Consider the following 568,876-nt stretch of genomic DNA (forward strand, 5'->3'; position numbering starts at 1 on the left):
TGTCTATCTGAAGGCTTAGGCCAGGTCATCTCTAACTGCACCTTCTAGCTCTCACTGTCTGTCACCCTTTCCACCTGCCCCTCCTCTCCCAAAAAAATTTTCCACTTTTTATTTTCCTGGCATCCAAATCATTGCTAGAAGCCCACGCCCTGAAAAAGCAATCCACAGCATACATCTGTGTTGTATGGATTACTAAATCTGAAATAATGCCAATTTGGTTATCTTTGATGAGACAATATAGATTAGAATTTTCCGGAAAAAAATTATTAATTATGAAGTAATTAATATTCCACATTACCTTGAGACATTTCTTCATCACACGTTATTGTTTAAAAAAGGTTATTTTTTTATTTCACAGTTCATTCACTCAAATGCTATGTATGTCCTACCCTAGCCTCAGCCCACTTTTAATTCTTTACGAACACAAGTATTTTTGAAATTCAGGATCTGATTCTCCGTAACTTTTTTTACACCTCGCAAATAAAGGTTAATACCTGAAGAGACTTACACAAAATAAGTAACCACGAAATCACGATAGCATATTTTAAGATTTACACTTCAGAGTTTACTTCGCTGTATACTTGTTAAATACTGCAACCGAGCACATCATCTTTCCGAAGCAGTAACTGCAAACCGACTACAAAATTCCCCACCTAATGCCAAGTAAGACTTTTCTAGTTAAAAGCAACAATGATTCATGCAACTTTCCAGGTTCCCCAACACTTTCTAAGAGCACAGTAGCCCTACGAAGCCGCGGTACGGTCCCTGGAACCCGCAGCCCTCAGGGGTCACCGCTCAGCACGCATGCGCACAGCCGGGGCCGCAGAGCCCCCTTCCACACCCCAGCGTGGTAAGAGTCTCCAAGCGCTCCGGCAGCGCCCCTGGGCTACCCAACGAACCTCACAGGCGGGTCTCCGCCGCGCGACCAGCCTGCCGAACCGGAGCCGCTTTGACCACGACTGGAGTGCCGAAGGTTCCCGAGGCCACGAACCACGTCCCACCCCGCCTGATACTGGCCGCAGACTTCGGCGGCTGGGAGCGCGCACGTCGGCGCCGGGGACGAGCAGAGAGGCTCCGCCCACTCGGGCACCTCCCCTCCCCCGACAACCCCAGGCCCCCGCAGCAGCTGGAAAAGCTCGGGCGTGGCTCCTCCCTCCCCGCCCCGCCGCTTCCGGAAGCCGGTTCCCAGGGGCCGCTCTCCAAACTCCCCTAGACCCAGATGCTCCAGCTCGTAGCCTCTGGCCACCCCGCTCCGCGCTCCAAGTCGTCAAGGCGTCTACGGCTTAAGGATTTTGCTGCTCTTCACTACAGAGAAATAACAACCGTGGGTCTTCTGAAGGCTTACCGAGTTATTCTTGGCATGTCCCTGCCCAGTAGTTTATGCCTCCGAGATAACCACTGTCAGCACAGCTGGAGTTCAGCCCTCGCCTTTTGTTCCAGGTGTCCATTATTACTGTCGCCAACTCAATGAGAATTACATGAATTATATGTAAAATGTTTACGACAGTACCTGGCATACAGTATTCCTGTTTGATTCTCATGCTCATAGTACGACTAATTTGGTGTCCTTTTCTCCAAAAACAACCCTTACAGCCTGTATATCCAATCAGGCCAGAAGACAAAATCTAGACAGCACTAGTCATTCCCTTTCAATCCATTTTATTAATGTAAAAAATTTGCTCTTGTCTATGCTTATGGTTTCATGTGCATACACAAAAATAGTTTTATTTTTGTAAATAGTAAGAGTAAAGCAAAACCATATGAAAAAAGACAAAGGAAACACTAATGGCCATCACCTTCAATTAGGAAACCCTCAGATTTCAGATGAACAGACTTTGTGGAGGCTCTGTTTTATCTATGATGCACAAAGTTTCTGGGATCCCGTTTCAGATATTAATTACCAGAAATAAGGAGAAAACAATTTCTTCTTCATTGGATAACACATTTTGTAAAGATGAAAAATTAGACATACTTCTAAATGATTAAAGTTTAAATTTTCTGGCCTTTTGTACTTGAAGTCAAATGGCTAGAAGGGAGGAATTCTCAATTAAAATATAACTGATGTCAAGAACTTTCATCTTTTAGATGCCCCTATAAAATACAGTGTAAATACAGTAGAAACTGTGCTATCACCTACATAACCGGTAGCCTCTACACCCTCTCTAAAAGATCCTGACCAGCGCCTCCACACACTAAATGCGCCAGCTCTTCCTCACTTGAATTCCTGAGTTACAGTAACTGAGAGTTAGTGTTTGTTCTGTCAGCTTATGCCAGCTTTAGTTGTTATTAAATGATGTGATTTATTCAATTTTATATAAACATAAAGACTATGGAGGAAAAAATCATAAAAATCCAGAAGAATTCCAGGGGTGCCTGGGTTTCTCAGTGGTTACATGTCTGCTCTCAGCTCAGGACATGATCACAGGGTCCTAGGATCAAGCCTCGGTAGTGCTCCCTGCTCAGTGGGGAGTGTGCTTCTTCCTCTGCTCCTCCTCCCAGCTCATGCTCTTGCTTCTTTCTCAAGTGAATAAATAAAAAAATCTTTTTTTTTAAAGATTTTATTTTTTTGACGGAGATCACAAGTAGGCAGAGAGGCAGACAGAGAGAGAGAGTGAGAGGAGGAAGCAGGCCCCCTGCTAAGCAGAAAGCCCAATGTGGGGCTTGATCCCAGGACCCTGGGATCATGACCTGAGCCGAAGACAGAGGCTTTAACCCACTGAGCCACCCAGGCGCCCAGAATAAATAAAAAAATCTTAAAAAAAAGAAATCTAGAATTCTGCATTTAAACTACTTTGAAGGCCCTTAAACTTCATTATTTGCCCTTACATCCTTATAAAATGTTTCTATTTTACCTCTCTTCTGCTTCAAGATTTCTATGCTGTCTCAGAACAAGAGAACCATCCACTCCTAGCAGATCATCTCATTTAGAGATAACATAAACTATAACTCTCCAATGACTCCCTACTTGCATATAGGATAAAGTCCAAATTTTTTTTTAATATTTTATTTATTTATTTGACAGAGAGAGATCACAAGTAGGCAGAGAGGCAGGCAGAGAGAGAGAGAGAGAGGAGGAAGCAAGCTCCCCACTGAGCAGAGAGCCCGATGCGGGGCTCGATCCCAGAACCCTGGGATCATGACCTGAGCCAAAGGCAGAGGCTTAACCCACTGAGCCACCCAGGCTCCCATAAAGTCCAAATTTCTTACAAAGTTAATAAAGTTCTCTATTTTCTTGCTCCAACATGATTCTTCTGCTATCTCCTCAGGGCAGCCCCACACTGTGACCTGCTACACAGCTATTCTATCCACAATCATCCAGGCTGGTTCACCTTGTCCAGCTTGGCTCTCCCAGTGCTCTCCACCAGCAATATCAGTTCCCTTCTTCCTACCTGTATGCTTTTCTAACTATGCTCAAGTCCCACCACTTTGACGCCTTTCCTGACCCAGCAACCCCACTCCTCACTAGTTTGGGCCAACAGAGTTATATGCTCCTTCCTCTGGACCCACTCTAATCAGGACAGGTTTCCAGCATGACACCTATAACATGTTACTCTAATTACATGTTACATGTCTGCCTCCTTAGCTTGAGACCTCCAGGAGAAGGTATCATGTTTTATTTGGCTTTGTACACCCTAATGCTGAACAGATAGCCTGATAAGGGTGTCTTGGCATTACCAACCCTCTTCACTTTACATGCTCTATTGCACTGACATAAAGAGAATGGTGTCCCTGAAGTTGTGCAGTGCTATGACCCTAAATTTAACAAAGACTTAACTTATGTTTGATAAATGGATAGATGAATAAATGATAAGCAAATGTTCAAGTTCAGACTAGCCAGATTAAGTATAGTTCTTCATTAAACATAGATAACTAACTTGATGTCACACTTAAGGCCTACATTAATTCAGGAAGGTTTTTCAGAAGTGGAAATGTTTCTAGTGTAATGCTACTTTTAGTTTTCTCTGAAACAAGACAAAACTAGCAAGGGTATTGCCACTGACACCATGATCCCAGAACAGGCACTGAGATAAAGCATCTTTCCTCAGTCCAGACCTGCCAAAGTTCAGCTATAGAGACTCACAAACATCAGGAAGTCTGTGAGTTAAAGGGGGAAATATTAACTGTACTTCAGCACAGTTAAGTACTTGAGCCAACTCAGGATTTTTTTTTCCTAAGATTTTTGCAGTACCACAGAAATTCTAGCTGACACCACAACAGTTTGGTTGGCTTTCAGAACTGGGGCCCTATTTTCAACTTGAAACTTCTGCCCATAATACAATCAAGGATAGGAAAACATCTACCATCACAGCAATAATACCATTTTATCCCTAATTGTATGATAAATATCTTGTGGTTTTTTCCAACAGGAAGTGAACAAGTAATAATTTTTTTCTTTCAAGCCCAGGGGACTAGCAATAATGTCAAAATTAAATTCAAAATACACCTAAGATTATGTTCTTATGAAATCAGTACTTGTATTAAAAGACTTAATTTCTTATCTGCAACTAAACTGGCAATCAAAAACCTTTTAACCTATATGGTCAGTTCACTCCTTCATTGAACCAAACTGTCACATCTGTAGAGTACTCTAGGCACTGGGTAAGAGGAATAGTACGTCTCAAGTGTCCCCAGACATACTTCTACCACCAGAGAATAACATCTTGATTCCAGTGAATAATCAAGCCAGGCAAAAATCAGGGATGATGACTTGGGATAAGAATGGCTAAGAGAATTAGAATGAATCATTCACATCAGAATCAAAAAGAACGGCTTCAAAATAACTATTTTAGGGATGCCTGGATGGCTCAGTAGGTTAAGCATCTGCCTTAGGCTCAGGTCATTATTTCAGGCTCCTGGGATAGAGCTGCACATAGAGGTCTGCTCAGCAGGAAGCCTGCTTCTCCCTCATAGGTGTACACTCATGTGCGCGCTCTCTCTCTCTGTCAAATAAATAAAATCCTTTTTTCTTAAAGATTTTATTTATTTATTTGACAGACGGAGATCACAAGCAGGCAGAGAGGCAGGCGGGGGTGGGGGTGAAGAGCAGGCTCCCTGTTGAGCAGAGAGCCTCCTGTGGGGCTCGATCCCAGAACCCTGAGATGGTGACCTGAGCTGAAGGCAGCGGCTTAACCCACTAAGCCACCCAGATGCCCCCAAATAAATAAAATCTTAATTAAAAAAAAAGATGAAACACTGTTTTAAAAAAATAACTATTTTATTCTCTTGCCAGTGAATCTACCTAATTCAAAGAGGATGATTACCATGTCAGGCTCTGAGGTATTGTAGACTTGATGTGATTTTTATAAATTATAGCAAATATTAAAATTTAACAAGCAAAGACAAGGTGAGAAGAACTATACAGCAGCAGCTCCTCTGACAAGCACACTATTTAGAGACACTATCTAAAGCTACTCAAGTAAAAGTGCTCATCTTGGCCCCCATATCACCTAGGCCACTCACCTTGTTCGTGTGTTCTATGCTGAAACAAAGCATTCAGACATATCCATAATGAAAACAAAGCCAAAATCTAAGTTGTAGATAAAAGCTTTAAGAAAGTAGCAGGAATAGTAACAAAAATGCCATGGATATCTATAGTGCCTCCATCAAACTGAACTTAATCCAATACATACAATCCATACATACATACCTGATTATAATCACTTTAGACTTGCAACCTACCTGGTATGCAAACAAAAGTACTAAATTCACTGGTTTCAGCAATGCCTAAAAAAGTGCTCTCTGAACCAGGAGCACGTTCTATTGTGTATCATGCACAGTGATAAATCTTTATTGTCTGAGGCTCCGGCTACTGAAAAAGTCAGATGCACAAAATTAATTGAGATAAAGCACTGGTCCTCAGAGACACAGTTCAAAGCTGTGGTGGCCTGATGTTGAGATGCTGAGTGTAACTCCCAGGGAAGGAGCTTGGCAGTGCCACTCTAGCTGCTGGGGCGCATACTGCATACTGCCTTAACAAAACAAATGCTGAACATCATTTTTGGGTTTTTGCCCTTTTTTATAAAACGCAAAATCCTCTTTGGATTTCTTTCACTTATCGAAAACAGACACAAATGCAGGTCTTTCATAAAGCAAAGTGGCATAATGCAAGCTTTAAAAAACCAGAGGATACCTATATTAGTATAATAGGTAGCTATTTTTATTACTTCTGGTGAGAGTTAAATGATGGTAGAATGATAATAACACATTTTATTATGTAGCTCATCAACTTAATAAGTCACCATTGTATCTCTCCAGTATCCCTACAGAAACCTCATGACTGCTCCCTACTCCTCTCTCCTCACCTCTTTGCTTACTCAGTCCAGCCACAAATGCCTCCTTGCTGCTCCTCCAGCATACCAAGGATACTTCTGCCTCAGGGCCCTTGCACTTTCCTCCAGATATCCATATGCCCACTCCTTCACTTCCTTAGGGTGTCTGACTACTACTTACTTAGGCTGTCTTTGCAGTGAAGCCATTCCTCACTATCCTATACAAAATAAATCTTTCTTCCATACACTCCCCCTTAATATATTCTACAGTATTTATGATAATCTGACATGTAGAAACCATTTATTTTCTGACCCCACTTCAGAAAACACATTAGGAGGTAAGTTCTACCCAGGAAGGAACTTTGTCTTTTTGTACACTGTTATATAGTAGGTATTCAATAAATATTTTCTGAATGAATTCAGTAAGTATTTAATACATGTATGTGCCAAGGGTTTCTTTTTTTAAACTTTCCATTTAGTCCCCACAAACATTTAAAGTACATATTATCACCATAATTCATTAAAAATAAAGAGTCTAGGGGCACCTGGGTGGCTCAGTGGGTTAAAGCCTCTGTCTTCCGCTCAGGTCATGATCCTAAGGTCCTGGGATCAAGCACAGCATGGGGCTCTCTGCTCCGAGGGGAACCTGCTTCCTCCTCTCTCTCTGTCTGCCTCTCTGCCTGCCTCTTTGCCTACGTGTTATCTGTCTCTCTGTCAGATAAATAAATAAAATCTTTAAAAAGAAAATAAAAATAAAGATCGTAAGGCTTGATGAAGTTAAATATGTATCACCTATAATCACAAGCTTCCAGGTAGAGGAACTAAGATTTAATCTCAGGTCTGAGTCTAAAGTCTTTAGCCACACAATATATGTTAAAGGGATCACTTCAATACTAAGAGTTTATGTATTTACTCAACAAATATTTACTGAGTGACTACACTGACATATACTTATGACAGTCCCTGAGCACAATGGTGAACTTCCTACCTAGAGGAGAATTTGTGCCACTGATTCACCAAAAATTCAGCAGAACATACTAATTCTTTGAAATAAGACACTGAGAGTTAAAAATACACCAGCAGCAATGATGACTGTTTCTGAATTTTTTCCAGTATGCTAACCCTTACTCTCAGAAGGAAAGTATTATAAAACACGAGCCAAGAGATTTTTAGATGGGGGTAGGGATGTATCAGAATATCCTGCAGTTTTCTGAAGCCCCTCCACAGGTTCCTGAAATTCTGGCACAGCTAAGCTGATTTAAATCGGGTGGCTAGGCGTGTCCTATGTAATTCTAGAATAGGATATCTCCTCCCCCTCTGAGAATCACATTTTCCTTCCCTTACACAGCTCACTGTGCTTTTCCACTTTTTAAATACCTACCTGTCCAACAGTAGTAATGTAATTGTAGAGGTTTATTTAGACACAAAATATCACAAAACTTTAAACCCCTAGGATTTTCCCTGCCCACCCAAGGACAAAAGTCCCGTAGAAGAGGGGGAAGGAAAAATAAAATGTGAGGAATATTACTGGGCTAGAACTTAAATATATTATCTCACTTCTCTTAACAAAGAGGCAAGCTAGCAAACATTCCAAAGAGCAAACCAAGTAATTTCCGTAAGCCGCAAGGCACATGCACCCCCAGCCCCACCACGGTAGCATTTGCGTAAGTCTTCCTTAGAGGGTCTGACAGTCTTTAAAGTTCAGAAATGTCACGCTAGGGCCCCAGTACAGAAATGAGGCAACCATGATTACCTGTCTCATCCTCACCCCAAGAAAAAACTCAAGAGTCCTTACAACCACATTTCCAGATCACCAAGCTGGCGGTGGAAAGATAAACCTATCCAAAATACTGTTATGCGATGGTGAACCTTATCCTGATTAGAAAACACCGGAAAAAGGTATTGTGAAAAAGCTGCTTTTTCCATCTGACAGCTTTGACCGCTGTCATTCTGGATCGCATCATCCCATCTTATATCACATGGCACTAAGACTGTTTTATATTACTGTTACCCGCCACAGGAATTTACTTTCACGAAAATAAGCGTTGTGCCCCCCCCCCCCTCATTGCTGTGGCCTCAACAAAGGCTGAACACGTAGGCAATGAATAAATGATCGCTGGTGGGATGAATCAAGGAATGAGCAAACGTGCTCTTCTCTGTAAAAAAGGAGAGAATCAAGCTACCTCTCGGATTGTGGGGAGTATTACATGAGAGGGTAGGTAACGCTGTGTTGGCACACAGACGGCCGAAAAAACATCATCTTCCTCGCGTTTTCACCCAACAGTTTGGGAATGGATATGCTCTGCGCCCGTTCTGGAAAACCGGGACCTCTTCGCATCCATGAGGTCCTGGCGAGGGCACGCTAAACCTTGCTGCTGTCACTCCCGGGGCCGGGAGAAGGCGGGCGGGCAGAAGGTGGTGATCCCCTGGCAGAGCTCGTGTCAAGCGCTGGGGAGGGGACAGGCTCAGAGCAGCCAACAGTCAAGAAAAGGTGACACCCCCACCCTACCCCGAGGGGCGGACGGGTTGAGGTAAAGACCCGCCGGGAAGCGCAGGCCCATGCCCGGCGAACAAGCGGTCATGGCACCCCGGACCAGCCCTCGACCTGCGGTTCTTACCAGCTCCAAGTGGCCGCCCCTGGCGATCGGAGTGGAAGCTTCGTGGGAGAGAGACCGGCCGGATCAAGTAAGGAGCCGAAAGGAAGAGTTCTCGCGAGAGCACAACCTTCCTCCCACGCCTCACGCCACACGTCTGACAGTCTCGCGAGATATTCTCTCCGGTCAGCGCAAAGCCCTTGTCCGCCCTCTAGAGAGCACAGAGCGCAGGCGCGCACTCTTTCAGGCGTTCGATATCCGTGTCCTTCTCCACCCTTTCTAAATAAATCAGATGAAGTGAAGCAAAAAAGTGCTGCAGGCACACTCTGTGCCAAGGATTATCCTAAGTGATTCCCTCACAAGAAATGTCCTCATAAGATAGATTTTAGCTTTAACCTATGCTTGCAAAAATAAATGTCAGAAGACTCAAAAATGACAAATCATGTATGATTCCACTTACAGAGGGTACCTAGAGCAAGTCAGATTTATAGAGACAGGAAACACGTTGGTGGTTGCCACAGGCTGGGAGAGAGGAATTATTGTATAATGAGTATAAACTTTCAGTTTGCGATGATGGAGAGTTCTGGAGATGGACGTAGTGATGGTTGCACAACAATGTGGATGTAATTCCACTCAACTGTAAACTTTAAAAACGATTAAAGTGGTAAAATTTACATCCTGTATATTCGGCTAAAACTTTCTTCTTTTAATTTTAGTAAACAAATTTCAGAGTCCAGATTCCAAGCCACATCATCTGACTCCAAAGCATATGTTCATTTGCACCACATTGTACCATTCTCCACATTTCACCACTCTGTACCTTTTCTCAAAATTTTCACAGTGTGACATTACCCACATCAGCACTTTTTTGTTTATTTGTGACCAGATACTCATACAGGAATCTTTCTGTCTCAACTTTGACAGAGGTCCCCAGTACTCAGCTATCTGCTCTCCATGTTTCCCAGCAAGGTGAAAGACCATCTAAGTAGGACCCACCCAAGAGTGGCAAGGGGCAAAGCAATCTCTGCAGAAGGCAATGGGAAGCATGGGTTTAAATACAGATGCTAAAAGGCAGTCAGAGCATGTAGTGGAAGGGGTGCTGAGAAGAAGGAACAGCAAGGCATGTTGGAGAAGTCCACAAAAGCCTCAAAAGGAAGAATATAATCCTAAACACTGCCACTGGCAGAAGAAGCCAAGACATACCTGACCCTTAATTTTCTCATCCCCCTCTCCAGTTCAGATACAGACTCTGAACTGATACTTTTGTGTGACTAAAAGTGAACAAAGCACTTTTTAATTATCTTAGGATCAAAACACTATAGGGCCTGCCTAGATTGCTCAACTAGTCTACATAGCATGTTTAAACAGGTTGGGTTCAGGGGCAGAGGAAAAATATAGCTCTTCACCGATTGCCTGCAGATTGTTCAAAAGAGGACTGTTTGCTTGTTTGTGATCTGTCACATACACATTGGACTCTAAACCCCAGGACAGCAGAGACATTGTTTCTCTGGTGCATTGCTTAGCCCCAGGCTCTGATCACTATCTAGCCCAAGGACTCAGTAAAAAGCTGTTGAGTGAACAAATATTCTCTAACACAGAAACAGCAAGAGGTGATTAACACTGTCACTGTCACAAAACGTAAGTTCCGTAAGTTCCGACATTTTGGGGTGGTCTGTATGCAGCAAACGATACTAGAGCCCTGCACCCAAGCCATTTCCATCTACAAGGCAGAATCCCTGCCTTTTAATACCCCATCAGGATGTGTGTGGTCTTGGAGGTGCTTCTCCCAGGCCATCCGATCTAAACTGCCCTAACTTTAGGGTGTCTAGCAGGCTCAGTTGATAGAATATGGGACTCCTGCTCTTGGGGTCATGAGATCAAGCCCCACATTGTGTCTAGAGCTTACTTTGGAAAACAAAACCAAACCAACAACAACAACAACAACAACAAAAACCCTGTCCTAACCTCAAGCAAACACAAGGGTATATGTGGGACACAGTATGGAGGATGCTTTCTGAAGAAAAGGAAGGAAGAATAAACATGGAAACCTCAAAGAAAATGAGAGATCTGATTTCATCTTGAAGACACATGCTTTTTTTTGGATTGTTCTCCAGATAGCTGGACACCAGGGCAGAAGACTGCAGACATTAGAAGTGACAGAAGCAGCAGTGGTTCCCTAAGTAGGAGACATACAATGATCTACTGCAGTATACATTATAAAACCATTATAACTTTTATTCATATTTATTTTTTGTCTCCTTTCAGTGTTTGCATGATTTATAACATATACACATTTATAAACTGATGCATAATAATTTATAAACTAAAAGCATACACAGATTTAAGTGTTTGTTCAAAAACTTTTTTATTGGTAGGTAGGGTTACACAATCATGGATTGTTAGAGACCAAAGAGGAATGAGGCCTGGCCTGGGAAAGCCTGGGCCCTCTCAGGCTGGGAGCCCTGGGCCCATAACAAGCACATTACATTACCTATTCAACTGACAATACAAGTCCTTTCTGGGTGATTCTGTTCTGCCACCTTATAGCTGCAGGTCTCCTCCTGAAGATTTTCTGGCACTTGGTTTTTGTCATTAGCACACAGGTGTAGCAGGGCTGTCATTGAGATGAGAGCGAGGCCTGTTAGAAGGCATAGAATGCCTGGCCTCCCCAGGACTGGCTCTGTGATGGAAGCAGCCTACACTCCAGCTGTCTGGGGTGACTCTCAACATCCTTTTTTTTTTTTTTTTAAAGAATTTATTTTTATTTATTTATTTGACAGACAGAGATCACAAGTAGGCAGAGAGGCAGGCAGAGAGAGAGAGAGAGAGAGGAGGAAGCAGGCTCCCTGCAGAGGAGAGAGCCCGATGCAGGGCTCGATCCCAGGACCCTGGGATCATGACCTGAGCCAAAGGCAGAGGCTTTAACCCACTGAGCCACCCCAGAGCCCTGACCCTCACCATCTTAAGATCACTCTTTGGCTGGAAACACTGAAGTGCCACCTTCAGGAACCTGGACCTGAACATACAGAACTTGAACTATCAACATATAGACCATCCCTGGCATCACTCCAAAATTCCACCCTGCCCTGCATCCACAGAAAGGCAGCAGTAAGTTCTGACAGGCCCAGAAGCAGATCTGGGCTCCTGTGGGGCCTGTCAGCTTGTTCCAGCCTGACTCTTCTTGCCCTCCCTACTCAGGATTTGCCAGCGGTACTGCTGCTTGAATATGTGAAGGGAACTCTTCCTGGCATGGAGGCCAGTTAGGACAGGAGCTAGCTCAGCCAAGAGGAACAAAGAATCACCAGGTGGGGGGCACCTAAGTGGCTCTGCCTTTGGCTCATGATCCCAGGATCTTGGGACCAAGCCCCCACGTTGTCTCACGGGGCTCTCTGCTCAGCAGGAAATCTGTTTCTTCCTCTCCTTCCCTTCCTTCCCCTACTCAGCCCCTGCCCTCCCCCCTGCTCCTCCTCTATCTTGCATGTGTGTGCTCATTCTCTCAAATTATTTTTTTTTTAATTAAAAAAAAAATCACTCCAGGGCGCCTGGGTGGCTCAGTGGGTTAAGCCGCTGCCTTCGGCTCAGGTCATGATCTCAGGGTCCTGGGATCGAGTCCCGCATCGGGCTCTCTGCTTGGCAGGGAGCCTGCTTCCCTCTCTCTCTCTCTGCCTGCCTCTCCGTCTACTTGTGATTTCTCTCTGTCAAATAAATAAATAAAATCTTTAAAAAAAAAAAATCACTCCAGGTGCATGAAGCTCAGAAAGAAACTGATGAAAACTAGATGTTATCAGACAGAGAACCAACTCCGAACTCAGGTTTAACTGTTCCGAAATACTCAAGAAACAAGTGATGGTGGGAAAGGAAAGGTTGCTTTATTCAAGAAGCTGGCCACCGGGGAAGATGGTGGACTAACGTTAAAGACCATCTTCCCCATCCACGTGAAGCCAGAGAGTAGTAAACAGGAAAACAGGGAAACAATGAGAGGAGAAGCCAGGGCTCAGTTGGTTTGTCATACATTAATATGATGCTGAATAGACTTACTGCCATCAGTGGCAGCTGTTTTCAAATGTAGTCAGGACTTATCTCCTGGGAAAGTCTGGTCCTTCATTCCTCAAGGCCAGTCAGTGGTCTGCAAAATTTCAAGGAAGGTAGGTTAGTTCTGCTACAACCAAGGGGCTTAGGTCAGCAAGCAAGGAGTGCCTAAGCTTGAAGCAAGTCACCCTCAAGACAGGTTGGAGTGCTGTTACATGAGGATCATCTCCCTGGGAAAGTCCACCCACACATTCAAGGGTGCAAACCATTTTAGGGCTCATCGCCCTCCAGAAACACCCATAAACCCCAGATTTAAATTGCCCTTCCCTGAAGTATACATAGAAACAGCTATCTCCAGGGTCCTTTGTGATAATGTTTCCTTCCAAAATGTGGCCCTTGATTTATTTTAACAAAAGAGGACATTTCAATACTCTCCCCAAAGAGTAGAAACCATAATGAGAAATGAAAAAAGATTTCCCAGGGCTCCTGGGGTGGGTGTCCTGGGCAGTGTGGAAACCAGGGCAGTCTGAGCCTGGGCCTCCAACCTCAGGCTGGACTACCACTGGGCAGCTTGAGATCCGGACAGAAAATGTAACAAGTCAAAAAATTCTCCCAGACAAAATGTAATCAAACCCTCTATTTTGCTATGGCAAAAAATAAAATAAAAATTTTTTTAATGTTTATGAGAAAAACCCAGTAGGCTCTGAAACAATTACAGGGCAAAGGAGTTGGTTCTGAACAGTAGGGAGAAGTGCACATATTTCCTCTGTGTGGAGCAGTGTGCTAAATGGGATGGACAGGCAATGTGGCAGGAAAGGGGGAGGGGCACCGTGAGCCCAGACTAGATGTCAGTTACTGACTCAGGTTCCAAACTAGCAGAGAGAAGGCATTACATATTTGAGTTAATTAATTTATATTTAAAATCTCATTTAGTTTTTATATTCACCTGATTATCCTTATTTTATAGTGAGTAAACCAAAACTCAGAGAGCTTAAGAAATTTATCAGGATCACACAACTGGTATAAAAGAGAATGGAGAATCAGACCCAGTTACTGTGACTTGAGCATCGAGGCTCTTCTCACTTCACTCTTTTCTATACTAGATCCACGGGAATCCTGAAGGAGGGTTATGTTGACACAGCTGTGATGATGTGGCACTGACCAGGGTGGGGGAGTGAATAATCCAGGGGACATGGATGCATTGGCCTCTTTGGAGATGCACTCTTAGATCAGAGAGGAACATTTCACAAGCCCTTAATTTGGTCCAAAAAATCACACCCCAGAGCCACACTGACACTTTATACAAAGACAATGTCAGATTTCTGGAACCACAAAACCAAGTTTCAACTGGAATAGGTGGTGGCCCCACCAAGGCAATACCTGGAAACCTGTTTCCACCAGCCAGCCAGCCAGCCAGCCTCCCAATCCATTATCCTTCTTGTCCCGTTAAGCACTTACATATTTTTGGAATATTCCCGACACTTAAAATCTGTAGCACTCAGGTGTTTAAGTGCTCCATCCCTCTACTCACTGGTAGTGCCATAAGTCTCTCTGAGGCATTTGTTAAAATTCCATTTCTTTGCCCCAAAGATTCTGATTCAGTAGGCTTTGGGATGTGCCCCAGAAATTTGTATTTCATCAAATCTCCCAGCTCTGTCTGTGATCGGGCAAGTTTGGGAAATGCTATTTGTGCCAATGCTTCTGTCATCAGAGCAGCTCCTGTTCCTGCAAAACGCTGTAGGCCAAGACTGTCATGAAGATGACACATGGACTTGGGTGGGGGAGGGGGGTGGAAAGTCGCTCTTATGGACATAGCCACTGAGGAAACAGAGCAATTAGGGCCACCATTTGAGTACACTCTGTGTTATCACCCCAAGCACTAGACCTTTGGTGTCCACAGTAATCCAGCAGAAAACATCTACACAACTTTTGCGCTGACTTGAATTAAAATGAGCAGTGAAGCAACCAGAGTTTAGAGTGAAAGCACACTACAGACATCTTCTGTACCTTCACATCCAATCCTTCCACTGTGCTCACCACCGCTTCTGTTCTTGCAAATGGCCACAAGCCAAAGCTGAAGTGACACTGGCTAACTTCTAGAATACCTTCAGATGATTGGGTATGATTTCCTATCCTGAGCACAACCCATATGGATATAGGCATTTAATAATAAAATATTTATCAAGTTTCAAAATCTACATAAAGGAAGTCAGCCTGGGGTAGAAGCAACCCAAATGTATGGAACAGTATTCAGCCTCAAAAAGGAAGGAAATTCTGAGGCATGCTCTAACACATGATTCTTGAGGACATGACCTTGAAATGAGCCAGTCACAAAAGGACAAATACTGTAAGATAGCACCTATATGAGGTACCTAAGGTTGTCAAATTCATAGAGACAGAGTAGAGTGGGGGTCGCTAAAGACTGGATGAGGAGGGAACAGACAGTTGTTTAATGAGTACAGGGTTTCAGTTTGGGAAGATGAAAAAGTTCTGGAGATGGTTAAATAGCAATGTGAATGTACTTAATGCCACCGAATTTTACATCTAAAAATGGTTAAAATGGTAAATTTTATGTTTTATATATTTTACCACAAATTTAAAAAAAGAAAGAAATACCACTGAAAAATTAAACCCCCTTCAGGATGGGAATTTTAAAGAAGGGAGTAGCTACTCCTCAGAGAGCAGCCCAACAGAGCTGAAACCCCCTACTGATCCTACTAGCTTGAGACTTCCTTGTAGCAACAGTTAATTCCATCTCGGCCACAAAAACACTCCTCACAAACCTTAGTATTCCACTCCACCGAAATCCTTGCATTCTAAAACAATACATGCGGCATTGTGGCAAGGTCAGTGGAGTCCCCAAGTCATGCAACATAGGACAGCCCTTACCATCTCCTTCTCTCTCAGAGAAGAGCCATCTCATCAATATAAAAGGTGTCTAAGAAAATGCTTCCGAGTTCACCCACAGCTAAATTCAGGTAATGTCCAGTTCATACCACTGATCATACTTTTTTTTTTTTAAAGATTTTATTTATTTATTTGTCAGGCATAGAGGGAGAGCGAGCGAGTGAGCACAGGCAGACAGAGAGGCAGGCAGAGGCAGAGGGAGAAGCAGGCTCCCCGCCGAGCAAGGAGCCCGATGCAGGACGCCATCCCAGGACGCTGGGATCATGACCTGAGCTGAAGGCAGCCGCTCAACCAACTGAGCCACCCAGGCATCCCTGATCATACTTTCTTAAAACAAGCTTAAATCCTTCCAAGTTTTATTTCAGAACAGACATTTCAAGAAAAAATAAGGCCTTCCTCTTTAATCAGATAGCTGTTATGAGCTGATGGGTGCCTGGGGCCAAGTTTTTTGTTCTGTTTTTTGTTTGTTTGTTTGTTTGTTTGCTTTTTGTTTTTTTCTGTTGGATTATCACTGGAGAAATGCTTCATTTCTTGACTTTGCTTTGGTTCTGAACCCCAAATGCACATGTAAAACATTTTGAGTATTTTCAAATTTACACCTAGGTCTCACCCCAGAACAGTGAAATTGGAATCTCTGAGCATAGGGTCCAGCCTGTCATATTTTCAGAAAACTCCCCAAGTGGTTCAAATATTCAACCAAGGGTGAGATTAGATCCTTAGTGATCCAAGTGTGCTAGAAAAAGTAGGAGCATCAGCACCCCCTTGAGGCCATCTGGGACATCACTTCCACTCCAGGCCCACAGAATAAGAACCCTTATTTTAACAAGATTCCCAGGTCTGCATACACACTAAAGTTTGAGAAGTACTGCTTTGGACTCATGGATGGTTTTCAACCCTGGCTGCATGTAGGAGTTGATCACGAAGCTATTAAATGTGCATGCAGCTCCTACCCCAGAGATTCTGATTTACCTGGTCTGGGATGGGGCCTAGGCATTGCTAAGTTTCAAAAACCCTCCACAAAATTCTTTTTTTTTTTTTTTTTTCCTCCACGTAATTCTTAAACAGCAAGGGTTGAGAAATAATGTCTTATATAATGGCATATCCAAGTTCCTCATTTTACTCCATTCCTATATCTGCCCTAACCCTCCTTCTCATGCAGATGCAAAGGCCTTCATCTGCCAACAAGTTACATCTATCAGGATGCAATAATATAACAAACTGAGAAGCAGGACCTATCATTAGATAAATCACATGGAGCATTCTTATTAGGTAGAGCACTGAGCACTGCATAAAATCACAAACGAGGCCAAAACCCAGAGGCTGCCCAGAACATTATGTAATGGTAAGCAAGGCTGAGAATGAATTCAGATGGTAATCACTGAGTGAAAATCCTGTACCAGGATCCCTGATGGACTGAGGCAGATGGATTAAAGGTAGACCTTCTTCTCTTAGGTAATCTAGCAAACGAACAAGACCTACACATAATATTTGAAATGAACTGGGAAAAGAGCTAAATGTGAGTCCCAAGTCACAGAGCAATGAGACTGTGCTATTTTATTACAGAGGATATTCTAGAAACCTTGTGGATAGGTGATTTTTAGCTGCTTTTTCACAGTACGTATAATTTAAAGGATAGAAATGAGGCAGTGGGGCACCTGGGTTGGTCAGTCAGTTGAGTGTCTGCCTTCCACTTGAGTCATGATCCCAGGGTCATGGGATCAAGTTCTGCTTTGGGCTCCCTGCTCAGCAGGGACTCTGCTTTTCCCTCTCCCCTGCCCCCCTGCTCATACTCTCTCTCACTCGCCCTATCACAAATAAATAAATAAAATCTTTAAAAAAAGAAAGAAGGCAGTAAAGGAACTTTCAGGAAGATGATAAAACACTGATAAAGATACAGAGACAAAGAAAACACAATAGGAGCCTTGATGGGGTAACTGGGTTAGTCCAAGTTCCTGGACCATGAAGCAAAGAACCTCACTTCCAGATGATTAAGGCATCTTGAGGGTTGCATGTATATATCAGTTCATCTAGGCTGATACTGGATCTGTAGGACAAAGAAAAGCATCAAATTGCTTTTGTCAACATTTTGAGATGAGCAAGCTAGACAAACAGACTTTAATGTAAGAATTTACAGGAACCTTTTGAAAAGGAAGATGGACTGAGGATGCTTATTCTGTAAGATGTCTAAAATTAATTACGAATACTTCTTGAAGTAGTGTTCTACTGATATAAGGATAGAAAGACACAGGAACAGAAATAGAAAACCCAGAAAATATAAGTATATATAAAAGATTACATAAAATAAATCTAGTCTTAGAAATCTGTACAGATTGATCATTCAATAAATGGTATTACAACAAGTGGTAGACTGTTTGGGAAGAAACAAAACTAACCTTCTACTTTAGTTCCCACAATGAAATAAATTCTAAAAGGACCCAAAGGCTAAATTTTTACAGTAAGATCATGAATTCATCACAGAAAATACAGGTAAATATTTGTCTTATTCTGAGTAGAAAAGAAAAATAAAAGAAATAAGTTTTAATATGTGAAAGTCGTGAGTCTGTTAACAAAATTAAAAAGCAATGACCAAATTTGGAGAACAATTTCATTATATGAAGACTTTATTTCTAAATATCAGTGGGAAAAAGAAAAACATCCTAGTAGAAAAATGACAAAGGAAATAAAGGGGCATTTCATGCACATGCATGGACCCAAATAGAAATGATGAGTGAACACATGAAAAAGTTCAACTTACCGATAACACAAAAAAGGTTAAGTACATTGATAAAACAGAACCATAATGAAATAACAAGAATAATTATCTAAGTTCTAATACCCACAGGGAAATAGAGGTATGTATGGGAAGTGAAATGCACAAGGATGGTGTATGTTAGAGCAATTAGAGAGGGATGTGATAGTGCATCTCCAACTTCTTAAAACTGTTTACAACATTTGACTTCACCTTTTCACCTCGAGGACTTGATTCTAAGAAGGATGGTATAGTGAAGGGGTATGGTATCCTCAATGACACCCACTGCAGTGGGAAAATGTAAAATGAACCAAACAACCAACACAAATGCCCAAGAACAGGGCTAGTTGAGAACATGCTGATTCAAGAAAACAAAACAAAATAAAACAAAACAAACAAAAACCTGATAAACCAAAGAGGTAAAAGAATGAGCAATGCCATGAGCAAATGATCACTATGTATCATGAAATGAAACACGGCAGGATACATCAGTTTACCTGCCATCGTGATGAGCAGGAATCTTTACAGGCCATGCACCCAGGAAGTACAGGCCATGCACCCAAACTTACACAAGAGAGGGCAACCACCTATGTGACACTACTCAGAAAGACAACTCACCAAGAACACATTCAGTGTTTACAGAAGGTTGACTACCAACAAGAAACTATGTTTTTAGATGCTTTCATTGTTCATGAACAAGGTTTCCACCCCAATTATACATTTACTTTTGTCATGACACCCCTCATTTGCTCTTGATTTGAAAGAGCAGAGAAGAGAACTGCTTTCCTGAGCTTTTATCCTGTGCTGTGTAGATGGCTGGGCACATGACTCACAGATGCCAGTCACGCAGCCTGTCCAAGCTGGACTTCAGGAAGGCGTAAGAATAGCTCAGTGGGTCAGCTCAGCACAGCCACCAGTGCACTCTTCTTGGAGTCTATTCTGAGAGAGTGGGAATGTCCCAAACCCAGCCTGCACAGCTCGAACTTCCTAGAACTCTTGAATCTTGAGAAGCAAGCCTTCAAGCACCAAGCATCAAGCAAGCCTTCCTTCCCTTTGTAGACCACTGATCTTCCAAAAAACCCTGCTTGCTCCCACGATGCCCAAGATGGCTTTTAAGGGGCAGCAACAAGCAGAGCCTCCTGGTATTTTTGAGGGGCTTACCATATGCATGGGTTTGCTCAGGCTGCCATAACCAAATATCCCAGACTGGGGGGCTGAAACAACAGAAATTTATTTTTTCAGTTCTGGAGGCCAGAAGTCTGAGATCCAGGTGTCGGTGTGATTGGTTCCTTCTGAGGTTCTCTCCTTGGTTCGCAGACGGTCTTCTGCTCCCTGAGTCTTCACATGCTCTTTGCTTTCTGGCCATCTGCTTCCCACTCTCCTCAAAAGGACACCAGGCAGCCTAGATTAGGGCTCATCCTTGTTTTACCCTCAAACACCTCTTTAAAGACCCTATACCCAGGGGTGCCTGGGTGGCTCTGTTAAGCCTCTGACTCTTCATTTCGGCTCAAGTCATGATCTCAGGGTCCTGAGACAGGGCTTCGGGCTTGGGGCTTTGGGCTCCATGCTTGTGGTAAGTCTGCTTGAGGTTCTCTCTCTCCCTCTGAACCTTCCCCCGCTATGTACATGCTTTCTCTTGCTCTCTCAAATAAATAAATAAATCTTTTAAAAAATAAATAAAGACCCTATCTTCAATAGAGTCACATTCTGAGGTATTATGGCTTAGGACTTCAACATATGAATTTTGGGTTGAACACAATTCAACCCACCACACCATTTTGTCCCTAATTGCTCCCCCTCCACAGCTTGCTACAGTGCCTCAAATTCCACCCTCGGTTTTCCTCTACCCAGAGGAGAGCACAGGCCTCTTAACCAGTTGGCTCTCTGGGATCTTCAGAGCAGACCACAGTGATCCTCTCCGGTGCTATCCTCTACCAACTCAAAAGTCAGTCTTACCACCCACCGACACTGCTTGGTGTACTCTCTTGCTTCCTCGAAGGCCTGCCTCCCCACTCACTAGGAGACCACAGGCCCCTGCACACTTCTGCTTTTGCCTGTGTATGTTTAAACCACATCAACTCTAAGTTCCTGGAAGTCAAGGGCATATTTTTCATGGTTTGTACCCCCTCGGTTTCTTTTGAAACACCAAGTTTGAAGAATTTCCTAGGATCTGAGTCCCATTACAGATAGGTAGAGGCTAGGACTTGCTGTGCTAGTATCCTTGTCACAAACACGTTACCTCAGTTCCATAATCAGACCCACCGAGCAGGACTCTCTCAAAGAGCATGCAGGGGAACCACTTACCTAGGAACAAAGGTGGCTAGGTAGCTCCTAGGACAAGGGTTTCTAGAGGCCAATGTGCAGTGACTGGGACTAGTGACAGTGAGGTCTTTCTGGAGCCACTGGACAGGGGTTTGGGGTATTTATTGGATGAGCCAGGACTGCATCTCTAGCTTTCCACAAAGCCTGTGAGTTTCCCATTATCTTTAATAAATTCCTTTCCTGCTCACAGACTGGAAGAGGTTCTGTTGTTTATAGCTGAGAACTCTGTGAATCAGTGAGCATAACTTATTTCTGTTGATGTCCTTCCCCCTGACTGGCACAAAGCCTGGCAGAGAGCAGCCACACAGGATAGAATCGCAGCTGGGTTAATGCAGGTGTTCAGAGCAGGAGAAAGATCTGTGCTGTGGTTAGAAAGAGCTTATCTGCTACTCAGCAGGTGCTGGCAGGAAGGTGATTCTGCTTCCACCCCCTCACTCGCTGCCCTTCCACCCCCAGAAGCCTGAGTACTAGGGAAAGAATGTTGTGAGCAGAGGTGAGGGCTGCTCACAGAGAGCGGGGAGAAAGGAAAACAAAAGGAGCAGCCCTCCCCAGATGTCTTGCAGCCCGCTCTACCCAAACCTGCCAGATTGATTTTCAATGTTTGCTCCAATTTCAACTTTCCTCTTTATAGACTGAATGGGCTTTATTTTCCTCTTTGTTTTAAAATTTATTTTAGATGCACACACACGTGCCTCTCTTCCACTTGTCTCCCAGTCTGTCCACTCCTCTAGATTGAACTTGTGGCTGTCACTGATTCAGCCTTGCTGGTCTGTACATCCATGGGTATGTGCATACTTTGTGGAACCCAGTTCACAGGGCATTTGCACATTGTTCTTTCTTCATCTTACTTTCTTCTCTTAGTGCTCTGTTCTTTTTGTGTTTACATGCCTTTGAGCCCTATTCTTACTTTTTTAAAGCTTTATTTAAATAATCTCTACATCCAATGTGGGGTTCCAACTTAAGACCCCCAGATCAAGAGTCACATGATCTTCTGACGGAGCCAGCCAGGGGCCCCATATTCCCACTTCTTAAACAACTTTTTCTCTTGAAATAATTTAGGTCTCACAAGCAGTTGCAAAAACTGTACAGCGGGTTCCTGTGTACCATTCCCCAGCTTCTCCTAGTGATACTCTCTTAAATAATCATAGCACATTTTCAAAACCCAAAAACTTGACATTGGCACAGTTGTGTAATAGTATAACTTAAACTATAAAATTAATTCTGATTTCGGAAGTTTTTATAGGTGCTTTCTGGTGTGCCCGGGTCCCATTTAACACCATCCCACTTGGCTATCTGGGCCTTCTCCACCATGTTACAGGGTAGGGTAAGTCGAGAGCCATGTGACATATCACACTGGCTCTGTCACTTGCCCAAAGTAGCATCAGACATCTCCTAATCTTTTCACAATTGATGACCTTCATTAGGTGGCTTTTATCAAGGTCCCTGATACACTTTCATTTTATTTCTTTGTGTGTGTGTGTGTATGTGTGTGTTCAATCTGGAGTCAGGAAAAATCTAAGTAGTAGGAATCTAAGGGGGGTAGGAAAAATCTAAGATTGGTACATTGGAAAATATTTTACCTATTTTTCCCATACCTTTTCCCATAGAGGTGGAAATAATGAAATATAAACAAATACAAGACATCGGTGCAAGCGAAAATGATTTCAAATTGGCCAACTAGCCCATGGCTTCCTGGATATGTGTGGCACTAGTTTGCTTGTGCCTGAAAGTTAGTATCACTTAGGGAGGAGGACTTAGGATTGCAGGCTACGCAGGCAGACAGACCTGGGCTCAAATCCTGGTTCTAAAATGTTTACCATAAGATCTTGGGCAAATGCTTAACCTCCCTGTGCCTAATTATTCACCTAAAATGGGGATTATAATAGCGCCTACTCTGTGGAGTTGTTCTGCAAATTAAATGAAATAAAACGTGCTAAAAGTCAAGTGCGATCAGGTGTCTCCTCCAACAGTCTCTCAACTCACTTGGAGTCCAAGCTGGAGTCCTTCCCTGGCCTGTCAGCCCTTCCAAGACCCCCTCACCCTCACGCATTCCATCCCAACTGCCCCCACCCTCCTTGCTGGCTGCAGACACCTCCAGACCGATGCTCAAATATCACCCTCTCAGTAGACCCTTTCCTGAGCAATTACACAACATCCCACCCACAGGTCAGCCCCCACACACTACCTTCTTCCTCACTTCCCCTGCTTTGTTCTCCAAAGCACAGATCTTCCCCCACCTAAGATACAGTGACCTACCTGTTCATTTGTCATTGTCTGCCTCCCCTCAGCTAGACTCTCAGCTCCCTTACAGCAGGTATTTCGACACTTTTGCTCATAGTTTTATTCCCAACATTCAGAAAAGAACCGGGCACATAGTAGGGGCTTAACAAATACTTGTTGAATGACTGAATGAATGACCAAAAAGTGCTTAGCACAGTTCCTGACACGCAACATGTGCACTGGAAATGGGAGCCACAGCTTCACTGCTGCTGTTGTAGAAACTGAGACCAGTGATAACAAGTACCAGGCTTGCAGTGAGATTTGAATCAAGCCATGTATGTGGAAGGGGTGATAGAAACTATAAAGTGCCATGCAAATAGGGGTGAGAATTATTATCACAAGGATGTTTGGTGATAACCTGGAGACTTGGTTCATTTTGGGGACCAGACTCTAGTACTCAACAGAGCTCATAGGCTATAACAGAGTAACTCCAAGAAGAAGAGTTTGGCCCTGACAGGATGTAAAGTTTGTGCTCTGTGTTCTGCCCCACCAGATGCAAATGCTTGGGAAGGAGAATACACCATCTGCACTTGACCCAAGACCCTCTCTCTAAGCCAGAATCTTCTAATCACTGCTGCCCCCAGGACATTTGCTATGCCCTCCCAGGCTCCAACTGCTGGAAGAAAAAATATTCTATTACTCTCCTTTGAAATGGACTTTCAAGGCCACAAGCAGTGTTGTGCCAATATATTTAATATCAGTGCAGTTAAAAAAAACTCTCCTGGGAAGTGGGCTTGCTCGGCAGCCGGGTCTTTATGGGGAGTGCTGGCCTGCAATAATCAGCATCTGAGTTTACAGACAAATCCACTACTTGCTTTGGTCTGTGAATCCACGGGATTGTACCAAACTCCCAAGAAACCCATAAATGAATGTTGACCTACCAAGTTCCCTTTATCACACTGATAAGGGGAATGAGGAAAGGGAGAACACATATGGAGGGGCTTCCCTATAGCAGCAAAGAGATTTTCCCTGTGAGGTCACCAAATCTTCTCACTTGCAGAAAGAGAATGATGAGGAAAGAGAAGACCCTTTCACTATCCCCAGCTCACAAACGAGAGTATCTGAATCAGAACTCTGATCTGCTAGCTCCCAGCATTCACTTTCAGCTGGGTCTCATGGTCTCTGTCGACCACAGTCTTCTCCTTTAGAAAACACTGCCTGAGGAGCCGGGTGAATGCAGAATCAGAGCAAGATTTGTGCACAGGCTGACAAAAGTATGTTCTAATCCAAGTTCTCAAAGGATTGGCATGAAAAATAAATGACATACTGTTCTAAAGATTCAGCCCAGGGCCTGATAAAGGGTGATGTCATCATTTTGATAGGGCGGGTAATGGCAAGCAACAGTGTCTTGTTGCATCCGCCCCTCCCCCCGCCCCCACACTGCCACCCACCCTCCCTCCACTGAGTCTTGTAGCCCAAGTCTCCTCTACTCTGGGCAGTGTTGGCAATTCTCTGCTGGATTTTGTCTCTGTGATGTGCCATTTGCTTTCACACTGGGGACAGTGCCAAAAGCCACAAGCACGAGGCCATACTTCACTGGAAACACACCCTCTCCATCATGAGATCTGTCTGCAGCTGGTGCTTCTGGGGAAGAGGGGAGGTGGGGCAGCTGCCTTCTATAAGTGGATGATCTTGGTACATGTATGTTTTTACTTTCTAATTTCCTCTTAGAAGTAGCTTCAATTTCACATTTTAGGAGATACCATGTGACATCTTGTCATATCTACTGGGTAAATATCTTTCCTGTTGATCCCCAAACATTGCTTCCCTGTAGTTCACAGATAGGCCTTTGAGAAAAGGTGCAACGTATTAGCACATGCAGGAGTTTTGATGCATTGATTTGATAAATATTCATCGAGTGCCCATTTGGTGCCTTCTGATTGCACAACAACTCCTTCCTTTCAAGTACCAATCCAGGATTATTTTATTTTCAGAAACACAACTTCCCTTATAGTAACCCAGAGAAATTCATGTTTGCCAAATTGACAGGTAGCTGGTCTTGCAATTTAATTAATTTAATTAACATAGGTTCATCCCTCCCATGGGAGACAAATGATACAGAAAAAATACTGCTTGGCCCTTCACCTTTTTGCCAAATCCATTTTACAAGTGAGCCTTTGAAACGTTTATTGTAACAAATTGTATTATGGCTTTTAAGCAGCAGTGAGCAAGGCTCGAGACTGGGCAGGGTGGGGGTGGTGGTGGAGGGAAATCCGGTGACTAACTAGTAAATTGTAGACTTCCATACACTGTCAGAGGGAAATGCCTTTAGTCTCAGAGAGCAGGGCAAAGGAGGAAGAATGAGCATGGGGCACCTCACATCATCATCCCAAGTATAGAAAGAGTGGGATAAGTCTGTTTACCTCCCAGGGCCATTGTGAAGACTCAGGGAAGTAACAGATGACAAAGAATGAACATAAAACACCCTATAAACGAGGCTTTCTATTCCTTGCTATAATTATAATAAGGACTGTTCAGGAGTTTTCTAGTGGACAACTATTGGTATAATTTTTAATCTCTTGGGATGAGCTGTCTTTGGAATAGGAAATACTGTTTTGCCAGCGGAGGCTCAGTTTTGTTGAATTTGATTGATCAGGTGGCAATGGAGAAAATATGCTGTCCTCTCTCACCACCTAAAACCTAAAAGCTATTTTAGGTTGGCCTTTACAAGTCAGGCTTTGAAATGGAATCTTTGTAATGGACATTTTTCCTATGGACAATTTCTCATGGAGACTATAATGCCAGACAAGAATGGTCAAGGCACATCCCTCCACCCCATGCCTCAGGTGTATGCCTATCTTCTCAGTTGCTGTTTCTCGGAATTTGGGCTACTGTGGGAAGAAGTGCAGTTTGTCATTCAAAGGAGGGTGGACTCCAATGGGATGTCAGCCTGAGTGTGAGCTCCTCTGCACCCATCTTCCACTGCACCCACACTATCCCTGCCTGTCCATCAGCCCATCAGTTGCTGCCCAGCTCTGCCCCACAGAGCTGCTCAGCATCCAGAGAGCCACAGTTGGCCAGCTGGCCCTCCCTTGGACTGAAGCTGTATCAGACTGGGTTCCTAGGATTAGTGGAACCCCTCTCCATCAGTCTCCAAATGGAGTACTTGTTTCCTGTCAGTCACCCTCCATCCTTTTCTAGCACCTTCCCAGATTGTTATCACTTCTCCCAAACCTCCCATCCATCTGTGCCTCCTTGACACCCAGAAGATAACCTTGCTTCTTACTTCGCAAAGAAGGGAGATGAGAACCGTCCCACTCGTCTATTCCTTCAGCTCTCCCTCCAGCTTCCTGGTTCTATCAGAGATGCCATCTTGAATTCCATTCACCTCTACACACCTTCCCAGGGGCTTCCTCAAGCCTCCCTCATGACAGGTGGGCTTGATGGGGCAGATGGAAAAATACCCAGTATGTGAGAACTGTCAAGTTTCCAGCCAGGAAAGAACAATCCTCTCTGAAGGGCCACCAAACCCCATCAGTTTATCATTCTAGAGTCTGCAACAATAGCCTATGGCAAGACCAATTTCTGCACAAAGACAGGATCTCGTCAGCTGTGTTAGAAAAAATGGACTCAAATGAGCATTGGCAAATGGAAATGTTTTGGTTTCAAGTGTTCAATCCAGAGGTGAATAGGCTTCTGGAAATAGGATCTGAGACTGTGTCAGACCTTATAGTTTTCACTCTCCAGAAACCAGAAAGATGGAGGCTGGCCCTATTCTGTGTGTTTATTTATGCAAAAATGAATATTTCCATTGACTTCTACAGGGCAATAAGGGCAATAACACAAATTCACTTCCCTGTGCCCAAAGTTGCAATAAAAGGGTATTTTACAGTATAGGGAATGTTGTAGGGTGAATTCTCTCTACAATGAGGAAGGATGGCCAGAGATTCTGGGACAGAGATTCTGGGACAGAGATTCTGTAGTTCCAAGGGAACCTCACAGTGTGACTGTGAAGCCACCAGAAGAATAGCAAGAACTGTCACAGCTGTGGGTATCTGGGGACATTAAACACCATGAGCAATGTGTACTGTGCGCAGGTATCAGAAGAATATTTAAAGCTAAGGAGCTGGAGACCAAAAAAAAATGCTGGTAAATCTTTTTCTTTTCCCTGTAAAGCAATTAGAAAGTTTATCAGAGGGGCGCCTGGGTGGCTCAGTGGGTTAAGCCGCTGCCTTCGGCTCAGGTCATGATCTCAGGGTCCTGGGATCGAGTCCCGCATCGGGCTCTCTGCTCAGCGGGGAGCCTGCTTCCCCCTCTCTCTCTCTGCCTCTCCGACTACTTGTGATTTCTCTCTGTCAAATAAATAAATAAAATCTTTAAAAAAAAAAAAAAAAAAGAAAGTTTATCAGAGAAGGGTGAAAACAACAGATAAAATGCTGAAGCAAACAGGTCTGGGATTACCAAGAAACAAAACCAGGCTTTGTTCCAGACAGAGGGGTGGCCCAGGCATTCCCTCAAAGCCTCAGAACTCTTGTTTGGCAAGTGGATTAAAGGCTATTTAGTCAAGGATCATGTGTTTCCAATTTAGAGCAACTACACAAAGACGTTAGGAGCCACTGCCTCCCTGACAGCACCCTTTGCGAAGTTGGTCCTTGCCTTCTACTGAAGACCAGGTGGTGACAATAAGGCTTTGGTAACAGAGAGCTTGCTCTTCATAGGTGCTAGTCAAAATGTTGAACAACCAGTGTGACTCAAACACTGAGCCACTGGTACATTTGCCAGCAGTCTGTGTGAGAGACCCCGCTGGGCCAGATGTTACCTCTTCTGTTTCCAGGTCTGCTGAGGTGTGGAGGGGCCAAGATATTCTCCATGGGGAGTGGAGGCACTTAAGGGACTTAGGGAAGTGGCCTTTTATCCCCCAGCAGGTCTGAACTGCTGCACACCAGCATCACCAGCCCTGATGGTCTCTTGTCAAGGAGCACCTGCAAAGTAAATATGGCCACCAGCATGAGAGAGAAAAAAGTCATCAGCAGCCTTCGCAGTCTCCCTATGAGTCATGCTGTTTGGAATCCCCTCAGCACAGAGGCCTAAGAGGTAGGAGTAGAGCAGAACCAACATACCAGGCCTCTTACAACTGCCTGCATGCATCGCCTCCTTTTCATGGCAACATTGCAAAATAGGCATTTTCACACCCGTTCTATAGGTGGGATAATTGAGGTTTAGAAGGGCGAAGAAATCTCTCTAGGTTTTCCTGCTGGTGAGAAAGAGGCAACGTTTGAACCTAGGCCTGTTAACTCAGAGCCTGTGCTCCTTCTACAGCCTGATTCTGTATCCCACACACACCTGCCTGAAGGGCCTCCGATAGCTAGATTCGAGTGAAAAGAACAAAAGCACTATGGAGCTGGAGCACCAGCATGGCATTACCAGGGGCACCTGGGTGGCTCAGTGGGTTAAAGCTTCTGCCTTCGGCTCAGGTTGTGATCCCAGGGTCCTGGGTTCGAGTCCTGCATCGGGCTTTCTGCTCGGTGGGGAGCCTGCTTCCTCTTCTCTCTCTGCCTGCCTTTCTGTCTACTTGTGATCTCTGTCTGTCAAATAAATAAATAAATACTTTAAAAAAAAACAAACCAGAATGCCATTACCAACTGGATAGGGCCTTCAGGCCAGGCTGTCTCCTGCCTTACGTCTCTCTTGACAATGTGTGTGAACCTCCCATGACCTTTGGCATTAGGGAATTTCAGCAGAAGCCAACCAGCCTAATAACTTTAGGGCACAGCCCACCTGTTTTCAGTTTTATTTTTCAAACCACCCTCCTTTAATAGGTGTTCAGTAGGAAAAGAAATGCCTGTCATATAGTTACTAATCTTTGCCATGGTTGGGGTGGTGGCGGACAAGGTAAAAAGGAGCGTACTGCTAAATTGGTGAAAGACCTGGGCAAGTCGCCCACCCTCCCCAGGTCTTGTTACCAGGTGGAGAATGGTTCTGAACTCAGGCTCTGCTGTTTGCCACTTGGAAATTAATACTCAAGAGATAAATGATATTGGGAAAGGAAACACTGCTTTATTCGGGAAGCTGGCAACCTGGGAAGATGGTGGACTAACATCTCCAAGACCATCTTCCCCAGCCAGGCGAAGCTGAAGATTGTTTTTGTTTGTTTGTTTTAAGATTTTATTTATTTATTTGACAGAGAGAAAGATCACAAGTAGGCAGAGAGGCAGGCAGAGGGGGAGGGGGAAGAGGCTCCCCGCTGAGCAGAGAGCTTGATGTGGGGCTCGATCTCAGGACTTGACCTGAGCTAAAGACAGAGGCTTAACCCAGTGAGCCACCCAGGTGCCCCTGAAGCTGAAGGGTTTTAAAGGGGACAGGTGCAGGAAATGGGGAAGGGCAGGTGTAGGGGCCTCTATGCAGGAGAAGCAGTGGCCAGGCAGTTAGTCACATTTGGACATGATGCTGAACGGACTGGCCAGCATCAGAGGTAGGTGTTTTCAATGGTGGTCAGGCCTTACCCTCTGGGAGGGTAAGGCCCAAGTCTGGGCCTTCACTCCTCAAGGCCAGTGGCCTGCAAATCTCAAGGAAAGTAGGTTAGTTGGACTATAGACCAAGAAACTTAGGTCAGCAAGCAGGGAGTACAGAAGCTTGAAACAGTTTAACCTTTAACTCCTGGTTAGAATGCTGTTATAGTCCCAGATTCCTCTTTGGAAAATGAGGGAGTCTGCTCTCTATTGGGGTGGCAAGCTCAAATGCTTATAGGAACCAGACAGGTAACATAAAAAGTGAAGAAGAGACCACATCCCCAAGCAAATTTGCTTTCTCTCATTTTTCTTTAAGTGGATATTGCCTCTAGTCTATTTCATTTTATCTCAATTTCGACAGAGACATATGTATAACACATGCATTTTCAATGACCTTAAAAATAAGTTATTTTAGCAGCAAAAATGGGTTTATTCAAGAATAGAAGAGAATTGCATTGTGGGACAAATAAGCTATGGCAAAAACCATAGGTAGTCCAACAAAGGAAAGCAATGTTATTTTCTGGAGAAGGAAGAGGAAGTTGGAAGGGGTTGTTTTGAAGGAAAGTCCCATGGAGTAAATCAAGAGTGCAGGATGATGACGGTTTTTCATTGGCTTTGTTGCTGAAGAAGGAGATGTAATATACATTTCTCCCGTTGGTGCTTATAACTGATGATTCTTTCCTGTTGACAATTCTTCTGCTGGGGTCTGAATTGACAGTTTTTCCAGTAACTCATGCAGAGTGGGCTGGAGAGCTCCCCCTTCTGGTCTCCTGGCTCCATTTTGGAAGGTTTCCCTTAATTTTCAGTTTTTACTGCAAGAGGGGAACTGGATGAATGTAATGGTAAGTGCCTGCTGACACTCAGCACAGATTCCAAAAACAACAGGGATGGTGGACCTTGTGCTGGCCCAGGAAGAAAACTCTCAACCCTGGATTGTGCACTTAGGCTCTCTCTTTCTAGAATGTTCTTCCCCCAGATCTTCAGAGGCTTAATCCCTCACTGCAGGTCATAGCTCAGAATAGTCCTCCTCTTGCAATACTCTCTTCCATATTGTTTTTTGCATTTTTTTAAATTTAAATTCAATTAGGGGTGCCAAGGGGCTCAGTGGGTTAAGCCTCCACCTTTGGCTCAGGTCGTGATCTCAGGGTCCTGGAATTGAGCCCCGCATCAGGCTCTTTGCACAGTGGGGAGCCTGCTTCCTCCTCTCTCTCTGCCTGCCTCTCTGTCTACTTGTGATTTCTCTCTTTCTCTGTTGAATAAATAAAATCTTTAAACATTTTTAAATTCAATTATTCAACATAGTACATCATTAGTTTCTGATGTAGTGTTCAAAGATTCATCTGTTTTCCATAACACCTTGTGCTCATCATATCACATGTCCTCCTTAATGCCCATCACCCAGTTAACCCATCCCCCCACCCACCCACACTGCTTTTTATTCACAGCATTTACCACCAGCTGACACTATTTTATGTGTTTGTCTATCACCTCCCTTGTCCATGTTGAAGTGAACAAGTGCAAGTGCCACAAGGTATAAACTGGACATATCTTGCTCACATAATCCCAGCACCCAGAACAGTGCTCAGCACATAGCAGGTACTCAACAAGGGTTTTTGTTTGTTTGTTTGTTTGTTTTTTAAGATTTATGTATTGGTGGGGAGGGGTAGAGAGGGAGAGAGAGAATCTGAAACAGACTCCCCACTGAGTGCAGAGCCACCCTGACTTGGGGTTTGATCTCATGACCCTGAGATCATGACCCGAGCCCAAATCAAGAGTTGGATGCTTAATGGACTAAGCCACCCAGCTGCCCCTCAACAACTATTTTAAGTCAATGAATTAATGAATGAATATTAACAGGCTACTTTTGGGTTAAAGTGTTAGAACAGTGAAGGATGGAGGGTTGACTTTTCATTTTACACTTTCTGTACTATCTGAATTTTTCTAATCTCTTGAATACATTACTCTTTAAAAATATTGGGGGCACCTGGCTGGTTCAGTTGGTAGAGTGTGGGACTCTCGATCTTGGGGTCATGAGCTTGAGCACCATGAGATTAATTAAAAAAAAAAAACAAAAACGATAGGGGCGCCTGGGTGGCTCAGTGGGTTAAAGCCTCTGCCTTCTGCTCAGGTCATGATCTCAGGGTTTTGGGATTGAGCCCCGTATCGAGCCCCGCATCAAGCCCCGCATCGAGCCCCACATTGAGCCCCACATCCAGCCCCGCATTGGGCTCTCTGCTCAGCAGGGATCCTGCTTCCCCATTTCTCTCTCTCTGCCTACTTGTGATCTCTAATTGTCAGATAAATAAATAAAATCTTTAAAAAACAAAAACAATAGAGATTATTGGGAAGTGGGATTTGGGACTAAATTATTTTCTTTGCATATTTCTATACTTTTAAGAATGTTAATAAACAGTATTTTTAAAAATGGGATAGTAGGGCCTGCAGTCCTACTCTCTGCCTTCTGAGGGCACCTGGCTGACTCAGTCAGTAGAGCATATGACTCTTAATCTCGGGGTCATGAATTTGAGCCCACAATGGGCATAGAGCCTACTTAAAAAGTAAATAAGTAAACGCTGTTTTCTGTCTTTCCAACAAAGTTCTTTTTTTAAAAAAAGATTTTATGTGTTTATTTGACAGAAATCATAAGTAGGCAGAGTCAGACAGGGTTGGAGGGGGGAGAAGCAGGCTCCCTGCTGAGCAAAGACCCCTATGCGGGGCCTGATCCCAGGACCCTGGGATTATGACCCGAGCCAAACGCAGAGACTTTAACCCACTAAGCCACCCAGGTACCCCCAAACAAAGTTCTTTATGCAGAACTCCTTTTTTTTTTTTTTTTTTAAAGATTTTATTTATTTATTTGACAGAAAGAGAGATCACAAGTAGGCAGAGAGAGAGGGGGAAGCAGGCTCTCTGCTGAGCAGAGAGCCTGATTCGGGGCTCGATCTCAGGACTCTGAAATCACCACCTGAGCCTAAGGCAGAGGCTTAACCCAAGGAGCCACCCAGGCACCCTTTATGCAGAACTTCTTAAGATTAGAATACTGGTGTCTATATAAGTGTTTGGGGCACTAGATATGAGAGTGTGAAAATAGTGTTAAGGCATAATTAAAGCTTCCCACTGTCTTTTGCTACTGAGATGGCCAAAAGCATTTTAATTTTTTAAAGCTCATTGCAAACTCCTGTAGAAGGAGGCCTACACATGGCCACGACTTTTTGGAAATACTGGTAAATCAGAGCTGGGGGAGGGTACACTATTAGAAAACAAAAGGGCCAGTTTTAGACAGATGTTATGAACTGAGTATTTGTGTCTCCCCTCCTCCTCCAATACATAATGAACTCCTATCCTCATATATATCTGTATTTGGACATAGGGCCTTTGTGGAAGTAATTAAGATTGAATGAAGTCATGAGGATGGGAATTCCAAGGTGGGTTTAATGCCTTTATAGAAGGGACACCAGAGAGTTCCCCCTCTTTTCGAACAAGCACACAAAAAAGAGATCATGTGAGCACATAGAAAAAAGGCTACTGTCTGCAAGCCAAGAGGAGAGGGCTTGGAATTATGGAGGCCAAGGGCAGGCTTCCCCAAGACGGGATATTTTGGCACGTGGATTATTTTGAGCTGAAGGCAATAGAAACCTTGTGGGCTGAGGAGAAAATTCTGTCCTTCCCTTAACTATACAGAAGAATCTAAATTGGTTCTTTCCTAGAGTAAGGGTTATTAGCAAAGATAAATTTTGTCCAAGTGACCCACTTGTATAGCGGACCAAACAACTAATTACCAAACATCTGCTCTTTTTCTTACTATCCTGTAAATTGTATTTCTTTCCTCTGAAGTCCCAGACCCCTACCCCTTTCTCCTTAGTTCAGAATTACCTATTGGCATTTTGCCTGCCTATCTTTGGAATTTCCATGTCTATGTAGATTTCCTATAGATATGCTGTTAATTTTCTCCTATTAATCTGTCTTGTGTCAATTTGATTCTTAGTCCAGCTAGAAGGACCCTCGAAGGGGACAGGAATTCTTGCGCCCTCACAGGTATAAAATCCATCCTGCCAGCACCTTGATCTTGAACTTCCCAGCCTCTAGAACTGTGAAAAATAAATCTCTATTGCTTAAGCCACCCAGTGTGTGGTATTTTGTTTTGGCAGCCCAAGTGACTAATACAATAGGAAGGAAAACAGTAAGTTCATTATGAAGTTCCATTCATGCTTGAAGTAATTAACAATAAGTACACTGTCCATAAAATTCTGGGAGAAGTGAAAATGGTATTAGATATACTAAGTATTTACAAATATATCTTATTTATTGCACAATAAACATACCTAGGTTGAGATGATACTGGAGGACATGGCCCCCTTTCCTTCTCTGTTCCCTTCACACTGGTTGGTCAGGACATGTGCCATCTTCTCAAATGCTTGGAAAGGTGCCTCTCTTTTCCTTCAGGCCCAGGTGCTCTGTTCCACAAAGCCCAAACTCACATCCCATTACAGGATCTAATCCTTTATTGCTTTCTCCAGTCATCTTTACTCTACCTTTATCTTCCTTCCTACCTGATACACTACCAGAAAAGAAAAATGAACAGTGAACAGAGAGACTTCCTTATCTGGCTTGTCCTGAAGTTAAAAGGAACAGAAGTTAAGGTAGATACATAATGATAATATTTAAGGTAGATAAACATGAAGGCCTGTGTTTATTTACCTCAAATCAATTGCACAATAATGGCACGGTATGGATATGTATTAGCCAGAGGCTTGCCCCTTCCTCCTACCCAACTCTACTTCCTGTTACCCAAGGCTGATGGTAGAGTAGTACTTCCTACAGCAATTCAGAGAGAAGTGATTCAATGCTCAACTATTAATTTCAAAGTAGACCTTCACAGCCCATGGTAGAAATAACAGCTTAGGAGAAAAAGGCTTTGGGGGCATTAACAATCCAATTCTTAGCCTGAGCACTAGGCATAGAAAAATACCCAATACCAGGCAGATTAGATGAAGATGACATAGCTTTGGGAAAAGAGAGAGTTGGAGAGGGAGCAACAGACGAGTCACTGATGAGGTCCCTGAAAGGGAGCTCTTATACTATTTGTTACCCAACCCAGGAAAGGCAGCCCAGAAAAGAGTGTGGGCCACAGAACCCTCAGGTAAGTGGGAGAGTCTTTGAGCAGGAAAGGAAAGTTGTGCTCAATTCTTGTGGGGACCAGGGAAAGCAAGCCACGTCTTCAAGTGTCCCCACACCACTGCACGTGGTGACAACAGCACTATGGGGCAACAGCTGCCATGTCTCCTAGGCCCCAAGGGTGGTGAGGGAACACATCTGTGCTCTTGTGGCCTCTGGGAGGACATCAGGCTTGCAAGAACCTTGCAATGAAGACAAACAGAATCCCTAGTCATGGAGGGATATTTCTGGAAAAACTTCTAATATGTTTTCATGCTCTGTATGACCTGTTGCCTTGTGGCTTCCCTCCCACCCAAAGAGTCAGGGATAAAATGTTTTGAGTTCCTACCAAGACAATGAGCTTGAAGGTAAGGCCTGGTTCAGAAAGAGTTTCAAAGTTCTTTAAGATTAGGGATAGCACATGTCTGGGTTTCTATCTTTTGTCTCACATTATTCCTTTGGAGAGACAGACCCTGAGATCATGACCTGAGCCTAAATCAAGAGTTAGATGCTTAACCAATTAAGCCACTGAGGCATACCTTAGAACTGATTTTTTTATAAAGGCACAGTATGCTGAAACTAGTGATTGAAAATTTAATGAGGAACAGAATATTATATCAAATCAAAGTAACTCCTCCATACTGCTTTTTAATTACAAAAGAAAAAAGAGCAATTTCAATGGAGGCCAAGTGATACTACCTAACCAAAGAATCAACTCTAACCGCCAAGGTTGGGTTAAAATGAGCCTCCTGCTATGAGGCCCTGAGGACATTCCTTTGTGGAATTCCTGCCCAAAATGCATATTTTTATCTAATCACAAGGAAACATCATGTGAACATATTTTACACAATAGCTGGCCCATACTCTTCAAAATATCAAGGCCATGAAAGATGAAGAAATGCTGGGGAGCTGTCTTTGATTAAAGGCACCTATATAAATGGGATCTTGGATTGGATCCTGGACTCAAAACTAGAATATCTGGACAACTGGAGAAGTTCAAATATATAGTGGATTAGATAATTATTTTATCAATGTTAAATTTTCAGGATTTTGGAATACCTGGCTGGCTCAGACAGTGGAGCATGTGACTCTTGATCTCAGGGTAGTAAGTTTGAGCTTCAATTTGGGTATAGAGATTACTTAAAATTTAAAAAAAAAAGTTTCAGGATTTTGATAAATGTACTGAGGTCATGTTTAAGAAACAAGCCATTGTTCTCAGGAAATTCACACAGCTATGCAGGGGAAAAGGGGCATGATGAATGTGCATTACTCTTGGAGTGCTCAGAGACAGAGGAAATAACTTGAATGGGGACATAATGTTAACAGTTGGTAATTCTGTGTAAAAGGCATACAGGATATATTTTTTTCCTTTTTACTATTCTGGAACTTTTCTGTAAATGTGAAACTAAATCAGAATTAAAAGTTTTAAAAAGTTCCACTGTAATGGTCAGTAAGCACATAAAAAGATGCTCAACATCTTTAGTCATTAGAGAAATGTAAATCAAAGCCACGGTGAGATACCACTTCATACGCACTAGGATGGCTATAATAAACAAAGACAGACAGAAGCAAGTGTTGCCAGGAATAAGGAAATATAGAAACTGGATGCGATTCCTTAAAAAGTAAAAAACAGAGTTACCATTTAACCTAGCAATTCCGCTTCTAGGTATTTACGCAAGACCACTGAAAACAGGTACTCAGATATATACTTGTAAATTAATGTTTTATAGCAATATTCACAAGAGCCAACAGTTTAAAAAAAACAGGTAAAAACAACTCAAATGTATGTACTGGATGAATGGATAAACAAAATGTGGTCTATCCATACAATGGTATATTATTTTAAACAATTTTATTTATTTATTTATTTGACAGAGATCACAAGCAGGCAGAAAGGCAGGCGGGGAGCGGGGTCGGGTGGGGGTGAAGCAGGCTCCCTGTTGAGTAGAGAGCCCGATGTGAGGCTCAATCCCAGGACCCTGGATCGTGACCTGAGCCGAAGGCAGAGGCTTAACACTGAGCCACCCAGGCACCCCTATAATGGCATATTATTAAGCAATAAAAAGAATGATGTATTAAAAGAGGACTCCAACTAACTCCATTTTGACCTCAGTCAGTACTTTCTAATTCATTAAGTTCTCTCCAGCTTATCTCTTAACTTAGACAAAAGGCCCTGTGGGCAAAGCATCCCCAGATGGAAACTCAAACTACCCACTCAGGCAATAAGGATGGTCCTGAGCTGACAAGATCCTGCTTGATTGACCCCAAGAAAAACTGACCAATTTGACCTTGACTGCCCAGATGATGTACCCACCGACCTTTGCCCCACCTTTTCCTTATATAAACCTGAAAGTATATTCAGCACTTTGGAGACAGTCTTTGAGATGCTAGTCTGTTGTCTTCCTGGTGTTGGCCTCACTGAAATAAACTCCATTCTTGTTTCACTGATGCTTTTCTTTCTTTTTTTTTTTTTTTAAAGATTTTATTTATTTATTTGACAGACAGAGATCACAAGCAGACAGAGAGGCAGGCAGAGAGAGAGAGGGAAGCAGGCTCCCTGCTGAGCAGAGAGCCTGATGCAGGGCTCGATCCCAGAACCCTGAGATCATGACCTGAGCCGAAGGCAGAGGCTTAACCCACTGAGCCACCCAGGCACCCCAATGCTTGTCTTTCTGCCTGTGGATTTTGTCAGCACTAATGGCTGACCCTGGTTTGTTTGGGACCCTCTGGGACAGGTGCTCTTGTACCCCACGTACCAGCTATAGATCCAAAGAGATCACATGGCCAGAGACAACAAGTGTTTGCCCCAAAACATGAGGAGACAGGAGTTTGAAAACCACTTGGGCACCCCCTCCAAAACCTTGACTGTGTGTAATCCCTATAACCTAGGCATGCCCTGAAGTATAGGCAAAAATTCCCCAAAAGGGCTGAGGTGAAATTATCTACCATCCCAATGGGATGGGGGCTTGAAATAAAAGTTAAGTTGATGCTTGCAAAGTTAACAAGATGCAATTTCTTTTGCTCCTCATTTGGGCACTGTAATATTGTGCTTTGTAATAAGAAATATATATTAGGTCTTTATTCCCACTCCTAGCACAGAGTTCCTAAAACCCCAGGGATTTCCTAAACGATAAGACCAATGAAGGTGTCTTTTGTGATTCCTATCAAGCCCCCTTCCACTACATCTATATTTGTGTTAATGAGGTAACTTTTGAAAGCCCCAAAGTGTGGGGACTGATTGCTAGGGGGAACCAACCTTGTTATCAGATAGGCTTGACCTTAGGGGAAGGTAAGGGCTGGAGGCTGAATCAATCACCAATGGCCATGATTTAACCAACTATGCCTATGTAATAACGAAGCGTCCATAAAAGCCCAGAAGGGTGGGGTTCTGAAAGCTTCTGGGTTGGTGAACACTGGGAGGTGCAGGGAGAGTGGCACCCAGAGAAGGCATGACAACTCCACGCCCTTCCCCACATACTTCTCCATATGCATCTCTTCTATCTGGCTGTTTCTGAATTAAATCCTGCAAAGGTCAGTGGAATGACCCCAGGTCAGTGGAGTGACTCCAGATCAGTGGAGTCATGCTTAAACTGGTCTGGGTGGTCTGTGCCAGCAGGAGGTCTCCCGTCTGGGTAGTCACTACTGCTTGAGGGTGCTTTGGTTTCCATTAGCCTGAGTTAAAAGATAAGCTGGAAAGAACTTAAGGAAAAATGTGGGCAAAGGTCAGTAAGAATACGCAAGTGGGTAGCAAAGATCAGGTCTTGGGGTCTAGCTGGTGACACAATGACCATATTAGTGTTCACATTTCCTTCAGATAAATACTGAGATGTGGAATTGCTGGATATGGTAGTTCTATTTTTGATTTTTGAGGAAACTCTGTCTTCCATAGTGACTGCACCAATTTACATTCCAACCAGTAGTGCACAACAGTTCCCAATTCTCTCTGTTCTCATCTGCCCTTGCTGCTTCGTGTGTGTGTGTGTGTCTATGTGTGTGTGTGTGTGTGTGTGTTTTAAAACAGGTGAGGTGATCTCATTGCATTTTCCTGGTGATTACAGATATTGAGCACCTTGTCATACACCCCACTGGCTATCTATATATCTTTGGAAAAATGTCTGTTTATATCTGTCTGCTTTTTACTTGGATTGTTTTGGGGTTTTTTGCTATTGAGTTGTGTGAGTTCTTTATATATTTCAGATATTAATCTCTTATCAGATATATGTCAGTTTTGCAAATTTTCCCCATCCCATAGGTTGCCTTTTCATTCCACTAATGTTTTCCTTCCTGTGCAGATGCTTTTTAGTTTGATACAGTCTCACTTGTTTATTTTTGTTTCTGTTGCCTTTATTTTTGTGTCTTTAATCCATTTTGAGTTAATTTTTGTGTCTAGTATAAGACAGTATATCATCTTCTTTGACCTTTAAAATGGCAACTTAAAAAAAAAATAAAATGGCAACCTATATTATCAAAGTCCCTTTTATTGGAAGACTGTTGCATGCTTGGGAAAAGAGACACATTACTGGCCTATTGTTACTTTCATGTGCTTCTGGATTCTGTTTGCTAATACAAATTAAAAATATTTGCTTTAATATTCTCAAAGATTCCCCTCTGATATGTTATTACTGCTATCATCATCTCTGTGCCGTACTTCTCTGTTTGCGGTATTTCTCCAGAGGATGATATCCTGGTTGCTCTCCTACAGGGGGAGATACGGAAGAGTGTTATGACTAGAAGAAGTCCAGGCTAGACAAGGAAGGGCTGGAATAGATTGCCTTGAAATGAAGCCATGATGAAGAATAGTCAGGCAGAGAGAATAGTCATTGGCATGTATTTAAAAACTATGAAGATGATTGAAAAAAAAAACACACCAAGTTTAATGGTAAAATAGTGAAAGAATATCCACTTGAGTCAGGAACAATGCAAGAATGCTCATTCTTACTACTGTTAACTTGGCTTTGGAGGTATTAACAAATGTATTTAAATAAGAAAAAGAGGTTTAACATTGGAGGGAAAAAAGATGGCAAAAGTATCATTATTCGTTTACCTGAAAATTTAGAACCAACAACAATAAAACTATTATAAGCAATACAACAATTCAACAAAATCCATTGTATACAAAATTAATATGTAATGATCAAGAGGTTTCCTAAATAAGACAACCTACTGAATGGGATAAAATATTTGACAGTGGTATATCTGATAAGGGGTTAGATTTAAAGTATCTAAAGAGGGGCACCTGGGTGGCTCAGTGGGTTGGGCCGCTGCCTTTGGCTCGGGTCATGATCTCAGGGTCCTGGGATCGAGCCCCACATCGGGCTCTCTGCTCGGCAGGGAGCCTGCTTCCTCCTCTCTCTCTGCCTGCCTCTTTGCCTGCTTGTCATCTCTCTCTGTCAAGTAAATAAATAAAATCTTTTAAAAAAATAAAGAATCTAAAGATACAACTCAACACACAGAAGACCAAATAACCCAATTTAAAAATGGGCAGAGGACACACACAAACCTTTCTCCAAAGAAGACATTCCGATCGCCAACTGACACATGATAAGATGCTCAACATCACCCATGATCAGGGAAATGCAAATCAAAGCCACAATGAGATATCACCTCACACCTGTCAGAAGGGCTAAAATAAAAAACACAAGAAACTACAAGTGTTGGTGAGGATGTAAGAAAAGAGAAGCCTCCTACACTGCTGGTGGGAAAGCAAGCTGGTGCAGCTAGTGTAGAAAACAGTGTGGAGGTTCCTCAAAAAATTACAAACAGAATCACCATATGACCCAATAATGCCACTGCTAGATAGTTACCCAAAGAATTTGAAAACACTAATTCAAAGGGTTGTATGCACCCTATATTTATCGCATTATTTATTTATTGGATGTTGGCTTTTATTGAATTTATTGCATTATTTATAATAGCTAAGATATGGAAGCAACCCAAGTATCCCTTGATAGATGAATGAATAAAGAAGATGTGGTGTATATATGCAATGGAATGTTACTTAGCCATAAAAAAGAATGTAACTTTCCCATTTGCAATAATATGGATGGATCTAGAAAGTATAATGCTAAGTGAAATAAGTGAGTCAGAGAAAGACAAATACCGTATGATTTCACTTATATGTGGAATTTAAGAAACAAAGGAAAACTAAGAGATGAACCAAAAAAACCCAGACTCAACAAGAGAACAAACAGATGGTTACCAGAGGGAAGGTGGGTGGGAGAACAGATAAAATAGGTAAAAGGGATAAAGAGGACACTTATCATGATGAGCACTGAGTAATGTATGGAATTGTTGAATTATTATATTGTATACCTGAAACTAATATAATGTTGTACATCAATTACACTAGAATTTTTAAAAAAAGAGGTTTCCTAAATAAAGATAAAACCAATTAGAAAATATAGTGGAAGAAAATATATTTAAAATAGCAACAAAAATACCCTAGGAATAAACTTCAGAAATGTATAATATCTATAGAAAGGAAACTTCAGGGCACCTGGGTGGCTCAGTTGTTTAAGCATCTGCCTTTGGCCCAGGTCATGATCCCAGAGTCCTAGGATCGAGTTCCATATCAGTCTCCCTGATCAGCTGAGAGGTGGCTTCTCCCTCTCCTTGTGCCCCTACTCCCTGCTCATGCTCTCTCTCTCTCTCACTCGCTCTCGCTCTCATACTCTCTCTCTCAAATAAATAAAATTTAAAAGAAAAGAAAGGAAACTTCAAGATTCCACCAGAGAATGGAATGGCAGACTAAGAACCTTCATCCACTCCCCATAAAAACAATGAGAACTCTGGCAAAAAAATTTTAAATCAACTTTTTCAGAACTCTGAAGATAAACCAAAGGCTTGCAACAATCCAAAGAACATTTATTCAAGAAAAATGGCTGAGTCCCAGTAAGAAAAGGGAGCTTTTCAGAATTATAACTTGCCCTATTCTGATCCCCTTCTTCCCAGCCCTCTTGTAGCTTTGAAAACCTACAGCCTCACAACATGGTAGCTGTGCAACCCAGCCACCTAGCAACCAGTGGAGAGAACAGACAAGTTTGGGACTCCTGAAAAAGCCCCACTCCTAGAGAATTACACAGTTTGACCTTTTCAGAGGCTCCTGGAAATTCCCACTCACAGGGATTATCTTTACTTGACCTCATTCAGAGCTTACTCACTGTGAAAGCCTTTTCCTGGAACATCTGTTTAAAAAAAGAAAATCAGTAGTGACTGTTTAACATTGTAGGTACATGAAGAAGGTTAACAGTTGTGGAATAAAGAAGAGACTGCCCAAAAACTGAAAAGGTAGTTTGGGGAATGAGATGTCCATAGAAGACTTTGAAAAGTGCCAATGCATTCCTGGGGCCTAGAGGCCATTTGATGTACAAGCCAGTTCACATGCCCAGGAGAAGGCCCTAATCTTTCACCTCTGGTTAGTGTTGAGACTCCATGTAAGCAGGAACTGAAGGCTAAGCCTGAGTTGTAAACTGCCAGATTTAAGGTTTACCCTAACATACAGACACAGACCCCTTGGCAAAAGCTGGGAGACTTACTGGTACCAGGCATACAGGGAATCTCTGTCCAGTCACTGGTTAACCCCTAAGTTAAGTGAACAGAGACTTTAGTGGCCATACATGACAAAGAAAACAGGCTACAAAAGTAGTACAGGAAAGTCACTAAATAAACACACAACAACAACAACAACAACTGTAAGAAAAATTAACTAAAATAAACCCTGGAAGGGGCACCTGGGTGGCTCAGTGGGTTAAGCCGCTGCCTTCAGCTCAGGTCATGATCTCAGGGTCCTGGGATCGAGTCCTGCGTTGGGCTCTCTGCTCAGCAGGGAGCCTGCTTCCTCCTCTCTCTCTCTCTGCCTGCCTCTCTGCCTACTTGTGATCTCTCTCTGTCAAATAAATAAAATAAAATAAAAAATCTTAAAAAAATAAAAATAAAAAAAATAAAATAAATCCTGGAAGGTATGTATCTGACTTACAGAGTTGCCAAGTTATATTATTTAAAAAGCCAGGTTTTCAGTAAGAAATGAGATATGCAAAGAAATGATGAGATAGGCAACAGCACACTGAATAATTCTAAAAAAGAATGGAAAGGGATTTAGCAGGCATCAAAAGAAACTAATAAAATAATTAAACGTTTGGGAAAGCAAAACTGAAATACAACATACTCTAAGTTGGGAACACAGCGTTGCTGCTGTGCTGGTCAATAGGTTCAGGCCAGGTTTTGGGTAACGTTTTACGTTGAACCATACAAAATATTTGTGTTTTTGTCATATAAAAACAGCAGTTTCATATGGCTCAAATTACTATTTGGAGTGACCACATGAGAGAAAAATCAGAGCAGAGAATCTGAGTCAAAATCTTTGCCAATGGTCAAAGACAAAGAATCAAATATCATACCAAGTTCGGGGGCCTTCAAACTGGTTGCAAACTCAGAGATGCAATTCATGATTGGTAGCTGATACAATTGGAGAAGAACTGGAGTAGGCTGGGCAAGAAGTGAGGAAAGCCCAAAGTAACAGTCTTAAAGGACCCTGGGGGACGCCTGGGTGGCTCAGTTGGTTGGACGACTGCCTTAAGCTCAGGTCATGATCCCGGAGTCCCAGGATCAAGTCCCGCATTGGGCTCCCACCTCCATAGGGAGTCTGCTTCTCCCTCTGACCTTCTCCTTGCTCATGCTCTCTCTCACTGTCTCTCTCTCTCAAATAAATAAATAAAATCTTAAAAAAAAAAAAAGGACCCTGGGCTATTTAGGGCTTTCCTTTATTGGGAGTGGTGGTGGTGATGTACGAAGAAGGATGGCGGGTATGGTTTAAAGATGTAGGGTCAACGTTGGTCCCAGTAACCTACATGATCTAATTGTCACAAATGTGAAGTGCCATTGTCATCAGGCTATTTATTTATTTAAATTCCAGGGCAGTTAACATACAGAGCTATATTAGTTTCAAGTGTACAATATAGTGATTCAACAGTTCCATACTTACCCAGCGTGCATCACGAGTGCACTCCCAATCTCTTCTACCTATTTCACCCACCCACCCTCCTACCTCCCCTCTGGTAACCACAGGGTAGCCTCCCCTCTGTTCTCTATAGTTAAGAATCTGTTCTTTGGTTTGTCTCTCTTTTTTTCCCTTTGTTTGTTTTGTTTCTTACATTCCATATATGAGAAAAATCATATATTTGTCTTTGCCTGTCTTTGCTTAGCATTGTTGTCTCAGATGGCAAGGCTACATTCTTTTTTATGGTTGAATACTATTCCACTGTTTGTGTGTGTGTGTGTGTGTGTGTGTGTGAGAGAGAGAGAGAGAGAGAGAGAGAGATGTCTTTGACCATTGTCTGTTGATGGACACTTGGGTGCTTCCATAGTTTGGTTATTGTAAATAATGCTACAACATACACAGGGGCGCATGTATCCTTTTATATTAATGTTTTTGTATTCTTTCAGTAAATATCCAGTAGTGCAATTACTAGATGGCTGGATAGTTCTATTTTTAACTTTTTGAGGAACCTCCCTTTGAGGAACTGTCTTTCACAGTGGCTGCACCAGTTTGGATTCCCATCAACAGTTCAGAAGGGTTCCTTTTTCTCCACATTCTTATCAACACTTGTTGCTTTTTTAGTTCTTTTGTTTTTTGTTTTTTTTTTAGATTTTATTTTGAAGCAATCTCTACACCCAACTTGGGGCTCAAATTCACAAACCTGAGATTAAGAGTCACGTGCTCCACCAACTGAGCCAGCCAGGTGTCCCTTGAGTTTTTTATTTTAGCCTCTCTGACAAGTGTGAGGTGATATCCCATTGTAGTTGTGTGTTTTTTTTTTAGATTTATTTATTTGACAGACAGAAATCACAAGTAGGCAGAGAGGCAGGCAGAGAGAGAGGAAGGGAAGCAGGCTCCCCGCTGAGCAGAGAGCCCGACACTGGGCTCGATCCTAGGACCCTGGGATCATGACCTGGCCGAAGGCAGAGGCTTAACCCACTGAGCCACCCAGGTGCCCCCCATTGTAGTTTTGTTTGTTTTTGTTTTTAAATATTTTATTTATTTATTTGACAGAGATCACAAGTAGGCAGAGGCAGGCAGAGAGAGAAGGAAGGGAAGCAGGCTCCCTGCCAAGCAGAGAGTCCGATGCGGGGCTCGATCCCAGGACCCTGGAATCATGACCTGAGCCGAAGGCAGAGGCTTTAACCCACTGAGCCTCCCAGGTGCCCCACCACATTGTGGTTTTGATTTGCATTTCCCTGATAATGAGTGCTTTTGAACATCTTTTCAGGTGTCCATTGGCTTTCTGAATGTCCTCTTTGGAGAAATGTTTGTGTATGTCTCCTGTCCATTTTAAAATCAGATTATTTGGTTTTCTGTGTGTTGAGTTGAATCAGTTCTTTTTTTTTTTTTTTTAAGATTTTATTTATTTATTTATTTGAAAGAGAGAGAGCACAAGTGGGAGGAGAGGGAGAAGCAGATTCCCTGCTGAGCAGAGAGCCCCATGTGGGACTCAATCCCAGGACCCTCAGATCATGACCTGAGCTGAAGGCAAACGCTTAATGACTGAGCCACCCAGGCACCCCCAAGTTGAATCAGTTCTTTAGATACTTTGGATACTAACCCTTTATCAGATATGCCATTTGAAAATATTTTCTCCCTTCCAGTAGGTGGTCTTTTTAGTTTCGTTGGTTGTTGCCTTTGCTGTGCAGAAGCTTTTCATTTTGTTTGATGTAGTCCTGGTACTTTATTTTTGCTTTTGTTTCCCTTGCCTCAGGAGACAGATGTGGAAGGATGTTGCTACAATGTCAGAGAAATTATTGCCAGCGCTCTATTTTAGGATTTTCATGGTTTCAGGTCTCACATTTTGAGGGTGTGTGTGTGTGTGTGTGTGTGTGTGCGGTGGTAAGAAAGTGGTCCAGTTTCATTCTTTTGCATGTGGCTGGCCAGTTTTCCCAACACCATTTGTTGAAGAGACTGTTTCCCATTGCATATTCTTGCCTCCTTTGTAAAAGATTAGTTCACCATATAATTGTGGGTTTATTTCTGGGTTTTCTATTCTCTTCCCTTGATCCACGTGTCTATTTTTATGCCAGCAACATACTGTCTTGAATAATACAGCTTTGTAACATAACGTGAATTCTGGAATGTGCTATATTCAGTTTTGTTTTTCTTTCTCATTGCTTTGGTTCTTCTGGGTCTTCTGTGGCTCCATACAAATTCTAGTATTGTTCTAGTTCTGTGCAAAATGCTGTTGAGAGTTTGATAGGGATTGCATTGAATCTGTAGATTGCATTGGGTAGTACAGACAGTTTAACAATATTTGTTCTTCCAACCCATGAACATGGACTGTCTTTCCATTTCTTTTTGCTGTCTTTAATTTCTTTCATTGGTATTTTATAGTTTTCAGAATACAGGGCTTTTACCACTTTGCTGAAGTTTATTCCTAGGTATTTTATTATTTTTTTGCACTTGTAAATGAGATTGTTTTCTTAATTTCTTTCTGCTGCTTCATTACTAGTAAATAGAAATGCAAGAGATTTCTGTACATTGATTTTGTATCCTGCAACTTTATGATTTCATTTATCAGTTTTAGTAGATTTTTGATGGAGTCCTTCAAGTTTTCTATATATAGTATCATGTCATCGGCAAATAGTGAAAGTCTTACTTATCAATTTGGATGCCTTTTCTTTCTTTTTGTTGTCCAATTGCTGTCGCTAGGACTTCCAATACTGTGTTCAAGTAAAGTGATGAGAGTGTCCTTGTCTTGTTCCTGACCTTAGAAGAAAAGCTCCCAGTTTTTCCCCACTGAGTATGATGTTAGCTTGGGATTTTTCATATATGGCCTTTATTATGTTGAGGTATATTCCCTCTAGATATACCTTGTTGAGGGATTTTATCATGAATGGATGTTGTACTTTGTCAAAACTTTTTCTGCACTTACTGAGATGATCATATGGGTTTTATTCTTTCTCTTTCTCTTATTGATATGATATATCACACTGATTGACTTTTGGATACTGAAACACTCTTACATCCTGGGAATACATCCCTCTTGATCATGGTGAATGATTTTTTTTTTATTGTACTGTTGGATTCAAATTGTTAATATTTTGTTGAGGATTTTTGCATCTACATTCATCAGAGATACTGGAAGGTAGCGCTCTCTCTCTCTTGCTGTCTTGCTACTTAATTTTTGAGAACCCTTTAATATTCTCTTAATATATTAGTGATACTAACCATTTGTCTGTTATATATGCTGAAATATTGTCTCGTGGTTTTTCAATTGTTCATTGACTTTTTATGATGGCTTTTAACCATGAAAAATGTTTTATGTTTATGTATTCAAATTTATTAATTTTTCTTTATCACTCTGGATTTCAAGTCATAGTAAGGCTTTCTCTACACTGAAGCTAAAGAGGAAATCATTCATGTTGTCTATTAGTACTGCATGGTTTTGGTTTTTGCATTTAGATCCCTAATCCAGTAGGAATTTATTTTTATGTGAAGTGTTAGGTATGGTTCTACTTTGATCTCTTCCCAAATGGTTACCCAGTTGTTTCAGCGCTATTTTTTAGAAAGTCAAATTTTGCCCCAGTGGCTTGAGATGACCCTCCACCAATACTCAAAGGTTTGCAGCTGATTTAAAATTCCAACTCTTGAATCTTTATCAGGCTGTCCCAGAGTTAAAGCCTTGACTCACTCTCAAATTCAGAAAAAAAGAGCTCAATGATTAACAGAGGCAGGGAGAAATGCTATGGTAGAAATGCACTCCTGACCACCGAGAAAGTGCTGCTTGTTGACATATAAAGTCAGAGTTTAGTATCAGTAAGCAAAGCCACTTGATTCCCATAACTCATCAGCCTCTGTCACTCTGTATGTGGATCAGCTTTTCTGCCCAGGTCAGAGAGCAGGGATCTCTTAGAGGAATATGTTGTACTTACTGTGGGGTGCATGGTGTCTGGGTTTTCTGACTGGGAAGCATTTCTGACTCCCCTCTCGTGGAGCCTCTGAATTGCATGTTCTTGGAGAAAATCTCTCAGGCACTTTAAATGACTGTTAGAAGAACCATGGCTTGCTCGCTCACTGGAGGGGCCTCTGTAAAATAAAGCAGGTTGGCTAGACTTTATTTTCAAGAAAGCAGAGTTAGAGAATCAATTCTTACGTATAACATATTTGATGGTCAACCTCAACCAAGGATATTTAAAAAATTTTTTAAAAATTTATTTGACTGAGAGAAATCACAAGTAGGCAGAGGGGCAGGCAGAGAGAGAAGGGGAAGCAGGTTGCCCACTGAGCAGAGAGCATGATGCGGGGCTCGATCCCAGGATCTTGACCTGAGTTGAAGGCACAGGCCCAACCCACTGAGCCACCCAGGTGCCCCAACCATGGGTATTTTAAAACTGAGGGTAGTTCAGCGTGAAATCTGAGAGCTATGCATTATAAAAGCATAAAACCATGTATTCTTTTTTTTTTTTTTGCCAACTTTCTCAGCCTGTAATGCCCTAAAGATATAAAATTAATAATACTATAGAAAACATTACACATTATTTAATACCTTTGAACTCCTTTATTGAGAAGGCAAGCAGCTAGTGGTTTACACTATTGCGTATACGTTGAATTAAGTTAGAAACTGTTATAAAATGAAAGGAGATTTTTGTGATCATTAGTATTTAAAAAATATTTCAGATAAAGGCTACCCAGAATAATTACATGTACATTTTAAGAGCTGTAAACTCACCTTGCAGGCAGTAGTTTGTTGAACTAAACCAGGGGTTTCACCAGAGAGAACGAACAATGTCATAAATAATTTTGTGAGTCTTGTTAAAAAGAAATTGGTGGGAAATAAAAAAGAATTTGGTGGGGTGCCTGGGTGGCAAAATTGGTTAAGTGTCGCACTCTTGGTTTCAGCTCAGGTCGTCATCTTAGGGTCATGAGATCAAGCATTGCATCAGGCTCTGTGCTCATTGCAGAGGCTGCTTGAGATTCTCTCTCTCTCCCTCTGCCCCTCCCACCCATTCTCTCTCTCTAAAATAACTAAATCTTAAAAAAAAAAAAAAAAAGAAGAAAGGAAAAAAGAATTTGGTCAGGGGGTGATTGGTAAAATATATCTTGTAGCTAAGAAATCTAACTTGAAGAGTTATAGAATTTGACACTGTTGGAATATAGTTGCACACATTTGCTGCTCACACTTCATATACTAGTGCAAAATGATAATAGGGGTAGTAATTTGGCTTCAATTTGGCCACACTACCAGAGATATAATTAATAAAGTACTAAATTAATTAATTAATTAAGTACTAAATTAATTAAGTACTAAAATAATACTTTAAAAATAATCGTAACTGGGGCACCTGAATGGCTCAGTTGGTTAAGTGTCTGCTTTCGGCTCAGGTCATGATCTTGGGGTCCTGAGATTGACTCTTGCATCAGGCTCCCTGCTCTGTGGGAAGTCTGTTTCTCTCTCTCCCTTTGCCCCTCCCCTGTTTGTGTTCTCTCTCTCAAATGAATAAATAAAATCTTAAAAAAATCATAACTACCATTTCTTTAAAAAAGCATATAATTTACAGTTAGTAGACTTATTAAATTGGGTCAGAACTATATTACTGGATTCTTAGGTTTGTGAGCTCTCATAAAACAAAATTCACAAGTCCTCTAGAATAATCAAACCACAGAGTGGTATCAATACATGCACAGGAACTGGGGGCTTCGTTAGAGATTGTTGGTAACAATCCCAAATTCTCATGCTATAGTTACACCATTTGTATCACGCATTACTTAGAAAACCAGCTGGATTTAAGCACTTTTAGTTATGCGTCCAAAATCATTTACATATATTAAATACTGAAGCTATGGCCCAGATCTTGTTATAAATGTCTTGCCTCACACTGTAATGTAAAACATGTGATATTTAACACTGCTTATATGAATTATATCAATGATAAAGAATTTGGATAAATTGAGGCTTTTAAAATTAGTATTATTGTTATTACTTTTTCCATTGGTATTTGCAGCTTCAGCGATGACTTTGTGAAACTGTGTCTTAACAGCGAACAGTTCTGTAGCTTTGAAAATGCTGGGTTTTCAGTTGTTTGGATTTTTGTTTGTTTGTTTGTTTAGAGATAGAAAGAAAGAGTGCATGCAGGGGGTGGGGAGGGGAAGGAGCAGTGGGAGAGAAAGAGAATCTTCAGAAGGCTCTAAGCCTAGCACAGAGCTGACCCAGGACTTGATCTCATGACCCTGAGGTCATGACCTGAACTGAAATCAAAAGTTGGTCACTTAACTGATTGAGTCACCCAGGCACCCCTGGATTTTGGTTGTAAAGCAGATTTTGTCAGTGACTTTTCTCTTATTAAATCCTCTAATATTAATGAACAATCCATGAAATTATTAGGAAATAATATAGTTATATTGGATTATAGAATGCTCAGAAGTTTATGTCTTCAAGAAAATTGTTAGACCTGTCCCTGACTTTGTGCAATATCCACATTATAGTCATTCACTGAAAAATAAAGACAAGAATATGCCATTGTTTCCACTATATGAAAAATAAAATCTTGTAAATCATAAAACATTCCTCCTCCACTTACTGAGCGCCAAGGCGCGGACCCAGCGAAGGGCAGCAGAGTTGCAACCAGGAAGACACGCAGTTGGGAAAGCTTTGCTTCCTCCCACGAAGGCCGGAGTCCCTAGACGGGTTGTTTCACAGGTTCCTTTCAGGGTTCCCTTCTCGCAGCGCGCCCCACAGCCACCGCCTGCGCCCTCCGGCTCCACAGCAACCCGACCACTAGTGCCCCCAGGCGTTTGCACCCTCTCTTTCTTCCCGCTTCCATCTTAGCCCAGCCGCAGGCCTTGTGACTCAACTCCGAATCCTTGGCCACTTTTTTTTTTCCCCGCCGGCGCGGCACATCCGGTCACGTGCGAGTCCGGTCACGTGACAGCCGGTCACGTGCCGGGGCTTCAGGGTTCGGGTCTCGGCTTCCGCAGCCCTGCGGGCCTCAGCGAATACGGTGGTGGCTACCCAGCAGCTCGCCGAACTGCACCGCGGGGATGGTGAGGGCGGAGGGCGGCGTGCAGCGGGCAGGATTGGGTCGGGGCCGGGCCGGGGCCGCCGTCTCCCCAAAGCTCAGCCCTTCTTTTCATCCTTCCCGCTGCAGATGAACCGGACGACCCCCGACCAGGAGCGGGCGCCGGCGTCGGAGCCAGTGTGGGAGCGACCCTGGTCGGTGGAGGAGATCCGCAGGAGCAGCCAGAGTTGGTCGCTGGCGGCTGATGCGGGCGTGAGAGGCGGACCCCAGGGACGGGAGTGGAGGGGGGCCGCCAGGGGTGACGCGCAGCTTGCTAGCAGAAGGATGGGAGCCCCGAATACTTCACCCGGTCTATCCCGCTGTCTCTGTTATTTTTAATAACACGCCCCTTCTCTATATCACAAACGCCACGGTGGCGGACCCTAGGCACCTGGGCGGGGGCGGGCCTGTCGTCCTTAGCTGGCTGAGTGCCCCTACTCGGACTTCAGCCCAGAAGCGGGGTTCTGATCCTTGTTTGGGTTTTCCAGCGGTGCACCCACCTCCATCTTGAGCGAGGCAGATGGATTTTCTCTGCGCCCGGGATTGCTAGGGCATCATGAGGCCATTCCACGTTGGGACCCGGACTGTATGGGGAGATAGACAAGCCGCTGTGTGCATCTCCTGCAGTGGGACTTTAAAGGCCTCGGGACCTAGAAGCTCAGAACTGTGATTCTGAAGTCCCATATGAATACATTAAAAAAAAAATAATAGTGGTGGTTTGTTATTTCGCTCTTCGTCTGGGATTTCTGAAGAATGATAACCAAACAAGACTTTAAAATTTCTCCAGATACGAGATAGCAAGTGTCCATTCACTCCTTGTCACTGTTGTGATGAGCTGCTTTTTTTTTTTTTTTAAGATTTTATTTATTTATCAGAGAGAGAAGGGGAGAGAGCGATCACAGGCAGACAGAATGGCAGGCAGAGGCAGAGGGAGAAGCAGGCTCCCCGCTGAGCAAGGAGCCCGATGCAGGACTCCATCCCAGGACGCCGGGATCATGACCTGAGCCGAAGGCAGCTGCTTAACCAACTGAGCCACCCAGGCGTCCCTGTGATGAGCTGCTTTAATGTTTTTCCGTGCTGCTTGGTCTTGGGTACTGTCAAAAGCAGCATCCGTTGCATTCCAGCATGCACACTCAAAGTTGAAAAGAAAATGGGTTCTTTTTTCTTTTGATCCACAGAGCAGACACATGTGATGCTGATATTGCTGTATTTTTTTTTTTTTTAATAGCTGCTACAGTTTCTACAGGAATTCTCACAGCAGACTATCTCCAGGACCCATGAAATCAAGAAACAAGTGGATGGACTAATCCGGGAAACTAAAGCCACAGATTGTCGTCTTCACAATGTCTTCAATGACTTCCTTATGCTGTCTAATACCCAGTTCATTGAGAACGTGAGTTACCTAGTTGTGTCAGACTTATAAATAATGCTTGTTGGAGAAGCGAGAGTTCTGTTGTGATACTTAGTGGTTTTTTATTAGGTACCCTATTCAATTTTGATGAATGTAGGGGTATTTGGGAATTGAAGCTTCTTACTCTAGGATTAATAACTTTTTTTTAAATTAGTAAAGTTTATTTTTTCAAGCTTTAAAAAAAAATCTAGTGATACAGTTTTCTTACTCCTAGTTTTTTCATCCGTTTTTAGTTGTGGTACTGCTGACTTGGGTGGCATTCCAACAAGCCTTTTTGTGGGCATGTTCTGTAAGGAGAGCTGTACACCTAGTCTGATCATCTGGGCACCAAAATGTGGCTGCAATATTGACTGTGTCCATCACGTTCTGATAAGTTATATTAAAGGCATGCGTGTACCTACTTGAAATAGTCTTTTTTTTTTATAGTATTGATTAACGTTTTGTTTCAATGGCTGAATCTGTGATATGGAGTCAGCTCTAAACAGAGTACTGAGCTTTGAACCATGTGTGATTTGTCACTATATATGTATTGACTTTCTGAGTGCTAGGTCCTAGGAATACATAGGTAAATTAGCTAGAACTCTCTTTGCAGAATACAACAATATTCTGTAATAGTGTAATTCCCGAATAGAAAGAAAACAAATGTGGCTAGAGCCCAGTGAGTGAAGGGGAGACTGTTAAGAGATGAGAATGGAGAGGAAGCTTAGTTAAGCACATCTCTGAGTCCATCAGGAGGTTAACTTCCTAAGTGTCAGCCTTAAGTAATCTGCCAAAAGAGGATTATTAAAGTAGCCTATTTCCCGAGATTGTTAGATGTAAAGTATTAGGAAGGATTTTGAAAATCGCAAAATTATAAAAGCCTGAGATTCAGGATTGTGATGAGAGGGCCAAATACTGTCATGCAGGTATCTTATGCCACGTAGTGATGTGTTTTTTTTTAAGTAATTCATGTTGAATAGCCATTACCATTTTTGGGAAACTGTATAAAATAAGGATTTAGTGAAGGAGTTCTAGATCTCTTTGCCAGTAAGTTTAAGATATGGCAAGTGTTCTAGTAAAATCTGTAGTCAGCTTTTGGTGATCTGTGTAGAATATGCATGCTTGGTTCTGAGCATCTTTCTCACTGGCAGATGCAGTTTACAGGTGTATGCAGCCCCGTTTCATTTTCATCAAGCCACATATAGTCTCCTTTTAAGTATACTTGTTTGCCCTCATTTTGCACCTTTCTTGCTGGGTCAGGTGTTTGGCTCTTCTCTGCAGTCAGTGCTGGAGCCCTACAATGGGCAAGGAGTTGAATTGGAAGGGTCCCCTTGTACCCAATGTGCCTGTACCACTAAATTGGTACCCAGTTGAATTTTGTGGAGTAGGGGTGGGCATCATAAACTATTTTTTCTGAATCACAGTCTTCATGTCATACTTATCTTTCATTTAGCTGTTACTTTCTGGCCAGATTTTTTCAGGTTTTGAGTTTTCCTTGATCTAGCAGGTTTTTTTGTTCTTGTTGATTTTTTTTTTTTTGGTAGTAGTTCTTTATTTCTGTTCACTTCTTGGGTGCCCTTTTTTCCATACGTTTTTCCATTGCCTTAGTCCTTAAGCTTCTTCCCCTTCCATTCTGCAGCCAGAATTCCCTGCTCAGTTTGCTTGTTCTACTGCTTCTCATACCTCCCTGTAATGCCACGTGTTACATGGTCTTCTTATTCATGGCAGAACATAATGATGTGAAGAGTGCAGCTGATGCTTAATAAAACTGGGGTGCCTGGGTGGCTCAGTGGGTTAAAGCCTCTGCCTTCGGCTCAGGTCACGATCCCAGGGTCCTGGGATCGAGCCCCGAATCAGGCTCTCTGCTCAGCAGGGAGCCTGCTTCCTCCTCTCTCTCTGCCTGCTTCTCTGCCTACTTGTGATCTCTGTCTGTCAAGTAAATAAATAATTAAAAAAAAAAACTGTGAAAAAAAATCTACGTATATTAAGACACTTTGCAGTGATTTGGCTTTTTATATGTTTTTTTCAAACCCTGACACTGGTGCTCATGTATTACAATTCTGGCTTGCATGATGGTGCCATTTAGTTTCTCGGTAGTTTATTAGAAAGTTATTCAAAATCACAGGTACATTTCTGGGTTTTAGTAGTTAACCTCAGGAGCAGGTACCCAGGTTGAAAAATGCATTACAGAATTAGTGAAATTAAAGAGCAATCAAAACTTTCTAGGACAAGAGAAATTAGTACCTTTAGTAAAAGCCCAAGAGGGGACTCTGAAGGAGGAGATAGACTAATTAACAGTGGCATGTTATCAGAAGGGAACAGAATTCTTAAGATTTCATTAACCTGGGGCACCTGGGTGGCTCAGTGGTTTGGGCTGCTGCCTTTGGCTCGGGTCATGATCTCAGGGTCCTGGGATCGAGCCCCGCATCGGGCTCCCTGCTCCGCAGGAAGCCTGCTTCCCTCTCTCTCTCTCTCTGCCTGCCTCTCTGCCTACTTGTGATCTCCGTCTTTCAAATAAATAAATAAAATTAAAAAAAAAAAAAAAAAGAAAAGAAAATTAAAAAAAAAAAAAAAAAAGATTTCATTAACCTATTAATTTAAGAATTTTGTCCTGAAACATTAAGTGACCTAGAGATGACTTTTTTTTTTTAACTTAATTTTTTAAATAATCTCTGCACCCAAAATGGAGCTTGAACTCATGATCCCAGGGTCACAAGTCGCATGCTCTTCTTCTTCTTTTTTTTTTATTCAAGATTTTATTTATTTATTTAACAGAGATCACAAGTAGGCAGAGAGGCAGGCGGGCGGGGGCGTGCAACACACTCCCTGCTGAGCAGAGAGCCCAACGCAGGGCTCAATCCCAGGACCCTGAGATCATGACCCAAGGTGAAGGCAGAGGGTCAACCCACTGAACCACCAAGGCGCCCCAAGAGTTGCATGCTCTTCTGACTGAACTAGCCAGGCACCCAAGAAGTGACTTCTTTAGTGCACTTCTATGACTGTAATTTCATATTTATTGATATAATTTGTTGTGTCTATCTACCCTACTAAATCAGGCCCCACATTTGTTCTAAATATTGTATTCTTTGGGCCCAGCATGTCCCTGGTTTGTAGGACCCTAGAGAATGTTTGAATGAATGAACAAGAGAACACATAAAAGGATTGGGGCTGTTTATGATCTGTTAAGATGTCCTCAGCCCCTGGTTCCTTTTCTCCAGTTTACCACCATATCTCTAGCCCCATATCCCCAAATGAAGAAAAGATCCTTTGAGGGCAAATACAAAAGATTGTTATTTCATAACAATCTGGGAATAGCTACCTGATTTAAAAAATTATCAAGAAACACATGAAGCTATGAGGGTAGCCTGTTGAGAGTGAAGGAAGTTAGCATTGATTATCTGCTGCATGCTGAGGACTTGAGATACATCGTTCTTTTCACTCTCGGAAGATCCACAGGTTTTATGTATTTGCTGGTTGGTTTCTTAGAGGTCAAGTTTGGCCTACCAGCTGCAGTCTACTAGTATCTTATGAAGTAGTTTTTAATGACAAGCAGGGGAAAAAGTAAGATGTCGGTGCTGTTCAGACTTGAGCGTGAAGCTCAACCTTTTAGGTTAAATGGTCTTGCTATTTAAAATATGAAGTTACCCTGGTAGCTGCCGTGTCTGAAAGCCTTAGTTTTGAGATTTATTTACTTTTCTGTTTCTGTCTCTGAAGATTAACCGCCCCCCCCCCAAATTTCTTGTCCTTATAGAATAGTTATTTTTTAAAAGTATGGAAGATGAAGCAGCATCTGAAATTTCAGATGGTGGAGGGGGCCTCTCAGCATTCTGACATAAATGCATTCTAAGTCCATTTCCCATGCTGACATTGGCCTTTAAGTTTTTTCTTTCCTGTTACAAAATTAATGAACACTTGTAGAAGAGATTGGAATAGATAAAAATTACTAAAGTGAAAAAATTAAGACCACAAAAAATCAACTATAATTCCACCTCCCCAAATTAACCAGCCATTGAACACTTTGCCATATTTCTTTCTAGTTTTTTTTTTTTTAACTTTCTGTATGTATATATTTGCAGGCTATATTTTTCTTAATATTAGTTTATTATTTCATAACCATTTTAATGGAATCTTTCAAATTTCTAGAACAGAACAGATAGTAACCACAAATGCTAGTAATATGCACCACTTTGCATTAGCAGACTTTAATATTTTTCCATATTTGTTTCAAAGGCACCAACTTTTCATTTTTTACCTGAACTCGAGATATTTTGGGTGAGGGCCTCTCTTTGTATATCTGTATTTTTGTTCTTACCTGGAAAGTATATATCTGCATGGATGTGTAGGAGTGTTACTAGATGTAGTAAGAAATAGCAATGTTACTTTGTTTTTTTCCCCTGTATGGGTAAGCTTTAAGTTCTTTTCCTCACTGACTCATGTGTATGGAAGTATGTATATATACATTTGTGTTTTGTGAATGTAAAATGAGGCTTACGTGTAATTATGGATCAGTTTCTTGCCTCTGTATTTTATGATTATCTCTATGCCAGTCTCCCAATATTAAATACTGTGGATTTCGAATAAGTCTTACTAGGACACATTCCCATGTCTTCATTTTAATAGTTAAGTAGTTAAAAAGTAAAAGACATCACAGTGAGTTACTGGAGCCATAGCTCTCTTGGAAAAGAGATGCCTGCCTGCGCGTGCTGTACAGGTCAATCAAACACCTGGCCTTCTGGCAAATATTTGGTGGGCTTGGCTTACCTGCTTTCATATAATCGGGATAATAAAAGTTTATCAACAATTTTAAGCAACAGGATGAAAAACAACTTTTACCATTTCCATTGCTCAAAGTGTTAAAACTCTTGTTACCTAGTAGGTAAGTTCTACCAGTTGGCATTTCCAGTAGCCTCATGTTTAAGTACCTGTATCATTGCACTTGTCAGCATTAGGTATTAGGTTACATCAGAAGGTATGAAAATGGTATCTTAATTGTTTTTGTGACTCTTTCATCAACCAGCCATGAGATTGAACTTTTTTTCATGTTTCTTAGTCTTTTTATCTTTTGTATCTTTTTAAGTTTAGTATTTGGTGCATTAACTGCTGCTTTTTGACTTTTGTCTTTGGCTGATGGCCTCAGTCATTTGTTGAATGATCGTTTCTCCTCTGTCTTTGACTTTTTATATTGAGTGTTGAATTTGTATATTGTATATTGCATGGTGTTGCAAATATTTTGACCGTTTAACAGTGAATTTGCTTCCACATGTAGCGTGTATATGACGAAGAGGTGGAGGAACCGGTGCTCAAGGCTGAGACAGAAAAAGCAGAACAGGTACTGGCACTAAATCTCTCTTCTGTTGAGTCTTGACTTAGGGAAAGAAAGTGGTGGAACTTTGTAACGTGGCTGGTGGGGGATTGTGGGCAAGAGGATGGTCACTAGGGGAAATGCAAAGGCTGCTCCTGATAGCCCAGGGGTTAAATTTTTTGGTTTGTTTCTGAAATTTTGTATAGTAAGAAATATATAAAGTTTCTAAATTCTGGCTTCAGAGCAGAGCACAGGTCAATGGAGATTTTTTGTAAAAGACCAGATAGTAAATGTTTTAGGTTTGTCTGGCTACATCTGTCGCTTTCCCTTCTTTCCCTTCTTCTTTTTCTCCTCCTTCCTCTCATACCCTTAGAAAATGTAAAAACCATGGGGCACCTGGGTGGCTCTGTGGTTAAGCCTCTGCCTTCGGCTCAGGTCATGATCCCGGGGTCCTGGGATCAAGCCCTGCATCGGGCTCCCTGCTTGGCAGGAAGCCTGCTTCTTCCTCACCTACTCCCTCTTCTTGTGTTCCCTCTCTTGCTGTCTCTCTCTCTGTCAAATAAATAAATAAAATCTTAAAAAAATATATGAAAACCATTCTTACCTTGAGGGCTATACAAAAGCAGGCCACAGACTGGTCTGTAGGTTGTGAGTTCTTTGAAGACCATGTTTCCCTGTTCTTTCATGACAGCCTGGATTCCTACCAGTTGGAAATGACAGTGAGACGAATGCTAGTTTAATCCACACACATTTGAGTGCCTCCAGCTCGCCACAGGATGTGTTAGTAGAGGGCATGGAATGCTCAGAGAGCATGTATTGACTCGCCTAAGATTGCAGGGAGCTGGTGACTTAAAGGCTTAAACCTCAGGAGCTTATGGTCTTGGTTGAGGCACTAGGGAATAACATGTCAGAACTGCTAACTGTTCTGAAAGTTCAGATGAGAAGGGCTGAGTGATATAAACAGGGAAAACCTACAAGGATATGATGTTAGTTAGGTGAAGGAAGAAGGGCCAGATTTTAAGGCCATTTCAGTGAGAGAGAATGCCAGCAGCTGAAGTTCAGTGTTGGGGTATGTGCCTGCTATTTTATGGACTATGTTAATGGAAGATACTGGTGGCTATGCAGGAAGAAGGAAAAGGGAGTGAGGGGTGGGTACTGGAGGGCTATCCCTGGGTGTTGCCACACCATGGGCCAGAGCATAGTTAAGACATTCTGGGCTTTCTAGTCCCTTGGCATAAGTTGTACCTTCCACTTAGGAAAGCCCTGGAATATCAGGTTATACTGGGAGTAGCCTCGGCTCAGCTCTAATTTACTGAGAAAATACACATCACTTGAAAAAGTTGGTATTCTGTGAGTAACTGTTGCTCAGATGAAACTGTTAAGATGGGATGTCAGACACCACCCATACTTCTGCCTATTCTCAGCTTTAAAAAAAGTTACTTTTAATGATTCTCAAACAATTTGCTAACCATTTAAATTTGAATGCAATGGATATGGTTACACCAGATCAGGTTCATTGTGAAGTGATGAGTGTGTAGTGCATTATTTTTAAAAAGTTACTATATATTTACTAAACAAACATGTTTTCACACATATAGTGCACTGTTAGCTATTTAACTGGAACCAAGGATACCAGAGTGGAAAAAAGATGCAGCCAGAACAAAAAAGCCTCATTAGAAAGACTTCCATGGGGCACCTGGGAGGCTCAGTGGGTTAAAGCCTTTGCCTTCAGCTCAGGTTGTGATCCCAAGGTCCTGGGATGGATCCCCACATCGGGCTTTCTGCTCATTGGGGAGCCTGCTTCCTCCTCTTTCTCTCTACCTGCCTCTCTGGCTATTTGTAATCTGTCTATCAAATAAATAAATAAAATCTTTAAAAAAAAAAAAAAAGAAAGACTTCCATACTTGAGATAAAAGTGTAAGAGACTCATGGGTTTTTCCTTTGACCCTCATAGCAGCACTGTATGATTTGGTTCTTTCTATAATTTATATGAGCTTCTAGAATATTTATGAAGAGGGGAAATGACATGAATTTTTTTTTTCAATATTTCTCACAACTGAAGACACAGTTGATGAGTGAGGGGACTGTCACTGAGAGCTGCTGTGGTAGAAAATGGAGGCCTGTGGAGTATTTTCAGCAGCTTGGTGATACGTACAGACATTCATTGGGGGCGTTGTTTTAGGATCTTGTACAGGATAAGTCCGAGATGGAACTGACCCTCTCTTGGTTTGAAACAGATTTATAAAATAGCCATAATTACTAGGTTTTGGTTTTTGTATTTTAACTAGTTGAAAAATGACATCTCTGGCTGGAGTATTTCTAAAGTCTTAACTTCTGAATTGTCCAAAGACACATTAACCAAAGTTCATGGAATGCAGTCATAATGAACCTGAACATCTAGGCCCTTCATTCCTTCAGTGGCAGGGGAGTGATGTACCATTCATGGGCAGGGAATTTTTACATTGGTTACTTAGCTGAACCCTCGTACCAGAGTTGTGCTTTTGTTTCTGTAGGTGGTGAACTGGGAACTTTGGGACCTTAGGTAGTTCGATCCATGTCTGGAAAGTGACAGATTTGGGGTTTAAAACCTACTCCAAGGTCTCTTGAGACATTCAGCAGAATCTGACTTCTGTTAACATTTTTAATTGATTTGTTTTATTGTGTTTTATTAGGGTGGTATCAATATTTTGGAGATCTATGCTGAACAGTATTTTTTTGTAGGAGAAGACCCGGGAACAGAAAGAAGTAGATCTGATTCCTAAAGTTCAGGAGGCTGTGAACTATGGTTTGCAAGTACTGGACAGTGCATTTGAGCAACTGGATATAAAAGCGGGAAACTCAGACTCTGAAGAAGAAGATGCTAATGAACGGGTGGAACTGATCCTTGAACCCAAGGTAAAGACATTCAGTTCATACATTTATTTTTATACTTGTGTTTGGGTGCTTTACTTGGGCACAGAATCAGTAAGACATGGACTTGACTTTGAAGAAGCAGGCATGGCACTTATCAACTTCACATTGCTTCTTCTGGAAAGACTTGGTTTACCTGAACATTGATACAAGGCAGCATGCCTGGATAGGAGAGTACAAGGGTGTGGGGCATGGTTCCTACTCTCACAATGCTTCTTACAGCATTACCAGCTGGTGGGAGAGAGGAGACGTTTATATGAGTCCTGATCGTAAGTGTTCTGAGAGAGAACTGACTTCTAGCTGGAAAATGAGGGTACAGAGGAGACTTCGATTGTGTTTCCAAGTATGGGAAGGCTCATCAGAGGGGCAGATTGTTGGGAACCTGAAGTTCTCTGTAGCTTGTGCTAAGGGAGACTGCAGAAGTATTGAAAGAGTTTTTAAAAAAAGCGTTGAGGGGCACCTGGGTGGCTCAGTGGGTTAAGCTGATGCCTTCGGCTCAGGTCATGATCTCAGGGTCCTGGGATCAAGTCCTGCATCAGGCTCTCTTCTCAGCGGGAAGCCTGAGCTCTCTCTGCTCCTCTCTCTCTCTGCCTGCCTCTCTGCCTACTTGTGATCTCTCTCTGTCAAATAAATAAATAAAATCTTAAAAAAAAAAAAGCGTTGAAAGACATTTGGGTTGATTTCAGGTTTTGGCTTGGATGAGTAAAGCCATTATGAGCGGTCATGAATAGACTATTAGCCTTGAAATTAGGTACTGCTTTACTATTACTTTCAGATCTGCAGAGCAGACATCTGGGGCAGCACAGCCACTTGGAAGTTAACACAAAAGGTTGCCGTATTGATTTTGAGAGAGAGTCCTTGTGACACACAAGTGTGTTATGAATTGAAACATGCCACAAGGGTGCCTGGGCAGCCCAGTGGGTTAAGCGTCTGCCCTCAGCTCAGGTGATGATCCCAGGGTCCTGGGATTGAGTTCCTCATCAGGTTTCTTGCTCAGTGGGGAGCCTGCTTCTCCCTCTGCCTGCCACTCCTCCTGCTTGTGTGCTCCCTCTGTCTCTCTCCCTCTGTGACAAATAAATAAAATCTTAAAAAAAAAAAAAGAACAGAAAAAGAAACATACCACAGAGCCAAGCTCTTCTGGTCATTCATTCTGCTGCACGCTTCTCCTTCTAGTTTAAGCTTCCAGTGTTGTACGGTGTCGGAGCCATTCCTTTTGCACTGGTACACTTGCTAGCTTGCCTTCCCACTGTAGAGATTATCAGTCAGCTGTGGACCTGGGCAGGAGTATTGCCTGGGCCACACTTGTTAGTTCCAGGTCCTACACTGCTTTCTTTTCTAGTAGGAAGGCCTTCTAAGTCACGGTTAGCCCAGTTAGTACTTTTTTGTTTGCACTGTTGTATCTTTTTGTTTTTAAGTTTTTATTTTTTCACGTAATCTCCACACCCTGCGTGGGGCTCAGACTTAACGACCTTGAGATCGAGAGTTGCACACTCTACCAACTGAGCCAGCCAGGCGCCCCAGTTGCTGTGGTGTCTTTAACCTTTACATTAACCTTCCCAAATTCTCTCTTGGGTTAAGCATCAGAATTGTTTCCTCCTGCACCCCCTAGGGTCTTTCCCATACAGAAGAGAGGTGTTGGCCAAATGCCCTACTTTGCAAAGGACAAATCAGTTTTTTTCTATGGAGGTGGGAGGTTTTCCTGTGGTGAAGTGCTTTCTTGAACTTAAATTTTTTTTTTTTTAAAGATTTTTTTTTTTTTTTTTTTTAATTTACTTGACAGAGAGAGATCACAAGTAGGCAGAGAGGCAGGCAGAGAGAGGAGAGGAGGAAGCAGGCTCCCTGCTGAGCAGAGAGCCCGATGCGGGACTCGATCCCAGGACCCTGAGATCATGACCTGAGCCGAAGGCAGAGGCTTAACCCACTGAGCCACCCAGGCACCCGAACTTAAATTTTTAATACGCGTGTGTTGGGTGGGACTTAGAAGATGGGAATGGAAGGGTGTCCAGCAGGTTTTCTCTTATATACAGTGTCCTTCATTTTATTCTGTTGTTTTATAATCTGGTTTTATTTTACCAACTTCATCTTTCTAAATTATACAGTGGGTGCTGCTGGGGGATATTATTCTTTTTCCTTCTTTGGGTCATTTTTTTCTCCCAGGTAGGTTCTCATCAGTTGTCATGTGCCTTTAGTTCATTTTGTTGACCATAGATACTTGCGTAGTGGCTCTCTGTTTTCCTCTTATCTAGCCCATGCTTTATGTACCCTCTCTGGCCTTCTCTTCGCTGCAGTGCAGTGTTCAGGAATTGGCTGTTGGTCCCCACCTTTTCCCACTCCCAAACCTGGACACACCCTGCCTCCCACAGTCCTAAAAAAGCATCTGGGTTATTTCCTCAGTGTGCTTCTTTGCAAATTTAGGATGATGATTGATGATTCTCAAGACTGATTGTTTGAGTGGTTGATTTTTGCTCAGCAGCACTGCATTTTAGGGGAGGAAGGCAGGGGTAGGACCCATCAGAGCTGGCCAGAGCTTTCAGTTTCTTTACTTGGTCCTCCTCTTGAACATGTTACTATGAAGTTGTGACCCTTATTTGGTTACTGCTGGTAAATTTTGTGCATACTTTTGCTATTTCGAGTATAATTAGGCCCTTGAAAAGTGATTTAACTTCTCTTGGCTATTTTTTACCTAAAGATTTAACTTTTTAAAAAGTCAGTGATTTTTTTTTTTTTTTTTTTTTTTTTGTACTTTGCATCCTGCTGTTTCTTATTCTTCACTCTCATTATGTAACTTGTTTGGGGTAGTCAGATGCAACAAGATGTCAAATGGGAAACTTATTTTTCTTGTCATTTTTTTAAAAAAAGATTTTATTTATTTATTTATTTGACAGAGAGAGATACAGCAAGAGAGAGAATACAAGCAGGGGGAGGGGGCGAGGGGGAAGCAGGCTTCCCACCAAGCAGGGAGTCTGATGCGGGTCTTGATTGCAAGACCCTAGTATCATGACCTGAGCTCAAGTAGATGTTTAATGACTGTGCCACCCAGAGGCCCTGGAAACTTATTTTTCAACCTGAATATTTCATGGCTATTATCTTTCATTCTTTACAGGATCTATACATTGATCGTCCTTTACCTTATTTAATTGGGTCAAAGCTCTTCATGGAACAGGAAGATGTAGGTCTTGGAGAGCTGTCTAGTGAAGGTATTCTTTTATTCTTTTGAGCCAAATATTTTTGTTACTTTGATCATTTATATCTTTTTATTTTAAAATAATTTCAGTCTTTACCTTAATGTTATTAGAATATTGCAGAGAACTCCTCTGTACCCTTCCTTCAGGTTTATCAGTTGTTAAAATTCTATCACATTTGTTTGGTTTTTTCGATTATTTATACGTAATATTTTTTTCTGAATCTGTTTGAGAGAGGCAGACATCATGCCTTATTACTCCAAAATATCTCTGTGTGTGTTTTCTAAGATCAAGGACAGTCTTAAATGTATCCAGGGTCTATTATCAAAGTCAGGAAATTTTACTGCCATAATTCTACTAGCTAATCCTCAGTCATATTTCAGATTTTGCCAGTTGTCCCACTTATGTCCTTTACAGGCTCTTTTCCTTCTGGTCTAAGCTCCAGTGTGGGATCACCCTCTGCATTTAGTTGTCAGATCTCTGGTCTCCTTTTAGTCTGATATAATCTCTCAGCTTTTCTTTGGTTTTTATAGATTTCACATTTTTGAAGCATGCCGGCCAGTTTTTTTCCCTTGGTAATTAACTTTTTTTGTAGCTAGTAAGTACCTTATGGGGAGATCCTTTAAGGCTATGTAAATGTTTTACTCCTCACTACAGTGAAGATACTTCCAGTTCCAGTTAATGTGTGTAGATGCTTTTATCAAAATCTCTGTGATGCTCAGGTGTAGGATGTTTTATTATGAATATTGGCGATAATGCTTTTTCTTTCTTCTAACCAGAGGGGTCAGTAGGCAGTGATCGTGGCAGTATTGCAGACAGTGAAGAGAATGAAGAAGAGGTAAGGGCTGTTTGGTGTCTCCAGGTCATGGTGGGCAGGAACCTATTTAGCAAGCTAAATAAGTATTTGTCAATTAACAATCTCTTTTCACAAATCTTTTTAATAGTGATAGCAGCCATAATCTGAGGTTTTTTATTTTTTCTTTGCTACTGAGTTTACCTTTTGTCTTGTGTACAAAAGCAAGGAAACTGCTTTTTTACCCCCCCCTTTTTTAAAAAAGATTTTATATATTTATTGGAGAGAGAAAGCCAGAGACAGAGCATGAGCAGAAGGAGAAGGGCAGGGGGAGAGGGAGAAGCAGACTGCTCTGCTGAGCGGGGAGCCCTATGAGGGGGCTGGGATCCGGAGATCATGACCTGACCCCAAGGCAGACACTTAACTGACTGAGCCACCCAGGCATCCCATTTAATCCCTTTTTTACCATTCCCCTCCCTCTCACCTCCCCATCAAGCCCTTCTCTTACCAGTATATTTTGAGGGGGGCAGCTTAGATATTTTGGAACAATCTACCTATAGTGCAGTCTTTGAGTTTCTATTTTGGAATAATTTTAGGGAAAAAGTCCATATTTAAAACTTGTTTATACTATAAATCCTAATCCAGAAGAAGGCTTGAAGCATTCACTTACATTTTCATTTTGCTGCTGGCTCTAGTATCTTCATATCTACAGAACATGATCTGACTCCCTGCTCTAGGGCCTTGGCCTCTGTGGACCTTGACCATTGTTGTATCTGGGGTTGTTCCTTGAGACAGAATATTTGTTACTAATGTGTGAAGGATAGTTCATGAGTGTGGATTCCTAAAAGGAGACGGTATTATATGTATGCTCCTCTCTTCTCCTCCTTCCCTCTTTCTGCAGTCGGCCTCCCCTGCCCTCCTGCTGGCCCTCCAAATATAGCCCCTAACAGTAGGAATAAACTTTTCCTAAATAAACTGGCTCTAACTGATGTTCATTAGCTGAATCCTTTGCTTTTAGCATTTGATTGCTGTTAGGAAACACTGATGCTCCCCCTCTTGGGCCTGATGTAGTAGTTATCTCAGAGGGAATATAGAGAGTGGAGTCTAAAATGTAACATCACACAAACCAAGTTGTGATAGTTTAATTAAATGTACAAATATTACTTTAACTTCAGAGGTTAGCAATGATAGTGCAGATAGGTATGAGCAAATTGTTAGAGATGTTTAAATTAACCACAAAAATTACATGTTAGCCTGAATGGCTCTTGGTGCTACTGCCAACTCCCCACTTTATCTGCACCTTGATACTCCAAGTGACCAGTAAGCAGTACAAAGAGACTGAGTATAGATGTGCCCCAGAGTCTTAGACCTGAAGTCATTTCTCTGCTTGTGAGTAAATCCTGTATTAACAACAAAGCCTTTTTTTTCCCCTAAAGGAGTCAGATGAAGATTTTGCTAATCATAGTGACAACGATCAAAACCGGGTGAGTCTCATGTACTAAAGTGACTTTGCTTTTAAATTTTATTTTTATTTATTTTTTTTTTTAAGATTTTATTTATTTATTTGTCAGAGAGAGAGAGAGTGAGAGCGAGCACAGGCAGACAGAGTAGAAGGCAGAGGCAGAGGGAGAAGCAGGCTCCCTGTGGAGCAAGGAGCCCGATGTGGGACTCGATCCCAGGACGCTGGGATCATGACCTGAGCCGAAGGCAGCTGCTCAACCAAATGAGCCACCCAGGCGTCCCTGCTTTTAAATTTTAACTGAAGCATAGCATGTATTACTAAATGTATGCTGAAATTACTTTTGAGGAGAGTTGGGTGGGGGGATGGGTGAAATAGGTGAAGGGGATTGTGCTGAGTAACATACAGAATTGTTGAATCCCTATTGTACACCTGAAACTAATATAGTATTGTATGTTAATTATATTGGAATTAAAAAAAAATCAAATAAAAAATTACTTAGAATGACTTAAGGGAAAGTAAGGATTTATTCCTTATTTTTACTGCTAATTTTCCTTCAAGCATTTCATGTTTTTAAGTTATCACCTTGGGTTTTTTTTTTGTTTGTTTGTTTGTTTCATTTTGCTTTGTATTTTACCTTCATTTTTCTTAGAAAACAAAGAAGTGAAAACAAAATTGAGAAACAGAGTCTCTAAAAGAAGGCCCAGTTACTCAAGCGGAATGATTTCACATGAATCCCCTTCCCCTGTTTTAAAATTTGAGATAATACAGCAGTAAGGTTAAGGGACACTCAGAACGTGCAAATCTAATCCTACTCTGTTAGCATAGCAGTCTTAATTTTTGCATGACCTTCTAAGGATGTATTCTTTCCTTAATATGTATATCTTTTCTGCTCTTTTATGTTAACATATTAAAATATTTTCTTATTTTTGAATTGTTTATATTTGCTTTATGAACTCCATATTTTAAGTATAATAATATAATGATACTTTCATCGTTTCTAAATTTATATGGGAAGTAGTTTATTTCCAGGATTTTATTTTTTAGTCAGTGCTGTATTATGTTATTTCCGTACACAAAAATCTGCTTATATGAACAATTTCCTTAGGAATGAGATGGTATAGAATTAGAATAAAGGCTCTTGATATTATTGTCTCATTACAGATCATGCATAATGAGTTTCATATAATCTCATCAGCACTGGGATTATGATTTTTGCTACCGTAATATACGTACAGTGGTATATTGAGATAGTCCCAATTTGCATTTCAATTTCCTTTTTTTTTTTTTTAAAGATTTTATTTATTTATTTGACAGAAATCACAAGTAGGCAGAGAAGCAGGCAGAGAGAGAGAAGGGGAAACAGGCTCCTGCTGAGCAGAGAGCCCTATGTGGGGCTTGATCCCAGGATCCTGAGACCATGACCTGAGCCGAAGGCAGAGACTTAATCCACTGAGCCACCCAGGCGCCCCTGCATTTCAATTTCCTAATTGGAAAATATTTTTTCGCAAAAATTTTCAGCTACCAAGTAAAGGATTTCATACTTTTTGGTTAGTACTTGTATTTTCCCGGTTGTATTTACAGAGGCGATTTAATAATCGGTCTGTAGAAGATACTTATATCTATGGAACTTACTATTAAGATTGATAACTTCAGACTTTTATATAACACAATATAGTGGTTAAAAACATTGACCTAACCATTTATTTTATTGGTAAAGGCAGACTGGTTTTCTGTGCTCCAGCGAGCCTCAGGATTCTAAGGATTAAAGTAGCTTATAAAGTGCTTTTAGCTTAGTACCTCACACAGTTTATACAAATGATACCTACCAGTGGCTGCTTTTATAAAGATTAGAACTTCACAGATAAAGCTTAGTTTGGGCCCTCCAATCTTCATTATTCTACACTCTTTCAGAGGTAACAGATGTTATGATTGGGGGTGTAAGTGCTTTCTTTGCTTTTTCAAATGTATCTGTGTCCCTAGAAGTGAAATAGGTGTTTGAGTGGGGGGCAGGGAATCATGCTCAGTTTCTCATTCAGCATTTCTTTCACTTGATGCCTTTGATGCCTCTGCAGTTGTTACATCTGATTCCTTTTAATTGTTCGTATTCTTAGCAAGATGAGATTCTGCTTATTTAGGTTATCATTTCTCCAGTGATGGACATTTTACACATTTCAGTGTTTACTATTCTGTCTAGTATTTGCACTGAAAATACATCTTACGTGTTATTTGTTGTAGCATATTTATTGCTTTGGAACTTCCGCTGCATCCCCACCATCATGCCCCTTGTTTGACAAGCTGTGAGTGTTTTGCCGATAGGCTAAGTGGCAGTATCTCTTTCAGTTGGATGACCTTATCTCCTAGTTCTAATCTCGAGGTTTATGCTCTTAGCACACTGCACAAATGAGTGATGAAGAAGAGGATGATGATGGCTGTGACATTTTTGCTGACTCTGAGAAGGAAGAGGAAGATATTGAGGACATTGAAGAAAATACTAGACCTGTAAGAAAGACTACAGTTAACTCTCTTGACAAGGTTTTAGAAATGAGGACTCGTTACTTTTGTCATTTATGTTCATAACTATCTCATTTTGCATTATATTTTGTACATTTACACTTTTGAAAATAATGGTGGAGCATCACTAGTTGGCCTTACAAGGATCACTTTCTCTTCCAGTTGTTACAGTTTTACAAGTCAGATCGTTCAAGTCTATTCAGTTCTAGAGTTTGAAGACCCTACTCTTCTTCTCATCCTCAGTTCCTCATGGAAGCTTTCTTAATCTGACTCTTCCAGGATTAAAGTGAAATATTGAAATAAAATAAGCAAATAAGGAGCCTCTCCCTATGAAGGGAGTTCTCTTTCTCACATGATCTGGATAGGGTACATATGCTTACATTCATTTAGTTAAATTTTTAATCAGTTCAATTCCTTTGCCTTTGTTTACGTAATTTTGTTAGGCATCAAAAGAAACTGTAGTCGTTTGTGTGTTACCGAGAAAGGTGATACTTTTCATCTTCTCTGCCTGTAGAAAAAAAGTAGACCTACATCGTTTGCTGATGAGCTGGCGGCTCGAATCAAAGGGGAGGCTACAGGCCAGGTGGAAGAGGAGCGAACAGGTACGTCACTGAGAGGAGTTGACGGGTCAGGGAGGGAGTGCAGAATCCTCTGTTGTGCTTCACTAAGAGCATATTTCCCTGTTTAATTTTACTGAGGTATGAGAGGCTTATTCTTTTTTTTTTGGTTATAGACTCTTTCATAATTGAACATTGTGGAACCCCTAAGAACAATGCACGTATACACATGTGTGTAATATTTTATATGGAGTTTCAGAGGCTTAATAGCTGCCCTAATCATTTATCACAGGCTCCAGATTAGGGATCTCTTACTCAATATTTACTCCTATATTTGACTAAACACGAATGTACTATCTCATATATTCTAGTCTGAGCAGGATGGAATGATGTTAGAATAATTCTTTCAGGTTGAGGGTACTGACTGTAGTTCTAAGGTAGAGCTGAGACACAAAGTTGAACGTCCTGCTCTTAGCTTCGGAGCCCCACAGCTGACAGAAATAAGTGTAAAAAGTCAGTCTATAAATACTAAGGGTAGACTGTGTATGCTTAAAACTGTGAAATACTCTTCAAGCCTTGTCTCCAGGAGAAGCAAAACCTCGGAAGACATTGAAGGAGAGGAAGGAGAAGAAAACTCCCTCAGATGGTAAGCCTTTCCCCTCAATTCTGTTATGGTAGGAGGCTCCTGATTCAGGAATATCACTTTTGTAATTCGTAGAATTCCGCTTTAAATGCCGACAAATGGGGTCTGTCTCTCTTCTCATTTCTAAACCATTTAAAAGTGTGCTTTGGGGTCCTGGGAGGAGATTTGTATGTGCATCAGAATGCTGTAAAGATTTGAATTACTAAGTTTTAAAGCTATCATCAGCTGTCTTTCTAGAATTCTCTGGATGTAGAGAAACTAGGGATCCCTAGCATTTTTTTTTTTTAGCATTTATTTTCAATAAAGAATATATCAGAGCCTTTCATATTTAACAGTAACATCCATTACATTCCTACTTGTGACTGTGTCGATCTACAGATCTTTGTTCGGTCTGCCTTCCTCCCAAATTCTTGGTGGGGTAGGTCTTCAAGGCAATTGAACCAGCTACTTGCTTCCAGAGAAACAAATCTAGGTGAAAAGGGTTGCCTGTGGAATTCATCTTGCTTCAGACATGTATAGAGTTAAGGGTAGGAACCCAGAGAGCCTTTTAAGGGATTCATTCGACTGTTGAATGAATTTTGTTTGAAATTCCTCAGACTGCTGTTATGTATGTTACACTCCATGCCAGTCTCAGATTTGTGGTAAAGACTAACCCTGGAAATTTGAGTTCCAAACCCATCTTTTTAACTCTTCCCCCCACAAAACATTTCCCTTTCTGCTTGTTAGATGAAGAGGACAACTTATTCGGACCCCCCAAGCTGACTGATGAAGACTTCTCCCCATTTGGCTCCCGAGGTGGCCTGTTCAGTGGAGGGAAAGGACTTTTCGATGATGAGGAAGATGAGGTGAGTCCTTGGTAATCAACGAAGCTCCCCCTCGTGGTGTCCTGGGTTCACACTCAGTAGGGAAGAAACGGCTTCTTAGATGCAAGTTGTACTTTCTCATATTTTGAACTAAGGATCACAAAATGAGAAAATACTGTATCCTGATGCCCTTTGTTAGGTGGAGAGAGGTTGTTAGAGCGTTTATAGTGAATACTCGATCACATGGTCATTTGTTATTTTCTTCCATTATATTTAATTCCTGGATAGACCTACACTCTTTAAGACTCTGATTTTGCCGTAGTTTTAACTTTGAAACTAAATTCTGGCAGAGCAATAAATATGTATCTTTAAACTTTACAAGGTGAAATCCTCAAACGCAGCTGCATTTTCCTTTTTTTTTTTTAAATTTCATGTCCCGTACTTTCATGCAAGCAGAGTGACCTCTTCACAGAAGCCCCTCAGGATCGGGAAGCTCAAACCTCTGTTAATGCAGGTAAGCTTGCATTGAGGCTGGCTCTTCTTATTCGTTAACAGAATTCCAGAACTTAATTTCTCAGTAGGAAGAGGAACCCCTACAGTTGTTCCCCAAGCCTCGCTCGTTAGGCAGGAAGCTGTTTTATAGCCTTGGTCTAGTTAAGAGCTTCTGATTTTCTCTAATTCATGTCTTGTAAATCCACATCATAGTTTTGTCTCTTTTTAAAATTTTGTGTTTTTTAACATTTTAAAAATTTAAATCCAGTTAATTAACATATAGTGTATTCTTGATTTTAGAGGTACAGGCCTACGATTTGTCAGTCTTCTGTAACACCCAGTATTCATTATAGCACATGCCCTCCTTTATCTCTTTCTTAATAGAGAAGTCATAAAAAGTCAAACTGGGAAAGTACTCTGTAGCAGTGTTGATGATATTTTAATTTAATCATGTTTAATTCAAAGGAGCATTTCTAGAATTCTGCATATAATTTGGAGGTCAGTAATTCCATTGTCCGGTGTTCATCAGAATCATCTGTGGAGCACACATGAAAAAGAAAAAACTTGGCAAATTTTATTCATTCCATATGTGGTAGTTCTTGGGATTTGGGAATTAATTAATTGAAGCAAATGGTCTCATTGGGTCACCAGCCATCAGATTTTGGTCTTGCTGTGATGCTGTTGGTTTGATGTCCTGCTGTTCCTGCTCTCTACTTCTTGGCATCAGTGAATGCTGGTTTCCCCTCCTTATTGTTACTGTCTTCATTTATTTGTTGTTGTTGATATTTCACAATTTTTGCTGTTCTCTTTGACTTGTTTGTTCTCCAGTTGGAATGCATAGAGCCAAACTGTTAAGGAGGCCTGTTTGCTCTGCCTCTGCCTTCCCTTTGGGCCTTTCTCCTTCCTTGGCCCCTCGGCCACCCAGTGCTATTGTTTGACCAGACTCAGAGTGATCCTCCCTGGGAATCAAAGCTTGGATTTTATTAGTACCAAGAAAAAAGTACTGGGGTGGAGAGAAGAGTGAACTAAAGCTAAGGAGTTTTAAAATGGCTCTTTTAGGAAAAATTAGTTTTCAAAGGTCTCCCATTAGCTCTGTATTGTGTTGTACATATTTCAGTAAGGTGCCTTTAACAAGAAAAGTCATCTTTCCTGAAGTGATAATTTTTTTCTTTCTCATTTTTAGTGTCTTCGTCCTCCAAACCTGGAAAGAAAATCCCAGCAGGAGCTGTTTCTGTATTTTTAGGTATCATGACCTAGGGTTTGTTTTTTAAAAACCACCTAAGTACTGTTTTGTCATTTTTTAAATTGTCATCCAAGTGCCATCTAGAGAGTAGGAGGAGCTTCAGAGGGCAACGGATAACCTGCAGGAAGAGCTCATTCATTGGTGTTAGCTCATATTCTTGCAGAAGGCAATGGCCTTGGACTTCCTTATGTTTTAGTGACCAGGTGATTGGCGTCATGGGATGTTCTGTAGCAGTAAAGAATGGGGGTTGTTGGGTCCTGTTAATGTGTTTTGTGTATGAGCGGAAACTGATTGTTCTTGGTGGGTGGTCCTTTTTTTTTACCCCCTGTAAAATCAAGAGACCTACCCACTCTGGCTCACTGCTGTGGCTGTCCTGTCCCTCCACCCACAGGGGACACTGATGTGTTTGGTGCCACCTCTGTTCCTTCTCTGAAGGAGCCTCAGAAGGCCAAGGAGCCCCAGAAGCCTGAGCAGCCGACTCCAGGGAAAAGCCTGTACCCTCCTGCACCAGCTGGCCTCTTTGATGATGATGATGACGACGATGACTTTTTTACGGCATCCTGCAGCAAACCTTCCAAAACAGGTACCTCTTCCAGCATCTTTTTCTGGAAATTGAGCCAGGGAGAGAATGTTGACAAAGCTTGTCAAGTTCTTTATGTCTTCCAGTAACGGAAGCAGTCCTGCCATAGAGTGTTCCTCAAGCATTCCTGCTATAGAGTATTATCTCGCTTTCCTTAGTCATGGTGCCTTAGAGGTCTCTGTTTCCCGAACTAATCTTTCCTGCTTTGGAAAATAATTACTAGGATTATCTGCCCTATGGAGAGCTAAAATCTGTTCCCCTGTAGTACCTTCTGAAGATTTCTGGTTGTGACCCTTGGAGTTACAGAGGAAGTTTTAACGATGCTTTCTTCTGGCAGCACGTAGTACATTATATGAGCAGAATGCCACGTGTTAGCTATTCACTTCCCAGCTTCTTGTCCCTGTGCTAGGAAGCCCACCTAACCTTAGCCTTTCTTATATGGCAGGGTTTTCAGCCCCTTGGGCACTTTGGCACGCTCCTTTCTTCTCTCCTCAAATTCAAGCCCATATGGTCACGAAGTCGCTCTTCTTAAATCAGTTGTTTCTGTGCAGATGAGTCTTCTGGGACTTTGATCAGAATGCAGATTCACGTTCAGATTCAGTAGGTTTGGGGTGAGGTCTGTGATTTCTGCATTTCTGACAGCCTCCCTGGTGGGAAACATCAAGTGTTTTTCCAGAAAAGAAGGATACTACTAGGTGTACAGTTTCCAGCAACATGAGAAGAAGACTGTTATTTTGAAGACAAGGTGAACCAGGATTCAGTGGGAAACACATTCTCTGGACGTAACTCCTTTTCCAGTGGTGAGCGTGAGAAGTAAGGATAGAAACAGAAACCCAAGAGAAATGATCACCTAGTTATTTTAGAAAGCGTGCAAACAGATGCATAAAACACTCAGATCTAGGCCGACAAATGGCAGTGAATAAAGGTCGTGGTGCCTCTCTTGGCCTGGAAGGTCTCTCGCCTAATGGGGATTGTTGAGAACTGATTTAAAATTACAGAGAAGTTGACAGCTGCTGCAGTCAGTGTCCTCATTGCAGTGACACATACCTCGTTCCATACAAGAGTGCTCTTGGTAGTGAAAGGCTGGAGATTGCCCTGGTTCTCACCCGTAGGGTCAACAGTGGTCTCCTGTTCAGTGGGATTTGGTGAGGTGTTACAAAGGATAAAGTCTGTATGTTGACACGAGAAAGATTCTGTAGGTACATTAAGTGAAAAACAAATCATAAGAAATATTGTTAGAGTTATGTTATCATTTATAGCTTTATTTGTGAGTCACTGAAATGAGTATGTCAGTGTATCCTTTGGAGGAATTAGGTATGTGTATATAAACTATTCCTGATGGCAGTTTTGTTTGGGTGGGTAGGTGGAGTTATGCGGGAGATTTCAGTATTTGTTTTTGTGTTCCTTTGTAGTTTGACTTTTAATTTTTATTTATTTATTTATTACTGTTTAAAAAGATTTTTATTTTTAAGTAATCTGTACCCCCCAACATTGGGCTTGAACTCACAACCCTGAGATCAGGAGTCACATGCTCTGCTGACTGAGCCAGCCATGTACTCCAGTAGTTTGACTTTAAAAAGATTTTACTTATTTATTTGAGAGAGAGAGAGAGAGAATGTGGGGGGAGGGTCAGAGGGAGAAGCAGATCCCCCACCAAGCATGCACCCCTCACCCCCGAAGTAGGACTCGATCCCGGGACTTCAGGATCATGACTTGAGCCAAAGGCAGTTGCTTAACCTACTGAGCCACCCAGGTGTCCAGTAGTTTGACTTTTTAAAAGGAAGACCCAACCCTCACTTCTCAGATTCCTAAGGTGGTTGCTTCTTAAATGATCTTTCTTTCTTTAGGTCTCTGTTTACCTTTAATGGCAGTCCAAGCTAGGCTAAACTTAGGACTCCACTGCTTGGATGAGTATGTGAGCCAGGTGGTTAAACCACGGGTCCTGTGTTTCATTTGAGCTGCTCTTGTGCACTTTGAAAAATTCCAACTTAATACTGTTTCATAACTAATCAAAGAATAATACTCTTCTAGTTACTCCTTGGGAGGGAAGAATTTTTAGTCTGTGAATTTAGTGGTGGGAGTTTTGACTTGAGTGTAATTTTCTGCTGTGGTATCTGTTTTAAAGACAAAGTCAAATCCACTGCCAGTATCTTTGATGATGAGGAAGGAGATCTGTTCCAAGAAAAAGCAGCTGCTTTGCCAGAAGCCACTGTGACTCGGACAGAGGAAAATAAAGCAAGGGCAGAGAAAAAGGTGAGCAGGAGGGAAACTTAACATAGTGAAGTTTTGTTAAGTGTTGATTTGGGGCATCTTGTGAGTCCGTCTGGAGCCTAGAGGGAAGTGGTGTTTCCTTTCAGGTGTATGGTGAAGGACTTGAATCATACCACAAGGTGAAAGAACACTGAGCACTGACATCCGAATATCTACCACCTAGACTGTAGAATTGTTGGGATTTTGCCTTGCTCAGTGGGTTTTACCTCCATGGATGATCTGTTCCTAAACCGGTTATCATATTAAGGGTTACAAAAGAACGTTTTTCCAATTCTCTCATTTCTTCTGTATTAGCTAACATTTTTCCAAACAGAACTGAAGAACTTTCTTTCCTCTTTCTTTCCTGATTTTTAAGTTGTCACTATAGGATTATGGATTCTCTCTTCAACCTGTTATAAACCATTAGCATCATTGTTTTTGTTTGTTTGTTTTTTGTTTGTTTTTGTTTTTATTATTTTATTTCTTTATTTGACAGACAAAGATCACAAGTAGGCTGAGAGGCAGGCAGAGAGAGGAAGGGAAGCAGGCTCCCTGCTGAATAGACAGCCCGATGTGGGGCTCGATCCCAGGACCCTGGGATCATGACCCGAGCTGAAGGCAGAGGCTTTAACCCACTGAGCCACCCAGGCGCCCCTTGTTTGTTTGTTTTAAATGAACCTGTGTTTGGGTAACAGGATGCATCCCCATCAGCCTTTAAACTCTTCTGGCTGTTCTCCCTTTCCTTGGTATCCTACATAGCTTGATCCATCCTTTTTCTTTCTCTCTCTCTACTTTAACTTTGTTTGTTTATTTAATGATTATTTATTTTACAGAGAGAGCGTGTGCACACATGTGCATGAGGGGGTGGAGCAGAGGGAGAGGGGGAGAGAGAATCTCAAGCAGACTCCTCCTATGCATGGAGCCTGACACAGGAATTGATCCCAGTACCCTGAGATCATGACCTGAGCCTCAAATCAAGAGTTGGATGCTTAACGGACTGAGCCACCCAAGTGCCCCTATTTACTTATTTAGTAATCTTTACACCCAGTATGGGGCTCGAACTCATGACCTTGAGATCAAGAGTTGCATGTTCTTCCAGTCGAGCCAGCTAGGTGTCCTGATCATCCTCTTTCTAAAGCACCTCTTGTGTGTCCTTTCTGTGAAACCCAGACCTTCCCACTGCTGACCACCTGTGCCTTAGCATTCAGGTCTGGCAGGCTCGTAGGGGTAACCTGCCTTTCTCTGCTGGCTCCAACTATACATGTCCCATTTGGGTATTGAATACCCAGATCCACCAGTTGTACCCTCTGGCTTAACTTGTTTTTCTCTTCTCTTGCAGTTCCCTCTGCCTGGCCTGTCCTCGCTTGTACTATCTCCTGTGTTTAGGCTTTGTCCTGAGAAATTTACTTTATTGAGGAACTATTTTTTTCTTCTTTCCTAACTTACACCGATTTTTAAATTCTCGTGATTCTTCTTTTGCATTAATTCTTCATACGTGTTTAAGGTCTGCATCTTATTCCCGTGGCATATGGCCTGGTGCCTTACCCGAGCAGAGACCCAGTCTGTATTCCAAATGAATGTTTGAATAAACTCTCATTTCTATTTATCTTGTTTGTTAACCTTTAGGTTTTTGGTTTTCTCCCCCGCCCCCCACAAGGTTACCCTTCCTTCCAGCAAAAATCCCAAGCTCTTGCCAGAAACAAAGACTCAAAAAGGCTTATTTTCAGATGAAGAGGACTCTGAGGTAAGGAATTCTCGTTCTTAGTTCTAGGGAACTAGTCTTTGGAGATGACAAAATATTTCTAAATCAGGGTTTTTTAGTAGAGGTACAAGACCTTTTATTAAATACTTCTTTTTTTTGAAATTCATGTTTTGAGAACACATGGTGTTTAGAAAGCAGTATGTGTAGTAATACTTTTCACTGTTGGGTTTGAATCCAATGCATCTCCTGGGAGAAAAATACTCTCTTGAGGATGCTCAACTCTCAGGCTCTTTGTTGATCCATGGTGCGGTGAGGTGCCTTTACCAGAACAGAAATCAACATGCTGTTTCTTTTTTCAGTAGTCTCATTGAGTAACGGGCGTAGTGCCGTGTGGTATGTATTCTGGCATAGGCTTTTATCTTGTGACCAATAATGGTTTGTGGGCTGGCAGTGTTTGCAGACAGCCTCAGTTCTTGAAGGTTCCCATCTGGAAGCATCTTTCCAGTGGAACAGCAACCCTCTCACAAGTGTCTCTCACAGGCCTAGGTCCTTTTAAATCTGATTTCATGCCTCAATCAAGAGTTAGATGCTTAATGGACTGAGCCACCCAGGCGTCCCTATTTATTTATTTAGGAATCTTTACACCCAGTATGGGGCTCAGGGGATCAGAGACCTATCTGAAAATGTAATGGGCATTGTAAGTCCCCTTTACAGAAAAATATATGGACATGGCAGAAATTACATGTAATGTCACTAAATTGTGAACTCTGGATTAAGCATTTGTGGTTACTTTGCACTAACAGCCAGGATGGACGTACAACTCTTTGGAAGTGGAGTGATTGCCATTGATGTAAATAAAACCCATGAGGCTTATATTTCATTGACGGCCAGTGTACAGAAGATAGGAACTAACCAGACTCCAGTTAAGCCAAACTCCTGACACATGAGCACAGCATGGTGGGGCCTCGCACTCCAGTCGCATCCCACGCTCCCGGCTTCCTCATCCTAGAGCACACCTGCACTGACTCCTGCCCTCTGGGAGTGCTTGTCCTAGAATCTGGATGCCTTGCTTCCTTCCTTCTTACAGTTTTATTTTATTTTATTTTATTTTTTTTTTTGAGGCCTCCTCTGACGATCCTTTGCATGATTGCAAGCCCGCCAGCACTTGCTACACCGCACTCCTTGCCTTCTCTTCTGTTCTGTTGTTCCCCACGATATGTGTGACATTTCATATGTGCTTGTTCATTACCTCAGTCCCAACTAGAATAAGCTCCATGAGGGCAGGCCTTTTTGTCTCTTCCTGTACCTCTAACACTTAGGCTAGTGCTTGGCCTTTGGTAAGCCAATTTAAGAGTTGTTGACTACATGAAAAAACCAAATGTGAGCAATTTCAGTGACTTAAAATGTGTTCCAGTTCCCTATTAACTGTGAAATAAATCATTCCCAAACTTAGTGGTATCAAACACCAGTAAGTTTTATTATCTCCTGTGGTTCTAGAACCGGACTGGGTTCAGCCAGGCACTTGTCAGTTAGGGTCTCTCATGTGGTTCTAGTCTGAAGGTGGCTGGGCTGAGAATCCTCTCACTCCTGTGTCCAGTATCTGGGCAGAAAGACTCAGACAGCTGGGGCTCTGGGGGCACCTTTCTCCATCTTTCTGTGGTCTCCTGGCATGGCAGCTGCAGGGAAGGTGGGTTCTTAAGTGGTAGCGCAGGGCTTCAAAGTGAGATTGCCCAGAGAGCAGTGCAGAGGCCATATTACTCTTTGTAACCTGGCCTTGGAGGTCAGCATGGTCGAGATAGTCACAGAGACCCGCCGAGATTCCAGGTGAGGCGATGCAGACTCTACTTGTTGGTGGTAGGAGTGTATAAGAATTTGCAGACAGGTTTCACTACCACCACCGAAGGCTTTGTCCCGTGTGCATTGTCATAGATTGTTATTACTGGATGCTGTTGGGGTACTTATGCAAGGAAAAGTGAGACAAAGAAATCTTTCTGTAAGTGAAATCTTGCCAATGTGTAAAATGCAGGAGAGGCTGTCGCTCCGCCCATGTGGTCTCTTTACCTCAACAGACTTGTGGGTCTCCATGGGGTCCAGGTGAATCCACTGGGCTGAGAAGAGCTCTTCTCAGTTAATGAATTCATCAGGTCTGTGTTTGAGAGGAGGCATTGATGCCGTAATAAAAAGAAATACCCAGAGAGCTCTCAGAAACTATGTTCTCATCCTATTTAATTGTCTGGCTCTTGGCTATTGATGTTTCTGTCCTAAGGGAATAGCTATCCTATTTTTATGTTTCTAGTTCACGCAGCTCAGTTTGCATCATAGGCTGACACTTACCACATGAAGTTTCTTCAGGGTCTAGTAGATGCAGTAGATCTAGTAGATCTACCACATGAAGTTTCTTCAGGGTCTAGTAGATCAGTAGATCTAGTAGCAGCATCTGTTATCTATAGTTCAAGTAGAATACCAAACATTTTAAAATAAAATCTGGATTTGTATATATGTGGAGGAAATAGTATCATACTTTTATAAGGGGAGAGGAGAGTGTTAGTAAATACAACAGAGTCATAGATGCAGTAATTTGGGAATCTAGCCTCTACTTCCGTTATTGAATCTGTTTAATTGCTCCAATTCTCTGGGCAAAAAAAGGAAGTCATTGTTACTTTTTTAGCAGGATAAGAGATCAGTTGGGAAATGATGTCCATGTGGGAGTTTAGAAACCCCAGAGTTCCAGTGAGGCCACCTGGAGTTCCATATGGGCCTCTTCCTTCGCACACACGGGCGTAGGGTGTCTGTGCTGCACCCGCCAGGACAAACTGATGTGTCTTCTCAGCCAGCTTCCCTCTCACGGAGAGACCTAGACTCACGCAGCCATCATGCCATAGTCTTCAGTGTTTTATATTTAACTGATACTTTAAAAAGCTGATCTGTCTTGTTAACCAGGAATTTTAATCTTGGTCCAACAGGATTTGTTTTCTTCTCAAAATGTGAGTAAGTCAAAAGATGCATCTCTCCAGCCTAGCAAACTCCCCACGTCAGTCTCGCTTTTTGATGACGAAGATGAAGAGGTAAATGGTATTATTGCAATGCAAGATAAATAAGTTTTTGATGAGAAAATCGTTGCTGGTGTAGCTTTATAGTTGGAGGTTCATACAGTAAAACAAGATGATGAGAGGCAGTGAAATAATCTGAGGCTTATATAACAAAAATATTTTAGTTTTTGTCTCTGCCTTCTTCCTTGACTCCTAGCTGTACAATGGGCAGGACATTAGATTATTATTTTTTTAATGATTTTATTTATTTGAGAGAGAGCACAAGCAGGGGGAGCAGCAGGCAGAAGGAGAGGGAGAGGCAGGCTCCCCACTGAACAGAGATCCTGCTGCAGGGCTGGATCCCAGGACTCTGGGGGTCATGACCTGACCTGAAGGCAGACACTTAACCAACTGAGCCACCTGGGTGCCCTATGGACATTAGATTCTTGACCCAGCTTTTAATGGAAGGCTTTGTATATTTCATTTTAAAAATCTGTCTTTAAGAAAATACCTTTCAGGGGATGTCTTTAGTATACCCAATGACCTATGAGAATGTCTTGGATAAAGCACAAATAGAAGACAGCCATGTCCTCACCTGTTTTCCTTTTCTATCCTGGATGAGAGGGCGAAGTGGAGGAAGTAAATAAGAGGGAAGACGAATCAAATCTTCTTTCTTATGCAGTACTGTGCAGTGGTCAAGCTCATGGGCTTTGGCACCAGACCCCTGCATTCACCTGTAAATCAGGGACATTAGGCAAGTAACTTAAACTTCCCAAATCTTATATGGCTTAATAGTGTGTGGAGTCATTGTGGCAGCTGGAACAGCTCATGTACAGCTCTTGGCACTGTGCCTGGCACATAGTAAGTGCATGGGAAGTGTTCACTGTTGTCTTTAGAATCTCTATTGGATAGCAGTTCATTTGGCCTTCCTACCTTCCCACACTTTGCTTAAAGCTTCCCTTTATCAAATCTTTACGTTTTTAGGGCTATTCATCCGCTGTGGTATATTGTTAAGAGTATTTTTTTGTCTAACTTGGGTTCAGGCACTCTGATGATTTTGTTTCTATTACCTTAATGAAAATAATAGATACTTTTGGAATGCTTGACTGTACAAAAATTGGTAAATGCCATTGAACTGGAGAATCAGCTCTTTAGTAGGCCAGTGATTTTATTTGGTAAACTGTTTTCTTATGTTTGTATTGTCTCTTTAAAATTAACCAGAAAACACAAGTCATTCCTTCCCACTGTCCCAGGTATGTGTCTTTTGTAGGTGAGAGAGTGGAGAAAGCTCCCAGTTTCTCTCTATAATTCATTGCTCTGGTTTCTAAGTCATAGAAAGGTGTGCAAGCTGTTGCCTGTCACACAGTCTGGACTGCTCTCACTGATGAGCATAGAGGGCCCACATATAGCTGGCCTGAGTGGGGCCAGGTTTCCTCCTATCTCTGTGACCTTGGCCTCTTCCCACTACCTCCCAAGTGTTTTGCCTTTGAGTTCCATATGGTCTGTTCCCTCTGTGGATGGAGAATACAGTTAGAGAAGATTATAGACTGTTGTTTTAGGATTATCTGTAGGAGAAAAGTGGGATTTACTGGCATTTTTTGTTTTCCCCCTTAAGGTATTATATGTATGCTGTACTTGATTAGAGACTTATCCTTCAACAGTTTGACATGGAAAATTGTCTATTTTTTGCTTTATGTCTATAAAGTTACCATACTCTTCTGCCATTTGTTTTTCTAGGATAATCTTTTTGCAGCAACAGCTGCTAAGAAGCAGTCATCATCTCTTCTAACTCAGAGCCAAGAAAAAGCAAAACCATCTGAGCCCCCCAGAAAGAAAGCGTCTGCTTTGTTGTTCAGCAGTGATGAGGAGGTGGGTGGAAAGTTTCTCTTGGAGAAGAGCAAGGGGTTGTTTGATGGGGTTTAAGAGTTACAACTATCCTGAACATTTTCTTTTTTCCTATCTATTTTATATCCAGTGAAGCTTAGTCACCAAAGATTTGGTTCATAAAACTGTCTCATTTTTTTTTTTCTGGAAGAAGGATATTTAGTATAGTATATTAACGTAAAAATTAATGTTTTCAGAGAACAGTTCAGAATAAAAGAAGTATGCGTCTTAAATTATATGCCAATTCAGATGAGTTAGGACTATTTTATATTGTTAAATGATTATTATGTTTCATGAATCAAGAACTGTAGCTAGACGTGGTAGGAATATTCTCTGCAAGTTTAACTCCTTTTTTGTGAGTCTTAACAATATTTTTATTTGCTGTCTAGGTACAGATTAGCAGAGCTAGTAGTGAATATGGTTTAGTTGCTGATTTAATTGTATAGGAAAAGACCTTAAATATAATGACATTACAGATCCTGAACATTAAAAATCTTTTTGCATTAAAATAATTATTTTTTATTTTAACAGTATAGGCAAGTTATGAAGGCATGATGTGGGTGGAGAAATTATAGACATAGTAATGTGTTTTATTGGAAGCAACTTAAAATGATAAAACATAATTTGCTTTTTCTACTCAAACATACAAATATTATGATGGGTTTTCCATTTTTTTTTTCTCTCTAGCATTGTTTTCAGTTGTTCTCCCTATAGTAATGGCCAACTATCTGGAATTTTTCCTACACAGTATTAAAGTGGTTCAGGGAAAATAAAAATACAATTGACTTTTGAACAATGTGAGAATTAGGGGTAGTGACCTCCTGTACAGTTGAAAATTGTCATGTAGCTTTGGACTCTCCAAAAACTTAACTACCAATACCCTTCTGTTGACCAGAAGCCTTACCAATAACATGAGTAGTTGGTTAACACTTAGTTTTATATGTTACATGTATATATGGATTATGCATTGTATTCTTAGAATAAAGCAAGCTAGAGAAAAATTGTTAAGATCATAAGGAAGGGAAAATACATTTACAATACTGTACATAGATTTATCGAAAAAATCCACATGCAGTTCAAACCCATGTTGAAGGGTCAATCCTGTTAGCTAAAGCTGGGAGTAACAATACTTGCTCAGTAAAGATAATCAAGGTTCTAGAATAGTTACTCTCCCCACCTTGGCTACCCATTGGAGTTATCTGGAGAAAATTAAAAGAGTACTTTTAATTAATTGCACTCCTGTAGATTCTGAGTGGTTTGGTATGTGGCCTGCCACTGGAATGTTCTAAAGCTCTCCTGGGAGAGCCTCGCTACACTAGAGGAGCACTTCTCAAACCATGACATGTCAAGAAATCACCTGGGCATCTTGTTATGAATGCACTCTAATTTATAAAGTCTGGGCTGGAACCAGAAGTCTGTATAACATATGCCGCTGCTTGTGAACCCCACTTTGCTTTGCAAAACTCTAGATTCTAGAGACCAAAGGACCACTTAAGGAAGTGTTCAAGAATTCCTGTGTTTGAGAGCATAGCCAGGTGGGATTCCCTTAATGTTTTCTAAAGGTCTAAGATTTAGGCTTTTGTGGTGAAAGGGTCACTAGCAGCTTTCTTCCTTTTTTGCTTTTTAAGAATTAATTTATTTGACAGAGAGAGAGCAAGCAAGCACAAGCAAGGGGAGCAGCAGAGGCAGACAGAGAAGCAGGCTCCCCACTGAGCAGGGAGCCCCATGCACGCAGGGCTCCATTCCAGGACCCGGGGGTCATGACCCGAGCCTGAAGACTTAACTGAGCCATCCAGGTCTCCCACTAGCACTTTCATTGTGTCTTGTTTAGATGTGCATTGTGTGAGCTTTTCATACATTTTTTTTCCAGTCTGCTTTAAGATCTTTAAAGTATCATTTTCCTCAAAAGTTGCGTGTTCTCGATTTTTTTTTTTTTTTTTAATATTCCTCTTTCTTCTCATCCCCCTCTATACATAAGTTTGAATCTGCTAAGGTAGACAACTTCCCCTGTCCTAACCCAGAACAAAACCATAGAGGGAAGAAACATGTGGTGATAGAGGAGGTTAAAGAACCCAGATGTCTAGACTTGAGTTCAAAGAAAAGCCCCAGATGTGAACTTTCTTCAAGAATGATGTACTTAAGGGCCCCTGGGTGGCTCAGTGGGTTAAGCCGCTGCCTTCGGCTCAGGTCATGATCTCGGGGTCCTGGGATTGAGTCCCGCATCGGGCTCTCTGCTCGGCCGGGGAGCTTGCTTCCCTCTCTCTCTGCCTGCCTCTCTGTCTACTGTGATCTCTCTCTGTCAAATAAATAAATAAAATCTTAAAAAAAAAAAAAAAAGAATGATATACTTAGTTTAATAGTTAGTTTAAATACAATTTAGTTTAATGAATGTAAGTTTTATTTTACTTCCAGGTTCCTTAGTCTGAATTGCCACAGGATTTTAATATATATTTTATATTTTAAGGACCAGTGGAATATTGCTGATTCACAGACAAACTCAGCATCTGACAACAGGTCTAAACTTCGGGACTCTGGTGCCACTCTGGAGCAGGAGGCCAAGGCTGTGAAAAAGACCAGTCTCTTTGACGAGGATGATGAAGATGATCTCTTTGCTGTTGCTAAGGACAGGTGAGATAGTCATTGTAAGAAATTGTTTATCCAATGTCTGTGGTAATAAGTAAAGGTATTTGATTCACAAGATGTCAGTTACTTGGGGTGCCGTGATTATCATTCATTACTTAGTAGTCATACAAGGGAGAACATCTTTGATTTTCACGTGTAGGGTATTTTCTCCTCATTGCTGGGAAATGTTTTTCATAGTGGATTTATCTAATTTCTTCTACTTATTATTTTTTTAACCCCTAAACATTATTTTTCTTTGCTAGGGATTCAAGTGCAGTTTATCTTTTTTGTTTTCTTCTGGGATACCCTATAGAAAGTAAAGTTTGGTCTGAGTACTTAAGTTTCCCATTTGAATGAAAATCTACTAAGCATCGAAAAACATTGTTTGAAGGTTGGTTCTCTGCAGAGCTGTGCAGTGTCAGCCCAGTGGCTGGTGTCAGTCCAGTGGCTGGTGATTCTTCACTGCTCTGGCTGCTCTCCACGTGGGTACTTGGACTAAAGCCCGTGGAATGTTTTGTAGACTGCGCATGGGCCCTGTTGGCGGTGTACCATGCTGCTTTCATAGGGAGTAGCAAGTGTAGGGGAGCATGTGGAAGAATTGTTGCCCTCCCACAATGCTGGTGGCAATGTCAGATGGTTTCACTTTAGAAAACAGTCGAGCAGTTCCTTAAAAAGTTAAATGTGGTTATCGTAGGACTTACATTTCACTCTTAGGTAGATGCTCAAGGGAAATGAAAATACGTCCAGCCAAAAATTTGTATGTGAGTGTTTGTTACAGCCTTATTCATAGTAGCCAAAAAGTGGAAACAAGCCAAACATTTTATCAATAGATGATAGGATAAAGAAAATGTGTTATATCCATACAGTGGACTCTTAACTCAGCAATAACAAGGAATAAAATATTGATACATGCTACAGCATGGATGAACCTTAAATATTGTGTTAATTGAAAGCAGCCAGTCACAGGACCGACCACATGTATGGTTCCATTTGTGTATAATAATCCCAAAGAGATAAATCTATAGAGACAGAAAGTAAATTAGTGTTTGCCTGGGACTGAGGTGCAAGGAGAATTGGGAGTGATTATTAACAGGCATGGGGTTTCATTCTGGGTTGATGGAAATATTGTGAAGTTAGATGGTGGTGTTAGTTATACAACTCTGTACTAAAAACCAGTGAATTTCATACTATATTATAAAAGGGTAAATTTTATGGCATGTAAATTATATCTCAAAACCCTTCTGAAAAAACGAAGAGCTGTGACTCTAACAAGTTGTGAAATACTGCCTTGTGAGCAGGGCACTCACACATCCTCGCTTGTCGGGACAGCCCCGGTTTATGCCCGTCATTCCAGCATGATTGTTGTTAATTTCCCTGTCATTCTCAGAAATGTCCTATTTTAGGCCATCGGCTCTGGTTATCTTCATGTTTACTGATGTCTGCACCTTTCAAATAAATCAAAATACGCAACCTGTTATTTACAGTGAGAAATACCCTAGTTCACTGAGCAGCATATTTTTCTTCTGAGGGCAGAGCTCCATGGGAGGCCCCAATTTAACCAGTAGTTGCTGAGTCTTTTGTTTTCTGTTGTAGCTCTGTCCAGAGAGCTAACTCATTTTCTGTATCTTACCTTCAGAATCTGTCATCATGTACTTTTTGTGGGTTGGTTTGGTGTTCTGTTTTGTTTTTAGAAATTGTTCAGAAAATCATGCCTAAGGTGTTTTCCTGCTGTAGCAGCTTAATGAGGTTTCTGGTATTCTGGCATCCGACATAGTTGTAAATATTTTGTGATCAGTCATCACCAAGTAGTGAAATATTTTGGTTATAATTTGTGTAAATTTTTAGTGGTATCTATCCATAAAGGCTTGTTAAATACTACCGTACTATGGCTTTTTGCTTTTATAACTTCTTCAAGGTACAGCCTTAATGTTTAACCTTCTTCGGTATATATGTCTAACTATGTACACTCAAGGGTTTGGTTACTTGTGTTCTCTAGTCTGTGATGCTTAGGTTTTTAAAAATTTTTTTAAGATAGGCAGAAGTCAATATTAAACTAATGAATAAGCTACATAGACTGTGCCTTGCTAGTAATTAAACATACGAAAAAGATTTTTGATATGTATACTTGTGTATATATATTAATTATGTCCTAATGTATGTAGATGTAGATGGTGAACAATTTACTGAAATGATGTGTTAGTATCATTTTTACTTAGCTAAAATTGAATTTGTTTTATTTTTATTTAAAAAAAGATTTATTTATTTGACAGAGAGAAACCGTGAGAAAGTGAACACAAGCAGGGGGAGTGGGAGAGGGGGAAGCAGGCTTCTCACTGAGTAGGGAGCCCAATGCAGGGCTCGATCCTGGCACCCTGGGATCATGACCTGAGCCGAAGGAAGATGCTTAACAGTTGAGCCACAGGTGCCCCTAAAATTGAATTTAAAGTTTTTGTTACATTGGTAATTGTGTAGTGTGCTAATTGGATGACTCTTTATCACATAGTGAAAACTGGAACTTGACCTTTCAGTTTATTTTCTGTTCTGGATTCCCCATGTCTAGTGCTAAGCCTCCGTGTGATTCTCCACTGTTGTATTCCTGTCCATTAAAAGTCCTGACCAGTATTTGTTCTGGCAGGTGTTTACTGGTCACCTTCTATGTAGGGGCCAGGGCAGAATCCTAGGCGACGAGGTAGGTAAAGATAGGCTAGAGGAAGGTGGTGAGGAGAGCTGTGGCTGGAAGAGCCCAGTATGCTTTTACTCCTTCTTTCCTTTTTTTAAAAGATGTTTTATTTATTTATTAGAGAGAGAGAGAGCATACAAGGAGAGTGAGAGGGAGATGCAGACTCCTGCTGAGCAGAGAGCCCGACATAGTACTTGATCCTAGGACCTTGGGGTCACGATGCGAACTGAAGGCAGATCCTTGACTGACTGAGCCACCCAGGCGTGCTCTCCCCCAGCCTCCTCTCCCTTTTTTTTCTAATATTTTAACTTCATTCTGCTTTTTTGTTTTAAAGTAGGCTCCACACCCAAAATGGGGCTTGAACACATGACCCTAGGAGCAAGGGTTGCATGCTCCACCAACTTAGCCAGCCAGGTACCCCCTTCCCCTCTCCAGTATATATTTTATTGAAAACAGATGCTAGAGATCCCTAGTTTCTGTACTTCTCAAGAATTCTAGAAAGCTAGCAGTTGCTTTAAAATCTAATAATTCAAATCTTTACACCATTTTTACTCCAACCCTACCTTTCTTCCCAGCATCACCAAACATGCTTTTAAATACTTGGCCAAGCTAACTACTAGTACACCTATAGTGAGTCAAAGGGAAAGATGAAGGGGCCCTCAAACTTCTACATATGGGTGAGAGCCAGAGACTGATGATATGTTAGACACAAATTGCACCCATTTTAAAGGTTTTTCTGGTTTCTTTTTAATTATGTAAGGTCAGCGATGACTTGGGTGTTTTAGTTGTAGGGGGGTTCCTATGAGTATGGCCTAGAGGGAATACTGTATGTATTTTTTAATCACGTTTGGCTTATTTGACCTTTTGTTTGATTGTACAGCCAAAAGAAGACCCAGAGAGTGTCACTCCTCTTTGAAGATGATGCTGACAGTGGAAGCTCTCTCTTTGGCTCTCCTCCTGCATCTGTTCCTCCTACAACAACGGTATTCGTAGCTTCCTAGGTCCAGGAAATACCCTTGAGGCGATGTCACATGAAGAGTGATACTTCCCTGAATCAGCCCCTAAAACCGATCTTGGAGGCTGAGTCTAATGGAAAATCCCATTCGCCTAGTTTTAGAAAGAGGTCTTCTATTAGAGGTATTTTATAGATGAAACATAAGCACAAAGCGTGGAGGAAAGGTTTCCTCCATGTCGTGCACCCCCTTCAGCATCAGGGGTAGGGATCTGGAGTCTCAGGGGAGAGTGCTGCTGCAGTCCTGGTGGGGGTCACCAGGCTCAGCCGCAGCCGTGTGGAATCCTGCTAACGTTAGACCAGGCCAGAAAGGCACATGTTATTCCTTTTAGGAGCACATTTCAAGTACTAACACTTTTTACTACTGTCAGTAGCCAGTCAGGGAAAGGGAAGGAAATTCTGGCATGTGCTACAGCATGGATGGACCTTGAGGACTTCACACTGAGTGAAATAAGGCAGTCAGAAAAATATAGTATATGATTCCACTTAGATGAGGTACTTGGAGGAGTCAACTTTCAAGAAACCGAAAGTAGAATTGTGGTTTCTAGGGACTGGAGGAAGAGGGAAATGGGGAGTCTTTTAATGAGTACAGAGTTTCAGTTTTGCAAGATGGAAAAATTCTGGAGGTTGGTTGCCTAACAGTGTAAATATTCTTAGCACTACTGAACCATATACATGGTTAAGATGGTCAATTTTATGTTTTTTAAAGAGAGTAAAAACAATTTTTTTTTTGTAGTTAAAAGGATGTGATAAGAAAAAGTCAATCGGTGGCTACCCAGTGTAAATGATTCTGGTAACTACATCTACGTGATGTCACTACCACAGTCACCTAAGCTAAAAAATTTAGCCAGTCGTGATGATAGTTACATCACAAAGGAGTATTAAGGAACGAGAGGAAGGTGGGATTATGATAATAGTTCAGGGAACCCAGGCGTACTGGAATCCTGCTCTGGCCTGCCGTTCATCTCTCCCCATCTCCTTCCCTTAGTGGGTATATGTGAGCGTGTGCACATAGAACAAAGTGAGGCCAAGCGGTGGTTTACTACCAGCTGGCAATTGCTAACAGCCCCAAAGGGGAGCATAAAACTTTTTAGGGTAGACTGCATGGAGATAACCTTCATCTGGCTCTGTTAGCCTAAAAGGCCAAGAATCAAGTCACGTCACAGCCTGCCATCAGGCCTTCAGTCCCAACTTCAGGCCCTTCAGATTTGGTATGTGATAGAGGCAGAAAGACCCACATGACAGAGAAGAAGGTAGAGCGTCTGGGCCGCTTCCCATGTGCATTCTTTAAAAAGGTTTAGAAAGTGCATAGAGAATGCAAAGTCCTTACTCTCCTCCCGGAGGAGTCATCAGTAACTATGTGTTGTCAGCTCTTTCAGGCCTGCTCCCTGGCACCCCGTGTCTGTTTTATTTAAGTGAGATCATGTTATACATTTTTATGCATCTTTTTTCTCATCCTGCAGAAGGTTTTTTCATTTTCATAAGCTTGAGCTTGTTCTTTTTCCCCACTCTCGGTATTCCCTGTAACTGTATTGGGACATGTGTGACTGACTTTGGCTTAGATGGAGTAACCGTCACCGTTTCCTTCTAGTTTATTAGGGATGTTTCTTCCCATCCTTACTGCCTTATCATATTTAGCCTTGACTTGAGATAATTTTATATCTGACTTCTCCGTGATTGCTTCTTCCTTTCTTCCTCTGCTCTCCTTGCCGTTGCCCTGGTTCTGTTCATAAATACAACCCAGTCCTCTCTTGTCCTTGTCACAAATACTTCAGCTGAGCCTCCCATGCCGCCTGTAATCTTATTCAAGAGGCACTCCTCTTTTCCACCCTCACTTGCCATGTGCTCTAGGTGACTCACCCTGTCTCACAATACTCCAGGGGTCCTTATTTTCTCCTCGATCTGGAAATAGTCTTCATATTTTCAGACATAGGACAAACATTAACTTGTCCTGTGAAAACTTGCCAGACCGGGCACATGTCAGTTGATGATTTAGGAATTTTTTTTTTTTTTTCCCACCACATTCCCAGTAAGTGGAATTGTACCAGAAGCTTTCAGCATGGGGAGGAGCGTGCTGCCTTCCCTGCTGCTACTTCTGAGGTTCTTGTCCTCTTCTCCTTGAATCACCCATCCTTGGATCTCCCTAAAGAAGACATCAGGTGGTTAAAAGAGTCAGATCTGAGTGGTTTTCTTCTGTAGATTATAAATAAAAACTTCTACTCTGGATAAATGAGCAATAATTTAATAAATACTAAAGGTTCTGGAAATGGAAAACTTCTTTCTACCTGTAGTAATAGTGATTATTAAATGAGACAAAAGTCAGAGATCAGCATCTTAAATAGCTGAACAAACTGCACACAGAATTGTACCGTTTGTGAAATATAAACGCCTCTGGACAGCAGTATAGAAAAGATTTTTTGTTCTTGTTCAGAGATCTTAGAATATTTTAAAGTTAGATGTGACTCAGTTATCAACCTATCAGTGAAATTAATTTCATGATCAAGATAAATACAGCTTATCTTTAGAAACATTTACAACCAAAAGTTTGGGTGGCATTTTTCTTGATTTAAAAGACCGTATTGAAATCTTGTTTCTTACCCAGACTGACTTTTGCATTGAAGTAGTATGTAGTTCTCAGCGAGACCAGCGCATTCCACAAAAGTTTCTTCCTTTAATTGTTTCAGTATTGCCTCTGTTTCTTTGGATTTCCAGTCTTTTATTTCAGGTTCAAATGATTATACGTTTTAAGGACCTCTTCTTAACAATACTCAATCATCTTACCCTATTTTTACTTCCTTTGTAATTTTTTCTCTCATAGTTAGTAGGGTTCTTTGATTTCCCAAATCTGTCTTCCTGACTTGATTTAGATACTGCTTCGGAGCGTACTTCCTCATAACACCTACTCTAGCTGATATGACAGTTACAGTTTTTTTCCTCAAGAATTTTGATCAATCCTTTTCCTGAAGGATGCCAGTAATTCTAGACAAGGCACATAACCTCAGTTTTCTAATCTCTGAATTTCCTGCCTCCCACGTAAGCAACAGAGGGGAGATGAGACAAAGTGCTTGCAAACTTGTGTTGACCACCTGCTTGGTATAAGACACCATGACTGGCTGTGGCGATATATGATTCTTTCAGTGAATGGACAGATGTATGATTGCTATTAATGTACACTAGGAAGCAAGTGAAGTAAAGGCTCGGAAGAGGGATAATCTTACCAGCGTAGCAGCGATACTTACTAGGTAGAAAGAGAACCGGGAAACCTTCATGGGTGACCTTGAGCTGGGCTGCGCTTGAAAGATGAGGGTTTGCTTCTCCAGTGAGGAGCAAGCACGGAAGTGTGAAAGTTTACGGTAGGTGTAGGGAGTAGTGAGGGTTGATAGGGCACAGATGGATAAAGGGAGAAAATGAAGTGTCAGTTGATTATCCTGTTTAGCATTGCTTAACACAAATAGAGCAGGCATGGGGTGGGAGATGAAGTAATCTGGGGGGCATTTTATTTTAGCAGAGCCCTCTGGATGATGTCACTGAGCTGGAAAGGGAGGAGGGAAGCAGGAGACTAGTAGCTGTCTGGGTGGCAAAGGTTGGGTCTAGGTGATGGCAGTGTCTGTGAAGGGGATGGACACGTGGAGACAGGTGCGCGTGTTGTAGCCAAAGGTATGAAGCATTGTGTCTGGGGTGGTGTTTTTTCCTTTGCCCTGTTTGTGCGTCCTTCACTGTCACGCCCTTTCTCTCCTGCCGTCACGTTTCGCTCACTCGAGGACTGTGGTTTCACCTTGTCCTTAGGTTGTCACGCTGGTTAAGCACACTTTTGTTTTTAAGGATGTCATCTACTTTTCTTTTGCTAGAAAAAAGAGCCCGTCCCTGAGGTACCACCTTTGCTGTTCAGTGATGAAGAAGAGAAGGAGGCACCATTCGGAGTGAAACCCGTGGATAAGAAGGTTGAGGGCGCCAAAGAGCCGTCCGAACTGGGGCCCGCTCTCGTGGTGGAGGAGTCAGAGAAGGTAGCCTTTTTTGGGCGTGTCCATTCTGTTGTGTTTGTTTCTTGTGTCTTGTAACTAACACACACACACACACATACACACACACACCCTTACCGTTTTCTACCACAGAAAACAGATGGCAAATTTGTTGAAAATTTTGAAAAAACTGCAAAGCCTGAAGAAGAAAATCTGGTGCCACCATTGAGGGAAATCTTCACCATTGTTCTTGCTGCTCAGTCTCTTTCGTAGGCGCAGGTGCACACAGTGCTGTACCTTGCTCCCATTTTACACTCTCTACAAAGAGACACATGGACACATCTTGTGTCCATGTCAGTTTTGCCTTTCTCTCACCAAGGTGTTCTCCCACAGCTTGCTTTTCATTTTGGTTTTCTCTGCATGTCTGCTCTGGGTCATGTGTCTTTTGTAGCGTTTCTGTCCCCCCACCCCCACACCAAGTTCTCTTCTGCTTCTACCTGTACTTCAATTAAAATGACCGTTTTAAGAAGATCTAAATTTCCTGTTCTTGCATTAGTTGATGTTGGCTATTAATTAGAGAATAAAGTGAAATCTATTGTCTTCCAAAATGTTTGCTGACTTCTCCTGGGTGGTCTGTCATCAGGAGCCTGTGGACAAGGTTGCTGGCTGCACCTGGGGGTTACTAATGGCCTTCAGTGTCTGTATACCTTTTCTCTTTCTTTTTATTTCTTTTCTTTTCTCTCTCTCTTTTTTTCTTTTTTAAGATTATTTATTTATTTATTTATTTGAGAGAGAAAGAGAATGAGCGGGAGAGGGAGAAGCAGACTCCCTGCCGAGCAGGGAACCCGATGTGGGGATTAATGCCAGGACCCTGGGACCATGACCTGAGCTGAAGGCAGATGCTTAACCGACTGAGCCATGCAGATGCCCCTACTTTTTCTTATTTTCCTCTAACTTTTCTAGTTCTCTGCATGTTCAGCTGTTCACATCTAATCTCTTTTTCAGGGCCTATGTGAAGAATATCACATATACTTTTCCTGTTGAGGCCCTTAGAGCTGTAATGATACAAATATTTTATTTGTACCTGAAACATTGTGGGACATTCCCTACCTGTAGTTTCTGTGTGGACATTTTCTGTGCTCCTGTAGCCCCCTGAGTTACCCCAGTCAGCTGGAGGTCTAGTTGCTTGTTGCACTGCTGGCTCTGGCTCAAGTACATGCTCCTTGAGGACCGGGGCCAGGTTTCTTTGGCTCACTGTGACATCTGTAGTCCTTAGCAGATTACCTCCCACCTAGCAGGCATTTTGAAATTACCTGTTTCTTCAGAGAAGCGTATTTTCCGCAATTTAATCACTCAGATAGATATTAGGATATGCTTCACAATCAGTGGCATGTTCAATTGGGAGTTGTTTTTTTCTTAGTGGTTCATACAGTAATAGTGTTTCTTAGAATCAGTGGTCTCTTACTTGAAATGTGGAACTTGTTGAACGAATAAATGCTACATTTTAGGCTATTTTAGTGATTCATCTAATTGTATAATGTGGTGTGGGTCCTCCATAGTTTAAGCGTCTGATTTTGTCAGTAAGGTTTTTCCTTGGGTCTGAAGTATTAATGGAATACTAGGAAATACATGATCCACTCCTGGTGATTGGCATTTGTGTTTTCTCTATGACTAAGCTGATAGCTCATGAGCAACCTGTGTGGATCAGGGTTATAACTGATACATAAATCTCTTATTATGGAAGAAGGGAGCCATGACTTTAAACTAGTTGGGGAAATTATCTTTGGCTGTGAACGAACGACCTGCATAGGAGTCTGTTGAAGCAGTCAGTGGAGAGTTGGCCTCAGTATTTTGATACTTTGGAGTAGATGTGATTAGCCACAGCACCTGGAAACATGCAGATGTTGCCGTTACCGAAATTTTTTTTTTTTTAAGATTTTATTTATTTATTTGACAGAGATCACAAGTAGGCAGAGAGGCAGGCAGAGAGAGAGGAGGAAGCAGGCTCCCCGCTGAGCAGAGAGCACGATGTGGGGCTTGATCCCAGGACCCTGGAATTATGACCTGAGCCGAAGGCAGAGGCTTTAACCCACTGAGCCACCCAGGCGCCCCCCGTTACCGAATTTTTGAGGAGTTGTGGAGGGGGCATCCCACAGTGGGGCTTGTATTTCTCCGTGTTTTTTAATTTTTTTGTTGTTTCCATTTTCAGGGGGGCCCTTTGACTGTATCTGCTCAGGAAGCAGTCAAGCATTCCGATTTATTTTCTTCATCATCCCCCGTGGAGAAAGGAACCAAAGGTAGAACCAAAACTGTTCTTAGTTTGTTTGATGAGGAAGAGGATAAAACAGAAGATCAAAACAGTATCCAAGCTCCAAAGAAAGAAGTTGGAAAGGTGAGCAAAAATCAGTCAAGTTATTAATTTCAGGTTTTTGAAAGGATAAAAGAATCTCATTTTATGGTGTCCATTCTGTCATGTGAATTACTGAAGAATTGAGGGTTCTGTTTTCTCTACATCTCCACCAATGCTTGTTGACTTTTTCTGTAGTAGCCCAGTGTTGGTGAGGGTGCAGGGAAACTGGAACCTCCTGTGTTGTTATTGGGAGTATAAGTTAGTGCAGCCACTTCTGAAGAAAATTGCGTAGTTCCTGAAATTGGTAAACATGAGTCACCACCGAGATCTAGCAATTCCACCCCTAGGTATGTATCTAAGAGTTATGAAAACATACAGTCACACAAAACTAGAATGTAATGTTCCCAGCAGCATTATTTATTATAGTCCAAAGATGGAGAGAACTCAAAAATCCATCAGCTGATGGATGGGTAAACAGTGTAACATATCTATTCAGAATGGAATATTATTTGACAGTAAAAAGAATGGGTTACTGATTCATGCTACAACGTGGATGAGCCTTGAAAACATTCTGAAAGAAGGAAGCCGGTGACGAAAGACTACGAACTTTATGATCCCATTTATTTAAATGTCTTGATTTGACCAATCCATAGAGCTAGAAAGTAGATGAGTGGTTGGTTGGGTCTGGGGAAGTGGGGTAGATGAGAAGGGAGAGGGACTGGGGTTTCTTTTGGGTTGATGGGAGTGTTCTAAACTTCTGCACAGTGGTGGTGTTTGCATAACTCTGTGAATATACTAAGAATCACAGAATCATACTCTAGGTGAATTTTATAGAATGTGAATTTTATCTCAGTAGGGATGTTGAAAAAAAACCTGTAAGGTGGCATATTGCCAGTGCTTTTTTGTAAACCAAACTGAGGACATGGTCCATGTTGATTTCTATAAAAAATGTTTTATTTTTTATTATACCGGTAGTATATCCCTGCTTATAAATGGGAGCTACGCATAGTGAATATGAATTATTTGCTATATTCTTTTTTTCAAATATATTTTATTTCTTTTACTGTGTGATTTTGTATAGATTTTCATGGTTGTGAAACTTAGTTACTGTGTTACACTGGGGTTTTATGTATAATCAATAATAATAATTAGTTAATTTTTAATGTGACACCTCTCCTCAGTTGTGAGTTTTTTTGTTTACTCTGTGGTTGTGATACTAAATGTTATGGGCAAGAAAGTCTATATTGTGTGAAAGAAGGTCTCAGTCCTTGGATTCCTTAGGAGCTTTCCATGAGGATTGGCAACGGAATGAAGACAGCCAGAAGGAAAGTAGTAACCACAGCAGTTTATTAAAGCAAAAGTACACTTTCATGGTGGGAGAGTGGTTGTTTTGGAATTGGTTATTTGTGGGTCTCTCTGGGCTGAGAGGTGGGGTGGTCTGTAATGGAGGCTGCTTCCAGTCATTTGGAAAGCTCCTCCCACAGGTTGGGAGGGGGAGTTCTTGACATGGCGAGGTTTGTTACCCAAAGGTCTTGGCAGCCTTTTTCCTTGGGTTTTGATGGTGGGGGGGTACCTTCAATGCAAATGCATTATAATGGGCCTAGGGATTACCCTGGGACAGAGATGAGAGAGGAGAGCTTGTGTTCCATAGTTGTGGCTCTTTGGTCTACCAGCCCCAAGGTCTTAGAAGTCACAAGGTCAGGCTGTCGTGCTTATTTATATCGTTCTTGCCTCCATCATTCCCCTCAAGGACTTGGGACTCTGCCTTCCACTGCTCTGTTATAGTAGCTTCTATCTAGCATTAAAAAAAAACTACGAGAGTATTTTAGAATGTCAAGTTGGGGGTATTAGAGTGTCAAAACAAGTAATATGAATAATAACTTTGAAATGTCAGATACTCTACCAAATAAAAAGAACTTGTTTGGAATCCGAAGATGGTGGGGTGGAAGGTGAATGGGCATAGGGGAAGGTTGGGGTCGGATGCTGATAGATTAGGGATATGTGCACATATCTGTAGTTCTGGTATTAAGTCAGCTGAGTTCTCTTCATCCCTTTGTGAATGAGATGGAGGGCACTTATTGATTTTTGTATGTTTTCACCCTTAAAATGTTTCTTGTTTTGGGAACTAATGGATTGTTTTTTGAATAAAAAGTTAAGACATTTATTACACACAGGCTGTGGAAGGTGATCTTTCCAGATTGTATATATATGATCTGTATTTACAAATAGATTTTCCACTGTTTTTGGTAGCTTCTGTTACATGAATGTGTCCTTCCCTTTTTGATTGCCACTTGGGCTGTACCCAGCCCTTAGCCATGTGTAAATAGCTGCAGGGAATATGTTTGTATTTCCATATTTGCAGCTGCGATTTCCTTGGCATAAATCCTTAGAACATCCCTCTTTTTTCCAGAGTCCTGATCCTGATGCCCGCCCAAAGAGCACAGGTGTCTTTCAGGATGAAGAGCTCCTTTTTAGTCACAAGCTCCAGAAGGACAATGACCCCGATGTTGACCTTTTCTCTGGCACCAAGAAAACCAGGGTCAGTTTCAAAAGGTTCTTCACATCATGATGCTGTTATTGTATTAGATACCGTGTCAGTAGCTTACCTAATTTTCTTTGTAAATGGCTTTTGTTATGAATATTGAATTTGAGTTTTGTCTATTCCAGTTATTGGAGCCAAGTGTTGGGAGCCTGTTTGGGGATGATGATGATGAGGATCTTTTCAGCCCTGTCAAGTCACGGTCTTTGGTATAAGCCTTTTATTTTCAATACTAGGGTGTGGGGGAAGGGTTCTGGGAAGGAAGTTAACATATATTTATAGGAGTAAGGAAAACATGGGGGTGCTTATGTGGCTCACTTAGTTAAGTGTCATGACTCCAGGACCCTGGGATCAAGCCCCATGTCGGGCTCCTTGCTCAGTGGGGAGTCTGCTTCTCCCTCAACCCCTCCCACTCCGCCCTTATGCTCTCTCTTTCTCTTCCCCCACTGTCCCAAATAAATAAAAAAAAAATCTTTAGAAAAAAGAGTAGGGAAAATCCACAGAGAATTGTGGTACTTACTAGTAAAAGAATGGCAAATAGCATGCTGATGAAAGTGCTTGTGGTGTCCCCGTCTAATGTTTCCTAACTGACATTAGAGTGTTAACCAACCCAGGTTCTTACTGCATTACAGATTTGATTTATTTTTAAATATTTTATTTATTTATTTGGCAGAGAGAGAGAGGAAAAGGGAGAGGGAGAGAGAGAGAGTACAAGCAGCGGGAGGCAGAGGGAGAAACAGGTTTCTTGTTGAGCAGGGAGCCCAACTTGGGACTTGATCCCAGGACCCTGGGATCATGACCTGAGCTGAAGGCAGATGCTTAACTAACTGAGCAACCTAGGTGTCCCTGTTTGATTTTTTTTTTTTTAAGATTTTTTTATTTTTTGAGGGAGTGTGAGAGCACAGGGAGGGAGAGGCAGAGGCAAAGGGAGAGAGAAAATCTTAAGCAGTCTCAGTGCTCAGCAAGGATCCCTGACATGGTGCTTGAACTCACAGCCCTGAGATCTTGACCTGAGCCGAACCCAAGAGTCGGACTCTTAACCGACTGAGCCACCCAGGTGTTCCCAGATTTGTTTGACTTTTAGGTTGTTTGTTGAAAGACCAGTGCATGCAATGTGGTGACTAAATATTCTAGCTTTTCAGGTGCAAAGCTTTAAATCTGAGTGTTAACCTGTTTGTGTCATTTTTCCCCACCCCAGTAGATTTTGTTAGATACTCTTTTTTTTTTTAATTAAAAAAAATGTATTTATTTATTTATTTGAGAGAGAGAGAGTGCGCATGAGCGGCAATGGAGGGGCGAAGGGAGCAGGAGAAGCAGTCTCGCCATTGAACACGGGGCTCTAGCTGAGGACCCTGACATTGTGACCCGAGCCAAAGGCAGACACTTAACTGACTGAGCCACCCAGGCATCCCTGGGTACTCTCTATTTTCTGTTGGCATAGTGAAGACTCCTGAGAAGGTCACAGGCTTTAGAATGCCATTTCTGAAATGCTACCTTTGTCTTCAACCCTCATTTGAGAAATGACTCAAAACTCAAAAGCCAGATTACTTTTATGAGTTATGACTTTACTTTAAAATTTCTAAGATACATGATAGGTGTTTGGTATTCTTTTTCTTTTGAAGATACCAGAAAAGAAGAGAGTAGTGAAAAAAGACCACTCGGTATCCTCTTTCAAGAACCAGAAACATCCTGAATCCACTCAGGGTATCAAAGAAAAAAGTACATTGAAACCAGAAACACCTCAGGTGAGATCTGCTTATAAGGACTTTCAGCTCTCATTTGCGTATCTGGACTGAGGTACTCCATTGCGCAGACCCGAGGCTGTTCAGAGTTCTCTTGATTAGGGAGGAAACAGCAAGTAGGACTGCCTCTCTTTCTTAACTGGGCGTGCGTGTGTGTGTGTGTGTGTGTGTGTGTGTGTGTGTGTGTGTGTTTTTAAAGATTTTATTTATTTATTTGACAGAGAGAGAAATCACAAGTAGGGGGAGAGTCAGGCAGAGAGAGAGAGAAGCAGGCTCCCGCTGAGCAAAGAGCCCGATGCGGGGCTCGATCCCAGGACACTGAGATCATGACCTGAGCCGAAGGCAGCGGCTTAATCCACTGAGCCACCCAGGCGCCCCGTGTGTGTGTTTTAAATTAAAAAAATTTTTTTAATTCACAATTTAAACATTTTTTAAAAAATAAAGCTCTACACCCAGTATGGCCCTTGAACTCATAACCTGGAGATCAAGAATTTCTACACCCAGTATGGCCCTTGAACTCATAACCCAGAGATCAAGAATTTCATGCTATAAGACTGACTGAGCCAGCCAGGTGTCCCCTTCTGTGTGTGTGTGTTTTAAAAACACGCCTCCCTACTGTGTCTCTTCTCCGTCTACAGCCCAGTTCCACGAAGCTATACTTAATGATTACTGTTTTTAAAGAACTTTGAAATTCAGTTGCAAAATAGAGTTGATCTAGGGTGAAGAATATTTTTCCTGTTAGAACCCCAATTTCTCCCTTTGGGCTATGGTGGAGTAGAATTACATTAGAATTAAATATAAATTATAAACAATTAAATGTAAATTGTAACCAGTATTCCTTGGTTACCCCATTTTCTTGGTTACCTCTCCTGAGGTTACTGCTGATAGGTCTCTGCCCTCAGCCCTCTTCTCTCTGGAGCTTGTTCTGGAAACAGACCAGAACCGGGGAGTGAGATCTGGTTCTGGCTTACAGCTGTCTCTGGATGTTTCCCTGAGGCTTCAGTGTCCTGAGCTGTGAAAATTAGGCACTAGGGAGAACACGTTTGCATTGACGTGCCCCAAATTTCAGCTTCCCTTGCTTCTAGAACCTCAGTGCATTAGGTTGTGTATGAATTTTGGTGTGCCCTGTGGTATTTGCTGTGTGGGGGAACCAGCATGGTAATTTTGCCAACTGGTCAGGTTTTGGTGCTTGGATACACTGTGATTCTTAGGAATCTTAATCCATGATCTTTGTGGGCCTTTACTTCCTATATGGTCTGACAGCATTGCACCTACACAACGGATGAGGAGGCAGAAGTGAAATAATGTTAGTGAAAGGTTTCAAGGCCCCAGGAGAGATTTGAATGCCTTTCCCATTATAGATTACAGAAAGGGACAGCTTTGCTCCATCAAATTTAATGGGCATGAGTATAATCCAAGAGACCCTTTTTTTTCTATCTCCCCAATGGATTTTTAACTGAATGTAATTTCACACAGGACTCACCAGGTCCCGCTCCATTTAAAACCAAAGAGCCATCCCCTCGGATCTGGAAAATACAAGTAATTATAATATGTCTGGAATCTGCACTGCCTGCCTTGTGGCATCTATAAACTTTTTTGGATATTTACTTTTGTCAGCTGCTGCCTGGCATTTTCCTACTTCTTTCCCATCCTCTAGTTGTTGCTTCTTGTGTGCTGCATCTGTAACATCTTTTCTTTGGTCCAAGTGGTGGGCACAGGTATATAATCTTACTCTGTTTTAATTCTAAGTCTAGATCAGGAGACCTCCCTGCATTTTTCTTTCTCTTATCACATTATACATTACGTATACCATGTCTCTTGTCATGTGTCACAGTAGTGATAATAGACTGCTGCGTTTAAGAAAACATACAGAGTAAATTTCATTTTTTCTTTTTTAGGCCAATTTAGCGATTAACCCAGCAGCCTTGCTGCCTGCAGCGGTTCCCCAGATCTCTGGAATAAAGCCCGTTTCGCCAGAACTGGCTTTTCCTTCATCTGAGCCTGAGAGGACCCACAATCTGGAACGTACGCCCACTCTTCTCAGTAGTGGGGAGGCCGGCGTGAGTTTCGACCTTCCAGCTCAGGCAGACACGTTACACAGTGCAAACAAGGTGATGAAATTACCTTCGCTTTGCTTGCTTGCTCACTTGCCTTTTTTTTTTTTTTTTTTTAAGACCGAATAACTTGTATATTTCTTTCTAGTCCATCAGTTACACATCATAGGCTGCCTCCCATTCACCAGATGAAGGAGACACATCTTCCTTCCTTCAGTCTTTCCATCTCCCTTACGCCTTCCTAATTCTGCCTTCCTCTGCCTCTGTTTGTTAAATGTATATTCTGCTCAGTAGCCACATAAAGTCCCACTTCCTCCAGGCTCTCCTTCATTGCCCCCTGGAGGTCTTTTAAACACAGAGCAGAGCACGTCCCTCCTTTTTCTGGCCTCTGTGCTGAGGGGAGGAGGACATTCAAGCTCCTTGGTTTGGTGTTAAAGCCTTTTACAAACATCCTAAGCAAAACTTCCAACTTGCTTACCACCCACACTGTCAGCCTAAACTCCAGTCCAACCAGGCACCATTCCATGAACACACACACTCCCGCCCTCTGCTGCCAACAGCTTGGGCTGCTTCCTCTGTCAGGAATGCTCTCTTGCACATGGACAGTCTGCTCAGACTTCTCTGCTTCTATGATGTTTCCCCTCCTGCCTTCTTGTCCTGGGCTCCCTCCTCTGCGATCCCAGGGCACTTATTTCCCAGTGGTATGGTTCTGTCACACTGGCCCACAGGACTGTGGATGTATGCTCGATAGACTGAACTCTTTGAGGTTTTGCTTTCATTTTATTTGGTTCTCTTCTATCCAGCTTTCCTTCTCTAGGAAATCTTGGCTGATCTGAGTAAGCAACAGTACCTCAGATAACCCTGGCAAATATATTCATTTTAAGTATTTCCAAACCTGTTTTCCTTTTAAAAAATATCCTTCCTTTTGTTTTTTGGTCAGCCTTTGGAGAGGGGAAGGGTGAGTTTACATTGGCTACTCTTTATGACTGTTTGTGATATTTTCTTGAAATAGGCACACACAACCAAATACTTTGGCCAAAGGAGCTTGTACCTTCTTAAAACTACGTGATTGTATATTTTGGAAAATATCACAAATACTGCATTATTGCTAATTAATAGCTCATATTTTGTGGTTATTTTAAAAGTTCTGATTTCTAAACCAGGTTTTTTGTATAAAATATTTAGCATTTGAATTTAGTGTTTGTTGACTTGAAGAAAAGAACACTTCAGATTGCCTCTCTTTCTTTATTGTCTTTTATCTTCCTGGTTTTGGAGCCTGGCTTTAGGCTAGCCCCTGATAAAGGTTACCTTTAGAATTCCCCCTGATTCTTGTTTTGAAAGATACCCACATATAAGCCAAGGGCAGAGTAAGGGCCAGTTAGGGGATAGAACACAAGCGTACCAACATGCCTGCTTTGCAGGGTTCCAGGAGCAAATGAAGCCTTTTGTATGAAACAACTGATATTGCCCTCCAAGACTCAAGAGTGGGGAACATTAAAAGATTCAGAGTAATGCAGTCTTGGAGCAGCCATTAAATGTCTTTGGAAATCTTTAGGAAATAATCTCTTCTGTGTCTTAGATAAGATCTTGATTGAGGTAGATTAGAAAATCTTAGAATATTTTGTCACTGATTACTTGTTATGTTAGCTTTGAATGCTTTTTTTTTTTTTAAAGAATTTTTTTTTAGATTTTATTTGAGATAGAGAGAGAGCATGAGGGGAGAGATTTTTTTTTTTAATCGTTAGATCAACATGTGGTTTTTTGCCCTTGCAGAGCCGGGTCAAAGTGAGAGGGAAGCGTAGACCACAGACCCGTGCAGCTCGGAGGTTGGCTGCCCAGGAATCCACTGAGACTGAGGATGTGAGTGTCCCCAGAAGGTCCATTGCACACTTGACAGATGGAGACATTTCACCAGGTGATCCTCAGCCACAGTCCAGGGCAACTGGCGGACAAGACAGCTCTGATGAGGTCGTGGCTGCTGCTGCTCCAGCTTGGGCAGGTGGTCCTGTGTCTGAAGTGGACAGAAGCCCCTTGGCGAAATCTCTGGGTCAGCCTCTTGAGGATGACCTTTTTGATTCTGGAGATATCTTCTCCAAGGGTACTGGATCTCAGTCCACTGGGAGAAGAAAAGCCAAGGCAAAGGCAGCAGAGGGCGTGGCCAACCCACCAGGGGGAAGTAAAGAAAAGAGCTCCATGTTTCCTGCTCTAGGGGAGGCAGGCAGTGATGATGATCTGTTCCAGTCTGTTAAACCAAAACCAGCAAAGAAAACGAATCCTTTCCCCCTCTTGGAAGATGAGGATGATCTCTTTATAGATCAGAAAGCCAAGAAGAATGAGTCAAAATCCAACAGTCAGCAGGATGTCATCTCAAAAGCACAAGATATTTTTGAGGTAACAGGACATAACAGTACCTTTTTTGGGCCTGATTTTATATTAAAACGATGCTGGATTGGCTCATTGAGCCATACATTATAATAATCTTGTTTCATTGCTGCTTGCTATCTACTTAGTACGTAAAGTTAGCTCCTTTTATTAATAATTTTGAAATTTACTCAGAAGTCGTTTTTTGTTTTGTTTCACGTGGGGGTGGTTCTTGGCCAGCCATAGTTACTGATACAAATCTTCATTTGTATAGTTATTACCAGCATGTTGCTGTAGTCAGTGTCCTTGGCCTGTCGCTCTGTGACACATACATAAAGCAGCTTCAGTACAGCTTAAGGGTTTAGCCTGTGGTTCTTGGGGAAACAGGGCCCTGGCTGGAGCTGACACCTTAGTGCTGGCAGGAAAGCCTTCAGTGCCACTCTCTGGACACATGTTTGTTGAGCATCCAGGTACTGGAGGCACAAAGTGAGCTAGGCCCAGTATGTTAGAGGCTTTGGATACAGACAGAGCAACATATAAATAAACTATTTTCAGATAATGTTGAGTACCATAAAGAAAACACCTCAAGGCAGTGGTACAGAGTAATGGATTGGGGCAGGAACCACTCCTTCAGGTAGGATTGGTAGAGAAAGCCTCTCTACAGAGCTGGCACTTGAGCTAGGACTAGAAGAAAGACCAAGGGTAGGCCAGGCAGGAATCTGGACGGAGTAGGGCATTCTAAGCAGAGAGAACAGGTCACCTGGCTGTCCCAGAATATGGTGGCAGTTTGCATTTCTGCAACTTGATTTAAAATTGTTTCATCTGTTTTTTTGGCTCAACAAGGATGATATATTTGCTACAGAAGCAATCAAACCCACACAAAAAACAAGAGACAAGGAAAGAACATTTGAATCCAACTTGTTTGATGATAACATTGATATCTTTGCTGACCTAACTGTAAAACCAAAAGAGAAGTCCAAAAAAAAGGTGGAAGCTAAGTCTATATTTGATGATGATATGGGTAAGTGATTTTCTTTTTTTTTTTTTTAAGTTAGCAAAGTGGTTCTTTTTTTTAAGATTTTATTTATTTATTTAACACACAGAGAGAGAGAGAGAGAGAGATATCACAAGTAGGCAGAGAGAGGGGGAAGTAGGCTCCTGGCTGAGCAGAGAACCTGATGCGGGGCTCGATCCCAGGACCCTGGGATCATGACCTGAGGTGAAGGCAGAGGCTTAACCCTCTAAGCCACCCAGGTGCCCTGGGTAAGTGATTTTCTATATATGACACAGAGAGTGATTATCATTCAGTGACTGTTATTTCTCTACCTTTGTGTGGGCCCTTTCTTAGAAAATATTCCCCAGTGGGTTTCCTTTGGCTTGCTGTATAATCTGGAGGTAGGCTGAGGATAATAGATCAATAAATGGACTAGTTATTTCAGTGAGACAATTTTTTGTCCTGATGGTCATCAAGGAATTTGAAAAAGCCCAGAATTTGACCTTTAATTATAATTTAACTTTTATTTTAGTAAGCCCCCCCACCAATAATCTGTGATAACTCTGAACATTCTGATGTTATGAAAGGGGGGTCAGAAACTCGCCTGTAGGCTGAAGGAGGCCCCGATGGCTTCCTCGGGCATGGTGCAATTGTTCGAGTCAGTTCTAAGTGGGGAGTGAGCGTCAGGAGTTCAGAGGGTGGAGGTGGGGGAGTGCAAGAGCAGAGCAAGATTATCTATGAAAGCAGCTTATAACTCAGACTTAATGTCTAACCAGAGATCTTCTGCATTTGTAAACATGCTCATTCCACTCCCCCCACCCGCCCCATGGCATAACATCTCCTTTATCAATGGGCAAGCTGAATGCCTGATCTTAAATATGGCACTTCTTTCATGTCCTGTGTTGGTGGATAGGACTTGAGCTGAAGCCAAAGACATACTTTCTCCTCCCTCCCAGATCTACACCTTGGGGTTAACTGGAAGAAAGCAGCTGCTGCAGTGCCACATGGGGCCTATTCCTGGAGTAAGCCATGTGCTTTGTCTCTACCTGCTTCCCACCACAGGGGATGCAGAAGAGACTTTGTTTTGTTTTTTTTAATTACAACAAAAGTAACACATACCTGTTGTAATAGGTGACTACTATTTGATAAGTGTAAAATGTGAAAAACAAGCCCTGGAGGTAACCATCACTCAAACATCAGATTGAGTGATGTTAATAGAGCTTTGTATACATAGAAATGTATACTTATTTTTTCCAAAATATGAATATATTTTATCTGTTCTGCTGTTCCTATTAGTCACTTGATGTCTTCCCATGTCAGTATAGAGATCTATCTACTTCCTTGTTTTTAGTGGTTGTATAGTATTCCTTTGTATTCAGCCATTAGCATATTGAAGGTGATCTAGATTGTTGCCACTTTTTTTTTAATTAAAAATAATGCCATGGGGAGTTATGGACAATGGGGGGGTAATGTGCTATGGTGAGTGCTGTGAAGTATGTAAACCTGGTGATTCATAGACCTGTACCCCTGGGGCTAATAATACATTATATGTTAATTTAAAAAAATAATAAATAAATAATAATTAAAAAAAATAATGCCATGGTCTTTAACACTTATATATACATATCTTTGTGTACACATGCTAAAATGTAGGATAGAATCCCAGCAGTAATGCTTCAGGTGAGTAAGAGGACTCATGAAACACTGGAAGCAGTGAAACAAGTAAACATGAATGTGGTCATAAAGACTTAGAATTTTGGCATTGATGTACCTCAGATAGTTGCATTTATTCTGAGCGAGGGGTACTCCTATGCTGGATTTCCCATTGCTTGTTTGTATTGCTCTTTCCTTTTAAAATCCAGTGGGAAGAGAATGTAAAAGTAGATAAGTCGCAGATAAGTCGGGGGCAGGATTGGAGTTTGGTTATCCTTCCCTTTTTCTTCTCCTCCATGTGTATACACGTACCTTGTAGCTGAGAAAATTGTGGTCAGAGAGAACCTGTGACTTTATGTGATTATAAAAATTAGTAGCAAAGCCAGGACCAGAATCTAAAGGGCTTGACTCTTAATGTTTTTGGTATCATGTACTGTTACCAGACTTGGATGTTTGGTGATTTATGTAGATTTGTCTTAAAAGTGTATGTTTTCTTGCCTAATCAGCATATTTTTTTCTATTTCCTTTTTCTTTTTAAAGATGATATCTTCTCCTCTGGTATCCAGGCTAAGACAACCAAACCAAAAAGTCGATCTTCACTGGCAGCACCTGAATCCAGATCCGAACAGAAAGTGTCCAACATTTTTGATGATCCCTTGAATGCCTTTGGAGGCCAGTAGAGCATACAGGGTATCACATCTCACCCTTCAGCTACATCCTTGAGTTAATGCTGTCTTGTGTACTCATTGTCTTAATTGAATTAGAAAAAGCAAATACTGAAGTAGCTAGCTCACCTCTTTCTCACCCAACATACTTAGTATTTTTATGCCCCAGTTTTAATCATGCTTAATGTGACAGAACAAAAATAAATATTTCACAGTGGTTTTTTTTTTTTTTAACTATATTTCCATTTAATTGCCTTGATGGGGCCACAGTATGATTTTGGGCATGTTGGAGAAAAAACTTCTATGTGCCTTTCATGAATGGGCAGGGAATTCCAGAGGAAGCAGTGCCAGGCAGATGACCAGGAATATTCCATTCATGGATAGAAGCCCTAGCTCAGGGCCTATGCAGGTAATAGAGGAAGGGGATGAGAGATTGTATACTTCATGACTCTCTGCAGTAGGAGAGTAGGTTTCCTCTGAGTCCACTGAATTCTGAAAATGCCTCTATAGGTTCGTTTGGCAAACTATGGCCCTCCGTTGTCTGTTTTTGTAAATAAAGTTTTATTTTGGAACACAACCATACCCATTCATTTACATATTGTCTGTGGCTGTTTTCACCCTTCTACAATGCCAGAGTTCAGTAGTTGTGACAGACTGGACGGCCCACAAAGCCCAAGATATCTTCTTTCAGACCCTTTACATAAACAGTATTCTGGGGGCGCCTGGGTGGCTCAGTGGGTTAAGCCGCTGCCTTCGGCTCAGGTCATGATCTCAGGGTCCTGGGATCGAGTCCCGCATCGGGCTCTCTGCTCAGCAGGGAGCCTGCTTCCTCCCCTCTCTCTCTCTCTGCCTGCCTCTCTGCCTACTTGTGATCTCTGTCAAATAAATAAATAAAATCTTTAAAAACAAAAACAAAAACAAAAAAAACAGTATTCTGAACCTTGCTCTAAGGCATCCATTTCCATTCCTTTGGAGCTTTTCATTATTTTGTGAATGAGGCAGAATGAACCCAGATAATGGAAGGAAAAGTACTGAGGATGGAGATGTCTTTCTGTGGAGCGGCACTTAGAACTCTGCACTAATGGGAATACTCTATAACTATGTTGTCCAGTGTGGTAGCTGCTAGCCACATGGATACCTGACACCTCCTTGTGTTTTCTTGTGCTGTGCAGACTTGGTGCTAAGTATTCAAACTGTAACCATAGCACAGTCTTACAGGCAGGCCCAGTTGGTTTTACCAGTCCCAAAACCACTAACTTCTTCCTTTGGCACTTTAAAAAAAAAAAAAAAAATATTTATATATATATATATATATATATAATTTATTTATTTATTTGACAGAGGGAGAGAAATCACAAGTAGGCAGAGAGAAGAAAAAAAATATATATATATATAATTTATTTATTTATTTATTTATTTGACAGAGGGAGAGAAATCACAAGTAGGCAGAGAGAAGGAGGGGGGAAGCAGGCTTCCTGTTCCTGTTGAGCAGAGAACCTGATGATCCCAGGACCCTGAGATCATGACCTGAGCTGGAGGCAGAGGCTTAACCCACTGAGCAACCCAGGCGCCCCCTTTTGGCACTTTTTAAGATTGAACTTGGAATTGCTGAGCCTGAGTCAGAGATTTTATACAGCTCTCATAGATCAGCTGTTTGTGGTGCTCTGCTCTGAGAGTGACTTGATGGCAAAAGAGGGTGCTTATACCTTTGTTTCTTAGGTTACTTGTGTATATAGTTACCTGCCCCTGTGTCTGACTCAGTAGGCATTTTTTTTTTTTTAAAGATTTTATTTATTTATTTGACAGACAGAGATCACAAGTAGGCAGAGAGAGAGGGGGAAGTAGGCTCCCTCCTGGGCAGTGAGCCTGATTCGGGGCTCAATGACCTGAACTAAAGGCAGAGGCTTTAACCCACTGAGCCACCCAGGGGCCCCTCAGTAGGCATTTGTTAAACATGTTGTTTTCTTTTGGGAATGATAGCTCTACTGAGTCATCATTAGGACAGATTAGGGAATTCATGAGAAATTAGAGTTAGAACAAATGCAAATTTCTATTTTGAGAGGTTTGAAAGGGGGAGGGAATTTATACTTATTGGTCCTATGGTCAGCACTTTCAATGGTCTTTTATCTAGTCTCCGTAAGTCCATATAGGTAATGTCCTCATTTTACAGATGAGGATAAAATCTGGAAGCAGAGTACAATTGTGGAAAAAGTTTGGGTTTTTGTAGTGAGAATCTGGTTCTAGAGGTGTTTGAGAGTAGGCAAAGTATTTTACCTTTCTAGCTTCTGTCTCCTTTGTCAACTTTGTCAACTGTTCAGTACCAACTTTGTAGGATTGTGATGGGAGAGAATATGCAATGACCACACAGCATTTTAAAAACAGTAAATGATGATGATGATGATAAAGAATGATTTGGCCAACATAACAGCTGTGATCTTAGTTCTCCCTGGCTGAAGTGAGGAGGCAGGTTGAAAGACCAAAGTTTTGATTCAGTATGATTCCCTCCATCACAGGTACTATTTTAGAATCTGTATACAAAGATGATAATATCTCTGTCCTTAAGAAGCTCCAGTCAATTCAGTATTGGAGTTTAAGGAGGAATCAGGATTGAGAGCCTGAAGTTATGTCTCATCATAAACCCCAGTGTATGCTCAGTGTTGGATTGTGGAGATTTATTGGTGGGTGGGGTCTCAGAGGAGCTGTGAGAAAGGATAGATTAGATGCTGGGGTTCATTTTAGATACATTCCTCTGACTAAAGATGAGGATGATGAAGCTAGATTGGGAGGGGGATTACTGTTCATTGTCATTTTGGTAACCCACCTAGTGAAATAGGCCTCTTTGGTTGGAAAATCTGTAAAGGTTGGATTTAGAACATGTGTGGGGAATGGAGAGGAAAAGGAGTGAGGGCCCATTTCAGGTTGGAGGGTTTATATGGTCATCGTAAACACTTGAGTTCAGCACCTTGGGAATTAGAGTGGGAAAAAAGTGTAGCTAGGTTTACCCAATTCTGAGATTCAACAACCCAAGGTGCCCACTCTAGTACCTGACCTACATTTCTCAGATGGTAAAGCGGATGAGGCATAAATAGAGACCAAGAGAGGTAATTTGCTTTTGCCCTTGTTTTCAACTTGGTATAGTAGTGGCCCCCTTTCAGATGAGACCGTTGAGGCCTTAACGTTAGGAAACAGTGAAGCACTGGAAGGGTGTATCTGTTAAAGGCAGGACGGCCCTGAAAGCACTAGGAACGCGCGGGTTCTGGAAGGGACCCACTGGAGGCCGGCTGCTCGTGTTACCCTCCTCACACCAGCCCTTGGGGCGCCTCTAAGAGCAACCTTGGGTGGCCTCTGGTAAGGTGCAGTCCACACCGTCGTCTGGCCAGGCCACTCCCGCCGCTTCCAGCAGTCCGTGCGGCGGGTCTCCAACCCAACCAACTGAGTCTCCGGCAGGTGCCCACTGCTGCTAAGAAAAGGCCAACATACGGGCCTCCTCTAACCGACACCCAACACCGAACGCAGAGGAAGCTCGGGCTCCCGAGCAACCGCCGGCGTCGGGCGGACAGGCCCCGCCCCCGCCCGCACCCTCGCTGATTGGAGGGCGACGCGAGCGCTGGCGAGCGATTGGTACGCGGTGTCACAAAGGGGCGGGACGCGGCGGCTGCCGAGTGTTGTCCGTGCCTGCCCTGGCGTTGCTCGCGGGGCCGCGCCTCTCTCTAGGCCTGCGGGCAGGCGAACGAGTGAACGAGACAGCCGGGAGGGCGCCCGGGGCTGCGGGCCGCTGCACCGGACCGCGCTGCCGCCGCCGTCCTCCGCGGGCGGGAGAGGAGCGCCGGCCGCTCGGCGCGGGGCAGCCAGGCCCCGCCCCCTCGGCCGCGGCTTCCCTAAGACCGGCGCGGCGCGACGCATTCCGCGAGGACGCCGCCTGCACTTTCCGCCGGACCGCCCCGCCGGGTCCGACGGGTGCTGATCTGCCGGTCGCCGATTCTGACGCGGAGCCTGAGCACTGCCCTCCAGATCGGGCCCGAGCGTGTGGGTAGCCGGAGTCTCCCGGAGGAGCACGGGCAGCGCAGGTGACCCGGCGGGCTTCGAGCGTGTACATTGTAGGCTCGGGTAGACGGACTTGGCTTCAGGGTTTTCCCAGAGCCGCTAGAAGATTGAGGCTAGGCGAGAGTTTAGGGTACATATGCACGAAGTGGTGGGCAGACTGATGTAGCTTGTGTTTAAAACTGGGATGTTTTCACATAATTAGTAAAAACTTCATTGAAAGGCAGTATTTTTTTAATGGTTGCGTAACATTCTAGGTCTCTTCATATTGGGGGAAAAGTTTAAAAGATAGCTAACTGCCCTGTGTGGCTAATGTTCTTTCCAACAGGATAAACTCTATTTCTAGTGAAATTACTTAGCGCTCTTACTGCTTTACCTGTCTTTAATTTCTCTCTCCTCTTTGTGTATTTTTAGAACTCTTGCAGAAGAAAGTAAGGTTTTGGGAGGATTGATTTAGGAATTTTTTAAATCACATTTTAAAAAATATTTATTTATTCGACAGATCACAAGTAGGCAGAGAGGCGGGCGTGGGGTGTGTTGAGTGGGGGAAGGGAGCATGCTCCCGGCGTAGCAGGGAGCCGGATGCGGGGGCTCGATCCCAGGACCCTGAGATCATGATCTAAGCCTAAGGCAGAGGCTTAACACTGAGACGCCCTAGGAATGTTTTCTTGATGCCATTCCTCTTAATAGCTAAGTAGGTTTTTTAAATTACTGATAAAAATTCTGGAAGTATATCTTTTCTCTACCTGCCTCTTTCTTTGCTCTTGCTTTTGTATAATTTAGCTGTTAATGTTCATACAACATTTCCCATCCTGTCTTTGAGTCTTCATTGCCCTCCTTTTCCAGCATTATACACGGTTCCATAATGTGCTTAGTGGAGAATGACCACACACCACGTTAAGAAGCTGTCATTGGGCCCGGGTTTTAATACTGACTACGTCTTCGGCTGGCTGGAACTTTAATTTTCTTCTCTGCCATCATCTAGTCCTCCAGTCTGGCTTACCAGATTTCACAGTCTCATTTTGTCCTCTCTCACTGTGTTTTCTACCGAGGAGAAGTGTAATTATTTTTTAGAGGCATACATTTCAGTTTTGAATTTGGTTACCAGCCTTGCTCCTTTCTGGATTTGAAGATTACTTCATTGATTCTCGGTGCCAGACTTTTGGTGGGTGTTCCAATGCAATTTAGCGATGCCCGCAGTTGCAGTTTTTCTTTTGGCCCGTAGTTACTTTATCCATTCTCTCCTTATGGGTGAAGAACTTCCAAATCTGTTACCCTCTCCTGTCTCCGCATGTTTATTGTATTCCGGGTATTGTTGTGGAAGGGTACTGTAGTGAAGGAAATGATCCTTCTATCTTCTGTCTCTACCTTCCTGGGGCAGGCACTGGTAACCCGTGCCTTTATTTCAGCATTACGGATCCCATCCCTGACTTCTATTGCTAGAGCTGCCGCTGTGTAGGTGGGATTGCCGTTGGCTGTGGGGAAACAGACACTGATAATTCTTTAGTACATTCTTATTTGATGGAGCATAAGTATGCTTTTAAAAATTCCACACGTTACCCAAAGTCATATTACAAAAGCAGTTGTTTCAGTGAGGGGGAAAAAGAGGTTAGGGATTAGGTTCATAAAAATTCATTTTATTGTAGCCATTTCAGTGTTTTAAAGGTATAAAAAACAAAACCTGAGCAAAACAGCCATTTATTTGGCTTATATTTAAGAGTAATGACCTTTTACCACTATCACCAGCAGTATTATTAGCATAGTACTTTGTATTGTTATGTTTACTTACTCATTGTTTTGATAACTAGTATTTTAGCACTCAAAGCAGCTGTGGTGCCAGCAACAACTTTTCTTCCTGAAGTGCCTTCTCTGTAGGACCATTAGCAGTCATTATTCTGCCATTCAGTTTGCCTAATTAATCCTACTTCTGGATGATGATATAAAAATTCACACTGTAGCAGAAATCCATGTATGTGCATGTATGTTATAAATTAGACAAACTTTGCAAAGAACTTTGGAGTGAATCATAACATAATTCTCATGGGAAAGCAATATTCCCATGACTTTTTTAGAGCATGACCAGATATTTCTTCATCTCTGAAGATGAAGAAATACCATATATATTTATCACAGGTTTGTTCCAAGGATCAATTGAAGGAGTGAATATTTATTTACTGTTTTATTGAACAAACCTTTAATGAGTACTAGTATACACAAAACATTGTGGTGGGTGATAGGGCAGGAAATCAGTTGTGGTTTCCCTCTTAAGTAGCTTACAGTTTATTTAGGAGAATAAGAAAGTCATGTAAACAATGAAATGGATTGTAATGGGTGCAATATATGTTGGAGGGCGTCAGGGGATGAAGGAGAAACACATAAAAGGCTTTGTGGAATAGTTGCTGTTTGAGCTGCGTCTGGAAAGATGATTAGGTGCTTGTCGGGTAGCCAGGTGTGGGGATGGCAGTGGGTAGAGTCAAGTAGGAGAAATGAGATAGAGCTGATGTATTCTGAAGCTGCAGGCAGAAACCATTAGAAGACAGGTGTACTAGAGGTGTTGCAGGGTGAGATGATGTATGTGTCTAAATAAAATGAGGCTGGAAGGTGAGATGCATGACCTCAGGGTGTTTCTCAGGAGTCTGAATTTTATTCTCTAGGCAGTGAATTTAATTCCGTGATTTTATTCTACAGGCATTCTATTCTGTGGAAGCCATCATAGGGCCTGGAGCTAAGAAATACATGATTAGTTCTACCTTTTAATAAGATAGGTGTGCTCCCTACCATATGTTGTTAGGCAAATGCCAACTAAAACTCTGAGTTACCACTACACCCCTACTAGAATGGCCAAAATCTAGAATACCGACAATATCAAATGCTGATAAGGATGTGGAACAATAAGAACTCTTACTCTTTGCTGGTGTAAATGCAAAATGGTACAGCCACTTAGGAGACACTTTGGCAGTTTGTTATAAAACTAAACACATTGTAAGATCCAGGAGTCACACTCATTGGCTTTTACCCAGGGGTGCTAAAAACATGTCCACACAAAAACCTATACACAGATGTTTATAACAGTTATATTCATAATTGCCCAAACTTGGAAGCAAGCAAGATATGTCCTTCAGTAGGTGAATGGATAAATTGTGGGACATTTAAACAATAGAATATTCTTCAGTGTCAAAAAGAAATGAGCTGTCAGCCCTTGAAAAGACATGGAAGAAACTTAAATGCATATTAGTAAATGAAGGAAGACAATCTGAAAAGGCTACATACTGTATAATTGCAACTACATGATATTCTGGAAAAGGTAAAACTATGAGGATGGTAAAATATCAGTGATTGCCAGGGATTTGGGAAGGCAGGTGGGATGAATAGGTGAACCACAAAGGATTTTTAGGGCAGGGGGACAATTCTGTGTGATAGTGTAATGGTGGTTACATGCCAGTATATGTTTGTAGAAACCAGTAAAATAGAAAACACCAAGATTAAACTATAAATTTTTGGTGTTGGGTGATAACGGGATATCACTGCAGTTTTAGTTGTAACACACACACTGCTCTGGTGTAGGATGTTGACAGAGGGGAAGTTTGTACATGTGTGTGGGCAGGGAGTAATATGGGAACTCTGTAAATTTTGTTCCCAGTGTATTCTGTGAGACCCATATTACCTCGATACCAAAACCAGATAAAGGCATATAAAGAAAACAAGATCAGTGGGGTTTTAAAAAATTTTTATTTATTTAGAGAGAAAGCGCACAGGAGTGGGGAGGGGCAGAGAGAGAGGAGAGGGAGAATCTCATGTAGACTCCCTGCTGAGTGGGGAGCCCAATATAAAGCTTGGTCTCATGATGTTGAGATCAAGACCTAAGCTGAAATAAAGAGTCGGATGCTTAACTAACTGAGCCACCTAGGCGCCCCACCATCAGTGTTCTTTTAAACACCGTATTCATAGAATAAGAGACAAAAACCACATGATTATCCCAATAGACACTGGACAGAAAAGCATCTGACAAAATTTAATACCTTTCTGATTTACAAAAAAAAAAAAAAAAAAAAAAAAAGGCCTTAGAGTAGGAGTAGAAAGGAACACCCTCATTGTGATACAGATTATGTATGGAAAACCCCTAGTCCAAATCTGTACTTTGTGATGAAAGACTGAATGCTTTTCCCCTATAGTCAGGAATAAGAGAAGAATGTTGGCTCCTACCACCAGTACTCAACCTTGTGTTGGAGATTTAGGCAGGGTAATTAAATAAGAAAAGGAAAGAGCATCTTATTGGAATGTTGAAGATTGGAGATGAAGAAGTAAAAATCTCCATTTGCAGATGACATGATCTTTGATGAAGAAAATCCTAAAGAATCCACTGAAAAACTACTAGAACTAATGGATGAATTGCAGGATTGCAATGTACAAGATCAATATATTAAAATCAATTGTATTTCTCTACACTAGCAATGAACAAATTGAATAGGACACAATAATTTCATTTATAGCAGTATCAAAAAGAATATTCTTAAGAATACTGTTTTTAAAACAAAACTTGTACTCTAAAAACTGTAAAACATTGTTGAAAGCAACTTATGAAGCTAAAACTATACAAATTCTTAGAACTATACAATTCTTAGAAAACTATGTGTGAATAATCTTATTACTTTGGATTAGGTCAAGCATTTAAAATGTGTTTCTGGGGGTGCCTGGGTGGCTCAGGGGTTAAAGCCTCTCTGCCTTCGGCTCAGGTCATGATCCCAGGGTCCTGGGATCGAGCCCCACATCGGGCTCTCTGCTCAGCAGGGAGCCTGCTTCCCTTCCTCTCTCTCTGCCTGCCTCTCTGCCTACTTGTGATCTCTGTTTGTCAAATAAATAAAATCTTTAAAAAAAAAATAAAACGTGTTTCTGAAAGTACAGGCAACAAAAGAAAATTGTTGATCATTAAATCCAAATTGGAGATCATTAAAGAATACTTTTTTACTTTGAAGAACACCATCAAGAAAGTTGAAAGGCAGCCCGTAACACTGGAGAAAATATTTGAGAATCATATATCTTTAAGAGGCTTGTATCTAAAAAAACATTAAAAATCCCTTTTACAACTCAGTAATAAGACAACTGAAGTAAAAATAGACAAAGGATATGAGTATATTTTTCTGAATTGATATTTCTGTAAAGAAGATACACAAATAGCCAGTTGCTCAACATCATTAGTCTTTAGAGAAAGAAAATTTACAACCACATTAAAATACTACTTCACAGGGGCGCCTGGGTGGCTCAGTGGGTTAAGCCTCTGCCTTCGGCTCAGGTCATGGTCTCAGGGTCCTGGGATCGAGCCCCGCATCGGGCTCTTGCTGCTCAGCAGGGAGCCTGTTTCCCTTCCTCTCTCTCTCTCTGCCTGCTTCTCTGTGATCTCTATCTGTCAAATAAATAAATAAAATCTTTAAAAAAAAAAAGGAAATAAAAAGTATTTCAAGGATGTGGAGAAATCAGCATCCTCTTTCATTGTTGGTGGGAAGGTAAGATGGAATACACTTGGTAGTAACACAGATTGCTAAATGTGGAGTTACCCCCTAACCCAGTAATTCCAATCCTAGGTATATATGGAAGAGAAAGGAAAACACATGTCCACACAGAAACCTATAATCAGATGTTCTCATAGCATTATTCAAAATCCCCCCAAACTGGAGACAACCCAACACACCCATCATTTGGCAACTCCATAAACAATAAGTGGTATATCCATACAAAGGATTATTATTTAGCAATAAGAATAAAATACTCATGTATCTTAGAATCATGGATGAACTTTGAAATGTTATGCTAAGTGAAAGAAGCTATTCGCAAAAGATTACATATTGTATGACTGTGAAATTACCACAATAGGCAAAATGACAGAAAGTTGATTAAGGGGTACCTAGGGCTGAGAGGGAAAAGAAGAATTTGAGAGATATTTAAAGTGTATGGGGTTCCTTTTTGGGTTGATAAAAATGTTCTAAAGATGATTGTGATGGTTGTACAATCCTGTGAATGTAATGAAAACCAGTCAATTTTAGACTTTTTTAAGTAGATGAATTTTATGGTATATAAATTATATTTCAGTAAAGTTATCATAAACTTCAGTAAGGTTTCAGTAAAACTCATAATTGATCAGTAAAGCTACCTACCCCTCCAAGAAGATGTGTATCACCTGTCCTAGTATAAATTCAAGACATTCCCTTTACAAAGTTTTCACTGATTAATAACAATTTATCAATTTGATTATTCCTATTATCTTAATTATACACTTTTAGGACTTCTGTTTGCTGTGCTTGCCTCTCTTGTTCATTAGTCATTGCATGTTTGTGTGTAGCGATTATGTCTAATGTCTGTTATCAATATTGGTATCATTTCAGTGCTGTACTGTTAGATAACTTCTAGAATGCTTATTGATTATTTAATGAGTCCTATTTTTAAGGACTGTTCTTTTATTCAGAGTGATTTAGATGTACAATGGTTATAAAATTATATTTTGTATGGGTTAGAAAACGTAATTTATATGGTTTACTATAGGATATACATAAAATTCCCCAAATCTTGCAAATATGTATCTCTGTGTTGAGTTCATTGTTTTAAATGTCATTAACAACAAAAATATATTGACTCTGTTTTTCAGCAGACGCTGAAAAACAATCTGAGGGGTTTTGAAGCTGCGGGGGTGGATGGGAGGTTGGGGGAACCAGGTGGTGGGTATTAGAGAGGGCACAGATTGCATGGAGCACTGTTGTGTGGTGCAAAAAACAAGGAATACTGTTATGCTGAAAATAAAAAATATATATATATGTGTATATATATATATTTGTTAAATATGTACTATAAGTAAATGTGCTGAGCTCTAGAAGGATACAGGAATTATTGTAAATATCCCTGTTTTCGGTAATCTTACAGTCTGATTGGGAGAGTGGTTTTGGAGATAAACTTCAAAGATAAATTAAGTACTAAAAAGAGTTCTGGGGCTGTCTGGCATATTGATATGGGCCAGAGTTATTCAGAAAGTCTTTTTTTTTTTTTTTTTAGATTTTATTTATTTATTTGACAGAGCTAGAGAGATCACAAGTAGACAGAGAGAGCGGGAAACAGGCTCCCCACTGAGCAGAAAACCCAACGTGGGGCTTGATCCCAGAACTGTGGGATCATGACCTGAGCTGAAGGCAGAGGCTTAACCCACTGAGCCACCCAGGTGCCCTTATTCAGAAAATCATTATAGCAGAATAAGACTTCCAGATAGTCTCATTAAAAAAATATATTCTTTTTTTTTTTAGGTACAAAATTCAAAACATGAACAACAAAATATATTACCAATGTTTAAAGCTGATTTGGCTAGAACTGGAATACGGTTGCCTACAACATATTCCAGAGGAATTAGAAAACTCAAAGTAATGGATAACAGAAAAGATCCTCCATTCTTCAATGAAGATAACGTGGGACCATTTTACTACAAACTTCCTTTCTATGATACCATGGAGCTCTTCATTGAAACATTGACTGGAACATGTTTTGAGCTGAGAGTTTCACCCTTTGAAGCTGTTATTTCCGTGAAAGCAAAAATTCAAAGATTGGAAGGTATTTCTCTTTGCTTTTAGGGTAAAATTTAGGATTAAATTTATTCATCAAGAATGTATAATAATTCTAACTTTCCTTATGGATAAAATGTCAAACCTATATGGAATTAAGAAAAATAAGATAATGTACCCCGTATACTCCTTACTCAGTTTCAGCAGTTATTCTGAAATAACTTCCACTTCTACCAGATTCTTTTGAAGGAAATCCCTGGCATTGTGGTAATTGTGTGTGAAATAATATTTTAAAATAATTTTTTCAACAGGTTATCATGACATGCAAAATCTGCCATAAGTACCTTACAGTTACTTTCAGTGGAAAATCATAATTGAGTTCCCTTTTAGTGACCTTCTTTACCTATTTATACTGCTTTGCAAATACCTTTCTTTTTTTTACTTTTATTATTTATGTATTTATTTAAAATACGGAATGCTTCACGAATTTGCATGTCATCCTAGCACATGGGGCTAATCTGTATTGTTCCAATTTTAGTATATGTGCTGCCAAAGTGAGCACTTTTCTTCTTTTAGTGTGGTTTTCTAGAAGTTTTGGTTTACATTTACATATATTTGAAGTTTCCTCAGTATAGCAGGGATGCTGAATATTGTGCAATGTCCCTCTGGTTAACATGTTTGTGACAGGTATCATAAATTACTTTGTGTTAAAATTAGAGTCTTTTTCTTTGTACTTTGTGGATTTCAGAAATAAGTGGTATTTGCCATTGTAGTTGTTAGAACCCAGTATGTACTTGAAAATTAATTGTCTCTATAACAGTAAGTGGGTCCTGCTGTAATTTAGAAGTAATAACTAGCATTGCCCCCTGTCCAGTTTAAGTTCTGAATTGTAGGATAATTAGGGTTGGAATCTTTTGTTTTTGTAAAGTCAAGGATCCTGGTGGCTAAGCTTCTAAATATTTGCTATTCTCTTCCAACTAACTTCTATTAAGTTAGTGGCCAGCTGAGTCCAGTGACCACATTTAGTATATAGAGTAATGGCACACGAAACATCTTTTCCCTCAAGTGATTTGCTGAGACATGGAGTCAGCATAGGTTATTTTGGCATTGTTCTGCTTCATTATTAATATGATGGCGTAGTGATATCTTTTTAGGAGCAGGAAGATAAAACCCTCTTGTGTTTAAATTTCTGTATTTCCCCCCTTTCAAGGATTTTGGATAATCATCGGCAGCAAAAGCATTTTAGAGAGTATATCTTGCTTAGTATCTTTTTTTTTTCTTTAATTTTTAAATTTATTTTATTTTATTTTTAAAAGATTTTACTTACTTATTTGACAGAGAGAGCAAAAGAGGGAACATAGCAGGGGGAATGGGAAAGGGAGAAGCAGGGTTCCTGCTGAGCAGGGAGCCCGATGTGGGGCTTGATCCCAGGACCTTGGGCTCATGACCTGAGCCGAAGGAAGATACCTAATGACTGAGCCACCTGGCAACACACCCCCCCCTTTTTAATATTATTTTTATTTATTTGACAGAGAGAGGGAGAGAGAGTGCGCACTCGCATGTGCGCGCACATAAGCAAGGCAAGCAGCAGGCAGAGAGAGAGGGAGAGGGAGAAGTAGACTCGCCGGTGAGCCAAGAGCCTGACATGGGGTTCAGTCTCAGGGCCCTGGGATCATGACCTGAGCCAAAGGCAGACGCTTAACTGACTGAGCCACCCAGGCACCCCTTGCTTAGGTATCTTAGTGTCTAGTAAACTTGAGTTTACAGAAGACTGGGGCCTCATCCAAGGGAAATGTTTAATTGCTGACAGAGTTGGTTTCAGAGCCAAGATGGGAACTTCTTGTCCTCTGTAGGAGTAGGCTTCGTCAGTGTAGAAGCAGTGGCTTTGTAGTTACTGGACAGTTGAATCTTTTTTTTTTAATTAAAAAATTTTTTTATTTATGGACATTGGGGAGGGTATGTGCTTTGGTGAGTGCTGTGAAGTGTGTAAACCTGGTGATTCACAGACCTGTACCCCTGGGGATAAAAATATATGTTTATAAAAAATAAAAAGTTAAAAAAAAAATAAAATAAAATAAAAAAAAAAAAAAAAAAAAAAAAAAAAAAATTTTTTTATAAACACATATAATATATTATTAGCCCCAGGGGTACAGGTCTGTGAATCGCCAGGTTTACACACTTCACAGCACTCACCATAGCACATACCCCTCCCCAGTGCCCATAACCCCACCACCCTCTCCCAACTCCCCTCCCCACAGCAACCCTCAGTTTGTTTTGTAAGATTGAGAGTCCTTATGGTTTGTCTCCCTCCTGATCCCATCTTGTTTCATTTATTCTTTTCCTACCCCCAAACCCCACATGTTGCATCTCCACTTCCTCATATTAGGGAGATCATATGATAGTTGTCTTTCTCTGATTGACTTATTTTGCTAAGCATAATACCCTCTAGTTCCATCCACATTGTCGCAAATGGCAAGATTTCATTTCTTTTGGTGGCTGCATAGTATTCTGTTGTATGTATATACCACATCTTCTTTATCCATTCGTCTGTTGATGGACATCTAGGTTCTTTCCATAGTTTGGCTATTGTGGACATTGCTGCTATAAACATTTGGGTGCATGTGCCCCTTCGGATCACTACGTTTGTATCTTTAGGGTAAATACCTAGTAGTGCAATTGCTGGGTTGTAGGGTAGCTCTATTTTCAACATTTTGAGGAACCTCCATGCTGTTTTCCAGAGTGGTTGCACCAGCTTGCATTCCCACCAACAGTGTAGGAGGGTTCCCCTTTCTCCTCATCCTCGCCAGCATCTGTCATTTCCTGACTTGTTAATTTTAGCCATTCTGACTGGTGTGAGGTGGTATCTCATTGTGGTTTTGATTTGTATTTCCCTGATGCCGAGTGATGTGGAGTACTTTTTCATGTGTCTGTTGGCCATCTGGATGTCTTTGTAGAAATGTCTGTTCATGTCCTCTGCCAATTTCTTTTTCTTTTTAATTTTTTTTTAAAGATTTTATTTATTTATTTACTTGACAGGACAGAGAGATCAGAAGTAGTGAGAGAGGCAGGCAGAGAGAGAGAGGAGGAAGCAGGCTCCCCACTGAGCAGAGAGCCCGATGCGGGGCTCGATCCCAGGACCCTGGGATCATGTCCTGAGCCGAAGGCAGAGGCCTTAAACCACTGAGCCACCCAGGCGCCCCAAATTTCTTGATTGGATTATTTGTTCTTTGGGTGTTGAGTCTGATAAGCTCTTCATAGATTTTGGATACTAGCCCTTTATCTGATAGGTCATTTGCAAATATCTTCTCCCATTCTGTCAGTTGCCTTTGGTTTTGTTAACTGTTTCCTTTGCTGTGTAAAAGCTTTTGATCTTGATGAAGTCCCAATAGTTCATTTTTGCTCTTGCTTCGCTTGCCTTTGGCGATGTTCCTAAGAAGAAGTTGCTGCAGGTGAGGTCGAAGAGGTTGCTGCCTGTGTACTCCTCAAGGATTTTGATGGATTCCTGTCTCACATTGAGGTCCTTCATCCATTTTGAGTCCATTTCCATGTGTGGTGTAAGGAAATGGTCCAATTTCATTTTTCTGCATGTGACTGTCCCAATTTTCCCAGCACCATTTGTTGAAGAGGCTGTCTTTTTTCCATTGGACATTCTTTCCTGCTTTGTTGAAGATTCGTTGACCATAGAGTTGAGGGTCTATTTCTGGGCTCTCTATTCTGTTTCATTGATCTGTGTGTCTGTTTTTGTGCCAGTACCGTACTGTCTTGATGATGACAGCTTTGTATTAGAGCCTGAAGTCCGGAATTGTGATGCCACCAACTTTGGCTTTCTTTTTCAATATTCCTTTGGCTATTCGAGGTCTTTTCTGGTTCCATATAAATTTTAGGATTATTTGTTTCATTTCTTTGGAAAAAATGGATGGGGTTTTGATAAGGATTGCCTTAAATGTGTAGATTGCTCTAGGTAGCATAGACCTTCTCACAATATTTGTTCTTCCAATTCATGAGCGTGGAACATTTTTCCATATCTTTGTGTCTTCCTCAGTTTCTTTCTTGAGTACTTTATACTTTTCTGAGTATAAGATTCTTGGCCTCTTTTGTTAGGTTTATTTCTAGGTATCTTGTGATTTTGGGTGCAATTGTAAATGGGATTGACTCCTTAATTTCTCGGTCTTCTCTCTATTGTTGGTATAAAGAAATGCAACTGATTTCTGTACATTGATTTTATATCCTGACACTTTACTGAATTCCTGTACAAGTTTTAGCAGTTTTGAAGTGGAGTCTTTTGGGTTTTCCACCTAAAGGATCATATCATCTGCAAAGAGTGATAGTTTGATTTCTTCTTTGCCAATTTGGATACCTTTAATTTCTTTTTGTTGTCTGATTGCTGAGGCTAGGACTTCTAGTACTATGTTGAATAGCAGTGGTGATAAAGGACATCCCTGCTATGTTCCTGACCTTAGCGGAAAAGCTTTCAGTTTTGCTCCATTGAGAATGATATTTGCAGTGGGTTTTTCCGAGATGGCTTTGATAATATTGAGGTATGTGCCCTTTATCCCTACACTTCGGAGAGTTTTGATCAGGAAGGGATGCTGTACTTTGTCAAATGCTTTTTCAGCATCTATTGAGAGTATCATATGGTTCTTGTTCTTTCTTTTATTAATGTATTGTATCATATTGATTCATTGGCGGATGTTGAACCAACCTTGCAGCTCTGGAATAAATCCCACTTGGTCGTGGTGAATAATTTTTTTAATGTACTGTTGGATCCTATTGGCTAGTATTTTGGTGAGAATTTTTGCATCTGTGTTCATCAAGGATATTCGTCTGTAGTTCTCTTTTTTGATGGAGTTTTTGTCTGGTTTTGGGATCAAGGTAATGCTGGCCTCATAAAATGAGTCTGGAAGTTTTCCTTCCATTTCTATTTTTTGGAATAGTTTCAGAAATTAATTCTTTTTTAAACGTTTGGTAGAATTCCCCTGAGAACCCATCTGGCCCTGTGCTCTTGTTTCTTGGGAGATTCTTGATGACTACTTCAATCTCCTTACTGGTTATGGGTCTGTTTAAGTTTCTATTTCATCCAGGTTCAGTTGTGGTAGTTTATATGTCTCTAGGAATGCATCCATTTCTTCCAGATTGTCAAATTTGCTGGCATATAGTTGCTCATAGGTTCTTTCTTTAAATTTTTTTTTAATTTTATTTTTTCCTTATTCTAATATTTTTAATTTTACTCTTGCCTCTTTTAATACTTTTTTTAAATTAATTTTTAATTTCTTTTCAGCGTAACAATATTCATTGTTTTTGCACCACACCCAGTGCTCCATGCAATCCGTGCCCTCCCTAATACCTACCACCTTGTTCCCCTAACTTCCCACCTCCCACCCCCTCAAGACCCTCAGATTGTTTTTCAGAGTCTGTAGGCTCTCATTTTTCACCTCCCCTTCCAGTTTCCCTCAACTCCCTTCTCCTCTCCATCTCCCCATATCCTCCATGTTATTTGTTATGCTCCACAAATAAGTGAAACCATATGATGATTGACTCTTTCTGCTTGACTTACTTCACTCAGCATAATCTCTTCCAGTCCCGTCCATGTTGCTACAGAAGTTGGGTATTTGTCCTTTCTGATAGACGCATAATACTCCATAGTGTATATGGACCACATCTTTCTTATCCATTTGTCCGTTGAAGGGCATCTTGGTTCCTTCCACAGTTTGGCGACTGTGGCCATTGCTGCTATAAACATTGGGGTACAGATGGCCCTTCTTTTTACTACATTTATATCTTTGGGGTAAATACCCAGTATTGCAATTTCAGGGTCATAGCGAAGTTCTATTTTTAATTTCTTGTGGAATCTCCACACTCTTCTCCAAAGTGGCTGCACCAACTTGCATTCCCACCAATAGTGTAAGAGGGTTCCCCTTTGTTCCAACACATGTGTTTCCTGTCTTGCTAATTTTGGTTATTCTAACTGGTATAAGGTGATATCTCAATGTGGTTTTAATTTGAATCTCCCTGATGGCTAGTGATGATGAACATTTTTTCATGTGTCTGATAGCCATTTGTATATCTTCATTTGAGAAGTATCTGTTCATGTCTTCTGCCCATTTTTTGATACAATTATCTGATTTGTGTGTGTTGAGTTTGAGGAGTTCTTTATAGATCCTGGATATCAGTCTCTCATAGGTTCTTTTAATTGTTTGTATTTCTTTGGTGTTGGTTGTGATCTCTCCTCTTTCATTTATGATTTTACTTACTTGGGTCCTTTCTCTTCTTTTTGATAAGTCTGGCCAAAGGTTTATCAATCTTATTAATTCTTTCAAAGAAACTGGTCCTAGTTTTGTTGATTTATTCTTAGACAGTTGAATCTTAATATAGATGTTTATAAAGCAAATAGTTACTGGTAAATTCAATGAGGTAAAATAAAATAGTAAATACAAATCTTGCTGTCATAACAAAATACCATAGACTAGGTAGCTTAAACAACAGGCATTTATTGTCTTATAGTTCTGGAGCTTGAAAGTCTGAGATCAGGGTACTAGCATGGTCAGATTCTACTAAGGGCTTTCTTTCTGACTTACAAACTGCTTTTTTCTTGCTGTGTCCTCATATCACAGCAGGAGAGAGAGCGCACATGTGCTCTAACATCTCTTTTAAGGGCACTGATCCCCCCATGAGGGCCTTATTCTAAACCTCATTTAAACCTAATTATCTCCCAGAGATCATGACTCTAAATACCATTACACTGGAGTTTGGGCCTCAAAATAAAAATTGAGGATAAGGACACAGTTCAGTCCATAGCACCTACCATAAGCTGTCAGTAGATCTTAATTCCTTTTCCCCTTCCTGATCCTTATATCCCTCATGTGTTTCTTTTCTCCTGTTCTCCATACTTTCTTGTAACTTCCTGCAGCCCATGGGCACTGATAATCATTCTGTTCTTCAGGAGGCTTCAAGAAGTCATCTTTCAGGAAAAATGAATTTGGGGTGTGCCTGGGTGGCTCAGTGGGTTAAAGCCTCTGCCTTCGGCTTAGGTCATGATCCCAGGGTCCTGGGATCGAGCCCCGCATTGGGCTCTCTGCTCAGCGGGAAGCCTGCTTCCTCTTCTCTTTCTCTGCCTGCCTCTCTGTCTACTTGTGGTCTCTGCCTGTCAAATAAATAAATAAAATCTTAAAAAAAAAAAAAAAAGAAAAATGAATTTTGATTTTTTTCTGGGTGGTCTATTTCTTTTCTTTCCTTTTCCTTTCTTTCTTTTCTTTTTTTTTTAAGAGAGACTGAGTGTGAAGGGTCGTAGAGAGGCAGAGGGAGAGAAAGAATCCTAAGCAGGCTCCACACCCAGCACAGAGCCAGGTGCAGGGCTTGATCTCTCAACCCTGAGATCATGACCTGAGCCGAAATCACGAGTTGGATGCTTAACTGACTGTGTCACCCAAGGACCCGTGGTCTTTCTCTTTATACCCAAGAATGTGCTGGTAGGAATGACAGGGCTGTAGCAGAAAGGAAGCAGAATCTGCGGGGGAACTTTCAATGGTCCTTGAAGGGACAGGAGTATGGGAGCCAGACTGCCTGATTTCATATTTCTAGCTGAGCCGATTATTTAACCTCTAATTACCTCAGCTGTGCTAATTCAAAATAGGAATAATAATAGTACCAGTCACAAAAAGTTGTGAGGATTCCTAGTTAATAAATATAAAACATTTAGCAGAGCATCCATGTTCTTTATCAGGGGAAAATGGTTACTCTGTAGAGAGTGTGCAGTATGTACCCACGGATATGAGAACTATGTCCTTGGGAGGAAATGTAATTTAGCTCTCTTAGTTTTTCAGAGAAGGCGAAATTTTCAGAGCTTATTACCTAGAACAATGGTCTGCAAAGGAGAGTGCATACTAGGAGGATATGAGAAATAATCCAGTGGAATTTGGAAAGAGAAAGTGTGCCAAGAAATGTAAGGGATTATTGTCGTTTGGTTCATGATTGCCACGGGCAGTGGATTTCTCACACATCCAGTCCTTGGCACTACTACTGCCTGTAAAGATTTCTCTTCTGTGCATGCGATAGGGTTTTTTCCCTGGCCTTCATATGAGTGGATGGGACCCTGTTATTAGTTCTGGTCAGTGAGCTATGAAAAGAAGTCTTTCTCAGCCTGAGTCCTGAATAACTGTAGTGAACAGAAAACCCTTGCTGATATGCTATGGACATGTAACATGAGCAAGAAATCAGTTTTTGTTTTAAGCCACTAACATCTCTGGGGTTGTTGGGGGGTGTTCAGCATAACCTACTTTATGGTTCCCCTCTGACCCTCCCCACTGTCGTGCCCTTTCTCTCTCATTCTCTCTCTTTCTAATAAAAAATAATTATTTTTTTAGAGAGTTGACCCATTTATCATTATGTAATGCCTCTCTTTATCCCTGATCTTTCCTTCCACTGAAGTCTACTTTGTCTGCAATTGATACAGCAACTCCAGCTTTTTAATTTGTTTTGATTAAATTAAATTTAATTAATTAATTATCTATTTTTAAAGATTTTATTTATTTGACAGAGAGAGAGCGCACAAGCAAGGGGAGCTGTAGGACAAGGGAGAGAGAGAAGCAGGCTCTGCACTGAGTAGGGAGGCTGATATGGGGCTTGATCTCAAGACCCTGGAATCATGACCTGAGCCAAAGGCAGGCCCTTAACCCACTGAGCCACCCAGGCGCCCGCAACTGATGTTTAAAATTATTTTTTATATTGTTGGCTTAATGACTTCTGTATTTGTTATTACTTTCTGTTCATCCTCCTGGTTCTTTGTTACTTCATTTCCACTCTTTTCTGCCTTTTGTGGTTTTAATTAAAGGCTCTCTTCTTACTCCTTATTCCGGCAGAGCCTGCTTCTCCCTCTGCCTCTGCCTGCTGCTTCCGCTGTTTGTGTGTGTGTGCTCTCTCTCTCTCTCAAATAAATAAATCTTAAAAAAAAAAAACAAAAAACCAAAAACTCTCTTCTTGCTTACAGGATTTGTAATGAAAAGTTCCCTATAATTATTGTCTAGTTTTTACCTCTCCTTTGCTTTTCTACAGTTTGGTATGACATGCCTAGGTGTAGCTTTAAAATTTTTATCCTGTTTGGTGTTCTCTGAGTTTCCTCTTCTCTGCTTTGGTATATCTTGTTAATTTTGGAAAATTCTGGGTCATTATTACTTAAAATATTTCATCTGTTCTATTTTCTCTTTCTTCTAGCATTCCAGTTACACCTTTTAAAATTTTTCCACAGTTCTTGGCTGTGGATTTGGATTTCTTTTTTTTTTTTCTTAGTATTTCAATTTGCGAAGTTTCCATCAACATTTCTTTAAGCTCACTGAGTCTGTCGTTGACATATCCAGTTTTTAAAATATGCTATTGTTTTTTACTTCCAGTATTTAGTTTTAATTCTTTTGTATACTTTCAGTCTGTTTTTTCATGTTGTTTACTTTTTCATTAGATTTCTTAACACATTTATCATAGTTATTTTAATCTCCCTATCTGATAATTACAAAATCTGTCATATCTGAGTCTGGTTCTGATGTTTACTTTATTTCTTCATACTGTGATTTCCTTGAGCATGCCTTGTAATTTTTTTTTTTGAGAGCCAGATGTGATGTTATTAGGTAATAATAACTGAATTAAATAGCTTTTATATTAAACTAGCCAGAAGTTGGGCTTTGGTTAATGTTTGTTGTAGCTGTAAGTGCCAGAGGCTTCAGATTCCTCTAGTTTCCTTGTTTTGTCTCCCTTGCTGTCTATGGGCTTCTGTAAGAATTCCTGCTTCAAAAGAGTTCGTCTTGTAACTTACGTATAAACCACTGTTATTATGTTAGATCTTTGTTAGTATGGTGGTAAAGTATTGGGGAAGGGAAAACATCTCTAATCTTATTCAGTCTCATTCTTCTGCTGGACCTGTGTTCCTGGGCCATGACCTTCAATGTGTTTGTTAGTATCTCTCCTCCCCCCACCCTGTTATTACTTAGGTGCAATAAGAAGGCTAGACGGGTCTGGAATCAGTGAAATATCCTTACCCCAGATGAGATAAAGTTCTGATAAAGTGAGTATAGACCTTTATTATGGAGACTGCTCTGAACTTTTTCTTTTCTTTTCTTTTTAAATTTTTATTTATTTATTTGACAGGGAGAGAACATAAGCAGGCAGAGCAGCAGGGAGAGGGAGGGGGAGAAGCAGGCGCCCCGCTGAGCAAGGAGCCTGTCAAGGGGCGATCCCAGGATCCCGGGACCATGACCTGAGCCTAAAGCAGTCGCCCAACCAACTGAGCTACCCAGGCACCCCCTGAACTTTTTCTTAATGTTTGTTTCTACTCCCTCTGCCTGCTACAAGACGATCTTTCTTGACTCTTCACAGGGAGAACCAGGTGGGACTCTTAGAGATAAAACTCTTAATCGTATGGAAGCCCTCCCCAAACTGTGGCCTCCAGGAATTCCTCAATCTTATGCTAGTCCATCTACAGCCTTTACCAGTTCATTGAACTTGCCATTTCAGTGTTTCTTCAGGTAAACAGATTTTAGCTGTAACTCTCAGGATTTTCACATCTCTGTAGATTTTGGGGTGATGATTTGTCCTCCTCCCTATGTCTCTAATGAATTGAAGAAGGGTTGTTGGTTTTCAATTTGTTCAGCTTTTTTTTTTTTTTTTTAAAGATTTTATCTATTTGACACAGAGAGAGAGATCACAAGCAGACAGAGAGGCAGGCAGAGAGAGAGAGAGAGAGAAGCAGGCTCCCTGCCAAGCAGAGAACCCGATGCGGGGCTCGACCCCAGGACCCTGAGACCATGACCGGAGCCAAAGGCAGAGGCCCCAACCCACTGAGCCACCCAGGTGCCCCTTGTTCAGCTTTTTTGTTTTGTTTTAAGTTTGGGAGTGGCAACTTTTAAGCTCTTTTAAGATATTACATGTAGTATCTGAAACTGGAAGTCTCAATATTGTTTTTAAGGTAACTACATCTATCAAGACCCTATTTCTGAATGAGGTCACATGTTGAGGTCTTGAGGGTTAGGGTTAAGACTTTAATATATGGGGGTGCCTGGGTGGCTCAGTGGGTTAAACCCTCTGCTTTTGGCTCAGGTCATGTTCCCGGGGTCCTGGGATCGAGCCCCGTATCGGGCTCTCTGCTCAGCAGGGAGCCTGCTTCCCTCCTCTCTCTCTCTGCCTTCCTCTCTGTCTACTTGTGAGCTCTCTCTGTCAAATAAATAAAATCTTTAAAAAAAAAAAAAGACTTCAATATATGAACTTTTGGGAGACACAAGAAAACCCATATGTAGTGTATAGTTTTATTGTTATTGGCAAACATTACTGTCATGTAACTGTCACCACAATCAAGAACCCCACCAAAATCCTCCTGTGCCTGGAAGCAAAGGGGAAAAGAGAGAAATCTGGTATTTCAGTACAGTGAGAAGTTGGCTTAGAGATAAATCTGTTCCTCAAATTCTACAACCACCATGTTTTTGTTTTGTTTTGCCACCTACTTTCTGGTACTGCAAGATGCTTTTGGATCATCTTGTATACGTACTGTACTGTCTTAGAATCAGCCACTTCTTCAAGGAGTCTTGGTTCCTTTTATTGGAGTAGTATTAGAAACCAAGATTTGGGCATGACAACTGACTTTTCAGCCACAATAATAGAAACCAGAAGACAGTGGAATATTATCTTTACAAGGCTGAGAAAAATAACAATCTCTAGAATTGAGTTTGTCTTTCTAGGATGATGACAAAGTAAAGATATTTCCAGAAAAAACAAAACTTGAATTTCCAAACAACAAACTCTTGCAAAAGGAACTGTTAAAGGAAATATCTTAGAAGACAAATGATCTCTTAAGGAAGTTGGTGCAGGATGGAATGATTATGAAAATGGCAACTTGTGGGTAAATCTAAATAAACATTTCTTAATAAAATAATAATGTATGAAGGTTTGAAAAAATAGAATTAAAGTGCTGGTAACAATGACATAAGTGAAGAAAGAGTTGTTTGTAATAACAGTGCTAAAGCTGTTAGCATTGTTCATGAAGAGGGTAAAGATGTGATTAGCTCTAAATTTTATCAAATATGATCATTTAAATTTCCAGAGTAATCATTAGAGATTAGAAATGGAGTTATCTGATTTCCAAATGGTAGAAGTACCCTACCTTCTTCTATTTGTCTAAATTAATTCATAAAGGAGGCAGGCAGTTAAACCAGAGCAAGTAGAAAGCACAAAATAAGAGGGTAAAATTAAAAAAGAATATATCAGTAATACCAATAATATAAAGTGTATTAAAAAAAGTCTCTCATTGAATGACCACAATTGATGGATTAGTTAAAAAGCCTGTGAAATTCTGTTTACAAGAGACTTAATGTAAAGTGTAAGAACCTCAAAATGTTGAAAGGACTGAAAAAGATTCACTAGGCAAATATTATCCTGAAGAAAGCTGGTGTTTCTGTATTAATAATTATGTAAAATGCATTTAAAGTGAAACATGTGAACAAATCATATAGGTATGTTTATAGTAGTATTGTTGATAATTTTAAAATTGTGGAAACACTCAGAAGAGTATACTAATAATGAAGTATAAAGAGTATACTAATTAATGAATAAATTGTGATATATGTAAATATTATATATTGGAATCGAATTCTGTGGAATAGAATTACAACAAGGAAAATGATTGGAATAATAGCTTCATGCCTGACATGGATAAATTAAAAACAATGCTGAATTAAAAAAGCAAATCTTGGAGAAACAAATACACTATGATTCTACTTATATAAAGCTAAAAAAAAGGGCAAAAGAAACCATACTACACACTGAAGTAAAGGAATAACAAAAACCAGACGAATAATTCACACCAAGTTTGCAATGGTGATTACCCCTGGATAGGGGGTAGAATGTAGTTGGAGAGGAGCATGGAAGAGAATTTTTTTTCCATAACTTCATCAGCACTTGGTTTGGCTGATCTTTTTAATTTCAGTCATTCTAATAGTCATGTAGTGATATTTCATTGTGGTTTCAATTTGTATTCACCAAATGACTAATGATATTGAGCATCTTTATGAGCATGTTTGCCATCCTTATATATATATTTTTGTTTGTTTGTTTGCTTTGTTTTTGTTGAGGTGTCTATTCAACTATTGGACCTATTTTTTTTTTTAATCAGGTTGTTTTTTTTACTGTTGAATTTTGAAAATTCTTTATATATTCTGAATATAGATATTTAATTAGATTTTGCTTTAATTAGATAATTGCTGAGATTTTCCTCCCCAGCTGTGGTTTATCTTTTTATTCTCTTAACAGTGTCTTTTGAAGAGCAGACATTTTAATTTTGCTGAAGTTCCAGTTTTTCAAGACAGTTTTTTTCATCGATTTAGATGTCGTATCTAAAAAATCTTTATCTCATCTGAGGTCATAGAATTTTTTCTCTAAAAGTTCAATTACATTAGTTTTTAAAAATATTTTATTTATTTATTTTAGAGAGAGAGCGGGGGAAGAGCAGAGAGAGAAGGTGAAGGGAGGGGGAAAGAATTTCAGGCAGATTCCATGCTGAGTGTGGAGCTCAACATGGAACTCAGTCTTACCACCCTGAGATCATGACCTGAGCTGAAACCAAGAGTCTGACGTTTAACAGACTGTTACCTAGGCACCCCTCATTGTTTTTTTTTAGTATTAAATCAGCATCCCTGGAATTAACCTTTTTGATTATGTTGTATTATCTTTGATAATAATGTATAACAGTAATGTATTGAATTCTGTTTGCTAAAACTTTGTGTAGAATATTTGTATCTGTGTTTATGAAGGATATTTGTTTTATCTTGTAATGTTTTTGTCTGGTTTTCTGGTTTGGGATCAGGGAAATACTGTCCTCATGTGACGAAATGGGACTGTTCCTTCCCCTTGCAATGTTTTCAAAGAAAGTAGAATTGGTATCGTATCCATACCTGTGAGGCCATCTCTCTTTTTCTTTAAAAAAAAAAAAAAGATTTATTTATTTTAGAGCGAGAGTGAGAGGGAGGAGGAGGGAGTGGAGTGCACGTGTGAGCAGGGGTAGGGGCAGAGTGAGAGGGAGAGAGAGAATCCTCAAGCAGACTCCCTGCTGAGTGTGGAGCCTGACTTAGGGCTCAATCCCAGTACCTTGAGAGCATGACCTGAGGGGAAATCAAGAGTTAGATGCTTAACCTACTGAGCCAGGTGCCCTTTTTTTCTTTTCAAGTTTTTTTTTTTTTTTTTAAAGTAATCACTACATGAAATGTGGGGCTTGAACACAAACTCTGAGAGTCACGTGCTCTACCAACTGAGCTAGCCAAGCACCATACCCCCCCCTTTTTTTTTTGAGGTCATCTCTTTAATAAACAAAGGGTTTTTCAAGTTCTTTTCATTCTTGAGTGAGCTCGGGTAGCTTGAATCTTTAAAGGATTTCGCTCATTTGTTGAATTTTATTGGCATAGGGTTTATAATACTTCCTTATTTCCTTTTAGTAGTTGTAGAATCTGTAGTGATATCACCATTCTCATTCCTAATACTGGTTATTTGTATATTCTCTTTCTAAAAATCAAGTTTTTAAAAAAGATTTACTTATTTATTTTAGAGAGAAAAAGTGTGGGGAGGGGCAGAGAGAATCCTTCAGCAGACTCCCCACTGAGTATGGGGTCTGATTTGGGGCTTGATCTGGGCCCCCAAAACCATGACCTGAGCCAAAATCGAATCAGCCACCTAAATGACTGAGCCACCCAGGTGCCCCTAAAAATCAGTTTTTATCAATTTTAATCAATTTCTTCAAGAGATATTTGGGGCACCTGGCTGGGTCAGTTGGTGGTGCATGTGACTCTTGGTCTTGGGGTGGTGAGTTCAGGCTCCACACTGGGGGCCTACTTAAAAAAAATAGAGCCTACTTAAAAAAATTGGATTTTACTTGCATTGGTTTTTTTTGTTACCTATTTCATCTATTTCTGTTTTGATTTTTATTATGTATATGCTTACTTTGGGTTTAATTTTCTTTTTCTAATAAAGAGAATGAGATCGTTGATATGAAACATTTTTTATGAAATATTGATATTTATGGGGCTTCTGAGTGGTTCAGTTGGTTGAGCGTCCAACTCTTGGTTTCAGCTCAGGTCATGATCTCCAAGTCTTGGGATCCAGCCCACCACTGGACTCTGCACTTAGTAAAGTCTGCTTGGGATTCTCTCTTTCCCTCTCTCTCCACTCCTCCCTCTGTTCACGTGTGTGCACTTTCTCTCTCTCTCAAATAAATAAATCAAATCTTAAAAAAAAAAAAAATACCAGGATTTAGTATCTTAACTTTCCAAGTAGTGCCTTATTGTCCTCCCATATATTTTGTTATATTGTATTTCCATTCAGTTCAAATTCTTTTTTAATTCTCCTTTGATTTTTTTTAATCTGTGGGTTATTTAGAAATATGTTGTTTAGTTTCTAAAAATTTGGAGAATATTTAGAAATCTTTGTTACTGATTAATAAATTAATTCCACTACAAAACATGAATTCTTTTAAATTTGTAGAAACTTGTTTTATGGTCCTTAGTATCGTCTGTCTTGGTAAATGTTATTGTGCACTTGAGAAGAAAAATGAATATTCTTTTGATTGGTGGAGTCTTTTGTAAATTTCAATCAGTTCAGTATTGGTGATAGTGTTCTGTTTTACTATGTTCTTATTAATTATCTATCTACTTGTTCTGGCAGCCATTTGGGAGAGAGGTATATAAAACTCCCAACTATAATTGTGGCTTTGTCTTTTTCTCCTTCCAATTCTTTCAGCTTTTGCATTATGTATTTTGAAACTGTTATTAGGTACATATACTTTAGGATTTTATGTCCTTCTTATTTCATTGACTCCCATCATTATGAAATGACTTACCTCCTTTATTCTTGGTAATTGTGTATGCCCTGAAATCTACCCCAGATTTCTTTTGATTTGTGGCCAACAAAAAATATCTTTTTTTTTTGTTCTTTTACTTTTAATCTATTTGTGTCTTTATATTCAAGGTGGCTATTCCTTATAGGCAACATGTAATTGAATCTTGTTTTTCTTTTATTATTATTGATTAATCCAATCTACCCCTGCCTTTAAAGTGCAGTTTTTAGATCATTTAAAATGTTTATAGATGTGCTTAGGTTTTATTTTGTCATTTTACTGGCTTCTATTGTTAAATCTGTTCTTTACTCCTTTTTTCCATCTTTGTTCTGGATTATTTGTTATAATTTCATTTTATTCCCCTTTGTTGGCATATCAGCTATAACACTTTATCTTGATATTTTAGGTGTTGCTTGGTGTTCTGTAGTATACATCTTTAACTTATCATTCTTTGAGTGTTATTATGCCATTTTACATGTCTTATACAAACCTTACAATATAATACTTCCACTTCTCTCATCCTGGCCTTGATGCTATTGTTGTCATGCATCTTTTATTTTTTTTTTAATTTTTAATTTTTTTTTAAAGATTTTATTTATTTGTCAGAGAGAGTGAGCGAGAGCGAGCACAGGCAGACAGAGTGGAAGGCAGAGTCAGACGGAGAAGCAGGCTCCCTGCGGAGCAAGGAGCCCAATATGGGACTCGATCCCAGGACGCTGGGATCATGACCTGAGCCGAAGGCAGCTGCTTAACCAACTGAGCCACCCAGGCGTCCCTGTCATGCATCTTTTATAAAAGTTATAAATCCCACAATATATTGGTAATTACACTTGAAACATTATTTTTAAAAATGTTTAAAAAATAAGCAAAAATACTGAGTTACTGTTTATGATGCTTGTTATTCCTTTACGTGGATCCAAATTTTAATGTAGTATGTTTCTTTTTCCTTAAGGACTTCTTTAACATTTGTTTTAGTGTAGGTTTGCTGGTAATGAATTTTTCTGCTTTTGTATGTCTGAGATTTTTTTTATTTAAAGATTTTATTTATTTATTTAACAGAGAGAGAGATCACAAGTAGGCAGAGAGGCAGGCAGAGAGAGAGGGGGAAGCGGGCTCCCTGTTAACACGAGGCCTGATCCTAGGACCCTGAGATTGTGACCCGAGCCCAAGGCAGAGGCTTAACCCACTGAGCCACCCAGGCCCCCCTATATGTCTGAGATGTTTGTATTTCACTTTTTTACATTTGAAAGTTGAGGTAAAACTCATGTAACATAAAATTCACCATTTTGATGTGTATAATGCACTGTTTTAACATTCACAGTATTTTGCATTAATCACCACTCCCTGATTTCAGAAAATTTCTATCACTCTCAAAAGTAGCCTTGTACTTTCCAGTTTACCTCTATACTCAGCCCACCCTGGCATCTGCTAATCTGCCTGTCTGTGTGGATCTGCCCATTCAGGACATTTCTATAAATGGAATTACACCGTATGTGGCTTCTTTCACTTAGCATGTTTTCAGGGTGCATCCAAGTTGTACTTTATTCCTTTTTAATGTCTCACTTGTATGTCATCATATACTGTACATTTTAAACATTTTATCAGTTGGTATATATTTAATTGATTTCTAAGTTTTGGCTATTATGAATTAATGCTGTAATGTACAGTTATGTACAAATCTATATGTGAACATATGTTTTCTGTTCACTTGGGTATAAGCCTAAGAGCGGAGTTACTAGATCATATGATAATAAAACTATCATTTAACAACTGGAGGAACTGCTGAGCTTTTTCATAGTGGCTGCACCATTTTACATTGTCAGCAGCAGTGGGTGAGAATTCCTCTTTCCATATCCTCAACAATGCCTTTAACTTTCCAAATTTTTATTATAACTATCCTAGTGATACCTCATTGTGGTTTTGATTTGCATTTCTCTGATGACTAAAGATGTTAAGTAGGTGTCTTTTGTGTTTATTGCCCATCATCTTGGGGAAGCTTTAGCCAAATCCTTTGCATATCTTTAAGTTGAATTACATGTTCTTTTGTCGTATTGTTACAATAGTTGGTTATATATTTTAGATGCTAAACCTTCATGAAAAGACAAACCACAGAAAAGGAGAAAATATTTGCTTTTGTGGATTTTCTTCTTACTTTTCTTGATGACATCCTTTATGTATTTATTTATTTATTGCAGGCTTTTAAAAAAAATTTAAATTCAGTTACCCAACATACAGTTCATCACTAGTTTTTGATGTGGCATTCAGTGATTCATTAGCTGCGTATTAACAGCTAGTGGTCATCACATCACGGGCCCTCCTTTTAATGCCTTTGATGTTCAAAACTTTTAATTTCATGAAGTCCAACTTAGGTTTTCTTCTTTTGTTGCTTGTGCTTTTGCTGTCATTTAAAAAAATAATTGTTAATTGAAATTTAATTGACGTATCACATTGTATTAATTTTAGATGTATAACAGTAATTTAAAATTTAATATATGTATATATTACAAGATGAGTACCACAGTAAAATTTACTTAATATCCATCACCATACATAGTTACAATATTTTTTCTTCTGATAAGAGCTCTTAAGATGTTCTTTCTTTATTTTTGAATATTTTACTTACTTATTTGACAGAGAGAGATACAGCAAGAGAGGGAACACAAGCAGAGGGAGTGGGATAGTGAGAAGCAGGCTTCCCACTGAGCGGAGAGCCTGATGTGGGGCTCCATTCTAGGACCCTAGGATCATGACCTGAGACAAAGACAGACGCTTAACGACTGAGCCACACATGCGCCCCAAGATATTCTCTCTTTAAAAAAAAGATATTCTCTGAACAGCTTTCAAGTATACAATACAGTATGGTTAACTATAGCCACAATACTGTACATTATGTAAGTACACTGGACTTCTCTTAAGTGGAAATTTGTGCTTTTGACCACTTTCACCCATTTTGCATACTCCTTAGACAAAGTCTCTGGAAAATATCCATCTGTTTTCTGTATCTTTAAGTTTGGTTTTCTAAAAATTCCACAAGTAATACCGTACATGATTTGTTTTTCTCTGACTTATTTCACTTAGTATAATGCTCTTGAGGTTAATCAGTCTTGTCACAAATATTAGGAATTCCTTTTTTTATGACTAAATAATAGGTATTTTATAATACATAGCACATTTTCTTTTTTTTTTAATTTATTTTTTATTTTCAGCATAACAGTATTCATTATTTTTGCACCACACCCAGTGCTCCATGCAATCCATGCTCTCTATAATACCCACCACCTGGTACCCCGACCTCCCACCTCCCGCCCCTTCAAAACCCTGATTGTGTTTCAGAGTCCATAGTCTCTCATGGTTCACCTCCGCTTCCAATTTCCCCCAACTCCCTTCTCCTCTCTAACTCCCCATGTCCTCCATAGCACATTTTCTTTATACATTTATCCATCCTTGGACATTTAGGTTGTTTTCATGCCTTGGCTACTAATGCTTCAGTGAACATGTGGGTGCAGGTGCCTTTTTGAGATAGTGGTTTCACTTTCTCTTTTCTTTTTTTTTTTTAAGATTTTATTTGTTTATTTGACAGAGAGAGGGATCACAACTAGAGAGGCAGGCAGAGAGAGAGAAAGAGGAGGAAGGAGAAGCAGTCTCCCCACTGAGCAGAGAGCTGGATGCGGGGGCTCAATCCCAGGACCCTGAGATCATGACCCGAGCTGAAAGCAGAGGCCCAACCCACGGAGCCACCCAGTCACCATGGTTTCATTTTCTTTTGATAAATACCGAGAAGTGAAATTGCTGGATCATATGGTAGTTCTTTCTAGTTTTATTTTTTTGAGGAAACTTCACACTTTTTTCCATAGTGGCTGCACCAATTTACATTCCCACCAACAGTGCACAAGGGTCTCCTTTTCTCCATAGTTTTGCCAACACTTAACTTCTTATCTTTTTGATAACTAGCCATTCTAATAGATGTGAGGTGATATCTCACTATGGTTTTGATGTCCATTCCTCTGATGATTAATGATATCAGGCACCTTTTCATGTACTTATTGGCTATCTAAATTTCTTCTTTGGAAAAATTTCTATTTAGACCCTCTGCCCATATATTAAATTGGTTTCTTGCTATTGAGTTTTAAGAATTTTTAACATATATTTGGATCTTAATCCCTTATATATGATTTGCAGTTGTTTTCTCCCATTCATTTTGTTGCCTTTTCATTTTGTTGATGGTTCTTTTGGTGGTGTAAGAAGCTTTTTAGCTTGATGTGGTCTCATTTATTCATTTTTGCTTTTGGTGTCAAATCCAAGAAATCATCACCAAGACAGATGTTAAATATCTTACCCACTATGTTTTCTAAGACTTAGTTTTATGGTTTCAGGGGCGTCTGGGTGGCTCAGTTGGTTAAATGTCTGCTTAGGTCATGATGCCAGGGTCCTGGGATCAAATCCTGCATTGGACTCCCTGCTCAGCTGGGAGCCTGCTTCTCTCTCTGTCTGCCCCACCTCCTGGTGCTTTCTCTCTCTCTCTCTCTCTCTCTCTCTCTGTCTGAAATAAATAAAGTCTTTAAAGAAAAAGAGCTTTATGGTTTCAGTTCTTATATTCAAGTCTTTAATCCATTTTGAGTTGATGTTTATTAGAGATGCACATTTTATGTTCATAAGATAGTGGTCCAATTTCATTTTTTGGCATATGGCCGTTCAGTGTTCCCAGCACCATTTATTGAAAAGACTTTTTTCCCAGTTGCATATTCTTGGCTCCTTTCTCACAAGTTAATTCACCTTTTGTGTATGAGTTATTTGGGGGCTCTTTATTCTCTTTCTCTCTCTCTCTTTTTTTTTTTTTTTTTTAAAGATTTTATTTATTTATTTGACAGAGAAATCACAAGCAGGCAGAGAGGCAGGCAGAGAGAGGAGGAAGCAGGCTCCCTGCTGAGCAGAGAGCCCGATGTGGGGCTCGATCCCAGGACCCTGAGATCATGACCCGAGCCGAAGGCAGAGGGTTAACCCACTGAGCCACCCAGGCGCCCCATCTCTCTCTCTTTTTTTTAAACAAGCTGTGGCCAGTTTTATTAAAGAAAAATTCTGCGTGGTTTACTTTTCACCAGTCTGTTCTGGTATGCTTCTAATGCTATCAGAATCACCTGGATCAATGAGAGCCAGCCTGCATACTCTGTAGTATTTCCCACATGCTGTGCCCAATTTGATATTATTGCCACTGTAGTAGTGGACACCAGTTTTGGCCAACATGGTGTAGTATTCTGTTTCAGATTTCCTCAAGGCTGGGCAGTTGTTGGCGAGGATGACCAGTTTCTCTTTGCCATGTCTAATCATTTTCAGAGTTTGCTTGTACCCCAGCACCTACTTTCCACCTTTCATAATGACCTGGAGTCTAGAGTTGATCGACTCCAGAGACTTTTTTGTCTTCTTTGCTGCCACCATCTTCCTGTCTTCCTGCGTTAGGTGTGGGCCCCAACTAAGAGTAGCTGCCAAAATCTGGGCTCTTTATGCTCTTGTTTTATGTGTCAGCTTTTATGCCAGTACCATACTATTTTGAATACTATAGCTTTGTACTATAATTTGAATTCAGGATGCTTGATGTGTCCAGCTTTGTTCTTCTTTCTCAAGATTTGTTTTGGCTATTCCTGGTCTATTGTGGTTTCATAAAAATTTTAAGATTGTTGGAGTCCCTGGGTGGCTCAGGTGGTTAAGCTCCCGACTTTGGCTCAAGTCGTGATCTTGGGGTCCTGGGATCAAAGCCCCGTGTTGGGCTCTGTGCTCAGCAAGGAGTCTACTTGTCCCTTTTCCTCTCCCTCTGTCCCTCCCCCTGCTCATGCACTCTCTCTCTCAAATAAATAAATAGAATCTGTAAAAAAAAAATTAGGAGTGTTCATTTCCGTGTAAAAAAATGCGATTGGAATTTCATAGAGATTGCATTAAGTCTATAGATTGCCTTGGATAGGATGAACTTTTTTTTTATGCTCAGTTAGCCAGAATATAGTACATAAGTTTTTGTTGTGGTTTTCAATGATTCATTAGTTGCATGTAACACCTAGTGAACTCTTTAACAATTCTTCAAATCCATGTGTGCATAATATCTTTCCATTTATTTGTTTTCCAGTTTCTTTCATCAGTGTCTTATTGTTTTCAGTGTACAGGTCTTTTTTTTTTTTTTAAAGCTTTTATTCTTAAGTAATCTCTGTACCCAATCTGGTGTTCAAACTCACAACCCTGAGATAAAGAGTCCCATTGAGCCAGCCAGGGGCCCCAGTGTGCAGGTCTTTAACCTTCAAAGTTAAATTTATTTCTAGATATTTCATTCATTTTTTAAAAATATTTTATTTATTTATTTAATAGAGAAAGAGAAAGAGAGAGTGTGCACAAGCAGGGAGAACTGAAGGCAGAGGGAGAGGAAGAAGCAGGCTCCCCCTGGGGCAGGGAGCCCAATGTAGGGCTTAATTCCAGGACTCTGGGATCATGACCTGGGCCAAAGGCAAATGCTTAACTGACAGCCACCCACACAACCCTAGGTATTTTATTCTTTTTGCTGCAATTGTAAATTGGGTTTTTATTTTGTTTAACTTTTTTAAAGATTTTATTTATTTATTTGAGAGAGAACACAGAAGGAGAGGGAGAAATAGACAACGTGCAGAGCAGAGAGCCGGACGCAGGACTTGATCCCACCCCTCTGAGATCATGACCTGAGCCAAAGGCAGACACTTAACTGACTGAGCAACCCAGGAGCCCCTGTAAATTGGGTTTTTTTAAAAATTTCTCTTTCTGATAGTTCATTATTAGTGTATGGAAACAGAACTGTTATTTTTGATTGATTTTGTATCCCACAAGTTTACTGAATTTGTTTTATTCTAACAGGGTTTTTTTTTGGTGGCATCTTTAGAGTTTTTTAATACATAATATGTCATCTGCAAATAGGAACAGTTATACTTCTTTCATTCTAATTTGGATACCTTTTCTTTTTTCTTGCCTAATTGCTCTCACTCAGAATTTCAGTACTATGTTGAATAGAAGTGGCAAGAGTGGGCATCTTTGTCTTGTTACTGACCTTAGAGTAAAATCCTTCCATTTTTCACCATTTGGTATGATGATCATTGTGAGCTTGTTATATGTGTTCTTCATGATGTTGAGGTATATTTTCTGCAGACCCACTTTGTTGACAGTAATATGAATGGATGTTGAATTTTGTTAAATGCTTTCTCTGCATCTGTTGAAATGATCATATTTTTATCCTTTTTTAAATCATTCAATTTTAATGGCGTGTATCACATTGATTTATGGGTATTGAACCATCCCTGCATTCTGGAATAAATCATGGTATATGATCCTTTTAATGTATTGTTGAATGTGCTTTGCTAATATTTTATGAGGATTTTTGCATCTCTGTTTATCAGGAATATGATCCTGTAATTTTCTTGTAGTATCCTTGTCTGGTTTTGGTGTTAGGGTAATTGTAGACTGGTAAAATGAGTTCTGGAAATGTTCCCTCTTACTATTTTTTGGAAGAGTTTGAGAAGGATTAGTATTCACTGTTCTTTAAATGTTTCCTAGAATTCGCAAGTGAAGCCATTTGATCCTGGGCTTTTGTTTGTTGGTAGATTTTTTATTGCTGATTAATTCTCCTTACTAGAACTGGTCTGTTTGATTTTTTTTTTTCTTCATGATTCAGTCTTAGTATGTTGTGTGTTTCTAGAGATTTATTCTATGTATTTATTATTATATTATTATATTATTTATTTATTCTATTTTTTTCTACATGGTCCCATATTTTGGCTTGTAATTCTTCATAGTAGTCTCTAATCTTTTGTATTTCTGTGGTATCAATTGCAGCTTCTTTTTGATTTCTCATTTTATTTATTTGAGTCCCCTCTGTTCCTGGTGAGTGGCTGAAGATTTATATGTTTTATCTTTTCAAAGAAATTAGCTCTTAGTTTCTTTGATCTTTTCTTTTTTTTTTTCTTTTTTTGGATTTTTTTTTAAATTTCTTTTCAGCGTAACAGTATTCATTGTTTTTGCACCACACCCAGTGCTCCATGCAGTCCATGCCCTCTCTAATACCCACTACCTGGTTCCCCCAACTCCCACCCCCTGCCCCTTCAAAGCCCTCAGATTGTTTTTCATAGTCCATAGTCTCTCATGGGTCACCACCCCTTCCAATTTCCCTCAACTCCCTTCTCCTCTCCATCTCCCCTTGTCCTCCATGCTATTTGCTATGCTCCAAAAATAAGTGAAACCATATGATAATTGACTCTGCTTAACTTATTTCACTCAGCATAATCTCTTCCAGTTCCGTCCATGTTGGTACAAAAGTTGGGTATTCATCCTTTCTGATGGAGGCCTAATACTCTATAGTATATATGGACCACATCTTCCTTATCCATTCATCTGTTGAAGGGCATCTTGGTTCTTTCCACAGTTTGGCAACCATGGACACTGCTGCTATAAACGTTGGGGTACAGATGGCCCTTCTTTTTACTGCATCTGTATCTTTGGGGTAAATACCCAGTAGTGCCATTGCAGGGGCATAGGGAAGCTCTATTTTTAATTTCTTGAGGAATCTCCACACTTTTCTCCAAAGTGGCTGTACCAACTTGCATTCCACCAACAGTGTAAGAGGGTTTCTCCACATTCTCTCCAACACATGTTGTTTCCTGTTTTGCTTATTTTGGCCATTCTAACTGGTAAGATGGTATCTCAATGTGTGTGTGGTTTTTTTTTAAAGATTTATTTGTTTGACTGAGAGAGATCACAAGTAGACAGAGAGGCAGGCAGAGAGAGAGAGAAGCACGCTCCCTGTTGAGCAGAGAGCCTAATGTGAGACTCGATCCCAGGACCCTGAGATCATGACCTGAGCCGAAGGCAGCGGCTTAACCCACTGAGCCACCCAGGCGCCCCTCTCAATGTGGTTTTAATTTGAATCTCCCTGATGGCTAGTGATGATGAACATTTTTTCATGTGTCTAATAGCCATTTGTATGTCTTCATTGGAGAAAAGTCTGTTTATATCTTCTGCCCATTTTTTTATATGATTGTCTGTTTTGTGTGTGTTGAGTTTGAGGAGTTCTTTATAGGTCCTGGATATCAATCTTTTGTCTGTACTGTCATTTGCAAATATCTTCTCCCATTCCATGGGTTGCCTCTTTGTTTTTTTGACTGTTTCCTTTGCTGTGCAGAAGCTTTTCATCTTGAAGTCAAAAATTCATCTTTGCTTTGGTTTCCTTTGAATTTAGAGACATATCTTGAAAGAAGTTGCTGTGGCTGATAACAAAGAGGTTACTGCTTATGTTCTTCTCTAGGGTTCTGATGGATTCCTGTCTCACGTTGAGGTCTTTTATCCATTTGAGTTTATCTTTGTGTATGGAGTAAGAGAATGGTTGAGTTAAATTCTTCTACATATAGCTGTCCAGTTTTCCCAGCACCATTTTTTTAAAATTTTTTATTTTTCATAAACATATATTTTTATCCCCAGGGGTACAGGTCTGTGAATCGCCAGGTTTACACACTTCACAGCACTCACCAAAGCACATACCCTCCCCAATATCCATAACCCACCCCCCTTCTCCCACCCCTCCCCCAGCAACCCTCAGTTTGTTTTGTGAGATTAAGAATCACTATGGTTTGTCTCCCTCCCAATCCCATCTTGTTTCATGGATTCTTCTCCTACCCACTTAAGCCCCCATGTTGCATCACCACTTCCTCATATCAGGGAGACCATATGATAGTTGTCTTTCTCCGCTTGACTTATTTCGCTAAGCATGATACGCTCTAGTTTCATCCATGTTGTTGCAAATGGCAAGATTTCATTTCTTTTGATGACCAGCACCATTTATTGAAGAGACTTTTCCACTGTGTATCTTTTCCTGTTTTGTCAAAGATTATTTGACCATAGAGTTGAGGGTCCGTATCTGGGCTCTCTACTCTGTTCCACTGGTCTATGTGTCTGTTTTTATGCCAGTACCATGCTGTCTTGGTGATCGAGATATCTAATAGTAAGAATGAAGAATTATGGGTGCCTGGGTGGCTCAGTGGGTTAAGCCGCTGCCTTCGGCTCAGGTCATGATCTCGGGGTCCTGGGATTGAGTCCAATATTGGGCTCTCTGCTCAGCAGGCGGCCTGCTTCCCTTCCTCTCTCTCTGCCTCTCTGCCTACTTATGATCTCTCTCTGTCAAATAAATAAATAAAATCTTTAAAAAAAAAAAGAATGAAGAATTATAATTGTAGGCAGACTTTCTTGAAAGCAGCTAGGACAAAGAAGCTCCTTAGGTACAGAGGAAAGCCATCAGAATGATGTCAGACCTGTCCACAGAGACCTGGCAAGCCAGAAAAGGCTGGCAAGATATATTCAGGGCACTAAATGAGAAGAACATGCAGCCAAGAATACTTTATCCAGCAAGACTGACATTCAAAATGGATGGAGAGATAAAGAGTTTCTAAGACCGGCAAGGCTTAAAAGACTATGCAACCACCAAGCTGACACTGCAGGAAATATTAAGGGGGGTTCTACAAAAGAGGAAAAATTGTAAGAATAGCATTGAACAGAAATATAGAGACAATCTACAGAAAGACAGACTTAAAAGGTAACATGATGTCAATAAAAACGTATCTATCAATAATCCCTCTCAATGTGAATGGCCTAAATGTGCCCATAAAATGACACAGGGTTGCAGATATGATAAAATGACAGGACCCATCCATATGTTGTCTACAAGAGACCCATTTTGAACCTAAAGATACACCCAGACTGCAATTGAAGGAATGGAGAAGCATCTTTTATGCCAGTGGGCCTCAAAAGGCCGGGATAGTGGTTCTCATATCAGATAAATTATATTTTAAACTAAAGACTGTAGTCAGAGATACAGAAGGACACTACATAATTCTTCAAGGGACAATCCACCAAGATGATCTTACAATTGTAAATATCTATGCCCCCAATATGGGAGCAGCCAATTACATAAGAAAACTGTTAATCAAGATAAAGAGTCATATTGATATGAATACATTAATAGTAGGAGATCTTAACACGCCTCTCTCAGAAATAGATCATCGAAGCAGAAAATCAATAAAGAAACAAGAGCATTGAATGACGCATTGGACCAGATGGACCTCATAGATATATACAGAAAATTCCACCCTAAAACAACAGAATACTCATTCTTCTCAAGTGCACATGGAACCTTCTCAGGAATAGACCACGTACTGGGTCACAAATCAGGACTCAACTGATACCAAAAGACTGAGATTATTTCCTGCATATTCTCAGATCACAATGCTTTGAAACTGGAGCTCGGTCACAAGGAAAAGTTCGGAAGGAACTCAAACACCTGGAAGCTAAAGACCACCTTGCTTAAGAATGCTTGGATCAACCAGGACATCAAAGAAGAACTGAAACAATTCATGGAAACCAATGAGAATGAAGACACTTCGGTCCAAAACCTATGGGATACAGCAAAGGCGGTCCTAAGGGGGAAATACATAGCTATCCAAGCCTCCCTCAAAAAAATTGAAAAATCCAGAATACACCAGCTGTCTCTACACCTTAAAGAGCTGGAGAATCAACAACAAATCAATCCAACTCCACACATAAGAAGGGAGATAATCAAGATTAGAGCAGAGATCAATGAGGTAGAAACCAGAGATATAGTAGAATGTATCAGTGAAACTAGAAACTGGTTTTTTGAAAGAATCGATAAGATCGATAAACCATTGGCCACACTAATACAAAAGAAAAGAGATAAAGCCCAAATTAATAAAATTATGAATGAAAAGGGAGAGATCACAACTAACACCAAGGAAGTAGAACCAATCATCAGAAGTTATTATCAGCAGTTATATGCCAATAAGCTAAGCAACCTAGATGAAATGGATTCATTCCTGGAAAACCATAAACTCCCAAAATTGAACCATGAAGAAATTGACAACCTGAATAGACCGATATCTAGTAATGAGATTGAAGCAATGATCAAAAACCTCCCCAAAACAAGAGCCCAGGACCTGATGGATTCCTTGGGGGATTCTACCAAACTTTCATAGAAGAGATAACACCTATTCTCCTGAAGCTGTTTCAGAAAATTGAAGCAGAAGGAAAACTTCCAGACTCTTTGATCTTTTCTATTGCTTTTTTAGTCTTTATTTCATTTATTTCTGCCTGGATCTTTGTTATTTTGTTCCTTCTACAAACTTTAGGTTTAGTTTGTTCTTTTTTTCATTGTTCCTTGAGTTGTAAAGTTGGATTATTTGGACTCTTTCTTGTGTCTTAATGTAATTGTTTATAGCTGTGAATGCCTCTCTTAGAACTACTTCTGCTTCATCTCTTAAGTTTTGGTATGTTGTATTTCCATTTTCATTTGTCTCCAGGTATTTTTCAATTTCCTTCTTTGATTTCTTCTTTGACCCATTATTTATTCAACAGCATGTTGTTTAATCTTCATGCATTTGTGAATTTTATAGTTTTCTTTTTGTAATTGATATCTAGTTTTATAACATTATGGTTGGAAAAGAGACTTGATATGATTTCAGTCTTCTTCAGTTTATTAAGACTTGCTTTGTGACCTGACATATGACCTATCTTGGAGTATGTTCATTTGTGCTTGAGAAGAGTATGCACCCTGCTATTTTTGGATGGAATGTTCTGTAAATGTTTGTTAAAACCAACCAGTAAATCATTGAACATTATATCAAAAACTAATGATGTACTATACCTTGGCTAATTGAATTTAAATTAAAAAAAAATCCAGCTGGTGTAACAGTTAATTTAAATCTAATGTTTGTTTATAGATTTTCTATCTTGATGATCTATTGGTGAAAGTGGGATATTGAAGTACCCTACTATATTATATTGCTGTCTGTTGATATTTGTTTTATATATTTAGGTGCATAGATATTTATAAATAAAATATCCTCTGTGGGATATTATAGCCACCCACCTTTATCATTCTATAATTACATTTTTTGTCTTTATTTTTATAGTCCTTTTCTTGAAATTCATATTGTCTGATACAGTTGCTCCAGATTTTCTTTTGGTTTCTTTTGACATGGAATGCATTTTTCAATCCCTTTCTGGTGTGTTCTTAAAGCTGAAGTGAGTCTTCTAAGCAGAATATAGTTAGGTCTTATGATTATTATCATTGGCCCATTTAGGTACACTCTCTTTGCTTGGAGAATTTAGTCCATTTACATTTTATGTAATTATTGTTATGGTATGGGCATTATTTCCATTTATATTAATTGTTTACTTACTGTTCTGTAATTCTTTTGTTTCCCTTTTCTTTTGCCCTTTTGTGATTTGATGATTTTCTGTAGTGGTATGCTTAGATTTTTTTCTGTTTATCTTTTGCATATCTACTATAGTTTTTTGCTTTGTGGTTAAAACCTGGAAGCTTACATAAAACATCTTGTGTTTATACAGTTTATTTTAAGCTCATAAAAACTTAATTTTAAATGCACTCTAAAGCTCTGCATTATTCTTCCTCCTCCTATGTTTTACATTTTGGTGTCATAATTTATCTTGTATTCATTAACAAATTCTTGTAGTTACAGTTGTTTTTACTACTTTTGTCCTATGACTTTCACACTTGATTTATGAGTGATTAGCCCACCACCATTGCATTAGATTACTCTGAATTTAACCATTACTTTTAACAGTGAGATTTATACTTTCAGGTGTATTCAGTTACTAGTTATAGTATTCTTTCATTTCAGTTTAAAGAAGTCCCTTTGACATTTCTCATAATTCTTGTCTGTTGTTGCTGAACTCCTTCAGCTTTTACTTTTTTTGGAAAACTTTATCTTATCTGTAATTCTGAAAGACAGCTTTGGTAGATAGAGTATTCTTAGTTGGCAGGTTTGTTGTTGTTGTTGTTGTTGTTGTTTTTTCCCTTTCAGCACTTTGAATATGTTGTAACACTTTCTTGTGACCTGGAGATTTTTTTGCTGGAAAGTCTTCCTATAGTTTTATGGTGGTTTCCTTGTTCTTAAGAATTTTTTCTAGGGCACCTGGGTGGCTCAGTGGGTTAAAGCCTCTGCCTTCAGCTCGGGTCATAATCTTAGTGTCCTGGGATTGATTCCCACAAAGGCCTCTCTGCTCGGCGGGGAGCCTGCTTCCTCCTCTCTCTCTGCCTGCCTTTCTACTTGTGATCTTTGTCAAATAAATAAATAAACTCTAAAAAAAGAGAAGTTGTTTTTCTCTTGCCGCGTTACTTTTCTAAATGCTCTCCTTGTCTTTAACTTAAAACAGTTAAATTATAATGTGTCTTGATGTGGGTCTCCATAGATTCATCTAAGTTTTATGTCTGTTTTTCTGTACTTTCACCTTCTGGGACCTCTATAATGCAAATATTGGTCTTAATATTGTTCCATAAGCCCATTAATCTTTTCCCTTTTTTTCTCTTTGCTCCTCTGATTAGATGAATTACACTGTTTGCTGATTTTTTCTTTTCAGTTTGCTGGTCTTTTCTTTTGCTTCATCTAGTTGGCTGATTCCCCCTATATTGAATTTTTCAATTGAGTTATTTTATTCTTTAGCTCTTGATTTATCTGATGCTTTTGTACATTTTCTGTCTCTTTGTTGAAATTCTCATGTTGCTCATGCATTGTTCTCCTGACTTTGGCAAATATCTTTACAACCATTATTTTGAACTTGTTATTAGGTATCATTTCATTAAGGTCTTTTTCTGAGTTTTTATCTTGCTCTTTTGTTTGGAATGTATTTGCCTCTTCCTTCACTTTTCTTGACTCTCTGTGTTGGTTTCTATGCTTTAGATAAAACAGCCACTTCTCCCAGTCTTGATGTAGTGGTCTCATGTAGGAGATAAACCTTATCATTCAACCCTGCCGTAGTTCTTCATTGTGTCTCAGACCTTTGTGATTGTCCAAACAGTCTGTTCTTTGTGGCTTGCAGTAGTTGAGGATTTGCCAAGACTGTGGGTGTCCCAAAGGGGAAGATCTCAGCATGTAGATGCAGGCTGTTTGGAAGCTGGACCCTTAGGCTACAGCTTTTCAAGTATTCAGATTTACTTCTTTTAGGGAAAGACTCGTAGATGGGTGTTTCCATCTGCCTCTTCTGCACTGTACTGTAGTTATCCAGTTAAGAATTATTTCTATGTTATTTTCTTTAAAGAAAAAAGTTTATTTATTTATATTAGAGACAGAGAGAGAGATAGAGTGCATAAGCGGTGAGAGGGGCAGAGAGGGAGGGAGAGAAAGAATCTCAGACTCCCTGCTGAACTCGGAGCCTGATTGGGACTTGGTCCCAGAACCCTAAGATCATGACCTGAGCCAAAACCAAGAGTCAGATGCTCAACAAACTGAGCCACCCATCTGCTGCAAGAATTGTTTCTCTGTTTTTCATCACCCACAAAAACCAGAGTGACAAGTATGTGTGTAAGCTTCTTTCTGGAGGTAAGAGAGGCCTGGAGCAATGCAGAGAGAGAAAGTACAAAGATGGCACCTGTTGGTTTCCTTGGTTTCTGGAGACTATTTTAGTTAACCCCTTGATGTGTGTTAAATTAGAAGCATACCTCTCAGGGTCCAGCTTAAGAAAACATATCTCTTTCACAGAAAGTCTGGGCATTTCTGTTTGCTGCTTCTATGTTGGGCCTGAGGTGGTGGTTAGCCCACCTCAGATAGAGTCTACATTAATCCTTTAAGAACTGTCTCAGCCTTGTCAGTCTCATGTTTCAAAAAGCAACATATTTTGAGGTCCTGTCTGGTGGAGATGCCCAGTGCAAGATCTAAACTCTTTGATCCTTAAGGAGAAGTTAGGAATTGTGAGTTTCCTCTTAGTTGCATGTTGTTGTACCAGAGATGGGGTTTATGGTGAGGTTGTTCCTCAGCCTGTCCAACCTATTTAAATATGGTTTTTTTTTTTTTCTTGTTCGTTTGATGCTCAGCTAGTTTCTGAATTTCTTTCAGAGGGAATTGTTCCTTATGCATCTAATAGATTTGGTGTGTTCTTTAGGGGAGTTGAGCCTCCTTATATGACCATCTTGAACCAGAACCAAAAGTGAACTTCTCTGTTAATGTGGGTCAGCAAGTGGGACTGCCACAGGTCATGAAATACAAAGATCTGGAAAAGTCATGAGAAACTGTGGTAATTTTCAAGAAGCCACTGCCTAATCCAAAGCCCAGTGGGCATTGTCTTTCTTATTGTTCACTGTTATATTTCAGCTCAGAGAATAATGTCTGATATAGAATAGGCATTCAGATATTTGAAGAATGAATGAGTGAAGGCAATCCAGAGTGATGCTTAATATTTCTTAACTGTATCTAATTGAAATGTGATCTTCTGGTGTAGATTATTTTCCTGTTTATGAAATTAAAATATGCAGTCCTTTATATGTTTATACCACTCCCTTCTCTAGTTCATTCTCACAATCTTTTTTCTACTATTTTTTGCTTTTTCTGAAATGACTGCATTCCCTACAGTTTTCAAATTTACTTTCAAGATCTTTGTTTTAAAGTTTGCACGCTATATGTATACTTATAACATAATGTAACCTTAAGAATTAAAGTTGTAATTCTTAGTATTGAATAGATGTACACATTCAGTATTGACAAGAAATTGGAAATAGAAATAATTTTAACTGCATTGATTTTTTTCCACTTAAAAATAAGTTTTTTTAAAAATTTATTTATTTGATAGAGATCACGAGTAGGCAGAGGCAGTCAGAGAGAGAGGAGGAAGCAGGCTCCCCGCTGAGCAGAGAACCTGATGTGAGGCTCTATCCCAAGACCCTGGGATCATGACCTGAGCCAAAGGCAGTGGCTTTAACCCACTGAGCCAGCGAGGCACCCCCAAAAAATAAGTTGTTTTTTTTTAATTAATATATTTTGTTAGAGCAATTTAGAGTTTCCAAATACAACCACTCCTCTCCTACCTCTCCCATTATCAACATTCCACACCAGAGTAGTGCATTTGTTACAGTTGATGAACCTACACTGACACATCATTTTCCACCCAAAGCATGTAGTTTATATTAGAATTCACTCTTGCATGTTTACATTCTTTGGGTTTTCACAAATGTGTAATAATGTGTGTTCACCATTCCATTATCAGATAGAATCATTTCAGTGCCCTAAAAGTCCTTAGTGCTCTGCCTATTTATTCTTTCCTCCCCTTTCATTCATAATTTTATTAATTTGGGTCCTTTCTTTTTTCTTTTTGCTAAGTCTGGCCAGGGGTTTATCAATCTTATTAATTCTTTCAGAGAACCAGCTCCTAGTTTCGTTGATCTGTTCTACTGTTCTTTTGGTTCCTATTTCATTGATTTCTTCTCTTATCCTTATTTTTTCCCTTCTGCTGGGTTTTATATGCTGTTCTTTCTGCAGGTCCTTTAGGTGGAGGCTTAGGTTGTGTATTTGAGACCTTCCATGTTTCTTGAGAAAGGTTTTTAAATCTATATACTTTCCTCTCAGGACCACCTTTGCTGCATCCCAAAAACAGTTGTGTTTTCATTTTCATTTGTTTCCATGAATTTTTTCAATTCTTCTTTAATTTCCTAGTTGAGACATTTATTTTTTAATTTTTTTAATTTTTATTTTTTCCATTCATTCTTTAGTAGGATGTTCTTTAGCCTCCATGTATTTGAGTTCTTTCCAACCTTCCTCTTGTGGTTGAGTTCTAGTTTCAAAGCATTGTGGTCTGAAAATATGCAGGGAATGATCCCAGTCTTTTGGTACTTGTTGAGACCTGATTTGTGACCCAGGATATGATCTGTTCTGGAGACTGTTCCATGTGCACTAGAGAAGAATGTGCATTCTGTTGCTTTGGGATGGAATATTCTGAATATATCTGTGATGTGCATCTGGTCTAGTGTGTCATTTAAAGCCTTTTTGTACTTGTTGATCTTTTGCTTAGCTGATCTGTCCATTTCAGTGAGGGGAGTGTTAAAGTCCTCTAGTATTATTGTATTATTGTCGATGTGTTTCTTTGATTTTATTAGTAATTGGTTTATACAGTTGGCTGCTCCCATGTTAGGGGCATAGATTTTTAAAATTGTTAGATCTTCTTGTTGGACAGACCCTTTCAGTATGATATAGTGTCCTTCCTCCTCTCTTATTATAGGCTTTGGTTTAAAATCAATTAGTCTGATATAAGGATTGCCACCCTGGCTTCCTTTTGATGTCCATTAGTATGGTAAATGGTTTTCTACCCCCCCAGTTTAAATCTGGAGGTGTCTTTGGGTCTAAAATGAGTTTCTTTCAGACAGCATATCGATGGGTCTTTTTTTTGTCCATTCTGATATCCTGTGTGTTTTGATTGGAGCATTTAGTCCATTTACATTCACGGTAACTATTGAAAGATACGAATTTAGTTCCATTTTATTACCTGTAAGGTGACTGTTACTGTATGTTGTCTCTGTTCCTTTCTGTTCTGTTACTTTTAGGCTCTCTCTTTGCTTAGAGGACCCCTTTCAATATTTCCTCTAGGGCTGGTTTGGTGTTTGCCAATTCTTTTAGTTTTTGTTTGTCCTGGAAACTTTTTATCTCTCTATTTTCAGTGACAGCCTAGCTGGATATAGTATTCTTGGCTGAATTTTTTTCTCGTTTAGTGCTCCGAATATATCCTGCCAGTCTTTTCTGCCCTGACAGGTCTCTGTGGATAAGTCTGCTGCCAGTCTAAGATTTCTGCCATTGTATGTTACAGACTTCTTGTTCCAAGCTTCTTTCAGGATTTTCTCTGTGTCACTAAGACTAGTAAGTTTTACTAATAAGACGATGGGATTTTGACCTATTTTTATTGTTTTTGAGGGGAGTTTTTATGTGCCTCCTGAGTTTTGAAGCTTGTTTCCTTCCCCAAATTAGGGAAGTTCTCTGCTATAATTTGCTTCAGTATACCTTCTGCCCATCTCTCTTTCTTCTTCTGGGATTCTGATTATTCTAATATCATTCTGTCTTATGGTATGATTTATCTCTTGAATTCTCCGCTCGTGATCCAGATAGTTGTTTATCTTTTCCTCAGCTTCTTCATTCTCTGTCATTTGTCTTCTGTATCACTTATTCTCTCTTCTGCCTCATTTTTCCTAGCAGTAAGAGCCTCCATTTTTTATTGCACCTCATTAATATATTGTTTTAAATTTCAACTTGGTTAGATTTTAGTTTTTATTTCTCCAGAAAGGGATTCTCTAGTATCTTCTATGCTTTTTTCAAGCCTGGATAGCATCTTTATAATCATCATTCTGAACTCTGGTTCTTACTATATCTGTATTGATTGGATCTCCAGTAGTCGGTACTGCCTCTTGTTCTTTTTTTGAGGTGAATTTTTCTGCCTTTAATCCAGAGAAGAATATTTTATTCAGAGACGAGTAGATGAATGAGAGAACAAAATGTTAAAAGGGTAACATTGACCCTAGAAAAATATACACTAACCAAATCAGAAGAGACCCGAAACCAGGGGGAGAAGAAGGGAAAAAAATTATTTAGCTGGTGAAGAGAACAGAGCCACACACTTGATATGGGGTATATTTTGGTCTGTTAGACAAAACTGCCTCCCAAAATTTTAAAGAAAGAAAAACTTCTATATATATATATAAAAATAAGGGTAAACACAATGATGGGATGGAATATGACTATAAAGATGAAAATTTTAAAAAGATTTTAAAAAAGGAATTGAGGTGATAAGTTGTTGGGGAACAAAAAGGGAAGGAATGTCATCAGGTTGGGGAGTAGAACAAAGCCATATGGTGGATTTAGGGTGTATTTTGGTCTGTTACAAGAGTCTGCATCCCAAAATTTTAAGGAAAGAAAAACTTATATGTATAAGAAAAATAAGGTTATACAGAATGAAGGGATAGACTATAAGTATAAAAATGAAAATTAAAAATAATTTTTTTGAAGGGGCGGGTGGTGGGAGGTCGGGGTACCAGGTGGTGGGTATTACAGAGGGCACAGATTGCATGGAGCACTGGGTGTCGTGCAAAAATAATGAATACCGTTATGCTGAAAATAAACAATAAATTTTAAAAAAAGGTATTGATAAGATAAGATAGTTAAAATTGGTTAAAATAGGAAAATGGAAACATTTAAAAAGATAGAAGAAAAAAAAATAAGGAAAATTTAAGAGATTTAGCTTTGAAAGACTAAAGAATCATGGGGAAAAAGCCATAAATTTTATGTGTTGTATTCCCGCAGGACTGGTGGTTTGCAGTTCTCATTGTTAAACTTGGTCTTGGCTGGATGTTCTTGCTGATCTTCTAGGGGAGTGGCCTGTTACTAAAATGTCTTTGCAGGAGGCGGATTTGCACTGCCCTTGCCAGGGACCAGGCTAAGCAATCTGCTTGCATTTGCTTTTAGTAGCTTTTCTTCCCTGAATGCTTTCTGTACAGCGTTGGAGTACAATAATGAAAATGGCGGCTCCCTAATCTCCAGCCCTGGAGGAGTGGAGAGCTCAGGGCCTCCCTCTTCAGTGAGCCCTCAGAGAAGAGCAGTCAATCCTGTCTCCCTGGCATCCGACTGCACTCCAAGCTCACCTGGCCTGTGACCGAGCATTTCTGTCTCTGGCACACTGTCCCTTTTGGAGTCTCCAAACCCAGCAGATTCGGTATACCTTTTATTTCCTTTGAGTCTTCAAGCCCAGCAGATTCCTGCAGTGTGCTCCCATGCTGCTCCTTCTGGTGGAGTAAGTGGGGGTGTTCTCCCCAGATCTGCTACTTGTGGGGTCCCTGCTCAAAGAATAGTTGCATGACTGTGCCTCAGATCATGATTTAAGGTAACTCTGAACTGAAAGCCCCTTTCTCAGCTTTGTCTTTGCAGCTGGCTTCCCTGCTCTGATACCTGGGAGCTCTGCCATACTAAGACACCACTGGTCTTTTTGTGGCCCTGCAGGTCCTGAGACCACACTGTCCCATTGAGGGCTCCAGCCCCACTTAGCCTCTGGAGCGAGGTCCCTCAATGGAACAGACTTCTTTTTTTTTTTTTTTTTAAAGATTTTAAACACAAGCAGGGTGGGTGGAGAGAGAGAAGAAGACTTCCTCCTCAGCAGGGATCCCAGTGTGGGGCACAATCCCAGGGCACTGGGATCATGACCTGAGCCAAACGCAGATGCTTAACGACTGAGACACCCAGGCGCCCCATGAAGCCCATGGAGCAGACTTCTAAAAGTTCCAATTTTGTGTTCTCTGCTGCTTGCCAGGAGCCAGCCCCTCCCCCCTGGGTGTATCTTCCCATATATCACCTCAGATTCATTTCTCTGCACATCCTGTCTTCCAGAATGTGGTCGCTTTTCTATTCATAGAGTTGCTGCTATTCTTCTCTTCAATCTCCTGTTGAGTTTGTAGGTGTTTAAAATGGTTTGATAACTATGTAGCTGAATTTCTGGGACCAGACAAAATTTAGGTCTCTTACTTCTCTGCCATCTTGCTCCTCCCCCTCTGCATATAGATCTTATACATATTTTGTTAGATTTATACCTGTTTTCATTAGGTGCTAATGTAGATGGTAATCTACATATATATTTTTAAGATATAGGTATTTTTTAAAATTTATTTTTTATTTATTTTCAGCATAACAATATTAATTATTTTTGCACCACACCAATATATTATAAATTTCAAATTCTACTTGGTAATTACTGGTATATAAAAAAGTGATTAACTTTAGTATATTAAGCTTGTGTCCTATAATTTTGCTATAATTGCTTATTAGTTCTAATAGTTTTTGTTATTGTTTCTTTTAGATTTTCTGCACAATCATGACATCTGCAAAGATGGTTTTATTTCTTCCTTATCAGTATACCTTTTATTTCCTTTTATTATTTTTAGCTAATCCTGGCATTAGCTAGGACTTCCAGTACAGTATTCAAAAGCATTAGTAAGAAGGGGTCATCCTTGCCTTTTCCACAGTCTTAGTGGGAAAACTTTAAATTTTAAGCCATTACATATATAGGGTTTTTGTCAAGTTGGATTTCCCCTCTATTTCTAGTTTGCTGAGGATTTTTATCATGGATGACTTTTGGATTTGCTTTTTCTCCATTTATTCATATAATCATGGGATTTTTCTTCTTCAGCCCTTTGAGGTGATGGACTACATTGGTTTTTGAATGATCAACAAGGCTTGCATAATTCATTTTTATACACTGTTGAATTTCATTTGCTAATATTTTGTTGTTTTTTGTCATCTATGTTCATGAGAGATATTGGTCTGTAGTTTTCTTGTAATGTCTTCATCTGGTTTTGGTATTGGGGTAATGTTGGCCTCATAGAATGAATTAGGATGTATCCAATCTGCCTCTGGAATCCGTTGTAGAGAATTGGATAATTTCTTTCTTAAATATCTGGTAGAATTCACCAGTGAAACAATCTGGCCTCAGTGCTTTTTGTTCAAGGTCATTACTTACTGACTCCATTTATGTTTAATAGATAAAGGAATATTCACATTATCTCTTTTTTGTGTGTTTTGTGTGGGAAGAATTGGCCCTTTTCATCTAGATCATCAAATTTGTGAGCATGGAGTTGTTCATGTTTTTCATTATTCTCAAGCTCATATATACTTTCCTTAGCTGTGTCCAGTCTACTGATGAGCCCATTAAAAGCATTATTCCTTTCTGTTATGGTGTTCTTGATCTCTCCAGCATTTCCTTTTCTTTCTTAGAATTTCCATCTCTCTGCTTCCATTGCCCAACTAATCTTGCTTGCTATCTCCTTTACCTGTTAGAGCTTTTAGCAAAATAATCATAGTTATTTTAACATTTCCAGTCTGATAACTGGAGTTGGCCTGTGGGAGCTTCACATCAAATCCGCCTACTCTGTGTGTCAGTCTGTCAGTATTCAGTTTTATTTATTCATTTTTTTAAAGAAGGGAAGTGAGAGGGACAGAGGGAGAGAGAGAGAATCTCAACTAGTCTCCATGCTCAGCATGGAGCCCCATACAGGGCCCCATCTCACAACCCTGAGAGCATGACCTGAACTGAAATCAAGAATTGGATGCTTATTTGGCAGAGCCACCTACATGCTCCTCAGTACTTCATTCAGTTTTATTATCTGTGAAGTGAACATAATATTGATGCACACTTCACAAGATTGTGGTTGCAGTTAAAGTATGATAGTAGAAGTCAAGCACTTTTAACAGTGCTTGGCTTATAATAATGCAGACTAGCATACATACCACTGTTATTTTTGTTTTTTAAAGATTTCATTTATTTATAAGAAGGAAAGAGAGTGTAAGCATCAGGAGGAGCAGAGGGAGAGGGACAAGCAGACTCTATGCTGAGCACAGAGCCAGATGAGGGGCTTGATCTCAGGTCCCTGAGATGATGACCTAAGCTAAAATCAAGAGGCAGATGCTTAACTGGCTGAGCCATCCAGAGGCCCCACCACTGTTATTATTCTAGTCAAGTTTTAGTATCATAAGAAAAAGTAATTTGAGAAGACAGTATATGAGATATTCAAAAAAGATTTTCATCAGTATCAGTATCCATTAAATGTCCTGTTGAGTAGAAAATACTCTCTGACTAGTATAGTCCAAATATTCTTTGGGAAGTCTAATGTGTACTTTGCAAAAAAAAAAAAAAAAAAAAACCAAGTGAAAAAGGTTAATTATGCTAGTGTATGGAATCTTTTTAATATTTCTTTAACATCACAGAAATACAAATAAACTCTCTTATAGACTATAATTTCCAGTATTGAAAATTATAACAGTTTTTTTTCAAATATTGAATTATTCTATAATTAGTGTTCAGACTCTACAAAAGAACATGTTAAAGTACAGTCACATACAAATGCTAAGGTGGAAGAATTTTCTAGTACATTAATGTTTATTTTGGAAATTAATTTTCTGCCCTTTTCAAGATTAATGACTTCCATTCAGAAGCATTATGAAAGATGACATGTTAATCACTAAATAATGTTACTTGAGAACACATTTTAGGAATACACCTCCCCAAAAGGACAGTAAACTAAATTAAATGTTCTATATTTTTAAGCTTAGATATAATTGAAATACTAGTTAAACTTAGATGTAATTGACATACTAGTTTCAGATGTACAACATAATGATTCAAAATTTGTATTTATTGATAAGTGATCAGGATAATGAATCTTGTTAACATCCATCACCATACATAGTTATAAAATTTTTTTCTTGTGATGGAAACTTTTAAGATCTAGTCTCATAGCACCTTTCAGGTATACAATATTATTAACTATAGTCCCATGTTATACTTTATTTTATGTATTTTATGACCTAATTATCTTATAGTGAGAGTTTTATATATTTTTTAATAAAGATTTTATTTATTTATTTATTTGACAGAGATCACAAGTAGGCGGAGAGGCAGGTAGAGAGAATCGGGTAACAGGCTTCTCACTGAGCAGAAGGCCCAAGGACCCTAGGATCATGACCTGAACTGAAGGCAGAGGCCTTAACCCACTGAGCCACCCAGGCGCCCCAAGAGAATTTTGTATATTTTAACAACCTTAACCCATTTCATCTCCATTGCTGCTTACAATATACTTTTAACAAACTGCATATAACTGAATGAAGACTGTACTTTGTAGCATTGAGAACAGTCTTATAGACCTTAAATCTTAAATGCTTCAGGGCTGATTTCATGATACTTATCCTTTAAAGTGCTCCCTAATGTTATACTTGGCTTCAAGAATAGAGAGTTACTAAAACACTGTTCTAAAGTTAGTGGACTGGATTCCATCTACTTTTAACCATAGCTTTTATCTGTGATTCTGTCCGTTTTAGCTAAGCACTTAGCATTCAGTTTAGAAGTATGTTTATCATTAGTAGTAGTCCTTTAATAGAAGAGCTTTGTATCATACTCTTTTGAAGATTCTATTGAATTTATAACCATATTTTTATAACCTTCCCCTAAGGTATTCCCATCTGTCAGCAGCACTTAATTTGGAATAACATGGAACTTGAAGATGATTATTGCTTGAATGATTACAAGTGAGTGTAATTACATATTAGCTGTTTTATAGATGCTCAGTATTACAGCTCTATGTATCAGTGTTTTTCTTGGGAAATCCTTGTATCATGTCTCTTCTGAATAGTTGTGACCCTTAGATTTAAGTGTAAATCCTGCACCTTAAGATATGTTGGCTCAGTACGCCAACTACCTGATCCTTTCCTTTGATTATTTGTTTTATCTTTTCATTATTCACACCAAGTTATATATATCCTTTTTAGATCCCTCTCTTTTGACTTGCCTTGTGCTCTTTTCTTTTGATATTGGCCCATTCCCACTTGACTACTTTCCTTTTTTTTTTTTTTTTTTTTCATTTTTATAAAAGAATTGGGTAAGAATAAAAATCCTAGGAAAGAGCACAGGCAGTAATTTTTCTGACATTAGCTGTGGCAACATTTTTCTAAGGTATGTCTCGTGAGGCAGGGGAAATAAAAGCTAAAATAAACTCTTGGGACTACACCAAAACAAAAAGCTTCTGCACAGTGAAGGAAATAATCAATGAAACTAAAAGCAACTTACTGAATGGGAGATGTTTGCAAATGACATATCCAATAGAGTTAGTATCCAAAATATATAAAAACCTTCACAACTCAGCACACCAAAACCTAATGATTCAATTAAAGAATAGGTATTTCTCCAAAGACGATATCCAGATGGCCAACAGACTTAGGAAAAAATGCTCAGTATCACTCATTATCAGGGAAATGCAAATCAAAACTATAGTGAGATGTCACCTTACACCCGTTAGAATGGCTAAAATTAATAACAAAGAGACAGTGGGTTTTGGTGAGGATGTGGAAAGAAAAGGAATCCTCCTGCACTGTTGGTGGGAATGCATATTGGTACAGCCACTGTGGAAGACAGTTTGGAGGGTCTTCAAAAAATTAAAAATAGAACTACCCTACAACCCAATAATTGCACTACTGGGTATTTATCCAAGAAATACAAAAACACTAATTCAAAGGGATACATGTGCCCCTATATTTATAGTGGCATTATCTACAATAGCCATATTATGGAAGCACCCCAAGTGTCCATTGGTAGATGAATGGATAAAGAAGATGTGCTATATATACAATGGAATATTATCCAGCCATAAAAGAATGAAATCTTGCCATTTACAATGACATGGATGGAGCTAGAGAGTATACTCCTAAGTGAAATAAGTCAGAGCAAAACAAGAACCATATAGTTTCACTAATATGTGGAATTTGAGGACCAAAAAAATGAGCAGAAGAAAAAAGAGAAAAACCAAGAAATGGACTCTTAACTATAGAGTACAAATTGATGGTTAATCAGAGAGGAGTTGGGCCGGGGGGATAGGCGAATTAGGTGGAGGGGATTCAGAGGACACTTATCATGATGAGCACTGAGTAATCAGTAGAATTGTTGAATCATTATATTGTCACCTGAAACTAATATAACACTGTTGACTATACTGGAATTAGAATTAAAAATAATAAAACAAAACATAAAGCACACTTGATAAAGACAAAAAAAGAGTATTGGATAAGAGAGTTTTGCTCTTCACCAAGTCCTTCATTTTTCATCAAGCCCTCCTTCTATTACTAAGTGACACTGTATATGCACCAGTGATTGTAGATATATTATTTGACTTTTGTCTTTCTTTCTCCCTTCTTTCATGCACTTCTTCACTCTTTTTTCCTTTATTAAATTATTTTTTATTAGCATGTAATGTATTATTTGCCCTGGGGTATAGGTCTATGAACCAATAGGCTTACACATTTCATAGCACTCACCACAGCCCATACCCTCCACAATGTTCATAACCCCACCATCCTATCCCTACCCCCCACCACTCCCCAGCAGCCCTTAGTTTGTTTTGTGAGATTTAGAGTCTCTCTTGGTTTGTCTCCCTCCTGATCCCATCTTGCTTCATTTTTTTCCTTCCCTTCCCCCTACAGCCCCCTGCCCTGCCTCTCAAATTCCTCATATCACAGTGATCATGATTGATTTCACTCAGCCTAATACCCTCTAGTTCCATCAGCGTCATTGCAAATGGCAAGATTTCATTTCTTTTGATGGCTGCGTAGAATTCCATTCCACATCTTCTTCATCCATTTATCTGTTGATGGACATCTAGGTTCTTTCCATAGTTTTCTTCACTCTTAAGAACAGAAGAGTCAGAGGCGATGTGAAATATCTGGAAGAGCACTGGGATTTGGGAGCGCTTGTAGATATTGTAGATTTGCTGTTTTTCTATTTTCTCTTATACTAAATAGATCTGTTTTCTAACACTTTGGGTCTTGGAAAACTTCTTACGGCCTCTTTTTCTTTATATGTGAAATGAAGATGCTAAACTGAGGTGTCATGTCATGTTTAGCTTATGAGAACATACTTTTTCATTACTTATACAAGTAATTAAGTTAACATTTTATATTTATGCATATTGCTGTATCTTTTTTATATTATAGAGAGTGAGTATGATGCCTGATACACTAGTACTTAATTATGTCTATGTCTAACACCAAATGTGCTTTGATAACGATAGTTTGTTTTTCTGTTAACAGCATATCAGAAGGTTGTACCTTGAAGCTGGTATTGGCTATGCGTGGTGGACCTATAAATACTAGAAGAGGTAAGCATTAATTAGAATCATGTACATTAAAGCAGTTTGACAATAATAATTTTCAAGTGGGTTGGTATTTTTATAGTCTCGGGTTTTAATCAGGTTCTCTTTCTGCTATTAGGTCTTAGAACAGCATTTGTTTTTCTAAGCATTGTTCTGTAAAGCATATATGTGCAGAAGAACCTCAGGTTTCAGAAAAATTTCCTGATTCAATCCAGGGATATTTAAAAATAAACGTCACCAGGAGAGGGAAAGGAAATGAATAGTATTGTGTGAATATGTTGTTATCATTGTATAAGTTCATACCAATTTGTTGCTTTTTTTCTTTTTTTTTACCCACTGAGTCTTCACCTCTGGATGTAATGATTTTTACAGAAAATTCTAAAGTTGCCTGTTAGCCAATTCTAAAGTTGCCTGTTAGCCTGGTTTGTGATGCATTTGGGTTTATAGATATTGCAGCCCTGTTGAATCCTTTTTCAGAATGTGGGTGGTGGACATTAAGGAGGGGATGTAATGTAATGAGCACAGTGTATTATATAAGACTGATGAATCACTGACCTCTACCTCTGAAACTAATAATACATTATTTGTTAATTAATTGAATTTTAATTTTAAAAGTATACATCTATTTAAAAAAAAAGAAAAGGAACATGGAAAAAAAAAAAGACCTCACCATATGTTCCATATTAAAATTACAGCCCTATAAATAGGGAAAAACAAGGCAGTCCCTGGAGGTCTTTCATTCATTTAACAAATTTATTTTATGTATCTACTAGATGTTCAATGCTGTGTTCCATGGAAGAAAAAGTTTCTGCTTACTGACAGTGCCCACAATAAAGATGTAAAGATTCAATGTCATATCAGGCAGTTGCAGGTGCTGTGGAGGAAATAAGGGAGTTGGGACAGTGTCTGTGAAAGTAGGATTCTAGGAGGATGATTGTGGAAGGGCCTTCGAAGAGATGATGTGAGCAGAGACTTGATTAACAAGAGAGCTCTAAGCATTGGAAAAACTGGGAGTGTTTGCATGGGTTCCTGATTCACATGAATCCCCACAAAGAAGAGGGACCCTTAGACTGCTCAGAGAAGTCTTGCTCCTGTGGGCCTCATTTGGGGAAGGGTGTCATATTTTAATTATTGATTCCGCCCTGCTTTATTTCTTCCACAAGTCAAATTTTATCTCTGTGTTTTGTAATTTATTGAATCATCTTCTTTAAAAGCTTGCTGTTGTCTCCATGTATCATTGAAAATTTGGGAAGATTAAAAATGATACCCAGATCTACAACTTTTTCACGCTGTATTTGAGAAACCATACTTTTTGGCTATTTAGTCTTTTTTTCCCCCCCAAGATTTTGTTTATTTATTTGACAGAGAGGGAACACAAGCAGTGGGAGAGGAAGAAGCAGGCTTCCTGCTGAGCAGGGAGCCCAATGTGGGACTCAATCCCAGGACCCTGGGATCGTGACCTGAGCTAAAGGCAGTTGCTTAATGACTGAGCCACCCAGGCGCCCCTTTTGGCTTACTTGAAAGTTATGGTTTAGAAAATACCATGAGTTCAGTAATACTTAGTTTTAAAAATATCAAACAGCATAGAAAATCCTTTCTAAAACTAAATTTTATCTTATAGTACATATACAGTGTGTTATACCTGGTGAAATCAGACTGGTTTTTCTGTTATGATAAGGTGTGTGCATATACCACATAGGTGGTGCACGTACTCAATCCCAGAGCCTCATTATATAGGACACACCATGTTGATTTAGGTAAAGCCTTTGCGCGGCTTTAGTAGTGGCAGCAACATAGATTTTATTTCTTTTTAAGGTAATGTGGAACGTGTAACATTATCTAAAAAATGGCAAGAACTTATTTTAAGCATGTCTTTTAATATTTGCACATTTTGTGCCTATGAAAGAGTTGGTCAAAACATCCAAATATTTTTACAAAATAAGCTAAATCTTACTATATTTCTACTTTTTCTCTTTTAGTGATGGTGGTATTGGATTAGCATTTGGGGACATCTTTAATGTTTCTACTTTGTTACTTTCCCAGTTTTGTATTTCTTATTGCTGTAAGTTTTTAAAAGGTTAGCACAGTACTGTGATTCTGTTAATAAATAAGCTACTTGAATCAAAGTTAGGGAATTTGAGAAGTTGTTGCATCTTTTAGGAAAGAACAAATGTTTCTGCAGTTTGACATGAGAGTTTCTGGGAGTCAACTTTTTTCCTGCAATCATTACTTAAGTCTGGGGTCAGAGTCTTTTCGAACATTAAACCTATGAGCCAGCAATCTTTGAGGCCCTTCTGCCCACAGGAGCAGAATCTGTGGCTACTGTGGACACGAGCAGGTTGTAATGATGCCTGTAATATCAACCAGAGGATGACTTGAGGCCAGAAGAGCCTATAGTAGTGCAGGGCTTTGTCCCAGTTCTTGTGCTCTGACTAGACACATGGGTACACTTCAGGACAGTTGGAGTCCTGGGAGGATGCTTTCAAGAAACAATATGCTACCCATTATACACATGCCCGTTTCAGTACACTCACGGGCCCCTTTGTGTTCTAAATTGTTGTATACTTCTAATTACTTAACTTCATGTCAAGAAACAGCTCTAAGTAGAATGTAAAACCAAAATCAAAGAAGAATCCAAAACCAGAAAGAAAAAAGGAGATTCATTTCCTTCTAATTTCCAACATAATGTTTCCTAGTTATGTGTATGTGTCCTTTTTTTAAAATCTTAAGTAAGTGGAATTTATATTGCTTTTAAATTATTGATGTAACAATATTGGAAAATATAGGAAGTAGACATGTGAAGTGAAAATAGTCTTAGGTAATTATGTCATAGAATCAGCAACTACACAGACTCTAGTGACACAGGAAAATACTAATGTATTTAGTTAAGCCCTGTCTTTGTATGTAATAACATAATAATGCGTTTTGTTTCTTTCATGTTAGTACAACATAGGGAATGCTGTATTAACTATAAGAAGAGATTATGCTGAGTGAAATAAGTCAAGCAGAGAGAGTCAATTATTATATAGTTTCGCTTATTTGTGGAGCACAAGAAATAACACGGAGGACATGGGGAGATGGAAAGGAGAAGGGAGTGAGGGGAATTGGAGGGGGAGATGAACCATGAGAGACTGTGGACTCTGAAAAACAATCTGAAGGTTTTGGAGGGGTGGGGGCTGGGAGGCTGGGTGAGCCTGGTGGTGGGTATTATGGAGGGCACGTATTGCATGGAGCACTGGATGTGGTGCATAAACAATTCTGGAACACTGAGAAGAAATTAAAAAAATAAATAAAAATTAAAAAAAATAAAACATTGCAAAAAAAAAAGGCGAGAAACTTCTATAAAGACCATCATGTATATGTTGTTCTAATTCAGCACATTATATCCTGTCACTATACCAAGATGCATAAAACCTGATATAAATTCAAGACTTGTTTATCAATTTTTCCATTTGTAGTTCCTATGGAAGATCCACTTAGGGAGATGGCTGAGTACATGGATTCCAGTCGAGATGAGGTCTGGGAGAAGACCTCCTGCAACAAACAAGTTACATTTTTGGTATACCGAGAAGGAGATCAATTGAATTTCTTTCGTGTAGTAGATAGGGGAGATGGCACTTTAACACCATTATCTGAATCTTTAAGGTAAATAGGTTTTCATTTGCATGTCTCAATTTGAAAAGGAGAACACTGTATGATATACTCCATAAATCTTAATGTTTATTTTGTGTTTTCAGAATAATCTTATATTCATAAGACTAACTAAATTTCATGCATTCTCCCCAATCCCTGGCCCAACTGTTTAATTCTGAAGTTGTCCTTCATATGATTGATATTTGGAGAGTAATTTATAAAACTGAAATTTCGGGCGCCTGGGTGGCTCAGTGGGTTAAAGCCTCTGCCTTCCGCTCAGGTCATGATCCCAGCATCCTGGGATCGAGCCCCACATCGGGGTCTCTGCTCAGCAGGGAGCCTGCTTCCTCCTCTCTCTCTGCCTGCCTCTCTGCTTACTTGTAATCTCTGTCTGTCAAATAAATAAATAAAATCTTAAAAAAAAAAAACTGAAATTTCTTTATGGAGTAGAATTTTTATACTTATTTACTTATATTGAAGTATATTTATTAATAATAAAAATAATATATTTATTAGTATATTACTTATTAAACTATATATATATTAAGATTTTATTTATTTATTTGACACAGAGAGAGAGAGAGCACAAGTAGAGAGGCAGGCAGAGAGAGAGAGGAAAGTAGGCTCCTAGCTGAACAGAGAGCCCAATGCAGGGCTTGATCCCAGGACCCTGAGATCATGACCTGAGCCAAAGGCAGAGGCTTAACCCACTGAGCCACCCAGGTGCCCCAAAACTATATATTTATTAAGACTTATTTCTTAACAAGAGTTATGAAACTGTAAGATGCTGACTTGATTACAGAGTCTTGGTATAATAGTGTGTTATTGTTATTGTATAGCCTAGACATAATAGAGTTGAACCTAGAGTTGCTGTTTTGTTGTTGTTTTTTTTTTAATTCAAAATTTAGCAACTCTGCTGCTTAGAGGCAGATAAATCTCTCTACTTCTCCGGTCTTGTTTTCCTGCTCTGTAAAAGGAAGAGGAGTTGTTAAATTGATTTAAAACTCCAACATACTTAGCTTTAGATTCTAAACTTTAAAGGTCCTTAACTAGGCAATAGAACAATTAGGAAATAAGAAAAGGTCATCTGTAAGTTTCTGTGTACTCTGTCTTACTTTGATTCTTTATTGCCTTTCACTTTAAGCCACTAAACAGTTAATGAACTTTTTAGCCAGTCTGTACACGAGTACTGGCTTATGAAGATGACTGTCCCTCCCTTTGTGGAGCATGCAGTCTGCTGTAGCTATATCTATAATATATTCTTAACCAATTGTTACAAAAAGATAACAACATCTCTGGAAAACCGGATAAGAAGGCCTTCATTTTGCCTGAAAGGTGGGGAGTTAGGGACAAACTCTGAGAAGAAGGGAACTTAAAAAGGGAGTAGGAATTTTCCAAGCAGACCAAGGAAGGAAAAGTATTATAGATAACTAAGTTTAATCAGATTAATTGTGAGGTTTTTTGGTGTTGAATAGTATAAGTTCTTCTTATATTTTTGGTTACTAACCCCTCATTGGTTATATCATTTGCAGATATCTTCTCCCATTCAGTAGATTGCCTTTTCATTTTGTTGAAGGTTTCCTTTACTGTACAAAAGCTTTTTATTTTAGTATAGTTCCAATAGTTTATTTTTGCTTTTGTTTCCCTTGCCAGAAGAGACATATTTAGAAAAATTTTGTTAAGGGTGATGCCAAAAAAATTACTGCCTGTGTTTTCTAGGAATTTCATGGTTCCAAGTCTCACATTTAGGTTTTTAACTCATTTTGAGTTTATTTTGGTGTAGACTATAAGAAAGTATCTAGTTTCTCTCTCTCTCTCACTTGCTTGCTTTTCTTTTCTTTCTTTCTTGTAGTTGTCCTTATTGAAGAGACTGTCTTTTCCCCCATGATTTATTTTTGCCTTCTTTGTTGTAGATTACTTGACTCTATAAGCATGGGTTTACTTTTGGGCTCTCTGTTCTATTCCATTGATCTATGTGTCTATTTCTGTGTCACTTACCATACTGCTTTGATTATTATGGCTTTGTAGTATATCTTGACATCTGAGACTGTGATACCTCCAGCTTTGTTCTTCTTTCTTAATATTGCTTTGGCTATTTGGGGGATCCTTTGGTGATACAAGTGCCTAAATTCAGTCCCACAGTATATAAAGCTAATAGAAAAAAATTATAGAAAAAAGAACTTGTAGTCTAGAGAACAGTTTCTGTGGCTCAGGAGTCTAGTCACAGGTTAGCTGGGTGCTCTGCTCTGGGTCTACCAAAGTTACAGTCAAGGCATTGGCAAAGATGCATTCTTATATGGAGGCCCTGGTGAAATCTACTTCAAGCTTAATGATGTTCTTGGCATAATTCATTTCCTGGCACTTGTATGACTGAGGGCCCTTGGTTTTTTCCTGGCTTTTGCCTAGAGGCTGCCCTCAGCTCCCTTTTGATTTACTCAAATCAATAGATTTGGGACCTAAATAACATCTGAAAAATCCCTTTTGCCATATTGTGTTGACTGCAAACAAGTCCTAGGTCATTTTTCACTCAAGTGTAGGGGAGTATACAGGATATGGGCACCAGGGATTGAGAATCATGTGGATTCCTTTACATTCTGCCCACCACAAGTTATGTGGAAGAAGGATTAGACTCATTTTTTGAGAGCTGAGTGTGACAAATGGGTGTTGACTGCTGACTAACTTATTAGGATCTGGTTACTACAAAGTATAGTAGTAACCACACAGTAACCACAACCATGTAGTCCAGAAGTAGAGAAGAGGGATGAGGGCTACAGCCTTAATCCAGTGCCTCCTACTTGGACCACAAATAGAATTTTTTCATGCCAGTCTCCCTATGTCTAGCTCACTGTTGTTTTGATTTCCTTCCTTTGAACATCCTCTTCTGGCTCCCTTTTCCGAAGGAAAAAATCTAAGCTCCTTAGTTTTTCCTGTAAGGCCTTTTACAACCTGTCCTCATCCATTTTCCAGCTCCCATTCATTGTGCCATTACCTTTTGCTTGAAATGTCATTTTCTCCTTTTACCTCAGTTTCTCCTCAGCCAGCTTCTGTTTGTGTTTAAGACATAGCTCAGATGTTGCCGAGGATTTCAATTGAAATTATAGTTTTCCTCCCCAGATTTTTTTTTTAACTTTTCTCTTCTGTTCTTTTCACCTACCAGAATTGGACAAGGGATAAGGATGGGTGAGAAAGGAGAGTAGAAAACATTTTTTCTGTCCATACTTTGAATGACATTTATCTTGACTATTGTAGGAGAGGCTTTCTTACTCTGTAGCAGGGAGGCAGCAAAATTTTTTTGTTAAGGGCCAAATAGTGATATGCCCCCCCCCCCAATAATGGGTCTGTGATTAAAGGAGCGAGACTGATATAAAGTGAAAGTCAAGCAAAGCTTTATTTCGTGCCAAGCATCAAGAATCAAACCGAACGTTCAGGGCCGCACCTCTTACAAGAGAGGGTGACCCTTCTCTGTTTTACAGACTAGCTTTTAAGGGGAAAGGCCATGTGGTTGGACCTGGCCATGCACAGGTGGCCAGTGAGATTATAACACACAGAGGAAACTCCACAGTCATGTTAGATCACACATAAGTGACCAATTGGATTACAGTTTACCCTATAGTAGACATTTGACCTAGCCTATCACCTTGGTTAGAATTGGCCCCCAAAAGTCTCCCAAAGGATGGGGCCCATACTCTTTGGTAGCTAGGGAGACAGTATGCCTTCCCCCACTAATCGATGTCTCCACCTGGCCTGACCCACTCTTGTATCTGAACTTTGTTACCTGGGGCTGGTTTCTGGGACTTGTTTTTAAGTAAGTCCCCTAGGGGAAGGGAGCAGGGACAGTTTAAGGGTTAAACAACAAGGTTATTGTTTAACCTTGATGGAAGCCTCTGGCTTAATAAGTCCTTAAAATAGTAACTATTCTAGGATTTTCAGGCCAAGGGATAGAATAAAGGGTACTGTGTCAGTACTTACATAACAATAGAGAAGAATTAACACATAATTTTTACTGATAAAATTAAAAATTTAATAATAATAATTGAGGGGCACCTGGGTGGCTCAATTGGTTAAGTGCCCAGCTCTTGATTTGGGCTCAGGTCATGATCTCAGGATTTTGAGATTCAGCCTGGGCATGGAGCTTCCTTAAGGTTCTCTCTCTTCCTCACCCTCTGCCCCTCCCTCACACGCACTCTCTCTTAAAAAATTTTAAAAAATTGATAATTGAGTACTTGTGTGTGTTTATGATTTGAATCCATGAAAGAGGAGAATTGAATGCTTTTGGGGGGGTAATATTTTACTTAATTGAGGTTGCAGGCTAGTGTTGCCCATTAGACTTGCAAAATCAGTTGTAAAAATACATCCTTTAATATGGATCTGTAATGAGATCTTATGTATTTTACCTTTGAAAAATGTTTTTCACACAGACGTTGCCAAAGTACTGATACCAGTCCATAAGCTTATGATTTTAATTGAACATATTCATTGCTTGGAAGGCATTTATAGAATTCCAATACAGTGTCCTCTTGCTGTTTGCCTTTAGCATGGCATTACATTGCATATGAATCACTTCAAGATAGGTGGAGCTCTGGGGCGCCTGAGTGGCTCAGTGGGTTAAAGCCTCTGCCTTCCACTCAGGTCATGATCCCGGGTCCTGGGATTGAGCCATGCATTGGGCTCTTTGCTCAGTGGGGAGCCTGCTTTCTCCCCTCTCTCTGCCTGCCTCTCTGCCTACTTGTGATCTCTGTCTGTCAAATAAATAAATGAAATCTTAAAAAAAAAAAGATCTGTGGAGCTCAGTTGCACATTTACATGGATTTTGAAATATGGAAATTTCCTTTAACTTGCAATGAGGTGTGAAATCACTGCTGGAAATTTACAAAGCATGCCCCCTATAAATTTGTGTGGGAATGTTCTTTTGTTTTTTTAACTTTTGAAAGCATGCTATTACATGTGATTCAAAGTAATATGGATGTCATCAGAATGACATTACTTCAGTATAAGTTTTTTATAGGGGCACTATTCTGGTTTTTATTTCAGTTGGAATTCAGTAAGAAACATTAAGTCCACAGCAAAAACTAATTTTCAGAAGCATTTAGGTGAAGGTGATTCTTTGTGTTCAGAAAAATTCGATGTTACCCCTGAGCTTTAAATAATCATAATAAAACTATTACAGTCACGACATTGAACAGATGGCTAAGTCCATGAACCAAAAAAGTTTACTGTTGTTCAAGAATACATAATAGATTCAGATGTTTACGCCCAATACCTGCTAATGCGTGATACAGCGAATAACCATAGCCTTTTAATATTTTAGGTTTTCATTAGCATTGTAAATTCGTCCACCTTGTTTTTTTTACTGTTCACACATATTTTTACTTCATCACTTGTAGGAGATTTCACTTCAAGTTGTACTGCATTATTGTTTTAGCAACTCTTGAAAATCTTACCTCTACTTGTTTTATGCAGACTATTGATAGGGCCTTTGTTCTTCCATAACTTCAAAGTTGGTATTGATGCCCTGATAAACAAAAACAACTGAACAGTACCAGTAACTTATGTTTACTCATCAAAAGCCAAGGAACAGAATTCCAAATCATTGCCTTGTTTAGTTGACTATTGTTGTTGCTTCCATTGTTATCAGTTTTTTAAGAAATTGTTCTTGCCAAAGGGGTAGTCTTTATTTAAACAAGTTTGTTTTCTCTGGACATAGTTCTTCAATTGCTGTGTTCAAGCATAGTTTAATTAATTCACTGTTGGCAAACAGGTTTTCTTGCTAGCCAGTAAGTTAGCCATTTGGAAGATTATTTTGGTTGCAGTCTCATTTTTATTTTTTCTTTTTGCAAAGAAATCCTACTTTGATGAGATATTCCATTTTAAATTTTTGCAATTTTCCTGACACTTCCTGCAACTTGGGAATAGTGTGATGAATTCTCATTCTGGTAACGTCCAAATAATTTGTTTTTCTTTAGCGTAGCTATAGTGTCATTGCATAATGAACATAATGCTTTGCCATGTAATTGACAATAAAGTAGTCCACTCTCTATTGTGCCTTAAAACTGTGGCATTCATCTTGTTTTTGTTTTTTGTCTTTTTAACTAAAGCATTCAAAGTCCTCTCTCCTTGTTGACATGTTGGGTGTGTGTGTCAGTGTCATGGTACAGTGATACACATGGCACTCAAAATGCTGTTGAATTGGGGCGCCTGGGTGGCTCAGTGGGTTAAAGCCTCTGCCTTCGGCTCAGGTCATGATATCAGGGTCCTGGGCTCATTCGGCTCAGGTCATGATCTCAGGGTCCTGGGTTCGAGCCCGGCATCAGCATCCGGCGCTCTGCTCAGCGGTGAGCCTGCTTCCTCCTCTCTCTCTGCCTGCCTCTCTGCCTAATTGTGATCTCTCTCTATCAAATAAATAAATAAAATCTTTTTTTTTAAATGCTGTTGAATTATGATTGTGCCACTGTGCTTTGCAGTGTGCCAAGCCACAGTGCAAAGCAGTGAGACAGCCACATAAAATTCTAATGGGGCTACTCATCTCTATCATTGTAATGTAAAAGCAGCCATCTGCAATATGTGATCCAGTGAGTGTGGCAATGTTTCAATTAAACTTTTTATTTATGGACACAAATGTGAATTTGATATAATTTAACATTATGAAATATTATTTTGATTTTTTCAACTATTTCAAAGTGTCAAAACCATTCTTATGGACCACACAAAAATAAGTGATAGAATGAACTTGGCCTGTGGCCATAGTTTACCAACTCCTGCTCTAGGGAGGAAACAGGAAGACAGGGTGCTAATTAAGCTCATTCTAATACAAAATCTAGTATCAGTCATTTTTTAACCTTGAAACTTTATAGTTAATCATGCCTCCTTATTGCTTTGTTAAGTGGGAAGAAATTAAAAGAGGCAATGCAAGGCAGTTTTAATTACATGGTAAGTTGTCTGTGACAGTCATGTGAGTATGTGGCTTCTGGATGAACAATATTCATGTTGGAATAAATATTCATTTGCCCATCTCTTGTATTTAATCACATTATTAGATTAAAAGATTCAGAAAAAGTTAAATATAGCATTTAAGAAATTATCTAGAAACTTAAGAAAATATTTAGAACATTTAAATACAAAAAAGATACTTATGGATTAAGTTTATAAATTACTATGTTATCCTAGTCTGGTTATATTTTTCCATTTTGAAAAAAATTGATTCGTTTTTACCCGACTCCTAAATCTGTTCTGTGAGAAAACACGGTAATGTGGTTCTTTGAAAACATTAAGTGAATCTAAAAGTGTTTTTACCCTCCAAAATGCATCCATTAAAATAGTTCTCATGATTATACTTTTACAAATATATGTATATACATACATACATGTGTGCATGCAAGCCCAGGCACACAGACACACTGTTTTCCATGGGAAAACTTTAAAGAACCAATTTTTATGACCGGAAAGTTGAATCAGAAACCTCTTTCAGTATTCAGTGTGGGTATTTTAAGTTAAAATAACCATAGGATGTTGAGAGAAGTACTTAAAATACTGCAAGTTGACCAAGGATAGAAAATACTTGAGTCATTCCTTCCAACTCCAAGGGTGAATTGGCAAAAATCACTCATCCCTCCTTTTCAGGTGTAGTTAACTTCAAGACAATTGCCCCCACATACTCTTAAGTTCTGGCACTTACTTGGGTTCACAGGCATGAGGCAGTAAAATCTGTTCAGTGCCTGAGGGAGCGGCAGGAATTAGCACAAAGAATAGGCTTTGGAAGCAGGGATGTGAATCTTAAGTCCACGTTTACAGGCTTAGTAAAACCTCTCTCATTTGTAGTTTCTTTTTTTTTTTTTTTTTTTTTTTAAAGATTTTATTTATTTGACAGAGATCACAAGCAGGCAGAAAGGCAGGCAGAGAGAGAGAGGAGGAAGCAGGCTCCCCGCTGAGCAGAGAGCCCGATGTGGGGCTCGATCCCAGAATCCTGGGATCATGACCTGAGCCGAAGGCAGCGGCTGGCTTTAACCCACTGAGCCACCCAGGCGCCCCTCATTTGTAGTTTCTTCATTTATAAAATGAATATCACCTATATAGTTTTTGTGAGAATTAGAAATAGCATGTAAAAAGAATCTGGCAGAGTAGCATTCAGTAAGTGATAACAATATTAGTGTTCCCATTGTGTCAATTTCCATACTGTGGAGGGCATCTACAGTAGGTAGAAGTGGTGATGGTCACAAGTCGAACACTAGGGACTAAATTGATTATGGAGACATGTTCCTGCTATCACTCCTTCTGATGCCCATACCTGCTATATAGGTAGTTATTCTGTGATTTCAAAATGTCATCATTTCACCATGTAAAGTTTTAAGAATGGGGCTGTCCACACATTGCCTTTGTGTGGTGGTAGTACACACTTCAGAAGTGTTATGGAATACACCCTTATTATTTAAGGTTACCCTACATTGTTTCCATTTCCTACAATAATATAAAACAGGAAATTTTGTCAACCCTCATACTTTAGCAGAGATACATGCTTTAGTTCTTCTGTAAGTTAATCAGATATGGTGTCTTATACTTAGTCTGCTCTATGTAAAATCTTTGTCATTCTACAAATGTGTTGAACTTAGGTTTTTCCCAAACATTTTACCTTTTACTATTACTGAAAAAGCTGAGTGAAACTTCATTCATGTTTATATTCAGTTCAAGAAATATTTATTGGCTATGTACCAAGCACTGTGCCAGGCTCTGAGAACAAGAATATGAGTAAGGCCCAATATCCGTTTTCACCTTGTTTACATATGGGGGAGTGGGAAGGAAGATAGACGTATAAATCTAAATATGAGGATAGTGTAATAAATGCCATTATATTATGAAGTCAAAGACGTGCTCCAAAGAATTCTGTTAAGGTATCAATAAATGTCATGGAGACTGATCAGTAATTCAGATGTTTTACATATATAATAATTTGTGTCATGACTGGGGTTTCTTTTTTCATTTTAAAATACATGCTGTTCTAGGGGGTTATGTTTCCAAACACTGAAAAAAAATCTTGTTATTTTTATTTTATTTTTTGTTTGTTTCTTAAGAACAGATAATGTTCTGATGATACCTGTGCAAGTTCTCTTTTAGTGAAAATCCTCTCAGGATGAATGAAAATCTGGCTTCTGTGTCAATTTCTTTTTCATTATGTTAAATGGAATTCTGATCAGCCTAGGTCTAGGTCTCACAATTATCAGCCATGGCTGATAAAATGAAATCAGGGCATTTTTGTGAAGATGAATTTTGCTTCTGTGGGAGTGAGGTAGTAGGTGGCATAACACCTTCAGTGGTGGTGCACTGACTTCAGAAAAGCTTAGCTGTGCTAGATTGTCAGTAATGCTACATCATGCTATTGGTCCATATTGATTTTTTTCTTCTAAAAAATATATTTTTTGAAATACATTTGCCTTGAATTTACATTGGCAAGATTTATTCTTTTATCATTAGCAGCATCTGCACATAAATATTTTTAGTCATTGAGCAGGTATCAGAAGCATCTCAGCAGTAATTACTACTTTCTTTGCAGTGGTGGTTCTGTGTATAATTTGTATACGGATGAAGATGAAGAAATTGAGCCTTCTCCTTCTGGACAACAGATAATTGAAAATTCAATAACTATGAATAAGATGAAGCTGCTGAAGGCTAAGATGGAGAACATGAATCTCAGCAAAAAGGTGAAGCTGTTGGCATTTGGCCAGGCTTTTCTCTACTTTGTCCCTGCAGGGCTTACAGCATTGAGGTCTGTTGGTAACTGTGCAAACAGATTATTTATAAAATATTGTTCATTTCAAGTTTCTGGACTCAGTTATTTATTGAGATATTAAAGGCGATGAATTGTTTTTTTTTAGGCCACCACTATTTACTGTGATATGCTGCACTTAAAATAATTCATTGTTTTTTTTAAATTTCATAGCTCTAGTAAGAAAGTTCATAAAAAATAACCTAATCTTTATCTTTCAATAGTTACTTTTTAAAATGCTCTGTTAATATTTGCTTATTATGGATATCTCCTCTATTTGGGCTTTGAAAGGAATATACCTATGTGTAGCTGTACTAGATACTGTCAGTTGTCCAAAGTGATTCCAAAGTAATTGAACCAGTTTACATTCCGTCCAGTAATGAATGAGACAGGGTTTTCACATAGTCTTACCAGCATTTGGTATGATTCTTCTTTCTTGTTTTTCTCATTCTGGTTGATGTGTAGTGGCCTCACATTGTGGTTTTAATTCGTCTGACTGATGAGGTTGAGCACCTTTCTCGTATTTATTGGGTGAAATGCCTGTTCAGATCTCTTGGGCATTTTTCTCTTCAGTGGTATATTTTTTGCTTATTGATTTTTTTTGGTCTTCCTATATTCTGGATATAAATTTTTTATCATACACACACACACACACACACACTTACTACTCTGTTACTTTGCTTTTCACTCTATTAATAATTAATCCCTTTTTCTTTCTTGAAATATAATATATACATATAGTAAGGTTCATAGATCTTTAATGTACAGCTTGATGAATTTTTACCTTTATATACACTCATGTAGGTACAACCCAGATTAAAATAGGACCAGGTTTCCTTATAACCTTTCCCTACTCCCAGAAATAACTACTATTCTTACACTTGTCACCAAAAATTAGTTTTGCCACTTGTTGAACTTTGTATAAATAAATATCCTTTTTTTTTTTTTTTTGGTCTGATTTCTTTTGCCCAACATCATGCTTTTGTAAATCATCCATTTTGTGGGTATCACTTCATTCTTTTTTACTGCTAGGTACTATTGCATTGTATGATGATCCTTCTGTTTGTTTCTCTCCTTTTGATAGGTTGTGTTGTTTGTAGTCTTTGGCTTTCATCACTAAAGATGCTTTCAACCTTCTTATATATGTTTTTGATGGACATATGCACTCTTTTCTTTGGGGCATAAGCCTAGGAATGGACGTGTCATAGGTAGGTTTATGTGTAGCTTTAGTCACTATGCCAGACAGTTTTGCGAAAGCTCTGTAATTTTCCTTTCTCATTTAGATTTATAACCCCTCTAAAAAAAAAAAAAACTTAAAAAAAGTGTAATGTGAAGTAGGGTAAAGAGAATTTCAAGTGGAGAACAATTGACCTAGCTCTATTGAAAAAAATTTCTTTCCCCACAATCTAAATGTTTATGCATCTAATAAAACACAAAGCAAAGGTGACAAAGAGAAATTGACAAATCCAGTTATTTTAGAATTATTCTACATTTACACTCTGAAAAAAATTGATAGAAAAAGCTGGTGAATCAGAAAGGATGTAAGAAGACATGAATAACTCTTATCAACCTACTTGTTCTAATTGACATTTACAGAATGCTCTACCTGAAAACAGCAGAATGTACATTCTCATTACAGGCACTCAGAACATTTACTAAGATAAATCATATTGTTTGCTATTAAATGAGTCCCAGTAAATTTGAAAAGATTAAAATCATATAAAAAGTCTCTCTTATTATAATGAGATAAAGTTAAGAATCAGTAACAGATATATGGAAAGTTTAATATTTTGGAAATAACATACTTTCAGTAATCAGTGGGTCAAAGAAATCCAAAGAGAAATTAAAAATCATTTTGCATGGAACAGAAATGTTTTGATAATGTGAATTACCTTTTTTAGTATGAAATCATTATTATGTTCTTAGAATGAACCACTCCTAGTTGTGACAAATTTTCCTTTTTATATCTTTATATTTTATTTGCTAATATTATATTTAGGACTTTTGTTTATCAGAGATACTGGTCTGTAATTTTTTTTTCTAACATACAGCAAAATTGAAAGAATTTTACAGTGAATACCCATTTAGCTACCACCTAGATTTTATAATTAACATTTTTTAACAATTGTTTTTAGTTATGGTAAAATGTACATAAAATTTACTGTCTTAATCATTTTTAAGTTTACATGTTGTTCAGGGTGTTAAGTACATTCATACTGTTTCACAATCAATCTTTAGAACTTTTTCATCATGCATACTGAAACTCTGTACTCATTAAACAATTCCCCGTTTCCCTGCTCCCCCTGCAGTCCCTGGCAACCACAGTTTTGCTTTCTGTTTCTCTAAGTTTGACTCTCTAGATACCTTCTATAAAATGGAATCATGGTTTTTTTGTTGTTGTTGTTGTTTTGTGAATGATTTCATTTAGTAATGTCCTCAGAATTCATCCATGTTGTTACATGCCATAATTTCCATATTTTTAAGATTGAGTGTGTGTGTGTGTGTGTATGTATAAAAATATATAATATTTTATTTACCCATGCATCTCTTGATGGAGATTTGTGTTGCTTCCACCTTCTGTCTGTTGGGAAGTCTTACCTTATACCACATATGTTGCTGCTAGCAACATGGGTATATAAATATCTCTTTGGGAGCAATCCTTTAAATATATATCCAGAATTGCAAGATCATATGGTAATTCTATTGTTAATTTTATGAGGAATTGCCATATTGTTTTCTAAAGTAGTTGTATGCGCCATCTTACAATCTGCTGATGGTACACCAAGTTTTCAGTTTTTCCATATTCACACCAACACTTGATGCTATTTTGTTAATTTTTAAAGAGTAGTCATCATGATTAGTGTGAACTGACATCTCATTGCAGGTGATTTCCTTTTTTTAAAAATTAGTGATGTTGAGCATCCTTTCATGTGCTAGTTGACCATTTGTATATCTTCTTTGGAGAGATGTTTATTGAAGTCTCTGGTCCATTTTTGAATTAGGATATTTGTTTTTGTCATTGAGGTTTAAGAATTCTTTAGAAACATATTCTGGATATTAAAGTCTTAGGAGACACATGATTTGCAAATATTTTCTCCTGTAGGTTGCCTTTTTACTCTGATGGTGGTGTCCTTTGATACACCAAAATTTAAATTTCGATGTGGTCCAGTTTATCTATTTTTACTTTTGTTGCCCATACTTCTTTGGTTTCATATTCAAAAAATCATTGCCAAATCCAATGTCATGAAGCTTTTCCTTCTATTTTTTCCTAAAAGTTTTATAAATTTAAGTCTTATATTTAGATCTTTGGTACATTTTAGCTTATTTTTTATATGTGGTATAAGGTAAGACTCCAGCTTCATTCTTTTGTATGTGGATATCCAGTTTTCCCTGTTCCATTTGTTGAAGAAACAGTCTTTTCCCCTGGTGGTCTTGATGGAAGTCATTTGACCATATATGTGAAGGTTTATTTCTGGGTTATCTACTCCATTCCATTGGTCGATGTGTCTGTCTTTGTGCCAATACTACACTTTATTTTTCTATTGAAATATAATTGACATACAGTATCCTGTTAATTTTAGGTATACATCATAGTGATTCAGTCTTTTTATATATTATGAAATAATCCCCAGAATACAACTAGTTACCATCTGTCACCACACAAAGTTATTACAATATTATTAACTATATTTCCTATGCTGTACATTACATCACCATGACATTTCTTTTATAACTGGAAGTTTGTATCTCTTAATCCTCTTTACCTGTTTTGTCCCACCCAGCCCTGCCCCATTCTGATAACCAGCAGTTTGTTTCCTTTATCTTTGAGTTTGTCTCCATTTGCTTTTGTTGGATTGTTTTGTTTTTTAGATTCCATGTATAAGTGAAATCATACGGAAGTGGTCTTTCTCTGTCTGATTTATTCCACTTAGGCTAATACCTTCAAGGTCTATACATGTTGTTAAAAATGGCAAGATTTCATTCTTTTTTTGGCTAATATTTCATTGCATATATATACCACATCTTGGTTTCTTCCATATCTTAGCTTTTGTAAATAATGTGACACTGAACATAGGAGCAAACATCTCTCTCTGTTGATGTTTCTATTTTCTTCAGGTCAATATCCAGAAGTAGAATTTTGATGTACTGTATGGTAGTTCTGTTTTTAATTTTTTAAAAGATTTATTTATTTGCTTGAGAGAGAGCATGAGTGGAGGGAGGGGCAAAAGGCAAGGGAGAGAGAATCCTCAAGCAGCCCCCCTGCTGAGTGTAGAACCCAGTTGGGGGCTCACCCCAAGATCATGACCTGAGCCAAAGTCAAGAGTCAGACACTTAAGCAAATGAGTCACCCAGGGTCTCCTATTTTTAATTTTTTGAGGAACCTCCTTACTGTTTTCCAGAGTGGCTGTACCAACTGGCATTCCCACCAAACGTATGAGGGTTCGTTTTTCTGTATATCCTTGCTAATCCTTGTTATTTTAATTTTCCTGGTAATAACCAATTTGACAGATACGAAATGACATCTCATTGTAGTCTGGATTTGCCTTTCCCCGAAGATTAGTGATACTGAGCATCTTCTCATGTGCCTGTTGGCCATCTGTCTGTCTTCTTCAGAAGAATGTATATTCCAGTCCTCTGTCCATGTTTTAATGTGAAGTTGGTTGTTCGATATTAAGTTATGTAAGTTCTTTACATATTTTAGATATTAACCTCTATCAGATATATGATTTGCAAATATCTTTCCACATTCAGTAGGTTGCCTTTTTGTTTTGCTGCTTTCCTTCACTGTGTAAAAAAAGCTTTTTAGTTTGATGTAATCCCATTTGTTTGTTTTATCTTTTGTTGCCCTTGCCTAAGGAGACTGGCCCCCCAAAATATTGCTAAGACCATTGTCAAATAGCTTATTTCCTATGTTTTCTTCTAGGAGTTTTATAATCTCAGGTCTTAAATTCAAGTTTGAATCCATTATTTATTTATTTATTTTTAAAAATTTTATTTATTTGTCAGAGAGAGAGAAAGAGAGAGCACAAGCAGAGGGAGTAGCAGGCAGAGGGAGAAGCAGGCTTCTTGCCTAGCAAGGATCCTGATGTGGGACTTGATCCTGAGACCCTGGAATCATGACCAGAGTGGAAGGCAGGTACTTAACCAACAGAGCCATCCAGGAGTCCTCATTTTGAATTTATTTTTGTATATGGTGTAAGGTACTGGTCTAGTTTCATTTTTTGAGAGTAGCACACTCTTGATTACTGTGTTGCTTTGTAATGAGTTTGAAATCAGGAAGTGAGAAACCTACAATTTTGTTAAGTTTGTTATGGCTATTTGGCGTTCCCTGAGGTTCCATATGAGTTTTAGCATAGATTATTCTAGTTTTTTTTTTTTTTTAAAGATTTTATTTATTTATTTGTCAGAGAGAGAGAAAGAGCAAGAGCGAGCACAGGCAGAGTGGCAGGCAGAGTCAGAGGGAGAAGCAGGCTCCCTGCGGAGCAAGGAGCCCGATGTGGGACTCGATCCCAGGATGCTGGGATCATGACCTGAGCCGAAGGCAGCTGCTTAACCAACTGAGCCACTCAGGCGTCCCAGATTATTCTAGTTTTGAAAAAAATGTAGATGGGATTTTGATAGAGATTACATTAAATCTTTGTATTACTTTTGACTTGTGGCTTATTTATAAGTGGCCTCCTTAGTTTCCAACATGTGGAATATTTATACATTTTTGTTATTGTCATTTACTTTCACTGTCATCAGAGAACATACTCTTAATGATTTCAAGCCTTTGATATTAGTTAAGGTTTGATTTGTGACAAAGCATATTGGTGCCACTTGTGTCCTTGAAAAGACTATGTAATGAGTCACTATATGTAATATTCTGTATGTATTAATTAGATCAAATTTATTGTGTTGTTCAGATCTTCTGTATCCTTTCTAATGTTTTTGTAGGGGGTCTGTTTTCTCTCCATTTTTGAGAGAGGTTTATTTAAAATGTCTCCCTATTTTGTTATAGCTTTGTGTGTCTCCTTTTATTTTTATTTTGCGTATTTTGAAACTGTCATTTGATCTAATATAGATTTGTGTGATATCAAGGAATTGTAGTATCTAACATTTGTATTATTATAAAATGTTTTATCTCTAGTAATGCACTTTTACTAAAATCTACTTTGTCACTAGTAACATAGCTATCCTAGCTTTCTTTCCGTTGGTGTTTCTATTGTATATTCTTTCTCTTCTCTTACTTTCAATCTCTTCATGTCCCTATATTTAGGATTTGTTTCTTCTAACTGGTATGTGGTTAGTTTTATTATTTTTTAATTTTATTTTTATTGAAGTATAGTAGACATACAATATATTATCTTTTTAACCTAAACTGACAAACTTTAAGACTTTTATTTTACTTAAAGTTTAGTGTAATTACTGATATATTTTGATTTTTATCACCTTTGTTTTTGCTTAATCAGCTGTTTTGTTTCTTTTTCTCTCCTTCTTGTCCTTTTTTGGATTAGTTTATTTTTTCCTTATTTGGTTTTTGTTCTGCATTACTTTCTTGGTTATGGATCCTTAAACACTGGTTTTTCAGGTGATTACTCTGGAGATTAAAATGTGCAACCTCGGGGTGCCTAGGTGGCTCAGTGTGTTAAGCCGCTGCCTTCAGCTCAAGTCATGATCTCGGGGTCCTGGGATCGAGTTCCGCATCGGGCTCTCTGCTCGGCAGGGAGCCTGCTTCTTCCTCTCTCTCTCTGCCTGCCTCTCTGCCTACTTGTGATCTCTCTCTGTCAAATAAATAAATAAAAATTTAAAAAAATATATATCCTTTAAAATGTGCAACCTTGACTATTAAATTCCAATAAAAATGATGTTTATTGCTTTCTTGTTAATGACAGAATTCTAGGAGTCTAACTCTACTTATATATTCAAATATCTTTTGTGTCATTGTTATCATATATTAATTTTACAAAAATTTTGAACTTCTCCAATTGTTTTATATTGCCAATATTTTACTCATATTTACCCACATATTAAGCTTTTCTGTTGCTCTTTACTCTTTTCTGCAATTATGTGCTTCCTTCAAGGATTATTTTACTTCTGTCTGAATCATTTCTCTTAGTAGGTCTTTTTCATTTAGGGTTCCTAACAATGGATTCTTTCAACTTTTGTCAGAAAACTTACTATTTTATCTTTTGTATTTTGAAAAATGTTCAGTCTTTCCAAAATGTTATAGGACCAGTACTGCGGACACCCATGTACCTGTACCTCGATTCACCAATTACCATTTTTACACATTGCTTTCTGTCCTTGTTTCTTCACCTGATTTATCTGGGAGTTAGTTGCCGATATCATTTCCCTGTAAGTACTTCATTTTGCATTTCTCGCTTAAGAACAAGGGTCTTTTGCCTAACCACAATTCAGTTATCATACACATGATTTATCCTTGGTACACATTCTGTCAGCTACATTCCTGTTCCTCAGTGTCCAAGTAATGCACTTGATTTTATTTGTTTTGATTTTTTGCTATTTTCAATCTGGGATCCAGTCAAGAACCATGCATTGCATCTAGCTGTAATGTTTTCTTGGTCTCCTTTTATACAGAACTGTGTCTAGCTATGAAAGTCCTAGATGGCATCTTCTTCCATATGAGGCTGCTTCGTCTCCATTGCCAATCTGTTTCGGTTAGCCACCTTCAGCAAGTATTCTCGTTAGATCGCTGGATAACTTGCTGCCGCTTCTACATCGACACTGCAGCTTCACCTTGCACTTTTATATTATGGAGACAGCTGCTTCTTTAAACCTGTACTAGCTTCAGACTTTCCTTCTGCACTGTCATTACCTCTGAACCATCATAGATTTGAAGAGAGTTAGGGCCTTGCTTTGGATTAGACTCTGGCTTAAGGGAATCTTGTGGCTGGTTTGATTTTCCATCCAGGCTACTAAAACTTTCTCCATTTTTGCAGTAAGGTTGTTTCACTTTCTTATCATATTTGAGTCCACTAGAAGAGCACTTTTTGTTTCCTTCAAGAACTTTTTCTTTACATTTACAGTCTGGCTGTTTGTAAGAGGCCTAGCTTTCAGCCTCTTTCAGCTTTCAACATGCTTTCCTCACTAAGCTTAATCATTTCTAGCTTTCGATTCAAAGTGAGAGATGCACAATTGTTTCCTTCACTTGAGCACTTCAAGGCTATTGTAGTTCTAATTTCAATATTATTGTTTCTCAGGGAATAGGGAGGCCTAAGGAGTGGAGGAGAGTTGGGGGAATGGTCTGTTGGTGGAGCAGTCAGAACACACACAACATTCATCAGTGAAGTTTGCCATCTTGTATGGGCGGGATTCGTGGCACCCTAAAACAATTACAGTAACATCAGAGATCACTGATCACAGATAGCCATGATAAATATAATAACGGAAAAGTTTAAAATATTGTGAGAATCATCAAAATGTGACCCAGAGAAATAAAATGAGCAAGTGCTGTTGGAAAAATGTCTTCCATAGACTTCCTTGATGTGGGGTTGCCACAAACCTTCAATTTGTAAAGAGTGCAATATCTGTGAAGTTCATTAAAGCAAAGTATAATAAAATGAGATATGCCTATAATTTTTATTTACCCAAAGGAATATTAATCATTGTGTGTAGACAAAACTGAGGCTTTTGTGTGGCAAAGGAAGTTTCTTATTTCAAGAGCACTGTCTTTTCTTGGTATAGTGAAATGCAGTTTTTTTTTTAAATCAATAGTACTCTTTCATTGGAGGGTTGGGTTGTTGTGTTTTCTGATTTGGTAACTCCCTTTTGTGTCTATGGATCCTTACTTTTATTTTTTTTACTGCCTTCTTTATCTTCGCTAACAAGTTCTCAATGGAGAACTTTGAGTTTACCCCTACTTCCCCCAGAAGTCATGTCTTCTTGAAGCTATCTCCTTATTTCTGAACAGTTTCAGGTCACTTGCCTTTGGTTTCCCAGCAGCTCATGTTTTAATATCCTAGATCTTGGGATGCCTGGGTGGATCAGTCAGTTAAGCGTCTACCTTTGGCTCAGGTCATGATCCCTGGGTCCTGGGGTGGAGTGCCATATTGGGCTCCTTGCTAAGTGAAGATCCTGCTTCTCCCTCTGCCTGCTGCTCCCCCTGTTCGTGCTTGCCCATCCTCCTTCCCTCTCTCACTCTCTCTGACAATAAATAAATAAATAAATAAATATTAATATCCTAGATCTTAAACCTCTTTTCAGTGTTTTCATAATCAAGTGGGATTTTCTCTTTTAAGGGTTTATTTTATGGCCATTCCATCAGCCCTGGGTTATCTACACCTCTCTTTTTCTTCCTTTCTTCTTTTCCTTCCTCTCACCCTCTCTTTCCCTCCCTCTTTTCTCCCTTCCTCTGTCCCTCTCTGTCTTACTCCCTTTCTTCCTTCTTTTCTGGCTCAACATATTTTCTTGTCTCTCAGCACAGGCATAAGCTTTGCAGATGAGTCTCCTAGATTTGGATATTTTTCTCCTTATAAGTAATTTGAAGTTAATTTTATCTGTCACCTGGTTTTAATGAAGGCATGAGTTATGGGTTGTTTTATTTGCTTATTTGCTTATTGATTTATATTGTTTTTTGGAGGACACATGGAGAAATTCAGATTTAGGCAACCACCCATTAATCTCAACAACCCAGAAGTCATCACCTTTATTTCTGAAACATATTTTTGTTGAGTAGAGAATTGTAGTTTGATAAGACAGTGCCCCTAGAGTATAAGCAGCTGCAGGAGCCAGCATCTCTTTCCAAGGTTCTTCTTTCTTTATAGTTTTAGCTCCTCTGTTTCTTGCCTTAACTGGTGTCCACTGTAGTATCTGGCTTTTCTTGTATTTCTAGGTTGGGAGTGTTGTTTAGGTCATCAGGTGTTCCATCCTTTCCTGATGCGCATTTCAGCCAATATCTTGAGGCTTGATATTCTTGATTTTTAAGTTTATCCATAACATCATGAATTGTCATGATACTTGCATTAGAACTTAGTGTATGGAGGACCTCTAGACCACTCCCCAGTTCTATCATTTGCTATGAAGACTCACAGTACTAGCATATAGTTGCATTCATGGTTAAGATTTATTGCAGCAAAACGGTATGAAGTAAAATCTTCAAAGGGAAAAGGCTCATGACTCAAATCTGGAGGAAACCAAGGACAAGCTTTCCAGAATCCTTTCCTAGAAGAGTCTCATGGGGTATGCTTTATTCCTCTATCAATGAGTTGTCTCAGCACATCTGTAGAATATTGTCTATTAGAGACTCTGTGCCCAGGGGTTTTATCAGGGGCCATTGATATAGACAGCCTCTGCCTAACATGTACCAAAATTCCAGAGTCCCAGAAGGAAAGCTGGTATTTAGCAAAAATGATATTGCTTATACCAACAGGTTAGGCACTTTTCAGTGAGGGTGGTGGGAACGCTCTTGAAATATAAGTTCCTAGAAGCTAGCCAAGGGCCAACCTTGCAAGCAGGCCTTTGTGAGGATAGCAGTTTAGACCTGTTACCTCTTTTCTGTAGTGCCTATATAGTCAACACCTGTTCATCTTACTAGGAAAAATTGTTGGGGATCTAAAATAGATTGGTGATATCCTATCTCCTATAAATCAGTAAGTTTTTTTCTCAGCAAAACTCTGACAAATAATCAGTAGTGAGGAAAATAAAATTCGTTTTCTTTACCATTCTCAAGAAATCATTCCTCAGTGAAGAAAGAGAGCAAATTTCTTCTGTCCTAAGCTTAAAATTTTAATCTTTTAAGATATTTTAAATTGTGGTTATCAAAATGCCAGTGTTGCATAAATAACATTTTCTTCCTTCATTAGTTTTTGTTAATAGGTAGACAAAATGACTGTGAGAAATTATATATTCACTCTTTTTTTTAGCCTAAAAAAGCTGTCAAGGTAAAACCTCGTCCACCTATAGCTCCTCGACCTTCTAGTAGTTCCACGGCAGCTGCTCGCCACAGATTGTTAAGGGTTCTCCCCCACATTGGGCAGTCTTGTTTACCTTCTCCTCGGAATGCATGTCTACCTGAAACTTCCAACAATGCAGTTTCAAGTTTGGCAACTTTGCCCCCTGCCGATAGACCCCTATCATCTATCACTAGTGATTTTCTTAAGGAAGATGACAACTGGGAGAGTAAGACACTGTCTCATTCCAATAGTAGCATCAAACTATCACCTCAGATACCCCACATGGAATTGGAAAATGACAAAGAGCTTGCTGATTCTGTTCTCCACCTTGGATCATCCCTGCCTAGGCGGACAAAACACTTTTCAGGAAATTTGTCATCTAATAATGAAGATGACACTGTTTTATTTTCAACTTCAGAAGAAGGTGTAACTGAAGAATCACTTCTGCCTGAAGTGGGCTCATTTGCTACATTTAGAGAAGGAAACATTGATGAACAGAACAGTGGCTTAGAAGTTACACAGAAGGTAAATCCAGAGTTTTTACTCACTAATGATGATAAAGGGTTGAAAGCTGCAGAGCAGCATCTTAAACATGTTGCAAGAATGTTGAGTGGTGAATCAGTAGAAACTACAGTTCTCAACCACCGTGAATTAAGTCCTCACAAGAATAGACTCTTGTCACCTCTTCGCTGTTCTACACCAATGTCACTCCATAATTCTCTGGTGAAATCACAGAGACAGTCCAAATATTTTGAGTCTGGGAATCTCCAGTCTTCTGCATCACAAAACGTGCTTCGGTCATTGGATGTTCGAAATGTAACTGATTCTTCTTTCTCTAGGACTACTCGCTTTCGAGCTGTTAAAGTTGATTCACCCGGGAAAAGATCTGATGTTATTTCTAAAGTTGAGGCTCGGGATATCACAGAAATGGCTAACAAGGCTTCCAAAGAGCCTGTTGGTTGTGTAAATAATATAGGTTTTCTTGCTTCACTGGCCCGGAGCGCAAGCAGAGATAGCTTACAGAGCACACGTGGAGCAGGCAGGCTTCGGACCTCTGGAATCGGGCTGTCTACAAGCCTCCAGCATTTTCAGGAGGAAAATCTTAGGAAAAGTTCTCCCCAGGTAGAACCTACAGATTTTTTTCTAGTAAGTATTTGCCTTTCAGTATGTTCTACTCGTTATCTTTATAGTCATTCAACATATTTAAAATTTGTTTTTTTGCTTACGTAAGTAAGGAAGTGTAAGGATGAATTCTTTTCATAAGTTTCTTTCACAATGTTTATCTAGTTTGTAGAAAATATATTTGACTTGAATTTTAAATGTTTTAGTCCTAAATTGAGAGCTGTAATATGAAAATAATTCTGTGTAAACAATTTATGACATATTTTTATGCTGAATATTTTTATTAATTTTTCCCAAATAAGAACTTTTATTTATACCATCAGATTTCATTCTCTTAAGGAAAAATAGTAAGTACAATATTGCTCGATTGGAGAAACAGAGTCCAAATTAATTTAATTAAAATTTTAATTAAATGAAAGCCTAATAGCATTTCCATGATAAAATAAAACCACAAGAGTCTTTAAACTGAGGGTTGCTGGAGAGGGAGATGGGAGGGGCATGGAGTAATTAAGTGCCCTACATTAAGGAGGGCACGGGATGTAATGAGCACTGGGTGGTTACATGCAACTGATGAGTCACTAAATTCTACCCCTGAAACTAATAATACACTAAGTGTTAACTAACATGAATTTAAATAAAGTCTTAAAAAAATACAAGTATTTCATGTTTAGTGATCTTTTCTTCTGTTCTTCATTAACTTACCACTGTAGATGTTTTGTGTTTTAATTATAGTCTCCCCGTGGTATTGGAATGAATGGAAATAACACAGCAGCAGGGAAAAGAGTAGGTAAGCTGCTGATAATTCTGAAAATATAAGCCTAACAATGATTTCATTATGCATGCTGTTGTATTTTTAGAGAGAAATAAGAAAAGAAGAACATTCTTTGTGGTATGTATGGAGTAAACTCTCCCTAAACTTTTTTCCACTTAAGAAAATGCTTATGAAAACTCACTGTAGGACATATTTGAAGAATAAGGCAAAAATTGGAATTGAGTTCTCTGTTGCCTGGGAAAAAATATGGTCCATGTGAAAAGACAAGAAGAATGAAGAACTAACATGTAGTTCCCAGCCCTCTCAGTTACTGGCCACTCTACAGCCATTCTGGGCTGCTGGGTGGGTTTTGTGAAAGTATCCTAGTATCCTGTGTCTTAATATCATGATCCAATATCAAGGATGGCTTTATTAAGATCTCCTTTTGATGAATCAGATTATTTCTGGGTAAAAGGAAAGGACAGTCCTTGAGCCAGTCCTTTCCAAAGCACAGTAGCAGAAGTGACTATAACATTAACACTTCCTTCTTTCAGGAACACCTTAAAAGTGCACTGGCAGATGCTTAACTGACTGAGCCACCCAGGTGTCCCTGACAGTGTCTTTTGATGGACAATAGTTTTAATCTTCATGAAGTCCGGCTTTACTTTTTTTTTTTTCCTTTGGTGCCTCTGACTTAGATGTTGTGTCCAGTAACTCATTGACAAATTAGGGGTGCTTGGGTGGCTCAGTCAGTTAAGCACCTGCCTTCAGCTCAGATCCCAGAGTCCTGGGACCAATCCCCACCTCGGACTCTTGTGCTCAGCGGAGAGCCTGTTCAGTCAGTTAAGCACCTGCCTTCAGCTCAGATCCCAGAGTCCTGGGACCAATCCCCACCTCGGACTCTGCTCAGCGGAGAGCCTGCTTCTCCCTGTCTCTCTGCCTGTGACTCCCCCTGCTTCTGTGCGTTCTCTCTTTCTCTCCTTCTCTCTCTCTGTGTCAAATAAAATCTAAAAAATAAAATAAAAAATAAATTATTGCCAAATTCACTGTTATGAAGCTTTCCCCCTATATTTTCTAGGAGTTTTATAGTTTTAGGTCTTATAGGTTGGTCTTTGATACACTTTGAATTAACTCCTTACTGTATATATTTTTGTATATGGTGTCATGTTAGGGTCCAGCTTTCTTCTTTCTCATGTGTATATCCAGTTTTTCCAGTGACATTTATTAAAAAGACCATACTCTCCCCATTGAATGGCCATCGGCATTCTTGTCAAAAATCATTTGACTCTATATGTGAAGGTTTCTTTCTGGGTTCTTTGTTTTTTTGGGGGGGTTCTTTATTGCCTTTATTTATGCAGTACCACAATGTTACTGTAATATATCTATGTTTAATTCTAATTTGGCCTTTGGTGCTTCTTCTCACTCTTCTTCTGAAGTTGCTGTTGCTGAGGTCACCAAAGATGTCCACAGTTTCAAATCCAGTGGATACTTCTGTATCCTTATCTTGTTTGATTGTTGTGGCCCTCCTTCTTGAAATAGTTTGTTTCTTTTCCTTTGTTTCTCTTTTTTAAAATTCTTCTTTTTTTAATTCTGGGCTATCATATTGTTGTAGATTTTGTTTTGTTTCATTTTTTTAAACCTGAGTTTCTTTTTTGACCTGTTTTACCAGCCTTTTGCTTATCTCCAGGTGTATACTCTTTTGGTTGATTTCATTTAAGTCAAGCCATCAACTGCTACCTGCAGTCATCATCACCTGAACAGAGCTGTGTAACTTACTGCCATTTCATTTCAGTAATAACTGTATCATCCTGAATTTCCTTGAGTCTGTGAGAGTTTGATATAAGTTTTATTTAATTGATTTGCTAAGTTCTTCCATTGGTTTTCTTTGCTTTTAACTTACAGGGTCTCCCTTGGAAATCTTATCCACCGTGTAGTCATCATTTTTAGGCAGAGATTACTGCCTACTAGCATCCAGAACTGGCATCCAGAACACTACTCTTATTACTTTGTTGGCTATCTTTTCCGTTGGGTAAATTTTTATAGATCATTGTCTTAGATCAGTTATTAGGCTAGGAAATACCAAACAAGTGAGTTATTCTAAATAACTTTAACCTTGTTTTGAAAAGCAACTTTTCACATTGGAATTACTATATTACTCTATTTTCTTTATTCATATGTCCAATGCACATGAGAGAAGGCTTCAGAGAGGAATTGATAATTGATGATATGTTCTTACAAGATTAGTGGAGTTTTTCTGGGTTGACAAGGTGGAATCGAGCATTTTAGAAGAGATTGCACCTATGAGTGGGTCTGGTGCTTCATTGAAGAGTGGGTATGATGTGGTAAATGACAGAAAATGGCTCTGGAAGTCAGAAAGATATCATACTGGACATATAAGACCCCGGATGGCACTGTAAAAAATAGTAGGAAACATGTATACTAGTGATCGATCCTATCATGGAATAGATGACTTATAAATTGTTTTATTTAGAACATTTATTTAAGGATGCCTGATGGCCCAGACAACTAAGTGTCTGCCTTTGGCTCAGGTCGTGATCCCTGGGCCCTGGGATCGAGTACTGTATCAGGGACTTCTCTGCTTCTCCCTCTCCCTGCCTCTGGCCCCCGCTTGTGCTTGCTCTCTCTGAAAAATAGTGCTCTCTCTCTCTTTGAAAAATAAATAAATAAAATATTTTTTAAAATAAAAGATTTATTTAAAAAGTTTTATTTATGTAAAAAGATAGAAGCATATATGGAAACCACTCTCATAGAAGAAGACTGCATTTGTGTTCCTGCAAACTCATTCTTATCACTACTGTGTTGTATGTTTCTGCACATTCACAAAAGTTCTTGAATGAAAACAGTTTGGGAAACATTAAGTAAAGCAATTCCAAGGAAAGAAAAAAAATGAAAATACGACTACACTGAACCAAATTATTATCTAAATTATTAGAAGGATATTCTAAACCTGAATTTCAAAGATAATTGCAATTAGATAAGTTTCAGAGGATATCTGGTACTATATGCCTCTTCTGTGTGTCCTTTGCAAATGCTTATCTTACTTTCATTTTTTAAGAAGTGGAAAGTACCCCATCACCTTCTTCTTGATAATAACTCTAAGTGTACTTGAAGAAGAAAGTGTTTATTAGCTGAGTTAGCATCATGGCACTATTGGGAGCCATTCACTTTGTTTTCAGTTTTGTTTCTACCATAAGGAGTCATTCAGTTAGTGTCCAATTTTGTGTATAATTTTAGGCAAGATCTAGGAAAGTATTTCAGGCTGGTAATAAAGCTGACTTAATTTTCCTGGGTTTATATATCCAGTCCCCAATCTGGGTGGCAAAAGGCATAGCACCATTTCATTGTAATTACAATTTTTTGATCGCTTGAAGGATTTTCAATGCCATATAAACATTTAGCCCAGGCCTTCCAAACCTTCTTCAGTAGTGAATAGGTACCAGTACCATTGAGACTATCATTTTTCTTCTCATTCTTTCCCCCTTGTTTTTGTTTTCTTTGTTTGTTTCTTGCTTCTTGGCCTTTTAGTGCCACAAGGCACAATGTGCTTGTACTGCTATTGTTAACAACTGTGGGCAGTGACTTTGAGCCTGTATGCTTGAGTCAGGTTTGTTGGAATTTTGCTCAGTTGTAAGAGTATTTCACTTAGTAATGAAAAGAAATTGAATGCAAGTTGGTGCAGCCACTTTGGAAAACAGTGTGGAAGTTCCTTAAGAAATTAAAAATAAAATAAAAGAAAGAAATTAAAAATAGAGCTACCCTAGCACTCTGCAATTGCACTACTGGGTATTTACTCCAAAGATACAGATGTAGTAAAAAGAAGGGCCAGTGTTCATAGCAGCAACGGCCACAGTCAACAAACTGTGGAAAGAGCCAAGATGCCCTTCAACAGGCAAATGGATAAAGAAGATATGGTCCATATATTCAATGGAGTATTTTGCCTCCATCAGAAAGGATGAATACCCAACTTTTGCATCAATATGGACGGGACTGGAGGAGATTATGCTGAGTGAAATAAGTCAAGCAGAGAGAGTCAGTTATCTCATGGTTTCACTTACTTGTGGAGTATAAGGAATAATATGGAGGACATTGGGAGATGGAGAGAAGGGCGTTGGGGGAAACCAGTGGGGGAGACGAATGATGAGAGACTGTGGACACTGAGAAACAAACAGGTTTTGGAAGAAAAGGGATGGAGGGTTGGGTGAGCCTGGTGGTGGGTATTAAGGAGGGCACGTATTGCATGGAGCACTGGATGTGATGCATAAACAATGAATCTCGGAACACTGAAAAAATGAAAGTTAAAAAAAATTGATTTAATTATTTCTTTTTCTTTTCTTTTTATTTCTTTTTAAAGATTTTATTTATTTATTTTGGAGACAATGAGAGAAGGGACAGGGTGGGACAGGTGGGGAGGGAGAAAGAATTTGAAGCAGACTCCACATTGAGTAGGGATCCTGATGTGGGACTCGATCCCAGGACCCTGAGATCATGACCTGAGTCAAAGGCTTAACCAACTGATCCACCCAGACACCCCTGATTTAATTATTTCTTATGTGATAACATGTGCTTTTTAAAAAATTATGTTCAGGGGCGCCTGGGTGGCTCAGTGGTTAAGCCGCTGCCTTCGGCTCAGGTCATGATCCCAGGGTCCTGGGATCGAGCCCCGCATCGGGCTCTCTGCTCAGCGGGGAGCCTGCTTCCTCCTCTCTCTCTCTGCCTGCCTCTCTGCCTACTTACGATCTCTGTCTGTCAAATAAATAAATAAAATCTTTAAAAAAAAAATTATGTTCAATTAGCCAACATACATCATTAGCTTTTGGTATAGTGTTCCGTGGTTCATTAGTTGTATATAACACCCAGTGCCCATCACCACACATGCCCTTCTCAATACCATTACCCTGTTACCTCTTCCCCCCAACCCCTGTCCCTTCTGTAACCCTCAGTTCGTTTCCCGGAGTTCAGAGTCTCCTAAGGTTTATCTAACCCTCTCTGATTTCTTCCCATTCAGTTTTCCCTCCCTTCCCCTGTGGTCATCCACACTATTCCTTATGTTCTACATATGACTGAAACCATATGATAATTGTCTTTCCCTGCTTGACTTATTTCACTTAGCAGAATCCCCTCCAGTTCCATCCACATCAATGCAATTGTTTTTTTTTTTTGTTTTTTTTTTTTTTAAGTTAAAAAATCAAGTTATGGGGCACCTGGGTGGCTCAGTCATTAAGCATCTGCCTTCGGCTCAGATCCTGATCCCAGAGTCCTGGGATCGAACTCCACACTAGGCTCCCTACCTGGTGGGAAGACTGCTTCTCCATCTCCCACTCCCCCTACTTGTGTTTCCTCTCTCGCTGTGTTTCTCTCTGTCAAATAAATAAATAAAATATTTTTTAAAAAATCAAGTTGTTACAGGGCGCCTGGGTGGCTCAGTGGGTTAAGCCGCTGCCTTCGGCTCAGGTCATGATCTCGGGGTCCTGGGATTGACCCGCATCGGTCTCTCTGCTCGGCAGGGAGCCTGCTTCCTTCTCTCTCTCTCTCTCTGCCTGCCTCTCAGTGTACTTGTGATTTCTCTCTGTCAAATAAATAAATAAAATCTTTAAAAAAAAAAATCAAGTTGTTACAATAGTACAAAATTTAGTAAATATTTTTTGGAAAGGTAGTAGTACTGTGAAATTGAGCAGTATACCATATTAATCACTGTTGATTATGGGATATTTAATATAATTATAACATTTAAATTTTTCAGAATGTTTTTTACGTGTGAGAACTGAGTTGACCTTAAAACACCCAGAAACCTAAGGGAGAAAAATACATGTTACATTGTCTTAAAAATGAATAAATTGAAGTTTTGAAAGAATAAATAGGGGCGCCTGGGTGGCTTAGATGGTTAAGCAATTGCCTTTGGCTCAGGTTGTGATCTCCAGGCCCTGCGATCAAGCCCATTAACCTGCCAGCTCAGCCAGGAGACTGGGGAGTCCGGGGAGTCTGCTTCTCTGTGCCTCTCCTGCTTGTGCTCTCCCTGTCTTTCTCTCTCAGATGAATAAAACCTTAAAAAAAAAAAGAATAAATAACTTACTTGTAGTTTGATGAATATAATTTCAATGGTAATCAGGACTAAAAGACCAGTTTCATGATACTCTGGTGTTCCTTCTTGGTGTAAAAGAATAGGGTTACATTGTTTCCTCTCAGAGGCCTCATAAAGATGATTTTGACCCAGACATTTTCTTTTGATTCTCTGTCAAAGTTTGATATACTTTACAATTACCAATTGTCGTTGGAAGTAATCAGAAACGTGCCAGTGTGTACAGAAGTCCTGAAAATACAAGTCTCAGTCAGAAGAAACCTCTAACAGTTCTATTGGATCTTCACTTGTAGATTCTATAGATAATTTTGTATATAAAAATAACACAAATTAATTTCTTGTGGCAAGGAAGTTTCCTGTGACAGGGATGTGTTTCATGTTTTGCCTAATACTATTTCACATTTAAAATCCTGTGCCTGTATTAATCAGGGTATCCTTTCTTTAAACAGGAGAATGTACTCATCACCTCCCACCTGTGAATGCCCCCATTCAGACAAAGAAGAAAGCAACAAAGCATTGTTTCCTTTGTGGGAAGAAAACTGGACTGGCTACTAGCTACGAATGCAGGCAGGTTGGCTGGCTGGAAAAGCGGAGATGCTTTCTTTGTGGTGACCCAGTGTAGGGATACAGTATAAAACACTCTTTAAACTGGCTATTCATTAACATCATTAAGATGATGTTCAAATAGCAGTCCTCAGTTCAGCTTCTAATTGGCTAAAGAGTAAGTAGACAGCTCCTGAGTTTATAAATCATGAGATCCTCTCCTGTTACTTCAAGTTAGGAGATTTAAATCAATGGGAGAATAGACTTTCTTTGTCTCATGACAGATATGCTTGTTTTTTTTTTTAATATAACTTTGGAAGAACCCATCCTCCAAGATTCTATTTGAAATTGAACACAAAAGGGACTAAATTTATTGTACTGTTAATTTAACTATTATATGGTACAGTTTAATTTGAAAACATGAATAATACATTCACAAAAATTAATGAGTTTTCTCATAATTATCTCATTAGCATTGATTAATATGCTCTGAGGATAGTATCTGCCCTTAGTTTGAGTGCAGGCATTAAAATAAACTGCTACTTCACAGAGTACTTTTTATTCAAATAGAAATAGCTCATCTTATTTGTTAGAAATATTTAAAAGTCCTTTAATAATTAGGTTTTATGTGATTTTCTTTTGAGACTGAATTTCTCACAAATTCAGTTCTCCCAGGTTTACTAGATATAAGAGAAATGATAGACATATTTGCCAGCTTTTGCAGTTTTACTGCTTCATAAAGATCTGTATCCGGTTTCATTTCATAATAGGTTCTTTATTACAAACTCATATTCATGGACAGTTAACTTTTTCTTTTTGGGGTACTTGTGCTGGTTTATGAACACAAGGGAAATGTCAGTGCTGGAAATTGCTAAGAGGGCTCCTGTTGGATACCTGAAATCAAGCTCTGATCTTCCAAAGAGATGAGCCTCTATAGAAATGTGACCATTCACATGGACTTTTTTTGTGCTTTAGATGTGGAAACAACTTCTGTGCATCTCATCGCTATGCAGAAACTCACGGCTGCACCTATGATTACAAGAGTGCAGGGAGGAGATACTTACAGGAGGCAAATCCTGTGGTTAACGCACCCAAACTTCCAAAAATCTAGCTCTTGCTCTGCGCCTAGGAATTGTATTACAATGACAGAAGAAGTATTGTTCAGACTGCATTATTTTTGTTCGACTCTAAAAGATTTGCCAAATGACAAAACCATACAATGCATACTGTTGGAGAAAGAATACTACTGTATTTGACATCTTTATCCTTTGGTGAATCGAAAGTTTTAAAAAGTAGTTTTAAAAACTTTATAATGATTTAGCTTTGTTATTGCATGTCTTGTGTTAACTATTTTATATTTGATATTGCAATTTCATAGACAAGTCTTCAAAAGATGCACTTTAGGAAGTTATTACTGACCGTGTAACCAGCTTCTACATTGTACAGAAATGTGCCGCCATGCAGCGGCTCTACTCACATCCACCACTTTTTTGAGGGGTGTGGGGTGGGGGGTGGGGATTTGTTTTTTTTTTTTAAATCCCATGTGTGAAAATTTATTGAGTTTGCCAGCAAGTTCCTTTTTATTTCAAGCTACTTTTTATAAAAAAAGAACATTTTGTTTCTCAGTGTGATTTTAACACATATATATTTCTTCCATATTCAGATTGGCATTCAGATATGTATCCGTTCTATAAAACACATCATGTTAATCATACTATATATTTCTTAAAATACTACTTTTTGAGTAGTATTTTTGAGTAGTTTTACAATACAAGGGGTCTCAGTTGTTGCCATTAAATACGGAATCCAACTTTTCACTGGCTACATTTAAAACAAAATCTTACAACTTGAGTTGAGTGCTATTACCAGGAGAAATTCAAATAAATATTCATTTTCATTATGAGTTTGATTATTTGATTATTTACAATAATTTTTCTTTTATAACTTTAAATTTTTTTATTTAAATTCAATTTAATTAATGCATACTATATTATTAGTTTCAGAGGTAGAATTTAGTGATCATCAGTTGCATGTAATACCCAGTGCTTATCACATCACGTGCCCTCCTTAATGCCCATCACCCAGTTACCCCAAACTCCCAATGACCTCCCTTCCAGCAACCCTCAGTTTATAGTTTATAAATAGTTTATATATAGTTTATAGTTAAGCATCTCTTATGGTTTGCCTCCCTCTCTGTTTTTATCTTATTTTTCCTTCCCTTCTTCTATGTTCATCTGTTTTGTTTCTTAAATTCTACATGACTGAAATCCTGTATTTGTCTTTCTCTGACTGACTGATTTTGCTTGGGATAATACCCTCAATGATTTCATTAAATCAGTAATTTATTCTAATTGGAAAAAATGACTATCTGTATAAAGGTATTCTTCTAGGATATAAGGGCCCTGTTCCCCAGATGTAAGCAATATAACCAATATAAGCTTTTGAGAGTTCATTCCTTTCATGAAAGCTTAGTTGAATCAGATCCTGATCCCTGGTAAACAGGTGGCAGGCAACCCAAATAGATTTTGCAACTCTAGCCCCACCCAAGTTGGATCTACAATGGTACCTGAGGCTAATTTAGGTGCTCTGCAGGGTCTCTTTCTCCACAAAGGGGTGAATGAACTGGAGAGTTCTACTCTTCCTGCTACTTCTTAAAAAGAGATAGAATGTTAAATGGATAAAGAGCCTTCATCCTTCTGAAGACATCTCAAGATGCTCCTGGTCAGGAAGGAAATACATTTACAAGTGGGAAAGATACTAGTGGAGGAGTGATACAATTAGGGGTTGATGACGATGGTTTGTTTGTTTGTTTTTAAGATTTTATTTATTTATTTGACAGATCACAAGTAGGCAGAGAGGCAGGCAGGGAGAGAGAGGAGGAAGCAGGCTCCCTGCTGAACAGAGAGCCCGATGTAGGGCTCGATCCTGGGACCCTGGGATCATGACCTGAGCTGAAGGCAGAGGCTTAACCCACTGAGCCACCCAGATGCCCCGATGGCGATGGTTTTTAGGGCAAGCTATACAAACTAATGAAAATACTTACATTTGTGTTGAGTAATTCAGTTTTCCTCCCCTACTTATCAAGACAACATGTACTTTAGACATTTAAAATCTATTGCATGGATAGGCTTCTGTAAAAGGACAAAACATATTTATTCTACAATAAATATGAATGGTTAGGGTATTGATATATGCTCAGTGCACTATGCTTTTTAAACTAAGACCATGTAGAAATAAGTCTTGTTTTAAGTCCATCAAAGATTATGGTTAAAAGTGAGTTTTTGGTCCTTGTCATACTAGTTTTTAAGTCACTGAGAGAGAAACCAGTCAAATTCCAGAAATAATATCATTGGAAAGCATTTCTTTTTTTTTTTTTTTTTTTTTGGAAAGCATTTCTTTATGCTTTAAATTCTTAAAAAGAGGTTATCATAATTTTGCAGATCTTAGATCTGTCTTTCCAACCCCAGTAATTATCAGAGTGCTTTGCATGTAGACCCAGATTAAACATTAGTTAAATAAATTAATTATATGGAACACCTTAATTGTGACCAAAAATCAAGGTGTTCATATTGTTTTATATAACTAAACTAATTTTATGTGATAAAATTCAGTTTCTGGATTTTATTTTTTTTGAGGGGGTGGGCAGAGGGAGAGAATCTCAAGCAGGCTCCACACCCAGCCCAGAGCCCTACACAGGGCTCCCTCTTGACCCTGAGATCATGACCTGAGCTGAAGTTAAGATTTGAATGCTTAACCAATGAGCCACCCAGGAACCCTCTCTGAATTTTATTTTTAAACAGTAAGTATTTGGTTTTAGCAACATTAAAAGTTAAAATGTTTAATAAATATTTTTCAAGTTAAGTTTAGTGCTTTTTAATCATTCTAACATGAGAATTTCAACTATATACTTAGATGTTTTAAAATTTCATGTGTTCTCACTTGTGGAAGGATTTAATTATAACAGAGAATACAGGAATTGATTTCCTGATGTATGTTTAATGTGGTTTTAAGCCATCAGGATAGAGAATCCAATCTCCTTTCTAGTGGGGTTTTCCAAAGTATGAACCCTGTACCTATCTTGAAACACAAGATTTTAAGTGACACATGAATGAAATTTTAAAAAATATTTATATACTTTTAATGTTTATCATGAAATGACTCAAGTAGCTTAAGTTGAAAATAAATTGATACAAAAAAAAAGTTGAGGGGCGCCTGGGTGGCTCAGTGGGTTAAGCCAATGCCTTCGGCTCAGGTCATGATCTCCGGGTCTTGGGATCGAGTCCCGCATCGGGCTCTCTGCTCAGCAGGGAGCCTGCTTCCCTCTCTCTCTCTCTCTCTCTGCCTGCCTCTCCATCTACTTGTGATTTCTCTCTGTCAAATAAATAAATAAAATCTTAAAAAAAAAAGACATTGCATTAAAATATTAAAAAAAAAGTTGATTGAAAATTGACAAGCAAGAGTATGTATAACATCATAACAGTAGATGTGAATGACTGAAATTTAGGAATAAAGGTATCTCATGTTTCTTTGAAAACTATGTTAGACTTTAAGAATGGTTGATGAAAGTGATTTTTGAAAAATGATTTTATTATTTTTAATGATTTTTGAAAAAATACATAAGGATAAAAAATGAAAGTTGAAATTTCACCATGGACAACCTCCTCCCCCCACCTCTTAAAAGTTTCTGTTTTAGTTTTTCTGGTAGTTACTATCATAACACTAGCCAATATATTTAGACATAATTTTTTGACACCCCATTATTAACAGATCAGGAATTTAACCTGATAACTCATTACCTCTGTACTCCCCAATTTTTATTAGTCTATTAGTCTGCTGAGGTTGCTGTAACAAAATACCATAGACTGGGTGGCTTAAACAACAGAAATTAATTTTCCATGGTTCTGGAGGCTAGCAGTCCCAGATCAAGGTCTGTCCAGCAGGGTGGTTTTCTGGTAAGATCTCTTACCCTGGCTTTCAGAGAGCTTGCCTTCTCACTGTATCCTCATGGCCTTTCTTCAGTGTGTGCATACATGGAACTCTCCAGTGTCTTGTTTTACAAGAGCACTAATCCTACGGGACCAGGGCCCTACTCTATGACCTCACTTCATCTCAGTTACTTCCTTAATCCAGAAACAGCCACACCAGGTAGGGTTTAACAATTTGAAGGACACACATATATTTAGGCCATACTGGTCAATTCTTTATAGTTAGAGTATTTATGTCAAATTCACTCACTCCTCTGCAGTTACTCTTGTCCCTATCACCATAGCTTTCACCTGAGCTGTTGTAACTGCTTAAGCTTCCTAGCTGGGATTCTTTTTTTTTTTTTTTTAATTTATTTTTTATTTATTTTCAGCATAACAGTATTCATTATTTTTGCACCACACCCAGTGCTCCATGCAATCCGTGCCCTCTATAATACCCACCACCTGGTACCCCCACCTCCCACCCCCTGCCCCTTCAAAACCCTCAGACTGTTTTTCAGAGTCCATAGTCTCTCATGGTTCACCTCCCCTTCCAATTTCCCCCAACTCCCTTCTCCTCTCTAACTCCCCATGTCCCTAGCTGGGATTCTTGAGTTACTTCTGTGTCCTTTATATAACCCCATTTTCTACACTTGTGAACTCGAGAACCAAAAATTGAGCACATCAGTGCCTGAAATATATTATTGACTTTTATGTTCTTAGAATAAAGACCCAAATTCTTAATAATTCTTCCTAGTAAGGCCCCTGTGATTTAGCCCCCACCAATTTCTCCAGTCTCAAATTGCATGGTTTCCCCCTGCTTTCTGAAATTTGGTCCCAGCCTGTTTCTTTCTCCTTAATACCCAGTGGTTTTTCAGATGCGTACTCTGTCATTACTTCCTGAAAGAAGCCTTCCCTGATGTATTATTCTCTAAGTCCGTACCATTCCTCTTCCTACCATATACATTTCTTTCATGGAATGTACCACAATATTATTTTGATATTTCTGTGATCATTTGAATTGTATAAGATGGCAAGTCCATCAGAGTAGGAATTGCCCTCCTGTCTATCTATCCTTGTTCCCAAGCATTGCAGAGAGAAGCCCTTAGTATTTGTTGAATGATTAAAAAAAAAAACTTTAAGGATGTGCTAAGTCTTTTTAGTGACCTAGTAATATTAAGTGATATTATTGCCTTTTTTGCCTTGTATTTGGGTTGATTTAAAAATTGAAAGCAGGAGCTCCTGGGTGGCACAGTCAGTTAAGCATCTGACTCTTGATTTCAGCTCAGGTCCTAATCTCAAGATTGTAAGATCCAGCCTTGCATTGGGATTCAGAGTCTGCTTGTGACTCTCGTTCCCTCTTCCTCTGCCCCTCCCCCCCAGCTCTCTCTCTCTCTTTTTATTATGTTAGTTACCATACAGTATATTATTAGTTTTTGATGTAGTGTTCCATGATTCATTGCTTGTGTATAACACCCAGTGCTCTATGTAATACATGTCCTCCTTAATACCCATTGCCAGGCTAACCCATCCCCTACCCGCTTCTCCTCTATAACCCTCAATTTGTTTCCCGGAGTCCATAGTCTCTCATGGTTTGTCTTCCTCTCTGAGCCTACCCCTTTAATTTCCCCCTTCCTTCTCCTAATGTCCTCCGTGCAATCTCTTATGTTCCACAAATAAGTGAAACCATATGATAATTGACTTTCTCTGCTTGAAAGTCTCCTAATCTCCTCCAGTTCCATCCATGTTGATCCGAAAGTTGGGTATTCATCTTTTCTGATGGCTGAGTAACACTCCATTGTATATATGGACCATATCTTCTTTATCTATTTGTCTGTTGAAGGGCATCTTGGCTCTTTCTGCAGTGTGGCTTTGTGGACATTTCTGCTATGTCATTGGGGTACACATATGACCCTTCTTTTCACTATATCTGTATCTTTGGGGTAAATACCCAGGAGTGCAATTTCTAGGTCATAGAGTAGCTCTATTTTTAATTTTTTGAGGAACCTCCACACTGCTCCCCAAAGTGGCTGCTCCAACTTGCATTCCCACCAACAGTGTACGAGAGTTCCCCTTTCTCCACATCCTCTCCAACATTTGTTGTTTCTTGCCTTGTTAATTTTTGCCATTCTAACTGGTGTAAGGTGGTATCTCAATGTGGTTTTGATTTGAATTTCCATGATGGCTAATGATGAACATTTTTTTCATGTGTTTGCTTGCCATTTGTATGCATTGGAGAAGTGTGTGTTCATGTCTTCTGTCCACTTTTTAAAAAAATTTTATTTATTTATTTTTCAGAGAGAGAGAGAAAGAGAGAGAGAGATCACAAGTAGGCCAAGAGGCAGGCAGAGGCAGAGGGAGAAGCAGGTTCCTTGCCGAGCAAGGAGCCGGATGTGGGACTTGATTCCAGGACGCTGGGATCATGACCGAAGGCAGCCACTTAACCAACTGAGCCACCCAGGCACCCCTTCTGTCCATTTTTTGACTTGATTATCTGTTTTTTGGGTGTTGAGTTTGAGAAGTTCTTTATAGATCTTGTATGTCAGCCTTTTGTCTGTAGTGTCATTTACAAATATCTTCTCCCATTCCATAGGTTGCCTCTTTGTCTTGTTGACTGCTTCCTTTGCTGTGCAAAAGCTTTTTATCTTGATGAAGTCCCAAAAGTTCATTTTCACTTTTGTTTCCCATGCTTTTGGAGACATGTCTGGAAAGAAGTTCCTGAGACCGATGTCAAAAGAGGTTACTGCCTATGTTCTCCTAGGATTTTGATGGATTCCTGTCTCACACTGAGGTCTTTCATCCATTTTGAGTTCATCTTTGTGTATGGTTTAAGAGAATGGTCAGTTTCATTCATCTGAATGTGGCTGTCCAATTTTCCCAGCACCAATTACTGAAGAGACTGTCTTTTTTCCCACTGTATATTTTTTCCTGCTTTGTCGAAGATTATTTGACCACAGAGTTGCAGGTCCATATTTGGACTCTCTGCTCTGTTCCACTGATCTATGTCTCTGTGTTTGTGCCAGTACCATGCTATCTTGGTGATCATAGCTTTGTAATATAGCTTGAAATCAGGCAACATGATGCCCCCAGTTTTTTCTTTTTCAACATTTCCTTAGTGATTTGGGGTCTTTTCTGGTTCCATACAAATTTTAGGATTGTTTGTTTCAGCACTTTGAAAAATGCCAATAGTATTTTGATCAGGATGGCTTCCAAAGTGTAGATTGCTCTGGGCAGCATAGACATTTTAACAATGTTTATTCTTCCAATCTATGAGCATGGAATGTTTTTTCCATTATTTTGTGTCTTGGGTTTCTATCTTTTATAGATAGTTGTTAACTAGGGAGCAGAATAGTTATTACTTGGGGGCAAGAAGCTGAGTTTTGTGCTTTTTCTTCCTAATTTGGTCAGAGGTTTCCTGTCACGGTATCCTCCATCTTGGATCTGTCTGGTTTGATCTGGCTTCTTGCGGAGTGCTGCCAGGACAAGTCTCTAACTTCCTGATAGCTGGCCAGGACCACCTCACATTGGCCTCCAGAGGTTAGGGGTTCAATGTATAAATTTTGGGGAGACACAATTCAGACCATAATAGATTCTATATATTGCTGTGGCAACTAACAGATTAACTTTTATTCCTCATCCATGCAAAATTCAGTGAGCCAAGCAACTTCCCAGGGTAGCTACCTGATGAGGCAATTCAGGCTAATTCCATTGTATGATTTTGCCAATGTAACGTGTGTTCTTTAGGGTTGCTGCAGCAGGGGGGAGAGGGCTAGAGGGTTGCCCATTGTCTTTTCATTGACTTTGTGTAGAAGTGTATATACATTCTGCTCACAACCCATTGGTTAGAGCTAGTCATATGGCTTTACCCAATTGCCAGAGTTAGGGGGGTGGTGGGGAATGGATATTCAATGAGTTGTGAATGTCTGCCACAAATGGTATTAAGGGCTAAGAACAAAAGCCAAACACAATAGAGTGACACAGATAGGAGCTGTTTTAGAAAGGGTGGTCTGAGACCTCCACTATGAGAAAGTTACATTTATGTGAAGTCACAAAGGAAGAGAGGAAATGGGGGAAGTGTTCTAAGCCTGAGGAAACCAAGAAATAGCAAGGAAGTCTGGCAGCTAGAACAAAGCAAGTAAGGGGGAAAACAGGAAATAAGGAACTACATTATGAAAGACTTGATAGGTATGAACTTTGGATTTAATCTGAATTGGGATGATATTGGAGGTTTACATAATTGGACTTAAGTTTTAAAAAATCAGTTTGGTGACTGTGTAGAAAAACATTGGAGGAGGCAACGATGAAAACCAGGAGGCAGATAATCATCATCATTATCATCATATCATCATTCATAGGAATTCATAAGGCTGGGCTGGGATGTGGCACTCCTGGATGGTTTTTATCCTCTTCTCAAACCACCAACACCCCTCTCCCTGTCTTCACTCTCAACTTCTTATTTTATTAAACTGGGAACAATTGGAAAAGAAAAAAATTTTTTTGACTCCATAGTGAGTCAACTCTATACTGACTCCATACTGAGTGAAAAACCCCACATGGGGCCCCAATCCCAGGACTCTGAGATCATGACCGGAGCTGAAATTGAGTCAGATGCTTAACTGACCGAGTGACCCAGGCACCCTGGAAAAGAAATTCTATATGCATCTAACAACAAACATACCAAACTGTATCTGTGCCTTCCCACTCCCCTTGCTCATCTATCTATGGATGACCCTTCCAGCTAACTCAAGGATTTCCTTCCTATGTTTGTCACTCTCCTGCATTGATATTTTCTCATCACTGGACCACTTCTATATTAGTGTATAAATATTTAAACAAAATACCTAACCCCCACATCTCTGGCCTGCTGTTGTTCCCTTCCCCTGTTTGTCTTTGCAGCAAAAGGAAATCTGCTTCCTGTCACTGTATTCTATCTCTGCAATAAGGCTTGTATCCCTACCACTTTATCTTAATTGCTCTGTTCTCAAGTTCTCAAAGATCTCTCAATTGCTAAATCCAAAGGTCACTTCTCATTTTACTCAACTTCTCAGCAGCAAATGAAATGACACACTGAGGCACTTCCTTCTCCCTAGAAAGTTTTCTTCACTTAGCCTTTAGAACTCTATTTCATTTTTCTCCTCTTAACTTAAGCTGTTACTGCTGTTTTCTTGGCTAGTCTCCCCATCTCCAAAGTGCTACATGAGCAGCCTTTGGATCTTTAATTTCCCCTGCAATTATGCAATTCATGTCCTTGGTCAGCAACTTTCAGTGATTTTCAAACTGTAACACCATACTGTTCTCTTACTCTGTCAAAAAAATCAGTTGAGTTGGGAGAAGTTTTAAAAAATAGAATAAAGTGGAAAAGAAAGGAAATAGTGAATTATAGAGGGTAGATTTGCGTTTTGAAACTTTTAAGTTATCGTAGATTTGCTTTTTGAAACTTTTAAGTTATCGACATGTGTTTGTTCAGTATGAAAAATGTATTTTGTATCCTGGGTTGACATCAGAAGGTATGAAAGTTGCTTTTCTGTGTGATGTCATCCAATCTTGTAGCCCTAGATACTACCGACCAATCAATTCATGTCTCTGTAGCTCTCCTCAGAATTCTAGTGTCTTCTGTGCAGTTGCTAACTGTACACCTCTATTTGGACGGCTAATAGGCATGTCAAATTTAGCATGTCCAAAATCAAATTCTTGATTTTTTTTTTCCTGCCAGCCTGCACATACCCTTTTTTGACTTTAAAAATGTAAGTCAGTTATTTTACCACAAAAGTGAATTTATTTGGGAATAGCAGAGAATTGCAATTCAGGAGAAGCAAGGTTTAGCAAAAACTTTAGGCTCATCTTAGAAAAGAGGAACATTATTTTATGGAGATGAAGGAGGAAGTGGTTTTTTTTTTTGTTTGTTTTTGTTTTGTTTTTTTTTGTTTAAACAGAAGTCCATTGGAGAAAAGAATTCAGGGCGATGAGGTCCCCCCCCCCCCCGGACACCAAGATTTTATTTATTTATTTATTTGACAGACAGAGATCACAAGTAAGCAGAGAGGCAGGTAGGGAGAGGCAGAGAGAGGTGGGGAAGCACACTCCCTGCTGAGCAGAGAGCTGGTGCAGGGCTTGATCAAAGGACCCTGAGATCTGGACCTGAGCAGAAAGCAGAGGCTTTGACCCACTGAGCCACCCAAGCACCCCAGTGATGAGGGTTTTTTATTGGCTGAATTGCTGGCATAGTTTCATATAGGAGATATGCTGTACATCTTTTCCTATTGGGACCTGTAATTGATAATTCTTTCCTGTTAGGCGTTTTTCTGTCGGGGTAATAGGTAATTCTTCCAGCTATTGATGAGTGGTATGGCACAAGAGCTCCCTCTTCTGGCCTCCCAACTCCATTTTAAAGATTTTTTTTTTTTTTTTAATTTATTTATTTGACAGAGATCACAGGTAGGCAGAGAGGCTGGGGTGGGGGGAAGTAGGCTCCCGGATGAGCAGAGAGCCCCATGTGGGGCTCCATTCCAGGACCCTGAGATCATGACCTGAGCCAAAGGCAGAGGCTTAACCCACTGAGCCACCCAGGCGCCCCATCCCAACTCCATTTTAGTGAGGTTTCCCTTTATTAATTTTCACACCCTTCTCCATCTAAGTAAATGACAGTCCATTCCTTTGGTTGTACAGGCCAAAAACCTTGGAGTCATCCTTCACTCCTTTTTTTAACAAATACCTCTAATCAATCTGAATATCCTATTGGCTCTACTTTTGAAATATGAAAAATACTAAGTGAAGCAAGAGTGTCATTTAGCATAGCATAGGAAGGCCAAAATCAAGAGAATAAACAGATATAGTGAAACCACATTTTTAAAAAAAGATTTTATTTATTTATTTGACAGAGAGAAATCACAAGTAGATGGAGAGGCAGGCAGAGAGAGAGGAAGGGAAGCAGGCTCCCTGCTGAGCAGAGAGCCCGATGCGGGACTCGATCCCAAGACCCTGAGATCATGACCTGAGCCGAAGGCAGTGGCTTAACCCACTGAGCCACCCAGGTGCCCTAGTGAAACCACATTTTGATGGTTATCAATAAAAAGGAAAAGATGTTTAGTCGGGAGATGTAAATAGGAGGCTGGCTTTACCACATCATAGCTTTGTTATGATGATTGGTTAAGAGGTGATTATTCACCTCTTTCTCTGTTTGCAAGTGTCCTGTTATTCCTTGTGTTCATCACTCTAGGGAGAACTCTAGTATACGCACTGTGTTGGATGATATGCTGTTATAGAGTCATATGTAATTATAGCAATAATTATAGTATATCTTGTCCTACTTACCAATGCATTTTGTTTGCAGTGAAACCCTAACTGAAAAACTAGATATGTTCAGCCATTTGGTGGTGACTTCTTTCTTTCCCACAAACACTAGGAGAGGGCAGGCAATTTTCCTATGTGGGCTGAGGCAGTGGACAGGTAGTATACTAGGAGTCGCTATCACCACAAACATAATGCGGAATTAACCTGCTGCCATATGGCCAATACTCGCCTTGGAGTGAAGACTGGTCATCCGTGAGAAATTCCCTTATTGGTAGCCTTCCATTCGAAATGCAAAGATTTTTTTGTGGCTGTGCTAAGTTTCCTTGCTGGCAATGCTCAACTCCAGTCCAGGTGGCAAGAGTCCAGACCCGGGTCCTGAACCCATTCAAGCTGTCAGTTGCGTTTCCCTCAGGACTCTGACCTCCTATATCACTACCTCTTGCTAAAGGTCATATATGGTTAATATTTATTGAGCACTATATGTATTGGGCACTTTAAAGTGCTAGGCCAGCATTATTTCATTTCATCTTGAAACTATTCAGTAGCTACTATCTTTCTTTTAGGTGGATGAAGAGATTCAGAAATGTGAAGTAAATTGCCTAGATAGAAATGGCTGAGCCAGGACTCACTCATCCTAGCATTGTCTCCATGAGTACAGCCTAACTTACAGATCCCTCTGGATATCTAAAGGGTCTTTTCCACTTCTTACAGATCCACAAGCCATAGATAAGCCAACTTTTTTGCTTCTCAGGCATGGTCGAGGCATAAGGTATAGCAGTGAAAGATACTCTCCCTGCCTTCATGGAACATCTGCTGCCAGGAGCAGCAGAAAAAGTCAAGCAGGTTGTGGCAACTAGCCTTGTAACCTATTTTCTATAGTAAAAGATGAGTATGGAGAAAAATCACTATTTTCTCCTCTTTGTAGTGTTGCATTTTAGGTGTGTTAATGAAGAGGATGATTGACCTTGCATTGACTGGAAGGATATTTTAAGCCCACTGTTTTGACCCTGTCAGTTTGCTCTTAGCCATGTATGCAACGTGATCAGGATTGTATGAAAGAATTAATTATGCAATAGATCATTCCTGGACAATTCTGGAATATTTGAAGGAATTGGGTCACAATTCTTATTAATTTGCAAGAAATAGTACATATTATCAGGTTTTTATGCAATTTATAATGACTATTATGGGAGAAATTGGCAGTGGCTGAAACTTTACTTCTGTAAAGTCTGATGGAGGAAAATGACTTGGTAGAAATAGTTACTAAAAACAAGTGTCAGCTATAATAAGTAAAGTTTGATGTGAACAAAACCTGAATGCTGAATCAAATATATTTTTTAAAGATTTTATTTATTCATTTGACTGACAGAGATCACAAGCAGGCAGAGAGGCAGACAGACAGAGAGAGGAGCAGAAAGCAGGCTCCCCGCTAAGCAGAGAGCCAGGCGCGGGGCTCCATCCAGACCCCGGGACCATGACCCGAGCTGAAGGCAGACGCTTTAACCCACTGAGACACCCAGGTGCCCCCTGAATCAAATATTTATTTAGGTACGTTTGTATTTACAGATGCAAAAACTAATTCTCATGAAAATGATAATAAAATATAATTTAAAATAGAAGTTGGAAGTCCCATAAGCCTTTTTCACACCCATTCTAGGATGGGGGTCAGGGTGGGGTAGGCTGTGGCATAGCCATTCATTCCAGATTAGGGAGTGAAAGGAAACAAATATTCCTTAAGGTAAACAAACACTCCGTCTTCGTTTGCTAGTCTTAGGTTAAGAAGTATTTCCATTTTTTTTCTCCAAGTTCAACATCAGAATACCTGACCGAATTCCCTTCTCCTTTCAAAGCACTAATAATATAAGCGGTCGAGCCCAGGGCTCACAAAGGGACGGTGGGAAACAGGAACGGTGTCTCCCCTTCCGCGTCCTGACCGCGTACGCCCCGCGGGCCTCGCCAAGACCAGGGAAGCAGAAGCTGCCGCAGCCACCACAGCCTCCGCGGCTCCTCTTCGACCCCTTAGCTTGCCCTTCGTTGCCAGGCAACACCTCCACAACCTCCGCCCGCGGGCGAACACGTGACGCGCATGTCACGTGATGGGCCCGTGGCGTCCTCCCGCGGAGGGGTGTAAACAGGCCCAGTGGCGGCCGAGCTGCGGGCCTGCTGCATCCTGGTGTCCGGCATGCTTCGGGCGGGCCCGGACGGCCCAGCCGCGAGCTCAGCGCCCACCTGAGGTAACCCCTGCGGCCTCGGAACGGGCGTACCTCACGCCGCTTGCAGGAGTTGCTGCCCGCCGCCGACCGGGCCGAGAGAGCCCCCGGCCCCGGCAGGGGGTGTGGCTGCCGGCTGTGCCGTCTGCGACAGGTGGGGTGGGCGGGGGCGGCCGCCGAGGTCAGGGCTCTGCTGCGCCTTGGGTCGCGGCTCTGACGTGGAGTCGGCGGAAAGGCGGCATCGACCCCGGGTTATGGGCCCTTCTGTTCCGGCTGCTCGAGGCTGCCCCTGGGAACGGGCCGAGCTCGGGGCTGCAGGATCCGTCGGGCGCTTAGGGTGTGGGGCTGCCAGCGTGGAGTCTCGGTTGAAGTGGCCGGCCCACGCGGGCTGTGAGACCTTGGGCAAGTCAGCCTCAGCCGTGGCCCTGGCCCTGGCCCAGGCCTGAGTTCCCACATCTGTAACGAACGTCGGGCTAGGTGATCTGTGAGGAGCTTCCACTTCTGACGTGTGCGGTCTTGAGAAAGACCTACATACTTTGGAAACTGCCAGAGGGAAAGTTTAGGTAGATACCTGTCTTTTAATTGCTAAGTTCCTGTTTTTAAATTTTTCATCTGACACGATCTGGATTCTTGTTCACGTGGGTGAAGTTTCTAATAGAAAACTTACTATACAAAGTCATAATGGTTTATGCTGCTGCTCCCCCCTCCCCCCCAGGTTTTTCTGATGCAACGAAACCTTTCTTAGAACCTCTTCTGAAGCCCAGTTAGTTAGGGAAAAAAAAAAAAAGAAAAGAAACTGGAAACCTTTGTCTGCCTCTCTGTCTTCCTGTTCCACTGCAATACCCCAAAGGGCCCCCAGGGATCACAGGTTGAAAAGCACTGTTACACTGTTGAGGAAGTGTTCTGTGTTTGTTAGATTTAATAGGCTCTGGAAGATGAATCTTTTGCTTATGTGGAGTTTTCTATTATTTTTCCTTCAATTTTGTTCGGCCGTGCATCGTATAGTTAGACAATTGGTATATTTCGCATATAGACGTGGGAAAGGCCCCCAAATTTCCGATGGACCTTTCTGTTTTCCATCTTTGCTTGCGTTCCCGGCCCAAGGGGTGTAAGTGTATGCTTATAATAGACCTAGTGCTCCTTATTAACCTACTCGCTCAGGTATGGAACGGGATGGAAGACTTTTTGTAAGACTTTTATTTAGGCCCAACTGAATGGATTAGGACATTAACTCTGAAAAATCTATAAGTAAGTAATATATAAGTAAGAATACATGACTTACATCGATAGAGTCGTGTAATAACATGAACATACTACAAATTTTGAAATTCTGGATTTTGAGAGAACTGGGTTTAGGTGAAGAGGACGTCCTGTTTCATACCAAAAATTATTAGGATGATTTTTTTTTAAGTTAAGAGAAATTGCTTAGTTTCCTGGTTGTTTTCGAAGATTAGGGTTGATAAGAGATTTACTTAAACTTGAAGTTTGATATTGAAAGAGAAAACCATAGTTTTTTGCAGCTTGTCCACTTGGTGCTTCTGTGAGGTGAGCCAGGATTGGAGGTTGAAAGTACTATGAATGGAACCCAAGGAGATCTATGGAATATGTTTTCTCTTTTCTTTTCCTTTTTTTTTTTTTTTTAAGATTTTATTTATTTGACAGAGAGACCAGAGAGGGAACACAAACAGGGAGGGAGGAGTAGGAGAGGGAGAAGCAGTCTTCCCTCTGAGCAGGGATCCCAATGGGGGCCTTGACCCCAGGACCCTGGGATCATGACCAGACCTGGAGGTAGCCACTTAACAACTGAGCCACCCAGGTACCTCCTTTTCTCTGTTCAAAGTAGACTTACATCCTTAATCTTTGGTGTAGATTTAGGTAAGTCACATAGTTTTCTTTACATCTCAGTTTCTGCTACAAAGTGAGGAAATTGGATTGATTAATACTCAGTTTTTTGGCTTTAGATTACTAGATAAAATACAGATAACCTAGTTTAAATTTGAATTTTAGATGAATAGTGAAAAAGTTTTTAGTATAAATATTGCATAAGGCATGCATTAGTAAAAAATATCCATTGTTTATCTGAAATTCAAGATTAACTGGGCTTACTGTATTTTTATTTGCTGAATCTGGTGACCCTACTTCAACATTTTTGTCTTTAAATTAGCTTTAGGAAGGAATTATAGATGCATAGACAGGAAGGAATTTATTCACTCAAGACACCCTATTACCAGCAGTAGTGTCTACTTCTTGAAGAACAGCTCTGTTTCACTTGTGGTTGCACCATGAAGCAATTCCTTTTCTACCATAGGCACATAATGTTTAGGTTTGTACTTTTGGTGGTAAACTATTTTTTTTAATTTTTAAATTAAAAAAAGATTTATTTATTTATTTTAGAGAGAACTTGAGCAAGCACAGGAGGAGGGTGGGGCAGAGGTAGAGGGAGAGAGTGTCTGCTGAGTGTCCATGCTGAGCCTGGAGTCTGACTAGGGGCTCCATCTCATGACCCTGAGACCGTGACCTGAGCGGAAACTGGGAGTCAGTTGCTCAACCATCTGTGCCACCAAGGTTCCCTGGTAAGCAATTTAAATACCTGAAAGAAAAAAAAAAGTTGCTTAAATTTCTAAAAGTAACAAATTTGGGTCAGGAAATGGTATGTACTATTTTTTTTTCTATAGAAGATGAAACTCTACCTGTCCTCCAGTTATATTATTGACTTTAAGATATGTTCTAAGGTAGTTGACTGTTCGAATGGTAAATAATCTTTCACGAAGTTGTTATACCTATGATTTGGTCCCGTGTGAATATGGAAAATAATCAATGTATGCAGTATAAACATTTTATATTTTATTTTACTATTTTTTAAACTCCTAGTGCATGCTGATATATATATTTTAAGACTATTTGTTTATTTATTTGACATACAGAGATCACAAGTAGGCAGAGAGGCAGGCAGAGAGAGAGAAGGAAGCAGGCTCCCTGCTGAGCAGAGAGCCCACTGCCGGGCTCCATCCCAGGACCCTGAGATAATGACCTGAGCCGAAGGCAGAGGCTTTAACCCACTGAGCCACCCAGGCACCCCTAAACATTTTATATTTTAACCGACCACTGTTCATCTTGTATTTGCTATATCTTGAAGAATTTCAGTGTTGAAATTCCTTTCCAAGGGGTATAGTTTTTAATTTTTTATAATTTTTGAGAGTTTTAAAGAAAACTAGGCCAAATCTTTTACTCACCTCTCTCCGAAATTCCCGAATTTTCAAATTCATTCATTCATTCAATAGTCAACAAAAAATTGAGTGTCTTTTATGAGCCAGGCTCTTGTAATCAGTGTTACAGATCTTCAGGTGCTTATCTTTGACAGAGGAGTTAAATCACATGCATTCTAGGGATAATGTGATGAGGGCCTTGAATTAATACAAATACCGTGGAAATTGAGAGGAGAATGAGAACCCATCAGTTGAAAGATTGAATGGCAGAACATCCTAGAGGAGGTGGTATGTAATCTAGATCATTGTGATAAATGTTGGGTCAGGAAGACAAGCTTACAGAAAGGTATGAAGAAGCAGGAAAAGGCAGGGGATCCATATTCTCATTTACACAAAGCATACACTGGGGTTAAAAGTAATTGATAATATTGTTTATATGTAGTTTTTGGTTCACTAATACTCTTATCTGCATTAAGTATATTGGAATGAAATTTCTTCAGTGTGTATATTAGAGAGATCTTCAGATGTCAGTGTAGCTCTCTGAAAAAATATTTATGAAATATGTTACACATACAAAAATGTGTAATTTGCATATATAAAGCTTAAAAAAATAGAATATTATCACACCATTGAAACCTGATTAGACACCCCTTTTCCTTTCCTTTGGAAGTAAGCATGTACTGAATTCTATCATTTCTTTGCTTTTCTTCATAAACTTATTTTATGTGTATACTACTCCCCCAAACATTGTTTACTTTTATATGTTTTTGAACCTTATATAAATGGGATCATACTATGTGTATTTTTTTGAGACTTTTCCACTTAGGTTACGATGTTTCATTCATGTTTTCCCCCCACTAACGTTCCACCCGTGTTTTTACGAAGTTTAAGGATTTCACTGATGTAAACAGCTAGGATTGGGGTTGCTGCTTGTAGGGTATGGGTATCTGTAATTTCCTAAATATTGCCAAGTTACTTTCTGTTGTGGTTGTGCTGTTTTAGTTTCCTCCCTTCAGTGTATGAGAGTTCCTGTTGCTCTCCTGTCTATATGCTGTCTTTTATTTGGTATGAGCAAATCATATACCTAATAAGAAAAGTCTAGTATCTAGAGCATGTAAAGAAGACTTACAGCTCAACAATAAAAGGAACAGGAACTCATTTTAAAAACAAAGGATTTGAATGGACATTTCTTCAGACAAGATGTACAAATGGCCCATAAGCACCTGAAAAGAAGCTTGATTTCATTAGCCACCAGGGAAATGCAAATGAATACCACAATGAAATAACCATGTCATACCCACAGGGATGGATGTAGTCAAAAAGATAATAGCAAGTGTTGAGGAGTTAGTGGAGAAATGAGTCTTCATGCAGTGTTATGAGGAATGCAAGGTGATGGAACTACTTTGGGAAACAGTCTGGTACTTCCTCAAACGGCTGAACATAGGGATTGCAAGTGGCAGAGCAACTATACTCCTAGGTTTATACCCAAAGAAAAATTCAAATATATATTCACACCAAAACTTGTATGCAGATGTTCAGTGTCAATATTCATAATAGCCAAAAAATAGAAACAAATGTATGCCAGTTGATAAATGGATAAATAAAATGTGGTTTGTATATACAGGGAAATATTACTCAGCCATAGAAGGAATGAAGTACAGATTCATGCTACAACATAAATAGATGAACCTTGAAAACATGATGCTAAATGATAAAAGTCACAAAAGGCCACATATTGTATGGTTACATTTATACAAAATTTCCAGAATACACAAATGTATACAGTGAGAAAATATGTCAGTGATTGTCTAGAGCTGGGAGTTGGGTTGAGGGTAGATGGGAGATTTGATAATCAGTATTGTTTCTTTTTAGGATGATGAAATGTCCTAAAATTGATTGTGCTGGTGGTTGCACAATTCTGTGAATATGTGAAAAACCATTGAACTGAACACCTAAGAGAAGGGAGGATATTAAAACAAAACAAAACACACAAAAGGTTGCTATGTTGTGAGCAGCCCTATGCAGAGACCTGTGTGGTGAGGGAGCAAGACTTTCCCATAGCCATCTGAGTGAGCTTAGAAGCAAATTCCTTCTTCCTCCCTTTTATACAGAGAGCCAAGCCTTTAGATGATCCCATAACCCCGCCAGCAGTTTTGACTGCAGCCTTGTGACAGACCATGAGCCAGAGGTACCCATTTTAGCTGTCTAGATTGCTGACCCATAATAATTGTTAGATAGTAAATGGTCATTGTTTTAAATGAGTCTTGAGGTAATTTGTTATGCACAACAAATAATACATGGGCAGTAGCATTGCATTACGGGTTGCCTTTCATTTGGTGTTATGGAAAGCCATGATGGTTAAATTAATATACTATAATTGACTCTTCGTTTTATTTATCATTTTGTTAACCACGACTCATGACCAAGAGTTAGTAATATATTTATTGAGATATTCTCTAAATTTTGGGGGGGTGAGGAGAATTTATGCTTAGAATATTTTCAATTTGTTTTATTATAATTTAAAAGTTTTATAATCCTATGTGCTGCATTATGAATCTTTATCAGCCACGGCAGGCCACTTCCAGACCATATAGCAGTACAGACTATTTCTCATATTTTCATGATCTTCTGGTAACTCTTTTATATTTAGAAGTTATGGATGGTATTAATATATTTTAGGCAGATTTATTTTATTATTTATGACTTTAGCATAGCACTTAGAAAATAGTTACTGAGGGAAAAACCACAGTTCCCTACAGCCTCATTCTATTGAAACCATATGAAAGGAAGGTAAAGTTTTTTTTTCTTTGCCTTTGAATATTTCTGTATTTCAGTTGAAGAAAGATTGACTCTGTGGATAAGGAACTTGTGGGTTTTGAAATTTGATTTTAAAAATGAAGACATGTTTAAAAAGGTTTTAAGGATTCTCTTTGTCCTTTATTTTTTCTATCTTTTAAAAAGTATAAAAGATATATATTTATTAATATACAAAGATATCAGTAAATTGTTGTTATATGAAGAAAAGCAGGCCATAGAAGTTTTCTCCTAGAAGTTTTATAGTTTATATATTTAGGTCTGTGATCTATTTTTAGGGGTTAATAGTATATGTATGAGATAGGGATCTAGGTTCCTTGATGAATACACAGTTGATTTGGTATCATTAGTTGAAAAGATTATCCTTTCCATATTGCATTTGTTGTCCTTTATTCCTTGCCCATTGCATTACCTTGCCATTTTATGTTGGGAGTCAACGGGTGAGATATATGTGGATCTATTTCTGGACTCACTCTTCTGTTGGTTTATAAGTCTGTCCCTATGTCAGTACCATACTGCCTTTCTTACTGTAGCTTTATGTGTAGTTTGAAATTGGTTAGTATGAATTCTTTACCTTTGTTCTTTATTTTCAAAGATCTGTTTCAAGAACTGTTTTTAATTTTGTAGTGTACATGTCATGGACATATTTTGTCAAGTTTGTATCTTAATATTTTATGGTTTTTGATGTTACAAATGGGATTAAAAATCATTTCCTACTTATTCATTGCTCATATGTAGAAGTACAGTTTTTTGTATTCCCTTAGTATCTGGTAGCCTTTCTAAATTCCCGTGCTACTGCTAGTAATCTTTTGGTTACGTTTTAAGAATTTTCTACGTAATGTGATCATTGAATAAAGACAGTTTTATTTCTTCCTTTCCAGTCAGGATGCCATTTCTTCCTTCCTGCCTGCCTGCCTTCTTTTTTTCCTTCTTAATTTCTTTCTTTGACCTACTGCATTGGCTAACAACTCAAATCCAACATTATGATAGAAGTGGAAAGCAGACAATCATGTGTTATTCTCAGTCTGAGGGAGAAAGGATTGAGTCTTAAGAATGATACAGTAAGTACTAAATATAAACATTTTCAAATGTTAAATTAGACTTAATAAAAATTAAAAACTTCTGCACTTTAAAAGACTGCCTTTAAAAAAAAAAAGATTTTATTTATTTATTTGACAGAGATCACAAGTAGGCAGAGAGGCAGGCAAAAGGAGAGGAAGGGAAGCAGGCTCCCTGCTGAGCAGAGAGCCCAATGCAGCACTCGATCCCAGGACTCTGGGATCATGACCTGAGCTGAAGGCAGAGGCTTTAACCCACTAAGCCATCCAGGTGCCCAAAAGACTGCTTTGAATGAGAACAAATATTTGCAATTCATATATCTGACAAAGGACTTTATCCAATATTTATAAGGAACCTCTATAAATCATTAAAAGGCAGACAACCCAAATTATAAAATTGGTAAAAGATTTCGATAGACACTTCACAAAAGAAGATATTTGAATTCACAGAAGCACATTTAAAATTCTCAATATATTCAGTAATTTAGGGAAATGCAAAGCAAATCAAAATTATAAAGAACTCTTTGCCTATAAGAGTGATTACAGTTGAAGAGATTGACTTTATTAAGGGCTGGTGAAAATGTAGAACAACCAGAACTTACATGAATTGCTAGTAGGAGTGTATGATGATAACAGACAGTGTGGAAAACAGCGTGGCAGTTTCCTGTTAGCTTGAACATGCGTTTACGGGATGATCCAGCGATTCCACTCCTCGTTATAAAATAAAACATTACATCACAAATGATTTACACCCAAATGTTCAGAGATCAAAAATAGCCCAAATGTCCATCAGTAATTGCACATTGGAACACTATTCCACAGGAAAAAAGGAACTGCTGATACTATCACGGCACGTAATTGAGAAAACATTTTGCTGAGCAAAAGAAGCCAGACACAAAAGAGTACATACCGTATAATTCCATTCAATTCATCTTAGAGCCAACAAAACTAATCTATAATAAAGCAGATTAGTGATTGCCTTGGGCCAGAGTGGGAGGAATTGACTACAGAGGAGCATGAGGGAATTTTTTGCAGTAATAGAAATGTTCTGTTTGAATTTTAATTGGTTAGTCGCTACACTGTGTTTTTGTCAAAACTTCCAACATTACATGGGTATTTTATGTAAATTGTGACTCAATACAGTTGATTTAAAAAATCAAAGGTGTGGGGTGCCTGGGTGGCTCAGTGGGTTAACCTCTGCCTTCGGCTCAGGTCATGATGCCAGGGTCCTGGGATGGAGCCCCGCATCGGGCTCTCTGCTCAGGAGGGAGCCTGCTTCCTCCTCTCTCTCTGCCTGCCTCTCTGCCTACTTGCGATCTCTGTCTATCAAATAAATAAATAAAAATTAAAAAAACACGCAAGGTGTAAATAGCATTTATATAATAAGCACAGATGTTTTATATCGAGTAATTCTGTGTAAAATTTTTAAATGTATGTGTACACACATGCATAGGAAATGTTTGAAAGGATGTTCAGCAAATTGTTGCTGATTATGTCTAGATGGTGAAATTTTAGGTGTTTTAAAAGAATGATTGGACTTTCCTATATTATTTCCCATAATATTTCCTATATTATTTGGACATTTCCTATATGATTTCCTATATTATTTATAATATTTCCTATATTTTTTTCAAGGAACATGTCTTAACAAAAGCAAAATATTTCTTTTTTTTTTGTTATCTGGAAGTTTTATTCCTTGATGTTTTCATCTTTTAAATATTGAATAAGCACTATAATAATTATGAAATATGTTTAGATCTTAAATACTTTTATTCTTTAATCACCCCTGATTAGGAACAAAGCCTTCCGTTATCTTTGATGCCCCTTGGTCCTCCTCTCACCCCATTTTTTTTTTTAACTCTCCACAGACATAACTGATGCCCTAAATTTGTGTTTATTATTTCCTTGTTATTTTTAATAGTTGTATCACATTTGCCTCCCTAAGCTGTGTTCTTTCAGTCTTCACACTGTTGAACTTAGTAACTAGAATCAAACTGTGTGTATACTTTTAGTAACTAGAATCAAACTGCGTGTATACTTTCATCACTTGCTTTTTTATCCCACATAATACGAGACTTGAGAGAGACACCCTTATTTCTGTATGTGGTTGTAGTCCACTGATATGTAATTTTGTATTGAATTACATTATATGAGTATTCCCTAATTTGATCTTTGTACTCTTGGTGAATAATTGGGTTGTTAATTTTTTTCCTGTTATGAGCAGTAGTTATGTGAAATTTTTTAAAGTTTATTTATTAGATTTTGGTAATCTCTACACCCATGGTGGGCCTTGAAATCATGACCCTGAGATCAAGATCTGAGCTGAGATCAAGAGTTGGACACATAATTGACTGAGCTACCCCAGGATCCCTGATTTTTTCTCATTTGTCGGTGTTGAAATGCCTATTATCATATGTATGTCTTTGAACATTCATTGAAGTATTAGTATAGTATAGAGTCCTAAAGTGGTATTGTGTGGCCAAATGAGATTTAAATTGTGTAGTGGCAGTTGTTGCCCCAATTTTTTTTCACTCTGTATTTCCCCCTAATAATGTGTAGGTACATTTTTTCCACTCCCTTGTGCATATTATCTGTTACCCATCTCTATATTTTTCTGTATTTTAAAATTAATGTTTAAGTTTTCATCAAAATACTTGGATATTGTTTAAAAATAATGAATACAAAGGGCTCATAATGAACACAGAGGCAATTTCTGTTTTCTCATTTCTAGGTAGTTACCTCCATGTTTCGTAATGCTTATGCATTACAAATGCATATTATATGCTTATGCATATTATACAAACACATTATAATGCATATACATACTTACCAGCTTTAGATTATACATTGCCTTCCTGTTACATGGATTTGGGAATCTTAAATTTTTTACTTTCCTCTTCTGCATTCCAGCTATGGTTATAACCCTATTTTTGTTGAAATAACAGTCAGTGACCACTTAACTATTTTTCTATAGAGCCAAGTAATAGTCTGTGGCTACTTTTTCTTTCTTATGTATCTCTTTAAAGTTACCTCATTTTTTTTTAAAGATTTTATTTATTTATTTGACAGGCAGAGATCACAAGTGGGCAGAGAGGCAGGCAGAGAGAGAGGAGGAAGCAGGCTCCATGCTGAGCAGAGAGCCCGATGTGGGACTCGATCCCAGGACCCTGGGATCATGACCTGAGCTGAAGGCAGAGGCTTTCACCCACTGAGCCACCCAGGCGCCCCGTTACCTCATTTTTTTAGTGACACAACTTTTCATTTACACGTTCTTAATTTTTACGAGATGCTCTTCTATATCATCTATTATATCTCTTCTGTTAATCTCTAATATTCTGGAGGTCTTTGCTCCTAGAGCCTTCCATAATCCTGATTTAATATGAACCTGAATTCTCTGGGCTTCCTGCTCAGTCACTGTGTGGAGACCTCTATCCTGGCCAGTTTCTCCAGAGAATCATCTGTTTTCTCATTGTCTATTAGTCTTGACAATTTAAACCCTTGCTCCTCAAAATGTATTCCATAAACCAGCCACATTAAGTATCATCTTAGAGCTTGTTAGGAAATTACAGAATCTCAGGCTGCATCCCAAATCTGCAACAAGATGATTTGTATGTGTTGAAAAATCTGAAAAATTTGAAAGCCCGGGGCTGTGCTATAGTGCGGTAACAGTAACAATAGGAACAACAAAATATTGTTATGTAAAATTTAACACAAGGTGGCTGTAACTATGCCATCTGCCTCCAGGATGGCAGTTGAAGAGAGATCTGGCTGGAGGATCTCAGTGAATATTTTTAAGGGACTAGAAGTGACAAATATTATTCTCCCCATATTATATTGGCTGGGAATCTGTCACATGGCCTCTCACATAATTGCAAGAGAGAGTGGAAAGTGTAGTCTCTGGTTTGCCTGGGAACAGAAAGTTTGTAGTAGGTAAATAGCATTGACACTGTTTCGGTAGGTCATTCTGGTTCCCAAACTGTTTCATTCTTTTCCCCACACATAGAGCGCACTAATCCCCTATCCAACCAGTCATTGCCTTTGGTTCAAAGTACAGGATCTCTATGACTGGCTGTCAAGTCCACATCAGCCTTTCTTGTTAAAGTGAACTAAAGTGACCTATTTACCCCCTACCCCCCCCTGAAATGTATTATAGTAAGAATACAACATGATTAGTAATCAATCCCATTTGGAAGGTGAAGCATAGAGAGACAGAAGTCATTCTTCTGTAACAGTTCCTTAATCCTTACGGATGGACATTATAAAGGAAGATTCCCATCCATGGAAGGAAAGGATATTTAAGTAGATTCTGATTTTGTTCCCAGGGACGAACTCTCACATTCTTTTTTCTTTATGGCTCCAGGCACCATCCTCTAGAAGGTTCTCACCCCACCCGCTTGTCTTATTTGGCCACATCCCATATCCAAGTTTGATGTTTGGAGCTTGCACTTCTTGGGTATTGTGAGTTTAGTCTTTTTGTAGAAGGTTGGACTACCAGAGATTGCTGTTAGGTCTTGAACAGTCACACTTTCCAAATCTGTTTTACAGTTTTCTGCCAGTGTGTTTCCCTTAGAAATTTAGCAGACTCATTATTCATTTGCTTCTAGTTAATCACAGTGCCAATAATAAAATTTGTTTTTGAGACATAGTTCTGAAGTCTATTCTATTTTTCTGCTTTCTTGCTTCGAGTCCTCTGTCTTGTTTCAGTGGAAGCCATCTGTAATGTCACACTATAATCTGATTTTCTCTGGGGCAATTTTTTTCTTGTAATATCCTGATAGAAATAGCTGGTAGTAACCAACACACCATCATTTTCAACTTCTAGCTTTTTCAAGACCCATAGAGGTTAAAGTTCACCAGGTGTGTGGTTTGTTTTCTGAATTAGAGCCATCAGCAGAGTTTCTAAATATTTTGCCTTTCATGACATGGATCATCATCATCCCATTCTCTATATGAAGTTCCTCATTGCCTACAAAGTGATGACTAAATAAATACAACTTATTTAGGTTTTTGTTACGATAGCACCCTACTTCTGGTAGAAGTGTCCGGGTGGGGAGGTGGTCAGGGACAAATTGTTTTATTTATAGACTTTTATCGTATCTCTGTCTCTTAGCCTTTAGATTTTTTCCATTCGTAACCTGAAGCCTGAGCCCTGTGGTGGTTTTTTTCTTTTAAATAGGTAAGTTAGTTTATTTTTAAAAAAAATTTGTTTTGAGACAGAGTGCATACACAAGAGATCACAAGTGGGGTGGGCAGGGAGCCTGATGTGGGGCTTCATCCCAGAAGCCTGGGTTCGTGACCTCAGCTAAAGGTAGCTGGTTAACTGACTGAGCCACCCAGGTGCCTTGAATTAGTTCATTTTGTATCTTTATCCATCATTTCATGTATTTTACATTGTGGCCTTCTTCACCTTGCTAAATCATCAAATTAGCATTAATTAATTTAATTATTAATATTTTTATATTAATTTAATTATTAATGTTTCCATATTTTCTTCCTTCAAAAAACAAAAAACCCACTCCTTGGGTGCCCTCTCTATTTGTAGCCTTCTTATTTATACCTTTTTTCTTTATTTTTTACTAGTTTTTTGTCAGATATGTGCTTTGTAAATATTTTCTCTCGGTCTGTAGTATTTTTTTTTCACCCTTCACAGAGCAAAATTTTTTATATTTATGAAATCTATAAACTGTCCTCTTGGGGATCATGACTCTGGTGTCAAGTTTCAGAGTTCTTTGTCTAGCCCTAAATCCTAGAGACTTTCTTCTATAATTTTTTTCTCCCTAAAAGTTTTATAGCTTTATATTATACATGTATTGAATTAATGTTTGTATTATGTATGAAACTTAGGTCAAGGCTCATTTTTTTTCCTGTTGCGTTGGCACCATTTATTGAGAAGCTGTCTTTCTTCCATTGAATGGCTTTATCAAAAATTTTCTGGACATATTTGTGTGGATGTATCTATGGGTTCTCTATTCTGTTCCATTAAACTCTATGTCTGTCTCTCTGGCAATACCACACAGTCTTGATTATGGTAACTCTGTAATTAAAGTCTTATAATCAGTAGACTGATTTATCCCATTCTGTTTTTTTCTTTCAAAGGTATTTTGGCTATTGTGGGATTCTTTGGTTTTCCATATACATTTAAAAATAATCTTGTCTTTTTTTTTCTTTTCCTTCTCTCTTTTGCACAACACTGAGATCAAAAGTCGGGAGCTTGACTGACTGAGCCACCTAGGTGACCAAAAATAATCTTGTCTATGTATACAAAAAAATATTGATGAGATTTTGATAGGAATTATGTTAAGCTTGCATATCAGTTAGGAAAGAATAGACATCTTTACTTTGTTGAACTCCAGTCCATGAATACACTATGTGTCTTTATATTATTAGTTCTCTGATTTCTTTCACCAGCATTCTTTGCTTTTCAGCATAAAAGATCTTTGTTTTATACCTAAGTATATAATTTTTTAATGATTGTGTTGTATTTATAATTTGTGTCCTTGTTTTGATTGATAGTATATACAAGTACAACTAATTTTAGTAAGCTTCTCTTATATCCTGCACATTGCTGAACTCACTTATTCTGGGAGTGTTTTGGTAGACTCCTTGGGAATTTTTATATAGACAGTCATGCCAGCTGCAAATAGGTGCAGTTTTATTTCTTAATTTCCAATCTGCATGCCTCTTATTTCCTTTTCTTGCCTTATTGTACTGGTTAGCACCACCAGTACCATATTAAATAAGAGTTGCCTTTTCCCCAGTCTTAGTGGGGAAAGCAAAAAGGTGTAGGTGTTTGTTTTTTGGTAGATGCTTTTTATCAAATTAAGGAAATTCCTTTTTCTTATTTTTCTGAGTTTATCATAAATGGTTGTTGAATTTCATCAAATGTTTTATCTGCATTCATTGATAGGAACATTCAATTTTATTTAATAGCTTTTTAACATTGTAGATTAACATTATAAATTTCAAAAATGGACAGATCTTATATCCTTAGAATAAAGTTCATTTGGTCATGGTTTCTTTTTATATTTGCTAAATTCTGTTTGCGAATACTTTGTTAAAGTTCTCTTTTTCTTTTCTGTTGAGAGAACATTATGTAGCCATTTCATTCTTTTAGAGTATGTGCGCTAGTGATACTTTCTCTTAATTTACTTTTATCTCAGAATGTCTTGATTTCCCTTTCCTTTCTGAAAGGATATTTTTGTTGGATATACATTTCTGAGGTGATATAGTTAGATAGTTATTTTCTTTCAGTCTTTGAAAAGTACTGTCTCTCTTCTTAATGGTCTCTTTGGGTTCTGATTAAATACTTGCTGTCATTTAAATGATTTTTCCCTTGTAGGTAAGGTGTTGTTGCTCTCTCACTGCTTTCATGATGTTTTCTTTGAGGTGTTCAGAAGTATGACTATGACATGTCTTGGTAAGGAGTTCTTTAAGTTTATCCTGTTTGGAGTTTGCTCAGAATCTTAAGTCTGTTAGTGTATAAATTACCTTCTGTGAAATTTGGGAATTTTCAGCCATTATTTCAAATGCTTTTTCAACTCAGTCCTCTGTGATGACATGAATATTGGCTCTTTAGTTACAGTCCCATAGGTCCCTGAAACACACACACTCTCTTTTTTTTTCTTTCTTCTTCTTTTTTTAAGTTTTCTTTCTCTCTGTCATTCAGATTGGGTAGTTTCTCTTCTGTCTTTTGGTTTACTGACTCTTTTCTGATATTGAACCCATTTCTTGATTTTTATATTTTGATAATTATATTTTTTAGTTCTGAAATCGCCTTTTGGTTCTTCTTTGTATCCTGTATTTCCTTGCTGAGACTTTGTTTTTTGTTTGTTTGTTTGTTTGTTTTTTTACCAAGACACAGCTGTAATGGGGATGAAAATCCCTCCTGTTATTAAGCTTTCTCTAATACCGTCCTGATGAGAATATTGGGATGCTTTGTTACATCTTGGTGGGAGTTAAAGTCTAGTTTATCTTCTGTAGTTGCTGGACTGGGTGGGGTTGTAGCTGCAGTTTTTTTCTGTGGTGTCTGGCTGGAGTAAGGTGTCTAAAAGTTTTACTGTCTTAAACTTTTTTTGTCTTTCTGGGCTTGAAGTTTTTTTTTTTTTTCAGTCTGTACTTCTTGATGTTTCTGAATTGCCAGTTCTTCATCTATAAGTTTGGGTTATATAAACAAAACACAAGGAACCTCAATACTGTATTGTTCTTTAAAGCCTGAGGTCCCTAGCTGATCTGCCTTCTTATCTGCCTTTCAGAGTCTTTATATATAATGTCTGCAGTTTTTAGCTGTACTTAGTGAGACAAGGAAAAATGTGTTTACTCCATCTTCCCAGAAGCATAAGCATTTCATTTTTAAAAGTAATTTTACCATCATTTTAATAGTTTTGGTGGAAGAAGAATTAAACTTATGTTTAATCCATACTTTTATTACTTATTAATGTTTTAGTACATTTGTATGAATTAGGGAGATTACATATTTTGTTTGCTCAGTGCTTGTTTTGTACATGGCACACAGTATGTGGGAAGGCCTTTGAGAAATGATTGAGAGCATGAAACTCTGCTTTACTAAGATTTTTCAAAAACCTCCATTCTATAAATGAATCCCTTCTGTGTTACTCCCAGAAAGATTAGTTTGCTTTTAGGTGAATTTCTTGAGGGTAGCTGATGTAGAAGATGATACTTTAATACCATAACCTGATTTTTAGGTTAAAATGACATTTTTTGCCAGGAATACTGGCATAATATATCCTTTAAATTTATACTTTATAAATTATAATTCTTGGGACGCCTGGGTGGCTCAGTTGGTTGGATGACTGCCTTCGGCTCAGGTCATGATCCCGGAGTCCCGGGATCGAGTCCCGCATCGGGCTCCCAGCTCCATGGAGAGTCTGCTTCTCCCTCTGACCTTCTCCTTGCTCATGCTCTCTCACACTCATTCTCTCTCAAGTAAATAAATAAAATCTTTAAAAAAAAATTATAATTCTTATGCTATAATCTTTTGCATTTATCTTGATTTGTTAAAAAATAATTTAACTATATTCTCAGGAAGGATAACTTTTATATTAGATTCTGTCTAAGCATTAATATTTTCAAGAATTATTGGAAGTCTTAAGTTTGTTAGTTCAGTTGAGATACTGTTAGGAATGTTCTAGTACTTACCCAGGTAACATAGTAGTTAAGGATATGGGCCCTGGAGCCAGCTTCAGTTCTTATTGTATGGACTTGAGCGGAGGTTTACCATCCATATAGTGGAGATGATAACAGTTCTACTATTTCATAGGGTGGTTGTGACAACATGAAATCTGTTTTTTTCTAACTTGTTAAGACTGAAATTTATTTTTTTTAAATGATAGAAATTTAAAGAAAATATGTCAATTCTGTTACATACACAGGATATTCTACAGTTTGGTATAGCTCTGAGAGCATTAGGCTTGTGAGTTAGGAAACCCGAGTTCCACTTCCTACTTTCCTGAGTAGCCACTTGACTCTGGTAAGCAAGCAAACTTGCTTTCTCTCTCTGCCTTACTTTACTCATTTATAAAAGTGGGCTTGGGAGGCGGCTGGGTGGGTCATTGCGTTGGGCCTCTGCCTTCAGCTTGGGTTATGATCTCGGGGTCCTGGGATTGGGTCCTGCATTGGGCTCTCTGCTCAGCACAGAGCCTGCTAACCCCCTCTCTCTTTCTCTGCCAGCCTCTCTGTCTACTTGTGGTCTCTCTCTGTCAAATAAATAAAATCTTTAAAAAAAAAACCAAAAAACAAAAAACTGGGATTGGGTTTGAACTGGTTGATCTCCAAGAGTCCTTCCAGTTCTTCCATTCTGGTTTTTTGTCTCCCACTGAATCATAATTGATCTAGCTATAACACAGTTCATGAGGAGAGCATATTTTACATCCTGGAGAAGAAAGAGAGAGAAAAAAAAAAAAAAGCTTGGAGTCGGGAGAAACAGTATGGGCTTACAGAAAACAGTAAGGACTGATACATTGATAGTTAGGTTTATTTCACTGATTCTAACCTAGGGAAGAATGTAGTTGGAAGGGAAGGGCTCTTGATTCGGCATAATGGATGCATTTCTAACAGATACTCCTGTCCTAGCATTGAAATGGGCCACGTTAAGTGCCTCCTCACACTGGAAGGATAAAGGCCAAGGCCAGACTGGCAAGTGATGCTTCAGAGTCAGACCAGTTATTTCTGCCTCAGCCAGGTGGTGCTGGATGACTTCTAGAAACCTTCTGGCCTCCCATGGGTGGAAATCATGACATGATAAAGTTGTTAAAATAATCAATAAAAGAAAGCCATATTGTAGTTGGCAAAGTAGTCGGACTTTAACTGAATTGTAACAATGACATTCGTATTCAAAATTCATTTCTGTTTTTGTTTCTTTGTTTCTTTCTGCCTTTCTTTCCATGGTAGTGTTAGACTGTTACTTGTTCTTGGTTTTGAAAATGTTGCTCCTCCTGAGTCTTGTGTAGTTTTGGTGATTCATCTGGGAAAAGCAGCACTGTTATTTTCTTTGTTTTGACTGATGTGTGAATGTTTGGCACTTTTCTTTTAAGCTAAGCTGGGAACTGTGAATTTGGGTTCTTGGGTTTTGTTGACATACTAGCTAAATTTGTCATTGACTTTTGTGAGTACATTGCCAGCTTCTTTGGAGATGTTTACGGGTCCAGGCGGAAAATTTTGGTAGTACAATCTTATAGTTTCTGCTCTGAAGCAGTCTTTGAAGGAATATATGTGGGGGAGCACACCCTTGGGGAAAAAGTTATTCTTAATCCTTTTATTGAATTATAATGCTCCTTTTCCTACTTAGTGCGGTAGAATTTGGTCATCAGAGGAACAGTTGTCTCACCCTGACTTAGCGTCTTGTTGAGGAGGTTGTGTGTGTGTATGTGCATTTCCTAAACTACCTCAGATCCCCTTTACCCACTGGGTGTCTTCTTCCTTCTGAGTTGGGACTAGATTGCACTGTGCTAGTAGATAAATCATTTTATAGCAGGTTTTCAGTGTTTGCACTATTGGGATTTGGGGCCAGATAATTCTTCGTTGTGGGAGGCTGTCATGTACATTATAGGATATTTAGTAGTATCCCTGGTGTTTTCTTACTGGATTCCAGTAGCACCCCACAGTTAGGGCAATCAAAAATATCTCCAAAAGTCCTGTGGGTGGCAGAATCGCTCCAGTTGAGAACCACTGACTTACGGATGCTTCTCTGCCAGCCCTCTGTCATCCTGCTCCCATCTGGTTTCTCCATGTTACTGGTCTTGCTCATGGCTTCCTCCCTGTGACTGTGCTGTGCTCAGCTAATTAGGTGGCAAGTTCCCAAGGGGTAGGTGGGGAATAGGGCAGAGATAGTGAAATCAATGGGGAATAGGACAGAGCTGGTGTAAGGTGTGGCTCTGGGTAGGGGCTGATCCCTGCAACGCACAGATGGGTGTTTTTTGGTGGCAGCTAATGGTTAGACTTAAAAACAAATGTTTCTTGACGTGAAAGTGAGCTGACAGTGGTTTCATGCTCATCAGGTAAGTGATGTCTTCATGCTGTCTGAAGTCTGCCTTGGGAGTCTGCGGTTTTGAAAGAAAGCTCCAGGGATGTTCTCTCTTAAATGTTTTTATTTGAAAGAAACAAAGAGGAGATAGACTGCTTCTTGATGAACTTCCATGTTCAATTTTGATTTTGTTGTTGAGGTGACTTAAATAGCTAGATACTGTTAACAGGCTTTTTTTTTTTTAACATATATGAAACGAGGTAGGAGAATTTGTAAATATAAAGCAGCAAATGTTTGATGAGTGCAGCTGGGCATAGTGCCATACCTTCAAGAAAGACTGAGTCCTGAAGAGCGAGGCAGGTAACTTGGAATGATGCCACCATGTAAGGGGCCGTAGCTCTCTCTTAGGTGGGGGCATATGCTAAGGGGTGGACAAGGAGAGCTCTTACAGATAACTTGAGAATTGGAACAGGTGTTCACAGTCCTTGTTTATAGTCAAATGATCAGTGTTTGTTATTAGTACTTTTCTTCTGTGTTTCATGGATTTTTTTTTTTTTTTTTTTTTTTTTTACCTAGTCAGGGTCATCCTTGAATACCTGTTTTTATAAACTTTATTTTCTTAACATTTATTTCTTAATAGTCCCCGTTTTTAATAACTTTTAATGATTGCCTGTTGTATTTGTGATTATATCCTGATCTACTTACCCATTTCCCTATTGTTGAACGTATAGCTTGCTTTAAAGAATTTTGCTAGTTAATATCCTTTAATGAATATCTTTGGGCATTCATTTCGTAAAGTCTTTTCTTTTTTTTTTTTTTTTAAAGATTTTATTTATTTGAGAGAGAGAGAGAGAGAGATAGAACATGAGGGGGGTCAAGGGCAGAGGGAGAAGGAAACTGTCTGCTGAGCTAGGAGCCTGGTGCCGGGCTTGATCCTGGGACTCCAGGCTCATGACCTGCACCAAAGGCAGATGCTTAACTGACTGAGTCACCCTGGTTACCTGGGGCATAATTTTAAATCCATAGTTCAGATGATTTCTTTAGGGTAGTATTATGAACTAGAATCATTGAGTAAGGTGGTGTGGATATTTTTAAGGCTTTTGATTTATATTTATGAAGCTTTACTGAAAGGTTCTTTTTTCTTTTCTTTTCTTTTCTTTTTTTTGAGGTTATAATTAACACTCTCACCTACAGGGTTTTGAGCGGCCATTTTAGGGCATGTTTGCCAACTGATTTAAGAGATGGAAAACATCTCGTCTTTCTTTGCCTATTTAAATTATTAGTGAAGCTGATTTTTTTTGTTGTTTTTCCTTTACAAGTTTATTAATTTCTTTTAGAAATAATACATACCCTTTTCCCATTAATCTTTTGAGGTGTTACTTTTTTCCTGATTATTTTGTACAGTTTCTTTGTTAAAGGAAGTAACTTTTCGCTTGTCATATTTGTCAAAAGTTTTCCAATTATGTCTTTTGTGTTATGTGTCACTTTTTATTTTGATATTCTTTCAAACTTAGAGAAGTATAAGAAGAATACAAAGAATTTTCACATATCTTTTACCAAGATTCACTGGTTATTTATTTTACCCATTAGCTTTATCATGCTCTCTCTGTGCGTATATTTAAATGCACGTTTTTCTGATTAATTTGAGTCTAATTTGTGTGTTTCCCAAGAACCAGGGCCTTCTCTTATAGAACCACAGTAAAATGTTTGTCAGGAAATTAAATGATTAGGTATAGTACTATTACCTAATTCAAAATTCATATTGCATTTTAAAAAATAAATTTATTTATTTTCAGTATAACAGTATTCATTATTTTTTCACAACACCCAGTGCTCCATGCAATCCGTGCCCTCTATCATACCCACCACCTGGTACCCCAACCTCCCACCCCCCTGCCACATCAAACCCCTCAGATCGTTTTTCAGAGTCCATAGTCTCTCATGATTCACCTCCCCTTCCAATTTCCCCCAACTCCCTTCTCCTCATATTGCATTTTTAACAATTGTCCCTATAATGTTCTTTATTGATCTTTTGTTTTCCCTGTCCAGTATGCAATCCAGAATCACACTGAATTTTTTTTTAAAGATTTATTTATTTGACAGAGAGAAATCACAAGTAGAGAGGCAGCCAGAGAGAGAGAGAGAGGGAAGCAAGCTCCCTGCTGAGCAGAGAGCCCGATGCGGGACTCGATCCCAGGACCCTGAGATCATGACCCGAGCCGAAGGCAGCGGCTTAATCCACTGAGCCACCCAGGCTCCCCACACTGAATTTTTTTTTTAATCTGCGTGTATCACTTTATTGCCTTTGCCAAAAATTATTTGACCATATGCCAAAACTAACACAGCCATTTGGAAATGGGTGGAGGTTGCAAATTTTTGTCCTTACAGAATGGACACATGCTGTCCCCACATAGATGATATAAAAATACCAAGTTGGTATAGTCCATAAAGTGAGCTATGATGTAAATGATAGTTAATAAGTCAAGCTGCTTGAATGAAACACTGTGAGACAGCTGAGTTACTGACATTGCTGGAAAGTGGGTTGGTGAATAACAGGCATGGGGAGCTCAGGTTTCTATAGTCTCCTTTAATCTGGAGTATTTCCTCAACCTGTCTTTGTCATTCTTGATACTGACATTTTTGGAGAGTACAGACCAGATATTTTCTAGAGTATCCCTCAATTTGTGCTTATCTGAAGTTTGCTGGTGGTTAGATTCAGATTATACATTTTAGATGGGGAGAATACAAAAGTGGTTTTAAATTTTTTCAGTGAAACATATTAGGAGCTTCCAGATGATAGGAAGTTCCAATATTGGTGATAAAACCACCAATAATTTAACACTTGATTAAGTTGCTGTCTGTTAGAGTTCTCCACTGTCAAGATATGGTTTTTCCCTTTGAGGTTATTATTGACACTATATAAATATTGTATTCTTCATCCACTAGTTTTTTTTTTTTAAGAGTTTATTTATTTATTTGACAGAGATCACAAGTAGGCAGAGAGGCAGGCAGAGAGAGAGAGTGAGAGGGAAGCAGGATCCCTGCTGACCAGAGAGCCTGATGCGGGACTTGATCCCAGGACCCTGAGATTATGACCTGAGCCGAAGGCAGCGGCTTAACCCACTGAGCCACCCAAGTGCCCTTCATCCACTAGTTTTAGCATCCTGTGATCTTTCAGCTCCATTTTCCTTCTGTGTTTATTAATTGGCGTTCTGTTGTGAAAAAGAGCTTCCTTCCTCCTTCCACCCCTCATTTATTTGTTACTTACTTATTTGAATGATTCATAGGTATATTATTTAGTGACCAATAATTTATTATAACTTAGTGACCTATAATTATTTGGGTACTCTAATTGTTCCAGATTTGGTCCATGTGAACCTTCTCAAGTTGACTTGGGTACTCTAATTGTTCCAGATTTGGTCCATGTGAACCTTCTCAAGTTGACTCCTCTGTCCTTTTAGTATGTCTGCAGTTCTTTGAGAATTTATTTGCTTTCTGGTACAACAAGACACTCTGGGCTCATTTTATGTGCCTCAGCCCTCAAGTAAACTTTTTTCCTCGGAAAAGTGGGGAACAAGATCTGGGTGCATGATATACTTACTGCAGCTAGTGTGTTGTTACTATCTAGTCCTCTTAGGGGACAGAGCCAGCATATGTTTGTGTGTGTGTATGCAGATGCATAGTCACATAATATCTGTATTTTTTACTTATACATGTGTGTATACACATGTATATATATTAAAAATGATTTCAGGGATGCCGGGGTTCAACATCTGACTCTTGATTTTAGCTCAGGTCATGATCTCAGGGTGGTGAGACTGAGCCCTGTGTCCAGCTTCACACTGAGGGTGCGGTCTGCTTGTGATTCTCTCCTTCTGCTCCTTTTCCCTGCTTGCAAGCACTCTCTCTCTCTCAAAACAAAACAAAACAAAACACCTGATTTCATAGAGATACTACTAATGTTATCCAACACCATGGAAATACATTCCAGTGTCCCTGCATATATTGAATTTTTCAAATGCTGTTGCATCTTGCTTACACTAATGGTGAAAAGATACTCTACTATGTTTATTTTTAGGAATCTAATAGTTTTAGCTTTTAGTTTATGATTTATGATCTCAGATTATTTTTTGCTTATGGTGTGAGACAGAGAGTGAAGTTTATCAATTGAATTGATTCCCTGCCTCTTTTGAAATCAGTTGGCCTTGTGCGTGTGCATTTATTCCTGGTGTGATCTTTTTGTCTTTAGGCCTGGGCCATAGTTTGGGGATTACTGAACTTTATAGTAAGTCTTGAAGTGTAAGTCCTTCAGCTTCATTCTTTTTAAGATTGTTTTGGCTGTTCCAGAGTCTTTTCTTCTCCATATAAATTTTAGAATCAAATGGCCAGTTTCTATAAAAATGCCTGGTAGGAATATGAATATAATTCTTATTTGGGCAGAATCAGTATCTTTATAGCACTGAATCTTCCAAACTACAAACAAGATGTACGTCTCTACTTAGATACTTAGATATTTAACTTCTCTCAGGAGGTTTTTTTTTTTTAAATTATAATTTCTCAGTATATAGGGGATTCATGGCTTTTGTTAAAATGTTTCATAATTACTCAGCTTTTGACGTTATTTTAAGATGAATTTTTAACATTTTTTGTTGCTAGTATATAGAAATTCACTTGAATTTTGTTTATTGACCTTGCATCTTGCAAACTTGCTGAATTGACCTTGATTAATCTTGTTAAACTGACTTAGATTTCTTTTTTTTTTTTTAAAGATTTTATTTATTCATTTGACAGAGAGAGATTACAAGTAGGCAGAGAGGCAGGCAGAGAGAGAGAGGAGGAAGCAGGCTCCCTGCTGAGCAGAGAGCCCGACACGGGACTCGATCCCAGGACCCTGAGATCATGACCTGAGCCGAAGGCAGCGGCTTAACCCACTAAGCCACACAGGTGCTCCTGACTTAGATTTCTTAGGAATTTGTTAACATTATGTCATCTGGGAAGAGAGACAGGTTTACATCATTCTTCCCAATTTTTATACCATATAATTCTTTTTCTTGCCAGATTATACTGAGTAGGACTTTCTCTTTATTGTTGAATAGAAGAGGTAAGAGTGGGCATACTTGACTTGTTGCCACCATAGAGGGAAAATTCTGAGGATTTCATTATTATATTATTTGCCATAGGTTTTATATTATAAAGGAAATTTCTCCTTGTAATGTGCTGAGGCTTTTTTTTAAACTTAGAAAGGGTATTGATTTTTGTCAAATGCTTGTGTTTTATCTGTTATTATATTGAAAGATAATGGCTTTCAAATGTTAATCCAACTTTATATTCCTGTGATAAACCCCACTTGATCATGATATATTATCCTTCTTTAAGTTACTGATTTTGATTTTCCCTTAGTTTGCCAAGAGTGTTTTCATCTGTATTTATAACCTGTGTTCATGGTTTGTAGTTGTTTTATAATTTTTTTTAGGTTTTGCTAATAGATTTAGGCAAACCATCTAAAAGGACTTGGGAAGTCTTTCCTCCTTAATTGTCTACCTTATATGTTTGATAGAATTCAGTAGTGAAACATTTGAGCTTTGAGTTTCTTTTTGCAAAAGGGTTGGCTAACCAATTCAGTTAATTTTAAGGTAGTTTTATTTATTTATTCATTTATTTATTTAATAGGTAATGGCTATTCAGATTTTTAAAATTTCATCCTATGTCAGTTGTGGTAAGTTGTGTTTTTCTTATCATTGTGGTAGATTTTTTTTCCATCCTCTTACTTTTAACCTTTGTCTTTATAGTCAAAGTGTATTTCTTGTAGACATAGTATATGGGGCCTTGTTTACTTGATTTTTCTCTTTTTCCCAGTTGGACATTTTCTACCTCTTAATTGGAGTATTTCATCCCTTTTTATTTAATGTATTTATTGATACACAGTTGATCCTCATTATAGATGGATTCTCTATCTGCAGATTTGTCCACTTGCTAAAATTTATTTTAACCCCAAAATCAATACTCGGCAGTCCTCTCAAGATGGACATGCACATGGCAGTGAAAAATTTGAGTCATCTGACATTCATGTTCTCAGCTGAGGTTGAAAAAGTCATATTCTGCTTTCTTATTTCAGCTTTCTTACTATAAACATGTGTCATTTTTGCCATCTATCCAGTGCTTTTCCACATGCCATGTTCGTTTTTGTTCTGGGACATACTTTGATTTGCCATTTGATTTCTTACTTGGTCCATTGCTTGTGCAGTAGTGTGTTGTTTAATATTGACATATTAAATATTTACATTGTAGATTTTCCAGCTTTGTTTATTGCTGATCTTTGGTTTTCTACTATTGTGGTTGGAAAATACACTTGGTATGATTTCAGTCTTCCTAAATTTGTAATATTGGTTATGTCTCTCTCTTTTTAAAAATATTTTATTTATTTATTTGACAGAGAGCACAGGAGCAGGGGAAGGGCAGAGGGTGAGGGAGAACCAGACACCCTGCTGAGCATGGCAGAGCCTGCCCTGGGCCAGATCCCAGGACCCCAAGATCATGACCTGAGTCTAAGTCAGATGGTTAACAGACTAAGCTACCCAGGCACTTCTGTTACATTTTTTTTTATGTAATATAACCAGGGGATTCTTCTTGTGTGCTTGAAGAAAATGTGGGGATACCTGGGTGGCACAGTTGGTTAAGCATCTGACTCTTGGTTTTGGCTCAGGTCGTGATCTTAGGGTCGTGAGATTGAGACTCCCCCGCCCTCCTGCCCCTGTTGGGCTCTTAGCTCAGCTCCAAGTCTGCTTGAGATTCTCTCTCCCTCTCCGTCTCTCCTCCTTCATCCTGATCCCCTGCATACACTGTCACTCTCTCTAAAATAAATAAATATATCTTAACAGAAAATGTGTGTTGTGTTTTTCTTGGATGGAATGTATTATATATATCTTTTAGAACCGTGTTTTTTGAAGTATGCTACAAGTAAAAAAATAATTTTGTGAAAAAAATAAGTTCTGAATCCCTAAATATAATGTGAGGTGCTGTCTAGTGTTCCTTAGTGCAAGAAGGCAGTGATGTGCCTTACAAAGAATACAGACATGTTAGATAAAACTTCTCTTTAGGCATGAGTTATAGTGCTATTGGTCTTAAGTTTTGTGTTATTGAATCAGCAATATATATTTGCTAAATAAGGTGGTTTCAAACAGAAACAAACATAAAACAAGGTTGCATATTGATTGGATGACCAAAGTGTTAACAAAGGCTCACAGGAGCCCAGCCCTAGATTTCCCCTAGGAACAATAGTTCTGTATTTGTTAATTCAATATTCACGGCTAGTTTAAGTATATAACTGCTTCGCATAATGAGAATTGACTGTATTTGGGCTTAAGTCTCTTTTTTCTTTTCTTTTTCCTTATTTTTAGGGCAAATCGACTGTTTTTTAAAAAAGTATTCTATTGGGGCGCCTGGATGGCTCATTGGGTTAAGCCTCTGCTTTTGGCTCAGGTCATGATCTCAGGGTCCTGGGATTGAGCCCCGCATCGGGCTCTCTGCTCAGCAGGGAGCCTGCTTCCTCCTCTCTGTCTGCCTGCCTCTCTGCCTACTTGTGATCTCTCTCGCTGTCAAGTAAATAAATAAAATCTTAAAAAAAAAAGTATTCTATTTAAGAACTTTATTTAGTGGTTGCATTTGTAATTATAATATGCATCCTTAACTTACCCTAGGCTATCTTAGTCTTAGAGTTAATATTATACAATTCCTGTAAAATATAAGGACCTTATAAAAATATAATCCTGTTCTCGTCCCATTCACTGTACTATTATTGTCATATACCTACATAATAAGCCCTGGTGTTATATATGTTGATTAAATAGCCAGTGTCTTCTAAAGTAATTAAGAGGAGAAAATGAAAGATTTTTTAATGTTTACCACATACTTACTATTTCTGATAAATTCTTTTTTGTAGATCCTAGTTTTTATCAGGTGTCATTTGCTAGGGCTAAATTTCCTTAGTTTTTGCTTATATGGAGATCTTTGTCCTTCATTGTTTTTAAGATTTTATTTTTTTAAATAGTCTGTATAGCCACCTTGGGGCTTGAACTCACAACTCTGAGATGAAGAGTCACATGCTCTACTGACTGAGCTAGCCAGGTGCCCTGTCTTTCATTGTTGAAGGATATTTTTGTTGCATATGGAAGTATGGGCTGACAGTTTTTCAGCATTATAGATGTTGTTTCATTGTGTTTTGGCTTATTTTTAAATGATAAAGTCAGCTATCATTCATATTTCTGTTACTGTTATTGTCATTTCTTTATAGGCACTTTCAAGATAAGTAAAATTAAATAAATAAGTAAAATAAAGTTTTTGGTTTGCAGTAGTTTATATTATATGCTCTGGTATAATTCTCTTTTCTTGATCTTACTTAGTATCTACTGAGTTTCTTTGATTTACAGGTCAGTGTTTTTCATCAAATTTAGGAAATTTTTGGCTATCATGTCTGCTCCACTTTCACAGTCTTCCTCATCTGTGTCTCCAATTATATGTATGTTATACTTCTTGATATTGTATCACAGATTTGTGAGAGTTCTTTTTTTTTTTCCTTCCAATTTTTCCTCCCATTTTTCAGCTTGGATAATTTCTGTTGGTCTGTTTTCCAGTTCACTGACTCTCCTATCCTCTCCAGTCCACTGTTAAGATCATCTATTGAGTTTTTAATTTTAATTTTCTTCACTTCTAGGACTTCTGTTTGGTTTCATTTCTTCATTTTCGTTCTCAGTTGAGATTTCTACACATTAAGATCACATTTTCTTATTTTTTTCGCTTACAGTGGGTAACAGCTGATATAAGTGTATTTTTTTCTGATATTATTATACCTATTCCCGTCTTCTCTTAATATTTAACTTAAAATTTTTAATCCTTTTACTTTCAACTTTTAGTTTTTGTTTATTGGGTATGTCTTGTGAAAACAATATGTAACAACATATAAACAATATATAAGCTATTTCTATTTTATAAAATAACATTATAATCTGTTTTTAATTGGCAATTTTAATTCACTTATGTATATTATGATTGTTGATATATTTGTTATCCCTGCTGTTTTACTTTGCACTTTTTATTTGTACTTTTCTATGCTTCTTTTTTCTTTTTTGCTCTTGTTTTAAAAAAAATAAGATTTTTTGCTCTTTTTTTAAAAAAAATATTTTGTTTATTTATTTGACAGAGAGAGAGATCATGAGTAGGCAGAGAGGCAGGGAGGAAGCAGGCTCCCTGCTGAGCAGAGAGCCCGATGTGGGGCTTGATCCCAGGACACTGAGATCATGACCTAAGCTGAAGGCAGAGGCCTTAACCCACTGAGCCACCCAGGCGCCCCTCTCTTGTTTTTTTCTTATGATGTTTTCCCCTCTGTGTTGTTTTGGGAGTTTTTCCCTGGTTTATTCTTGAGATAGTACTCTCTTCCCATCTATATGCCTTAACTTAAACACTTTAGTTTTTCAGATTTTTATTTCCTCTTTTCTGTTTAAAGCCACAATTGCAAACTATTGCTACTTATAGCATGGAAAAATGTTTGTTTACATTTTCTTGCATGTTTACCCATAATTACTATATCATTGCTTCTTTTATCTCAGATCTGTTTTCTGAGATAATTTTCCATTTTTCTGCATTATATTCTTTCAAAATTTCTTTGCTGAAGATCTGCTGGTTATAAACTGTTATTTAGTTGGAAATATTTTTATTTCATCTTTATTCTTGAAGGATAGTTTTCTTGAGCATACAGTGTTTGATGACATTACATTTTCTCTGTACTTTGAAGATAATCTGCTATTTTTTGATTTTTGTTGTTGCTGGTCAGCATGCTTTAGTCAGATCTAATTGTAGTAATCAGTTTTTTTTGTCTGGTTATTTTAAAGTCTTTCATTTTGTAGTTTTCTGCAGTGTATCTAGGTGTTGAGTTCTTATTTATACTACTTAGTATATATTGTTTTTCTTTAATCTTGGTTCAAGTCTTTCATATGTTTGTGAAAATTCTCAGCTTTTATCACTTCAAGTATTGTTTCTGGTATTTGTTCTTTCTGCTCTTTCACTCATAGAGACATATTCATGTGTGTGGCAAAATTTGATTTTGAGCTTATATTTATTTTTTCAGACTTAGTCTGTTAGAGTCCAAAGAGCCTCAGTTGAAGATATATTCTCTCTTTTTTTGAGCAATTAAAAAAAAGATTTATTTATTTTAGAGAGAGAGAGTGCATGAACAGGGAGAGGGGCAGAGAGAGAGGGAGAAGGAGAGAATCTTAAGCAGACTCCCTGCTGAATGCAGGGCCTGATGTGACGTTCTCTCTTATGACCCTGAGATCATGACCTGAACCAAACCCAAGAGCTGGATGCTCAACTAACCGAGCGAGCCATCCACATACCCCCCTTAAGATATTTTCACTAAGAGGCCACTGATTATGAATTATGCCAGGAAGTAGGGAGCTGTGCTAATGAGGATTTATAATAGTTATACATATTTATAATAGTTATAAATATTTATAATAGTTATACATATAATAATACAATAATACAATATTTATAATAGTTTTTAAATAGTTGGATGTTACACACACGCTCTGAGACTAGGCTTGCTGCTGGCCATCTGGGCTAGCCCTTACTAGATGAAGGACCCTCAGCATGCCAGTCCATTTCTCTGTGTCTTAGTTTCCGCATGGGTAAAATGGATATAATAGTAGGATCTGTCTCATAGGGTTGTGAGGATTGCTGTATTTAGTATATGTAAAGTATGTGGAGCTGGCCTGTGGTGCAGTAAATGCTCTGTTAATATTTGTTCTGGTGCAGGTCACTAACCCTGTTGGCAGACCCAGAACTCAGACCAGGTTCCCTGACTCTGAATCTTATACTTTTATATTGTGTTTTTTCTGATGGCCTATTAAGTTTATGATCTGTTTATCAACTTTTAGTGTATATATGATTAGAGGCTACATTTATTCATTCCTTTCCTAAAATTTATGTTCTTCCTGAATAATTGATATTGCTAGAAATTATTACTTTTTAAACCACACTTTTTCTTTTTAAAGATACATTCACTTAGATAAGAAGGCAAGAATTGGGGCACCTGGGTGGCTTAGTTGCTTACGTGTCTGCCTTCAGCTCAGGTCATGATTCCAGGGTCCTGGGATCAAGCCCCTGCGTTCAGGCTCCCTGATCTGCAGGGAGTCTACTTCTCCCTCTTCCTCTCTTTCTGTGCCTGATCCCTGTACTCTCTTTCATTCTTTTTCTCAAAAAATTAATAAAAGGGCAAGAATTGTCAAAGTATGACTGGGGCTCTTTTGTAAATTCTGTATTAAATTTTGCTGATTTTACTACATATTTTTTTCCCTTTAGGCCTCGAAATGTTCTACTTTTTGTAGACATTATTTCTCAAAAATATAAGTTTATTTGTACCACAACATAATTGTTAAAAAAAAAAAAAACAAACCCTGTCAGTATAACAAAAGAGAAAGTTCCCTTGTGATGCCACTCACATTCTCTGTCTGGATGCTTTCCAGTTACACTGTTAATAGTTGGATATTACACACACCTGTACATATGTGTGTTTGTGCATACACACATGCCCACATACAACCTTCTGGTACTAGAGGCAGAACTGAGAGTTCTCACCTTATGCCCCACATTGTCAGTAGAGCCACTGTTACTGGTGCAAATGTTGTGTGGACAGGACACCATTGCGGCTAGGGCACCAGGATGGTCATTATCCCTGCTGCTATTAGTTTTCTGGCTAACAGATGCTTCTTCTTGTCCTGTCAACTCCTTGAGATTTTATTGTTCTACAGAGCCTTGTTGAGAAGTGTTTCTATCTACAGCTCCCTTATTTTGTGCAGCGTAGTGTGAGTGACGCACGCCATGTTGGTCTTCCAGACCACAACTCTGTTCTCGTGCTCCGTCGCCTTATTTGGATTAAACCCAGTTTAATTGTGAATTGTTGTTCCTTTCTCCCCTCCCTGCAGCCCACCCATAGAGATTTCTTAGTCCTCTTGGTGCCTTTTGTAAACAGGCCTTTGGCTGGTCTGGCCCTGCCAGTGTCCTCATTCCTGTGAAAAATCTGTCTTTCCTAGAGTGGTCCTAGTGTAGGCGCAGCTGAGAGTTGTGCTTTGGAGGAATAAAATTGTATGGAGTGATTTTTAAAAAGATTTTATTTATTTCAGAGAGAGAGAGAGAGAGAGAGAGAGAGAACAGAAGCAGGGGAGTGACAGGGAGAGGGAGAAGCCACCTCCCTGCTGAGCAATGAGCCCGACCTGGGGCTTGATCCCAGGATTCCAGAGTCGTGTCCTGAGCTGAAGGCAGATGCTTAACCCACTGAGCCACCTAGGTACCCCAGGGTTCATCTTTCTAAGATAGAAATAACCAAAGTTAACTGGAACTGTAATAAGAGGCAAAAACGTATCAGTGATCCTTCTTCTTACATATTTGTTAGATACACTGTGGTAGATAATTATTCCCAGATTTGTAGCTGCCATTATTATTACTGTATGCCTGAATAGGCATACTTAACTGAAAGTGTTGAGTGAATCTCGGCACAGAGCATTTCTAGGTACCGATCCAAGGTGTCTGGTAGATTTGCGGTGTGTTCTTGTCAGCTGTATTGCCATCACTGTTGTGGGGCTTTTGGGGGCGCGGTAAGCCCTGTTGAGGGCACCTGTGAGAGGCCTGCTGCTTCTGTTGGGGTGCTGACTCACGGGACTTCTCTTAGTGTTGGGCCCACTGCTTCTGGCCCCTCATGCCCCTTCAGAGGAACTCTGAAGCCACTCTTCAGCCCTGTGCTCCTCTCTGCACAAGGCGCTCATATGGATCTTCTGTTTGTAGTCCTACTTCTGACTTCTCCCATTTCCTTTAAGGACTAAGGTGTTTCTTTTTTCTTTTTTTTAAAATCTGCTATTGTGCTAGTAATCCATAATTTTTATTGTTAGAAGAATTATGTTTCAAAGGCTGTTGTAGTTAGAGGCATGTATAGGATAAAATAGTGGGTTGGAAGTATTCAGAAGAAGCATCTTTTGTTTAATGGGTATGGAAGTTTTTAAGTTTTGCAAGTTGAAGTTCTGGAGATCTTTTCCAAACAGTGAATAAATTTAACACTATGGAACTGTACACCTAAATGGTTAATTTAATAAATTTCATACATTTTTTTTTACCACAATAAAAGAAGAATGAGTATCTTTTGTGGGATGTAGATTGAAAAAGTTAAGTACAGTATTTGGGATTTTAAAACTTTTTATTTTTTACTTGGTTCTATTTATTCATCCTTTATCACAAACTTGTATTGACAAATTAGAATTATTGGAAGGTTTACCAGAGCAGAGCAGACGTACAACAAACAGAATATACTCATTTAACATTTATCGAGCACCTCTAGTATAGTAGGCTCTGTGTTTTTGGTTTATAATTTAGAGATCTAAGAGGCATATGCCCTAGAGGACAGATAGGTGACACAGTACAAGCATTGCCACTTAAACTGAATTACAGAAGAGAAGAATTGTATACACCGTGAACATTTTATTAGTAATTTAAAGTATATATTTGCTCATTCATCAAATTTTCAAAACTTAATTATGGAAAATTTCAGATATACACGAAAGTAGAGGAATAGTATAGTATAGTATAGTATGCTCTGGCATCCCCTCCTAGTTCCTTTTGTTTCCTTACACCCACCCCCCTGCATCTTTGAAGAAATTCTAGTTATAATATCATTTCATCTAAATATTTTGGTACTCTTACCGAGAGAGAAGGGCCATTTTCTTAGAATTAACTGCAATACCACAGTTTCCCCACAATTATTTCAATACCTTTTAAAAATATATTTATTTGAGAGAGTGAGAGAGAGCAAGCTCTTGAGCAGGCACGAGTGGTGGGGTGGAGGGGGAGGGACAAGCGGACTCCACACTGAGCAGGGAGTCCCACTCAGGGGCTCCATCCTTGGACCCTGGATCATGACCTGAGCCAAAAGCAGATGCTTAACCCACCGAGCCACCCAGGACACATCTATTTCATACTTTTTTGCAGTTTGTTTGTTTGAATCTAAGCCTGGTTCATCCACATGTTACATTTAGTTGGTACATTTTCTTTAACTATCTGTTAACATACAGGTTCCCCTTCTTATTTATTTACTTTGTTCTTGAAACATATTTGCTGAAGAAATCCTGTCATTTCATCTTAGAGTTGTCCATACTATGAATTTTGCAGAATGCATCCCAGTGGTGTCATTTAATATGTTTCTCTCCCTACCCCATTTTTCCTGTAAACTGAATGTGAATTTTAGAGATTTGATTTGATTTAGGCTTGTTTTTGTTGCAAGAATATTTCATAGAGGGTGGTTTCCAACAGCATTTCATGCCTGATTGTTTTTCCTTTGTGATGTTAATGGCCACTTATAATTTGCATAGATACATTATTTAATCAGAGGCTTGCAAGATGTTGCGATTTTTTTTTTTTTTTACAGAGAGAACACAGGCAGGCAGAGAGAGAGGAAGGGAAGCAGACTCCCTGCTGAGCAGAGAGCCCGAAGCAGGCTCCATCCCAGGACCCTGAGATCATGACCTGAGCCGAAGGCAGAGCTTAACCCACTGAGTCACTCAGGCGCCCCAAGATGTTTCTATTCTAATTTCAGCATTCCTTCATTTATTAGCTTTAATACATCCTTAGAGAGGTTTTTCTTTGTTAAGTATTGGTTACTCAGAGGTAACAGTTCATACAGAGGAAACAAGTTAAATGAATGTTTTTTTCTCTTTATTTTTAACTTTTGGAGGATTCTTAATATCTCCAAAGATGGTAAATGATTTTTTCTTCATTTTAAAACACATCATTATGAACACATGAATTTTAACATATTTGATTATTTTTTCAGTCCATCACAGTTATTCTTATTGATCATATGGTCCCATCTTTGGCCAGTGAGAGCAGCTTCATTCAGATTGGCTCCTGGGTCTTTTTGACATGAACTCCTTTGATATTTATATTTATAAATTTTACTACTAACAATATGATTACTAAAAATGGTTTAAGAATTAAAAAACAGGGCGCCTGGGTGGCTCAGTGGGTTAAGCCGCTGCCTTCGGCTCAGGTCATGATCTCAGGGTCCTGGGATCGAGCCCCACATCGGGCTCTCTGCTCCACAGGGAGCCTGCTTCCCTTTCTCTCTCTCTCTGCCTGCCTCTCTGCCTACTTGTGATCTCTGTCTGTCAAATAAATAAATAAAATCTTTAAAAAAAAAAAAAAAAAAAAAAAGAATTAAAAAACATTTTTCTCTGATTCTTTTTTCTATTCTTAAGATAATATCCTCAAGGGATGTATGGCGAAATTGTGTTTACAGTCATTTGAAATAATTCCTTTTTGTATAGTTATACTACTGCTTGTTTAAATATTCATGTTTGTTTCATTTTGCTTTTGAATTTTAGGAATTAAAATTTTTTTTGTTTATTTTGTGTTTTTGCTTAATAATTACAGAAAACATATACATGGTCCCAGAGCCAAGTCTACAGAACAGGGCAGCATCAGAAAAGCCTAGCTCTGATCCTCGTCCCCTCTGTTCTGGTCTTCTCTCCCTGTCATTTTACTTAAAACATGTAGGCATATGTGTGTGCATGCAGTTGCGCATTCACATGTATGTATTTATCTCGGCTCCTCAACCTCGTCTTAGATGAATGATAACATACTATATATAATTTTCTCTCCTTGCTTTTATTCTTCATGTTATTTCTTGGAGATCATACAGTGCAAGTATATAGAGAGTATTCTTTGTCTTCTTTGCAGCTATATTGTATTCCCTTGTGTGAATGTGATGTGGTTTATTCACCCAGTCCATTATTAATGGATATTTTGTCTTTAGTCTCTTGCTGTTACAAATAGTGCTATAGTGAATAACTGGTATATCTATACAGTTTCTGAATTTTTACCACCCTCGAGGGAAATTTAAGTAGAATAACTGTGGGAAGCATTCAGATGTAAGGGTACTGCCACTGATAGATTGTTCTGATATCAGTGGGGAATGAAGGAGGCCAATTTTTTGACCTAGAGTATGCTTCCACTGATTGGAGTTCCAGATCATTTTTTTTTTCAAGATTTAATTTATTTATTTGTCAGAGAGGCAGAGAACAAGCAGGGCGAGTGGCAGGCAGAGGGAGAAGCAGGCTCCCCACTGAGCAGGGAGCCCAGTGTGGGGCTCCTTTCCAGGATCCTCGGATCATGACCTGAGCCAAAGGCAGACTGAAGGCAGATGCTTTACTGGCTGAGCCATCCAGACGTCCCACATCATTATTGTTATATAAACTACATCCAGCTGGTAACTTGTATTTTCTAGTTTTAGTTTCTTTAAAATAGATTGAGACTTCAGAAATTTTTGAAGCAATCTGAGCACAGAATTCTAGTGTTTCAGAGTATTTTTTCCTAGTCTCTTGTAGTTGTCTTAAACCCATTTGTTAGAAGATTTTAAGGGAAATAATATGCCTTTATCAGTAATTTCCAAAGTAGTCAACTTAGTTTTTATGAGAAGAGTAATTTCTTATTTTTGTAGCCACATTTTTCCTCCTTTGGGATTAGTTTATATAATATTAAATTATACAGTTGTGATCAGAACAGCTGACATAAATAGGTTTGGATATGTTAGAAGAAAATTTCCAGTCAGTTTACGGATCTAGTTAGCTTTCATTCAGCGATTTATGAATTGGCAGCATCCAACCTAGCAGATCAAAAGCACTCTATAAGATGTGTATAGATCAAAGTGAATTAAGGAAGTTACACTGGCCGTTTGCTCATTGGTCAGAGCAGGATTATGGTTACTTTCCTTATATGGAGGAGAGGGAAGTCTTGGAGCCAGGTCAGGTAGATTGTGCTGAGCAGACAGTTGCTGACTGGTTAACCTAGACCTTCCTTTTCTGGAAGAGATGAACATAGAGATTTAGTTAAGTTTTGGTTTGTTGACTTAGGACTTATTTTGAGGGATTCCTTTTTGGGTGTAATCTGGTTATTTTAGCAGGTATAAATGGTAGATTTTGGATATGCACATAATTGATGGGAGCAGAAATGTGCACATTCACTGAGATTTGCTTATTAAATGTGAGTAATCTGTATGTTCTGGGTATTAGCCAGTATATTTTAGGGAGGGGATGGCTAGAATCAGTCCCATTCTAACATTTATCAGTTCCCCATAGGATCCTGCCACTTAGAAGGTGCTCAGAAAATGTTGATGAGCCATTTTAGTGTTTGGGCCAGACTAGCTTTCTTATTCCTGTGAAAATACATGTTTCTCCTTTTGTTTGATTAGTTTAATTGATTCAGATATTTCATGTCTTCCCAAAAAGAAGGCATTTGTAATGAAGTGAAAACCTCTGAGAATTGATAGTTGATTTTAAAAACAAATTACTACCTCACGCCAGTCAGAATGGGTAAAATGAACAAGTCAGGAAATGACAGATGCTGGCAAGGATGCAGAGAAAGGGGAACCTTCCTACACTGTTGGTGGGAATGCAAGCTGGTGCAGCCACTCTGGAAAGCAGCATAGAGGTTCCTCAAATAGTTGAAAATAGAGCTACCCTATGACCCAGCAATTGCATGACTGAGTATTTACCCTAAAGACACAAATGTAGTGAGCTGAAGGGGCATGTGCCCCCGAGTGTTTATAGCAGCAATGTTCACAACAGCCAAACTGTGGAAAGAACCTAGATGTCCATCAACAGATGAATGGATAAAGAATATGTGGTATATATATACAATGGAATACTATGCAGTTATCAAAAGAAATGAAATCTTGCCATTTGTGACGATGTGGATGGAACTAGGATGGAACTAGGAACTTCGCTCAACTATTATGTTGAGCGAAGTAAGTCAATGAGAGAAAGACAATTATGATCTCCCTGATATGAGGAAGTTGAGAGGCAAAGTAGGGGATTTGGGGGGTAGGGAAGGAAAAAATGAAACAAGATTGAAATCGGGAGGGAGACAAAATATGAGACTCTTAATCTTACAAAACAAACTGAGGGTTGCTGGGGGGAGGGAGAGGATGGTTGGGTTATGGACATTGGGGAAGGTATGTGCTGTGGTGAGTGCTGTGAAGTGTGTAAACCTGGCCATTCACAGACCTGTACCCCTGGGTCATATATTACATTATATGTTAATTAAAAATTAAAAATTAAAAAAATAGCAAATAACTATTGCCTGGTTTATATTACTTTTAAATTAGGATTAGGGTTATTATTTTGATGATTGACTGAAATATTTTTTCTGTAACTATAGTTTTTTCACTAGAAAATGCTATCTAGAGGGAGAAAACTAAAAAGAATGAGCTCCAGGATCATGAAAAATATAGTATAACTAAGTTCTTAATATTTAACCACCCATACGCAAATTAATATTAAATTTACCAATTCTTAATTGACCTTAGCCACCTTTTGGTATTTTCCTTAAGAAAACAGGACCAGGGTTACTTTTCTTTCTTTCAGCTTTTGTTTTGTCATGCATTTACAGGCATGTCATAGTCAGTTGGGGCAAAAGGTTAGGAAATGAAAGGATTCAAAGTTTAGTCATAAGGAAACACCAATTAAAACTGCAGAAGTGTTTCACCACTGTTCTATATAGAACACTGTAGAGAATGCTAAAGAAATATATGATGATCCAGGACAGTGTAGGGAGTGGTAAAGGAATATAATGTTCCAGAGAGAATTCAGCCATTTAAGTAAGCTAAGCTTTATATGCATGGAAATAATGATCTAGAAGTATGTAGTATGTTAGGGTTCTCCAAACATATATATATATATATTTATATATTTATATTTATATCTCCAAATCTATATATTATATAGGCATATAATATATATTTAAGTATATATAATATATTCTATTGGTACTTTTAAAATATATGTACACATATGTATATATGTGTATGTGTGTGTGTGTGTGTGTGTGTGTGTGTGTGTGTATAAAGAGAAACTGAGAGAGACAAAGAGAGAGAGACACTGAAAAAGATTTGAGATTGAGATTTTGTTTGATTTTTGAGAAGTTGGTTCATGTGCTGTGGAAGCTGACAGGCTGGGAATCCAGAGAAGAATTGATTCTGGAATTCAAGTCTGAAGGTATTCTGTTGGCAGAATTCTCTCTTCTTCCAAGGGAGGTTGGTCCTTTAAAATTAAGGCCTTCAAGTAATTAGATGAGGCCTACCCATGTTATGGAAAGTAATCTCCTTTATACAAATTCTGCTGAGTTAAATGTTAATCATATCTGAAAATATACCTTCACAGAAACGTCTAGAATAATGTTTGAACAAATATCTGGGTACATTGCCTAGTCAAGTGGACATAAAATTAGCCATTGCAGGGGCGCCTGGGTGGCTCAGCGGGTTAAAGCTTCTGCCTTCGGCTCGGGTCATGATCCCAGGGTGCTGGGATCGAGCCCCGCATCGGTCTCTCTGCTCAGCAGGGAGCCTTCTTCCTCCTCTCTCTCTGCCTGCCTCTCTGCCTACTTGTGATATCTGTCTTTGTCAAAATAAATAAATAAATAAAATCTTAAAAAAAAATTAGCCATTGCAAATATTGAAGGGCCATTTTGTTCACACCATAAAGAATAATGGATAAGTGCAGTGGGTGGTATTAAAGGGGAGGGGGAATTAGTTTTGCTGTTTATTTCTTGTAGAGGAGACAAGCTTCAGAATGTATTCTGAAGGCCAAGGAGTTTATGGCCCAGTGTACATAGTATGGAGAGCATCCCAAGAGGGTAGATGAGAATGAACAAGGCTAGAGTTGACTGTGGCATGTACAGGAGTCCTTGAGAAGATTTGTCCTGGATGGACAGACCTATCTTAGAAGGTGAGGGAGGTAAGACTGAAGAGGTGAGGGAAGGCCCACCCTGGTTTCTCCACTTCACTGCAGTAAGTAGAGAAGGTGCTTGCTCCAGCCTGAGGTGACAGCTGACTGGTGCAGGGCTGTCTGCATGGCCAGCATTATCTGCTGTATTATACGATGTGAAGAGAATTCCTTTGCAAGAAGCGTTTCAAACGAAATTTAATTGCCTTAGATTTTTTTTTGTTATAAAATGTGTTCCTCTATCAACTTAATAAAGATCTTCAAAAGAGGGGCACCTGGGTGGCTCAGTGGGTTAAGCCGCTGCCTTCGGCTCAGGTCATGATCTCAGGGTCCTGGGATCGAGCCCTGCATTGGGCTCTTTGCTCAGCAGGGAGCCTGCTTCCTCCTCTCTCTCTGCCTGCCTCTCTGCCTGCTTGTGATCTCTCTCTGTCACATAAATAAATAAAATCTTTTAAAAAAAATAAAAAAAAGATCTTCAAAAGATCCATGTGTTTGTGAAGAAACATGATAACTTCATACGTGAATTGCTGCCAGAAGTAATTCCAGTCTCAAAGCCTTGAAATACTTCTGGATCCATTATTCTGAAATAGAAATAGAGCCCAGTTACTTTTTTTTAATATCAAAAATTAAATGACCTAATTAATTTTTTAAATGTAATAGGTATAAAAATACCTTGTGGTATTAAAAAACCCCTTTACCAATAAAAATAACAATTGCTATCAGAGAGGAAAATAGCACAAATAGTATTTGGTAGTTTGGCACAAAATGGCCCCTGATGAACCGCCTCTCTGTCCATCTCTCTTTCTCTTCACAATATTAATCTGCTTGTTTCTTCCATCAAGTGGTAAAGTCTGTTTCTTCACCCCTGATGCTGGGCTTTCAAATGTGACTTGAACTGGCCAGTGGGACATCAGCAGGCATGATGCAGTCAGAGGCACCGTGTGCAGTGAGCCGCCCCTCTCAAGCCTCGCCTCTCAGAGTGCTGCTTGCTACTACAGAAAGAAGCTTAGGAGGAAGTCCACATGGAAAGGGAGGCTCAGCCTTCCCCACTGAGCCTAGTCCCTGGCTGACCTTGACCCAATGCTGCAGCATGACTAAGTCAGATAAAGGCAGCAGAAGCCAACCCATGGAATTGTGAGAAATAGGAAATCATTGCTGTTTAAGCAACTAAGTTTTGGGTTGTCTGTTATCCAGCAATAGCAAACAGAAACATCCTATGATAAATGGCTAGAATCTATCTCTGTATTCTAGTCATGGTTCCATTACTGAACCCTCAAGTTTCCCAGAGTCCAGTGAGGAAGGCAGAAATATAAGTAGGTCACTTTGTTACAGTGTGGTAAATGCCCAGGAAGGGCTCTGGGCTGCTGTGGCCTTGATCTCTTCTCTGTCCCTCTTTCCTCCACTCTAAGGATCAGGCACTACTCTCCGTAGGACAGGAATTGAAGAACATTTGGAGGAACTAGAGGAAGTTGACTATTTCTGTACTTCATTGGAAGCGTTTTCTATCTCTAACGTCAGTCAGACTCACACTTCCTTCTCAGAAGTGAAATGCTGAAAGAACCCCAACAGAGCTCTTTCCCTTTTGTTAACTGAGTGTTTTCAGTATTCTTGTATTTGTCCTGTGAGCAAGGGAATGCCCAGGAGTATTCCTCCTTAACTTTCCTAGGGTTCAGACTCTTGGAAAATCTGGATGTTAGTCCACATCCTTTACCCAGTAACAGTGGAGTGGTTCTACTGAGGTCTCCCAGGGTCATTGGAGAAGATGGTATGCACTGCTTTGAGCTGAGTCCCATCTGCCCCACATTGTTTTCTCCCTTACTTGCTGTGTTGCTCTGCTGCTTGAGATTCTAAATTATACATACTGGCCTTTAAGTCTGCAGCACATCTCCTCTCTCTTGCCCACCATTAAAAAAAAAAAAAAAAAGTTTATTTAAGGACTCTACACCCAGCATGGGGCTTGAACTCATGATGCTGAGATCAAGAGCTTCACACTCTATCAGCTGAGCCTGCCAGGCACCCGCCCCACCCACCTCTTGTTTTGGGCAAGAATTTAGTACCAAGTTCCATCAGTTTTCCTTAGGGGCCCATTTTCCTCCCATGGGGCAGCATTGTTGGGCATACCTGGAGTCCACTCTGTCCCTCTTCTTGAGTAATCTACTGGAATCGTTTAAAGATATGACTCTAAGTTTTATATAGCTGTAATAGTTTAAGGATATGTTATAACATTATGTAATGTAACATATAGTTATAATAGTTTAAGATAGGGACTGCAGTTCTAAAATAGTCTAAAACACATCAGCCTCCTTGCTCAGCAGGGAACCCATTTCTCCCCCTGCCTGCCCCTCCCCCTGCTCGTGCTCTCTCTCTCTCTAACAAATAAATAAAATCTTAAAAAAAAAAAAAAGATTAAGCTTGAATTTTGTGAGGTCCTCAGAAATGTACTACCTATTATGGTTGTATATGGTCATTGACAATCTAAAATTCTGATTGTTGCCAACCTAGGTGGAATAACTTGAACTTTTAATTTTTTTTTAAAGATTTTATTTATTTATTTGACAGACAGAGATCACAAGTAGGCAGAGAGGCAGGCAGAGAGAGAGAGAGAAAGAGAGAGAGGGAAGCAGGCTTCCCGCCGAGCAGAGAGCCCGACGCGGGGCTCGATCCCAGGACCCTGAGATCATGACCCGAGCCGAAGGCAGCAGCCCAAACTACTGAGCCACCCAGGCGCCCCGAACTTTTAATTTTGATTCTTTAAATATTTAACCTGTAAAAGTAATATATCAAAACTAAGGTTTTAAAATATAGAGAAATGAAAAACCACTTATATTGGTACATCATTAAACTGCTGGTAGCATTTTTAAAAAAAAAAGATTTATTTTAGAGAGAAAGCATGAGTACATGGAGATTAGGGGAAGGGGAAGGGGCAGAGGCAGAGGGAGAGAGAAACTCAAGCAGACACTCCACACTGAGCATGGAGCCTGACTCAGGGCTCTATCTCACAACCCTGAGATCATGACCTGAGCTGAAACCAGAACTTGGACTCTCAACTGAGTGCGCCTCCCAAGCGCCCCACTGCTTTTAGCATTTTTAATGAGTTTCCCTCCTAGTATTTTTGCTTGTGTATATATTAACATAGTTGTAATTACAGTGTGTGCTTTTTATCAAACCCATGTTTCTCTTGCTTCTAATGCCTGCATAACCTTCCTTTAATTGTTCTAGCACTGTAATTTAATTAGCTTTTCCCCAGTTTGGCAAAATTAAGGGAACTGTGTGTTTTTCTCTGCTGTAAATAGTGTAATGGTGAAAATCTTGGGGCTCGTAGATTTTTATGTATTTCCTCAGGCTAAGCTTCCCAAAGGCATCCTCTTCCACAGTCTCAGCCCTGTTGCTCAGCATTTTTCCTGATAGGCATTCTGAGTTTTTATTATTGTTCTGGAGGATCATAGAACATAGGCTTGGCACTTACTGGTCAATGGTAGGTTTTGCCATATTTTTTGTAGAATTTTGTGAAGGGGAAAAATGGTTCTTTTATTTATTTATTTAATTTTAAGATTTTATTTATTTATTTGACAGACAGAGATCACAAGTAGGCAGAGAGGCAGGCAGAGGTGGGGGGAGAAGCAGGCTCCCCGCTGAGGAGAGAGCCCAATGTGGGGCTCTCTTCCAGGACCCTGAGATCATGACCTGAGCTGAAAGCAGAGGCTTTAACCCACTGAGTCACCCAGGTGCCTGAAAAATAGGTTCTTTGAACTGTTGCTTTCCCTGAATATTAAAATGTTAAGTGAGGACCTATGCTGTGTCCTCATTTGTGAAGCAGTTGTTCCTAAGCCGATTTTATCTGTGAGAATTTTAATGTTTTTGAAAAGTTATTTGTATTAACTTCTTATATGTAAAAGATACTGATTTTGTCTCCTATATTCTACAAATGTTTTCTAGTCTTTTTTTTTTGCCTGTTTATTTTTATTTTTAATTATAGGGTCATATCTATAAATCATTTTCTTTTGTAACTTTTTTCCCATTAATTTGAGACTTAGGAAGTTAGTCATCCTTTAGTTCCTTAATATATTCATTCATAATTACATTTTATGTTTTTATGTGGATTTTTTAAACATTTAACTTTTATGTTCATCAGAATTTATTTTAGTGAATGAAATGTGAGACCTAATTGATACTCTTTTCCCTTCCAAATTCTTTTTTTTTTTTTTTAAGATTTTATTTATTTATTTGACAGAGAGAAATCACAAGTAGATGGAGAGGCAGGCAGAGAGAGAGAGAGAGGGAAGCAGGCTCCCTGCTGAGCAGAGAGCCCGATGCAGGACTCGATCCCAGGACCCTGAGATCATGACCTGAGCCGAAGGCAGCGGCTTAACCCACTGAGCCACCCAGGCGCCCTCCCTTCCAAATTCTTATCCAATTATCCCAACATCAGTTAAGGAGTAACGTCCCTTTCCTATAATTTTGGGCTGCTATTTTACTCTTCTGTATAATTCATTCAGTTTCTGGACTGTCTTTTCAGTTTTCTGTATCTTGCTGTTTTAATAATAATTATTGCTTTTTTATGTTTATATTCCAAGAGGATCTCTCTGTTGCTTCTTTCTCAACATTTTTATTTGATCTTCTAATTAATTCTTATGCATAATTTTAGAATCATTTTGTAAAATGGAAAAATCTTACTTAGATTCCTTGGAATCACATTTTATACGTATGCTTTATTTGGGAAGAATAAAAATTATTATTACAACAAACTATTATTATAGTTTTCAAATATACTCTAAAATCACTGAATATTTTTCATTAAAAATTCTTAAGTAGATTTTGTATCATTCATCTCTGTTTCATGTTTTTTGTTATTTTGGTGTAAAGGAATGTTGGCAATATTGTGTATTTTTTTTCCTGGTAAGTTTCCATGTGCAGAGCACACTGAGATATGTCACTTTGTATTGTCCCTCTAGAAAAACACTGTTGGTTTTGTGTGATTTGTTGACAAATTCAAGAAGATGGTGTGACCATCTGTTTTTTTTTTTTAATTTTTTTAAAAGATTTTATTTATTTATTTGACAGACAGAGATCACAAGTAGGCAGAGAGGCAGGCAGAGAGAGAGGAGGAAAGCAGGCTCCCTGCTGAGGCTCGATCCCAGGACCCTGAGATCATGACCTGAGCCAAAGGCAGAGGCTTAACCCACTGAGCCACCCAGGTGCCCCTGACCATCTGTTTTTTATAGCTCCTGAGGGAAATGGAAAAGGATTGGCCCTGAGCATAAAAGGCATGTGGTGACATTATATATTTATGTATTTTTTCTTTTACACTAGAATACATTACTGATTTTACACAAATGTTTTTATTTTTTTATTTTTTAAAGAGCTTTTTTTTTTAAGACTTTTTTTTTTTTAAGTTTATTTGAAAGAGTGAGCGAGTTTGCCTGCATGAGAAGGGGAAGGTCAGAGGGAGAAGCAGACTCTCTGCTAAGCAGAGAGCCCAGTGCAGGACTTGACCCTGGGACTTCGTGATCATGACCTGAGCCAAAAGCATTTGGTTAACCAACTGAGCCACCCAGGCACCCAAGTGTTTATGTTTTTAACTGATTCTAGTAGTTTTTAGAAAATTCCTTTGGATTTTAGCTCTTTTATTGTACTATAAAGTCCCCCCCCCCCTTTTTTTAAGTGGGCTCCGTGTGCAGTGTGGAGCACAACACAGGGCCTCAACTCATGACCCCAAGACCAAGACTTGAGTTGAGATCAAGATAACCATTTGGTCATTGGGAAATGGTGAGAAGAAGTGGGTTGGGGGAAATCAGAGCGGGAGACAAACCATGAGAGACTGAGGGTTTTGGAAGGGAGCGGGGTGAAGGGATGGGTGAGCCTGGTGGTGGGGATTAAGGAGGGCACAGATTGCATGGAGCATTGGGTGTGGTACATAAACAGTGAATTCTGGAACACTGAAAATAAAATAAAATAAAATGGAAAAAAAAAAAAAAGATAAGCGATTGAGCCACCCAGGCGCCCCTATAAAGTTCTCTTTTTAAGTCTTATTATCACATTAGCAGAAAAAAATCTATATATTAAATACAGTAGTGGTAATGTGCTTATTTTGCCTCTTGGCTTAATTAGAACATCTCTAGGAATTTTGCTGTTTGTAAAGTTAAATTTTGGTTGAGATGGGTGTTTTTCAAAGTTGGAAATACTTCTTTGCTATCTAAAAATTCTGTATTGATAATTGTGTTTTATCGTCTGTTTATAGCATCTAATGTAAACTACTGATTCTGCAGGTTTTCCTTTAATTCTGTTCCTCTGTGTTCAGGTGTTGTGGCGTGTTGGTGATTCCCAGTGTACACCGTGTACATATCTTGGGTTTCCCACAGGCATGTCAAGCTCAATGTGCTCTCAGTGAACTTCTCTTTATCCCCCACTCCTCTGTGCATCCTGGTCTTCTGAATGTACAGTGAGAGACCGGGGTATGCTTTAGTCCCCTCACTAGATTATGTTCGTACTCCTTTTCAAATCATCTCTCTCTTCCCTCCATCCACATTCACTGTGTTAAGTCCTGCTTTGATCGTTCATTAGTATTACAGCTGGTCTCCTTTCTCTTACTGCTTTTTTTTTCTTTGTATTTGTTAGCTGCTGTACCCAGGGTTCTCATTTTCTGTACGAAATGTGCTTCTGATAAAAACAGGCTTAACTTAAAGTTGTTTATTCTGAGTACCATTCAGGATGTTACAGTTCAACACCACACAAAGGGTAGGAGCAGGCTGCTCCTGGAGCCTGGCACCCTGTAGGGAGGGGTGCAGGGAGGCACGCAGACCTGTGATGACTGTCCCTCAGGGAAGCTGCGACTGGCATCTTTGTCTTCTCCTGGCTGCCTGTTTGTTGTCTGTATTTGTCCTGAGCATCATCGTTGGACTGGGTAGACTCTTTCGTTTATTTTGACCATTTGGAAAGCACATAGAATAGTGTGATTGTTACACCACGCTGATCATCTTTACGGTCAGGCCTTCCTACCTCTGCCCCTGTAGGGATAGCATTGTCAGCCTTGCTTCCCCTCAGAGTCATGCTGCTAGAGGTCCTAAATAAATGTCAGAAAGGATTTGATCCCAGTTGTGTAAATCTTGCATAAGAATGAGATGTAGGAAGAGGAAAATAGTACTGGAAAGACAAAGGAAACAAACTGGCCATTGTAAGGCAGTGAGGGGGATCACTGCAGATGCCTGAAAAAGCAGGCTGGAAAATGTGCTGACGTTAGAACCCTTACATTCAACCCTCACATTCACAGTCGTCTTTGGTCTTTACAATCACCCTGTGAATGGAGTAGAGATTATTAACCTTTCTGTTTTACAGATGACGGAAACGGAGCCTTTGAAATTCCTTAGTTTGTCCAACATCACACAGTATTCAAGAGTCAAGGCTTGAACTTAGATTTATGATTGCTGATTTTACACTCTTCCTGTACCTTTCTCAAAACAGAAGAGTGGGTAACAGTGGTATCTTGTGTCATCGGATAATGTCATCAGATAAATGACATGGGGATACCATGAAGAAAAACAGTTTTATCTATCTTTTTAAAAAAAAATCAATTAATTAACATGTAATATATTATTAGTTTCAGGGGTAGAGGTCCACTAATCATCTAACCATTCGTCAGTCTTATATAAATACCCAGTGCTCATTACCACACCAGTTATCCCATCCCCCCAACCCCCTTCCCTCCAGCAACCCTCTGTTTGTTCCTATGATGTCTCTTATGGTTCTCTGATTTCATCTTATTTTATTTTTTTTTCTCTTCCTCTATGATCCTCTGTCATGTTTCTCAAATTCCTCGTATCGGTGAGATCATATGATAATTGTCTTTCTCTGATAGACTTAATTTCCTTAGCATGATAGCTTCTAGTTCCATCCATGTCATCGCAAATGGCAAAATTTCAGTTTTTATTTTAAATTTTATTTTTTTTTGATTTTTAATTTTTTATAAACATATATTTTTATCCCCAGGGATACAGGTCTGTGAATCACCAGGTTTACACACTTCACAGCACTCACCAAAGCACATACCCTCCCCAGTGTCCATAACACCAACCCCCTTCTCCCAACCCCCCTCCCCCCAGCAACCCTCAGTTTGTTTTGTGAGATTAAGAGTCACTTATGGTTTGTCTCCCTCCCAATCCCATCTTGTTTCATTGATTCTTCTCCTACCCACTTAAGCCCCCATGTTGCATCACCACTTCCTCATATCAGGGAGATCATATGATAGTTGTCTTTCTCTCTTGACTTATTTCACTAAGCATGATACGCTCTAGTTCCATCCATGTTGTCGCAAATGGCAAGATTTCATTTCTTTTGATGGCTGCATAGTATTCCATTGTGTATATATACCACATCTTCTTGATCCATTCATCTGTTGATGGACATCTAGGTTCTTTCCACAGTTTGGCTATTGTGGACATTGCTGCTATAAACATTTGGGTGCACGTGCCCCTTTGGATCACTATGTTTGTATAAATACCCAGTAGTGCAATTGCTGGGTCATAGGGCAGTTCTATTTTCAACATTTTGAGGAACCTCCATGCTTTTTTCAAAATTTCAGTTTTTTGATGGCCGCATAATATTCCACTGTATATATGTACAACATCTTCTTTATCCACTCATCTGTTGTGAATATCTAAGCTGTTTCCATAGTTTGGCTATTGTGGACATTGCTGCTATAAAAGTTTGGGTGCACGTACCCCTTCGGATTACTGCATTTGTGTCTTTATAGTAAATACCCAGTAGTGCAATTGCTGGGTCGTAGGGTAGTCTATTTTCAACTTTTGGAGGAACCTCCATACTGTTTTCCAGAGTAACTGCACCAGCTTGCATTCCCACCAACAGTGTCGGAGGGTTCCCCTTTCTCTGTTTCCTCGCCAACATGTGTCGTTTCCTGACTTGTTGATTTTAGCCATTCAGACTGGTGTGCGGTGGTATCTCACTTTGGTTTTGATTTGTATTTCCCTGATGCCGAGTGATGTTGAGCACTTTTTCATGTGTCTGTTGGCCATTTGTATGTCTTCTTTGGAGGATGTCTGTTCATGTCTTCTGCCCATGTCTTGATTGGATTATTTGTTCCTTGGGTGTTGAGTTTGAAGTGTTCTTTATAGATTTTGGATACTAGCCCTTTATTTGATAATATCATTTGAAAATATCTTCTCCCATTGTTGGTCATCTTTTGGTTTTGTTGACTGTTTCCTTTGCAGAAGGCTTTTATCTTGACCAAGTCCCAGTAGTTCATTTTTGCCTTGTTTCCCTTGCCTTTAGAGACTTATCTAGAAAGAAGTTGCAGTGGCCAAGGTCACAGAGGTTGCTGCCTGTCTTTTCCTCTAGGATTTTGATGGATTCCCGTCTCACATTTAGATCTTTCATCAACTTTGAGTCTATTTTTGTGTATGGTATAAGGAAATGGTCCAGTTTCATTCTTCTGCATGTGGCTGTCCAGTTTTCCCACCACTATTTGTTGAAGAGACTGTCTTTTTTCCATTGGGAACAACTCACATTGCTTTGTCAAAGATTAGTTGACCATACAGTTGAGGGTCAGTTTATCTATCTTAATTCATAGTAATTACTTATATATTCTTTTAAAAAGCAGCTTTATTGAGATATAATTCACATTTGTTACAATCCACCCATTTAAATTCTATAATTCTCTGGTTTTTAGGTATCTTTAGAAATTATGCAACATGACCATAATAAATTTTAGAACATATTTATTACTCTAAAAAGAAACCCTTTTAGCCATCAGCTCCCATTCCTGAGCCCTACCCTAGTCCTTGGCAATCAGTAATCTACTTTCTGTTTCTATGATTTGCCTACTCTGGACAATTTCATAAAAATGTAATCATAAAATATTTTGTTCTTTCACTTTGTAAAATGCTTTCAAGTTTCATCCATGTTGTAGCATGTATTCATATATCATTCCTTTTTATTGCTAAATAGTATTCCATTATGTAGATAACATGCTTTATTTATCCATTTATTAATTATGGACATTTGTGTTATTTCCACATTTTAAGGAAGATCCAAACTGTTTTCCAAAGCAGCTGCATGTAGTTCCACCAGCATTTTATGAGGACCTCAGTTTCTCCACATCCTTGCCAACACTGATCTGTCTTTAAATATAGTCATAATTGAAGTATATCTCATGGTTTTGATTTGCATTCTCCTGTTGGCTAATGATGTTAAACAACCCATTTTTGCTTTTTAAAAGTTTTTATTTTAATTTTAGTTGGTTAACAGTGTTATCTTAGTTTCAGTTTTATAATACAGTAATTCAACACTTCGATGCATCACCCTGTGCTCATCTCCACAAGTGCACTCCTTAATCCCTGTCACCTATTTGACCCATCCTCCCACCTCCCTCTCCTCTAGTAATCTGTATAATTAAGAGTCTCTTGAACAACGCATTTTTCTTTGGGTTATTTGTCTATTTATTGTTGAGTTGTGACAGCCCTTTTCATATATTCAACACACAAGACCCTTATTGTATGTTTTGCAAAATGATTTTTTGTGTTCTATGGTTGTCTTTTCACTTTCTTTCTTTCTTTTTTTAAAAGATTTTATTTATTTATTTGACAGAGATCATAAGTAGGCAGAGAGAGAGGGGGAAGCAGGCTCTCTGTGCTCAGCAGAGAGCCCGATGCAGGGCTCGATCCCGGGACCCTGGGATCATGACCTGAGCTGAAAGCAGAGGCTTAACCCACTGAGCCACCCAGGTGCCCCTGTCTTTTCACTTTCTTGATGGTGTCTGTTGAAGCACAAACGTTTTTATTTTGGCAATGTTTAGTTTATTTTTTATTTGTGTGAGATAGGAATCTTTTTTTTTTAAGATTTTGTTTATTTATTTATTTGACAGACAGAGATCCCAAGTAGGCAGAGAGGCAGGCAGAGAGAGAGGTGGAAGCAGGCTCCCTGCTGAGCAGAGAGCCCGATGTGGGGCTCGATCCCAGGACTCTGGGATCATGACCTGAACCGAAGGCAGGGGCTTTAACCCACTGAGCCACCCAGGCACCCCTGAGATAGGAATCTAAATTCATTTATTTGCATATGGAATGGACTGTTCTTTCCCCCATTGAATAGTCTTGGAACCCTCGTTGAAAAACCAGTTGACCATAGATATAGATACATGGGCTTATTTGTTGACTCTAAGTTCTCTTCTGTTAATCTATATATCTACCCATATTCTGATTTGATGCTGTCTTGGTTACTATTCCTTTGTAGTTAAGTTTTGAAATTGGGAAGTGTGAGTTATCCAACTTTGTTCTTCAAGATTGTTTGAGTATCCTGGGTTCCTCTACTTTCTATACGAATTCTAGGATCAGCTTGTCTAATTTCTGCCTAGAAGTCTGCTGGATTTTTGATAAGGGTTGCTTTATTTGTATAATATCAGTTTTGGGAGAATTGCCACCTTCATAATAGTAAGTCTTCTGTTCTGGTGACATGGAATATCCATTTCTTTCCATATACTCCCCCAATTTTTTAAAGATTTTTTAAAAACTAATCACTACATGCAACATGGGGCTCAAACTCATGACCTCAAGATTAAGAGTTGCATACTCCACCAACTGAACCAGCCAGGTGCCCCCGTTTCCATATTCTTAAACACCCAGTTTGTCCATTTCTTCTAGATATGGATGTTTGTATCAGTTGTGCTATATTTTTAGCAGTAGAAATTGAAGTCCTCATGCCTGGATTGTCAGGCATAGTGTAGAGGTTTAATTATTGCTCTTCATTACAGATGAATTAATTTAAAATGGGTATTTGGTAATCATGCAAAGAAAGTAGTACAAGTAATACCTGCTTTATGCTTTTCACATGAGCCTTCACACAGAAAGTGGCATGGTCTGTTCTGCATTTTGGTTTTTAACATTACATTTTTAAAATAAAGATTTACTTATTTATTTATTTGACAGTGAGATCACAAGTAGGCAGGGAGGCAGACAGGGCAGGGAGGAAGCAGGCTCCCTGATGTGGGGCTCAGGACTGATCTCAGGTCTCTGGGATTATGACCTGAACTGAAGGCAGAGGCTTAACCCACTGAGCCACTCAGGCGCCCCTTACCATTATCACTTTTGTCCTAAATACAGCATAGGAGAGGAATTGCTTCAGGCAGACTTTCAGGACTGTTACTTGGAGATAGGGGTTCATATCAAAAGAGTAGCTTAAATGACTGTAAGGAGGGGAGGACCTTCAAAATTCTGCAAAATATTTAAAACCTATTCTCACATTTGTGTCTCTCTGGCATAAATAGTCCTCTTCAGGCTTGTCATGATCATGTACAATGATGTAATAATGATTATTATACTAGAAGCACCAAAGGCAGCTATAGATATGATATGTAGTAAGGACTGTGGACATGGTTATTTTGTGTAAGTATTCCAAGAGGCCACATGGAGTTTGCCATCTGTGACAGAGAACTCTGATGCATGAGTGATGAAAAAACTGTTCTCCAGTGACTGTTGTGACCACCCAGACAGCATAAGACAACTCAGCAGTAAGTGCCTCTTATTTTGTGTGATGCGAACATAAATATCCAGACCATTTGCTGGGCACAGTGTTCCATCTTTAGTCAGCCTCATCAAAGGCTTATGATAGAGTAGGTAATGTATAGTATGTGGATACTAACATTTTATTAATTATTGATTGTAATATGTAGACATTAATATTACCTGTATTTCCCTGTTTTATTGGTTATCAGTGATTGCCCACCTATTATAACACTAGACTTTTAAAGTGGGTTTTTTTTGGGAAGATTTTATTTATTTGACAGACAGAGATCTCAAGTAGACAGAGAGAGGCAGGCAGAGAGAGAGGAGGAAGCAGGCTTCCCGCTAAGCAGAGAGCCCAATATGGGGCTCAATCCTAGGACCCTGGGATCATGACCTGAGCCGAAGGCAGAGGCTTTAACCCACTGAGCCACCCAGGCACCCCAACACTAGACTTTTAAGAACAATATTCTTTTTGTTCATTTTCTCATAGTGTTGATCCCTTCCAGTTTTTATTCCTTCTTGTGGCTTGTTAATCAGAGAATCTGGTGAAAGAAATTAATTCTGTGAGTTCTGTTGTTCATTGGTTTGGTTAGTAACACTGTCAAGGATGGGATCAGCCACACAAACACAGAACAGAGTTTGGGGAGAGGTAGAATAATTGGCTGCCCTTCAGATGTGACCTTAGGGTTGGGTAGAATAAATGGCCACTCATCAAATATGACCTCAGACTTGTCAAGCCCTGTTGTTTACGCTCCCTGCCTGTTGTCCCACCCTCCAATGCATGGTTAGTTAAGTGAAAATCCCTAAATCAGAGATTCATTGTTTGGTTTAATGCTTCCATCCTTTGTTAAAATTCAAATAGCATGAAACGTTACTACATTAAAGTTAATGGATAATTTGGATATATAATTGGTTTTATATACAGAGTTTGATAAATTTCAGTGGGGACAGTGTTGGGATGGAAAACATCCAATTCAGTTACCAGGTACTTTGGAGGAATGTAAAAGAGAACCAGAAAAAAGACAGGTGTGCCTGGAATCATTGAACTTAGAAACTATTATTTTACCTTAGGGCAGCCTTTTCAAGATCCCAGGAATATTCCTGATGACATTCTTCTTCCCTGGAAAATTCCTTAGAACAGGATTAGCACTGTAGGCTATGGGCCAAATCTAACCGGCCATTTGTTTTTATAAGTAAAGTTTTACTGGAACATAACCATTCCCATTCATTTACACACTTACTGTGGCTGCTTTCATGCTACAACAGCAGAACTGAGTAATTAAGAAAAAAATATATGGCCCACAATGCCCAAAGTATTTACTCTCTGGTCCTTTGTCGGAAAAGTTTACCGACAACTGTCTAAAAATTCTAGACTTTCAGAAGGTTAAGCAGAGATCATAGATCTTTTAAATTTATTCTAGAGTTTTTAACCTTTAATCCTACCATTATGTGGATTTTCTAGGGCAGTGGTTTTAAGGAAAGATGACTACTTTAGTCAGAATGAATGCCTTTTCAAGAAAAAAATTTGATTTCAGAAATACTCTTAAAGAATGACACTGCTGGTTAAAACCTAATGGACAATGGAAAAGTAATATCTCATTATACCTGTACCTGACCCACAGCCTCTTTCAGGTGTTTCCATCTTATTATATGAGAATAATGTTAAAATTTCCCCCGTAAAACGTTTATCTTCTGTTGTTTTTGTATACCAAGTATTTATGTCAGATATTGTAACTGATTCAAATACGAATAAAAGAGTATAAATATAAAATGCTAATCTCACTGTTGGAAATTTGAAGTGTTTTAGCTCATTTATGTCTTGTATCCTCCCTCTCAGCTTGACGTCGATGGCCCAAAATGACTCTACCACTGGAGACTCTATTCAGTAAAGACGACAACCAGACAGGAGGCTGGGATGAGCATGCCACTGCATCAGATCTCTGCCATTCCAACCCAGGATGTCGCCTCTGCTAGAGTCTACAGAAGTAAGACCAAAGAAAAGGAAAGAGAAGAGCAGGTATTAGGAGAATGTTTTTTCAGTTTCATCATTTTTATTATGTGTGGTCTGGAATGATAAGCTCTGACGATCAAGGTTTTCTCCAGTAATATACTAAAATATAGTATATTTCTCCAGTAATATACTAAAAATTACACTAAAAAGGTGTAAATCGTTGGGTTCAGAAGCTTTCTCTATAGGTTTCTAGGTTTCAGATTTTGGTATCAACATATTCTGCTATGGTTATACACGACTTACTTATCTTCATTGCCTACAATGGTATGATTATTTCTGATAAATCTCTGAGAACAAGTTCTTTAATTCTCAGAACATGATGCAAAGGGTAAATTAAATACCTCATATGTACTAGTCCCTGTTTCCTGCAAGAGTATCGTAGTTAACAGCACAGAGTCTGTCTCTGCCCTTATATGGCTCTTGATCTGGTCTGACAGTTAAAAAGCATTAGAGTCTAAAAACAAGGTCAGTGATGGAGGAATGCAGGACCACCAAATTCTAGCCCAAGGGGTCAGGAATGGCTTCCTAGAGAAAATGACATTTACATAGAGAACCTGAAGGGTGACCTGGAGTTAGCTAAAGAAAGGTAGAGTATCCCAGTTGGAAGAAATATCATATGCTGAAAGCTCAGAGGCTAAAGCAAGGTGGGTCTGGAGAGATTAAGATAGAATTACTGGAACATAACGGGTAGTGGCAGGATGGGAGGTTGGAAGAGGAATAAGGAATAGATAGATATTCCTTATAAGGAATTTGGGTTTATCTTTGCAGAATGAATGATCAAATTTGTGTTCTTAAAACTTTTCACTCAGACTGGGTTAGAGAGGGAATTAACTGAGTGGTAGAGAGACTACTTAGAGGTTTATTTAATAGCCTACTTAGGCCAAGTTTGGCAAACTTTCTCTGTAAAGAGGCAGATGGTAAATGTTTTAGACTTGGTAGGCCAGTCACATCTCCCTAATTCTGTCATTGTAGCATGAAAATAGCCAAAGATAATATATAAATGAGTGGTCATGACTGTGCGCCAATAAAACTTTACTTGCAAAAACAGGTGACAGGCCAGATGTGGCCTGTAGGCTGTAGTTTGCCAGTTCCTGGTCTAAGGAAAAGGTGATGGTGACTTTGTCTAGGATAGGGCAGTGGGGATAGAGAGATACTTAGTTTATTCATCCACTGAGCTTGGTAATTGCATGTGGGGTGAGATAGGGAGTCATCCCTGATTCCTCCTACTTTCTCCTCGCCTTTACCATGTGCTGTGTAGACACATGCTCATTAGTTCTGATACCCTTCCTATTTTGTAGTAAATCTTTGCTGAAGACTTTAAACAATCCTTGTCAAGTCAAGAAGTAATATCTTGTTTGAAGTTGAGTTATTATAGCTGATGGGACACCACTCTTTGCCTTATTACATAAATAATGAAAAAAAAAACCAACCCTGAATTTATCATATCATAGTTCTTGAAGTACATGGACTATGGAAAATGAAAAGGTACCATATAACATAAAATAGGTCTCTATATTCTTAGTTTGTGTTTTCTTTTTTTCAGATGTTTGTGTGGTCAGTCTGCACCCTTTCTATTTTGCTGAGCTCTTAGGAGTGTGGCCAGCATTGATTGAAAGGCTGACCAGGAGTGGTGCTGGTGTAGATGGGTTTTGGATATTTCATTTTCAGCTTCAGTTTTTCCTCGATTTGCTGGAGATGGGAGAAGGCCTGTTTTCCCATATTCTTTCAGTTTTCATTTAAGTTAATTAATAGACTTCATTTAAGATTCATTTAAATTAATGGTCTTTTCTTGTAACTCTTTAGTCCAAATGGATTTTTTAAAAAAGATTTTATTTATTTATTTGACAGAGAGAGAGATCACAAGTAGGCAGAGAGGCAGGCAGAGAGAGAAGGGGAAGCAGGCCCACCGCTGAGCAGAGAGCCCGACGCGGGGCTCAATCCCAGGACCCTGAGATCATGACCTGAGCCAAAGGCAGAGGCTTAACCCACTGAGCCACCCAGGCGCCCCCAAATGGATTTTTAAATACCCCCACATGGAACATTTTTTAGTTCTAGGGTGCTTGCCTATACCACATAGAGGTTGCTCGGTCCCTATTCAGTGCAGTGTCAAATTTGGACACCAGATGGCAGGATTTTTTGAGATCTCTATCCATCTATCTATCTATCTCAAAAAAAAAAAAAAAATATATATATATATATATATATAAATAAAAGACTTGTTTGGAAAAAAGGAAGAAGTTCAACATTTTAGGCCAGGAAGGGAGATTCATTTGGATGTAAAACCCTATTGCAGATTTGTTGCAGTGGGTATTTAGTAAATACTTAGTGAATTGATCTATTGGATGGGGATTTTAAGGTTTAAATAAGTAGCACTAATGACTATGTTCATGGAGTTGGGATTTTAATTGGTATTGAGAAGAGGCACCATTCTGTGCCACTTTAGTGTGGGGAATAGTTTGGACACCTGATGGCATTGTGAGAGTTCGGGGAATCAAGGTGCCAATGTGAGGCTGCTGGCAGTGGGGTTGCAGCCCAGACAGGAGCTTGAAGTTTCGGCACGTTGCTGAAGATGATTTTTGTGGGTGTCTAGGTTTTGCAGTGTGGTATCAGAATTGATTTGAAAGGCACATTTTGTCCATTGGAGTCTGTTTTCCTTTATCCAGTTTCCCTGGCCCAGTGAGTTCACAACAGAATTCTTTGGTATGATTTCTGATCCTCTGTGTTTGGAGAGGAGGCGAGAAGACACTCCTTCCTTCCTGCTCCTTACCCACTGTTCTCAGAGCTGCAAAGGTTGAACTTAATCTCACAGTTTCTGGGATAACATGAGACAGTTCATTACATCAATAATAGTTTTATTCCTTCTGAATCTTGTAAGGAGGAGGAGCCTTGCAGTTTACCCGGAATCAAATAATATAACTCTTAATGTTGACAGTTTTACTTAGATTTATCAGGTACATGATTTTATAGCATCCATTGCATGAGCCCATATCTATACAGTTCCAAAAACAGATAATGACTTACAGAGCAGTCAATACAGTTGATGAATGAATGAATGAATTTAGTTTTAATGGTATGGGGACCACTGTGGAATTAAGAGGAATGTTTTATAATAAAAAGATTTCTGCTACTCTTGCTTATGAACTGGGTAGATGTTTCTTGAGAATTTTTTTTTCTTAGTGTTTTATAAGTATCAATCTGTCACCTTCCGGACTCTGGTCTGCATTTAGAAACCTGATATGGAGGTTATTTGCACTCCATCTATAAGGAATATATTCTTCATAGTTTTTTTGGAAAATATTTTTTCTTATAGTTTAGGGAGTCGTTAATTTCTTATCAAAACTAAATCTGTCTCGTGGTTTGATAGGTCCTGTTACATTTTTTAAGATTTTTTTTTGCTTTATTTCATTTTTAAATAGCCTTATTACATTATAATTGACATGCAGTAACATATTTAAAATGTACAGTATCTTCTCAAGCAAGATTGTGAACATATCCATCACTCGTAAGTTTCCTCATACCTCTACTCAAGCAGTCATTGATCTGCTTTCTTTCACTGTAGATTAGTTTGCATTTTCTAGGGTTTTATAGGGATGGAGTTACATATTATGTACTTTTTTAAATTTAGTTTTTTTCAGAGATTCTTTTGAGATTCATCCAAGTTGTGTGTATCAATAGTTATGTCCTTTTCTTACTTATTTACATTTTTAAAAATTAAATTTAATTAATATATAGTATATTATTAGTTTCAGAGGTAATTTAGTGATTCATCAGTTGCATGAGCACCCATTACTCATTATATCAGATGCCCTCCTTAATGCCCATCACCCAGTTACTACATCCCCTTACCCACCTCCCCTCTAGCAACTTTCAGCTTCTTTTCTATAGTTAAAGAGTCTCTTACAGTTTTTCCTACTCTGTTTCCTGTTATTTTGCCTTCCCTTCCCCTATTTGTATCTGTTTTGTTTCTTAAACTCCACATTTGAATGCAATCATATATTTGTCTTTCTCTGACTGACTTAATTTTGCTTAGTACAATATCCTCTAGTTCCATCCATGTCATTGCAAATGGCAAGATTTCATTCTTTTTGATGGTTGAGTTATATTCCTATGTTTGTGTTTATGTGTGTGTGTGTGTGTGTGTGTGTGTGTGTGTACAAAGTTGTGTCCTTTTCTTGCTGAGTAGTATTCATTGTATGGATCTATCATAATTTGTTTATTCATTCTCCTGTTGATGGACATCTGGGTTGTTTCCTATTTTGGGTTGTTATGATTAAGGCTACTCTTAACATTCATATAAGCCCTTTGTATGGACATATATTTCCTTTCCCTTGGGTAAATACCTAGTAGTGGAAACATATGGTAGATGTATGTTTAACTTTTTAAGGTACGGACAAACTGTTTTCCAAAATGATTGTACCCTTTTACATTCCTGCCAGAAGGAGGGGAGTTCCAATTCTTCTACGTCTCTGCCAACACTTGATATGGTCTGTCTTTTTAATTTTAACATCTAATAGGTATATATTGGCATTTCATTGCGGTTTTAATTTGCATTTCCCTCATGAATAATGATGTGGAACATCTTTTCATCCTTATGTCTTTTTTGTTGAAGAGCCTCTTTAAATCTTTTGTCCACTTAAAAAATTCGTGGCCATTTTTCTTTTGTCTGATTTTGAGCATTCTTTTTTTTTTTTTTTTTAAGATTTTATTTATTTGACAGATAGAGATCACAGGTAGGCAGAGAGGCAGGCAGAGAGAGAGAGAAGAGGAAGCAGGCTCCCTGATGAGCAGAGAGCCCAATGTGGGGCTCGATCCCAGGACCCTGGGATCATGACCTGAGCCGAAGGCAGCGGCTTAACCCACTGAGCCACCCAGGCGCCCTCATTTTGAGCATTCTGTATGTATTCTAGATACAAGTCCTTTATCAGATAAATGCTTTACAGATGTTTTCTCCCAGGGACTGGATTGTCTTTTAATGTTCCTGCCAGTGTCTTTTGAAGAGTAAAGTTTGGTTTTAACTTTTTAAATTTTGGTGAAGTCAAATTTATCCTTTTTCCCTTGTATTTATTGTACTTTTGGTGTTCTATTAAGAAAGCTTTACTTGGGACACCTGGGTGGCTCAGTGGGTTAAGCCTCTGCCTTCAGCTCAGGTCATGGTCTCAGGGTCCTGGGATTGAGCCCCGCATTGGGCTCTTTGCTCAGTGGGGAGCCTGCTTCCCCCCCATCTCTCTGCCTGCCTCTCTGCCTACTTGTTATCTCTCTCTCTCTCTGTCAAATAAATAAATATTAAAATAAAAAAAGAAAGCTTTACTTAACCCAAAGGTGCAAATAGTATCTTAGAACACTTATAGTTTTGGTTTTACCCATATGTCTGGAATCTATTTTGAATTAATTTTTGTTTATTATATGGAGTATATATCCAATATAGGTTTTTTTGTAAATATCCAGTTGCTCCAGTATCATTCTTTGAGTAGAATGGACTGTCTTTTCTCCATCACATTACCTTAATCAGTTTCCCAAATATGTATGTGCTTATTTCTTGACTCTTTTCTTTTTTCCCTAAGTGCTTGATGGGTGTCAGCTGCCCCCAACATTGTATGATGTATAATTACCATGCTTCTTTGGTTGTGATTAATTGGACTCATCGTGGTTTATTGAATACATTTAATTAGCAAGTTGGGAAGTGAGCATGTACTCTGGGTATGCTGTACGATGAAGGCTAAGAGCATTCATAATGCATGTACAGTTTCTAAAATATATGTTAGTTAGGTTTTGCAGGTTAAAACATTACTGGCTCAGTTTAAACTTTGGGTCACAGGAATCCTTATCACATGTGTCAAACCTGTAATTACACATTATGTAATTTAATTTGTGAATCCAAATAGAGGACTTTTCCTTTATGCTTGTAAACATTTCCATATTGGGGGTGGGTGCCTGGGTGGCTCAGTCAGTTGAGCGGCTGCCTTCTGCTCAGGTCATGATCCCAGGGTTCTGAATCGAGCCCCAAATTGGGCTCACTCCTCAGCGGAGAGCCTGCTTCTCCCTCTCCCTCTGCCAGCCTCTTTGCCTACGTGTGTTCTATCTGTCTGTCAAATAAATAAAATCTTTAAAAAAATTTCCATATTAGTTTAAGCCTCGGGTCTCAATTTTTAGCTATTTTTGTAATGTTATTTATTCATTTATTTTTATTAACATAAGATGTATTATTTGTTTCAGGAGTAAAGGTCTGTGATTCATCAGTCTTAACACAATTCACAGAGCTCTTCATAGCACATACCCTCCCCACTGTCCATCATCCACCTACCCCATCCCTCCCACCCTTCTCCCCTCTAGAAACCCTCAGTTTGTTTCCTGAGATTAAGAATCTCTTATGGTTTGTCTCCCTCTCTGGTTTCATTTCTCCCTCCCTTCCCCTATGATCCTGTCTCGTTTCTCAGATTCCTCATATCAGTGAGATCATATGGTAATGGCCTCTGATAGGCTTATTTTGCTTAGCATAATAGCCTCTAGTTCCATCCTGTAAATGGCAGGATTTGTTTTTTGATGGCTGCATAGTATTCCACTGTGTGTGTGTGTGTGTGTGTGTGTGTGTGTGTGTGTATCACATCATCTTTATCCATTCACCTGTTGATGGACATCTAGGCTGTTTCCATAGATAGGCTATTGTGGACATTGCTGCTATAAACATTGGGGTACATGTGCCCCTTTGGATCAGTACATTTCTATCTTTAAGGTAAATACCCAGTAGTGCAATTGCTGGGTCATAGGGTAGTTCTATTTTCAACTTTTTGAGGAACCTCCATACTGTTTACTCCATGTTATTTCCTTACTTGTTAATTTTAGCCATTTGGACTGATGTGAGTAGATACCTCACTGCAGTTTTGATTTGTATTTCCTTGATGCCAAGTGATGTTGAGCACTTTTTTGTGTGTCTCTTGACCATTTGTATGTCTTCTTTGGAGAATGTCTGTTCATGTCTTCTGCCCATGTCTTGATTGGATTATTTGTTCTTTGGGTGTTGAGTTTGATAAGTTCTTTATAGATTTTGGATACTAGCCCTTTATCTGATAATATCATTTGCAAATATCTTCTCCCATTGTGTCAGTTGTCTTGACTCTTTTCTGTTTCATTGATCTATTTAATGTCTTTACGCCAATATCACACTGTCATAAACACTCCAGCTTTATAATAAATCTTGAAAGTCAGTAGTGTTCTTTCTCAAACGTGTTTTGCCTATTTGTTTTTTTTTTTTTTATTTTTTATTTGACAGAGAGAAATCACAAGTAGATGGAGAGGCAGGCAGAGAGAGAGAGAGGGAAGCAGGCTCCCTGCTGAGCAGAAAGCCCGATGCGGGACTCGATCCCAGGACCCTGAGATCATGACCTGAGCCGAAGGCAGCGGCTTAACCCACTGAGCCACCCAGGCGCCCCCTATTTGTTTTTTTGCACTTCCATATGAATTTTAAGAATCAGGTTGTCAGTTCCTACACAAAAGTCTACTGAGCTTTTTATTGGGATTATTGAATTTGAAGTTCAATTTGTGGGAGAAGTGACATTTAGCAGTATTGAGTCTTGACCCATGAACAAGATGTCTTCTCTTTAAGTCTTACCTAATTTCTCTTAGTAATGTTGTATAGATTTCAGTGTGTAGGTCAGTCTTTTTTTTTTTTGTCAGTTTTATCCCTATTTACTTTGTACTTTTGCTGCCTTTGTAAATCGTACTATTTTTTAAAAATTTTTTAACATCTATTGCTCATTACTAATATTTAGAAATAAAACTGATGTTCTTGTATTGATCTTCTATCTTCTATCTTGTTTGACATTTTAGCAAACTCACTTATGAGCTGTGGTAGCTTTCATTAAATTTTCTATGTAGGTAATTGTGTCATCTATGAATAGTGTTTTACATTGTCTTTTTTTTATGTGGATGCCTGCCTCCTTCCTTTTTGTCCTAGTGAACATGTGTAGTCCTTGTGTTGTTCCTGATCTTAGGGGGAAAACATTTATTCTTTCAATATTAAGTATGATGTAAGCTGTATGTTTTTTGTAGATACCATCAGGTTGAAGTTCTCTTCCATTTCTAGTTTGCTGAGAGTTTTGGTCAGAAATGGATCATGGGTTTTGTCAAATGCTTTTTCTGTGTCTTACCAAATAAAAAGCTGTATTCTAGATAAAGCAGTAAGGGCAGATTTTATTCAGTAATAAATATTACAGTGGGGAGGAGATTCCAGTGTGAGCAGAACTCAGCTTCTTTTTGTGTGGAGGTGACTAGAATATTTTAAAAAGAGAATGAGGATGTAGAGAGGAGGAAAAAATGGGAAGTGAGTGGGGACTTGAGCAGTGTCAGGGATGTTGAAATTTACAAAAAGTTGGAAAGGAGCTGGTTGGGGTGATTAAATCATCTGGGTTTGCTACCTGGTGCTTACTCAGTTTAGGCTTGTACTCCCCTATAGAGATTGGGATACAGGGGTTCTATCTTCAGGTTGTTGGCTGGAACAAACACTAAATGTTTTTGGCAACCTTTGAGTTTTTCCAGGCAGGAACTTAAGAGGGTTGTTTAATCATCATTCTAGGGACATGGCCATGAGAAGTTAAAAGTGATGCTAGTTAGTGTTTGTTCAAGTCTCTTAGTGCAGGGTTTTGGATGGAGTCAGATGTACCAAAGGATACTTGCAGTTCTGTCTACTGAGGTGATCATATGGTTTCTATTTTTTTTTTAAGATTTTATTTATTTATTTGAGAGAGAATGAGTGAGAGAGAGCATGAGAGAGGAGAAGGTCAGAAGGAGAAACGGACTCCCCAAGAAGCTGGGAGCCCGATGAGGGACTCGATCCTGGAAGTCTGGGATCATGACCTGAGCCGAAGGCAGCGGCCCAACCAACTGAGCTACCCTGGCACCCTCTATTTTTTTTATTTTGTATATTCATCAAGGTTGTTCAGAGAGACAGAACCAATAAGATATATTTATCTAGGGGTGTCTGGGTGGCTCAGTGGGTTAAGCCTCTGCTTTCGGCTCAGGTCATGATCTCAGGGTCCTTGGATCGAGCCCCGCATCGGGCTGTCCACTCAGCGGAGAGCCTGCTTCTCCCTCTCTCTCAGCCTCTCTGCCTACTTGTGATCTCTCTCTCTGTCAAATAAATAAATAAAACCTTAAAAAAAACTTTTAAAAAAGATATCTTTATCTATAGGTATATAGATATGAGATTTATTATAGGACTTGGCTCACATGATTATGGAGGCTGAAAAATCCTTCCACCTGCAGTCTGTAAACTGGAGAACCAGGAAGTTTGATGGTGTCATTTAGTCCAAATCCAAAGGCCTCAGAACCAGGGAAACAAATGTTAGAGTCTCAGTTTGATTACAGAGCTGGAGTCCGAAGGCCTGAGAAGCAGGTGTGCTGATATCCAAGGGCGGAATAAGATGGACTTGGTAGCTCAAGCAAACAGCACATACTCCCTTCCTCTGCCTTTTGTTTTATTCAGTCCCTCAGTGGATTTGGATAATGCCCACCTGCTTTGGGGTCATTCAAATGTTAATATATTCTGGAACTGCTCCTATAGATGCATCCAGAAATAATGTTTTACCAGCTATCTGGGCATTCCTTAGCATGGTCAAGTTGACACATAAAAATAACCATCACAGTTTGTTAATATTGCAAAGTATACTGGTTAGTGTTTTTTTTTTTTTTTTTTTTTTTAAATGTTAAACCAACCCTACGTTTCTGGTATAAACCACACTTGTTTATACTGTATGAACTTTCTTTAAAAAAAAGATTTTATTTGTTTATTTGACAGAGAGAGAAAGAACACAAGCAGGGGGGAGGGGTAGAGGAAGAGGGAAAAGCACGCTCGCTCGGGACCTGGAGACTGACTTCAGCCAGAGGCAGATGCTTAATGACTGAGCCACCCAGGCGCCCTGTATTGTATTAACTTTTTTATATATGGTTGGATTTGAATTGCTAGAATTCTTGTCTAGAATTTTTGCATCTATGTTCGAAAGGGATATTGGTCTGTAGTTTTCTTTGATTGTAATGTCTTTGTCTGATTTTGTCATAAGGACAATACTGGCCTCATTCAATGATTAAGGAATTGTTTCCTCCTCTTGAGTATTTTAGAAGAGTTTAAATAGAATTGGTATTATTATTTCTAATTTAAGATTTGGTAGAAATAACCAGTGAAGCCATCTGGCTCTGGAAAATTTTTTTTAAAAAGATTTATTTATTTATTTTGGAGAGAGCACATGTGTGTAAAGGATGGGGAGGGGCAGAGAAAGATAATCTCAAGCAGGCTCCTCGGAGAGTGCAGAGCCCAGTGTGGAGCTCCGTCTCATGACCCTGAGATCATGACCTGAGCCGAAATATCAAGAGTCAGATAGTCAACTGACTGAGCCACCCAGGTGCTCCTTGAAATTTTTTGTGAGCAAATTTTAAACTAAAGTCTCAATATTTTTAATAGAAGGTCATTTAGGTTATCTGTTTCTTTTCCCATATACTTTGATAATTTGTGCCTTTTATGGAATTGGTCAGTTTCATTGTTGAATTTATTGACATAAAATTGCTTATAATGTTCCCTTGTTGTCTTAGTCCATTCTGCACTGTTATAATAAAAAATACCACAGACTTTATGGTTTATAACAGTAGAAATTCATTTCTCATAGTTCTATAGTCCCAGATCAAGGTGCCAGCATGATCCAGGGTGAGAGCCTTCTGGGTTGCAGACATCTTATGATAGCCTCATGTGGCAGAAGAGGTGAGGGATATCTCTGAGGCCTCTTTCCATTCATGAGAGCTCTGCTCTCATGCAAAGTCCCCACTTCTTAGTATAATCACATGGGCATTAGAATTTCAACATATGAATATGAATTTTGGGAGAGACACAGACATTCATCTATGGCACTGATTATCCTTTTTTCTTGATCATCTGGTCACAAGTTTATTAAAGTGATTTCAAAGAATTCTTTCAGTTTCATAGATTTTCTCCGTTGTTTTCTGTTTTTTCATTTTTTCCCCTCTATTTTTTTTGAGTTTAATTGGCTCTTCTTTTTCTAACTAATTAAGGTATAAGCCAAGGTTATTTATTTGAAACCTTCCTTATTTCCCTTTTTTTTTTTTTTTTTTTTGAGAACTTTCTTATTTTCTAAGCTAGGTATTTAGAGATTATAAATATCCCAATTTCTGCTTTTGTGGCATCTGGCACATTTTGGTTTTTGAGTTTCATTTTTATTTGGTTCAAATACTTTCTAATTTCCCTTCGATTTCTTCTTTGATCCATGGGTGTCTTTAAGTGTTACTTAATTTTCAAAATTTCTGGACTTTCCAGATATCTTTCTCTTATTTATTTATAATTTGATTCCATTTTGGTCTGTAAGCATATTTTGAATAAGTTAAATCCTTTAAATTTATTGAAGCTTGTTCCATGGCACAGAACACGGTCTCTTTTTGTAAATGTGCAGTGTACTAACTTTAGACGAATGTATATTTCTCTCTTGTTGGATGGTGTGTTCTGGGAATGTCAGTCAGGTCAAGTTGTTTGGTAATGTTTTCCAAGTCTACTGTATCCTAGAGTCTAGTTGCTCTGTTAGTTGAAAGAGTGGCAGTGAAGTTGCTGACTATAATTCTAGCTTTGTCTTATTTTTCCCAATTTTGCTACATGTTTTTGATGCTCTGCTGTTAGGTGTATAAACATTTAGGGTTGTTTGGTCTTCTTGATAAATTAATCCTTTACTATTATGAAATGACTATCTTTATCATGGCGATAATAATCGTTGGTCTGAAAGCTACTTTGGTAATACTATAGGCGCTGCATCTTTCTTTTGGTAAGTGTTAGCAAAGCATCATCTTTTCTGTCTTTCCACTTTTAACTCATTTGTGTCTTTATATTTAAAGTGGTCTTTATATAAGCAGCATATTGTTGGGTCTTTTTTAAAAATCTAGTCTGACAATCTCTACTCTTTATTTAGGTGTTTGGACCATTTATATCTAAAGACATTATTGCTGCAGTTGGGTTAAGTCTTCCTGTTTGTTTTCTGTTGGTCTCATCTGCCTTTGTTCCCCTTCTCATCCCTTTTGGCCTTTATAAATTCTTGGTTGGCTTATAAGCTATAACTCTTTACTTTAATGGTTTTTTAAATAAAAAAATTTTTCAAGGTTTGTAATAGTGTACATTTTTAACTTGTCACAGTCTGCCTTCAAGTGATATTATATTACCTCAAGTATACTGTGTATTTCTCTCCTTTTTATGGTATTGTTGTCATACATCTTTCTTATGTATATGCTATAAATCCCGGTATCATTGTAAAACATTTTTTTTTTTAAAGATTTTATTTATTTATTTGAGAGAGAGAGAGACAGTGAGAGAGAGCATGAGTGAGGAGAAGGTCAGAGGGAGAAGCAGACTCCCCATGGAGCTGGGAGCCCGATGCGGGACTCGATCCCGGGACTCCGGGATCACGACCTGAGCCGAAGGCAGTCGTCCAACCAACTGAGCCACCCAGGCGTCCCTCATTGTAAAACATTTTTAAAGAGATTAATATAGTAAGAAAAATATCTGTTTACTCTCATAAATACCATTTCTGTTGTTCACTATCTCTTTGGGAAGGACTTTAACATTTCTTATAGTGTGAGTTGGCTGGTAAAGAATTTTTCAGCTTTTTTCCCTCTTTTTTTGTTTTCCTCATTTTCTTTTTAAGATTTATTTATTTATTTTAGAGAGAGATGGTAAGGACAGGGGCAGAGGGAGAGAATCTTCAAGCAGACTTTCTACTGAGCATGGAGCCTGATCTGGGGCTTGATAGCACATCCCATGATCAGATCATGATCATGACCTGAGCTGAAACCAAGAGGTGGATGCTCAACTGACTGACCAACCCAGGTGTCCCCTATTCCCTTTGTATCTTGTATCTAGGGCTTGTTGAACTTTGTGGATCTGTGAGTTCATGGTTTCCATTAATTTGAAAATTTTCAAGTATTCTTCTCTCTCCCTTCTTTTGGGACTCCGTTTCACACATTAACTCTTGGAAGATGTCCAGTGTTAATGCTTACATTTTAAAAAATTTTATGTTTTCTTTCTGTGTTTTATTTTGGATCATTCTAATTGCTGTGTTTGATTTTATTAATCTTTTTCCACGTCTAATCTGTTAATCTTTTTAGTGTATTTTTCATCTCATGGTATCGTTATTGTCTCTAGAAGTTTAGTTTGGATTCTTTCTTCATATCTTCCATATCTCTGTTAAATTTTTTGATCATGTGATCCAAATTGAACTTTAAAAAATTTATTTAAGAATAAAACTGACTTAAGATACCAAGTGATGGATATCTTTGTAGACTTTTTTCTTTCTCTAATTTTAGCGTACTTGGGTTATCTAGTTGATTAACTGAGATTTTTCTATATTTCATTATCAGGTCTCTTTTTCATACCATTTCACCGTTTAAAAAAAAATCCATGTTTTTCTCATTCTTTTGTCTCCTTTCCCCATTATTTGATCTTTTTCCTATCCTTGGGCATACTTTATTTTGTTTTTGAAAGATATGAAAGACTGTGGACTCTGAGAAACAAACTGGGGGTTTTGGAGGAGAGGGGGATGGGAGGTTGGGTGAGCCCGGTGGTGGATATTAAGGAGGGCACATATTGCATGGAACACTGGGTGTGGTGCATAAACAATGAATCTTGGAACACTGAAAAAAATAATAAAATAAAATTAAAAAATATATATTATTTATTACTTGACAGAGCTCATATATGTCACACACAAGCAGGGGAAATGGCAGGCAGAGGGTGGAGCAGGCTCCTGGCTGAGCAGGGACCCTGATAAGGGTCTTGATTCCAGGATCCTGTGATATGACCTGAGCTGAAGGCAGACCCTTAACTGGCTGAGCCACGCAAGTGCCCCACTTAGACCTATTTTAAAATACCCTTCTGGGGCGCCTGGGTGGCTCAGTGGGTTAAAGCCTCTGCCTTCGGCTCAGGTCATGGTCCCGGAGTCCTGGGATCGAGCCCCACATCGGGCTCTCTGCTCGGCAGAGAGCCTGCTTCCTCCTCTCTCTCTGCCTGCCTCTCTGCCTACTTGTGATCTCTGTCTGTCAAATAAATAAATAAACAAAATCTTTAAAAAATAAAATAAAATAAAATACCCTTCTGTTCATTTAAGTAGGATTTTTAACATGTACTCTTAAAAGTCTAAAAGACAAATTTTGTACTTGGCCACCAAATCTATGTTTAGAAATGCACATTTCACTTGACAATATGTGTAAATTATTTTCCAGAATGATGTCCATTTTATCCTGTTACTGACAGGTCCACTGTAAGCAACTGCATTATTTCTAATCAGTTTAAGGAGAGGGATTTAATATAGCGAAGTATTATATGCTTACAAAATAATTGAATGGCTGGAGGAGCAGGCTGGGTTTCCAGGAACAGCTAATCCCTGCATTCTTGGGACTGTTCTGCAGAGATCAGCTGGCAAATTAAAGTTGTTATTGCCATTTCTGGTGAAGAAATCACTACCTTAACCATAGTTGGAATAGCTGCCACATTGCTACAGACTTTGCTGAAGTGGGAAGAAGGTGCTGGCTCTAGAGCCACTCACTTTTGCCATGATCTGGATGGGCAAAGTGGATGCTCTACCCTCTGTTTTTCACCCCCACATATCATCTCCCAGCCAAAACACTGAGTGTGAATGCATTGAATAAGCACAATCCGATTATGCCTGGACCCATATTGCAAGATTGTTCAGAAAATACAGTTTTAAATTTTCTGCTTTATATCCTTTTGAGATGAGATGTGTATGGATACTGAATGAACTGGCCCGCCTTATGGTAGTTTTGGAAAAGGGCAAACAAAGGTAATTCAGTGAATAGCTTACATTGAAACAGTAGGAAAAGAAAGTACTATTTTCTTTTGTATTTTTATGAACAGTTCCTTTGCTGACCCCTTTGGCCTCACTGTCTTGCTTCTGATTTTACCATGAAGCATCAGGATGATGATCCTTTTTTTTTTTAATGCTTTGCCACATACATTTACAAATACTTGTATCTTCGTGAAATAAGTTGTTACTGGAAAGATGGTTTATATGTTCTGTAGTTTCAGTGTGTTAAGCACATAGCTATTTCTTTTTTTTTTTTTTAATTTATTTATTTGCCAGTGATAGAGGGAGAGAAAGCGAGCAAGCACAGGCAGACAGAGAGGCAGGCAGAGGCAGAGGGAGAAGCAGGCTCCCTGCCGAGCAAGGAGCCCGATGTGGGACTCGATCCCAGGACACCGGGATCATGACCTGGGCCGAAGGCAGCAGCTTAACCAACTGAGCCACCCAGGCGTCCCGAGCACATAGCTATTTCATATGCTTTTACACTTAAGTTTATATGCACTTATAGGGTGATGATCATCTAACCAGATTTATATTTGCTATAAGAATATATGAATGCTGGCAGCTATTACTGTACTCATCTTTACCTGACATTTCCTGAAAAGATGGCCTCTCAATTGATAACAGTATTTTGAGGCATAATCACTACATATTTACTTTTTAATTATTTAATAATTTAACAATTTAATAATTTAAATTAATTTTATAAAATTATTCAATAATTTAATAATTTAATTCTATAAAATTTATTTAATTTTAATTAAATAATTAAATCAATTAATTAAAATAATTAAATAATTAAATAATTAAAAGATAATTAAAAATTATTTAATTTTTCTGGTTGATAAATTATTCCCTTTTTAATAATAAAATCTGTGTTTTTTTTAAAAATTTTTAAAATTTATTTATTTTCAGAAAAACAGTATTCATTATTTTTTCACCACATCCAGTGCTCCATGCAATCTGTGCCCTCTATAATCCCCACTACTTGGTACCCCAACCTCCCACCCCCCCGCCACTTCAAACCCCTCAGATTGTTTTTCAGAGTCCATAGTCTCTCGTGATTCACCTCCCCTTCCAATTTACCCCAATTCCCTTCTCCTCTCTAACACCCCTTGTCCTCCATGATATTTGTTATGCTCCACAAATAAGTGAAACCATATGGTAACTGACTCTCTCTGCTTGACTTATTTCACCTCAGCATAATCTCTTCCAGTCCCGTCCATGTTGCTACAAAAGTTGGGTATTCATCCTTTCTGATGGAGGCATAATACTCCATAGTGTATATGGACCACATCTTCCTTATCCATTCGTCCGTTGAAGGGCATCTTGGTTCTTTCCATAGTTTGGCGACCGTGGCCATTGCTGCTATAAACATTGGGGTACAGATGGCCCTTCTTTTCACGACATCTGTATCCTCGGGGTAAATACCCAGGAGTGCAATTGCAGGGTCATAGGGAAGCTCTATTTTTAATTTCTTGAGGAATCTCCACACTGTTCTCCAAAGAGGCTGCATTCCCACCAACAGTGTAAGAGGGTTCCCCTTTCTCCACATCCTCTCCAACACATGTTGTTTCCTGTTTTGTTAATTTTGGCCATTCTAACTGGTGTAAGGTGATATCTCAATGTGGTTTTAATTTGAATCTCCCTGAGGGCTAATGATGATGAACATTTTTTCATGTGTCTGATAGCCATTTGTATGTCTTGATTGGAGAAGTGTCTGTTCATATCTTCTGCCCATTTTTTGATATGTTTGCCTGTTTAGTGTGTGTTGAGTTGAGGAGTTCATTATAGATCCTGGATATCAACCTTATGTCTGTACTGTCATTTGCAAATATCTTCTCCCATTCCGTGGGTTGCCTCTTTGTTTTTTTTACTGTTTTCTTTGCTGTGCAGAAGCTTTTGATTTTGATGAAGTCCCAAAAATTTATTTTAGCTTTTGTTTCCTTTGCCTTTGGAGACATATCTTGAAAGAAGTTGCTGACATACCAGAATCTAGCCCACCTCCCAAGTTAATGCTTGTACCTGCTCTGTATCATTGTGGCTGGCTTGTTCTTGGGGCACCATTAGGGCATCTCTCATGGCCCTGATTGTTTTGTTCTTTTTAGGTGACCAGAAATTTGAGATCCACTATAAGAACAAATTCTCTGTAACTTTATTTTATTGGCATTCTTTTTTATTTTTCTTTATTATTATGTTTTTAAGATTTTATTTATTTGAGAGAGAGAGGGAGAGTAAGAGGGAGTACACTCCCCGCTGAGGGAGAGTCTGACTCAGGGCTCAGTCCCAGGACTCTGAGATCATGACCTGAGCCAAAGGCAGATGCTTAACTGACTGAGCCACCCAGGCACCTCAGTCTTAACTTTTTTCTTCCAAGGACCATCAGTCTTTTTCTGCAACATAAAAATCCACTGTTCTATGTATCACAAAATTGAATCTCTCAGCATTCTGATTGTTCCCTTTCAGACCATTCCTGGCTTCTTCATATGAGTGTGTTTAAATGAAGAGATGAATATACATCTTTAAAATATACTTTCAGCAGGGAGCCTGCTTCCTCCTCTCTCTCTGCCTGCCTCTCTGCCTACTTGTGATCTCTGTCAAGTAAATAAATAAAATCTTTTTAAAAAATGCTTTTCCGGGGCGCCTGGGTGGCTCAGTGGGTTGGGCCGCTGCCTTCGGCTCGGGTCATGGTCTCAGGGTGCCGGGATTGAGTCCCACATCGGGCTCTCTGCTCAGCGGGGAGCCTGCTTCCCTCTGTCTCTCTCTGCCTGCCTCTCTGCCTGCTTGTGATTTCTCTCTGTCAAATAAATAAATAAATAAAATCTTAAAAAAAATGCTTTTCCATGAATATGAATTCACTGCACACATTTATACCTTCATTCATGCATCAAGCAGATACTAACAGTGTATTATGTGCTGGAAAGTACCCTGCACTCGAGGAGCCTATAATGTAGCAGGGAGATGTGAAGAGCCAAGTCAGAGAATGTGGTGAATGCTCTGATGGCAGCTTCTCCAGTGTATTGTAACTGGAGGTCTTTTGATCTGTGATGTAGCTTGTTATGCTTTTTGTTTTTGTTTATCCCATTTCTGTTTGGAATGTAGGTGTGCTTTTTCAGTTTTTGAAGTTGAGGACCTAGGTCTTTCTTCACTTTTGGAAAGCACTCACTCATTATTTCCTCAAATAGTGCCTCTCCCCCATTCTCTTCATTTTGCCTCTCTGGGAGTAAAGCTCACTGTCTTCTGCCATGCTTTGTCTGTGTGCTGAGCTGTGATTTCTTCAGCATTCTCTTTGTGTTCACTAACCCTCTCCTTAGCCAGGTCTAGTTCTGCTATCGTGATCATAATTTCAATGTCTCCATGTTTTTATTTCATGATTTTTAAAAATAATTTCCTTTGTCTTCGCATAATGTTTTTTGATTTTTTTCTTTATCTCTGTGAACCTGTAATTTGTTTCTTTCCTTTAGCTTTAGCCTCTTGTTTAATGCTCTGACTTTAAATTTTTTTCCTTGCTCTTGGCCTCTGGGAATTTTTTTCTTCTTGCTTTTGATCTCGGCTGTGTACTAAAAGTTATTTTGCTGGGGTGCCTGGGTGGCTCAGTTGGTTAAGCAGCTGCCTTCATCTCAGGTCATGATGTCAGGGTCCTGGGATTGAGCCCCACATCGTGCTCCTTGCTCAGTGGAGAGTTTGCTTCTCTCTCTCCCTCTGCCTGCTGGTCTGCCTACTTATACTCTGTATCTCTATGTCAAATAAATAAAAAACCTTTAAAAATTATTTTGCTGTATTTTCCCAGGATTTGTATGTGATTGGAGATGGGAATAGGGTTTTGTATTTTTTTAGTGTAGCTCAGAAGTTCCAGTTTCCCCAGTGTACTGTGAATTGTGTGTATATGTGTAAAAACAGTTCTGTTACCTAAAACTCTGGTTGAGAAAATTCTTCACATTTTACAGTAAATATGGTTGATACATCTCCTTCCAATAAGTGGAGGTATGCATATACCATTAATTAATTATTCACTTCACAGGTGGCCATTTTTACTGCATCTAAATAGGTTGAGATTCTACTAAGGATTTGTTTAATTTAACATACTTCATGATTATTCTGTACAAGGCGTAGTTCTTCTAAGGACTCTACAAACATTAACTCAGTGGATTCGTTTGATCCTCATCCAAGTACCATTAGGCATTATCATTGTCATCCATTGTCACCCTCATCTTCTAGGTGAGGCACAGAACAGCTGGATGAGTTGCCTAGGGTTCCCCCGTTGGCGGTTGGCGAGTATCAGAATTGGTATTCACACCCAACCTCCACACTTACGCTCTTCATTTACTTGCCTTTTGCATGCTGCTCTGCCAGCCACTGGTCTTTATCTCTCCAAACCACATGTCCCTCCTGATGAAACTCGCCTAGCTTCGCTTGCTCTGTGTCTTCAGTCTCCCAGCACTCAGTGAGTCTATACTGAGCTCGAGTCAGTGTTTTTCTGTTTGCTTCCTTATGTCTTTATCTTCTCTCTTCATTGATCTGTTCATTTTTTGAACAGATCCATATTAAGCACCTGTTTCATGGCACTTGCCATCAGATGGTGGGCATAAGTGCTGTGTAACACAGAGACGCCCTCACTGCTGCCCGAATCTCCCAGGGCTTATGCTTCTGTAAGCCACGCCTCGGCTGTAGTCCAGGTCCTGGTCGGCTCTCCTGCTGCAGCAACCCACATGTTGGTCTCTGTACTTCGGCCTCCCTCTTCCTGCTCTGCATACTGCTGCCTGGGAAAATAGGCAGTTGCCCAGTTTGGTGTGGTAAGTGCCATGGTCTAGAGAAGCACCCCTACCTAGTCTTGTGGTGACAGGGAGGCTTCTCTGGAAGAAGAGATGTCAGAGATGAGTCTTGAAAAGTAAGAGCTGGTTGAAGATTGAGGAGAAGAGTGTTCAGTACAGTATGGAGCAAAAATTCATAGAGAAGAGAAGAATGGTACATTCGTGGTACTGAGAAAAACTCATTGTGCTGGAGCTTGACGTATCAGGTGGGGGAGCAGTGAGATGAGGTGGGAATAGCCACAGTGGGGCTAAGGAAACTGAAACCGTGAGGAGTAGAGCTCTATTTTAGTAACGTAACTGTGGTTTGGTGAAGGGGATGGGGGAGGAGAGCACTCAGAAAGCTAATGCTACGCTCCGTGTGATGACGGCCTAAACCAGGGAGGTGCCATCAGGGAGGAGAAGTGAGCAGATCACAGGAGATGGACAGGAGGCGGGACTGATAACAGTGCTGGTGGCTGATGGATTGTGGTGGTCTTGGGGAGGTGAGGTCTCGTCAAGACATTCACTTTGATGGAGGAAGGGCAGCAGGTTAATCAGAAAGATGGGGAAATTGGATGGTTAATTTGATGGTGAACATGCAAGTGTGGGTGGATCACCTGAAGATGTCCAGAATTCATTTGTGTCTCAGTCTTTAGAGAGAAATCTATTGAAGCAAGAGCTAGAAAGAGAGAAATTTTGAAGTTGGGTAGCATATAGATGGTAAAGAAGGCCCTAGGAAGAAATAAAATTGTCAGAATGAATTGTGAGAAGAAAAAGGGGGAACAGGAAACTGAGGAAGGGGAGGCACCATTTGGAGTCACTGTCTCAGAGACATTCCTTATCACAGCAGCAAGCACCTCAGGTGGCTTCTGGTGCTTGCTGTGTTTGAGAATATTTTATCTTTCTTCCATGCCACTTTTGCTCAGGCCATGAAATAGTGCGCCTTTTGTTCAGTCTTCCTAATGCTGAGTTTGTGTGTTTTTTTGTGTTTGCTTATAAAGAACTCAATTTACCACATTTCAAAGTGTCTTTTCTTAAATAGCAGGAGACTGCTGTCAGATTCAGGGTATTTGGGTGATATGTGAATAACTAGTAGTGGTTGCATTACAAGAAAGTCTTAATGTCTTTTACCCTGGGGCATTGTTTTTGAATTAGGCTTGGGCCAATTGAGGCATAATGCTTAAGTATTATCAGCCGTGTGATTAGCTCTTCTAAGCTGAGTCACACTGTGAAAAACATGCTTAAGTGATTCGTACTGTACCCCAAGATTCATTGATGGCTATTCCCTGAGAACAGAGGTCTTCTCTTTAAATACACTGTGTGACCTAGGATTCTGCTGAACTTGGATGAGCCTCTACTTATTGGAATAGTTCTTTTCATCACTCATTGAGAATCACTGTCCTCCTTTCTTGGCCTCAGTGGCCCTCCCATAGCCAGTGTACCCATAGCAGTTGTTATCGCGGATGTAACTAATAGACACAGAAACTAAACAGAGTCTTCCAATAAGTGCACTTTCATAACTTTGAAAAAATTCCATTAAGCTCAAGATAATACTGAGAGTTTTTCTGAGAAAAATTTAAACTTTGAGCTCTTCACTTTAAAAAATTATTATGAAAAACAAAAATATGGGGGCACTGTTTTAGATTTAAAGGGGCTTAACAACCAAATGTAATGTGTAAACCTTAATGGAACCTGCTTGATAGAATTAGCTGCTATAAACTATGTTGAGACAACTGGGACATTCGAATAGTGTGTATGTATTAGTTGAAAAGTTAAGTATAGACTTATGGTTAATTTTATTAGACATAAAAATGGGACGGTGGTTTTATAGGAGAATCCTTTTTCTTAGAAAATGCATACAGAAATATTCAGTGGTAAGGTACATAATGTGTTCAACTTACTTTCTTTTTTAAAAGTTTTTTTTTTTTAAAGATTTTATTTATTTAGGGACGCCTGGGTGGCTCAGTTGGTTGGACGACTGCCTTCGGCTCAGGTCATGATCCCAGAGTCCCGGGATCGAGTCCCGCATCGGGCTCCCAGCTGCATGGGGAGTCTGCTTCTCCCTCTGACCTTCTCCTCGCTCATGCTCTCTCTCACTGTCTCTCTCTCAAATAAATAAATAAAATAAAATAAAAAAGATTTTATTTATTTATTTGACAGAGAGAGATCACAAGTAGGCAGAGAGGCAGGCAGAGAGAGAGAGGGGAGAAAGCAGGCTCCCTGCTGAGCAGAGAGCCCGATGCGGAACTCGATCCCAGGACCCTGAGATCATGACCTGAGCCGAAGGCAGCGGCTTAACCCACTGAGCCACCCAGGCGCCCAAAAGTTTTTTTTTATTTTTTAATTTTTTAGAAAGATTTATTTATTTTGAGAGAAAGAGAGAGAGACTGACTGCTGACTGTGGAGCCCAGCAAAGGGCTTAATCTCACCTCTCATGAGAGCTTGTCCTGAGCTGAAACCAAGAGTCTGATGTTTAACTGATTGAATCACCCAGGGATCCCTGCAACTAACTTTCAAATGGTTCTGCCAGAAAAAGAAAAATAACAAGAGAAAAAAAAAACGTGTGTGTGTGTGTGTGCGCGCGCGTGTGTGTGTATCAGAAAGCAAATGTGGCAAATTTTATATTAGTTAATGCATCTAGTTGAAATATATAGGGTATCATATTATTCTTCAACCTCTGTGGAAATGAAAAAATTTTCAAAATAAAAAGTTTTGGGAAATAAAAGACTATGCTGTTGTCAGATATAAGATAAAGCTCGGATTGCAGTAAACAATGAAAAAACAGTAAGCAATAACAATTTTAAGGCTAAGTGGGTAAGTTATCTAATGAGTTGCTTCCTAGATGCTCATATATTTTAAAATCTTATTCTAAATTTTTTATATTTTAGGATTATGTAGACATTGGTTGATGTTTATGCTCAGAATAGAGAGTTCTGTTTTTAAAATGTGGTTATTGCTGACCAGTAGTGATATTCCTCACCTATCACATTAGTAGAATATCTAAAATAAAGTTGTGACTAGCTGTAGATTTTCTCTGTGTTGTATTTTAGGAGAATTTTCTTCCTTTGTTTAGGTTTTTGCAAGTTGTGCTATCAAATATCTGTACTTTCAGTGTTCTCAAATGAGAAAGAGTGGCTCACTCTTTCTGATTAACCTTTTTTCTCTGATGTATTTAAGAATATTCTTCAGCCTGGCATACGCATTTCTGGGAGGTGTATGCAAGACTTTCCAGAGGATGCACAAGTGTGGGTGGGCTTAAGGGCATCCATCTTCAGATTTTCCCCTTCCATGTACACTGGAGCCTGGGACTGCTCACCTGCACCTCCTCTCCCAGCAGCTCTTCCCTCCTCGGAAGAAGGAGGACACATCCGTTTACTTAACTCTGCTGCCATTCCTAGGAAATAAACGTCTCAGGCCATCGGGGGGACAAGTGGAATTACTGATTTGGGGAAATATTTTAATAAGTAATCACATTACTTCGTTATAATACCTAGGCCATTTAACTTTTTCTGTCTTATACGAACTATATTTCTGAGGCCTCAGAGCTAGGCTATATTGCCCTGTGATTGCATATTTTTGAACTCATAGTATAGATAGCTTCATGAAAGTGATTTCATCTCTTCTGCTCCCAATTACTGTTCTTTAGTCAAGAGCTTTTGAGGGAGAAACCTTTGAGAGCAGAGCAAAGTAAGTTTCAAGTGAGAAATTTTTTTTAAGATAACATATTTAAAGATAAGCTAATTTTTCAGCTATTCTCAGTTCTCGGTTGCTATGATGGTCATAACGATGGAATAATGCATATTTGAACAGCTGAAGCAGTACTTGTTAGTGAAGCTGATTGTTTTAAATGTGACTAGAATATTTTCTGGGACTACACAGTGTTTCAGGGTATATCAGGTAAAATGTAAGGATAAAAATATTTTGTAGTTTCTTTCAGATAAAATGTGTACCATTCAACAAAGTTAATGCCTCTTTATTGAATTTTATCATGAAATATTCTAGTTATATTTAATTTTCAAAATATTTTGTATTTTCTATTTTCTACCTCCTATTAATAAAAAATGAAATTATATTCTTGCTGCCAGGCTAATTTGTTTTTAGCAGTACAGTAATTGCAGTAGGTTTTAGTAATCTCACCTTGATATTTTCTCCACATCCTCTCTTTTGTGGTGGAAAGGAATTCATAGACTACATCAGTCTTTAGAACGTAACAAAAGCATGCAGTTGGGTGACTGGCACAAGTCTGAATCCTACTTAATACCTATTTCAGATCCTACTCCCTTTCTGAATCCAAAGTCTGATTTTGCTTTATCCAAACCGCACAAATCTTCATTTGTACTTTTTTTCCCCTGGGTATATATTTAGCATTAATTTTTTCTAGCATTGAAGGAATTTAATCTGATATAATTGAGTTTGTTAAATTATAAATTTGATAATATACTGTATATTATATCAAGTATTCAAGAATTGCTTCGATGTTTGTTACTGTGAATACTCTGTTTTTTTTCTATAGGCCTGTATAAAGTATTTATAAATTCTCTCATTCATATGCCTATTAGGGACTCCATTCTTTTTTTTTTTTTTTTTAAAGATTTTATTTATTTATTTGACAGAGAGATTACAAGTAGGCAGAGAGGCAGGCAGAGAGAGAGAGGAGGAAGCAGGCTCCCTGCTGAGCAGAGAGCCCGATGCGGGACTCGATCCCAGGACCCTGAGATCATGACCTGAGCCAAAGGCAGCGGCTTAACCCACTGAGCCACCCAGGCGTAGGGACTCCATTCTTTCACCCCATCCTCCATTCTCTTCTTCCATGAATGGGTTGTAATGGGTAGATATGTAAAAGAGAAAAAGAGAAATTAGCATCTGTTTATCTGATGTGGCATTTAAAAAATTCTACTACATGATTGTTACCTGTAGTCCTGTGTTTATATCCCCATAATAGAGTATGAATTCCTTACTGGTTGGGATGATTTCCGCCCCCCCCCCCAGGCTAGAACTTTAATTGGGGAAAGGAGGGAAATACAGAGAGGACCCACAAAGGAAGGAAATACCTGGAAACCATGAGGCCCCCAGACGTGATAGGGGAGTGCAAGTGGAATGGACCTTCAGCTTTGGAGGCAGTACTAGGACTGAGGGCATGTGGAGCAGGGGGTTCTGGGAACTCCTGGGGAGCCAAGCTGCATTCTAGCACCAGGTACAAGGGTCCTGAGAATGGATGATATTTTAGTCATCAACAGAAATCCCTTGTAACATACAGCTGTCCAGCTTTGAATGAAGATATACTCAACCTTTTGTAAATGGTAATTGTAATTCTACTCAAATATTTGAATTTTCATTTTAAGAGTATGTTAAAAAAAAAAGTATGCAGTGGCATTTGGAAAAATCTGGGAAAGATTTTCTTTCTTTCTTTTTTTTTTTAATTCATGTTTTTTAAAAAAAGATTTTATTTATTTATTTCACAGACAGAGATCACAAATAGGCAGAGAGGCAGGCAGAGAGAGAGGGAAAAGCAGGCTCCCTGCTGAGCAGAGAGCCCAGTACGGGACTCGATCCCAGGACCCCGGGATCATGACCTGAGCCGAAGGCAGAGGCTTTAACCCACTGAGCCACCCAGGTGCCCCTGGGAAAGATTTTCTTGTGTAGACTTCTTCCCAGCACATCTGTTAGAGTTTCTGTAGCTGTGGGATTTTCAGTATGTCTGCTCTAAAACTGGTAAGGCCCCCAGTCCTCCGACAACTACAGTGGTTTGAAAGCTAAATTGTTTCAATAAGTATATAATGCATGCTTTATTAGAAACATTGTGGTGTAGAGCAATGATAAGAGAGTGGTAGCTTCAAGAATGTTCTTGTATGTGGCAGATAAGTGAGAAGAAGGCTCCAGGTAGAAAACTGTACCGATGTCTGAGGGCACAGTTTGCTGCTGAGCTGTTATCAGTAGGCCAGGCTAGGACTGGCATTCTAGAGATAATGTAGAAAAGATCTACTAAGTTCTCACACAGTATGCTCTCTTGGGTAACTTTAGTAACCAAGGAAGACCAGTCCTTCTGAAAGACTCAAATAAACGTATAGTAGAGGTTAGAGCAAACCAGATAGCTTGTCCAGGGTATTGGGCAAAATTTGAAGGAGCATTTAAGAATGTTTAAGAGCTGATGAGCCAAGACTTCATCATCAGGGTCCTCAGAACAGTGGCACTGACAGAGAAAAGCCATGAGTGATTGTTGATACAGGCAGGCAGGGTAATGGCTACTTTCCTTTCATATTTTCTGCTGCTTTAGGGACATGTCATTGTAATGGTCTTAAGAACTTGAAGGTCTTCATTGGAATGTCATCAGTGGTGGGGGAGAGTACATGTGTACTGTAATCAAGCCACAACCTCTGTATTCTGTCTCACCTAAGGCTTTCTATCCTGCATTTCATGTGGCATTGTAATATAGACTGAAAATACTCCGGGGAAGTCCAACTTTGATGTAGAGTTTTTTTTTGTTGTTGTTGTTAAGATTTTATTTACTTGAAAGAGAGAGGATAAGGGAGAGCACACGGAGCAAGGGTTAGAGGGAGAAGCAGGCTCCCTGCTGAGCAGAGGGCCTGATGTGGGGCTTGATCCCAGGACCTTGGGATCATGACCTGAGCCGAAGGCAGACAAGTGCTCCTGATGTAGAGTTTTTATGAAAGTTGAAAAGGTTTGCCTGACCAACACCATCTTGCCCTACTTCATTTGTTTTTTTTTTTAATGAAGGCCAGGCCCTCCATAATCAGGCCTTTCACCTCAGACACCCCAAAGGAATCAGTTCTTCATGAGATGCTTGGAATATGCTGTGAGTTCATCATCTGTTGTTTCAGCTGCCAGATGAAATGATCTTTGGAGAAAAAAACCTTTACCAGAAAATATGTATGTTTTAAAATCTTGAAGAATGTTTCTTTCAGTGAGAGTTTTAAACCCAGAGCATAAGATACTTGAAAAGAGGAAGTTGAGATAAGGAATAGATGACAGTAGTTGAGAGACAAAAGGAAGAAATAGAATAATAACTCAAAAAATTTGTTATATTTTAGAGTATACAAAAAATCCAGTAGATTGTGACTAAAACGATGAGTATCTCAAAATTGCAGAATTAGTTTATCATGCAGAATTAATATATTATCCAGCAGTCTTTTATGTTTTTCTCATGGTTTGTCATAGAAAAATGTTGAAAACCTTACCTATGATATTTAGGATGTGTTTACCCAAACTTTAGTCTGCTGAAGAGGACATGGAAAATAGAAGAAAACTTGAATGATTCTAGGTTCCAGAATCTTCTCTTGTAGCTTTAGTTTCTTATAAAACTGATAGGCCCTTTTCTAAAAGATTCATTTATTAGAGAGAGAGAGAGAGAGTGCACATGAGTGGGGAAGGGGCAGAGGGAGAGAGGGAGAGAGCATCCTCAAGCAGACTCCCCACGGAGGTGGACCTCAGTGCATGGGTCACTCTCAAGACCCCTGAGATCATGACCTGAGCCAAAATCAAGAGTTGGCCGGTTAACCAACCGAACCACCCAGGCACCCCTATAGGTCGTTCTTATAGCAGAGGTTCTCCTTTTTACATGATACTCAGATCATCATTCTTTTTTATTTTATTTTTTAAAAGATTTTATTTATTTATCTGACAGAGAGAAATCACAAGTAGATGGAGAGGCAGGCAGAGAGAGGGAGAGGGAACAGGCTCGCTGCTGAGCAGAGAGCCTGATGCGGGACTCGATCCCAGGACCCTGAGATCATGACCTGAGCCGAAGGCAGCGGCTTAACCCACTGAGCCACCCAGGCACCCTCATCATTCTTTTTAAAAAAGATTTTATTTATTTATTTATTTGGGGAGAGAGGGACAGAGCACAAGCAGAGGGTAGAAGGAGAAGCGGACTCCCTGCTGAGCAGGGAGCCCAATACAGGACTCAATTTCAGGACCCTAGGATCCTGACCTCAGCCTAAGGCAGATGTTTAATCAACTGATCACCCAGGCACCTCTCACGTTTTTATTCTTATAGTGAGGAGTGGAAAGAGGCCCTAAAATGCAGCATAGAATTCTATATGTGTGCAGTCCATCCTGAGAAAGAGTTTTCATAATCTGGTTAAATGCTAATGGAGCCACAGTTCTGCCAACTAACTGATACTTCTTGGGAAAATTGGTGTCCATGGTGTGCCTTGTTCATGCCATCGCTGTGCTGCTGCTGCCAGTATTGTGTCAAACTGCTCGCCCTCTTTTTAATTTGCTCTTAAAACCCAGTGTTCCAGTAGACCCCTCAGGCCAAAGGATGATGAGCCTGACAGTAACAAGGATTCATTTATCAGCAGATTGAAGCAAATCAGTTGCCTTGGGAGGTGGCTGGAGAACTCTTTGTTCCTGGGAGTGTTGAGGAGAAACAGCCAGAGCTGCAGTATTATACAAGGATTCAGGTTCTGTGTTAGGTTGGAATAGATGACTTTTGTCTCTGTTCATTCTGAGAATCACTGATTTTGATTTTTTTTAAGCATCCTCAGCCATACTTGAGTCTTAATAATTAGTTTGAGGTTCTGTGTTAATTTTAAAAATATACAGGCTAACAAAAGAGGGTTTAATGATGTAAACAGATAGTCCAAGGAGGATGCTTTAAGCTCTAAGTAACAGAACAACCAACCCAACCTGGCTTAAACAATGAAAACTTCACTAGCTCATATAAAAGAAGGTCATGTGCTCTGCACAACATCCTAGTGAAGCTTGAGCCAACAAGAAGACATCACAAGCCCTCTGAACACATGGCAGGAAGGAGGGAAAGGCACAGGCACAGGATGTATAGAAGAAGGATGCAGAGTCTATTCTTGAAGAAATACTCATTTCCCTTCAGAATGAAGAGAATTCCCAAGTAAGCTATTAAGGAGTAAGCTGCTAAGGACCTGGGTTGGATAAAATGCTATAATAAAAGAATGAAAAAAATAATAAAATGGCAGAATGAGGTGAAAAGGGAAGAATATAAAGCCAAGGAGTCACATGAGAACCAGTTTGCAGAACAAATACATTAGAAGTAGCTAGGAACAGAGTAGTCATATCTGGAAAATGAACTTACTGACAGGGCACAAGCTTGAGACAGCTCCAGTGAGTGCAGAAGAAAAGGAAAGAAAGGCTGAAGCAGGTAAAAATGATAGGTGTAGGATTGGATTTCCTGGATATGGAGCTGAGCTAGAAGGAGTTCTTTTTTGTTGTTCACGTTCCTCTTGGCATCATGTATTTGGTTGCAGAGATTTGACTACTTTAGATATCACTCATTTGGAAATATGTAAACACGGACAAATTGGTGAAAATGAATGTTCATGTTCTTCCTAGAAGAATACCAATGAGATGAAAGTTATATTTATAGCCTGAGAGACCAGGAAAATTCCCCTTTGAAGCAATTTGTTTCCTGGCATTGATACTGAAACTCCCCTCCCCTACCATGTGATGATTTCCTGTGCTCTGCTGGAACTGGTCTTTTGCTAAATGTAAGTACTGATCTGCTGATCTTAGAGCAAGCACTTTGCTGCTTTTCCTACCACCAGAAACCACTGTGTAGGACAGGTTTTATGGAGAAAAAATTCTTTGTGTGCATATGTCCAATATTTGTGGTTAATCATTTACCTTTCCTACATTTTAAAAAATCTCTTAAGTAAGTCTGGGTGATAGGTTAGCAGGAAAGAAGAGCAAACAGATCTACTAACATTTACTGTCATTGACTAGGAAAGTGAACTTTCATTCTTTGCCAGCAAGTATAGGCTTTAGAATCTTTACATTGCAAATTGCTGTGGGGAGTAGACCGTAGAGCAGAAATGGTTTGCTGGAATGGACTTGTCATGAATTATTCATTCACTATCTAGTTCCTTGGAAATCAGCTGGAGGAAGTAGTTAGTCCAATTTGATCACAGCAGTGGTATGCCAAGGGCTCCAGCAAGCCTTTACAAGTCCAGCTGCGCAGATGTGCGTCTGCTGGCTGCTGTAAGGGTGGCAGCTGCCGTGCAGAGGAACCCAGGAACATGCTGCTGGGGAGAGCTGCACCGAGGACTCCCTGATGCATCTTGCTGGAAAATGAAGCTTCAGGTAGGAGATGTGCCCTATCAGCAGTGGCCGGATTTCTCATTGATTTTAGGGATGCATTAGGCCTTATGGAGTAAATACAGAGAGAACCAGAATTGTTCAAGGATGCCTCACTGTTGAGGTTCTCAACCAGAGAAGCTTAGGGGTTTAATTCCATTTTCAAGGGTGTGCTTTGTAACAAAACTGTTCCTTGAAATTGTGAAAAGTATTCTTAAGCCAAATGAGCATTTAAGTGTATAAATTATAGCAGATTTCTTTTAATGGTATTCTCCTGCTAGTGTAAAAAGTACCTTTTTTTTTTTTTTGATGTGATACTGCCCATATAAATTTAAATCAGGGAATTATGGCTTTGGAAAGATTCTGAAAGAGAAAACTTAGTTTTTAATTGGAATGAGCACAGCTGCAGGCTCCCTTGCATTTTCCTGAGGAAGTTTTGTTTTCAGAAGGCTCCTTGCTTGGTTCTTTCACTGGAGCATTTATTCTGGGAAGATTTATTTTAGCTTCTTGCAGGATAGAAAATGCATAAAGACGGAACAGTAACAATGGCTCTTCGTTCTGTTTGTTGGTAATACCGTGTGTGTGTGTGTGTGTGTGTGTGTGTATCTAAACCAGACATGTAATTTCATTTGTCAGGGACATTCTAATGTTGCCATTTGCATGTCTGTCTGATTTTGTATGGATGCTATCTATCTCCGTTAACTTTGCTAAGACTATGAGATGCTCTTGACCTATAAGGGACAAAGATAGTGGAGATGAAAGGAATCAGAGCCTCGTGGCATCTGGGCCAAACTGGATGTATGTATTTCACCATGAAATACCACTTACAGTTTTGAAACTCTTTAGTGAACAGACATCACTCTGAGCTCTGAGACAATCAGGAAAGAAGAACAGTCTCCTTCTGCACCATTTTCTCAAGCTCTACAATAGTAGGAATCTTTATTTTTATTTATTTATTATTTTTTTAAAGATTTTACCTATTTATCTTAGAGAGCATGAGCAGGGGGAAGAGCAGAGGGAGAGGAGATAAACTCTAGCAGACTCCTAGCCAAGCACAAAGCCTGATGCAGGAGCTTGAATTCCCCGACTCTGAAGTCATGACCAGAGCCAAAACCAAGAGTCAGACACCCATCCAGCAGAGCCACCTAGGCTCCCCAAGAGTAGGAATTTTTGTTTTGTTCTTTCATCATTCGCAAGGACTTAGAGTGGTACCTGACACATAGTTGGTGGTCAATGAATGTGTTCCCTGAATGAATACATTCTATATTAAAGAAATTGAACTCTCTTTCTATAACGGTTACTTATGCAGCACTGTGGGAAGTATTTTCAGTGCTATAGTTTCTATAATAACTTTTATAGCTAATGTATTCTGATTTGTATTGATAAAGATTTTTCAGCTAACCTCAAGGGTCTATGAATTTATTGGATATATAGAGTTTTTAAATAACAGAAATTAAAAATCTGCTTTACTGTTTGTATAATTAAGTTTTTAAAATATGAATAAGGAATACAAAGACATTGAATTTTTTCAGCATAATTATTTCATGTTCAAAAAATAAAAATGAAAATTAATGGAAAACTCATTTGAAAAAGTTTGTATTCATCAATACATTACTAGGAAGATTATCACTCTACTCATGCAGTTACATTTAACATTTAAAAAAATATTAATTAGTCTATGTCAGAAGGGTTTTTGGAACTATAAACCCATTTATTCATATCTTCAGGGCTGATTTGAAAACTGTAGTATGTGTGGTGCTGAGTAGAACTAAATAGGGCAACATATTTTCTCCCTAGATATATCACATTTGGGAGCTCAGACTAACCAAAGGGGTTCTCTTTGTTAACTTCTCTGACCCACCCCCTTCCATACAAGCCCTCTTTATAAAGGGCAAAACTGAAGTCCAGAGAGTACAGATGAATGGCCAAGAAAAAATGGTTACTGTTATGGTCTCATGCTTTCTAGTTTCTTGTTACTTCATTATTGTGTTAAAGCTAAAAAAAGTGAAGTGGATAGTCACATTACTGTAAATTTGAACTGTTTTACTGAAGACAGCTATTGATGCATTTTGTATAACTTTAAATAAATTGCGTAGTCCATGTGTTGAAATACAATTTTATAAGCTCCCCCCACTAAATTTTTGTGATACAATTGTTTTTTTCCTGGGTTATAATTGTAATGACTCAAGTTGTGCTCTATATTTTATTTCAGATTTGAACTTCTTATAAAGTATGTGCCATTTTTGTTATTCCTTAAAACTATCTGAGTTTTGCTTTTATTTTTGAGATAGGTGTAGATTACTTCGTAATATTTCTTTTTGCCAATTATATTAGACTGCTTGGGCAGCTGTAACAAAATAGTACAAGTTTGGAGACAGAGATGTCTCTTTCTCTTCCTCTTCTCATAAGGCCACCAGACCTGTTGGGTGAGGGCCACTTATGACCAATTTAACTCTATGTACCTCTTTAAGCCCCATCTCCAAATACAGTCACTTTGGGTGTTAGGGCTTCAACATAGGAACTTTGGTGGCGGCAAGTTCAATCCAGAGCTTTGACCAAGGCGATTATTATTTTTTTAAAATTTTTTTATTTACTTATTTGACAGACAGAGATCCCAAGTAGGCAGAGAGGCAGGCAGAGAGAGAGGAAGGGAAGTAGGCTCCCTGCTGAGCAGAGAGCCCGATGTGGGGCTCAATCCCAGGACCCTGGGATCATGACCGGAGCCGAAGGCAGAGGCCCCAATCCACTGAGCCACCCAGGCGCCCCGAAGGTGATTATTTTTTAAAGCAAGATTTCTAGTAAGTTTTTTGTTTGTCTATCCTATTTGTAGTTCACTCGCCTTCTTTAAGCTGTAGGTTTATGTCTTTCTATGAACTTGGGAGCATTTCAGCAAATTTTTGTTCAAGTATTTTTCAGCACTGTATTCGTTCTCCTTTTTAGACTTCAGTGATAGGACTGTTAAACCATTTGGTTTTGCTTCACAGGTCCCTGAGATTTTTTCCATATTTTTTAAATCTTTTTTTTTTTCTCTCTGTTGTGTAAGATTGAATACTTTTTCTGTCATTGATTTTTTTTTCTTCTTTTATTTCTTTACTTTTGAGTCCATTTTATGTTTTAAGAATTATGAATGGTCATTTGAGCTGCAGTCTTTGCCAGATAGTTTCAACACCTCTGTCATCTTACTATTAGTGTAATTTTGTTATTGGTGTCCCTGGCTTTATTTTTAACCTGTTTGTATTTATATATGTAAAGTATTTTTCTTGTATGTAGCATGTAGTTGTATCTTGCTTTTATCTCCAAATCGAAAACCCCTGTGTTTTAGTTATAGTGTTTAATTCATGTATACCGTAAACACACAGATACATACATACATACATACATACAAATTGGTTCTGGTACTGATTCCAGTACGAGGAGAGGGGCTTCCTACATAGCACCAGGCAATTATCAGAACACCAGCAGAGTGTCTGAGAATTCAGCTCAATTCTGATACTGTCTACTTGGTGATAGCATCTGATCTAGAGATTATGATGAGTTCAGTTCTTCCAGACTTCCCCCCTTACCTCCACCATTCCCTTCTGATGCCAGTCACAAACCTGGGCTGTTACCTTGTGCTTCTGACCAACTGGCTGCAGATTGGAGGTTCTCATGACCCCTTCTTTGGACTTCAGATACCAGTCACAAGTGTAGGTTGTTACCTGTACTTTTGCCCTACCAGCTATAAATCAGGGGTTCTCACAATGCCTGCCCTACTTGGGTTTGATTAATCTGCTACAAATCTCAGAGAAATGTTTAACTTAGTAGATCACCAGTTTATTGTAAAAAGATACAATTTAGGGACAACCTGATAGTTGGAAATGTTGCATAAGGGCAGGGTATAGGGAAAGGGCATAGAGCCCCCATGTCCTCTGCAGGAGCACCACTTTACCTACATCCCTGCATGTTCACCAACCCCAAAGCCTTTCAAACTCTGTCCTTTGGATTTTTATGGAGGCTTCATTACATAAGGTATGATTGGTTGATTAAATCATTAGCCATTGGCAATTGATAGCCTTCACCCCCTTTACTGTAAAAGTTCCAACTCTGTAATCACATGGCCCCCCATCCTTAAGTCATTCATTAACGTAACCAACGACACCCTTACCACTCTCAGCTTAGGAAATTCCAAGGGTTTTGGGAACTGTGAGCGGCAAACTATGGATGAAAACCAAATATATATGAGAAATAGATTTTGGTCATCTGAATGACCAAATATACATTTCTTATAAATCATAAAATCGCACATACAAAGTTGTAAAAAAATGTTACAGAGACTCTCATGTACCCTTATCTACTGTCACCCAATGGTAACATCTTACAGAGCTCTAGTGAAATGTCACAATCAGGATGCTGACATTGATATAGTCAAGATCTAGAATATTTCCATCACCACAAGGATCCTTCAGTTGCCCTTTATAGCCATATTTACTTCCCTCCGTAACCACTGACAACCGTTAATCTATTCTTTTTTCTGTAGTTTTGTCAACTAAAGAATGTTATATAAATGGAATCATATTTGTGAACCTTTGAGAGTGGCTTTTTAAATTATGTATAATTCTCTTGAGATTTCCTGCCTACTGCTGAATGGTGTTCCATGGTATCAATATAGCAGAGCGTTCAAGTATTCACCTCTTGAAAGACTTTGTTTGAACGAAGTTGCTGTAAACACCAATGTACAAGGCTTTTTTTTTTTTTTTTAATATTTTATTTGAGAGAGAGCCTACATGGGCAGGGAGAGGGGCAGAGGGGGAGGGAGAGGGGCAGGCAGAGTTCAATGGATAGCCTGATTCCCGGGCTCAATCCCATGACCCCGAGATCACGATTAGAGCCGAAATCAAGTGTCAAATGCCAACCAACTGAGCCACCCAGGCGTCCTCCAGGTACAAGTTTTTATATGAACATATGTTTTCACTTCTCTGGGATAAATGCCCAGAAGAACAATGGCTATTTCATGTGGTATTTGCATGTTTAATTTTTAGAGAAACTTCCAGTGTTTTTCCACAGTAAATATGTTTATATTCCTGCAAGCAATATACACATGATCCAGATTCTCTGTATCCTCTGCCAGAATTTGGTGATGTTACTATTTTCTATTTTAGTCATTCTGATAGATGTGTAGTGGTATCGCATTATGGTTTAATTTCTATTTCCCTAATGGCTAATGATGTTGAACGTGTTTTCCTATGATTATTTGCCATCTGCATATCTTCTTATTCGAATGTCTTTACATGTCTTTTGCCCAGTTTCTAATCAAATTTTTTGTGCTGTTGAATTTTCAGAATTTATATATATTCTAGATACTAGTCTTTAGTTGGATATGTTGTTTTCAGATATTTTCTCTCTGTCTGTAGCTTTTATTTTCATCCTCTTAATGGAGAAAAAGTTTTAAATTTTAGTTTGATTTACCATTTTTTTTCTTTTCTGCATCAGTCATATTTTAATTAATTAATTAATTAATTAATTAATTTTAAAAGATTTTATTTATTTATTTGACAAACAGATCCCAGGTAGGCAGAGAAGCAGGCATAGAGAGAGAAGGGAGAAAGCAGTCTCCCTGCTAAGCAGAGAGCCCAATGTGGGGCTTGATCCCAGGACCCTGAGATCATGACCTGAGCTGAAGGCAGAGGCTTTAACCCACTGAGCCACCCAGGTGCCCCTGCGTCAGTCATATTTTAGACATCAAGTATAAGAACTCTTTACCTAATTCTAAAGATTTGTTTTTGTTTTTTTCTAGAAGTTTTACCGGTTTTTGTCTTGTTTTGTTGCTTATTGTCTGATGACGCCAGCACCATTTCCTGAAAATTCTTTCTCCAAAGTCAGTTTGGACCATTGTGTGGATCTGTTTCTGAATTCTCAGTCTTGTTCCATTGATCAGTGTGTCTGTTTCCTCTGCCAACACCACACAGTTTTACTTACTGTAGCTATTTCATAGGTCTTGAAATCATATAGACTTCTTATTCCCACCTTAATCTTCTTTTATGCAGTTGTTTTAGGTATTCTAATTCTATTACCTCTCCATATAAATTTTAGAATAGTTTCTCTGTATCTACAAAGTAGTTGCTGGGGTTTTGATAGAAATTGAATTAAAACTGTGTATCAGTTTGGGGAAGAGCTGACAACTTTCCTATATTGAGTCTTCTAATCCATAAGCACAGTATATCTCTGTTCATTTAGATCTTCTGTATTTCTTTCATCAGTGTTTTAGTTTTAGCATTCGAGTCTTGTTAGATTTGCACTGTAATAATAATAATTTTCATGTCCTTTTGTTGATTGATATATAGACAAATGCAGTTAAGTTTTTTGTGTTTATTTTGTGCCTTTTACTTTGCTGAACTTACTTATTTTAGGAGCTTTTGTTGATTAACCAAGGAGATGAAAGATACCTACCCTGAAAATTGTAAAACACTGCTGAAAGAAATCAAAGCGGATATAGGTAAATGTAAAGGCATCCTATGTTCGTGTATTAGAAGACTGTTTTTTTAATTTTTATTTTTTAAAGATTTTTATTTATTTATTTGACAGAGAGAGAGAGAGCTAGAGATCACAAATAGATAGAGAGGCAGGCAGAGAGAGAGGGGGAAATAGGCTCCTGGCTGAGCAGAGAGCCCGATGCAGGGCTGGATCCCAGGACCTGACCTGAGCTGAAGACAGGCTTAACCCACTGAGCCACCCAGGTGCCCCTGGAAAATTTACTATTGTTAAAAGGTCAGTAGTAACCAAAGTAAAACATCCATCCTAAAATTCATATGGATTGGCAAGGATTTATTGACACTAGAAGCACAGGCAGCAACATAAAAATAAATACACCGGACTATATCAACATTAAAAACAGCAAAATGATATTATGAAAAAAGGACAGGGTTAGAAGCCTCATACTTCCTGGTTTCAGAAGCTACAGTAATCAAAACAGCATGGTATTGGCATAAATATAGACATTTAGAGGAGAAGGGAGTTGGGGGAAATTGGAAGGGGGCGTGAACCAACCATGAGAGACTATGGACTCTGAAAAACAGTTTGAGAGGTTTGAAGAGGTGGGGGGTGGGAGGTTGGGGGAACCAAGTGGTGGATATTAGAGAGGGCATGGATTGCATGGAGCACTGGGTGTGGTACAAAAATAATGAATACTGTTATGCTGGAAATAAATAAAAAATAAATTAATTAATTTTAAAAAAAGATAGACATTTAGACCAGTGATATAGAGTAGGAAGCCTAGAAATAAACCCTCACATAGATCTCAAATAATTTTCGAGTGCTAAATGATTTAGGAGTGCTAAGAGGATCAGTAGGGAAAGGGTAGTCTTTTCAACAAATGGTGCTGGGAAAAACTAAATACCCACATGCTAAAGAATGAAGTGGGTTTCTTATACTGCATACAAAAGTTAACTCAAAATATGTCAAAGTCCTAACTAAACATGAACTATGTAAAACTCTTGGAAGAAGAAAATACAGGAGGAAAATCTTCATGACATTGGATTGGCAAGGATTTATTGACACTAGAAGCACAGGCAGCAACAAAAATAAATACACTGGACTATATCAACATTAAAAACTGCATCAACAGGGGCGCCTGGGTGGCTCAGCGGGTTAAAGCCTCTGCCTTCGGCTCAGGTCATGATCCCAGGGTCCTGGGATCAAGCCCCGCATCAGGCTCTCTGCTCAGCAGGGAGCCTGCTTCCTCCTCTCTCTCTGCCTGCCTCTCTGCCTACTTGTGATCTCTGCCTGTCAAATAAATAAATAAAATCTTAAAAAAAAAAAAAACTGCATCAACAGAATGAAAAGACAGTCTTTGGACTGGAGAAAGCATTTGCAAATCGTATATCTGATGAGGGGTTAATATTCAAAATATATATAGAACTCCCTACAACTCAACAACAGCAAATAACTTAATGTTCCATTTATTTAGGTCTTTGATTTCTTTCAAAAATACTTTGTAGTTTCAGAGTATGAACTTTGCATTTATCCTGTTAGTGTTATTCCTAAATATATTACCTTTTTTGACAGTATTGTAAAAGAGTTTTCCTAATTTTGTTTTTGGGTTGTTCATTTACCATATATAGAAATGCAAGTTATTTTTGTATATTATTTTCATCCTCAGGATTTTCTGTATACAAGATCATGTCATTCGGGGACAAAGTTACTTTTACTTCTTCCTTTCCAAGCTGGATGTCTTTTTTCTTTCTTTCTCTTTCCTAATTATCCTGCCTAGAGTTCTCACTACAATGTTGAATAGAAGATGAAAGAGTGAACAGCTTCACTCATTTGTGGAGCATAACAAATAGCCTGGAGGACATGGGGAGTTAGAGAGGAGAAGGGAGTTGGGGGAAATTGGAAGGGGAGGTGAACCATGAGAGACTATGGACTCTGAAAAACAATCTGAGGGTTTTGAAGGGGCGGGGGGTGGGAGGTCAGGGTACCAGGTGGTGGGTGCCCTCTAGGGCACGGATTGCATGGAGCACTGGGTGTGGTGCAAAAATAATGAATACTGTTATGCTGAAAATAAAAAAAAAAAATTAAAAAAAATTCTTTTTTTTTTTTAAAGATTTTATTTATTTATCAGAGAGAGAGAGGGGGAGAGAGCGAGCACAGGCAGACAGAATGGCAGGCAGAGGCAGAGGGAGAAGCAGGCTCCCTGCCGAGCAAGGAGCCCGATGCGGGACTCGATCCCAGGACGCTGGGATCATGACCTGAGCCGAAGGCAGCTGCTTAACCAACTGTGCCACCCAGGCGTCCCTAAAAAAAAATTCTTAAAAAAAAAAAAAAAGAGTGAACAGCTTGTCCTGTTCCCAGTCTTAGTGTAAAACCATTCTTTGATCATTAAGTGTGATATTAACTACTGTGGATTTATTATAGATACACTTTATCAGGTACACTCCCCTTTTGTTGAGTGTTTTTATCAGGAAAGGTGTTAGATTTTGTCAAATGTTTATAGTGTATTTTACGCAGTTTTTGATCATATGTCTTATGTTGAGATTTAGCTATTTCAGTGTTGCATTCCTAGTATAAATGCTACCTAGTCATAGTGTATATCCTTTTTATCTTTTGCTAGATTTGGTTTGCTAGTATTTTGTTGAGAATTCTTGAGTCTGTATTCATAAGGAATATTGGTGTGCAATTTTCTATTCTTGTGATATCTTTGATCTTTAAAAAAAAAAAAGATTTATTTATTTATTTGAGAGAAAGAGAGAATGAGCAGGGGAGAAGGGGAGAGGGAGAGAGTGCAGAGCCCAATGCAGGGCCTGATTCCAGGGCCCCGGGATAATGACCTTCACTGAAATCAAGAGTTGGCCACTCAACTGCCTGAGCCACCCAGGTGCCCTTATTTGTGGGAAGTTTTTAGAAAACTAATTTAATCTGGTTTATTCGGATTTTTAAAATTTCTTTTATTTCTTTTTTTTTAAATTAATTTATTTATTTTCAGAAAAACAGTATTCATTATTTTTTCACCACACCCAGTGCTCCATGCAATCCGTATCCTCTATAATACCCACCACCTGATACCCCAACCTCCCACCCCGCCGCCACTTCAAACCCGTCAGATTGTTTTTCAGAGTCCATAGTCTCTCATGATTCACTTCCCCTTCCAATTTCCCCCAACTCCCTTCTCCTCTCTAACACCCCTTATCCTCCATGATATTTGTTATGCTTCACAAATAAGTGAAACCATATGATAATTGACTCTCTCTGCTTGACTTTAACTAGGCCCCATGCGCATTGTGAGGCTTGAGCTCATGACCCTAAGAGCAAGAGTCACACACTGTACCAGGTGAGCCAGCCAGGCACCCCCAGATTTTTAATTTCTTCTTAAGTCACTTTTGGTAGTTTGTGTCTATCTCTGCAGGAATTTCCTCTTTTTTTTTTTTTTTTTTAAGATTTTACTAATTTATTTGAAAGAGAGAGAGACAGAGCACAGAGAAGTAGACTCCCTGCTGAGCTGGGATCCCGATGTGAGACTCGATCCCTGGACCTGGAGATCTTGACCTGAGCCAAAGGCAGATGCTTAATGGTCTGAGCCACCCAGGTGGCCCTAGGAATTTCCTCTTTTACTTTTCTATTTTTTTGATATAAAATTATTCACAGTATTCTTTTATAATCCTTTATATTTCTGTAAGGTTGGTAGGACATGCTCTTTTATTCTTAATTTTAATAATTTGAGTTATATTTCATTTTTTACTTAGTGAAGCTACATAAATTTTTTGACTTAAAAAAAAAATCTTGTCTCAAAGAGTCAACTTTTGGTTTTGTTGCTTTTTCTCCATCAATCTTCTAGTCCTTATTAACATCTCCTTGTAATCTTTCCCTTTGTTATCTAATTTAGGTGTGCTTTGCTCTTTTCTTTCGAGTGTCTTATTGTGGAAGTAATTTATTTGAGCTTATTCTTTATATTTATCAGCACTTAACAGCTGTAACTATTTCTCTAAGCACTGTCTTAGCTGCATTGGATAAGTTTGGTATTTTGTGTTTTCATTTTTATTAATTTCACATTTTCTAATTTTCCCTGTGAATTCTTTGACCCAATTGGTTGTTTCTGATTTTATTGTTTAATTTTTATGTATCTGTGAATCTCTTACTTTTCTGTTCTTGATACCTAATTTAACTTTGTTGTGAGAAATCATACTTTGTATTATTTCAATTCTTTTGAATTTCTTTAGGCTTGTTTTATGGTCTACCTTGTAGTCTGTCCTGGAGAATGTTTTATGTACACTTGAGAAGAATGTGTATTCTGTTGTTGGGTTTAGTGTCCTGTAGAGGTCTGTTAGGTCTATCTGGTTTATAGCACTGTTTAGTTCTTTTTTGTTAGTCGTATTCTACCTAGTTGTTCTGTCCACTGTTGAATATATGGTTTGAGGTCTGCCAATATTGTTGAATTATCTGGTGTTCACTCAGTTCTGTCAGTTTTTGCTCTCTTATGAGCAATTTTTGGGTCTCTTATGAGGTACATATATGTTTATAATTGTTACATTTTCATGATGGATTGACTGTCTTATAATGAACATCCCTCTTTATCTCTAGTATAATTTTCTTAATTTTGTTTTGTCTGATACTGGTATAGTCTTTTCAACTTCCTTATGGTTATTGTTTTTTGCAATTTTATCTTTTTCCTTCTTTTAATTTTAATCCTATTCGTAATTTTCAGTGTAAAGTGTGTTTTCTCTAGACCATGTGCCCTTGCATTTTGCATTTTTGTCTACTTTGATAAACTCATTTTGATTGGATTGTTAATACTTATTGCTATTAATATGGTTGATTTGTTAGTCATTTCACTTTTTGTTTTTTATATATCTTATGTCTTTTTTCTCTATTTCTCCTTTACTACTTTGTGTTGCATTAAGTGATTAAAGTTATCAACATCATGTCGGCTCCAGGGTTTAATGTATACATTCTTTTAACACACTCTAACTTCATCATATTAATTAAATTCCATAAGATATAAAATCATGCTTCCTGTATACCTCTATTTCTTCTTTCCCTTTCTTGCTTATTGTTATACATTACACTATGTATGTTCCAAACCTAATAATACATTGTTGCAGTTATTAATTTGTCATTTAAGTAAGTAAAAAAAGAGCATTTACAGAGTTTGTTCTTTCAAAATTATTTAACATTTCTCATTCTTATTTATTCCTGTGGATTTGTGTTGCCATCTGGTAATGCTTCCTTTGCCAATACAGTTTTGTACCCACTCATCTCTTTTGTTTGTTATTATCAAGTATGTTAACATTTCTTTTTGTTATAGGTCCAAAAATACAATATATACATGTTTTTGTATAATTCCTTTTACAATCACTTAAGAGATAAAAGGACAAGAAATATATATGTGTATACTGTCTTTTATTTTCATGTAATTAGTTTTTCTGGCATTCTTTTTTTTTTTCACATAGTTTCTTTTTTCTTTTTTTTTTTTTTTAAAGATTTTATTTATTTATTTGACAGAGAGAAATCACAAGTAGATGGAGAGGCAGGCAGAGAGAGAGAGAGAGGGAAGCAGGCTCCCTGCCGAGCAGAGAACCTGATGCGGGACTTGATCCCAGGACCCTGAGATCATGACCTGAGCCGAAGGCAGCGGCTTAATCCACTGAGCCACCCAGGCGCCTTTCACATAGTTTCTAATTATTGCTTGGTGTTACTTGTTCTCAGCCTGAAGAACTTCTCTCTAATATTCCTTTTAACGTGTGTCTGCTATTGTTGCATTCTCTCGGGTTTTGTCATTCTTGATAATTTCTTGATATCTTTATTTCACCTTCATTATTGAAGATAGGTTTGCTGGAATAATATTCTTGATTAAAATTCTTTTTCTTTCAGTTCTTTCAGTTCTCCCTCCTCCCCCAGTCTTGTGTCCTCCATGGTTTCAAATGATGAGAAATCAGCTATTAATTGGAGGGGGGGTGGTTGCTGTATATAATTAGTTATTTTTCCCTTGCTGATTTCAAAGCTTTCTCTTTGTCTTTCAGCATGTTAATTTGTTATGTTTGGATGTGGGTCCCTTTGCTTTTATCCTGCTACAATTTAATTTAGCTTCTTGGTGTGGAGAATTATGTTTTTACTAAATTTTAGGAGTATGCAGCCATTATTTCTTTGAATTTTTTTCTCCTCCTCTCTCTTCTTTCTCCCTTGTACATTATGGATATATTGGTGTACTTAATCATGTTCCCTGTTTCTCTAAGGCTGAATTTAGTTTTCTTTATTCTTTTTGATCTCTATTCTTCAGATTGCATAATCTGAGGATTCATCTTCATGTTTACAGATTCTTTCCTCTGCCAGGTCAGATCTGCTGTTGAATGACTGTGATGAACTTTTCATTTCAGTTATTGTACTTTTCAGTTCTGCATTTTCCATGTTCACTTTTTATCGTTTCTATTCCTTTATTGCTTTCATCAGTTGGATAAGATACTGGCACCATATCTTTCTTTGTCTCTAAGTATGGTTTCATTTAGTTCTGTGAACATATTTATCATAGTTACTTTGAAGCCTTTGTATACTAAAGACAGTTTGTGGGCTCTCTGTAGGGCCTTTTCTGTTACTTCCCTTTTTTCCCATTTGGGTCATGCTTTCCTCTTTCTCTGCATATCTTGTAATTTCTGTACTCAATGCTGTATATTTTAGATAATACTTTTTAGCATCTTTGAATTAAAATTCTTTTACCTCCCTCCACCTCCTGTGGGTTGTTCTTTGTTTAGTAACTTGGCTGGATTTTACAGCAAAATCTGTTTTCCTCACAATATGTAGTCTTTGATTTTGCTTCTCAGAGGGGTAAGCCTTGGGTGTGTGCTTTCTCAAGTTGGCATGACTGTTGGGAGCAGTGGTTTTTGACTGATTGTCTCCCTGACCTCTTATGCTTTCTTGTCTCTGTTGATTTTACACTCAGTTTTTAGTTCCGTTAACTGCTGGCTGATGGCACTGCTATTTTGGACAATTCCCTGGGGGCATTCTTCACGTCTGATCTATGTAAATGCAGATTCCTTTGCTATAGCGGTTTTTGACCGCAGTATTGGAGGTTTCTTCCTGGAGGACCTTCTTAGTTGTCTCTATCCCTGGTTTTCTGTGGTATACTTTTATGGTTTTTCTTGTTGCTCTCTTAGAGCTAGCAGCCACCTAAAATGCCATCATTTTTGCCAGTAGCATTAGGCTGGAATTTCTACTTTTTCTATTCCAGTTAATGTTTGTTTCCTTGGAGATAGCTTATGAGCTCTCTGTTTTTTTGGCCTGCCTTTCCACCTTTTCAAAGTCTAAGCTTGTGCTTTAGAGTTGGGGGTAGGTGTAGTAGACCACATCTTTTGGAGTGACAAACCTGCTTTATGTAGGACAGTAGCCTGTGTCTCTCTTGGCTTGCCTTTCTTGGTTTGCAGCTTCCACCTATCAGTCCTTGCAACTACCACCTATCAGTCCTGGGCTGCATTATACCCAGTTCGACATGCAAAGTAGAAGCTTCTTCTCTGGTAGTGGCCACTGTGTGGAAAGGAGCCCAGACCTACTTCTAAATCACTTTTGCTTGGAACATGACTTCCGGAACATAGAGTTGGTAGAGTAGAATGTGTCATGCTTGGAGTCTGCCCCTCTCGAGATGCTTTTCTGTTCTTTGGGAGCTGGGTGGAAAGGTCGGTATTTTTTCTTGGCTGCACCCTTCCAGAGTGGAGCTTCTAGCCTGAAGATGGACTGGGTTATGCTTCAAATACCACAGATTCCTACTGTTCATACCAAAGTATACTCAGCTTTCTTGAATAAATTTTTCTCTATTTGCCACATGCCCTTAGGATAGTTTCTGACATCTTAGGAAGTAAGGGTGCCATTTTACTTTTTATTTTCTGTTTGTTCTCTTCTCTCTCTCCCCATCTCTCTTTCTTCCTTCTCTTTTTCTTACCATCATGTAGGCTACTTGAACCCTTTTAAGAATTTCTTTTTGTTTTATGTGTGGTGTTGATGAGTGTATCTCTTTATCTCTTTTAGTGTTTATCTTTAGAAGTTTGATATATTTCTTGTATCTTAATGTTTCTTTAACTTTGGGAACATTTTGAAGACAATTATAATAATACTTTGATTCATTTTCTGCTCATTTTAATATGTATGCCACTCTTAACTATTGCCATTCTTGACTATTCTCCATTTAGATTATATGTTTTATTCCATTTTTGCATATCTGATATAAATCATTTCCACTGAATACCAAAGTGCATTGTTTGACTCAGAGTAAAGCATGCCTGTGATTGAGTTGCTAAGTTAACTAGTCAGTTTTAGTGGAATACAATTCTTTCTTTAAAAGATTTTATTTATTTGACGGACAAGTAGACAGAGAGGCAGGCAGAGACAGAGAGAGGAGGAAGCAGGCTCCCCACTGAGCAGAGAGCCCAATGCGGGGCTCGATCCCAAGACCCTGGGGTCATGACCTGAGCCGAAGGCAGAGGCTTTAACCCGCTGAGCCACCCAGGTGCCCCAGAGTACAATTTTTACTTGAAAGAATTACTGGCAGTCAAACTCTAGCTTATTCTGACTTGAATATTTGGTAGACATTTTCTCTAAATTGAATGAATGAGCCAATCTTTAAAGTAGCAGTTTTTGTTGCCAAAAAAATTTTTGAAGTCTCTAAGCAAAAATTAGGATTTTGGAAAACTTTTATCCACCACTGTGAGCTTGATAACTTTTCTTTTTCTTTTTTCTTTTTTTTTTTTTTTTGATAGCTTTCCTATAATTATGGTCATATTAACAAGTGTGATTTTTTTCATTTTGCATTATGAAATGTGTCAGTCTTGGACAATTTGCATAACCCAGTGAACCAGTAATTTCTAAATGACCAATTTAGTGTGATATTATAAAGTCATACACGATTAAGAAGAGATCAATTCAAAGTAGAAGATGGACCAGTTGATTTTAATGGAGTATTAAAAATTTATTAATACCATTTCAGAGTGTACATCACCCCTAATTACTTGTTGAGTTTTTGTGTAGTAAAAAGAATATCCAGTTATCTCAAATGGCTGTTAAATACACACTCCGTTTATAAATACATAACTGTAGAAGGCCAAATTTTCTTCATTTATTTCAGTCAGAACAACAGAGGAGATTGAATGTACAAACAGATATGAGAATTCAGCGATGTTCTGTTAACTAAACAATAACAAGATTTACAAAAATATAAAGCTATGTTACTCTGCTCACTTAATTTTTTTCAGAAAAATCGTTGTTTTTCATAGAAATGTTATTTATATTAACTGGGTTTATTCTAACTGAATTAAGAGATTCATATTTTAAAAATTGTTTTAATTTCTAATATGGCAAATATCAATTATATATAATCCACATAAATAGGAGGTTTGAGGAGTCCTCAGTAATATACTTGTAAAGGTGTCCTGAAACAAAAAGTTGGAGACCTCTGTGTATACTTTTTTTCCTCATGGTTTCAAGGTGACTGCTGCACCTCCTGGCATGACATCTATATTCCAGGGTGACTCAGGAAAGAAGAAATGCTGGAGAAAGGAGCAGTGGCTGTAGCAGAATGTTCTTCCAGAAAACTTCAAGTTTAATGTGTTTGGCGAGAACTTCCTTACATATTTACTTACAATTGCAAAATAGAGTGAGAAAGTGAGAACTTTTACTTGGGCCCATTGCTGCTCAGAACAAATTTGTTCTATGTAGGGATGGAGATTGGGTAGATAGCATATCTGTTACACAGATTTTTGTTTGTTTGTTTTGGTTTTTTGCTTGTTTGCTTATTTTTTGGTTTTTGGGGTGTGTGTGTGTGTTTGTGTGTGTATGTGTGTGTGTTTAAATGACTGTTCCTGGGGCGCCTGGGTGGCTCAGTGGGTTAAAGCCTCTGCCTTCGGCTCAGGTCATGATCCCAGGGTCCTGGGATCGAGCCCCCATCGGGCTCTCTGCTCAGGAGGGGGCCTGCTTCCCCCCACCACCTCTGTCAAATAAATAAATAAAACCTTTAAAAAAAAAAAAAAAGACTGTTCCTGGTCAGAGTTTCAGGGAGACTCCCACGTGAAGTTTTATTGTTTGACTCCTTTATACAAAATCCTCAAAACTTGCTTGGGCATCTCACCTCATTGTCTTCTCTTTAATTCTTGGCTTCTACTTCCCAGGGCGTGTTTGGTCTCTGTGCGCTCTGCATCTCAGTTCTACCCTCAAGGTACATTCTGTTGGAGCCACACATGGACTTGCAAAACACCACTGACTGGACTGAGTAAATTGTGAAATGTCCCTTATTCTTCAACAGAGCTTCTCTTTATCTTTGTGATTTGGTAACTTCTTAACATTAATAAGACTTTTCTTTCTCACACCCTCAGACTCAGTCTTTCCCAGTGGATGTATCAGTCTGTTTCCTGATTGATTTATTTGTATTAACTCGGTTGTGAGCTCACTACCATCTTTTATGCAGAAGTTTACTTTTACAGTAGTCATGACTTGCTATTTAAAATATGAGTCATATTCAGTTATACCTCAATTGGAAAAATGAATCATAGCCTTTATGGATTATTCTCGCCCAAGATTTGGAATGAAACTTGCATCTTAAAGTATAGTCTGGGGACCAGCAGCACCTAGGTGCTTAACAGAAATGCAGAATCTCAACCCACCTCAGACCTAACAAATCATAGTCTACATTTTATGAAGGTCCTTAAATGATTGAAATGCACAAAGTTTCAGAAGCACTGGTCTGAGGGAGACAACAAATGAGAAGAGGGCATGGAACTGTGTTCTGAGGAGCTCCTTTTTTTAAAAATGTAGACAGAAGCCCACCAAAGACACATGGAGGTGAGAGCAAGCGAGGGGAGTTTGTGCTATCAGAGTGGGCATCTCCTGGTACCTTCTCCAATAAGAGAAAGTAATAGCTTTTGCTACCAGCAGTGAGGCTTTTATCTCACCCAGGATAATAAGATGGTGGACTCAGTAAGCAGTGACTAAGTATATTAAAGATTTATGAAAATGATTTGCTAAGGTTTGTATCACTTGGGCATTGGAACTTAATTTTGGCTTGAACTGGAATGGAACTCTTTTTCTCTTCAGAATGCCTAATTCCAGTTCTCGACCTTGATCTTTGGTAACCTGTCCTTTTCATTCCGAAACAGGCGAGTTTTACTGTAGGAAAGAATGGTGTCACCCACTGTATCCTGATATAATTCATGTTTGTGCTTTTTTAATGTTTAAAAAATTTTTTTTATTTATTTGATTCCCTGGTTATATATTTCTCATTGAAACACTATTTCAAAGAGGTTCTGTGGTTAACATCATCATTAGAACAAGCTGAGAAGTGAGATTTATTTTTGCCCATGTTTTGTGCCTAATACGTTTGCTTGCATGTGTTAGTCAAATAGTAAATACGTATGGAATGAGTGAGTCACTGGTTTGAATGAATCCTGGGATTTGCTTCCTGAAAAATAGGTCTGGTTATGGTTCTGAACTTCTTAGATTTTTTTCAGTAAGTCCAAATAAATGTACTAGTATTGAAGGGGGAAAAAATGGTCTTTTGGAACTGAATTATTAATTTCCTGCCAAGTGGAAGAAACAATTCTAAATGTTGACAGGTTTCAGGCTTTAAAGCATCTGTATGTTCTGGGGCTAGATAATTTGTTTGATTTTTACCAAAGTAAAATACTGACTTATTCTAAGAAGGAAAACAGGATACAGGCATCATTAAATTTATTTCTCAAGTTTATAAGGTAAAGAGCATCTCAGTCTGGATTTATAATATTACCTAGCTTAACACCTAGGCCTCTCCCCACCCCAGTAACCCTTCTCTGTGGAATAATAAATGTCAAAAAAAAGTCAAGGATAGAAATTACTGCTTCTTTTGTACCTCAGAACTTATTTGTACATTTCCAGGTGGTGTTAAACTGGCTGTTTCCTTTAAGGTAGTGGGTAAATGTCATAGTGGTTATAATGATTTTCTGTACAGATATTCCAGGGCATATGGAACCTTTGTTTTTTAATTTAGTAAGCTAACTTAAAATTTAGTAGTAAATTGCTGGTAAATGAACCTTAAAGCTTGGATTCACAGCAGTGCCCTGTGTTTGTCCATAGTACATTCTTGACTCATGAACGACACTTGACTGGTTACAGATTTACCTGTGCTTTGGACAGAGAGACTCTCTACTCCCAATGAGTGAATGCATGAATAAGATGAATGAATGAAATTTGATTCTTCTTGTCTTTTAGAAATAGTCTTTGCTGACATTGTTAATACTTAGAGCATACTTTTTAATTTTGTTCTTTTCCTAAAGCTAATTGACTAGCTTAAAACTAAGAAACATTCCAATGATGGAAAAGCATTTAATAGCAGTGTGTATATTGTATTATACTTAAAAGAGATTTGAACTTATGTTTTCACTCAGATTTATAAAATAAGAGAATATAATGAAAATACTCAAAAGAATTGTACAGACACATTGCTGTAAAGACAATATTGTTGAAACAAGTGCCAGCTGGCAGGCCACTTGGGAGCTCTTGAAATGTTTCTTTACTAACATTTTAGGAGTGTTGAGTATTCAAAAGCCAACTGTAGCAAAGTCAAGGCAGTATGTCATTTAGTGGGTTTTGGGGAAGGGGAAAGTTAAAATTTTCTTGATTGCTGGTTCTCTTTAAGGAGAAGCTTGGTGGAATGGAATCAACTCTTCTCCAAGCAGTTTTAAAATGATCCAGTAGCTCCTTTGTACTTTTGACCAAAGGAATTTTACCTGCTAATTACATCTCAACCTTCTCTGGTCTTCCCCATGATTATTGCAAAGCATGTGAAATGAAAAGAGAGTATGACAATCTTAAAAATACATGATTTTTCCATAGGTAATAGTTTCTGTTTTTGTTTTTTTACTCATTTGGGTTTAGAGTAAGAATATTAGATTCAGGGAGAGTTACTTTCTTATTTTTAGAAAATCAGATTTACAAGTTTGAACATTCATTTTTTTTTTTTTTTAAAGAAAGTTATAGTGTGGAAGATTCTTGTATTATTTGCTGGTGCTGCCATCACAAAATAATGAGGCAATGGGTACTTAGGCAACAGGAAATAATTTTCTCACAGTTCTAGAGGCTAGAATTCTAAGATTAAGATGTCAGCAGGTTTGGTTTCATTTGAGGACTCTTTCTTTGGCTCCTAGATAGCTTCCCTTGACTTCTTCTTCCTGTGTCTTCACATGATATTATTCCCTCTGTGTGTGCCTATGTCTTAAGTTCATCTTCTTATAAGAACACTATTCATATTGGGTCAAGTCCCACCCCAACGACTTCATTTAAACATAATGACCTTTTTATAGACCCTGTCTCCAAATATCGTCACATTCTGAATACTAGGGGCTAGAACTTAACATACAAATTTGGGAGGACACAATGCAGTCCATAGCAATTATGTATCAGGGAGGTCACTTTCAAAGTAGAAAGATGATAAGATAGGAAGTTATTCAAGAATTTCAAGTGAAAAATGAAGAGAACCTAAATCTAAGGCATTGATAGTAGAACTATAAATGAGATTGGAGATTAGCATGATAAATGGTTCTTCACCCCCCTACTTTCAATCTGTAGGTGTCTTTGGGTCTAGAAAGAGTCACTTGTAAGCAGCATATCCATGGGTCTTATTATTTTTATCCATTTGGTTACCATGTGTCTTTTGATTGGCATATTTAGTTCATTGACATTCAATGTATTTATTGATAGATATGAATTTAGTGCTAATGTATAACCTGTAAAGTCACTGTTTCTGTAGAGTGTCTCCATTCCTTTCTATGTTAATTTTGGTCTGTCTTTCCTGCTCAGAGGGTCTCTTTTAATATTTCTTGCAGAGCTGGTTTAGTGTTCATGAACTCCTTCAGTTTTTGCTTGTTTTGAAAACTCTTTATCTCTCCTTCTAGTCTGAAAGACAGGGTTGCTGGATAAAGTATTCTTGGTTGTGTATTTTTCCCATTTAATATGTTGAATATATCATGCCACTTTCTTCTGGGCTGTCAAACTTCTGTGGACAGATATGCTGCTAACCTCCTATATCTGCCCTTTTTGATTAAGGACTTTTTGTTCCAAGCTGCTTTCAAATTTCTCTTTACTGTTGTTATTTTGCAAGTTTCACTCTGATCTGTCTTGGTGTGGAAGTGTTTTCGTTGAATTTGAGAGGAGTTCTCGCTGCCTTTTAGATTTGAATCCTTGTTTCCTTCCCCATATTAGGGAAGTTCTCCACTATAATTTGTTCAAATAAACCTGCTGCCCTGTTTTCTCATTCCTCTTCTAGGACACCTATGATATGGATATTGTTGTGCTTTATGGAATCACTGAGTGCCCTGAGTCTTATTTGTAACCTAATTGTTTTCTCCCCTCTTCTTTTCAGTTTCATTGTTTTCCATAATTTTATCTTCTATATCACCTATTTATTCCTCTGCTTCTTCCTTATTGTGATTACATCCAGTTGGTTTTGCATCTCAGATACAGCATTTTTTATTTCGGCCTAACTAGTTTTTAGGTCTTTTATCTCTGCAGAATCAGGGTTTCTCTGGTATCTTCAGTGCTTTTTTCAAGCCCAGCTAGTAGTCATGACTGTTGTTCTAAATTCTTGTTCAGACATACTGCTTATATCTGTTTTGAACAAATCCCTGGCTGTGATTTCTTCTTGATCTTTCTTTTGGGGAAAATTTCTGTTTTGTCATTTTGTCCAGGTTTCTTTTGCATGTTATAAAATCTTGTTCTGTTTTCTGCTTCTGAGAGTAATGCTATATTAAGAAGCGGGTCATACACTGTCCATGGCCTGGTGCTTCAGGAAGTGTTTCTGGTGTATGCTGTGTGCACTCCACTGTGGTGTTTTGGCTACTCTTTCCCACAGGTCAGTCCTCTGCAGAGGACTGAAAGCAAGGAGGCTTGCTTTCAGTGGGGAGAATTTGGACCTTTAACTAAGCGTGCTTTGATTTCTTTGTTAAAATAAGCCTGGAAAAGAAAAAAGAGAAAGCCTGATCCAAGACAAAAGGAAAACAAACAAAAATGCCAGCAGACAGACAAAAAAACTATAAGTCTGATTCCAAAGAAAAACAAAGAAAAAATAAAGTCTGATCCAAAAAATGAGGAAAGGAAACAAAAAACAAACAAAAAACTGTAAGCTTGATTCTAATGAAAAAAGAAAATGCTTGGTCCTCTTTCCACCAGAACTGAAGCCAACGCTTTGAGCATGGTATGATCAGTAGCCTTGGTACCTGCAGGGGGCCTGTGTTGGTCCTTGGCCGGAGAGGCCCACTACACTGGTGGCTCACAAGTCAGACCTTCCCTACTAAATATGCCCTTGCCAGCCCTGGGGGGTGGTGTTTGGTTTAAGTGGCTCCAGCCTCTTCTGGGGGTGTTGTGTTGCTTGCTTGCTCACTAAAGTCTGATCGAGCTTGTGGGTGGGGGTAGGGGGTAGAGATTCAAGATTGAGAGACATTAAACAGGAAGTTTTTTTTTTTTTTTTTGATTGTGCAGTTTTTCTTTCTATCTTTTTTTAAACTTATTAACATATAATGTATTATTTGCTTCAGGGGTACAGGTCTGTGAATCATCAGTCTTACACAATTCACAGCACTCACCATAGTGCATACCTTCCCCAGTGTCCATAACCCAGCCACCCTATCACTCCCCCCCCACCCCCCAGCAATCCTCAATTTGTTTCCTGAGATTATGAGTCTCTTACAGTTTGTCTCCCTCTCTGAGTTCATCTTGTATCATTTTTCCTCTCTTCACCTATGATCCTCTGTCTTGTTTCTCAAATTCCTCACATCAGTGAGATCATATGGTTATTGTCTTTCTCTGATAAACTTACTTCGCTTAGCATAATAGCATCTAGTTCCATTCACGTTGTTGCAAATGGCAAGATTTTTTTTTTTGATGGCTGAATAATATTTGTGTGTTGTGTGTGTGTGTGTGTGTGTATCACATCTTCTTTTTTCATTCATCTGTCGATGGACATCTAGGCTCTTTCCATAGTTTGGCTATTGTGAACATTGCTGCTATGAACATTTGGGTGCATATGCCCCTTTGGATCACTACATTTGTATCTTTAGGGTAAATACCCAGTAGTGCAATAGCTGGATAATAGGGTAGCTCTATTTTCAACTTCTGGAGACACCTCCATGCTGTTTTCCAGAGTGGCTGCACCAGCTTGCCTCCCACCAACAGTGTAGGAGGATTCCCCTTTCTCTGCGTCCTTGCCAACACCTTAAACAGGAAGATTTTGATACAAGACTTTGTTACTAAAGGTGGAGGAGTCTAGCATGACTCTCAGGTTTTTCTAATCCAGGAGGAGAAACAGGCTTAAGGGAACAGATGTGAGGTGTGCGATGTCCCTGTTGAGTACCCACCACTTGGACAGCCAAATGACCTGGGTGGGGTCAGTTATCCCACTTTCTTCCTGATCCTACAGTGGCTCCTCACAGTATTGGCAACATCAGATAAAACAACCTTCAGTTTCTTGCCTCTGAACCTCCATTTGAATGTGTCTTAAGACACTTCTCTTTTATTTTTAGTTAATTCTAAATTCCTGTTCTTAAGTTCCTTTAAGGCAAGGACTACTGTTTCATTCATTTTTGCTAGTACATAATAGTTTGTGCTTAGCACATTTAGTTGAGGAAATGATTGTCAGGAGGATTGTTAGGAGTAAATTACTTATTTTCTGCACATTTTAATTGCCTGTTTCATTTTCTTGATGCTTAACACCTGTTTCATTTTCTTGCAGAATGAGAAGACTTTGGGACATTCCATGAGTCATTCAAGTAACATTTCTAAGGTAGAGTGCCAATGAAATATGTTATTTTTGTAGTTTGGGGTTTGGTTTCTTCTATCTTGCAGGTGTTTGTACTCTTTACTTTTCAGTATTGCGAAGTTATCAACACATTTCTTTAATCTTCTTTAGGACCATACAGTGAGGTATATGGCTGTTACTTTTTTCTAGCGAGGCAGTTCCAAATGTGTGTTAAAGTTAGTGACTAATAGGAGAAAACCCTGTATTTCTTCCAGTGGAAGTCATTTACTCTCAGGTTAAAAAAGATGTCAGGGAGTCACCAGAGAATCTGTCCCCTCAGGAGTGCATTTGACTGACAGTAACAAAAAGCCAACTCGGGTGCCCTCAGTAACTATGGGTTTATGTGGTCCTGATGACGAAGTGTGTTTGGAGGTAGGTGGGTCAAGGCTCATGCAGTTGCTCCCAGGTGTTGTCAGGGACCCGGGCATTTTCTGTCCTCCCTCTGCCACTTTCCTTAGCACACTGTCATCCTCCTGCTTTAATACCTCATTATCTCAAGACGGGAGTTGGAACTCCAGGTATCATGGCCGTGGCCTTGGTTGGACTAAGAAGAATGATGAAGGATGGAGGGGTTTGTCAGCTGAGAGCAACCCTTTTCAGCAGGAAGGCCAGAAGCTTTCCCAGACGCCCCACCCAGCTGCCTGACTTCTGCTTACATTTCACCCGCCAGAACTGGATCACAGAGCTGCCTGCCGCTGAAGTGGCTAGGAAACTTGGCCATCCGAAAGCACCTGACACACCTGTGGTGTAGTCACTTGACTAGCCTGTCAGGAGCATATTAGCTGCTACGGGTGACCCAGGAGCCAGCAGGCAAACTTGTTTGTAGGCACTGCTCAGTTCCCAGCCCAGACACGGGCTCCGGCCAGTGTCATCCATGCAGTGTGTCTGTGTAGGTTCCTTGCAGAGATGGGCCTTCTCCTCATGTTTGTGTCAGTCAGCCAGACACCGACACAGATCCTGACAGGAAGGTCTGAACAGTGTGATGAAACCTGACCTGCTGTCTCGGACCTCCTGAGTACTCAGAAATAAATACCCATGTTATATGCCATTTTAATTTAAAAACTATACAGATACTTTGATTGTGGCACCCTATTTTTTTTTTTTTAACTGAGAAGTAGAATCTAGCAAATCCTTTGAGATGATCAGTCTGTTCTTAGACATATTTCAGATCTCACCATATCATCCATCCGCTTAGTTTTGTGTAAAAAGAAAAGTCGAAGGGGGTGGGATTATGGACATTGGGGAGGGTATGTGCTTTGGTGAGTGCTGTGAAGTGTGTAAACCTGGTGATTCACAGACCTGTACCCCTGGGGATAAAAATATATGTTTATAAAAAATAAAAAATTAAAAGTTAAAAAAAAAAAAAAGAAAGAAAAGTCGATTGTGCTCAGTATGATACCAAAGGTCTTTTAGAGTGCTCCTTGGTACATTCCTGACTTGACCTCTCCTCCTCCTCCTACCCACAGAACAATGTTTCAAGGCATAGGCCTTGGCCATCTCAAATAAATACCTTTCAACAAATAATCCCTCTTCTTCCAACCTCCATTTCTTTTCTTTTGCTGTTTGTTCACCTGGGACCTTGGGAGTTAATGGAACTATGCAGTGGTAGGTCTTTGCTGTCTGCGTTGAATGCCCAGTTTTGTCCTACCCCCTTTGAAGGAGCTGTCCAACATTTGAGAATCGAGAAGAGTGAGAAGATGTAGATCCAGATGGCCTGTCTGGTTACGTTGAATTAAACATTTTAAAAGTATATATTAGCACTCATTGCCTTGCCCCAATGGCTAGGGCAGTTCTGAAAGACGGCAACATCCTGTGCCTCAAATATATGTCTATTTATGGTTTTAGTAAGCTTTTATTTGGAGGGAAGTTTCCTCCTGCAGTTAAAAAACCAAACCAAAACAAAACATTGTAAACCACTGGCTTACATGGTCTTTAGGAACATCTTATGAGCTTGGTGCAGACTGGGTTGTGATATTCTGAGTTGCTCTGTGATAGTTTTCACCCAAACTCTGTGAGTTTGATGGACAGGAATTTACTAGCCATGAGACTGTGAGGAAAGATACTTCCTTGAATTTTAATTTCCTGATGAGTAAAATCAGGAAATAATACAACTTTCAGTGTTGCTGTGAGTCTTGGGGATAATGTTTGCAAGGAACCTAGGGCAGCTCCCTCATTGCAGTGAATCAGTGAACTCACTGTAGTCAACCTTTGTTGAACCCTGGTGATCTTAGGTGGATTAGGGCATGCTGGTCCTTGATGATAGCTGTTACTATTTTATTACTGATCAAAGGCAGGACTACGTACTTTAAAATAAATACCAACTGGGGTGGAGATTAAATCTAATAAAAACTCTGGTCTTTTCTTTCTTCCTTCTTGCATACATTTTTATTATGTGTTCTTTATGCCAGGCACTAAGCTGGGTACAGGCATAAAATGATGAAGGAAACAAACATGGGCACTGACGTAGCACTTTCCTATGGGCAGGATTGGGGTTTTCTTAAAAAGCAATTTTAGCTCCACACTTTGTTTTAGAAACGGGGTTACAGCTTTCTGCCACAGAGTAGGGCCAAGAAGCTGTGGGCCCCTTCCATTTTCAAAGCAGGAGTTCCTGCACACTGAGCTGGCGTCAGAGGGAAATCTCAGGAGTGGTGTGTTGTGCACACATTACTTCCCAGTGAACTATCAGCATGAAATTTCGTTGCAAAATGTACCCCTCTGAAATAAGAAAGTTGTATAATGTGGAGTCGTTAAGCACGACGAACCAGTTACATGGGGCTGGGAGGTGGGCAGGACTGCTGTGAAAGAGAACTTTGTTTTTGAGAATGCAGTTCTTTCTTGCAATATTTATAAAATGAGCCTGTTGTCTGAGGCCACTTTAGGCCACATAAAACTCTATTTTCAATATAGCAGACATACTTAGGGCGATGCCTCATACCCTTGATATAGAAGATAGAAAAAAAGGTTAGAACACAGACATGGCTTATGCAACCTGAAATCTCCATTGTCTCTCGCTGACTCAGCCTCTGGCCAAGTTCAGTGCTGGCTGGTGTCCGTGTTAGTCAGTCATCTGCTGTGTGCATGATGCTGCCATGGTGTACCGCTTACTGGTAACTGAAGGTACCTGAAGTTAGAGGTTGAGCACAGGTGAAAATAAACCTTCCATCTCTCTCCTAGTGTTCCAGCTAGATCTTGTTACAGAGTGATGGGGTGTCTCATTCAGTGTTTGTTGGAGGCTCCCCATGTTTTGCTAAAGCCTCAGAAACGATACACCCCTTTCAAAGAAGGAAACAGGCAGATTAGATGGGCTGTGTGAGAGGCTGCTAGATGGCTCCTCTGGCTTTAAAATGGGCATCCAGGTGTGATCCTCTTAGAGAACTAATTAATTTAAGGAAGAATATTGGGACTTTCAAGCAGTTTTGACTGCAAAGTCTACACCGTGTACTTTGTTTTGTATAAATGGTAATGATGTTAAGTGGGTATCACTTATTGAGGCTCTGTTACAAGTGCAAGTTTTCATGAAATTGGTCACTTCCTCCTAGTGGCCCATCCTAATCACTTAAGTGGTCCCCTAGGTACCTTTTCCAATTTTATTTTCAAGAGAACACCTATCATTCCCTGAGTTTTTATTGATTTTTTTCTTTTGCCCCTTTGCCCCACAAGTAAGTTCCATGACGCTAAGATTGTGTTTTGTTTACCCATAAATCTTCAGAGCCAAGGATAGACAGTAGCTTGGGAGCAGCTCAGTACATGTTTGTTGGATGAATGTGTGCATAGTGCTGTGATAGACCCTTGACATCTAGCCCCCTGCTCTGTCCATTGTCACCGCTACATCCCAGGCCCAAGTTCCCTGGACTACCGCAGTAGCTTTCTAAGAATCTGCCTACATTCTTGCAACCTTCCAAATCAGCCTCCACCCCAGCAACCAGGTAAACAGAATCCCACTGGTTCTCATATAAGCCTTCAGTGGGTTCTTACTGCATTTAGAATAAGATTCAAACTCTCTACCTTCATGTGCCAGATCTGAGGTGATCCGGTCCCAGCCCCATGCACACTCATCCATTTGAATCACTTACTGTAGTTTGTAATGATACTGTAGCAATATGCGGCCAAGCCTTTATTTATTTATTTAAAAAGATATATTTATTTATTTATTTGACAGAGATCACAAGTAGGCAGAGAGGCAGGTGGTGGGCAGGGCGGATAGAAAGCAGGCTCACCACTGAGAGCCTGATGTGGGGCTTGATCCCAGGACCCTGGGATCATGAGCCGAGCTGAAGATAGAGGCTTTAACCCACTGAGCCACTCAGGTGCCCCTGTTAATTATTTTTTTGAAGAAGCAGCAGAATTGCCCCCTGGGAAAAGATATGTTCTGTTGACTCAGTGCCTAGAAAAGTTGAGGTGTGATGAGTCCCACTGGAGGCATGCTTGTGGAAGGGGGGCACTTGAATGCAGCTCTCCATGCAGCCTGGCCGTGACCTTTGCATTGCCGACGGGACCTTGATTATGTGGTTCAGCAGTGTTCCCCAGGCAGGAGCCGTCTACACCCCACCCTCACCCCACGCACTACCTGTGCTGCTGTGTTTGCTTCATTGTTTTCTTTTAACTGACTTACTCTAATTAAACTTGTTTGCTGTGAGAATTTTTATCCCTCTGTGGTATCTGAAATCACATTTTTGATTTGCTAGTTTTCTGATGTGAAATTAAAACAAAGATATTAAAAAATGTGTTCTTCAGTATGTCACCTAAACACCTGCCCTGTCACCCACCACTGTTCCTGATTCTGCCCTTTGTGAACTGACAGACAAGGGGATTTGGGAGGCTGTGTGGTAGAGAGAGGGGAGGGCTCAATGGGGTCTCTCTGCTGCAGGAGTGTGGTGTGTGGCTTCAGTGGCCATCACTCCCAGGGTCATTTGGAGCTTGAGCTGGTGGAGGGAGTGCAGTGAGGTACTGAGCAGAGCCTCAGGGTGGCCTCAGATGACTGCTTGTGGCAGGCCTGCCACATCAGATTGAGGTGATATGCTTCCCTGTCCAGGGGAACATACCACAGTTGCCTCTCACCTAAAGCCTCTCTCATCACCCCGGTGTGAAGTATCATCATCTGTAACATAGACAAGACGAGGGGGCCCAGTGCAGCATGTATTGAGGATTATGTGAGGTCAGATTTGGTCTCACAACTTAACTCTATGCCAACCATTGTGCTCCGAACTCTGAACCAGCCAGAGGAGATGAGTAAGCAGACCTCCAGAAAATGCGGAAAGCTGGAGAGAATTATTATGAAGGTAAAAGACAGGGGCTGAGGTAGGGAAAGAAAGGAATGGAGTTTAGAAGGGCTGCTTGGGAAAGGTGTGGCTGAGGAGGGGCTCCTTAAAGCAGGATGTAAAACCGTAAAACGTGAAAAGGAGCCAGCCAGGGTGGGATTAAACTGTAGAAAACTGGTTGTGGTGACAACTTTGAGAAATCCAAAACAATAGGTAGAAATGAAAGGCAGCTGTATACCGGGAGTGAAGACTGTCCTAACTGCCCAGTTGCACGGTGCCTGCTGACCGTGTTGGCTGGGGGCATTCCAGTGAGGACAACCGTACTTCGGCTTAAAATTCTTCAGAGGAAGGTTGGAATTCCCTGGAAATGCTTGAACTCACTCAGTCCCACTGGAGTTCTTTCAGGCACCAGGATTTTGCTTAGGCTTGGCTCATTGTAGGGGCCGGACTAGAGACTTTCCTCCAACCTCTCGTAGCACATAGACATGGCATTAGTTTATCATGAGGGAAGCATTCTCATTTGACCCTGAGAATTGGACTTGGTCCAGGTGACACCATTTTTTTCGAGCAAATTCATGGTTGGTAGCACATAAAAGGAGATGGTAGTGGTGAGGTGAGCTAGACATACATCATGAAAACTGGAGCATGGGTCCTATCTTTTCTGCACTCAGGCAGTTAGTCCTTCTAGGCTCTAACATTTGCTAAAGGCTGGTACCTAGTAGAATATTTTAGAGTAGAGCTCCTGCATAATTTTATTCAGATACCATGAGCCTTATGTGTCTCTGGTTAATCAGATATTCCTGGGGACAAGTCCAACCAGACCTGTTGAAAGAGCACCTAAAATTACCGCTGTTCTATTGTTTGGCAAGCAGATCTGAGTGAAAGCATTGGCTTTCCCAGATGTCTTGAATATTTTCTTGTTATCGCTGCTGTTAGATAGGAATGAGTTATAGTAGAATGTCATGTGTAGATGTAAATGCAGCCTTAGGAGGGAGGTCATGGGCTGTGGTATTTTTGTCAAGACCAGTGTCTGCTTCTCTGTTTCTAAAGACAGAGCTGATGAGTGACAGACTTAGGTTGCTCAGACTTACAGATTAAGTATAGGCCAAACTATACCTTTCTTAATTTGTATTGAAGAAAACATCAGTCCTAAGGATGAGATACATACTTTGCTGTGGCAGGAACAGGGAAGTGACGTGGAGGAGCTGAGTGGCCTCACCAGCACGATGTGGTCTCACTTGGGATGCCGACGGAGGGCCACGGGCACTGTTTTGCTGTGTGGCTCACCTTTTGTAGAGATTGACCATATTTTCATGTATTTTTTTTCCTTCTGACTGCTTGCAGTTTCATTTTTGGCTAAAGCTTTAGACGAGCGGTTTTCAACACTTGGTTCTGCATCTTCTCAGGGAGAAGGGGCAAGGTTAAAACCAGTGTCATAACTGCATATTATTTAATTGCCTTTTTCGCTCTTAGTCTCTCATGAGTGTACAGAGGAGCTGCCCGGGGCTGTGTAGCCTGTGAGACGGCATCTTCTCTCTGGCACTAGTGGGACATGTGCTGGTGGCCTTGAGTTTTAAAGTTCTCTTTTCTTTTTAGAAAGAGAGAGGAGAGGGAGGGGCAGAAAGAGAGGAAAGAGTGACTCTGAATCAGGCTCCATGCCCAGGAAGGAGCCACACTTGGGGCTCAGGCTCACGACCCGGAGGTCATGACTTGAGCTGAAATCAAGAGTTGGACACTTACTGACTTAGCACCCAGGAGCCCCTTTTGTTTTAATGTTTTCTGATAGAGTAAAGATTGATTGATGTAACCCTCATAAACACAAGCTCTTTGGGAGACTCAGTGATTTTTGATAGCATAAAGGGGTCCCTCATGAGACCCACATGTTTGAGAACCTGTTTTACACCTATGAACAGGCAGTCACTTCAGAGTGTACTTGTTTAATTCATTCAGAAGTGTTCTTGAACACCTACTGTGTGCCAGGCACTATGCTAGGCTAAACCATGACTTCTGAGTCAGCATATTATTCCAGAAAGATCTTTTGGTAAACCTTCACAAGTGCTGTGAAAGAAAAGAATGGGGTTACAAGGACAGTGAAAAGCCCCTTTTGAAGAGAAATCTAAGGAGCGGCTGGTCCTACTGGATGGGGCACGGAGCATCCCTAGGAAGAGCGAGGGGGTGTGCAGTGCTGGGTGACCCACCACCATGATTTTGGATCTTTTTATGGTTACACTTGTATTTTCTGGGAATGTGAAGCTATCTTTGCTCAGAAATCATTGCCTTCAATGTAATTTATTGAAAACCAGCTATAATTGTAATGTTCCCAGCAATAGCTGAAAGCCTACTTTGGAAGATGAGCCATGAGAAAGTCCCTTCAGTTGTTGCTTTGCCTCTAACAGTGCTGTGATATGTGGCCCTCGTTGTGCTGGGGATGTATTATTATTCCTGTGATTGTGTCTCTAAAAGGCCACCATAGAACAGAGTTCAATGTTAGCACTACTTGCTAGGCAATAAGGAGAGTCATTTATAATGGAACTCATTTGAGGATTCAGTAGTTTTATTGTACACTCTCCTCCATGAATCCTATATTGTATATATTCTATATTTACTTTCTTAATGGTCAGTTTTAATTAACTGCCATTGTGAAAGCTTGTTCTTGGCACAGCCCTTCATCAAGAGTCAACATGTGTTTATCAGAGCAGCCATAGAACTGGCCTCTCCTTCAATTGTAGCTCATTTTCGAAGTTGAATACAACTGGGTATTTATAGAAACCAGGGGCTCTGTTTATAAGGAAGCATTTGTTTTCACAGAGCAACTTCTGTACTAAGCGGCAAGTTTGCTGAAATGCAGTCAGCAGTCTGTATTGCAGTGTCTAAACACCAAGTTAGACTTTATTTGGCTCTATTTATATGAAGGCAGGCCTGCTGAGCTGGCAATAAGGACCAGATGATTATCTCCCAGTTTGGGAGGGCGTGAGGAAGGCAGCAGTGTTTAGGAAGTACTGAGCAGTGAGCGAGTGTCAGGTAGCCCCGTAAGCACTGCTTCTAAACTGCCCCACCCCGACACCCAGACCCTGTTCCTATGTGACGCCTGTATGTGACGAGGCGTCATTCCCAGGATATTGTGTTGTAATGAATGGAATCCCTTGAGCTCTTAAAAGCAGAGCACTTTCTCTGGCTGCTGTTAGAAAAGGACATGAGAGACCAGAAGTAAGAGAGGACCTGTGAATGAGGAGGGATCCATGGGGAAGGCAGGTGGCTCCGGACTGACGTCCTGCAGGGAACCACGTCCTGCCGCCGAGCTGAATGAATGTGGAAGTGTGTTCTTCCCCAGAGCCTCCAGAACGGAGGGAGACCCTGAGCAGAGGACCCCATCACACTATGTGTCTGATTCAATGTTGGTGTGGTTTTAAGCCACTAAGTGGGTGGCACTTTGTTAGCCAGCGTTAGAAATGTCATCTGGGTGGAAACGCTGTCCTTGTGGAGGAAAGGCCTTCCCTCTCGGGCACAGCCAGAGCTCCCACCTCTGAAACCTCTGCCGGCGGTGCCGCCTGCTCTCTAGACTGTGCCATCTTCTTCTTCTTCTTCTTTTGGTGTTTTGTATTTGTAGAAATAGAATAGTGTAGTGACTTCCAAATTATTTTGACCATGATTGTTGGTACAAAACATTTTTTACATTGAAACTCCGTTTACTCAGAAACACAACTGAAAGAAAAACAAATTCCTCCAGGAGACTTAATCCTTAGGATGTCAGATGCATTCTGACATCTTCTATTTTATTTCATTTTTTAAAAATGTAGCTCATGACTCACTAACTCAGTTTGTTCACTGGCTTTTCCAGAGTTGGAAAATCAGTACAGTTGGCTATGCTTCTGTAGTTTTATTTTACTTCTTAAACTTTTGATCACATGTTATTTAAATAATGAATTTGTGGTTAGGAAATATGTGTTCATGGTAAAAAGGGTGTAATGGTTGGGAAGGATCTCCACTGAAGTCCTTGTTCCTCATGCCCAGGGGCCCTGGTCTCCTTCCACGTTTCAGAGGAAACCGCTGTTAGGAGCCTTGCAGTGTGCACCCTTCTGTTGATGAGTAGTTTGCATGGGCCAGCACCCAGGGCATGGCTGTCCCCTCTGCCTGTCCCTCTGTGTCGCCAGCACTGGGCAGAACATACTGCTTCGCTGTATGACCACCTCGTGTTCCTTTCTCTCAGTGTATTGACTCAGTCAGCTCTGGGCCCACGGGCACTGGGGTTATGCCAGGCGATTGCTCCCCCAAACAGTGCTTTCTGAGCAAACCTGTTTGTGCATATGTGTGAGGATGAATTCTGAAAGAAGAGTTGCCAGGGCAAAGTGAATGTGCATTTGTAGTTTAGTAATTGCCAGATTGCCATCTTATGGAATTGAGCAGTTTGCTTTCACACCAGTAGTGTAGAAGGATGGATGTTTTCCCACATTTTGCCAACACAGGTATCAGGTGATATAAAAAGAAAAAAACAGGCTTTTTTCTTGTTGTTGCTGATGGTATATCTCATTGTAGTTTTAATTTGTAGTTCTCATTGTAAGAGAGGCTAAGCATCTTATGTTTGGAGAGCCATCTAAATTGGGAAATCCTTTTCCTTTCCCATTTTTTCTGTTGAGTTTGAGGTTACTTGTAAACAGGAGCCCCACTTATCTCCTACCCTCCTTATCCAGTCGTTTTTCAAACTGCACCTGGCTTAAAAGCAAATGAACCCAACCAGACCATTTCTTGTGGCCCCGATACCTGTTGATGTAAATCAGATGGGTGAATTCACTTTTGTTGGGGGCCTGAGCCCCAGATGTTTAAAAGTAGCTTTGTCAGTAAAGGAAAAGAAGACCCACTGAGGGTTTACAGCAGAGAAGGAGGGAACGGTTGGTAGAGAGAGGGAGGTTGGGAAGTAACCTACTGGAAGGAGCAGGGAAAGGACATGATGCAAGAAGAGAGCTGGGGAAGGTCCGGCTGGTGTCCTGCAGTGAGAAAGTCCCTCTGATGTGAAATTGTTAAGTTCCCGGCATGAACGGAGAAATTACTTCATGAGTCTGTCATGATAGCCCGTTCTGTGGCAGCAAGCTCTCGCAAAAGGAAATGCCAGCTTCTACTAAAGCTATATGGAAAGTTTTCCTTTGGTTGTTTTTGGCAGCATTAGTAAAAGAATTTAAAACAACGAGTCTGATAGGAAGGACGACCCTCAAGTGACTTGAGTACTGATGATTGTCTAAAATTGTCATTCCTAAGAAATACAATCAACTGGGTTTAGGCCTAGATGCAATCCAGAGGTTTGTTTGCATAATTGATTACGACATCTTAAGAAGAGGGGATTTTTACGAAAATTTTTTTGTATTGAGATTGCTTTACATTCCTTTACAGGACCAGAAAATCTCTTGTTTGAGAACCAACAAAGAGCTTCTGGAACACAGGGCTTTAGTTCTTTCAACACATGGGAATGTTCTCATTATGAACATTTACACTTACTTTTATCGGCAACATTCCTGTGTGGTCTGATCTTGTAGAAGAGAGAGGGTTCTCTCCTTTTCCCTTAAGGCAGACTGCTTAAGGCAACTACCTGCTGACTCATAGCCTCCCCCATGCCACCCGGCTGCTCTCCTCAGGATGAGCGGAGAGCTGTTTAGTGCTTCAGGCCTCTGAGAGGGGCCTAGTGTTCCCTGACCTATCTTGACCTCCCCAGTTGGACCCTGGCACTGTATTTGAACTGTATATCTAGGCTACATTTTGTTCTTGCTGTTAACGATCAATCCAGTCTTTTAAATCCTCATCGGTAGGTTGATAGATTTTACTCAACTTGGTACCAGCAGCAAGTTAAGCTCTTTAAAATTGTTCATGCTGTGCTTTGGTGATCATTTGACATGTAGACTGGTCCTGAACTTCAACATGGGCTCCTCTTTAACTGGAAACAGCAGGAGCCTCTTATGAGATCTGTGATGGCCCCACAAATCTTGCTTGTTTTCTCATTCTTATTGGAGAAGGAGTCTGCCAGGATAAGAAATTTCTTGGTTTGTGTGTCTGTCTGTCTGCATTTATTTATTTATAAAGATTTCATTTATTGAGATAATGGGAGAGAGAGATATGAGTGGGGGGGAGGGGTAGAAGGAGATGCAGACTCCCTGCTAAGCAGGGAGCCCCATGTGGAATTTGATCCCAGGACCCTGGGATCATGACCTGAGCTGAAGGCAGATGCTTTACTGAGACACCCAGGTGCCCTTGTTGGTTTGTGTTTATATCAAACAACAGAAAATAGATTTTTAAAATTTTCTTGAAACCTCGTGATCTAATGAGAAGAGAAAATTTTTCTCTATAACTGGGAGGCTTGTTGAGGCTTGGACATTACCTGTTGAAGGTGTCTCGTGGTATTTTTGTGGGATTAGATAGCATGAAATGAGGGCAGGGACACAGAGAGAGGATGCTGAGACTATTCCTTTTTCCTGAATAAGCAGATCATGGACTTAGGATTAGGACTGCTGCCACCAATTCACAGGCATGATGCTTTGCTGCAAGTACACAGGTGACTGTGCGGGTTCCCAGGGGTCCGCCCGAGACATGGAATCTATGGGGAAGTGATCCATCCCAGCTCCTGCTGTGGGTGTGGATGATCTCCCTGCTTCCTCAGTGCAGGCTTTGTTCTGCCCTGAGGCTCTTCCCTCCTGCCTCCAAGCACTCCCTTGTTTTGGGGCCCGTGATGATGCTCTCACAACCCCAGACTTCCCTTTTTGACCTGGGTCACTTGAACTCAGGACAGAAGTGAGAAGCCATTTTCTTTTGATTTCAGCTTCCCATCTGAGACCTGCCTCCTCCCAGGACACTGAATATTTTCCACATTCAGTTAGAACATGTAGGTTCTTTGGTGAATCAGCAGCTGTGCTAGTTGAATACTACTGCATGGTTTTAGCACACACATGCAGTGTGATATCATGTAACTTCTTGGGCCAAGTTTCAGGTTGAGCTGGATTTAAAGTGATGTTTAGTTCTTCTGCTGGGGAACGTCAAGAGTGGTCCACTGAAGCCCTCAATCTGACTGCCAGGCCTGGCTCTCCCGACGTGGGTGCATTTACTGGGGAGGGCCGATGGAGAGAGCTTCTGGACAGTGGTGCCGCTGGCTTGGTGGCTGGTCCATGGCAGGGGTCCTGTAGCTTCAGTGCCAGGATGAGGGTGTGGCCCTGGGGGATGGCGCTTAGTGAGACTGGGGTGTTTTCCTCAGCGGGGGAATTGTGGGGCTCCCTCGAATGAAGGAGAAAGGCCGAAGGCCACTTGGGGAGGCCTGGGGAAGGTAGGGTGGGGAAGGTAGGGAGGTAATGTGGGCTTGCTCTTAGTACTGATTTCATGCGGCTGTTCACGTTGTATGGGGCAGATAGGCTGACTGTGTTAGGAGGGAGGAATGCATTTATGTGAATGCACAGGGTGCTCCGAGGGCCGTGGGAACTCAGGAATGTGCGTCTAGAGAAGGCTTATTAGCAAGGAGTCTGCAGAGGGAGGCTCAGGTACACTCTTCCTGTTTCTTTCCACTGTGGTGCTCCTTCACCCTCCTAGAGCTCCTTTCTCATTTTGGCTTGTTTATCAACCCTCAGGGCCCTTGCTCTAGGTCGTGACACATTCTTTCAAATTTAAATTTTCTTGGTTCTTTTTCTTAACTCCCAATCCCATGATTAGAACTCTGGGGAACCTTCTGTGCTCACCCCCATCCTGGGCCCCCGGTTGAGTTACGGATTGATGGCCCTGTGATCAACTAGTTTCCCTTCTGTGTAAAGAGATCCGGTGGGTAGCAAGGTTTCCTGGACCCAGTGTGAGGTGAGTAGTAGTAGTAATCAGCCACCCTGATTAGGATTACCCCCGGAACCAGGTTAAAGAGTGCCAGGTGGGGAAGGTAAGCGCTGGCAGGGATGGCCCCTCATATTTCTTTTGCATTTGCACATACCGTCTCGTACTTGGTTTCCTCCTTTCTTCCTTCCTCCTTTCCCTTCCCTTCCCCTTCCTTCCTTCCTTCTTTCTTTGCTTCTTGTAGGCTTCCGGTGTGGGGCTTGAACTTAGAGGACCCGACCCTGAGATCAAGAGTTGCACGCTCTTCCGACTGAGCCAGCCAGACATCGCCCCCCTGTCTAGTACTTGATATCTTGACTATGTATGAACTAATTAAATTTAGATGCTCAGTAAATAAGGATCACTGAATCTGCAGGAGGTTGGTGTTGCCGCTTTAGAGTCTCAGATAGTTCTTGGCTACGCTTTAACCCACACAGAACAAAAGAGTCCTGTTTGATTTGTCTCCCCTCCGCACATCAGGACCTTAAATATGTATTACTCAGCAAGCAGTTGGAAATAGCAGGTGTTCTTAGATTCTCTGTCCATTGCCCTCCAGAAGGAGGTGGTGTTCACCGTCCCCTTTGCTCTTCCCTCTGAAATTGACCGGGGGTGTGTCGTTGCAGGCTGGGGGTTCTTCGTTGGCGTCGGCTCCGGTGTCCACCTTCCCTCGCTCTTCTGTCACGCCGTCCAATCAGGACATCTGCAGGTAACACTCTGCTTCACATGCTGGAGTGGTTCATGTGACATCCCGGAAATAAGCATTAGTGTCTGCAGGTTCTCGATTTTCCATTTGCTCGGTCAGTATACCTTTGCTGTAAACAGCTGGCTCAGTTTTCTGTGCTGTTTGCTCCCCAGGTTCCCACCCAAGTCTCATTTCTTCCCTTCGATGTCTGTTCTCCTTTAAGATTGTTTTTACTTTCTGTGCTTTTATTCCACTGTTCTCTGCATGCAGTTCCAGGGCAGTGTGTTCTGAGTGTTGTCACCACAGTCCCGTGCAGTCTGCTGTTGTCTTGAAAGCTCCTCCAGGCCCGAGTTCTCTGACACAAGGGCTCACTGTGACAGTTATCTGTAAAGACACATTGTCTAAGAGAAATTCCTGTGGTTCCGAATGGGCCCAGGCCTTGAAGCCTGCTGATAATACCAAAGCCAGAAGAACGCTAAAGTTCTCAAAATCCCTAAACGATGTGGGTGAGAAGGCCCAGGATACTGTGGAAAGTTTTGACTACGTGGAGAGAACTTGCTCCGAAGGGAAATTGATCCTCCCTCCAGATCCGGGTCTGAGAATTAACAGGTTCCATCAGAAGGAAAAAAGAGCACTGCATCACAAACCTCTTGGCAATTCCAAACATTCTTGTGTTTCCTCCCTTTCTGCCCATCGGTCAACTGCCTCAGAGGTGGACGCTGGCAAGGGGGGCATGCATGTCCCTCTTTTGGAAGAGAAAGCGGATGGCGATGCTGTGTCCCGGGGCCGGCGACTGCTCCAGTACCTGTTCTCGCTCTCACACGGCTCGAGTGCCAGCAGCCTGCACAGGTTCCAGGAGCTGGAGAGCCGTGCCGCCCACCTGCACACCACCAAGTCCTCTAGCGGGCTGGCAGGGAGCACGGGCTTCTACTCTGATGAAATGGGAGACGACGATGTCTTTGAGGACAGCACATCTGCAAAATGGAAGAGCAAGGTCCTGCGGGCGCCCCTCTGCTCAGTGGAGAAGGACAGTGACCTGGATTGTCCTTCTCCCCCCTCTGAAAAATGCCCCCCCATCTCTCCTGTGTCCACGTCAGGGGATGCCTGCAGGTTGGTTTGCCAAGAACCAGTGTTCTGGCCAGCTCTGCTCCCCATACCTCGGTGGCCTCATCTTGCTTTAATATGTGAAGTTTCAGGAAAATGAAGTTATGGGCGGTAGGTAGACGATTGTGGGTTGATAGCTTCCTCCAGAAGAGTGGAGTATTGGTGTCATTTGACAAATTTTTATGAGCTGGGTCCCAAATAGTTTCACAGATGACAAAAGAGGAAGAAGCTACACATATTAAAGGCCAAGCTGACTCTTCTCAACCAAAAATAAGTAGACTTTGCTTAAGGAAGAGAGAAAATAGTTATTTCCAGTTTGTCAGCTCGAGGATCTAGTTGTTAAGCACTGGCTGCCCCTTCCAACCTCATTTTTACCCTTTGTTCCAATTGCAACACTGTGAATGGGAAGAGGCCAGCCTTCTGCAGTACCTTCCTTCCTTCTTTTTAACTCGGATGTGGCCACCTCTGCCTGGGTCCTGCTTCCACTTCCCACCTTTGTCTTCCTGTGTGCCGCATCCTTGTCTGGCCTCTAGAATCTTTAAGAATCTGCTTTTGGTCACCACGCTCATGCTTTCCCTCTTCCAACCTTTCCTTGGGCGCCCCTTCCGGGCCAGCTGTTACCATTTCTAACAGTTGGATCAGAAACTCCTCTCACAGAAACAGAGAGCTGTGAGCATGGCCAGGGCTGGGGCCCAGCTCCTGTCAGGCCAGGTATCCCTACCTGTTCTTCAGCAGCTGGAACAGACCCTTCTGTGTCTCAAAAGTCTCTTAAGTTCCTTGAGGTTAGTGCTATGTCCTCTTGCATGCACTCTTAGAAATCATGAATGATTTAAAATTCTCATGTCCTCAAAAATGATTTTAAATTCTTGTGTCTTCAAAAAAGAAATGGCACCTTCTAATGGGGTTTATAGGTCCAGGAGAGGTCCTGTGTTTTTGCTGTGTACTGTCTGTGGGAGGCCGGAGACGTGTAGTGTGGTGTGCGAAGGTGACGTCTGTGATTACCGTCAAAAAACAAATTCATCATCTTTTTAAGTCATTGGTATTTTTGGAAAGTAGAGTGCTGGTTCCATTTTACATGGAAATTTTTCTTCTAATTGTTTTAACATGTTGTGAAGGATGCTTCCATGTTGCCTTAAATTTGGCTTTCGGTGAAGTTCTTAAATCTTACCAAAAATGACTGCTTTGTCATTTTTTATATTGTTTTTCCCTCTCTGATGCCAAATGCCATCCAGACTTTCCATATTGGTGCGGTAAGCTAGAAGTTTCTAGTTTGTAGTCACTGTCCACATCCGTGTTTATGTGTTTTGTGCCTGTGGTCCTTTCTGTGATGTTTGTTGTTGAAAGTTTTCACTAGGGGACCAACCCTCCCCTGGAGCGTCCTCTTCTCTGGCACGCGGGTCTCCTGGTAACGCCTGGCTCTCCTCTCCCCGCAGGATCTGCCACTGTGAGGGGGACGACGAGAGCCCTCTGATCACCCCCTGCCGCTGCACGGGGAGCCTGCACTTCGTGCATCAGACGTGCCTGCAGCAGTGGATCAAGAGCTCGGACACGCGCTGCTGTGAGCTCTGCAAGTACGAGTTCATCATGGAGGTCAAGCTGAAGCCTCTGAGAAAGGTACACGGCAGGACACCTTTGGAGGTGCCCTTGCCTCACTGAAATGAGGGCCCGGGCAGAGTCAGCACCTCGGCGGGGGCGAAGCCTTGGACTCCTCTGTCAGAAGTGGGTGCTGGCGCGTGCATTCCTGCTACGGGCGTCATCCTTTCCAGGTCTTCTTTCCTGCTCCTTCCTCTTGGGAAGAAGCTCTTTCTAACCCTTCAGTCCTAAGGTGTTTTTCCGTCAAACTAAGACTGCTTTCTTGTCTGTGTCAGTCATTTGGCCGTTGATCACAGACTGTTTTGTGACATCTTAGCATTTAATTTTATATGTATTAACTGTTCGTGTCTTGTCTCTGATTAGGACTGTATATTATTAAACATTAGTATCTCTCTTCTGTGCAAAGCACATAGTTACTTGTTCGGTACCTGTGATAAGTATTTGCCAGTCAGTAAGGGGAGGGTGGGTGGGAAAAGAAAGGAACCGCAGGCCTTAGGAGCAACGCGACTCTCTCTGTGCCCCATGTCATGGCTCCCTCTGCACGGAGCCTCGTTTGACTTGTGCCTCCTGTGAAAATGGTTTAATGTGTTTGTTTATATGCCCAGCACGTGAGGTTTTATTTGGAAGAGTAAGACTTGTTCTTATCTCAGGATTTTGGAATGTGTATTCAAGGACAGTCACACAGTCAAATCACAACACATGACTTAGCCAAGTGAAGGCTAGATTAAGTGGCACAGAGCATGTCAGACATTCAGAGGAGGAAGTACAGGCTATAGGCTGGAGCCTTGGGGAGGTGGAATGGTGGTTGTGTCACAGAATGTTTGGGTGTTAAAGCCGTTTCTGAAGGATCAGTAGGATTTGGAGTTAAGTGAAAGGAGTTTAGAGAGGTCCGGTTGTGTAGAGAAGCATACACCAAAACAGTGTGTGTGAGCATTGCGGGGCAGTGTGGAAGGCTTGGACTGAGTGTATCTTAGGAAATAGTAGGAGATCAGGGAGCAGGGGGGATTTTAGGAGGAAAGCCAAAAGAAGATACTATTTAAAACCATAGCAGAAAGCATTCACGCTGTTGGAGAAGGCAGATGTAAACTACTTGAAGAATGTTTTGCCCCATGGAGACCATGTGATTTATTGGGTACCTACTCTGCGCTGGCCTCTCAAGTGGGCCTGTAGCACTTTGACCGATGTAGTAATCCATGAGACTCTGTTCTCAGCTTGTCCTGCACAGACCTCTCTGGAAAGATGCAATGACTAGGGCTGGCCAAGGATATGTAGAGTGTTCACACTTTGTTCTTTTTCTCTACCCTTATGTGTTTTCTTCTGATTTGGAAAGCAGTAAATGAAAAAGAAAATCTGGCTCTTTGGAGTAAGTTAATGAGCTCCTAGAGGAGATGGGACTGGCAGAGCCTGCTTATACCAGGAACTCTTAGCATCGGTTTCAAGCTGTTGCTGCCAAAGTAGCAAAGGACCAAAGAGTGAGCGCCTCCCGCCATCACCTTCACGATGTAGTGTGACCCATCTGCTAGTGTGTCGTGGTGTCATCAGCCCTCCTCCCCTTGCCCACACCAGTCAGCGAGGCAGGGAGGTCTCGTGTGTGCCACCTGGGTCGGGGGCCAACATGCTGTTTTCGTCAGGATTGAAACCATAGAGGCCTTCAGCTAGCCATGGGCTGTCTGCCTGCAAGAATAAGCAGACAGGAGGATTGATACCTGGTTATGGTTCATAGCTCATCTTGATCCCAGCTTCTTTTCATTGCATGAAAAGTTGGCTGTCGACAGAATACCAGTGCCTGGTACCTGGTTGGTTTAAGGAGAATGACGTTTGGTATTTGGGAAAATTCATGAAGTCTGGGGAAAGGGGAGGGGCAAGAAAGCCAATCTTACCCATCTACAATGCTCTCACCCCCATTGTTGCCCTTTCCATTGGGGTCCTGCACCTCATGCTCTGTGTGTGGTCTTTCCAGTGGGAGAGGTTGCAGATGACGGCCAGTGAGCGCAGGAAGATCATGTGCTCGGTGACGTTCCATGTCATCGCCATCACCTGCGTGGTCTGGTCCTTGTATGTGCTCATTGACCGCACCACCGAGGAGATCAAACACGGACAGGCAACAGGTATGTATGTGCTCAGGGTGAAAGATGAGGGCAGCGTAGACATCCTGGATAACACACAGGGGTTCTAGGATTGGGGCATCGTTCCAGATCGGTTTTTAAGTCAGGCTTCAAATATCTGGAATTCTGGAGTGGGGGCATCAGTTAAGAGGCACCAAGCATCCTTTTTGGATGTTTCTCTTGCTGTGGTGAGCACTTCTTTAAAAACCCAGTCAGAAGAGATCAATCAGGGAGAAGAGAAAGAGAGAGTCTCCTGGAAGAGCAGCAGGATAAGAGAATGGACACCCTCTGCCTCCCCACTTAAGATGAAACAGGATTTGTTGAGTAAAGATTCCATTGGTTATGTGAAGGTCAGAAGTTGTGTTTTATTTACTTCAGGTCTTAAATTAGGTCTGTGGATAGGCTAACCAGGTTTTTCCCCTTCCAGGAATCCTAGAGTGGCCCTTTTGGACTAAACTGGTGGTTGTGGCCATCGGCTTTACCGGCGGACTTCTTTTTATGTACGTTCAGTGCAAAGTGTACGTGCAATTATGGAAGAGACTCAAGGCTTATAACAGAGTAATCTATGTTCAGAACTGTCCAGAAACAAGCAAAAAGAATATTTTTGAAAAGTCTGCGCTAGCAGAAGCCAACTTTGAAAATAAAGATGGACGTGGAATCTGTCATTCTGACACAAACTCTTCTTGTTGGACAGAACCTGAAGACACTGGAACAGAAATCGTTCATGTCTGATTTTGTGGAGGAGTAGTTTTCCTAGGCATCGAAGAACAGCTGAAGGAAATTGTTTACTGCCAATTGTGTACCTTTTCTTATGTCCTTTAATAGCATAGACCGGGCAGGTGACTGTTTTAATGGCTTCTCTTTTTCTAAACCCTCCTTAGTGAATCTTCTGGAAAGCCCTCACGTTGGCTGTGCATGGCCGGGTTCCACTTCTGCCAGCATTTGCATGGGAAGGGAGGTCCCTGTGATGCTCTATGATGGGTTGCTGGCTGTTCTGGCCCGTGAGCAGAATGAGAGAATAAAATGCCAAACCCAAGGGAAGAGCAGGAGCAGGGTGGCACCCTGGCCTCGAAGCCTGGCCTCTCCCGGTTGGCAGCAGTCCCTACCCGGGCACAGAGTGTTTGGGAATGTCTAGCCATGATGAGAGGATTTCCCTCCTCCCTGAGAAGAGCGTGGGGAGCTGAGCCCCTCTGCCAGAGCTGCCACTGACCGTTTTCCTGAGCAGACGGGGCTGTAGTGCTCTCTGCATGGTGGCGAGTGATTCACTAAGCAAACAGCACTTTACAAAAAGAGAATCTTTATTTTGTAATATGTGTGCCCAGTGGGATTGACATTTAAAAGAACATCTCATTTAGAAGCCTTCCTTTCATTATCTCTTTTACATTATAATAGATCTAAAACCCTCTTTGCCTTATATATTCTAAGAAACCTGACATCTACTCTGTGTCCATAAAAGGGACTTGTGGCTCTAAAGCAAGGACAAACAGATCGGAGGCTTTTTCCTGACATTTCATGGGAATTAGTGGATGCCGCATGGCAATTTGAGCCTAATTCTTGTGGTTTCGAGCCTATTTTATGACAAGTGTTTATGTCACTGGCCTTCCCCAAACATTTCTTTTTGGTCAACTTTGAAAAAGAAGGTTTTATGAGATCTAAACGAAAGGAAGCAAGCGAGTAATTAGAACAAAACTGAATATTTAGAAACGACTCCTTTCCAGACAAACCTCTCCAGTTTGTGAGGCTTCACTGAATGAGTAAGTGTGCACTGCCCTGGTCTGGGGCACGGCCCCAGGGGGTGCTCCTTGGGTGCCTGCCACCTTGGACAGCTTCTGCTTCGGGGGAGGTTCTGTGGATCACTGGCCCAGGCAGAGAGACAGACGGGCTGGCTCTGGGACGAAGGCCAGGAGTGAGCAGCAAACTGCCATGGCCCATGGTCACTGCCCCCAGCCATACCTCTACCCATTTATCGCCTTAACTGGACTGCACAGAGAGGATTCTTGTGATCAGTTCGTTCTGTCGTCAGGGATTATTTCCTGTACCATTTTCATAAGACAAAACCAAAATCACTACCATCAAATGGCCTTTGTCCCTTTAAAAAGTCTGCTTAAAATTCTGTTTTTAAAAAATGAGTTTCACTTCACCAGGAAAATAGGAGTCAACTCCAGGAAAACAGGCCAGGAGGGTCTGCAGTGTAACACAAGCGTGCCTGGGTACTTACTCTCCAGGCGACTCTGCATGTGTAAGCCTCCTCTGAGGGGAAGGGTGCCCGGGGGTCCTGCCCTCAGTCCCCTGAACCTTAGCTGACTCTGCTGTCCTGCTAAGAGGATGAAGCAAACACAAGACGATCCCTTTGCCTTTCAGAGTGGAAGTGCTCTGGTTTGTTTTGAAAGCCTGGAGGAGGCTGAAGTGCAACTAAGCTCTGGGGGAGGGTAGCTTTGTCCTGCCTCTCTTCCCATCCTGTGTGTCATTTGTTGGCATCACGGACCCTGGTCTAAGGAGCTGCCCCATTGTGGCCTTCCTCCGGCCATCCCCTGAAAAATAGGTCAGCCTGCTCGCTCTCTCCGCCTCCCAGGCCGCGTCCAGTCTGTGCCCGTGTTCACTGTGCCCCAAAGTGCAATTACCCACACCCCGTCTCAGCCTGGGGATGGCCGGTAGCTACACAGTATCTCCACTCAGGGGAGCTGAGTCCTGGGCTGGCCCTACCTGTGCCCCTTAGGAGCTGCCCAGGGAAGGCCCCTTGTCCCTGCCCTCTTACAGCAGATGAGCAGTCCTGTGAAGACTGGGATTGATTTTTAAGTGGGATTCCTTCTCCTGTCCCTGATGGAACCCCTTGCACTGAACTTGAAAGTCACTAGATTTCTCGCAGAGAGGAAAGTGTGCTTAGGTAGGGACAGCCTCTGGGCAGCCCACCTGTCATGGCTGGCACCCACTATGGCAGAGGTGCCTTTATAACCCATGACTGCTGTGTTGCTCCCGTGCCTGACCAAATTCTCATGTGAAACCCTCACTTCTTTTCAGGAAGGCCTAATACCATCTCATCACCTCCACCAAGGTCCTAAAAAAAAGCCTTCTGCCTGGGGACGGTCCATCCCACATCTTTCTTTCCTCGCCTGGGATGGCACACACATGCTCCCTTGCCTTTTTCTTTTCTCGTAGGTTCTAGTTGAGCACCTCTGACTCCATTCTCAGTCTCTGCTCTAATCACTAACCCCCAGAGATGGACCCTGGAGACCCAAGCTCTGGAAAGGTGGTGCTCTGCTGCCATCTAGTGGGCGCAGCGGATCTGCCGGGGGTTCCTTTAGTCGTAGCACCTTGCCTTCGAGTTTTTTTTGGGGGGGGGGGGTATTTATTTCCCCAGTTTCCCCTTATTCTGCACGTGGCTTTGGTGGGCGGACAACAGTTGGCTGAACCAGAAATGTGGGATGAGCTGGTGGTCTCAGGGCCTGGAGGCTGGTACTTGGGGGGCCAGGCCAGGAGGAGAAGGAAGTGGCTTCCTGGGTGTTGCCAGTCAGCCCTCTCTGATTTGGCCTCTGTTCCCTCAAAAGTTGGCCTGAGCACTTCCAACTTTGGCTGCCAGCAGGAACTTAGTTTTTGCCAAAGTTGATTTTAAGAAATTCTAGAAACTATCAAAGGCCTCTTCCATCTCCGCCTTTTCTGCCTCATTCCACTCTTTTCAGTCTTATGGGTCTGCTCTTCAGCCTTGCTGGTGTGCCCCACCTGATTGCAGACATGCAGGCCACAGGCAGTGGGCCAGTTCCAGAGCCTCAGGTAGGGCCTGCACAGCTGGGGCTGCTGCTGCTGCCCGGTGGGTTGGCTGCAGGGCTGGAGGGGCCCTGGGAACCCACAGGGCCAGGAGCCGTGATGCTGTGCATTTGGCCCGAAGCAAAGACACTTTCTGAATACTTTCCCTTTTGAATCTGATTTGAAATATGCAGCTTCCCTCTCCAGCCCAAGGAAGGACGGGAACACAGGGAAGTAAAAGCATTTATCTTTGTTTTGGACATAATTAAGTTGTGCAGCTCTTCACCTATTTACAGGCAATGTTTATAGAAAGCTGATTGTTAATAAAAACCAAATTTACACTGGCATGTGTGGTGTAGTTTCTAAAAGACACTTCACATTGGAAGATTTTCTTAACTTGTGAAGTTTCTAGTTATCTGAATGTCTGGTTTTGTATCCTTTTGTGTATGTTCACTGTTTCTCAGTATTACTTGAATCATTCTCTAGGGGGCTTGTGTTATACATGGGGGTCTAATTGCAGCAATAAAGCATCTCTTTACAAAGGGATTTTTGCCATGCAAGTGTTTTCCTGCAAGAAGGCTGGGAACGTCGGCGGGCATTGCAGTGGCTCTCACTCTCCTTTCCCTGGTCCTCTGACTTGCACGTTGGGGAAGAAAATCATGCAACCTCTGGAGGTATCTGTTTTCCTAGGCAGGGGGGATGGCCCCCCCAGACACTGGTGGTTGGTTGGTGGGGAGGGGTTGGGTTCCGGAGAGTGTGCGGGCACGGGAGTGAAGACAGAAGTAGCTCACACAGCTGTGCTTGCTTCAAACATCCAGGCTCTACTTGGACTCTGTGCCCTGCGAGAAGCCAGATTCAAGTTCAGGGTGTGTCTGGCGATGGGACCATGGAGCAGGTGATTATTGCCTAATTCCCCTTGTCTGTTGGAAAACTTACTGAGCCAGCGCCTTGCTGAATAGGAGAATCAGGGAGGTTCTGGCCATAGCTCAGCCTGGCTGTATCTCCCAGTCTCTGATGGGGCCTCCCTGAGTCATGGTGGTGTCATAGGTCCTTCTGCCTTGAGACTGAAAACCGTTGACAGGGCTGTGTGTGCCGAGGGCAGGCACCTGCCTTTATCTGTGTGCCCAAGTTGAAAACGGAGGCCAGGATTGCCCTGTACGTACTGTTCTCTAGGTGAGCCCAGAGAATCATCACCAGTTAAGGGTAATGGAGTGACTGCCAGGAGACTTGGGAACTAAGTGGGAGGATACTCTGCCAAGTGTCCTTGCCTGAATTCGGGAGCCGCTGAGGCCTGTGGAGGAGGTAGTGACCACGGAGGAGCTGAACAGGTATGTGCCCATGGGAGGGAGGGAGTGCTTGACTAGTGTTTGGAGGGGTGAGGAGGGTGGAGCTGAAAGAGGAATCATGGGTGAAAAGGTGAGGTGGGGGGTGCTCCCCGAGGGGAGCCTCTCTGCTTTGGGGATCCACCAAATTTGGTGAGGGTGGCCAAAGAGATGCCCAGTGGGGTCTTGTTGCACATAGGCTTGACCTTGCTGTCCCCAGGCCTTTCTGCCCTTTAACAGCAGCCACAGAGTGATGGGGTGAGGCTGCGGCCTGGCACATTTCCAGGGGGGCAGACTACATGCAGGCCAGCCTCCTGTTTTGTAAGAAACCTTAACAGACTTATAGCCCCATTCAGTGGCATAGTGACATACTTACTGCTCATCATTTGGGGTGTCAGGCTGGTGGGAGGAGGGTGAGCCTGGTGCTAGGTAGTAGAACTACCTAGATGACCAGGAGTGGCTGGTCCCTTTGGAAAAGATGAAATGTCTGACTAATCATTCCGAGGGGAGGGGCAGGCATGCAACAAGCAAAGTGGTCAGCATGGGTTTTTAAAAAAAAAAAAAAAAAAGGCAGAACATCAAACAGCCCCTTTTCAGGGAAAGGCCTTGAGCAGGAGCCCAGCACTGGGTCCCAGGAAGGCAGAGGTCTGGGCCGTAGTCGGGCGGTAGAGGCATCACATACTCTCCACGTGTCTGAAAGATCTGGGAAATGCGTGTTGCTTATGGCAGTCACGTGACTGCAATGATAAGGATGTTTAATTGAATTTTGATATTAGAAACAAGGCTGAAGTCCACATCCATGACATTTATCTTTGTATGTGCACGCACATGTGTGTGTGGCGGTGGGGAGTGGTTTGAAAGACAAATTCCTAGAAGGACAGAAAAGGGTAAAGGTACTTAAGTTCCAAAAGCACCCCCCAGAATGGCTCACTTTAAAAAATTGGTCTCTCCTTACATTGTATCATGGAGGTATTTTTTAAATTGCTACTAAAATGATTGTCTTCTCTCTTATCATTGATATTTTACTTTGCATTCTTGGATAAATGAGATTAAGCGTCTTTTGTTTACTGTATGTGTCTGCTTGAGTGAATTTCCATGCCTTGGCCATTTCTCTTGGGTTTTTTGGGTATGTTTTACGTTAAATCATAGGTGCTTTTTCTGGTCAAAGAACATTAACTCTGGTTTGATGTTACTGGCTCTTCATTTTTTTCTCCATTTTATTACGAAAAATTTTAATACAAAATTTTAAGTAATTGCCTAGTGAGATTTCATGTACCCTAGATTCTACAGTTAGCATTTTGCTGTATAAGCTTTACCATATATTTCCATCTGTTCATTACCCTGTCCTTCCATCACCTTGCTTTTTGAGTGCCTTTCAGAGTGGACTGCAACCGGAAGTGTATACTTTACCCCACCTCAATTTGTATTGTATATCGTTAGCTACAATTCAACATGTGTTTATGGTTCTTTTTGTTCTTAGGAAAAATTTACATACAGTGAAATGTATAAACCTTAAGTGTACCATCTGATGAGTCTGGCAGATGTATATACTTGTGAAACCCCAAACCATAGGTTCTGTGTTAAAATACAGAACATTATCTCAGTCCTGAAAATCGCGATACCCTTTCCCCGGTCACCCCTGTCCCCATACCTTCCGAAGCAAAATCGTAGTTTTGATTTTTGGTTTTAGCTTGTCCTGGAGCTTAATTTTAGTGAAGTCATGGAGCTCACACTCTTGTGTAAGCATTCTTGAAGTCAGCACAGTGTTTTTGAGTTTTGTCTATGCTCCATATCAGTACATTCCTGTTTTGTGTTGAATAATATTCCACCAGTCTCTTCATTTTCTTATGGTTGGAGACTTGAGCTCTTTCTAGTTTTTGGCCATTATGAATAGAACTGTTAAGATTATTTTTGTGGACACATTTGCATTTCTCTTGGGTAAATATCTAGGCATAAAATGCTGCTTCAGAGAGGGTAGAGATGTTTAGTTTTATAAGAAACTAAAGAAAACATTTTCACAAAGCAGGTGTACCATTTTACATCCCCACCAACAAGGTGGGAGGCTTCCAGTTACTTCAGACCCTTGCAACATTTGGTGTTGTCAGTCACTAACCTAAAATGTAAGAATTTTAGCTGTTCACATAGATACGTAGTTGTAATTTGCTTTTAATTTGCATTTGCATTTTCCCAGTGACTAATGATGTTGAGTGTCTTTTTGTGTGCTTCTTGTCATGTGCTTGCCATTCACAAATCTTCTTTATATTTTTTTATAGAAATATATATTTTTAAAATTTTTTAAAAATTTCTTTACAGCGTAACAGAATTCATTGTTTTTGCACTACACCCAGTGCTCCATGCAATATGTGCCCTCTATAATACCCACCACCTGGCTCCCCCAACCTCCCACCCCACACCCCTTCAAAACCCTCAGGTTGTTTTTCAGAGTCCATAGTCTCTCATGGTTCACCTCCCCTTCCAATTTCCCTTAACTCCTTTCTCCTCTCCATCTCCCCATGTCCTCCATGCTATTTGTTATGCTCCACAAATAAGTGAAACCATATGATAATTGACTCTCTCTGCTTGACTTATTTCACCTCAGCATAATCTCTTCCAGTCCCGTCCATGTTGCTACAAAAGTTGGGTATTCATCCTTTCTGATGGAGGCATAATACTCCATAGTGTATATGGACCACATCTTCCTTAACCATTCATCTGCTGAAGGGCATCTTGGTTCTTTCCACAGTTTGGCGACCGTGGTCATGGCTGCCATAAACATTGGGGTACAGATGGCCCTTCTTTTCACTACATCTGTATCTTTGGGGTAAATACCCAGGAGTGCAATGGCAGGGTCATAGGGAAGCTCTATTTTTAATTTCTTGAGGAATCTCCACACTGTTTTCCAAAGTGGCTGCACCAACTTGCATTCCCACCAACCGTGTAAGAGGGTTCCCCTTCCTCCACATCCTCTCCAACACATGTTGTTTCCTGTCTTGCTAATTTTGGCCATTCTAACTAGTATAAGGTGGTATCTCAATGTAGTTTTAATTTGAATCTCCCTGATGGTTAGTGATGATGAACATTTTTTTCATGTGTCTGATAGCCATTTTTATGTCTTCATTGGAGAAATGTCTGTTCATATCTTCTGCCTATTTTTTGATATGATTATCTGTTTTGTGTGTGTTGCGTTTGAGTTTTTCTTTATAGATCCTGGATATCAACCTTTTGTCTGTACTGTCATTTGCGACTATCTTCTCCCATTCTCTGGGTTTCCTCCTTGTTTGTTGACTGTTTCCTTTGCTGTGCAGAAGCTTTTGATCTTGATGAAGTCCCAAAAGTTCATTTTCATTTTCGTTTCCTTTGCCTGTGGGGACATATCTTGAACAGATTTTTTTATTTGAGAGAGAGAGCACAAGCAGGGGAAGAGGCAGAAGGATTGAGCTCCCAGTTGAGCAGGACCCTGGGATCATGACCTGAACTGAGGGCAGATGCTTAACTGACTGAGCCTCCCAGGCGCCCGCTTATCTATCTTTTCATACCAGGACTGACAGACTATAATCCACTGGCCAAATCCAGCCCATGGCAAATTTTCATAAAGTTCTTGAGTTAGTGTTTTATAATTTTATTTAATTCATTTAATTTTTAGAAGATTTTATTTAAGAGGGAGAGTGAGAGTGTGAGCACTAGTGGGGGAAGGAGCAGAGGCAGAGGCTAAGGGAGAAACAGACTCCCTGATGAGCAGGGAGCCTGATGTGGGGCCAGGACCCTGGGATCATGACTTGAGCCAAAGGCAGACATTTAATCACTGAGCCACCCAGGTGCCGCCTGCTGCATTTTTAAAACAACCTTTTAAAGTTGTAAAACAGAGGCACCTGGATGGCTTAGTTAATCATATGCCTTCACTCTCTTGCTGTGTCTCTGCCAAAAAAATAGTAAAATCTCAAAAAAATTAAAAACAATTAAAAGTGCAGCAGACTGTATGCGGCCTACCAAACCTAAAATATTTGCTTGACGCTGCTATGGATTTGAGTCTGTGTCTTGTATATTGCATGTAGTTGGGTATTGATTTTTAAATTATCCTGGTCATCTTTGCTTTTAGTTGGATTTTTTAATCCTTAAAGTATTTGATGTAATTACTGATATGGTTGGTTCTGTGCCTGGCATTTTATTATTTGATTTGTCCTCTGTGTTTTTGTTTCTCTGTTCCTCTTTTTTTTTTTCCTTTCTTTTAAATTATTTGTAGATTTTTAGAATTCCATTTTAAGTCGTCTCAGTTTTTAGCTATACTTATTTATATTATTTTAGTGGTTGCTCTAGAGGTTATAATCTACCTACTTACAATTTCACAAACTACTTAGAATTAATATTGTACCCCTTGATAGAAGATGTAGAAACCATGTGCCTGAAATAGTCTTTTAACACCCATTGTCTTTGATGCTATCTTCCTGTTGTGTTTACATGTATTATAAATACCACATGACAGTGTTATAATATTTGCTTCAAGTAATGATATTTATTTTAAAGGAAGGAGGAGGGGAGAAAGTCTCTTACATTTACCAAATATTTACCAATCTGATACTGCCCTGTCCTTCCTGAGGATCTGAGTTTCCATGGGAGCATTTCTTCTAGATCTGCTGGCAATAGATTCTCTTTATTTTATTGTACCTGGAAATTTCTTTATTTCGTTATCATACTTGAGAAATATTTTTGCTGGTTATAGAATTCTGTGTAGCTCTTTCATTCTTTGTCTCTGAAGTATGGTTTTCTTTGTATTTATTCTGCGTGGGCTTAGGTTTGGCTGAGCTTCTTGAAGCTATAAATTTGTTTCTCACCAAATTTGGGAGATTTTTGGCCTTTATTTCTTCAGATATTTGCTCTGCCCCATCGTCTTTTACCTCCCCTCTCCTTCTAGGACTCCCAGTGACACGGAGGTAAAACCTTTTGATATTGTCCCATAGATCTCTGATGTTCATGTAAAAAAAAATCTTTTTTTGCTTCAGATTAGATCATTTCTGTTGATCTGTTTTCAAGTTCACTGATTCCTTTCTCTCTTGTCTTCTGTTCTGCTAGATTATTTTTTCCAGATATTTTTAGTTAGAGAATTTCCATCTGATGATGATTCTTTTTCTTCCTCTTCGCTCTCTTCTTCTTCTTCTTCTTTTTTACCATGTATAGTTCTCTGCTAAGATTTCCTATCCTTTCATGAATTGGTAATATATTTCTTTTAACCCACAAAGCACAGGTATAAAAGCTTCATTGAAATCATTATCTATTGATTCCAGTATCTGTGATATCATATACGGTCAGTTTCTCTTGGTTGCCTTTTCCCTTGAGAGTAGGTCACATTTTCCTTCTATGTTGAATAATCTTGGATTGTGCCCTGGGTATTGTGAATATCATTTTGTAGAGATTCTGAGTTCTCTTCCATTCCTCTGAAGAGGACTTTTTTTTTTAAGCAAGCAGTTAACTTGGTTGAGCTGAGACTGAAAACTTTAACAAATCTTGCTTTAGTGGTTTGATCCTCAGTTGAGCTATTTGCAGCTGGCCACATGCATGCTTGGCTTAGGGGTCAGCCAGAGGTTTAGACAGAGTTTGTGCACAGAAGTGGGGTTTTCCCTGTCTTTAGCCGTGCTGGGGTGTGCTACTAAATACCCAGCTGCAGGGGAATGGGCAAGGCCAAGGGCCAGCTGCAGAGAACATAATTAACCAATAGCTCCAGCTGCCACAGCTTTGGATCTGTTGTGACCTTCATGCCAAGACAATTTTTGTCCTTCCTGCCTGATGCAAGATTTCTGTAATGGGCCACTTTTGTTTGAGGACTCCACATTAGCTGAGTGAGGCTTTCATCGAGGTGCCCTGCGGTCTGGAGTCTACTCTACCCAGACCTTCCTTCCCTTCCTGGTTGTACCCACAGGATCAGGCCTGCATCATCACTCCTGCCTGCTCCTCTTCCTTCCTTTGCTCAGAGGCCTCGCAGCTTCTAAAGGTTGGTACGTTGGCCCTCGCAGGAACATGGAGCTGAATGAGTGACTTTACCATGACTGTAAGATTATGGAGTCCACCACCAAGGCCACTTATCAGTGTGGGCAGTTCTCAGAGGGATGGTAGGGAGTCCGGGGCAGTAAATGTCCAGGCCTCACTCTCTCTAGTCCCCACCCCAGTGCTCAAGTTTCCTCAGAGGGACTTGTGGCTTCAGGAGCCTTTTCCTGCATGACCTCTCCCATGCTTTATGGGCCCTAGTGGAAGTCTTTGTCCTAGACTTTGAGTGTCTGACCTAGCACGTTGGGTACATCTTCCAGAAATTCTGGAGACCCTGGTGATCTGATTCTGAAGCCAGGAGCTGGGGATATAGGTTGGGTAAGTGTGTACAGGAGGACATAATGGATCGTCATGCCCAGGCTCAGGGCTGGCTCTGCTTCTTGGGTGTGGGGAAAGAAACGCACTTTACAAGTCAGTTTAAGTCCTCTCTTGCAGCTCCCATATAGTGCCTAGAACCTGCCAGGTGCCTTGTAGGAGGGAAATGAGAGAGCAGCAGGCTGGTGCCTCGTGCCACAAGTAAGGTGAGTTCCTTGTCCTTCGTGGGCTTTGGGTCCAAGGGAGAGACGATGTGGGAAGAAAACAACAGAGGTTCGGACAAAGCCCTGGGCCTGGAGGGGTGGTGGTGGGTAGAGATGAGAATCAAAGATGCCTCCCCAGGCTGGACGATATTAAGGATGTGTTCTGAAGAAAATGTAGGAGCTTTCTGAGGAACGAAGAGGAAGAACCACCTTCTGTCTAGACTGGGCTTTGTGGGGTTGGTGGGTGGAGCTTTTGCCGAGATGGAATCACAGTGATTATGGTATTTTTTTTTTTTTCTTTCAGTCGTGAGTGGGGATGTGAGCTGTTTGGGGTGCCTGGAACATAACATGCAGGCAGATGTTTGTTTTAAATGTGCTCCTTTACTTTTAGGATAACCAGTTCATTCATTCAATAAGGATTTATTTGGGCATCTACTATATGCAGGAAATTGGATGAAGCATAAATCAAAGAGAATCATTCCACGCCCCCCAGCAAGAGCAGATTGGTCCTGACTTCTCACCGCTCCCACTGGAGAAGTGCTGAGCGAGGCCTAGGGCAGGAAGCGACATTGTCCTGCTCTGTATAGGACAGATCCCTGCCGTGTGCCCACTGTGGTCAAAGTATGGGATTCACTAAAGATTGAGGAACAAACTGGAAAATGCACTGAAGCTGAGGCATAACATGGCCCAACCTGGAAGTCTTTGGTTTGAAGCCAGTCATCCTGGGCCCTGAAGAGCCGGGGCAGTCTCTGGAGAGCAAGCGGCCAGGAGGTCTGCCCTGGGGGCCACCTGTGGGCCTGCCTACCTGGGCAGCCTGGAGTCTGGGTGCTGAGCTCGGCTTCGAGCAGCTGGCCATTTGCACATGAGCCTGGCTCGGGTGGCCACTTAGATGGCTACACTATTGGGAATCCGGTCTGGGGACAAGTAGTAATATGGCAGCTTCTTCTTCTTGTTGCGCTCAGCGATCACACTGACGATGGTGTCAAGGTTCTTGCGGAATCGGGCCATGGCCTCTTTTACAGGCTTCTCGATGAAATGCTCTTCTGGGTACATGCCCAGGAACAGCTAAAGGCCGAAACATAGACAGGTTAATCTTTGCCGAGGTGATGCAAACTGACAGGCCTTGTCTCACCCCCAGAGACCATCCCTGGGGAAGTGAGGAAGCATGTGCTCATTTCCCCTTCTCCACCCCCTGCTGAGAGTACCCCAAGAATGCCCCCAGTCTGGGGTCTCAGATAAATGGGAGAAACAGCTGCCCTGTGTGGGATGGTGCAGGCGCAGGGGGGCTATGGCATGTGGGTGGGTGGCGGTCCGCTCCTGCTGGGCCCTATCCTCCGAGGTGCTCCCGCCTTCCTGTCTGGGCTCTGGGCAGCGGGAGCACGGGGGCCAGCACTAGCCTCTCCAGCCTGGGGCAGCCCTCGCCGGGCCCTGTTGTGGTGCTGTGCCCATTTCCACACTCACACAGATGTCTCCAAATCAAAACTAGATCTGTTTTTTCAAAACTATGGGATTGTTAAAACTGGAAAGTTTCATAGCCAGGGCTAGCAAGGATGGGATTCGGGATTAGTTTGTGGACACAACGGTCTCAATGGTCTCTGACCCAGAAATTCCTCTACGAGGAGCACGTCATCTGGCCCTCCTGAACACTTGTGCAAAGACACATATACAAAGATGTTAGTGAGTCAGTGGGGACATTAGCAAAGTACCCAAAGCAGCCTCAACACCCCCTAAAATGCCCATGGGTCTGGGGCTGGTTGAACTGGCAGTCATTCTGTGTGACACTGAGCTAATGCCATGGGGTTGCATCTGAGATACCCAGCTTTGACTCTAGGTTCAGTAAGGTGTATGTGCATGGGAGTGTCTGGCAGGATACCCAGTTGTCCCCTCTGGGTGGTCACCAGTGGAGCAGAATCCCTGTGCTCTCCTGCCCCTCCCCCACCCCGAGCTCCATCCAAGCACAGGCCTGGGATCCCCTAGGCACCCCCAGCCTTGGAAGTCAGAACAGGTGTCTAGCCTAAGCCCTTAATCGCAAAGGCCTGAGAGGGAGGAATGGGTTAAATCTGGGCACCCCGCCCCTTAGAGGGGGCAGAATGTCTCCCCTGCTCACCTCATTTTCTTGGAACTGGCTTAGTGCCCACACTGCACCCAGATGCCAGCAGGAGCGGCCACGGTCTGGCAGAGTATCCACAATCTGTTCGATGGTGACCACACCTTTGGCTGTTGGTGGTGGGGCCCGCATGGTTGGGGGGGCATTGGGAATCCAGGAGCACCAGTCATACTGCAGGGGCAGCCGCAGACATGGTTGGGCCCCTCGTCAGCCAGCTGCCACCTCCCGCCCCCACAGCAGGCCATCCCCTACCTGCCCCACAGAGGGAGCAACCACCCAGACACTTTCCACCCTCCTTCCCATCACCAAGACCAGCCCCAAAAGACTAGAAAGAGGGGCGGCTCTGTCTGGGCCTATCAGCAGCAGTCAAGGTAAGGTGACTCTGGCAATGTCCCACCCTGAGGACCCGCCCTGCCTTAGCCCACCTGACCAAAGTTGACTGCTGCATGCTGGGCTGAGGCTGTGAAGATCACTACCGTTAGGTACTCCGACAGCTTCTCTCTGGTCTTGATGGACTTGGGGAAACCTAGGGCAGAGCCAGGGGCTTGCTGAGGCCCTGACCCCGGGGGGAGTGGGCCGATGACCCACAGATACCCTCCCCCCACCCTTCCCCCAGTCCCTGAGTTCTCCCATATGAAGACTTTGGGGGCCCATGCACAGGCAAGACACTGGAAGGGGACAATGGCCCAGTGTTCCTGAAATTTCCGGCCCTGGTTCTCAGTGGCTACAGAAAGTCCCTGACTTCTGGCTACAGAAAGTCCCATGAGACATATATTGGGGTCTCTTGGGAGCTCTGGCCCCAGCACCAGGTGGAATGGACAGCGCACCAGGTGCTAAGGTGGATGCCTTGGGCCAGTGCTGCCCAAGGAAAGTCAGAGGTGCGCGGAAGAGCAGAGCCTGCCAGGAGGAGAGTGGAGGCGGTCTGTACCTGAGGTCTTCTTGCCCCGCATGCCGTACACGTACACATCATTCACGAAGTCCTGCAGCTCCTGGTCCTCTGCTACCACCTGGTCACTCTCGTAGTAGATGCCTACCACCTCGGCCGTGAACCTGGCTCAGGAGGAGGGTCCCAGCTAGGAGTGGGTGACCTGGCCAGGATCTGCAGAGCCGGGCCCCTGGGCCCCAGGGAAGGGTTCCACTGGTGACCCTGTGACTTACTCCTTAATGTCCAGACCCGGGTCACTCATTCCTGCCCCCACCCACATACCTTCCTCTGTCTCAGGGCCCTGACAACGGAGCCATGCCCTGGCCCTCTGAGTCAGTGGTCCAGGCCCCTGGTCTGGCCTGCCAGTCAATGCCCTGGTCCTCTCCTCCTGCAGGACCTCTACTCATTTTGCAGAGTGGGTCCCTTGGCCCCAGAAGGCACTCACGTCTTGATGGCCTCCCACACCAGAAGCCCGTCATCCCGATAGAAGTAGTTGGGAATATCCTCTGCGCTGTCCATTCCCCGAGCTTTGATGGCCTCAGGGAAGCACAGGGAGGTGTAGGTCAGGTCCTGCATGGCCTTCTGCACCATCTGCACGTGCCCTCCGCCCCCTGTGGCGTTGGCCTTGAGTGGGAGGGGAGAGAGCATGAGCTGAAGCTGGCCGTCCCTGGTCAGCCTTCTCACCCAGAGCTCACCATGAGAAACTGTGAGAGGATGCCTGGGTAGCCGGGAACACGGACAGGCAAGCCCATGTCCTGGGGGTTGAGCAGGTGGGGTAGGAGGGCTGTTTAGTTCCCTAAACAGCAGCCCACAGAAGATGTTAGGGAGGCCCCATCTAATGCGAGGGGTTATAGCCGAAGGGTGTGTGCAGGGACTGTGGGAGGGCAGGGCTCATGTTCTGAGTACAGGCTGCCTGGAGTGCAAGCACTGCAGTGATCTGAGCTTTGGGCTCAAGAAAGGGGCAGATAGCAGCCCCAAGGGCCACACAACTGTTGAGGGCCTGTGTTTGCTTAGGTGAGGGTGGGAGAGATGCACAGGAGGCATCCTGGTCCCCATCCCAGCACACACGGTGGCTGAGCATTCAGGCCACAGGACCTTGTAAAGGATGACTTGGGTACTGGAATGCCACAGGTTGGTCCACAGGGTCGTATGACCCAAGCTGGAGTGATGGGAGTTGCTCCCTGGACTTTGTTTGGATGGGAGAGGATGGTCCCTGCGTGGGGACATGAGCCTGGCGCTCCCTGGGATGAGGTCCCATTCCCCTCCCGTGGGGGAAAGCCTGTCCGCAGAGCCTGACTGGGGGAATGGGGTCTGCACAGTTTAAAGAGTAGAAGAGAGTGCCAGCCAATGCATTTGTCCCCTGGGGCCATTATTTGAGTCCCTGAGTCCATTTTGGGAGGGGTTGGAAGCCCCTCATCTCTGTTATGTTCTGGGTTTTGAGAGAATACACTTCTTTTCCAGCTTCAGCTTGTTTGACTTGGGCTTGGTTATCTGCAGCCCACGAGGGGGCTCAGCCTTACTGATGAATGGGCTGCCTCACTAACGGCGCTGGGAGAGGAGGAAGGGCAGGGCAATGGCTGCCTGGAGGCTCCGGGCTTAGCAAGGCCTCAGGGGTCAGAAAGGGCAAAGAGCTGCCTGGGAGTACTTGAGGGATGGGTAGGGGTTAGACCCAGCTGAGGGGAGGGTAGGAGTGTGAGCCCAGAAGTGCAGAGGGTGGGTGGTAGTGCTCCATGGGGAAGCAGAGCAGGAGGGGAGGAGTGGGGGCTGGAAGGCAGAATCCACAAGCATAAGCCAGAGGACGGGGGAGGAGGAGGGTACAGGGGTGACACAGGCCACGTGAGGAAGTGCAGAGAAGCAGACAGTGCATGGATGGGGAGGGGGCAGGTCACCCGTAGAGAAGGGCCAGACTGGCCAGAGGACCTGGGGAGCCTTCACTCTGAGCACCTCCAGCCCCCCACCCTTCTCAGGCACCCACCGCCACCCTGGTGCCCAGATGCCTGACTCCTGAGAGGAAATCTGGGCTGGCGGTGGAGGTTTGGAGAGGCAGGGCCCTGCACAGAGGTGGACGAGAGGTGCCCACCTTGTCAAAGAGGCCATACTCGCAGATGAGCTGCTCGCGGGCCTTGGTGTTGATGGCGATGGTGAACCGCACGTGTGCCACCAGAAGCTGCGGGGAGGAGCAGGAGGAGGCCTCAGAGAAGGCCTGGCCAGGCCTCCTGACCAGGGCTGCACCCCCCGCGTGCCCCAGAGACCCCCAGCACCCTGCACCCCAGTCCGCTGAGGAGGGGTGATGCCAGGGCTAAGGAGGAGGTGCAGGTCAGGTGAGCTGCTGGGGGGCCTGGGGACCGCCACTTTGACGCTTAGCGACCTGATAATGATGAAAATGATAACAGCCAGGCCTTGTATAGAGCTGAACTATGTGCCAGGTAGTATTTTCAGCTCTGGAATTTGTTAACTCTTGGTTCTGACGGGAATCCTATGAGGCAGGTGTCCTCTTCAATGCCTGCTGCATGGATGGGGAAACAGGCCCAGAGCCTGCTGTGTCCCAGGAGTCAGTGCCAGCGAGGTTCAGGAAGAGAAGGGCAGTGATGGTGGCACCTGGGATCAGACCAGGGTCACATGGACATCATCTGCCTCTTCAACCTCTGCTCCCAGGCCAGTGAGGCCCTGTCAGGCCCAGGCCTCATGTCCTCAGGAACCAGCAGCCTCAGAGCTGTAGTACCACCACCTGAGCATCCCTAAAGGCCCCTCTCTGCCGGCTACTCCTGGTCCCAGCCCTGTGGGGGTGTCAGGGCCCCGCCCCCCTCCCTCTGCCACCCCCCACCATGTGCCAATGCCCTCCTTCACCAGCTGAGGGCACTGGTAGCTTGCCGTACCTTGAAAATGGGGTGAACGGCGGGCAGCTGGCGGTACAGGGCAATGCCGAAAACTTCAGATACCAGGTGTGTGCGCAGAAGGTGGGTGATGGTCTGGTGGACGTGGAAGTCACTGGAGCGCACCCAGATTTTGGCCAGAAGCCAGTCATATTTTGCATCCGAAGGGAGGAAAATCGGGTTTTCATCTCCTGGGATTTGGTTGAGCTGATAACATTGGAGAAAGAAAATACGTGGTAATATTTTGTTCTATATATGAAAGCCTGGCATCTCAGGAAATTCCAGAAGAGTCCAGATTTCCTAAACAATGGTCTTGGAGTCATGAACGGATCATGGAGGAGGGCAGAGGGTCTAGGGTTTGCATTTCCCACCCCAGTGACAACACCTACTAGCTGTAGGACACTGGGCACCTGAGCCTCTCTGAGCTCTGGTTCCACCATCTGCCACACTTTTTACTTACCTCCCAGAGTGACGGCAAGTGACTAAGATGGCCCAGTGACTAAGATGACTAAGTGACTAAGATGACCAGCTTAGATGCTTAGAGTGTGTTGCTCTGCTCTTCTACTCCTGCCCCCATCTTTCTCGCCTCCCTTGCCTGCTCTCTCCCTCCTGGATTCTTCCCACTGCTCTGACTGCTGCTTGTCCACATACGTTCCCTTCCTCCCTTGTTCCCTTAATGTTGCTGTTCCCCAGGCTTGGGCTGGTGCACCTGTCTTCCCTTCTTGCCCTCCAGTAGATCCTCCAGTTCCAGGGCTCTAAGATCCTCAGGATGCAGTGACCTAGGTCCCTGTCACTTGAGCCCAGTCTTGTAGCCAGCTGCTTCCTGTCGGAGAAACAAAGCTTGCCTTTGCCTTTCCAGTTTCAACTCCACATTGGGGCCAAGGTGACTTTTTTTTTCCTGAAGGCAAATCATGTTATGTCAATCTCCTCTTTGAAACCAGTCACTTCTTAATGCCAGAAAAGAAAGCCCCCAAAGTCCATGATCTGGCCACTGTCGTCTCTGCAGAAGTAGCCCTACGTTTGGCCCTCCCTGCCCACCAATTTCTTGGTCCCTAGCTTTGCCCATAACAACAGCCATTAGCCTGCATAGCTTCTGGACTCGACAGTGTGAGGTCTTGCGAGCGCTGTCATTACCTCCTCTTTTGGAGGAAGACAGGGAGCCTTGGAGGGGTGAACATTTAGGATGAGAAGGAATTATCTGGAGTGGAGGAGCAGCATTTGGGCTGGAGGAACTGTAGGCTGGGGTGGGCTGAGGTGGGCAGGAGCTGGGCTGCCCCTTAGGCTCTTCAGAGACCAGTGTAGCTGCACAGTGACCAACTGAGGAGGACAGCTGTCCAGGACCGTGGGGAAGGGCCAAATCCAGTGGATTCCTTAAGGTCATGGTAAGTATTTTGGAAGGTAATTTCCCTGTCTCTCCTTTGAACATAGTGTTGTCCAGTAGAAATCTAGTACAAGCCACATATGGAATTTAAAATGTTCAAGTGGCTGCAGTAATAAAAGTAAAAAGAAACAGGTGAACCTTCTGGTAATTTTGTTTTACCCAATATTTTGAAAATATTTCAACATGAAAATAATATAAAATTATTAATGAGATATTTTAACATTTTTTTCTCTCATTCTAGGCCTTTGAAATCAGGCATGTATTTTGCACTTACAGAAGTTGGATTAACCACATCTCAAGTGCTCTATGACCCTGCGTGTCCAGCAGCTCGAGACGCGGTTCTATCCCGCTCACCCAGGATAGAGCAGTCTGACTTTCACACTATTCATGTTTGCTTGTTTATTAATGAGATTTAGTTGCCAACTTTTAATTATCAGAGAATTTCACATAAAAATTGGGATTACCAGGTTTTCTTCAAAAACTAAGTCTGTGAACTCTGAACATTCTCCCAGAAAATACTCGTGCCTTTTTTGAAATAGTGCCCGCTCTGCCCCTCTGCCCCCGCCCCTCCCTGTGGTCACACCCCTCCCACACTCCCTGCCCTGCAGCTCCCTTCTCTTCCACTAGCTCTGCTCTCTGGCTGCCCCCCCACCACGGCTGCCCCCCTCCACTCTGTCCCTCCCCTCCCAGAGTCAGCTCCGCTCCATGGAGCTTCATTCATTCTTTACTAATTGCCTGGCCCCATAGACACCTGCCTGGGCACCTGGTCTCCAGAACACATGGGTGGCCTGTCATGCTCTGGAACATGGCCCTGTGGCTGAGGACACCCTCTGCTGTGAGGGGCCCTGCCTGTACTGTCTCTTTTAATCCTCACCAGCACCCTGCAAGGCAGGTATTCCTGTCCATTTTACATAGGGGGAAACTGAGGCTCTGAGTGGTTGCACAGGTCTCCCAAGCGACAACAGTGGGTAAACATCTGAGCTGGGATGGGGCCTGGGCACTGCCTTCAGCCCTTCTCTTCAACTCTCACTGCCTAATCCAGACTCTCCCTTGCTTTCCTCCTGGAACTCTCCCACGGCCTCGAAGGCCATGCCGGCTTGGGCCTTCCCCTCTCCTACCCATCGTCCCATCCTCCCCACTTCTGTCCAGGCTCAGGGACACTGTGGGAGTCCAGAATGTACCCTGGACAACTTGTTTTTGTTTTTTAAATTTGTGTTTTGGTTAACAAAGTAGTTTTTTGTTTCTGATTAGAAAAAACAATTTTGGTCACTTCAGAAGAGCGTATTAATAAATAATCTCATAATCCAGCTCTTTGTTTATGTGCATATTAACCTGTTCAATGTTCCATAAGTCGAACACTGCTATAATAAATGCCTCTCCCTTCTGTCTCTTGCTCACCTGTGCCCCAGCCAGTCCATCCCAGTGCTCTCCACTGGTGAGGCTATGTCCTTCTGCACCTCCCCACTCCCGCAAGTACTGTCTTGTCAATGGTGTGCCGCTTCCTAAATTTCGTTTGCACAGAGGAGATGCGATGATCTCTGCCTGATGTCCTTTATTCTGCTTTGTTAGCTCACTGTGGAAACCCTTCAGGTCTGCTGAGATACATCAAGTTCATTCCTTTTAAAGGTGGTGCAACAGCTCATTGTCTGGACATAAGAGATTTCATTCAATCAACCCTCTGCTGCCTTCAAATGGTCTTTTGTTTGTTTTCCTGCCCTGAGCGATGCTTGTGATGCCCTAACTGTGAGGGCTTGCATCTCTATGGTCTCTGTGGACCGGGTGCTAGAGGACAGGCTGCTGGCCTGTTCTGTGATGCGGGTGCTCAGTCCTGGCCCTGAGCCCCATCACCCTGGCTTCCCTGCCTGCTGGGAAGCCTGCTTCTCCCTCTCCCACTCCCTCTACTTGTGTTCCCTCACTTGCTGTCTCTCTGTCAAATAAATAAATAAAATCTTTAAAAAATAAAATAAAATCTGTGTTTGTAACTTGGATTGGTCTTCAGCTTTCTTTGGGAGTCTGCCTGTTGGGGTGCTCGGCATGAAGGTTATGCTGGCTTCCCAGAACGAGATCCGGAGCTGAATCCTGTGAAACAGCTCGGCAGGTGTCCGCTGGGTAAACGCTGGCTGGAGCTCAGCTGCTCCGTTCCCAGGCCCCTCACCCCACTAGACGTTCAGTCAGCTTCCCAGGTGCTTATATGGATATTGGCCTATTTTCTACAATTTCTTCTCATAATTTATATTTTGCCAGGTTTTTACCCATTGCTTCCAATTTAAAAATTTGATGCCATGCTATTACTTTTAAAGAAAACAAACACCCTTGTGATTATGTCTTATTCCTAATCTTATGTATTTTTGTTTTTTTCTTTCGATTTTCTTGAACCTTTCAAAGAACCAAAGTTTGGATTTATTATTCTTTTGGTTTTATTTTCATGGTTCTTCATAGTTTGCAAATGTTGCATTTTTAACAGAGGGAAGAGATTCAGGAACATTGTGACTTGCCCAAGGTCCCACGTCTGCTAGCAAGTGACAGAGCTGGGACTGAAGCCAGGCCCCTGACTCCAGGCCACTCCAAGAATTCTCTGGAGGACAGGCTACTTCAGGGTGCCTGCCACTGGTAAACGTCTCCTTCCCTCAGGTCTCTAAGTCCTCTTTGCTTTTTTCCCCATCTCATGTCCCTTTACCTTTAGCTTCAGTTTCTTAAGCACAGGGCTTCTCTCTGCTAGGCTAGGAATTCCTCTGGGGGAAGATGTGCCCGAGACCAGGAGCCTGGGAGAGCATGAACTCTGGAGCCAGACAGCCTGGCACTAAGCCCCACTATGCTGACTGTGCACCTGTGTCTGTCCTCTATTCTGCTGGACATGACTCATGGCAGTAGTCCCTGACCTCGGAGCCTTGTCATGACAATGATATAACTTGAGCCAGGTCCTAGTCTGGAACCCTGATGACCACGTGTCTCAGAATCCAGAAGTTTTAGGATTTTAGCAGTGCATATACTTCATTTGGTGACACCTTTCTCCCCCTACACCAGGTCCGGGGCAACACACTATTTTACAATCAAATGCATCAGTACTTCTCTCTGATGCACATGCATACCACACTGGGTGCGGCGAAGCTTCTAAACAGTCTTTCCTTTTGGTTCAGAGCAAGTTTTGCTGCCAATGAATTTGGTGCACACTTTTGAAAAACCTAGCAGTTTTAGGACTTCTTAGATTTCAGAATTGAAGGTAAGGGATTGTGGACTGTGCAGGCTAACCTTTGGGACAGTCTTGTCATGGGGTTAGCACAGGGCAAACCAGTGGCTCTTATGCCCATAGCACTCAACGCCTGGTTCACAGCTGGCTCAAAGTCAAGTCTGCAGATGGCTTGTCCATCTGTCCCCCACAGGGGCCCCTAGGCAGCAGCCCTCTTCACAGACCTACACCTGGTCCTGTACTGGGTGCTGCCTTCCCACTGTCTGCACACCAGTGGTCACAGAGTGCTTGGTGCTCTGAGGAAGCAGCAGCCGGGAGTGGGAGAGAGGATGCTCTGCCCCTGCCTCCATTCACCCAAACTGCTCCTCTTTCTCTTCCATCTTCTTTGGTAGAAACAAGAACCCCTGGGCGCTAGAAGGCAGCATTGCAGCATTGGCCCCTTCCTGACCCCAGCCTCCATGGTGTCCCCTGGTGGCCTCAGTCTATAGCTCATCTCACAGCCTCACCTGCCAGACCCCTTTTGATGTTCCGACTTGGGGCCCCTGGTCAGGATTCTGGGAGGGAGCAAGGTGGGTGGTATGTTATCCCAGGGCAGGAATCTGTCAAGTGTATTTTGGGGAGGGGAGCCCTTCCTGCTCCTTGGGACCAGCTCTTCCCACCGCTGGCAGGAAGCCCTAAGTTCTTGTTTTTCCTATCTACCTGGCACAGCCTTCAGCTTTCTGCACCCACCCTAGGAGATGTGAAGCAAAGTGGTTACCTTCTCCTGGAGGTTCAGGTGGAGACACCCAGGAAACTCCCTGCCAAGCCCTTGCTGCTGAGGGCAGAGCTGTCCAGGAAAGGAGCAGGGTGATGGCCTACCTGGATGGCAATGGGGACAATCTTGTTGGCCAGATTCTTGTACAGCAAGCAGATGGGCGCTGCCAGGAACTGCAGGGTGCAGGGGTCTGTTTTGTTGGCATCAATGCCATCCAGCAGCTCAAAGTCCACGATGAAGATGTTCCCTTGCTGCAGGAGGCAAGAGGAAATATGGCCGCGTCAGCCTCAGACAGAGATGGACCCAAGAACCAGGCCCGGGGGAGGGAGAGGTGGCTTTAGAGGCCCCTAACATCTGATCGGAGCTCCAAATGGACAGTTTTGTTCTCTGACTCTGGGCTGATTTGCATCCAGAGTATTCAGAGGTTGTGGCGGTTTTCTGGTGATGTGAAGGAATGGCAGGGGCCTGGTCTGCATGTGTTGTCCCTGGAAGCTGTGTTGCCTTCATGCAAGATGCTGGACGATGCCCCAGAGCGGCAGCATCATAAGGAAGCAGAGAGGGTGCAGGCGAGATAGACAAGAATGCAAATTCTGCAGAGCGCCGCCGCCGGCCTGCACTTACATGGTGTCACGACATGTCACCCTTGGGAGAAGAAATGGGGCCGGGTCTTCGGGGGTGGAAGGTTCTGCAGGGGCATCTGCAGGGGCAGGGGTCTGCAGGGTCCTGGGGGGGGGGGTCCTTAGGCCTTGGAAAAGGGTACACTCGGGGCGCCTGGGTGGCTCAGTGGGTTAAGCCTCTGCCTTCGGCTCAGGTCATGATCTCAGGGTCCTGGGATCGAGCCCCGCATCGGGCTCTCTGCTCAGCAGGAAGCCCGCTTCCTCCCTCTCTCTCTGCCTGCCTCTCTGCCTACTTGTGATCTCTGTCAAATAAATTAAATAAATCTTTAAAAAAAAAAAAAAAAAAAAAAAAAAAAAGAAAAGGGTACACTCTTTGGGGTCAAGAGGGATTGTGTCCCTCGTGTGTTCTGCAGCCTGGTCTGAGGCTGGTGGCAAGGTGGGGTAACTCGGTGAAAATTCATTGATCTTGCTGACACTCCTGATTCGGGCTCTTTTTCTGGGGTTGTTATACTAAAAAAAAAAAAAAAAAAAAGCCATGTGTCTGGGATGTAGGGAAGGGAGAAAGCCACTCTTCACGGACTATAGATCAGTCTTCTACAGGGAGCCCAACCTGAGAGCTGTGAGTGCTCCTTTCTTTTTCTTTTTCTTTTTTAAAAGATTTTATTTATTTATTTGACAGACAGAGAACACAAGCAGGCAGAGAGAGAGGAGGAAGCAGGCTCCCCACGGAGCAGAGAGCCTGATGCGGGGCTCCATCCCAGGACCCTGGGATCATGACCTGAGCTAAAGGCAGAGGCTTTAACCCACTGAGCCACCCAGGTGCCCCGTGAGGGTTCCTTTCTTAAAGCTGGGGCCTGCTCAGGCCAGAACTTGAAGAATTTGGGAGGATGGGGTGCTTCTTCTAAAGCTTTTCTCATTTAAAGCAAGTAATGGATGTTCCCAGAGGGGGTGGTACCCGATGTGGCAGAGCTGGGTCCACCAGTGCTCAGGTGAGATGTGTGTCACAACCCTGCAGAGGGCGTGCTGGACCACCCAGCACAAGCCTTAGGAATCCCCGTTAGGGGGGACCGAACATGGGACAGGAGCTAAGGGCCTGGTCACCATCTTCCTCCTTTTTCAGCTTGAGGGACCTTGGCAGTCACCTGGCACCAGTGATGAGCTCTGCGCTGTCTGTCTGCAAAGTATGTGAGGAAGGGGTAGAGAGGACGGAGTTTGTGCCCACCGCTCATCAGGGCAGGAGTGTGGGGAGAAGCTGGTTTCAGGAGAGCATGTGACTGGGCCCCTCAGGATCACCTTGTCAAGAAGGTAGAGGCCTATGGGTTGGGTCACGGGGCTGGGTGGGCTCCTGTGATGGGTTGGACAACTGGACTGTCAGAGTGGACATGACTATCGTGAGTACTGCCCAGGAATGGCTGCCAATCCAATCTCGAGGAGACCCAGGTTAGTTAAGGTGATGAATGCCAGGCTAACAAGAGCCTCTCGGAACCCAGGCCAGGGAACCAGGAGGCCTGGAATTTGGGCCCGTGCCAGGGGCACTGCTCTGTTATCCCAAGTCACCTCCTCTCTCTGGGTCTCAGTATCATCCTTCTGAAAAGTGAGGGGGGAGACCCTATCTCTTAGTTCTGATGTTCTGGGATTCTGTGCTGTTCTGGGATTCTGGTGTTCTTGCCTGTCTGGTGTCCCTGTCCTCTCCTTTTGGCCCACAGGCTCCATTTTCCTGGCCCTAATGACTGATTCAGGGAATTAAGAATTGTGCTATAGGACATGGGAGGTGTGTGTAAGAGATGGGAAATGTGTGTAAGGGATGGCATGTAAGAAATAGGTGCTGTGTGTATAAGAGATGGGAGGCATGTGTAAGAGATGGGTGCTGTGTGTGTAAGAGATGGGTAGTGTGTGTGTAAGAGATGGGTGCTGTGTGTGTAAGAGATGGATGGCACGTAAGACTCTAGTCAGTGTTGGCTATTAGGTTATTGATTTGTGACAAAAACCACAGCTGAGCCTCTAGACCTTCACTCAGAGGAAAGGTGGCCATACTAACAAAGATGGTCACAACCCCCAGCCCTGGAGGTGGCAAGGACTGGTAAGCAGAAGCCGTCCGCCGGCCAGAGGGCTATGCAGTCCATTCCCATTGTACAACTCTGTGGCTCTCGAGCTTGTAGGATTCTCTGGCTTGAAGTGTGGAACCCATAGTCACCAAATCACTGTTCATCTGGCCAGAAATGGAATCTACAAAGGATACCACTGGGTGTGCGTGTGTGTGAGTATGGGCCTGTGTGGGGGCGTGTGCGGCCCTGGTCAGCAGTCCATGTGACCTGTTAGTGTCCTGGGAGCCTGGCAGGCCAGGGTGCAGGGGTTGGGACCATGTGCCCTGGGGTGGGGGATGGTCAGCTGGGCAGGTAGCCCTCTAGAGCCAGATGGGCAGAAGGTGGATCTCCACAGATGGCATAGACCACCCTTCCCTCACTGGGGCCCCAAGGCAAGCTGAGCAAAAAAGACATGTGACCAGAAACAGAAGGCCACCTAGACACCTGGGGGCAGGGTACTGTTGTGCTGGCTCTGGTGGGAGAGGCCAACGAACTAGAGAGCCAGGACCATCTCTGGGCCTCAGCTCTCTGCAGGTGAGCCAGAAGGAGGGTTGGGAGGAAGGTGAGGGCAGAAGCAGAAGACACCAACATTTTTAATTAGAAAGTTAAAAATTCCACCCATTTTCTCTCTTTTCCTTGTGCTATTACAAGGCTTGTGGCTTTCTCCAGTTTCCTTACCTTTGCAAGGTTGGTGACAACCCAACAGCCATGTGTGTAAAGCTTCTGTCCCAAAGCCTGGCCCACAACTAGCCCCTACTGAGGGGGAGCTCTTTTAATTAGTGACACTGATGTTGAAAATACAGGCATGCTCCCAGCCCTGAGCACTGAGAATTACCACCATCCCACACTGGACAAGACATTTTCCATAAGTGCCCAGGGAAAGGAGGAGACCTCCTCACCGAGGGCAGCTGATCTCCTCCTTAGCCTGGCAGAGGCGCCTGGAGACAGGTTCGTGAGCACCAGCCGGCAGAAAGTGCTTTCTGCCCCACAAAGCATGACCTAGCCATCTGAGCTGGCCACAGCTGAAGTCATCCAACAACCAGGTCCTACCTCAACCTCCTGCTGCAAGGTGAGCTGCCGCTCCAGGCTGCACTCCACCATCTCTGTGGTCACAGGGAGCTTCTTGGGCAGTTTCGTGCAGCGCCGGATCAACACTGGGTTGCAGCCATTCAGGAACTGGTAGCCAAACATGAGGTCTTCCTGCCAGTGGTTCATGACCCGCTCTAAAGGGGAGAAAACTGTGGCCTTGCCCAAGCTCTGAGTAGCGGCAATCTGGGCTGCAGCCCTTCAGACCCTGGCTGAGGACCAGAGTCCCTGCTGGGTCCCATCCCCCACGTGTTTGCCAACCAGCTGGTCAACCATAATCCCGCTGGCTGTGCCCTATTGCTTGACCCCTGGCTCAGGACATGGCGCTACCCTGTTCTCCCTGAGCTGCCCCTGGTGGCTCAGAAGGTTCCTGGGGAATTTCATTCTCAAGAACACCACCAAAAATGGACAAAAGGATTGCACCAAATTAAAAAGTTTCTGGAATCAAGCCCCCACATTGGGCTCTCTGCTCAGCAGGGAACCTGCTTCCCTTCCTCTCTCTGCCTGCCTCTCTGCCTACTTGTGATCTCTGTCAAATAAATAAATAAAATCTTAAAAAAAAAGTTTCTGCACAGCAAAGGAACAGTCAATAGAGTGAAAAGAACCTATAGAGCAGCAGACACACGTGAACTGAACATCTGATAAATGGTTCATCTCCAAAATATATAAAGAACCCCATAACTCAATAGCAAAAATACTAATAAACTGATTAACAAATGGACAAAAGACTGGAACAGACATTTTTCTGAAGAAGATGTACAAATGGCCGGCAGGTATATGAAAAATTGCTTAATGTCACTAATCATCAGGGAAGTGCAAGTGAGAACCACAGTGGGGTACCGCTTTGCACCTGTCCAGATGGCTATCATAAGAACAAGAAAGCAGGGGTTGGAGAGGGTGTGGAGAAACTGGAACCTTGTGCACTGCTGGTGAGAATGCAAAATGTGTGGTCACTATGGATAACAGTAGGTGGGGTCCCCCAAAATTAAAAGTAGAACTACTGTATGAGCCAGCGATCCCACTTCTGGGCATTTATCCCAAAGAACTTAAATCAGGACCTGGAAGAGATATCTGCACTCCCATGATCACTGCAGCACACTTCCTAACAGCCGAGGTGTGGAAACAGCCCTAAGAAAGGAAGGACACCCTGCAGTTTGCCTGCGTGGGTGAATGCAGAGGACATGATGCTAAGGAAACCCGCCAGTCATGGGGAGACAAATACTATACGATGCCACTGACACGTGGTTGTTAACAGTCACACTCCTAAAGTCAGAATGGTGGTTGCCAGGAGCTGCGGGAGGGGAAATGCAGAGTTACTACCCAATGACCAAGAAGTTTCAGTTAAGCAAGATGAGTATGTTCTAGAGATCTGCTGTATAACATTGTGCCTCTAGGGGAGAGGGGGACTCCAGACCTTCCACCTAAGTTGAAGGGAGAAGGAGGGGAGAAGGAGGGAGAAGGGGGAGCAGAGGGGCCTCCTGGGGAGAAGTCTGCGCAGGGTCTTCCCATGTGCTTATTTCAATGTTCATTCTTCACCCATCACTCCTGTTTCCTTATCTTTTCTGTTTTTCCTTCCTAGACCATCCCTGATAATTATGTTGCTATTGCAAGTCAACATCTACCAAACATATCCGAGTCCAAGCAAACCCAAGGTTACTTTTCTGTAAATGCTTAAAAAACAAGCTAAGGGACGCCTGGGTGGCTCAGTTGGTTAAGCAGCTGCCTTCGGCTCAGGTCATGATCCCAGCATCCTGGGATCGAGTCCCACATCGGGCTCCTTGCTCGGCAGGGAGTCTGCTTCTCCCTCTGCCTCTGCCGCCATTCTGTCTGCCTGTGTTCGCTCTCTCCCTCTCTCTCTCTCTCTCTGACAAATAAATTTAAAAAATCTTAAAAAAAAAAACAACAGCAAGCTAAGTTCTGCTTTTACTCTGTTCAGATATACCATAAATGACCGATTCACGTAAATACAAAGTTTGACACTTCTGAGACCTTTGATGACAAAGGGAGGTTGAGGGTGCTTAGCCCTGAGTGCCCAAGGAAGGGAAAGCTCTGGGCGGGAGGGGGACCACTGGGAAACTGCGGGGGCTGTGGCAGGGGTGCAGGCCTGGCCAATGGGGAGGAGCCAGCTGCCATGTGGGAGCAGGGGTGGGGCGGCCCTTTCCTGGCCCCAGGCAAATCTCCCCAGCCCCTTGAGAGACCCCGGGAAAGGGGTGTGTACACTCACCAGAAATAGTGTTGCTGATCTTGACAAAGATTTTCTCAAAATCGGCAAAGTCACTCCAGGAAGACTGGAACATGTGCATGAAGCGGTTGATGAACAGGTTCTCCATCCTGCAGACCAGGAGACGGCGTTCCCCACTCGCACTCACTCTGGCCTTGCCCCACTCCGCACAGCCCCTTCACACTGTGGCCTCCTGGGCAGCAAAGAACTGAACCCAGGGCCGCTCTGAGAGGACAGCTGGTCGGCCTGGTGGAACCAGGACAGGAACCAGCACCGACGCCGATGCTCTCTCTACTGCATCTCCTCTGGAAAGGAAAGTTGCCACCGCCCTCGAGAACAGCCCACAGTGCCTCCAATCCCCTCCACTCCGGCTTTCACCCATGCCTTCAGTCATTCAGTAAAGTTCTACTGCCCCCACCAGGGACCAGCTCCCAGGCACAGAGCACCCTAGTTCCTACACAGCTACTCCAGTCAGCCACCTGGAGTTTTAGGGCATGAGCAGTTTGATTGAGTTCATCCCTTACTTACTTTCTGCCTAACTCTGGCTCTGGTACCAGAGCCTGGTACCAAGAGAGAGCGAGTTTTCCAAATGCTCCTTACATAGGACGGCCAAATAAGCCAGGACAGGAGCTTCATAAATCCCAAAAGCAGGATGCACACACTCAGGAGTGAGATCTGAGTGGTCTGAGCGATCCCAGGGGCTTACCGGAGGAGGGAACTCTGGAATGGGCATGGGAATGGTGGGGGAGAGAGAGAGAGGTCTCCCAGACTTCCCTACTAACTCAAGCAAGGTGCAGGACTGAGGTTAGGGCCTTCTGGTCAGTGCTCATGTGACGCATTCTGCCTCAGTTTCTCTCTCTGGAACACCTATAGCTAAGGGTACCAGGCAGTCACCCTGTTCCTCCGCACTGTCCACGCTCACTGCCCACTCCAGAGTTCAACCCTCCCGCCTGCACTGCCTTTTCTGGCAGGCAGAGGCAGAGGGAGAAGCAGACTCCCTGCACCCCCAACCTGTGCAGGTCAGGGGCCCTCCTTAGACCCGCTCCTTGGTGGGGAGTGGGTGGGAGGTGATAGGGTTGGTGCTGGCTGGGGCCTGAGCACAGTTGCCGGACAGCGTGGGAGTTCCAAAGCCACCTCACACCTTTCCGAGCAGCATCAAAGGACTGAGATTTGGGTGTTTTGTCCAGAGTGACCCTGGCTGATGGGGACAGATGGCTGTCTCATCCCAGGGGAGCTACCAGGAAGCATGCACGAGGACAGCAAGTCTGAGTGACCGAATGCAGGAAAGCAGCCCTGCCAGATGTGGGAAAGGCATGTGAGGCAGAACACGGCACACCTTTACGACTCCCCTTCTGATCCCCCTGCTTAATCTAGCAAATGCTTCTCCTCTGCACCAGCTGCCCTGGGACCCCTAGGAGGAGGCCACACTGCCCAGAGTGGGTCCAGGAGCCATGAGGCTGGTCACTTCTATGGGCCTCGCCTTCTCTGAGCTGGATGACCCAGCTGCCTGAGGCTTCTGGAGAGGCTGCAGTGCTGGGAAGGTGCTGGGGTGCAGCCTGGGCTGTGCCATGCGCACAGCCTGCGCTCCACACCCCGGGGCTGGAGAATGAGAGAATGAGCTGGACTGGTCTCTTCAACACTTTATACTAGCCCCTCCCCAGGAGGGAGGGGCTCTTACACGCACACTTATTTTGCACACACGCTTTGGAGCCTCACCACGGCTAGGCAGGCCCCGCTAAGCTGCTATCAGCGTCGCTACCCTTTCCTCAGCCAGCATCTGCTGTCCTCCTCCGCCTTCCTCACCCGCTCAGCCTCCTGGGGCAGACAGCAGCGTTAACTGAGAGTAAACTGCACTGTGACATCCACTGGAGGCTGGGTATGGAAAAGGACACGTTTCTGGGAGAAAACAGGCCTTCCCAGGTCTCTGTAGGCCCAGGAGCCCCAGCACATGCCAGATGGTGCCCAGGAAAGAGGTCCTGAGTCTGAGGATCTTGTGGGGAACCGGGAGTGAGTCACAGCCCTTGGCTCATGGTCTCCCCAGCTGGGTGTCTTTGACTTCAAAACAAAAGGCTGGCACTGAACACAGGGTGGGGTGGCCTGGTACCCAGAGGAAGCCACAGATTCAGGAAGAAGTGGAATTAGGAGGAAAACATTTGCATGTCCTCAAGGCAAAATATTTCTACATGCTTACAGACAACTGGACTGTTGGGACTCCAATGACCTGTTCCTGCACAAAGAGGAACCTGCATCCCAAAGAGGGCAACTGGTTCATTCAGGGTCACACAGCCAGCGCCAACATGCACTGGGCTGCTTGCTCTGTGCCAGGAGAGAGGACAGGTCTGGTCTCCTCAGCTTCCCCTGCCCCTTTCCTTCTAACAGCATCTCCATTTTCCACTTCATAGTTTTGCTGTTTGGAGAGGGGGGGCAGCACCTGCACAGGATGGCTGCCTCATGCCAGGCAGAGCAGGTGGCTCAGAAGAGACAAGTCCCCGGAATTACTCACAAGTGGTGAGTAATCTCTGCCCAAAGCCAGAGATTCAAAGGAGAAGGTCTCTCTGGTGACCTCAGCCACAAGTTTGTTTCCCACAGCAGGACTTGATTTAATCATGGGCAGAGTGGCACGCTCCAGCGTGGGCTGCAGGGACACAGGCTAGCTACTAGGTGCTGGCTTTGTGGGTTCTGTCCATGCAGAGCGGGATGCCAGGCACTTGATGTCTCTTCCTCAAGGACACTCCGTCAGACCTCTAGGGGGCTGCACCAAGGGGTCTTGGAGCCCCAGACCCAAGTGCTGGGGTCTGGACGCAGTCTGGATGGGGCTGGGAGTCCCTGAGTGATGACAGCTGAAATGGGGCTGCTCTGCACCAGGTGTTAAAGGCCTGGCCTAAGATCTCAGCCCCATCACTCCCCAGCCATGCGGCCTTGGGCAAGTCCCTAATCTTGCTGCATCTCAGTTTTCTCACCTGTGAAATGGGCACAATGACTGTCCCTGCCTCACAGGGCTGACCTAATGTACAGAAAGCCATAGCTCATAAAAAGAGTTCAACAAACATTAGCAAGTAGTGCCCTAATAGTTCCTCATTATTAATATTAACGTCTACAGCCTTAAGCACTGGCATTCTGGGGGACAAGCAGACAAGTTCCAAATCCTATCTGTAGCAAGTTCTGGCCTTTGTTCCTGAGCCTGCTTGCACCACCAGAGGCTGCCTGGGGTTCTCAACCTCATCAATGCTCCCAAGTGGCACTCATCTCCCCCTTTCCTTCCCCAGCTCCTCTTTGTAAGGATCACTCTATTTTCCTGACAGACGGATCCGCAGGCCAAGGAAGCCTGGGGGTCTCCCCTCAGTCTCTCCATTATGCCTGAATTCCAACCAGATCCCAGGTCCATCCATACCACATCCCACACTCCTGCTTCCCACTTCCCACTTCCCTACTCTCCTGCTTCCCCTCTTCACCAGCTCTATTCACCAGCTCTAGACTCTCTCCTCTGACCTCTGAAGGCAGCCAGGCCGAGCTTCTGCAATGCAGCAATGATCCCTCTCAGAGTTCCCCGTCTGTCACCGAACCCCGCAAACGCAGGCCCGGAACAGTCCGTGCAGGCTGTGGCAGCTCTTCTAAGGCCTCCCTCCCAGGAAGCCATCTGTGGTCACAGTGAGGTGCCCCTGGGACCTCAGGGAGAAGGGTGCCCCTTCAGGGAGCTGCCTCCATTGGATCCCATCTGACGGGAAATGCCCAGGGCATGAGGGTCCGAGCCACCTGGTCTTGGCACGAGGCTGGTCACCTCTTCTAGAACTCAGTCCTATTTCTGCAGTGTTCTACATTACTAGGAAGGAAGCTTTCTTTCTCAATTTCCTTTAAAGGGATATTCCCTTATCAGCCCACCAATGCCTGCAATCAAGCTCTAGTCTGCAAACAGTGAGCGGTCAGTAAATGCACAAGTTGTTCCTCCTTTGATGCCACCAGGAAATGTTACAATGTACTTGGTTCTATGAACAGGCCCTGCCACAGCTGACCTTGGCCTAAGGTGCCCTCTCTGCCAGAGCATCCTTGTCCCATTCCTCCAGGCCCCTGCCTATGTTTGCCTGCTCACTGCAAGGCCAGGCCAGATGCCTTCCTGCTGTGCAGACTTCATGGTCCCCATAAGAAGACAACACCAGACAGACTGAGGGGTCCTCTGTGAGTCCTTGAGGGTGGAAGTCAATCTGAGGAGGCAGGTGTTCAGTGGGTGTGTGATGATGGAGACCTGAGTCCTGTTGACCTGACCCCATTACCAAGAATGGATGGAAACTAATACTGTTTTTAGGGAGCATCTTCTCTGTGCAGGGTTGACATATGTGGCCTTATTATATTCACACAACAGCCCTGAGCAGGAGCTGTGGTCTCATTCTTCAGGTGAGACTCTGAGGCTCAGAGAAGTTAGCTTCCCTAACATCACCCTCCACTGGCCCAGAGGCCTCTCCCATGTGCCCCTCATCTTCTTAGGGTGGGGGGTACTCTGAGCTATCTCCTTGACGTCCAGTTCCCTTCATTCAGGCTGCAACCTCCTCAAAGGCAGGGGGCACATCTCTAGTTTCCTTCTTAGAACCTCATGGTGCTCAGCCAGCAGAGGCAGGGCTTAGCTGTGCTGTAGCAAGAGGGGCTGAGTGCCCACTTCAAGATTTCTTTGCTTGTTTCTGCCAAATAGTCCACAGATCAAGGGACCAGGTTATACAGCAGATGTGGAGAAAGATGGGCTGTGATGTCATTGGAGAAGTGGTGGCCTGTGCGGCCAGTACTGGGGAGCACAAGGGAGGAGAACTCACTCAGGCCCAGGGGCTTCTAGAAGCTTCTGGGAGAAGGTCCTGAAAAATGAGTTTAGGCCGAGAAGGGCAGAATGGTATCTGAGTTGCAGGGAATGGCACAGGCAAAGACAAAGGGCATGAAGATGCCTTGCTAACTAGTTCTGGATGTATATATGGCTGGGATGTCCTCTGTATCTGGGGGCAGGAGAGAAGGCAGAGGAGCCCGGCAGAGATGTGCAGGCTCTCTCCTGGAGCTAGGGTTATCAGTGAGGCTTTTATGGGGAAGTAAAAGAATTGTATTTGCCTTTGTAGAAGGAGCTTCCAACAAACTATATGGGCACTTGAGAATGAACTTCCAATTGCTGTGTTGGATGGATCCTAGGGAAACAGGTAGAAGGGTATTCCTGAATGTCCCAGGGAGAGATGACAGAGCTGGGAGGGAAGGACATACATCCTGAGATCCCAGGGGATAGACATGACCCCACAGACAACTGGGTGGAGGATGAGGCCAAGGGAGGCATGGAGGCCAGTGGTTCCAGCCCTGACTATACACTGGAATCCCCCAGGGGACTCCGAGAACATATGTAGAAATGGCGTCACAGAGGCTGGGTTAGCAGTCTGGGCATGGCCGGGCGGGGCGAGCTTGCAGAGAGAGTACAGCGAAGAGGCTGTCAGCCGTGTTGGGGGTACATGAGAGGAGAAAGGTGATTGTGCGTGTGCATGTGTGCATGCGGCAGAGAGAGAGATGGAAAGAGAATAAGACAGAGAGTGAGTGTGGGTGTGTGAAGTACCCAAGAGGTGATAACAAAGGCCTTTGAGAGGCCACCTGGGTCATACTCCATTCCTTACGATAGAGTTTACTGAGCACCTACTCTGCGGAAGCTGCTGAATTAGGCTCCTGAGATACAAAGATGGCAATTAATTTCATGAACACTGAGCAGACATAAGAAAGGCAAAATCTGGCCTTCACTCCACTGTCCATCTACTCACCCTCCATCCATCTATCCACATATTCTTCTACCAGCCATCCACCTTCCTTTGCTCCTTCCATTCCTCCACCCAACATCCATCCATCCATCCCTCTACCATCCATCCATCCATCCCTCTACCATCCATCATCCACTATCCCTCCACCATCCATCCATCCATCCCTCTACCATCTATCCACCATCTGCCCATCCACCCATCGTCCACTATCCCTCTATAATCCATCCATCCATCCATCCATCCATCCATCCATCCATCCATCCTTCTACCATCAGTCTATCCACCATCTACCCATTGATCATCCATCTATCCATCCATCCATCTACCATCTGTATATCCACCATCTACCCATCCATCCATCATCCACTACCTATCCACCATCCATCCATCCCTCTACCATCCATCTATCCACCATCTACACATCCATCCATCGTCCACTGCCCCTTCATCATCCATCCATACCTCTACCATCCATCATCCACTATCCCTCCACCATCCATCCATCCATCCATCCCTCTACCATCTATCTATCTACCATCTACTCATCCATCCATCATCCACTATCCCTCTATCATCCATCCATCCATCCTTCTACCATCCGTCTATCCACCATCTACCCATTGATCATCCACCATCCATCCATCCCTCTACCATCCATCTATCCACCATCTACCCATCTATCCATTGTCCTCTGCCCCTTCATCATCCATCCATCCCTCTACCATCTGTCTATCCACCATCTACCCATCCATCATCCACTATCCCTCTGTCATCTATACCTTCTCCATTACTAAGAAGAGGTGCTCCTATTCCACAAAGCAGTATCATCTCCTCTGATCTTGCTGCCTCTCCATCCTTATCATTTCCTCTCCAGTCTGCCCCCCACAAAGGCCTTCTTTCCTGCTCAGACCATCCTGGTCAGGGCTTTGCCCTAAAACCCACATGACTTTGGGAATCTCTGGGTGGGGCATGAGACATTTAATTGCCCTGGTGTTTCCAGGAAGCCAGATGTTGGGTACTACATTGCATTACTAATGTAGATGTTTGGTTTTAGTTTTTCTTCCCAGTTGATCTCAGTTGTAGCAGGGTAAACAAATATCCCCAGCTTTGGACCCAAATAGATCTGAATTCAAATTCTGATTGTGCCAATCTCTGCCTAAATGTCCTTAGACAAAATCCCTGACCTGGATCCAGCAGAACATCAGTTTATTTACCTGGAAACATTCAAGAACAATGTCTACCTCCCAGGATGGCTGTGAAGGTTAAAATAGATGATTCTACTAGAAAACACCCACACTTATGAGCCTGGCACTCAGCAGAGGCGTGATGAGTGTTAGGCCCCTACCACCTCATCCCCCCAAGGTAGGTGCAGCCTGAGGGAGATGAATGCCCATGGTCTTTCCCTTTCCATAGAGGGGGTCCCCTATGGAGGTTGATTGTAAAGCTGTGTTTGCATGTAGAGTTCTTCCTAAATGTGCAAAGGAGGAAGAAGACTTTGGCACAGGCCTGAGTGTGTCCAACCAGATGTGGGGCCCTTCTCGAGGGGAGCAGCTCTGCTCTAGGCAGATGCTACCATCGAAGCTGACTGGGTTAGTGGCTCTCTACCTGTCTGCCTCCTGGATATGCGTACAGGAGGCCAGGGCCCACCGCAGAGACTCTCCTTCTGGCTGTGGAGTTGGCCTGAAACCAGCGGGTGCTGAAGCTCAGTCGGGTGGCAGAATCATGGATGTAGAGTTTTCTAGATGTGTATGATTGTGAGAATTCCTTAAAGTGTCAAGGCGCATCTCGGGGCTCCCCAACTGGCCCTGGGATGGTACTGGGGCTCCATACGTTTCAGGAGCCCCCAAGCAGGCTCAGTAGAAGCCCTGTGGGAATTCAGTCATAAAGAAGGAGCACAGAACTCACATCTCTGCTGCTTATCAGCAGAGGCCACTGAACAAGGTATGTGACTTCCTTCGTCTTCAGATTCTCCAGTGATAAGGTGAGGATCACAACCGTGCCTGTCTCATGGGGCTGCTGGGATGGACAGCCAGGGATGGGTGTCAGCGACCAGCACAGCCACGGTGGCCATTCTCACTGCAGAGCCCGGCTACCTAGGTGACAGGCTGGACTCTGTCCATCCTTGAACTGGCCCAGGGGGGATGAGACATGGATGGGGATGGGGCACTTCAAGGAAAGACCTAGACTTTGGGCTGATGACAGAGCTATGTCTGGTGTCTGGAGTCATCACGGTGGTAACTTGGTTTAGATACAGGCCACCCTGTGGCTGTGCACTGAGGATCCAGTCAAATGATGTGGGAAGAGGTGCCCAGATGAGCCACCCCCCAGCCCCAAGCCCCTACAGAGAAAGGAGTGGGGGTCCCACCCATGCCCCGACCCATGGAAGGCCTGCCCAGCATCCTTAAGCTCTTGGAAACTCACGCTCTGGAGTAGTTCAAAACGAAGTCCACACCCTTCTCACTATCAAACTGGATGTCTCGGGGTAAATCCTTGTGACATTTGGCATCAATACTCAAAGGGAAGCCAGGGTTCCACTCCATCCACCTGAGAATGAATAATAAGAAGAAAATTTTATCAAATGGTCACCTTTGGGTTGGTTCCTCAGGCTAAAGGCTGCCCATGTGGTCTGAGGGGGTATCCTCCGTCAGCTGAGCGTGCAGCCCGAGAGGTACAGGGACCCCTCCCAGGGGCTGATGGTAGTCTGCTTCCCTGTGCCCTGAGCATCACAGTAGGAGGCCCAAGGTCCTCTGAACTTGAGACTGGGCTCTTGGCACAGGGGTAGAGAATGGTAGGTGTGCACCTACCAGTGCATAAAAAGAAGTTGAAAGGAAGCAGCAGAAGACCTCACTGATTTGATGGGACACTCAACCGCCATCTCTCCCCTGGCATAGAGCAGCCCTGCTGGTCACTGGAGGTAGAAGGGGGTAAGGCTCCCCCACTTCCAGGCTTACCTGGGCAGCCAGTATCCCTCCAGTTCAGTCGACATGCCCCTGCACTCTGAGTGGTGGCTGGGGAATGGGGACGGCGGTCACTCCTTCCCAGTAGGGTGCCCAGGACAGCAGGGTGATTGGATGCGGGGCTTTAGGCACAGACGCTGTCTGTGGCTGGCTTAGTGACTGTTATAATCAAAATAATTCCCCCCAAACATGGGCCATGCACTCTGTCCATGCCAAATTTTCCAATCCTGGTATCTTGAAACTTATCCTACGGCATTGGGCACATACATTTTGTTTTTGTTTTTAATTTATTTTTTTAAAGACTTATTTATTTTAGAGAAAGAGTGCCTGCAAGCATGGTGGGGAGGGGCAGAGGCAGAAGGAGAGAGAGAATCTCAAGCAGACTCCCCACTGAGCACAGAGCCTGATGTGGGGTTCCCACAACCCTGAGATCATGGCCTGAGCCGAAATCAGGGGTTGGACACTTAACAGTCTGAGCCACCAGGTGCCCCTTAAATTTTACTTAAAAACAAAACAAAAAAAATTTATTTTTTTTTAATCAAAATAATAATAATAATAATAAAATAATAAAATAAAATAATAATAATAAAAAAATAATAAAAAAAATAATAATAATTAAAAAAAAATTTTTTTTTTTTCTTTGCTTACCACAAAACTCAAACTAACCAAGATTGTTTCTTTAGCTCAGGGAGAATGATCTTATATTTGTTTAAAAACCAAAATTTACATTCTGAGTAAACAGCTTTTCCTTTTGTATTCCTAATTCTCCTTTAATAAAATCTCTCTTATGACAGCAAACTAAAGCACTAAGAGTTGAGGTCATAAAAAACTCTGGCATCCCTTTAGTATCATCTTGTCCTTTTACTGTCATGAAAGTCCCTATGGTTTTTCATCCTGTCCTGTCGGCCCAGTAAGACTCCCAATAGGACCACCAGAGGTGAACAGGAACTGGATACGCTCAGTCAGAGCAGATGCATTTTGAAAAGCATTTTCTGTCATGCAGTACTGTCACTTCTCACTGTTGGCTTACTTACAATATTCTATTTTTCTGGACTTTAATCTTCCATATTTGTTGTATATGTATTAGCATCACTGCTGGTACATTAACAGGATAAAATGCAGACGATTGTACGTGAACTAATCTACTGATTTTTTCCCCTTTGTTTTAGAAAATGATTCATTTCCTTAAACTCCCGGCCTCCCGCTGCTGTTCCCCAGGCCTCCTGAGGGTGGCAGCACTGAGAGATGGATGTGCCCCATCAGGGTAGCCAGACTAGGGCCACTTAGTGCATGGAGACAGCACAGTTCAGAAGGTCACCACCAAAAACGTTGGTGTCCCTCCTACTGCAGGCCACTGCTGTCTCAGACACCTAACAGGCTGACCTGCACAGGGTTCAAAGGACTTCGTGCTTGCTGATAATATGCAAAGAAAAATAAAATCACACTCCACTGAGGAAGGCCAAGTTGAACAACCAGGCCGAAGGAAGGAAAGAAGCAAAAAAGACATTTATTTTAAAAAAGGAGAAGTGTTAAAGAGATATAAGTAGAATGTTAAAAGACTTTCTTCAACAGCAAAACATGATTTCTGAATTGAAAATTCAACAGAGAAATGGGAAAAGAGAACAGTCAATGAGAGATCTAATTTGTCTCCTGGACAAAATTTGTTCATTCAATAAATAATTATTGAGAACTTGTCATGGGCCAGGTGCTGCTCTGTGCAAAATGGAAGAGAATGTAACACAAATGCAGAGCAAAACCACAGAGAAAAGGAAACAACGATGGGGATTAAGGAGTGTACTTGTGATGAGCACCGAGTGTTGTATGGAAGTGTTGAATCGTGTACTATTATGTATGAAACTAGTATGATGCTGTATGTTAACTACCTGGGATTAAAATAAAAACTTAAAGGAAAAAACCACAGGAGACATGAAAGGCAGATATAGAAGATTTAACATACAGAGACTAAGAGGTCCAAAAGGAGAGAGAGGAAATATATGGAGAAGTAAAAAAATCAAGAAATAAGAGAAAAACTTTCTTAAGTTGAAAAGACTTCAATTTTCCGAGTAAGTCCTAGGCAGGAAAGAAAAAGAAAAAGGGCATGTTTAGATATATACTGCCAAAGAGAGAGAAGACCGAGTGTGTGTGTGTGTGTGTGTGTGTGTGTGTGTGTGTGTGTTGGGGGGGGAAGAAAGAGAAAGGGAGGGAGAGAGGGAAAGGAGGGGGTAAGGGGAGGGTGTGGGAGGGAGGGAAGAGGAGAGGGGGACTGGGGAGAGAAGAGAGATGCTCTCATAAGCTCATGAATTTCCAGGAAAAGAAAAATAATAGAATTATCATTAGGTTTTTCATTTTATACTGAAAATGGGGAGATGGTGTCAAGTGTTTACAGACTTCTTTTTAGGTCATCCTCTAAGCCTCTTATATCATCAAGTAATTGGTGAGGGTGGGAGAATTTTTGGGGGGTGGGGACAAGCACTGACTCAGATATTATATTACCCCCAAACCTCTTCTGAGGAAATTAACTAAAGATGTTCAGCCAAAAAATTAGAATGAACCAAGAAGTTCTGAAATGTAGTAAAGAGTATTCATCAAAAAACAATAGCAAGTATAATTGTAAATAAACAAAAATATCAAAGGTATTTTTTTCAAAAATCAAGACCATCATTGCTGCTATTACTTGTTTTGGAAATTCCAGCTGTGAAATAAGAAAAAAAATACAGCAATTTAAATAATGGAAAATAACAGACAAAATTATCATCATTTAGATAGTATGACTGACTAAGTAACTAAAAAGACTCATTAACAGAAAAGATTAGTGAAAATAAAAGAGCTTCGTAAGATGTCAATACAAGGAAAATATTTTAAAAAATAACTAATTTATCTTTTTCCCAGCAATATTTATTTACAAACAGAATAGTCCACTCAGAATGGTATAAGCTATATTTTCTTTTGTCTAAAGTACCCACAGAGGAGAAAGACCTGCAAGAAGAAAATTAGAAACTCTACAGAAGGTCATTACACAAGATCTAGGTGGGGGAAGGCACACTGTGTTCTAGGTCTCCACGGGGGTGGGGAGGACTGAATGTCATCAGCATGTCAGTACATACATATTTATATGTAATTCAAAGCAATCCTCAACATGAAAATCTTAAAAGAGAACAAACAGTGAGAGAATGTCAGAGCTATTAACATATATTAGAAAATTAAACAATAATAAAAAAAGAAAGTTAAATAATTAAAACATGGCACTGGGCTGCAGAGTGGAAACGCGGACTAACATGCGAAGTCCAGAAAGAGCCCCAAGAAATTACGTAAATGTGACAGAAAACTAGCTAACACTTATCCAGGGCTTTCTAGATGCCAAATACTAGTCTATGTGTTTTCATGGTTTAATCACTTTAATTCTCTCAAAACCTGGTCAGGTAGTACTATTCTTTTACCCATCTTCTAGATCGAGGGGGTGGGGCACACAGAGACTAAGCAGCTTTTGCAGGACATTGAGAGAGCTGAGCTTGGAAGCGGGCTTCAGAGCCCACGCCCATTCATAACCACTGTCCTAGGCTGGCTCTGCGCGGTGGGGGTCCGCTCCAGGCAAGAGGAAGGAATATAATCCTTAATAAGTGATACTGGGGGTGCTGGACCCCTGCTTCACATCGTGTATAAAAATACACGGCAGGCGAATTAAAAGCCAAATGTTAAAGGCTAAATCGCAAAAGTATTAGACAAAAGTAAAGGTGTATTTATGTAACGCTGGGGTGGGGAGGGTCTTCTTACGCAAAGCAGGAAACCCAGAAGCAATACAGGAAAACCAATACATGTAGTTAAGAAAACAAAGAACTAAAATCTTCTGTGACAAAAGCAACAGAAGACAAATGACATGTTCTATACTTACAACGGAAGGATACTAGCCTAATATACAGAGGGCTCCTTTGGATTAATCGTAAGGAAGGGAGAAAAATAAAGCCTACACATAGGCAATTCAAAGAAGAGGACCTCCACAGAGTGAAACTCACCAGTGGTGAGGGGAATGCAGATTAAAACAACAATGGGGTCCAACTTATGGCTTTTTAGATTGTTAAAAATATAAAAGATCGGCATGACCAGGTATGTCATAGGTATACACATGCAACTGGAAAATTGCACCAAAAATTAGCATAAAATTGTGGGAAAGGACTTTTGTTAGTATTTCTTAAAATGAAACTGCGACTTTGACCCAGGAGTGTGAGTTCTGGAACTTAATGGACAGTGAAGAAAGCACCAGGGCATCTAGGCGCTTGTGGAGGTTACGTCCTGCAGCACTGTGGGCGATGCCAGAGACAGATGGACAGACAGATGAAAACCAAGCTGAATGTCCATCAGTAGGGGAATGGTTGAATTCACACACAGCTAGAAATATGTGGCAATTTAAGAATGAGGAAATCCAGGAGATACAATTTCAGGACATTAGACTGACCTGAACAAGAATGTCTCAAGATGAAAAGTATGTCAACAATGCAGGGAAAGTGCAACCCTCAGAAACAGCTGCTAGGGGTGAAAGCTGTCAGAACCTCTTTGGGAGACAACTGGCAATATCTAGAAAACTTAAAATGTGGCCTGCAATCCTGCACGTCTATCCGTAGGAATAGCCCCTAAAGAAACTCTTCCATGACAGCACTAGGAGACGTACGAGGAAGCTGCCTGAGGTGTGGCTTGCGACAGCCAGGAATGAACGACGGCCCACCTGTCCCTCCGCCGAGAGTGGGCGAGCCTGGTGGTTTGCTCCTACCATGGTGCGCTGTCCAGATGCCTAACGGATGGATGGCACCTATCTGTGTCAACTGGCTGCCCTCAAAACAGAATAATGGGTGAAAAAAGCAAGCCATGAAGAGAGTATGTGTTATAAATCACAAACCATTACACTACACGCTGCTCTGTCTGAGTGCACCATCTACATCTGTGCAGTCACAGTAAGAAAAGGGCAGTGCGTGATGAGCTGTGTGGGCTTCTCCAACGGCCTGCCTGGCTCACTGAGGGCCGAGGGCCAGCTGGACCTGCAGCTTGCTGACAGACGGGAGACGGTTCTTACTTCACTTCCAAACTCTCATCTGGAACCCCGAGAGTTCAAGAGAAAGAGGAACCCCTAGATTATGCAGACGATGCAAAGTTCAGTGTTTCCTGAACGGAAGGAGAGGAAGGCGTCTGAAAAGGACAGATGAGTGGAAGGAGGAAGAAAAAAACGACGATTAGATCTAAGAAAGGGGAAAACTGTTTCCCCAGAAAGCTCTTGGCCCCATTTTCCTAGTCACAGCCCTATCCCTGTGAAACAAACACACCCCTGGACTGACCGCTCCTTAGGAAAGGGGCATTTTCCAAAGGGTGTTCCACGAAGGACTTGTTCTGCTGGAGGCTAAGAATTATATGTCAGATTCTCTCGGGAAACACTGGACTAAAAAAATTAAGCACAGTCCACTAGCACAGAACTTTTCAGAATTCTCCATGCTTATGTGCCCTGGAAACCTCCAGGAAGGGCATGGGATTTCCTGAACCTGTCTTATCTTGAGGACAAAGTTCTGGGACAGTGCTCCAGAGCACACTTTGGAAAATACTGAGTTAAGACAACGTGCCTGTAAGACTAATTTATCAGCTGATAACATCTTAGTCTGAGTTACAGTGGAACTGATAAAACTTGTCCACTCACCTAACAGGATACAAACTAGCCCGATTCTCTGAAAGTTGGTTAGCATCACTGCAGTCTAAGATTCCCTCTTCCCACAGGGCCAAAAGTACATGAAGTACTCACTGTAGGCGTTTTGGTAGGGGTGGTCGAAGTGGGGAGGAAAGCTGAGGAAAGAATGTAGAAATAACAACTCTCAAAAAGTTGAAAATAGAGCTACCCTACAACCCAACAATTGCACTACGGGGTATTTACCCCAAAGATACAAATGTAGAGATCTGAAGGGCACGTGCACCCAAATGTTTATAGCAGCAATGTCCACAATAGCCAAACTATGGAAAGAGCCCGGATGTCCATCGATAGGTGAATAATTAGAGAAAATGTGGTATATATACACAATGGAATACTACTCAGCCATCAAAAATGAAATCTTGCCATTTGCTATGATGTGGATGGAACTAGAGGGTATTGGGCTAAGCAAAGTAAGTCAATCAGAGAAAGATAATTATCATGTGATCTCACTCATATGTGGAATTTCAGAAACAAAACAGAGAAGCATAGGGGAAGAGAGGAAAAAATAAAACAAGATGAAACCAGAAAAGGAGACAAACCATAAGAGACCCTTAATCATAGGAAACAACTGGAGGGGATGGAGGTGGAAGGATGGGGTAACTGGGTGATGGACATTAAGGAGGGCATGTGATATAATGAGCACTGGATATTACATAAGACTGATGAATCTCTGATTTCTACCTCTGAAACCAATAATACCTTATATGTTAATTAATCTAAATTTAAAAAATTAAAAAATGGGAAAAAATTAAAAAAAATTACTTCAGAAAAAAAAAAAAAGAAATAACAATCCTTTAAGATGGGAATGGTGGTAGAGAGCTCCCAGATAATGCCCTGTGCACTGTGCCAAATACACAAGTCTCAGTACACATCCATATGGTGTCTGAGCTGAGAAGCTCACACACAAATGTCTTAAATCACAAATTCATAAATCTTTAACAGTACTCATATAATCTGATTACCTTCCGTTACCTGATATAAAGACATAAAAGACATTTTATTATGAAATTGAATATATGAATATGTGTACGTGTATATGTATATATATGTACAGATGCATGCAGAAAAATGCACGCATCTATATAACCAACATCTGGATGGAGAATCAGAATGTTACTGGCATCCCCACACTGCACCTGCTTCCCACTCACCATTCTCCCTTTTATGAGAATCATTTCCTTGTTATTATTTATTGTTCCACTGCTATATAACTCTCCCTAAACAATGTAATTCCAAACTCTATGGAAGCCATGTTTGGGAGGGGAAAGAACATTAATGTAAATCCAAGCTTTTGCTGCCCAGATCCTCCTAAATGCTGATATGGTTGACCTCAAGTTTTCTCCATAATGCTCTTTACCATCTCTGCCTGGAGTGGTGGTCAGGGGTAGCTTGAGGATTGGGGAGCCCTCCAGGGAACTGGTGGCTTGGCCATTATTTGTCAGCAGTGGTCGGCCATAACCTGTGGGCACAGTTTTTTTTATAGCCATTTGTCGTAACTCACCGATACTGTTTCTGCCGTGTTTCCAGTTCTTTACGTCTGTGCTGCTTGAGAATGTGAATTTGGTCATCGCAGGCCAACTTTGCTGTGAGGAAAGGGCAGGACTGTGAGAAGAGCCACAAGAAGAAGGGTAACAACGTTCAGTACTTGGGTTTCCCTCACACGCCCTGCCTGTGTGCCATCTTTACCTGCCTCAGAATATACTCCCCTATTCATACTGAGGACACTGGGACTTAGGGAGTTTGAACAGCTTTGCCTTTGAACTTTGCCCAAGGTCAAATACCTAATTAGTAGATTTTCAACACAAGATTCAAAACCTGTGCTCTTAGCCACTCCCATTGTAAAAGACAAATCCAGTTGCCCTTCTTTCTGCCTGTTCACTCATTAAGCTGGGGGCACTCGGGGCCCTGAGAATCACATCCAGCCCCGGGCTTGGTTATCAGGCGTTATGGGGGCAGGCCGTTGATCTGCTGCCTCTCTCCCGCAAGCACTGGGTATATAGCAAGTTGTCTTAGCTTCCTCACATGTAAAATGGAGATAATAATGCCTATTTTGGGGGTCTTGATGGGGATTTTGGGAGTAATTCACACAGTGCTTGGCACCCAGTAAGTGGGCACAATAATTATTATTATTGTCCTTATAATCATGATGGACCTGAGCTGCTTCTTCCTCCCTCTTAGCCCAGATTCAAAGGTGTCTTGGTTCTCATTTCAGGAGTGGGGCAAGTAGCTTAAGGGCAAGGTCAATCTGCTCAGGGCCTTTAGAGCAGGAGAGGCTCATTACTGATTACCCTTTATACATACATACATATATAAATATATATATATTATTTATATATATATAAATATTATATATTTAAGGTAAATCCAGTGAACAGTTAGTGGGAGCCCAGACTAGCAGGATTTCAGAACATCTCCTGAAAAGGGGCCTATAATAGTGCCTCACCAGCTCTGTGGTTTTTAAAAATTTCCATTTCATCACAGACTGATATTTTTGTAAAATGCAATAAAAATTAACTACGGGAAAAATGAAATAAAAAACAAACCAAGGACATTCGAAACAAAGCCTGGTCTTTATTATAAGATGCAACAGTCACAGGATAATCCTTGCAAGTTACTATAAAAGCTTGTAAATGCCTACTTTCAGTCTCTGTACTTATCTCATTAAAGACCCACACCCACCAGTTCTTAGCCCACACTCAGAACCCATTCTGGCTGAGGCAGCTCCAGTCCAGGGCTGGAACTGGGGCCCACAGAGGAAGATCAATAGGGCACCTCTTTGTTCTCCAGTGGGGATGGAAAGCCATCCAGTAGGTGCAGCCTGAGTGAAAGGCCAGTGAAGGCGAGATAAGTATTAATTGTAACAATAGCTGTCCCTGGCTGTAGGAGACACTGTCGTGGGGACTCGACATTTATCATTTCTAATACACCTCTTTCTCTGGCACCTGGCTCTGAGAAATTGGGTCTCTTCAGTTCCAGTGGTATGAGTAAGTCAGAACATGTGAAACTGCACGTACCAAGTTTCAAAAGGTGTAAGCTCCATTTCTCCTGGCCCTGAGGGTGTTGGACATTTACTGCAGTGACTGATGGAACTTTTGGGAACATAGCAGGTGACCAAAGACCTAGACTAAATGCCCCAAAGCTCGGGAGTGGGGGTTGATGCCAAAACACTGATATGAGTGCCTTACTGAAGCTGTAAGTGTTCTGGATCCCCAGGACCACAGTGATGGGCCTCTGACCATTATGTTCACCCCAGGTGCCATGGGGAAGTATTAGATGGCAGAGGTTACCATGTCACTTACGGGCTGGGCCCCTTCATTTCCAAGTTGTCCCAAGGTTGGTTGTTGTGTTATGTCATGGATTAAAGATGGCCATAAATTCCTTGACATTCTTTCCAAATGTCCCCTTTGAGTCTGGGTACGTTCTGTGATCTATTCTATCGCTTGGACCAATAGAATATGGTGGAAGTTACCCTCCACCAGTTTCCAGGCTTGGGCAGGAAGAGACTGTCAGTTTCCACCTCCTGTCTCTTGGAGTACTTGCTCTTGGAAGCCGGCCACTGCATAAGAAGTGCAACTATCCTGTGACCGCCAAACTATGAGAAGCCCAATGCCATAGAGAAAGCTTCAAGAATGAGATTCCAGGTGGAAAGAGAGGCCAGGGAGCCCTGAGGCACTAGGCATGTGTGGGAAGAACCATCTTAAAAGTGAGCCTTCTAGTCCTTCCCCCTTAGCTAATGCTTCATGGCTCACAGATAAACTGAGATTTCTGACCCATAAGATAATGCACAGAAGAAAATGGCCATTTAAAGCCACCAAACTGTTACACAGAAATCGATAAGTGGAACAAACTGGATGGATAGCTCCTAGGTGTCCCTCCAGATCTACCTTGTCTTGTCCCTGAAGACCCTCATCTTGTCCTTGATGGGAATGAACTGCATTGATGGGCTTCATACTGGGTTAGCCACTGGGAACCCTGACCAGGGAGAGGAGGGTGTGGGAGAATGAGGAGAGGCCATAATTCCCCAGGTCCTCTCTCAGAACTTCCCCAGTGTCTGCACCGGTGATGCAGTGTCTGCATCTCTACTGGGAGCCATAGTTACTCCCAGGGGAGCACTGTCTCGAGGACACTTCCCTTCTTGGATTAATCTGGCTTTCCTTCTCTCCCCTCACACTACCAGGACTAGCAGTGCCAATGGCCTCCACACTGGTGTGCTCCCCTGCACACTGGTCTTTCTAAACACCCTCATTTGAATGGGCCATACTTTTTTTGCTGGAAAGGGATTTAGGGTATGTGGGAAGAGGGACCGTCCTACCAAGACCCTGGGTGGGAGTGGCAGGAAGGAGACCAGGAGCTAGTGTTTTTCAAATACTAGAGAAAGAGAAGAACCTTGTCTACCACTGTTCACATTCTGGCCACCACAAGACAGAGTGAATTTTTGTGATTTTTTTTTTTTTTCATGAGGCCAGGAGACAAAAAAAATCTTTCTAGCTCCACTCACTCAGTTTCGAAATATTTTTAAAATTTGGTTTCTTAAATTCCATGTGAGAAGCAAGGGGATGTGGCCTGATAGTTTAAGAACATGAAGTAGAAAAGAACTTCCTCCTTTGTCTCAGTTTTCTTAGATAAAAAATGGGGGTAGTAATCATTTCCATTTTACCTTCACCTTCTGTGAAGAATTAATGATCTAGTGATAGGAATGCGCTTTCGACTAGGAAGTAGTAAACATCTTATGGATAAAACATCTGTCCTCTTCCTTATTATTGTAGTGGTACACAGCTTTGAAGATTTCTCATTCGGGTTTTAGAGTGTGAGAAAACCGAAGGGCCATGACTTGAAGTCAGATAGAATTTTGCCAAGGCATGGGTTTGACTCCCATACGCTAAGAGGCTAGTGTGGAAGGGGGAGTCATTCAGAGGGCGAGTGGCCTTAGCTGACCATTGCCATCCATCCCTCTCTCTGTTCCTCCACACCAGGCCAACTCTCTATCTCTTATGAGGAATGCTCTTCCAAGGAAGTGCTGGGTTGGGGTCTGTACACTGGAGGGTCTTGCTTAAGAGGGTAGATTTTAGGTTCTTTTTTAGCAAAATGTAGGACTTCTGGTTTAACAACTGGTGACAATGACTGCCGGGTCTGGCCATGCCCCCTCCAGGCTGGCACTCGGGACACTCCTATCAACCTCCTCCCCTCCCAGACCTGTGTGGGATGCCCTGGAGCCCAAGCCCCACTATGACCCCCAAAGAGGAAAACTGGAGAATTGCCCTGGAAACTGCCCATCTAGGAAGATGTCCTGCAGGCATGTGCTATGAGGGACCCTCCGGCAAAAAGGGAGTCATAAGCTTGCCCCTGAAGGACAGCAGCACAGATGGAAGACAGCTGAGCACGCGGCCAGGCGCCTCTCCCTCCACCCTCTGCGTGTAGGGCTTGTTAGTACCCCGAGGAAGGTCACAGCACCTGCCAGTGCATGGAGGCTCAGAGCAGCAGTGTTGCTATTCCCCCGAATACAGTTCTTGGAGGAAGGAGGGCCTGCGAGGTCCATCCGTCCCTGGGAAGCTCCGGAGTGGACTCACCACGCCCATCTCTCAGGACGATCTCGCCCTCGCCGGTGATCCAGCGGTAGCATGGGAACTCGATGTAATCTCCGTAGGGCGTCTTCAGCGTGATGTACTTCAGGTACCAGTCATCGTGGAGCCAGTATTTGCGCTTCTCGATCTTGACCAGCTGGATTTCGCCCAGTTCTTCGTCCACTGTCACATCATAGGAATCAACCTGACAGGAGAAAAAGGCAAATCAGATTGTTTGGGGGTTTCCTGAGTCTTTGTATCACCTCTTAGTTCATTTAGCTAAGACACTGTCCGAATGCCTGCCCTTGGCAAGGCTCCAATGCTGCACCTGGGAGACACACGGGGACAAATCCTGGCTCCACCTTTACGGAGACAGAGGTCTAGTGAGTGAGGGATGGATGGGGACTTTCATCACATTCAGAGTGGGACATTCTTCTGTCTGCACATGGTTCGGGCTGGAAGAGAGGAGACTCCAGGGAGGGATGCCCTCTGCTAGGCTGTGCTTGGTAAGAGTCCCCTGCAGCTGCCCCTGCTCACAATGAGGGCAGGGGGGCAGCTGGCCTTCCCGCCTTGCAGGCTGGAGAGGGCAAACTAGTCCTTGCATGCTTGGAGGCCCTTTGCATCTTACAAAAGGCTTACTGACAATTGCTATGGACCCCTACAATGACGTGAGGATGAGGGGCAGTCATGACTGTGTCACAGACAAAGATATTGAGGCTTACTAAGTCCCACTTCAGCTACTCATTGGCAGAGATGGAGTTCTAGTCTAGACCTTTCCAGTACAGCTACTCCGTGTCTCCCTTGTTCTCTGGGGAGCAAATAACTGAGCGAAAATGAAGAGCCTCAGGTATAAGAGAAGTTGCACAGATACACATCATCCTAGGGCATCCTCTGTCACTGAGCCACAGAAAGGTCAAGAAAATCAGATAAGCAGTACCCATGAGATCTGTGGGAGTGGTGGGCTGAGGTTGGTCTTGCTGCTAGAAGGTGCCACCGTAGGCCCTGTGCAGATGGCCCAACAGGTCCCTGAGCTGCTCAGTGCTTTGTGCTGCCAGGCTCCTGACTCTGGGAGATGGGCAGGCAACCCTTCCAAGGCTCTGGGGTGATCTGTGTGTCTGCAACTCTTGGTGGCAGAGGAAAAGGAAGCAAGAGAGCTCAAGCATTACATCGGGTGTTCTATATACTAGCAGGTTTGGGAAGCCCTGCACTCGGTACCCCCCACCCCCCGCCAAGGTACTTTCTAAGCCGGATTTCACCAGTCCTTGAGCTTTTTCATTGGTGGCAGAACCTAGAGTTCTCAGTGTGATAGTGAAGTAAATGGAGGGGCGAGGGATTCATCCTGCATGTGATCCCATGGTCTCTGTCTCCAACCTTCTCCCACCAAGCTGCCAGAGGAACCCCAGGGAGGACTTCCTAAGAGGAATGGGAAGTTGGGTATTTTTAGCAAACCTCTTGGCTCTGAGTGCAGTGAGCAGCTCGCATGCTGCGGTTACTGAAGATGCCAGACACTTGTGGTCAGAAAGTGGAAGTCTCTTCCCTGTGCCCTGTGGTCTGGGCCTGGGTCCTCAGAATCTTTCTGAGGACCAAGGAGCCAGTCCTCTGTGCTGGGGTGACATTTCTTGGTCCCTAACAGGTGCACAAGCATATCTGTGCTGCCAGAATGCACCCTCCTGCAAAGTGAAAGAACCCTTCTTTCCCACAGTGTGTCAGTGGGAGAGCAGAATGCATAGGTGAGGTCACAGACAGCACTGACCCCCAGGCTGCGGGACTTCAGCTGAGTAGTTTATCTGTACTGCAGGGTGCTAATCCCTTGGGAAGAAGCCAGGAAGCCCCAGGGTGCAGGAGTCCCAGTAAAGGGCTGGAGGACCCAAGGAGCTGGGAGGAGAAGAGGAAAGGAAGGACACAGCTCTTCCGGGGTGACTTCTGATGTGGAAGAGAATGGAGACCCCTGAGCGGAGGCATCAGTAGGCCAAGTGGTAAGGTTTTGGAGGTGAGGTCAATGGCGAGGGGAAGGAATGGGCAAGGCATTTATCTGTAGAGAACAGAGAGCAAGACTCCTTAGGTGGGGAATGCATATTTAGAAGGAGAGGTTAGAGCCTGGAGCTCCTTGGGCCAGAGGTGCTCAGATGCTAAAGACGGACGTGAAGTCAGGGAAACATGCAATTCCCCAGCCTTATCTCACAGAAGGGCCGTTTTCTGATTTCACTTGTTACTTTCAATGCTTTATTGGTTATATGGTTTTAAGGCTTTTGAATATTTCATCCATGTGTTAGCTGGTCACTTTTTAATTTCATCTTTATATGAGCATTTTTAGAAAGGTTTTGTTTCTGTCCCAGATCCCTGTTGTTGCTGGGACAAGAAGAGGGATCTCTCTGCTCAAGCAGAGACAGGAGAGAGACCTGAGGCCCAGCCTGGGATGCTTTTCTTGGTGGAAGCTAATGAGGGGCTGGGCAGGGAGAGGAGGATGTTGTGAAGCAGAGAAGAGGGAACTCGGGGTGGGCGGGGTACTGGAAGACAGAGCGAGAGTGAGAAATTGCAGCAGAAAAGAAGAGAGAAATGGGGGACACTGGGGCATGGTGGGGACTAGGGAGTAGAGGAAGGAAGAAAAGGAGGAACAGGAGGCAGAATCTAGGAAGAGAGGACAGAGAGGGAAGACGGGGAATATAGATAGAAGTTCATAAGGAAATGTTTATTCTTCACTAATCAGTAATTCTTATTATTGAGGAAAAGTTATCCTAGAGTGTTCTCTTCATAGAAATTAATAAGGTTAACATTCCCTGAATATATGAGGGGTACATAGAGTTGTAAGACTTGTCTATACTCACCGAATATATTCAAGGACAATATATTAAACACTTCTGTATTGTCCCTAGCTTTTCTAAGAGTGCTGTCTTGGAATGAAAGTGGCTCAAGTGACTTCCCCGAGATCTTTGGATCAAGAAAAATCATCCCATCTGCCTTGAACAGCTTTCAGGTGAAAGAAGTAAGGAAACAAATCAATTTTCCAAATTTTCCCAGCCTCAGGCCAGTCTCTGAGCTGTCTAGGTCCATGGTCTGGGCATTTCCAAGCAGGCAGTGGGGAGCTCCTGAGGGAGAGACCATTTACAGGAGCGTCTCACCTTTGGAGAACTATTCCTAGTCCTGACCCAAATCAGTATGTGGAACTCTGATGAGAATAAGTGGGGCTCTGTAACTCAAATTGTGGAGAAGAAATCAGTCCTACTGTTTTACAGAATTCTGCACAGAGGTATGTGGGTGTTGATGTGCCAAAGACCTAGAAATGACTGAACTAGCTGGTAACAGTCCTTATTGTTGTGACTGTAACTGTTGTTAACCATAATGATTCGGACACTTTTCCAAGTAAAACGGGATAGCCAATTCCTCTAGACCAAGTATCTTCTCTAAGGTTTCTTTTTCACCTTTACCCAACAGGGACAGACTGTCCTTAAAGAGCCACTGGCTGGAGAATGGGGAAGTAACACTGGGCTGTGCAAGACAAAGTGTGGAGTAACTTTGTACCAACAGGAACTTTCTCAAAAGTGGATTTTTATCAGAGCCTTTAGGACCCAGCTGATTCCTCTGCAGCCTAGCAGCCTTCCTAACTCGCCCTCTCTCACCCTCATGGAAATGTGACATGCAAACCTCTCCTGAAATTTGCTTCTGGGGCGCTCACTGAGGTGTTTAGTCATAGTGTCATTTGAATGAAATCTCAAGGGGAAATAATGAACAGAACGGTGCTTTCAGCCCTCTTCTAATGACCCTGTTATGGCCACACTGCAGTGTCTTCTTTGGGTAGACTCTGCATATGGGGCACTCTGCGCTGCACAGCATGAGCACACTGGTGTGTTTAGAGGATAATGAGGCCCACCATGGCCCCCTTACGAAGGGAAAGTAGTCTGCACTCAGTCTTCCTCCCTGAGATGTTGGGAAAACCATGAAAGAATGGAAGTAAATGAAGGTGCTTCAGAAATGGCAGAAGGTGTCATCTTCCCAAGTGGACGTCTCATTGCCCTCCCTCCTACCCCACTGTCCTCAGGCCCTGTTCCCTAATGGGGGAACCCAGACAACAAATGGTTATATTTATACTTAACACCTCGCTCTTCCTGAAGGGAGCTTGAGCTGGGCTAACATGCCGAACTTAGCTAATTGCCAAGTTGGCTAATAACATGGTTCTGAAGCTCTTGGGGGGAGGAATCAAGCCCACTCCAAGTTTGGAAATGGGGAAAGGAGTGAACTATTATTTACTTACTGCAGCCTCTACCTAAAACCTACTTCTCAAATTTTATCCCAGAAGAATTCAGTTGAACCATATGAAATTCCTGGTTTTGTTTATCAAAAATTGTCAACTCTGAGCCATTTCATATGGTTCAACCCAATAATCAACTAATTGGCGACAAGAACGTTTAGTGAAGTCTAAATCTTTCTGGCCCAGTTCCGGAGCTGGGGGGTGACAGATGGGAACATTCCCTGCACACCTACCTAAAGCGTGTTGGGACCGTCAGAATAATCATACAATGAGCACTTCCTATGCACTTGGCAGTGGACTGGGCAAGTCACTAAATGCTCGGTAAAGACCATGAGCTGCCATGCTCACTGAGAAAGCCACGGGGCTGGAATTCCTGTCCAGGTCAGCATCAGGAGCTCACTTATAAATGTGCCTGTGCATGGCCTTATATAGTACTTGGCAGCACAGATTAGCGGTACAGTAAACACTGGCTCCCTTTGCTCCCTGGACTCCCCCAGCTCCAGAGTATCTAGTGACAAGGAAGCCCTCCTTCCTCTTCTTGCTCCGCTGAGCCCTCACACCTGGGGCTCAAGTATTCTCTGGTGAATACTCTGTGGGGAGTCAGATATCTCCAGGTTGCAAAAGGCTTCTTGCTTGAGTTTTCTCGTTCTTACCCTCTAAATTCCGCTGGGGACCTGTCTGAGAATGCCAGGGACCCGGGTGTGAAGACACCTACAAGTATCACTCTGGACCAGCAGCCCCGCTTGGGCTCACGCAGATTCCTGGACCAGCTTGATGTCATCACTTTCATTTTACATTTGGGGAAACTGAGGTCCAGTGAGGAGGCAGAGTGAACTAGCAGTGGTGCCCTAATTCAACCCAGGTCTCTGAACTTCCAGACCTGTGCCTTTTCCCCAAAGCTCGAGGCTGCTCCGAGGTGCCATCTGTGCTTCACAGCAGGGCAAGGACCGCACAACCCCCCAGACCCCCACACACCACAACCTGTGGAAGGAGCCCTATGAAGTGGGGCACAAGCATGCCCACAGCACTTGCCCAGTTAAGGGACCTTTCAGAGCCTCGGAATCCTGTCTGTGAACTGGAGAGCAGACCTTGCACCTTCTCCTGGGGGAGAAGCTCCGCGCGCTGCAGACCTCACCCTGCAAGCCTCCCGCCCCGGAACTTGGGTCCCAGGCGCCCCGACGTGGTCCCGGACACTCCCTTAAACTTGGGTCCCAGGCGCCCCGACGTGGTCCCGGACACTCCCTTAGCCCGGTCCCTAACCACTCCAGCGGGTCCCGGGGGCTCCCCCGGCTCGTTCTGTGCCGCCCCGACGGGGCCGCGGGTGTCCCCAGCCCGGTCGGTCCCAGCCTCGCGCCCCTACCGCGCCGCGCTCAAAGTCGTTGTAGAAGGGCTTGTCCAGGAGGTGCTTCTCGCTGCAGCCCGCAGAACCCACGAGGCTGAGGTAGATGTAGTCGTCGGTGCCAGCGAACCACTGGCTGCCGGTGGCCACGGTGACGGTGTAGGACGGCATGGCAGAGGACGCGAACTCCAGGAGCCTCGGTGCTGCTGGTCCACGCGCGTCGGCACAGCAGCTGCCTCTTCCCCCGCCCTCCGCCAGGCCAGACCCAACCCTCCCGGGACCCAACAAGCCCGGCCCCGCCCCCTCCCGGCCCCCTCCCCGCCCTGCCCCGCCCCGCCCCTGCCGTTCGGTTGGCTCGGACTCGCGGGCGGACTTGGTAGGGGTCGCGCGTTCCTGCTTTTCACCCTATGGGCCTGGTGTCTGTTTTAGCCGCCTGGGGACTGGGGACACCTCAGCTGCCGTCCCCTCACCCTTGCATCCGTTCATTCACTCACTCAGCCTCCCATTCATTGTTCTCACCCTTCATCCTTCCTTCCTGCTTCAGCGCCACGCTCCCGGAAGCCCCTAGACGACCCCTTAAAATGAGACGTCCTGTCTACTCTCACCAGGTTCTGGTTGTGCCGGAGGCAATTGCCCATGCCATGGTTTCTTAGACTAGGGGTGCTCTGGGAGTCTACAGGGGAAAGGGGGACTCACCTGGGGACACCAGAGAGGCTTCTTGGAGGAGGCTACACCGGAGCTGATACTGAGAGTGGTATTTGGAACACAGACTTCGGGCAGCTCTGGGTTCTTCATAGGCTTGGCTGAATGTCACCTGGGCAAGCTGCACGTGGGCACCCAGGTGAGTCAGATGCCAGCCGCTCTCGGACTAGGGATTGCCGGTGTACTGCGGGAGGCGGGGCAGCCAGAGCGGGCCAGGACAAGAAAACACAAGTCTGAACACCGGGGTGTTGTCTGGAGAAGGTCAGCGGACTTTGGGGGAGGCGGGAGGCTGGGGAAGGAGTTAGGCTTCCTTAGTGATAGCTTTTCGGGGGGCAGGGGGACCACTGGCTGGAAGTCCTGGGAAAGATGTGGACTCCACAGCAAGCATGTTCCAGGCGTTATGGCTGGGAGTTGGGGAGCAGGCTGCCTGGCCCAGTAAATTGGTCGGATTTCAACAGGTGGTGGACTAAGGCCTGAAAGATGTTTGTAGAAGGCTTTGTGCCCTAGAAGGAAGCTTCCCATCGGTGGTCAGCCTTCCTACTGCTGTGACCTAATCTGATATGTCTTCTGTGTTCGCCTGCACCTACCCCAACTTTCTTTTCCATTTTCTTGGCTCGCAGCGCCGCGCCGCGCCCCCCCTCCCCCAACTTAAGAACTGGGTCTGACTGTGGTGCGCATTCGATAATGAGCTGAACTGAATTAAAATATAAGTTCGTTCCATGTCGGGTGGGTGCGTCAAGTCCCCGGCTTTGTACACTCACTGTTTGGGAGGTGCAAAAAGGCAGGCCTGAGACAGGCTCCCCATTCTGGGATGCGGGGCTCCACCTTGTGGCAAATCCTGCTTCCTCCAATATCTTGGCAGGACCACCACTCAAAGCAGAGAGGGAACCTGCTGATCCACTTTCTACAGTGGGAGATGAGGACAGTTTTCAGCCGGACTGGCTTTATTCATGGAAAGACAGGCACTGAAGGGGTTCTCTGAGCATCAAATAAGACACGGAGGAATGGTCATAGCTGAGATGCACAGGTGAAGATATCTCAGAATTGGAACCCAATCCCTGCCAGGCAGGAGATAGGCTCCAGGAAGCCCCGGTGAGGGGGGGAGTGAAGGATGGCTGTGGAATTGGACTTCACATCTAAGAATGAGATGACTGTTATTTTTCTTTAAAAAGTAAATGCAATATTTTTTTTGGACAAAAGTAATAAATTGTCATTGTAGAAATTAGAGAAAAGTGGATATATAAACAAAATTCATAACATGTAGAAAAAGTGGTTAGTAAATATTCCTTATTAGGCATTTTTACACCATTAGGACCACACTATTGTGTGTAATTTTTTTGTATGTCTATGTTCCTTAGTATTGTAACATGCATTTTCCTACATAATTTTACTTTTTAAATATTTTGACAACTGTATAATCAATTATATGGATATACCACTTTCTTTTCATTAGTCCACTATTACCCGTCATTTAAGTTGCTTTCCCTCATTAATTGCTATAGTACATATTTGGTGCTTAAAACATTAAAAAAAATATTTTATCTATTCATTTGACAGACAGAGATCACAAGCAGGCAGAGAAGCAGGCAGAGAGAGGAGGAAGCAGACTCCCCGCCAAGCAGAGAGCCCAATGCTGGGCTCGATCCCAGGACCCCGGGACCATGACCCAAGCCGAAGGCAGAGGCTCTAACCCACTTAGCCACCCAGGTACCCCGGTGCTTAAAACATTTTTAAAAAGTTTTAAGATAGGGATTTAGAAACGGACCAAACAGTATGAATATTCTGAGACCTTTGTAACATGTTATTAAGCTACTTTTCCAAGGACTGTAGTAATTTATACTTATGCCACTTACTGTAATGTATAACATGGAATGTTGCTTTCATAGAAATTTTGGCATCGTGGGGTAGTTTCTAAAATATCCCTAGATCTTGTCCCTATTGTCTCTGTCCTGGTTTAGGCTTTCAGGATCTCCTACACAGACTATAACAATGGCTTCCTACCTCATCTCTCTGTCTTTAGCCTAGCTGCCTCCCTCCCTCCGATTCTCTAACCGGAGTAGTTTCCCTGTAGCGTAGATGGGATAATCTCACTACCTGACTTACAGTCCATCATTGCTTACTTGCATTCCTTCCTTCCTTCCTCCCACCCTCCCTCTCTCTCTTCCTTCCATCCAGCTTTATTGAGATGTAATTTGTATACTATACAATTCACTCATTTAAAGTAATGGTGTTTAGTAGTATTCAGAGAATTGTGAGACCTTCACTACAATCAATTTTAGAACATTTCTGCCACCTCATTAGCAGTCACTTTCCTTTGCCCCCCTCATCTTTCCCGCAAAGGGGAAGCACTAATTTACTTTTTGTCTATAGATTTGCCAATTCTGTACATTTCCTAGGAGTAGAATCATACAATATGTGACCTTTTGTGGCTGGCTTCTTTCACTTACCATAATGTTTTCAAGATTGATGCATGTTATAGCTTGCATTAGTATGTTATTCTTTTTTGTGGTTAAATGATATTCCATTTTATGGATATGGATGTGTCACATTGTGTTTACCCATTCATCAGATGATGGAAATTTAAGTTGTTTGCACTTTGGGGCTATTGTGAATAATAATTCCATGAATATTCATGTATAAATTTTTGTATAGGCATATGTTTTCATTCCTTTTCGGGAGATAATTAGAAGTGAATTGGGGAATCATATGGTAACTTCATTTTGCAGACATGTAAATTGTTTTCTAAAGTGGCTGCACTATTTTACATTTTCATAAGCAATCTGTAAGGTTCCATTTTCTCCACATCCTTTTCAACACATTATATTCTCTGTGAAGTGGTATCTTTTTTTTTTTTAAGCAGCCAAAAGTAATTTATTTTATTTAAATGCAGAGAAATTAATTATCTTGATTTGAACAATTTAAAATCCTGTAAGATTTATATAATAAAGTGTTTGACCCATTTTTTGTGTGTGATATTTGATTGCTTACAGAGTTTAAGACATAATGCTCTCTTTTTAAAAAAATTTTTTTTAATTAATTTATTTATTTTCAGAAAAACAGTATTCATTATTTTTTCACCACACCCAGTGCTCCATGAAATCCGTGCCCTCTATAATACCCACCACCTGGTACCCCAACCTCCCACCCACCCCCGCCACTTCAAACCCCTCAGATTGTTTTTCAGAGTCCATAGTCTCTCATGATTCACCTCCCCTTCCAATTTACCCCAACTCCCTTCTCCTCTCTAACACCGCTTGTCCTCCATGCTATTTGTTATGCTCCACAAATAAGTGAAACCATATGGTAACTGACTCTCTCTGCTTGACTTATTTCACTCAGCATAATCTCTTCCAGTCCCGTCCATGTTGCTACAAAAGTTGGGTATTCATCCTTTCTGATGGTGGCATAATACTCCATAGTGTATATGGACCACATCTTCCTTATCCGTTCGTCTGTTGAAGGGCATCTTGGTCCTTTCCAATTTGGCGACCGTGGCCATTGCTGCTATAAACATTGGGGTACAGATGGCCCTTCTTTTCACTACATCTGTATCTTTGGGGTAAATATCCAGTAGTGCCATTGCAGGTCATAGGGAAGCTCTATTTTTATTTTCTTGAGGACTCTCCAACTGTTTTCCAAAGTGGCTGCACCAACTTGCATTCCCACCAACCGTGTAAGAGGGTTCCCCTTTCTCCACATCCTCTCTAACACATGTTGTTTCCTGTCTTGCTAATTGTGACCATTCTAACTGATGTAAGGTGGTATCTCAATGTGGTTTTAATTTGAATCTCCCTGATGGCTAGTGATGATGAACATTTTTTCATGTGTCTAATAGCCATTTGTATGTCTTCTTTGGAGAAGTGTCTGTTCATATCTTCTGCCCATTTTTTTTATATGATTGTCTGTTTTGTGTGTGTTGAGTTTGAGGAATTCTTTATAGATCCTGGATATCAACCTTTGTCTGTACTGTCATTTGCAAATATCTTATTGGATTTCCCTCATGGCTAATGATGTTGAGCAACACTTTTTGCCCATTTCTATATCTCCTTAAAGAAATGTATTTTCAGCTCTTGACCCATTTATGAAATTAGCTTATTTACTTTTTATTATTTTATTATTGAGCTGTAAGTGTTCATACATCCTGGATAGGATGTAACAATATTATCTATATGTGTTTTGTTGCTTCTGTGGTTTGCCTTTTCACTTTTTTGATGGTTCTATTTGAAGCAATATAGTTTTAATTTCGAGTAAGCCCAATTTACATATATTCTTCTTTTGTTGTTGAGGTTTTAATACCACATCTAGGAGACTGTTGCCTATACTAAGTTCACAGAAATTGACTCCTGTGTTTTCTTCATAGAATTTTATACTTACAGTTCTTCATTTAGACCTATGATCCGTTTTGCCAGTTTTCATGAGCGGTGTGATATAACGATCCAAATTCTTCTTTTGCATGTGAATATCCAGTTGTTGTGGCATCATTTTTTTTTTTTGTTTTGTTTTTTTGTTTTTTTGTTGTGGCATCATTTGTTGATGAGTCTCCCTTGAATTGTCTTTGTACCTTAATTCACTGTAAGTGTAGGGATTTATTTCTGGACTTTCAATTTTGTACCTTTGACCAGTATGTGTATATGTCAGTGCCACACTGTCTTGATTACTATAACTTTATGGCTAGTTTTGAAATTGGGAAGTGTGAATTCACACTTGTTCTTTATTTTTTGAGAGCATTTTGGCTATTTTGTGTCCTTGGATTTTTCTTACAAATTATAGGATCAACTTCTCAATTCTACAAAAAAGAAAAAAAAAGAAGGTGGGATTTTGATTGGGATCACATCGAAGCTATAGGTCAATTTGGGAACTATTGCTATCTTAATATTAAGTCTTCTGAATGAGGTACGTGGGATATGTTTCAAATTATTTAAATCTTTTCTAATTTATTTCAGTAATGTTTTATAGTTTTCAGTGTGCTTTTTTGTTATTGAATTTATTCCTGAATATTTTACCTTTTTTTTTGAAGGAATGCAATTTATTTTTGTCCGTCCCTCTCCCCTGCTTTATTAAGGTATAATTGACAAATAGAAATTGTATATATTTAAGGTATACAGTGTGAGGTTTTGATATGGATACACCGTGACATGATTACCACAATCAAACCATTAAGACATCCATCACTTCACATAGTTGTTTGTTTTTTGTTTGTTTGCTTTTTTGGTGTGGGGAGGACACTTAAGATCTATTAGCAAGTTTCAAGTATGCAATATAATGTTATGGACTGTAGTCATCATGCTGTACAATAGATATCCAAAACTTATTTATCTTATAGCTGGAAGTTTATACCCTTTGACCAATATCTCTGCACCCCTGACCCTGGGGACCACTGCTCTCTTCTCTGGTTCTGAGTTTGGCATTTTATATTCTACATATAAGTGAGATCATACAGTATTTGCTTTCTGTGTCTTGCTTATTTCACTTAGAATGATGTGTTCCAGGGTCACCCGTGTTGTTGCAAATGACAAAAATTCCTTTTATATGGGTGAATAGTATTCCATTGTGTGCATACATGTATATACACATACATATACTATACATACATATACATACATACACATATGCATATATATATATATATTGACAAACACTTAGTTGTTTCCGTATCTTAGCCATTGTGAATAATGCTACAATGCACATGCGAGTCAGATACCTCTTTCAGACCCCCATTTCATTTCCTTTGGATCTATACCCAGAAGTAGGATTGCTGGATCATATGGTACTTCTGTTTTAATTTTTTGAGGAATCTCCATACTGGTTTTCATAGTTCCTGCATCAATTTACATTCCCACCAAGAGGGCACAAGGGTTCCCTTTTCTCCACACTGTGAACACTTGTTATCTATTGTCTTTTTGTTAGTAGCCATCCTAATAAGTGTGAGGTGGTACCTCACTGTCGTTTTGATTTGCATTTGTCTGATGAATAATGTTGAATATCTTTTCATGCACCTGTTGGTCATTTGTATGTCTTTGAAAAAAATGTTTATTCAGATCATTTGTCAGTTTTTAACTGGGTTGTTTCTTTGCAATTGAGTTGGAGGAGTTCCTTATATATTTTAGAGATTAAATTATTCTATCTTCTTTTCATACTTTTTAATAACTTTTTTAATAAATGAATAATGTATTATTAGCCCCAGGAGTATAGGTCTGTGAATCATCAGGTTTACACACTTCACAGCACTCACCATAGCACATACCCTCCCCAATGTCCATAACCCCACCACCCTCTCCCTACCCCTCTCCTTCAGGCCATCCTCAGTTTGTTTTGTGACAGTAAGAGTCTCTTATGGTTTGTCTCTCTCCTGATCCCATCTTGTTTCATTTATTCTTTTCCTACCCCCCAAACCCCGCATGTTGCATCTCCACTTCCTCATATAAGGGAGATCATATGATAGTTGTGTTTCTCCGATCGACTTATTTCACTAAGCATAATACCCTCTAGTTCCATCCATGTCATCACAAATGGCAAGATTTCATTTCTTTTGATGGCTGCATAGTATTCCGTTGTATATATATACCACCTTTTCTTTATCCATTCATCTGTTGATGAACATCTAGGTTCTTTCCATAGTTTGGCTATTGTGGACATTCCTGCTATAAACTTCAGGTGTGCATGTCCCTTCAGATCACTACGTTTGTATCTTTCCAGTAGTGCAATTGCTAGGTCGTAGGGTAGCTCTATTTTTAACTTTTTGAGGAAACTCCATGCTGTTTTCCAGAGTGGTTGCACCAACTTGCATTCCCACCAACAGTGGAGGAGGGTTCCCCTTTCTCCACATCCTCGCCAGCATCTGTCATTTCCTAACTTGTTAATTTTAGCCATTCTGACTGGTGTGAGGTGGTATCTCATTGTGGTTTTGATTTGTATTTCCCTCATGCCAAGTGATGTGGAGCACTTTTTCATGTGTCTGTTGGCCACCTGGATGTCTTCTTTGCAGAAATGTCTGTTTATGTCCTCTGCCCATTTCTTGATTGGATTATTTGTTCTTTGGGTGTTGAGTTTGATAAGTTCTTTGTAGATTTTGGATACTAGCCCTTTATCTGATATGTTGTTTGCAAATATCTTCTCCCATTCTGTCAGTTGTCTTTTGGTTTTGTTGACTGTTTCCTTTGCTGTGCAAAAGGTTTTGATCTTAATGAAGTTCCAATAGTTCATTTTGCCCTTGCTTCCCTTAGAGATTAAATTCTTATCAGGTATATTGTTTGCAAATATTTTCTTCCATTGAATGGTTGTTTTTTTCACTTTATTCATTGTTTCCTTTGATAGGCAGAAGAGTTTTAGTTTGATGTAGTCTAACTTATTTATTTTTGCTTTTGTTGCTCTGTGCTTTGGGTATCATATCCAAATAAGATTGCCAAGAACAATGTCAAAGTACTTTTTCCTTATGTTTTCTTCTAGGAGTGTTACTGTTTCAGGCCTTACATTTAAGTCTTTAATCTATTTTGAGTCAATTTTGTATATGGTGTAAGGTAAGAGCTTGTTTTCATCATTTTGCTTGTGAATATCCAGCTTTTCCAACATCATTTATGGAAGAGACTATTCTTTTCCTATTATGTATTCTTTTTTGTTTTTGAGATTTTATTTATTTATTAGATAGAAAGAGTGCAAGCAGGGGGAGGGGCAGAGGGAGAGGGAGAAGCAGGCTCCCTTCAGGGATCATGACCTGAGCCACCCAGGCACACCTCCCCATCGTGTATTTTTGGCACACTTGTTATAGTTTAGTTGGCCACGTATATGGGTTTGTTTCTGGACTCTCTGTTCTATTCAGTTGGTCGATGTGTGTGTTGCTCTCATTTGATTGTTTATTTTTTATTGACTTGACTGGTCGGTACAGTGAAGTCTGTTTCCTCTGCAGTATGGGGGGCTCTGCTGTCACTCCACAGGATGCAGACTTGGGCACGTGTATTCTCAAGCGGGATGACAATGTGTTTTTTTTTCTTTGTTTTGTTTTGTATTGTTTTTAGCACTTCTTTCTCTGTGTCTCTCCCTGTCCGCTAAGTTTTTTGCCTCTTTTGGTACCACATCCTACTATTAATCCTATTTTAATTGCTGACTGATTGCTGTTGTTCTTGACAGTTCCCTGGGGAATAAATTGCTTCATGGTAAGATCCAAATAAATTTGGACCCTTTATAGCAGTAGTCTCTGAGACTTGTATTTGAAGTTTGTTTCAACCTGTTTCAGCATTTCAACCATGAAAGCTTTTCATGGTGGTCTCCTTTCTTGGTTTCTATTGTATCCTTCTAGTTGGTTTATACTTTGGATTATTGCTCCCGGTAAGCCGGTGTCTCCTCTTAATCGCTTCCTGCCAAAATCTCTACTGTTTTTGATAGCATCCTTAGATTGAACCTCCCCATGCTCTCTTCCAAATAAAGTCAGTCCTCTTAGGGAGACTTTCTTATGATCTGCCTCTCTCTCTGGGCAGTACCATGCCCCTGCTCTGGAGGTAGGTTGGAGAAAATGGCATACTTTTTTCAGATGATTTCCCTTCTTTATGAGTGGGGCAGTAGTCCCTGTTTTTCTGCCTTTCATGGCATGGAATCTCCTCTCGTGGCATGGCATTCCCCAATTATGAGTAACCTGGGGGTAAGGACATTCAGACCACAGTATTCTTGGCCTGCTGGGCCTCAGAGAGAGCTCATACCCTAAGGGTAGGGACTGGGAGCCAGAGAGGAGCTTTCAACCTCTTGGCCAAGCTTGGCTAGAATACAGCTTTTGTAACATAGAGCCAGAATGAGATGAAAAATTGTGGTGGTCTTTGCCTCCTGGAAGGCACTATAACCACTATAGGCTGGGCTGAGGGATGAGGGAGCCTTATCTTCTTTGCTGGACGTCCCCAGAGTAAAGTATCTGTTTTATAGGGCTGTGTGGAGGGAAGAAAGGGAGTGGGTCAAGGCTAAAATGCCACAGATTCTCAATACTCTTACTGAGGTCAGCAGCTTTTCTTGAATAAGTGTTTCTTCATTTTCTGTATGACTTTAGGACAATATCTCCTCACTTTCATATTTTTTGTTCTGTTTTGTTTTTGATTCTCACCAGTTATGGTGGCTTCACTCTGGAGAATGTCTGCGGAGCTCCTCGTGCCATCATTTTGGAAATGCTTCTTGCATCCTTGCTTTCCAACCTGAAGAGTGAATCCTTTTTTCAAAAGGAATCCTACACGAAAGCAGGTAAAAGCAGAGATGCTCTGGTTGAACATAAAGTGAAATAATGCAGGGATTGGAAATGCTGATTGATTGGCTTTTCACCTCTCATTGCTATCCTCCAAGCCCTTGATACAAGTGGGAACATTTTTAAGGATCATTTGCCTTTAGGGTGAAGCACTCACTCTATGCACTGGTCCTTCACAGTCTTGCCTCCCTGCAAGGGCAAGGGTTCACTCACTCTTCCATCCTTCCCATGTGTTTTGGTCAGGGTTCCATCAGAGACATAGGATCAGAAGCATATGTGTATACAGGAAGAGCTTTATTGTAAGAATTGGCTTATGTGACTGGGGGTGTTGGGTAAACAAGTCTGAAATCTATAGGTCAGGGTATCCAGAAGGGCAGGTTGGGAGCTCTAAGGCCAAGCAGCTATCCACAGGAAGAATTTGTTCTTCTTCAGAGAAAACTTAGTTGTGTTCTTAAAGCCTTTCAACTGATTGGATCAGGCCCACCCAGATAATCCAGGATAGTCTCTATTTACATAAAGTCAAAAGGTTAGAGATATTAAGCACATCTACAGAATATCTTACAGTAACACCTAGGTTAGTGTTTGTTTGGATGACTGGGTCTATAGCCTAGCCACACTGACAGAGAAACTGATCTCATGCTACATTTCAACTATTCTGCTCTTTCCTGAACACTACTTCTTCTCACCCCTTGAAGCCTTGGCATATTTCCTTCCTTTGTCTGAAGTACTCCTGGCTTCTTTCTCTGTCTCCTGATTTCCTCCTCCAAGAAATGACACCAGTGTTGCTTCTTCTGTGGAACTCTCCTTGGCAGAGCTAGTTGCATGTCTTCTGAGCTCCCACAACTTTTGCTCCTGCCCATATTTTGGCACATTGACCCTCTGTCCCATGAGCACTTGCTTCTGTCTCTATCTCCCTCAACATATCCTGAAGTATGTGAGGGCAGAGAGAGTAGCTTCTTCATCTCTTGGTCTCCTGCATGATGTCAGGCACAGAGAAGCTATAAGTAGATCCGTGGTAGGTTGAGTAACTGGAGAACCTGAAACTTGCTAGGAAAGTCTGGTTTTTGTGGCAGGCACAGCAGACAGGCAGCCTGAGCCCAAGTTCCAGAGAGCAGCTCTAACTTCCCCTCTAGTGGGTCTCATGATGTCCTGAGTCACGGAGTGGAACTCGTGGCATGCATACAGGAAGCCCTGTAGCCATGGCACTAATGACTGCCACTGGACAGTGTGGTTCTGGTGCCCTGGCTGGCCAGGGGATGTGACTGTCAACAGGTCCTTCTGAGTAGTCATTTCCCTCTGGAGACTGTTTCATAGATACACACTTTCTTTTCTTTCTCATTAAACATTTTAAATGGAGGTACGGTTGGCATATGTATGACATTAGTTTCATGTATACTACATAGTGATTTTGATATTTCATACATGACGATATGCCCATGACCATAATAAGTGTGGTTACCATCTGTCACCTGGACCACACCTTCTTTGGGTGATCCCCAAACATTTGTAGCTCATTTCAGTTTCTTCCAGTTCATTTGCATAGTTAATCAGAATTAAGCACTGACTAACCTCATTCACCGGGAATTAAGAAAAAGAAGGAAAAAGAAAAAATATTGTCCAGAACCCCACCTCCCCACCCCTGCCATTGGATAGATGACCTCCTAGTCCTGGATGAGTTCCCCTCAGGGGGATGTCACCTGCTTCTCCAGCCCCATTGTTTGAGGCTTTCCCAGGTAGAATAAGAAGAATAAGACTGAGTTGTGAGAGTGACTCCTTGTAAGATCCTGAAAGGATAATGATGAAAAAGCCTGTTGCTCCTTCTTCAGTCTGTGGTCAGAGTTCAGGCCCTTTTGAATGAGTACTCCCCCAAACCCCCACTTTCTCCCATTTTGTGCATTTCAGAACAAGATCAGGCCTTTGCTGGTTGCTCCCTCTCTTAATCTGCAAGGCTGTTATATATAAGAAGTGGGATGGGGCACCCCATACCCCCTTACCTTGTTTTATACTCTCCTAAGACCCAGGTAGGTTTACCCTCTGTGGTCCAGTTCAACTATTTTGCTTAGGAAGACAAACCTAGTGGACATTCTTCCCTTTGGAACTTAACCACCGAGTATAGAGATACTTTCTGATCCATGAAGGACGAGATTCAAATACACTTGTTATATTTGTGATTAGTGTATTTTTTCAAAATGAAGAATAATTCTCATACTCAGGCTGAAACCTATGTGATATTTTTCATCCCAACATCAGATAATCACAAGAGATTATCTCTATGAACCCTAACCGAACAAGCACAAGAGGACTAATTCACTCCAGGGGGACTGAGCATCGTCGCCTCTCCCCAGAGAGGCCTGCCCTAACTTCCTGTCTGAAAAGACCACTCCCTTCATGCCATGTGAACTGTTTTCACTGAGCCAGTGTGGGTCTGCTCCTGGGTGAGTTACAGACAGAGCCTCCACCAGGTGGAGTTGCCTCACAAAGTCGTCTGTATTTGCAGCAAACAAGGAGATCATGGGGAATGGTTTCCAAAGCCTTGACTCCTCAAACAGGGTTAAGCAGGTTCCTTTTATTAGGGTTTGGGATGAATATTCAGAAGGGGAGGTCCCATCATCGCACATCATGGGCAGGCATAAAGAAGCATATGCCCATTCAGAAAATATACCTATGCATACATAGTGTGTTATGTTAATGAAGCTTATGCCCCTCCCAGGATGGGGATTTTAATAATATAATGAACCTGGCTTAACTTTTGGTCACTTTATGATTTCATCTGCCCAGGCATCATCCTGGGGGTCATACTCAAAATGTTTCTTTCCCGTTTACAGCCATTTGTTAGTTTTGAAAACATAAAATTGGTAGCTAGGCAGAAGCTTCTAGGAGCTTCCTGAGTTCAGGGTGGCTCTTACTGATAATGACTGCACTTATGGCTGGCTGACTCTGTGGTATGTCTTTCCTAGTTGATTGTCTGTGTCTTCTACTGGAGGCTGAGCACCACGAGATCTTCCAGTTCTGTTCACTTTCAGTGTGTGATTCCCACCACAAAGATTTGTGGTCACACGTAGGTGGGGAGAAAGGAAGCTAGGAATTTTTCAGGCACTATGGGCTAAGAAATTTTGCATACTCTATCTCATTTGCTCTCATAACACCCCCCAGGAAGTAAATATCATTACTCAGTTTTACAGAGAAGGGAACCTGAGTTTAAATATCTCCCGAATGGCATTGTGTGTATATGTGTGTGTGTGTGTGTGTGTGTGTGTGTGTGTGTGTTTGTATGTGTTTAAATGTCTCAAGTAGGTGAGGACAGCAATCAGCATCCAAGAAAGTGCTTCTTAGAGTGAAAAACTCTTTAGAAAGCAAAATAGTCTGGTGTGATTAAAACCCAGTACCCCAAAATGTCAATTATGTGTGTGATGTTGACTAACCTTTATTGGAGGCTCCATGCTGCCAGGAACTGACCTGACTCTTATTTGGGCACATACTATTCTCACCCTCATTTTACAAATAGGGAAACTGAGGGGAAGAGGAACTAAGTTACATTCCCAAGGCTGCGTCCCCAGTTAAGTGGCAGACCAGTAAGTGGTGACTCTCAGTGGGCTAACTTTAGGGTCCCAGCTTTTCATCAAAGTTGTAGGGGAGAAGGGAGGTGCGATCAATAAAATGAATTTAAAAACCTCACCTTTTAGAGTTTAAATCTTTTTGATCTGTGAGACCAATGATGATAGTGTCAGTTACCCCTTACATATCTCCTTGCCCAGCACAAAGCATTTTCTTGCATGGGCTTCATTGTGCTCCCATGATAGCTTTGAGAGGCAGACGAGGTGAGTTTTAGTGGTTATTCTCAGCCAACAGTTGGGAAAGAGAAGCCCCGGAAGGTGAAGTGACTTGTCCAGTAAGTATGTGTTATAGAGTGGCCACAGTGGTTCTCATTCATCTTCTCACCTATCCACGACTGGAGGCTGGTGGCATTCACACAAGATGCCAGCTCCCCAGGGGCAAGTCTAAGGATTCTTGGGGAGTGAAAGAAGGAATCCTGGCATGGAAGGAAAAGCAGGGGCATACCCTTTTCCTCACCCAGCCCTGGGGCAAACACTTTACATCTTTGGTCTTTGAAGGGCCCTGTAGAGCTGGGCTGACTGGCAAAATTAAGAGCTGCTCCAGAATGAGCTTGAAGGGGGTGGTTAGGCATGATTCAGGAGACAAAACCTCCTGATTTTCATCTCAATAGTATGCCCCCAAGTGGTGGTAGCGAAAGGGGCAGAGTATAGTGGGTACATTTAGGATGTCATGGGCCACCTGCTTTCCTCACTAAGCCAGATCCCTCTTGGAGGTATCAGAAATGTCTTCAAGGCATCCTGCCTTTTGAGAACTGACTCCACTGCCAACCATAGTGCTCAACATTGGGATCTGCACTTTGTAGGAACATTTCTCCCTCCTCACAGAACTTGACAGCCACAATTTTCCCTTCTCTCTTTGTGACTTTCACAAAGTGTATTTAAATGTATTTAAGGTTCCTCCGTATTGTAGCATGTGCCAGAATCTTCCTTCATTTTTAAACCCAAATAAAATTGCATTGTATGTATACACCAAATATCTATCCATTCGTCTATCAATGGACACTTGGAATGCTTTCATCTTTTGGCTCCTGCGAATAATACTGCTCTGAGCATTTGTGTGTAAATATCTGTTCAAATGCCTGCTTTGATTCTTTTGAGTGTATGCCCAGAAGTGTAATTGCTGAGTTATATAATAATTCTATGTTAAATTTTTGAGGAATTGCTGATTCATAATTTTAGGTATAAAATATTAGGCCTTAAAATTACCAAGGAAAAATACTAGATATCTTTAACATGCTAAAGTAAAGAAAGCTTTTCTTAGTAAGACAGGAAAGACAAAATTCACAATAAGAAACATTTACTGATTTGACTACATAAAATATTCAAAATTTATGCACCCACAGGCATGCATATAGATACACACATCAAACAAAAGCTATTTGTAATGTCTGGTAGATGAAAGGGTGATTTCTTAACATATCGAGAGCCCATGCAAATTACAGAAAAAAAGTAACCGTGTAATTTTAATACATATGAAAAGCTGTTCAACCTTCAGTTAAAGTAATAAAATATATTTCTCACTTAGCAAAGATGAAATACCAAAATATTATGGGTATAGTTGTGAAAATATTCCCTTGGTTGGCAATTTAGGCAACATCTATCAAAATCCCTTGTCACAGTAATTTCAGTGCTAGACAATTATATTACTGCGTTTATTATTTATTGTGTCCTGTAGCCATGAATTCCATAGTTGCTTAGTGCTGGGTCCATATTTAAATGGGTCTGATGCTTACCATTAGTTTTTTTTTTTTTTTTTTTTTCTTTTGAACCACAGCCTCTCCATTCTGAGTCCTTTTTTTTTAATTCTTAAGTGACTGCAATTTACTGTCAGTGACATACAACAAACTTTACCTACTTCACGTGTACAATTTGAAGTTTGAGCACATCTGAAGTCACCATGATAATGAAAATTGGTATTCATCACTCTGAAGGGTTTCCACATGCCCTTTTTTTTGTTGTTTAAAGATTTTACTTATTTGACAGATCACAAGTAGGCAGAGAGGCAGGCAGAGAGAGAGAGGAAGAAGCAGGCTCCCTGCTGAGCAGTGAGCAGAGAGCCTGATATGGGGACTCAATCCCAGGACCCTGAGATCATACCTGAGCCGTAGGCAGAGGCTTTAACCCACTGAGCCACCCAGGCACCCCAAGTTTCCTCGTGCTTTTTTGGAATCACTCCCTGTGCCTTACCTATGCAACCACTGATCTGTTTTGTGTCACAACAGATCAGTATACATTTTATAGAATTTTTACATAAATGGAATCCTACCGTGTGTACCCTTTTCCTTCTGGATTTTTTTTTTCTTCACTCAGTATGGATACTTTGAAATTCATCAATGTGACTGTATTGTATTAGTTTTTCATTGTTTTAAATCATTGAGAAATATTCAGTTGTATGAGTATATTGCTGTTTATCCATTCACCTGTTGATGAACAATTCATTTTTTGTTCAGCTGGTTATTTTTCTTTCCAGTTGGCTATTGAAATAAAGCCATATCAACATTTACATACAGGTCTTTATAAGGACATACATTTTCATTTTTGTAAGGTAAATAAATATCCAGGAGTAGAAGGGCTGGGTAAGATGGGTTAGTGTCCATTTAAGAATCTGACAAGCTGTCTTCCAAAGTGTTTATATCATTTACATTCTTACCAGCAGTGTATGAGAGTTCCAGATGTGCCATTTGTTGTCAGTGTGAAGTGTGTTGTTTCAATGCTAACCATTTAGGCTTACACTAATATCTCATTGTGGTTTTAGTCTGCATTTCCCTAATAACTAGTGGCATTTGCACATTTTCATGTGCTTCTTTGTGTCTTTCATATTTTTCTGGGCAAACTATCTGATCAAATCCCTTGACCAGTTTTTTTGAACTGGATTGTTTCCTTTTTTATTGTTGAGATTTAAGTGTTCTTTTTTATTCTACATGTAAGTCCTGTATCAGGTATTTGATTTGCACATATTTTATATAAATCATGGATTTGTTTTTAACAGCTTATTTTGAGGAGCAGGACTTAAAAATTTTGATGAAATACAATTTATTAGATTTTCTATTTCATGGATTGTGCTTTTGGTATTGCATGAGGGGAATTTTTGCCTAACTGATCAAAAAACCCCATTTTCCTATCTTTTCTTCTAAAAATCATGTAGTTTCAGGTTTCTGTTCATTTAAACCTATGAGTCAGTTTGAGTCAGTTTTTGTATCTAATGTATGGTATAAATCAAAGTTCATTTCTTTGTAGATATCCCATTTTTCTAGCTTCATTTGCTTGAAAAAGACCTTTTTCCATGAAATTGTCTTTGTACATTTTTCCAAAATTAATTGGCTGTGTGTATATAGATCTACTTATAGGCTAACTATTCCTTTCCATTTACTTATGTATTATCTTTTCACCAAAGTAAGTTTTTTTTTTATTTTTTATTTTTTAAAGATTTTATTTATTTATTTGACAGAGAGAGATTACAAGTAGTCAGAGAGGCAGGCAGAGAGAGAGAGGAGGAAGCAGGCTCCCTGCTGAGCAGAGAGCACGATGTGGGACTCGATCCCAGTACCCTGAGATCATGACCTGAGCCGAAAGCAGCGGCTTAACCCACTGAGCCACCCAGGCATCCCTCACCAAAGTAAGTCTTAAAGTAAGGTGGTGGTAGGTAGTTCTCCAACTTTGTCCTTTTTCGAAGTTATTTTGTCAATTCTAGATCCTTTGCATATTCATATACATTTGAGACCTAGTTTAGCAAGACCTATAAAAAAATCTGCTGGACTTTTGATTGGGATTGTTTTAAATCCACAGGTCAATTTGGAGACAATTGAATTTTTGAATCCACAAACATAGTGTATCTCCTCATTTCATTATATCCTATTTATTTCTTTTAGCAATATTTTGTAATTTTCAGTGTACATATATTACATGTCTTTTGTTAGATTTATCTCTCTATATAAATCCTGATATTTTATATATTTAGTAATAAGTTGGTAATTTTAATTTCTAGTCATTCATTACTAGCACATAGAAATACAAGTGATTTTTTAAAAAAGATTTTATTTATTTATCAGAGAGAGAGAGAGAGAGAGAGCGAGCACAGGCAGACAGAATGGCAGGCAGAGGCAGAGGGAGAAGCAGGCTCCCTGCCGAGCAAGGAGCCCAATGTGGGTGGGACTCGATCCCAGGATGCTGGTATCATGACCTGAGCTGAAGGCAGCTGCTTAACCAACCCAGGCATCCCACAAGTGATTTTTATATATTGATCTTGTACCTACAGCACTCCTACTAAACTCACTTATTTGTTCTAGCAGCTTGTTTTCTCTTTGTTTTTGTTTTAGAATCCAAAGGTTTGTTGGCTTCTATAAACACACTGTGAAAACCCATATATTCTTGTCTTTTTCCTGATCTTCAGAAAAAAGCATTCGGTCTTTCACCATTAAGTATGATGTTAGCTGTAGGGTTCACAGAAGCCATTTTTTTGGGATGAGGATGTTTCCTTCAATTCCTGGTTTTCTGATGATTTTTATCATGAATGGACATTGAATGTTGGATTTGGTAAATTTTTTCCTCTCTGTCTGTTGAGATGATTATATGGTTTTTCTCTTTTTAATTTGTTTAATGAATGACATTGGTTAATTTTCATATGTTAGAGCCACCCTGCATTGCTAGGATAAAACCCACCTGATTGTGGTATATTATCTTTTTTATATATTGGTAGGGTTTGATTGACTGAACTTTTATTTAGAATTTTTGTATCTATGATCATGAAGGATAATGGTCTATAATTTTTTATTTTTTGTAATTGCTTTATCTGATTTTGGTGCTAGGGTAACTTTGGTCTCATACAATAAGTTAGAAAATATTTCCTCATCCTCAATGTCCCAGAAGAGTTGTATTGAATTGGCATTATTTAAAAAAAAATGTTTGGTAAATTATCAGTAAAGTCTCCTGGGTCTAGAGTGTTTTTGAGGGCAAAGTTGTAAATCTCAAATTCAATTTTTTTTAAAAGATTTTATTTATTTATTTGACAGAGAGAAATCACAAGTAGGCAGAGAGGCAGGCAGAGAGAGAGAGGAGGAAGCAGGCTCCCTGCTGAGCAGAGAGCCTGATGCGGGACTCGATCCCAGGACCCTGAGATCATGACCTGAGCCGAAGGCAGCGGCTTAACCACTGAGCCACCCAGGCACCCCTCAAATTCAATTTTTTAATTATATATAGGACTGTTTAGCTTATCTATTTCTTCTTGAGTGCACTTTTGGAGGTGTCTCTTTCAAGGAGTTTGTCCTTTTCAGCTAGGTCATGGAATTTATTTGCATACCATTTCCACACTATTCCTTCATTATCTTTTTAATGTCTTTAGAGCTTGTATTGAACCCCCTCTTTCATTCCTGATATGGGCAATTTGTCTCTTTTCCCCTAATTAATTTGGGTAGGGAATTATCAATTTTATTGACTTTCATATCAGACTTTTTATTTAATAGGTTTTTCTGATTTGTTTTTGATTTTATGAATTTTTTCCTCTCTGCTCTTTAATATTTCTTCTTCTGTTTACTTTGGGTTTAATTTCCTCCTTTTGCTAGTTCTAAAAAAATGAGACAGATAATGATTTGAGACATTTCTTCTTTTATAAAATGTGCAGGTAGTATTAGAAATGTTCCTTTAAATAAAGAAATGTGAGATATATATATATATATATATAGGAATACTATGCAGCCATCAAAAGAAATGAAATCCTGCCATTTGCAATGATGTAAATGGAACTAGAGGGTATTATGTGAACGACATAAGTCAATCAGAGAAGCACAGTTATCATATGATCTCCCTGATATGAGGAAGTTGAGAGGCAAAGTGGGGGTTAAGAAGTTAGGGAAGGAAAAAATGAAACAAGATGGGATGAGGGAGACAAACCATAAGAGACTCTTAATCTCACGAAACAAACTGAGGGTTGCTGGGGGGAGGGGTGTGGGGAGAGGGTGGTTGGATTATTGTCATTGGGGAGGTTATATGCTATGGTGAGTGCTGTGAAGTGTGTAAGTCTGACGATTCACAGACCTGTACCCCTGGGACTAATAATACATTATATGTTAATAAAAATAATAAAATATATATAATAAAAAATGTTCCTTTAAATATAGCTTGAATTTGCATTTCACAATTTTGATATAGTTTATTTCATATTCATTTAGTTAGAAATTCCCTTTTAAAAAAGTTTTTATTTAAATTCCAGTTAGTTTGCTTGCCCACAGGCTAGATGAGCTCAGAGCGTGGCCAGAGGCCAAGGAGACAGGAGGGACTGAGCACTTTTCTCCAAGGGTGCTCTGAGGAGTGGGGTCTGCGCTCTCTGCTCCTCAGGGCTGGAGATTGGGAAGCTGCCATTTCCATTCCCATCCTCCATCCTCCGAACTCTAGGAAAGTGTTCAGAAAACAAAAGCTCCCAAAAGGAACCCAAGCGAATTACTTAGCCTGGCCCCTGGTAAGGGCGGTGCAATTCTGCCTTGGGCAAAGACACTTGAGAATCATTACAACAGGACCCTCCCCAAGAAGATCAGCAAGAAATCCTGTCACGACCCAGTTCACTTACCAAGGAGAACAGCAGAATTCCAGAGGAGGAAAAAACAAAGCATGGAATTCATGGCTGTCTCCCCATGATTCTTGCAAAAGTTAATTATTATTTTTTTAATTTTATTTTTTCTTCTTCTAATTTTTAAAAAAGTTTTAACTTTTTTTTTTAAAGATTTTATTTATTTATTTGACAGACAGAGATCACAAATAGGCAGAGAGGCAGGCAGAGAGAGAGAGAGAGGAGGAAGGAGGCTCCCCACAGGCAGAGAGAGAGAGAGGAGGAAGGAGGCTCCCCGCCGAGCAGAGAACCTGATGCGGGGCCCGATCCCAGGACTCTGGGATCATGACCTGAGCCGAAGGCAGAGGCTTTAACCCACTGAGCCACCCAGGCGCCCCAAAAGTTTTAACGTTTTTAAACTAGTTTATCTTAACACCTTTCAAAAAAATCTTTTTTGAACCTTCATTATTATAGTCATTTTTAAAAAAATTTTATTTATTTATTTGACAGACAGAGATCCCAAGGAGGCAGAGAGGCAGATAGAGAGAAAGAGAGGGGAAAGCAGGCTCCCTGTTGAGCAGAGAGCCCGACGTGGGGCTCGATCCGAGGACCTTGGGATCATGACATGAGCTGAATGCAGAGGCTTTAACCCACTGAGCCACCCAGGCGCCCCATAGTCATATTTTATCCTTCATTGTATCTAACTTTATTTTTTGTATACACATAGGGTTTTTTCTTCTAAAAAAATTCGGGATACAACTTCTTCTAATAGATCAAAATATACCCTAAATCTAGCACAGGGCTTTGTTCTAGTCTCTAGCCTGAGCAAATTCTCTCCACTTTCTTTTTCTTTATTCTCCCAACCCACTTATCTTATCAATTACTTTTTTAGAAGTTAAAAAAAAATTCATCTTTATAGTCATATTCCACCCTTCATTGTGTTTACACTTATATATGTTTTTTATTCTTTAAAGTTTTGGGAGGTCTTCTAAGAGATCAAAATACTCCCCAAATTAAGTGGGTGACCCTGTTCTATTCACCAGTCTAATATATATATTTTCTTAAAAATTTTTTTTCCCTGAACTTCTTTTTACCCCCTTTCTTCCCCCCATGATTTGGGGTCTCTTCTGATTTGGTTAAAGCACATTTTACTGGGGTCTTTGCCACCCTTTTAGTATTTTATTTGCTCCTTCTTATATTATCTGGATAAAATGACAAGACAGAAAAACTTACACAAAAAAAAGAACAAGAGGGGGGAGGAGCCAAGATGGCAGAGAAGTAGCAAGCTGAGACTGCTTCAGCTAGCCGGAGATCAGCTAGATAGCTTATCTAAAGATTGCAAACACCTGAAAATCCATCGGCAGATCGAAGAGAAGAAGAACAGCAATTCTGGAAACAGAAAAACAACCGCTTTCTGAAAGGTGTTTTCTTTTTTTAAAAAAAATTTTTTTTTCTTTTCTTTTTTTTTCTTTCTTTCTTTTTGAACCTCTTTTTATCCCCTTTCTCCCCACTCACGATTTTGGATCTCTTCTAATTTAGTTAAAGCATATTTTTCTGGGGTTGTTGCCACCCTTTTAGTATTTTACTTGCCACTTCATTTACTCTTATCTGGCCAAAATGACAAGACGTAAAAATTCAATGCAAAAAAAAGAACAAGAGGCAGTACCGAAGGCTAGGGACCTAATCAATACAGACATCGGTAATATGTCAGATCTAGAGTTCAGAATGACAATTCTCAAGGTTCTAGCCGGGCTCGAAAAAGGCATGGAAGATATTAGAGAAACCCTCTCGAGAGATATAAAAGCCCTTTCTGGAGAAATAAAAGAACTAAAATCTAACCAAGTTGAAATCAAAAAAGCTATTAATGAGGTGCAATCAAAAATGGAGGCTCTAACTGCTAGGATAAATGAGGCAGAAGAAAGAATTAGTGATATAGAAGACCAAATGACAGAGAATAAAGAAGCTGAGCAAAAGAGGGACAAACAGCTACTGGACCATGAGGGGAGAATTCGAGAATTAAGTGACACCATAAGACGAAACAACATTAGAATAATTGGGATTCCAGAAGAAGAAGAAAGAGAGAGGGGAGCAGAAGGTATACTGGAGAGAATTATTGGGGAGAATTTCCCCAATATGGCAAAGGGAACGAGCATCAAAATTCAGGAGGTTCAGAGAACGCCCCTCAAAATCAATAAGAATAGGCCCACACCCCGTCACCTAATAGTAAAATTTACAAGTCTCAGTGACAAAGAGAAAATCCTGAAAGCAGCCCGGGAAAAGAAGTCTGTAACATACAATGGTAAAAATATTAGATTGGCAGCTGACTTATCCACAGAGACCTGGCAGGCCAGAAAGAGCTGGCATGATATTTTTAGAGCACTAAATGAGAAAAACATGCAGCCCAGAATACTATATCCAGCTAGGCTATCATTGAAAATAGAAGGAGAGATTAAAAGCTTCCAGGACAAACAACAACTGAAAGAATTTGCAAATACCAAACCAGCTCTACAGGAAATATTGAAAGGGGTCCTCTAAGCAAAGAGAGATCCTACAAGTGGTAGATCAGAAAGGAACAGAGACCATATACAATAACAGTCACCTTACAGGCAATACAATGGCACTAAATTCATATCTCTCAATAGTTACCCTGAATGTGAATGGGCTAAATGCCCCTGTCAAAAGACACAGGGTATCAGAATGGATAAAAAAACAAAACCCATCTATATGTTGCCTCCAAGAAACTCATTTTAAGCCCGAAGACACCTCCAGATTTAAAGTGAGGGGGTGGAAAAGAATTTACCATGCTAATGGACATCAGAAGAAAGCAGGAGTGGCAATCCTTATATCAGATCAATTAGATTTTAAGCCAAAGACTATAATAAGAGATGAGGAAGGACACTATATCATACTCAAAGGGTCTGTCCAACAAGAAGATTTAACAATTTTAAATATCTATGCCCCCAACGTGGGAGCAGCCAACTATATAAACCAATTAATAACAAAATCAAAGAAACACATCAACAACAATACAATAATAGTAGGGGACTTTAACACTCCCCTCACTGAAATGGACAGGTCATCCAAGCAAAAGATCAGCAAGGAAATAAAGTCCTTAAACGACACACTGGACCAGATGGACATCACAGATATATTCAGAATATTTCATCCCAAAGCAACAGAATACACATTCTTCTCTAGTGCACATGGAACATTCTCCAGAATAGATCACATCCTCGGTCCTAAATCAGGACTCAACCGGTATCAAAAGATTGGGATCATTCCCTGCATATTTTCAGACCACAATGCTCTAAAGCTAGAACTCAACCACCAAAGAAAGTTTGGAAAGAACCCAAATACATGGAGACTAAACAGTATCCTTCTAAAGAATGAATGGGTCAACCGGGAAATTAAAGAAGAATTGAAAAAAATCATGGAAACAAATGATAATGAAAATACAACAGTTCAAAATCTGTGGGACACAATAAAGGCAGTCCTGAGAGGAAAATATATAGCGGTACAAGCCTTTCTCAAGAAACAAGAAAGGTCTCAGGTACACAACCTAACCCTACACCTAAAGGAGCTGGAGAAAGAACAAGAAAGAAACCCTAAGCCCAGCAGGAGAAGAGAAATCATAAAGATCAGAGCAGAAATCAATGAAATAGAAACCAAAAAAACAATAGAAAAAATCAACGAAAGTAGGAGCTGGTTCTTTGAAAGAATTAATAAAATTGATAAACCCCTGGCCCGACTTATCAAAAAGAAAAGAGAAAGGACCCAAATAAATAAAATCATGAATGAAAGAGGAGAGATCACAACTAACACCAAAGAAATACAAACTATTATAAGAACATACTATGAACAACTCTACGGCAATAAATTTGACAATCTGGAAGAAATGGATGCATTCCTAGAAACATATAAACTACCACAACTGAGCCAGGAAGAAATAGAAAGCCTGAACAGACCCATAACCAGTAAGGAGATTGAAACAGTCATTAAAAATCTCCAAACAAACAAAAGCCCAGGGCCAGATGGCTTCCCAGGAGAATTCTACCAAACATTTAAAGAAGAACTAATTCCTATTCTCCTGAAACTGTTCCAAAAAATAGAAATGGAAGGAAAACTTCCAAACTCATTTTATGAGGCCAGCATCACCTTGATCCCAAAACCAGACAAGGATCCCACCAAAAAAGAGAGCTATAGACCGATATCCTTGATGAACACAGATGCGAAAATACTCAACAAAATACTAGCCAATAGGATTCAACAGTACATTAAAAAGATTATTCACCACGACCAAGTGGGATTTATTCCAGGGCTGCAAGGTTGGTTCAACATCCGCAAATCAGTCAATGTGATACAACACATCAATAAAAGTAAGAACAAGAACCATATGATACTCTCAATAGATGCTGAAAAAGCATTTGACAAAGTACAGCATCCCTTCCTGATCAAAACTCTTCAAAGTGTAGGGATAGAGGGCACATACCTCAATATCATCAAAGCCATCTATGAAAAACCCACCGCAAATATCATTCTCAATGGAGAAAAACTGAAAGCTTTTCCACTAAGGTCAGGAACACGGCAGGGATGTCCATTATCACCACTGCTATTCAACATAGTACTAGAGGTCCTAACCTCAGCAATCAGACAACAAAAGGAAATTAAAGGCATCCAAATCGGCAAAGAAGAAGTCAAATTATCACTCTTCGCAGATGATATGATACTATATGTGGAAAACCCAAAAGACTCCACTCCAAAACTGCTAGAACTTATACAGAAATTCAGTAAAGTGTCAGAATATAAAATCAATGCACAGAAATCAGTTGCATTTCTCTACACCAACAGCAAGACAGAAGAAAGGGAAATTAAGGAGTCAATCCCATTTACAATTGCACCCAAAACCATAAGATACCTAGGAATAAACCTAACCAAAGAGACACAGAATCTATACTTAGAAAACTATAAAGTACTCATGAAAGAAATTGAGGAAGACACAAATAAATGGAAAAATGTTCCATGCTCCTGGATTGGAAGAATAAATATTGTGAAAATGTCTATGCTACCTAAAGCAATCTACACATTTAATGCAATTCCTATCAAAGTACCATCCATCTTTTTCAAAGAAATGGAACAAATAATGCTAAAATTTATATGGAACCAGAAAAGACCTCGAATAGCCAAAGGGATATTGAAAAAGAAAGCCAACGTTGGTGGCATCACAATTCCGGACTTCAAGCTCTATTACAAAGCTGTCATCATCAAGACAGCATGGTACTGGCACAAAAACAGACACATAGATCAATGGAACAGAATAGAGAGCCCAGAAATAGACCCTCAAATCTATGGTCAACTCATCTTCGACAAAGCAGGAAAGAATGTCCAATGGAAAAAAGACAGCCTCTTCAATAAATGGTGCTGGGAAAATTGGACAGCCACATGCAGAAAAATGAAATTGGACCATTTCCTTACACCACACACAAAAATAGACTCAAAATGGATGAAGGACCTCAATGTGCGAAAGGAATCCATCAAAATCCTTGAGGAGAACACAGGCAGCAACCTCTTCGACCTCTGCCGCAGCAACATCTTCCTAGGAACAACGCAAAAGGCAAGGGAAGCAAGGGAAAAAATGAACTATTGGGATTTCATCAAGATCAAAAGCTTTTGCACAGCAAAGGAAACAGTTAACAAAATCAAAAGACAACTGACAGAATGGGAGAAGATATTTGCAAACGACATATCAGATAAAGGACTAGTGTCCAGAATCTATAAAGAACTTAGCAAACTCAACACCCAAAGAACAAATAACCCAATCAAGAAATGGGCAGAGGACATGAACAGACATTTCTGCAAAGAAGACATCCAGATGGCCAACAGACACATGAAAAAGTGCTCCATATCACTCGGCATCAGGGAAATACAAATCAAAACCACAATGAGATATCACCTCACACCAGTCAGAATGGCTAAAATCAACAAGTCAGGAAATGACAGATGCTGGCGAGGATGTGGAGAAAGGGGAACCCTCCTACACTGTTGGTGGGAATGCAAGCTGGTGCAGCCATTCTGGAAAACTGCATGGAGGTTCCTCAGAATGTTGAAAATAGAACTGCCCTATGACCCAGCAATTGCACTATTGGGTATTTACCCTAAAGATACAAACGTCGTGATCCAAAGGGGCACATGCACCCGAATGTTTATAGCAGCAATGTCCACAATAGCCAAACTATGGAAAGAACCTAGATGTCCATCCACAGATGAATGGATCAAGAAGATGTGGTATATATACACAATGGAATACTATGCAGCCATCAAAAGAAATGAAGTCTTGCCATTTGCGACAACATGGATGGAACTAGAGCGTATCATGCTTAGCGAAATAAGTCAAGCAGAGAAAGACAACTATCATATGATCTCCCTGATATGAGGAAGTGGTGATGCAACATGGAGGCTTAAGTGGGTAGGAGAAGAATAAATGAAACAAGATGGGATTGGGAGGGAGACAAACCATAAGTGACTCTTAATCTCACAAAACAAACTGAGGGTTGCTGGGGGGAGGGGGTTTGGGAGAAGGGGGTGGGATTATGGACATTGGGGAGGGTATGTGCTTTGGTGAGTGCTGTGAAGTGTGTAAACCTGGTGATTCACAGACCTGTACCCCTGGAGATAAAAATATATGTTTATAAAAAATAAAAAGTTAGATTCAAAAAAAAAAAAAAAAAAAAGAACAAGAGGCAGTACCGAAGGCCAGGGGCTTAATCAATATGAACACTGGCAATATATCAGATCTATAGTTCAGAATGACGATTCTCAAGGTGCTAGCCAGGCTCAAAAAAGGCATGGAAGATATTAGAGAAACGCTGTCTGGAGAAATAAAAGCTCTTTCTGGAGAAATAAAAGAACTAAAATCTAACCAAGTTTGAAATTAAAAAAGCTATTAATGAGGTGCAATAAAAAAATGGAGGCTCTTACTGCCAGGATAAATGAGGCAGAAGAGAGAATTAGTGATATAGAAGACCAAATGACAGAGAATAAAGAAGCTGAACAAAAGAGAGATGAACAACTACTGGACCATAAGGGGAGAATTCGAGAGATAAGTGTTACCATAAGATGAAACAGCATTAGAATAATTGGGATTCCAGAAGAAGAAAGAGAGAGGGGAGCAGAAGGTATATCGGAGAGAATTATTGTAGAGAATTTCCCTAATATGACAAAGGGAACAAGCATCTAAATTCCAGTCAGTTAACTTACAATGTAGTATTAGTTTCAGGGTACAGTTTAGTGATTCGACACTTCCATACAACACGGTGCTCATTAGTACAAGGGTACTCCTTAATCCTCATCACCTATTTCCCCCAACCACCCACCCGTTTCTCCTCTGGCAGCCATCAGTTTTTTCTCTATAGTAAGAGTCTGTTTCTTCTAATTTTTTCTTTGTTCATTGTGTTATTATTTAAAATTTTATTATTTCACTTCCAAATATTTGAGTATATTTCAGACATCTTTTAACTGATTTCTAATTTAATTTCATTGTGTTCCAATAACCTACTTGTATATTTGATTTGAAGACATTTTTGAGACTTGTTTTGAAGACTAGACTCTGAACTGTCTTGGTAAACACGTGCACTTTAAAACAAGGTGTATTTTGCTATTTTTGCTTGGAGTGAAAATTTCAGTTAGATCAACTTTGGTCACAGTAATGTTTACCTTTATTTTCTCTACACTTTTTATCAATTGCTCAGAGAAGGTTGTTGAAATCGTTGACCGTCATTTGAATTTCTGTATTTATCCTTGCAGTTCTATCAGTTTTGCTTCATGTATTTTGAAGCTCTTTTATTATGTACCTAAATGTTTAGAATTGTTATGTCCTTTTGATTAAATGAGCGCTTTAACACTATGAAATAACTGCTTTATCCCTGATAATATTTTCTGCCCTGAAATCTACTTTGCTATTAATAAAGCTAATCTAGATTTCTTTTGATCAGTTTTAGCATGATATGACTTTTTCTACACTTTTACCTTTTTTTTTTTTTTTTTTTAGATTTTATTTATTCATTTGACAGAGATCACAAGTAGGCAGAGAAGCAGGCAGAGAGGGAGGAGGAAGCAGGCTCACCACTGAGCAGAGAGCCCAATGCCCGGCTAAGAGATGATAATCATCATCCTTATTTTCAGTGAGTTGTAATCTTTCTGCCGGTGGAAGGTATAGCCTTGATCTGATAGATCCTGACTCACCAGGCCAGTGGTTGAGGAAAGCTGGGCTAGCTGTGGCAATTTATTCAAATTAGACAAGAATGATGTTTGTTGTCTTGATCTACTTATGCTTTCACAAATGACTTCTCTAGCATGTGATGCTGTTTGATAGGACTTTACTCCTAGTAGAATTTCTTTCAAAATTGGAGTCAATCTTGTTACTAAGTCTATGTGATATTCTTTATCCCCTGTTGTCTTTTCAGAAAACTTCACAGCATTTTCACCAGGAGTATATTCCATTCCATTCTCAAGAAACCATTTTTTTTGTTCATCCATAAGAAGCAATTCCTCACCTGTTCAAATTTTCGTAGTCTTTTTTTTTTTAAATTCCAGTTAGTTAATATACAGTGTTATATTAGTTTTAGGTGTATGATATAGTGATCCTATAATTCCATACATCACCCAGTGCTCATCATGACAAGTGCACTCCTTAATCTCCATCACCTATTTCACTTATTCCCCTTACTCTCCCCTCCCCTCTGGTAACCATCAGTTTGTTCTCTATAAGTGTTTTTATTACCTGTTTTATGGTTGTTTTTGAATATTTTCTCTGATCCTATTTTTTTTTCTCTTTCATGGTTTGCTGGTTTTGTTTGATGATACATTTGGATTTTTTTCTTTTTATTCATTGCATGTTTATTAGTGGTTTTGATTTGTGGTTACCATTAGGTTTGTATATAACTTCTATATATAGCTGTCTATATTAAGTGGATGGTCATTTAAGTTTGAATCCATTCTTTGCTTCTCTCCTTCCCATGTTTTATATATATGGTGTCATACTTCACATCCTTTTCTTTTGTGAGTTCCTTAATGGGTATTTTACAAAAATACTCATTTTTTTTGGATTTTATGTTGCCTACCTTCATGTTGTCACTTTTGATCTTTCCTTTCCACTAAAAAAAACTCCCTTCAGTATTTTTTGTAGGGCTGGTTTAGTGGTCATGAATTCCTTTAGTTTTCCTTTGTTTGGGAAGGGCTTTATCTCTTCTTCTATACTGAATGATAACCTTGCTGGATAGAGTACTTTTGGCTGCAGATTTTTCCCATTCAGCACTTTGAATATATGATGCCACTCTCTTCTGTCTTGGAAAAATTTCTGCTGAAAAATCCCCTGATAGCCTTATGATGTTTCCCTTGTATGTAACTGTCTTCTTTTGTATTGCTGCTTTAAAATCTTTTTCTTTATCACTATATTTTGCCATTTTAATTATAATATATCTTGGTATGGGCCTGTTTTGTTGATTTTTGGGGGAGGGTTCACTGTGCCTCCTGGAAATGGATATTTGTTTCATTACCCAGATTACAGAAGTTTTTAGCTATTACCTCTTCAAATAAATTCACTGCCCCCTATTCACTCTCTTCTTTTTCTGGGACTCCTATAATTTGAGGGTTATTATGTTTGATGCAGTCACTGAGTTCAAGTCTCCTCTTGCTTTGCATAATTCTTCTTTCTCTCTTTTGTTCAGTTTGATTACTTTCTATTACTCCATCTTCTGTGTCATTAATTTGTTCTTCTGCTTCTTCCAGACTGCTGTTCATTCCATCCAGCATGTTTCTCATTTCATTTACTGAGCCTTTTATCTCTGCTATGCTATTTCTTATCTCTGTTAAAGTTCTCACTGATGTCTTCCACTTTTTCTTGTATTCCAGTGAGTTTCTTTGTGATCATTACTTTAAATTCTCTATCAGCCCTGTTACTTAGCTTTGTCATAGCTTTGTCCTGTTTTTTTTTTTTTTTTTTTTTTTTTTCATTTGGGACACAGTCCTCTCTCTTCTTATCTTGTCTAAGTCTCTGTGCCTGCTTCTCTGTGTTAGGAAGGTTAACTACTTTTCTGTTCTTGAGGGTAATGGACTTATGAAGAGGTCCAGTAGTGCTCTGTAGTGTAGTGTCCCTAGGGCCTAGCATTTCCAGGAGTGTCTGCAGTGTGTGCTGTATATGCTCTGCTGTTGTCTTCTGGCTGCTTTGTCCTTTAGACCAGTCATCTGCAGAGGCTCTCTTTGCTTTTTGTGGACAGTGTTGGTCCCTGACCTGAATGTTTCAACAGATGTGCTCTCATTTGCTTGTGAAATGAGACCTGTTGCCACTGCCATCAGAACCAAGGCCCTGTAAAGCTCATTGGTTTGGAGATGTATTGTGGGCAGGTCTTCAGGGGGAGGGGACCGACTATGCTGGGACTGAGGCAAGTGTGACAAGGAAGGCAGTTCCATGGAAGCATAGGAGGGCACAGCTTGGTGTAAGCAAGTTAGATAGCAAGTGTTGGTGCTGTGCTGGTTCCCACAGGTGGCTCTGTGTATCTTGAGGGGTAGGGGAAGGAAATGGCACCTGCCAGTTCTTGTGTTCCTGTATTGGTCTCTCCATGAATGTTGCCTCTCTGAGACACATTCTTAGATGAGCAAATAGTCTCCCCACTGTGGGCCCCAAGTGTTCTTCAGATCACTGTCTTCATGCTGTATGTCCATGGGTTTGCCTTGCCTTCTGTCCAAGAGCAGCCCTACTGCTTCTGGGCTCTCCTCAGATGAACCAAGCCTGCTGACTTAAAACTCCAGGCTTTAAGTCCTGCTGGTTACAAGAACTCATGAAATTCAGCTCCTTTCAATTTCCAAGCCAATTGTATTGGGATTTGTTTCCCCCATGCACACTCCTGTGTGCTAGGCTTGCTCTCACCCTTCTCTGCAATTGTGGCTTCCTCTCTACCACAGCAGCCATACTCCATTTCTCTCTCAATCTGTCTCTCCAGACTTCTTGATTTCTTCACTGTGGCCTCTTCTTTAACTTTAGCTGTTTAATTTATCCTGCCAGTGTTCAGGTTGATTTCTGGAGTATTTAGGATGATTTGATAGTTATTGATTGTATTTGTGGGATGAGATGAGCCTAGGCTTTTCCTACTCCACTGCCATCTTCCCCTCCAAGTCCAGTCTATTTCTTCTTGAGTAAGTTTTGATAGTTGTGTCTTTCTAGAAACTTGTCTACTTCATATGGATTATCCAGTTTTTGGTATATGGTTGTTTATAGTATTCTTTCATAATTCTTTTTTTTTTTTTTTTGAGTAAGGTCAGTAGTAATGTCCCTTCTTTCATTTTAGGTTCTATAATTTGACTCCTTTCATTTGATGAAACTAGATAAAGATTTATCAACTTTGCTGACTTTTTCAAATAATTGGCTTTTGGATTCATTGATTTACCTGTTGTTTTTAGTCTTGATTTCATTAATTTTTGCTCTAATGTTTACTATTTCCTTTCCTCTGCTTACTTTACTGTGATCTTTTTTCAGTATCTTAAGGTAGAATGTTAGGTTATTGATTTGTGATCTTTCTTCTTTCTTAATGTAGGTATTTATAGATATTAATTTCACTCCAGGCCTTTCTTCAGCTGCATCTCATGTTTTGATACATTATGTATTCATTAGTATTCATCTCAAAGTATTTATAATTTCCTTTGATTTCTTTTTTAACTTGTGGGTTGTTTTAGCATGTGTTTTTACATTTCCACATTTTTTCCTGTTACTGATTTCTAGTTTCATTCTATTTTGGTCAGAGAACATACTTTCTATTATTTAAAATTTGTTTAGTTGACCTAGTATATTGTCTATCCTCTAGAATGTTCCAGGTGTCCTTGAGATGAATGTATATTCTGTTATTGTTGAGAGGAGTGTTCTGTGGTATGTTTTAGGTATATTTGGTTTATAATGTTCAAGTTCCCTATTTCTTTGTTAATCTTCTGTCATCTTATCCATTATTGCAAGTGGAGTATTGAAGTCTCTATGATTGTTGGCTTGTTGGATTGTTTATTTCTCCTTTCATTTGGGTCAGTTTTTGCTTCATTAATTTGGTGCTGTTACTGGTTCATATTAATTTATAATAATTGTATCTTCCTAATGGATTGATTCTTTTTGTCATTATAAAAGTTTCTTCTTGTCTCTAGTACCACTTTTTGTTTTAAAGTTTATTTTGCCTGATATCAGTATAACCACTCAAACTTCCCTGTGGTTACTATTTGTGTAACATTTTTCCATCCTTTCACTTTCAACCTATTTGTGTCTTTGAAATTAAAGGGTGTCTTCTGTAGGCAACATATAATTGGATCATGTTTTCCTATCCAATCCAGCATCTCTTTTTTGATAGTTTAGTTCACTTACATTTAAAATATTTTTTTTTTTAAAGATTTTACTCACTTACTTGAGAGATAGAGCAAGCAAGAGAGAGGGCATGAGCAGCAGGGAGAGGCAGAGGGAAAGAGAGAGGAGCAGACTCCCTGCTGAGTAGGGAGGTGGATGTGGGGCTTGATCCCAGGATCCCAGGCTCCCAGGATCATGACCTGAGCCAAAGGCAGGTGCTTAATCAAAGGAACCACGCAGGTGTCCCTGTTTCACTCGCATTTAATGTTATCTTTATTATTACTGCATTTATTTCTACCATCTTATTATATATATATATATAATATATATAATATGTGTGTGTGTATATATATATATATATATACACTATATATATGTCTTTATATGTCTATATATGTGTCTTTTTGTGTTCCTCCATTCCTTTACTTCTTTCGTTAACATTGAGTGAATATTTTTTTTTAAAGATTTTATTTATTTATTTGACAGAGAGAGATCACAAGTAGGCAGAGAGGCAGGCAGAGAGAGAAAGGGAAGCAGGCCCCCTGCTGAGCAGAGAGCCTGATGTGGGGCTCAATTCTAGGACCCTGGGATCATGACCTGAGCCGAAGGCAGAGGCTTTAACCTACTGAGTCACCCAGGTGCCCCGAGTGAATATTTTTAATATAGCATTTTAATTTCATTGATGATGTTTTCCATTATGTTTTTGAAAAATTTTTAATGGGTTGCTCTAGATTTACTATATACATTTAACTTATTAGTATTAATTTCATATTTATAGGAGCTTAATTCTAGTAAAATATAGAAATGTTACTCTATAATAGAGTATAGCTCTATAACTTCTCTCCCCTTTTGTGGTCACTGTTATTCATCTTACATATCTTTGTGCTACAAACCCCCAAATACTCTAGCCTTTTAATAATTTTCTGTATGTCTTATAGGTTTTTGATTCTGATTTTCTCTGTTATTTTCTTATTTTGTGTTTTGCTGGTTCTTTTTGGTAGTAACATGCTTTATTTCCCTTTTCATCTCCTGTGTACTTTCTATAGATATTTTCTATGTGGAGATGAGAGAGATCATGGAGCTTATGTAAGACAGTTTAAAATTTTAACTCTTTTAAACTGATAACAACTTAACTTCAATTGCATGTAGAATCTATTCCTTTACAGATCTGTCCCCATCTTATGTTACTGATGTGTCACAAATTATATCTTGATATATTAAGCATCCATTAATGTAGCTTTGTTGTTATCTTTATACCCTTCCCTTTTAAACACTGTGTAAGAATTGAAAGTGAATTAAAAAATACCAAAATTACATGATTTCAGTCTCTACACATTCATATATTTATCTTTATGGGAGAATGTTATATTTTCACATGGCTTCATGTCACTGTGTAGCATCCATTTGTTAACCTTGAGGGTGTAACATTTTAGCATTTCCTTATAGAGCAGATTTCTTTAGCATTTCTCATAGAGCAGATCTAGTGGCAATGAACTCCTTCAGTTTTTCTTCATCTAGGAAATTCTTATCTATTCTTAATTTTGAAGGTTAGTTTTGCTGAATATAATATTTTTTTGATTGCTCTTTCTTTCAGTACTGAGAAGATATAATACAAGTGCCTCTTAGCCCTATATAAGGTTTCTGCTGAGAAAACCACTGATAATCTTACAGATGTTTCCTAGAATATCACAGGTCACTTTTCTCTTGCTGCTTCTAAGACTCTTTTTTGGTCTTTGACTTTAAGCAGTTTGATTATAATGTGTCTCAGTACGAGTTTTTCTGCATTTGTCCTTAAGTTATTTGAGCTTCTGGAATTTGTATGTCCATTTCTTTCCTTAACCTTGGGAAATTTTCATTCACTATTTAAAAAATGTGCTCTCTGCCCCTTTTTCTCTCTCCTGTTTTGGGACTCCTTAATGTGTATGTTGGTCTGCTTTATGGTGATCTTTTAGTCCCTTAGGCTCTCTTTACTTTGTTTTCTTTCTTTTGTTGTTTTTGTTCCTCTAACTTGCTAATTTCAAATGACTTGTCTTCAAGTTTACTGGTTCTCCCCTCTGCCCTTTAAATTTCCAACCTGCATCATGAATTTTTCAATTCAATTATTATATCCTTTAGCCTCAGAATTTATTTAGTTTTTAAAGTTTCTGTCTCCTTGTTGATATTATCATTTTTTCTTTGTTTTTTGATTTCATTTAGTTGCCTTTCATTTAGTTTCTTTTTAGCTAATCATGTGTCTTTAAGGCAATTGTTTTAAATTACTTGCCAGGTAATCCATGGATATCTGTTATTTTAGGGTCAGGTCCAGAAGATTTATTTTGGTCCTTTGATTGGGTCCTATTTACCTATTTCTTTATATCCCTTGTGATCTTTTGTTGAGATTTGGGCATTTGAAAACTGCTTTCTCCCATTGTTTATGTAGAAGACCTCTACCAGGTAGCCCAGTTAGAGGTTTTTGGACCTTTCAGTCTTTTTCTGGGGATGCATCTTCTCTAGGCTTTTGTGTGCGGTTTTCTTCCACACTTGTATAGTTTTTATCAGTCTTAATTTTCCTAAGACATTCCCTGCTTCTTGGAAGCTCTTGGTCTTGGCATCTGTTTTACTCCTCTGCCCATAATCTCTTGCTTCCCTACCACCTGTCTGTGGAACATCAGATTCATTTTGGCTCTAAATGTGCTGTGGCACCTGCCTCTGTTTTCAGTGACCTCTAAAATGGTGACAGATCGATGCTGCCATTCTCATTCATGTTCCCTATCAGCTGAGACAGAAACCAGTCCCTCAGGCATCCCACCGACAAACCGAAACTCTGGACACAAGTCCCACTCTTTTCTGTCCATCCTAACTCTTGGGGTGAAAATTAGGAGGTTTCCTCCTGTTTGAATTGCTCTGTGCCAAATAAGGGGGGAGGCAAAGGTGAGCAAAATGCTATGAACTTACCCTTTTATGAGCTTTCATTTCTTGATTGTGCATTCACTTGGGGACTGTAGGTTTTGAACTAGTTCCTGAAGTTCTCATAGAGGTATTTTGGTTTATATGTTGTTAATTCAGTGTCTCCCTGGGGTAAATGAAGGCCTGGAGCTTCCAGTTCACTCTCTTTCAGATATAATCACTTTGTTGGGTCCATGGTCAAAGGAGCAAGACTGATACAAAGCAAAGGTCAAGCAAAGCTTTATTTCGCGCCAAGCATCGAGAATCAAACTGACCGGCCAGGGCCGTCTCTTGCAATGAGGCGACCCCTCCCAGCCTCACAGACTAACTTTTATAGAGTAAAGGCCATGTGGTTGAGTCTGGCCACACACAGGTGGCCAATTGAATTACAATTCACCCTATAGTAGTTATTTGAACCAGCCTATCTCTCTGGTCAGAATTGGCACCCAAAAGGCAGGGCCCACATTCTTGGGTGGTTAGGGTGGTGCTTTCCTGATTGGATGTCTCTACCTGGCTTGGCTCATCCTTGTGTTTTGGTCTCTGTTACCTCCCTCTGACCTGGCACGTCCTGGTATATGGGCTCTGTTATCAGGGGCTGGTCAGTCATATTTTTTCTGGTTTCCCAGAAAAAGAAACAAGTTCCTCTGGGGGGGCAGGGTCAATCTAAGTTTACTGCATAAACAACAAAATGGCTCGCTCTGGCTAAGCAGGCCCTTACAACTTCTATTAAATTTTTTAAAATTCCTATCTCTTTATTGGTATTCTCTATTTGGTATAACATTGTCATCATCTTTTTCTTTCTTTCTTTTCTTTCTTTTTTTTTTTTTTTTAAAGATTTTATTCATCCATCTGACACAGAGAGAGAGAGATCACAAGTTGGCAGAGAGGCAGGCAGAGAGAGAGGGGGGAAGCAGGTGCCCCTCTGAGCAGAGAGCCCGAAGTGACCTGAGCTGAAGGCAGAGGCCCAATCCTATGAGTCACCCAGGCGCCCCTCATCATCCCTTTCTTATATGAAGATGTTTTTTTCTGTGACCATAGTCGTAATGTCTGTTTGGAAATCTTTTTCTGTTAAATCTGACATCTGGTTGCACTTGCAGGTAGTTTCTGTTGCCTACTTTTTCTGGTATGCGTGTCATTTTTCTGTTTTTTGGTATGACTTGTAATTTTTTGTTGGGAACTCAACATTTTAGGTAATATATTGTATCAACTTTGGGACAGACTCCCCACCCCAGGACCTCCTATTCTTTGTTTGTTTATTTGTTCAGTGACTGTCTGGATCATTTAGTGAGGTCTCTCTCCTCCCCCTAGTATGATGAAATATCTAATATAAGCTTTAGGAAGCCTAGCTTTGAGTATGCCCATAGTCATCTTGAAGCGACAGTGGCAATGGTACGTCTCTTTTCCACTCTTTCCCCATCATACCCAGTTGTTCAATTTCACTAATTGCAAGATGATTGCTGTACTGTTTTCAACAATGCCCTGGGGCATAAAATTCATGAATTCAATGAAATTGTGGCTTCTTAGTAGAAATAATTTCTTTTTTAAAAAAAATTAACATTTTGTTATTTACCGTATGGTGCGATATTGGTTTCTGGAGTAGAATTCAGTGATTCATCATTTACATACAACACCAGGGCTCAGCACCAGTGCCCACTTTACTACCCATCACCCATCTAGCCCATCCCCCACCCTGCTCCCTCCATCTACCCTCAGTTTGTCCTCTATCATTAATAGTCTCTGATGGCTTGTTTCATTCTCTCCCTTTTTACTGTTTCTCTTCCCATATGTTTGTCTGTTTTCTTTCTTAAATTCTGCATATGCATAAGATTGTATGATATTTGTTATTCTCTGACAGACTTATTTCACTTAGCATAATACATTCTAGCTCTATCCACATCATTGCAAATGGCGAGATTCCATTCTTTTTGATGGCTGAATAATAATCCATTATATGAGGTTAGTGTCTGATATTTGTTCTTAGCCTGGATAATTTCTTCCAGCTATTTTACTCCTGGGTTCTCCCCTGTGAACTAGCTGCTAAGTCTAGGCTGTATCTTCATTTGCTCCATGATTCTAAGGGTGGAAAGTCTTTCCCCACAACCTCCACTGTTCTTAAGGGTGTTCTACACTTGAACTTCATACTTAAATTTACTGTATTCTATTTGCTTTCACTTTACCTCATCAGCTTTTTGTACCTGTTATTCTTATTTTCTGCTTTCTTATGCATGACTATAGGTATATTTTATGATTCAATTTGATTTCTACTTTGTTACCTATAACTCTGTGTTTAAGTTTAGTGGTCGCTTTAGGGTTTATAGTATTCATCTTTAATTTATCACAGTGTATTTTAAGTGGAATTATATAATTTAATATATAGTTTTAAGAATCTATGGTAACATTATTTCATTTCCCAGATGGCCTTTGTGTCACTGTCATCCTTTACTTCTGAATTATATTATAAATCCCACAATATTGTTATGATTTTTCTTTAGGTAGTTTATTATCTTTTAAATAGTTTTAAATGATAAATAAATATTGCATCTTTTCTAGAATTACCATTTCCGGTGTTTTTCATTCCTTTGAGAAAACCTAGATTTCCCTCTGGTATAATTTTCCTTTTCACTGAAGATTTCGTTTAACTTTTCTTATATAGGTTTGCTGGTGATGAATTCCTTTTATATTTCTGAAATATTTTTCACCTTTTCTTTTGAAAGATATTTTTTCCTGGATGTAAGTTTCTACACTGACATTCCCTCCCCTCTTTTCTGTTCTTTAAGTATGTTTCTTTTCTTTTCTTTTTTTTTTTTTTTTTGTGGTTAGGGTAGGTTGTTTTTTTTTTTTTCTTTTTTTTATTAATTTTTTATTTTTTATATGTTTCTTAACAGTCTTCTTTCTTGCATTGATTCTATAGAAGGTCTTCTTTATTTGTCTTTTCTCTCTGCACTTAATGTGTCTTTTTTACTCTGTTTTTAGAGATTTTCTGTCATTGGTTTTAAGCATGTGTCTTGGTGTGATTTTCTCAGTTTTTATTGTGCTTGGAGTGTATTGAATTTATTTCATCTGTGAGTTTATTTTTTTTAATTAAATTTAGAAAAAATTAGCCTTTTTTCATTTAGTTATTTCTTACATTCTACCCCACTCCTTATCTCCTTATGGGGTTTAATCAAACATGTATCAAGGTATCTGAAGTGGATTTATGGCCCACTGATGCACTATTCTTATGGTTTTTGTTTTCTTCTGTGTTTGACTTGGGTAGGTTGTATTGCTAGTTTCTCAAATTCACCAATTTTCTTCTTGCAATGTCTAATTTACTGTTAGTCTCATTAAGTGTATTATTAATTGAAGACATTGTAGTTTACATCTCAGAAATTGTATTTGAATCTTTTAAATCTTCTATGTCACCATTTATTATGTTTTTCTATAGTTTTCTGAAGATTTAGAATATAGTTATAATACCTGTTTTAATGATCTTGTCTACTAATTTTATCATTTTTTGTCATTTCTGAGTTTTGACCCATTTTTCTCACCGCAAAATATGAGTATATTTCCTACTTTTTTTGCATGTCTAGTATACAAATTATGCCTAGCATGGGAATCATTTAAAGATTCTATAGGTATCTTAAAGAAAATAATAATGTTCAACAGTTTTTAGGGAAAATGAGCTGTTCTTGGTTATTCTACTGGTTTCTCATAGAACTTTAACAGAGGACAGGAGTCAAAAAAGACTGAGGATAAAGATGTACAAAGATTGAGATGAGAAGGAACGAGGCGAAGGAAGTCTGATAGGATGGTGTTTCCCTTTTCAGGAAGGTATGAGGCAAGGCTGGGACGTATGAGAAAGTTAGGCAGAAAAGGAAGGGCTTGAAGAGTATGAAGTACACTCAGGGCTACATCTGGGAAATAAAGACTCAACCAAAAATTAGTAATTAGATTGTTTTAACAGTTGGTCCTAGCTGAGGTTAGGGCATAGGGCCTGGGAAGACTGGGTTATGGTATTGCCTAGGCAGGACTCCCCATGGCATTCAGTAGATCCCTAAGTTTACTACAATTTTCCAAACATCTCCTTGCTGAAAGGCCTCCCCTTCTGCTCTGTCTCACAACACAGCCCTTACTATCTTTCAGTCAGTCATTCTTCAACTCTGTCTGGTACTCTTGTCTGTCAGATGGCAGCTCTTGGTGATTACACATAATTTTTCAGTCCTACACTCTGGGACTCTTGATACTATGTAAGAATGTTAGAACTCTTAAATTCACTCTCTTACTTTCTTCTTTGAACTTTCAGTGTAGATCATTTGCCTGTTTCTTTTACCTTCCATTTACCTTTCCTTTCCTTGCTGTATTCTCCTTTCCTTTTTTGAGTCTCTGTTTAAAGGAGTAGAATAAATTTCACTCTGACTTGCCAGTCTTTTTTTTTGTAAATTGTCCTATTTAGTTTCTTCTTGTATGTCTATGGAAATAGTTATTTTTTCCCCAAAGATTTGCTCTCCCTTTTTCCTATATGACTTCCCAGCTTGACTACATTTCCCTTGTAGCTAAATTAGGCAATATAATTAAATTTTTGCCCATAGACTGTGAGCAGACGTTATGTGTGCAAATATGCCTCACTTGCTTGAAATAAATTGCTTTCCTAAGGCTTCCTGTCATTTTTCTTCCTAAAAGTTGAAATATGGAGATTGTGGAATCTTTCGTGAAGTTGAAGACAATAATGGCCTAGGAAATCAAGAATAATTGACTTGGAAGGAACTGGATTCCTTGATGAGATGGGGCAAGTTTACCCCATCAGTCTGGAAACTACCCCACCACTCATACACATTTCAGATTATTGAGAAAAAAGAAAATATTAAGCCACCATATATTTGGGTTTCTTTATTATAGCAGTTAATTATAAGAGTTGAGTCTTTAATTTAACTAAATTTAACACATTTAATTTAACTTTAACACATTTATTCATGAATGGTGGCATATCATTAACATACATAATATCCCAGGAAGGAAATTTTTGTTTATGTATCTTTTATTTTGTTGGAAAAAGTATAACCTTATTGGGTGTAGTGCTGTCAGGGCACAATCTTGTGCCCTGTTTAATTGTTTCCATATTGTGTTTCCATATTAATAATAATAAATTAAATAAAATAACCAAATTAATAATCCATAAAAACAACAAAAATGAGTCCTGAAAAATCCTGAAGGTAGATATTATTATTCGCATTCCATAGATTAAAAGATTGAATTCAGAGAGATTAGAAGACTTACATAAATTCAGGGTACCTGGGTGGCTCAGTTTGTTGAGCATGTCTGCCTTTGGATCATGAGGTCATGAGCTCAGGGTCCTGGAATTAAACCCCCTCATTGGGCTCCCTGCTTAGCAGGGAGTTTGCTTCTTCCTCTCCCTCTGCACCGCCTCCCCACTTGTGCATGCACACGTGCTAGCATGGTCTTTCTTTCTCTTAAATAAATAAATAAATAAATAAATCTTTTTAAAAAAGACTTACATTAATTTACACAACTACTCAAGTAACAGGTCTCAAAGCCATTTGCGAACTATTTACTTTAGTGTTTATTCTAAGTACTTCACACTGCTTAGTAAAATTAGAAGTGATTGAAGTACCTTAAATGCAAGCTGGTGCAACACTCTGGAAAACAGCATGGAGGTTCCTCAAAAAGTTGAAAATAGAGCTACCCTACAATCCAGCAATTTCACTACTGGGTATTTACCCTAAAGATACAAATGTAGTGATCCGAAGGGGCACATGCACCCGAATGTTTATAGCAGCAATGTCCACAATAGCCAAACTATGGAAAGAACCTAGATGTCCATCAACAGATGAATGGACAAAGAAGATCTGGTATATGTATACAATGGAATACTATGCAGCCATCAAAAGAAATGAAATCTTGCCATTGGCGGTGATGTGGATGGAATTAGAGGGTATTATGCTGAGCAAAATAAGTCAATGAGAGAAAGACAATTATCATATGATCTCCCTGATGAGAGAAAGACAATTATCATATGATCTCCCTGATATGAGGAAGTTGAGAGACAACGTTGGGGGCTTGGGGCTAGGAAAGGAATAAATGAAACAAGATGGGATCAGGAGGGAGACAAACCATAAGAGACTCTTAATCTCACAAAAAAACTGAGGGTCCTGGGGGTAGGGGGCTAGGTGGGGTTATGGACATTGGGGAATGTATGTGCTATAGTGAGTGCTGTGAAGTGGAATCCTGGCAATTCATATACCTGCACCTCTGGAACTAATAATACATTATATGTTAATTTAAAAATTAAAAATAAATAAATAAATAATAAAAAGGGATTACTTAAAAGAAAAATAACAAACCCATTTAAGTCTCCACCCAAACTAATCTGTCACTTAATCAACAACTATGCATTGTCAGCGATATTCAGGACCTTTTCATAGGGAAGAAGGTAATAGTCCTTTCTAGCCTGTTCTCTGCTCATACAGAAGAACATGTATATATAAACAGGTGCCACACTGGGGAAAGAGGAAGTACAATATGACCAAGCCCTTTTTATGTTTTAGATACTGCAATAATGAGGTAAGTCTTATTATTATAATTGTAAGTCCTGGAGAGGTTAAGAGACTTGCGCCAAGTCACACAACCAGTAGCTTTCAGGCTTGGGATTTGACCCTAGGTCTGTGAAGACTCCAAAAACTCATTTTATTATCACTAAAGCTTGTGGGGGATTTCCTAGATGTGACTGAAGTTTACCAGAGGGTAATTATTCCCCTCCAGGAAGTCAAAGAAGCCTTGGTAGAGTTGTTAGAGTTAGATCTGGTTGGGATTTAGATAGGGAGAGAAAATATGAAGACAGGGAAAGGGAAGATAGCTTGGTAAGGGAGCCAAGATGTGAGTGAAAGATGGTGAGTGGGCCAGCGCTGTTGGTAGGGAAGGTTTATGCTGGTGAACATGGGGACATTTGCTTCATGGCTCTAGACTTCCATGAAGGGAGTCTAGAAATGACAGCTGCCTTCTTGATACCCCTCCCTTCCCCAGCCCAGTCCATATCTGTGAGGTCATTATTCTGGGCACCTGAACTTGGGTTTGGACTGCCCCAGGTTCTGTGAACTAGGACAAAGTTTTAGTCCTGCTTTCTGTCTAAACTCACACCCTTTTATATACATTTGGATCAGAAATCTGAACTGGCCTTTGTCTGAACACCAGTGACAGCCAGGCACCCAGCAAGATGGTACTTAATTGCTCCTTCAGGGTCCACTTAGAATAATAGCTGAGAAAAGGTGTCCCCAGGTGTCTCCCATTGGCAGTGACAAACTTTGCTGAAGATGAGTCACAAGTTCTTGGCACAATTAGCTTAAATAGGGGAAGAAAGCTTTTTATCTAGACTGATCTTGTCCTAGATTGCATACTGCTTCAGTGTCACCATGTTTCCAACCTCAGTAATGACTGATGGCGAAAGGATGGCTATACATAAAATCCATTAGCTCCACAAAGGTGAAGAATTTTTTTCAAGGTAATTAAGAGTATTGTGAAGATGGCTCATTCTGTTGGGTGATATAAATGGATGAGAAACATTCTGCTCATAGTTCTAAGTATGCTTAATTTTTATCATTAACTATTTATAAGACCTGATATTTTTCATTTAGCTGACCTATAACCATTAACATTTATAGATTTATCACTCTGTATTATTACTATTTTTTTTTTGCCTAAAAACATTTTTAAAAATTTCTTTTCAGCGTAACAATATTCATTGTTTTTGCACCACACCCAGTGCTCCATGCAATCCGTGCCCTCTCTAATACCCACCACCTGGTTCCCCCAACCTCCCCCGCCCTTCAAAACCCTCAGATTGTTTTTCAGAATCCATAGTCTCTCATGGTTCACCTCCCCTTCCAATTTGCCTCAACTCCCTTCTCCTCTCCATCTCCCCTTGTCCTCCATGCTATTTCTTATGCTCCACAAATAAGTGAAACCATATGATAATTGACTGTTTGATTGCTAAATGAATAGACTAAATAAAATGCAAAGACTGGCTGAGAGTTAGGGTTTGCATTCATACCTCAATCATAATAGTAACCATATAAATTCTTTGTTGATTTCTCTTTTTCTTGACTTTTTTTGGACATTCAATAAAGTGAGATTTAGTGGGACAACCAGCAAATTACAGGGCAAAGAATTCTAGGCTGGAATCCCAAAGTCCTGGGACTAGACACTAGCTTTGTCACTAATAGTCTGTGTGATTAGGGTAAATCACTTGGATGCCTCTGTGATTTTTTAAATCACTTGGATGCCTCTGTGATTTTACAAAAAATGGGTTGGACTGGGTTGTCTTCAAAGCATCTTTAAGCCCAAACATCTGATATTTTGGCATTTTCTGATTTTTATTTTTCTGTTCTTAAAATATTTTTGCAATAGGAGTATTCATATGTAATAGATGAACATTGGATTTATTATATGGTGTCTGAAAATTCTCAAACTTCTTTAGAGATAAAATTAATAGAAGTAATCAACTTCCCCATTATTAATTGAATACCTTACAATAGCAACAATTCTTCACTTTTTGAATTATGAACAATAAATTGGAACTAAGACAAAATTTCACTAAAAATCATCTTTCACAAAAATCCAACCTATTTTTATGAAAAATGAAGTGAAGTGAACATTTTAATTTCAGGGATTTGAGGACACTTTGTGCTGTTTCTTTAAAGTAATCAAGTCATCCAAGATGCATTTTTATTTTTTTTTGAAACTTTTTTTTGAAGCCGGAGGGTCTGGTAAGCATGGAAAATTATCACTGTTTAACTGTCCTATCACCCTACATGTGGAGAGTCATGAAGTCTGCATGTAGTACATGTTTAAACTTGGCAATTGGTACGTGAAATCTTTTCCTTTTCCTTCACAACTTTGGTAATAATTCTGTAATGCTTGATGAGGATAAAAGCCAATGCCCTATGGACCTCAAGAGAGAAAGGTTTTTTGTTATTTTCAGAAGAGGAAGTGACTGGCTGAAGTCCAACAGAGATTTTATGGCCATTCTCACAGAAAGAATCTTGGCTTCCAAATTCTTTGATCTTCCTGTTGACCAATTGGATGAGGAGACTGTCCACCTGCCGTGGAAATTATAGTGAGAGGGTAATTATCTGAGGGGTAATTTGTTCCCTGAATGTGAATCAGTTTGTTGACACTTCCTTGTGCTGAGCACCTGTTCAAAACTTCCATTTAGGTTTCAGTTATTTATTTTTCTGTCCTCACTCTGGAGTTAAGAGAAAGGTTGGATATAAGGTTTCCTTCCCAATAGGTTCTTTTGGTACTCCAGTCAGGCTGTGTGATTGACCCACACACTGCTGCTCAGTGTTTGGTGATGGAGGTGTCTGTCTCCTCTTAGGTGTGCCTACAGCCTTAAGAATGTCTGGCTTATAATCTGTGTGGCAGAGTGGTCTGTGAGGGATGACTGGGGGATGTCAGGTGGTTAGAATCCTAGGGAGGCAATCAGTGGTAAGCGGAGAAACCTTACAGGGGGACATCCATGGGGCAAATCCAACACTGTCCCTTTTCAGCCTGCTTCAGCTTTTCAGTCTCACAGTGATCCCTGGAGTTAAACAGGAATCACCCACCAGACTATGTTGAGGAGCCAGTAAAGTTCCAGGAGAGAAAATAAAATCTCCAGATCTCCAACCTGACTGTACAAAAATAACATTCACTACTTTTGTCCCAAACAAATATGTTGTTATCTCCGGCAATGTGATGGGGTTGACCTGATACCTTGCTGTTGGGAAGATGCAGATGGAGTTCTGTCATTTGCATCAGCTTTGACCAGAATTTGTACTAAAACAGCCTATTGCTCTGAGTCATAAAAATTTTATGCTCTTCTATTCAAAGAATAATTTTCACCTTACAAAGTGATGACATGACTCGATCATAGGTATTTAGTCATCTTGTATAAACCTTTTAACACTTCAGTGGCAAATATATTTATTGAAGTTTGACAAAAAAACCCAAACAGAATTCTTAATTGAAAATGAGCATCTTACTTAAATGAACCCTTTTAATGAATAGAGAGTTGAAAAGAAGGGAAAAGCAAATGTGGTACCATGCTGATTTCATCTTAAACAGAATGTGCACTGTGCTGAGAATAGAAATCACTCTGCTTTTATTACTACTGGACTGTTTCTTACTATTATTTCAACAAACATATCTGGAGAACAAGAAGTGGTGCTCGGAGATGCATGAGGAAAATGCCTCAGTCTTAGAGGACCATACTGTGAAGTGATGTGCAATGGGTTCTAGGATAGAAGTCAGTACAGAATCCTGAGGGGTCACAAAGGAGAGAGATTTATCTTTATTTCTAGGGAAGGGATGTTAGAAAAGGTGAGAGATGATGATAGACCTGGTTCATGAGGAAGAGAGCATTTCTGGCTGAGGGAGCTGCAAGAACAAAGCCACAAAATCTGGCCAGACTGGGAGGTCCTGGGTGTGGCTGGAGCTTTGGCTTTGAGGAGTGAGATGAGAGGGAAGATAATGTCTGGAGAGGAGGTGGATCAAAGAAACCAGCTGGGGGCATTTATTTTTCAGCTCTGACTTTTAGAAAGGTTATTAAATGGAAAAATCAGAAAATACAGAGAAGCAAAGGCAAAGAAATGAAATCAAGTACAATTTATCCCCACTATTCAAATTCTGTACTGCCATTCACCTGTTGTTTTTTGCTCCAGGTGTATATACAACCATAAGATTTTTTTCTTAAACTCAAAATGAGATCCCTTTGTATACACTACTTTTAAGTTTTCTTTGTTTTTACTTTTGAAATCTTTTCTTTCTATTTTTATAAGCATCAGTAAAACCCTTCTAAAGCATCATTTTGATAGGTATAGAGCATTACGCTATATTAATACATCATAATATACTGACCTTTAAAAGTATAGTTGCTTTTGCATTTTCAGTATTATAAATATTTTCAGTATTATATTATAAATATAAATATATATAAATATACATTATAAAGATAAATATATATAAATATAAATATATTATAAATATTTTCAGTATTGTAAATAATGCTGTGATGACACCTTGAAGATGCTCTTAATTATTTCCTTAGGCTAAATTCCTAGAAGTGGAGGTTCTGGCTCATATTGAATATGAATTTTAAAAGGCCTGCCTCTTGGCACCCATGCTACTGTTCGTCAAAATTAGGCTTTTCAAACTTTGCCAAATCATGGTTCATAAAGATTGGATTGTTGATTTAACTTGCATTTCTTTGAGGTTGAATGACACTTTATGAATTTAATTGGTCATTTATACTTACTTTTTATGAGCTAAATGTTCATGCCCTTTGCCTAATGTCCTATTGGCACATTTCTCTTCCTTAATAAATCCCAGTACATCTGTATAATATTTCTCATGGCATGGTGTCAGGCATGAATCAAATGATAGCAGCCTGCTTTAGAATACCTCTCATTTCTCTCTTTAGCCTGGAAATCACATGAAGCTGTGGGTAGAGATTCACCTGATAGTCCTGGAAACCCCTCTCAGCCCAAGAACCATGAATAACCAGACACTAGTAACAGAATTTATCCTGCAGGGCTTTTCAGAGCACCCAGAATACCATGTGCTCTTATTCAGCTGTTTCCTCTCCCTCTACTCTGTGGCTCTCATAGGTAATATTCTCATCATTTTGGCCATCACCTTCAATCCTGGGCTTCATACCCCCATGTACTTTTTTCTCTTCAACTTGGCTACTATGGATATTATCTGCACCTCTTCCATCATGCCCAAAGTGCTGGAGGGTCTGCTGTCAAAGGACAGCTCCATCTCTTACGGGGGCTGCATGGCCCAGCTCTATTTCCTCACATGGTCTGCATCCTCTGAGCTGCTGCTCCTCACGGTCATGGCCTATGACCGGTACACAGCCATCTGCCATCCTCTGCATTACAGCACCACAATGAGCAAGGCATTCTGCTGCAAGCTGGCTATAGGTGTATGGGTGCTCTGTGCCTTCAACACAGCCATCCATACGGGGCTGATGCTACGGTTAAATTTCTGTGGCCCCAATGTCATTACCCATTTTTTCTGTGAGGTCCCTCCTCTGCTGCTTCTCTCCTGTAGCTCCACCTATGTGAACAGCATCATGATTGTCCTGGCTGATGCATTTTATGGCATATTGAACTTCCTGATGACCATCGTGTCATACGGCTTTATCATCTCTAGCATCCTCAAGATGCGGACTGCAGAGGGGAAGAAGAAAGCCTTTTCCACCTGCTCCTCCCACCTCATTGTGGTGTGCATGTATTATACTGCTGTCTTCTATGCCTACATAAGCCCAGTCTCCAGCTATAGTGCAGAGAAGAGCAAGTTGGCTGGTGTACTGTATACTATGGTGAGCCCTACACTCAACCCCCTCATCTATACTTTGAGAAACAAGGAGGTCAAGGCAGCCCTCAGGAAGCTTTTTGCCTTCTCCAGAAATTAATTGCTGTATTCTGAAGCTTTTGTTGAAGTCCACAATGGTTTCAGCGACTCTCCAGTGAATAAGGTTTTGGAAACTACCACTAATGACTCAGTGTGGTTACTAATAGATTCTCTAATGACTTGAAGAGCCATTATTGTTATTCATCTTGCTTTCTTGTAATCTTGTAATTTTTATATTTTCTACATTTTGTAATGATTAAAAAAAACATTTAAATGATCATTGAGTGATTAAAAACACATTACTCATTTGATAAAACAAAGCTCATTTGATCTGTATACTCAGAAAATTGAGTTTAAGTGGCGCCTGGGTGGCTCAGTCGTTAAGCGTCTGTGTTTGGCTCAGATCATGATCCCAGGGTCCTGGGATTGATCCCCACATCGGGCTCCCTGATTGACAGGAAGCCTGCTTCTCCCTCTCTACTCCCCCCTGCTTGAATTCTCTCTCTGATGTCTCTCTCTGTCAAATAAATAAATAAAATATATTTTTTAATTTTAATAATTTTTAAATTAACATATAATGTATTATTAGCCCTAGGGGTATAGGTCTGTGAATGGCCAGGTTTACAAACTTCACCATAGTACATACCTTCCCCAATGTCCTTAACCCCACCACCCTGTCCCTACCCACCTCCCCCATCAACCCTCAGTTTGTTTTGTGAGATTGTCTCTTGTGGTTTGTCTTCTTCCCGATCCCATCTTGTTTCTTTTATTCTTTTCTTACCCACCAAACCCCCCACATTGCCTCTCAACTTCCTCATATCAGGGAGATAATATAATAAAATCTTTAAAAAAATCAATTTAAGAATATAGCAGTATCCATGATGGTGAATATAAAAAGAAAAGACATAAAGAGTGTTGCATTCCAAGGTGTGGTCTGGATGTACAAAGATGAATGCAATGTGGAAGGAGCCCTGCACTGGTTGGGGAGAAGATCTGGATTCGTATTCAGACTTTCAGAGCACTCAACTCACTTCAGCTGTAGTTTCCTTCTAAGTGTAATGAGGAAAATAAATAACCCAGAGGTGCTGTCAAGACCAAACAAGAGAACTGAAGACAATGCTGTCAAGTGCTGTCTAAGTGTAAGATTTTATTGTGGTGGGTTATTGCTGAGGGCAGGAGCAGCCCAGGAGGTCTGGATGTCACAGCCCCTCACCCCTGCCTGCCTCAGGGTGATGTTTGTGGTGGCTAGCTGGAAAGGGTAGGTGGGGGTTAAGATGATCCAACCACACAGAAAGAGGCTGCAGGGATGACAGTGGATTCAGCTAAGACTCAGTGAGAAGCAGCATTGAGAAGGGTAAATGAAAAAAGCCATTCTGGTGGTATCTGATGTAGAGTGGATCTTGTTTATCTTAGGGAGCCTCAGGTCATGAGTGAGACCAGCTCTTATCAGGAAAGGCCAGATGGAGCTCCTCATAGATCATCCACATTTCCTTAGTGGATTCTCTCCCAGCTTCCTAAAGCCTTTCATATTTCAGGCCCCAAATTTTCAAATGCAAACAGTCCATTTTAGTTTTCAGACTACTTTCTTCCCTGTTCAGTGGAGCCCTGTGTCAGGTTCTGTCCCTCTCAGCCCTATGTGAGTAACTGGTCCTTCTCTCTGTGAACTCTACGTCCAGGTCAGCACCCCTCCCTGCCAGAGTACTGTCTTGCTTGGAGTTTATCTTCTCTAGATCATCCTTTCTCTAGAACATCTCTAGATGCCTTCCTGTCCTACCTGACAATTTTTTTGGTGGCTCCTTTTTACAGCAGCAAATTTGCTTTTCTTAGCTGAGACAGAGATGCAGCTCTTGCTTCTCAGATGTTATCTCTTAAAATTAGTCCTTGTGATTTCGTGTAGACAAACTCATGATGCCACAGGTATCCAGCAGGCAGCATTTTCTATGATCGGCTGATATGACTTCACATTATCAGTTCTTTGGTGAGCCACAGAAGGGGAACTGTTAGAACTTCTGATTTACCCATTTCTCTGCTTTTTGTATTTGAGAGTGTCTATCAGTCAAGGGAGGCTCATCCTTTCTTCAGATGTTTCTCCAACCACAAGCCCTTACCCCTTTAGCCTCCCTGACTCAAGCAGATCTTCTGTAAGTGTTACACCAGATTAGTTCACCAGCACCAAAAGCCATATTTTGATAAAGGGTCTTTAGGATGGAGGTAAGATACGGGCTGTGATCCATCCAGCTCCCCCTCCATGGAGGCTGCTTTATTTATTTATTTTTAAAGATTTTACTTATTCATTTTTCAGAGAGAGAGATCACAAACAGGCAGAGCAGCAGACAGAGAGAGGAGGGGGGGAAGCAGGCTCCCTGCTCAGCAGAGAGCCTGATGCAGGGCTTGATCCCAGGACCCTGAGATCATGACCTGAGCTGAAGGCAGAGGTTTAACCCTCTGAGCCACTCAGGTACCCCTGGAGGCTGCTTTATGAACTGAAGTCTTAGCCACATTCCTGTCCTTTGGCTCCAGACAATGAGGTACTTCTAGTCTTGTATTTTATATTGGCTTTCCTTTTTCTTCAGTTTAGGATTGACCTTTGGGTACCACTATACCAGAGTTTGTCAACTTTGAACTTGTTGATCATGGCAGGTGCCATCCTGTACATCATAGTAAATTTAGCGGCATCCTTGGACTCTACCAACTAGATGTCAGTAGAACCACTCCAGACAAGAATGTCTCTAGACATTGCCAGATCTCCTTGGAGGTGAGGAGAGAGCAAAATCATCTCTGGGTGAGAACCACTGAGCTCCAACCAACCAGTCTCTCTCACTTTTGGGATTTATAGTCACTGATGTGCCACTTCCACCACTGACTACTGCCTCTAGCCAAGGTAGCTTCTGTGTGTCAGGTCTGAGACTAAGTACTGCCATAATTTATCTTTGGTTTTCCAGGAACACTGTAAGAGGTTAGGTGATACACCCAAGTTCTACAATGAGTGGGAGGTGGAGATAGGATTTCAGCTACAGCTCCAAGAATCCAGAGCAGATGCTCTTATTCACCAAAGTGTATTAGAACCTGTCATGGACTCCACCTTCTGCCACTGTCCATGGTTGGGACAAGGGACTTTGTTAACAAGCAGCAAACCTGCGGCGACTCCTGTCTGACCAGTGGGTTTGGAAGAGCAATCTTTTTGAAAGTGTTTTGAAATGGAGCAACTGGTCTCAGCAGCGGACACAGATTTAGATCCTAATAACTTTTTTTTCAGGCATACTGAATTGGTGTGGTGATGTCTATCACTTAACAGAGATGAGAAACCTGAGCCGTTTCCCCAGATGTGATTTCTCAGGGGCCCGTTTGGCAGGGGTAGGCATTTATTCTGGAGAAAGGGATGCGTAAGATTACAGAAGCCCTGTCCCATTTAATTTCCCATTGCATGGAACAGATTCTTATGTTATCTTTTTAAATTTAATCTAAGATCCTCCTTTCTCTTAGGAGTTTGGAGGGGTTGCTTTCATCAAAGACAAGCAAAAGGTTATTTGGCCCACCTCATCTGGGAGCTACAGAGGCCAGAGGCAGGGCTAGTCCTTAGTTTTCCACCACCCATTGGAGTGAGCCCAGTAGCCTCCTTAGATCATCATCTAGGCACCATATTTTGGTCATACTATGTTGACAGCTCAGCTAGAGAGTACACCTGGCATTCTCCTAGAGAAACATGAGATGAAGAGAGGATCTGGGTTTTTGAAGAGAGTGCTTCTTTACATTGGATTCATGTCAGATTTGAGGACCAAGTCATGATTAGTTCTTGCTTTGTCTTCTTTTGGGGGGCGGATAAAGCAAACCTCAGGACTTCAGTGGGCTGGGATTTCCCAAACATGTGCGTCTGAATCTATTGGTAGTGTGATGCTGAGTTGATCTACTGTCATGTGCTCCCACATGTTGCCTTTTCCACCTTTAACACTTGTACTCTTGGACAGGCCATGGTAGACTTGTACAGGTTATGATATGCTTATGAGAAGAATGAGACCCATCAGAATACTTCATTTTTCTGGATTAGAATGAATTATGGTGATTGGGTAGCCCCATAAATGTGTGTTTTTTAAAACAAAACTGTCATCCATGTTTCCTGTATTGGATAGTGGAAAAACTCAGAGACCGAATTATAATCCATTCTCCACTCAGATTCCTTGGGATGCTAATTAATCTACACAGCATAACTTTTGTGTGGGTCTACATGCCAGGAAACACAACCACATTCTTCTGCTTCCCACTGTGCTGGGATAGCTGCTTGAACTAGTCTAGATGGGGAGGTCTTGAGTTGCTTGGGCAACAACTGGCTCATTATTAACCAATTATCTCTCAGTGCCAACCCCAGCTCTGGAACTCTGAGCCAGGGGTTCTGCAAACCATGTTTCACCTTTGCAGAAGGATTTCTGTTAGTCTCTGCCCAGAGGGAGCCCTAGAGAAAGACTGAGCTGCTAGAGGCAGAAAGGACTTGTTCTGTTCCATTTGCTTTCTGTTTTATTACAGCATTGCTGTAATACTCTTTCTTTAACTCTGCAGCAGTGATTGGGCCCTGGGGCAGCAGCTGGCTGCAGTTTTCACACTTGCAGGAGTACCATTACTAGCCTCACAAAAACAGTGTCCTGTGGTCACAAGTTTTGCCTACTTAGAGGTTTGAATCCCAGCTCAGCAGGACCTCTCTCCTTCAAGATCCTGAGGAAGCAGCACTCTCTGAGAGGTGCCTATTCCTCACGGGCCTGAGACCTAGCTCTATAGAATCTCTTCACACCACAGGAAGATGAGGGCTACCCAGGAAACACACACCCAACAGAGATCTCTGACCTAGCTCACTGGAATTCCTTCTCTGGGCTTCTCAGTTACAACAGCCTTAATCTTTGTCTTTGGTTCCTCCAGTCCTAGGAGATGCACTTGCTGTCTCTGTATCACCTCAGTATTTGCTTCATGCCCTTATGGTCCACCATAACTTGTCTAACCAGTTCCTACATTAAATCTTCTCTGTAAAGTTGTCTGATACTGTTTCTATTCCCCAACTTCGACATTGATGGAGACTTCCATTCAGTGGATGTTTACTTTAATGTTGTTGCTGCTGCTGCTCCTATGCTCACAGGAATGCTTCAGACCCTGACAGATCTAAGCCATACTCCATCAATTTCTGTCTCAGACATTTGACAGATGATCAAGAGCCAGAGCCCATCCTGCCCCAGGAGCTAGGAGACCGTAATTCTGATTTTGTTGACATTTCTGATGATCTTAGGTGGTATTTATTATAAGAGTTAAGAATTTTTCAGGATTCCTCTTACAGATCTAAGGATCTTTTTAAAAAAAAAGTCAACATGTTCCTCATTGCACAACTGGGCTGGAGAGAAATCTCTTTGAATGCTCTAGAGGACTTTCTCCTGACCTCATTCATAGCTTTTATTTTAATAAAAGCTTTTATTTAATAAAATAAAATAGCTTTTATTAAAATAAAAGCTTTCAGAGCTTTTATTTTATTCTTTGTTCTTGGTGGAGTGTTCTATAATTGTTGGTTAGAACCCGATAGTTGATGGTAGCTCTTCTACATCTTAGTGATTTTTTTTGGCTTTGTTTTATTAATTGTTGAGAGAGGGATGGTGAAGCATCCAAATGTAATTGTTGACTATCTTTTTTTTTTTTTTTTTGCCTTTCAGTTCTATCAGTTTTTACTTTACATATTTTGCAGGTCTCTTGTTTGGTGCACATATCTTGGATCACTCTATCTTGGTAGATTGATGCTCTCATCATTGTGTAATGCCCCTTTCTGATTTTGGTTTTTTTATTGCTCTGAAGTCTACTTAGTCTGATATTAATATAGCCACTCCTGCCTTCATTTGATAAATATTTGTGTGAAAATCTTTTCCCATCTACTTACTTTCAAACAGCCTCTATCGTTATATTCAAAGTGAGTGTTTATGGACATCATATAGTTGGGTTGTGATTTTCAGTCTATTTTATCTATATTTCTTTCAATTGGTATAGCTAGACGATTCACATTTTGATGTTTTAGGGGTTAAGTCCACCATTTTACATTTTGTTTTCTGTTTGTTTTTCATTTCCATATTTTCTTTTTCCTGCCTTCATATGGGTTACTTGAACATTGTACAATAATTCAATTTTGATTTATCCATAATGCTTTTAAGTGTATGTATTTGCACAGTAGTTTTAGTGGTTGCTCTGGATATCATTTCCTTTATGTTCAGAGAACTTCTGTCCATTCTTTTAGGATAGGTATGCTGGTGAGAAATTCTTACAGTTTTCCTTCATCTGAGAGTGTCTTTATTTCCCCTTCATTCCTGAAGGATATTTTTACTGGATGTAGGATTCTATATATTGGCAATACTCTTCTTTCAGTGCTTGAAAAAATACTGTGCTACTTCTTTCTGGCCCCCATGGTCTCTGATGAGAAATTTACTGTCATTTGAATTGTTCTTTCCCATGGGTTATGTGTTGTTTCTTTCTTGCTGCTCTAAACTTTTTCTTTCTCTTCAATTACCAGAAGTTTGAATATGTGTCTTGATGTGGATTTCTTTGGATTTATACTATTTAGAATTTATTCAGCTCCTTGGATTTGTAAGTTATATTGCTTGCCAAATTTGAGAAGTTTTCAGCCTTTGTTTCTTCCAAGTCCCTTTTTAGCCCCACTCTTTTTCTTTTCTTTTTCAGATTCTAGTGACACAAATGTTAGATCTTTTGTTATAGTTCCACAGATCCAGGAGGCTGTATCTGTTTTTTTTTTTTTTTTCCCCAGTTTGTTTTCTTTCTGTTTTTCATTTGGGTAATTTCTGTTATTCTTTCTTCAGTTCATTAATTTTTTTCCTTTATCTCCTGCATTCTGCTGTTGACCCCATCCATTGAATTTAAGGAAAAAGTTAATTATGATATTTTTAGTTCCAAAATTTCCATGTGGTTCTTCTTTATGCCTTTTATTTCTTAGCTGGAATTTCTATTTTTAAATTTGTTCCTAGCATGCTTGTAATTGGTCATTGAAGCATTTTGTGATGGCTCCTTCAAACTCTGTTCAATAATTGTAATATCTCTTGCATCTTGATGTTGGTGTCCATTGTCTTTTTTTCATTCAAGTTGAACTCTTCCTTACTCTTGGTGTGAAAGGTTCTTATCAACTGAAACCTGGGCATTTAGCTCTTTTTTAAACTTGGTGTTTTGTCTGGTGTTCTTTGACACTGCTTTTGGAGATTAAGGGAGAGCTTTACTTTATTACCAGAGGCAGGGCTCTAAATTACCCCACTTGAGTTTCAACTCCACCTTAGTAGCACTATGAAGTTGGGACTTTATAAAATCTGGGAGGATTATATGCAGTCTATTTTTGAAGACTTTTATGGAGGACAATAGACATTTGGGAGTCCATATTATTGTGTTTGCACATATAATGAAAAGGTAGGTATGATTTTTGTATTACAATTTTCTGTTTCCAACAATGCCCAATTAGTAGCCACTGGGGATCCTAGAGGGACATTGATCTCTAACTAGCTATGTTCTATATTCTAATGAGGTCTTGTGTGTCTGGGGTTTGCCCACTGGTCCTGGTGGATCCTGAGTGGTGTCAAGAGACTCCTATGCTAAGAATATGATGGGCAGAATTAATTTCACTTTTATCTCAGCTTCCAATGACATGCATATTCTCCTCAACCTAGAGAAGTCAGGAAGTGAAAATGCATTATAACTACCCTGGAATGCATTTAAGAAGCGAACTATTAGAAGGGACCAATTTGAGTGAGGAGGTTAATGTCTTCCACTATGCCCTGGAGCATTTGCCAACAAGCAGGGTCTCTTGCTGGTGGTGGCTAATGCAGGAGCAGAATGGGAGTTTGGGTAACCTAGAGCCTGCAAGGAAGGTATAAAAGTTTTTTGGAATTCCAGATTAACTTACTCTTAGATTCCAGTAGAGCACTAGGGACTATATGTATGTATGTAATCCTTTCTTTTCGAGGATTTCTAGGATTTCATCAGGCCAGATTGCCATGGAACTTTCATTTTACCCCAATTTTGGAAAATTCTGATTTCATATGAAGAAGCATGTTTGGGACACATGATGCACATTTTGAACATTTCTCTAGGACAAATTAGGGTCATTTCAAATGCAAGTGCTCTCCTTGACCCCCCCCCCCCCAACACACACATTTCTAAGTGCCTAGATCAGCATTTTGGTTTATTGAAAGAGTAAAAGAGAGGGAGACTGAGTTCTGCTTATTGTGAGCTATGTTTGGGTGAGTACATGACTGTAGTGTGATTGGCTTATTTTGCTGTTCGTTTATTGTGATTTGAAGCAGAGTCTGTTCCTCTTCAAGCTGATTTAACATACTTAAAAGAGTGGGGGTTGACTAAGTCACCCAGCCAGTTTAGAGATCTGAGATGAACACTAGTTGACCAGAGTGACAAAAGCTCACACAGAGAAGTTTATGGATTTAAATGGTAACAGAGAATATTTTATTTAAGTGGACAATATAAGAGAGAATGAATCAGAAAATAATTGCTGGGGCACCTGGGTAGCTCAGTTGTTAAGTGTCTGCCTTCAGCTCAGGTCATGATTCTAGGGTCCTGGGATGGAGCCCCTCGTCAGGCTCCCGGCTCCACAGGTAGCCTTCTTCTCCCTCCTTCACTCCCTCTGTTTGTGTTCCCTCTCTGCCTGTCTCTCTCTCTCTGTCAAAGAAATAAATAAAATCTCAAAAAAAAAAAAAAAAAAAAGAATTGCCAGAATCAAGGCATGCAATTTCTCTTTCTATCACCAGGCTATTATCTCCTAAATGTATGGACTGAAAGAGTCAGAAGATATTCTACCTTAGATGGACGACTTAACACAGGAGGAAGGGAAAACTCTCCTCTCTTACTGACTAGTCTCAAGCTCTGTGGGAAAATGGCTGATGTGTGTCTCTAACAATATAATTAGTGTCCCTTTGCTATTGTAGTGCTCTCTCACTTTAGAGGGCAGCACCTAGAACCAAAGGAAGTTTTCCTACAGGTGATGTTATGACTTCAAATATGGATGACAAATCCTAAGGATAACATTGGGGAATATTTTTTTGTGGAATGACCTACTCATGACAAGTTTTTGGTTTTTTTTAAAGCTATGATTTTCCTTTTACAATATTTACCCTGTGAATGCATGATATGAATGGTACCTTATAATGAATGATCAGATATATTACTAAAAGAAAGATTTTTTTTTCTGCTTGTCAATAGACTGTAGAAGAATGACTAACACTTTTAAAATTACATTATTCTTTATGAAAACTTGCAGCCACATGCACAGTCCTTTTTTGTAATTTAACATAAATATATTCAGAGATAAAAATTTACTTTTACTTAAGTGCAACAATTAGACATAAAATGTAATGCTTAAAATAGTAGAAAAATCCAGTCACTGCAATTATACTCTTTTATTTTTATTTTTTCTATTCTGAAAAAAAGTTTTTTTTTTTTTTTAAAGATTTTATTTATTTATTTGACAGAGAGAGATCACAAGCAGGCAGAGAGGCAGGCAGAGAGAGAGGAAGGGAAGCAGGCCCCTCTGCCGAGCAGGGAGCCCGATGCGGGCCTCGATCCCAGGACCCTGAGATCATGACCTGAGCCGGAGGCAGTGGCCCAACCCACTGAGCCACCCAGGTGCCCTGAAAAAAAGTTTTTTGATTAAAGTATAGTTGACACAAAATGTTACATTAGTTTCAGGTATACAATCTAGTGATTCAACAACTCTATATGTTATGCTATGCTCTCCACAAGTATAGCAACGTCTGTCACCATACAACACTATTAAAATACCATTGATTGTATTTTCTATGCTATACCTTTCATTCCTGTGACTTATTCATGCCATAACTGGAAGCCTGTACCTGCCCTCCACCATTTGCCTACACTGTTTTATGTGTTTAATAAAATAAAGTTCTTTATTCTTTAGTCATGAAACTCTACAACATAGCTCATAGAATTGAAGAAATGGAAAGTCAATGATGGAGCATGCAAGAAACCAGACAGAAGTTCAGGAATTCATCCTGGAGGGCTTTCCTAATGTCCAGCACCTTGGGATGGTTCTCTTCATGGTGCATCTGTTGGCATACCTGACCTCCATCATGGGAAACATACTCATAATCACCATAACCTGGGTTGACCATCATCTCCAGACACCCATGTACTTCTTCCTTAGCAGTTTCTCCTTTTTTGAATGCTGTTTTATAACCACTGTTATTCCAAAATTGCTGGCCATCTTTCTGTCAGGGAAGCAATCAATTTCCTTTTCTGCCTGCTTCACACAAGCCTTTGTCTTTCTTTTCCTGGGAACAACTGTTTTCTTCCTTATGGCTGTATTATCCCTCGATCGGTACTTGGCCATTTGCAAACCTCTGTATTACCCAACCATCATGAACCCAAGGATGTGTTTCCTTCTAGTCATGGCCTGTTTAGCTTTGGGCTTTGTCCTCATGGTGGTTCCAGTTATAATGCTTTCCCAGTCATCCTTCTGTGGCCCCCATGTCATCCCTCACTTCTTCTGTGATTTTGGGCCCCTGGTTCATCTCTCTTGTTCTGATACCAGATCTACTGAATTGTTGGCCTTTGTCCTTGCTTTGGTTATCCTTTTGACATCTCTTATCATAACCATCATTGCATACAGCAACATAGTAGTGACAATTATGCGACTACCATCAGCCAAGGAGCAGCAGAAAGCTTTCTCTACCTGTTCCTCTCACCTCATGGTTCTCTTTCTGATGTATGGCAGCTGTGTGTTTATATATGTGAAACCAAAGCAAACGAACAGGCTGAACTCCAACAGAGAGGCTGCCCTTGTGAACACGGTGGTGACCCCATTGCTCAACCCTGTCATCTATACTCTGCGGAACAAGCAGGTCCACCAGGCTCTGAGGAATGCTCTGTCCAGGGCTAGATTGCAAAAATAGAACAGGAGACTGTCAGAGGAGAATGCCTTTTCTCCATCGAATTCAATCTCCCTCCTATTTCTGGTATCTCCTATATAGACTTGCAAATGTGTTTTTAGAGGTTCTACTTGTTTATTCTTAGAATAGGGACCAATTTATCTTGTAATCCAATATATTCCCCTGCTTGAAAACTCTAACATTCTTTTTTATGTTGAATGAAATTATCTTCTCATATCTGTTCACTAGTTTTAGCTCAATAGGATTAAACAAATTTTAATGAGAAGCTTCATATACATGATTCTGTTTGATGCATGTGGAATCTCAAAGTTGGAAAGGTGTGTTTTCAAGTGTCTACTTGCGGTAAGTGCATGGAGATGAAAAATGAATTCACAAGAATTAAGATTATCAAATTGGTTCAAGGATAGATGCAAATGGTCTCACTATAATGATTTTTGAAGGACATATATGTACATGTATCTGTCATGATATTAAAACATTACTCGAAATGACTCAATGCAATTGTTTTCAATGGTGCATAGTTTTTTTTTTTTTTTTTTTAACAATTTTATTTATTCATTTGACAGACAGAGATCGCAAGTAGCAGAGAGGCAGGTAGAGAGAGATGGAGAAGCAGGCTCCCTGCTGAGCAGAGAGCCCGATGTAGGGCTCAATCCCAGGACCCTGGGATCATGACCTGAGCCAAAGACAGAGGCTTTAACCCACTGAGCCACTCAGGCGCCCTGGTGCACAGTTTTTATATAAATAGAATATAAATCTTTATGATTCTAGTTCCCACAATAATGAAGACACATAAGTGTCTCTGGTTGAAATCAAAAGTTCCCACTGGTTTTACTGGTTTGCCAGGTTGATATCAGTACTAAAGACCTGATGACGAGTACCACAGGAAAGGAAGCATTATTAATTCTAGGACAAGAAATTGAGTAGTTAAGATTGTCTCTCTACTATAGGAAATTTAAAGGAAATGGGATGAATCTATTCATAGGTAGAAAGGAGTCTAATGGTGGCTGTAGAGTCTTTCCAAATAAATCTATAAATAAGTATCTTTATTTGTGGAATGAGAAGTTTGATGTGATAATCTCTGAGTGACCATTGTTAGTACTAGTGTGAAATAACTCTATTGTTGCCAAACATGACATGGAGACACACTGTAACAGAAATAGAATTTGAGCCTAGAAGAGAGAACATGAAAACAGTCCTTTTTAAAATTTTGAGTGTGTTCACACATGACATTTTTTAAAACTTAAATTCAAGTTAGTTAACACATAGTGTATTATTAGTTTCAGGAGTGGACTTTAGTGATTCATCAGTTCACTATAACACGCAGTGCTCAGTACATCAAGTGCCCTCCTTAATGCCCATCATCCAATTACCCCATCCCCGACCCACCTCCCCTCCTGCAACCCTCAGTTTTTTTTCCCTGTAGTGAGAGTCTCTTATGGTTTGCCTCTCTCTCTTTCATGTGTTTGTTGGTCATGTATATGTCTTCCTTGGAAAATTGTTTATACAGGTCATGAATATTAAAATCAGATTATTTGAATTTTTTGGATGTTTAAGATTTTTTTTTAAAGATTTTATTTATTTATTTGACAGACAGAGATCACAAGTAGGCAGAGGCAGGCAGAGAGAGAGAGAGAGAGGGGAGGAAGTAGGCTCCCTGCCGAGCAAAGAACCCGATGCAGAACTCGATCCCAGGACCCTGAGATCATGACCTGAGCCGAAGGCAGAGGCTTAACCCACTAAGCCACCCAAGCACCCCTAAGGTTTTTTTTTTTTTTTTTTTAAATTTTGGATATTAACCCTTTATTAGATATATTAGATAGGTATTTGTGAACATCTTCTACTCAGTAGGTTGCCTTTTTGTTTGTTAATGGTTTCCTTCATTGTGCAAATGATGTTTTAGTGGAATATTTAGTGGGATATTTTAGTGGGAGAATTACAACTGTAATTTAGTTATTCAAGATTTTCATAGGAAAGGATAGATTTGGACACAAAATACTGTAAGAAAAATCCTGGTACTGGTGTTTGTTGACATGGGTTGATTAATGGCCACTCTGATAGTTTGGTCTGATTATTCTGTGATTGCAAGGATAATAATTGACTGTGTTATGAATTCTGGCATGCAATTATGTAAGAATTTGAAGAATATATTTTACTCCACTAACAGAACAAGATTTCCATGTATTTTTTTTTTTATGTAGGCTTATCTCTTTTTCTGACATTTGGGATATTCCCTTTGCTCAAGTTATCACATTGTCAATGATTTTTCCCAGAATGAACAATGAATAGTGTGGTTCTTGGCAGCAGGGTCTCCCTATAGGAGTGTACATGGCGATGGAAACTGGTGATGGCAGTTGGGCTCTGGCCTGCGGGTGCACAGCTATGGGGGCGGCCTGAAGGTGAGCCCAGTGGTACAAGCTAGTGACAGGAGTCAGGGCCAAATCTGGGGCCACATACAGCTAATCCAAACTACATAAAGAACTGATACAAACCAATAATAAAAAACACAATCTAAGTAAAATAATGGGCAAATGACTTGAATAGACATTTTTTTCCAAAGACATACAAATAGCCAATAGGTATATGAAAAGATTTTCAGCATCATTAATCATCAGATAAATACTCAAAACCATGAGATATTATCTCACGCTTAGGTTAGAATGGCTATTATCCAAAAAATTAAAGGGTAAGAAGTATTGGTGAAGATGTGGGAAAAAGGGAACTTTTGTACATTGTTGATGAGAATCTAAACTGATGCAGTCATTGTGGAAAACAATATGGAAAACAATTTCCTCAAAGAATTAAAATAGGAAACAACCCAAGTGTCCATCTATAGATGAATGGAAAAAGAAGATGTGATATAAAAAAAGAAGAAGAGGAAGATGTGATATATAGATATATATCTATATGTCTATATATATCTATATATCTATATATATCTATATATCTATATATCACATATGTAGAGAGATATATATCTCTCTCTATATGGCTATATATATATATCTCACATACCACAAATGTATATATATATACACATAATGGAATACTCAGCCACAAAAAAAGATTGAAATCTTGTCATTTGAGGCAGCAGGGATGAGGTAGGGGGTAGAATTTAGTGATTCATCAGTTGCATATAACACCCAGTGTTCATCATCAAGTGCCCTCCTTAGTGCCCATCACCCAGTTATGGGGGAGGTATAATGCTAAGTGAAATGAGTCATTCAAAGAAAGATAGATACCATATGATTTCATTTATATGTGGAATTTAAGAAACAAAACAAATGAACAAAGAGACAAAAAACCAGACTTTTAAATATGGAGAACAAACTGGTGATTGCTGGTGCAGAGGTAGGTGGGGGGATTGGTGAAATAGGTGACGGGGATTAAGAGTACATTTTCATGACAAGCACTGAGTGATGTATAGAATTATTGAATCACTATACTGTATACCTGAAACTAATATAACACTGTATAAAATTATATTTGACTAAAAAAAAGGTTTAAAAGTTAGATATAAAAAAATAAAACTACCATATGATCCAACAGTCCTATTTCTGGATATATATCCAAAGGAGTTGAAGTGAAGATATTGAAGAGATATCTGTACTCCTACATTCACTGCAGTGTTATTCACTATAGCCAAGATACAGAAACAACATAAGTGTCCACTGATGGGTGAATGGATAAAGAAAATGTGGTATATACATAATGGACTATTATGATTTATCTTTCTCCAACTTATTTCACTTTGCATAATGTCCTCTAGGACCATCCATGTTGTCAGAAATGTCAGGATTTCCTTCTTTCTCATGGCTTAATAATAACACATTATTTACATATATACACATACACATATTGTGTTATATATAATGTGCATGTATTATATATTTATTGCATATATACTGTATATATGTATACATAATGTATAATGTATACATATTATATATAATGTAAGCATATATACATGTTACACACACACACACACACACACACACACACACACATAATGTACTTTTTACCCATTCATCCACTGATGGCTGTTTTTATATATTGGCTATTGTGGCTAATGCTGTGATAAACATGGTAGTGCAGATATCCTTCAATGTCCTGTTTTCATTTCCTTTGGATATATGATCGGAAGTAGAGTTTCTGGATCATATGGTAGCTCTATTTTTAATTTTTTGAGGAACCTCCATATTGTTTTCCATAGTGACTGAACCAATTTACAGAGAATGTGTTCAATTAAAAATGACTTACAAGACCAATGTGATAATATGGAGCATTTAAAATTCTCATGTATTGCTATTGAGAGCCTAAATCCAATTTGGGAACTTGTTTTGTGATTTCTTATAGTGCTAAGACCTATTCTATAATTAATTCAGTACCTTTACTCCAAGTCATATACTCAAGAGTAATGAATGTTGTCTTCAAAAAGACTTGTAGAAGAATATTCATAATGTTTTTATTCATAGTAGCCCTAAACTGGAAAGGACATAAATGTCTTTCAGTGGGAGAATGGAAAAAGGTGATATACATAGATAATGACCTACTACAAAGCAATACAAAAGAATTAATCATTGGTTCATGTGACAGCATGGAAAACTCTGAGGAATCCGAGGAAAAATAAAGCCAGACATGTGCTGTGTTCCATTTAAATGAATTTCAAGAGGTGGCAAAAGTAAATTTCGATGACAGAAATAAAAGTAGTTCTTTAGTTTTTTTCTCTTGATGGGGGCTATTGACTGGGACGGGGCACAAGACACTTGTGATGAGGTGGGAATGTTCTATGGTTTGGGCAGTGGTTACTTGGATGTTTACATATGTAGAAAATCATTAACTTAAAATTAAAATTTGTGCATTTTACAGTGTATAAATTATACCTCATTAAAGAAAATACCAGATTAAAAAGGAAAAGAAGTGAAGGCAATTGTAAAACATTCTTTCTGATGCCTAAGCTTGTCTTTTTTGACATATGTAATTTAGGACTTTGTAAATTTTGTAACACTAAGGCACTCACGGCAAATATACCTTTAAGGGCTTGTACAAAGGACTGCATAGGGTCCTGAGAATGGTGATAGTATGCCACCATATGCAGTGAAATGGTAATTAGGGTATGTTTCTGCTGAAATTTCTAATTTCCAAATATGAACAATTAAATGTCCTTTGGGACTCTGTTGTGATTTAAGTTCGTGCTCCCCTTTTTCGGTACTCCTCTAATGAATCTTGAATATTCCAGAAGTTTGTCCTTTTGAACCCTGTGTGTCCTCATGAGGGATGGTAAATAATTCTTTGGTAAATATATCATCAGGGCACTAGAATATATTCTCATTTATGACCTCAATGATCTTCACCTACTCTGAAAGGTGGGAAGCAACTAGTTGATAAGAAAGTGACTAGCAACAGGGTCCAAAGGAAAGTAACATTTATTGTTTCTATTTCCTGACTCTCTTCTGTTTTGGATGCACAGCCCACCAGATTTGATGTTCAAGATGGACTGTGTCATTGTATCCCATAGAATGGATATAAATTTGTTCAGGAATTTTAAATGGTTACATCAGCATATTCTTGTGCATCTTTACAGCAGTTTCAATTGTCTTGATCTAGGATTTATCATTCCATTGGCCATAGGGGAAAACTATAACTGTTAATCTTCCAGAATTTAGAAATCTCTGTCTTCCATGAGAAAACATGCTTTAATAATTCCCTATTAATTTAAGACATAGGCATTCATCAGTTTCTTTAAAAATTCCCAAAAGTTCACCTCCCCTTTCCATTAGCTTTGAAGAAAGATCCTGGTTTGTTGGAAGAAAAAAGCAGCACGTTGTCAAAGAAGCTGTTTCCCATGAGCTGCGTCTTGGTGAGTACATGACCATGGGAATAACTTGCAATCTAACAAGTCAAGTATTTAAAGCAGAGACTGGTTATGTTTAAGTTTGTATTGCGGATCATCTATAGTTAATGTAGTAGTTTTAACTAAGTCAAAGAATTAAGTAAAACACAATTTATTTATGGTGACTTACTAGAGCACTGATTTCCAACATATGCCTGAATCCTTTCCCAAAGATTACGTGACAATTCATTTGGCTTCCAGCTAGGCACTGGCATTTTTAAAAAAACAAATGTTCCACTTCCTCATATCAGGGAGATCATATGATAGTTGTCTTTCTCTGCTTGACTTATTTCGCTAAGCATGATTCACAGACCTGTACCCCTGGGGATAAAAATATATGTTTATAAAAAATAAAAATTTATAGATACTTGATAAACTAAAAAAAAAAAAACAAAAAAACAAAAACAAATGTTCCTCGGGTGCCTGGGTGGCTCAGTTGGTTAAGTGTCTGCATTCAACTCAGGTCATGATCCCGATCTTGGGATTGATCCCCGCATTGGGCTCCCTGATCAGCAGGGATTCTTCTTCTCTCTCTGTGTCCCCATGCTCTCTATTCTCTCTCTCAAATAAATAAATAAATCTTTTAAAAAAGGAAAAAAATGAATGTTCCTATAGTGATCACAATAAGAATATATTTATAATTCCACCACACTGAAATTTTCCAGTGTAACAAAAATATTCCCAGAAAACAACGTTAAAAGGTAATATGACTAATAGCAGAAAATCTGTTCTGCCAGGTGTATAAAAGTGAGAGGGAAACTGATGCACATTTAAATGTTTTCTCATTGATTCTGAACAACCAAGTCAGGCAACCATCCGTCACTCCCATTTTTAGACATAGTTTCTCTTAAACCCAAGGACTGGGTAGTTATGAGATGCTGTGATAAACTAGATTTCCTGCTCAGTCTTGAAGTTTTGGGTAAAGAACTAAGAATGAGCCAACTTCAGGAAAATAACTGGTTTGGAACATGCTAATAGGAAAATGGCTCCCTCCCCCACACTTTCTTTTTCTACAGGGCTAAAGTCAGTGCTTTGGAGGCCTTTATATATTGCATATGCTACCTGAAGTATAGAAATTAACATTGTGACCCCATAAAAATATTCTCTGTTGGATGACAGCCTTCACTGTTATCTGTTGTTTTTATATGTTATTTGCAAATAATTTTTATTTTACATTGTTTACTTTATGGACTACTATTAAAATATATTCTAGAAAAATTAAGTTGCACATTAAAAATTATTTTCAAAAATGAACAATAAACATTCAATTATTACAATTTAATAATTGACAAATTTCAAAATAATTTATAATATAACATTTAAATTATATAAAGTGATTCCTCATTCAGAATTGTAGCTGCAAGTAGTATTTATTGCTTTTTAATAGTGGCCATTAATTAAATTTTTATTCTTTGGTGGTGACATTTTCTTTTTTTTTTTTTTTTTTTTTTTTTTTTTTAAGATTTTATTTATTTATTTGACAGAGAGAGATCACAAGTAGGCAGAGAGGCAGGCAGAAAGAGAGGAGGAAGCAGGCACCCTGCTGAGCAGAGAGCCCAATGTGGGACTCGATCCCAGGACTCTGAGATTATGACCTGAGCCGAAGGCAGCGGCTTTACCCACTGAGCCACCCAGGCACCCCCATAACAATATTTTCTAGGCTCATTCTGATAACTCTTTTCTACATTCAAATTTAAAGGTTGAGGCATGTGATATATATTACACAAAAAACATCCCAAGGCATTCGTTAAAAAAAAAACTCTTAATAAAGAACAAATCCAAAGGAATTTCTTTTCTAATTTAATTAACAAATTATGAATCGACTTACCTATTTAATCACAGCGTATCAGGTGGTGACATTTTCTATTTGAAAGATCCAGCAGAGTTGATGATAGAGAAATGGAGATCACTATGGAGGTGAGGAATGAGACAACAATCCAAGAATTCATTCTGGAAGGGTTTCCTGCCATCCAGGCCCTAGGGAATGTCTTCTTCCTGATCCATCTGCTGGCATACCTGGCCTCTATCTCAGGAAATGTGGTGATCATCATCATCACTTGGGTTGACCATCGGCTCTGGACACCAATGTATATTTTACTCAGCACGTTCTCCTTCTCTGAATGCTGTTTTATCACCTCAGTTATTCCTAAACTGCTGTCTATCTTCCTGTTGGGAAGGCAACCAATTTCCTTTACTGCTTGTCTCATACAGGCCTTTTCTTTTTTATTTTTTGGGTCAATAATTTTCTTCCTCATGGCAGTGATGTCTCTGGATCGGTATGTGGCCATTTGCAAGCCTCTGCATTACCCGACCATCATGAACCCGAAGACTTGCTTCCTCCTGGTCACTGCCTGCTTCGCTTTGGCCTTCCCTCTCATCACTGGGCTGGTAGTGAAGGTTTTCCAGTTGTCCTTCTGTGGCCCCCATGTCATCCCCCACTTTCTCTGTGACCTTGGCCCTCTGATTCATCTCTCCTGCTCTGACACCAGACATACTGAAATGTTGACCTTTGTCCTCGCTTTGTTTATCCTTATAACATCTCTTATCATAACCACCATTGCATACAGCAACATAGTAGTCACAATCCTGCGACTCCCATCAGCCAAGGAGAAACAGAAAGCTTTCTCCACCTGCTCCTCTCACCTCATGGTTCTCTTTCTGATGTACGGCAGCTGTGTGTTCATATATGTGAAACCAAAGCAAACGAACAGGCTGGACTCCAACAGGGAGGCTGCCCTTGTGAACACGGTGGTGACCCCACTGCTCAACCCTGTCATCTACACTCTGCGGAACAAGCAGGTCCATCGGGCTCTGAGGGATGCTCTATCGAGATTGAGGTTACAGAAACAGAGCTTTGGTGGTTAAGTGGAACTTCTTGGTCTTCTAGTTCAATTTCCCACAATTGCAGAAATATTTTCTATAGAATTCTACATATGGTGATCTAGTTTATACTAATTTTCATCCATCTGGGTACTATATCACTTTGCAATACAATACTTTGCACTCTTTGAAAATTTCTTTTAGTTCTCTATATCATGCTGAAGAATCTCTTCCTTGATTTTCTACTCAGTGGTCTTTCATGAATTCAATTCACACAACATTTATGGAGAGCCCAGTATACATAAGTCACATAATACAAAGTCTTTAAGAATAAATAAGTTGTCAATCAGATAATAATAATCACTATTCATGGTACATTCTTATGTTTGAGTTTTCTGATACTAAGAAAGGATAGAAACCGTAACCATTTTATGTATTCAGGGTTTGAAATTTTAGAAGCAAATTGTTCTGAAATTATATAGTCATAAAACTATAGCCAAGTGAAAAATAAGGTATTTCATTAATTGGATCTTTTATGTAAATGAACCAACAGTAAGCTGGTTCTCTCTTTGGGTCTATTGGTTTTAGAGGTGTAAATAGCTCAGTGTAACTCCAGGTGGTTAAGATGTATCTAATATTATCAACAAAATTGCTTTTAACTCTTTCTTAAAATAGAAATAAAATGCAAAACTTTAAAAAGTTTTAAAAAAGATTTTATTTATTTATTTGAGAGAGAAAGACAGAAATATTGAGAGAGAGCATGAGTTAGAAGTGGAGGGAGAAGCAGGCTCTCCGCCAAATAGGGATCCCAATGCGGGACTTCATCCCCGAATGCTGGGATCATGACCTGAGCTGAAGGCAGATGCTTAGCTGACTGAGCCACCCAGGCATCCCAGAACTTTTAGATTTGTTCTGGTTTATTTCCCTGTAATTGATGTTGCTAAGTCTTGACCCCTGTAGGTTGCTGAAAGGTAGGTTACCCCACTACCAAAGTTTCTCCCTACATGGAAGAGATGTTTTCTCCTAATGTGACTTTGGGTATGGGAGCTGCTGCTGTCTGTCAGGTTAAGCTAAATTATGGTTGACCCTGTATGCAGCAAAAGCTAACAAAACTCATAATTAGGAAAGTTTAAAAGGAAAATGAGTGCAATTGCTAATTTTTAAAAAAATGGATTAAAATTGGGTCAGTTATTGTGTTTGTAGGTCCATGGAGGAAGTGGCTCCCACCTGAAGACAACTGGCCCTAATGGAAAATGGTTCCTGTCACATTCCACATGGCATTTGCATACTATGCATTTGATTTTCACTATGTCTGATTTGAGCACATACACTCCTTCCTGCTTGATTTGAGAATTACTTATACTCAAGGCATAATCTGATTGGGAAGAATTTTAGACTTCAAAAAATGTTGGCTGATTTAGATTTTTTTTTTTTTTTTTTTTGGCCTGGGAATGTTTTGATTATAAAGTGCCCTGGGGGTTATGATCTTCCAAGGACAGCTATGTCTTTGTCCCTTCTTTCTCCAAAGAAGGTAATTTCTGAACCTAATCTAAAAGCAGGAGTTCTCAGGGGTTCTGGTTTCTGTGCATTAGATGAAATAGCCACCTCTGCCAATTTTCACAGCCTGGCCTCATGAATCAGACTAGTGTAGGAGATGAATCTCCCCTATCAGCCCAGCGAGATTCTGGGTACTTCTTGAACCTTTGTGCTCATCCAAACCATTATCTTTGTTTCTAGTATGCCCCAGGAGACTAAAGTATGCCAAACCCTGTTGATCCCTGTGACAAGGAGGATAGAAACTAGTCTTTCTAGAAGAAGCTAGAGAAGTGGGGAACGCTAGATGCATGGCCCAATTCCTTCTCTCCTCAGTGAGCAGCTGAGAGAGTGAATCCCCTACTCACTATTTGCTGAGCTGGGTAGAGGCCCTGTGGGGAAATGGCTGCACTCTCATTCAGACCACACTCTTTAAAAACTGCTGCTTTACTGTCTGTCATCCTCAAAGGCCTAATGAAAGCTGGGGGCCATTGGATCTCAGAGACAGTCAGGTTAGTTGGAGACTTGGTTCTGTCTCTGGAGCAAACCAGGGGGAGAAGGAGCTACAGAAAGTGGCCACTGGTTTATTCAGACTCCTAGAAGTGTAGTGAGTTCCTGTCTGTCAGCTCCCAGATGCAGGCTAGTTAAAAGCCAGACTGTCAGGTAGCAGCTGGTCAAGTTGAGACTTTAGATGTATAGTCTAATCCCTTCTATGGAGAAACTGAGAGCTGGCCATTTTTGCCTGCTTGCTCTATGTTGACCCAGGGGCAAGAGCTGAGGAAAGTTTTTGCATGCTATTTTAATGCTGGTCTCTGATTTTAGTCTATCATGGGCGTTTCAGCTCCTCGAAGCAGGCAAGTTAGGAACCAATCCTTTGGTTGTCAACCCTATAGGTTGAGGCCCTAGATGTGTGGTGTAAGCCCTTTGTTCTTCCGGGAAAAGCTGGTGTTAAAAGTTCTCACCTGATTGTAAGGTGCTATGTGGGGTAAGGTTTATGGTGAGAGTGTCTCAGCTTTTCCCACCTATTTTGATGTGGCTATTTTCTCAGTTGCCTTGTATTGTAGGAGTGTCTCAGCTAGTTTCTGGATCTCTCAGAGGGAATTGATCTGCGTGTAGCTGTTTATTCAGGGTGTCTATGGGCAAAGGGAGCAGAATCAGGGGTCTCCTATCCTGCCATTTTCCTGGTTTTCCATTTCTAGCTTTTAGCTGTTACAAATAAAGCTTCTCTGAAAATTCATGTATAGGTGTTTGTATGAATATAAGATTTTATTTTCCTGGGTTAAGTGCCTAAGAACACAATGGCTGGGTTGTATGGTAATCGCACATTTAGTTTTACAAGAATCTGACAAACTGTTTTCCAGAGTGATTATACCATTTTACATGCCCATTAGCAATGCATGAGTGACCCAGTGTCTTTGCATTTTCATGAGCCTTTAGCATTACTATTTTTGTTTCACTACAATTAGAAATTAAATATCCATTTTTTTAAAAAATCAGAGAATATGCTACTTTTTTTTTGTTTTTTTAATATATATATATTTTTAATTTATTTATTTTCAGCATAACAGTATCATTATTTTTTCACCACACCCAGTGCTCCATGCAATCCGTGCCCTCTGTAATACCCACCACCTGGTACCCCAACCTCCCACCCCCCGCCACTTCAAACCCCTCAGATTGTTTTTCAGAGTCCATAGTCTCTCATGATTCACCTCCCCTTCCAATTTCCCCCAACTCCATTCTCTCTAACTCCCCATGTCCTCCATGATTTTTGTTATGCTCCACAAATAAGTGGGGGAGAAGATATTTGCAAATGACAGGACAGACAAAAGGTTGATATCCAGGATCTATAATGAACTCCTCAAACCCAACACACACAAAACAGACAATCATATCAAAAAATGGGCAGAAGATATGGACAGACACTTCTCCAATAAAGACATACAAATGGCTATCAGACACATGAAAAAATGTTCACCATCACTAGCCATCAGGGAGATTCAAATTAAAACTACATTGAGATATCACCTTACACCAGTTAGAATGGCCAAAATTAGCAAGACAGGAAACAACATGTGTTGGAGAGGATGTGGAGAAAGGGGGACCCTCTTCCACTGTTGGTGGGAATGCAAGTTGGTGCAGCCTCTTTGGAGAACAGTGTGGAGATTCCTCAAGAAATTAAAAATAGAACTTCCCTATGACCCTGCCATTGCACTCCTGGGTATTTACCCCAAAGATACAGATGTCGTGAAAAGAAGGGCCATCTGTACCCCAATGTTTATAGCAGCAATGGTCGCCAAACTGTGGAAAGAACCAAGATGCCCTTCAACCCATGAATGGATAAGGAAGATGTGGTCCATATACACTATGGAGTATTATGCCTCCATCAGAAAGGATGAATATGCTACTTTTTATGAAACACCATCACTCAAACCTCCCAAACCATCCTTTTCTTAATTGAAAATTTTATTGGAATAACTATAGATTCACATGCAGTTTTAAGAAATAGGAAGATTTGTGTACACTGCTCATTTTCCTGCAATGATAACATTTTGCAAAATTATAGTTTATTATCACAATCGGGATATTGACTAATACAATCCACTAATCTTTTTCAGATTTCTTCAATATTATTTATACGTGTGTGTGTGTGTGTGTGTTTACCTCTTGTACAATTTTATTACATTGTCTTGGTTCATGTATCTACCAGCACAGTCCAGATACTGGACATTTCCAACACCACAAACATCCCTCCTGTTGCCTTTTAAAAGCTACACTTACTTTACCCTCCTGCCCTTAAGCAATGTCTTCGGTTTCTTTTCTTTTCTTTTTAAGTAAGTTCTGTTCTTAATGTGGGGCTTGAACTCACTACCTGGAGATCAAGAGCCACATGCTCTTCCAACTGAGCTAACCAGACATCCCACATCCTCAGTTTCTAAAATGTTCTCATTTCAAAACTGTTCTACAAATGGAGTCATGTGATAAGGAAGCTTTTGAATCATTTTATAAACTCTGCATGATTCCCTTGAGATTCATCTAAACTATTGCACATGCCAATATTGCATTCCTTTTTATTGTTGAATAGTAGGCAATGGTGAGGATGGTATGATATGTTTATTCACCTGTTAAAGGACATATCGGCTGATTTCACTCTTTGGCTTTTATTTGTAAAGCTGCCATGGCCCCTGGGGCTAATAATCATTATAAATCAATAAAAAATATTTTAAAAAGCTGCCATGAATATTTATGCGTGTGTACAGGTTTTTGTGTGAATACAGGTTTTCATCTCTTGGGATAAGTTCCCATATGTGCAATTGCTGGGTTGTGTGGTATTTCTTGTTTAGTTTTATAAGAAAATGTCAAATAATTTTTGAGATTGTTTGCACTCCCACTAGCAGTGTATAGGTGGACCAGTTTCTCTGTATCCTCAAAAGTATTTGGTCTTATCACTATGTTTTCAACCATTCTGTGAAGTGTGTACTAACATTTCGTTGTTTTAATTTGCATGTCCTTGATGACTAATGATGTTGAATGTCTTTCACTTGCTCTAATGGCATTTGTATACCTTTTAGGTGAAATGTCTGTTTATGTCCTTTGCCCATATTCCTATTGGGTTACTATTAATATTAATATTTTTACTGTTGAGTTTTAAGAGGTCTTTACATATCCCAGATATAAGTCTCTTGTCAAAAATGTGAATTGCAAATATTTTTTCCCCAGTCTGTAGCTTCTCTTTTTATCCTCTTTTCATATACTTTCAGAGAACAAAAGTTTTTAAAATCTTGATGTGGTCTGATTTCCAATTTTTCCTTTTATGGATCATACTTTTGGTGTCAAGTGTAAGAAGTCTTTGCCTAGCCCTAGATCCTGCAGATTTCTTATTTTTTTTTTCTAAATCTGTTAATAGTTTTGTGGTTTATGTTTGTCTGGGATCCATTTTGAGTTAGTTTTGTTGTTTGTTTTATTTTAAGTTGTCAGACTTAGATTGAGTTTTTCTTTTGTTCTCCTTCTCTCCCTTTCTCTCTTGTTTTTATTTTTGCATGTAGATTTCCAATTGCTCTAGCACCATTCCTTTGTTACTGCAAGTGGTAATATTTTTAATTTAAGTTTTCAGAGGTTTATAGTTAGTAGATAAAAACGTGATTTTTGGGGTGTTGATTTTGTAACCTTTGACCTTACTGAAATCACTTATTAATTTAGGACTACTTTTGTAGTTTATTTGGGGTTTTCTAAATTTTTATATCATCTGCCAATAAGGATGGTTTTATATCTTCCTTTCCAATATGCATGCATTTCTTTTCCTTTTCTTGCCTTATTGCAGAAGCTAAACTTCCAGAGTTGTCTTTTTCTTTATCTTAGAGGGGAAACATTCAGTATTTTGGCATTAAGTATGATGTTACCTCTAAAAAGACTTACCTCTAGGGTGCCTTGGATGTTTTCCTTCTATTTTTTTTTTAATAGTTTGAGAAGAATAGGTATTAATTCTTTAAATGTTTGGTGGAGGGATGCCTGGGTGGCTCAGTGGGTTAAGCCTCTGCCTTCAGCTCAGGTCATGATCCCAGGGTCCTGGGATCAAGTCCCACATCAGGCTCTCTGCTCAGCAGGGATACTTCATCACCCCACCCCCCCACCCCCCGTCTGCCTCTCTGCCTACTTGTGATCTTTCTGTCAAATAAATACATAAAATCTTAAAAAAAAATTTAAAAAAATAAAAAAATAAAACAAAGAAGACTTACTTCTAAGTCTTTTGTAGATACTCCTTATCAAGTTGAGGTAGTTCCCCTCTACTCCTAGTTTATTGAGAGTTTATTTTTATTTTTTGTCATGGATGGGTAGGGAAGATAAAATCCCTGCTCAACCACTAGAAGAAGGTATGGCTTTTCTGTTGGTGTTTGTCTGGAGTAGTGTTGGTATTGACAAAAATTGTATTATTAGGTCATCTCCTAGTTTTTTTTTTTTTGGTTAGGGGAACAGGCTCCCCTCCCCTCTTCTGGGGCTATTTTTAAGAATCTGGTGGTTCTGAGTTGGAGCCTCTTAAAGCACCCTTTCTGGGATCTATGAAGGCCAATAAGGGCCTGATGGTTTGACCGGCAAATTCTACCAAACATTTATTTTTTATTTTATTTTTTAAAAGATTTTATTTGTATATTTGACAGAGAGATCACAAGTAGGCAGAGTAGCAGGCAGAGAGAGAGAGGGGGAAGCACACTCCCCACTGAGCAGAGAGATCCCAGGACCCTGAGACCATGACCTAAGCTGACAGCAGAGGCTTAACCCAGTGGGCCACCCAGGCATCCCTCTACCAAACATTTAAAGAATTAATACCTATTCTTCTCCAACTATTAGAAAAATAGAAGGAAAACATCCAAATTCATTCCATGAGGCCAACATTACCCTAATGCCAAAACCAGACAAACTCCCCATTAAAAAAGAGAACTATAGGCCAATATCTTCTATGAACATAGATGTAAAAATACTATGTAAGCTAACTGAACATAATAAAAAAATTCTTAATAAAATACTGCAAACCAAATCCAATAGTAGTTTAAAAGAAGCATTCACTATGATGAAGTGGCAATTATTCCGGGGTTGCAGGGGTGGTTCAATATTTAAAAATCAATCATTGTGGGGTTCCTGGGTGGCTCAGTGGGTTAAAGCCTCAGCCTTTGGCTCAGGTCATGGTCCCAGGGTCCTGGGATCAAGTCCTGCATCAGGCTCTCTTCTCAGCGCGGAGCCTGCTTCCCCTTCTCTCTCTCTGCCTGCCTCTCTGCCTACTTGTGATCTCTCTGCCTACATAAATAAATAAAATCTTTAAAAGAAATCAATCAATGTGATACACCAAATTAATAAAGGATAAGAATTATATGATCCTCTGAATAGATGCAGAAAAAGCATTGACAATGTACAACATCCATTTATAATAAAAATTGTCAAGGTGTTGATTTAGAGGGGGAATATATATCAATGTTTTAAAGTCCATATATAAAAAACCAACAGCTAGTATCATCCTCAATGAAGAAAAAATGACAGATTTTCCTCTATGGTCAGGAACTCGACAAGCACTCTCACTATTGTTACTTAACATAGTACTGGAAGTCCTCAGCAATCAGACAACAAAAAGAAATAAAAGACATTCCATATTGACAAGAAAGTAAAACTGTCATTATTTGCAAGTGACATGATATTCTATATAGAAAACCCAGAAGACCCCACCCCCAAAATTGCTAGAATGTATACACAATTTCAGTTAAGTCACAGAATGCAAAAGTCAATGTCAAGAAATTTCTAGACACCAATAATAAGCAGCAAAAGAGATACCAAAGAACCAATCCCATTTACAGCTTTGCCAAAACCAATAAGATATCTAGGAATAATCCTAACCAAAGAAGTGAAAGACTTGTACTCTGAAAACTACAAAGCACTGATGAAAGAAATTGAAGAAGATACAAAGAAATAGAAAGACATTCCATGCTCATGAATCAGAAGAACAAGTGTTCTTAAAATGTCTATATTACCCAAAGAAATCTACACATTAAATGCAATCCCTATCAAAATACCAACAGCATTTTTCACAGAGCTAGAACAAATAATCCTAAAATTTGTATGGAAACACAAAAGACCCCAAATGGCCAAAGCAATCATGAAAATGCAGAGCAAAGCTGGAGCCATCAGAATTCTGAACTTTGAGTCCTATTACAAAGCTGTAGGGATTAAAACAGTGTGGTACTGGCACAAAAGTAGAGACCTAGATGAAGGGAACAGAATAGAAAACCCAGAAATGAACCCACAGCTGTATGGTCAATTAATCTCCAACAAAGCAGGAAAGAATATCCAAAGGTAAAAGACAGTCCCTTCAACAAATGGTGTTGGGAAGATTGGGAAGCAACATGAAAAGAATGAAACCAGACCACTTTATTTCACCATACACAAAAATAAATTCAAAAGGGTTGAAAAACCTGAGTATGAGACAAGAAAGCAACGCAATCCCAGGAGAGCATAGGCAGTACCTTCTTAGACATTGACCATAGCAATTTCTTTCTAGATATGTCTCTGTGGCAAAGGAACAAAAGCAAAAATAAACAATTACAACCACAGGAAACAAACAGAACAAACAAACGAAGAAATCCATTGGCAAACCATGAAGACACTATCCAAGAAAGAGAAACTATAGGCCAAGGAGAATTTGAAGCATGTCTTGGTGCTCACCACTGCTTATGGTAGATGCAACATAGAGTTACTTCAGCCTATTTCTTTGAGTGTCCACTTTGTATGCCTTTCCATCAAACCACATGGAGCCCCTCTCCTCCCACCTTTCCACCATGAACTTGGCATTGGGACTCACTCAGGTGTGACACTCAGGTATTTCTGCTCCATGAAGCTAGCACTGAATAAAATTAAAACCCATGCAGATGAGTTTTTATTTGAGCATTAAAATGTGTAGTCTCACGTTGCTATAGCTTCTGTAACTCAGCTACCATTATTCTTTATTTTCCCTCACTTCAACTGAGAATATGACCATGAGGGCCAGGTTTGGCCTGGACAGAAAGCACAGTAGTAGAAGGACAAATGTTATAAAAATGATTTAGTCTATTTGTTAGAAGGTAGGACCCATATAAATACTTGTGAAATTTTCTATAATATTTGTGTTGACCTTAGTGTAATATCAATTCTGATGAGGGCAGATTCAGGCAAAAACAAATTTCCAGCTACCATGTGCCTCAGGGTTGCCTACAAATACACTTAGGAGTTTAGTCCCCTTCTCTGGATTTGAGTGGAAGCCAGACCACAGAATAGTGGCTCACTCCTGCCACAGAAGCCCAGCAGATATGCCGAGGAGAATGATAAACTTTTCAAGCCAGTGGTTGCTAAGGACACAGCTTCTCCACATCTTACTCTTTTCTGCATCTAGAAAAAATCTGGGGATCCACTTCCCAGGTTCATTTAAAAAGAGAGGCGCTGTCCTGGTTATTGATATTACAGAAACCACCTAGCATTCCTGTTTACTCCATTCAGAGGAAAAACATTTGTGCTTTTCTTTTTCAAAGAGATTTGGGATCACAAAGAAAACATGCTTCACATACAAGTATGCAATGAAAGAATTATAACCTTGGTGGAGGCATGAAGAATGATTGACCAAGAAAGGTGGACTTCCTCAATATTTTCTCCAGGGCCTCATGAAAGCCAAGATCTAATCCAGCTTTTTTAAACGTAAATATTTGTTCTTTCAACAACTATGCTCTGATGTCAGTGCATACATCACTTAGAGAAAATTGTAGTCTGGACTTTTACCTTGAATCATTAGCAACATTCCAGTTGGGATTATTCAAAAGAAATATTACTAGTGTTACTATTATGCTTACTTAGAAATTGATAGTATTATTAAAAACCAGAAATGTTGTATAACTATGAAAATATCAACAACCCTGCCTACTGATGATACCCTATATAAGCATTACATTAATGATCATAACATTACAATTAGGCTTTGAGGAACACATAGGAAACACTGGCATCATATACCATATGAGTTACATGCTTTATCTTATTCTAACAAGAACATGAACAGGTAGATCCCATCATCTTTATTCTCCAGAGGGTGAAACATTCATCCGTGTGTTTGTTTTGTGTCATCATCATACTTCTTTGATCACTATAGCTTTGTAATATAACTTGAAGTCTTGAAGTTCACAAAGGCAACTAACTTTCCAAGGAAACCCCATCTCTCAGGAGTTAAAACGCAGTATTGACCTGGTATTGAACTCAGGTTCTATTGACTCAAGAACCAACTAACTTTACAACTAAACCACTTTACTCTCAGCCTAGCCACCCTTTTGAATAATCAAATAACTTAGTCATGCTCCTCTAAAACCTTTGTGCATGCTGATTTTAGGGGTAAATCCTTTCAGAGATCACAAGTGTCCTAAATATCATCTACGATATTGTGGGATAGGGTGTAGGGGATGCTAATTTGAAGAGGAAGTGGGGGATGGAGAGTAGCACTCAGGCATTGGGTGGAGCTGTTGCATAACTAATCATACTTTGAGACCCACTGTCCCTCATGGTATTTACATAAACATAAGGCAGCAATGGCAACAGAGATCCAGAACACATCAGTTCTGATCTAGAAGTTCACTAATATTACACCAATACCCATCCGTCCATGTGCGGAATAGCATCGTAATGTTAGTAGCTTCCAACTTGGGACAAGGAGGGGAAGCTGAAGGCATAGGGTAATTTATTTTATTTGGGTGTCTTTGTATCTTTTTTATTCTTGCATTGAAAAAAGAAACCTTTTCCATTTTTATACATATATATATATATGTATACATATATATTCACACATATGTTTTATATATGTATTATATATAATATAAATATATAAGATGTGACATATATCACATCTTATATATTGACCCATTGATTCAGTTGAGCTGTTTCCATAATTGGAATATTGTAGATAATACTGCATGTACCATTTGGATTAGTAGTTTTGTATTCTTTTGGTAGATACTCAGTAGTACAATTGCTGGATAATAGGGTAGTCTATTTTTCACTTTTGAGGAAATTCCATACTGTTTTCCAGAGTGGCTGAACCAGTTTGCATTCCCTCAAACAGTGTAAGAAGATTCCCTTTTCTCTACTTCCTCACCAATGCCTATTGTTTCCTGTACTGTTGATTTTAGCTATTCTGACTGGCATGAGGGCATATGTCATTGTAGTTTTTTTATTTTTATTTTTATTTTATTTTTTTTAAATTTTTTTTTCTTTTTTGATTTATTTATTTTTATTTTTTTCTTTTTTTTGTGTTTTTTTTTTTTTTTTGTTATTCTTGTGTCATTGTAGTTTTGATTTTTATTTGATGATGAGGAATGTTGAACATCTTTTCATGTGTCTCTTGGTCATCTGTGTGTCTTCTTTGGAGACATTTGGAGAAATGGCTATTCATGTTTTCTGCCTATTCTTTCATTGGATTTTTCATTTTTTTGAGTGTTGAGTGTTATTTTTTATCTATTTTGGATACTAACCCATTATCATATATATCACCATATAGTTGTAGGTTCATTTCTGGGTTTTCTATTCTGTTCCATTCATCCATGTGTTTGTTTTTGTGTCATTACCATACTGCTTTGATCACTATAGCTTTGTAATATAACTTGAAGTCTGGAACTGTGGTGCCTCCAGCTTTGTTTTCTTTTTTATGGCTGCTTTGGCTATTTGGGACCTTTTGTCATTCCATACATATTTTAGGATAGTTTGTTCTAGCTCTTTGATAATACTGTTGGTGTTTCGGTAGGGATTGTATTAAATGTGTAGATTGTTTTGGGTAATATAGATATTTTAAATATTTGTTCTTCCAATCCTGGAGCATGGAATGTCTTTTCATTGGTTTATGTCATCCTCAATTTCTTCATCAGTATTTTATAGTTTTAAGAGTATAGGTCTTTAACCTCTGTGGTTAGGTTTACTCCTAGGCATGCTGTTGTTTTTTGGTGCAGTTGTAAATAGATTGATTCCTTCATTTCTCTTTCTGCTGCTTTATTATTGGTGTATAGAGATGCAACAGATTTCTGTACATTGATTTTGTATCCTGTGACTATGAATTTGTGTATCAGTTCTACCAATTTTTTGATGGGGTCATTCCTGTTTTCTGTATAGTGTATCAAATCATATGCAAATAGTCAAAGTTTGACTTCTTCCTTGCCAATTTAGAAAACTTTTGTTTCTTTTAGTCATATGATTGCTGTGACTAGGACTTCCAGTACTATGTTAAATAATAGTTGTGAGTGTGCCCATCCCTCTCTTGTACCTGACCATAGAGGCAAGCTCTCTTTTTTCCCAATGAGGATGATAATAACTGTGTGTTTTTCATATATGGTCTTTATTATACAGGGATATGTTCCCTCTAAACTTACTTTGTTGAGGGTTTTTGTCAGGAATGGATGCTCTAACTTGTCAATTGATTTTTCTGCATCTATTGAAAGGATCATATGGTTCTTATCCATTTTTTATTAATATGCTGTATCACATTGACTGATCTGTGGATATTGAACCACACTTGCAACCCAGGAATAAATCCCACTTGATCGTGGTAAATGATTCTAATGTATTTTTGGATTTGATTTGCTATTACTTTTTTGCATCCATGTTCATTAGGCATATTGGCCTATAGTTTTCTTTTTCAGAAGAGTCTTTGGTTTTGGTTTTAGGGTATGGTGGCTTCATTGAATGATTGGAAAGTTTTCCTTGCTTTTCTGTTTCTTTGGGATAGTTTCAGAAGTGAGTTTAACTGTTCTTTAAATGTTTGGTAGAAGTTGCCCGTGAATCCATCTGGGCCTGGACTTTTGTTTGTTGGGAGATTCGTGATTGTTGATTCAAGTTCACTGCTGGTTATCAGTCCATTCAGGTTTTCTATTTCTGTCTGTTTCAGTTTTGGTAGTTTCTATGTTTCTAGTCATTTTTCCATTTCTTCCAGGTTGTCCAATTTGTTGCCATATTGTTTCTCAGAATATTCTCTTACAATTATTTGTATTTCTGTGGGTTTGGTTTTTATCTCTCTTCTCTTATTTGTGATTTTATTTTGGGGGGTCCTTTCTCTTTTCTTTTTGGTAAGTGTGGCTAGAGGTTTATCAATTTTATTAATTTTTTTTCTGAAAAACCAGTTCCTGGTTTCATTAATTTTTTGTTAGTTTCTATATAATTTATTTCTGTTTTAATCTTTATTATTTCCTTCATTCTGATGACTTTAGGCTTTGTTTATTCTTTTATTCTCTCTTTAGTTCCTTTAGGTTTATGGGATTTTTCTTGCTTCATAATGTGGACCTCTATTCCTATATACTTCTCTCTTAGGACCACTTTGGTTGAGTTCCAGTGTTTTTGGACCATTGTGTTTTCATTTGCATTAGTTTTCATGTATTTCTTCTTTGATTTACTAGCTGACCCACTCATTTTTTAGTAGCATGTTGTTTAACCTCCCTGTATATTTGGTGTTTCCAAATTTTTTCTTGTGGTTGACTTCCAGGTTCATAGTGTTGTGCTCAGAAAAAATGCAGGGTTGATCTCAACCTTTTTGTATTTTTTTGAGGCCCTGTTTGTGACACAAAATGTGATCTATTCTTGAGAATATCCCATGTGTACTTGGAAAGAATGTGTATTCTGCTATTTTAAGATGGAATGATCTGAATGTGTCTGTTAAGTCCATCTAGTTCGGTGTGTCATTCAAAGCCACTGTTTCCTTGTTGTCTTTCTGTTTAGATATATCAGTTGCTGTAAGTGGGGTGTTAGAGTCCCCTACTATTATTGTATCATCAGTGGGTTCCACTATGTTTGTTATTAATTATTTTTTATATTTTTAATCCAGTATATCATATATTTAGGTGCTCCCATGTTGGGTGAATAAATATTTACAGTTGTTAGATATTGTTTTTGGATTATCCCCTTTGTTATGGTACAGTATCCTTCTTAATCTCTTGATACAGGCTTTGTTTTTTAAGTCTAGTTTGTCCAATATAAGTATTGTTGCTCCACTTTTTTTTGGTGTTGATTTGCCAAAATGTTTCTCCATCTCCTCAGTTTCAATCTACAGGTGTGTTTATGTCTAAAAGGAGTGTTTTATAGGCAACAGATAGAGGGTTTTGCTTTTTTTGCCATTCTGACACCCTATACCTTTTGATTGGAGCATTTAATTAATTTACATTCTGAGTATTTAAATATAGATATGTATTTAATGACATTTCATTACTGTTATTGTTTCTGGAGATCCTTTCTTGTCCTTTTCAATTTTAGTGTTTCATTATGCTTTAAGAGTCACCTTTATTATTTCTTGCAGGGCTGAATTAGTGGTCACAAACTCCTGTAGTTTTGGTTTGTCTGGGAAATTCTCCATCTCTCCTTGTATTCTGAATGACAGTCTTGCTGGATAAAGTATTCTTGGCTGTCTCTTTTTCTCATTTAGCACATTGAGCCACTTTCTTTTGACTTGCCAAGTTTCTGTTGAAAAATCTGCAGCTAGACTTATGGATCTTCCCTTGAGAGTTAAGGACTTCTTTTGTATTGTTGTTTTTAGGATGTTTTTTCTTTATCACTGTAGTTTGCAAATTTAATTATAATATGTCTTAATGTTGGCCTGCTCTTGTGATTTTGATATGAGTTCTTTGTGCCGCCTGGGACTGGATGTCTCTTTCCTCTCCCAGATTAGGGAAGTTTTCAGCTAGTATTTCCTCAAATAATTTATCCCCCTCTCCACCCTCTACCCCACTTCTGGGACCCCAGACTATGAATGTTGTTACTTTTGATGGAGTCACAGAGTTCCCTATGTCTATTTTTGTGTTGTTTAATTCTTTTTTCTCTCTTTTACTCAGCTTCTTTATTTTTCATTGTTTTGTATTCTTTTTTAAAAAGATTTTTAAAAAATTATTTGACACAGAGAGAGAGACAAGTAGGAGAGAGGCAGGCAGAAAGAGGGGGAAGCAGGTTCCCTGCTGAGCAGAGAGCCCGGTGCAGGGCTCAATCCCAGGACCCTGAGATTATGACCTGAGCTGAAGTCAGAGGCTTAACCCACTGAGTCACCTTGGTGCCCCCCCATTATTTTGTCTTCTAATTGACTAATTCATTTTCTGCTTCTTCCAGCTTGCTATTCATTGCATCAATCCTGTTTCCAATCTCAGTTATGGCACTCTTCATTTCTGATGATACTTTTCCAGCTCTTTTATCAAAGGCTTTTGAATTTTGGTCAAAGTCTCCCTGAAGTCTTCCATTCCTTTGTCAAGCCCAGCAAGTATTCTTGTGATCATTGCTTTACATTCTCCATCAGGCATATTTCTTCACTTAGATCTCTGGCTATGGCCTTATCTTGTTCTTTCAATTCAGATGAATTCCTCTGTGTTGGCATTTTGTCTAAGTTTCTGCTTTCTTCTGTGTGTTGAAAAAGCCAGCTCTGTTTCTTCCTCCTGAGAGTAATCACAATGAAGAAGAGGTCTAGGTGTCCAGGGCCTAGCACTTCAAGGAGTGTCTGTGGTGTGTGCTGTATATGTGTTTATCTGCAGAGGCTCTCCTTGCCTGTAGTGGGCAGTGTTTGTTCCTTAGCCAAAATGTGTTGAGTTTCAACTTGGTGTGCTCTGGTCTGCTGTGAAATGAGACATGATTTGCTTCTATTAGAACTGAAGCTCCGCAAAACTGTCTGGCTGGGAGACATGGTGTGGGCTAAGGCTTGGGCTGATCTGGGTAGAGGTCTGCAAAGTAGTGTCTGGGACAGCTTCACTGAGAAGGGCAGTCCCCCCAGAGTGCAGGAGCATGGGACTTGATGTAAGCTAGTTAGGCTGCCAGTGCCAGTGCTTTGCTGCTTCCTGCAGGTGGCTCTTGTGTTTATTCAGGGGTATGGGATGGGAAATGGCACTGGCCAACTCCTTGGTTTCCGGAGAAGTGTCTCTGGGAATGCTGCTTCTCGGGAATGCACTCTAAGAAGAGTGAGTAATTCCCTTCTGTGTGTCCCTGCGATTCTTCACAACACTATTTCCACACCCTTCCCCACTAGGACATTTGTCTGTCCTCCATCCAGGAGTAGAGCAGTGCCCTCTGGGATCTATCTTAGCCAAGCCTGCTCTCCTTTAAACCTCAGGCTGTAAACCCTGCTGGTTGCAAGAACTCATGAAAATCAACCCTCCTTATTCCCCCCATCAATAACTTGTATTCTCCTTGTGTGTTCCCCTTGTGTGTTCTACACTCCTTTGTTCTTCTCCACGACTATGGCTCTCTCCCCTCTGCAACACATACGATCATTTCTCCGCTAAATCACACTTCCTACTTTCTTTGATGTGGTCTCTTCTGTGTCTTTTGTTGTGGAGTTTGTTCTGTCAGTTTTCAGGTTGATTTCTGGGTATTCAGGATGATTTCATAGTTAAGTAGTTGTGTTTATGAGACAAGATGAGCCTTGAGTAAACTTACTCCCCCACTGTCTTTTCACCTCACTCCCCACCACCATCCAGGATATTTAAATTTAAAGAGGGAAGACCTGGGAAAAAAGGGGCTATTCCTACTTGGTGGAACAGGGAGTCCTTAATGAGCTCCTTGAAATCAAATTTATTTTGGATGAATGGCATTTCTTTGTGAAACATTCTTCATATGGCAGCCCATGAAAATTGAGATAAGGATGAATTCAAAGGAAAGTCTTCATATTATTACTCTGTATATAATTTTCACAGAAGGTGTGAATTTATGGAGAAATATAAGTAACAGAATAAAGCTCAATGTCTTAGTTGAGTTATCTCAGAAGCTGATCCAGAGGCAAGGAATTTAAGATAAGTAGTTTATTGAAGAATTGGTTCCAGGGAAGACCAGTAGGGAGGAGGGAATGTGATATAGTAAAAAGAATTGTGTATTATCAAGCCAGTTACCCTTCTGGAAAATTGGAGCCCAGTGTCACTGTGGAATTCTGTATACCCATGTAGAACACTCTTCAAATTTTTCAAACCCAAAAGAAAAGAAGATGGGATGTGTGTATAACAATTCTCTACCCATCATTCACTGAGGGTTGCTTGTGGGAGCGTTCATTCCTAGAACTTTTGGCATATCTTGTGCATGGAAAAATGTGCTCCCAGGCCCATAAAATAGTTCTCTGCCAGAGTTTTCAGGAGTTTCAGTAAACACTCTCCAGGTTGCCTGACAAGTTGAATACCAAGGTAATATGGGTGGGGTCTAACAGTGTCTTTTTCAGTCCACCCTTTATACTAATTAGAGTTACTTGCCCACCACCTTAAGTTCACCCTGTTTTATTACTCAACCTTCAGTTTAGTGGTTAGTCAGATTTTTTAAAGTAAAAACCTGAATGATAGCAGAAGGGTAAGTGGGTGAGCTATAGTCCCTGCTGCTGCCATTGGTCCTACATTCTAAGAAACTAATATGATTCTTGGCAAACCATTGCTTTCTACATATAAATGTGCCTGTACTTAGTACCACATGATGCCACATGAGTGCCTAGTACCCTGGTTCTTAGTACCACATGATACCTACCACTTTGTTGACATTCTGTGGCTTTTCCACCATTCATCTTTGTAATTGAGTTTGTATTTTTTGCATATAATTTGTTTTCATGTCATATTGAGTTTATTACAAATAGTAATATTTGTTACATAAACATTGGTTGGCAAATTTTACTGAGAGTTAATTATGTTCTCTGAAGTGTAAGTGCTAATACCAGGGGATTTTTGTACCTGAAAAATGTTCTGCAGTGTAGATATGGAAGTTTGGCTTAATGGATGTATGTTCACACCTGTCACCAAAACCGCTTCTTGTATTGGACTGGGTTCTCTGTTAATTAACACATATTTTATGGTATGTTTTCATCCATCAGAGACTGCCTCAGTAACATTCAGCAAATAGCATGAAAGGAAATATCCAGAAAAATGTAGAGGAAAATTTACATTTCTACAGACACTGATGAGATGAAACCACAGAGACTTTTACAGAAGGAAGTCTTTGCCCTATGAGGAGAAGACTCTGCTTGCATATGTCCATGATCCACATTACAGATTAAAGAAGATATCAATAATGTAAAAATAACTTTTAAATCAGATATTGTAGAGTTCATATTCCCTATTCAAAATGTACAAGAACTAGAAATCAATAGTAGTTTTATAATCAATACTTTTTGTGGCAATAAAAAACCTTCCTATATAACGTCAAAGAGCTACTGAAGTCATGACTATAGAATATGAAACACTTTAATTTAACCAGGAATATGAAACACTTTAATTTAACCAGGGTTTTAACCTCCTAGAATTTCTAATGACCCTCCCCTTTCATCATGGCTTTGATTTTATTCTTTATTTCCTTTTCATTTTTAAATCGGATATGGTGTTCTCCCTAATGTTTTTGTAATTCTTTTTCTGCTTTAGTTCTGGGCATTTCTGGGCCCATCATTATCATCATCATCATCATCGTCATCATCATCATCACTACTACCACCAGAACTACCACCACAGTTAAGTAGATTGCATTGCTAAATCGTAAACAACTTTGAAATTGCATTATTTGTCTTAATTTCCTCAATCCACATCTTATTTCACAGATGAGGAAACAATGGTGCAGTTTTTACTTCTTTTGAGGGGGTAGATTGTTGGCTTATTTCATGGGAACAAACTGTCAGGAATTTACCTAGGAAATGGTGCATGAAAAGCAAATTTTATGATTCCTAGTCACCTTAAAAGTTTATAATTTATTTTAACATTTGTCAGTAGCTGAATGACTAAAAGACTCTACACTGAAAATCATTTACCCAAAGCTTAACAGCCTCATCCTACTTTATTCCAATATCAGAAGTGGGAAAGAAACTGATATATGGAATTCTGTGGTCCTTTGTAGAAAAGGTATTTTTATTTTATTTTTAATCTGTAGAGATTTAAAGATTTATTTATATTTGGCATTTGTAAATTGTATCATGTCATGTCTAGATACCAGCCTTTTTTTTTTAATTTTTAATTTTTTATAAACATATATTTTTAGCCCCAGGGGTACAGGTCTGTGAATCACCAGGTTTACACACTTCACAGCACTCACCAAAGCACATACCCTCCCCAATGTCCATAACCCCACCCACTTCTCCCAAACCCCCTCCCCCCAGCAACCCTCAGTTTGTTTTGTGAGATTAAGAGTCACTTATGGTTTGTCTCCCTCCCAATCTCATCTTGTTTCATTTATTCTTCTCGTACCCACTTAAGCCTCCATGTTGCATCACCACTTCCTCATATCAGGGAGATCATATGATAGTTGTCTTTCTCTGCTTGACTTATTTCGCTAAGCATGATACGCTCTAGTTCCATCCCTGTTGTCGCAAATGTCAAGATTTCATTTCTTTTGATGGCTGCATAGTATTCCATTGTGTATATATACCACATCTTCTTGATCCATTCATCTGTTGATGGACATCTAGGTTCTTTCCATAGTTTGGCTATTGTGGACATTGCTGCTATAAACATTCGGGTGCATGTGGCCCTTTGGATCACTACATTTGTATCTTTAGGGTAAATACCCAATAGTGCAATTGCTGGGTCATAGGGCAGTTCTATTTTCAACATTTTGAGGAACCTCCATGCTGTTTTCCAGAGTGGCTGCACCAGCTGGCATTCCCACCAACAGTGTGGGAGGGTTCCCCTTTCTCCACATCCTCGCCAGCATCTGTCATTTCCTGACTTGTTGATTTTAGCCATTCTGACTGGTGTGAGGTGATATCTCATTGTGGTTTTGATTTGTATTTCCCTGATGCCGAGTGATATGGAGCACTTTTTCATGTGTCTGTTGGCCATCTGGATGTCTTGTTCATAAAGGCAATTTGGAGATTGTCTTGTTTGTTTGTTTATTTATTTATTTATTTAATTATTATTTTTTAAATTTAAATTCAATTAGCCATCATATAATACATCTTTAATATCAGATGTGTGTTCAATGATTTATCAGTTGCACATAACACCAAGTGCTCATCACATCATGTGCCCTCCTTAATGCCCATCAAATAATTACTCCATCTCCCCACCTATCCTTTAGCAACCCTCAGTATGTTTCCTATAGTTAAGAGTCTCTCATGGTTTTTCTCCCTGTCTGGTGACATCTCATTCAGTTTTCCCTCCCTTCCCCTGCACTTTTTTAAAAAATTCCACATATTACTGAAGCTATATGATAATTGTTTTTCTCTGATTGACTTATTTAGCTCAGCATAATACCCTCAAATTTCATTCACATTGATGTCAGGGTTAAGTATTCATTCTTTGTTTATCCATTTCTCTGTTGTTGGGCATTTCAGCTCTTTCCACAGTTTGGCTATTGTGGACATTGCTACTATGAACATTGGGCTGCACGTGCTCCTTTGGATCACTACATTTGTATCTTGAGGGTAAATACCTCATAGTATGATTGTTGGGTCATAGGGTAGCTCTATCTTTAACTTCTTGATGAACATCCCTACTGTTTTCCAGAGTGGCTGTGCCAGTTTGCATTCCCACCAACAGTGTGAGAGGGTTCCCCTTTCTCCACATGCTCACCAATATTTTTGTTTCCTGTCTTGTTAATTATAGCTGCTCTGATTGGTGTGAGGGGGTATCTCAATGTGGTTTTGATTTGTATTTCTCTGATGCCAAGTGATGTGGGCCATTTTTTTTCTTAAGTCTCTTGGCCATGTGTATGTCTTCTTTGGAGAGATGTCCATTCATGTCTTCTCCTTATTCCTTGTCTGGATTATTTGGTTTTGGGGTGTTGAGTTTGTTAAGTTCTTTACTGATCTTGGATACTACATTTATATGATATGGCATTTGCAAATATCTTCTCCCAATCTCTAGGTTGCCTTTTAGTTGTGTTGACTAGATGCTTTTGATCTTGATGAAGTCCTAACAGTTCAGTTTTGCTTTTGTTTCCCTTGTCTTTAGAGACGTGTCTAGGAAGAAGTTCCTGTGGCTGAAGTCAAAGGGGTTGCTGCCTGTGCTCTCCTCTTGGATTTTGATGGATTCCTGTCTCACATTTAGGTTTTTCATCTCATTTGAGTGTATCTTTGTGTATTGTGTAAGAAAATGTCCAGTTTCATTCTTCTGGATATGTCTGTCCAATTTTCCCAACACCATTTATTGCATAGATTGCCTTCCCCCACTCCCCCATTTGGATATTCTTTCCTGCTTTGTTGAAGACTGGTTGACCATAGAGTTTAGGGGCCATTTTTGGGTTCTCTATTGTGTTTCATTGATCTGTGTTTCTGTTTTTGTGCCAATATCAATCTGTCTTGATGGTTACAACTTTTTAAATATAGCTTGAAGTATGGCATTGTGATGCCACCAGCTTTTGGTTTTATTTTCCAACATTCCTCTGGCTATTTAGCTTCTTTTCTGGTTTCATAACAATTTGGGGATTATTTGTTCCAGCTCTGTGAAAAATGTTGATGGTATTTTGATAGGGATTGCTTGAATGTGTCAATTGCTCTGGGTAGCATAGACATTTTAACAATATTTATTCTTGTAATCCATGACCATGGAATTTTTTTCCATTTCTTTGTGTTTTTCTCCATTTCTTTCACAAATGTTCCATAGTTCCTAGAATACAGATCCTTTATCTCTTTGGTTGGGTCTATTCCTAGTTATCTTATGGGTTTTGCTATGATTGTAAATGGGATCAGTTCCTTAATTTCACTTTATTCTGTCTCATTGTTCATGTATAGTAATGCAACTGATTTCTGTGCATTGATTTTATATCCTTTCACATTGTTAATTTAATGCATGAGTTCTAGTAATTTGCAGGTGGAGTCTTGGGTTGTCTACATAGAGTATCATTTCATCTGAAAGGAGTGAGAGTTTGACTTAGTCTTTGTCAATTTGAATGCCCTTTATGTCTTTTTGTTGTCAGACTGTAGAGGCTAGGACTTCTAGTACTATGTTGAACAGCAGTGGTGGAAGTGGTCACGTGTCTTGTTCTTGATCATAGGAGGGGGAAAAGCTTTCAGTTTTCCCCATTGATAAAGATATTTGCTATGGGCTTTTTGTAGATGGCTTTTATGATACTGAGTTATGTTCCCTCTATCCCTACACTGCGGAGCATTTTAATCAAGTAGGTATGTTGTAGGTCAAATGCCTATTCTGTATGAATTGAGAGGACCATATGGTTCTTGTCCTTTCTTTTACTAATATGATCAATCATGTTGATTGATTTGTGAATGTTGACCCACCCTTGCATCCCAGGAATAAATGCTGCTTGGTCATGGTGAATCATCCTCTTAGTGTACTGTTGTATCCTATTGGCTAGTATTTTGGTGAGAATTTTTGCATCCATGTTCATCAGGGATGTTGGTCTGTAATTCTCCTTTTTGGTGCAGTCTTTGTTTGGTCCTGGGATCAAGGTAATGTTTGAAAGTTTTGAATGAGTTTGAAAGTTTTCCTTCCATTTCTATTTTTTGAAATAGCTTCTGAAGAATAGGTATTATTTCTTCTTTAAATGTTTAGTAGAATTCCCCTGGATGCCATCTGGCCCTGATCTCTTGTGTATTGGGAGATTTTTTGATCACTACATCAATTTCCTTGCTGATTATGGGTCTGTTCAGGTTTTCTACTTCTTCCTGTTTCCATTTTGGTAGTTTGTTTGTTTGTAATGCATCCATTTCTTTCAGATTCCCTAATTTTTTGGCACATAGTTGCTGATGATATGTTCTTACAATTGTATTTCCTTGGTCTTGATCATGATCTCTCCTCTTTCATTCTCTGAGTTCATTAATTTGAATCTTTTCTTTTTTCTTTTTGGCAAATGTGGCTAAGGGTTTATTGACCTAAATCAGTTCTTTCAAAGAACCAGTTTCTAGTTTCATTGATTTGTTCTACTGTTCTGATTTCTATTTCATTGATTTCTACTCTAATCTTTATTATTTCTCTTCTTCTGCTGGATTGAGACTTTATTTGCTGTTCTTTCTCTAGCTCTTTTAGGTTGTAGTTTAGCTTGTGTATTTGAGACATTTCTGATTTTTTGAGAAAGGCTTATATTGCTGTGTACTTTCCTCTTAGGACTGCCTTTGCTGTATCCCAAAGGTTTTGAACAATTGTGTTTTCTCTTTCACTTGTTTCCATGAATTTTTTTAAAAAATATTCTTTAATTTCCTGGTTGACCCATTCATTTTAAGTAGGATGCTCTTTAACCTCCAAGTGTTTGAGTTACTTCCAACTTTCCTCTTGTGATTGAATTCAAGTTTCAAACATTGTAGTCTGAAAATATGCAGGGAATAATCCCAATCTTTTGTCTTGGTTGAGACTGATTTGTAGCCCAGTATATGAACTATTCTAGAGAATGTTCCATGTGCAGTCAAGAAAAATGTGTATTCTATTCTTTTAGAGTGGAATGCTCTGTATATATTTGTGAAGTTCATATGGTCCAGTATGTCATTCAAAGTGCTTGCTTCCTTGTTGATCTATCTTTCTTTCTTTCTTTCTTTCTTTCTTTCTTTCTTTCTTTTTTTTTTTAAGATTTTATGTATTTATTTGACATAGAGAACACAAATGGGCAGAGCAGCAGGCAGAGGGAGCGGGGGAAGCAGGCTCCCCACTAAGCAGAGAGCCCGATGCGGGACTTGATCCCAGGACCCTGAGATCATGAACTGAGCCGAAGGCAGAGGCTTAACCCACTGAGCCTCCCAGGTGCCCCTCCTTGTTGATCTTTCTACTTAGTTGATCTGTGCATTGCTGTGAGTGGGGCATAGAAGTCCCATACTATTATTTTTTTTTAATTTTTAATTTTTTTAATTTTTTTATTTTTTAATTTATTTTTATTTTTTTATTAATTTTTTTAAATTTTTTTAAATTTTTTTATTATTTTTTTATATTATTTTTATTATAAATGTGTTTCTTTAATTTGGTTATAAATTGGTTGATATGATTGCCTGCTCCCAAGTTAGTAGCATAAATATTTATAACTGTGAGATCTTCTTGTTGGATAAACTTTTGAAGTATGATATATTGTCTCTCTTCATCCCTTATTACAATCTTTGGCTTAAAATCTAATTTGTCTGATATCAGGATTGCTACCCTTGCTTTCTTTTGAGACCCAATAGCATGAGAAATGGTTTTCTACTTCCTCCCTTTCAATCCAGTGGTGTCTTTACACCCAAAATGTGTCTCTTGTAAATAGCGTATAGATGGTTCTTGCTTTTTATCCAATCTGATACCCTGTGGTTTTTGATTGGAGCATTTAGTCCATTTATATTCAGAGTAACTATTGAAAGATAAGAATTTAGTGCATTGTATTACCTGTAATGTCTCTGTTTCTGTATATTGTTGTTGTTTCATTCTGGTCTGTGTCACTTTTGGGTTCTTTCATTGATTACAGGATCCTCTTCGATTAGAGATCACAAATTCTTTTAGTTTCTGTTTGTCCTGGAAGCTCTTTAACCTGTCCTTCAATTCTGAATGACAGCCCTGCAGAACAGAGTATTCTTGGCTTCATGTTTTTCTCACTTAGTGCCCTGAATATATTATGCCAGCCCTTTCTGGCCTGCCACATTTCTGTGAATAGGTGTGCTGGCTGCCTAATGTTTCTACATCTGTAGGTTAAGAACCTCTTGTCTCAAGCTGGTTTCAGGATTTTCTCTTTATCTCTGAAATTGGCAAGCTTCACATTCTTTGTCTATTTAATAATTTATTCCCCTCTTTTTTCTCTGTTCTTTTTCCAAAATACCCAATAAACAGAATTTTGTCATTCTGGACCAAATTACTTTCCCCACAAATTTTCTACCTTCTTTTCTGTCTATATTTTACTTTCTGAAACTTCTCCATAACACATCTGCTAAGAGTCCTGAATCTCTTTTTTTAACTATTGTGGAATTTATACAGTTTTATAAATTGTTAAGTTATAAGACTTTTTTTGTTGTTTACCTTTTCTTTGATAAAACTTAATGGTGTTTTAAGGATGCAGTATTATCTTGAAGCACCCTGTGTCGGATTTTGTTTTTGTTTTTCTTTTTTTTTCTTCTTCTTCTTTTTTTTTTTTTTTCTTTTGCAGTGGTGGCAGAGGTACCAAGATTTGTTTCCACCCTCCTTTATCCTACACTCAGGATCACATTAACTGACTATGGACACGACTAGGCCTGGATGGCTCAGTTGGTTAAGCCACTGCCTTCAGCTCAGGTCATGATCCCAAGGTCTGGGATCGAGCCCTGCATTGGACTCCTTGCTCATAGGTAGCCTGCTTCTTTCTCTGCTTCTGCCTGCCACTCTGCCTGCTTGTGTGCACTCCCTCTTTCACTCTCTGACACATAAATAAATAAAATGCTTTAAAAAAAAGAATGGATAGAGAAAATATGACACATACACATTATGGAATATCATTAAGCCTTTACAATGAAAATGATTCTGCTACTTGCAACTACATATTTATCTACCTGAACGACATTATTTTAAGTAAAATAACCCAGAAGCAAACAAAAACTGCATAATTTCACTATGTGGAATCTAAACAAATACACAGATGCAGAAAGTGAATGGTGGTTGTCAGGGCTGGGGGTGGGGGAAGAGGCAGGTATTGATCAAATTTCAGTCATACCTAAGTGAATTCTGGAGATCTACATAACATAGGGCATATGATTAACACTATGCTATTGTCAACTTAAAAATTTGCTAAGATGGTATTTCTTAAATGCTTTCCTTGGCATATAAGAAAAAGCAACTAACCAGAAAAAATGGCCAGGAAGAAATTTTTCAAGGTGATGCATAGGTCCTGGCATTGATAGTGATGATGGTTTCAAGGGTATGTACTTATCTCCAAACACGTAAAGTTGTACACAGTAAATATCTACAACTTTTTTTGTTGTTGTGGGTTTGTTTGTTTGTTTGTTTTCATGTTCCTATTTTTTTGGTAATTTTATTTTTTTTTTCAGTGTTCCAGCATTCATTGTTTATGCACCATACCCAGTGCTCTATGCAATATATGCCCTACATAATACCCACCACCAGGCCCACCCAACCCCCTACCCCACTTTCCCTCCAAAACCTTCAGTTTGTTTCTAAGAGTCCACAGTCTCTCATGGTTTGTCTCACCCTCCAATTTCCCCCAACTCACTTCTCCTCTCCTTGTCCTAATGTCCTCTGTGTTATTCCTTATGCTCCACAAGTAAGTGAAACCATATTATAGTTGACTCTCTCTGCTTGACTTATTTCACTCAGCATAATCTCCTGTGTCCTGTCCATGTTGATACAGAAGTTAGGTATTCATCCTTTCTGATGGAAACATAATACTCCATTGTATATATGGGTCATATCTTCTTTATCCATTCATTTGTTGAAGGGCATCTTGGTTCTTTCCACCATTTGGTGACTGTGGCCATTGCTGCTATGAACAATGGGGTACAGATGGCCCTTCTTTTCACTACATCTGTATCTTTGGAATAAATACCCAGTAGTGTCATTGCAGTGTCATAGGGTAGCTCTATTTTTAAGGAATCTCTACATTGTTTTCCAAAACGGCTGCACCAACTTGTATTCCCACCAATAGTAGAGGGTTCCCCTCTCTCCACATCCTCTCCAGCAGTTGTTGTTTATTGTCTTGTTAATTTTGGCCATTCTGACTGGTGTAAGGTGGTATCTCAATGTGGTTTTGATTTGAATCTCCCTGATGACTAATGATGAACATTTTTTCATGTGTCTGTTAGCCATTTGTATATCAACCATGTACCATGAAATAGTTTAAAAATTATGATTGGAAGTATCTTCAACATAGAATTAGCTTAGGAGATTTATCTCAATGAAATGTTTTACAGTATCAGAATCTAGTGCATTAATCTCCTCATTGGGGTTTGTTTTCAATGGGTACCATTTATGGATGGTAACCATTAGCCTGGATTTACAGACTCAGTTTTGGACTTCTGTTCTTCATCTTTGTGTTGATCATATTCACTCTTCAATCATAGTCTACCTCAAGGTAATATAAATGCATTAATTAGTTTATGTATGAAATTATTATCCAGTCCTGACTAAAATGATGGGGAGATTCACACTCTTTTCAGTGGTTTGGCCACAATCCTTGATTTATTCCTACATTACTGAACCTCAACCACTTCACAACACTCTTCTTTAGAACAACACAGGATGGAACATTCCATGTTCTTGCAGCATCTTGTTATGTCCATGAATATATTCAAGTGGACCTTAGAGATTATCTGGCTCAATCTCCATATTTTATGGAGAATGTGACTTGTGTGTTCTTGAAAGTTGATCATTTAGTTGAAGGCAACAGCAGGCTTGTCCAGTGCAAATGATTCAGGGTCTACTCTGATCCTTTTCTTTCCATTACCACTGCCACTTCCCTAAGCCTCATTCTCTTTCTTCCAGTTTCTGTAACAGTGTCTGTAGCCACTTTCCTACTCTGGGCTTGGCTTTTCCAAGCTCTTTTTTTATGCAATCTGTACAGAGAACCATCTCTGACTTTTTAGGGGATGCCCAATTCTACTTCATTTTCAATCAGATGAAGTAAGAACTTTGAAATAAGGACATCAAGGACAAATAGTATCTAATCATGGTGTATAACATGTTCCATACAATGTATTTGAGAAAATCTAGTCTCTGGGTTTGGGCTAAAGAGCAAGAAAATAAAAACTCATCTTAATCATTTTAGAAATATTTCTTCAGAAGAAAAAATAGACACATCCTAGCTAAAAAATAGGTGTGAAAATTAAACAAAGTTTAAAGAATGAGAACATGGGAATGTTGGTTTTAAAGTAGGTTATCAATGAAAAGATAACCTTGTAATTGACAGCACTAGTCCACCAGGAAAATGTTTAATTTTTTTCATTAATAATGAATTAGAGAAGCAAATAAATTCTACCAACTTGAATCTTTGGATGAATTTATAGAAATACCAAATAAGTGCATCCTTCTCTTCTACTGATATATACAACCATTCTTTGGTCACTGCTTTTAAAATAAATATGTTATGCACATCCAAGGGGCTGGGACTAGAAAAAATAATTAAAGAAAGAAGAACTGGTCAGCCTTTGGATGCTGGGATTATTCCTTCTCCTTAGAAAATGGTCTAAGCCTGAGAATAATTCTCTTTCTCTCCAGCATGAGATTGATGCATACATATGTAGCTAAACTAAGGACCAAGAACAACCTTTAAGAGCACACCTAATGCAAAGTATATATATTCCATTATGAAGGCTTCTATGAACCTTATTTCCTTGTGCTAGTCTTAGAGGGAATGTAGACCCAAGTATTGGTACTATGTCCATCCTTTCCTTCCTAACAATAACATAATATACCTTCATTTATCAATTGAATTATCTAAATCCCTTTTTGTAAGTCATTATTAATTCTATTGAGACATGTTTATTGCTAAAGAGAAGTGAAAAAGAAAGTGTGTAAATTATTAAATTTAGGAAACTTCAAGCACATGATAGATATCAGAGGGAAGACACAAAAAATCAATTGTCATTCAAGTGTGGAAAATTTGGAAGAAGATAGTTATGCACATCAAGGTAAAATATACCCTTGAAAAGTAGATTTTTGTTTTGGTAGGAATGTGCAGAGGTCATCTATGGTGGCCAGACACATGGCACTAGAACTCTGTGGACTACTACATTTACACAGGGTTCTCTAGGTCTTCAATTCTAAGACCATGTGATTTTTTTTTTTTATCTTGATATTTTCATTCTGAACATTGTCTCTCTCAGAGCCTGGTGGACCTGATTGTTCCTCAGAGTGTAGGTGAAAGGGTTCAGCAGCAGGGTCACCACCGTGTTCATAAGGGCCGCCTTCCTGTTGGAGTCCAGCCTGTTCTTTTGGTTTGGTTTCACATATATAAACACACAGCTGCCATACTTCAGAGAGAGAACTATGAGGTAAGAGGAGCAGGTGGTGAAAGCTTTGTGTTTCTCCTTGGCTGAAGGAGGTTGCATGATTGTAACTACTATGTTGCTGTATGCAATGATGGTTATGATAATGGATGTCAAAAGAATAACCAAAGCACGGACTAAGGCCAAAATTTCAGTGGACCTGCTGTCAGAACAGGAGAGATGAATCAAGGGGCCAAGTTTACAGAAGAAGTGGGGGATGACATGGGAACCACAGAAGGATAACTGGGAAACCTTCACTACCAGCCCAGTGATGGGAGGGAAGGCCAAAGCGAAGCAGTCAGTGGCCAGGAGGAAGCAAGTATTCAGGTTCATGATGGTCGGGTAATGCAGAGGCTTGCAAATGGCCATATACCGATCCAGAGACATCATTGCTATGAGGAAGAAACCTACTGCTCCCAGATATAAAAAGACAAAGGCTTCTATCAAACAAGCAAGAAAGGAAATGATTTTTTTGTCTACAAGAAAGATGACCAGCAACTTATTAATAACACTTATGACACCACACTCCAAGAAGGAGAAAATGCTGAGGAACAACTACATAGGTGTGTGGAGCTGGGAGTCAGCGGGTATGACGTTGATTATGACAGCATTGCCTGCAATGGATGCCAGGTATGCCAGCAGGTGCCAGGAAGAGGATCTTTCCCAAGTGTTGGATTGCAGGAAACCCCTCCAAGGTGAATTAATTCTTTCTTTCTTTCTCTCCTTTCTTTCTTTCTTTCATTTTTAAAAGATATTTATTTATTTATTTATTTATTTATTTATGTGGCAGAGAGAGAGGAGGAACCAGGCTCCCTGCTGAGCAGAGAGCCCGTCCGATGTGGGGTTCGATTCTGGGACCCTGGAATCATGACCTGAGCCGAAGGCAGAGGCTTTAACCCACTGAGCCACCCAGGCGCTGCTCCAGGGTGAATTATTGAACAGTTGTTCTCTTCTCCATTTCCATGAGCATCTCTTTCCACAGTAGTATCACTGTTGCTCTAATCTACAGTAAAGACGTTGGGAAGCACAATTGTTTTAGTGGGGCGTACGATTAAGATGTTTGCCTATTTAAGAAAGTGGTTAGGCTGATAGCAAAGTGGTTTAGGCAGTTGGTTCTTGAATCATAAAGGCCAGATTTTAATACTAGTTCAGTAGTGACTTCCAACTCCTGAGAAAGAAATCATCTTTGGAAAGGTAGTTAAGCTTTGTGGACCTCACTTTCAACCTCTGTAGAATAAAGATGATAGGATCTACCTCTTCACATTCTTCTGAGAATTAAGATAAAGCACATAACTCACTTAGCATATGCCAACGTTTCCTGTGTGTTCCTCTAGGTCTAATTTTAACATAGTGGTCATTAATAGAATGCTTAAAGAAACATCATCAGTAGGCAGAGGTATTGACATTTTCATAGTTCTATCATTTTATTGTGTTTAATGATATTATCAATTTTCAGTAAACATAACAGTAAGTTTAGTAATATTCCCTTTGAGTATCCCCTTAATAATGTAACACATTCTATGGTCCAAGTCGTCATCATCATGATGTGTTGAGAGCTTGAGCTTGTTCTATGCTAGTCACTGAAATTCAGTATTCCTATTACTCATAACAATAATCAGAAGTTCCTTCTATCGTAGCAGAAACTGAGGCTTACAGAGTTCCAGATAGCTTAGGTCACATAGCTGACTTTAGACTGACTGCCAGATCCAGAATCCGTGGTGCTTCCAAGTGCAGTGTCAAAACATTTTAAATTGGACCAAATCTATTGTTGTTGTTTTTTCAACCTTAAGAAATAGATTCATTTTATTTATCTTAATTGTTTCTATCTTTAGTTAGTATCACTGATGAGTTTTTGAAATGTGGAATGACATGGGGCTTAGAGAGGATCTGTGTTAGTACAGGCATTTTACAGAAGAGACTGGAGACCAGAGATATTGAGGACTGCTCAAAAATAGCTAAACTGTATATCTAGGATTTACCACTCAGCTTCCAGTTTTATGCTGGCCAGTGATGGAGGTGGGAGTGCTAATACTTCCTGGATTAACCCACTTGGGTGGATATGCTGGGCACCTGGCACTCTTACATTCTCTCTTACATCAAAGCTCAGTGCTTTTTTTTTCTTTCTTTCTTCTTCAATCAGTAATTTCTCTCAGGATGGTTTTGGCTCTAGCATCTCAATACTGGGCTAAAGGTTAGCTGTGAGGAATGTGTCTCTCTCATTAACTTACCATGGATCAGGTCCTTGAAGGGCTGCTCATGAAAGCAAACTGCTCATCCCTGAGTGGCACAGTCTAAAGGAGCCTCTCCTGTTCCTGTTGACCCCAGTAAGCCCACCAAGTTACCAGGATGCCTGAGGCCAGGCACATAACAGAAGTCACTACATGGGAGGCAGAGCTTCCTTCCTTTGCAGCTCTTGTCTTCTAAGAAATCAAGAGCTTGCTCTGGGCTGAGAGGAACTATAAGGAAACTCATTTGTCACAGCCTGTTGTCCCAGAGTGGGGGTGAATATGTATCCCATGCTGCCAGTGTTCTGAATGACAAAGCCCTGTTTCAGTAACCCAGACCTTTCATAGCACAAGTCATCTACACTGAAACCTCAGAGAGGAGCAGACAGATAAAACAATCACATTTTATGAGAACTTACATTTTTTCTCTGCTCATCACTGAAATTTAGTATTTCTATTACTCACCATAATAATCATGAGCTCTTTCTTGTAAAAGCAGAAACTAAAGCTTAGAAAGTTCTAGGGATCTTAGATCACATAGCTGGGACTTTAGCCAGAATGCCCAAATTTGAAGTAACTGCTGTTTCCAAATACAGTGACAAAATATTTTAAAACAGGAACAAATGTATTCTTGATGTCCTGTCAACCTTAAGTGAAAAATTAGCTTTATTTATCTTCATTGTTTCTCTCCTCAGACAATAGCACTGATGTGTTACAGACCTGTGGAATGACATGGGGCTTAGAGAGGATCTACTTTAGTGCAAGCATTTTATAGAAGGAGTTGGAGACCAGAGGTATTAGGGGCTGCTCAATAGTATGAGGTAAGTTGTAAATCTAGGATTTACCACCCACCTTCACATGGTTCATGCTGGCCTGTGACAGAAGAGGGTATGATAGTAGTTCATAGGATTAACCCAGTTATGAGGATGTGCTGGGCACCTGACACTCATGCACTCACGCTTACATCCAAGGTCGGTGAACATTCTCTCTTCAGTCCTCTCCATCAGTAACTTCTGTCAGGTTGGTGTTTGGTTCCTGCTTATCAACAATGTGCTGAAGGTTGGCAATGAGGAATGTGTCCTTCTCAGTAAAGCATCGTGGGCCTGGTGTTCTGGGGGCAGCTCATGGAACTGAGCGGCTCACCCCTGAGTGGCACAGCCTGAAGGAGCCTCTCCTTCTGTTCCTGTTGACCCCAGTAAATCCACCAAGTTACCAGCATGCCTGAGGCCAGGCACACAGCCAAGAGTCAACATATGGGGGAGCAGGGCTTCCTTCCTTCACAGTGATGGTTGTCTATGAAATCAAAAGCTTGTTCTGGGCTGAAGGAAAAGGAGAGAGAGAAGGAAACTCATTTGTCACAGCCTAGGGCCCCGGGTTGGAGTGGCGGTGAATATGCATCCCATGCTGCCAGTGTTCTGACTGCCAGCGCCCTGTTTCCTAAGTGAAACAAGGCTACGTGGCACCTTGAACCACTGTAGCCCCAGAAAGGAGCAGAGGGACTAAAACAAGCACATTTTACTGCTCTGAATTCTGGGCTAGAGCTGGACTCCCAGATTACTTAGGGTTCTCATGAAAGGTCTGGCTCTGCCTTCCCCATTGTAGAAGCCCACCTAACATGCAATATTGCTGTCACCTCCTATAGCAGTTAATGGGAGCACACAGCTTCTTACTGGTTTAGCCCTCGGTGCTGTTGAGACAAGGATCCTTCTGTAGCAGAGCTCCATGTCGTGGGCACACCTGTTCCAAACACCTTCTCTTGCACATGCCCTTCCATCATATGTTCACCTTTCCATGTGGAGAAGCATCCTTGTTTTACTGCATCAACAATGAAGCAATGCTGACATGCAATTCTGAGGCTCTGATAGTTTTACCACAAGACTGTTTGGTCACCAAGCAGGATGGACCCAGTCAGTGAGCAGAAAGTGTGGACCCCCAAGCCTTACTAGATGCTGAAGAGACAAGGGCAGAAAGTAAAGTCACAGCTGTTATCTTACGGGCAGCCAATTGGTTACTGTTGAGAACAAGAATTACTGATGCAACATTTGTATTTATCTTCCCTTGTGTGTGGTAGCACTGACTGCCAGATGTCCACACTGTTCTCTGCCAAGATTTTTCAAGGAAATTATATGACAATTTCTCAAGGGTTTTTAAAGTTCCAAGTTGAATATTCATCCTGATTTTAGGTAAAATTCTAGACTACAATTTTCTACATCTGATGATGTATACACTGAAACCAGAGCATAGTTGTTAAAACAAGATACTTTGTGGTAAGAAACAGTGGGATCACACTCTGGCTTTCATGAGACTTTGGGGAAAATACTGGAGAAGTCCTCCTTTTTATTCACAATTTCTTCATGCTTTCACTGACATTATGATTCTTTTAATTGCATATTTTCATCTGAAGAATATGTTCATTGTGCTCCCCAGTCTTTTTGAAAAAGGAAAGCATGCATTTTTTTCCTCTTCAGGGAAGAAAGGGACATGCGTGGTAGGTGGTTTTTGTAACATCTGTAACCAGTCAGACCCCTCTCTCTTGAAAAGTTTCCGTATGTGGCTCCCCAGATCTTTCTAGTTGCAGAAGAGTAAGAGATGTGAGCCTGAGGGTGGGGAAGCTGTACCCATAGCAACTACTGAGTTGGGGGGTGCTTCTTCTTCTGGGTATGTCAGCTGGGCATTGGTGGCAGGAGTGACCCATTTTTCTATGGCCTCTGGATTCCCATCCAGAGCCTGATAAGGGGACTAAACTCTTGCATTTGCTGGAAATCACGGGGTATATCGTAGCTGGAAATTTGTTCTGCCTGAATCTGCCCTCATCATTACTGATATTACAAGGTTAAGGAAAATATTATAGAAACTTTCATAAGTATTCCTATGGGTTTCACCTTCCCACAAGTATACAAAATCACTTTTAGAACATCTGTCCATCTATACACCCTGTTCTCAGTTCATGGCAAACTTGGACTTAATGGTCATATTCTCAGTTAGAGGTGAGGGAGAATAAAGAATAATGGGAGAAGAGTTACATCAGCTAGAGCCATGTGAGACTATACATTTTCATGCTCATATTAAGGCTCATTTGCAGGGGTTTTAATATTATTCAGTGCCAGCTTCATGGTGCAGAAATACCTATCATACCTGAGTGAGTCCCAATACCAGTACAATGGTGGGAATGTGGGAGGAGAGGGTCTGGGTTTGATGGGAAGTTTTACAAAGTGGACACTCAAAGAAATGGGTTGAACTAACTCTATATTGTATCCAGCATAAGTCGTGGTGAGCTAATACCAAGAAATATTTCTAATTGTCCCTGGTCTACTTTCTCTTGTCTGAATAGTGCCTTCTTGGATTTCCAAAACACACTAATTCTTTATGGTATTTAAAGGATACCTTGAGATCTCATTTATTAAATACATTTCAAACATTCCTCATGCTTTGAGTGTGTAAGTATACAGTTTGAATTAGGGGAGGAATAGTTTTTAAGGTTTTGTTTGTAATTATAAAAATATTTGGAGATTATTTCCCTTCTTATGTGTGGAGTTGGTTTGATTTGTTGTTGATTCTCCAGTGCTTTAAGGTGTAGAGACAGCTGCTGTGTTCTGGATTTTTCAGGTTTTTTTGAGGGATGCTTGGATGGCTATGTATTTCCCCTTAGGACTGCCTTTGCTGTATCCCATAGGTTTTGGGCCGAAGTGTCTTCATTCTCATTGGTTTCCATGAATTGTTTCAGTTCTTCTTTGATCTCCTGGTTAATCCAAGTATTCTTAAGCAAGGTGGTCTTTAGCTTCCAGGTGTTTGAGTTCCTTCCGAACTTTTCCTTGTGATTGAGCTCCAGTTTCAAAGCATTGTGATCTGAGAATATGCAGGGAATGATCTCAGTCTTTTGGCATCGGCTGAGTCCTGATTTGTGACCCAGTATGTGGTCTATTCTTGAGAAGGTTCCATGTATACCTGAGAAGAATGAGTATTCTGATTTTTAGGGTGGAATGTTCTGTATATATCTATGAGGTCCATCTGTTCCAATGTGTCGTTCAATGCTCTTGTTTCTTTATTGATTTTCTGCTTCGATGATCTGTCTATTTCTGAGAGAGGCGTGTTAAGATCTCCTATGATTAGTGTATTCAAATCAATATGACTCTTTATCTCGATTAACAGTTTTCTTAAGTAATTGGCTGTTCCCATATTGGGGGCATAGATATTTACAATTGTTGGATCATCTTGGTGGATAGTCCCTTTAAGGATTATGTAGTGTCCTTCTGTATCTCTGACTACAGTCTTTAATTTAAAATCTAATTTATCTGATACGAGAATCGTTACCCCAGTCTTCTTTTGAGGCCCATTGGCATGAAAAATGTTTCTCCATCCCTTCACTTTCAGTCTGGGTGTATCTTTAGGTTCAAAATGGGTCTCTTGTAGACAACATATGGATGAGTCCTGTCGTTTTATCCAATCTGCAACCCTGTGCCGTTTTATGGGTGCATTTAGGCCATTCACATTGAGAGTGATTATTGATAGATACGTTTTTATTGACATCGTGTTACCTTTGAAGTCTTCTGTACCCCAGTGTTTATAGCAGCAATGGCCACGGTTGCCAAACTGTGGATAGAACCAAGATGTCCTTCAACGGATGAATGGATAAGGAAAATGTGGTCCATATACACTATGGAGTATTATGCCTCCATCAGAAAGGATGAATACCCAACTTTTGTAGCAACATGGACGGGACTGGAAGAGATTATGCTGAGTGAAATAAGTCAAGCAGAGAGAGTCAATTATCATATGGTTTCACTTATTTGTGGAGCATAACAAATAACATGGAGGACATGGGGAGTTAGAGAAGGGAAGGGAGTTGTGGGAAATTGGAAGGGGAGGTGAACGATGAGAGACTATGGACTCTGAAAAACAATCTGAGGGGTTTGAAGTGGCGGAGGGATGGGAGGTTGGGGTACCAGGTGGTGGGTATCATAGAGGGCACGGATTGCATGGAGCACTGGGTGTGATGAAAAAATAATGAATACTGTTATGCTGAAAATAAACAAAAAATAAAAAAAAATTAAAAAAAATTTGGAGATTAAGCAAATATCAGCTGCAGATTCTCCTCTTCAGAATACTATTATGTTAGCTATTCTGAGCTTTGGTCACTCTTAAAAAGAGGCTACACCTATATTCAGGACTTAGTAATTATATTTTGATTTGTAGTGTATCTGGTTAATATGATCTATTCCTAGAATTGTTCCGATTTCTCGTATTATATCCCTAAGGAAGAAGGCTAAGTTGAGGCCTGAGGAAAGGTAAATCCCATCATCTATGATATTGTGAGTGAGGGCATGAAGGGTGTTAAAATGAACAGAAAGTGGGGATTAGAACTGAGTGAAATTCTCAGTAGGCAGAAACCCAGTGCTAGGCTGGAACTGTAGGAATACTAATAATGTTCTGGGAACCACTGTCCCTGATGGAATTTCCGTAAACCTAAGGAAAAAATGGCAATAAGGACCTGGAACACATCAATTCTCAAATAGGGGGTTTATTAATATCACATGCCTTACCCATCCATCCATGTGAGGAAAAGCATGGTAGTGTTAGTAGCTTCCATTTGCGTCTAGGAGGGAAAGTGAAGGCATAGAGTACATTATCATGTCTGGATTTCTTTGTTCCCTTTTTTCCCCCCAAAATTTTAATTAAGGCTATTTTACATTTCTATGACATTGAAGTTGTTAAAAAGCAATTTACAAAAATTAATTGTGCTTCACAATATTCCTATAAGCTACATATATTTCTGTTTACAAATGGGAAAATGTAGGCATGAAGAGCCTAAGCTAATTGCCCACAGTCAAGCAACTAATGAATGTTACAGCTGGGAAAATAATATTCTAAGTCTTTTATTTTTAAATTTTTTATTAACATATAATGTATTATTAGCCATAGGGGTACAGGTCTGTGAATTGCCCGGTTTACACACTTCACAGAACTCACCAAGCACATACCTTCCCCAATGTCCATAACCACCCACCTTCTCCCTACCTTTCTCCCCCCAGCAACCCTCAGTTTGTTTTGTGAGATAAGTGTCTCTTATGGTTTGCTCTCTCCTGATCCTATCTTGTTTCATTTATTTTTCTTCTGTACCCTGCAACCCCCTACATTGCCTCTCAACTTCCTCATATCAGGGAGATCATATGATAATTGTCTTTCTCTCATTGACTTATTTCACTCAGCATGATACTCTCTAGTTCCATCCATGTCATTGGAAATGGCAAGATTTCATTTCTTTTGATGGATGTATAGTGTTCCATTGTGTGTATATACCACATCTTCTTTATTCAGTCATATGTTGATGGACATCTAGGTTCTTTCCATAGTTTGGCTATTGTGGACATTGCTGCTATAAACATTTGGGTGCACGTGCCCCTTCAGATCACTACATTTGTATCTTTAGGGTAAATACCCAGTAGTGTGATTGCTGGGTTGTAGGGTAGCTCTATTTTCAACTCTTTGAGGAAACTCCATGCTGTTTTCCAGAGTGGCTGCACCAGCTTGCATTCCCACCAACACTGAGGAGGGTTCCCCTTTCTCTGTATCCTTGCCAGCATCTGTCATTTCCTGACTTGTTAATTTTAGCCATTCTGACTGGCATGAGGTGGTATCTCATTGTAGTTTTGATTTGTATTTTCCAGATGCCGAGTGATATGGAGCACTATTTCCTGTGTCTGTTGGCCATCTGGATGTCTTCTTTGCAGAAATGTCTGTTCATGTCCTCTGCCCATTTCTTGATTGGATTCTTTGTTCTTTGGGTGTTTAGTTTGATAAGTTCTTTATAGATTTTGGACACTAGTCCTTTATCTGATATGTCGTTTGCAAATATCTTCTCCCTGGTTTTGTTGACTGTTTCCTTTGCTGTGCAAAAGCTTTTGATTTTTTTTTAAATTTTTTATTTCTTTTTAGTGTAACAGTATTCATTGTTTTTGCACCTTACCCAGTGCTCCATGAAATCCATGCCCTCTCTAATTTGATCTTGCTGAGGTCCCAATAGTTCATTTTTGCCCTTGCTTCCCTTGCCATTGGTGATGTTCCTAGAAAGAATTTACTCTGGCTAAGGTCAAAGAGGTTGCTGTCTGTGTTCTCCTTAAGGATTTTGATGGATTCCTTTCTCACATTGAGGTCCTTCACCTATTTGGAGTCTATTTTTGTGTGTGGTATAAGGAAATGGTCCAGTTTCATTTTTCTGCATGTGGCTGTCCAATTTTCCCAATGTCTTTGTTGAAGAGACTGTCTTTTTTCCATTGACATTCTTTCCTGGTGTGTTGAAGATTAGTTGACCATAGAGTTGAGGGTCTATTTCTGGGCTCTCTATTCTGGTCCATTGATCTATGTGTCTGTTTTTGTGCCAGTACCATACTGTCTTGATGATGACAGCTTTGTAATAGAGCTTGAAGTCTAGAATTGTGATGCCACCAACTTTGGCTTTCTTTTTCAATATTCCTTTGGCTATTTGAGGTCTTTTCTGGTTCCATATAAACCTTAGGATTATTTGTTCCATTTCTTTGAAAAAAAAAAAAAAAGATGGTACTTTAATAGGGATTACATTAATCGTGTAAATTGCTTTAGGTGGCATAGACATTTCACAATATTTGTTCTTCCAATCCATGAGCATGAAATATTTATCCATATCTTTGTGTCTTCCTCAATTTCTTTCATGAGTACCGTATAGTTTCCTGAGTATAGATTCTTTGCCTCTTTGGTTAGGTTTATTCCTAGGTATCTTATGGCTTTGGGTGCAATTCTAAATGGGATTTACTCCTTAATTTCTCTTTCTTTTGTCCTATTGTTGGTGTATAGAAATTCAACTGATTTATGTGCATTGATTTTATATCCTGACTCTTTGCTGAATTCCTGTACAAGTTCTAGCAGATTTGGAGTGGAGTCTTTTGGGTTTTCCACATAAAGGATCATATCATTTGCAAAGAGTAATAGTTTGACTTCTTCTTTGTTAATTTGGATGCCTTTAATTTCTTTTTGTTGTCTGATTGCTGAGGCTAGGACTTCTAGTACTATTTTGAATAGCAGTGGTGATAATGGACATCCCTGCCGTGTTCCTGACCTTAGTGGAAAGACTCTAAGTTTTTCTCCATTGAGAATGATATTCGTGGTGGGTTTTTCATAGATGGCTTTGATGATATTGAAGTATGTACCCTCTATCCCTATACTTCGAAGACTTTTGATCAAGTAAGGATGCTGTACTTTGTCAAATGCTTTTTCAGCATCTATGGAGAGTATCATATAGTTCTTGTTCTTTCTTAGTATGTATTAGTATGTATTGTATCACATTGATTGATTTGTAGATGTTGAACCAACCTTGCAGCCCTGGAATAAATCCCACTTGGTCATGGTGAATAGTCCTTTTAATGTTCTGTTGGATCCTATTGGCTAGTATTTTGATGAGAATTTTTGCATCTGTGTTCATCAAGGATATTGGTCTATAATTCTCTTTTTTTGACAGGGTCTTTGTCCGGTTTGGGGATCAAGGTAATGCTGGCCTCATAAAATGAGTTTGGAAGCTTTCCTTTCATTCCTATTTTTTTGGAACAGTTTCAGGAGAATATTAATTACTTCTTTAAATGTTTAGTAGAATTCCCCTGGAAAGCCATCTGGCCCTGGGCTCTTGTTTGTTGGGAGATTTTTGATGACTGCTTCAATGTCCTTACTGGTTATAAGACTATTCAGGTTTTCTATTTCTTTCTGGTTCAGTTGTGGTAGTTTATATATCTCTAGGAATGCATCCATTTCTTCCAGATTGTCAAATTTGCTGGCATATAGTTGCTCATAATATGTTCTTAAATTGTTTGTATTTCTTTGGTGTTGGTTGTGATCTCTCCTCTTTCTCCTCCCACTCCCTGCCCCTTCTAAACCCTCAGGTTGTTTTTCAGTCTACATAGTCTCTCATGGTTCACCTCCCCTTCCAGTTTCCCTCAACTCCATTCTCCTCTCCATCTCCTCATGTTAAAAAATTCTAAAAAAGGAGTTGATAAGATAAGTTGGTTGGGAGAAAAAAGAAAACAAAAGTGGAGAGAATTTGCTCAGGCTGGGGACTAGAACAACTCTCTGTGCTAGATTTAGGTATATTTTAACCTATTAGAAGAAGTTTTATCCCAAAACTTTTTAGAATAAAAAACCCTATGTGTATACAAAAAATAGCATTAGAACCAATGAAGGATAAAATATGACTATAATAATGAAGGTTCAAAAAGATTTTTTTAAGAAAGTTATTATTAAGAGAAAATAGTTATAAAAATTAAAAGACAAAGGAGTAAAAGTTAAAAAATCAGAATAAGAAAAAACAATTAATTAACTTTGTAAGAATAAAGAATCATGGGGAGAAAGCCATGAATTTCATGCTTTGCTTACTCCTCCTCTGGAATTCTGCTGTCCTTCTTGGTCAGTGAGCTTGGTATTGCCTGGATGTTCTGCTGATCTTCTGAAGGAGAGGGCCCTGTTTTAGTGATTCTTAAGTTTCTTTGCCCAAGGCTGAATTGCTCCCCCCTTGTCAGGGTCCAGGCTGAGTAATCTGCTCAGGTTTGCTCTTGTGAGCTTTTGTTCCCTCAATGCTTTCTGTAGAGCACTGGAGGACAGGAATGAAAATGGTAGCCTCCTAATCTCCAGCCTGGAGGAGCCAAGAACTCTGGACCCCATTCCTCAATGTGCCCTTGGAGAAAAGCGCTCAATCACTCCCATCTCCCTGGTCTCAGGCTTTGCTCTGAGCTCACCAGGCCTGCAACTGAGCATCTCTGTGCCTGGCATACAGCCCTGCCTGGAATCTCTAAACCCAGCAGATCCCTGTCACTCTTCTGGGGGGGGTCTCCCCAGATCTGCCACTTGTGGGGTCCCTGCTCAAACTGCAGTGCCATGGACCACAGTTTAAGCTAACCCCAAGTTGAGAGCTCACTCCATGGCTCCTTCTCTGTAGCCAGCTTCCCTGCTCTGATAACTGCAAGCTGTGCCACACTCAGACACCCCCAATCTTTCTGTGACCCCATGGTACCTGAGTCCACGCTGTCTCTGTGAGGGTTCCACCCCAACTTAGTCTCTGGAGGGATGTCCCTCAGTGGAGCAGACTTTTAAAAGTTTTGATTTTGTGCTCCATTGATCCACCACTTGTCGGGAGCCGGACCCTCCCCAAGTGGTCTATCTTCCTGTTGCTTAGGATTCACTCCTCTGCAGGTGCTACCTTTCAGAAAGTGGTTGTTTTTCTGTTTCTAGAATTTCTGCTCTTCTTCTCTTTGAACTCCTGTTAGATTTGTAGGTGTTCAAAATGGTTTGGTAAACTATCTAGCTGATCTCCTGCTACCTGATGTCATCTCAGTCTGCTAATCCTCTGCCATCTTGACTCCTCCCCCAATAAAGCATTTTAATTTCATTGATGTTTTTCATTATGTTTTTGAAAAATTTTTAATGGTTGCTCTAGATTTACTATATACATTTAACTTGTTAGTATTAATCTTATATTTATAGTAGCTTGATTCTAGTAAAATATAGAAACACTACTCTATAATAGAGTATAGCCCTATTACTTCTCTCCCCTTTTGTGGTTATTCTTATTCATCTTACATATCTTTGTGCTACAAACCCAATAGTATGATGTTTTAATTATTACTTTGCCATCTGTAGTCATTTTCTTAGCCTATAACAGCTTTGCTCCTTGCTGCTATTAGCAAATATAATACTAATTTATTACATTTGTACATGTTATAGGTCCAACAGAACACATTATATGCATGTTATATCTATAACATCATATGTGACATATAATGTTTTTAATTTTATACAATTGTTTTAAAAATCAGGAGGTGGGGTGGTTCCATTGTTTAAGCATTTTACTTTTGGTTTTAGCTCAAGTTATGACTTCATGGATCATGGGATCTAGACCATGTTGAGCTCTGCACTGTGTAAGGAGTCTGCTTAAAAGATTCTCTCCCTTCAGCCCTGCTCCACTTGTTCTCTCTATCTCTTTTTCTAAAAATAAATACATAAATCTTTAAAATATATTGTTTTAAAAATCATCTAATAGAAGACAAGAAAAAATTTATTTCTATGTCATAATTATGTAATTACCTTTATATTTTTTCAAGTGGCTTTTTTAAAAATGTGGGTTTAAATTACTGTCTGGGGGTTCCTTGATTTCAACCTGTTCAAGAGCAATCAGTTATCTCAGTTTTTGTTTATCTGGTAAAGTATATCACCTTCATTTTTGAAATATCACTTTGCTGGATATAGGACTCTTGTTTGACACTTTTTGGTTGTAGTTGAGCTCTTTTTGGAAAAAAGATAACCTTATTGGGTGTAGTGCTGCCAGGGCACAATCTTTCTGTGTAATTGTTTCCTTATTAATAATAAATAATAAATAATAAATGAATAAATAAAATTAATAATCTATAATAACAACTAACATGGTTTCTAAAATGGAGTCCTGAAAAATCCTGAAGAGTAGATATTATTTACATTCTATAGATTAAAAAATTGAATTCAGAAGATTACAAGACTTACATTAATTCAGGGCTCCTGGCTTAGTTGGTTAGGCATCTGCCTTTAGCTCAGGTTATAATCTCAGGGTCCTGGGATCAAGCCCTTTGTCAGGCTTCCTGCTCAGCAGAGTCTGTTTGTCTCTCTCTCTTTCTATCAAATGAATAAAATCTCACAAAAATGAGTCTCTTGTAGACAGAATAAAGTTGGATCCTATTTTTAAGTCAATTTCCCAATCTATATATTTTGATTAGAGAGTTAATTCATTTATGTATTAATGAATACAGGAAAGGACTTAATCTTGCTTTTTAATAATTTAATGTATGTATATTTAATGTATGTATTATAGGTTTTTGACTCTGATTTCCTCTGTTATTCTCTTATCTTGTGTTTTGCTGGTTCTTTTTTACAGTGACATGCTTTGATTCCCTTTTCATCTCCTATGTGCTTTCTATAGATATTTTCTATGTGGAGATGAGAGAGATCATGGAGCTTTTGTAAGACAGTTTAAAATTTTAACTATCTGTTTTAAACTGATGACAACTTAACTTCAATTGCATGTAGACTCTGTTCTTTTACAGCTCTGCCCCCACCTTATGTTACTGATGTGTCACAAATTATATCTTGATATATTGAGCATCCATTAACATAGCTTTGTGGTTATTTTTATACCTTTCCCTTTTAAACACTGTGTAAGAATTTAACATGGATTTACATATCAAAAATAGATGATACAAGTCGCTATACATCCATACATTTACCTTTACAGGAGAAGGTTATATTTTCACATGGCTTTATGTCACTGTGTAACATCCATTTGTTATACCTTGAAGGTGTCACATTTTAGCATTTCCTTATAGAGCAGATTTCTTTAGCATTCTCATAGAGCAGATCTAGTGGCAATGAGCTCCTTCAGTTTTTCTTCATCTGGGAAATTCTTATCTATTCTTAATTTTGAAGGATAGTTTTGCTGGGTATAATTTTTTTGATTGCTCTTTCTTTCAGTGCCTCTTTCTTTCAGTGCCATACAAGTGCTTTTTAGCCCAACATAAGGTTTCTGCTGAGAAAACCACTGATAATCTTATAAATGCTTCCTAGAACATGTCAAGTCACTTTTCTCTTGCTGCTTCCAAGACTCTCTTTTGGTCCTTGACTTTAAGTAGTTTGATTATAATGTGCCTCAGTATCAATCTTTCTGTATTTATCCTTAAGTTTTATGAACTTCTGGAATTTGTTTGTCTATTTCTTTCCTTAATCTTGAGAAATTTTCACTTATTATTTTAAAAATGTGCTCTCTGCTCCTTTTTATCTCTCTTGTTTTTTTGGGACTCCATAATGTGTACATTGGTCTGCTTTATGGTAATTTTGTAGTCCCCTAGGCTCTTTTAACTTTCTTTTTTTTCTTTTGTTGTTTTTGTTCCTCTAACCTTTTTTTTTTCCTCTAACCTTTTTGCTAATTTCAAATGATGTGTCTTCAAGTTTACTGGTTCTCCCTTTTGCCCTTTAAGTTTCCAACCTGCATAGTGCATTTTTAAATTCTGTTATTATATCCTTTAGCCTCAGAATTTATGTAGTTTTTATAGTTTCTGTCTCCTTGTTGATATTATCATTTTTTCTTTATTTCTTGATTTCATTTAGTTGTCTTTGTGTTTCTTTTTTAGCTAATCATGCATCTTTAAAGCAATTGTTTTAAATTACTTGCCAGGTAATCCATGGATATCTGTTATTTTTAGGGTCAGTCCTGAAGATTTATTTTTGTCCTTTGATTGGGTCCTATTTCCCTATTTCTTTATATCCCATATGATCCTTTTTTGAGATTTGGGCACTTGAAAAGCTGCTTTCTCCCACTCTTTATGTAGAAGACCTTCACCAAGTAGCCCAGTTAGAGGTTTTTGGGACTTTCAATTTTTTTCTGGGGATGCATCTTCTCTAGGCTTCTGTATGTGCCTTTCTTCCAAAACATACACATTTGTTTTTATCAGTATTAATTTTCCTAAGACTTTCCCTGCTTCTTGGAAGCTTTTGGTCTAGGCATCTGTTTTACTCCTCTGCCCATAATCTCTTGTTTCTCTGCCACGTGTCTGTGGAATATCAGATTCCTTGTGGCTCTAAATGTGCTGTGGCACCTGCCTCTGTGTTCAGTGACCTCTAAAATAGTGACAGATCAATGCTGCCATTCTCATTCATGTTCCCTATCAGCTGAGACAGAAACCAGTCCCTCAGGCAGCCCAGTGACAAACCAAAACTCTGGACACAAGTCCCACTCTTTTCTGTCCATCCTAAGTGATGGGGTGAAAATTGGGAGGTTTCCTTCTGTTTGAATTGCTCTGTGCCAGATAAGGGGAGAGGCAAAGGTGAGTAAAATGCTATGAACGTACCCTTTTTGTGAACTTTCAGTTCTTATCTGTGTATCCACTTGGGGATTGTAGGTTTCAAACTAGTTCAAAATTTTGGTTTTGAGGTGTTTTGGTTTATCTGTTGTAGTTAATTCAGTGTCTCCCTGGGGGAAATGAAGGCCTGGAGCTTCCAGTTTTACCCTCTTTCACATATCATCACTTCCACGATTTTTTTTTTTTTTTATAATTCCTATCTCTTTATTGGTATTCTCTATTTGGTATAATATTTGTCATCATCCCTTTCTTATATAAAGATGATTCTTCCTGTGAGCATGGTCATAATGTGTGTTTGAAAATCTTTTTCTGTTAAATCCAACATATGGTTGTGCTTGCAGGTAGTTTCTGTTGCCTACTTTTTTTTTCTGGTATGTGTGTAATATTTTTCTGTTTCTTGGTATGACTTGTAATTTTTTGTTGGGAACTCAACATTTTAGGTAATATATTGTATCAACTTTGGGACAGGCTCCCCACCCCAGGACTTCCTACTCTGCTTATTTGTTCAGTGACTAACTGGATCATTTTAGTGAGGTCTCTCTCCTCCCTGCAGTGTGAAATATCTACTATAAGCCTTAGGAAGCCTAGCTTTGAGTTTGCCCACAGTCATCCTGGTGCGACAGTGGCAATGGTAGGTCTCTTTTCCACTCTTTCCCCATCATACCCTGCTGTTCAATTTCACTAATTGCAAGATGATTGCTGTATTGTTTTCAGCAATGCCCTGGGGCATAAAAGCCTCTATGAATGAATTCAATGAAATTGCGGCTTCTTAGTAGGAATTCTAATCTAATCTGTGAGTTTATATTTTTTTAATTAAATTTGGAAAAAATTAGCCTTTTTTCATTTAGTTATTTCTTACATTCTACCCCACTCCTTATCTCCTTATGGGGTTTAATCACACATGTATTAGGCTATTTGAAGTGGATTTATGGCCCACTGATGCACTATTCTTTTTTTTTTTTTAAAGATTTATTTATTTATTTGAGAGAGAGAGAGAGATCACAAGTTAGGCAGAGAGGCAGGCAGAGAGAGAGGAGGAAGCAGGCTCCCTGCTGAGCAGAGAGCCCAATGTGGGACTTGATCAGTGGGTTAAGGCAGCGGCTTAACCCACTGAGCCACCCAGGCGCCCCCTGATGCACTATTCTTATGGTTTTTGTTTTCTTCTGTGTTTGACTTGGGTAGCTTGTATTACTAGTTTCTCAGGTTCCCCAATTTTCTTTTTGCAATGTCTAATTTACTCTTAATCCCATTAAGTGTATTATTAATTGAAGACATTGTAGTTTACATCTCAGAAATTGTATTTGAATCTTTTAAATCTTCCAGGTCCCCATTTATTATGTTTTTCTGTAGTTTTCTGAAGATTTAGACTATAGTTATAATATCTGTTTTAATGATCTTGTCTACTAATTTTATCATTTTTGTCATTTCTGAGATTTGATTCATTTTTCTCACCACAAAATATGAGTACATTTTCCTCCTTCTCTGCACGTCTTATATACAAATTATGCCTAGCATGAGAATCATTTTAAGATTCTATAGGTATCTTAAAGAAAATAATAATGTTCAACAGTTTTTAGGGAAAATGAGCTGTTCGTGGTTATTCTACTGGTTTCTCATAGAACTTTAACAGAGAACAGGAGTAAACAAAGACCAAGGATAATGATGTAGAAAGATTGAGATGAGAAGGAACGAGGTGAAGGAAGTCTGATAGGATGGTGTTTCCCTTTTCAGGAAGGTATGAGGCAAGGCTGGTAGGTATGAGAAAAAGGCAGAAAAGGAAAGACTTGAAGAGTAAGAAATACACTCATGGCTATAGCTGGGAAGTATGGAATCAACCAAAAATTAATAAGTAGATAAAAAAAAGATTTTATTTACTTGATAGAAAGAGACACATCAAGAGAGGGAACACAAGTAGAGGGAGTGGGAGAGGGAAAAGCAGGCTACCACTGAGGAGGAAGCCCTATGCAAGGCTCTATCCCAGCACTCTGGAATCATAACCTGAGCCAAAGGCAGATGCTTAATGACTGAGCCACCCAGGTGCCCCAATAATTAGATAGTTTTAACATTTGGTCCTAGCTGAGATTAGGACATAGGCCCTGGGAAGAGTGGACTATGGTATTGCCTAGGTAGGACTCCCCATGGCATTCTGTAGATCCCTAAGTTTGTACAAGTTTCCAAACATCTCCTTGTTGGAAAGCCTTCCCTTTCTGCTCTGTCTCATAGCACAGGCCCTACTGTCTTTCAGTCAGTCATTCTTTAACTCTGCCTGGTACCCTTGTCTGTCAAATGGCAGCTTTGGGGGGTTACACATACTTTTTCTGAGTCCCACCACTATGGGACTCTTGATACTATATAAGAATGTTAGAACTCTTAAATTCATTTTCTTACTTTCTCCTTTGAACTTTCAGTGTACATCATTTGCGTCTCTCTTTCTTTTACCTTCCCTTTAACTTTCTTTTCCTTCCTGTGTAACTATATGGTAATTTTTCTTTCCTTTTTTGAGTCTCTGTTTAAAAGAGTAGAATAAATTTCATTCTGACTTACCAGTATTTTTTTTTAATTTCTTTTTGGCATAACAGTATTCATTGTTTTTGCACCACACCCCAGTGCTTCATGCAATATGTGCCCTCCTTAATACCCACCACCTGGCTCCCCCAACCTCCCTCCTCCTGCCCCTTCAAAACCCTCAGGTTGTTTTTCCAAGTTCATAGTCTCTCATGGTTCACCTCCCCATTGTAAATTCTATCTTTAGTTTTTTCTTGTATATCTATAGAAATAGTTATTTTTTTCCCAAAGATTTACTCTCCGTTTTTCCTATATGACTTCCCAGACTACATTTTGCTTGTAGCTAAATAGGCAATATAACTAAATTTTCACCCATAGACTGTGAGCAGAAGTTATGTATACAAATATGCCTCATTTGCTTGAAATAAATTGCTTTCCTAGGGCTTCCTGTCACTTTTCTTCCTAAAAGCTGAAATGTGGAGGTTGTGGAATCTTTCATGAAGTTGAAGACAATAATGGCTTAGGAGATCAAGAATCATTGACTTGGGAGGATATGGATCCTTAATGAGATGGGGCAAGTTTATCCCATCTGGAAACTATCCCACCACGCATACACACTTCAGATTATTGAGTAAAAGAGAAAATATTAAGCCACAGTATATTTGTGTTTCTTCATTATAGCAGTTCATTATAACAGTTGAGTTTTTAACTTCACTAATACACATTTTTTCATAAACGGTGACATATCATTAACATCCCAGGAAGGAAATTTTTGTTTATGTATCTTTTATTTTGTTAAAAAAAATATAATCTTATTTGGTATAGTGCTGTCAGGGCACAATCTTTCCGTGTAATTATTTCCATATTAATAATATATAATAAATTAAATAAAATAACCAAATTAATAATCCATAATAAAAACTAAAATGGAGTCCTGAAAAATCCTGAAGGTAGATATTATTATTCACATTCTATAGATTAAAAAATTGAATTCAGAGAAAGTAGGAGACTTCTATAAATTCAGGGTACCTGGGTGGCTCAGTTTGTTGAGCATGTCTGCCTTTGGCTGAGGTCATGATCTCAGGGTCCTGGGAATGAGACCCTTCATAGGGCTTCTGCTCAGCAGGGAGATTGCTTCTCCCTCTCCATCTGCCCCTCCTCTCCACTTGTGCATGCACATATGCATGTGTGGTCTCTCTTTCTCTCAAATAAATAAATTAAATAAATATTTTAAAAAAGGACTACATTAGTTTAATTAACAGGTCTCAAAGCCATTTGTGAACTATTTACTTTAGTGCTTGTTCTAAGTACTTCACAGTGCTTAGTAAAATTAGAAGTGATTGAAGTGTCTTTTAATAACAAACCCACTTAAGTCTCCAAGCAAACTAATCAGTCCCTTAATCAACGACTATGCATTGTCAGGGATATTCAGTTCCTTTTCATAGGGAAGAAGGTTATAGACATTTCTAGCCTGTTCTCTGCTCATACAGAAGAACATGTATATGTATAAGTAGGTGCCACACTAGGAAAAGAGGAAGTAAAATATTACCAAGCCATTTTCATTTTTAAATACTGCAATAATGAGGTAAGTCTTATTATTATAATTAAGTCTAGAGAGGTGAAGAGACTTGTGCTAAGTTACACAGCAAGTAGCTTTCAGGCTTGGGATTTGACCCTGGGTCTGTAAAGACTGCAAAGCTCATGTTATTATCACTAAAGCATGGTGTGGGAGTCCCTGGATGTGACTGAAATTTACCAGAGGGTAATTATTTCCCTCGCGGAAGTCAAAGAAGACTTGTTTGAGCTTTTAGAGTTAGATCTGGATAGGATTTAGATAGGGAGAGAAAATATGAGGACAAGGAAAGGGAAGATAGCTTGGTAAGGGAGCCAAAGTGTGAGTGAAAGATGGTGAGGGGGCCAGCGCTGTTGGTAGGGAAGGTTTATGCTGGTGAACATGGAGACATTTGCTTCATGGCTCTAGACTTCCATGAAAGATAGTCTAGAAATGCCAGCTGCCTTCCTTATATCCCTGCTCCCTCAGCCCTGTCCATATCTGTGAGGTCATTATTCTGGGCACCTGAACCTGGGTTTGCACTGCCTACGTTCTATGAACTAGGACACAGTTTTGGTCCTGCTCTCTGTCCAAGCTCACACCCTTTTATATATATTTGGATTAGAAATGTAAACTGGCCTTTGTCTGAAAACCAGTGAAGCCAAGCACCCAGCAAAGTGGTACTTAATAGCTCCTTCAGGGTCCACTTAGAATAATAGCTGAGAATGGGTGTCCCCAGGTGTCTCCCATTGGCAGTGACAAACTTTGCTGAAGATGAGTCACAAGTTCTTGGCAGGATTAGCTTAAATAGGGGAAAGCTTTTTATCTAGACTGATCTTGTCCTAGATTGCATACTGCTTCAGTGTCACCATGTTTCCAACCTCAGTCGTGACTGATGGCAAAAGGATGGCTATACATAAAATCCATTAGCTCCACAAAGGTGAAGAATTTTTTTTCAAGGTAATTAAGAGTATTGTGAAGATGGCTCATTCTGTTGGGTGATATAAATGGATGAGAAACATTCTGCTCATAATTCTAAGTATGCTTAATTTTTAACTATTTATAAGACCTGATATTTTTCATTTAGCTGACCTACAACCATTAACATTTATAGATTTATCACTCTGTATTATTACTGTTTGATCCCTAAATGAATAGACTAACTAAGATGCAAAGACTGGTGGAGAGTTAGGGTTTGCATTCATACCTCAATCACAATAGTAATCATATAAATTCTTCATTGATTTTTCTTTTTCTTGACTTTCTTAGGACATTCAATGAGATGAGATTTAGTGGGGCAACTAGCAAATTACATAGCAAAGAATTCTAGCCTGGAATCCCAAAAGTCCTGTCACTAATACTGTGAGTGACTAGGGTAAGTCACTTGGATGCCTCTGTGACTTTACAATAAATGGGTAGGACTAGGTTGTTTTCAAAGCATCTCTCAGATTTAAACCCAAACACTTGAGATTTTGGCATTTTCTGATTTTTATTTTTCTGTTCTTAAAATATTTTTGCAATAAGAATATTTATCTTCATATGTAATAGATGAACATTGGATTTATTATATGGTGTCTGAAAATTCTCAAACTTCTTCAGAGATAAAATAATAGAAGTAGATAACTTCTCCATTATTAGTTGAATACCTTACAATAACAATAATTCTACAGTTTTGAAATTATGAACAATAAATTGGAGCTAAGATAAAATTTCATTAAAAATAAAACATATTTCACATAACATCCAACCTATCTTTATAAAAAACTAGGTAAAATGTACATTTTAATTTCAGGGATTTGAGGACACTTTGTGCTGGTTCTCTAAAGTAATCAAATCATCCAAGATGCATTTTTATTTTTTGAGACTTGAGTATTGAAGGGTCTGGTAAGCATGGAAAATTATCACTGTTTAACTGTCCTATCACCCTACATGTGGAGAGTCATGAAGTCTGCATGTAGTACATGTTTAAACTTGGCAATTAATACGTGAAATCTTTTCCTTTTCCTTCACAACTTTGGTAATAATTCTGTAATGCTTGATGAAGATAAAAGCCAATGCCCTGTGGACCTCAGGAGAGAAAGGTTTTTTGTTATTTTCAGAAGAGGAAGTAACTGGCTGAAGTCCAACAGAGATTTTATGGTCATTCTCACAGAAAGAATCTTGGCTTCCAAATTCTTTGATCTTCCTGTTGACCAATTGGATGAGGAGACTGTTCACCTGCTGTGGAAATTATAGTGAGAGGGTAATTATCTGAGGGGTAATTTGTTCCCCAAATGTGAATCAGTTTGTTGACACTTCCTTGTGCTGAGCACCTGTTCAAAACTTCCATTTAGGCTTCAGTTATTTATTTCTCTGTCCTCACTCTGGAGTTAAGAGAAAGGTTGGATATAAGGTTTCCTTCCTAATAGGTTCTTTTGGTACTCCAGTCATGCTGTGTGATTGACCCACTCACTGCTGCTCAGTGTTTGGTGATGGAGGTGTCTATCTCCTCTTTGGTGTGGCTACAGCCTTAAGGGTGTCTGGCTTATAATCTGTGTGGTGGAGTGGACTGTGAGGGATGACTGGGAGATGTCAGGTGGTTAGAATCCTAGGGAGGAAATGAGTGGAAAGTGGAGGACCTCACAGGGGGACATCCACGGGGAAAATCCAACTCTGTCCCTTTTCAGCCTGCTTCAGCTTTTCAGTCTCACAGTGGTCCCTGGAGTTAAACAGGAGTCACCCATCAGACTATGTTGAGGAGCTAGTAAAGTTCCAGGAGAGAAAATAAAATCTCCAGATCTCCAACCGAGTTGGACAAAAATAATATTCACTACTTTTGTCCCCCCAAAATATAAAATAAGTTAAAACATATTACATTTGTCATCTCTGGCAAAGTGATAGGGCTGACCTGATACCTTGCTGCTGGGAAGATGCAGATGGAGCTACATCATTTGCATCACCTTTGAAGAGAATTTATACTAAATCAGCCTATTGCTCTGAGTCAGAGAAATTTTATGCTCTTCTATTCAAAGAATCATCTTCACCTTACAAAGTGGTGACATGACTTGATCATAGGTGTTTAGTCATTTTGTATAAACCTTTTAACTCTTCAGTGGTAAATATATTTATTGACGTTTGACAAAAAGCAGAATTTTTTTAAAAGATTTTATATTTATTTGACAGACAGAGATCACAAGTAGGCAGAGAGATAGGTCGAGAGAGAGAGAGTGGGGAAGCAGGCTCCCCGCCAAGCAGAGAACCTGATGTGGGGTTCAATCCCAGGGCCTTGGGATCATGACCCGAGCCGAAGGCAGAGGCCTTAACCCACTGAGCCACCCAGAGCCCCAAAAGCAGAATTCTTATTTTTTATTTTTTATTTTTTCAGCGTAACATTATTCATTATTTTTGTACCACACCTAGTGCTCCACGCAATCCGTGCCATCTCCAATACCCACCACCTGGTTCCCCCAACCTCCCACTCCCTGCCCCTTCAAAAGCCTCAGATTGTTTTTCAGAGTCCATAGTCTCTCATGGTTCACCTCCCCTTCCAATTTCCCTCAACTCCCTTCTCCTCCATGTTATTTGTTATGCTCCACAAATAAGTGAAACCATATGATAATTGACTCTCTCTGCTTGACTTATTTCACTCAGCATAATCTCTTCCAGTCCCGTCCATGTTGTTACAAACGTTGGGTATTCATCCTTTCTGATGGAGGCATTATACTCCATAGTGTATATGGACCACATCTTCCTTATCCATTCATCCATTGAAGGACATCTTTTCTTTCCACAGTTTGGCAACTGTGGCCATTGCTGCTATGAACATTGGGGTACAGATGGCCCTTATTTTCACTACATCTGTTATCTTTGAGGTAAATACCCAGGAGTGCAATTGCAGGGTCATAGGGAAGCTCTATTTTTAATTTCTTGAGGAATTTCCAAAGTGGCTGCACCAACTTGCAATCCTACCAACAGTGTAAGAGGGTTCCCCTTCCTCCACATCCTCTCCAATACATGTTGTTTCCTGTCTTGCTAATTTTGGCCATTCTAACTGGTGTAAGGTGGTATCTCAATGTGGTTTTAATTTGAATCTCCCTGATGGCTAGTGATGATGAACATTTTTTCATGTGTCTGATAGCCATTTGTATGTCTTCATTGGAGAAGTGTCTGTTCATATCTTCTGCCCATTTTTTGATATGATTGTTTTGTGTGTGTTGAGTTTGAGGGGTTCTTTATAGATCTTGGATATCAACCTTTTGTCTGTACTATCATTTGCAAATATTTTCTCCCATTCTGTGGGTTGCCTCTTTGTTTCTTTGACTGTTTCCTTTGCTGTGCAGAAGCTTTTGATCTTGATGAAGTCCCAAAAGTTGATCTTCCAAAAGCAGAATTCTTAATTGAAAATGAGCATCTTCCTTAAATGAACCCTTTTAATGAATAGAGAGTTGAAAAAAGGGGAAAAGCAAATGTGGTACCATGCTGATTTCATCTTAAACATAAAGAATGTACACTGTGCTGAGAATAGAAATCACTCTGCTTTTATTGCTACTGGACTGTTCCTTACTATTATTTCAACATGAATATCTGGAGAACAAGAAGCGATGCTCACAAATGCCTCAGTCTTAGAGGACCATACCATAAAGTGATGTGCAATGAGTTCTAGGATAGAAGTCAGTACAGAATCCTGAGGGGTCACAAAGGAGAGAGCTTTATCTTTATCTCTAGGGAAGGGAGAGCTTTATCTTTATCTCTAGAAAAGGTTGGAGATGATGACCTGGTTCATGAGGAAGAGAACATTTCTGGCTGAGGGAGATATGCAAGAACAAAGCCACAAAATCTGGCCAAATTCGGGGGTCCTGGTGTGCTGGAGCTTGGGCTTTGAGGAGTGAGATGAGAGGAAAGAATAGGTCTGGAGAGGAGGTGGATCCAAGGTACCAGCTGGGGGCATTTCTTCTGTCAGACCTGACTTTTAGAAAGGTTATAAAATGGAAAAATCAGAAAATACAGAGAAGCAAAGGCAAAGAAATGAAATCAAGTATAGTATAATTTATCCCCACTATTCAAATTCTGTACTGTCATTCACCTGTTGTTTTTTTCTCCAGTTGTATATACAAACATAAGTTTTTTTTCTTAAACTCAAAATGAGATCCCTTTGTATACACTACTTTTGAATTTTCTTTTTTTTACTTTTGAATTTTCTTCATTCTATTTTTATAACACCAGTAAAACCCCTCTACCTTCATTGATAGGTATAGAGCATTATGCTATATTAATACATTATAATATACTGACCTTTAAAAGTATAGTTGCTTTTCCATTTTCAGTATTGTAAATAATGCTGTGATGACACCTTGAAGATGCTCTTAATTATTTCCTTAGGCTAAATTCCTAAAAGTGGAGATTCTGGCTCATATTGAATATGAATTTTAAAAGGCTTGCCTCTTGGCACCCATGCTATTGTTCGTCAAAACCAGACTTTTCAAACTTTGCCAAATCATGGTTCATAAAGATTGGGTTGTTGATTTAACTTGCATTTTTTTGAGGTTGAATGATGCTTTATGAGTTTAATTGGCCACTTATACTTACTTTTTATATGCTAAATGTTCATGCCCTTTGCCTAATGTCCTATTGGCATGTTTCTCTTCCTTAATAAATCCCAGTACATCTGTATAATATTGCTCATGGCATGATGTCAAGTTTGAATGAAGCAATAGCAGCTTAGTTTAGAATACCTCTCATTTCTCTCTCTAGCCTGGAAATCACATGAAGCTGTGGGTAGAAATTCACCTGATAGTCCTGGAAACCCCTCCCAGCCTAAGGACCATGAGTAACCAGACACTAGTAACAGAATTTATCCTGCAGGGATTTTCAGAACAGCCAAAATATCATGTGCTCTTATTCAGCTGTTTCTTCTCCCTCTACTCTGTGGCTCTCATAGGTAATATCCTCATCATTTTGGCCATCACCTTTAACCCTGGGCTTCATATCCCCATGTACTTTTTTCTCTTCAACTTGGCTACTATGGATATTATCAGCACCTCTTCCATCATGCCCAAAGCCCTGGAGGGTCTGCTGTCAAAGGACAGCTCCATCTCTTACGGGGGCTGCATGGCCCAGCTCTATTTCCTCATATGGTCTGCATCCTCTGAGCTGCTGCTCCTCACAGTCATGGCCTATGACCGGTACACAGCCATCTGCCATCCTCTGCATTACAGCACCACAATGAGCAAGGCATTCTGCTGCAAGCTGGCTACAAGTGTATGGATGCTCTGTGCCTTCAATGCGGCCATCCACACAGGGCTGATGCTACGGTTAAATTTCTGTGGCCCCAATGTCATTACCCATTTTTTCTGTGAGGCCCCTCCTCTGCTGCTTCTCTCCTGTAGCTCCACCTATGTGAACAGCATCATGATTGTCCTGGCTGATGCGTTTTATGGCATATTGAACTTCCTGATGACCATCGTGTCATACGGCTTTATCATCTCTAGCATCCTCAAGATGCGGACTGCAGAGGGGAAGAAGAAAGCCTTTTCCACCTGCTCCTCCCACCTCATTGTGGTGTGCATGTATTATACTGCTGTCTTCTATGCCTACATAAGCCCAGTCTCCAGCTATAGTGCAGAGAAGAGCAAGTTGGCTGGTGTACTGTATACTATGGTGAGCCCTACACTCAACCCCCTCATCTATACTTTAAGAAACAAGGAGGTCAAGGCAGCCCTCAGGAAGCTTTGCGCCTTCTCCAGAAGTTAATTTCTGTCTTTTGAAGCTTTTGTTGGAGACTACATGTTGAAGTCCACAGTGGTTTCAGAGACTGTCCAGTGAATAAGCTTTTGGAAACTACCACTAATGACTCAGTGTGGTTACTAATAGATTCTCTAATGACTTGAAGAGCCATTATTGTTATTCATCTTGCTTTCTTGTAATCTTTTAATTTTTATATTTTCTACATTTTTTAATGATTTAAAAAATAAAAAAAAATTAAATGAGCATTGAGTGTTTAAAAAACATTACTCATTTGATAAAACAATGCTCATTTGATTATATCTTTAGAAAATTCAGTTTAAGGGGTGCCTGGGTGGCTGTTGTTAAGCGTCTGCCTTTGGCTCAGGTCATGATCCCAGGGTCCTGGGATAGAGCCCCACATTGGGTTTCTTGTTCAGCGGGAAGCCTGCTTCTCTCTTTCTCCACTCCCCTGCTTGTGATCCCTCATTTGCTGTCTCTCTCTGTCAAATAAATAAATAAAATCTTTAAAAAAATTCAGTTTAAGAATATAGCAGTATCCATGATGGTGAATATAAAAAGAAAAGACATAAGGAGTGTTGCATTCCAGGGTGTGGTGTTTATGTACAAAGATGAATGCAATGTGGAAGGATTCCTGCGCTGGTTGGGGAGAAGATCTGGATTCGTATTCAGACTCTTTCAGAGCACTCAACTCACTTCAGCTGTAGTTTCCTTCTAAGTGTAATGAGGAAAATAAACAGCCCAGAGGTGCTATCAAGACTGAACAAGAGAACTGAAGACAATGCTATCAAGTGCTGTCTAAGTGTATGATATTGTTGTGGTAGGTGATTGCTGAGGACAGGAGCAGCCCAATAGTCTGGATATCACAGCCCCTCACCTCTGCCTGCCTCAGGGTGATGTTTGTGGTGACTAGTTGGAAGGGGTAGGTGGGGGTTAAGATGATCCAACAACATAGGAAGAGTCTGCAGGGATGGCAGTGGATTCAGCTATCTAAGAATGACATAGTGAGAAGCAGCATTGAGATGGGAAAATGAAAAGCCATTCTGTTTTTTTTTTCAATCTATCTATCTATTTATTTATTTATTTATTAGAATTAAATTTATTTATTTTCAGCATAACAGTATTCATTATTTTTTCACCACACCGAGTGCTCCATGCAATCCGTGCCCTCTATAATACCCACCACCTGGTACCCCAACCACCCACCCCCCTGCCACTTCAAACCCCTCAGACTGGTGGTTTTTGAGATAGAGTGGATCCTGTTTATCTCAGCGAGTCTCAAGATCATGAGTGAGACCAGCTCTGCTCAGGAAAGGCCAAATGGAGTTCCTGGTAGAATATCCATATTTCCTTAGTGGATTCTCTCCTAGTTTCCTAAAGCCTTTCATAATTCAGGCTGAAAACTTTCCCCCAATTTTCAAATGCAAACAGTCCATTTTAGTTTTCAGATTACTTTTCTTCCCTGTTCAGTGGAGCCCTGTGTCAGGTTCTGTCCTTCTGAGCTCTATGTGAGTAACTGGTTTTTCTCTCTGTGACCTCTATGTCCAGGTAGAGTACCTCTCCCTGCCAGAGTACTGTGTTGCTTGCAGTTTTTCTTCTCTAGAACATTCCTTTCTCTAGAACATCTCTAGATGCCTTCCTTTCCTTCAATAGACTTGATACCTGACACCTTGTTTTGGTGGCTCCTTTATACAGATTTGCTTTTCTTAGCTGAGACAGAGATGCAGCTCTTGCTTCTCAGATGTTATTTCTTGAAATTAGTCCTTGTGATTTCATGTAGACAAACTCATGACTCCACAGGCATCCAGCAGGCAGCATTTTCCGTGACTGATTGATATGACTTCACATTATCAGTTCTTTGACGAACCACAGAAGGAAACTGTGAAACTTCCTACTTACCCATTTCTCTGCTTTTTGTCTTTGATAATGTCTATCAGTCAAGGGAGGCTTACCTTTCTTCAGATGTTTCTCCAACCACAAGCACTTACCATTTTAGCCTCCCTGACTCAAGCCAATCTTCTGTAAGTGTTCTATCAGATTAGTCCGGCAGCACCAGCAGCTGGTGAGAGGTCTGGATGATGAGGATAAGATACAAGCCTGTGGTATATCCAGATCCTCCTCTATGGAGGCTGCTTTATGAACTGAACTGCTTTATGAACTGAACTGTCCTTTGGCTCCAGACAATGAGGTACTTCTAGTCTTGTATTTTATATTGGCTTTCCTTTTTCTTCAGTTTAGGATTGACCTTTGGGTACCACTATACCAGAGTTTGTCAACGTTGAACTTGTTGATCATGGCAGGTGCCATCCTGTACATCATAGTAAATTTAGCGGCATCCTTGGACTCTACCAACTAGATGTCAGTAGAACCACTCCAGACAAGCATGTCTCTAGACATTGCCAGATCTCCTTGGAGGTGAGGAGAGAGCAAAATCATCTCTGGGTGAGAACCACTGAGCTCCACCCAACCAGTCTTTCTCACTTTTGGGATTTGTAGTCACTGGTCTGCCACTTCCACCACTGACTACTGCCTCTAGCCAAGGTAGCTTCTGTGTGTCAGGTCTGAGACTAAGTACTGCCACAATTTATCTTTGGTTTTCCAGGAACACTGTAAGAGGCTAGGTGATACACCCAAGTTCTACAATGAGTGGGAGGTGGAGACAGGATTTCAGCTACAGCTCCATGAATCCAGAGCATATGCTCTTATCCACCAAAGTATATTAGAGCCTGTCATAGACTCCACCTTCTGCCACTGTCCACGGTTGGGACAGGGGAGTTTGTTAACATGCAGCAAACCTGCTGCAACTCCTTGTCTGACCAGTGGGTTTGGAAGAGCAATCTTTTTGAAAGTGTTTGGAAATGGAGCAACTGGCTTCAGCAGCGGACACAGATTTAGATCCTAATAACTTTTTTTTTTCACTTTTGAAAAAATATTTTGTTTATTTATTTGACAAAGAGAGGGATCACAAGTAGACAGAGCAGCAGGCAGAGGGGGGGGGCAGGCTCCATGCTAAACAGAGAGCCCTATGCAGGGCTCAATCCCAGTACCCTAAGATCATGACCTGAGCTGAAGACAGAGGCTTAACCCACTGAGCCACCCAGGCGCCCCAGATATTCATTTATTACAGGTATGTAGTATATTTCATTCTATGGATATATAGTAATTGAATCAGTCCTTAATTAATAGGAATTTAGATTGTTTTAATTTTTTGCTGTTAGAAACAGTACTAAATATTCTTGTATGTATGAACAGACACTTCTCCAATGAAGACATACAAATGGCTATCAGACACAGGAAAAAATGTTCATCACCACTAGCCCTCAGGGATATTCATATTAAAGCCACATTGAGATATCACCTTACACCAATTAGAATGGCCAAAATTAGCAAGACAGGAAACAACATGTGTTGGAGGGGATGTGGAGAAAGGGGAATCCTCTTCCACTGTTGGTGGGAATGCAAGTTGGTGCAGCCACTTTGGAGAACAGTGTAGAGATTCCTCAAGAAATTAAAAATAGAGCTTCCCTATGACCCTGCAATAGGACTGCTGGGTATTTACCCCAATGATACAGATGTAGTGAAAAGAAGGGCCATCTGTACCCCAATGTTTATAGCAGCAATGGCCACGGTTGCCAAACTGTGGAAAAAACCAAGATGCCCTTCAGTGGACAAATGGATAAGGAAGATGTGGTCCATATACACTATGGAGTATTATGCCTCCATCAGAAAGGACGAATACCCAACGTTTGTAGCAACATGGATGGGATTGGAAGAGATTATGTTGAGTGAAATCAGTCAAGCAGAGAGAGTCAATTATCATATGGTTTCACTTATTTGTGGAGCATAACAAATAGCATGGAGGACATGTGGAGTTAGAGAGGAGAAGGGAGTTGGGGGAAATTGGAAGGGGAGGTGAACCATGAAAGACTATGGACTCTGAAAAACAATCTGAGGGTTTTGAAGCAACGAGGGGTGGGAGGTCGGGGTACCAGGCGGTGGGTATTAGAGAGGGCATGATTGCATGGAGCACTAGGTGTGGTGCAAAAATAATGAATACTGTTATACTGAAAATAAATAAAAAATAAATTAAAAAAAAAGAAGGGCACATATTGCATAGAGCACTGGGTGTTATATGCAAACAATGAATCATGGAACACCACATCAAAAACTAATGATGTACTGTATGGTGACTAACATAATAAATAAATAGATGATAGATAGATAGATAGATCAATAGATTGGTTAAAAGGGCATTCCTTAAAAAAAAAAAAAAAGACATTCCTTTTGACCTAGCAATTCCACTCTTAGATACTGATCTGAGTAGTATACTCACATATAAGAAAAAATGGCATACATACAAGAATATTTAGTACTGTTTCTAACAGCAAAAAATTAAAACAATCTAATAACTCTTTTGGAGGAGTACTGAATTGGTGCGGTGATGTCTATCACTTATTTAACAGAGATGAGAGACCTGAGCCATTTCCCCAGATGTGATTTCTCAGAGGCCCCTTTGGCAGGGGCAGGCTTTTATTCCAGAGAAAGGGATGTGTAAAATTACAGAATCCCTGTCCCATTTGATTTCCCATTGCATGGAACAGATTCTTGTTATCTTTTAAAATTTAATCTAAGATCCTCCTTTCTCTTAGGAGTTTGGAGGGGTTGCTTTCATCAAAGACAAGCAAAAGGTTATTTGGCCCACCTCATCTAGGAGCTACAGAGCCCAGAGGCAGGGCTAGTCCTTAGTTTTCCACCACCCACTGGAGTGAGCCCAGTAGCCTCCTTAGATCATCAGCTAGGCACCATATTTTGGTCATACTATGTTGACAGCTCAGCTAGAGAGTACACCTCTCATTCTCTTAGAGAAACTTGAGATGAAGAGAGGGTCTGGGCTTTTGAAGAGAGTGCTTCCTTACATTGGCTTCATGTCAGATTTGAGGACCAAGTCATGATTAGTTCTTGCTTTGTCTTCTTTTGGGGGGGGGGGTAAAGCAAGCCTCAGGACTTCAGTGGGCTGGGATTTCCCATACATTTGAGTCTGAATCAATTGGTAGTGTGATGCTGAGTAGTATGAATCTATTGGTAGTATGATGCTATTTTCAACACGTGTACTCCAGTACAGGCCATGGTAGACTTGTAGAGGTTATGATATGCTTATGAGAAAAATGAGACCCATCAGAATACTTCAATTTTCTGGATTAGAATGAATTATGGTGATTGAGTAGCCCCATAAATGTGTGTTTTCTGAAACAAAACTGTCATCCATGTTTCCTGTATTGGACAGTGGAAAAACTCAGTGACCGAATTATAATCCATTCTCCACTCAGATTCCTTGGGATGCTAATTAATCTACACAGCATAACTTTTGTGTGGGTCTACATGCCAGGAAACATAACCACATTCTTCTGCTTCCCTCTGTGCTGAGATAGCTCCTTGCGCTAGTCTAGATGGGGAGGTCTTGAGTTGCTTGGGCAACAGCTGGATCATTATCATCCTATTATCTCTCAGTGCCAACCCCAGCTCTGGAACTCTGAGTCAGGGTTTCTGCAAACCATGTTTCACCTTTGCAGAAGGATTTCTGTTAGTCTCTGCCCAGAGGGAGCCCTAGAGAAAGACTGAGCTGCTAGAGGCAGAAAGGACTTGTTCTGTTCCACTTGCTTCCTGTTTTTGTCAGCATTGCTGTTAATACTCTTTCTTTAACTCTGCAGCAGTGATTGGGCCCAGGGGCAGCAGCTGGCTGCAGTTTTCACACTTACAGGAGTACCATTATTAGCCCCACAGAAAGAGTGTCCTGTGGTCACAAGTTTTGCCTACTTAGAAGTTTGAATCCCAGCTCAGCAGGCCATCTCTCCTTCAAGATCCTGAGGAAATTGCACTCTCTGAGGACTGCCTATGCCTCAGGGGCCTGAGTCCTAGTTCCATAGAATCTCTTCACACCACATGAAGACCAGGGCTACCCAGGAAACACACCTCCAACAGAGGTCTCTGTTGCTTGTAGCTCTGTAGCTCAGTGGAGTTCCTTCTCTGGGCTTCTCAGTTACAACAGCCTTAATCTTTGTCTTGGTTCCTCCAGTCCTAGGAGATGAAGCTTTCTTCTGCACTTGCTGTTTCTGTATCACCTCAGTGTTTGCTTCATGCCCTATGGCCCACCAAAATTTGTCTAACCAGTTCCTACATTAAATCTTCTCTGTAAAGTTGTGTGATACTGTTTCTGTTTCCCAACTTGGACTTTGATGGAGGCTTCCATTCAGTGGATGTTTGCTTTAATGTTGTTGCTGCTTCTGCTCCTATTGTCTCCAGCAGGAGTGCTTCAGGCTCTGATAGATCTAAGCCATACTCCATCAATTTCTGTCTCAGACATTTGACAGATGATCAAGGGCCAGAGCCTACCCTGCCCAAGGAGCCAGGAGACCATAATTCTGAATTTTTTTTTGACATTTCTGATGCCCTTAAGTGATATGTATTATAAGAGCTAAGAATTTTTTTCAGGCTTCCTCACAGATTTCAGGATCTTTTTATTTATTTATTTTTAAATTTACTTTTTATTTTCAGCATAACAGTATTCATTATTTTTGCACAACACCCAGTATCTTTTTAAAAACAGTATCAACATGTTCCTCATTGCACAACTGGGCTGGAGAAAAATCCCTTTGAATATTCTAGAGGACTTTCTCCTGACTTCGTTCATAGTTTCAGAGCTTTTATTTTATTCTTTGTTCTTGGGTGGAATGTTCTATAATTGTTGGTTAGAGCCTGATAGTTGATGGTGTTGAGTTCTTCTACATCTTAATGATTTTTTGGCTACTTGTTTTATTAATTGTTGGGAGAGGGATGGTGAACTATCCAAATATAATTGTTGACTGTCTTTTTTTGGCCTTTCAGTTCTATCAGTTTTTACTTTACATATTTTGCAGGTCTCTTGTTTGGTGCACATATCTAGGGTTGCTGTATCTTCTTGGTGGATTGATGCTCTTATCATTGTGTAATATCCCTCTCTTATTTTGGTAAATTTTACTGCTCTGAAGTCTACTTAGTCTGATATTAATATAGTCACTCCTGTCTTCATTTGATAAATATTTATGTGAAAATCTTTTCCCATCCATTTACTTTCAAACAGCCTCTCTTATTATATTCAAAGTGAGTGTTTATAGGCATCATATAGTTGGGTTATGATTTTCATCTATTTTATCAATATTTCTTTTAATTGGTGTAGCTAGACCATTCACATTTGATGTCTTAGGTCCACCATTTTGATGTCTTAGTCCACCATTTTACAGTTTGTTTTCTGTTTGTTTTTCATTTCCATATTTTCTTTTTCCTGCCTTCATATGGGTTACTCGAACATTTTATAATAATAAATTTTGATTTATCTATAATGCTTTTATGTGTATGTATTTGCACAGCAGTTTTAGTGGTTGATCTGGATATCATTTCCTTTATGTTCAGAGAACTTCTGTCCATTCTTTTAGGATAGGTATGCTGGTGAGAAATTCTTAGAGTTTTCCTTCATCTGAGAGTGTCTTTATTTCCCATTCATTCCTGAAGGATATTTTCACTGGATATAGGATTCTATATATTGGCAATACTTTTCTTTCAGCACTTTAAAAAATATTGTGCTACTTCTTTCTGGCCTCCATGGTTTCTGTTGAGAAATTTATTGTCATTTAAATTGTTTTATCCCATGGGTAATGTGTTGTTTCTGTCTTGCTGTTTTTAAACTTCTTCTTTCTCTTCAATTACCAGAAGTTTGAATATGATGTGTCTTGATGTGGATTTCTTTGGATTTATACTATTTAGAATTTATTTGGCTCTTTGGATTTGTAAGTTATATTGCTTGCCAAATTTGAGAAGTTTTCAACCTTTGTTTTTTTCCAAGTCCTTTTTCAGCCCCACTCTTTTTCTTTTCTTTTGCAGACTCTAGTGACATGAATGTTAGGTCTTTTGCTATAGTTCTACAGATCCATGAGGCTGTATCTGTGTTTTTTTTTTTTTTTCAGTTTGTTTTCTTTTTGTTTTTCATTTGGGTAATTTCTGTTATTCTTTCTTCAGTTCATTGATTTTTTCCCTTTATCTCCTGCATTCTGTCGTTGACACCATCCACTGAATTAAAAAAAAAATTAATTATGATATTTTTCAGTTCCAAAATTTCCATTTGGTTCCTTTTTTTAAAAAAAAATACATTTTTTGAAGATTTTATTTATTCATTTGAAAGACAGAGAAAACAAGTAGGCAGAGAGGTAGGCAGAGGGAGGGGGAAGCAGGCTCCCTGCTGAGTAGAGAGCCCGATGCTGGGCTCGATCCCAGGACCCTGAGATCATGACCTGAGCCAAAGATAGAGGTCAAACCCACTGAGCCACCCAGGCGCCCCCCATTTGGTTCCTCTTTATGCCTTTTATTTCTTAGCTGAAAATTTCTGTTTTTAAATTTGTTTCAAGCATGCTTGTAATTGTAATTGTAAGTGTTTTGTGATGGCTACTTCAAACTTTATCAAATAATTCTAATATCTTTCACATCTTGATATTGGTGTCCATTGAGTGTCTTTTTTCATTCAAGTTGAACTCTTCATTGTTCTTGGTGTGACAAATTCTTATCAACTGAAACCTGGGCATTTAGCTCTTGTGTAAGCTTGGTGTTTTGTCTGGTGTTCTTTGACACTTCTCTGGGTGATTAAGGGGAGCTTTACTTTATTACCACAGGTGGGGCTCTAATTCCCCCACTTGAGCTTTCAACTCCATCTTAGTAGCACTATGAAGTTGGGACTTTATAAATTCTGGGAGGATTATATGCAGTCTATCTTTGAAGATTTTCATGGAAGACATAGACATTTGGGAGTCCATATTATTGTATTTGCATATGTATTGAAAGGGTAGGTTTGATTTTTTTATTATAGTTTTCTGTTTCCAGCAATGCCCAATTAGTTGCCACCAGGGATCCTAGAGGGACATTGATCTCTAAGTAGTTTTGTTCTATATTCTAATGAGGTCTGGTGTGTCTGGGGTTTGCCCAGTGCTCCTGGTGGATCCTGAGTGGTGTCAAGAGAGTCCAATGCTAAGAATATGATGGGGAAAATTAATTTCACTTTTATCTCAGCTTCCAATGACATGTGTATTCTACTCAACCTAGAGAAGTCAAGAAGTAGAAATGCATTTTACCTGCCCTGGAATACATTTAAGAAGAAATCTATTAGGAGGGAGGAGTTGGAATGAGAAGTTTAATGCCTTCCATTATGCCCTGGAGCATTTGCCAGCAAGCAGGGTCTCTTGTTGGTGGTGGCTAATTCAGGAGCAGAATGGGAGTTTGGCAAACCTAGAGCCTGCAAGGAAGGCATAAAAGGTTTTTGGAATTCCAGGTTAACTTATTCTCAGATTCCAGTGGAGCACTAGGGACTGTATGTATGTGCTCTTCTTTCTTTTCCAGGATTTCATCAGACCAGATTGCCATGGAACTTTCACTTTCATTTACCCCAACTTTGGGAAGTTCTGATTTCGTATGAAGAAGCATGCTTAGGACACATGATGCACATTTTGAGCATTTCTCTAGGACAAATTAGGGTCATTTCGAATGCAAGTGCGCGCTCTCTCTCTCTCTCACACACACACACACACATACACACACATTTTTAAGTGCCTAGATCAGCATTTTGGTTTGTTGAAAGAGTGAAAGAGAGGGAGACTGATTTCTGCTTATGCTGAGGTACATTTGGGTGAGTACATGGCTATAGTGTGATTGGCTTATTTTGTTGTTTGTTTATTGTGAATTGAAGCAGGGTCTGTTCCTCTTCAAGATTATTTACCACATTAAAAGAGTGGGGCTTGACTAAGTCACCCAGCCACTTTAGAGATCTGAGATGAACACTAGCTGACCAGAGTAACAAGGCTCATATAGAATAGCTTATGGATTTAAATGGTAACAGAGAATATTTTATTTAAGTGCACAATAGAAGAGAGAAAGAATCAGAAAATAATTGCTTAGGCACCTGGGTGACTCAGTTGTTAAGTGTCTACCTTCAGTTCAGATCATGATTCCAGGGTCCTGGGATAGAGCCCTTCGTTGGGCTCCCTGTTCCATGGGTAGCCTGCTTCTCCCTCTCCCACTCCCCCTGCTTGTGTTCCCTCTCTCGCTGTCTCTCTCTCTCTGCCAAATAAATAAATAAAATCTTAAAAAAAAAGAATTGCCAGAGTCAAGGCATACAATTTCTCTTTCATCACATTAGTATCCCCTAAATATATGGACTGAAAGAGTCAGATGATAGAGATTCTCCCTTAGATGGACAACTTAACACAGGAGAAAGGGAAAACTCTCCTCTCTTACTGAGTAGTCTCAAGCTCCATAGGAAAATGGCCTGATGTGTGTCTCCAACAATATAATTAGTGTCTATCTTCTACTGTAGTGCTCTCTCACTTTAGAGGGCAGCACCTGAAACCAAAGGAAATTTTCCTTCAGGTGATGTTATGACTTCAAATATGGATGACAAATCCTAAGGATATCATTGGGGAATATTTTTCTGTGGAATGACCTACTCATGACAAAGTTTTTTTTTAAGGCTACAATTTTTCCTTTTACAATATTTACGAAGTGAATGCATGATATGAGTGGTACCTATCACTAATGATCAGATATATAACTAAAAGAAGGATTTTTTTTCCTGTTTCTCAATAGAATATAGAAGAATGACTAACACTGTTAAAATTACATTATTCTTTATGAAAACTTACAGCCACATGCACAGTTCTTTTTTTGTAATTTAACATAAATATATTCAGAGATGAAAATTTATTTTTACTTAAGTGCAACAATTAGACATAAAATATAATGCTTAAAATAGTAGAAAAATCCAGTCACCATGATCACACTATTTTATTTTATTTTTATTTTTTCCATTCTGAAAAAAAGTTTTTTGATTAAAGTATCGTTGAAACACAATTTTACATTAGTTTCAGGTATACAATCTAGTGATTCAACAACTCTTTATGTTGTGTTATGCTCCACCAAGTATAGCGACTCTCTGTTACCATACCAAACTATTACAATACCATTGATTTCATTTCCTATGCTATACCTTTCATTCCTGTGACTTACTCATCCCATAACTGGAAGTCTGTACCTTTTACTTCACCATTTGCCTACACTGTTTTATGTGTTTAATAAAACAAACTTCTTCATTATTTAGTCATGATACTCTACAACATAGCTCATAGAATTGAAGAAATGGAAAGTCAGTGATGGAGGATGCAAGAATCCAGACAGAAGTTCAGGAATTCACCCTGGAGGGGTTTCCTAACGTCCAGCACCTGGGATGGTTCTCTTCATGGTGCATCTGTTGGCAGACCTGAGCTCCATCATGGGAAACATTCTCATAATCACCATCACTGGGTTGACCATCATCTCCAGACACCCATGTACTTCTTCCTTAGCAGTTTCCCCTTTTTTTGAATGCTGTTTTATAACGACCGTTATTCCAAAATTTCTGGCCATCTTTCTGTCAGGAAAGCAACCAATTTCCTTTGCTGCCTGCTTCACACAAGCTTTTGTCTTTATTTTCCTGGGAACAGCTATTTTCTTGTTCACTGAAGCATTATTCACTATAGCCAAGATACAGAAACAACACAAGTGTTCATTGATGGATGAATGAATAAGGAAATGTGGTATATACAAAACAGACTATTACTGACCCTTTAAATAAAGAAGCCATAAAATATGTGACAACATGGATGAACCTGGTAGACCTTGTACTATGTGGAATAAGTCAGACACAGAAAGACAAATACTACATGATCTCACTTTTTTTTAAGCCTTTTTTTTTTCAGCGTAACAGTATTCATTATTTTTTCACCACACCTAGTGCTCCATGCAATTTGTGCCCTCTATAATACCCACAACCTGGTACCCCAACTTCCCACCCAACCATTAATACAAACCCCTTAGATTGTTTTTTAGAGTCCATAGTCTCTCATGGTTCACCTCCCCTTCCAACTTCCCACAACTCCCTTCTACTCTCTAACTCCCCATGTCCTCCATGCTATTTGTTATGCTCCACAAATAAGTGAAACCATATGATAATTGACTCTCTCTGCTTGACTTATTTCACTCAGCATAATCTCTTCCAGTCCTATCCATGTTGCTACAAAAGTTGGGTATTTGTCCTTTCTGATGGAGGCATAATACTCCCTAGTGTATATGGACCACATCTTCCTTACTTTTTTGAGGAATCCAAAATATTCAAACTCATAGGACTAGAGAGTATAGCTGTCGCTACTAGGGGCTGAGGTGAGACAGAGAGGGGAAGGTGTCAACATATACCAAATTTCAGTACTGCAAGGTAAATAAGTTCTACCTATCCATGTACAAGATAGGGTCTGTTGTTATAGGACTGTATAGTTAGAAATTTGTTATGAGGGTAGACCTTACTGATGTTAAATGCTCTTACCACAAAAGAAAACAAAAATAAAGGAGTTGAAGAAAAGAGGTTTTGGAGGTGTTGTATATGTTTACAGCTTCAATTATGAGGATGGCTTAATGAGTGTATACTTATCTTTAATATCATCAAGTTGTGTACATCAAATATGCGCAGCTTTCTGTATGTCAATCATAACTGAATAAAATGGCTTTAAAAAAGAAAATTGCACTTCTTTGGTCAGAATTTTACTGAACAATTTTTTTTTCACTTTTAATTTTTTATTTTTTATAAACATATATTTTTATCCCCAGGGGTACAGGTCTGTGAATCACCAGGTACAATTTTTAATAGATGGGATGAATAGAATATTAGACACTGCATATGAAAGATTAGCAAATTTGAAAATATAGAAACTTAAACACAAAGTAATCCACCTACAATTGAAAAGAGCATCAGTGAAGTATGGGACAACTTTAGGTAATCCAACATGTATATAATTAAATTTCTGGAGGAGAAGTTTATGTGTGAAGGGGGATGACAAAAAAAGATTCAATGAAATGATGGCCAAAATTTTCTAAATTTTATGAAAACAGAGTCAAAAATCTCAGTAAAACCCAAACATTAAGAAAATGAAAAATCTACACTAAGGGACATAAATTGCCCAAAACCAGTGATAAACAGAACATCTTAAAAGCAGCCAGAAGGAAAAATTACATGTTTCATGCTGAGATAAAGATAACATAGAATCTTCTTTGGAAAGATGTCCATTGACAGATGAATGGATAAAGAAGATGTGATATATATATCACATGTATGTATGGGTGTATATATATATATATATATATATACACGTTTGTATATATATTCCACTGCATGTATGTATGTATGTACATACATGTGCATTGTGTATGTACATGTACACACATACATACATGCAGTGGAATATTAGTCATCAAAAAAGATGAAATCTTATCATTTACGAGGACATGGATGGAACTGGAGGGTATTACAGTAAGTGAAATAAGTCAACCAGAGAAAGACAATGATCATATGGTTTCACTCATGTGTGGAATTTAAGAAACAAAACAGAGGATCATAGGGGAAAGGAGGGAAAAATAAGATGAAATCAGAGAGGGAGACAAACTTTAAAGGACTCTTAACTGTAGGGAACAAACTGAGGGTTGCTGGAGGGGAGGCGTTGGGGGGTGGGATAAGTGGGTGATGGGCATTAAGGAGGGCACATGATGTAATGAGCACTGGGTGTTATATGCAAATGATGAATAACTGAAATCTACATCTGAAACTAATGTTACACTATGTTAACTAATTGAATTTAAATAAAATAAGATGTAAGAAAAGAAGATGTTAGATGAAAAAAAATAAAAAAAAAAAAACAATGAGAATACAATGATACAAGGACTTTGAAAGAACCATGAATAAAAATCTGCCAGCCTGGAATTCTATACCTGTGAAAATGTCTTTCAGAAATGGAGACATACAAAAGATAAAAAAAATAATCACCAGAAAGCCTACAGAATAATAACAGGTAGTCAGTCCTTCCAAGGAAAAGAAAATTATACCAGATGGAAATATAGATCTATGGAAAGGAAGGAAAAGCACCAGAAATAGTAACTATGTGGTCATATAAGATGCTTTGTTTTAATTATTTAAATGTTGTTGAGAGGTAATTGACTCTTGCAACAAAAATAGTAACAATGCACTGTGGTATTTATAACATATGTATAAGGAAAATGTATGACAATATAAAAGCTGAGGGGGTAGAAATAGAAGTATGTTATTTTAAGTTTCTTATATGTGAAGTGGTAAACTATCACTAGGAGATAGAGAGTGACAAGTCAAAGATGTATACTATAATACTAAAGCAACTACTAAAATAAAAATCAAAAGTTGTATTTAAGAAGCCAACAAAAAGAGATAAAATGGAATCGTCACAATCGGGCAGTAGGAAACTGGGTTGATATACATTTTTATTATATTCATTACAGTGGTGATTTCACAAGTATTTAAATGTTAAAACATATCAAATTATATACCTTAGATATAGCCATTGTATATCAGGGATAACTCAAGAAATCTGTATAGCTGATTGTAATAGAATACTAAAAATGCTCGGTTAATTCAAAAGAAGACAGGAAAGGAGAATGAGAACTGCATAAGAGAGGGGGCAAATAAAAGGAACTATCAAGATGGTAAAGTTAAATCTAACCTTACAATAATGACATTCATATAAATGGACTAAAGACACACACACACACACATATACATAGTGACAGAGACAGATAGAGATTACCATATTAGGTCAAAAAAAGGTGTTACTACATGCTGATCATAAGAATAACATTTAAATACATAGAGTAAGAAATTCTAAGCAACATAAAGCTAAAGAAAACTTGTGTGACCATAGTAATGCACATTTAAAAAACAAGACTTCACAAGTGAAGTGTATTTCAGAGATAAAGAGGTAAATTTATAATGATAAAGGAATGAAATAATCAAGGAGACATAATTCTGTATGGATATGCACACAATATTAGAGCTTAAAGTTCATAAAAGAAAACTTGGAAGAAGTAAAAGGAGAAGTAAAAAGAAATCCACAATCATAGAGGTTTAAACACCATGATTTAAATAATTAATACAGCCAAAAGAAAAAAAAATTAGTAAGTGTGGAGGATTTGCATGAATATCAACTAAGTGGACTTAATTCATAATTGTGGATTATTTTACATTAATTGTACATTGTTACATTTTGTATCTGAAGAATACACATTATTTTCATGTGCACATGAAGGTTGCACTACTAGGTATTTACCCAAAGGATACAAGAATAGTGATCTGAAGGGATACATTCACCCAGATGATTATGGCAGCATTATCAGCAATAGTCAAATTATGGAGAGAGCCCAATGTCCATCAGCTGAACAAATAGATACAGAAGATGTGGCAACACACACACACACACACACACACACACACACACACAGGAATATTACTCAGCCATAAAGAAGAAATATTCTTTTTTTTTTTTTTTTTTGGAATTTGCAATGTCATGTCATTTTGGACTTGGAATGTCATTTGCAATGACATGGATGGAGCTAGAATATGCGATGCTAAGCAAAATAAGTCAATCAGAGAAAGAAAAATGCTATATGATTTCACTTGTATGTGGAATTTAAGAAACAGAGCAAATAAACAAGAGGGAAAGGAAAAAAAGAGAGGCAGAACATAAGATAGACTTCACTATGAGAACAAAATGAGGGTTACTGGAGGGGAGGTGGATGGAGGATGGGGTAAATGGGTGATGGATATTAAGGAAGGCACTTTTGATAAGCACTGGGTGTTATATGTAAGTGATGAATCACCATTCTCCTAAAACTAGTATTACACTATATGTTAACTAACTGGACTTTAAATAAAAAGTTGAAACTACAAAAAGGAATTTCAAGATATGTTTTATGCTGGGTTGTAAAATAAATCTCAAAACATGTTAAAGGGGTGGAGGAGTCAAGATGGCAGAGAAGTAGCAGGCTGAGATGACATCAGGTAGCAGGATATTAGCTAAATAGTTTATCAAACCATTGAGAAAATCTATAATTCCTACAGGTGATCAAAGAGAAGAAGAGCATCAATTCTAGAAACAGAGAATCGACCACTCTCGGGAAGGTAGGACCTGTGGAGAAGTGGATCCAAAGTGACAGGAAGATAGACTGTGGGGGAGGGGGAGGGGATGGTTCCTGGCAAGTGGCAGGGCAATGGAGCACAAGATCAAAACTTTTAAAAGTTTGCTCCACCGAGGGACATCTCTCCAGAGGCTAAGCTGGGGACAATGTGGTTTCAGGTCCCATGGGGTCACAGAAGGATTGGGGGTGTCTGAGTGTCACAGAGCTCACAGGCATTAATTAGAGCAGGGAAGCCAAGATGGGGCCGAGGAGTGAACTCCCAACTCGGGGTTAACTTAAACTATGATCTGTGGCACTGTCAGACCACTGCTCTGTGAGCAGAGACCACAAGATTCAGGGAAACCTCCCTCCATCCCCCGAAGTGCGCAGGGATCTGCTGGGTTTGGAGACTCCAGGCAGGGCTGTGTGCCAGAGACAGAGATGCCTGGTCACAGGCTGGATGAGCTCGGAGTGCAGCCAGAGGCCAGGGAGATGGGAGTGATTGAGCATTTTTCTCCAAGGGTGCACTGAGGAGTGGGGCCCCAAGCTCTCAGCTCCTCCGGGCCAGAGATTGGGAGGCGCCATTTTCATTCATGTCCTTCAGGGCTCTACCAAAAACATTCAGGAAACAAAAGCTTTTGAAAGTGAACCCGAATGGAATACTTAGCCTGGCCCATGGTAAGGGTGGTGCAATTCCACCTTGGGCAAAGACACTTGAGAATCACTACAACAGGCCCCTCCCCCAAACAATCAGCAAGAAATGCAGCCAAGACCAAGTTTACTTACCAAGGAGAACAGAGGAATTCCAGAGAAAAAGAAAGCAAAGCATGGAATTCATGGCTTTCTCCCAATGATTCTTTAGTCTTGCAAAATTATTTTATTTTATTTTTTCTTATGCTAAAATTTTTTAACATTTACTCTTTCCTCTTTTAACTAGTTTATCTTAACAATACCTTATAAAAAATCTTTTTTGAATCTTTATGATTATCTAATTTTACATTTTGTATACACATAGGATTTTTCTTCTAAAAATATTTGGGTTACAACTTCTTCTAATGGATCAAAATACACTCTAAATCTAGCACAGAGCTTTGTTCTAGTCTCCAGCCTGAGCAAATTCCCTCCACTTTCTTTTTCTTTATTCTCCCAACCAATGTATCAACTCCTTTATATATATACATATATATATATATATATATATATATATATATATATATATATAAATTTTTTTCTTTCATTCTTTAAAATTTTGGGAGTAGTTTCTTCTAGGAGACTAAAATACTCCCAAAATTAAGTGGGAAACTCTGTTCTTTTCACCATCTAATATGTATATTTTCTTTTTATATTTTCCCTTTAAATTTTTTTCCCTGAACTTCTTTTTACTCCCTTTCTTTCCCCCACAATTTGGGGTCCCTTCTGATTTGGTTAAAGCACATTTTCCTGGGGTCTTTGCCACAATTTTAGTATTTTATTAGCTCCTTCATATATTCTTATCTGGATAAAATAACAAGGCAGAAAAACTCACCCCCCCCACAAAAGGAACAAGAGGCAGTACTGAAGGCTAGAGACCTAATCAATACATACATTGGTATTATGTCAGATCTAGAGTCCAGAATGACGATTCTCAAGGTGCTAGCTGGGCTCAAAAAGGCATGGAAGATATTAGAGAAACCCTGTATGGAGAAATAAAAGCCTTTCCTGGAGAAATAAAAGAGCTAAAATCTAACCAAGTTGAAATAAAAAAAAAAAAGCTACTAATGAGGTGCAATAAATGGAGGCTCTCATTGTTAGGATAAATGAGGCAGAAGAGAGAGTTAGTGATATAGAAGACCAAATGATAGAGAATAAAGAAGCTGAGCAAAAGAGATACAAACAACTACTGGAACACAAGGGGAGAATTTGAGAGATAAGTGATACCATAAGATGAAACATTAGAATAATTGGGATTCCAGAAGAAGAAGAGAGAGAGGGGAGAAGAAGGTATATTGGACCGAATTATTGTAGTGAATTTTGGGGACAAGCAACAAAATCCAGGAGATACAAAGAACCCCTCTCAAAATTAATAAGAATAGGTCCACACCCCATCATCTAATAGTAAAGTTTAAAGTCTTAGCGACAAAGAGAAAATCCTAAAAGAAGACCGGGACAAGAAATCTGTAACATACAATGGTAAAAATATTAGATGGGCAGCAGACTTATCCATAGAGACCTGGCAGGGCAAAAGAACTGACATGACATATTTAGAGCACTAAACGAGAAAAACATGCAGCCAAGAATACTAACTATATCCAGCTAGGCTATCATTAAAAATAGAAGGAGAGATAAAAAGCTTCCAGGACAAACAAAAACTAAAAGAGTTTGCAAACACCAAACCAGCTCTACAGGAAATATTGAAAGGGGTCCTCTAAGCAAAGAGAGACCCTAAAAGTAGTAGATCAGAAAGGAACAGAGACAATACACAGTAACAGTCACCTTACAGGCAATACAATTGCACTAAATTCATATCTCTCAATAGTACCCTGAACGTAAATAGGCTAAGTGCCCCAATCAAAAGACACAGGGTATCAGAATGGATAAAAACCAAAACCCACTAATATGCTGCCTACAAGAAACTCATTTTAGACCCAAAGACACCTCCAGATTTAAACTGAGGGGGTGGAAAAAAATTCACCATGCTAATGGACATCAAAAGAAAGCTGGGGTGGCAATCATTATATCAATCAATTAGATTTTAAGCCAAAGACTATAATAGGAGATGAGGAATGATACTATATCATACTTAAAGGGTCTGTCCAACAAGAAGATCTAAAAATTTTCAATATCTATGCCCCTAACATGGGAGAAGTCAACTATATAAACCAATTAATAACAAAATCAAAGAAACACATTGACAATAATACAATAATAGTAGGGGACTTTAATACTCCCCTCACTGAAATGGACAGATTATCCAAGCAAAAGGTCAACAAGGAAATAAAGGTCTTAAATGACACACTGGACCTGATGGACATCACAGATCTATTCAGAACATTCCATCCCAAAGCAACAGAATACACATTCTTCTCTAGTGCACATGGAATATTCTCCAGAAGAGATCACATCCTGGGTCATAAAATCAGGTCTCAACTGGTACCAAAAGATTGAGATCATTCCCTGCATATTGTCAGACCACAAGGCTCTGAAGCTAGAACTCAATCACAAGAGGAAATTTGGGAAAAAACCAAATACCTGGAGACTAAAAAGCATCCTTCTAAAGAATGAATGGGTCAACCAGGAAATTAAAGAAGAACTGAAAAAATTCATGGAAACAAATCATAATGAAAACATAACGGTTGAAAATCTGTGGAACACAGCAAAGGCAGTCCCAAAAGGAAAATATATAGTGATACAAGCCTTTCTCAAGAAATAAGAAAGGTCTCAAATACACAACCTAACCCTACACCTAAAGGATCTGGAGAAAGTACAACAAAGAATGCCTAACCCCAGCAGGAGAAGAAAAATGATAAAGATCAGAGCAGAAATCAATGAAATAGAAACCAAAAAAACAACAGAACAAATCAATGAAACCAGGAGCTGGTTCTTTGAAAGAATTAATAAGATTGATAAACTCCTGGCCAGACTTATCAAAAAGAAAAGAGAAATGACCCAAATAACTATAATCAAAATGAAAGAGGAGAGATCACAACCAACCCCAAAAGAAATACAAACAATTTAAGAACATATTATGAGCAACTATATGCCAGCAAATTTGACAATCTTGAAGAAATGGATGCATTCCTAGAGACATATAAACACCACACCTGAACCAGTAAGAAATAAAAAACTTGAACAGACCCAAACCAATAAAGACATTGAAGCAGTCACCAAAAATCTCCCAACAAACAAGAGCCCAGATCCAGAGGGCTTTCCAGGAGAATTCTACCAAACATTTAAAGAAGACTTCTTTAAATTTTAATATTTAAATTTTAATATTCTCCTGAAACTGTTCCAAAAAATAGGAATGAAAGGAAAGCTTCCAAACTCATTTTATGAGGCCAGCATTACCTTGATCCCAAAACCGGACAAAGACCCCATCAAAAAAGAGAATTACAGATCAATATCCTTGATGAACACAGATGCAAAAATTCTCATCAAAATACTAGCCAATAGGATCCAACAGTACCTTAAAAGGATTATTCACCACGAACAAGTGGGATTTATTCCAGGGCTGTAAGGTTGGTTCAACATCTACAAATCAATCAGTGTGATAAAATACATACTAAAAGAAAGAACAAGAACCATATGATACTCTCAGTAGATGCTGAAAAAGCACTTGACAAAGTACAGCATCCATACTTGATCAAAACTCTTCGAAGTGTAGGGATAGAGGGTACATACTTCAATATCATCAAAGCCATCTATGAAAAACCCACTGAAAATGTCATTCTCAATGGAGCAAAACTGAAAGCTTTACCACTAAGGTCAGGAACACGGCAGGGATGCCATTATCACCACTGCTATTCAAAACAGTACTAGAAGTCCTAGCCTCAGCAATCAGACAACAAAAAGAAATTAAAGGCATCCAAATTGGCAAAGAAGTCAAACTATTACTCTTTGCAGATGATATGATCCTTTATGTGGAAAACCCAAAAGACTCCACTCCAAATCTGCTAGAACTTGTACAGGAATTCAGTAAAGTGTCTGGATATAAAATCGATGCACAGAAGTCAGTTGCATTTCTATACACCAACAACAAGACAGAAGAAAGAGAAATTAAAGAGTCAATCCCATTTGGAATTGCACCCAAAACCATAAGATACCTAGGAATAAACCTAACTAAAGAGGCAAATAATTGTACTCAGAAAACTATAAAGTACTTGTGAATAAAATTGAGGTAGACACAAAGAAATGGAAAAATGTTCCATTCTCCTGGATTGGAAGAACAAATAGTGTGAAAATGTCTATGCTACCTAAAGTAATTTACACAATTAATGCAATCCCTATCAAAATGCCATCTTTTTTTTCTTTTTCAAAGAAACGGAACAAATAATCCTAAGGTTTATATGGAACCAGAAAAGACCTCAAAGGAATATTGAAAAAGAAAGCCAAAGTTGGTGGCATCACAATTTTAGACTTCAAGCTCTATTACAAAGCTGTCATCATCAAGACAGTATGGTACTGGCACAAAAACAGACACATAGATCAATGGACCAGAATAGAGAGCCCAGAAATAGACCCTCAACTCTATGGTCAACTAATCTTTGACATAGCAGGAAAGGATGTCCAATGGAAAAAAGACAGTCTCTTCAACAAATGGTGTTTGGAAAATTGGATAATCACATGCAGAAAAATGAAACTGGACCATTTCCTTATACCACACACAAAAATAGACTCCAAATGGGTGAAGGACCTCAATTTGAGAAAGGAATCCATCAAAATCCTTGAGGAGAACACAGGCAGCAACCTCTTCGACCTCAGGTGCAGTTAGTTCTTTCTAGGAACATTGCCAATGGCAAGCGAAGCAAGGGCAAAAATGAACTATTGGGACTTCATCAAGATCAAAAGCTTTTGCACAGCAAAGGAAACAGTCAACAAAACCAAAAAACAACTGACAGACTGGAGATTAGATAATGAAATTATCTAAAGAAATTAAAGATATTAATTTCTAAGATAATGAAGGAGAAGATATTTGCAAATGACATATCAGATAAAGGGCTAGTATCCAAAATCTACAAAGAACTTAACCAAACTCAACACCCAAATAACAAATAATCCAATCAAGAAATGAGCAGAGGACATGAACAGATATTTCTGCAAAGAAGGCATCCAGGTGGCCAACAGACACATGAAAAAGTGCTCCACATCACTTGGCATCCAGGAAATACAAATCAGAACCATAGTGAGATACCACCTCACACCAGTCAGAATGGCTAAAATTAACAAGTCAGGAAAATGACAGATGCTGGTGAGGATGCTGAGAAAGGGGAACCCTCCTACACTGTTGATGGGAATGCAAGCTGGTGCTACTACTCTGGAAAACAGCATGGAGTTTTCTCAAAAAGTTGAAAATAGACCTCCCCTATGACCTAGTAATCACACTACTGGGTATTTACCCTAAAGATACAAACGTAGTGATCTGAAGGGGCATGTGCACCCGAATTATTATAGCAGCAATGTCCACAAGAGCTAAACTATGGAAAGAACCTAGATGTCCATCAACAGATGAATGGATAAAGAAAAGGTGGTATATATATACAATGGAATACTATGCAGCCATCAAAAGAAATGAAATCTTGCCCTTTGTGATGACATGGATGGAACTAGAGGGTATTGTACTTAGCAAAGTAAGTCAATCAGAGAAAGACAATTATCATATTATCTCCCTGATATGAGGTAGTTGAGAGGCAATGTGGGAGGATTGGGGGGTAGGAAAAGAATAAATGAATAAAGACGGGATCGGGAGGGAAACAAACCATAAAAGACTCAATCTCACAAAACAAAATGACTGTTTTCTGGGGGAGGAGGGGAGTGAGAGGGTGGTGGGGTTATGGACATTGGGGAAGGTAAGTGCTATGAAGTGTATAAACCTGGTGATTCACAGACGTTTACCCCTGGGGCTAATAATGTATTATATGTTAATAAAAAAATTAAAAAATAAAAATAAACACGCTAAAGTACACAGCATGTGTTCTCTAATCACAGTTGAATAAATAAATCAATTACAATGATTCATCTAGAAAATTCCTGAATACTTGGCTATAAACAACATATTTCTATATCTCTCTTGGATTACAGAAAAATTTACTAAAACAATCTGAAAATATTTTGGAAGCAAAAATATCAACACAACATACATAAATTTTTGAAATGCAGCCTAAAGTCATGCTTAGAGAAAACTTCATAACATTAATGTTTATATTAGAAATAAGTGTATAAAATTAATCATATAGATGTTCAGTTTTAAACAGTAGGGATGTAAAAGGAAATTACAACTTAAATATGCAGATAAGTGTGAATTCATACAAATATGAATGCAAATATATATAAACCAATGGAATAGAAAACAAAAAATTAAAAAGTTTGTTCTTTGAAATGACTCACAAAATTGTTTAACTCTTAGCAAGACTGATAAGAAGAGATATCATATATTATTTATCTTTCTCTGAGTTATTTCACCTTGCATAATGTCCTCTAGGACCATCTATGTTGTCACAAATGTCAGGATTTCTTTCTTTCTCATGGCTTAATAATAATACATTACATATATATACATACAGACATACACATATTATATATAATGTGCATGTATTATATATATGTGTACATATATATTGTACTTATGTATACATAATGTATAATATATACATGTTATACATTATAGATAATATATACTATACATTATGTATAATGTAGCATATGCATACATATACATTATGCATATGTATAATGTATATGTATTGTATACATATATGTATATGTATATGTATACATTATACATAATGTATAATGCATACATTATGCATATGCATAATGTATATGTATGCATATGCTACATTATACATAATGTATAATGTATATGTATTGTATACATATACGTATATGTATACGTATACATTATACATAATGTATAATGCATACATATTATATGTATATTATATGTATACATATTATATATTACATTATATTATATATAATGTATTCTATATACATGTTATACACACACACACCTATAATGTCCTCTTTACCCATTCATCCTCTAATGGCTGTTTTCATATATTGGCTATTGTGACTAATGCTGTGATAAACATGGTAGTGCAGATATCTTTCAATATCTTGTTTTCATTTCCTTTGGATATATGCTCAGGAGTAGAATTTCTGGATCAAATGGTAGTTTTATTTTTAATATTTTGAGGAATATCCACATTGTTCTCCATAGTGGCTGAACCAATTTACAGAGAATGTGTTCAACTAAATATGACTTACAAGACCAATGTGATAATATGGATTTTGAATTCTCATGCATTGCTATTGAGAGCCTAAATCCTATTTGGGAACTTGTTTTTCAATTTCTTATAGTGCTAAGACCTATTCTATAATTAATTCAGTACTTTTACTTCAAGCCATATACTCAAGAGAAATGAATGCTGTCTTCAAAATGACTTATAGAAGAATATTCATAATGTCTTTACTCATAGTAGCCCTAAATTGGAAAGGACAAAAATGTCCTTCAGTGAGAGAATGGAAAATGGTGATATACATAGATAATGACCTACTATAAAACAATACAAAAGAATTAATCATTGGTTCATGTGACAGCATGGATAACTCTGACAAATCTGAGGAAAAATAAAGCCAGACATATGCTGTGTTCCATATAAATGAATTTCAGGGGCACCTCGATGGCTCAGTGGATTAAACATAAATGAATTTCAAGAGGTGGCAAAAGTAAATTTCAATGACAGAAATTAAAATAGTTCTTTAGTTGTTTTCTCTTGGTGTGGGCTATTGACTGGGCACAAAGACACTTGTGATGAGATGGGAATTTTTATGATTTGGGTAGTGGTTACATAGATGTTTACAAATGTAGAAAATTATCAACTTGTAATTAAAATTTATGCATTTTACAGTGTATAAATTATACCTCATTAAAGAAAATACCAGGTTAAAAAGGAAAAAAAGCAAGGGCAATTGTACAACATTCTTTCTGATGTCTAAGCTTGTCTTTTTTGACATATGTAATTCAGGACTTTATAAATTTTGCAATGCTAGGGCACTCATGGCAAATATACCTTTGAGGACTTGTGCAAAGGACTGCATAGGGTCTTGAGAATGGTGATAGTATGCCACCATATGCAGTGAAATGGTTATTTGGGTATGTTTCTGCTGAAATTTCTAATTTCCAAATATGAACAATTAAATTGTCCTCTGGGACTCTGTTGTGATTTAAGTTTGTGTTCCCTTTTTTTGGTACTCCTATAATGAATCTTGAATATTCCAGAGGTTCACGCTTTTGGACCCTGTGTGTCCTCATGAGGGATGGTAAATGACTCTGCCGTAAATATATCATCAGGGCACTAGAATATATTCTCATTTATGACTTCAATGATCTTCACCTACTCTGAAAGCAACTATTCTTATCAACTGTTGATAAGAAAGTGACTAGCAACAGGGTCCAAAGGAAAGTAACATTTATTGTTTCTACTTCCTGACTCTCTTCTGTTTTGGATGCACAACCCATCAGATTTGATGTTCATGATGTACTGTGTCACTGTATCCCATAGAATGGATATAAATTTGTTCAGGAATTTTAAATGGTTACATCAGCATATTCTTGTGCATCTTTACAGCAGTTTCTATTGTCTTGATCTAGGATTTATCATTCCAATGGCCATAGGGGAAAGCTATGACTGTTAATCTTCCAGAGTTTAGAAATCTCTGTCTTCCATGAAAAAAATTAGCCTTAATAATTTCCTATTAATTTAAAACATAGGCATTCATTGATTTAAAAGTTCCAAAAAAAGTCCATCTCACCTCTCCCTTCCATTAGCTTTGAAGAAAGATCCTGGTTTGTTGGAAGAAAAAAGCAGCACATTATCAAAGAAGGTGTTTCCTGTGGCTGCTTCTTGGTGAGTACTTGGTCATGGGAATAACTTGCAATATAATAAGTCAATATTATTATTATTATTATTATTATTATTATTTTAAAGATTTCATTTATTTGACAGAGATCACAAGTAGGCAGAGAGGCAGGCAGAGAGAGAGGAAGGGAAGCAGGCTACCTGCTGAGCAGAGAGCCTATACGGGGCTTGATCCCAGGACCCTGGGATCATGACCTGAGCCAAAGGCAGAGGCTTTAACCCACTGAGCCACCCAAGCACAGCCAAATATTTAAAGCAGAGACTAGTAATGTTTAAGTTTGTACTGTGGATCATGTATAGTTAATGAAATTGTAATAGTTTTAACTAAGTCAAAGAATTAAGTAAAATACAATTTAATTATGGTGACTTATTAGAGCACTGATTTCCAACATATGCCCGAATACTTTCCCAAAGATTACATGACAATTCATTCAGCTTCTAGCTAGGCACTGGCATTCAAAAAAAAAAAACAAATATTCCTGGGGTGCTTGGTTAAGTGTCTGCCTTCTCCTCAGTCATGATCCCAGGGTCTTGGGATTGATCTCCGCATTGGTCTCCCTGCTCAGCAGGGATTCTTCTTCTCTCTCTGTGTCCCCATGCTCTCTCCCACTCTCTCTCTCAAATAAATAAATCTTTAAAGAAAGAAAAAAATGAATGTTCCTTTAGTGATTGCAATGAAAATATATTCATAATTCCACTACACTGAAATTTTCCAGTGTAACAAAAATATTCCCAGAAAACAACGTTGAAAGGTAATATGACTAATAGCAGAAGGAAAAATCTTTTGTTCTGTCAGGTGAGTTGAGTGAGAGGGAAACTGATGCACATTTAAATGTTTTCTCATTGATTCTGAACAACCAAGTCATATAACCATCCCTCACTCCCATTTTTAGACATCGTTTCTCTTAAACCCAAGGACTAGGTAGTTATGAGATACTGTGATAAACTAGATTTCCTGCTCAGTCTTAAAGTTTTGGGTAAAGAACTCAGGATGAGCCAACTTCAGGAAAATAACTGGTTTGGAACATGCTAATAGGAAAACAGCTCCCTCCCCCACACTTTCTTTTTCCACAGGGCTAAGGTCAGTGCTTTGGAGGCCTTTATATATTGCATATGCTACCTGAAGTATAGAAATTAACATTGTGACCCCATAAAAATATTCTCTGTGGAATGACAGCCTTCACTGTTATCTGTTGGGTTTATATGTTATTTGAAAATAATTTCTATTTTACAGTGTTTACCTTGTGGACTATTATTCAAATATATTGTTTTCTAGAAAAGTTAAGTTTCACATTAAAAATTATTTCCAAAAATGAACAATAAACCTTCAATTTTTACAATTTAATAATTGACAAATTTCAAAATAATTTATAACATTTAAATTATATAAAGTGATTCCTCATTCAGAATTGTAGCTTCAAGTAGTATTTTTTGCTTTTTAATAGTGGCCATCAGTTACATTTTTATTCTTTGGTGGTAGCATTTTCTGTTTGACAGATCCAGCAGAGTTGATGATAGAGAAATGGAGATCACTATGGAGGTGAGGAATGAGACAACAATCCAAGAATTTATTCTGGAAGGGTTTCCTGCCATCCAGGACCTAGGGAATATCTTCTTCCTGATCCATCTGCTGGCATACCTGGCCTCTATCTCAGGAAATGTGGTGATCATCACCATCACTTGGGTTGACCATCGGCTCTGGACACCAATGTATATTTTACTCAGCACGTTCTCCTTCTCTGAATGCTGTTTTATCACCTCAGTTATTCCTAAACTGCTGTCTATCTTCCTGTTGGGAAGGCAACCAATTTCCTTTACTGCTTGTCTCATACAGGCCTTTTCTTTTTTATTTTTTGGGTCAATAATTTTCTTCCTCATGGCAGTGATGTCTCTGGATCGGTATGTGGCCATTTGCAAGCCTCTGCATTACCCGACCATCATGAACCCGAAGACTTGCTTCCTCCTAGTCACTGCCTGCTTCGCTTTGGCCTTCCCTCTCATCACAGGGCTGGTAGTGAAGGTTTTCCAGTTGTCCTTCTGTGGCCCCCATGTCATCCCCCACTTTCTCTGTGACCTTGGCCCTCTGATTCATCTCTCCTGTTCTGACACCAGCTCCACTGAAATGTTGGCCTTTGTCCTCACTTCCTTTATCTTGTTGACATCCCTTATCATAACCACCATTGCATACAGCAACATAGTAGTCACAGTCCTACGACTCCCATCAGCCAAGGAGAAACAGAAAGCTTTCTCCACCTGCTCCTCTCACCTCCTTGTGCTCTCTCTGATGTACAGCAGCTGTTTGTTTATATATGTGAAACCAAAGCAAACGAACAGGCTGGACTCTAACAGGGAGGCTGCCCTTGTGAACACGGTGGTGACCCCGTTGCTCAACCCTGTCATCTACACTCTGCGGAACAAGCAGGTCCACCGGGCTCTGAGGGATGCTCTATCTAGGTTGAGGTTACAGAAACAGAGCTTTGGTGGTTAAGTGGAACTTCTTGGTCTGCTAGTTCAATTTCCACAATTGCAGAAATATTTTATATAGAATTCTACATATGGTGATCTAGCTTTTGCTAATTTTCATCTGGCTGGGTACAATCTTACTTTGCAATACAATACTTTTCACTCTGAAAATTCCTCTGAGTTCTCTATATCATGCTGAAGAATAACTTCCTTGATTTTCTACTCAGTGGTCTTTCATGAATTCATTTCGCACAACATTTATGGAGAGCCCAGTATACATAAATCACAGAATACAAAGTCTTTAAGAATAAAAAATTGTCAATCAGATAATAATAATTACTATTCATGGTACAGTCTTATGCTTGAGTTTCTGATACTAAGAAAGTATAGAGACCATCACCATTTTATGTATTCAGGGTTTGAAATTTTAGAAGCAAATTGTTCTGAAATTATATAAAGTCATAATATTATAGCCTAATGAAACTTAATAGTATTTCATTAATTGGATCTTTTATGTAAATGAACCAACAGCAACCTGGTTCTCTCTTTGGGTCTATTGGTTTTAGAGGTATAAATAGCTCAGTGTAACTCCAGGTGGTTAGGATGTATGTAAAGTTATCAACAAAATTGTCTTTAACACTTTCTTAAAATAGAAATAAAGTGCAAAACTTTAAAAAGTTTTAAAAAGATTTTATTTATTTGAGAGAAAGAGAGAGAGACAAAAATAGTGAGAGAGAGCATGAGTCGGGAGGAGAGGGAAAAGCGGGTTCTCTGCCGAGCAGGGATCCCGATGTGGGACTTTGATCCCAGTACACTGGGATCATGACCTGAGCTGAAGGCAGATGCTTAGCGGACTGAGCCACCCAGGCATCCCAGAACTTTTAAATTTGTTCAGTTTTTTTGGCCTATAATTGATATTGCCAAGCCTTGACCGCAATAGGTTGCTGAAAGGTAGGTGATTCCACTACCAAATTTTCTCCCTACATGGAAGAGATGTTTAAAAGGAAAATGACTGCAATTGATAATTTAAAAATAATGGATTAAAATTGGGTCAGTTATTGTGTTTGTAGGTTCATGGAAGAAGTGGCTCCCACCTGAAGACAACTGGCCCTAATGGGAAGTGGTTCCTATCACATCCCACATGGCATGCACATGCTATGCATTTGATTTTCAGTATATCTGATTTGAGCACATATACTGCTTTCTGCTTGATTTGAGAATTACTTATATTCAAGGCATAATCTGATTTAAGAAATTTTAGACTGTCAAAAAATATTGGCTTATTTAGATTTTTTTTTTTTTTTTTTTTTTTTGCCTGGGAATGGTTTGATTATAAAGTGTCCTGGAGGTTATGATCTTCTAAGTATAGCTGTGTCCTTGTCCCTTCTTTCTCCAAATAAGGTAATTTCTGAGACTAATCTAAAAGCAGGAGTTCCCAGGGTTTCTGGTTTCTGTGCATTAGATGAAATAGCCACCTCTGCCAATTTTCACAGCCTGGCCTCATGAACCAGACTAGTGAAGGAGATGAAACTCCCCTATCAGCCCAGCGAGATTCTGGGTACTTCTTGAACGTTTGTGCTCATTCAAACTACTATCTTTGTTTCTAGTATGCCCCAAGAGACTAAAGTATGCCAAACTCTGTTAGTCCCTCTGACAGGGAGGATAGAAACTAGTCTTTCTAGCAGAAGCTAGAGAAGTGGGGAATGCTCGATGCATGGTCCAATTCCTTCTCTCCTCAGTGAGAAGCTGAGAGAGTAAATCCCCTACTCACTGTTCACTGATTTGGGTAGAGGTCCTGTGGGAAATGGCTATACTCTCATTCAGACCACACTCCTTAAAACTGTTGCTTTACTGTCTGTCATCCTCAAAGGCCTAATGAAAGCTGGGGGCCATTGGATCTCAGAGACAGTCAGGTTAGTTGGAGACTTGGTTCTGTCTCTGGAGCAAGCCAGGAGGAAGGAGCTTCAGAAAGTGCCCACTGGCTTATTCAGACTTCTAGGAAAGTAGTGAGTTCCTGTCTGTCAGCTCCCAGATGCAGGCTAGTTAGAAGCCCGACCATCAAGGTAGCAGCTGTTCAAGTTGAGACTTTAGATGTATAGTCTAATCCCTTCTATGGAGAAACTGAGAGCTGGCCATTTTTGCCTGCTTGCTCTATGTTCAGCCATGGGGAAGAGCTGAGGAAAGTTTTTGCATGCTGCTTTAATGCCGATCTCTGATTTTAGTCTATGATGGGCGTCTCAGCTCCTAGAAACAGGCAAGTTAGGAGCACAATCCTTTGGTTGTCAACCCTCTAAGTTGAGGCCCTAGATGTGTGGTGTAAGCCCTTTGCTCTTCTGGGAAAAGCTGGGGGTTCCCACCTGATTGTAAGGTGCTATGTGGGGTGGGGTTTATGGTGAGAGTGCCTCAGCTTTTCCCACCTATTTTGATGTGGCTATTTTCTCAGTTACCTGGAATTGTAGGAGTGTCTCAGTTCTTTTCTGGATATCCTTCAGAGGGAATTGATCTGCGTGTAGCTATTTATTCAGGGTGTCTGTGGGAAGAGGGGGGAGAATCAGAGGTCTCTGTCCTGCCATCTTTCTGGTGTCCCATTTCTAGTTTTTAGCTATTACAAATAAAGCTTCTCTGAATATTCATGTACAGGTGTTTGTATGAATATAAGATTTCATTTTCCTGGGGTAAGTGCCTAAGAACACAATGGCTACATTGTATGGAAATCAAATATTTAGTTTTATAAGAATCTGTCAAAACTTCCAGAGTGATTATACCATTTTACATTCCCATTAACAATGCATGAGTGACCCAGTGTCTTTGCATTTTCGTGAGACTTTAGCATTATTATTTTCATTTAACTACAATTGAAATTAAATGTCCATTTTTTGAAAGATCAGGGAATGTACTACGTTTATTTATTTATTTATTTAAAAATTTTTTAAAAATTTATTTTCAGCATAACAGTATTCATTGTTTTTGTACCACAGCCAGTGCTCCATGCAATCCGTGTCCTCTATAATACCCACCACCTTGTACCCTGACCTCCCACCCCCGCCCCTTCAAAACCCCCAGATTGTTTTTCAGAGTCCATAGTCTCTCATGGTTCACCTCCCTTTCCAATTTCTCCCAACTCCCTTCTCCTCTCTATCTCCCCATGTCCTCCATGCTATTTGTTATGCTCCACAAATAAGTGAAACCATATGATAATTGACTCTCTCTGCTTGACTTATTTCACTCAGCAGAATCTCTTCCAGTCTCAGCCATGTTGCTCCAAAAGTTGGGTATTTGTCCTTTCTGATGGAGGCATAATACTCCATCGTGTATAGGGACCACATCTTCCTTATCCATTCATCCGTTTAAGGGCATCTTGGTTCTTTCCACAGTTTGGCAACTGTGGCCATTGCTGCTATAAACATTGGGGTACAGATGGCCCTTCTTTTCACTACATGAGTATCTTCAGGGTAAATACCCAGTAGGCAATTGCAGGGTCATAGGGAAGTTCTACTTTTAATTTCTTGAGGAATCTCCACACTGTTCTCCAAAGAGGCTGCACCAACTTGCATTCCCACCAACAGTGGAAGAGGGTTTCCCTTTCTTCACATCCCCTCCAACACATGTTGTTTCCTGTCTTGCTAATTTTGGCCATTTAACTGGTGTAAGGTGATATCTCAATGTGGTTTTAATTTGAATCATCCCGAGGGCTAATGATGATGAACATTTTTTCATGTGTCTGATAGCCATTTGTATGTCTTCATTGGAGAAGTGTCTGTTTATATCTTCTGCCCATTTTTTGATATGATTGTCTGTTTTGTGTGTGTTGAGTTTGAGGAGTTCTTTAAAGATCTTGGATATCAACCTTTTTTCTGTACTAGTTTTTATGAAACACCATCACTCAACCCTCCCAAACTATCCTTTTCTTCCTTAATTGAAATTTTTATTGAAAAAAGATTCACATACAGTTATAAGAAATAGAAAGGTAGGTGTACATTGCTCATTTTCCTGCAATGATAACATTTTGAAAAATTATAGTTTAATATCACAATCAGGATATTGACTAATGCAATCCACCAATCATTTTCAGATTTCCTCAATATTACTTATACTCGTGTGTGTGTGTGTGTGTGTGTGTGTTTACCTCTTGCACAATTTTATCTCACTGTCTTGGCTCATGTATCTACCATCACAGTCAAGATACTGGACATTTCCAACACCACAAACATCCCTCTTGTTCCCTTTTAAAAGCTACACTTACTTTACCTTCCCATCTCTAAGCAATGTCTTCCGTTTTTTTTCTTTTCTTTCATTTTAAAATCAGCTCTGTGCTTAATGTGGGGCTTGAACTCACTACCTGGAGATCAAGAGCCATATGCTCTACCAACTGAGCTAGTCAGGCATCCCACTTCCTCAGTTTCTAAAATGTTCTCATTTCAAAACTGTTATACAAATGGAATCATATGAAATGTAAACATTTGAATCTTTTTTAAAAAACTCTGCATGATTCCCTTGAGATTCATCTAAACTATTGCACATGCCAATATTGCATTCCTTTTCATTGCTGGATAGTAGGCAATGGTATGGATGGTATGATGGGTCTATTCACCTGTTAAAGGACATATGGGCTGATTTCAGTTTTTGGCTCTTACCAGTAAAGCTGCCATGAACATTCATGTTTGTGTACAGGTTTTTGTGTGAACACAGGTTTTCATTTCTTTGGGATAAGCACCCAAATGTGCAAATGCTGGGTTGTAGGGTAGTTGCATGTTTAGTTTTATAAGAAACTGTCAAATAATTTTTGAGAGTGCTTATACCAATTTATATTCCCACTAGCAGTATATAAGTGGACCATATTCTCTGCATCCTCAAAAATATTTGATCTTATCACTATGTTTTCAGTCACTCTGTACAGTGTGTACTAATATTTCATTGTTTTAATTTGCCTGTTCCTGATGACTAATGATGTTGAATGTCTTTCACTTGCTTAAATGGCATTTGTATACCTTTTAGGTAAAATGTCTGTTTATGTCCTTTGCCCATATTACTATTGGTTTACTATTATTATTAATATTTTTACTCTTGAGTTTTAAGAGGTCCTTATATATTCCAGATATATAAAGGAATATATAAAAATTACATAAAAATTCTTTTGTCAAGAACATGGATTGCAAATATTTTTCCCCAGTCTGTAGCTTCTCTTTTTATCCTCTTTTCATATACTTTCACAGAACAAAAGTTTGTAAAATTTTGATGTGATCTTATTTCTAATTTTTCTTTTATGGATCACACACTGGAGTGTCAAGTCTAAGAAGTCTTTGCCTAGCCCTAGATCCTGCATATTTCCTATTTTTTTCTAAAAATTGTTTTGTGTTTTATGTTTGTCTGGGATCCATTTTGAGTTAGTTTTGTTGTTTGCTTTGTTTTATTTGTCAGATTTAGACTGAGGTTTTCTTTTGTTCTCTTCTTCTTTCCCTCTCTCTCTTGTTTTTATTTTTGCATGCAGATGTCCAATTACTCTAGCAGCATTCCTTTGTTACTGCAAGTGGTAATGTATTTTTAATTTAGGTTTCCACAGGTTTATAGTTACTATATAAAAATGTGATTTTGGGGGGGTGTTGATTTTGTAACCTATGACCTTACTGAAATCACTTATTAATTCTGCGACTACTTTAGTAGTTTGTTTGGGATTTTCTAAATTTTTATATCATCTGCCCATAGGGATGGCTTTATATCTTCCTTTCCAATCTGCATGCATTTTATTTCTTTTTCTTGCCTTATTGCAGAGGTTAAACTTCCAAAGTAGTCTTGTTCTTTAACTCAGAGGGGAAACATTCAGTCTTTTGGCATTAAGTATGATGTTACCTCTAAGAAGTCTTACCTCTAAGTCTTTAGTAGATTCTCTTTATCAAGTTGAGGTAGTTCCTCTCTACTCCTAGCTTATTGGGAGTTTATTTTTATTTTTTAATCATGAATGGGTAGGCAAGATAAAATCTCTGCTCAACCACTAGAAGCATGTATGGCTTTTCTGTTGGTATTTGTCTGGAGTAGTTGGTATTGGTTGGTATTGACAAAAGTTCTCTTATTATTTCATTTTTCTCCCAGTTTTTTGGTTAGGGAAACATGCTCCCCCACACCCCTGTTTTTGGAGCCTCTTTTTAAAAAATAGTAGTTCTGACTTGAAGCCTCCTGCAACACCCTTTCTAGGGGCATTAAGGGCCAGATGGCTTGACAGGCAAGTTCTACCAAACATTTAAGGGAGAGTTAATACCTATTCTTCTCAAAATATTCCACACAAAAAAAGAAGGAAAACATCCAAATTCATTCAATGAGGCCAACATTACTCCGATACCAAAACTAGACAAAGATTCCATTAAAAAAGAGAACTATAGGCCAATATCCTCTATGAACATAGCTGGAAAAATGCTATGTCATCTAACTGAACATAATAAAAAAATTCTTTTTTAAAATTTTTTTATTTTTATAAACATTTATTTTTATCCCCAGGGGTACAGGTCCGTGAATCGCCAGGTCCACACACCCCACAGCACTCACCAAAGCCCACCCCCCCGATGTCCATAACCCCACCCCCCTTCTCCCAAACTCCCTGCCCCCAGCAACCCTCAATTTGTTTTGTGAGATTAAGAGTCACTTACGGTTTTTCTCCCTCCCAATCCCATTTTGTTTCATTGACTCTTCTCTTATCCACTTAATCCCCAATGTTGCATCACCACTTCCTCATATCAGGGAGATCATATGATATTTGTCTTTCTCCGCTTGACTTATTTCGCTAAGCATGATACGCTCTAGTTCCATCCATGTTGTCGCAAATGGCAAGATTTCATTTCTTTTGGTGGCTGCATAGTATTCCATTGTGTATATATACCACATCTTCTTGATCCATTGATCTTTTGATGGACATCTAGGTTCTTTCCATAGTTTGGCTATTGTGCACATTGCTGCTATAAACATTCGGGTGCACGTGCCCCTTTGGATCACTACGTTTGTATCTTTAGGGTAAATACCCAATATTGCAATTGCTGGGTCATAGGGCAGTTCTATTTTCAACATTTTGAGGAACCTCCATGCTGTTTTCCAGAGTGGCTGCACCAGCTTGCATTCCCACCAACAGTGTAGGGGGGTTCCCCTTTCTCCGCATCCTCGCCAGCATCTGTCATTTCCTGATTGGTGATTTTAGCCATTCTGACTGGTGTGAGGTGGTATCTCATTGTGGTTTTGATTTGTATTTCCCTGATGCTGAGTGATATGGAGCACTTTTTCATGTGTCTGTTGGCCATCTGTATGTCTTCTTTTCAGAAATGTCTGTTCATGTCCTCTGCCCATTTCTTGATTGGATTATTTGTTCTTTTGGTGTTGAGTTTGCTAAGTTCTTTATAGAGTTTGGACACTAGCCCTTTATCTGATATGTCGTTTGCAAATATCTTCTCCCATTCTGTCAGTTGTCTTTTGATTTTGTTAACTGTTTCCTTTGCTGTGCAAAAGCTTTTGATTTTGATGAAATCCCAATAGTTCATTTTTGCCCTTGCTTCCCTTGCCTTTGGCGTTGTTCCTAGGAAGATGTTGCTGCGGCTGAGGTCGAAGAGGTTGCTGCCTGTGTTCTCCTCAAGGATTTTGATGGATTCCTTTCTCACATTGAGGTCCTTCATCCAGTTTGAGTCTATTTTCGCGTGTGGTGTAAGGAAATGGTCCAATTTCATTTTTCTTCATGTGACTGTCCAATTTTCCCAACACTATTTATTGAAGAGGCTCTTTTCCATTGGACATTCTTTCCTGCTTTGTCGAAGATTAGTTGACCATAGAGTTGAGGGTCTATTTCTGGGCTCTCTATTCTGGTCCATTGATCTATGTGTCTGTTTTTGTGCCAGTACCATACTGTCTTGATGATGACAGCTTTGTAATAGAGCTTGAAGTCTAAAATTGTGATGCCACCGACTTTGGCTTTCTTTTTCAATATTCCTTTGGCTATTCGAGGTCTTTACTGGTTCCATATAAATTTTAGAACTATTTGTTCCATTTCTTTGAAAAAAAGGGATGGGATTTTGATAGGTATTGCATTAAATGTGTAGATTGCCTTAGGTAGCACAACATTTCACACTATTTGTTCTTCCAATCCAGGAGCATGGAACATTTTTCCATTTCTTTGTGTCTTCCTCAATTTCTTTCATGAGTACTTTATAGTTTTCTGAGTATAGATTCTTTGTCTCTTTGTTTAGGTTTATTCCTAGGTATCTTATGGCTTTGGGCGCAATTGATTGTAAATGAGATTGACTCCTTATTTTCTCTTTCTTCTGTCTTGTTGTTGGTGTAGAGAAATGCAACTGATTTCTGTGCATTGATTTTATATCCTGACACTTTACTGAATTCCTGTATAAGTTCTAGCCGTTTTGGAGAGGAGCCTTTTGGGGTTTCCACATAAAGGATCATATAATCTGCAAAGAGTGATAGTTTGACTTATTCTTTGACAATTTGGATGCCTATAATTTCTTTTTGTTTTCTGATTGCTGAGGCTAGGACTTCTAGTACTATGTTGAATAGCGTGGTAATAATGGACATTCCTGCCGTGTTCCTGACCTTAGAGGAAAAGCTCTCATTTCTTCTCCATTGAGAATGATATTTGCAGTGGGTGTTTCATAGTTGGCTTTAATAACATTGAGGTATGTGCCCTCTATCCCTACACTTTGAAGAGTTTTGATCAGGAAGGGGTGCTGTCAAGCTTTGACAAATGCTTTTTCAGCATCTCTTGAGAGTATCTTATGGTTCTTGTTTTTTCTTTTATTAATGTATTGTATCACATTTGTTGATTGGCAGATGTGGAACCAACCTTGCAGCCCTGGAATAAATCACACTTGGTCATGGTGAATAATCCTTTTAACGTGCTGTTGGATCCTATTAGCTAGTATTTTGGTGAGAATTTTAGCATCTGTGTTCATTAAGGATATTGGTCTGTAGTTCCCTTTTTTGATGGGATCCTTGTCTGATTTTGGGATCAAGGTGATACTGGCCTCATAAAATGAGTTTGGAGGTTTTCCTTCCATTTCTATGTCTTGGACCAGTTTCAGGAGAAAAGGAATTAATTCTTCTTTAGATGTTTGATAGAGTTCCCCTGGGAAGTCATCTGGCTTTGGGCTTTTGTTTGTTTGGAAATTTTTGATGACTCTTTCAATCTCTTTACTTGTTATGGGTCTGTTCAGGTTTTCTATATCTTCCTGGTTCAGTTGTGGTAGTTTATATGTCTCTAGGAATGCATCCTTTTCTTCCAGATTATCAAATTTGTTGGTGTAGAGTTGCTCATATTATGTTCTTATAATTGTTTGTATTTCCTTGGTGTTGGTTGTGATCTCTCCTCTTTCATTTATGATTTTATTTATTTGGGTCCTTTCTCTTTTCATTTTGATAAGTCTGGCCAGGTGTTTATCAATCTTATTAATTTTTTCAAAGAACCAGTTACTAGTTTCATTAATTTGTTCCATTGTTTTTTTGATTTCTATTTCATTGATTTCTGCTCTGATCTTTATTATTTCTCTTCTCCTGCTGGGTTTAGGGTTTCTTTCTTGTTCTTTCTCCAGCTCCTTTAGGTGTAGGGTTAGGTTGTGTATTTGAGACCTTTCTTATTTCTTGAGAAAGGCTTGTATCACTGTATATTTTCCTCTCAGGACTGCCTTTGCTGTGACGAACAGATTTTGAAACTTTATGTTTTCATTATCATTTGTTTCCATGGATTTTTCAGTTCTTCTTTAATTTCCTGGTTGACCCATTCATTCTTTAGAAGGATGCTCTTTAGTCTCCAGGTATTTGGTTTTTTCCCAAATTTCCTCTTGTGATTGAGTTCTAGCTTCAGAGCCTTGTGGTTTGAAAATATGTAGGGAATGATCTCAATCTTTTGGTGTCAGTTGAGACCTGATTTATGACCCAGGATGTGATCTATTCTGGAGAATATTCCATATGCACTAGAGAAGAATGTGTATTCTGTTGCTTTGGGATGGAATGTTCTGAATATATCTGTGATGTCCAACTGGTCCAGTGTGTCATTTAAGGCCTTTATTTCCTTGTTGACCTTTTGCTTGGATAATCTGTCCATTTCAGTGAGGGGAGTGTTAAAGTCCCCTACTATTATTGTATTATTGTCAATGTGTTTCTTTGATTTTGTTATTAATTGGTTTATATATTTGACTTCTCCCATGTTAGGGGCATAGATATTGAAAATTGTTAGATCTTCTTGTTGGACAAACCCTTTGAGAATGTTATAGTGTTCTTCCTCATCTCTTATTATAGGCTTCGGCTTAAAATATAATTGATCTGATATAAGGATTGCCACCCCAGCTTTCTTTTGATGTCCATTGGCATGGTGAATTGTTTTCAACCCCCTCGGTTTAAATCTGGAGGTGTCTTTGGGTCTAAAATGAGTTTCTTGTAGGCAGCATATTGATGGGTTTTGGTTTTTTTTTTTATCCATTCTGATACTCTGTGTCTTTTTATTGGGGCAATTAGCCCATTTACATTCAGGGTAACTATTGAGAGATATGAATTTAGTGCCATTGTATTGCCTGTAAGGTGACTGTTACTGTGTATTGTCTCTGTTCCTTTCTGATCTACTACTTTTGGGTCTCTCTTTGCTTAGAGGACCCCTTTCAATATTTCCTGTAGAGCTGGTTTGGTGTTTGCAAACTCTTTTAGTTTTTGTTTGTCCTGGAAGCTTTTTATCTCTCCTTCTATTTTCAATCGTAGCCTAGCTGGATATAGTATTCTTGGCTGCATGTTTTTCTCATTTAGTGCTCTCAATATATCCTGCCAGTTCTTTCTGGCCTGCCAGGTCTCTGTGGATAAGTGTGCTGCCCATCTAATATTTTTACCATTGTATGTTACAGACTTCTTGTCCCGGTTTTCTTTCAGGATTTTCTCTTTGTCGCTAAGACATGGAAATGTGGTGTGAGGGGGGTTCTCTGCACCTCCTGGATTTTGATGCTTGTTCCCTTTGCCATATTAGGAAAATTCTCTACAATAATTCACACCAATATACCTTCAGCTCCCCTCTATCTCTTCTTCTTCTGGAATCCCAATTATTCTAATGTTGTTTCATCTTATGGTATCACTTATCTCTCAAATTCTTCCCTTGTGGTCCAGTAGTTGTTTGTCTCTCTTTTGCTCAGCTTCTTTATTCTCTGTCATTTGGTCTTCTATATCACTAAATTCTTTCTTCTGCCTCATTTATCCTAGCAGTAAGAGCCTCCATTTTTGATTGCACCTCATTAATAGCTTTTTAAATTTCAATTTGGTTAGATTTTAGTTCTTTTATTTCTCCATACAGGGTTTCTCTAAGATCTTCCATGCCTTTTACGAGCTAGGCTAGAACCTTGAGAATTGTCATTCTGAATGCTAGGTCTGGCATATTATCAATGTCCACGTTGATTAGGTCCCTAGCCTTTGGTACTGCCTCTTGTTCTTTTTTTTTTTTGTGGTGATGATTTTCTGCCGTGTCATTTTGGCAAGATAAGAATATATGAAGGAGCAAATAAAATACTAAAAGGCTGTCAAAGACCCTAGGAAAATGTGCTTTAATCAAATTAGAAGAGATCCCAAATCGTGGGGGGGTGGGCAGAAAGGGGGTAAAAAGAAGTTCAGGAAAAAAGTTAAAAAAATAAAACAAAAAATACAAAAAAGAAAAAAAAATATATATGACTGGTGACTAGAACAGGGTCACCCAGTTAATTTTGGGGGTATTTTGGTCTCTTAAAAGAAACTACCTCCCAAGGTACCTAGGAATAAACCTAACCAAAGAGACACAGAATCTATACTCAGAAAACTATAAAGTACTCATGAAAGAAATTGAGGAAGACACAAAGAAATGGAAAAATGTTCCATGCTCCTGGATTGGAAGAATAAATATTGTGAAAATGTCTATGCTACCTAAAGCAATCTACACATTTAATGCAATTCCTATCAAAGTACCAACCATATTTTTCAAAGAAATGGAACAAATAATTCTAAAATTTATATGGAACCTGAAAAGACCTCGAATAGCTAAAGGGATATTGAAAAAGAAAGCCAACATTGGTGGCATCACAATCCCGGACTTCAAGCTCTATTACAAAGCTGTCATCATCAAGACAGCATGGTACTGGCACAAAAACAGACCCATAGACCAATGGAACAGAATAGAGAGCCCAGAATTAGACTCTCAACTCTATGGTCAACTAATCTTCGACAAAGCAGGAAAGAATGTCCAATGGAAAAAAGACAGCCTCTTCAATAAATGGTGCTGGGAAAATTGGACAGCCACATGCAGAAAAATGAAATTGGACCATTTCCTTACACCACACACGAAAATAGACTCAAAATGGATGAAGGACCTCAATGTGCGAAAGGAATCCATCAAAATCCTTGAGGAGAACACAGGCAGCAACCTCTTCGACCTCAGCCGCAGCAACATCTTCCTAGGAACAACGCAAAAGGCAAGGGAAGCAAGGGCAAAAATGAACTATTGGGATTTCATCAAGATCAAAAGCTTTTGCACATCAAAGGAAACAGTTAACAAAATCAAAAGACAACTGACAGAATGGGAGAAGATATTTGCAAACGACATATCAGATAAAGGACTAGTGTCCAGAATCTATAAAGAACTTAGCAACCTCCCAATATTTTAAAGAATGAAAAACATATATAAGGGTAAACACAATGAAGGGATGGAATATGATTATACGGATGAAAAAAATTTTCTTTTGAATTTCTGAAAAAGGACTTGATAAGTTAAGTTGGTTGGGAGAATAAAGAAAAAGAAAGTGGAAAGAATTTGTTCAGGCTGGAGACTAGAACAAGACAAGTGCTAGATTTAGGGGGTATTTTGATCTATTAGAAGAAGTTGTACCCCAAATTTTTTAGAAGAAAAATCCCTATGTGTATACAAAAATATATAGTTAGATACAGTGAATGATAAAATATGATTATAATAATGAAGTTTCAAAAAAGATTTTTTTTAATGAAAGGTATTGTTAAGATCAACTTGTTAAAAAAACATTAAAAGAGGAAAGTGTGAAAGTTACATAAAATTCAGCAGAAGAAAAAAATTAAATTAAAAAAATTAATTAACTTTGCAACTTAAGAATCATGGGGAGAGAGCCATGCAAGCATGCTTTGTTTTCTCCTCCTCTGAAATTCCGCTATTCTCCTTGGTAAATGAACGTGGTTTTGGCTTGATTTCTTGTTGATCTTCTGGGGGAGGGGTCTGTTGTAGTGACTCTCAAGTGTCTTTGCCCAGGGCAGAATTGCACCGCCCTTACCAGGGGCGAGGCTAAGTAATCCGCTTGGGTTTGTTTTGGGGAGCTTTTGTTCCCTGAATGCTTTCCGTAGATTTCCAGAGGACGGGAATGAAAATGGCAGCCTCCCGATCTCTGTCCCAGAGGAGCCAAGAGCCCAGGACTCCAGTCCCCAATGTGCCCTCAGAGAAAAGCGTTCAGTCACTTCCATCTCCCTGGCCTCCAGCTGTGCTCCGAGCTCACCCAGCCTGTGACCAAGCATCTCTGTCTCTGGCACAGAGCTCTGCCTGGAGTCTCTGAACCCCACAGATCCCTGCGTTCTTCCGGGGGGTGTCCCTGAATCTTGTGGGGACCCCACTCACAGAATAGTGGCCTGTGCCATGGATTAAAGTTCAAGGTAACCCCGAGTTGAGAGATCACTCCTCGGCTCTGTCTCTGTAGCCAGCTTCCCCGCTCTAATACCTGCAAGCTCTGCGACACTCAGACACGCCTGATCCTTCTGTGACCTTGTGGGACCTGAGGCCATGCTGTCCTCATGTGGGCTTCTCCTCAGTTTAGGCTCTGTAGTGATGTCCTTCAGTGCAGCAGACTTCTAAAGTCCTGATTTTGTGCTCCATTGCTTTGCCGCTTGCTGGGAGCCACCCCTCACCCCACAGTCTATCTAACTGTGGCTTTGGATTGACTTCTCCACTGGTCCTACCTTTCAGAAAGTGTTCAATTTTCTGTTTCTAGAATTGTTGCACTTCTTCTCTTCAATCTCCTGTTGGATTTGTTCTGAATGGTTTGATAAGCTGTCTAGCAGATCTAGCTGATGACATCTAGCTGATGTCATCTCAGCCTGCTACTTCTCTGCCATCATGACTCCTCCCCACTGAAAATTTTGGTTTTAAAGTAGGTTATCAATCAGGGGTGTCTATGTGGCTTAGTCAAGTGTCTGACTTTGGCTCAGGTCATGGTCTCTGGGTCCCAAAATAAGGCCCTGCATAGGACTCTGCACTCAGTGTGGTGTTAGCTTGTCCTTCTGCCTCTTATACTACTCTCTTTCTCTCAAATAAATAAATAAAACAGTTATAAAAATAAGTAGATTATCAGTCAGAATATAACCTATGGTTGACAACACAATTCAACAGGAAAAATGTTTAATTTGTTGATTTTCATTAGTAAAATGAAGTAGATAAGCAAATAACTTAGGTTTTCCCAACTTGAGTTTTTGGAGGAAATTATAGAATTATAAAACAAATGCGCCCTTCCACTGATATACACAGACATTTTGTGGTAACAGCTTTAGGGTAGGAACCGATCATAAGCATGCATTATGAATCTGAGGGGTTGGAACTGGAATAATAATTTAGGATTTCGGAGCTGGTCAGTCTTGGCATGCTGTGGTAATTCCCTCTCCTTAGAGAATGGTCTAAGCCTGAGAATAATTCAGTTTCCCCAAAGCATGGGATTGATGCATACATATGTAGCTAAGCTAAGGGCCAAGAGCAGCATTTAAGAACACACTCGAAGCAAAAAATATATATTGCAAGATGAAGAGTAGTCTGACCATTATTTCCTTGGGCAAGGCTTGGAGAGAATGCAGACCCAAACATGCTATTTCTATCATTTTGTTCCTACACACAATGTAATATATCACCTTCTATCATTTTAATTATCTAAATACCTGTTAATAAATCATTATTAATTCTGTTGAACCATGCTTGTTGGAGAATGAAATGAAATAATAAGTGTAAAAATTTACAAAATTTTGGAAATTTAAGTGCGTGATTTATAAATAATTTACTGATTTACTAAAAATTCAGTAAAGGCTTTTGTAATTAATCAGTTGTCATCAGTATGTGGAATATTTAGGGAGAGGATAGCTATGCACATCATGGTAAAGTGTAGCCTTGAAGAAACAGGTTTCCATTTTGCTAGGGATGTGTAGGGTTCATTGAGATCTGTCAGAGACTCTGCACTACAACTCTGTGGACTGCTACACTGGCCAGGATGAGGACACAGGGTTCTCTGAAGCCTTTCAATCCAAAGCTGTGTGATTGTTTTTATCTTGATATTTTCATTCTGCACATTGTCTCCCTCAGAGCCTGGTGCACCTGCTTGTTCCGCAGAGTGTAGATGACAGGGTTGAGCAAGGGGGTCACCACCGTGTTCACAAGGGCAGCTTCCCTGTTGGAGTCCAGCCTGTTCGTTTGCTTTGGTTTCACATATATGAACACACAGCTGCCATACATTAGAGAGAGAACTATGAGGTGAGAGGAGCAAGTGGAGAAAGCTTTCTGTTTCTCCCTTACAGATGGGAGTCGGAGGATTGTGACTACTATGTTGCTGTATGCAATGGTGGTTATGATAAGGGATGTCAATAGAATAAAAGAAGTGAGGACAAAGGCTAACATTTCAGTGGAGCTGGTATTAGAACAGGAGAGATGAATCAGGGGGCCAAGGTCACAGAAAAAGTGGGGAATGACATGGGGGCCACAGAAGGATAATTGGGAAACCTTCACTACAAGACCAGTAATGAGGGGGAAAGGCAATGTGAAGCAGGCAGTGACCAGGAGGATGCAAGTCTTCGGGTTCATGATGGTCGGATAATGCAGAGGCTTGCAAATGGCCACATACCGATCCAGAGACATCACTGCTATGAGGAAGAAAACAGCTGATCCCAGAAATACAGTGACAAATGCTTGTATAAAACAGGCAGAAAGGGAAATAGTTTGCATGTTTAAGAGAAAGATGATCAGCAATTTAGGAATAACAGCACTTATGATACCACACTCCAAGCAGGAGAAAATGCTGAGGAAAAAGTACATAGGTGTGTGGAGCCGGGAGTCAGCACAGGTGATGGTGACTATGATAGCATTGCTTACAATGGATGTCAGGTATGCCAGCAGGTGCACGAGGAAGAAGACCTTTCCCAAGTTTTGGATGGCAGGAAACCCCTCCAAGGTGAATTCTTGGACAGTTGTCCCGTTCCCCATTTCCATGGGCATCTCTTTCCACAGCAGCATCACAGCTGTGCTTAAGCTACAGTTTAAGACATTAGGAAACACAAAGGTTTTAGAGGAGCATGATTAAGTTACTTGACTATCCAGGAACATGGGTAGGCTGGTAGTAAAGTGGATTAGCCAGTTGGTTCTTCAATCAGATGGACCTGAGTTCAATATTAGCTCAATGCTCAGTTCTAACTCATGAGAGATGGGTCATTTTTGGAAAGTTAGTTAACATTTGTCAACTTTCTTTCATCTTCTGTAGAATGAAGATGATAGGATCTACCTGTTCATGTTCCTGTGAGAACTAAGTAAGGAAAAGCATGTAACTCATTTGGCATATGATGCTAATGTTTTCTAGGTGTTCCTCAAAGTCTAATTGTAATGTTATGATCACTAAAATAATGCTTAGGAGAGCAACATGTGTAGGCAGGTGTATTGGCATTTTTCTAGTTATATAACATTTTATTTTTAATAGAATTACCAATTTGTTTGTAAACATAATGATGGCATTAGTAATATTCCCTTTAGAAGTCCCTTTTAATAATGCAAAACATTCTATGGTCCAAACTGTGATCACCACGATGTGTTGAGGACTTATGTGTGGCATTATGCTGGTCACTGAAATTCAGTATTTCTGTTCCTCTTCACAATAACCATGAGCCCCTTCTTCTAGAGAAGCAGAACTCAGGCTTAGATTGTTCCAGAGTATTTGCTTCACATAGGTGGCGCTTTACCTAGATCTTCCAGATCTAGAGCCCCTGCTATTGACAGATGCAATGTCAAAATATTTGAAAAGGGAAAAAAATGTACTGTTGATGATCTTTAAACTTGAAGTGAAGGATTAGCTTTATTTATTTTAATTGTTTCTACCCTTAGTTAGTATCCCTGATGAGTTAGAGACCTGTGGAATGACATCAGGCTTATGGAGCATCTACCTTAACACAAGCATTTTAGAGAAGAAACAGGAGACTGGAGACTTTGGGGTCTTCTCTGCAACATGATATAACTTGTAAATCCAGGATTTACCCCACCCCCACCCAGGGTTCATGCTGTCCTCTAATGAAGGTGGGAGTGACATTAGGTCAGAGGAACTAGCCCAGTTAGGTATATAGGCTGGGTGTCTGGCACTCATGCACTCACTCTTACCTCAAAGCTCACTGAACAGTTTGCTGTCTTTAGAGCTCTATGCCACTGATTTCTCTCACTGTGTTGTTTGGCTGTAGCATCTCAATGTTAGGCTTAAGGTCAGCCTTGTGGCATGTGTCTCTCTTCCTAACCCACCTTTGGCCAGGTCCTATGAAGGGCTGCTCATGAAACCAAACTCCTCACCCCTGAGTGACACAGCCTGTGGGATCCTCTGCTTCTGTGCCAGTGGACCCCAGTAAGCCCATCAAGCCACTAGTCCTTAAGGCCAGGTGCACACACAGGAGTCACCTCATCGGGTTTCCTTCCCCTGAAAATACTGTTCTAAGAAATAAAGAGCTTGCTCTGGGCTGAGGGGAAAAGAGAGGTGAAGGAAATTCATTTGTCACAGCCTGTTGTCCCATAGTGAGGTGAATATACATCCTGTGCTGCCAATGTCTGGCTGACTAAGCATTTTTTTCATAGCCCAGATGTTTCATAGCACAGCATAACTATGGTCAGCCTTGACTATGGAAGCCCCAGAAAGGAGCAGACAGACTAAAATAACCATATTTTACTGCTTACCATTCTGGACTAGAGCTGGGCTTCCAGACCACTTAGCATTCTGATAAAGGTCTGGCTCTGCTCCCTCAGTGAGTAAAACCCCACCTACCAGGCAACTTTGCTCTCACCTCCTATACTCTTAACAGGAGCAGGTAGCTTCTTACAGGTTTAGCCCTGGGTGTTGCTGAGGCAAGGGTCTTATGTTTAGGGCTTCATGTCATGGGTACACCTGCACCAAGTCTCCTTCTAAGGCACTATGTTCCTCCATCAAATCCTCACCTTTTCATAGGGAGAAGCATCCTTGTTTCACTGCATCATCATTGAGAAGGGGCTGTCATGCAGGTTTGGGGCTCTGTGATAGTTTTACCACCAGAATATATGATTGTGAAGCAGGATGGACCCAGCCGGTGAGCAGAGAGTGCAGGCTCCCAAACCTTTTTAGATGCTGAAGAGACAGGGGCAGAAATTAAGGGCATGGCTGGTATCCTGGGGACAGCTAATTGGTCAATGTTGAGGACAAGATTTACTGGTGCAACCCTTATATTTATCTTCCCTTGTGTGGTGATGCTGACTCCCAGATGTCCACACTGTTCTCTGCCAATATTTTGAAGGAAATTATATGACAATTTCCCAAGGGTTTTTAAAATTCCAAGTTGAATTTGCTACTGATTTGATGTAACAGTCCAGACTAAAATTTTCTACATGTGCTGTGTGCACTGAGGCAGAGCATAGTTGTTAAAAGAATAGATTTTATTGTGAGAAAAAGCTGGATTATATTCTAGATTTTATGAGGCTTTTAGGAAGGTACTGGGGAAGCCTTCCTTTCTTGGTCAACTTTTCTTTATGCTTTCACCGATGTTATGATTCTTTTCATTCCATATTTTCATATGAAAAAAATTTCATTGTGCTCTCCAATCTTCTTGAAAAAGGAAAGCATACGCTTTTTCTTCTTCAGGGAGGAAGGGGGAATGCTAGGTGGTTTCTGTTACATCTCTAGCCCGGCAGGGCTCTCTTTTAAAAATAAGAATGTGGGAAATGGAACCCAGATTCTTTCTAGATCCAGAAGAGGTGGAGATGTGAGCCTGAGGGTGGAGAAGCCGTATCCATAGCAACCAGTGGCCTGGGAAGCTGCTTCTTTTACTAGTTGTCTAAGCTGGGCTACTGTGGCAGGGGAGACCCATTTTTCTGTGACTTCTTGTTTCCCATCACAAGCCAGAGAAGAGTACTAACCTCCCAAAGTGTTTGTAGGCAACCCTGGTACATATGGGAGCTGTTTGGAAATTTGTTCTGCTTGTATATGCCCATATTAATATTGATCTTAGAGGGTCAAGGCAAATATAGGCACTTTCCATGTGGCAAATATAGAAACTTTCCATGAGTTTCCATGTGGGTCCTACCTTCCCAAATAGACAAAATCCCCCTTTTTCTGAGAGTGAGAAAGAGACAGCATGTGTGATTGAAGGTGCTGGGGGGCAATGAGTCTGACAGGAGGCTTGTTCTGTAACTCTCAGATGATGACCTGACATGATCGGAAATCAGGAGTTGGATGCTTAAACAACTGAGCTACCCAGGTGTCCCAGACAAAAACACTTTTATAACATCTGTCCATCTATCCACTTTGCTTTCAATCCAGGCCAAACCTGGATGTGAGAGAAAATAAACTATAATGGGAAATGAGTTAATGAGTTATAGAAGCTAGAGCAAAGTGAGACTATCTATAGATCTTAATGCCCAGATAAAGTCTCATTTTCATGGGGTTTTAATTTTATTCAGTGCTAACTTAATTTTATTCAGTGCCAACTTCATGGTGCAGAAATACCTGTCATGCCTGAGCAAGTTCCAGTGCCAACAAGATATTGGGAATTTGTGAGTAGAGGGACTCTATGAGGTTTGATGGAAAGGCTTACAAAGTACACACTCAAAGAAATTGGCTGAGCTAACTCTACATTGCATCTAACACCAAGAAATGTTTCAAATTGTCCTTGGCCTATGGTTTCTCTCTTCTGAGATGGGTCTCTTATGCCTCTCCAATACCCACCATTTATTAATATTTATAAAGATTTTATTTATTTATTTGACAGAGAGAGAGCGCAAGTAGGCAGAGAGGCAGGCAGAGAGAGAGAGGGGAGAAGCAGGCTCTCCGCCGAGCAGAGACCCTGATGTGGGGCTTGATCCCAGGACCCTGGGATCATGACCTGAGCTGAAGGCAGAGGCTTTAACCTACTGAGCCACCCAGCACCCCTTAATTTTTTTTAAATGACCTTGAGATCTCATTTATCTTGGACATTTCCAGCATTACCTGTGATTAGGGTTTTTAGTTAGCCAGTTAGATTAAGGAAGGGGATAGTTCTTAAAGTTGTATTTGTGATTATCAAACATGGAAAGATAAGGCAAACATCAATTTGTGGTTTCTTCTCTGCAGGATATGATTATGTTTGCCACACTAACCCTCAGCTACGCTTGACAAGATAGGATACACATATATATTCATGATTTAGATAATAAGAGTATTTTGAGTTTTAGTGTATCTTTTTAATATGATCTGTTCCCAGAAAAGTTTCAATTTCTAAGGTTATATCCCTAAGGACAAAGTCTTAGTTAAAGCCCAAGGAAAGGTGAATCCTATCACCTATGATGTTGTGGGAGAGGGAGTAGGGGATGCTAATTTGAACAGGATGTGGGCATCAGGAAGGTGAGAAGCACTCATTTGACCAAACCCCAGGCTGAGGTTGGAGCTATTGGCATACTAATAATACATGGAGAACCATTTTTCCTCATGCAATTTCCATAAAAGTAAGATAATGATACCAACAGGGACCAAGAACAGATCAATTCTGATTTGGAGGAAAAGCATGGTAGTGTTAGTAGCTTCCAACATGGAACCGTGAGGCAAAACTGAAGGTATAGAGTAATTTATCTTACTGGGCTTCTAAGTTTTCTTTTTTATTCATGCATGGAAAAAAGAAATTTTTTCTTTTTTTAATGACTATATATATATATATATATATATTCACATATATGTATATAAATGATTTATATATATGGGTATATATATGTATATAAATAATTAATTAAGTTCAATTATGTGGGTGGGATAAAAAGAGGTAGAAGAGCTATCTGTAAATCTCAGAATTCAAACTACTTTGTAAGGATCTGGATCCTCCACTACTACTTGTTTCCTGTTGGGATTTCTTGAGCTGGTCTCCCCTCAGATGTGTGGATGCTCCAGGTATTGGGGACAACATGTATGATTCTTAGTTGTGTTTTTAACACAGGATTCTTAAGTATCTTTATCTTAGTGCCTTTCCAAAATGAAATGGTGAATATTACAATTTGCAAAGTCAATATTGTACACAAAGTATGGAAGAGCTCTCAGTAAACCCTCCACCCACCCCCCAAAAAAAACGCATTTGAAATGAGGGCAAAGTTCACGTCATAAGTTCACACCTCTTCTGGTAAAACCCTTGCAGCTTATTACATGAACTAGTTTTACTCTTAATGGAGGGGAACTACTTAGAGGACAAGGTGAAGGACGTGCCATGGAGAGAAAACTAATTTGTATGATCCCCTTTTAGTAAATGGGATCCTTTTGGCTGGGCTTGAGACATCACCTCACCAATAATGGGTATTATACTGGTGGGTGTCATGAAGTCATTGTCCAAGATTCTTAAGATTTGGTAAGCCAGACTGATCTCTTTCCACATGTGTGACTCTGGGGATCTCAGGGTAGTCAGAGCATTTGTAAGATATGGGTAGAGGGAGATGTTCTCTGGACTGACAACACAATCAAATTCTGTTTTCCTATCCAGCACTTATCACTGCTTGGAGACTAAGCACCTGAGAAGAAGCCTCAGGAACCAGAGGCGATGAATTGGAATTCTTTAGCCTCCAATATGACTGAGTTGCGGAGTGTGGGATTGAGGTATCTATCAGCCTCTTCTTCCTTAGTTTGGAGGCCAGGCTACCCACAAGGCAGGGAAGGAAAGTGGCCAGTGCAGGCATAGTGGCCCATGCTCAGACTGATCAAGAGGCATACTGCCAGGGTGAGCACATGCTGCCTCCTCAGAAGGCTGGCTTCTTCTGGAGGCATGCCTCACCCTTGTCCATCATATCTGCTCTTGGGGAAAGATACAGCCACCAAAAATAGAGGAGCTCTGATTTCTCCCCATACCCGTCTTAGTTTGACTCTTTGTTTTGAAAAGAATGTAAATCCTGCCAATCATGGTCAATGAGGGGTTTTCATTTCACAAGTAGCATCTCATTCACAGAAAACCTGAACAGGAGTCACAATAGGCCTGGCTGTCAAGGGCACTAAAGGTGGAGAGTGATAAGACTCAGGAAACTCTAGGAACTTCAGCATCTGGGTGTTTCAATTCTCTCCCACTGACCCTCAAACCACATTCTTCATGTCAGCAACTTTATGGCCTTCTACTAAATGGTGTTCTTTATACTCTTAATTTCTATCCCTCTGTTTTTCAGTGACACAGGATCCATAGTGACTGTGACATCTTCCTGTGGTACATCTCAGTGCTTCATTAAAGAAAGGAATGATACAAACCTTATGCGGTCTTTCAAAAGGAATGAAAAGAGTTAATGAAATTTCTAAAAAACTTTATAAAGGAGAATATTCTCCCCCCTGCCTTTATTGAGTTACAATTGACATACAACATTGTGTAAATTTAAGGTGTAGAAAGTGGTGATTTGATATACCCATATATTATGAAATGTTTACCACAGTAAGATTAACTAACACATCCTTCACATCACATAATTACCATTTTGTTGTTATAGTATGAACATTAGAAGCTCTATTGTCAAGAAAAACTCTATTCTCTTAGCAAGTGTGCAGTGCAATATTGTTAACTATAGACACCATGCTGTACCTTAGACCCTCAGAACTTACTCATTTTATAATTGAAATTTTATACCCTTTGTATAAGAAATTTAAAAAAGAATAAAGGAAGAACTGAGATGATAAGAGAATAGCTGAATAGAACCTGAAGGACTGAAGAATAATAAGGAAAAAAGTGAATGCTATATACTGTTTTCCCTATTAGCTGAAGTTCTACAATTCTTTAAGATCTACAAGCTTGGTGCTAGACAGTTGTTCCTGCTGGTCTTCTGGGAGAGGGGTCTGTTGCCCTGATTCTGTGTCCTTGCCCAGATTGCATTGCAACTCTCTCTCCAGGGAACCAGGCTCAGTGTACTTGTCTCAAGATTTCACTCTGTGGTGCTGTTTTGCTCCCTGAAAGCTTTCAGCACCATTGGGAAGGGATTAAAATAGCACCACCCCAAACTGTAGCCCTGGAGCTGAATGTTTGCACCTCCAAGTCTCACAGAAAAGTGGTCCATCACTCATGTATCCCTGGTTTCTGTCTGAAATCTGTGTTCACCTAGCCTATGACCAAGAATTTTTATGACAGATATGTGACCCAGTTTCAAATCTCCAAACTTTCTGCACTCCAGCTGCCCAGACCTGTGCTGTTGCTCCAGGGGGAGCAAGGGGCCATCTGCCCATGTTTCTGTCTTTTGCTGGGCCCTTGCCCAGAAAGCAGTCATGTGACCATGCAGTGGTTCATACTTTATAGCACACTGAGAAGAAAGTCAGTGCCAAGACTGTTTCCAGCCAACTTCCCTGCTATGATGCCTGGGAACTCTGCTGCAGTCTGGCATTTTATTTGTGACCCTGGGAATCCTAAGACCATGCTGTCCCTTCTGGGATTCTGCCCTGATTCACCACCTGAGTACCTTTAAGCCAGGGATGTCCCCCACCTCAGCAGACTTACAATTTCCAATTTTGTGCTCATTGCTTACAAAACTTTGTGGCGGACTTCTTAAGCTGTCTCTCTACCCTTCTGTAGCCTCTGATAAATCACATCTGATTCATGTCTCTGTGCCACTTACCTTCCAAAAAGTGATTGCTTTTCTGTTGTAGAATTGCAGCATTTCTTTTCTCAGATTTCTGATTTCACAGGTGTTCAGAATGATTCGATAACTATCAAAATAGATGAATTCCAGGGACCAGATGAACTTAGGGTGTCCTACTCCTCTGCCATATTAATTAACTCAAGACAACAAATGGTTTTAAAAAGGAGGATAAAGAAGAAAAAAATAAAAGAAAACAAGTAGTAATATGGTAGGGATTAACCCAAATTTATAGTAACAAATTAATGAAAATAAACTAAATACCCAATTTAAAACATTGTCAGATTAAATTTAAAAAATAGATTTACATCTAGGTTCTTTCCAGAGTTTGGCTATTGTGGACATTGCTGCTATAAACATTTGGGTGCACGTGCCCCTTTGGATCACTACGTTTGAATCTTTAGGGTAAATACCCAGTAGTGCAATTGCTGGGTCATAGGATAGTTCTATTTTCAACATTTTGAGGAACCTCCATACTGTTTTCCAGAGTGGTTGCACCAGCTTGCATTCCCAACAACAGTGTAGGAGGGTTCCCCTTTCTCCACATCCTCGCCAGCATCTGTCATTTCCTGACTTGTTGAATTTAGCCATTCTGACTGGTTTCACTGTGGGTTTTTCATATATGGCTTTTATGATGTTGAGGTACGTTCCCTCTAACCTATGTTGTTCAGGGGTTTTAGCATGAATGGGGGTTATACTTTGTCAAACGCTTTTTCTACATCTATTGTAAGGTCCATATGGCTCTTATCCTTTCTTTTATTAATGTGGTGTATCATGTTGATTGATTTTTGAATATTGAACCACTCTTGAGCCCAAGAATCACTGCCCCTTCATCATGGTGAATGATTCATGGTGAGTGTACTCTTGGATTTGGTTTGTTACTATTTTGTTGAGAACTTTTGTGTCCATGTTCATCATGAATTTTGGCCTGTAGTTCTCTTTTATTGGGGTCTTTGTCTGGTTTTGGTGTTAGGGTAATGCTGTCCTCATGGAATGAATCTGAAAACTTTCCTTATATTTTTGGGAACAGTTTCAGAAGAATAAGTATTACCTCTTCTTTAAATGTTTGGTAGAATTTGTCTGTGAATCCATCTGGCCTTGGACTTTTGTTTGATGAGAAATTTTTTATTCCTGATTCTATTTCTTTGCTGGTTATCAGTCTGTTCAAGTTTTCTATTTCTTTTATTTCAATTTTGGTAGTTTCTATGTTTCTAGACAATTTTCCTTTTCTTCCAGGTTTTATAATTTTTTGGCAAATAGTTACTCATAATATTCTCTTACAATTGTTTGTATTTCTGTGGTATTGGTTGTTATTTTTCCTCTCTATTTTTTTTGGTTTTATGTATTTGGGTCCTTTCTCTATTCATTTTGATAAGTGTGGCTAGAGTTTTCAATTTAGTAATTTTTTCAAAGAATCAGCTCCTGGTTTCATTTTTTTGTTCTATTGTTTATTTTTAGTTTCTATATCATTTTTTTTTTTGCTCTAATTTTTATCATTTTCTTCTTTCTATTGACTTTAGGGTTTATTTATTTTCTTCTTCTAACTTCTATAGGCATAACATTAGGTTATTTATTTGAGCGTTTTCTTGCTTCTTCAGGTAGGCCTGTTTTCCTGTATCCTTCCCTCTTGAGACTGCTTTTGCATGGAGCACTGGATGTGGTGCAGAAACAATGAATTCTGGAACACTGAAAAGAAAAAAAAAAAGACTGCCTTTGCTGCATCCCAAAGGTGTTTTTTTTAAAAATTTTTAAAAGTTTATTTTATTCTTTCAGTGTTCCAAGATTGTTTATGCACCACAACCAGTGCTCCATGCAATAAGTGTGCTCCTTAATACCCACTACCAGGCTCATCCATCCCCCTACAACCCTCCCTTCCAAAACCCTCAGTCTGTTTCTCAGTTCACAGTCTTTCTTCATTTCCCACTCCGATTTCCCTGAATTCACTTTTCCTTTCCTTCTCCTAATGTCCTCCATGTTCTGATGTAGTGTTCAGTGATTCATTAGTTGCATATAACACCCAGTGTTCATCACAACCTGTGCCCTTTAAAAAAAAAAAAATATGATCTTGTTTTTCTCCCTAAGACTGTTGGAATTCTTTTCTTGCTTTAGGTCTTAAAATTTCTAGGGACATCATCACCATCATCACCATCATCATCATTATCCTCATCACTGTAAATATGTAGATCGCACATCTAAATCCATACCAGAAATTGCATTATTTATATTAATTTATTGAATCTTAATCTTATTTCACAGATGAGAAAACAAAGGTGCAGTTTTACTTTTTACTTTTTTTTGATGGTAGAGATCATTTGATTATTTCATGGGAACAAATTATGAAGAATTTAAGTAGCATATGGTGCATGAGAGGCAAATTTTATAACTCCTAGCTGCTCACTAAATGTTTATAATTTACCATGTTGTCAATAGCTGAGTGGTCGAAGATTCTGCACTGAGAATCATTCACCCAAAGCCTAAATGCCCCAACCTACTTTCTCTTAATATCAAAAGTTGCAACAGAAGTTGATAGATGGGATTCTATGGTCTTTTGCAGAAGAGGTATTTCTATTTATTTTTTAGTCTGGAAAGATTTTAAGATTTCTTTATATTTGGTGTTTGTAGGTTGTATCATGCATGTCTAGATACCAACATTTTAATTTTTAAGCTGTTCATACAAGCAATTTGGAATTTGTCTTGACCATTTATGTAATAATTTATTCCCCTATTTTTTCCCTCTGTTCTATGCCAAAATCCCTAATAGACAGAATTTGGATATTTTGGGCCAAATTGCTTTCCCTATAATTTTTCTATCTCTTTTTCTGTCTGTATTATACTTCCTAAAATGTCTCCATTTACTTATTTGTCAACAATCCTGATGATTCTTTTTTTCAGCTGCTGCACTTTTAATTTATAAAAAGCTTTTTCTTTTGTTAGTTGTTGACCTCAACACTTAGCAGTGTTTTAAGGATGCAATATTATCTTGGAGCAATGTGTGATGAATTTTGTTTTTCATTTTCTTTTTTTATGGGTTTGGAGGGAAGAGGTAGCAGCAGTTGTTTCCACCCTGCTCTATCTTACCTTCTAGATCACAGCCGATGGCACTTTGGTAACTACATTTTAGAGACTCCTTGCCAGCAGGATCCAGATTGAATCCCACTAGTGAAAAGCATAGTGTGATGCTGGAATGTAGAAGGAAGAAGAGCCATTATTGTTCCTTTAAAAGTGGTGGTTGCATGGGCTACAAAGAAAATGGTATCAAGGAATTGAAGGTTGGAGAACACAGTGTGGTTGTGGAAAACATTTAATAAAACTGCAGACTCCAGTTACTCTTAAAACTACTCACATCCCCCACTGAAGCCATAATGACCTTACTAATGGAAATCTGACCTAGCTTACCAGGGTTTCAACCCTAATGAATCCCCTGTTGCACTCAGATAAGCTAAAATCATCACCCACAAGTCTTCCTATTTTGGTTCCTGAATGTCTATCTATTTCCACTCAGCTACTGAAAAACTTTCTTTCTGCATGTGGCATTTGATATCACTGATAATTTAGACTCTGCCTATGCCTTCAGCTCATCTTGTTCTATTTCTTTTCCATCTCACCATCCCTATAAGCATATGGAAACATGATTTTATAGCGACATGCTTCACAAATGCTATTGTCTCCCTTGAAATACCCTCCATTTTCATTATTAAAATAGAAAACTTCTTGTGTCTTCTAATACACAACATTTCTTGTGTCTTCCTTCTGTTCAACAGATGACTTTAATTTGCCATGGTATCCCATAATAAAGACTAAACTTAGCCAAGACACAATGACAAGGTGATCATTGCCTTAGTATGTCCCTGATCTGATGGATCTAAACATATACAAAATGAAAGTTTGGTGATAGTGTATGTGTAGTCATGTGCTATTGATGAATGCTTTTCTGCTTCAAAAAATATACATTGGTATTCATTTATTTTTAGTATTTTTAAAATTAATTATTTTTATTAACATATAATGTATTATTTGCTCCAGGGGTACAGGTCTGTGAATCATCAGGCTTACACATTTCACAGCACTCACCATATCACATACCCTCCCCAATGTCCATAATACCATTTGTTTTTACCATTACCTGGCCCTACAACTGCTTTGAAGCTATAATCCAGGTATACAATGGGAATCAGATATTAGATATTTGAGCTCAATGAAATCATTCCCACTATTCTTCCTTCTGGTAGTTCCATAACTCTACATGTGAGATGGGTTTGAATCTGTCTTGTTTTTGAAGAACTTATCAAGAAAGATCTACTTAACAGAGAGAGCAAAGAGTAGCTTTTAGCTCTCTGCTAAACCAAGTGTTTAACAATCAAAATAACCTTTTGATTTTCTTTAAACCCTATAGAGTATCTTTTCTCATTCTGTAGGTTGCCCCTTTGTTTTGTTGACTGTTTCTTTTGCTGTGCAGAAGCTTTTTATATTGATAAAGTCCCAAAAGTTTCTCTCGCTTTTGTTTCCTTTGCCTTTGGAGACATGTCTTGAAAGGAGTTGCTGTGGCCCATGTCAGAGAAGTTACTGCCTATGTCCCCCTCTCCACCCTCCCAGGATCCTGATAGATTCCTGCCTCACATTGAGGTCTTTTATCTATTTTGAGTTTATCTTTGTGTATGGTGTGAGAGAATGGTTCAGTTTCATTCTTCTATGCATAGCTGTCCAATTTTCCCAGCATCATTTATTGAAGAGACTTTTTTTCACTGTATAATTTTTTCCTGCTTTGTTGAAGATTATTTAACCATAGACTTGTGGGTACATATCTGTACTCTGGACTCTGTTCCACTGGTCTATGTGTCTGTTTTTGTGCCAGTACCATGCTGTCTTGATGATCACAGCTTTGTAGTAAAGCTTGAAATCAGGGCTGATATCCAAGATCTATAAACAACTTCACAAAGTCAACACACACAAAAAAGATAACATCAAAAAATGGGCAGAAGACATGAACAGACACTTCTCCAAAGAAGACATGCAAATGGCTAACAGACAAATGAAAAAATGTTCATCATCACTACCCATCAGGGAGATTCAAATCACAATCACATTGAGATACTACCTTACACCAGTTAGAATGGCCAAAATTAACAAGACAGTAAACAATAAGTGTTGGAGAAGATGTGGAGAAAGGGGAACCCTCTTACACTGTTGGTGGGAATGCAAGTTGGTGCAGCCACTTTGGAAAACAGTGTGGAGATTCCTTAAGAAATTAAAAATAGAGCTACCCTAAGACCCTGCAATTGCACTACTGGGTATTTACTCCAAAGATACAGATTTAGTGAGAAGAAGGGCCATCTGTACCACAGTGTTCATAGAAGCAATGACCACAATTGCCAAACTGTGGAAAGAGACAAGATTCCCTTCAATAGATGAATGGGTAAAAAAGATACGGCCCATATATACAAGGCAGTATTATGCCTCCATCAGAAAGGATGAATGCTCAACTTTTGTGTCAGCATGGACACGACTGGAGGAGATTATGCTGAGTGAAATAAGTCAAGCAGAGAAAGTCAATTATTATATGGTTTCACTTAGTGGAGCATAAGGAATAACATGGAGGACATTAGGAAAAGGAAAGGAAAAGTAAATTGAGAGAAACCAGAGGGAGAGACTGTGGACTCTGAGAAACAAACTGAGGGTTTTGGAGGGGAGGGAGATTAGGGGGTTGGTTGAGCCTGGTGGTGGGTATTAAGGAGGGTATGTATTGCACAGAGCACTGGGTGTGGTGCATAAGCAATGAATCTTGGAACACTGAAAAAATTAAATTAAATTAAATTTTAAAAAACATAAGGAGACAAAAACCCACAAACTATTAAAAAAATGGAAGAAGAAACTGAATAGACACTGTTCCAAAGAGGATAAACAATTGGCCCACAGGTACATGAAAAGATGCTCACCATCACTAATGGAAATGCAAACGTCACTAAAGGAAAAATACAAGTAAGACCACAATCAGATATCACTTCACATTTCTTAGATAGCTTTTACCAAAATGTCCCACAAAGGATAAGAAGAGTTAGGAAGGATGTGAAGAAAAAGGGACACTTATACACTGTTGATGAAAATGTAAATTGGTGAACTTCTCTGGTAAACAATATAGTATTTTCTGTAACATTTCAAAATAGAATTACCATTTGATTCAGCAATCCCACCTCTGGGTATATAGCCAAAGAAATTGAAAGATGGACCTCAAAGAGATATCTGTACTCCGTGTTCACTGTAGCAGGTTTCACAATTGCTACAATGTGCAAATAACCTTAAAGTCCACATAATGAAGAATGGATAAATAAAACGCAGTATATCTACATTATGGAATATCATTCAGCCTTTTCAAAGAGGATCTTGCCACTTGCAACCACATGAATATATGTGGAGGACACTATTCTAAGGAAAACTGCTGGCAACAGAAAGACAAACATGATTCTTTGCACTAGGCATGGAGGGA

At 40.0% G+C, this 568,876-nt stretch overlaps 11 protein-coding genes, 3 long non-coding RNA genes and 2 pseudogenes across 41 annotated transcripts in view; 9 read left to right on the forward strand and 7 right to left on the reverse strand.

Annotated features, from left to right (window-relative positions):
* The window catches only part of NCOA4 (nuclear receptor coactivator 4), a 22,017-nt gene extending 12,875 nt beyond the window's left edge, over positions 1 to 9,142 (reverse strand). For 2 of the 8 annotated variants that reach the window (XM_082718818.1, XM_082718813.1), the window contains exon 1: positions 900 to 1,107. The gene's annotated coding sequence lies outside the window, so the exon portion shown is untranslated. Of the gene's footprint in view, positions 1 to 899; positions 1,108 to 8,887 lie in introns of those variants that run through there. The other 6 variants (XM_082718814.1, XM_082718812.1, XM_082718817.1 and 3 more) reach the window with 6 other exon arrangements.
* A 30,069-nt stretch (positions 9,143 to 39,211) lies between these two features.
* On the reverse strand, positions 39,212 to 43,936 carry LOC309857343. The gene is made up of 2 exons (XR_014307648.1): positions 40,254 to 43,936; positions 39,212 to 40,140 (listed from the first exon to the last, which is right to left on the reverse strand). It is a non-coding gene; the product is annotated as an uncharacterized lncRNA (long non-coding RNA).
* A 2,244-nt stretch (positions 43,937 to 46,180) lies between these two features.
* LOC309857328 lies at positions 46,181 to 50,450 on the reverse strand. Its single transcript, XR_014307634.1, has 2 exons — positions 50,318 to 50,450; positions 46,181 to 47,825 (listed from the first exon to the last, which is right to left on the reverse strand). It is a non-coding gene; the product is annotated as an uncharacterized lncRNA (long non-coding RNA).
* Positions 50,451 to 50,649: 199 nt separating this feature from the next.
* Positions 50,650 to 106,735, forward strand: LOC309856870 (WASH complex subunit 2A-like). Of its 3 annotated transcripts, XM_082718658.1 has the most exons (31): positions 50,650 to 50,780; positions 50,885 to 51,007; positions 52,023 to 52,187; positions 57,451 to 57,513; positions 60,208 to 60,381; positions 63,500 to 63,593; positions 64,358 to 64,416; positions 65,808 to 65,855; positions 68,222 to 68,332; positions 68,859 to 68,946; positions 69,476 to 69,547; positions 70,271 to 70,389; positions 70,804 to 70,861; positions 72,023 to 72,082; positions 72,474 to 72,665; positions 74,788 to 74,915; positions 76,570 to 76,656; positions 79,578 to 79,679; positions 81,381 to 81,512; positions 83,992 to 84,155; positions 87,710 to 87,812; positions 91,690 to 91,845; positions 94,010 to 94,192; positions 96,561 to 96,689; positions 96,818 to 96,898; positions 98,312 to 98,434; positions 99,908 to 99,970; positions 100,330 to 100,542; positions 102,259 to 102,876; positions 103,690 to 103,867; positions 106,034 to 106,735. In XM_082718658.1, the coding sequence occupies exons 1-31, from the start codon at positions 50,778 to 50,780 to the stop codon at positions 106,171 to 106,173; spliced, it is 4,029 nt and encodes a 1,342-aa protein (XP_082574784.1). In that variant the 5' UTR covers positions 50,650 to 50,777; the 3' UTR covers positions 106,174 to 106,735. The 3 variants fall into 3 exon arrangements, with proteins under 3 accessions (XP_082574784.1, XP_082574785.1, XP_082574786.1); XM_082718659.1 differs by lacking the exon at positions 99,908 to 99,970 and having other exon boundaries at positions 50,654 to 50,780; XM_082718660.1 differs by lacking the exons at positions 99,908 to 99,970; positions 100,330 to 100,542 and having other exon boundaries at positions 50,654 to 50,780.
* A 1,728-nt stretch (positions 106,736 to 108,463) lies between these two features.
* Positions 108,464 to 195,793, forward strand: ZFAND4 (zinc finger AN1-type containing 4). 8 transcript variants are annotated; one of them, XM_082718722.1, is made up of 10 exons: positions 108,464 to 108,671; positions 117,483 to 117,783; positions 158,408 to 158,483; positions 161,034 to 161,101; positions 164,554 to 164,740; positions 174,270 to 174,417; positions 185,348 to 186,523; positions 187,232 to 187,286; positions 193,797 to 193,914; positions 194,866 to 195,793. In XM_082718722.1, exons 2-10 carry the CDS (start codon positions 117,522 to 117,524, stop codon positions 194,999 to 195,001), a joined length of 2,226 nt encoding a protein of 741 aa, XP_082574848.1. In that variant the 5' UTR covers positions 108,464 to 108,671; positions 117,483 to 117,521; the 3' UTR covers positions 195,002 to 195,793. The 8 variants fall into 8 exon arrangements, with proteins under 8 accessions (XP_082574848.1, XP_082574847.1, XP_082574853.1 ...); XM_082718721.1 differs by lacking the exon at positions 108,464 to 108,671 and adding an exon at positions 109,782 to 110,225; XM_082718727.1 differs by lacking the exons at positions 108,464 to 108,671; positions 164,554 to 164,740 and adding an exon at positions 109,799 to 110,225.
* On the reverse strand, positions 138,673 to 139,024 carry LOC309857268 (large ribosomal subunit protein eL30 pseudogene; annotated as a pseudogene). Its single transcript has one exon. The product of its transcript is annotated as a large ribosomal subunit protein eL30 pseudogene (transcript).
* A 12,275-nt stretch (positions 195,794 to 208,068) lies between the features above and the next one.
* On the forward strand, positions 208,069 to 337,071 carry MARCHF8 (membrane associated ring-CH-type finger 8). 9 transcript variants are annotated; one of them, XM_082718821.1, is made up of 8 exons: positions 208,228 to 208,378; positions 261,069 to 261,248; positions 314,153 to 314,203; positions 327,924 to 328,006; positions 328,253 to 329,092; positions 330,520 to 330,700; positions 332,640 to 332,787; positions 333,212 to 337,071. In XM_082718821.1, exons 2-8 carry the CDS (start codon positions 261,147 to 261,149, stop codon positions 333,514 to 333,516), a joined length of 1,710 nt encoding a protein of 569 aa, XP_082574947.1. In that variant the 5' UTR covers positions 208,228 to 208,378; positions 261,069 to 261,146; the 3' UTR covers positions 333,517 to 337,071. The 9 variants fall into 9 exon arrangements, with proteins under 9 accessions (XP_082574951.1, XP_082574947.1, XP_082574948.1 ...); XM_082718822.1 differs by having other exon boundaries at positions 261,069 to 261,216; XM_082718820.1 differs by lacking the exon at positions 208,228 to 208,378 and adding an exon at positions 259,095 to 259,236.
* A 316-nt stretch (positions 337,072 to 337,387) lies between these two features.
* On the forward strand, positions 337,388 to 345,108 carry LOC309857362. The gene is made up of 3 exons (XR_014307656.1): positions 337,388 to 337,420; positions 337,699 to 337,853; positions 343,759 to 345,108. It is a non-coding gene; the product is annotated as an uncharacterized lncRNA (long non-coding RNA).
* Positions 344,806 to 387,512, reverse strand: ALOX5 (arachidonate 5-lipoxygenase). 2 transcript variants are annotated; one of them, XM_082718809.1, is made up of 14 exons: positions 387,248 to 387,512; positions 381,648 to 381,846; positions 377,582 to 377,663; positions 369,823 to 369,945; positions 361,640 to 361,746; positions 359,380 to 359,552; positions 355,733 to 355,879; positions 350,310 to 350,513; positions 349,514 to 349,600; positions 347,879 to 348,057; positions 347,437 to 347,558; positions 346,934 to 347,034; positions 346,509 to 346,679; positions 344,806 to 345,466 (listed from the first exon to the last, which is right to left on the reverse strand). In XM_082718809.1, the coding sequence occupies exons 1-14, from the start codon at positions 387,395 to 387,397 to the stop codon at positions 345,287 to 345,289; spliced, it is 2,025 nt and encodes a 674-aa protein (XP_082574935.1). In that variant the 5' UTR covers positions 387,398 to 387,512; the 3' UTR covers positions 344,806 to 345,286. The 2 variants fall into 2 exon arrangements, with proteins under 2 accessions (XP_082574935.1, XP_082574936.1); XM_082718810.1 differs by having other exon boundaries at positions 346,509 to 346,618; positions 387,248 to 387,503.
* A 42,441-nt stretch (positions 387,513 to 429,953) lies between these two features.
* On the forward strand, positions 429,954 to 435,535 carry OR13A1 (olfactory receptor family 13 subfamily A member 1). Its single transcript, XM_082713715.1, has 2 exons — positions 429,954 to 430,084; positions 434,042 to 435,535. The coding sequence occupies exon 2, from the start codon at positions 434,054 to 434,056 to the stop codon at positions 435,038 to 435,040; it is 987 nt and encodes a 328-aa protein (XP_082569841.1). The 5' UTR covers positions 429,954 to 430,084; positions 434,042 to 434,053; the 3' UTR covers positions 435,041 to 435,535.
* A 9,439-nt stretch (positions 435,536 to 444,974) lies between these two features.
* On the forward strand, positions 444,975 to 446,404 carry LOC309859362 (olfactory receptor 6C4-like; the record flags this gene model as incomplete). Its single annotated transcript, XM_082719997.1, has 1 exon — positions 444,975 to 446,404. One exon carries the CDS (start codon positions 444,975 to 444,977, stop codon positions 445,914 to 445,916), a length of 942 nt encoding a protein of 313 aa, XP_082576123.1. The 3' UTR covers positions 445,917 to 446,404.
* Positions 446,405 to 453,705: 7,301 nt separating this feature from the next.
* LOC309859363 (olfactory receptor 6C2-like) lies at positions 453,706 to 454,671 on the forward strand (the record flags this gene model as incomplete). The annotated part of the gene is made up of 1 exon (XM_082719998.1): positions 453,706 to 454,671. One exon carries the CDS (start codon positions 453,706 to 453,708, stop codon positions 454,669 to 454,671), a length of 966 nt encoding a protein of 321 aa, XP_082576124.1.
* Positions 454,672 to 483,289: 28,618 nt separating this feature from the next.
* LOC309859364 (olfactory receptor 6C74-like) lies at positions 483,290 to 484,190 on the reverse strand (annotated as a pseudogene). The gene has a single exon. The product of its transcript is annotated as an olfactory receptor 6C74-like (transcript).
* Positions 484,191 to 509,409: 25,219 nt separating this feature from the next.
* LOC309859365 (olfactory receptor 13A1-like) lies at positions 509,410 to 510,396 on the forward strand (the record flags this gene model as incomplete). Its single annotated transcript, XM_082719999.1, has 1 exon — positions 509,410 to 510,396. One exon carries the CDS (start codon positions 509,410 to 509,412, stop codon positions 510,394 to 510,396), a length of 987 nt encoding a protein of 328 aa, XP_082576125.1.
* Positions 510,397 to 537,600: 27,204 nt separating this feature from the next.
* On the forward strand, positions 537,601 to 538,566 carry LOC309859366 (olfactory receptor 6C74-like; the record flags this gene model as incomplete). Its single annotated transcript, XM_082720000.1, has 1 exon — positions 537,601 to 538,566. One exon carries the CDS (start codon positions 537,601 to 537,603, stop codon positions 538,564 to 538,566), a length of 966 nt encoding a protein of 321 aa, XP_082576126.1.
* Positions 538,567 to 553,839: 15,273 nt separating this feature from the next.
* LOC309859513 (olfactory receptor 6E1-like) lies at positions 553,840 to 554,802 on the reverse strand (the record flags this gene model as incomplete). The annotated part of the gene is made up of 1 exon (XM_082720236.1): positions 553,840 to 554,802. The coding sequence occupies one exon, from the start codon at positions 554,800 to 554,802 to the stop codon at positions 553,840 to 553,842; it is 963 nt and encodes a 320-aa protein (XP_082576362.1).
* Between the last annotated feature and the right edge of the window lie 14,074 nt (positions 554,803 to 568,876).

Source organism: Mustela nivalis (assembly GCF_964662115.1).
Source record: "Mustela nivalis genome assembly, chromosome: 2".
In the NCBI taxonomy this organism is placed as follows: Eukaryota; Metazoa; Chordata; class Mammalia; order Carnivora; family Mustelidae; genus Mustela; species Mustela nivalis.

Bases quoted from the DNA above. Each gene is read 5' to 3' on its own strand.
- OR13A1 (XM_082713715.1), top strand. From the start codon at position 434,054: ATGAAGCTGTGGGTAGAGATTCACCTGATAGTCCTGGAAACCCCTCTC.
- ALOX5 (XM_082718809.1), bottom strand. From the start codon at position 387,397: ATGCCGTCCTACACCGTCACCGTGGCCACCGGCAGCCAGTGGTTCGCT. The intron at 369,946-377,581 runs GTGAGTTACGAC...ATTCATTCTCAG, and splicing joins ACACGGCAGAAACAGTATCG to GTGGATGGAGTGGAACCCTG. The intron at 361,747-369,822 runs GTGAGTTTCCAA...CCTGGTCTGCAG, and splicing joins GTTTTGAACTACTCCAGAGC to GATGGAGAACCTGTTCATCA.
- LOC309856870 (XM_082718658.1), top strand. The intron at 96,690-96,817 runs GTCAGTTTCAAA...TGTCTATTCCAG, and splicing joins CTGGCACCAAGAAAACCAGG to TTATTGGAGCCAAGTGTTGG. The intron at 100,543-102,258 runs GTGATGAAATTA...TTGCCCTTGCAG, and splicing joins CGTTACACAGTGCAAACAAG to AGCCGGGTCAAAGTGAGAGG.
- ZFAND4 (XM_082718722.1), top strand. From the start codon at position 117,522: ATGTTTAAAGCTGATTTGGCTAGAACTGGAATACGGTTGCCTACAACA. The intron at 174,418-185,347 runs GTGAAGCTGTTG...TCTTTTTTTTAG, and splicing joins ACATGAATCTCAGCAAAAAG to CCTAAAAAAGCTGTCAAGGT. The intron at 186,524-187,231 runs GTAAGTATTTGC...TTTTAATTATAG, and splicing joins AACCTACAGATTTTTTTCTA to TCTCCCCGTGGTATTGGAAT.
- MARCHF8 (XM_082718819.1), top strand. From the start codon at position 290,797: ATGCCAAGGGCTCCAGCAAGCCTTTACAAGTCCAGCTGCGCAGATGTG. The intron at 290,962-314,152 runs GTAGGAGATGTG...ATTTTCTTGCAG, and splicing joins GCTGGAAAATGAAGCTTCAG to AATGAGAAGACTTTGGGACA. The intron at 329,093-330,519 runs GTTGGTTTGCCA...CTCTCCCCGCAG, and splicing joins ACGTCAGGGGATGCCTGCAG to GATCTGCCACTGTGAGGGGG.